We start from the raw sequence: 548817 nt of genomic DNA, 5'->3' as shown, positions 1-548817 counted from the left end.
CCTGCCCACCGCTGAGCCTGGCCCAGCGGGCACCGGGCACCCAGGACAGGCCCCACCACTTGCAGCATCGCCTTCCCACCTGCTTGCACCGGCAGTTGAAGGCCTCCTCCACCTTTCTCCTGGTCTCGGGCACGTGGCACTTCTTCAGGAGAGGAAAATAATGTGGGTACTTGAGGGTGACTTTCAACTTGTCATCCCCAGCCTTCTCCAGCGAGTTCAAAAAGTCCTCCGGGAGCCCTCCTGTAGGAACAAAACCAGGGCTGCCACAGGCCCGTGCAGCTGGGGCGGGAGGCAGGCTTCCCTTCCACGTGGGAGGCTAGGACGGGGAGCCTGCAGGGAACAGGGCACCAGGCCCGGCGTCCCCACCCTGCCCTGAGCCCTCCGGGAAGACGGAGCCCCGCTGCCCTTCCCAGCAGGGCTCCTAGGGAGGAAAAGCCCCACTCGGCTCCACCCTTGGCACAGGGGGCGTCCAGGGGCTGCGGTCTCTTCCTCGTCCCTTCTCCACCGCGGACAGATGCTGCCCGGCCGCCCTCACCATCGCCGCGGCCCACACTTCTGCAACAGCCTCTCACCCGGCTCCCCACCTGCGAACCATCCTCCTAAGACCTGGGTGCTGCACCTCAGAACGAACACGTCCAGGGCCACCGCCTCACACCCCGGCTCTGACTCGGCCCACAGCTCCTTCCAAGGCCAACTCGCCCGGGGCCCTCACCTCGGGACAGGTGAGAAGGGACGCGCCGCAGCAGGGTGGGCAGGGCCAGGCAGGGCACCGTTTGCGAGGCCCCCGCTTTGGCACAGAAGTGCGTGTGCACGTGTGCAGACAGACACCCACTTCCTAACTGGCGACGACCTGGGAACGACAGGCCCGCAGCAGCAGCGCGCACATCTTGGTTTCCAAGTGCCAGGCCAGGCCAGGGCGAGGACAAATGAGCCCGGGACCCCAGACCCAGAGAAAGTGCCCAAAGAACAGGGACACTTCACGCTGTAGAGGGCCTTGAGGTAGAATTAGGACAACCTGGGCATGACAACAGTGACCACGGTAGACCGCCACCCATGAGGAACGGGGCCTCCGTCCACACCGACCTCTGCACACAGATCAACCACTAAGTGGGGCGAGGGAGGTCCTGACTCAAGAGACCAGCACACGAACACACAGAAGGGGGGTCAGAGCGTCACCGGCAGCGCAAGGCGAGCGGCAGCCCCTGAGCCCCTCCAGAGAAGCCGCTGCCGGGAGAGCGCCAACCCCTCCAGGCAGGCACGGGCACCGAAGCAGGGCCACGGGGGGGCGCCAGGGACAGACACGCTGACCGACACCTCGCGAGTCAACAGCCCTGACCCTCCGGCGAGCAGAAGGTAAACAAGCGCCACACCCATGCTCAGCAGGACCTGCAGGCAGGCTGGCCACACCGTCCTCGCCGTCCGTCCTTGCCGTGGCCCCCCTGACCCCTCCGCCCCCGACCCCCCTGCCCCCCGAGGCCGCGGGCTCTGCTTCACTCCACGGCGCTGGGGCGACCTGCTGCCCACACAGGAGGCCACGCTGAGGCGGCAAGGCCCCTTGGGCTGGACAAATGGGCAGAGAAGCCAGCCTGCGAGGGGGTTGGCGAGCAGATCTGTCTCCCCGATTCGAGACCCAGGGTCCTGTGGCCAGAAAACACAGCGGGCACCTGTCCTTAAACAGGGGGCCACGTGGGGGACCTGCCACCTGAGGCCCAGGCACGGAGAGGACTGAACCAGAACGGGGACAGCCCGCAAGGCCCTGTTCAGGAAGGCCGTGACCATGGGCACCTCTGCAAGCTAGCGGCCCTCTGGGGGCTCGGGCAGCAGGATGGGGACCCCCGGCAGCAGGGCCCAACACGCCCTCCCGTGAGGCCGCCACCGCAGGGTCACTGCCATAGCCCTTGGGCGCCTCACACGGGACGGGCAGGGCTCTCGCAGGCAGCAGTGAGACCGCCGGCCTGGGCCTTTCCAAAGCGTCCGTGGCGGGAGAGATGAAAATGCTTTTGTGAGAGGCTGAGGGGCAGTTCAACAGGAAGGAGCCAATGGGACGCCTGGGGCTCAGTGGTTGAGCGCCTGCCCTTGGTTCAGGGTGTGACCCCCGGGTCCTGGGATCGAGTCCCGCATCGGGCTCCCCGCGTGGAGCCTGCTTCTCCCTCTACCTGTGTCTCTGCCTCTCTGTCTCTCCTGAATAAATCTTTAAGAAAAAAAAAAAAAAAAACAGGAAAGGAGCCAAAAGAGATAGGAAAATGCAGCGTGCTCCCTGACCAGACCCTGACGGCGGAGGAACACACAGAGGGTCAGCGGGTCGGCAGAGCAGGGCACGCGGGCTGCATTCTCAACGTCACGGCTGTTCCGTGCTGTCTCCCGGTGGGAGGGGTGTGTGGAAAGGACACGGGACGGCCACACTCCTGGGCAAGGCTCCCAAGGCCTACGACACCTCTCCAACAGCGGGAAGGACGTACGTGTGGCAGAGACCACAGAAAGGGCAGGAAGTCAATGTCAACGCGGGGCCAGGAGAGCCGAGCGCACGGGGCTGCCCGCCGTACGGCTCTCACAACTTTCCCACAGCCGCCAAGTTTACTGAAAATGAAACCTCTGGGGCAAGAGCAGCAGCACAAACAGTAAAAACTAAAAAAGACACCTCGGCCCCAGCCCTTCAAAATCCCCTACAGCCAGTCTGGGAAGAAGAACCAGCCAGGATTCAGTCTATCTCCTCTCACAAGATTCAAACAAGAGGGCAGCCCGGGTGGCTCAGCGGTTTGGTGCGGCCTTCAGCCCAGGGTGTGATCCTGGAGCCCCGGGATCGAGTCCCACATCGGGCTCCCTGCGTGGAACCTGCTTCTCTCTCTCTCATGAATAAATACAGAAAATCTTAAAAAAAAAAAAAAAAAAGATTCAAACAAGAGCAGCTGGCGGGGGCCTGGGGCCCAAAGGGAAATCCTGGCCAACTCAGCCACTAACCCGGTGTTCCCGGCATCACTCGAGGATCTGGAAATGTGAATTCCTGAGCGCTAAGTGTTCCAAGTGGAGACACCCCCTCGCCCCAGGGCAGTGGGACACAGATGTCCCTGCACTTTGGAAGCTGGCGGGAGGTGGCCACGGCCTGGCAGGGTCCTGGGACGGCGCGCCAGCCCCCCCATCCCGCGCCCCCCACCACACGCCCCCCATCAGTACCCAGCTCCTCTCGCGTGAGTGGCAGGAAGGTCGTGTCCTCGTTCAAGTTCTTGTTGAAGTCGATGCACAGAAGACTCAGCTTCTTCTTAATGCTCTTGATTTTCTGGAGGGAGGAGCACAGCTGTGAGCGGAGTGTGGCCACCAGGGCCGGGGGCTCCCTGCCTGCGGGGAGGAGGCACAGACCAGGCGGGAAGGGGGGTCGGAAAAGACAGACATCAAGTCCTGGCACTGGTCTGCACGGCGCCAACAGAACACAGACACCGGGTTCCGCGGAGCAGCCTTGGTGACCCTGGGGACCTCGGGCTCATGTCCCCATCTGTTATGGGTCCCCGGCCAAGAGCGCTCTGGACCCTGTCACCTTCTGGGTCCACAGCCTCGGCTTTTGGACATTTTGACAGAGCAGCAGCACAAAGCCTCTTCGGAAACTTCGGGTGGGGGTGAGGCGCGGCCCCATCAGCCCCCACCCCCTCTCCCAGGGGCCTGGAGCCAGCCCAGCCCTCAGAGGGACACCAGCTGCTGGCCAGCAGCGGCCGGAGGGCCTGGGCCGGGCAGGTGAGCCCCTGGCTCAGAAGCGGCCCCAGGCCATGGCCTCGCAGGCCACCACCTGGCCAGGCGTCCTCTCGGCGGACAGCAGCACACCCCAGGGAGCGGGGCCCAGTGCAGAGCCCCAGCTGGACGCCTCTGTGAGACTTCCTGCTGTACCCCAAGCTCCCCTGCCGAGGCGGCTCCCAAGTAACAGTAGGTACAGCCCCCAGCGCCACATGCCGGACCTTCAACAACATGGTGGGGCTCTAAGGCCCATGGGGACACCCGGCCGGCTTGCTCAGGGGAGCACGGGACTCTGGGCCTCGGGTCGGGGGCTCAAGCCCCATGGGGGGCATGGAGCCTGCTCTAAAAAAATGCAAACAGCCTTCCGTTGCTCTGGCCGAGCACTCAGCGAAGCTGAGGTGCCACAGTGGGTCTGGGCCCCACAGTCCTGGGAGTGAATCTGACTCAGGTCCCACTTACACTGGTTTGTTTTCTGGGTTTTGTTTTCAAGATTCTTGTTTTTACAAGGGCGTCCGGTGGCTCAGTTGGTTGAGTGACTCACTCTCAGTTTCTGCTCAGATCGTGATCTCAGGGTCCTGGGACTGAGTCCCACATCAGGCTCCCTGCTCGGGGGGGAGCCTGCCTCTCCCTCTCCCACTCCCCATAATTGTGCTCTGTGTTAAACAAGTAAAAATTTTTTTTTTTTTAATTCATGAGAGAGAGAAAGGCAGAGACACAGGCAGAGGGAGAAGCAGGCTCCCTGCGGAGAGCCCAACACGGGACGCGATCTCGGGACCCCAGGATCAGGCCCTGGGCTGAAGACAGCGCTAAACCGCTGAGTCACCCAGGTTGCCCAAGTAAATAAAATCTTAAAGGAAAAAAAGAAAGAGAGAGATTCTTATTTTTATGTAATCTCCTCACCCAACATGAGGATCAAACTCAAGACCTCGAGATCAAGTCAGCCAAGCGCCCCTCACTGGCTTTGGTTTTAACGGCAAATATGCCTCATCTCTCGGAGCCCTGGTTTCTCCAGCCGTGAGGCAGAGGCGCTGGCCTAAGCAGGACAGCGTCAGTTCCAAGTGACGAGAGAGACAGTCGCTGAGCTCTGGGTGTGGACCCAACGTCGCATTAACCGTGTCTTTCGTTTCCTGTGCCCTGGTGCTTTCCCAGCTGGGCGGTCTCGCGGACCCTGGAGGGCTGGCCTCTCCTAGGGGTGGCCAATTCCCAGCGACGGTAAACAGCTCACCCATAAGGGCAGCTCTTGTGTGCAAACCAGCCAGTCCAGAGCCCACAGCTCAGCCATCCCCTTTCTGTGGCTGCCTGGCACTCAGAGAAAATGGGGAGGGAATGGGGCGAACAAAGATCCTCAGTGATTAGCCACAGGACAGGGGCAGGCACGGCCCTGATCGCCTCTGATACAGGCCAGACTGAAGGAGACGCCATCTGTGAGGCTGGGACGTACGTTAATCAACGTGTATTTGCTCTTCGTCCCTGTTCCTGGCACATGGCTCCTAAAACCTTTGGAATTTCTTCAGCGACAAGAAGACACTGCAACAGCCCAAGAGACAAGTGTGTGGGGCCCGTCGTGTTACTCATCACCAGCCCCTATCCACTACACATGAGAGCATGTTCCTGAGATGACTTCTGGGAAGCTGCTGAGGATGGGGGCCGGGGACCACCCACGGAGCAGCACGGCCCCTCCTGCCTACCCCGGGAGGGGAGAGGAGAGGAGCTGGAGGTGGCAGGCTGAATCAATCACCAATGGTTTAACCAGTCATGTCTACACAATGGGGCCTCCGCAGGACTGCTGAAGGACAGCTTCAGGGAGCTTCCGGGGTGCCGCACACACTGGGAGGGCCGAGCCCCGTGCCTCTCCCCCACACCTCTCCCTGCGTCTCTCCTCCACGTGGCTGTTCCAGGTTATGCCCCTTACGAGAACTCAGTCATAGTAAGCAAACTTTCCCTGAGTCCCGTGAGCTGCTCTAGCAAACGACGTGAACCTGAGGAAAGGGTGGGAACCTTGGAACCACAGAGCTGGTCACTCAGAAGTAGAGATGACAACCTGGATGTGGTCGTTGACTGTGTCTCAAGGTGGGGCAGTCTCGAGGGGCCAAGCCCTGAAGCTGGAGGACCCGACATGTGTCAGACGGTGTCAGAATTGCGTCTGACTGTAGGACACCCGGCTGGTGTCACAGAGAAGAAAAACACACACCTCTGGTATCAGAAGGAAGCTGTGGTGTTGATGTCAGAACAGGAGGCCCACAGTGAGACAGATTTCCTTAGTGCCATGGCATCAAAGTCCCGGCGAGGACCGACCAAGGTGTTCCCCCCAACTGTGCACTCGCTCTGTGGCTGAGGGAGCGCCAGGCTCTCAGGAAGGCCATGCTGCTGCATCAGGGAGGGTAGATGTGGGTGGAGGGAGAGCTGTTCCAGACAGATCTCCCATTCCAGAATGGAGGCAGCAGAGAGGTGGGCACCCAGCTAGAGGCTGGGGCCTCAGATGGCGCAGACAGGGGAGCCCCTCTGACCCCCGCCGGCACTCACCTGTTGAGTGTCCTCAGGTAGGTGTAGGCCGTTCCTTCTGCCCAGCTTGACCAGTCGCTCCAGGTACCGCAGAGCCTCCGGCCTCAACGAGTCCTTCTGAACTTTCTCCTAGGATAAGACAATCCCAGCGCTGTCGATGACGAAACACAGGGGCACCGCCAGGTGCCAGTGAGGCAGCGGGAGGCCGGGGCACCCGCACAAACATCACTGCATGGAACAGGGACGCTGTAGCCATGGTGGGGGGCGCAGCAGACGCCCTATCCGACCACACCTAACTCAGTGAGCAGGCTCCCAGGCAGCCGTCCCAGAGACACCAACGTTGACATGTGCCCCAAACCCGCCCATGGCACCCGCTTCCTGGGAACAGCCCAAACTAAAACCAGCCTGCAGGGCCTCACACAGGGGAATGGCTGAATGGGAATGAGAATGGTGGGTGGCCTCAAGGTCATTATCCCTGTTGGGACAGTGACTGGTTTCACCAAACATCGTGCTGGGGGAAACTGGGCTAACCACAGGCCACACTGTCTGAATCATTTCTTAGAATGGCAAGTACATCTACAGAGATCTCGAAGCTACAATTATTTTTTTTTAATTTTTTTTATTTATTTATGATAAGCACACAGTGAGAGAGAGAGAGGCAGAGACATAGGCAGAGGGAGAAGCAGGCTCCATGCACTGGGAGCCGGACGTGGGATTCGATCCCGGGTCTCCAGGATCGCGCCCTGGGCCAAAGGCAGGCGCCAATCCGCTGCGCCACCCAGGGATCCCTCGAAGCTACAATTAAACACAAAACACTGCTCGTGCTCCCGCAGGCCGCCTACCTGCACTGGCCCCAGCGCACGCCCGTGTGTGCTCCTGACCAAGGCGGTGCGGCAACAGGCGCTATGGGACAGCGCGGACGAGCATCACTGTCTGCCTCCACAGCTCCCTCCGACACCAGCAGCCAAGGCCCGAGAGGCAGGACACTAGCCCTCCCTGCGGACCCCCCAGCAAGGTCGGGAAAGGGAAACCATGTGCTGGACGCAGGAATGGCTTAAAGAGTCTAGGGCTTTTAGACTCTATGTTTGTGTTTCTCTGCATTTGTCTGTCCTTCTTTCACGTTCCTTCACTGTGCTAAAACAGAACACAAAACTTACCACCTCAGCTGTTCTTAAACGCACGGTTCAGGGTTTAAGTGCACTTGCACTGTCACACAGCAATCCCCACCAACCACCCACAGGGCCCCTCAGCTCTCTACCTCCTAGGGTCCGAGAACACAACCATCAAGTCTAAGGAGGTTCTGACCCAGCAGTGCCCATCTGGATGCCCCTGAGTCTGTCCCTCCCAGAGTCTACCACCAGCATGCCTGGTGCTGTGCCCCATCAGCCGTGCCCCCAGGCCAAGTGGACGTGGGCACCTCGCTGCATCCTCACCTGCAGCCAGACAATCCTCTGGTACACATCCTGCCTCATGCTCATCTCCACGTCAAACTCAGACAGCTTTTTGTCCGCCTCTGTGCTGGCCGTCCGAATGTCCTTGGATGGAGAAACGTGCTGGGGGAAGTCCAGGATATTCCTCTGCACTGAAACGGGGAGAGAATAGGACAGGTGTGAACCTAGGCCCCGGGTATAAACTGGCAAGTACCGGCCTCACCCCCACCAGGCACACAGCTCGTCTACATCTCATCTGTTCCGTGAACGCTTTCCACACTGGGCCCTGGGCCGGGAGCCGGAGGGAGGGGCATGGTCATCCACGTAGGATGGAAACAGACTCAACTGCCAACACTCCAAGGCAAGGACTGTGACAGAGAAACATGACAAGACCTAGAAAGACTAAAATAACTCAAATCCAGAAAGAACCACAGCTGCTGATGGCAGCATCTTAAACTGATCTCTAATTTACAGAGCCCACCCGCATTTGGTTAGACAGAGGAAGCATGGAAGGCTGTGAGAGCGTAAGCTTTAACAGTCACCGCCTGACCGGCAACCCACCAGTAGGTGCCCACCCTCGTGAAGTGAGAACAGGGAATCACACATGTTCACAGCAGCTGGACCAGGAATAACCCAACAGTGGACATGACCCAAATGTCCACTGACAGTTGGACGGACAAACACGACGCACCTACCACCCATGGACACATCACTTGGCCGTGAACAGGAGGGAGGTGCCCACACGTGCTACCTGGGGGACGGACTCCGAGCCGACACTCAAGGAAGGAACCAGACACTGGAGGCCCCACGGGATGTGAGTCCACATGTGTGACACGTCCAGGGCAGGCTCATCCACAGATGGGAAGGGGGCTCATGGGGGCCAGAGAGGATTAGGGGTGACTGCAATGCGGGATGATTTCTCTTCGGGGTGATGGAATGTTCTGGATTAGACCATGATGATGGTTGGACACCTCTTAATATAAAAACCACTGGAAGGTATGCCGTAAGTGAACAAATTCTATGCTACGTAAATCAGACCTCTACAGAGCATTTAAGTTTTAAAACGCATATACTCTGTCTTGGGAAGACCTACATTCCAATCGCTGCTTGGTCGCTTGCGTGGCCCCAGGGCAGACCTGCCGTGGGCTGCCCGAGAGAGAACAGCGAAAAAGACAGAAACAGCATCTGTCCGTCTGCGATTTACAGGCTCACAAGCGCCTGTGACTGCACCAAGTGTGACAACAAAATGGTGCGGAGTGTGGGATCAATGCAAGCAGCTGGTGTGAGCAGAGGGGCCGTGGGAAGGGGCTCCCGAAGGGAGTAAATCTGTGATCACAGAAAAGCCCAAAATCCAGTAGGCAGGGCGTGTGAAGCCCCAAGACGGGAGAGTGCGCAAGTGCAAGCGGCCACTAGGCCGGCACACACAGACTCAGAGGAGGGGCAGAGAGGGGCAAACTGCACAAAAACCAACATCGTGGACTCTGGCCTTCGTCCGGGTGGCAGTGGGACAACACTGAGGGGCTGGTGAGGGGAATGCCACAATTCAATTTTAGTTTCCTCTAATATTGCTGGGGTGGGTTGGGGGGCCTGGGGGCCTCAGTCGGTTAAGCATCTGCTTTCGGCTCAGGTCATGACCCCTGGCTCCTGGGATGGAGCCCCACATCGAGCTCCCTGCTCAGCGGGGAGTCTACTTCTTTCTCGTCATGCATGCACGGACATGCGTATGCTTTCTCTCAAATAAATAAAATCTTTAAAAATAAAATTTCTTGGGCTATTGAGGAGAGACAGAAAAAAAGGCTGTAGGAGTGAAGCTGGTATCTGGCAGGGCTGCGCCCAACAGGCAGGAATCAGCCTCATGCAATTGCCAAGAGTCTATCTGGAAAGAGACTGGGGGGTGGGGGTTGAATGGGGCGCCCAGAAACCCACCGCATCCAGGGATGCTCCAGGAGAACCCCCCAGGTGAGATTCTCCAAGGTTCCCAGAAAAGGACTTTTGCTGGAGATCCAGGGGCAAGGGTTTCCTCAGTTCGGAGCTTTCTGCTGCGAGACTCGTCTCAGTCTTTTGCCCCCACGCTGGCAACCTCTACAGATGGGCCTTGAGGTAGCAGCTCTGGATCTATCTGAGCACCTCGCCCCTCAAAGGGAGCAAACAGATCCTAAGGAGAAGGACCCAGGTGGGTGGTGGTGATGAGGACACCTGATGGCATCAGGTTACCTAAGGTGCCGGGGCGGGGTGGGGTCGGGGGAGCGAAGGGGGCCAAGTTCAGTGGCTCAGAGAGAAAACACCTATCTCCTGGGACAGAGGAAGGAGCGGGAAGCGGCGGCTCCAGTTTCAAGGCTGGCACCTGAGCTGGCTCCTAGAGAGGAGTGCTGCTGTCCTGCTCGGATGCCGTAGCCCATGAGGACCAAGTACGCCAAGTAGTGCAGTACGGTACACATGGGAACCAGTGGCACCAGTGCTCTTGCTGAGCAGGTGCCTCTACCCGCCATCAGCCCCTTTATCCGTCACCACCACCCCAGAGGGTAGATGGCCTCACCCACGGCCAGGGTCCAGGAGCTCCAAGGCCTGGGTTGCATCTGCCTCCCCGCCTGGATCCTGACCTGGATTTACCTGTGTAGGACACCTCCACATCGGCCAGCGCCTTGAGGGTACTCTCATAGGACACGTCTTCAAACTTCTGGGAGCCCACCTGGTCATACACACGCTTAGTCTGCTCGATGAGCTCCACAGTGAGCTCCTCTATTTGCTGGGCGCTCAGGTCCCATCTCAGGTAGTTCACCACGGAGCACGGGGCCGCTGTGTCCAGGGCATCTCCTACACAGGCTGAACAGAGAAGACACAGCCCCACACTGAATGGGTCTGCTTCCAGGACAGAAGGGTTAGACTAACTAGGGGATGAAGGGAATGGACAGCACTGTTTCCCCATGAAGGTTGGCAAGGCCCAAAGGCTTTGTGGGGGAGCACAAGTCGATCAATCCTCTAAAGCAGCAGAAGATGCTGCACCCCCGGGGAGACACTGGGCGATCTCTGACATGCTTGTGCTCGTCGCAACTGGAGAGCGATGCTATTGCATCGAGTGGGTGGTGGCAGGGCCCAGGACACCCCCCCTAAGGGACCCAAGCCCCAACGCTGGCAGTGCTGGGGTGGATATTTGGTATACACCTCCATCACACTGAATTAACTTGTTTGATGACAGGGTGCTACCCCCCGATGTCCCTTGACATAATGCGACGTTTGTATTACTTTCCTAAAATAGAGAAAATCCTTTATTCCTAAACCATCCCTACCCCCAAGAGGTTTTGCATAAGAGACTGTGGTCTATGATAACAGCTGTCACTTAAACTGCTGTGCGGTGTTCAGGGTGAAGATGTTTTACTTTCGTTCCCTCACGGTCCTATGTGGCCCCCATCATACAGATGGAGGTCCTGAGATGCGCACGATTTGTCATGATCGTGCACATTTGACATGATCCCACGCCAGCAAGTGGCAGAGGTGGGATTCGAACCCATGCAGTCTGACTTCAGCTCCAACCTTGAACCAACGTATCACCTGTTCCCCCCTCCCCTGCTTTGTAAATATCTGATTGTCCAACCTTCCTGCCCCTTTCTGAGGCTCCGCCCCGCACTCAGGTTTACAGTTCAACCCTTACTGGACTCTATACCAGGGATTAGCAAACAGTGACCTGTTTTTGTACACCCCTGGTGCCCAGTTGTGACAACCACAGGTGTCCCAGACACTGCCCAGTGTCCCCTGGCGTGGTGCCATCACCCTGGCTGAGGATCACTGACAAACAGTTAAGTGGGGAAAAAGAAAGGTTCTGGAGCCGGGCCAGGTGGGATGTTCTGGCCAAGTGACTGCTGCGAGCTTAAGGAAACGCTTTCTGCTTGCAGGGCACCGTGGACTTCAGAACCACAGAGAAAAGACGCGGGTCTGTGCCACGCTGGGTGGTAAACGAGCGCTCCAGAAGCTGGGACAAGGTAGGAGATACGTGTCAACAGCTACAATCGTCAGCAAAATCTCCTGGAGGATGCAGGACCTGAGAAAAAAAAAAAAAACCGGAGCAGACGCATTCCTTCTGTAGTATTTCAGCTTGCCACCTACGTGCTGGGTCTCCGGGCTAACGACGATCCTGCTGCAAACAAGGCAGACAACATTTCTGCCTTCCTGAGACCTCGAATAACCCAAATCACGATCATCAGTAACGCAATTATCGCAGCCGGTTGGGGAGTGGGGCGGGAAGAGAAACCAGCAAGAGAAAAAAAACAAACAACTCAGGAGGCAACCACACAGCAGCCTGGGCAATTTTCTAAATAGGCGACGCACATCCCATCACTTCCATAAGGAAAACGCTTTCGGGACACACCCTTCTGCCCTTAAAAATAAAAGCAACTCCCAGCCCCGTTCGGGCGGAGATGACTTGTTGCTACTCAACCGCGCTCCGCGTGCACGGGCCTGGCCGCCGTTGCCCTCGCCGTTCCCGCCACCCACGACGGTCCTCCTGCACGTCTTGGCAGCACAGCTGCTTGCCGCCCCGTTCCGGGGGGGGAAAGGCCACCTCCTCCAAGGAGCCCTCCGGGATTGCGCGCGCACACTCTTCCCGCCCCCCCCCCGGGCAGCGCCGTCAGCCCCACCACCGACCACTCTGTAGAGCGGCTGGCCTGCTTCTCTGTTGAGCGAACGCCTGTCTCCCGCCCTGGAACTCCGCCGAGGGCTCTCGGTCGCCCCCGGGGCCCGCCCCGCGCTCAGCCCAAGCCGCGCGGAGCTGACTGAATGAGTGAAGCGCCGGTAAAGCTGGTTTCCATTCATTCGGCCGCCGACGAGGCGGGTCCCGGGGGGCCGATCCATCCCCCGCCCCGACCCGGGTCCAGGCCCCCGAGGGTCACTGGGCTCGGCTCCTAGGCCCAAGCGGCGACCCCGGCGGGCGCGAGGCAGGCAGGGGCGCCCGCGTGCGGCGAGCGGGGCCGGGCCGCGGCGCAGCGGTACCTGCTGGGGGCTTCATGGTGGGCAGCTGCGCGCCGGCCGCCCCTCCGTCCTCCCGCTCCGCGTCGCGCCGCCTGAGCCGCCGCAGCCGGCCGCCTCCGTGCGCTCCGGGTCCGCCGCAGCCGGGACCGAGGCGCCCGCCGCCCGCGCGCCCGCGGAATGCTGGGAGGGCACGTGTGCCGAAGGCCCAGGCGCACGCGCGCCCCGGCTCCGCCCACACCCCGGAGGCGGAGCTTTGGCGGGCTGGCGCACTCTGCGCACGCGCCGGAACCCTCCCTGCCCGTGATTGGCTCTCGCGGAGAGAGGGCGGGACCTTCGGGAAGGAGCCCCCCCCCCCCCGGGACGTTTCCGTGGAAACCACACACAGCTGGCGCCCCGAGCCTCGGGTTCTTTCCTCCGGCGCTTCTCTGCCCGAGCTCCCGTACTAATTTGTGCCTGCCTCCTTTTCTACCTAATTGACTGTGTACCTGGCGAGTTTTGCAGGTTTTCCTCCCGCACCTGAGCTAGTGACCGCTTATCATACAGATCTGAGGCGCGTTTTGTACATCATCCCAACCAGCATCCTGCCCCTCCCAGCATCTAAGGAGTGGAGGCTCGACACATACATCAGCAGAACCCGGTAAATTAACCCAATTAAATTAAACGCAGTTTTTTTTTTTTAATCGAGAAAGCTTCAGTAAACGAATCCAGGGCTTCAAACAACAGGTGTTTTGGAACAGGACAGTGTTTTATTTTTTTAAGATTTTATTTATTTATTCATGAGAAACACAGAGCGGGGGGGTGTACAGACACAGAGGGAGAAGCAGGCTCCATGCAGGGAGCCTGACACAGGACTTGATCCCAGGTCTCCAGGATCACATCCTGGGCTGAAGGCGTTGCTAAACCGCTGTGCCACCCGGGCTGCCCCCAGGACAGTGTTTTAACCTATAACTACTGTAGTTCGTTAAAACAAACCACACACACACGCACACACATACACAAAAAACCCACAAAATCCTCAACTAAGGCGTCCAGGAAAGAAAATCTACTAGGACTAAATTGCCAAAGAACCCACTCCCCTTATGTCTGCAAAGGAAATTTTTAAAATCCCCCAGCTTTAACCATGCATGCATTTTAAATCGGATACAAGTGAATTAGGACACTTTTTTAAAAAAAATTTTATTAATTTATTTGGGGGAAAGGGGAGGAGAGCATGAGCAGGAGGAGAAAGGCGAGAGAGGGAGACGCAGACTCCACCGTGAGCAGGGAGCCCGATATGAGACTGGATCCCAGGACCTATGACCTGAGCCAAAGGCAGATGCTTCACCAACGGAGCCACCCAGGCTTCCAGAACACTTCTTGCAACTTTCACACTAACGGTGATCGGTTGTGAGTCATGCTAGGAACTTACTCATTACCTACCTTCTATTAAGCACACCCAGCTTTATCCTACTTAATCTTCATTTTCGCTGTTTTCCGTTCTTGGAGTTTTTTTTTTTTTCTCTTTCCCCAAACCCGCATCTACAAGGTCGATCTTCCCTAACCATCCCTGCCCACTTGCCTCCCCAATCCTAATCACGGCAGCCCTTCTTCATTTAAAACACTTGCCATCCAGTGAAAAGTGTCCTAGTTCGCTAGTTCGTCAACCTCAGTACAAGGTAACGGGAGCCCTTTCCTGGTTTTTACAGTTGGTTTGCAATAAATAGTTGTTGGCAACTCAGGGACAGGCACTAAGGAGGGCACTTGATGGGATGAGCAATGGGTGTTTTGCTATGTGTTGGCAAGTTGAATTTAAGTAAAATATTAAAATAATACGCACCTGCTATACATAAATATGTCTGCCCCCCTTTACCCTTATGGGCTGAAAGACTGGATTTGCGGATGGGCGGGCGCCCACGTGTAAAGCACCCGGGTAACAGTCGCGCCCATCCACCGCGCGCATGTCCCGCTCCGCCGCCAGGTACCGAAACACAGCAACACCACGTGGCCCGCTCCGTACCACGTGACCCGTGCTGCCAAAGGCGCCGGAGTCCGCCACCGTCCCACCATGCACCGCTCCATTCCCGCTCGAGCCGTGAAATCAGTCCTGATTTCCGGCCTCCATTCGGTCGCAGAGGTCAGTTGCCCTAACGACCGGCTCGCCCCCGCCTCCAAATGACGTCACTTCTCCCCACGCCCGCCTCGCTCGGGCACGCGCCTGCGCAGAATAAAGGCCAACGGGAGCCGGCTCCTTCTGCGCAGGCGCCGCGGCGGGGGGCGGGGCCGGGCAGCGCCGCGGTGCGCAGGCGCAGCCGTCGGAGGGTCGGCGTTCGGCCGCCTGAGAGGTGAGTGGGGGCGGGGGGCTGGGGGTCCCCCCCCCAGCGCTGAGCGGGGCGGGCTTGGGGTTGGGGTCCGCGACTGGGAGCTCCCCGGGCTCCAGGGCCCGGAAGGAGAGGTTGGTCCGGGTCTGGAGTCGGCGCGATCCGCTGGCCGCCTGAGTGGGCGGCGCGGAGGGGAAACTGAGGCAGGGTGGCGTCCGACAGGCCCCGATCAACCTCCCCCGGGACCCCAGGCCGGGGAGATGCAGGTTCGCAGGCCGGTGAGTGGCCAGCGGGAGGTGAAGGTGCCCCGCCTGCAGTGGGGTGTCTCCTGCCGCCCGGAAACACGGTCCTTTGGAATCGGGGACCCCGTTGTCGGGGCGCAGATCGGGGTCCTGCCCCAGCGCCCGCTCTCCCCCCCGGCCAGCCGCTGGGCTTCCCGGAGCCTCAGTTTCCCCCGCTGTGAAACGGGCGTCGTCACCTGATGGGGGTGGGGGGTCCGGGGGGGTGAAAGCCGCAGCCCCCCCCCCGCCCCCGCAGGGCGAGCGCTTCCGCGGGGTCGGCGGCTGTTAGGTCTTCCCCACCCGGGGCCTTGTGTCGGCGCCGCGAGGGCGGGAAGGATCCGGGGCTGAGGACCGGCTCCCGAGCAGCGCGCTGCGTGGAAGGACGGGCTCCCCCGGCTCCCCGTGAGGTCAAGGAAGCAGGACGTTGCTCGGCTCCCCTACTTGCCGGGAGTCTGTGTTTTTAAGTAGGTGCATTTAAGAACGTGTTGGGGTGTTCCTGTTTTCCATCCCTGAGTAGTCTGTCTCCTTGTCCTCTCCCCAGACCAGCGGTTTTGTCGCCCTGGGGGGGCACAGGGCGGTGTCTGGGACGTCCCCACTAGATCTGTCCACGCTGTGGAAGTTCAGGGAGCTTCTGCACCTGCCTGAGCTGTGCACACGGGGGTGGGCTACGAACCCACCCAAACCCTGCTCCTGCAGGTTTCGTGGGGAGAGGAAAGGGCACCTCAGAGTTTAGGGGCTGGAGCTCCAGCTGCTGGGTTCAGAATTCCTGGTGTGCATCTTCTAAGCTGGGTGACTCTGCTAGCTCCCCCAGCTTTCTGAGCGTCAGCTTTTCCTCCTGGAGTGAACCACCCAGGGACTCAGCCGACGGGGTTGGGGTGGTGGGGTGGCAAATCCAGCTGCGCCTGGTTTTGTAAATGTGTTGTGGAAATCTTCTTTTTTTTTTTTTTTAAGATTTTTATTTATTTATTCATGAGAGACACAGAGAGAGGGAGAAGCAGGCTCCCTGTGGGGAGCCCAACGTGGGACTCGATCCCGGGACACCCCCCCACCCCATCACGCCCTGGGCGGAAGGCGAACGCTCAACCGCTGAACCACCAGGGCGTCCCTGTGGAAATATTCTTATCACAAAACCGGTGACTGCTTTTGCATGAGAACAAGGTCGAGTGGTTGCCACGGAAGCCCTGTGGCCCGCGAAGCTTTCTCTGGCCCTTTTCAGAAATGATCGCTGACCCCGTCCACAAGCCGTGGCGTGGACTGGACTGCGCTCGGCCCGGAGAGTGCTCGGCATGCCCAAGGGTTTCACCTGAGGTTTATAATTCAGTCTTTTCAGGAAGGGTGAGCAACTCTAAACGGGGTTCGGCTCCGCCCCAGATAGAGAGCTGCAGTCTTAGTCTGATCCTACGTTTTTTCTGCCAAGACCCCACGCTGGCCCATGTAGGAAATGAAAGAATAAAGGGATTGTTGGTTGGTAGGGAGACCCGAGGTTTGTTGTCTCTTCAGCTCTTCCCAGAGAACTTGGTCAGGTGGCTGTGAGTTTGATGGGGATCTGATGATCCCCTAAGGCCACGTGGATCAGACACTGCTGAGTGCTGGGGTTCAAAGGGAAAATATCTGTCCAGTGGCTCACAGTCTGGGGGAGGGCAGGGGACGGATGGCAGAGTTTTAAAGCCTTGTGGGCCGGTGATAAGACTGGTACTTGGACTTTGCCAGAAAAAGAGGGCATCTAGCTCTGTCTGATGTAACTTTGCAGCTGGGTGTTGGAGGGAACTGAGAGTTTCCAGATAGGTTGGAGGAAAGTTGAGCAGTTGTGTGTGAGTGGAGCTGCGGAGGGTCTAGTGGAGGGCATCACATGCACACTCGTGAGGCTTTGGGGAGCTTTTGATGGTTTTTGAGCATGCAGAGCATTTTGGTGGCATTTTAGAAGTAAACAGGCTTTGGTGAGGATCGTGGGCTCCAGCCTTGGGACCGTCCTTGCTCAGACACCAGCAGTGTGCTAGGGTGAGAGGAGAGCGCTGGCTTTGCCCACCGCTGTTTGTGAGCAGGGCTCTGGGTTCGGGATGCAGGTGGCAGCCCTCAGCGGTGGAGCTCCGCCTTCCGAGGGGGCCGTGAGGGGTCGCTCATTTTTATGTGGGGCATGCCATTTTTTTCCCTATGACCAGCTCTGGGCAAGGAAAGAAAAGGAGTAGAGGCTGATGTTTTTCTTTTTCTTCTTTTTTTTCTAATGATGAAATGAAAAGATGGACTGAGCACTGGGAGGGATTGTGAAGACCACCGGAGGAGCTGGCCCCAGGACCCCCACGCCATCCTCACCAGGCTCGCCGGGCACCCTGTGCGGCCGGCACCTCCGTGGTGCTTTCTGAGAGCTCATAAAGCACTCACTGTTCAGAGAGTAGGCCTTCTCTGAGAATTTTGTCCAGCAGCCAAAGCCCTACAAGTTGTGATTGTTCCGAAAGGTCCGGGTGCCTGGTAGGAGTCAAGGAAAACTGCCGTCCTCGTATTTTGTTGGGCCCAACTTTGTGGAGAGCAGAGGTGGTTCATCTCGGAAGCCGGGCGTGGAAGTGAGATTCGCAAACTGTCTCGCAAAGAAGCCACAGTTTTTATGGACCACCTGTGTCAAATGCTGTCCTGGGTCCCTCTTGTGCCTTGGGTTAGTGGTCCCCGGCAGTGGAGCCAGGCTCCCTCTGCTGCAGGGCTGAAACCCCAAATGTTGTGCAAACAAGGTTTTCAGAAAGTTCTTTGGCCAGAAAAATTTGACTTGTACTGATTTAGAACCTTTACTTTTCCACCTAGAGTTTCAGTGATTTTTAGCTGGGTAGTTTGGCCATGTCTGGGGACACCTGTGGTTGTTACCCCTGATGGGGGGACCCTTCTGGCATGGAAGGGGTGTGGCCAGGGGTGCTGCTGACCCTCCACAGAGAGTGACCTGCTCCTAATGTCAGCAGGGCCCAGGGGGACAGAGCCTACATTGATTATTTGGAAAAACATTGAGTCTGACCCCTGCTCATGCTGGACAACAGAGTTTAAACCCCCAGGGGTCAGAGGGTACAAACCAGGTGACCGCAGCATCTGTGAGTCGCCCCCACTCGGAGTGTGTAGTTAAGTGTGTGTGGCATCCGGGGACCTCAGGGGTCAGATGGTCACAGAGAGCAGTCTCCTGGGGGTCGGGAACCCCCTGACCGAGGTGGTCCCGCCTGGGGGACATTCTGCTCCCTGCCTCAGGGCACACTGGACAGAGACCAGGGTTGCTGTTAGCACTCTGCACTGCACAGGACAGTTCCACCCCCACCCCCCCACACACAGAGCAAGGAATGATCCAGGCCCTGATGGCGATGGAGCCGAGGCAGAGAAAAATCTAAAGTAGGTCACGAATCCTTGTAACAGCTGGTAAGGACACCCCTGTTACCCCATTTTAGAGAAGAGGAAAGTGAGAGTATTGGCTGGGACTCTTAGAAGGGACGGAGAGCTCAGGCCTGGGGGAAGGGGCGTGGAACAGGCCTCAGGCAGAAATGACTGGACCTGAGATGTCTCTCCAGGCCCTCGTCCTCCAGCCTGTCATCCTTGTGCCTGCCCCGGGCAGGCCCTGGGGGGCTCTGACTCCTTGGCCGTGAGTCACAGGGAGGGGCCGGGCCGGCAGTTAAGAGGAGCCACCAGGGTGGCAGGCAGTGCGGGGAAGCTCAGGAAGCGGGCAGTGAGGGAGTGATCAGGCCAGAGTGCTTCAGACCTCGTGGGGCGGGGACCCTCGTGGGGGCGGGGGACCCTGGGTGCAGAGGCCTTGAGGCTCCAAGGGCTGGGGGCATGGAAGGGCGGAAAGGAGTGTGCCTTGGTCTTCTAGTTTTTTAAACCCTTGCCTCAGCAGTCTCCGTCACGCTCCCCGCTCCCCCCTTCACCACCTTCACCACCCGGACCAGGAGGGCAGGAAACTTCTGCCAAAGATGAGGCTCCTTTCTCCGTCCGCTCTTCTGCGAGCGCCCCTCACCACCAGGCCCTGCAGTAGCTCCCCTCGTCCCACGCACCTGTACGTACGTGTGTGCATGGCCCAGCGTGGGGGACCCACGGGAGGGGAAGGCCTGGAGCACACAGGCGGGGCTCCGGCTGTGCCACCTGTCGGGCCCTGTGACCCCCGCCAAGACCCTGAACACCTCGGTCTGGTTTGTACCGCGGTGCTTTCGGGCTGGGGAGTTGGCGGACGTGAGGGCTACGTGGTAAACACATGGGCTTTGTGGGGCCCCAGGCGAGATCGGGGGTATCTGTCGGCGTGTGGGCACTTACGTGACTTAAGAATGCGAGATTCAGCGGGTGCCCTGGGGGGCTCAGCGGTTAAGCAGCTACCTTTGGCTCAGGGTGTGATCCCAGAGTAGGGGATCGAGTCCCCGCATAGGGCTCCCTGCGGGGGGCCTGTTTCTCCCTCTGCTGTGTCTCTGCTTCTCTCCCTTTGCGTCTCTCATGAATAAGTAAAATATTTTTTTAAAAATGCGAGATTCAGTCTCCTCAGGCAGCTGCCCAGACGTGACCCTCAAGGCCTGACTTAGAGCACAACATACAGGGTCCCGGGATTGTACATCTGACAGGAAGCACTCAGGCTCTGGGAAAAAGAAATAACTTTCTAATTATAATAAAATACACGTAATGGAATGTACCATCTTAACCACCTCTAAGTGCACAGCTCAGGGCACGGAGCACACTCAACCCCGCTGTGCGCCACCCCCACCACCGTCTCCAGAACCTTCCATCTCCCCACATGGAGACCCCGTCCCCAGGAAGCACGGATCCCCGCCCCCCTGCCCCGCCCCTGGCTCCCCCCACCTCCTCTGTCTCTGTGGACGGGCCTCCTCTGGGGCCCTCCTGGGAGTGGGGTCCTGCGGGAGGTGTCCTTCTGGGTCTGGGTCCCCTCCCTGAGCCCGGTGTCCTCGGGGTCCCTTCCTTCCTGGGGCTGGGTCGTGTCCCAGGAGTGGACGGGCCACCCTCTGCTAACCCATGCGTGTGCTGACAGACACTGAGTTGTGTCTACTTTTCAGCTCTTGGAGATGATGTCGCTGCCAAAACAAACATCTAAAATGAAAACAGCTTGACGTTTCAGCGCGTGTCTGGTCTCCTTAGGTTTGGAGGTCAGCAGGCCGACTGCTGTGCTCTTGTACCCTCTCAGCTGGGGAGCAGGACTCACTTTTGGTGCTGTGCTTCCCCCAAAATGAGTGGGTTGTGATGGTTGATCTCTGTGGGCCCCCCGGTAGCCCCCAGGGACCTCCGGTCTGGGGCCGCCTGTTGTCATCTAGGCTCCGGCTCGTCCTAATCACAGACCTTCCAGCTGTAGGCAGGTTTCTGGCCAAAGACGCGTGTGTCCAGAAATGGGGAGCTCGTTACCATCTTCAAGGAGCTTTAATTCCTCCGCCTGCTTACGGAACATGGGTTTTTTTTTTTTTTTTAAGTTTTTCCTTTATAATTGAGGTATAAATCGTTTACCTTGAAGTATGGTAGGTTTTGGTATATTTACGCTTCTCTGAGTCCAGAACGTTCCATCACCCCAAAAAGAAACTGTCTCCATAGCCTTCACCCCCATCCCCCCCGGCCCCCACGAGCCCCTTCCCTGTCCTGGACGTGTCACACACGTGGGCTCACACCCCGTGGGGCCTCCTGTGTCCGGTTCCTCCACTTGAAGAAGCATCTGTCGAGGGACACAGATTCCCACGAAGCAGAGACCGAACAGACACGCCTGGTGGAGGCACCGTCTCGGTGTGGCACCGGCCTGCGTGGGGAGCCTGGGGCCGCGTGACGGGCTCTCCCCGGCTTTGTTGAACCATCGTGGCTGGTAACAGGCTAACGAGAGTGCCGGCAGGAGCCCCCGCTCCTTGTTTTTTGCGGGGCACGGGCTGCTCACCCCACCCCCCGCAGGCATTTTGGGGAGACCGAGGTGCTGACTGCTGGGGGTTCCTTGGACTGGCCGCTCCTCACAGGCCACGGTCCCCAACCTGTTGCTTTTGTCGGTGGGAGCGACCAGGGAGGTCGTGGTGTGGAGGGGATGACATAGTGTCGCGTGACGTGCCTGACCCATCATAGACCCTTAGGTAGCAGAACCCTCTTGCCCAGAATGTTCCAGACCAGGGCTCTCCCCTGGGCATGGCTGACACTGGAACTGATAGTTTTCCATTATGTGGGCGTCCTGGGAACCGGGAGCTGAGCAGCATCCCAGGTCCTCGTGGCCCAATGCCAGGAGCACCCCCATCGTGGTGACCACGGATGTCCCCAGACATGGCCCAGAGTCCCTGAGGCAGGGTCACTCCCGGCTTGGGAATCCAGCACTTGCAGAGGGACCAAGAGCTGGCCCTCAGGCAGCCTGGAAGGGGCTCTGTGCTCCTGCACCTTTCGGGCTACTCTGGGCCCCTCCTCTCCCAGCCGTTTACCCCTCACTTACTCGTCAGATAGAGCTGGCCAGGCGAGGCGCCTGGGGGCTCAGGAGGTGAAGTGTCTGCCTTCGGATCGGGTCACCTAGGTCACGACCCCAGAGTCCGGCGGGGAAGGACGTCGGCTGCAGCCCCCTGCTTGTGCTCTTATGCCCTCGTGTGTTCATGCTCTTTCTCTGTCAAATAAATAAATAAAGTCTTTAGAAAAGACCCGACCAGGGCGCTTAAAGTGGCTTCCTTGGGCCTGGGGCAGCAGGTGCCACCCGTGCCCTCAGTCTGTGCTCCTCACGGCCCTGGCTTGGCTCCACAGATCTTGAAAACCCCAGGGCATTGTCTCTTCTGTCTGAAGATGGATAACAAGAAGCGCCTGGCCTACGCCATCATCCGGTTCCTGCACGACCAGCTCCGGCATGGGGGGCTCTCGTCCGACGCCCAGGAGAGCTTGGAAGGTACGTGTGGGCCCGCTGTCCTCCCCGCTTCCCGCCACACACAGCCAGCCCCGTCACCTCAGGCCCAGCTTCCTGCAGGAGTTCTGGTGAGCTCCGCATATTTCATCAAGGTGTGGTTCCAGAACATTCTCCTCCACCTTTGTCACACTGATCAGAGAAGAAAGGCTCATTTTAAAGAAAGGGTGGGATGGCCACGGCGCCTGGGAGCCGCACAGGGCTGGGGGACAGGATCCCAGGCTGGACCGGCACTTGAGCAGCCTCTGCCCAGACCCCGCCACCAGCCCCTTGGCGTCCACCTGGCTCGGCCCGCAGTGACACAGTGGGAGTTGGCGGTTCGGCACCTGCCATGTGCCAGGCCTTTGACCTGGGTCTCATAGAAGGGGTACTCCCCTGAGCCCCAGAGCCCCAGAGTCTGGGCTGCGTTCAGAAGAACATGCTTCTGTCCACCTCACAGTTGCAATCCAGTGCCTGGAGACTGCTTTTGGGGTGACAGTGGAAGACCATGACCTCGCCCTCCCTCAGACTCTGCCGGAAATATTTGAAGCAGCTGCTGCAGGCAAGGTGAGTTTCTGGACTTCATGGGACTGGCGTAACAGCAGGAGTCGCCTGGGTCCCCGAGCACCCGTGCAAGACCTGGGTTCTCCCCCAGGCTGCTTCCCGGCTGTGGACCAGGGAAGTGGGGGCCCGGCCCTGGCCCGAGGTGCTCTCCACAGTGCCTAGCTGCCCTCGGGCGGCCCCTGAGCAGGAGGGAGGCCGTGGGTGTGGGCTTTTTGGAGGAGGAGACGGTAGGGTTGCCCGCTGCCTGCAAACGGCTTGTCTTTGCCTTGGGATAGGAGGTGCCACAGGACCTGAGGAGCCCCGAGCGGACCCCGCCTTCAGAGGAGGACTCAGCCGAGGCAGAACGCCTCAAAACCGAAGGTGAGCTGAGACTGCATCCCCACCAGGCACCTGACCCACCTGGCCTGCGGGGGGCCCCGGGGTGCGGCTGCGGGAGGGGAGCTGGGCCCCTAAGCATACAGTGCCAGCATGTGGGAGGATAAGCCCCGCGCTCAGCCCGCGGGGATGTATGCGGGGCAGCGGCCAGGGAAGGCATTCCCCGCAGCTCCCCGGTGGCCACACGGCGGGCACGTGGCCCAGCCGGTCCCCTCCCACACCCAGGACAAATGCGGGCGTGTGTCCACAGCAGCCAAAAGGTAGAACGGCCCAAATGTCCATAAACTGGTAAAGGGTGAACAAAATGTGATGTATCTGTGTTCTGGAATGTCCCTCAGCCACAAATGGGTAAGGTGCCCACATGCACCACCCGAGGGACGGACCCCGAGCCCACGACGCTCAGGGAGGGAACCAGATACAGGAGGCCCCACAGGGTGTGAGTCCATGTGTGTGACACGGCCAGGACGGGCTTGCCCACGCACAGGGGAGGGGGCTCGGGGGCCAGGGGAGGGTGAGGAGTGACTGCTCATGGGGAGGGACTTTTTTGCGGGGGAATGGAATGTTCTGGAATTAGGTTGTGGCGTTGGACACTTGTGAATTTCTAAAAGCCGCTGAGTCATTCACTTTGAAAACATGAGTTTTACATTCAGATTACATTTCGTGAAAATTGGTTTCTTGTGAAAGAAGGAGCAGAGAGACTTATGTCTCCAAATGTCACGACCAAGGCAGTGACGGTCATCACTGAGTGCCGGCTCAGGCCAGAACCCAGATCCTCCTCCACACCCCAGCACCCCTGAGTGTTGCATCCTGGCCCCCCGGCCCCTCCCCCCCAACGTCTTGCACCTTCAGGGAGAAGCCCGGGAGAGCTGGGCCGGACATCTTGGCCCCCGGGATGTGACGTGAACAGCTGGGCATACGTTGTTTTTTCTTTCCCTTTAGGAAACGAGCAGATGAAGGTAGAAAACTTTGAAGCTGCCGTGCACTTCTATGGGAAAGCCATCGAGCTGAACCCGGCCAACGCCGTCTACTTCTGTAACAGGTAGCAGCCGGGTGCGCTCGGGGAGGTGTTCACACTGTGATCGTTCATCCAGCGCCCAGATAAGCAGCCAGCAGCCCGTGGCCAGCAAGGCGTCAACAGGAGCTGATCATGGCATTAAAATCAAAGTTAGGGACACCATCCTGCACAGGTGTTGGGTGAGGACGCAAGCCAAACCACGGGTGACCATATCGCGCCTGCGCTCACGGTGGCATTACTGCTGGCCGTGGGGAGCCCCGTGTGGCTGGTGCTTTAAGGGAAAGCTGCCTCAGCCTCCCAGAACGGATCGCCGTGCTGACGACAGGGCCTGGGAGGGGCGTGGGACAGGCCAGGGCCCCGGCATTGGATAGCCCAGATCGGGGCGCAGAGCTGCTCCTGTCTTAGTTTCTTTCCTCTGACTCTGGGGCGATAACGCAAACACACTGACAGAGAAGTTGCACGCGTAGCACAGAGAACGCCGTCCACCCTCCACCCTCCACCCTCCACCCTCCACCCGCCCAGCGCTGAGTACTGCTCAGCCCTGCTGCCTTTCTGGGGGAAATGTAAAGTGGGATGTTAAAAACCGAAAGAGAAACCATCTGGCGTGGTAAGCTGAGAGCTGGGACGGGTCTCCCGGTGGATCCGAGTCCCTGTCTGATGGCATGTGTTCCCTGGGGGCGCCTGGGCCGCTCGGGCCGTGTGGTGTCTGCCTTCGGCTCAGGGCGTGATCCCGGGGCCCTGGGATCGAGTCCAACGTTGGGCTCCTGGCTTAGTGGGGAGTCTGCTTCTTCCTCTTCCTCCCCTCCCCCTGCTCCTTCTCTTTGTCTCTCAAATCTTAAAAAAAAATAAATAATAGATGTTTCCTAACATAAAGCAAGCACCGGCTCCCAACGGCGGGGAGACCCTGGGTGCCGAGCCCGTTGACTTGGGTTCAGACTGGTCTCGTCACACCTGGGTGCTCTGCAGCATCATCAGGACGAGCTGCCTCCGTCTCCCCAGGAGGCTATCCCAGCCCCCACCACGGGTACTTGGCGGACAGAAGCCCTGGGCAGCCCAGGGTCCCGCCGCCCACCTGCCAGATGGGGAAACTGAGGCTCCTCCATGGCAGCGAGTGAGGGCCACAGCTTTGCCCGCCCTGCTTTGTGTCCCCAGAGCTGCGGCCTACAGCAAGCTCGGGAACTACACGGGTGCCGTTCAGGACTGTGAGCGAGCCATCTGCATAGACCCGTCCTATAGCAAAGCCTACGGCAGGATGGGGTGAGTGCCGCGAGGGGCCACACGGTCCCTGCCTTCCTGGTCCCCCCTCCCCTGCAGGCAGTCCATGCCCCTTTCCTATTCGGGCTGCTTTCCACACGCCCAGCTCCGTCACCAGCTGATCTCCAGCAGTTCCCTTCCATCTGGATGGACGGTCAGGACTTGGCCCCACGCGGATGCCAGTCATAAAGCTGGGCCTCCCCCGCAGCCCCCAACTGCTCTGAATCAGGGTTCCCACTTCCCTGTGTCCTGTGCTTCCGTGATGTGCTGGAGCAGCTCACGGCCTCAGGACAGCACTTGGGCCCACTGGTCCATTGTAGAGGACACAGATGAAGAGGCCCCCAGGGCAGGGTCCAGGAAGGTCCTCGGCGCAGATCCCTATCCCCCTAGAGAGGGGTGTGATGCCGTCACCAAAGGGGACGTCCACATGTCATCGTTCAGGAGTCTTACAGCCCGCTCTCCAGCCTTCTCCCCTCCCAGAGGTTTGGGGTTGCCAGGTCCCCACTCAAATCCCAGCCTTGGTCTTCCTGGCCACCAGCCCCATCCTGAGTCACCTCACGGACAGGAACTCGGGTGTAATCAAAGGGGCTCGTTATAAAAACCACAGGAGACCTCTGTGACTTAGGAAGTTTTGCATCCTAGGAGCTCTGTGTCGAGAACAGGGCCGGCGTTTCTGACCCCCTGCCCTCTGCCTCTGAGCCCTTCCTCTGGGCCTTCCAGCCCATCCTCTCAGCCCCCGCCACCCTGGCGTGCCGTCCCCAGCAGACGCTAGGCCCGGTGGCGCTGGAGCAGTTGGGGCGTGGCGGGTGGGCAGCCCCCAGGCCCTCTCCCATGTCCTGGTGTCTCCCCCCAGCCTCGCTCTCTCCAGTTTGAACAAGCACACCGAGGCCGTGGCGTACTACAAGAAGGCCTTGGAGCTGGATCCTGAGAACGAGACTTACAAGTCGAACCTCAAGATAGCCGAGCTGAAGCTGAGAGAGACGCCGAGTCCCGTGAGCGGCCCAGGAGGGAGCAGGGGAGCGTGGGCCGGCGCCTTTGTTGTAGTATCTGTGGGGAGGGGCGGGTGAGGCCGGGGATGTGGGGTTAGGACAGGCAGGCGAGCAGTCTCTGCAGAGTTTGGGGCACGGGGTCCGACTGGCTGTCGAGTACCTGGCTCTGGGCGGTGAGACGCTGATGGAGGAAGGCTGGGTGTGTGGGCTGTGGACTCACTGGCCTGCGTGCTAAAGGTGGACTGGTGGTGTCCAGCGTTGGTCACCCCTGAGGGCCCTCCAGGGGCCCAAGGCAGCAGAGCGTTACAAAATACTTCTAAGGGATCAACGGGGTGGCTTGGACCTTTGGCAAACACTAGCCGCAAGGCCTGGTCACTCGGGAGGGCGTCTGGGTCGTATGCGTCTTGGGACTCCAGCCGGCCCCCTGTGGGATCTTCTGTCTCCGTTCTGGGGGCCAGTGTCATGGTCCTGTGGCCACTCACCAGGGCTCTTCTCTTCCCCACAGACGGGAGGCGTCGGCAGCTTTGACATCGCCGGCCTGCTCAACAACCCCAGCTTCATGAGCATGGTAACCTGCGCTCCCATCTCCGTGGGCTCTGGGCCCACCACCCGGGGCTGTGTCTGCCTGTGAGGGCCAGGGCTGCCGGCCTGGGTGGGGTTGGACACTGGGCCCGGCCGTTCCTTAGGGTTGTGACCGGGGCATCTGGGGGGCTAAGCAGCATCCCCAACCCCACCCTCTCGACGCCAGGAGCTCCCCCCGTGTGACCACCTCCTAGGTCCCCAGACACCGCCATGCCCCAGGGGCAGCACTGAGCACGAAGGACAGCTGGATCCTGCCTCTCCCCTCCCAATAACCCGGGAAACAGCATCCCTCTCTCCAGCTCGGTCTCCTCCTCATGCTGTGGAGACCCTGACGGCAGCACACCCCACCTGCTTCCCAGGGTTCGGGTGGACGCCACCACCTTCTGACGCCAGAGACTTAAGGCCAGAAGCACTTGTTCTGTGCGGGGCGCCCAGCTGTGAGCCTCGGGCTGGTCGCTGCACACCCATGTCCGTTAATGGGGGTCTTGCTCACCGCAGGCCACACTGCTGGCTCACGGGGCCTCGGTCCAGGGTCTCCAAGCATCAGGACGAGAGAAATCCCCAGCCTTCTGGCCGCAGAAATACCCTCAGGGCAGCAGGGAGCGTCTTGTCTAAGTCGGCAGAGGCCGCACTTGGTCCGCAGGCAGGACGGCTGACCGGGCACGGCGAGGGGCCGGGCAGGGGACAGCGCGGTGCGGCAGGGCTCACACCTCACCCGCGTCTGGGGTTGGCAGACCGGCGGGGTTTGTAGTTGCGTTGGCACCCGGGTGTGCGTCCATGGTGACGCCAGCTGGGCGGGCGGGGCAGAGGCTGGCCCAGCAAGCAGAGAACCTCGACGCTGGTGCCTAAAAGTTAGCCGGTCCGCGTGAGCCACGCCAGGCAGGCCCCTCTTCACCCCGCTTGGCCGCTTACCGAAACGTCAAGGGGGGGCATGAAGTTCAAGCACAAGCGTCTGTCTCAGCGGTGTTTACCGAGGGAGCAAAATGAGGCTCACCATGCAGATGTGTTCAGTGGCTGGGAAAACAGGTCAGAATACGTCTACACGGCAGAGCCTAAGCAGCCAGTAGATGCTGAGGTGCCCAAGGGTCTCTTAAAAGACCCAAGCAGGATTAAGCGGTAAAACGTGGCAGATCAGAGGTCGAGGAAGGGCGTCAGGAAGGCCCAGGGCCCGGCGCCGAGCAGGAGGGGCGTGCGGTCAGGAGACGGTGCGGCCACTTCCCTGTGTGATTTGTGTTCTTTTCTTTAGGCGTCAAACCTAATGAACAATCCGCAGGTTCAGCAGCTGTAAGTGACAACCACGCTCCTTCGGGTCTGGGGTTAGATTTCTTATCGTGACCAGACGCACCTGCCGTAAAGCCTGCCTGTTTTAACCATTTCAGGGTTTACAGTGCAGTGGCGTTAAGTACATTCACGGTGTTGTGCAGCCATCACCGCCATCTAATTCCAGAACATTCCACCACCCCAAAAGAGTCCTTTTCCCCATCAGCCATCACCCCCTCAGCCCCCGGCCCCCATGAAACCCCTCTCTGTCCTAGACGTGTCACACACACGGACTCACACACCGTGGGGCGTCCTGTGTCTGGTCCCTCCCGAGCATCGTGGGCTCGGTTCTGGGTCCATGTCCAGCAGCGGAATCTCTGGGTTGTGTGGTGATTGTGTTTAACTTAGTGAACACCTGCCCGACTCCGGTCAAGTCCTAAAACACAGCTTCCCATCCACTCACTGCTGACGTTGGGGCGGATCACTCTGGGGGGCGTCTGGGGCGCTGTGGGGGCAGGCCAGCACCCCAGATGTGACCCGTGTCCCCTGGCTGAAGACCTCTGTCTTTAGGCCAGAAACCAAGGCTGTTCTGAGTGAGCTGGTGGCGTCACAGCAGCCGCTGTCGGGGCGGGGCCCCAGGGGGCTGCCGTGAAAGGGCGGGAACGGGAGGGCTGGGCTGTCCGCCACATCACGGCCTCTCCTTGCAGCATGTCCGGGATGATTTCAGGCGGCCACAACCCCCTGGGGACTCCCGGCACCAGCCCCTCACAGAACGACCTGGCCAGTCTCATCCAGGCGTGAGTAGACCCCTTACTGGCCCTCGGGGGTGGCAGCGAGGGCCTGCCCAGGACCGTGAGAACGCGGGTGCCGTGTGCCCGGGCTCTCCGCTGGACCCCGTGGCCTCCGGTGGGGGGCGGGTGCCAGGGGGAGTGGCCAGGAGGGTGCCCGGGCCTTCCGGTTGAGCCGGGCACGCCTCTCCCGCAGCGGCCAGCAGTTCGCCCAGCAGATGCAGCAGCAGAACCCAGAGTTGATAGAACAGCTCCGAAGTCAGATCCGAAGTCGGACCCCCAGTGCCAGCAACGACGACCAGCAGGAATGACCGCCCTCGTGAGTGCCCTGTGCGTCCTGAGCGCCGATTTGACGGCCCTGCGACCTCAAGGCCGGGCGGGTCTCCGTGGTGGGGGGCGCCCGGGATCATCGCGCCCCTTCCCGGCTGTTTCCGTGGCACCCTGTTCCTTCCCGGTTGCGTGTGGGTGGGCTTGTCACTGCGCTGGGTTTTGCATAGCCGACGGCTGACATCCCACTGCTTCCCGGAAGGGCCGCGGCCTGAGCGCCAACAGCCAGTGTTTCTGCAGAAAGCCCACGACGGCCACAGCAATGGCCAGCAGGCCCACCCGGGTTCCCCTGGGCGGGGGGGGTTGCTGTTAGCCTCTGCTACTGCAGGATTGCAGGGAAACAGGCTGGGGGTCCCGGGGGTCCCGGTGCCTGTGCTGGCTTGGGCCCCCTGGGGGTCCCGGGAGACGTGCCTCCTGGCACAGTGGCTTTCCCGCCCAGGAGACTTGGGCATCGTTGTCCTCCCGTTTCTCCTTTGACTGTGATTTTCTACTAAAAATTTAGAGGGCAGGGCGCCTGCCTGGCTCAGTCCACAGAGGCTGTGACTCCTGATCTCATGAGTCATGAGTTCGAGTTCCATGTGGGGTGTACAGATTACTAAAAAAATAAACTTAAAAAAAAATAGTTTAAGTTTTAAAAGCCAAAAACACGGAGCAGCAGGAAAAACAACTTCGAGCTCTGCCTGCAGCAGCGCACATTAATCATTTGGGCACATTTTTTCCAGGCTTTTTTTTTTTTCTCCCAAGTACTCTTAAAAAAAACAATAACAAAACCTCATTGAGATCAGTTTTGCGTTTGTTACGTGCTCGCCAACCTTCCCCGTCCTCGGCCCCACAACCTGCAGCGACGTTCTGCGTCCGCAGTGACGCCGGGGCCACGGCCTGACCCGCCGCCTCGTGTCTTCTCCCCGCAGCCCTCCCAGTGCCGCCAGCTCCTTCCCACCGACTGGAAGCCGTCTCGCATTTTGCCGTCTTCTTCCCTTGGACCGCCTGAGAGAGAAACAGAAACAGAAATTGGACCTGCATGTTAAGATGGATTTTTATTGCTCCCTCCGCCCCCCTCCTCCCCGTTTGTAGTCTCCCACGGCCCCCAGACCCTTCTCGAAAAAGAGCCAGCAAGCTGTGAACGCAGACCAGCACTGATCTCTCCTGGCCCCCGAAAACCCAGTCAGCAAAAGTATTTTCTAGACTGTTCCGGGGCAGGGGTCGTCCTCAAGCCACTCTCCAGGAAGCAGCCAGTTTTGTGTCGAGCCACGTCGGGGACACCCGTGGCTCCCAGAGCCCCTTTCTGCAGCCCCACGGTCCGTCTTCAAAGGGCCTCCGCAGCCCGGTGAGAAGCCACTGCTGCGTGGACCTTGGCCTGCCCAGCCGTGCCCTGCTCGGATGAGCTCACTGCCAGCCGCGGTCTGGGCACCAGGGTCCACCCTGCCCCTCGGACCGCGGGTTTTCGCGTGAGGAGCTCTTCAGAGGCATTTTCCTACGAGACGATTTCCGTGGCCTGGCTCCCCAGTTGGGAGCAGGGGCGGGACCGTCCTGGGGTGCACGGGACCAGGTACTGGGACTTCTTCCACTCGAGCATTTTGATGGACACGCGTCTCATCTCTGATCCTCTTATCCCAGTACTCCTGACTGACCGACCCCAAGGGGCGGATCACGACCTTGGGGCCCGTCCCCAGCTGGGTGTCCAGCGCACCCCCTTCGGCCCACGGGCGATCCTGCCGGCCGTCCTGTCTGGGTCCTTGGCAGGCTCTCTTGGCCTGTTCGGGGCTGGGGGGACCGGCAGGGGCTCCTGGTGCCACCCGCCTTGGCCTGACATTGCCACGCGGCCACCAGAGCTGCTTCCAGGGCGGGCAGGCCTGCCAGCCGTCACCGCGCGGCCTGCCCAGGACACGAGGCCACCGCGGAGGTCCCCACGGCCTCTGCTGGGGCGGGATGGGGGGAGGGCAGGTCTGCTGGCACCGGTGTTGGCAGCTGGCTCGTGGGAGGTCCCCTGGTGGTCCCGGCCGTCTGCGAGGTAGATCCAGTACTGTGTGTTGTAGGTAACTAGTAGGGAGACGGCCGCTGCCCGCCACCCGCAGTCCGTCACGCGTCTGGCGAGATGTGTCCTAACTTGAGTGCTAGCCATGGTGACAAGCAAAACGTGTGGGGAATAAATAGACATCACGACCTCTGCTCTGCATTGACGTCTCGCCCTCGCCCCCCACCGTCCTGCCCCAAGTTTCCAGAAACCCTCAGCCTGGAGCTCCCACCTCAGGCACGTGCTGGGGGTCAGTCCTGCCGATGACGGACACGACACAACTGGAAACGGTTTCCGGGTCAGAGGTCACGGACGGTTCCGGGCTTGTCCTGTATCTCTCCTCTCGTCACCGTCCCACTCGCTCCAAGGGCCAGCCTGGACTCCGGGCCGTGGGCAGGGCCGAGAGGCTGCCCCGTGTTCTATTCTAGCATGTTCTGAGGGAACACCCGGTCTCCGTCGGGTAACCCACGCACCCCCCTTACACCTGCTGCAGGTGAGGGAAGCCGTCCCGGGAGCCCAGAGCTTCCCGGCTGGTCCTGGCCCCTCGCCCCCTCGCAGGGCGCTGTGCTGGGAGGAGCCCTGTGCCCGAGGGCGCGAGATGGCAGGGAGCACCCCGCCTCGTGAGGGTGAGATTGGGGGGGCAGGCTGGCGGGTCCCGGGGTGCACGGGGTTCCTCCGCCGGCTCGCCGTGTGGTCCTGCCCCAGGGAACGCTGGTCTGATTCCAGGGACGTCTGTGCCGTCAGGACTGGGTGCTCCAGGCGTCTGGGTGGGGGTCGGGGACGCAGTGCGGCCCCCGCCAGCCCAGCCTGTGACCCTGACTTCGCTCAGCCACCCCCTCCCCGGGTGATGCGGGTGCACCTGCTTGGAGGTCCCCACCCAGGAGCACGGGCGGGCGCTCGGACGTGAGCCACGTGTTCCAGAAACCTCCGTGCATTTTAGGTCTTTCCAGATAATCTCCTTGCTCCTGCCCATGCGTCGGTCACCGAGCGGCCCAGCACTGCGTCCTCCGTCCCCCGCCGTCACCCCACACCCGGCCTAAGCGTGCGGGAAGGATCCAGAAACTTTCTGTTGGAACTGCCGGCAGAGTGGGAAGAGGGGAAGGGAGGGAGTAGCTGTCAACGTCTCATTCCAGAAGCTGGCAGCTCCCTGTGCGACTTGACGAGACGTGTGTCACGGGTAATAACCGCCCGATCCCACACGAGGTAGAAATAGGCTCTTCCAGAACGTTCCTGTCAGGTGCGTAGAGAGGGAAGGAAAACTCGGCCCTTAAACGCGGCGTTCGCAGGAGACGTGACCCGAGCAGGCCTCCAGGAGTAGGTGGAGCCCCGGATGCGAGGTGCTGCCGCAGCCAGGTGGACACCTGGGGTCCCCAGGGCGCCAGGGGACCGGCCGGGTCCCGGGGTCGTCACAGCCCGGGGCTCCTGGCGAGAGGATGCAGCTCAGCCCCCCGCAGCCCCAGGCCGAGCCCCCCCCGGGGGCAAGAGCAGCCCGTTGACCAGCTCTGGAGGCCGGGCAGCCTGGAAACCCCAAACCCGACGGCCTTCCCAGCACCCCGCACCCCTGCCCCATCAGAAAACCAGTTATTTCCAAGTGGCCCTCGGAGATGAGATGCTGGGGCCACCAGGTGGCGCGCCGGTGCCGTGGCCTCCCGTCGCCTCTGTCCCTGGCGGCTGGTGTGTGGCCTCCGGACCAGAGGAACGAGCCTCCAGCGAGTCCTGAAACCGCCCGGGCTAGAGCCTAGGAGCGGCCACGGTCCGAGGGATCGCGCCACCATCCCGCGTGCCTGGGAGCGCGAAGCCCTTCCAGGCGGGGGCTGGAGGGTGAGCCCCACAGGCTGCTCGGCTCGTGGCCGCGGAAGCTCTCTGGAAGCTCGTGGAGACCCGGCCCGTGGGATGGGGGGGCGGGATCCGTTCTTCCCTCTCTCGTTCCCACGCTGCTCGCGCCCTTCATCAAAGCCTAAATGCGTGGAAGTGCACAGCTCGATGGGTTCCACAGAGCGAGGGCGCCCCTGTCGTTGACACCCGGACCAAGAACAGAGCCCAACCAGCACCCTCGTCCTGCCCCCACGCTCACTGCCACTTAAAGGGTAATACTCCCCCAGCGTTTACTGCCATGGGTTAGCTGTGCCTGGTTTTGGTATGCATACAATGAAATCTTAAAAAAAAAGGTAAAATTATAAAAATCATAGAAAATTTACAATATGATTTGGAGTAGGCAAATTGAAGAGAACAAACCACTGGGATAGTTAATTTTACGTGTCCACGTGGCCGGGCCACAATACCCAGATACCCAGATATTTGGTCAAACACCAGTCTAGATGTTGCTGGGAAGATATTTTTTAGATGAGAGTAACATTTAAATTAGCTTTCAGTAGAACGGGTGACCCTCCACAATGCAGGTGGGTGGGCTTCACCTAACCAGTTGAAGGCATTCAGAGGAAAAAAACACAGTCCCCTCAAGATGGCCTTGGGACTGGAGCGAGTGTCAACTCTTCCTTGGGTCTCCAGCCTGCCTGAGTGGGTGAGGCCATTTGCAATCCGTATTTGACAAAAAAAATATAAAGAGCTCCTACAAATCCAAGAGAAAAATACAACCCGATTTTTTAAATGGGCAAAACACAGGCCTTTCAAAGAAAAATAGGATGTGCAGTTAGGCCGTAAGCATATGAAAAGAGGCTCAATTCCGTTAGCTACCTGAGGAACATTATTAAACCCATAATGTAAGACGAATACACCAGAAGGGCTAGAATGACCAGACGAAGCAAGTGCTGCTGTTACAGAGCTGCATCCGGGCCCCCAGGACCGGCCCCAGGTGCGGGACGTGCGGGGGACCCAGGGCTCAGCACACACTCAGCCCCGTGGCCCTGCCTTACACGGAGAGGACGTGAAGCACATGAGCTCAGGGCGGAGGCTGGGGGGCAAGGCGGGAACACCAGGCTCCAGCTCCCAGGGTCCTCCCCCGGGTGGCCCACAGGACACGCTCAGTTCCCCCAACACGAGCCGTGACCGTGCGCGTGAGGCATGGTCTCGGGGGGCCTGGGAGAGACCTGGCGCCCAGGTTCTCTATGGGGGTCAGTCTCGTGGGGCCTTCTGCCCGCCTTGGCCGGGACCCCAGGCTCAGGAGGGCAGCAGGTGCTCAGCACAAACCCTACGTTTATAGAGACAACTTAGGGACCCAGAGCCCCCTGTCGGTGACGAGGGCACAAACCCCTGTGTCTAGGTCCCAGATGCCACTGTGAGCTGTTGCAAGCTGCCTTCCGGGAAGAGCAGGCTCAGGTCACTGTGCTCTCTTCTGCACCAAAGGGGAAGACTGGGCTGTATGAAGTCTGAGAACCAAGTGTTTGCACCCCTGGGACCCCGATGTACACCACCAGCCGTGGACACGTGCCCAACAGCCACGTGAATGCGTGGCCGCCCGAAGACACCCGGAGGCGTGGCCACAGTGGCCAGAGCAGGGCCGTCGGCCAACAGCCAACACCAGAAACTACCCAGATGAGCTTCGAGCAGGAGGGAGTGGAGGGGGAAGGGGCAGGAGGGAATCTGCAGGGGTGCAGGTCACGCCCACTCTTGACCGCGACGGTGGTTTCATACGTCTACCCCACACACGTCAAAGCTCACCGAGTTGAACACTTTAAATATGTGTCATTCCTTGTATGTAGATCGTTCTTCAATAAAGCTGTTAAAATGGCTTTATTTCATATTTCCATGATATTTATTCCCCTCTTGCGTTTTTTCTCCTGCGGGCTGCCTATTCACTCCCTTCCCATTTCTATTCTAGGATGTTTGTTCTCTGTCAAGCGCTCCGCCTTCTCTCGTCAGCATTACCTTCTGGTCCGTCACTCGTTTAAGCCCACTCGTGGTGTCTTCCACTACGGGAGATCTTTGAAGTAGTCAGTGCACTCACATGTGGTGGGGTTTTTTTTTAAAGATCTTTTTTTTAAGATTTATTCATGAGACAGAGAGAAAGAAAGAGGCAGAGAGAGAGAGAGAGAGAGAGAGAGAGAGAGGCAGAGACCTGGGCAGAGGAAGAAGCAGGCTCCCTGTGGGGAGCCCTAGCAGGACTCGATCCCAGGACCCCAGGATCACGCCCTGAGCCGAAGGCAGATGCTCAAGCGCTGAGCCACTCAGACATCCCATGTTTTTTTTCCCTCTGGTACCCTGAAGATATGTGCTCATACACAGGTCCTGGAGCCTCAGATGCTTTCAAAAATACATCCCTCTCTGAGCAACCTCATTCTCTAAATAACTATGGACAAATATTGGGCATCATGAATTCTTTTATAGGAAGGTGTCACCCTGTGGGCAGCTACCTGGTGTGCACTCATTACAAACAATCTTCTTTGTTGCTGTGAATTATAAAACTAGGGAAAGACTCAGCATAATAATAAATTGTGTAATAATAACAAGGAGCCACCACATATTGTGTGCCTGTAATGAGGAAGGCAGAAATTGGCATTAAATGTTGAGAACTTGGGCAGCCCGGGTGGCTCAGCGGTTTAGCACCGCCTGCAGCACAGGGCGTGATCCTGGAGACCCAGGATCGAGTCCCGCGTCGGGCTCCCTGCATGGAGCCTGCTTCTCTCTCTGCCTGTGTCTCTGCCTCTCACTCTGTATCTCTCATAAGTAAATAAAATAAAATCTTTAAAAGAAATAAATGTTGAGAACTTACAAATATCTCCTACTTAGCCCCTGCAAAGTCCAACTCAGCCCTCCAGCACCTCCAGGATCTGTACCTCCTCCAGCCTTCCCTATTTTAGTGAACAACACCAACATCCATCTAATTGCTCAAACCATACAACTAGGAGACGTCACCCTGACACCTCCTACTCCTGCAACCCACCCAGACAAACCAGTGCCGGGTCCCGCCAATCCACCCTCCATCCTGGCTCCTGCATCTCCTCTTTCTCTTCGTGGTATTGCCTACAGTCTGGGCACTCAGCCTCAGGGTCTCCCAAAGTCTACAATCAAGGTGCCCACTAAGAGGCAGTCACCTGACGCCATGCCTGGGACAGGACTCCCTTCCAAGACCCCTCATGCTGTCTTGGTTGGCAGGATTCAGTTCCTTACTGGCTCTTGCCCTGAGGGTCTTACCCTCTTGCTGACTACTGGCTAGGGGTCATCCTCAGTTCCTTGCTGGGTGGACCTCAACATCGCAGCTTCCTTCATCAAGGCAGCCAAGAGTTGTGCTAGGAAGACAGAAGTCCGCATTTTTGTAACCTAATCCTGGAACTGACACCCCAATGCCTTGCCATATTCTATTTGTGAAAATCAAGTCACCCGGGGCAGCCCACACTCAAGGAGAGGGAATTACACATAGGCATGAATACTAGGATGTGGGATCGTGTAGGACCATCTTAGAAATCTGCCTACTGCAGCATGCTACTATTTCATTAACACTTGGCTCCCACACTAGATGAACTGTGAGGACATGGAGTTCGCTTTTTGCTCCATTAATTGTTTTAAATTTTTAAATTGTGGTGAGATATATATAAAATTAAAATTGCCACTTAACCATTTCTAGGTGTACAGCTCAGGGCACGAAACACCCTCACCCCGCCGTGCACCCACCCTTACCACAGTCTCTGAAACCTTCATCTCCCCACACAGAGACCCCATCCCCAGGAAGCACTGACCCTCCGCCCCCTGCCCCACTCTGGCTCCCACCACCTCCTCTCTGTCTCTGTGGACGGGCCTGCTCTGGGGACCTCCTGGGAGTGGGGTCCTGCAGGAGGCGTCCTTCTGGGTCTGGGTCCCTCGGGGTCTGTCCACATTCTAGCATCCCCCCCTTTATTCTTAGCAGCTCTCTCCATGCTTGGCCCCTAGTAGGCTGACCACAAGATTTTATTTTTTGTTAATTATTTTATTTATTTAATCATGAGAGGCAGAGACACAGGCAGAGAAAGAAGCAGGCTCCCTGTGAGGAGTCTGATATGGGTCTTGATCCGGGGACTCTGGGATCACGTCCCGAGCCAAAGGCAGACCAGACACTCAACCACTGAGCCATCCAGGCGTCCCTAACCATAAGATTTTAACTAACAAATGAATAAAGTCTTCATTACACTGGTTGCTTTTATAGGGCATGACTTTTTTTAATGTTACCTTGTCTCCATCTTAAAAAAAAAAATCAATGATTTTCGGTGTTCATCTTACTTGACCTATTGGGATCATTGATCCAATAACCAAATGACTGCATTAAAATACATCAGATCTGTCACATCTCTGATCAAAACTCTGCAATTGCTCCCTGTTTCCCTCCAAAACCTTTTGTGACCTACCTCCTCTTACCTCCAAATCCACTTCCCCACATCACTGTGCTTTGGGCACATACACGATCTCGCACACGCCTGCCTCAGGTCTCCCTACTCTCAGCCCCTTATGCGTGTCACAATTTGCCTCCACGTTGGCAAGAAGTGGGTTGCCACTGGGCCAACATCTCCACGTTCATCTTTGCTCAAACATCTCTCTAGGAGGCCTATTTGAGCATCTTACTTAAAATAGCAACCTGTGCCCAGCACTTTGGTAGCCTCTCCAGGGATGTTATCCCAGAGCACTTGATACCTCCTGACATAATCCCATCACTTATGTCGTGTATCGATCATTTTCTGTGTCTTATGTCTTGTCCTAGAAGGTAAGCTCCAAAGGAGCGGTGCGTGGAAGGAGCAATCTTTGGCTCACAGGTGTTCTGGAAAAGGCCCCAGCACATAATAGGCAGGAATGTTGAGCAGCTGAATCTGCGTCTTAAGCTGACGGCGGGGCCTCAGCATCGTGGATGCTCGGGGAGGGACAGCCTCTCCCGTCGCGGTTGGCCAAGCCTCCATTCGAGAGGCATTCAGCACCAGGAGTCCCTGGACAGCTCTGGGAGCCAAGTCCCGGCGGAACCATTCTTCTAAGGCCCGGGTTTCCCGCCGGAGCCGCCTGCTGGCTGTACCTGCCGCTCAGCAAGAGGAAACTACTTTCCCGTGCCGGTAGGCGAGGTGGGCGGGGTCGCAAGGTGAGTGGCAGCCAGCTCAGCCAATGGCACGGCGCCTTCAGCCCGTGGCGCCCGGGATGGCCAATGGGCAGGGGCGTGGGCGGGGCGTGGGCAGCCGCGCGCGGAGCCGGGGCTGGAGCGGTGCGCGGCTGTGGGGTCGAGACCGCGCGGCGGTTGAGCGGCGGGAGGCGCCGGCGGGCGGGCGAGGGCCCCGCGGAGGTGCGTGCGGGCCGGGGCCGGGGCCGGGGCCGGGGCGGGGGCCGGGGGCCGGGGGCGGGCGGGGCGGGTCGGGGCCTGGCCGGCTGGGCCGCCCGTTAGCCGAGGCCGGGTTGCGGCGCCCGCTGCTGGTTCCCCGTTTCCCCGCGAGCTCCGCGCTGATTTGCTGCCGACTCCGCAAGCGGAGCGCGAGGGCTCCCTCTCGGCCTCGCCCCCCCGCGGGGCGCCCGGTGCAGCGTGGTGCACACAGCAGGCGCCCAATAGGTGCTGGGGGACGAACGAATGAACGAGCCGGTGACTCCTGGTCGCAGCCCCGGTGCTGAGAGCGCACAGCCTCCCCCCCCCGCCGCGACCCCCAGTGCACGGACAGGGGCATCGGGACCCCCCGGCAGGTGTCCGCTGGGCACTTCCCGCTACCTGGTTCTGTGTACCTGGCTGTGTCGTGGATGCTGGGGTCGGGGTCCGGGTCCGGGGGTGGGGGGGTCCCACTCGAGCCCCTAGGAAGCGAGTGCATTCAGGGGCTCTGAGTGATGTTGTTTCCTGCAGCACAAATGATGCCAGCACGTAATGCCCGGGAAGGGGGCAGCCAGCCAGTGGCATCGGGGCTGACACCTGGAGACCTCAGTGAGGGCGGACGTCGGCAGTGAGGAATGGGAGGGAAGGGGGTACCGTCAGGACAGAGGAGCAGCCGGGGGCCCTCCTACTGGGGGTGAGGTTTTCCAGTCCCGGGCGACATCTGCTCCTCTTGGGCTCACTGAGGTCCACATGCTCCGGCTCACCTGTTCATTTCCCAGTGGTTACGGAGCATCTCTTCTGCACCAGGCCTCGTGGTGGGTACAAGGCATACAGTTAGGGCAGAGGTCAGCCAGGGATGGGAGGCCCTTCCAGGGCATCCTGGGGGCAGCGACCTAAAAGACAACACCTCCTCGAGAGGGCGGTCGGTGGGGGGGAAGATGTATTCCAGGCCCTGAGAACAACCTGTGCAAAGGCCCTGAGGTGGGAACGGGCTGGGCCTACTTAAGGACCACGAAGGCCCGTGTCGGGTGAGGGGAAGCGGAGGCTGACGGTGCAGAGCCTTCGCTACCGGGGGTGCTGCTTGGTTTTACAGAAGGGCGGTGGGAAGCCAGTGGAGCAGCACCGCCCGATAGAACATTCAGCAACAATGGAAATGTTCTCTGTCCGTGGCGTCCCGAACGGTCGCTACTGTGGTTGTGTGGGTGCTGAGCACTTGAAATATGGTTGGTGTGACCAAGGAGCTGAAGTTTGCCTTTTGTTTGATCTTAATTAGTTCAAACAGACAGGCATGGCCAGTGACTGTCATATTGGACAGCACAGGCGTGGAGAACTTTCTGCAGGGGGCAGTGATATGTGCCAGCCCCGCATGGAGTGAAGCACTGGGGGTGGTGGGCTTGGTCGCCAGGGCTGGTCAGATAACCCAACAAGCTGACGTGGTCGCCCCTCGTGTTCACAGTGGCTGCACGCAGGCATGAGCCCCCGGCTGCGTGGTTGGGCCCGGTAGCACACCGTGGGACGGGAGTGTGTGCCCCACACATGGTTTGGCCCTGCAGCGACCAGAGCAGTCCGGGCTGCCACCATGATGAAGCTGTTGGTGGCCAAAATCCTTTGCATGGTGGGCGTGTTCTTCTTCATGCTGCTTGGCTCCTTGCTCCCCGTGAAGATCATCGAGACGGATTTTGAGAAGGCCCATCGCTCAAAAAAGATCCTCTCACTCTGCAACACCTTTGGAGGCGGGGTCTTTCTGGCCACATGCTTCAATGCTCTCCTGCCAGCCGTGAGGGAGAAGGTAAGGGCTCCCCGCTGGTAGCCTTGACCCTGCACGGGGGACAGGAAAGGAATTTGCTGTGTGACCCTGGGTTAGTCGCTTCTCTTCTCTGGGCCTTAACCTGGTAAACAGGGGATTTGAACCAGATGTGGGGTTCCCAGCTGGTGAACCCACCTGTTTTACCTGAGTAGGCCGCCCACGCTGGGGAGCGTGCACTTTGTCCCTGAGGCCGGCGGTTTGGGCCTCCCCTCGACACCTGTATCAGTTAGCTACTGCTGCATAACAAGTGTAACAGTGTCAGCATCTTAGCACAGTGCCTGTTTATTATCTCATGGTTTATGCGGGTCGGGAGTGTGGACACCACTTAGCTGGGTCCTCTGCTCCAGGCTGTCATCAGGCAGCATTCCCTGGGCCGTGGTCTCATGTCAGGGCTTGACAGGTCATCGGAGTGGTAAGTCCATGTGGTGGGGAGGCAAGTTCAGTTCCCTCCCCGTTGTTAGACTGACAACCTCGTTTCTCCCTGGCCGAGGGCCACCCTCGGTCCCTGGGTGCCCGGGCCCCCACCGTGGCACTGTCTTCAACAGCAAGCTGTGGGGTGCGTGGGGTGCCTGGGTGCAGAGCTGCAAGCTGACAGGTTTCTATTGTTTTCCGCTGCCCGCCCTGTGTTCCTTCATTACAGAGCGTGGGAAGCTCACACAGATGGCATCCCTGGGGGTAGGATCTCCGAGTCCTCCCCGAGGCCGTCTGTGCTCCCAGGGCCACTTCCAGTGCTGCCTCCCCCCCGCCCATTCTGCGCATTCTCACGCCTCACCCCTCATCACACTCTCGCTTCAGGCCCGCTGCTGTGATGGCCCTGCTCCTCCCGACCCCTTCAGTGCACGTGGCACTCTCGTCCCTCTCGTGGTCCTCCCCAAACCACTCCACTCTGCGCCCCTGCCTACACTGAAGCCTTGGTGGGTCAGGTCCCCACCGCCCCCCGCAGATAGTGGCTCGGGAGCTGTGACCTCTGTGTGTCTGCCTCGTCTCTCCTGATCAGAGGATCGGATTCGCGTGTGTCCGTCGGGGGACAGTGGGTGTTTTCCGGGCTGGAGCACACGCGGGCCTTCTGGAGATGCCTAGCAAATGAATGAAATGGCTTTTCTACAGAACACAGCCTTCTGCGGCAGAGGTTCCCATGCCGGGGCGATCCTGTGCCCTGGGGACACCGAGGGAGAGTAGGTTACTGGGTCAGGGGGTCTCACCTGGGCCAGTCCTGGCCCCCCGGGACACTGGACGATGTTTGGGAACATCTGTGGTCCCCACAACTGGGGGTGCTCCTGGCGGAGGATGCTGTTGAACACCCCCACCTCCCTGCGGTGCCCAGGACGGGCCCCAACGGAGGATGACCCAGCCCTGGTGTCAGTGTTGCCCCCCACAAATCTTCAGACATTACCAGTGTGCCCTGGGTGGCAGACAGGAAAGCCACGGGATGTGTGTGTGTGTGTGTGCACACGCGTTCCCAGGCTGTCGCAAAGGCTGTGATGGGAGAGAAAGGGGTGCAATGAGCATAGCGTTGGGGCGCCGGCCAGGTAGAGCGCTCGGGAATAACATGCGCACCAAGGCCCAAATCACCACCATCGAGCAGCCGTAAGACCGGGGTGAGGGGTGCAGACAGCTGACGGCGGGTGCTGCCCACCCCGGCCTGGAGAGGCTTGCGGCGTGCACACATCCCGGCGAGTCCAGGGAACAGGGACCCCGCTCCGAGGAGCGCACCCCCAGCTCGCTGGGCCGCGTCCAGTGCTGTGCTGTGCGGAGCGGCGGCCGCTCGCCGTGCCTGTCCAGTCCAGTTTCAGCGAATTAAAATGAAAACACGACTCAATAGGCGAGTCCTTGGCCCCGCAGCGGTGTTTAAGGTCTCGTAGGGCACGTGTGGCTAGTGGCCTCCGTGTCAGCATGGACAGCACCTCCCTCACCGGAAAGCCTGGTTCGACGGCGCCGGGATCCGTGAGATGGGGCGCTGGTGCGGAGTCCCGCTCATTCCCAGCATTTTCTCCCGGGAGGTCGGGGTGATGGGAAGACCTTGGGAAACAGCCGCGCCCTGTGTGCCGTGGGAGCCGACCCCGCACGGGCTCGACCCCGCAGAGGCTGGCCAGTGGCACAGTGATGGCACAGTGATGGGGAGTCGGCCCCAAGCCGTTTCCCTGCTTCACGGGGTTGTTGGCCATCCGTGACCTGTGGGTACATCACCCCGTCTCTGCCTCCGTGGTCATGTGCCCATCTCCCAGTGTGTCCCTGTGCATCCCCTCCTCTTGTGTCCTGGGTCAGGGTGGTGTGTCGTCTCAAGATCCTTACCGCCTATGTGTTTCCCCGGGCCACAGAGCAAAGTGCCTCAGGTGGAGCAGCCTGTCCGTGGGGAGGCCAGGGCTCCAAGAGGAAGGTGCTGGTGGGCCTGGGTCCCTCTGAGGCCACCGGCCTTGCCGTCCTCATGGGGTGGTTCCTGTAGGGACTCCGGTCCTAGTGGGGCAGGGCCCAGCCTAGCAGCCTCACTCTGCCCGAATCTTTACAGAACCTTTCTCTAAGGAGGGTTAGTTTTGAAATTCTGGGGGTTTGGAGGCTTGAATATATGAATTTTTGGTGGGGGACACAATTCAGCCCATAATACCCTAATTATATCTGCAAAGACCCTCCTCCCAAATAAGGTCACATCCTGCGGTTCCAAGTGGACGTATCTTTAGGGACCAGAATCCAGCCCTGCTTGCGCTTGATTGTTATTTGGCTGATGTAGTGGATACAGCGTGAAGCTCATGGGCCCTTTGTAGCAGGGTTGTGTGTTTGTTTGTTTTCAAATCCAGCGAGGGTGAGCCCACCTTCCCCTTCTGGCTTCTCATGTGAAGTAGGTGTTTCTGTGCTTTGATAATCGAGTGGTGATACCTCCCAACCCCTGTTGCGTTGGTGGCTGGAGCCCAGGCTGCCCGCTCTGAAGCCCTCTCTTCCTCCCTCTCCTCTCTTGCACATGTTCTGCTCCAGCTCCAGAAAGTTCTGAGTCTCGGGCACATCAGCACTGACTACCCACTGGCCGAGACCATCGTGATGCTGGGCTTCTTCATGACCGTCTTCCTGGAGCAGCTCATCCTGACCTTCCGCAAGGAGAAGCCATCCTTCATCGACCTGGAGACCTTCAATGCTGGCTCTGACGCCGGCAGTGACTCGGAGTACGAGAGCCCCTTCATGGGGGGCACGCGGGGCCACGCGCTCTATGCAGAGCCCCATGCCCACACCCACGGGCTGAGTGTCCAGGAGCTGTCGCGCTCCAGCCCGCTGCGCCTTCTCAGCCTGGTGTTTGCCCTGTCGGCGCACTCCATCTTCGAGGGCCTGGCCCTGGGCCTGCAGGAGGATGGAGAGAAGGTAGTGAGCCTGTTCGTGGGGGTGGCCATCCACGAGACACTGGTGGCTGTGGCCCTGGGCATCAGCATGGCCAGGAGCACCATGGCCCTGAGGGACGCGGCCAAGCTGGCTGTCACCGTCAGCGCCATGATCCCCCTGGGCATCAGCATCGGCCTGGGCATCGAGAGCGCCCAGGGTGTGCCCAGCAGCGTGGCCTCCGTGCTGCTGCAGGGCCTGGCGGGCGGCACGTTCCTCTTCGTCACCTTCTTCGAGATCCTCGCGAAGGAGCTGGAGGAGAAGAGCGACCGTCTGCTCAAAGTCCTCTTTCTGGTGCTGGGTTATGCCGTCCTGGCCGGCATGGTCTTCCTCAAGTGGTGAGGTGCCCATCGCCCGCCCACCGGACCCAGGCGACCCCCCACTCCCCTCCCCCGAAGCGGGGGAGCTCAGGCCCTGGTCCCGCCTGTGCACAGAGGGGCCGCACCCCAGATCCGACACCCTGAGCCTGGGGCACAGCAAATGCTTTTAAAAATACTTCTCTTAAAATTATTTACTAAAGCTGTGTGGCCATGTCATCCTCTGGCATCGGGATCCGGTGACTCAGGAGGCAGGGCCGGGCGTCCAGATGGGGTCGGGCTGGGACCCTCCCCCACATGCTCCCACCTGTGGACAGGACGGGAGTGGGGCCTGTCCGAGCCGCCGAGCCCATCCGGAGGCTTGAGACTTCTGTCCTCTGCTCCCTGGTGGCTCTGTTGCTGGCAGAGGAGCCCGGCAGCGTGGAGTGGCCACTGGGGATTGCACAGGGAACCCTGGGCTCCTGCCACCTGGGGCAGGGTCTCCAGGGGTACTGGCGGGGTCCCCGGCACCTCCCAACTTCCCTGACTTCCTCGGCTTCCCTGCCTTCTGGCGCGCCTCCTCCCCCACTTGGTGGGCCAGGTGAGCCTGCGGGCTCTTTGAGGGAACAGAGGCCCACGGAGATGTGCAGGTGGGGCCAGGGGCCAGCTTGGCCAGTGGTTCCCAGCCCACTGTCCCCAGGGTGAGGCAGACTTCAGCAGGCTGTGGGACAGGGGCTGCACCCCACGGTGCCCCCCCTCACCCCACCCTGCCCCAGACACACACAAACAAAGCCAGAACCTGCCTCTGGGGGTACGGAGCGCAGGGTGATTGGGCCTGGCACAAACCCTGGGCACCGGCTCTGTGGCAACCTTGTGTTTAACTCGCCCGTTGTCACAGCAACCCCGAGGCCCGCCTCCAGGGACGGGCGTCTGGGCGAAAACCTTTCCTGGGGGATTTTTCTGCGTCTGGCTGGAAGCCCGTAGGGGCGCCCCAGGAGGGAGTGCGGCCCGTGACCTGGGCTGGGCTCTCGCTGCCTCGGCCTCCCGGCCTCCATCGTGGGCTCCCTGCCCGCTCACCCGGCCACACGGCTGGAGGCACACGCCACACGCCTTCCCAGGACCCTGCATTCCCGCCTCTGCCTCACTCCTTGCCTGCAGGACCTCCTGGCAAGCTCAGGCCCCTTCTGCCCCGGGGCCCTGGGCCTGGTGGGGCCTCTGGTCCCCCACTCCAGCCCCATGGATGCCCCGGGGGCTGGCCTGCCACCACCACTCAGCCCCTCCTAGCATGAGGCCACACAAGCTTTGCGATTGCCTTCAGTTTTGTTTTAAGAGGCCGGGGGAGCAGGGAAGTGTATCCAAGAGCCTCAACTTCTGCTCAGCCTGCCTCCACCCTGTCGCAAAATTGTCAGCCCTGTGGCTAGAAACTGTCTGACTTTTCCTGGGGACCCACTTCCAAACCCCATGTGGCCTGACCCTGTCCCCCTGCCGGGAAAGTGACCCCCATGGGTTTGGGGACATCATCCTTCCTGTTGTGTCCCAAAGCCAGTGTCGTCAGCCTGTGCCCGCCACCACTCCACTCCATCTGGGAACTGGAAGGTTCTACCCATTTGGCCCTTTCCCCGAGTGGGTGGGTCACTGGAGCCACCAGGTTCTGCAGCCTGCCTTCATGTGGGCTGGGGCAGCCTCCGTACCAGGGGCCCCCGCTCCGCGCTCCCCCGTCGCTGCCAAAAGCACACACAGCAGGGTCCCTACCCTCCTACCAGCCATCAGCTCCCAGGGATGGCCCTGGGGACCCTGCAGCCCAACCACCCCCCTTGCCCCCACTGATGGCTCCAAGACCACGTCCCCCTCACCCCAGGCCCGGGAAGAGCACCACCACACCAGCAGGGAGACTTGTGGGCCCCCCGGGCAGTCCTCACCACCCTAGTCTCCAGCGTCCTCACATCCTCTGCATCTGCGGGGCCGTGGCCACTCGCGGCCGACCTGCTCTCCCTAGGCTCCCACCAGCCCCAGCAAGCTGCTTCCAGGCCCCCGAGGACCCTGGGGCCCTGAGAGGTGTGAGGGGACTGTGTGGCCCCAGCAGCCCCCCACGGTCACTGCCGGCTACCCCTCCTGTCTTCAGGTCAACCCTGGGTCCTGCTTGCCGAAGCTGCCACGGTTGGCCAGCCATGGGGGTGACATTGTCTTGGTTTTGGTCAGCTTTCCCCATCGGGTGAGGGTCAGACCACCTCACAGAGATGAGGCGTGGCCGTTCTGCCCTCGGGGGGACGCTTGGAGAAGCGGCTCTCACTCCTGGGGTTTCCTGGCCTCTGGTGGCCACGTCCGGCCTGGACCAGGGTCCCGAGGCCTGCCCAGCGGCTCCTTCCCCCACCCCCGCAGCTCAGACACAGGAGCCCTGCCACGTGGTGACAGAAGCTTTCCCTTGGATAAGACTGTGGATTGATCACCACCTGGCCCCGGATCAGCCCCTGTGCAAAACTGGACATCAGCCACGAAAGGCCATCTGTACGCAACTTTGTAACACTGAGGACACGTCGTGTGGCCCGCCCCAGTGGACATCCCTGCCTCTTGCGGGTCTTTCGCTAACTCTGTGGTTCTCAGGGAGGTGACCCCCGGGGTGCACCGGGCAGTGTCTGAAGATGTTCGCGGTGTCACACGGGGTGTCCTGGCGTCAAGTGGGTGGGACCAGGGACACGGCTCAGCCCCCATGGTGCCTGGGACGACTGGGCAGGGCAGGCCGCCTGTCGGTGCAGAGAGCGAGGGCCCGCTCACTGCTCCAATTCACAGGAAGTGATGGCGAGTCACTTAGCTTTGAGATCCTGTGCATGTGGGACAGAGGTGGTGGGGGTGGGGACACCTGGCAAGGGCTGGAGGCGCAGCTGCCGTAGTCCGGATGGGAGTGTGCCCCGACAGCACACGCTGCCGTCTGTTCAAAGACACAGAACTTCAAGCGCCAACTCTGTCCGCGTGGACCTGGCTGAGCCAAGGCCCACCCACCCCCACCACTTGCTCGGCCCCAAGCAGGAAGGCCCCGGGTCACCACGGGAGCTCTGCCTGGAGGAGGATCACCTTGGGACCAGGCTCCGGGCTCCAGTCGTGAGCCCGCCAGCCCTCGGAGGGCTGCCCCGTGTGGAGGCTCCGGGGCAGGCGACAGCGGGGTGGAGTCAACCAGATTCCCCTCCTTGATCTGGAAACAAAGGGGGAATTATGAGGCGGCATCGGGCCTCGGGGATTGAATCAACCTTAATAACAGTGTGTCGGGGCTTCTGTTGTCTGCTGTTTGCATCTCTGGTGGAGAAGTCATTAGCGTGGGGCGGGGAGGCGGCGCACCGGTTCCAGCCCCCAGAGGCAGGCGGTGGATGGGGTGGCGTCTCCCAGCCCGCGCTGCCCGCGCACCTGCCTGGCCACCAGCTCTGGACCGTGGCCCTGCCAGGAAGAGGCATGCATCCCTCCTGTCCCAGCCTGAACTGCCTCCTAGCTTCTGGACGAAGCCAGTGGCCCGCCCGTCTGACCTTCCAGAACCCCCTGCAGGCGAGGAGGGGGCCGCTGCGAGGCTATAGTCCGTCAAGATGCAGGAACCCTTCTCTGGGCTGTTGGGTGCTAGAGCCAGGGGCTGGGGCAAGAGGGACCCCTCTGTGCCCCCTGCCACCCCAAAGGCCTGTGGCTCCCAGGGCAGGAACAGCCCAGCTGGCTGATGCGGAGCTCCAACAGAGCGCTGAAGCGATGGGCGGGGGCCCGGCCTGGCCGGGGGCAGGGGGGACCGGCTGGACAGGTGGGCGGTTCAGAGCCCCCACTTTGTGGGTGCACGGGAGGCATGGCCGGGTGCTGCGTTTAGACCAAAGAAAGCAGGCAGCGCTGTCCGTGGGCCTCCCCCTCCGGAACCAGCTGGGCCTCCCCGCGAGCGCGTTCAGGCGCAGCCGCTCCAGCTGACCAGCTAGGGCCGGGTCTGCGCCTCGCACCAGACCTGCGGGCTGTGTCGCCGGTGGCGTGGGTGCGGGCTGTGAGCCCATCCTGGCTGGCTGCAGGGTCCGCATCACCACCGAGCCCCCGGGGGTGCTGATGCGCGATGCCGGGTCTCTCTCCCCCAGAACTGCTGTCACCGGACTGTCCTGGACAGTGGGGGGGGGGGGGCAGCATCCCTGGGCCCCGCCCACGTGATGCCAGGAGCATGTCAGTGGTGGCCACTGCCAGTGTCCCCAGACAAATATCCCAGAGTCCCCCCGGGGGTCCGGGGACCTAGGACGCACGGCAGCTGGCCTGGTGCGGGAGACCGGGACACACCAAGGCCTGGTGGGGCGTCAGCCAGCAATAGATGCGTTGGAGACCGAGAAAGCAGAGTGAAGGGAGGGAGACAAGGAAAATGCAAATGATTTTAATGACGGGCTCAGGGAGGAAATCCCTGGGGCCACGGGAGTCCTGAGGAGTTGGGGAAAGAGCTTTGCCAGCGAGTGGGGGGACAGCCTGTGCGGGGCAAGGGCCGAGAGTCTTCCCCGAGCTGTGGCCGTTTTTCTCCTGACTGACTACAGCCGCCCTGGCGGTCTGTAAAAACACCCAAGCATCCTGGGGCTTGATTGTGCCCGCAGTGAAGACTTTGGGGACCCCCGCCCCTGAGAGTTAGCGGTGACCGCAGCGCCCTGTATTTTGGGAGGAACCCGAGCTGCCTCCTAAGGCCTGGCAGGCGGCCTCAGCGGGGAACCAGCATCGCCCCCGGGGCTGGGGTGCAGCGCCTGCAGAAGCCCCGACCAGCAGAATTCAGGCTCGGGAGCGCCCGCCTAGTCCTTCTCCAAGGCGAACTGGGTTTTGACAAGTGATTTTCTTATTTTCGAGCTTTGACGCCAAACTTAAGAACAAAAAAACCTTTGTGGACCAACCGGCATCTGCTGGAGACCATGACCCTCGGCCTGTGCTTTGCCCACATAATTGCTTTAATCCTATGAACGCAGAGAGAGCAGAGAAGGCAACCCTGCCACCTTCCTGGCCCCGCAGCACTGCCAGGAGTGGGGGGCTGGGGATAAGGAGGGCAGGTGTGCCCCCCACCCCAACCCCTGGCTTTGGGGCAAGGAGAAGTCCACGGGCCGCCAGGCCGGGGTGAGGAGTTGGGACTTGGCAGGTGAACGGTTGTCCCTTGCCGTGGAGAGGACTTGTGCCGGACAGGGACGGCCAGCCAGAGACAGGAAGAAGGCTGGGCTGTGGCTTCAGGGCCCAATGGACCCGAGTTCTAGCCCCAGCCTCCTCTTCCCCACACACAGCCCTGCTCTCAAAGGCCAGGCCTCTCCCAGCTGGCTGTAGGCAAGATGTCACTGCCATCGTGGTTTGGGGTGTTCCAGTGGGGTTTGGGCCCCCGTGCCCTGGGGACAGCACAGAGGGGACTCGGGCCTGGCTTCCCCCGCTCACAAGGCCGAGAGCCTGGCCTGGGAGCTATAAATAGCAGCCGCAGAGTGGAGCTGCTGCTTGTGCCCACGCTCCTACGCATGAGTCAGCCTGCCCTGGCCTGGGCAGGCGCCCGGAGGAGCCAGAGAGCTGGCCAGAGGCTGGAGGCCTGGCCCAAGTGCAGACCCGTCACTCTGGAGACCGAGGCAGGCAGGCCATTGGAATGGGAGGGAGTGGGGCTGTTGCCTCGGGGCACCTGTGTGCCTGGCAGCCCCATGAAGATGGACGACGTCATCCTGCTTGCTCCCTGCAACCCCGAGAGGTGAGACAACAGTGAGCCTCACTCCCAGATGGGGAAACTGAGGCTCACAGGGGCACTTGGCTGGGACGTGGCAACCCAGAGCAGCAGTTATTATCTGTCTGTCGATCCAACCGTCTCCATCTCTGGTTGAGGGCACCCCAAGATGAGGGGCTGGGGCCAGACCATCCTCAGAGGTGCCCCCACAGGGCTAAGGACAGGGCAGGAGGGAGGTGTCTCCGGGGAGGAGTTGCAAGCAGCCCCCAGGACTAGGAGGAGAGTTCAGGTCAGGTCTCAGATGGGCCAGAACAGCAGGCTGAGAAGCTGGCTTTGCCCTGCAGGCAAAGGGTTGGGAGGCACTGAATGCCTGGCGGGTGCGGGGGGGGGGGGGGGGGTGCTCTGGAGGGTGATCCTGGGAGACCAGGAAGGAGGCAGGCGCGGCAGTCTGGGTGGGTGAAGTGGAGGGCTGGATCAGGGGGAGATGAGGACCTCCAAGCTCCAGAAGCAGGACTGACCTCAGGGGCCCAGGCTCTGTGGGAGCCAGGTGGTCTTGGGGGGCAGTGCCTGTGTCCAACGGAGCAGAAAACATCCACCTCAGTCAGAGCCTTAGAGGTGGTGGGTCGACTGGAACCGAGAAGCTCAGAGGGGCCCAGAGGCTCCGGCCGACCATCTGCTCATACACTCAGGATGGGAAGCTCACCACCTACCAGACTGATCACCCTCCCCTTGCTCTGACCTCAGGAAGTGCCTGCTTGTGGGGCCTTAGTACCTGCCTCCCCAGCAAGGGGCATCTTACTGCAGCAGGCTTCTGGGAGTCCGGGGCTGTCTTACGCCCACCCCAGGTCCGATTGGTGCACCCGAAAGTCCTGTCTCCTCTGAGATGAGCCTCTGCCCTCCCTCCAGTCCTTCAGGAGGGAGGGAGTGATGGAATCCTGTTGCCTTAACGGTGGGCAGCACAGACGCTTCAAAGGTCCGGGCACTTCTGGAAGGCAAACATTTATTCTTAGAGGCAACTCTTATTTGAGGAAGATGGACATTTTCCTACCAAACCCACAAGCCCAGCCCCCTCCCCCTTTGTTACCCCCACCTTCAAGTGGTCCCCCCAGACTTACACCTGTCCTCTCCCCCTTGGGGGGCTGCCCTCAGGGGCACCTGACCGGACCTGGTGCTGCCTTCACTCCCCTCCTGGCACAGAGCCCCTAGGATGGGGGGTCTCCAGCTGCAGTCCCCCTGGGCCTGGGCCCTCTCTCCCACATCGCTATCCGTTGACCACACGGTCATCCCGGCAAGGCCCCGCTCCCCTGCGGGAGGGACCCTGGCTGGCCGACGACCCCAGCACCGACCCCAGCACCGACCCCAGCACCGCGGGGCCTAGGCTGCAGCTCCGCCAATACCCCCTTCCCTCTGCTCCGGGGTGACCTCCCGCTGCGCCCTCGTGCCCCGCGCCTGGCTCCAGGGTGACCCGGGGAGCGGGGCTCCCGAAGCGGCAGGCCCACCCCGCCGACCCCGCCGACCCGCCCCGTCGCCCCCCCCCCCGCCGGCCCGGCGACTCCCCAGGGCGCGGGCGCGGGCGCGGGCGCGGGCGGGGGCGCGGGGCGGGGGTCGGGCGGCCGTGACCTTGGCCGGGCGCGGGTCCCCGGGGAGGGGCGGAGCGCGGCGCCCGGCGGGCGGGGACGGGCGGGGACGGGCGCGGGCGCGGCGGCGGCGGCTCGGGCGGCGGGCGGCGGGCGGCGGGCGGCGGGGGGCGGCGGCGCCCGAGCGGACACGAGCCGGCCAGCAGCAGCCGCGGCGGCGCCGCAGGACGAGCGCCCAGGTAGGCGGCCGGGGCGGGGGCCGGGGCCGGGGGGGACCCGCACCCCACCGCGAGGCCCGCGGCGCCTCTCCCCGCGCGCCCCTCCTTTGTCCGAGCCCCCCCGCGGCCGCGGGCCCGGGCCCTCCTGCGCCCCCGCGGCCCCCGCCCGGAGCCCCCAGCGCGCGGGCCCCGCCGCCCCGGCCGCGGCGCGCCCACCTTGGACAGCTCCCCCCGCGCCCCGCGCCCCGCGGCCCTCGCCCGCGCCCCCGCCCCTCCCCCGCTCCGGGCGGGGGTCGGGCGCGCTCAGAGCCCCCGCGAGGGGCCCGTCCCCCCGCGGAGCGTCCGCCCGGCCTCCTGCCCCCGCGGCCCCGCCGAGCCCCGCACCCCGGAGCCCCTCCCTTGGTCGGGCCCTTCCCCCACCAGAGCCGCCGCCGGAGCCGCGGGCTGGCCCCGGGTGTGCGTCCCCTCCCCAGGCCCCCGTCACTCCCCGTGCCCAGGTCGGACCCCTCCCCATTTGCCGGAGCAGAGAGTGTGTGTGTCCTCTGCCCTCCCCTGGGTCGAGGCCTGCTCCCCGGGCTTAGAGGAGGACCCTGGGCTGGGCAGCCAGCGGGGCCCAATTCAAATCCTAGTCGGCCCTGCCACCTCCCTGCTCTGTGACCTTGAGCCAGTGCCTCCCCCTCTGAGCCTCGGTGGCCACGACCCCCTACCCCCACCCCACAGCAGACGAGGGTGGGATTCCGCAGCGCCAGGTGGGTGTCTGGCCTGGACGTGGGGGTGAGTGGACCGGGGCTCCGACTGCAGGGACTCAGACACCAGCAGGGCCCCTCCTGGAGGACATCCTGCTGATGGGCCCGGAGCCTGCCAGGGGGTCTGCACCCAGAGCAGGGCAAGGGCGGCCTGGGTCTCCAGCCAGTGATGGCGGTGCCGGGTGGCACGCTCATGTGCCCACCTCTCAGGGTGCCCACCTAGGGAAGGGCAGCGCCTGCAGAACGGGCTGGCACCCCTTGCCAACAACCCCCCCCCCCACCCGCAGCTTCCTCCCAGTGCTGAGAATTGCTGTGCATGTCACCAACATGCCAAATGGTCTACTAGGAGTGAGTACTGGTGAGCGTGTAGAAGTGTGCCTGGCACGTAAGTGGGGTATGTGTCTGCTGTTACTTTTATCGTTATATCCGCTCCTGGCAAACCCGGTACTTTTGATCCTTCAGGGCCTGCCTTCACAACCCACCACCAGCCAAGTGCTTTACACCCTGAGCCCTCGTGGTTGATGGTTACGATGGTCTATCTTTACCGAGGGCCCCGCGTGCCAGGAGCCTGGCTGTGGGCTTCATCCCGCTTCTACGCTGCTTGTCCCAGCAACTTGTGGAGCAGGCTCCGTGCATGCTCCCATTCACAGAAAACCAGGACTCAGGGACCCCAGCTGACCTGCCAGGTTCTCACCAGGAGGTTCACACCTGGTCTTACACCCCCACGCACCTGAGGGAGGGACCTTGGTCCATTGTAATCTCCTGTCTCCTCTCTCCCACGGTGGACAGCCCTCCATACTGAGGGACCTTCAGAGACTGCTGGGAAGGAGGAAGGGAAGCGGTGTCCTGCTGGAGACAGGCCTTCTGCTGTCCCACCCCAGCCCAGGGCTCCTCCCCCCTCTGCAACAGCCCAGGAATTGCTGTGCTGTGTGACCTCGAGAGGCCACTGGATCTCTCTGAGCACAGGGGCAGTGGGAGAGGCTTGGAGGACACCCTTGCAGGAAGATCTGTTCCTGCAGATACAGCAGACCTGAGCCATCGGCTATGGCAGACCAGACTGCCCTCTGGGTGCAGAGTGCAGGAAGTGGGGACCTTTCTTGTTGGGTCCAGTTTCAGTTGTCCCACCTCTGATCAAGGCTGCTATCAGAAATCAGTGCCATGATTTGCAAATTGTGGCTCTTAGACCTCCAGCATCAGGACCACACTCTCGGGATGAGAGAGGAGGGCAGCTTTATGGTGCAAGTTCCTGGGGCAGTGGCCCTGGGCCACCGGGTTTGTCATTTCTGGGCCCAAGGCGACAGGCATGTTAAAGACACCCCACCATGTGACTCCCATGAGGTTCAGGGATCCGCAGACGTTGGCACAGCCTGTCACCAGCGAGCCTCAGACAGGGGCATGTGGGGGTGCTGGGGAGGGGGCATCCAGGGCCCCATCCAGGAGCAGGTGACTGGATCTGAAGGGAATCCAGGCGGAGCTCTGCCCAGGCCACCACCTCGGACCCCAGCAGGGAGCCTATGGTTGTCAGAGAGAGGCATCATTTCATAGAAGCAGAAACAGAGGCTCAGGGTGGCAACGCAGCTTGCCCAGGTCACAGAGCCAGGTCTGCTGGCTTCCAAGAGCTCATGGCCACCCCGGGAAGAGAAGGAGCAGCCAGTGCAGCCTGGGAGGGGGGCAGCAGGTGGGGAAGCAGTGAGTGCACTGCACACTGGCATCTGCGCACCCCTCCCAGCAGAGTCCCCTGGGAACGAGTTTGGGCCCCAGGTTCTGGGGCAGGGAAGCAGGCTAAGGGGGCTGGCTCCAAGCCGACACGCAGGGCACAATTGCGAGGTCAGCCAGCTCAATCAGAGGGCCTCCCCAGGACACAGGAGAAATGTCACCTCCTCTGAGAAGCTGCCCCTTGTACCGTCGCCTCACCCCCAGGGGCCCAGAGCTGTCCCCTCCTGACTGCGGCCCTTTATGCCTGACACTCCTCTCTGTACAGGGTCGGTCTGGGGTTCTAGCAGCTGGCACAAGCCCTCCCGGCCCTGACCGCCCCCCACCGCGTGGAAGATGCCTGAGCAGAGCAACGACTACCGAGTGGTGGTGTTCGGGGCGGGCGGCGTGGGCAAGAGCTCGCTGGTGCTGCGCTTCGTGAAGGGCACGTTCCGGGACACCTACATCCCCACCATCGAGGACACCTACCGGCAGGTGATCAGCTGTGACAAGAGCGTGTGCACGCTGCAGATCACCGACACCACGGGCAGCCACCAGTTCCCGGCCATGCAGCGGCTGTCCATCTCCAAGGGCCACGCCTTCATCCTGGTCTACTCCATCACCAGCAAGCAGTCGCTGGAGGAGCTCGGGCCCATCTACAAGCTCATCGTGCAGATCAAGGGCAGCGTAGAGGACATCCCCGTCATGCTGGTGGGCAACAAGTGCGACGAGACGCAGCGGGAGGTGGACACCCGCGAGGCCCAGGCCGTGGCCCAGGAGTGGAAGTGCGCCTTCATGGAGACGTCGGCCAAGATGAACTACAATGTCAAGGAGCTCTTCCAGGAGCTGCTCACGCTGGAGACACGCCGGAACATGAGCCTCAACATCGATGGCAAGCGCGCCAGCAAACAGAAGAGGACAGACCGCGTCAAGGGCAAATGCGTCCTCATGTGAGCCTGGAGCGCCCGCCACCAGCTGGCCCACGCCTCTCCCCACGCCCCTGCTCCTCCTCCCCCCCCAGTCCTCCGCTCCCAGCCGCGGGCCTCCCTGCCCTCCTCCCCACCTCCTTCTCTCTCCCTCTCATCTCTTCCACTTCTCTTCCTTCACCCAACACCTCTGTGGGGGGAGACCGAGGCCCCAGGGAGCCCGCGGCAGGTCTGGGGCTCCAGCCCGGCTCTGCTGCGCGGCTCTGCCTCCCGCCCCCGCCCCCCAGGCCTGTCTGCACCCCCCAGAGCCACGTGCTGGAGGTGGCCCCCTGGATCCGCACCTGAGAAACAGGTGAAGCTGCCTGTTCCCGCTGGGACCGAGGACACTGGGTCCTCCCTGTCCCTGCCCATCTGTCTCTTTCCTTCGGGTGCCCCAGGCAGACCTGTGTCTCCCCCATCGGATCACTGTGACCGAGCTGGGGAGGGGGAGTTGAAATGCACATGGACCTCAGAGTTTGTTTTCCCCCCTTTGGTATTTAACAGACGCTGCCCCTGCTCCATCCTTCATAACCTCCGGCCTGTGCCCCCCACCCCGGGTCCCAGATCAGTCCTCACCTCTGTCCCCAAGCCTCAGTGAGGGGCGGGGGGCCTTGCGGGATGGGTCTCAGGCCACCAGGCAATAACCACAGAGCCTGCAGCAGCACCCCGCCAGCCTGGAATCCCACTCCTCGCCCAGTGTAGGGTGAGGCCGGGTACAGGCAGGGGAGGCCTGGGACTGGCCCGTGGCCACAGCACAACTCAAGGGGACCGTCCAGCATGAATATGGAGGGCCTTCCCAGACCCGGCCTGCAGACACTGGCACAGCCTGCTACCACTGAGCCTCAGGCAGGGGCACGTGGGGTGCTGGGGGGGGCACCCGGAGCCCCATCCAGGGGCAGGCGACTGGACCCAGCACCAGCAGGATCTGAGGGGAATCCACGCAGAGCTCTGCCCAGCCCACTGCCTCCCGCCAACTGTGCCCCAGAGTTGGGGGGCTCTGCCCAGCAAGACGTGTGTCCTGGAGTCAGGGGATATAGGCCACCATGAGATTCCAAGAGTGGCCACATAACTCTACACTCATGGAGGGGGAAGGGGCTGTGTGACAAGCATGAAGGTGAGCCGTAGGCCTGGGGTGGGCGTGGCCAGGGGGTGGTGGGTTTGTACAACCTGGAGCACACAGGCAGATCGCTTGTGTCTCAGCATGTGTCTATGCGTGCACTTGTGTGTGTGTGGCTGTCATTTGGATGGTAAGTCTGTGTCACGGTCTCTCTGTAATAATGGTGTAGGCTATGTGTAGGGGTGGGCAGTGTGGTTGTCCTCAGGAATGGTTATTTGTGTCTCTGGGAACCTTTGTACCAGCATAAGTGTGATTGTAAATGGTTGTATTTGGTTGTATTTTGGGGAGTGAGGGACATGATTTATAGGACCACATCTGTAAACCTGTTCGTTCTGCTGCCTGAGGAAGCCCATTTGGCTTTGTAGTGAGGTGGCTCTTGGCTCAAACTCTGTATCGATCATCTGTGGGTGCCTAACAAATGACCACAAAGTCAGCCAATGGAAACTGGACAATTTTGTCATCTCTGTTCCTGTGGGTTCAGGAGTCCGGGCATGGCTTCCCCAAGACTTCCACTCAGGATCTCACGGGGCTGCGATCAGAGCAGCTGGCTGCATTCTCATCAGAAGACCTGACTGGGGACGGATCTGCTCCCGAGCTCACACAGCTATCAGCGGCATCCAGTTTCTGCAGTTTCAGGCCCAAGTGGCTCCATTGCCCACTGGATGTCAGCGGGAGCCACCCTCGGCTCCTTGCCGCGTGCGTGTCTCCCTGGGGTTGCTCGCAGCATTGGGCGTCCTGGGGCATGACAAAGCTGTGTGTGCATGCTTGCACGTCCTTGGGCGCATCGGGACTGACCTCTGTGTGTGTGTGTATGCGTGTGTGCATGTGAGAAAGGCCATGTCGCGGTACAGTCATGTGACCACATGGGGACTGTTTATAGGTGAGAGGGGCTGCTTGTGTCCATCTCGGTAGCAGTGTGTTTGGTCTTCTCTGTGTTCATGGGACTCCACAAATGTTTACTGGGCACACTATGTAGAGAGGGAGGGAATGTGTGTGTGCAAGTGTGTGCGTCACCGCCTCGCACATGGACGGGCATGGAAGAGCTGGTGGCATCCTGCCTGAGCACAACTGAGCCCCTGTATCCTGTGGTGGGTCCAGGGCCCACCAGCATCTGGTGTTGCTCCTTCCCCACCCCGGGAGCGTTTCCTGGGCCCTGCTGGGCAGGGGTCTGCAGCCCTTTCTCAGGGACACACCCTGATAGCACAATCTCCCTGGGGCCCCGCCCACCTCCAGGCCTTTCCTGGCCCCAGGCCCTGGTCCCCTGGGGAGAAAGGGCTTCTGCAGCAGGAGGGGCCTGAGCCTGCCCCAGTCTCTGGCCCATCCTGCCTGGGCATCCCTGGTTCTGGGGACCATGCCAGGCCATGCTTGCTGTGATTCCACCCCTGCCCCTCCTCCCCCTGCATGTGGGTGCCCCCTGCCCCCCATTGTGGGGTCTGTGTAGCATTTGCTCTAGAAATAGTCTTCCTGCAATAAAAAAGTGGATCCTGCATTCCCCATCAGTGTCCTTTCTTTGGGGTCAGGGAGGGCAGCCCACCATCTGCAAAAGATAAGAAACATGAAGGATGAGAAGGTGAGGGATGAGGGTGAGGGATGAGGAGGAGGTGAAGGGATGGGGTGAGGGTGGAGAAGGTGAGGGATGAGGATGGGGATGGAGGAGGTGGGGGATGGGGGTGAGGGAAGAGGTCAAGGGAAGGAGCTGTGGGAACAGGTTGCACATTTGTGATGTAGCCAGTTCAGCATTCCTCCAGGTGGTCCCCCCACAAGAGACCCCCTCACCCCCGCCAGAGCCCACACTTACTGCAGCCGGATGCGGGGAATGAATGAGCAGGTGCGGTGAGCCTCCTTTTACATGGGGAGGACCCCACAGGGCCTCAGCGTCCCTATCTGTTAAATGGTTTGGGGCAGAGTTTGCAAACTTCCCAGCAGAGGCACAGAGAGGGTGAGGAGAGGGAGGCATTCACCAGCCGCAGGAGACTTAAGTGGGGGACGCCAAGAACTCAGCCAGCAAGACACACATTGTGAAGAAATATTTAATGCAAAGGAAACCATGGCGAAAAACATATCAATATTTTAAATAGAGATAGGATCTGACACAGCCTGGGAGAAGCAACGAGGTGGTTGGCACAAGTGCAGCATCGGATCTTGTCTTTCCTTAAGATTTTGGTATTTTGTTCATCCTGGATTATTTCTGCATTTATTTTGAATTTTTTAAATATTGCATTAACATAGTATTTATCTTGATGGCAAGGTTTCCTGTTTCTTTCTTTTTTTTTTTTTTTTTTTTTCCTTTTCTCAGTGCCTCTTTAAGTTTTGGATTTGAGAAAAGCACCTTTCTTGCCTCCTCTGTCTTTGGGGCCACATGATGATGTCCTTGGGGGGAAGCATGCTCAGCCACCTTGCCCAGCCCACGCAGCAACGGCCAGACCTTCTGATTTCTCAAGAGGGCCTGGAAATCTAGACTTCTTTTTGTGAAATGCCCTGATTTTTAAATGTTACCAACGTACTTACATTTTTCAACAATTCTGGGGCCGCATTCCTCCCCCCCCCCGGGTGGGGGGCTGCCAGTTTGTGACCCTTGTGTAGAGACATGGGCTGGGGCCTCCAGGCGCCTGCAGTGGGGAGGTTCTTGCAGGGATGACAGGAGCCCCGGGGAGGGGAGGGGGGCCCCTCAGCTGGAGGGCTGAGGCTCAGATCACAGAATAGCAGCATATTGCACAAAGTTCTAGAAGTCCCGGAATCTGGTGGCTCCATCTTCCTGTGTTAAGAAATTCTCCCCTCCCTGACTGTCGGTGCTTTTGCAGACGTACCATCCATTTCCCAACATCTTCAGGGGGAGCCTATTAAAAATACACATTCCAGGGGTCCAGGGCCCACAGGATGCTTCAATCTGGGTGGGGGCCAGGGAACCTGCTTTTTCAGATCCGGGCACAGGAATTAGGAAGTTGAGAAGCCCTGGAAGTTATGAGACAGGTTTTGGGGAATGACCTTGGGTGTAACCTCCCTGAGACTCAGTTACCGCCTCTGTAAAATGGGGACAATGTGATTTCGCCTCTTGGCGTTATGTAGAGGGCTCAGAATGAGGGCGCAGTTTCTGTCGTCCGGCAGGTCAAGCGCTCTGTGAGGAAGGGACGTACTTCTCCCGCCAGGGAGGCCCAGGTGCTAGGCTTTTGGGTTCGAATTCGCGGAGGGCCTCGCCCCCCACTGACGTCACCGAGTCACCTCTGGAAATCTGCTTGTCGCGGGTGGTGGAGTCCACACCACAGCGGGCCAATGTGCATATTAGCATAGCCCCGCCCCCACCACGCGGTCCCCGCTCGCGGGTGGCCAGCTGCGATGCCACTCAGCGTCCCACCTCCTGGCCCCGCCCACGGCGCGAGCCCCGCCCCCTCGCCTGGGCGCAGCCTACCCCGCTGCCTGCCCCGCGCCCCGCCCCGCCCGGGGCCTCCCGCCGTCCGGGCTCCTGATTGGCCGCGCCGCCTGCCAGTGCCCGTCCCCCGGGCTCCGGCCCCGCCCCCGGAGGGAGCGGGCGCTTGCCGGCTAGGCGGCGGGTTCGGCTGCGCGGCGAGGCTGAGGCGGCCGCGGCGGCCAGAGCTCAGGTAAGGGCGCGTGCAGCCGCCGGCCGGGCCGGGGTCCGGCGGCCCTGCCTCGGGCTCGGGGGGCAGGGGCGCGGCCGGGGCGGAGGGCGGCCCCGGGCGGCCCGGGGAAGGCGCCCTGGAAGGGCTCTGGTTTGGCTGTGGACCGAGTTGGGGGTCGCGGTCCGTGAGGAAGAGGCTGCGTCCCGGGTCCCGGCCGGAGTCGGGGGTCGGTCCGTGAGGAGGGGGCCGGAGTCGAGGGTCCCGGCCGGAGTCGGGGGTCGCGGTCCGTGAGGAAGAGGCTGCGTCCCGGGTCCCGGCCGGAGTCGGGGGTCGGTCCGTGAGGAGGGGGCCGGAGTCGAGGGTCCCGGCCGGAGTCGGGGGTCGCGGTCCGTGAGGAAGAGGCTGCGTCCCGGGTCCCGGCCGGAGTCGGGGGTCGGTCCGTGAGGAGGGGGCCGGAGTCGAGGGTCCCGGCCGGAGTCGGGGGTCGGTCCGTGAGGAAGAGGCTGCGTCCCGGGTCCCGGCCGGAGTCGGGGGTCGGCCCGTGAGGAGGGGGCCGGAGTCGAGGGTCCCGGCGGGAGTCGCGGGTCGCGGTCCGTGAGGAGGGGGCCGGAGTCGAGGGTCCCGGCCGGAGTCGGGGGTCGGTCCGTGAGGAGGGGGCCGGAGTCGAGGGTCCCGGCCGGAGTCGGGGGTCGGTCCGTGAGGAGGGGGCCGGAGTCGAGGGTCCCGGCGGGAGTCGCGGGTCGCGGTCCGTGAGGAGGGGGCCGGAGTCGAGGGTCCCGGCCGGAGTCGCGGGTCGCGGTCCGTGAGGAGGGGGCCGGAGTCGAGGGTCCCGGCCGGAAGTCGCGGGTCGGCCGTGAGGAGGGGGGGCTGGAGTCGAGGGTCCCGGCCGGAGTCGGGGGTCGGTCCGTGAGGAGGGGGCCGGAGTCGAGGGTCCCGGCCGGAGTCGGGGGTCGGCCCGTGAGGAGGGGGCTGGAGTCGAGGGTCCCGGCCGGAGTCGGGGGTCGGTCCGTGAGGAGGGGGCCGGAGTCGAGGGTCCCGGCCGGAGTCGCAGGTCGGCCCGTGAGGAGGGGGCTGCGTCCCGGTCCCGGCCGGAGTCGGGGCTCAGAGTCCGTAGGAAGGGGCTGAGGCTGTAGTTGGGGGTCTGGGCTGGGACTGGGGTAGGGGGGGCAGGGGAGGGGCAGAGCTGGGCATCAGAGCTGGCAGGGGAGAGGGAATAGTGCTAGAGCTGCAGGTGGCGGTTATCTGAGGAGGGGCCGAGCGGCCGGGCAGATGAGAACTTGAAAGTGGAGGGTGGCTGGGGAGGGGGCTGCAGGGGCGGGGGGAGGGGCGCAGCCAGCCGGGAGCTGGGGACCCAGGGGGGCGTGGGGGTGAGCTGGGAAAGGCGCACAGTGAGGCTGCGCTGGGCGGCAGGTGCGCCAGGCTACTTGGAGCAGGGGTGTGGGGGTGGATCCTAAGGGCCCTGGGGGCCCAGCGGTGGACGCTGTGACACCTGGTGCTGCTGTTTTGGGGGAGGGCAACTAGTCAGGAGGAAATGGGGGGGTCTTGGCTAGAAGTCAGTTGTAAGGATTGTGGAGGCCACTCGCCCCCCTGTTTTGGAGGGCTGATCATTTGGTGTGGGAGAGGGGCCTGCAGAAGCCCCTTGGCCACAGTGAGCTGGAGGAGGTGGGAGTCCAACACACTTTGGGAGGTCCGCTCCTAGGATGTAGGGTATAAGGAGACCGTCCTGGAAGCAGAAAGGTTTGTGTCCGTGACTGAATTTTTCAGGAGTTTTGGGGCTCAGGAACGAGGAACCCAGGTGGGAGTTCTGGGGGCCATAGTATTGAGACGTGTGGGTGGCACTTTGTTTTTCCTGGGGAGTGGGGGTTGCTGGGGGCTGGAAGGTGGGCGGGAGAAGACAGGTGTGATGAACAGCAGCTCAGGGGCTTTGATTGTTGCTGGGTGTCCCGGATGCAGAAACGCCAAGTTCCCACACTTGTTCAGTTGGACGCCGAGGTCTTGCGGACATTAAGAGTGTAGTGGGCTCTGGACGGCGGGCCTGTGTGCTGCTGCATGGCTGTGGCCTCGGTGCCTCTGACTTTGCTCCTCGGTGAGAAGGGACTAAGACGGCCATAGCAGGCACCTCATAGGGCTGCTGGGGGGGTCAGATGAGGGAGTGCACGCACCTAGCACACTCCTGGCACATGGCAGGGGGACGTGAGACGTTGATAATAATGTTCTAAATTAAGGGGTTTTTCTTTGGGAGGGGGAAGGTGGGTGGGTAGAATTACTGGGTTGTCACAGAGGGTAGGGGAGGGGAGGAATCAGCTGGAGCTTGACTCCGGTCCTTCAGCCTTGGGGTGCACATGAGATCACCCCTGGAGCTTTATTTATTTTTTTTTAATTTTTATTTATTTATGATAGTCACACACACAGAGAGAGAGAGAGGCAGAGACATAGGCAGAGGTAGAAGCAGGCTCCATGCACCAGGAGCCCGACGTGGGATTCAATCCCGGGTCTCCAGGATCGCGCCCTGGGCTAAAGGCAGGCGCTAAACCGCTGCGCCACCCAGGGATCCCACCCCTGGAGCTTTAACAAAGAATCTCTTCAGGGGGTGGGGTGAAGTCCATATTATTAAAAGTAAGGGGAAAAAAAAACCAAAGGGTCTGAGACCAGGAGATTCTGAAGGCCTGTCCAGAAATAGGCACATTCACTTAGAGAATGTTGCATGGGTCATTCTGATTTAGGTGTACCCCCAGGCGCCATTCCAATGTGTACCCTAAGGGGACCCGTGTGCCGCAATTATATGCTCTTTAATTATATGAACTCTATAGCTGGAGCTCATATGATGGACTTGGGTCTCTCCGCTCAGCACTGCCAACATCGGGGTGTCTTGGGCACTGTGGGGTCTGAGAAGCATCCGTGGCCCCATGCACTCCATGCCAGCAGCACCCTGAGTTGTGATGGCCCGGACGTCCCCAGACCTTGCCCGGCGCTGGCTGGGTGCAGAATCACCCTGGTGGAAACCTGCTGTTTCAGGCAAAATGAGGTTCTTTTCCCCTTTGCAGACCACATCTCACCTTTGATCCTTAGGAAGGTCGGCCCTTCAGATTTGGGGTTGCCTTTAAAAAAATTTTTCTTTTAAAGATTTTATTTATTCATGAGAGACACACAGAGAGAGAAAGAGAGAGGCAGAGACACAGGCAGAGGGAGAAGCAGGCTCCATGCAAGGAGCCTGATGTGGGACTCGATCCCGGGTCTCCAGGATCACACCCCAGGCTGCAGGCAGTGCCAAACCGCTGCGCCACCGGGGCTGCCCTGGGGTTGCCTTTTAAATCTAGAGCGCTCAGTTTGAGAGGAAGAATGTTTTTAGAAGATTTTAGAACCCGGCTTCCTTCTTGGTGGGTTTTCTGTGACTCTTGAACACACATTACAGTGATCTTATGCGTAGGATGAATCAATAAGTTCATAAGCATTGAAAGGTGCCAAACTTCTAGATTCATTTTCCTGTTTTTAACCTATAGTGTGTGAGGGTTGCAGAGAGGTCAGAGTTGTTTGGAGAATCTGTCTTACTTAGGAAATATCCTGTGCTTGATGCCATTGTTTTCTGCTCTCGTTTCATGCTTCGTAAAGCCCGTGGCCCTGTGGTTTGAAGGGAAGGACGATGGAATATGAATGACCTAACACACAGGCTCAGCTTCGAATTTACTGAATGGACGCATTATTTTTGTACACCGTGTAGTAGAGTAAAAAGTTGCTTCTTCCGTTCAAGGTGTTGTTACAAATTTTCTCATTTGCATCTGGAGACCAAGAATAGTCTTTAAAATGGCACTTACTAGGTCATTACTATTCTTGAAGCCCTTTGTAGTTTCTTACAAAAGAGGCATTGTGCACGGCCTCCGTGACTTTGGAACTTTCTGGAGCTTTCTAGAGAGGATGGTTACCAGGACAGTTGCACCATTGCTGGGTGTCCATGCAGAATTACTCCCTGCCTTCCTCTGTGCCCTGCAGTAGCAGCCAGCAGGTGACTGCCCTACTGGATCTTTGTCCTGGGGGAGGTTTGTCTTACGTCCGCTGGGTGCCCAGGGCCTCTAACGGCTGGCCTCTGCCATCCGAGGAGCCTCCCTCCACTTCCTGCTGTTCTTTTCGACAATTGTGGGCCTGGCTTCCTGTTGCTCCTCTCTCGTGCCACCCTTCGGCCTGGCCTCTCTGGCTGCAGGGTCTGGAGAAAGTCATGGCCTAGTCTTCTAGCACACCTTGGAGACCAGGTCGAAGAGCTGAAGAGGTGAAATGGCTTGTCCCCAGGGGTGGTGGGGTGGTGGTAGGTGGCCTCCATTCTCCTCCTCGTCCACCCTGACAACTGGCATGCAGGGAAGCTTCGGGCAGCTCTGAGACTCTTCCAGAAATGGCTACTAGTTTTCCTTGAGAACTTTGTAAAGGGGAAGTTCTTACTGCTTTTCAATTTTTACGTTGAGGTATAATTTCCACGTCATAAAACTCAGCCATTTTCAGCATAGGGTTCAGTTTTGGGAGGAAGTTTATGGAGCTGTGCAAGCATCCCCATAAAACTTTAGGGCTGGGATGCCTGGGTGGCTCAGCGGTTGAGCATCTGCCTTTGGCTCAGGACGTGGTCCCAGAGTTCTGAGATCGAGTTCCGCTTCAGGCTCCCTGCGTGGAGCCTGCTTCTCCCTCTGCCTGTGTCTCTGCCTCTCTCTCTCTCTCTCATGAATAAATACATAAAATATTTAATAAAAAAAACTTTAGAGCCTTCCATCACTCATATAAGATCCCTATAACCATTAACCATCAGTCCCTGTCCCCCCCTCCTAGCCCCCAGCGCCCCCCACCCCCGAACTCCCACCCCATCTGTGGACAAGCCCGTCCTTGATGTGTCACACACGTGGACTCACACACCATGGAGCCTCCTGTGTCTGGTTCCCTCCCTGAGTGTTGTGGGCTTGGGGTCTGTCCCCAGGGTGGCACATGTCAGGGCCTCGCTCCTGTTCGTGGGTGAGTAATATTCCACCTTGTGGATGGACATGCTTTGTTTCTCCATTCACCTGGCTGTGGATATCTGGATATCTGGATTGCCCCCACATCTTGGCAGTAAACAATCAAGCTGCTATTTCAGTGACTTTTTCCTGGCACTTTGTGGCCTGTTAAACTGAAGCTTGGGGGTGGCCCAGGTGTCAGCCCTCCAGGTTCTGCCTCTCTTTTTCACTTGAGTTAAGTGGTTCGTGGTCTCTGGCGCCACCCATCCTAGCTGGTTGGCCTCGTGGCCTGCTCAGGTGGGCAGCTCCAACACGGCCAGAATCTACTCTGTAAGGCACAGATGTATTGTCATTTCCCTGCCACCTCTACCAACTCATCACCCACTTGACAGAGTCAAAATGCCTCCTGCAGCCTTGGGGGCACTGTGGGGGTGGGCCCCACCTCACCTTTCCACAGTGACCTTCACTTTGCAGAACGTGCCCCTCCTGCCCCTCCCTGCCACCCGCTCAGTACAGGCCCCCTTTCCTGGATGGTGCGGTTTGCTTTCTCCTTTGTCTGAAGCCTGCCTGCCTGCCTTCCTTCCTTCCTTCCTCTCCCCAACAAAGGCTGCTTGTGTGCCTATTTTAAGCATCAGAGCGGGTGCCAGGCGCCGGGAGTGCCACGTGAATGAGATGCTTGTGTGCATGCGTGGGGAGGCGTGGAGATGGGGGACCCAGGCCCATTCTGTCCCTGGCCTGGCTCTCTGAGTGGGGTCCCTGAGGGTGGTGGAGATAGGCCATGAGTTCCACAGGTGCTGCAAGAAAAGAAGCCTTCCGGGGGCGGAGAGATGGGGATCCTGTGTGTAGGATGGGCCAGAGATGAGCTTCGCACTGACAAGTTTGCCAGGGGACAGGTGGGGGTGAGCAGCACCTCTTGTGCGAGTCCCGAGGCAGGGCTGAATCTACCCCGTCATTTCACTCAGGGTCTCCCTCTCGGCACTGCTGACATTTGGGTCAGGTTCCTCCCCATGGGGCTGTCCTGGGCTCTCTTGGGGGCTGAGCAGCATCCCTGACCTCACCCACTCACTGCTGGGAGCACCCTCAGTCGTGACAAACACAGGTGTCCCCAGACACTGCCCAGTGTCCCTGGTGGGGGGCAAAATCACCCCTGGCTGGGAAATATTGGGCTGAACTATTTCTTTTTTTTTAAGGTTTTATTTATTTATTCATGACACACACACACACACACACACACACACACACACACACACACAGAGGGAGAAGCAGGTTGCATGCAAGGAGCCTGATGTGGGACTCGATCCCAGGACTGTAGGATCACGCCCTGAGCTAAAGGCAGGCACTAAACCACTGAGCCACCCAGGGATCTCCATGGGCTGAACTATTTCTAATCAGATCGTATGAATCTGTGATTGCATTAAAGTAAAAAGGCCTGTTTGGGTTTTTTTTTTTTTTTTAAATCAACTATTTTTTAGAGCGTTTTAAGGTCCGTAACAAAATTGAGCAAAAGGGATTTCCCATATACCCCTCCCGCCCCCCTGCCCAGGCTCCTGCATTATCAACATCCCCATGAGAGTGGGACATTTGTTATAGTCAGTGAACCTCCGCGGACACGTTTTGATCACCCAGTGTCCATAGATGACATTCAGACTCACTGTGGGTGTTATATCATGGGTTGGGGCAAATGTATGAGGTCACGCATCGCCATTATGGTATCACACAGAGTAGTTTCACTGCCGTAAAAAATCCTCCACCAATTCATCTGCCCCCGCCTCCCTGCCACTATTTTGTTTCTACGGACAAAGTGATAAGAATAGCTTAGTAACCTTGAATTCCTTTTCGAAAAGATGTAACTCTGTAGGCTACGGAGGTTTTTTTAAAAAAATATTTTATTTATATATGAGAGACACGGGCAGGGGGAGAAGCAGGCTTCACACAGGGAGCCCGATGTGGGACTCAATCCCAGGACTCCAGGATCAGGCCCTGGGCCGAAGGCAGGCATTAAACTGCCAAGCCATCCAGGGATCCCTGGTTGTGGAGTTTTCTATTAATTATTCTCCCATGTTCTCTACTCTAAGAAACTGTACTGATGAATAGAAATAGGATTCGAACCTCATATGTATTTATATACGTTTGACCAGCCACATTCAAAAAAGCAATTAGGTGAAACTAATTTTAATGCTACATTTTACATAACTCACTATATCCAAAATACATTTCAGCATGTCATCAATGTGAAGAAACTACAAATGAACTATTTTACTTTCTTTTGTATGAGGTCTTCAAAATCCAGTATGTATTTTACACTTACAGATTTTTACACCTTGGGATGAGCCACATTTCCTGTGCTCAGTGCCACATACTGGACATCGCAGGTATAGGAAGTGAATAGGGTAAATTTTAGGAGAAAATCAGACCTCTAAAGGCATATGAGTGTAGATGAGTATTTGGACAAGTTGTGAGTTGTTTTTAGAGCTACTAAAGTATCTGGTGGTTGAGAATGTGGATTGAGGGTCTTAGGAAGTCAGTTTTGGAAGATTTCCCTAGACTGTCCAGTCCAGGGGATGACAAACCATAGCCCTCAGGCCAAATCCAGCTCATTTTGTTTTTGTGTGGCCCTTGGGTTGAGAATGGTTTTTACATTTGAAGTGGTTTAAAAAAAAAATGAAAGGAAGCATAATATATCATGACATATGAAAATTATATAGAATTCAAGTTTCAGTATCCACCAATAAAGTTTTATTGTCACAGAGCCACACACATTTGTTGACATGTTGCCTACAGTGGCTTTCAGGCTACAACGTAATGAGACTGTAGCTTGCAAAGCCAAAAATACCAATTCCCTGGCTCCTATAGAAAAGTTTGTCAACCCTGCTAGTGTAACTTGTGGGATTTACAGATGAGGAAACAGGCCAGGTTTTGTGGTTTCGTGGCAGTGCTGGGACTTGAACTTGGGATTCATAGTTCAGCTTTATCCGTTCGGTTTAGCACCAGTCTTGGGAGAGCAAGTGACACTTCCCTTAAGAGAATTGCCTCTGATGCTCTCTTGCCGGGAGCTCATACCCCATAGCCTCCTGGTTGAGCAGAGGTTAATGATTTGGGGACAGATGCATAGGATGATTTTTCCCCCTAACGTCATGCCATACTTAGTGAGACTGATTATTTATTTTCTTTAGTGTCACGAGACGTAACAGCCAATCTTAGAAATAATGGGATCTTAGATTTGATGAACTACAGCATCCGATAGCTCCAAATAGATCCCATTTTTAAATGCCAATTATGTTTATTATCATGTTACTTAAAGATGCACGAACGTAAAACTGCATATAAATGTCTCATGCTCATGGCTTTTAGCTATAAACCAAAAAAGCATATCAAGTAAATAAAAATAAAACAGCAACACGACGGAACAGTGGTCTTCCAAACACATATTCAGACAGACAATTTTGACGTCAGGCGATGAGTGGTTTTTTAGAATGATGTCCAGGAGTGACAGTTTGCCCGGAGCCAGGTTTGAACACCCATTCGGGTCACAGTGAATTTTGTTGTCTGGAGCCAAGGACGTTTCTCTGTTCAACACAGGCTCAGCTTAGAAACGCCTCTCTCTTTAGGCTGAGCACTGACAAGCCGTCGTTCTTCAGGTAGGCTTAGCTTTAAAGATTTGAGGCCAGGATGAGAAACAGAAGGTTTGTTTTGTTTTTTTGTTTTGTCTTTTGGCAAACGGCTGCTCTGGGAACGTAGGGTTGTTTCAGTTGGCAACCAGAGGTGATGGGAGGAAATGGGGCTGGGGGGCTGTGTTTGTCGTTTAAGAAACAGATCGGCACCCATCTCTGGGTCTGGGTCTCACCGTTTCTGGGTCTCACTGAAGGGCTCCAAGGGCCCCTCAGCTCTGTATGAAGGAAGCAAAGTCACGCCCACAGCGTTTGCAAGCCTCAGACCCCTGGATGTGGGTTTGGGGCTCAAGAGGCCTGCTTCTGCCTCTGGTTCTCAATCTGACCAGATCCCCTCCTCTGTAGCTGAGAAGTGGGGCACAGGGTACGGTAAGTCTCCAAGGGGGCCTCTGAGAAAGATGGTGCACTTAGTTATGAGGCTTGGTTTTTTTCTTTAATAAAATCTTCACTTTGGGCTAATTTTAGGTGTAAGGAAAGTCGTGAAAGCAGTGCAGAGAGTTCACATGTACCCCCTCACAACTGCCATGCGAGCTAACATCCTGCATTCCCCTGGCGCCTTCGCTGTTCTCAGAAATTAACCTGCACGCATGGCTGTTAACCAGAGGCCATGCATTATTCAGAATCACTAGGTTTCCCCTAACGTCCTTTTCTGCCCCAGGACCCCATGTTACCCTAGGCCCTCAGGGCTGAGACAGCCTCTCTGATGTTCCTTGTCTTTTTTGTCTAGTCTTGAGGACGCCTGGTTAGAAATTTTGCACAACGACTTCCAGTCTGGGTTTGTCTGATGTTTCCTTGTGATCGGACCAGGGTTATGGGTTTTGGGGAAGAACATACAGTGTGAGGACACATCACACCCGCATGACATCACCTGTTACCCTTGGTCACCTGTCACAGGTAGTGTTTGCCTCCCAACTCGGCGGTCAGAGGCCTGATCTGTGTCCTTCCACCCTTCCTTCCTTCTGCCAAGGGGACCCTGGGGCGGAGGACAGCTCACTTTCCCATGCTGGATTCCTCACCCCGTCCTCCCAGCTTTGAGGTCCATTCTTACAGCTTGATGTAAACTTTCTCCTGGCTCCACTACCCCCAGCAGAGGCTGTGCTGGAGATAATTTGAGGGAGCCAGAAAATTATTGTCTTACATGTTGTGGCCATGGACACTGCAGGGGGGTGGAGAACCGTTCCCTTCTGATTTGAAACACATGGGTGCCCCCCCCTCCCGACCCAAAACCATGCATTACAAACCACTACTAGTGGCTTTGTGTAGGTACCACATTTTAATAAAAGGAGGGGGAGCTTTAGATCTGGGGGCAGAGTTGGGACACTTGTGGCCCAGGGCCAGATGCTGCCTGATGGTAGTGGTGTTCCTTGCTTCTACACCCAACGGCCTGCTTCCCACAGGGTTATTGTGGGTCTCTGCTTACATGTTAATACTGTGTCTGGGGAAACAAAAGGTTGCTGGAATGCAGGCTGTTTTGTGGGGAGGTGTTTGGGTGTCCTTTGAAAGCAGAACTGGGCCTCAGAGGGAGGCCGCCCTGGAGGAAGGATGAGTTCCCTCCAGCATCCTGTCCAGCCACCTGGGGCAGTGAGCAGCCTGGCCACACAAGGCCTTTTCCTCAGTGGCCTCATCACGCTCAGCTACCAACCACGGGCTGTTGCCAGGTGCCGGGTACGTGGCCATCCCCTGTCAAGCCCCCTGCCTCCAGGGGGAGGGACCTGTCAGCTGTGGCCTGCACCATGGATCAAGCATCTGTCACACCAGACATCGTCCCCATTTACTTCTCCCTCTGTCCTACTCAGCCCAGTTTTAGTGTCCCACCCGCTCCCCACGCCCATTTCCTCCCTAATTACCCATAACATCAAAGTCACCACCTTAACCATTTCTTTCTTTTTTAATGTTTAGTTTTTTTTTTTAAAGATTTTATTTATTTATTCATAGAGACAGAGAGAGAGAGAGAGGCAGAGACACAGGCAGAGGGAGAAGCAGGCATCATACAGAGAGCCTGACGCGGGACTCAATCCAGGGTCCCCAGGATCACGCCCCGGGCTGCAGGCGGCGTTAAATCACTGTGCCACCGGGGCTGCCCTAATTTTTAGTTTTTTAAAAGATTTTATTTATTTATTTGACAGAGAGAGTGAGAGCATGCACACAAGCAGGGAGAGCAGCAGAGGAAGAGGAAGAAGTAAGCTCCCCATATAGGGCTCAATCCCAGGACCCTGAGATCATGACCTGAGCTGAAGATAGTCACTTACCCAAGTGAGCCACCCAGGTGACCCCTTTTTATTTTTTTTTTAAGATTTTATTTTTTATGTATTTATTCATGAGAGATACAGAGAGGTAGAGACACAGGCAGAGGAAGAAGCAGGTTCCCTGCGGAGAGCCTGATGCAGGACTTGATCCCAGGACCCCGGGATCATGACCTGAGCTGAAGGCAGATGCTCAACCACTGAGCCACCCAGATACCCCCGTTTTAAATTTTTTAAAAAAGATTTAGTTATTTATTTTAGACAGAAAGCATTAGAGCTGGAGGGGAGAGGGGCAGAGGGAGAGAAACCCAAGCAGACTTCCCCGGGAGCCTGACGTAGGGCTCAGTCCTACAACCCTGAGATGGTGACCTGAGCCAAAACCAAGAGTCAGACAATTAACTGACTGAGCCACCCAGTGCCCCTCAACTGTCTCTAAGTGCACAGCTTAGCGACATGAAGCACACTCACACTGTCAGGCAACCACCCCCACTACCTGTCCCCAGAACCTTCCATCTCCCCACACAGAGACATATCCCCATGAAGGACTGTACCCATCTGCATCCCTCTCAGTCCCCTTTCCCACTCAACCCCCCCGGCCCCATGAGCCCCTTTCCCGACCATGGAGGAACCTGTCCTGGACGTGTCACACATGTGGGCTCACACACACTATGTGGCTTTCTGTGTCTGGTTCCCTCCCTGCACGTCATGTGCTGAAGGTCTGTCCACGTTCATATTTTATGGCTGAATAATATTCCATTGTGTGAATACATCACAGTCTTTATCCCTGCATCCATTGCTGGACACATGGGTTGCTTCCACTTTCTGGCTGTTGTGAATTGTGATGCTGAGAATGTGTGTGTACCAGCTTCTGTATGGACAGATGTTTTCAGTTCTGGTGGATACCCAGGAGTGGCATCGTGGGGCCCATCACCTATTAAACTTACTGATTGTGCTTCTGTGCCCAGTGGGACTTTAGTCCATTTGCTGCTGCTTTCACAGTTCAGCCCTGGGGGCTTTGAAAGGATTTATGCTCTTCTGGCTGATTCCATTCATCGGCTCCCTACCCCCATCCTCATTTCTGCCTCGGAGCCTCAGTTGGCAGGTCCCTGCACCAGCCCGCCCGGGGCAGCTTTCTCTGCACGATTGATTTTTCTCCCTTGCCCCCCTGGGGTCCCGCCCCTGTTTCCCTGCCCTGGAATGCCCTCCACACCGGCACACCCCGCCCCTCCTGAGGCCACCTCTTGGCCTCCCCCTGCTTTTACCTACCCCCACGTCCAGTGTTCTCCAGCTCCTGATGCTCTGAACCTGTGGGACCCCCAGCCACCTCTGTCTGCAGTCACCAGGGGGCCTGGCTCAGTTTTCTTTACACTGAGCTTTGTTTTTTGTTGGTTTGTGTCTTGCCCTCTCCCTCCTCCTTCTTAGGGTGACTAGCTGGCCACTCTTGTCTCACTTCACATTGCGTATGGTGATTTCCACCCAGGGCTACATTGACCCTGAACTGCCCCTCTGAGATCCTGTCTTCAGATGAGTACACTGAGGCTCCAGAATGGGGGAGCCGAGCTGGGGAAGGCCCCAGCCCCTGGGCTCCCCCACTTCATAACTCTTCCTTGAGACAGTTCCTGCATTTTGCATAGGATTTTTGGGTCTCGGGGATGGACCACCACACTTCTTCTAGCAGTGGAATTGGCTCCCGGATACCTGGATCCTAAAAATAAAATAAAATAATATAAAATAAAAATAAAATATAAAATAAAATAAAATAATAAAAATAAAAATAATTGCTCTCAGGGTGTCTGGCTGTCTCAGTCAGTGGAGCATGCGACTATTTTTTTTTTTAAGATTTTATTTATTCATGAGAGACAGAGAGAGAGGCAGAGACACCTCAAGCCCCTCAGGGAGCCTGATGCAGGACTCCATCCCTGAACTCCAGGATCACTCCCTGAGCTGAAAGTAGAGCTCAACCACTGAGCCATCCAGGCATCCCTTGATCTCAGGTTCTTTTTTTTTTTTTTTTTTTTTTTTAATTTATGATAGTCACACAGAGAGAGAGAGAGAGGCAGAGACACAGGCAGAGGGAGAAGCAGGCCCCATGCACCGGGAGCCCAACATGGGATTCGATCCCGGGTCTCCAGGATCGCGCCCTGGGCCAAACGCAGGCACCGAACCGCTGCGCCACCCAGGGATCCCTTGATCTCAGGTTCTTAAGTTCAAGCACCATGTTGGGCATGGAGCATACTTAACACAAAAGTCAAAAAACTTTTAAAAAATTATTGGTCTCACATGAAAAGATGCTCAGTGTCATTTAGTTCTCAGGGAAATGTAAATCAAAACTGGAGTGAGACAGCACTTCACCCCACCAGGACGGCTGGCATCAAACTGACGGCAGTGGCAAGTGTTGTCACAGATGGGGAGAAATGGGAGCCCTCACAGGATTGGGGGAATGTAAGGGGGGCAGCCACGGTGGAAGATGGTCTGGAGATTCCTCCAAAAATTAAACATGGAGCATCCTTCTGACCCAGCAATTCCACTCGTGAATGTCCACACCATGGTGTGAGTCCGCGTGTGTGACATGTCCAGGACAGGCTCGTCCCCGGACGGGAACAGGGCTCGCAGGGACCGGGGGCTGGGGAGCCGGGAAGAGGGGGCAACAGATGATGGGGACAGAGTTACTTTTTGGGGTGATAGAATGTTCTGGAACTAGATAGAGGTGATGGTTGCACAATTCTGCGAATATACTAGATGCTTTTGAAATGTACACCTTGGTTAAAATTGTAAATTTTCTATTATATATATTTTATCAACACCTGCCCCCCACTCCGAAAACACCTCTTGGTCTAAGTGGTCATATTCCAGAGCATGCAACCATTGATGATTAAGGGCCGAGGGGGAATGACCCTGTTTTCTTCCCGAGAGCCCCTCCCCTCCCTCTGCCTTAGGTCAACCCCAGTGAAGCCGTGATCACAGACACGTTCTCATTTTAAGTCACGTCCTTGTGAGTCTGGCACAAGGGCATGAATTCCTCTGCGTCTGGGGCTGCTGAACAGTCACACTCTTGACTTTGGTCTTGTCAGCTCTGGGCCTTAACTGGCTGTGTGTGCAGCTTAGGTGGGGAGGGCAGGCAGGTGCTCCCAGGCCTCTGGGAGAAAGCGGTGAGTAAGGTTAAGATGTGGCACTGCTGAGGAGGAGGGACCCGGGGAGTAAGGTATGTAAGAGGTGAAAGGTTGGGAATTACAGAGCTTTCTGGAACCTTCTGGAACATGGAGCACATGGTGGCACAGTGAGGCTTTGGGGTTGGAATTCCTGCTCAGCCCTGGATGACTTTCTCCCTGTGTGGTTTGAGCCTCTCTGTTGATTTCCTTATGGGTAAAAACGAATAGGAATCACCACCCAGGACTGTCTTAAGGGTTGGGATGGTGTGTGAGGTGGTGACCCTGCTGTACTTGTGATGACTATTCTGTTGGTGCCGCGTGTGAACATTCACCTCATGGTGTGAGTTAATATTAACAACTGCCACCGCAGGTGTGGACCAAAGCAAGGGTGGGATCAGACCCAGTCCTGGTGACATGGCTGCTTTGGCCTAGGAGCTGGACTCATTTGGGAACCAGAGGGACTGTCTTGGGAAGCTGTTGGTCTCTGGGTGGCCCTGGGCCGCATGTGGGGTGGGATTCCGTCGTGGTGGGTTGGACCTGACACCAGAGGCCACTCTAGGAGCGGAGGCTCTTAGCAATGAGCTGCCATGAAGCTGGATGGGATCGGAGGTAAAGTTCAGAGGGCACTACCTGCTGCCCTCGCCCCACCATGCTGGACCCCTATCTGTGTTGCAGAAGGGGAAACTGAGGCACATGCATTTTATCTCCTCTGTCTCAGGTCAGGGCCTTGGTGGGAGTAGAGTAAGGAGTTGGTCTCAGTTCTGTTTGAGGCACTGTCCCCATGACAGGTGACGTGGGATACCCCAAGAGTGGCCAGGTTGCTGGAGGACCCAGACGGACAACCCACCCACGTGTGATCACCGTGCTGTCCCTGGGCAGTTACCTTCTGTTGTTTCTCCATTATCTCTGTTCTGACTCAAGGCCCAAGCCCAGCAATGGATGGTGTGTGCCCTGAGACACAAGCGGCCAAAGTGGCTCCCACCTCAGGCCCAGTGGCCTCTGGTGCCACACATCTACCCCACATGTACGTTTTTCCAGCCACCCACCCCCTTTCCACTCAGAGCCACACGAAAGAGACTGGACCCCAGCCACGCCATTTTCCAAAGGCTGTTGGCCCTGATGGTTGGATGCAGGTGGCCAAAGGTTAGAAATTTCTGGATGGGACAAGAGGGCTCCTGGTATCACGGTGACAGTTTGTGGGAGTGTGACAGCACACAGACCACCCTAGTTTCCATGGAGAGCAGTGTCCGGTCTTGCACTTGCTCTGGGAGCAGGCCTCAGGGCTGGGGGAAGCATTTGCATGCTGGCAGCGGTGTCCCTCTGCCTGGCAGTGAGGGTGATCCTGGGACCTCCCTGTAGAGGCTGTGGAGGGCTCCGGGCTGACCCCTGTCAGGAGCGCACCATGCCAGGCCTGGCCTGCCCCCACCCCCAGCCCCCAAAAGATGGAAAAAAAGCAGAACCATTCATTGAGTAACCCCCCTAGGTGCCCAATACCCTCATGGTCACCAAAGTTGTTGATCTAGCCCTTAAACCAGGACGACCCCAAGTGTCCACAGTGGGGGGGGGGGGAGGGAGGGAGAGACCCTGCCTCGAACATTGTTCCCAGTGCTCCAGGTCATGGGATGAGGACATAGGAACTGCCGTGTCGAGGAGAAAACCAGCCAACTCCGAAGCCTCCTCCAGCATCGAGGGGGCTCTGCTTCCAGGTTTCCTCACCTGTAAATGGGGAAGTGAGAATGTTTAGCTCAGAGTCATGGCAGCGATGAGATGCGATCGTTGCAGATGCTGTGAGCGCCGCCACGCGCTCTGCTGGGCTTTCGGCGGCTTTGTCGTCGTGCAGGTGCAATCCCCACTGTGCACTCTGAGCCTTCGTGCCGGTCTTTCTCCTCCAGATGTGCTGCCTGGGAGCCAGGGCCTCTCCCCTCAGCACTGCTGACATTGGGGGCACTTCAGGCACTGTGTGCAGCATCCCTAGCCCCCACTCATTCAATGCCAGTAGCCCCGTGTCCCCAGTCGTGACCACCCCAGATGTCCTCGGACACCACACAGGGTCTCCTGGGGGCAGGATTGCCCCTAGGTGGTTGTAAAGGGATCAAAGCCAAAGAAGATATGTTTGGGATTTGGGGCTGCTCTGAGATACCCAGTTGGCAGAGGAACACTTGGGGCTCACAGCTGGGCTTAGACTGCTCAGGAGACGCGCAGTGGAGTCCTGTCTCCAGGTGATATTCCTGGCCATCTTCCCTTGGGAAACTCTCCGTCGCACATACGGAAATGTAATTAAGTGGCCATTTTCCCCTCGGTGGTGATGACACAGATTTGGCTCTGTAATAAAGAAGAAGGAATCCCTCTAGACCTGAGGGCCAGACTGAGCAGAGTCACACCCCCCCCTCACCGCATCCCTGCACTGCTGACATGGGGGGGGCAGCTCTTTCTCTGTGGGGCGTCCTGGGCCTGCGGGGCTGAGCAGCATCCCTGGCCCCACCCCCTGGATGCCAGGAGTTCCCCATCGTGACAACCACAGATGACACAGCTTAATGTTCCCTGGGGGCAGAATTGTCCCGCTTCTCCCACTGAGAACCGTGTGCAAGGAACACATGGTTTGTCCTTGTACCCTATAGGACCCCCGGGGAAGTGCTTTCCCAGCAGTTCTTTACACGTTGAGACCTGCACAGGAACCAGTTCAGGTCATGATGGTCCTTCAGAGCTGTTCTCAGGAGAGGGACCAGGCATGCTGACATCTCTGGTCTCTAACCAGGCTTGTCTGGTCAAAAATGTTTTCCCTGCAACTCTACCTCTGAGCAACCTCCCCTTCTCCTTGCTGGCCAGCATTTCCTGGTCTTTGCAGGGTAACACTAAATGTGGCCGCAGCACTTGCCCTTCCTTGTGTTCCCAGAGCCCTGGTGTCTCCTGAAAGCCACATTCTCATTCCTGAGATGGTTCAGAGGTTTAATTAGGCTTCTTCTGTGGCAGAGAGACCCTCTAGTCACCACTCTGTATCTGTCCCCGAGAATGTGATCTGTTTTGGTTCATTTACGAACACATCCAACTGTTAGGGTGGTTGGCACAGTTGGAAATATGTTTGAAGAATATAAAGCAGTTTGCAACCCCATAGCATTTCCCATGTGTTAAAACATTACCAATCCCAAGTGTGTAAAAATCTGGATTTTATCTATTCTAGTCTCAGCCAGAGGGGGAGGCGTTATTTGCAGTTCTGTTTTAAGAAAAGTAGTACGATATATATATATAATGTATAGTGTTATTTCCTGAATCAGTTTTTCTTTTCGGTGGTATACAACGGAACAGCTTTCAAACTCCATAATGTAGAGAAACTGCCTGATGGAGTATGTGCTACTGAGTGAAAGAATCTGAGTTATGAACATCAGCTAAGGAAATCTGTGTTTTCTTCACCACCCCCAGATTCCACATCGAGGCAGGTGTCCTCCGCGTTGTCAGTCACCTTGGGAGAATTTGTAGCTCTAGCAGAGCTGCAGCTGTGAGTGCATTCAGGAGTGGGCTGCGCTGCTTTCATATTTTCAGATATACAAATTTGAAGGTTTCAAATAAATTTCAGATTTTTAAAAAATATTTATTTGACAGAGTGAGAGAGAGAAAGAGCACAAACGGGAAAAGGCAGAGGGAGAGGGAGAAACAGACTCCTCTGCTGAGCAGGGAGCCCGACGTGGGGCTTGATCTGGACCCCATGATCATGACCGACTGAGCCCCCCAGGTGCCCCATAAATTTCAGGTTTTTGTCTTTTTTTTCCCCAAAGACTTTATTTTAGAGACACACAGAGAGAGAGAGAGAGAGAGAGACAGAGAGACAGAGAGAGAGACAGAGAAAGAGTGAGCACGAGCAGGGAGGAGGAGCAGTATAAAATGGGATAAACTTTCTCAACAATGACTTAGTAGTATGTTTTCAAGAACTTTAAAAATATTTATTGCTGGGGGATCCCTGGGTGTCTCAGGGGTTAAGTGCCTGCCTTCGGCCCTGGGCATGATCCTGGAGTCCCGGGATCGAGTCCCACATCAGGCTCCCTGCATGGAGCCTACTTCTCTCTCTGCCTGCGTCTCTGCCTCTCTCTCTATCTCCATGTCTCTCATGAATAAATAAAATCTTTTAAAAAAATATTTATTGCTCTCTGATCCCATAATGCCATCTTTAAAAATGTAGACTAAGAAAGTAATTAGAGATGGGCATAAAGATGTTCGCTTAGCATTACTTGTAAAGTAGAAATTGGGAACAGTCTAAATACCCAATCAAAATGCCGATAATTGGGACATGTAGGTGTCTCAGTCAGTTAGGTGTCTGACTTTGGCTCAGGTAGTGATCTCAGCCCTAAGACAGGCTCCCTGGTCAGTGGGGAGGCTGCTGCTCCCTCTCCCTCTTCTCTTCCTCCCTGCTCATGCTCTCTCTCTCTCTTTCTCTCCCTCTCTCCCTCTCTCTCGCTTCCTCTCTCTCTCTCAAAAGATAAGCAAAATCTTTTTTAAAAAGGAAAAAACAAGAAAACACCAAACATTAATGATAGAAACATTAAATAAAAATGTCGGGGAAAAATATCTAATTTTTCCCTTATAACTAAGAAGCTACTTACTGAGGTCAAAAGCTCAGAGTTAAAAATTTCAAGTTTGCTTTTTTAGGAAGAGTGTGGCCAACATCCAGTAAGTTATGTGTGGAGGTGTTCTGTATGGTGCCTGCTTTTTGTGGGGGCACTAGGCTCCTTCTTTGTGTGGTAGTAGGTGGGATTGCTTGCACATTGACTGCATGTGATTATACCACTCCCTTCTGGGAATCAGATTCCTGGAGCTGAGCTCCACATGGACTCGATCTCTCCATGGACTCAATTTTCATGGAATAGACTTTTTAAAAAAAAATATTTTATTTTTAAGTAATCTCTGCACCCAACATGGGGCTTGAATTCATGACCCAGATATCAAGAGTCACATGTTTTGTTTTTTTTTTAAAGATTTTATTTATTTATTCACGAGAAACACACACACACACACACAGAGACACAGGCAGAGGGAGAACCAGGCTTCATGCAGGGAGCCTGACGTGGGACTTGATCCTGGGTCTCCAGGATCAGGCCCTGGGCTGAAGGCAGCGCTAAACCTCTGAGCCACCCAGGCTGCCCCAAGAGTCACATGTTTTGTTTTGTTTTTTGTTTTTAAGATTTTATTTATTTATTTGAGAGAGAGAGAGAGAGAGAGAGCAAGTGGTGGAGAGGGGCAGAGGGAGAAAGAGAGGGAAGCAGACTCCCCGCTGAGCAGGAAGCCTGATGTGGAGCTTGGTCCCAAGACCCCTGGATCATGACCTGAGCCAAAGGCAGATTCTTAACTGACTGAGCCACCCAGAGAACCCATGGAACAAACTCTATTTTATTTTTTTAAGATTTTATTTATTTAAAAGAGAGACAGAGAGCATGCATGAGAGTGAGCAAGAGCAGAGGGAGGGGAAGGGAGAAGCAGACTCCCCACTGAGCAGGGAACCCAATATGGGGCTTGATCCCAGGACCTTGGGATCATGACCTGAGCCTGAGGCAGATGCTTAAACAACTGAGCCCCCTAGGTGCCCCTGGAACAGACTTTAAAGCACAGGTTGGGCTGTGCACTTGAACTGAAATAATGACCTCATGTTTCCTGTGGGGGAGTCCATAGCTGCTTTCCTATGGGGAAGTCCATTTGTTTGGTTTTATAGCTTGCATGCCATCTTCTATCCCCAACTGTGGCTAGTTCTTTCTGTCTACACTGGTCTGTCATATTGGTCTACATTGATGGTTGCCTTTGTTTTTCCCTCCTAATCATGAGGCTTTCTCAGATTTCCCATTCCCCTGCCTCCTTTCTTTGGGGAAGTAATCTTTAACATATCACTTATTCAGTGGTCATTTAGATTACATTTTCCAGGGATCCCTGGGTGGCGCAGCGGTTTGCCGCCTGCCTTTGGCCCACGGCGCGATCCTGGAGACCCGGGATCGAATCCCACGTCAGGCTCCCGGTGCATGGAGCCTGCTTCTCCCTCTGCCTGTGTCTCTGCCTCTCTCTCTCTCTCTCTGTGACTATCATAAAAAAAAAAAAAAAAAAAAAAAAAAAAAAAAGATTACATTTTCCATGCATCTGGGTTTCTCAACCTAAACACTATTGACATTTTGGGCTAGATAATTAATATAATCAAATCCCCAGTTGGTAGAAGAAAATTTTGAATGATCAATTATGCTCATGGTACATAAAATTTCAAATTGTGTGTAAGGGCATAAAATAAAGAATAAATCTCCCACCCCTCAGTCCTACTGATTGTAATTGTTAACAGTCCTGGTGTTTTCTTCTAGAATATTTTTCCCTTGGCATATAAAAGTACATGCACAAATGTATCTTTTCAAGAAAGTGTAACTCAGGTGGCTTGTGCTGGTTGATATACTGGCCTGTAGTTCTTGGTACTTACCAATGTCTTGGGTCTCTTACAGTGTTAGCACGAGTAGGTCTGGGTATATGATAAGCTATTACTCCTTCCCTGTCCATCAAAGGCTCACTCCTTTGGCACTGTGGACATTGGGGCTGAGTCATTGTTTGTGGGCTGTTCCTGGGCACTGTGGAGGTTGAGGAGCATCCCTGGGCCCACCCCTTCTATGCCAGGAGCACTCCCAGTGTCTCCAGACAGAGCGTCTCCAGGCGGGGATCCACTGGGTTACACTGGATCTCTCCTGTCATGAACTTTAGAGTTAAACCTGAGTTTGAATTCTTCCTTTTCCTCATAGTGGCTTTGGGCAGTATCTTTCTTTCTCTTTCTTTCTTTCTTTCTTTCTTTCTTTCTTTCTTTCTTTCTTTCTTCTTTCTTTTCTTTTCTTTTCTTTTCTTTTCTTTTCTTTTCTTTTCTTTTTTCTTTTCTTTCTTTCTTCCCTCCTTCCTTCCTTTCTTCCTTTCTTTCTTTTTATGATTTTATTTATTAATGAGAAACACAGAGAGAGGCAGAGATATAGGCAGAGTGAGAAGCAGGCTTCCTGCAGGGAGCCCGATATGGGACTCTATCCCAGGACCTCAGGATCACATCTTGAGCCAAAGACAGATGCTCAACCAGTGAATTACCCAAGAGTCCCTATTTTATGTTTTCTTTAGCTGAAAAGAAAATCCCCAAACAAATGGAGTGGTTCCTGACCTTGCAGCCATATTGGTATGAGGGTGAAGTGGCGTTAGGCTCCTCATGGCCCAGCTTAGACAGCAGCTGCAGTCACTGTTACCACTTGGGAGCAGTGCCCCCTGATGTGATTTGAGGCCCTTGCTGGCTGGGAGGCTGCTGGGGGCCAGGGACCTCGGTGCCCCCTCTGTGCCATGAAGGGCTGCACACAAATCCCCCAAAGGGCTCCCCACCTTCTAACCATTTTTGTCATTGTTCTCCTACTGGGTCTGCTGGTTCATAGACTGAACTCTGTTCACCCACCTGGGAGCTTGACCATCCCAGCAGTTTTTTCGATTTCTAAAAAAATTATCATGGCTATATATTTATATTTATTGAGGACAAATTGAGTTTGGAACACAAATGGAGACTTTAAGAGCAAGTTATAAGGCAATCATGAACATCCTGCAGTGTGTTATAGCAATACACCTAGTTTGTACTTTGCAAACCTTTAAAATAAACATGTGATGTAGTTTTGAATTTGCAGAAAAGTTGCAAAGACAGTATGGAGAGTTTCCACATAGCCCACACCCAATGTTCCCTGGTATTAGCATCTTACCTTAGTGTGGTACATTTGTCACAATTGTTGAACCAATATCAACACATCATGATTAACTAAAGTCCATACTTTATTTAGGTTTCCTTATTCTTTCATCTCCTGGAAAATGTCTCTTTTCTGCCCGAAGACCCTACTCAGGATCCCACATGACATTCAGTTGTCGTGTCTCCTTAGGTCCCACTGGGCTGAGACGGTTTCTCTGACTTTCCTTGCCTTTCATGCCTGGTCAGTCATGCAGAGGACAGGTCAGGAGCTTTGCAGAACATCCCAGATCTGGGTTTGTCTGGTACTTTCTCGCAATCAGACTAGGGTTGTGGTTTGGAGTAAGAACACACAGAGGGGCACATGCTGTCCATAGCTAGTATTGACCTTGATCCCCTGGCTGAGCCAGAACCCAGTGGTTTTAAACTTTGAATCACTGCCAACATTTAAAAATCAGGAGATTTTATGATGAAAGACCTCCCAGCCCCTCAGGATACTTGGAATTGCTGACTACATTGGGCACTTCCCATGTGGTGACAGAGCTAGGCTGGGAACTGTGCCCCCTTCCAGCGAGCCAAGTGTCATTTTTCCAGGATCCCACATTGTCACCGCCTGCCTGCCCTGGAGCCCATCTCACACTTGTGACCCCGGGATGGCCACTGGAGCATGGCACACATCCCCGTACCCCCACTGTGGTCCTCCACCCTTGCAGGGGGCGGAATATCCTCATGCACAGCTCATTCCCATACAGAGCCCCCGAGGAAGTAGCTGTAAGTCAGGAAAGTGTGTTGGAATTCAGGGGAGCACTTTGTGGTTAGTGTGAAGGACATGGCCAGCCACTCCTGGCCGTGGGAAGCTCAGAGCCACCGGCATCCAGGGCAGACAGAGGGGGGTGGTCTGGGGCCTCCTTCTTCCCGACTGTCATCACTGTCGACCATGCCTGGGTCTCAGGCTTCTGGCTCCAGAGGTGGGATACAAGGTGGTTTTAAGCTGCCTGGTCTGTGGTCATTTGTTACGGCCACCCAGGGAAATGCATACAGTTGGCGAGGCTCAGATCAGAAGTACACAAGCTGGGATCCCTGGGTGGCGCAGCGGTTTAGCGCCTGCCTTTGGCCCAGGGCGCGATCCTGGAGACCCGGGATCGAATCCCACGTCGGGCTCCCAGGGCATGGAGCCTGCTTCTCCCTCTGCCTGTGTCTCTGCCTCTCTCTCTCTCTCTGTGATGACTATCATAAATAAATAAAAATTAATTTAAAAAAAAAAAAAAAAGAAGTACACAAGCTTTGGAAAACAGACAGAGCCCCCAGCTGACCGCACGTTTGGGACTTGATGGGCATGGAATGTCTCAAGCTGTCAGGGTTGCTGCACCGGAGTTTTGGTTTTGTGGCACCACGGAGATCCCCTGGTTTAGCCTCTGAGTGTTGGGTGGAGTCAAGCCCAGCGTGTACATCCAGGAGTTACTGTTAGAGAGCAAGCAGATTCCATACTATATTTGCCACTGGCCAAAATCCGGGGACATTTTTCATGATCACAGCTGAAATGGTCCTGGCATCGAGTGGGTGGAGCCAGGGATGCCTTCTCAGTCCTCCAGAGTGCCCAGGACACCCCCCTGGAGAGTGACTGGCCCCCAGTGCCCAAGGTGGGTGGGGAGGGGAGGAGAAAGTGTGGAGCAAGGTGACCTTCAGATTCCGGAACCTTCAGTGGGTCTCAGCACCAGGACCCAGAGCTGTGCCGAGGCAGCTGGAACTCTGGGAGCGTGAGCGGGGCAGCAGTGCTTATCCTCACACAGCACGGTCTGGTCTACCCTTTGGAGGCTGCAGGGCTGACCTGCACAGTCAGGCGAACACCAGAGCTCGGAGCAGAAGCCTCTGCTGTGTCCCACGTGAGCGCAGGGTCGAGGGGACAGCAAAGCCCACACACCAGGGCCGTGCCTCTGAGGCAGATGGACTGGCGTGCTGCCAGCTGCCACTCACCCGGCAGTCCTGGCACGCCTACGATGACATGCACTCCTTGGAAGACAGACAGGGAGGGGCAGACCCTCTTGTGGCCTAGGAGGGGAGCCAGGGGACAGACCCTCAGGGCTGAACCGAGCAGAACCAGGCCAGATTTGCTTAACTTCCAGGGAGGCTTCCTGTGTGGTGTGTGCCATTCCTCCAACAAAATATTCACCATGCACCTCCGCTGAGAGTCTGAGAAGGAAACCCTGCAGGGCCTTGAAGTGGTGATGTGGGATCTCTCTGTGGGGAGTCAACAGACTTTCTGTAAAGGGCCAGAGGGTAAGTATTTTCAGCTTTGCAGGCCAGAGGTCTTTGTTGCAGTTCCTGGGTTCTGCCTTTGTAGGTACAGATGTGCCATAGAATGATGTATATGTGAATGGGCATGGCTGTGTTTGAATAAAACTTTATTTATGAAGTGAGTGGTGGGCCAGATTTGGCCTCAGTCTCGGATAGAACAGCATTGCCTCCTTCCCAATTCAGAGGCCTCTCCCTATTAAAAGTGGGATTTGACACATGACGATCTCTTTCTTCTTCTCAGGCTGGTTTCATCTCTCTGAGCCTCAGTTTCTCCATCTGTAGAGCAGAGATAATTATACTTCTTACGGGTTGTGTGTAGATTGTTAGATATTGTAGGTTGGTAGTTCTCATCTGGGGCGATTCTGCCCACAGGGACACTGGGTGATGTCTGGGGACGCCTGTTGGTCATCACACTGGGCGTGCTCCTGGCATGGAGGGGGTGGGTGGGGTAGGGATGCTGCTCAGCTCTCCTAGTGCGCGGCACCCCGCACCCCCACCCCCGCCTACAGAGAGTGAACCAGCCCTGAATGTCTGTGGGCCCTACGGGGAGAGACCCTGGTGTAGATGACAGTGTCTAATCAGGTAACTTGCAAAGACCAGGATGCCACATTCTATTAGTTGTCTTTCTTTCTTTGGCCCACAGCTTCCCTTTTACTTTCCAGAATTCTCCATCCATAAAACTTTTGCCCTCTTCTGGGCCCAGGTACTGGCTCACCCTCGCAGGCCTCTGAATGAACGTGCCGCGTGGCCTGGCTCTGCCTGAGATGTCTCAGAGGCTTGCTTGGCAGGACCCTGCGGTGGGGTGGATCCGCTGTGGCTGCCCGGGTGGGGGTGGGGGAGACCGCTCAGCCACCTGTCTTCCCCCGCCCCCTGTTCCTGTCAGAAGAGCAAATTTCCCCTGTTGATTAGCATATCCTGTTTTTAGCGGCTTTCTCTTCTAGGTTTTATATAACCGTGTCATTATTAGGCGCTGTCACAGGGACTTAATGGTCCCTCACACTTTGAAGCGTTCCCTGGCATCAGCAGCTAATTGCCCGTCGTCACTCTTCTTTTCTCTCTTTCAGGAAACTTTCATTTTAGAATAGTTTGAGATCCCCAGGGAAATTGGGAAGGCAGTACAGAGTTCCCACATAGCCCACACCCAGGTCCCCTGCAGTTGACATCTTACCTCAGGGTGGTACCTTTGTCACAGATAATACACCCATATCCGTATGTCACTATTTTTTAAAAATTTTTTAAAGATTTTTATTTATTTATTCATGAGAGACACAGAGAGAGAAAGAGGGAGGCAGAGACATAGGCAGAGGGAGAAGCAGGCTCCATGCAGGGGGCCCAATGTGGGACTCGATCCCAGGACTCCAGGATCACGCCCTGGGGTAAAGGCAGACGCTCAACCACTGAGCCACCCAGGTGTCCCTCTGTATGTTATTAACCCAACTCCATACTTCAGATTTCTCTGCTTTCCCCCTAATACTCTTTTTCTGCCCCAGAACTTCATCCAGGACCCCACACCACATTCACTGGTCATGTCTCAGGCCCCACGGGGACTGTAGCAGTCTCTCAGACCTTTGTGTACATACACTGTGCCCTGCTCTGGGGGTGGGTCATGAAGGGTGTTGCTGGTGGCGATTGCGCTCACCAGGTCTAGACATTTTAGGTGCCCTTTGCAGCCAAGGCTCGCTAGCCAGTTGATAAAGGTGAGGTATTTACTACCAAGTCGGGTGATGGATTTTTTTTCAAGGTGACAGGAAAGCAACAGCCCTCTTATTAATTTAAAAGTGGCACCTCTTCAGTTGTGAGTGTTCTGTGTCACCGAATGGTCTGAGATAATTTTGCTGAGTGAGGGGCTGGGGCAGTGTGGAGTTTTTCCATGTGACCCAGGCAGGGTCTAGTTTTGGGATGAGATTGGAACACTCCCTGCAGTGGTACCTGGATATGAGCGTTTGTGGCTAAAATAGTGCCATGTTTTAATAGACTGTCTTCTGTTCCAGGGGTCACAAGCTACAGCCTGTGGGCCGAATGCGGGCCTCCTGCCTTTATAAATAAAGTTTTATTGGCAGATGGCCGCACCTGTTTGTCTACTACCGTCAGGTCTGTAGTAGTAGTGACGACAGAGACCACCTGACTCACAAAGCCAAAAGTATTTACCATGTGGCCCTTTGCTGGAACATGTTGCTGGGCCCTGGTCTTGTCAACAAAGCCGGAAGCACAGGCTCTGAGTAATGAAGTTGTGGTGTATGACTTACTGTATGACACGTAGTATATGACACAGAAGCTCTGATGATAAAGCAGTCGTGCCCCATTAACAATGTCAGGCACCAATGGAAACATCTTATAGATGCTCAGTTATTTATTTTCTTTAAGGATTTTATTTATTTGTTTGAGAGAGAGAGGGAGTGAGCACAAGCACAGGGGAGGGGAAGAGGGGGACAGAGAAGCAGACTGCCTGCTGAGCAGAGCTTGCCGCTCCATCCCCAGACCCCAGGATCATGACCTGAGCGGAAGGCAGATGCTTCACCAACTGAGCCACCCAGGCATCCCCAGATGTTCAGCTATTTAGTCTGGAGAGCACTCGTGGGATGGATGCTCCCATCGTCTCTGTGTTACAGATTTGGAAACTGAGGCACAGGGGAGTCCGTGAGCTGGGAAGTTAGGACAGTGCACCACAGTGTTGCCCCTGGGATGTAAGAATTTGTGTCCCCACCCACCCCCTTCCATGGGACTCTTTGTCACCATTTTAATTCTGAGTGGAGAAAGAAATGTTTCTACATTTTCTTCTTTTCTTTTCTTCTTTCTTTCTTTCTTTCTTTCTTTCTTTCTTTCTTTCTTTCTTTCTTCCTTCCTTCCTTCCTTCCTTCCTTCCTTTCTTTCTTTCTTTCTTTCTTTCTTTCTTTCTTTCTTTCTTTCTTTCTTTCTTTCTTTCTTTCTTCTCTCTCTCTCTCTCTCTCATCAGAGATTGGTTCTCTCCCAAATCAGTTGCCTGTCCATCCATATATTACAATTCCAGGAGGTGGGGATTTGATGACCTCTCACAGGGGAGCAGTCCTGCCCCCTGGGACATGGCCCCTGGGGGCATCTATGGCCCTCACAATGGGGGCGGGGGCTCCTGGCATCGAGGGGGTAGGGGCCAGGGATGCCGCCGACCCATCTGCACCCCGGACGCCTCCACGGAGAATGACCCAGTGTGTCAGCAGTGCCAGATTTTGGGGGGGCAGGCGAAAACCCTGTGTTAATTATTTGGAAAAAGATTGAACCAGATCCCTTGCCCACATGCGAAATCAGAGTAAACCCCAATGGTCCGGGTGTGACCCAGGCGGCCTTCCAACCTGGGTTATATGGGGGGGGGGGGGGATGTTGGGAGGGCCTCTGAGTCACCCTGGACTCAAGGTCATAGGGCAGCAGCACCCCTGCTGCCTTCTTGTGCTCAGCTCCCAGAGACCTTTAACCCTGGGGTCAAGCAAACCGTGCCCTCGAGTCCTGTCCAATCAGGGGTGTGATGGCACCTGCCCTGGGTCAGTCCAGGCAGAGCCACGTCACCCCTGCTCCGGGCGCCTCCCCACCAGCCCCGGCCCCCAGGCTTCTCCTCCCCCTTCATTTGCAATCAGAGCCTCGTCAGGGTGACATATTTAGATGGTTGCTGTGGTGACGGGGGAAGGCTGGGGTGATCGCTGCAGTGCATGAAGGACAGCGCTGCATTGCTATATCGAGCCTCCCTCCAAGCAGGCAAGCGTTCCTGCCACACACCAGGGGGCGTCAGCGTGGGAAGTTGAGGGGGCTCAGACGCCCACTCCCCCATCCCACCCTCAGTTCCCAGGGACACGAACTGCAGCCCGGGAGGGGGAGACATGCTGGGTCAGGGCAGCCCATCTCAGCTGGGGGCAGTCTTGCCCCTTGGGTGGTGAGGGATGCCTGAGGATATTGGGCTCCTTACGACTGGGGTGCTCTTGGCATAGAGTAAGCAGGGTTGTGGGCTGCTACTTGACACCCCACGGTGCCCCCAGATGTCCCACAGAGAGTCAGTGGTGCCGGGGAAGGAGAGACCCTGCTTTAGAGGACAGGAGATAAAGGCAGTGGCTTTTTTCAGTTTCAGAAACTAGATGCTGGCATTTATGTAGCGATAATTTGTGAAATCCCAAAGATTTCATGTTCTCACCTCTGTTGTTGGGCTGCTTTCCCCTTATTGAGTTTCTTGTATCCCACTGGGCTCTTGTGTCTCCCCAGATTATCAGGTCGATAGATGTTGGGAAAACAAGAAAATGAAAAATCCAGTGCTGTTCAGTGCTTACCATTAGAAACCTGTGATGATTGAGTAAATACCTAGGTGAAGACGTCAGGTGAGTCAGTGCTGATGGCAGGTGTATCAGCTCCCCGCTGATCCAGGTCCCCCAGGGTTAGGGCCCCGTCGGTGTCAGGGCCCAGTCAGGATTATTGCCTCTGGTATCTGAGTCCCTGCTATCAGACCCTATTGGTCTCAGGGCCCCACGGGGTCACGGGCAGTGAAGGGGCAGGCTGCTGCTCAGTGCCATCTTGCAGAAATCAGCTCATGACCGGCCACAATATGCTTTCCATTGACCAAATGGGATTTGGGAGTAATCCGAGGGAGGAGGTTTGGGACTGATTGTATTAAGGGCTCTGATCTGCTCATGGGGCTGCCGTGGTCTGTGGGCTGGGGGATGGCTTTCGTATAGGTTAATCCAGGCCTGAGCGTTCAGGAGAGTCTGATCCTCACCCAACTATATGGTTACAAGCCTCGAAGGAGCTTTGGGGGAAGAAGTAGGAAATGCATTTGCCAGGACTGACCCAGCTTCTCTCGGGTCTGGTTCACAGGAGCTTGTTGAAGGAGTCACTGGTGAAATGTGAGCACTTAGCCATCATCTGGTCCAAGATGGGCTCCCATTCCCCTCCCCACTCCCCCTTCCCTTCCTCCCTCCCCTGCCCACCCTCGCTACGCCCTTCCTCCTTTCTAAAATCAGAATTCTAATTTGTCTCTTCAAGACCCTCTCTTATTAGACAGCTTTTTAAAGTAGCATTAGGTTTATGGGAAAACTGAGCAGGAAATAGAGTTCCCACATCTCCCGTCGCCACCCTGTTTCCCCAGTGTCACCATCTGGCTCTAGTGGGGCACCGTTGTGATCAATGAGCCAGTATTGATATATGACCATTAACCAAAGTCCTAGTTGACTTTCAGGTCAGTCTTTGCCCCACCCCTCTCCTAGCCCGGTGGTTGATAAAAGAGTTCTACTCGAAAAGGGATTTACCCCCCAAAAGGGGACAGGGCACTCAGAGGCAGCAGCGGCTCATGAGCTAGTGTGTCCAGGTGGGCACAGAACTTCAGATAGAAGCATAGAAGCTTCAGGAAGCTTGTCCTCCTACCCTGCCAGGGACTCTGGGCCAGGTCTGGGGACGTCTGTGGTTGTCACCACTGGGGCTGTCCTGGCATCCAATGGGTGGGCGATGCTGCTCAATGCCCCCTGCCCCAGATGCCCGCCCACACAGAGAATGACCAGCTCCTATATCAGCAATGATGGGAGAGTGGGGGACCCTGAATTCTAGAGGGAGGGACAGTAGCGTTTGCACACAGCAGGGTTGTGTCATCCCTCTGGAAAAGTTCTGGAGGCTCTGATGGAGTGAAGTGGGTTGTGACTTGCCTTCCTCTCGGACGAGACACCCTGTGTCAGTGGGGGCTGGCCCCTCGGTTCCTTGAGGGAGAGTTACTGACGACAGGCTCCAACGGCTGCCCTTGGTTGCTGATCTGTGTGTTTCGTCCTCCCTTCTCACACTGACAAACGATGTAGCTGAGAGCAGAGGCCTGTGTGCCAGGGCTTGCTCCCGGCCATACCTGCACTCCCCAAGCCCCTGTGCCCATCCTGCAGGCACGTGGTGGGGTTCCGGCCCTTCCCATCTCACAAGCCAGTGTCACCCAGCTCTGGGGAGCGTCCTGGTGTCCCTGGCCCTGCAGACCTTCCCTGAAGGTCTGACTGGGTCAGAGCATGGGGTGTGGTGAAGTGCAGTGGCCTGCAGAACCGACACGGCTCTGGCGCTGGGGGGTCTCGCCTCTTCCTGGAGGCTCGACTGAATCACCACCCGATGCTGGTGGTGCTGGGGGCACAGGGTCTCTCCAGGAGCTGAGGACCATGTCCTGGCATTAGTGTGGTGGCTCTACAGCCTTGCGGATATCCTGACAGCCACTGCATCAGACACTTGAATGGATGAATGTTATGGTAGGAGAATTCTATCTCAACTTAAAGGAAAGGGAAAGAGAAAGGAAGCACGTAGACAGGATGAGGGTCCCAGGTCATCAGAAGTCCTGCCCAGGACAGATGTTGGCAGTAATCCTTCCAACGAGGGCACCCCAATGGCCACTGTCATCGCTGGCTTCAAGTTTGTCCTAATTATTGAACAAGGGATTCTGGTTTCACTTGGCTACTGGCTCACAAATCCTGGAGCAGGTCCTGCTGCCGGGTCCCACCTCCTCATCCCACTGCTGGCCCTTCAGGAGGGCTTGTGGTTTCCCTCTGACGGGGAAAGTGAAAGCCCAGCATCTTTGCATGGGTGAAGGTCACAGGGACAGCCAGGCGCCAGCTGGTGCAGCTCACAGCCTGTGGACTCACGGGTCCCGGGACAGAGCTGCAGGGCATGTTGCTCAAGCTGGTCTGTGCTAAGCACAGCCACAATGGGAGTGTCTGTGGTGGTCACCTCGAGACCAAGTTCAAGTGCCAGGGCTGCTGTTACAGAGCTGGGGAGGGGGGGTGATTTACACACGTGAAGGTGGGGAGTGAGAAACTGTCTTGAAAAGGATCCATGACACCATGTTCATAGCGGCACGGTTCACAGCAGCCAGGAGGTGGGGACACCCAAGTATCCCATCAGTAGTGAAGGGATTCACACAGTGTGCCTATCCACACACCCAGGCACGTCCCTCGGCTGTGAACACGCTACCCCAGGGACAGCCCCTGAGCCCACGACGCTCAGGGAGGGAACCAGACACAGGAGGACCCGTGGTGTGTGAGTCCATGTGTATGACACGTTCAAGACGGGCTCCTCCATGGACAGGGAGGGGACTCATGGGGGCCAGGGCCTGGGAGGGGATGAGTGATGGCTGATGGGGACGGGGTTTCCTTTAGGGATGATGAGTAAGTCCTAAAGTTGGTAGTGGTGATAGTTGCACGACTCTGAGAATACTAGAAGCACATTATTATGCACTCTGTGGCACAAGAACCCGATCTCAGTGGGACAGCCATAGAAGACGATACCTGGTTATCAGTCACTGTACAGGTTTTGACAGCGTCTCCTAGTTGTGTAAGGAGCTACCAGGGTTGCAGCTGGGTACAGAGGGCCCGGGACTCCTCTGACTGGTTAGTTTTGCAACTTCTTGTGAGTCTTTAATTGATTCAGAAATAAAAACTTGAAGGATTGTGTGCATAGGTGACCCCTGCAGGTCTCGGCCTCCAGGGTCAGGGGCATATTGCTCTGGCCATTCCTCTATCATCCCTGCTGGTTGGCCTGGCCTTTCAGGGCACCCTCTGGCCTCTATCTAGCAGCAGCCATCCTCCCACTAGGTAGGTCCCAGCAGCTCCCTGGGCCTGTCTGGGGGCATTTCTGGGGCTGTGGCGCCACCTGCAGGTGACAATGGGGGAATTTCAGTTCTCCATCCCCGCCCCTGGGTGACAATGAAATGGCCCGAACTCCCAGAAAGGGAACCAGTATTGAAATCTTTGAGGGTTTGTTTGGTTTTTTTAAAAAAGATTTATTTATTTGAGAGAGAGCGGGAGCGAGAGCGAGAGCATGGGGAGGAGCAGAGGGAGAGAGAATCCCAAGCAGACTCCTCACCAAGCATGGAGCCTGACATGGGGCTCGATCCCATGACCCCAGAGATCATGACCTGATCTGAAACCAAGAACTGGATGCCTAGCCACCCAGGTGCCCTAGAATTGAGTTATTTTTAAATAACTTTTTAATTTTAAAATAATTGTAAGTTTTCAGGAGTTTCAAAGAATTCCTATTTGCCCATCACCCAGTCTCCCTCATTTGGCTGCTCCTTCCGGACCCACAGTGCGGTGCCTTTGTGGCAATCATGCGCTTCATGAACCCAGCCCTGGTCTGTTCAGATTTCACCAGTTTGCCCCTAATGTCCTTGTCCTGCCCCGGGACTGCATCCAGGATGCCACATTGCATTTGGTCCTCACATCTCCTTAGGCAGACCCTGGTGAGTTGGTGGGTGCCCTGGGGCAGGGGCTTGACTCAGTTTCCACCTCATCCTCACGGGAGACCGCAAGGGTCAAGTGATGCAGGCGAACATCATGACAAAGCACAAAAGATCACATAACCATCCAATCCTTTCATCCATTTAGTTTGGGAGCCTTTGGAAAATTTACCAGGGATGACCTTGCAAACTTCTAAGAGATCTTTCTGGCAAATTGCTTTCCTAAGTTCCACCTCTGTGCTGGGAGGCCTGTGTGTGCGCCGTCCCCGAGTCTGGCTGGATAGCCAAAGGCAGGACCCCGCGGGGTGGTCTTTATAGCAGTCTGACTGTGAGCTCCAGACTCTTCTTCACAGCCGCCACTGATGGACACACATTCCTGACCAAATGATGCTCCACTGAATGGTTCTGTTTTTCTTCCAGGGAGCGGACGTGTGGTTCCTGACCCTTGGCACCAAAGACAGCTAGGCCTCGTGCACAGGTCAGTGTCATGATGTTTTCTCACTGTTGACGTAAACGTGGGCCGGCCTGGCGTGGAGGGGCAGGGCCCTCTGGCATGTGCAGGGTGGCCCATCCGGAGCCACTGCCAGGAGCAGAGCCGAGTCACTGGACATGACAGATCTCAAACCTGGCGCCTGTCCTGGCGACTGGGAGGCACTGTGCAGCCAGGAGGACTCTGAGGCTCACATCCTGCCCTCTTAACTCCATCTGTCTGTCCATCGGTATCATTCCCAAAGGGTGTCGAGTGGCCTTTAGCATGTGGGGCAGGGGCGGTATGAAGGTGAGTGGGGGTGGGGTGGGGGTGCAGTGGCCTGTGGTGGCCCCCAGTCTCCCCTTCCACCCTCCTGGGAAGGGCTCTGATGCTCTTGTGTGTTTTTCTAATGAAAATTCTGATGGAACTTTGATTAGGGTTGTGTTTCATTTGTCAGTAAATTTTAGGGATATTGGATGTCTTTATAATATTGGATATTCCTAAACTGGGTGTGCATGTGTGTTTAAGCAAAAAAATGATAGAAAAGGAGGTAGACCCCTAAGATGCACATCCTGTGGGTCCGTCTCCATGAAGTTTCTAGAAAGGCCAGTCTGCAGGGATGGGAAGGTACTTTGGTGGCCACCAGGACTGGGGTGGGAATGGAGACTCGCCGTGGGTGTGCATGGGGGGCAGTTGGGCGAGCTGGTGGCCTCACCAGACTCCTCGCCTTGTGTGCTCCTAACTTGCGAGTTCTATGGCCTGTGACGTGCACCTCAGTAAGACTGCAGGGGACATGGTTTGGAGAGGACAGAGGCCAGGAGTTGGAGCCCTCAGCCAAGCAGGACATGTGGGTGCCCAGCGGGTCCACAGGGATGATCTGTGTGGTGTCTGTGTCGCAGACTTGCCAGCCAGGTGGGGTATTTGGGGACTGCCAGCAGCCGGCCAGGTGGAGGTGGACTGACGTCCTGTAGAAAGGGCAGTGCAGGCAAAGGAGTAGCAAAGCCCTAAAGCCCTCGCCCAGCGACGGCGTGCCCACCGGGGGATGGCGTGCTGGTGTCTTGGTGAGCGTTTTCCTGTCTCCCTGTGAGTTCCGTCCACACACACGATTCTGGATAAATAGGATTTAATCTTTAACATGCTCTCTGTCAGTAAACCTGCGTTTCCCTCATCTCTCTTGACGTCGCCTTAGCATTTCATATTGTAGGCAAATGGTTATTCAGTGCTTTTAAAATAATTTTACAGCTGATTTAATTGATCCATGGGTTGGCTTCTGGGGGTGTTTCTTTTTCTGTTTCTTTTCTCTCCCCCCCGCCCTTTTATATTCTGGGACGAATATCTTTGTGCAGACCTTGTGCGACCCTGTTTGGTTGTCGTCTGGGGTGGATTCCCATATGTAGGTGTGCTGTGTGTGTGAGGGAGAGAGAGAATCCGGGTGTCCCGGCTTCCCCTTCTGACAGCCGCTGCCCGCTACCCGCCCCCGCCCCCCCCCCCCCCCCCGCCCCGGCCCCTGCCGAGTGCCTGTCTCTAAAGCCATCTGCCCACCCGTCTGAGCAGCCGGGCCAGTTGCAGTGCTGCGGGGTCGGATGGTTGGGGTTTCCACATGTCCCCCCCGCCCCCGGCCCTGGTGTACCTTCTGTAAGCAGCGGGCTATGTTTCTAACCTTCCTCGTGAGGCTCTCTCTCCATCTACGTGCTTGAGCTCTTTATACACTGTGTTTGAACTTTGTCTTTCTCTGAGTGGCTGCTGTCTGGCGTCCGTCCCGTGCGCTGTGAATATTGCTCTGAGAGGGCCCTTACACTGTACTCACCACGGGTTTTCTCACGGATTGAGGACACTGGCGCTCGCCTGCGTGTTTTGTTTGGCACTATCCCAAATTTCAAGATGCTAGAAAGCAATTCACCTACATTGTGTTTCAATTGCATCTTTTATGCTTATGTCTTCGATGCAGGCTCACTGACGGTTCTGACCCCCACAGCGGGCCAGGGCATGCGGGGCTGTGTGGTGTGGGGAAGGCACTGCTGGAGGGGCTTGGAGTGACTCGGTGAGCTGGCACGCCGTGGGCAGAACTGGCAGGTGCTGTCCTGTAGGAGCTCCTCAGAGGGGGAATGCCAGGCTTTCCCTGGTTATGTTTTAACTAAATAGTCCCTCACCGAGCACATCCTGTTTGTCGGGGGCTGTGTGAGGTGTCTGTAGGTGACTCGACATCCCAGAGCCCAGCCAGGGTTTACCATCTCCGAGCAGCCCCACGGCACTGAGCAAAGGCTACCACCACCTGCCCTCGTGGCAGAACCAGCACTCCAGCAGGAGATGAGCCAGAGTTTGGGGTGCTTGCCCCTGGGGTGTGGGGCTGAGGGTCCGAGCCAGAGTGCTGCAGTTCCCTCTGGTGGCCACGAGGGGGCAGAGAAGGCCCATGAGGGTCTCCTCAGGACCTGCCCCTGAGCTGGGCGTGGGTGGAGGGGCAGGTGGGCGCCCCCGGTATTAACACGGTCTCTCTTGGAGCGCCTGACCACTCTGTTCCCTTCCCCTGGGCATTTCAGCACCGAGAGTCCTGTGGTCACCCTGTCCCAGGCCCCCACCTGCCTTGCAGATTTGGAGCTTCCCCTGGTTGGGACAGGCATCTGCCAGATGGCCCCTTCCACTCGGTGTTGGAGGGATCTAGGAAGCACTGGCTCTGCGACCTTGGGGGCTCAGGGCACCTGTACCCCAAAACCCACCCTGGACCCGGGCACAGCCCAGTGGCCAGAGCAGAGACGATGACACAGGACAGGGTGGGCATCCTGGCTGCTGTACCCTCCAGCGTGAAGACTGAATCTTGCTTCTGGAGGAGCAGCCAGTGGCTCCAGCCCCACACGGGTCTTCCTTTGGGACTCACCTACATGACAGCAGCCCACAGAAACCCCCTGGGGCTGCGTGGGCGTGGAATCTGGCGGGTGTTGCCCTGAGCACCTGTGGTCTTGGGCGCTTACTGCCTGGGCACAGGGTGGCCCTCCCAGATTTCGTCCCTTCCCTCAGCAGGGGTTTCTGAGTGTAAACCTGGGCCGGGCTCTGGGGAAATGGCAGTGACCAGAACAGGTAAAAACCCTTGGCTCTCTAGGAGCTGACATCCCTGAAAGAACTGGAGGCCCACTGGGGGTTCCCCGCCTCAGCACTGCTGACACCAAGTGGGTCACTCCCACTTGGGGCACTCCCAAGTGGGGCACATCCTGGGCACAGGGAGCATTATGGGGGGCAGCATCCCTGGCCCCACCCACTCGATGCCAGGAGCTCCTCCCTCCACAGTGGAAATGACCACACATGTCCCCAGACATGGCCTGGGGTCCCCTGGTAGTAGGACGAGGGCCCTGTCTTAATGGTTTCTCTCTCACTGTGTCTTTATGGGGTTCCTGGCTACTGGGTGGGTCTTCTCACTGCCCTGGAGTCTGAGGGTGGGGACCACAGCCAGCTGGTGCATGCCTCCTGGAGTGGCAAGTCAGCGTTCCTTCAGCATGGCAGCTGCCAGGGACAGCTCAGACCCCCTGTCCCCTGAGGGCACTAGACTTTCACCTTGGGAGTCGTCTGGGCCGTGGTGGCACTAGCTTTCCTTTGGATGAGACGTCATCTTTGAGCTGAATCTGGTGTCTAGAGCTGCAATTTCCAGCATGGGAGAAACTACTGGCAGCTACCGAGCACCCGAAGTGGGCCCTCAGTGGAAATGATATTTTGCATATATTAGGTTAAATCTGTGATTCTTATGAGGGCAATCTTGCCCCCAGGGGGCACTGGGTGGTATCCAGAGACCCCTGTGGTTGTCATACTGGGGATGCAGCATCTAGTGGGTGCAGCTCAGCCCCTGGGGCACCCCTGCACAGTGGCCCGCCCAACGTCCACAGTGCTCGGGGGAGGGGGAGGACACCGCAGACAAGGACAGGCATTTATTTCCAGCTTCTTGCTCACAGCAGAGAGTACAAAAGAACTCCGTGACCTTCAAACAGCAGAGTGTATTTTTCTGATTGCTCCTTGTTCCCCTGGGAGCTTTTGAACGTTCCTGCCGAGAGCACCGCCAGAGCCTTTTATCTCCAGAGTGGCCCTTGCGTGGAGCAAACTCCAGCCTGCAAGTCGGAGCGCGCTGCCTTCCCCCTGGTTGGCTACCCGCTTCGGGTCTGTCCCAGGCGTGTCGAAATGCACGTTACTATCAGTTTTTTCTGTGGACAAGCTGTTCTCCTGCAAGAACTGCCAAGATACATAATCAAAACCTTAAAATGTTCTCCTCACGAAAGGTCAGGGGCTGCTGCCTCCTTCCCAACAGAAAACATATACAAAACATACATAATTAAGGGGTGCCATGCTGAAGGGGGTCAAGGGGGCCCCTGCTGCAGCCCACGGTGCCCGAAACCCTCTCCCTGCAGCCCGCAGGCACTGATCCGGCCGATGAGGACACACGTGGTGCTTCCCGAGGCAGCAGGGGTGGCTCATGCATGAGTCTGGCCCTCCCTCCACTGCAGGCTCTCACCTGGGGCTCTTCTCCCCCAGGGGCCACAGGGCTGCCTCTTGGGAGGTCTGTGGCCATCATGACCGGGGAGCCCCTGGCATTGAGTGAGTGGGTGGGGCCAGGGATGCTGTGCAGCCCTCCAGAGCACCCAGGACGCCCCCGGAGAGTGACCTGCCCAGGTGTCTACCGTGGTGAGGGGAGAAATCTCTGCTGCACAGCACTCTCACCTCCTGAGGGAGTCAAGATCACACTTTCTTGCCCATGTGTACCACTGCCTGGTTTCCACCCAAGCTATCTCCCCAACCCTTCTATGCTACCCGACCCTGAGTTTACCAATTTGACAGTCAAGACCTACATGGGAGACTGCTGGAGCAGGGCCCCCATCAGTGGGCCTGCCAGAACTGGAGCAGCCCTGTGGCCACACAGGGGCGGAGACCACGCCTCCTAGGGCACAGGCACGTTGCTGGGCAACAGCTGGCACAGTCAGCCTCCCTCGGGGCAGGGCAGGGCTCACATGCTGCCAGCAGAGGGTCATCAAACTGCAGCCTCTTTTGACTCAAAACACCCACGGGTGACAGTCACATGTGACAGGAAGGTGGGGGCGGGGGAAACGGGAGCCCTGTGGTGGGCAGCGGGGTCCTGGCATCTTCCTGGGGCTTGTTCTCAGCCTGGTTCCCTTGGAGCTGGTGGGTTAGTGGCCCCTGATTTCTTTCTCTCCTACTTCACACTTTAAGTCCACAAACGTGTGTGTGCCTGGGCCCCGCGGGCTAAACTGTTTGTGCCTGCCTGCAGAAGCCCCGGGTGCAGCGTGGGGGTGCAAGCCGAGGGCTCAGGTGTGGCCAGGAGGGGGCCTGGTGCCCAGCGAGGGAGGCAGGGAGAGGGACCTGGGGCCCAAGGGCTGCTACGCCAACCTCAGCCTGGCAGAGGTCTGAGCGGGTGCCCCAAGGGCAGGCCCATGGGTCGTCGGGGGCTCACCTCTGATGCCCACAGACTGAATCACTGGTGGTCTCCCATTGTCACTGCCGACCCCTGTGTGACAGACACTGGCAACGAGGTCTTTGGAGGGGCGATACTGTATCTTGGTCTTTGTGCACGACTCCTGGCTCACCACTCTCCAGCTTTTGGACTTTCTGAGCGAGAGGAGCACCCTCTGTGTGTGACTGACCGTGAGAGTGGTTGGGAAACCCCAGGGTGCCCAGCACTGCGTCACACAGAGCGTAGTAGACACAGCCAGCGTCACCGTGTATCAGCTCCTGGTTCCACAGGTCCACAGTGTGGACGGTATGGCTGTTGCTGTGCTTGGGACCTCATGGGGCTCTGCCAGAGCTGACTTCTCACCGCAGCTCCGCAGAGACAACCGCCTCCAGCCTCACTCCCGCTGTTGGCAGGATTCAGTTTCTTTGTCTTGCTAGCAGCTGGCAAGAGACCACCCAAGCCTTAGAGGCCACTCTCAAGTCCTGTCCGAGCCACGTGACTCCTCCGCTGGCCTCCACACACTTCCAGCTTCTCCTGTCAGCAAGGTCCCTGACCCTTTGTAGGGCTTGTGTGATTAGGCCAGGCCCACCCAGGTGAATTCCCCTTTTAATGAATTCAAAGTCAACTGACTTGGAAGCTTAATTACATCATTCAAACCCCCTTCTTCCATACAAAATTGTCTAAGCAGGGGATGGTATCATATCACGTTCCCAGGTCCAGTCCACACTCAGGGTTAGTCTACACAGTGTGTTCAGCACAGGGCAGGGATTCGGGGGCCCTTAGAATCTTACTGGCCACAGAGGGAAAGACAGGAACACAGTCACTCAAGACACAGCCAGCCTGAAGCCCCAGCTGGGGCTGCACCACAGGTGTCTTTGTCTTCTGGTCTGACTTCCGTGTTTGCTGGGAGTGCTGCCAGGACACTGGGGGTCAGGACTGGGAGAGAGAGGAGGTGTTTGGAGAATGCATGGCGTGTCTTGTCCCAGTTACACCTCAGTCTACTCATGGCTTCATCTAATTTTTTTTTAAAAGAATTTATTTATTTTTCATGAGAGACACAGAGAGAGGGAGAGACACAGGCAGAGGGAGAAGCAGGCTCCCTGCGGGGAACCTGATGTGGGACCCTGGGATCACGCCCTGAGCCGAAGACAGATGCTCAACCGCTGAGCCACCCAGGCATCCTTTCACCTAATTTTTTTAACTTCTTTTTATTTTATTTATTTATTTATTTATTTTTTTGTTTGTTTGTTTTGAAGATTTTATTTATTTATTCATGACACACACACACACACACACACACACAGAGGCAGAGACACAGGCAGAGGGAGAAGTAGGCTCCCTGTGGGGAACCTGATGTGGGTCTCGATCCTGGGAATCCAGGATCATGCCCTGGGCTGAAGGCATCCCTACCTAATTTAAAACAAAACAAAATAAAACAAAACTTTATTTTGAAATACAGATTCAGAGGGAGTTACGAGCTCTCCCACAGCACGGCCCTGTGTCCCCCCCCCCATCCAGCTGCCACCAGCCATGGCATGTCTTGTAACTATGGTACAGAACCAGGCAGTCGGACAAGGACTGTGTGTGCGTGGTTCCCTGCTGTTTGCCACACGCTTCGCCTCATTTAGGAGTGTGCAGGACTATCCCATGTCCATAAAGTGGACAGAGCTCTTCTCACTCGTGTGCACAGCACCAGTGGGGCAGGCAGCGGGGAAACAGATGCAGGTGTGTCTGCCTTGATGGCACCATGTGCCACGCCTGTACTCGGCAGTGCCCTCCTCTTCCCCACAACTCTAGGTGCAGCCAGCCCTCTGGTAGTTCTTGCAGAAGGGAAGAGGTGTGAGTTGTGGGAGCCACCAGCGCCAGAAGGCTCAGGTTCAAGTCCAGGTGTATGTCCCATACACACCCGTACCCAGGCCACTCACCTGACCTTCCTGAGCATGGAGGCTGGGTCCACTGTCCCCTCTGCTGTCCTGGCATCCGTGGAAGGGCCGAAAGTCATGGTGAGAGACTCCGGCTCCTACAGGGGAGAGACCCCGTCCTTATCGCCCTTGTCTGTCTTGCCCAACCCCTGCAGGCCCACTACAATATCCCCTTGTTTGAATGAAGCCTTCCTCCCCTTCCCCCTGAAGTTCTCAACTGTCTTCTCCATGCCTCGCAGAATCTGACACCTGAGAGGGGTTCCGGGGGTGGGTATTCCTCACCGCAGCATTTACAGGGGCCGTGGCATTTACAGTGGCCATGTGGGCCGCAGCTTCCAAGATGCTGCTCCAGGTGGGCACCCTCTGCTGTCCACACCCTGTCTTATCTTATCCCTGCTCTTCGTGTGCGTGGAACCCCTGAATAGACCGGATGCCACTCTTACGCTTAGGCTAATGGGAAATGGCAAAAGGGATTTTGCAGGTATAGGAAGACCCCTATTTGGTTGACTTTGGCTTAAGAGAGACAGTGTCTAGGTGGGTCTGACCTAATCAGGCCAGCTCTTGAAGGAGACCAGGAGCATATCCAGAGGACTCAGGTCCATAGATAGATGGTGGACAGTCAGTGCCAGGGTCTGGAGGACAGAGAAGGGAGTTAGTGTCCAACAGTGCTTCGGGTTTGAAAGATGAAAAGGTTGTGAACATCCATTGCACACAGACATGGATATTCTTAATGCTAATGAACGATACGTGTAAAAATGGGTGAGATAGGTGTTTGTTCTTTGCCAAAATAAAGAGACAGAGACAGAGAGAGCAGCAGCAGACATTCTATGGCCTTGAGGAAACCAAGTGGCCACATCGTGAATCCAGGAGTCAGTGAGGAAGTGGGGGCCTCCTAGCAGCTGTGCAAAAGCGGGTCCCCAGCCCCACCAGCTACTTGATTTCAGGCCGAGAGCCTCAGTTGAGGCCCCTTTGCGTCCCTGTCACTGATGAGGAAATGGTGGCAGAGGGGCTAACGACTTGCCCACGGCCACATGGTAAGTGTTTTGGAACATTCACATCAGCTGCGTCCATGCCCTGGGCCAGGGATGCTTAGCCAGTGCTTAGCAAGTGAGTGAAAGAGAGAAGGTTCCGGCACAATCCTCACCTGACCTGCACTGAGAGGTGAGTCTGTGACCGGGCAGTGACACATCAGGGACAGAGCACAGAACCCAGGAGGAGTCACGATCACATGCAGCTTCCTTGGCCCCGTCATCGCTGGAGCTCATTAGCCTCCTGGAATGTGACATGCCGTTCCCTGGCTGCCTGACTCACGTTCCCGCTCATCCAGACCCCTGCTCCTGTGGGAAGGGGGCGCCCACAGCCGGGCACCCTCGGCCCACGTGGGGCTCGCCAGGCCAGAGGCAGCTGGAGGGGCAGAAAGCAAGGTCTTGCAGCTCCAGGCGGATGTTCCTGGCACCAGGCTGCCAGCTGTGGGTGTCCTTTATGGGAGCGGGGGTCGCGGGGGTGAGGGACAGGCACATGGAGTACATGGCCAACATCCGGGATCCGGGCTGGGGTCACACCAGCTGGTCCCCCTGGCAAACCATTAACCGGCCTTCTATGTCCTGGCGCTGTGGGGTAGATCCAGCTGGCCCCCTGGGTGCCGCAGACACTGGGCTGCATCTTGGGCACTGCAGGGTGGGGGTCAAGCAGCATCCCTTGCCCCACCCACTCAATACCAGCCCCTCCTCCCAGTCGTGATCACCCAGTGTCCCCTGGGGCAGGACTGTGCTGGATGAGACCCCAGTCGAACAAACCGATGGTGAGAGTGAGTGCTGGTGTTCAGGGAGGCCTTCCTGGAGGAAGTGATGTCTGAGTTGAGGTTAACAATGCCCTGGAGCTGCCTGGGTACAGGTGCACAGGAGTTGATGCCGGTGCCAGGAAGGGGTGTACACGCTGAGGATGAAGAAGCAAGGAGGCCGAGGGCAGAAGCCGTGCTTCATACCGTGGGTTCCAGGCCCATCCCTGGCCACAATGAACTGACATTGTTTCCAGAGAAGGTGAGGATGCCCAGTCACCCCCAGTGGTGGTGGGCAGAGGGCCCCTGGGCTTCAGGACTGGTTCCACAGTGCTGCAGGCCAGGCCGGCTGGGGGATGGGGATGGCTGTGGGCGCTGGAGCCAGGCCCCGGAAGCACAGCCCCTCCCAGCTCTGAGACCCTCAGCCAAGCCGGCCCCCACCCTCAGTTTCCCTCTGGTGAACTCCTGGGGTCGTTGCAAGAGGTCGATGAGGTAAGCAGTCCCCCGGCCTGGGCACAGCCAGGGCTCTGGATGAACAGGCAGCATGTCCCTTCGCCTGTGGCCATTGGGGGTCAGCCTCCCCAGGGCCCTTCCTCTTGGGCTCTGCCTCCTTCCTCCCCAAAGACCCCTGAGTTCACCTGGCTTGTCTGGTACCCATGGGAATGCTGGGGCTGAGGGAGGAGCCCCAGGCGCTCTGGCAGGTTGTGGCAAGCCCCAGACCCCTGCTTCTGTCCCTGTGATGGAGGAGGAGAAAGAAGGGGCTGACCATGTGCACAGAATGTGCCCCTGGCCCAGAGCCTGCACCCCTGGGAAAGTGGCAAACGGAGTCCATCCTCTGCAGGCCCAGCCTGCAGGCCTCAGGAAGGGCCACAGCTGTGCGGTAACTCAGTGTCCCCGCTCACCTTGTTTTTCTGTTCTCGGGGCAGAAACAGCCCGGCCCCCGCAGCGGATCTCTCCATGCCCAGTGAACACCTGGGACATGGTGGGGCGGGACAGAGGGGCCGGCTTTCCTTGCCCACTGCCTGCACTCCCCTTCCTGGCTCCTACCAGGGATGGTTGGCAGAGCTGGTCTCTGCACACTTCCCAGAAGACCAGCATGCTCCACTGCGTCCTGGAGGGAGCCCAGCCGAGATGGCGGCTCCATGCCACGAGGGCCCCGTGGCCACCATGCTTATGCACAGGCCGTATTGCGCCACACACGGCAAAACCAGGGCAGAGGCGACCTCCGGAGCATCTGGAACACCTTCTCATTTTCTTTTTTTGGTGGGTAAAATACACCTAAAATTCACCGCCTTAACCGTCTCTAAGCGCACGGCTCAGGGCACGAAGCACACGCACCCCACCCTGCACCCACCCCTACCACCATCTCCAGAACCTTCCATCTACCCACATGGATATCCTGTCCCCAGGAAGCACTGACCCCCACCCCCCGCCCCACCCTTGGCTCCCACCACCTCCTCTCTGTCTCTGTGGATGGGCCTCCTCTAGGGACCTCCTGGGAGTGGGGTCCTGCAGGAGGTGTCCTTCTGGGTCTGGGTTTCCTCCCTGAGCCCGGTGTCCTCAGGGTCCGTCCACGTGGGGGCAGCTGTCTGGGTCCCTTCCTTCCTGAGGCTGGATCGTATTCCAGGTGTGGACGGACCACATTATGTTCATTCATCCGTCAGTGGATGCTTGAGTTGTTTCTTCCTTTTTTTGGGGTTGTTGTGAATAAGTCATGCTGCTGTGAACACGAGGGTGGGAATACCTGTTTGAGTCCCTGCTTTCACTTCTTTTGGGGATAAGGTACCTTTTTGTTCTGGTTTGACACCTCACCCCAGCCTGTGGGCCACCTGTCTGCCCCCCAAGGCACAGGGGAGCCCAGTATGAGCTGTAGAATCCAAGATATGCCTTCTCCCTCACCCACCCTTGCTTGGACCCGCACACCTCTAGGAAAAAAATAGACTTTTTGCACAAATAGAGATGCCATGAGATCAAAGGTCCTAAGGTACAATTGGTAAAGTTGAGAATGACATCTCCCTCCCCCTGTGCTCTTAGCCTTCCTGCCTGGAACCAGCCTTTACAGGTATCTGGGTCTTTCCCTGGACATGCTCCACCTCCCAGGCGTCATCTCTGACTGTAAATTCTTTTAGGGGGAAGTTGTGCACCCCTCAGAAGCACAAAGATGAAGCCATTAAGAGGCGTGGCTCAACGGGAGGGATGGGGGTGCTGTTAGGTAGCCAGGCCTGTGATGGCCAGGCTCCAGGTAAGCTCACCTGCCAGGCACTATGGAGCCTCAGAGGGCCTGGCCTGTACGTAATGGGTGTTTAAGAATGATGACGTACACCCAGGTTGGGGACCGGATGTTTGTGTCCCCCAAATTCATGTGATAGCCCCGACCAATGGCTTGGTTTGGGAGGGGACCGGTGTGAAGTGAGGTCACGAGGGAGGGGGCCCCCATGGTAGGATTAGCGCCCTGGTAAGGTGAAGAAGAGAGATCAGAGCGCTCTCTCCAGGACACAGTGAGGAGGTGGCCGTCTGTGAAGATACGCACCCACACCAGGGACCGACCGACCCTGGGGGCCCCTGGATCTCAAACTTCCAGCTTCCTGAACCGTGAGGAGTAAGGTCTGTGGTTTAAGGCACCCTGTCGGTGAGTTCTGTGGCAGCAGCCAGAATGAACTAATATGACCCATCAATATAGTAAAAAAAAAAAAGAAAAAGAAAAAGAAAAGAAAAGAAAAGAAAAGAAAGAAAGAAAGAAAAGGAAAGAAAAGAAAAGAAAAAGAAAAAGAAAGGCAATCTGCAAAAGGTACCACGTGGCAGTCACCTGAGGGCAGCAGGAGTGCTTTGAGGATGAGGATGGGTGGAGGTCCCCTTCATCAGACCAGTTTCTTGAACTGTAGGGTGGGTTGAGGGGAGACCAGAGAGACATGTGTCAGTGTCCTGTGGTCACTGTAACAAAAGACTGTGCACCAAGGGGTTGAGAACCACAGGATTTCTTTCTCCCACATTCTGGGGCCAGGAGCCTGAGGTGGAGGTGTAGTGGGGCCATGCTCCCTCCGCAGGCTCCGGGGGTCGGTCCTTCCTGCCTCCTCCAGCGCCTGAGGGTCCCAGCACCCTGCAGCCTTGGCCTCTCCCTGTGTGTCTCCTCCTCTGATGAGGACACCAGTGCCTGGGTCAGGGCCACACTAATCCTGTCTGGGTTCATTTTAACATAAGCAGTTACACCTGCAGAGACCCTCCCTCTCTTCATATACGGTCACTTGCAGAGCCTGCTGCAGCTGCTTCAGCAACACCCCCAGACCCCATAGTCAGGGCAGCGTCAATGACAAATCTGCTCTCAGGGACCTGGAGGCAGGAGGTCTGTGATCAGGATGTGTGCTGAGGTGGCTTCCTGGGTGTGCAGACCCTGTTGACCCCCATCCTCAGGGGGTCTGCCCTCTGTGTGTATCTGGGTGCCACCTTCCTCTTCCTACAAGGACATGGTCATGTGTGACTAGGGCCACCCTTGTGACCTCATTTACATTAATCACCTACTTTAAGGCCCCAAGTCCAAGGACAGTCATGCTGGGGGTTAGAGCTTCAACAGAGGAATCTGGGGGACACAATTCAGTTCCTCTCAGTCACCTTCTGAGGTTCTCATGTCCATGTGGGGACATGGGAGGTGGGGGGTGAACTCGGTCCTCCTTTAGGGAGGCTGTGCAGGAGGGAAGGGGGGGGACCTCCCCAGGAGGAGGCCCCGAGCACATCAGAGCAGCACAGATGGGCCTCTGTCTGCAAGTGTCTTAGCTGAGCTGTGGTCTGACCTTTGGGGCCCTCTGCCAGGAGAGGAGCTTCACTCCCATCCTTCACCCCTCTTAAAAACAAGGGTGGAAACGGCCGGGAGAGGTTGCCCCAGGTCACAGGACAGCCTGAGCGCCACCCGTAGTTCCACCCCGCAGGTGGGTTCTGTGCCCAGCACCAGCTTCCTAGCCTGGGGTGCCGATGGCGCAAAGGAAGCCCCTGGTCCCCTGAGGTGGCTGGCACCACGGGCCTGGGAGCCCGACTGCTGGGATGTCCCCTTGAAATCTCGTCTTTGGCTTTTATTTCTTTTAAAGATTTCTATTTTTTTTTTAAAGATTTTATTCGTTTATGAGAGACACACAGAGAGAGAGAGAGAGCGAGGCAGAGACACAGGTAGAAGGAGAAGCAGGCTCCATGCAGGGAGCCCGACGCGGGACTCGATCCCGGGTCTCCAGGATCAGGCCCTGGGCTGAAGGCAGTGCTCAACCGCTGAGCCACCTGGGCTGCCCAAGATTTCTATTTTTAAGCAATCTATACACCCAGCATGGGGTTCGAACTTACAACCCCGAGATCAAGCATTGCACACTCTACCCACCCAGCCAGCCAGGCGCCCCTTTTCTTTTGCTTTTAATGGCTTGAAAGTGTTGCATTCTTGCCTGAGATTCTTCTCATTTGCCTCAATGGGAAATGACTTGAACTTTTTCCCTTCTGTGTGTCATGTTGATCTTGCATCTGAGCAGCCCCTTGGGGTGGGCCCTGCTCCGGGGGGTTGGGGTAGGGGTGGGGGGGGCCGTAACTATGTCTCTGGGACGGATCACAGGGCGGGGCACTGAGGGCGAGACCTGGCGTGTGCAGATGAAACAGGGCGGCGTCTGGGAGCCTAAGTACAGGCCTGTTAGCTCTGTTTTCTTAATTCTACCGGTTAAAAAAAATGTTTTTATAACAGCTTTGTTGAGATATAATCCACTTGCCATACAGTTCACCCTTTTAAAGTGTACGATTCAGTGGGTTTTCCTACTTTTGCACGGTTGTGCAACCATTGCATTATCTAATTCCAGAACATCCCATCACCCCAGAAAGCAACTCCATCCCCATCAGCTGTCACCCCTCCACCTCCCAACCCCTCTGAACCCCCTCCCTGTCCATGGACGAGCCCGTCCTGGACGTGTCACACACGTGGACTCACACCCCGGGGAGCCTCCTGTGTCTGGTTCCCTCCCTGAGCATCGTGGGCTCAGGGTCCATCCCCGGGGTAGCCTGTGGGCGCCTCACCCCTGTTCGCGGGTGAATGATGTTCCACAGCGGTGTTTCCTTGAACTTGTCACATGATGGGCTCTTGGATGGTATCCCAGGGCCCTACGCACTAGTAAGGTTTCAATCTGATTATGTACAAGCACCGGTGCACACTTGCTACAGTCTAGACCACGGGGCGCAAACTTTCTCTGGAAAGGCCTATACCTGGAGCACTTTAATGTTTGCGGGCCAGGCGGTCTGTGTCGTAACTACTCAGCGTTGCCCTTATAACACCCCACCGGAGACAACACATGGGCACAGTGATGTGGTCGCACGCCAGTGAGACTTTGTGCTCAGAACCCCACGAGGGCCGTGGTCTCTGATGGGCTTCAGGACAGAGCTTCTCAACTCTCTGGTCCTCAGGATTCCAAAGAGCATGTTCTATTTATCGAAAGTCACCAGACTCAAAATTAAAGCTAAGAAGAGATTTAAATATTTATTAATTCACTCAGAAATAACAATAATAAATGCCAAGTGACTTTAAATGAAAAGTAACCATGTTTTCAGAAGCAAGCAGCTTTGATGGGAAGGTGGCAAGGGGAACCCCAGAGACTGGGGCAGACAGGGACACCAGGGAGCAGGACAGCCACCCCCAGGATGGGGTCCTGGGGCAGGAAAGGGCATTCACAGGAAATCTGGGGGCATCCACGTCAGGCATGGCCATGTTGCCTTTCCAGCTGTGACAAGCACGCCCTGGAAGAGAAGATGCTCCTGTGAGGGGCACCGGGTGGAGGGTGAACAGAACTCTCTCTGCTGTCTTTGCAATTTTACTGTAAATCCCGGATTATTCCAAGTGAAAACCTCATTTAAAAACGTGGGACAGGCAGCCCCGGTGGCCCAGCGGTTTAGTGCCGCCTTCAGCCTGGGGTGTGATCTAGAGACCTGGGATCGAGTCCCACGTCCGGCTCCCGGCATAGAGCCTGCTTCTCCCTCTGCCTGGGTCTCTGCCTCTCTGTGTCTCTCATGAATAAGTAAGTAAAATCTTTAAAAAAAAAAAAAAAAAAGGTGGGACAAAAACAAACAAACATGAGACAGAAGGAAGGCAAGTGTGGCTAAGAGCTGTGGCCACCATCAGTGGAGGGTGGGGGGGGCATCCGCACTAGGGCCACGCAAATCAGCAAGTCCTGACCCAGCGGCAGTCCCCCATCAGTCATGGTTGCTAGACCTGGACGGGTCCAGGAGGTTCTCTGAGGAAGGGACAGGGAGGAGTGTTCGGGGCAGAAGGGGGAATGAGCCGGGTCTTGCAGGGTGGGGATGGGCTTGAGCCTCATGGCCAGGTGCCCCAAGGATGGCCCACCATCCAGGCTGGCCCCTGGCTTTTGATCAGGGTGACAGGGGCCGAAGGGGCAAGTGCAGGCTTGGGCCCCGCACAGTCGGTCAACTCAGCCTCCCTGGAGGAGCTCAGTTCCTGGTTCAGACCAGCAGTTGTCAGGAAAAGGCAGGTCTGCCCTAGGGGACCCTGGGTGGTATCCGGGACATCTGTGGTTGTCACGCTGGGGCGCTCCTGGCATCGGGGTGGGGGCCAAGGTGTGCTCTGCCTTCACAGTGCCCGGATGCCCCCACTGGGAACAGCCAGCTCCAATGTCAGCAGTGCTGGGCAGAGGCCCTGCATTAATTATTTAGAAAAAAATTGAGTCCAGTCCCTGCTCACACTGGACATGAGTTTAGAGCTGGGCTTGCACTCAGATGGGACTCCAGGTCTCTCTTTGCTGGGAAATTCAGGTGTCCCCAACACCAGCCCCCATCTGCCCAAACTGGCATCCTGAGCATCCTGGGAGCACTGTCAGTGGCCCATGTGGGGCTCAGAGCAGAGGGGCCCCAGAAACTTCCTCATGTATCAGCCGTGTGACCAGGTACAGGCCCTGTGGGCCCCTGGTTCCAAAACCGTGGGGAGACCAGAGACAGAGTAGACTGTGGGACAGGGTGGGCCCCCTCAGTGCAGGGCCCCGGCCAGCTGGGTCAGCCACACTGGCTGTCTGTGAGCGCCCGCCTTGGGTCCTCCTCCCATGGCAAGGCCAAGCAGCTGGCCTGGTGCCTGTGCACGTTTGCTTCCGGGGCTTCTGTGTGTGTGCTGCACAGGGCAGACCAGAAGGAGGTTGCGAATCCTGGCCCATCGCAGGCCGGGGCTCTGGAGCTCTGCTTCACCCCACTGCCTGTGACAGAGACCCGGGGTCGGTGTCAGCTAGGCCCTGTCCCCCGGGAGCCTGTGCCGTAGGCTTGCACCTTCCCTCCTCTTCCCAGCCAGTTTGTTCTTTTGTACAGATGGAATACGTGACCTGAGCTGGGAGGAGAGACGCCAGGCTCACCCTGGTTTGTACCCTCTGACCCCTGGGGGTTTGCTCTGGTATCCAGGCGTGAGCAGGGATCAGACTCAAGTTTCGCCAAATACCTAATGCAGCACGTCTCCCCCTCAGCACTGTGGACATTCAGGGCCACCCTGGAGACTGTGGGGGTTGAGTGGCATCCCCAACCCCAACCCTCACCCACTGGATGCCTGGAGCACCACAGGTGTCCCCAGACATTGCCCAGTGTCCCCCAGGAATAGTCAGGCCCACGTGAGAGCCACCCCTGGTCCAGGTTCTTTGCCGAGGGGAGGCAGGGTGCTGGAGCTGCAGAGCCCTGCCCTCGGGGTACAGCTGGGCCCCTCTGCCAGCACCTGCTGGGAAGAGCCTGGGGATATGCAGAGCCTCCAGCTGCAATGCCAGGAAGGCTGCTGGACCCAGGATCCTCTGCTGGTTCTTGGCTGGGAAGCAGAAGGGCTGGGAACTGTGCTTTCCAGGGATCAGGCCACCAGAAATAGTGTCTGTGTCGAGAACTTTGCAGGCTCCACCCCAGGGACCAGGACCTCCGCAGGCTCCTCACTGTGCTCCTCAAACACGTCTGGTGCCGACGCAGGGCACTGAATGTAGGGTCTACCCAGCTGCTTCCAAAGTTGTTTCCATCATTGGACTGAGACAGGGGGTCTCATTGGGGGTGGTTTTGCCTCCAGGACACTGGGTGACGTAGGAACGTCTGTGGCCATCACAACTGGGAGTGCTCCTGGCACCGAGGGTTGGGGACACAGGTGCTGCTCAGCCCCCACAGTCCCAGCACACCCCCCAGAGAGTGCCCCAGCCCAGTGCTGTGTCTGGACTCCCGCCAGCCATGAGATTCTGTGATTCTGGTCTCAGATGTTGGCTGGGTTCCCCTCCACTCTGGTGGGTGGGGAGTCACGGGGACACGGGTTCACTCCCTGTCTGCAGGAATGCCTCCTGTTCGGTGCAGGACAGAGCTCCTGCACACGGCACAGCCCATGTGAACGGGGAGCGACTGTCCTCTGCAGGAACAGGGAGGGGAACATGGTGCTGACACCTATGACGCTTCCTCAGGGCCCTTCCACAGCAGCCAAGGGTCTTATTGGCAGCAGCCTGGCAGGATGTCAGCAGGCTGCGCTGTGGCCGTGTGCCTGGGGCTTCCAGGAAGCTCGCCTACACCCGGGAGGGAGCCTGGCGGGGAGGGCGCCCTTTCCAGCAAGCTCCGGGTGGGGCTGGAGGCAGGCCGAGAGGTCAAGAGCCAGCTTGGGCCAGCTCCCGCAAAACTGTCCCAATATCCAGAAGTAGTGGTAGGACCTACTTCCCGGCCACCATCTAGCCCGGCTGAGTCAGGGCTGTGTCACATGGAGGAAAGAAAGGCCGCCCAGCCCCAGAAGCTTCGTCAGGTCACGTGACTTCCCTGGCAGCGTGGCCCCCGTCCTGATCTCCTGAGGCCTAGAGCCCCACGCCTCACAGTGGCTGCTTGGCCTCGCCGCCCCCCTTCCCTCCCAGACAGTTGTAAGAACCGACCCCTGGGCCACCTTCCATCCACATACCCACACCGAGGTCCCCTTTCAGCCAGAAATGAAAGCTCTTTCCTCCAGCTCATCCTGGAATCCCACCTCCCTCCCCCCACTGTACCCGGTCCTTCTGAACTACCCTACTGTCCCCCAGCGCCGCCAAGTGAAATTATCTCTATTTGATGGAATTGTTTGTGTGTGTGCCTATCTGTCCTGTCTAGGACGTTAGGTCCCCTCAGCTTTGCCTAGATCAGGGGTTGTGAACCTTCTGTGTTCAGATAGTAAATAGTTTTGGCTTTGTGGGCCAGACTGTCTCTGTCTATTCAGTTGCGCCCCTTATAAATGAATGGGCCATGAGCCAATAAAACTTTATTTATAAGGACAGGTGGCCCAGAGCCATGGTTTGCCTACCTCTGAGTCAGAGGGTTTCCTACGGTGACCCATCGTGATCCCAGCACACGGGGACTTTGAGTTGTGTTCGAGGCAAACTTTCAAGCTTTAGAGTTTGTGTCAGGATTATGAAATATAAAGTCCTTTGGGGGTGAACAGAATCTGTTCACGCAGAGGGGCTCACCCGGGGCCATGTTTGGTGACGTGTGTGGTTGTCATGACTAGAGTCGTTGAAGGAGTGGGGGCCAGGGATGCTGCTGAGGCCCCACAGGACCCAGGATGCCCACAGACAATAACTGGGAGCAGTGCAGGGGAGGGAGCCCTGCCTTCACACATATTGGGTTGTAATACAGTAGTTTCCGTGGTGCTCGAATGTTGGGTAGCCCACCTGTGCAAGGATCTCACTTACTGGAACCTTCTGAGCTACATGTTCTCTTCCAGTCTCCCACAGGGCCAGCAGGTGGGAAACAGGCTCAGAGCGAGGCTGGCAGCCCCCAGCCCTGTGCTCTCTCCAGCTCCCTTTCCTCAGCGTGGAGGTCTGCTCACTGGCCTTCACCCCAAGAATAGTCCTGTTATGTTGTGTCAACTCAGCCCCTGAGCTGGTGCCAGCCACCTGCAGTTGAAGATGTCCTGCCGGCACTGGGAACAAGGACCCCCGGGGAATGGACGGGATTGCCCTGCAGCATCTGCCTTGCCGCTATCTGGCCTGGCATAACTACATCCTGGGGTTCCACACCCCTGTAAGGATGTGGGGGGGACAGGAGGCCCATTTCTTGAGAGTCTCCACTAGGCCAGGCACCAGCAGGTACGGATCCTCGTGCCACTAAAACAAGGCGGTGCAGCATGGCAGTGCGCTAATGCACCACGGAAGGGGGGTGGCCGCTGTGGGGGAGGACAGTCTGGCGGGTAAACACGGGGTTACCAGATGACCCAGCAGCTCCACTCCCAAGGGAGTGCACACACAGAAGCCTGCACACATGTGTGCATAGCAGCACACTTCACAACAGCCATGAGGTGGGAATGACCCCAGTGTCCCCCCCCACAGACATGTCCCTTGACCATGAACAGGAGTGAGGTGCCCACACCGGGGGTGGACCCGGTGGTGGACCTCGAGCCCCCAGTGCTCAGGGAGGGAACCAGACACAGGAGGTTACACGGGATGTGAGTCCACGTGTATGACACGTGCAGGACAGGCTTGTCCATGGACAGGGAGGGGGCTCTGGGGGCCAGGGGCTGGGGGAGGGATAAGGGGGGGTGACAGCTAATGGGATGAGTTTCCTTTTGGGGTGATGGAATGTTCTGGAACCAGAGAGGTGTGGGTTGCACAGGCACCACTGAATTGAACAGTGTAAAATGGTAGCTTGTATGTCACGTGCCTTTTCAGACACACAGAACCTAGGGCAGCCCCCACCCATGACCCTCCCCCTGGTGGGCAGCGAGTGATGGGTGACCTGCGGCCTGGCTTGTGCACAGTGCTGCCCTGGATCTCGGGAGCTCTGGGCGGCCCCCAGGTGGTTCCCTCACCCCCGTGGAGCCCTGGGATGGCCCTGGGGACGGGGATCCGCACCTGGTGTTTGTGCCACTCCCTCAGAAGTCATTGTGCACGCAGCCCTCTGCCAGCCCCTCACTCACCTTGATGCTCAGCCTCTCACTTCAGGCGGCAGAACTTGCCGGGCTCTGCAGTCGAGTCTGTTGCATAGCCCAGGGTCTCAGCGCCACGGGGCAGCTCATTTACTCTCTAGGGGGCTTCCTGGGCACTGGGGGGGTTCAGAAGCATCCCTGGGCCCACCCACTCAGGCCAGGGACAGCCACTGATGTCCGCAGGCGTCGCCCTGCATCCCTGGCCCAGGCTTTGAAGCAGGCACAGGAGCTGGGCACGTCCAGCCCCAGCCTGGGCAGGAGGGAAGGCCCTGCACCACACGCCCACAGACGCAGTCCACGGCCCACTGAAATGTGTTGGTTTTAACTTCTTTTAAAATCAGTGAACAAGAGGCTCCTGGGTGGTTCAGCGGGTTAAGAGTCTGTCTTCAGCTCAGTGCATGATCTCAAGAGTCCTGGGGTCCAGCCCCATGTTGGGCTCCCTGCTCAGCGGGGAGCCTGCTTCTCCCTCTGTGCCTACCCCCCTCCATTCATTCTCTCTTCTCTTGCCATGTCTCAAATAAATAAATAAAATCTTTAAAAAAATAAAAAGATAATAAAACCAGTGAACAAAAGGTGAATAACATATTAGTATTTATTTAATAACAAACCCAGGCTTGTGTATATTCATTTTTACACAGATGTGGTTCTTTTTTTTTTTTTTTTCTAAGATTTTACTCATTTATTTATGAGAGACAGAGAGAGGCAGAGACACAGGCAGAGGGAGAAGCAAGCTCCATGCAGGGAGCCCGATGCGGGACTCGATCCCAGGACTCCAGGATCACGCCCTGGCCCGAATGCAGGCGCTAAACTACTGAGCCACCCAGGGATCCCCAGATGTGGTTCTAAAATATAATCTTCTGTGTCGCCGAGTGAAGGGAAGGGTCACAAAGGCAAACATGCCACTGGCCAGCCAGAGTCCTCATGTACTCCTGCGTCCAGGAAAAGTCAGGAGGAGAAAGGATCCTGCTTAAGAATCGTCAAAACAAAATCCAGAAGTAGAATTTTGGGGCAAAAGGTTAGCCCTCCTGGTGGGATGTCCCTCCTGGGACAGACCCGCCTCCACGCCTGTGGCCGAGCATGTGGGGTTTCCCTGAGCCCTCGTTCCCGTGTTCCCCCAACACCAACCAGCCCTGATGGAGGGCCCCTCACAGGTGAGAGGACAGAAGCCACCTCCGTGGGTACCATTGGAGGCAGCAGCCTGTACAGTTTCTGCTTCTAAGAAGGGACATTTGGTTCCAATAGAAAAAACCAATAATCACCTATGCCAGAGTTTCTGACCCAGGATGACTGCACCCAGGGGCCACAGGGCCATGTGTGCAGAGGCATCTGTGGTTGTCACGACTGGGGTGCTCCTGGCATCCAGGAGTTTCGAGCCAGGGATGCTTAGCCCCTCACAGTGCCCAGGATACCCCCCAAAAGAGACTAACCCAACCCAATGTCAGCAGTGCCAGGATGGGGAGACCCTGCATTCCTTATTTGGGGAAAAGAAGTCAATAAACTTGTCCCTACTCACACTAGACACAGAATAAACCCCAAGGAGTCACACCATATAAACCAGCCTCTGTGAGTCACCCCACTCAATGTGTAGTTAAGTGTGTGCAGCATCCCAGGACCTCAGGGGTCAGATGGTCACAGAGAGCAGTCTCCTGGGGGGAGTCAGTGGAGCCCCGAACCCAGGGGTCTCATCCTGCCGCAAATAAATGCAGGCTTGGTATGGCCTCCCCCTTCATGCAGGCCCCATGAAGGACTGGACCCCCCCACCTGTGGAGCTGTGCAGCCGTGGCCGCCAGGTGGCAGCACAGCCCTCCCCGTGGGCCAACACTCCTGGCTCCGGGTTCCTGCATCCCAGAAACACCGCAGTCTAGACACCCGCCGGCGGAATTCCTGTCCCCTTGAGTCAGTCTGTGCAGAGACGTGCGCGGTCCCGATTCCCAGTCATCATCTCCCACTGCATTGTTGAGGCTCTCGCCAGGGGCCGAATCACTGGACAGAGTGGCTTCGTAAGGGTCTGGGCGGGAGTGGCTGGGGCTCAGCAGCAGGGGGGCAGCGGTGAAAGGGAACCCGCCCTGTGTTGCTTTCACACCAGCACGAAATGCCACCAGAGCCAGGGAGGTCTTAGGCCAGCCGCCCGCCTGGCTCTGGCTTTGAGTGTCTGCCTCTGCTGGCTTTTGGGACAGAGAGTCTCTTGGAACGCTCAGGAGACAGGTGTGCACACCCTGAGCCCCCCTAAAACCCAGCCGGCCTGGGAGAAATGTGCCGGCCATGCACCTCCGTCCAAGCCCCTCCTTAACTTGTGAAAGTTAAGGCTGGTTTTTGTCGCGTTTCTTAGGCTGCCTAAGCCACTCCTGAGGCTGAGACCTTTGCCAGGTGCTTTTCCTGAGGTGTCTGCCGTCTTCTTGATCCAACCATGGGGAGTGTCTGAGGGTTGTGGGGGGAGATCGAAGCACAGCAGGCTCTCACCAGACCTCCCAGGGTATTAGCCCCGTGACTTGGTCCCCTAGGGTGGCTGTATCAAACTCTCATGATCTTGTTGCTGGAACAGTAGAAATGTATCCTCTCCCGATCTGGAGCCTGAAGTCCAAGACCAAAGTGTCATGGAGCTGGTTCCTGCAGAGGGAGAAGTCCTCCCAGGCCCCCCATCTTCACAGCCGGGTGGCCGGTTGTCACCAGCAATCTTGGCGTTCTGGAGCCTGTAGAAGCATCATCCCTATCTCTGTCCCATCTTCACGGGGCTTCCTCCAGCCTGTCTGGGTCCATATGTCCCCTTTTTATAAGGACACCCGTCATTGCTTTGGGGCCCCCCCTGCTCCAGTGTGACCTCACCTCAACTAAGTACCCCTGCAGTGACCCTGTTCCCAACTACATGCTGGGCGTTAGGACGTCAATACATGAATTTGGGCTGAGGACACAGTTTAACCCATAACACCAGCCATTGGACTATTGCCCTGTGGGGCCCGGGGCTGGAATGATGGCACCTCTGCTTGCTTTCTGGGAGCCGGAATCCCACTCGGGCCGAGGAGGGGAAGAGGGCAAGGCACCAGAGTGTACCTAGAGCTGGCCTGGCTGCACTGACTGTCAGGCACAGCACCAGGCCAGGCGGGGCTGAGGAAAGTGCCCACTGATACCATCTGCAGAACAGGTCATTTTCTTTTTATTATTATTATTATTATTATTATTATTTATTTATTTATTTATTTATTTATTCATGATAGAGAGAGAGAAAGGCAGAGACACAGGCAGAGGGAGAAGCAGGCTCCATGCCAGGAGCCCGACGTGGGACTTGATCCCGGGACCCCAGGATCGCGCCCTGGGCCAAAGGCAGGCGCCAAACCGCTGAGCCACCCAGGGATCCCCCAGATCATTTCTAAGAAAGTGTTGACCTGCTTCCCTTGAAGCCTCACAGGTGGCAGCGTGGCGGAAAAGCTCCCCGAGGGGCCTCTGCTGAGTTATGGACCAGTTGGTAGCCTCTTTCCCTCCCCTCCACACACCCCAGGACTGTTTGTACATGTGTCCAGGGGACACTAACCCTCACCAGCAGGGTGCATCCTGCTGCAGGCATTTGGGGGACCACCTGCCCTGAGCCCACTTCTCTGAGAGGTTATTCCTAAGGGCCCTAAGGCTGAGACAGAGACTGGTCTGACATTCATCTAAAACCTGCCCCACCAGCAGTGGGGGCTGTGTCACGACCCCTGTGTTGTCAACAGGGAAATAGGGACTGAGAAAAACAATGCACCAGCTGCTACCCACTCCCCACTTTGCTCTACCTTGGGACCGACAGATGAAGCCTCGTTTCCTATAGGGCTTTCTGGGTTACGCTGGCCCCTTCCTGGTCCTGGCAACCTGGCTCCCGTGTACAGGCAAGACCCTGCCGGCTGCCTGGCCCCAGAATCCGACCCCCCAGCTGCTCTGCACCCCTGGGGTTCTAGCAATGGCCAAACTGAAGGGAGCCTGGGGAACCCCTGCCAGGAGGTGGCAGGGCTGGGCTCTCAGCCAGATCCATCGGGACCCCCAGTGGTCCCAGGGCCAGGTGCAGCCAGTGGGCACTCACCCCGGGGTACACAAAATCGGGTGGCATCAAGAACCACAGGGATCAAGATAAACAGCAATGTAATGTATAATTTAAAATTCGTGTTAACATTAACTTGTTTATTCCAATTTGTTCTAATTTGATCTTACATGAAAGTAGAACATTTTAACTGAACACTATTTACTATTTCTATGAATAACTCAAAGTTAATGTGAAAATCCACAATAAACTGAATTTCAAAATGTTAATTAAGTACAGATAGGATCGGGCACCTTGGTTTTTCCCTGTGGCTCAGGCTCCAGTGTAGCTCTCATAACATAGTTACCAATCCTGTCTTGATTTTGAATTCAGGATTTAATTCTTCACAGATCTTGTACATCATTTTGATTTTTTACAACAGAACATTAAAATACGATTTCCCTCAGTAGCTTGGTTTGGGGTGTCCCTCTGGTTTAGTGCCCAAGTCTCCTTGCTGTCCTACAGGATCCCCGCTGCCCGTCACCTCAGGGCACATGTCCATCAGACGAGTGCGCACCTGCACACCAAGGGGTCGCACTGCAGGGGCTCCAGGAGTATGTAGTGCAGAATGCAAGGCCTGCACTGGGCACTGGAGGGATGGCCATGGTGCAAAGGGAGCCCAGCGGCCCCTCAGTTCTAGTCCTAAGAATGTATGCAGAAGAGCTGCAGAGATGCTCATATAAGGACATATACACACATGTTCCCAGCAGCATGATTCACAAGAGGCAGGAGGTGGAGACAGTCAAGGTGCCACCACTCATGGGCACGGCCCTCAGCCACAGACAGGAGTGAGGCGCCCACATGCGCTGCCCCGGGGAAGGTCCCCGAGCCCACGATGCTCAGGGCAGGAACGAGACACAGAAGGCCCCATGGGGTGTGAGTCCACATGTATGACACGTCCAGGATGAGCTCGTCCATGGATGGGGGAGGGGGCTCTCAAGGGCTGGGGAGGGGGATGCTGGTGGGGAAAGGGCTTCTTTTGGAGTGATGGAATGTTCTGGAACTGGTAGAGGTGGTGGTTGCACAACTTTGTGAATGTACTCAATGCCACTGAAATATTTACTTTAAAATGTTAATTTCATTTTATGCAACTCTCATCTGAGTTTTTAAAAAAAGTAGGCAGGGGGCCTGGGTGGCTCAGTCTGTTGACCTTGGCTAAGGTCCTGATGTCAGGGTTGTGAGTTTGGGCCCCGCATTAGGCTCCATGCTGTGTGTGAGGCCTGCTAAATAAATAAATAAATAAATAAATAAATAAATAAATAAATAAATAAATAAATAAATAGAAATTTAAAAAAAATTTAAGTAGGCAGAAGGAAGTGTGGCTTTGTAATTAGCAGATTTCAGCTGTGTTCACAGGCCTGCAGGGATCTGACGGCAGCCTTGGTGCCAGCCGAGAGGGTGCCCCAAACGGCAGACCTGGGTGGCCCCGGGCCACTGTGCTGCACTGTTGGTCACCCCAGGAGGAACTCCAGCACAGTCTCACAGCTCTCTGTAGGAGAAGGAGATGCTGGAGGAAGCAACTTGGCGAGGGAAGTTGCAGGGTCCCCGGCTCGGGACTCCGGGGTGTGTGTAAGGCAGCACAGGTGTGCGCGCATCTGGGGACAGCTGAGCCCCCTGCCTATCTCTGATTACCAACCTGCGTCACTGGGGGAGCTTCGTGTGCTGTACCCTGAGCTCCTGTGATGCTGGCTGGTCCACGCGCCTCCAGCGGGATATCCCTGCCCCCGTGTGCGTATGCGTGCGTGTGTGCGTGCGCGTGCAGGAATCCTGCCCGGCCCCGTCTGCCATCCCAGGCCCCGGCCTTGCCTCGCATGGCGTCTGGGCCTCTGTTTCTCGCAGGGCAGATCGTGTGTGGGCAGGGCCTCTGCTGAATCATACTACTCTCTTGTTTCGGTTTTCCTCCTCCTCAGCTCCACCTACCAGCCACCTGCAGATCGTTCTGACTCCATGCGGTTTGCTCTGTGTCATGGGCTGGCAGCCGGCAGGCTCAGCCTGACCTTTTTTCTCAAATGCCATCTGAGCTGTGAGCTCCCTCCAGGAGGCGTTGCAGACCCCCCACGAGCTTTCTGGGTGCTCTCTGGCCTCGGGCCAGGAAGGAGCTAATTGTGCTGCTGTCGGCTGCAGCTTAGTGTTTTGCTGTCCCGGGGCTGCTCCCCAGAAAGCCTGTCATGTGTGTTTGGTGGTTACACACCTCGCCAGGTTGGCGCGCCTGCAGCTGGCGGCAGCACCGCCTCTTCAGTGCAACAGGAAGGGGGTGCTGCCTGCGGGGGGGGGGGGGGTCTGCCCCCGGGGCCAGGCCGAGCCCCTGTGGGCGCCTGAGTCCAGGTGAATTTTATTTCCCAACTTCATTTTTTTTTTTAAATTGCTACCGTTTGAATGTTTTTTTAACGTGGACAACACACGTGCCTTCACTTTGACTGTCGGGCAGCCATCACTGTCACATTGCTGTCTAGTGCTGGGGCTTTCTCACCGGCCGGATAGGGCCTTCCCCTCCTTGCCCTGCACATCCTGCAGGAGAGCGCTCGGCCACACACAGCTGGCCCCTGTCCTCGCACAGGTGTGCCTGGCTGCTGAGCAAAGGAGCTCTTCCTGTGCGCACACATGTGCCCTGGAAACTCTGTGCTTGGGGAGAAAGGCCCCCAGAGGTAGTAGGTCCTAAATCCCTGGGATCTGTGAATGCGGCATCTGAAAGGGCCACCATTTTGCAGGTGTGACTAAATTCAGGATTTTGAGATGGAGGGATTTTCCCGACGTGGCCTGAATGCAATCATAAAGCGTCCTTATAAGAAGGAGGCAGAAGGGGATTTGACACAGGGGAGGCCATGTGATCACAGGCAGAGACCAGGGACATGGCCACCAGCCACGGGGTGCCTAGGCCCTAGGAACTGGAGTGGGCAGGAAGGAGGGAGCATGGCCCCACCACACCTTGACCTCAGCCCAGTGATATTGGTTGGACTCTGGCCTTCAGAACTGCAGAAATAAGTTTCTGCTGTTCTAAGCATCAAATCAGTGTGATTTGTTACAGTAGCTGCAGGAACTAATCTGGGCTGCACAAGGGATTTGCACTTCCATAGCTGTACCTCATTCACCCCCAGAATGCAGCTGCTCTCCGAGGACCCTGTGGCTTGCTGTTTCTGGGGGGCAGGTCATCCTGTGTCTCTCTGGGAAAAGCATCCTGACAGGCCACACTCCTGTGAACGTGGAGTGGTGGGAGACACAGCCCCTATGGTGCAACACGGGAGGCGTGGGGAAAGGCGTCCACACTGCAGCTCAGAGGCACAAGGCAGAAAACTTGTAGCTGCTCCAAACAGAGGGGCCCCTGACTATTGTGTTCAGTACCCCCCACCTGTGAAATGGATCAGGCGAGACAAACCGAAGTCCCGCCCAGCCTCGGCGACCTTCGAAGAACTGAAAACTCCGTGCACAGTGAATACAAGCAGACTTGCATCATCCTCCCAAACACTGAGGCTGCTCCTGACCGCGTCACCCGCTTGCGTTTTCCATATGGCTGGTCTCTAGATTCAGCCGTTGCCCACAAGCCTGAACCCTGTCCGGTTTTGTTCTGTCTCTGTTCTGGCCTCCGGAAACACGGCCCTGAGTTTGCGTTTCCAAGCCCAGGACTGTCTGGCATATGCAGCCCAGGGAGCCATCACCATCACCCCGGGTCCCCTGCTGCCTCCCAGCCCAGTGGGTTGGGAACACAGGTGTGCCTTCAGACCTCAGCTCTGCCACTTGGTGCATGGTACCTCCCCCTTCAGAAGCGAGGAAGGTGGGCAGGGCACCCACCCTCCCAGGGCACTCTGGCACACGTGGCAGCACTCCCCAGGCCCTGCCCCCTCACCCTTGCAGGCGCCCTACCCTTGACCTCTTGGCTCTGCTGTGCCAAGTGCCCGCCCCAGAGCCCAGGGTCTGAGTTCCAGCCTTGATTTGGTCACTCACTGCATGTCCTGCACTTCTAGTTCTTGCTTCTCTTGCCCTTGACCCCTCCCAGTTGTTCAACATCGAGCTGGCTATAAAAGGCAGTTCTGATCTAGGAAAAAGGAGGACACGGGTGGCCTGCTGCCCGGGCTGAGATTGGCTTCTGCTTCTGCCTCGCAGCCCGGTGTCTGGGATTAATTTAGATTCCCAGAATACCATCGGAGGCAGCACATGCTGTTATGATTGCGTAGTGGCTCCTGCTCAGCTGCTCCAGGCCCCAGCCCAGGGTGTCCCCATGCCCGCCTGCTCCCTCGCTCTGCTGGCTCAGGGGGGCTGGTGGAGACTGGATCCCTTGTGGATTGTTCTTTTCTGCTGGCAGCTTCTCCCCAGGCAGAAGGGAGACAGAGTCTGCTTGAGGGAGTATAGGGCACAGGTGGAACAAGGCTAGGACGTGGGATGTTTCAGCCGCGGTCAGAGCGTGTCTCGTCTCAGGGCCCAGCAGGCTTCCTTCGCAGGCAGGTCTGCAGAGTAGTCCCTGCAGTTCCTGGAGGGGGCACCGGGGCCACCGGGCTTTCCACCACCCTTTCTCTTCCTGGACAGAATCTTGCACCTCGGGGTGGTGCCATCAGCTGCCTGGCTGCAGGTGGCTCTGCTGCTGCCAAACAGTGGGGACATGGCAAGGGAAAAGCCCCCAGACCCTGCCTCCGGAAAGCTGGCAGCGGAGCAGGGCGGCAGATGGGCCAACCGCACGAGTGCGTGTGTCTGCGCCTGGCCTGGTGTTATCACACATGTAGCCTTGATCGTTTTTAAGAGTAGAAACGGGTCCTGGAACCAGAATGTTTACAAATCGCTGGAATAAGGGATCCAGTAGCTCATCTGTCTCATCTGTTTGAGGCCAGCGCTGCTACTCACCTCGTTGTGCAGGCGAGGAGCCAGGAAATCAGTTCAGATTTGGTTTCCCAGATCCCACAGCCGAGGAGCAGCTGGGACTCAGTGACCCGACCCGCCTGCCCCCAGAGCGCTCCTCTAATAAGGCTTTTAAAAGATTAGAGTTGAGATAAAGCAGAGCGCTCAGGTGGGGTGGGCTACCATCGGGCCTGCCTTCATGCTGGGAGTCCATCGCCTCTGGTTTTCCCTCCAGGGGTGGGACAGTTGGCTCTGCCTTCACCTGCATAGGGAGCAGATGGCTGGCATAGAGGACCATGTTGTTACAGGTAGTCACACCCTGCAAGCTTTTCACCTGCAAGCTTTTCACCTCGAGGGCCTCTAGAACAGGGCTGGATGGCCGAGCTGCAGTCGCCGCCTGTCTGGCTCTGGGCACGGACCCTGCCCCTGCAGCCAGAGAGTCGTGGGTGGGAGTCAGAGCCCGCTCTGTACGAAACTTGTCTCACATTTTATTTTTTATTATTTATTATTATTTTTTTATTATTATTTTTTAAGGATTTTATTTATTTATTCATGAGAGACACAGAGAGAGAGAGAGGCAGAGACACAGGCAGAGGGAGAACAGGCTCAATATAGGGAGCCTGATGTCGGACTTGATCCCCGGGACTCCAGGATCGTGCCCTGGGCCAAAGGCAGGCACTAAACCACTGAGCCACCCAGGGATCCCCCTTTTTTTTTAATTTTTAAAAAGATTTTAGGGATCCCTGGGTGGAGCAGCGGTTTGGCGCCTGTCTTTGGCCCAGGGCACGATCCTGGAGACCCGGGATCGAATCCCACATCAGGCTCCTGGCGCATGGAGCCTGCTTCTCCCTCTGCCTGTGTCTCTGCCTCTCTCTCTCTCTCTCTCTCTCTCTCTCTCTCTCTCACTATCATAAATAAATAATAATAAAAAAAATTAAAAAAAATAGTAGGAGTTCTTCATGTATTCTGCATATCAGTTCCTTATCGGGTGTATGATTTGCAAACAATTTCTCCCATTCTTTGGGTTATCTTTTGCTGTATTCAAAATATCCTCTGATGCACAAAACTTTTTAATTATGGGATGCCTGGGTGGTGTAGTTGGTTGAGCATCTAATTCTTGATTTTGGCTCATGACCTTAGGGTTATGAGATTGAGCCCTGCATTGAGCTCTGCACTGGGCATGGAGTCCACTTAGCACTCTCCCTCTCCTTTCTGCCCCTCCCTGCTGCTTTTCTCTCAAAAAAAAAAAAAAACAGTTTTTCATTTTAATGAAGTTCTATTTATTTTTTCTTTTGTTTTCTGTGCTTTTGGTGTCATACCCATGAAGTGCATATTCTTCATACACTGGGATGGAAAGAGCACTTTGTGCTTTTCCTTTCCAGGGTCCATCACTCAAGTCTAACTATGTGAGAAAAGCATCAGACAAATCCTAAATGAGGGACTTCCTACAAAATTCCTGGCCAGGCCTCCTCAAAACTGTCCAGGTCATGAAAAATAAGGAAAATCTGAGAAACTGTCTCAGGCCCAAGGGACCTAAGGAAGCTCAACAGCTGTATGATCTGGGTTCTCCGGAGAAACAGAACCAACAGCATATATAAATGAAGAGAGTTTTCATAAGGAATTGGCCCGTGCAGCCAAGGAGGCTGAGAAGGCTTAAGAACTGCAGTGGGCCAGCAGGAGACCCCACAGGGCTGATGGAGCAAGTCCCTGTCTGAGTCCAAGATGGAAATGCAGGATAAGGCCGATGTCCCAGCTGGGCAGTACATTCTCATGGACTCCATCTCATGTTGTGTTCAGGCCCCCAGTGGATTGGAAAGGTGCACCCTCACGGGGAAGGGTGGCCTGCATTCCTCAGGCTGAAGATTCAGAGGTCCCTTGCCACCACACCACACCCCAGGGCACTCCCTGGCCTACTCAGGTGGACACTAACCATTGCCACAAGTGTGTGCAAAGTAGAGTCCTGTGTGGGGTCCTATGAGAGGAAAGGACATTGGGGAAATAGTAAGGAAATCGGAATAAAGTATGGATTTTAGTTAATAACAAAGTATCAGTGTTGGCTCAGGAATCGGGACAAATGTACCACAGTAATACCCGAAGTCAATAATAGGAGCCACGAAGTGTGGGGATGTGGAAACTGTACTATCCTCACAATGCTTCTGTAAGTCTATTTTTTCTTCTTTTTTTTCTTTTTCTTTTTTCTTTTTTGCTTCTGTAAGTCTAAAAGATTTCTGAAAACTAAAACTTTTTTTTTTTTAACTAATAATTGACAGAGAAGGGAACTGAAAAGATAACCCAAGCAAACACAACATACAGGCCTCACTGGCTCCCAGTTTGAACAAAAGAGCCATAAAGCAGACATTTATGACAATCAGGGCCTGTTCCTAATGGACTGGGGAGTAGATGATGACACTGTGGTGAATTTTGGGTGTAATAGTGGTGTTGTAGTTACGTGCGGGGATAAAAAGATTTCAACTACTAGAGAAACACTATGAAGCATGCATGAGTGAAGTCATGTGGTGTTTGGATTTGCTTTAAATACTCAGTCACAAATGGAGGAGACCTGAAGTAAGGATGGCAGGGTTGCCAGGGTGGCTCAGTCAGCAGAGGGAGGCGAGTGACTCTCCATCTCAGGGTGGTGAGTTCTAGAAAAAACCCTAAAGTCATAAAGCAGCAGCAGAAATCACATTTTTCTCCTAAATGCCAGTTCTGCCCTTCAGCCTGGGCTTCAGTAGAGCAAGGTTTGCTTTGAAGCCGTCCAGGCCAGGTGGTGTTGGAGTGCCAGGCGGCAACCTGGCTCCTGGACACACCCCGCAGTGTGCAGAGCGCCCCGCCAGACCCCATGCATCGCTGGCGGCTCCCAGGAAAGAAAGCTGGGCAGAGTGGAGGTAGGGAGGCATGCTAGCAAATAGTGTAGGCACGTAGGAGTATTCCTTACAAAATCCAATAAGAAGTGGATTGATTATTTCTAACTTGTGCATCATCAGTTCCCAAAAGCTCTCTGAGTGTGGAGCACTTGTGTATGAGGCAGACATGCTGTGCGGGATGCTCCCATGTCCTCGGAGAGACGACGGTTGCTTGGTTACCAGGAACATCAGGAACCTGAGGAGCAACGTACTTATCGTACTTATCGTTGCATTCAACTTTGAAAACATAAAATAGGTATTGACATTTAAAAAGGATAAGAAGAGAAAAAAAAAGAAGAAAAAAACTGAAAAGGAAAAGAATAGTATTGGACCATGGTTTGCAAGCCCTGGATTCCACTTGCAGTTCTACTGATTGTATTGCACGTATGTCTATGGAGGGCTGGGTGGGTGCAAGGTGGATGGACATATCCAGACAGACAGGATGAGTAGATGGATGGATGGATCCAGACAGATGGGATGGGCGGATGGATGGATGCAGACAGACAGGATGGCTCTACCAGCATGTAATTCACATAACCACCATTGCTAAGCCTGCTTTCTTATCTATAAAATACATGAAAATGATTATGTACTCGATAGAGTGAAACTGAACGCTGACCTCTGTTTCTCCTTCACCTGGTCTATTTGTTCCATACTGCTTCTAATCTTTCTGTTTTACTGATGCATTTAAAAACCGACACACTCGAAAAATCCATTTATTATATTTTTTAAAGATTTTATTTATTCATGAAAGACACAGAGAGAGAGAGAGAGAGAGAGAGAGAGAGAGAGAGAGAGGCAGAGGGAGAAGCAGGCTCCATGCAGGGAGCCCAATGTGGGACTCGATCCCGGGATCCCAGGATCACGCCCTGGGCCAAAGGCAGGCACTAAACCGCTGAGCCACCCAGGAATCTCCTGAAAAATCCATTTAGATAAAGGGCCTGACCTCTTGGTAATGTTGCCTATAATTTATTTTCTAAAACCTTATTGAGGCACAATTTGCACATTATAAACTTCATCATTTTAAGTGTAGAATTTAACAACTTTTAGTATATCTGCCAGGATTCACGACCATCACCCCCATTTAGTTCCAGAACATTCCATCACCCCAAAGGAAGCCCCGCCCTCATTAGCTGTCACTCCCCCCACGATCTCCCCAGCCCCTGGTCCCCAAAAGCCCCCTTCTTGTCCATGGACGAGCCCGTCCTGGGTGTGTCACACATATGGACTCACACCCCGTGGGGCCTCCTGTGTCTGGTTCCCTCCCTGAGCGTCGTGGGCTTGGTGTCCGTCCCCAGGGTGGCACGTGTGCAGTGACTTTTTCTTATTTACTTACGTACGTATGTAAGCAGGTATGTACCTACGTACTTATTTATTTATTTATTTAGAGTGAGTGAGTGAGTGAGTGAGTGAGTGAGAGAGAGCATAAGCCAGGGGAGAGGCAGAGGCAGAAGCAGACCTATAGCTGAGCAGGGAGCCTGATGCAGGGCTCCATCCCAGGACCCGACGATCATGACCTGAGCCGAAGACAGATGCTTAACCAACTGAGCCACCCAGGTGCCCCTGCAGTGACATTTTAACTGACATAAGCATTGTACAGCCACGTGCAGAGGGCCCAGGGGCACCAGATCCATGTGGTATTGTCCTCACTGCTCCCATTGCCTGGCCCCGGGGAGGAGGGAGCCATTCGAGAAGTAGAGGTGGGAATGGTGCGGGAAGGTCTGGAGCAGATCCAAGACTGTGAGGAGCCACAAGGAAGGGGGACCTGGGAGTCAGCCAGCACCCGGGGCAGCAGGGGGACCCCCCACCCCATGTCTCAGCGCAGCAACAGGCAGAAGAATGGTACCATGAAGCCATGGGGGCCCCGGAGGGGAAGGTACCAGCTGCAACAGTAAGTGGGTCTGGTCTGCTGGCGCTGCCGGCTTCCCAGAGCGCTGCACCCTGAGTTTGGGGTTCCCACGACATAGCCAAGGACGGATGCGTCAGCAGGCAGTTTGGAACGAAGGTCAGAGGAGGATGGAGAAGAAATACAGCCCCTGACGGGACAACGTTCCTGCAGGGCTGGCGTCGGCTCCAGCTGCCTCTGGCCCCACCCTGTTCCCAGCGGAGGAACAGGCCCTTTGACCCCCCTGCTGAGCCCTGGGCAGCTGTTGACTTTAAAACAAAACAAAACAAAACAAAACAAAAGGCAAAAAACAACTCCTGACGTGCTTTATGAGATCTGCTACCTGTCCCTGTGCAGAGAGCCCACATGGCATCATCTCCGTGTGACTGTCAATCTGATGCCCTTCTGGCTGATCAGGACGCAACAGCCAGTCCTGGCTCAGCAGGACTCCTGTCACCTGGCAGCCCCTTCTGCGCCCCTGCCGTGCTTAGGGAAAGGCTGGCAGCCTACACGCGTGCTAGGCAGCCTATAGCATGCCATGCCGCTGCCGTGCATTTGTGCCCAGGCTCCTGCTGCACCAGACGGTGTCATGTGCAAGTGCAGACATGGTTCTCCAACTTCCTCTCCCATCTGGACGCCTTTTTTTTCACCTTCTTGCCCAGCCACCCTGGCCAGGACGTCCAGTATGACACTGAGCAGCGGGCTTCCCCACCCTCCCCTGGTCTGCAGGCTTTCGTCATGAGTACAAGTATGGCTGTGGCTCGTGCGGAGGCCCTGTGAGGTTGAGGAAGTTCCCTTCTGTTCTCAATTTGAGGAGTGTCTTTATGATGAAGGGGTGTGGAGATTTGTCAGGTCTTTGTCTGCATCTGTTGAGGTGACCGTGTGGTTTTATCCATTGTTCTACTGGTGCCGTGTGTCATGTTGACCCACTGCGGGTGTTAAACCAACCGTATGCTCCTGGGACACACCCCAGGTGGCCATGGAAACCCCTGCAGGTACTGCTGGACTCGGCTTGCTCTGTCTTGTTGAGGAGCGTGGACATGTGGTCAGTACAGTGGGGAAGGGCTAGGGTTGAGGAGGAGGGGCGCTACAGGGACAGCAGGAGGGGGTTTGACGGGGGTGGTGGGGCATGAATCTACACATGTGTTCGCATGGCTTAGAAAGATACATTCGAGTGCACACCAATATGCATGTAGAAAATCAGGGTCATCAAGTAATCTCTGTGGATCGTACCAAACATCATTTTTCTGAATGTTTGTTCATTGATGATACTAACTATACGCAAGTTGTCACCATTGGGAGAGGCTGGGCGAGGGTTCCAATATACCTTTTTTTGCAACTTCTTTGGAATCTATAATGATTTCAAATTTAAAAAATTTTTATTTTTATTTATTTTTTTAAAAGATTTTATTTATTTATTCATGAGAGATACAGACAGAGAAATGCAGAGACACAGGCAGAGACAACACAGGCAGAGGGAGAAGCAGGCTCTATGCAGGGAGTCAGACATGGGACTCGATCCCCAGTCTCTTGGATCACACCCTGGGCTGAAGGCGGCACTAAGCCACTGAGCCACCCAGGCTGCCCCCCAAAATTTTTAAAATAGAAATGAAAAGCAAAAAGGATGTCAGAGACCTGAGTGGAAGAGTTTGGCCAACCCCCTGCAGTCTGAGCAGACCCCGTGAGTGGCCCTGGCGAGATGGAAGGCAGACCTCCCCATGCCGAACCCTGGGCCTGGTGTGGGACACTATGGACAGCGCTGCACAGAAACAGTGTAGAGCAGAGCCCCAGCACCGCCTTTTTCTGTGCCCCTGCAGCACTGGAGAGCTGATGATTGCACCGATGGTCCTGCATCATGTCTGGTCACTCACCAGTGTCCCCTTTGCCAGGTGTCTGGCAGTCCCTGTCCTCAGTGGTCTCTTGTATCAGAGTGTAGGAAAGCAGAGCCTGGTGAAGAGCTAAATCCTGGTTCCCCGGACCAGGGTGTGGCTGGGCCTCCCCTAGCCGGGTGGACGCCTTAGCCTCTCTGCTCAGATATCCTGGCTGTTGCTACTTGAGGCTTAAGACAGAGTGGCTCCCCAACACCCCAGCCCTGCACTGCTGACACCAGGCCCGGTCATTCTCTGGTCGCATCCTGGGTGCTGGAGGGCAGAGCTGAGCAGCATCCCACACTTGGGATCCCAGCATCCCATCCTTGATGCCAGGAGCAACCCAGTCCTGGCAACCACAGATGTCCCCAGACATTGCCCGGTGTCCCCTGTGGGAGGAAGGAATTGCCCCCAGTTGAGAATCACTGACCCGTGGCAAGGAACTCCTCCCTGGGGACGATCTCTCGTTTAAAGGAAAATTGGCTGGGATGAGGTAGGCTGAGGGGGCCTCCCAGGTCAGCGGGGTGAAGGTGCTGCTTTATAAGAAGAGGGAGACACAGAGCACATGGCCCCTCAAAGGCCAGAGGCAGCAGGGAGTATGGTGGCCCCCACCGAAAGCGTGCCTGAGAAGTGCCAGAAGTCTTCTACAAAGAAGACCGGCAATGCCTCACGTTACGGAGAGCCGCCAGCCCACCCTGAGGTCCACCTCACCCAGAAGCGGGCCAACTTCCTGTGAAGGGCCAGGCAGACAGCAAGTGTTTGCAGCTTTGGGGATGCAGTCTCTGTTCCAATGATTCAGCTCAGCCGCGTGGCCTCTGTGGTCATCTGGAAGCGCATGTGTGTGGCTGTATTCCAATAAATAAAACTTTATTTATAAAAGCAAGCAGTGAGCTGGATGGGGCTGTGCACTTTGCCAACCTCAGTTGAGTCTGTAGTAGCTGGCCTCGTCTGGTCCCGGGAACCAGCGCTGTGATGAGAATCGTCTGAGTCTCTCCTTTTGCCGAGTGTTGGTGAGCAAGTAGCAAGACTGGCCGCTTCCATAAGCTCAAGACGACAGGCACGTGTTTGGGGACCATTAGACAGGTGTTAGGGAATCACAGGTGTCTTGTCCACCAGCTGCAGACATGGGGCCTGTGGTGTGAAATGAAATAAATCTCGCGGTGACCCTCGATTCCCTTGTCTGGGCTCATCACTCTGGGGGTGTCACGGCTTCCAGGTGCCCTCTATGGGCAGAGCTAGGGAGTCCCCATGCGGCCTGGTGCATGTGCACCACAGTCTGTGTGCATGTGCCTGTGACTGCTTCTAGCTAGTTCTGTATCTTCTGAGTACGTGTATACATGTGACCCGTGCACCTGTCCATCTGCCTCCGCCGAGGAAGCTGTCCAGTGTTCGCACTGAGTTCACCCGTCCAGCCCCGCCCATCCCAGCTCGTGCCTGCCTTTCCTCCTTGTGTTTGCAGGCACCTTCTCCAACCACAGAAAGGCTCTGAGTATCCCCAACACATCTACTTATTTTATCTGCCCCCTGACACCCACCCCTAGACCACTCCGGCTGCCTGCCCACTGCCCCGCCACCTCCGCCCCCTTCGCGGCTGGGTCAGGGGACCCCGCTCTAGCCCCGTGCCAGGATTAAAAAATGGGGGGCTGTAGCTTGGACCCGTCTGCCCTCCTAAACGTACACTCAGTGAATAGAGTTGCAGAAGAAGTTGGGGGGGGGGCATTGGTAAGTGCGTGCTGGCCTGGGGGCAGCTGCACGGTTTGACACTGGAAGGTGGGGGTCAGGGTCACTGGGACGAGGGATGAGGGGTCACCAGCTTCCCTTCCACGTGACTCTGTAGTGAGGATCCCCATCCTTATCTGGGGAGGGGGATCTGCACTTCTGAGCTCTCTGGGAGGGAAAACGCAGTAAACAGCTCCCCAGAGACCAGCCAGCCGGAGCCTGTCAGCAGCCTGCCCCTCCCTGACTCCAAGTCTCCGTGACCTTGGTTCCCTCTGAGCCCAGAGCCTGGGCAAAGAGCCCAGCATCAGCTCCCCCACCTCACCCCCAACGTGTTCCATCCTGATAGTGACCCTCATGGCAGGGGCAAGGACTGCCCGTCACTAGCCCCAGGGGACACTGGGTGACACCTGGGGATGCCTATGGTTGTCAGGACTAGGGGGCACCTGGTATGGAGTGGGTGGGGGCCAGGGATGCTGCTCAGCCCCCCACAGGACCCGAGACACCCCCAGAGAAAGACCCGGCCCCATGTCCGCAGTGCTGGGGGAGCGAAGACTACAGCAGGGACAGTCCCTAGTGAGCAGGGAGACAGGAAGCAGGAAGTGGGGCCAGCAGGATGGGCGAGGGGGACATGGGAAGGAGGCTTGGGGGGAATGTGTCAGAGAACTTGGATTCGGGAATGTTCTAGGCGATACCCGGAGGGGACGTGTGTTTGTGTGTGCACAGGTGTGCCTGGCTACAGCTGCTCTATCTGGCGCCCACCCATCTATCGTTGGTCTGTCACCTGTCCTCTGTGTCTGTGTCTCTGTCCACCTGTGGACACGTTCTCTCCCTGTCACCCTGCCTGCCATCTTCCCACAGTCCCACTCACCTCTCAGCACGTGCATCTTGGTTTGCAAGTGATTTCCAGGTGTCATACCCCGGCCCCTAACTGTCTCCTGGGCAAGAACAGGGACCCTGTCCCGTGTCCGCACAACACCAAGGCCCTCGTGTCATCCTATGCCCACCCAGTGCGAACCCAGAACCGCCACACCGTCCCTTAGCTGTGCTTTCGGAGCTGCCGCGGTGGTTTGCTCCTCACCCAGAGCCCAGCCGGAGGCTGTGCTGCCTGCACGCATCTACTTGGCTGCCGTTCTCACCTTGTGGGACGTGCCACTCCCTGAACTTGTTATTCTCCCCATGGCACAGAGAGGGAGGGGATGCTCCTGTGTAGAGGACAGCTGATAACCACAGAAAGGGCCACGTGAGGCATAGCTCACCACCGCCTGCCGTGTCAGCATCCTGGGACCGTTGTGGTGGAGTCACCACACACAGGGCGGCCGAAAACCACAGAAATCCGTTGTCCCTCGGCTCCAGAGGCCAGCCATCCGACATCCAGGTGGGGCAAGGCCATGCTCCCTCCCGAGGCTCCAGCAGTGTCCGCTGGTGCCTTGGCTTGTGAGAGCATCACTCCAGCCTGTCTCCAGGCTCCCGCGGCCTCTCCTCTGTGGGTCTCTGTGTCCAAATTCCCCTCTTCTTGTAAGAACACTGTCGTATTGGATTAGGGATCCCCGACTCCAGAACAGCCTCCTGTTAACTTGATTACATCTGCAACAATCCTCCTTCCAAGTAAGGTCACTCATGGGTTCAGGGGCACGATTCAACCCACAGCAGATGCTGACACTGTCAGGGGAACATTTTGGGAACACAGGACCATTATCTTAAAGATGCTGACCTATCAGTGCCAAGAGGGGATGGCTCTGTACAAAGATGCAGCGTCCTCCACCGCAGGGGTGTCCCACTGAGGGGCATGAGGCACGAGCGTAACATGCCTCCACAGAATGGCCCGCTGGCCGCGCTCCAGCTTTCAGACCTCCTACCCCATGGGACGCGGGTGGAGCCGGGGCCATGCTGAATGGAGCCCTCAGGAAGCACTTTGCCAACTCTGGTTATCTTCAGGGTGAACCTTTTCCTTTTGGATGGTTTGAGGCTTGCAGAGCAGTCGCAAAGCCAGCTCAGAGAGTGCCCGCCCACCGCCGGGTAGTGTCCCCTCGCATTGGCCTGGATGTGACTGCAGTGCAGTGACACAGCCAAGAATCCACGCTGGTGTGTCAGCCTCCATGATTTACCCTAGTGTCACTGGCTCTGCCATTACATCCGCTTCCTATGCCAGGGTCTCACCTGGCATTTGGCCATTGCTTCTTGGCCACGTATCCATAGGCCGCTCTTGCTTGTGTCAGGTTTTCAGGCTTTCCTAGCTTTTGTGACCAGACAGTTTGCAGGGAGGACTGGCCAAAAATTTTGTAGGAAGTCTCCCTGCTAGGGTTTGTCTGGTGTTTTTCTGCAGTCAGACTGGGGTGATGGGTCTTGAGGAAGAAGACCCCAGGGTGAAGTGCCCTTCTGACAGCATATGAGGGGTTGTGCCATCACCGTGGCCCATTGCTGTGGTTGACCTTGGTGTCCAGGCCAAGATGACTTTGAGGTCATGTTCTGTTGGAGCCAAATATAGTATTTATTCAGAGTTCCCGCCGACGGGTGTGGGCATCACTTTTGTGTCTTTTCCCATTTAAAGAATTGAGTATCAGAGACCAAGGCCCTTGGCCAGCGGATGTCCAGACGGGGATGTGTGCCTGGGCCAGCCCATCTCCCTCCCACTGTACCCTGTCCCTCAGTCTCAGCTGGGTTCCCGGGCCCCGGGCCACTGGCAGCGTGGTGTGCACCCTGGCTCACAGCTTCCCAGGCCAGACATGCCGCCCTGGGCGGCTCCCTCATGCAGCCCTCGCTTTGAATTTATGGGCCTGCAGAGCAGATGGGAAACTCATCAGAGGCCAGGGAAGGCACTCCAGAGGGTGGGAAATGCCAGCCACCCCGGCACCTGTACCAACACGGGGCCTGGCTGTCACACCCTGGGCTGAGCTCCTCTCAGGCTCATGCCATCCCCGAGCCCCTGGGACCCTGGCCAGCACTCTCCCCACCCACCCTCCAGCCACAGTCTGTAAAGGGGGCAAAAGGTCAGGGCTTTTCAAAAATAGCTCTTGTTTCCTATTTATAAAAGTGACACCTACTCGTCTTAAAGGTTTTTCTCAGGAAGCACGTAAGGTTTACAGAAGACAGGATACACTGAATTGTACACTTTAGGACGATGGATTTTATGGTATGTGAATGCTGTTCCCACATTTTAAAAATTAGGAAAGTTCACCTGTAATAGCCACTGAAAGACCTTCCGGGCTGACTTTGGTGTCTGCTGTAGTTCCAAGCTTACTGGAAACTTGCAAGAACAGTGGGAGGAATTCCCCATGCCCATTTTTCCACAGCACTGCCGGTGTGTCCACCAGCCCTGTTTGTTCATTCTGTGTGTGTACACGTGTGTGCATATGTACATGTATGTACCTGCGTCTGTGCACACATATACGCTTGTGCCCTGGTATTGTGTGTGCTGCATGTGTGTGCACGGTGTGTGTATACTGTGTGTACATGTGTGTATTTATGGTGTGTGTCCACAGGATGTGTACACGTGCATAGAGTGATGACTGTAGCGTACACAGTAACAACTCGCCTGTACATGTGTGGTTATGTCTATCTGTGTAGCTGAATGTGTGTGAGTATTAATTTTTTCTGAGCCTTGGAGATTAACTTGGAGATAGCAGCCCCATAGCCACTAACCCTTCCACTGAGAATCTGCTGAGAACAAGGATGTTCTCTTACGTAACCACAGTACAGTTAGCAAAATCGGGAGACGCCACACCAACCCTGTCTCCAAGCTCCATGTCCAAATTCTGTCACTTGCCCTACCACTTTCCCAGACATACCCCATTCAGGGCCCCTCATTGCATCTGGGTGCCATGGCTTATTGGTCTCCTTGGGTCGGAGGCCAAAAGGACGTTTGGATTACTGCAGCGTGGTGCATTTTTCATTCATGGTCGTTCACAATGCTATTTGTGAATTGCTTACGTCCATTGTCAACAGTTCACTTTTAAAATCTTGAGATGCTTTGCTACTTACAGAAAATAGCTCTTGTTTCCTATTTATAAAAGTGACACATACTGGTGCAGAAACAGGGCAGAGAATTCTCATACACCCTTCACCCACCTTCCTCTTGGTCAACATCTTCCATAACCACCAAACATCTATCAAAACTCAGAAATCAACCTTTTTGCAATGCCATTGACCAAAGCCTAGAACTGATGTGAACTTCACCAGTGGGCTTTCTCTGTTGTTCACGCTATTCAGGATCTCACATTCATTAAGCTGGTTTGTTGGCCTCTTATTTGTTGGAGATCTTTATATATTAAGGACCTCAACATTTTGTCGCTTGTTCCTGTGACAAAGCATTTCTCATTTTGCCTTTTTGCTTAGTTATACTAAATTAGGAATCCCATAGACCAATGTCCTCACAGGAGACAGTGGACGGGTCTCCTAGGATGATGCTACTGTCCTGAGTTAAGTGGAGAGTCACAGAACCAGCACTGGGTACCTCCAGGGCCCTCCCCAAACTGCTCCCACTCACTCTCAAACATCCATGGTTCCCCAGCACAGCTGTGTAAGCAGCCACACAGTGCCTTGTGAAAACCTTGGGATTTTACCCCACCAAGTTGTGCCAGTCATGAGCAAACTTGCATCCTGTACCAAACCGTGCTTCACTCTGACCCAGCATCTGTTGAGTGACAAGGAGTGAGCGGGACTCTGCAGGCACTTGCGGCGTGTCTCATGGTCTCCATCCTCAAAGGCAGGTGGCCCTGTAGATGGAGCAGGGAGCGTCGTCCGCACAGGGTGGGGTGCAAAGCCACGCGTGCAGCCGGGGCGTCTGGCCACCGGTGAGCCTTTGCTGCTGTGTTTGGGGAACCCGGGGGCAAGTGAAGGGCCCCCCACCCCCACCCCACAGCAGCAGGCACCCTCACCTGCTGTGCTTAGAGAACTCAGAGACCACCCCCCAGCCGTCCTGGGTGATTTGCAAGTGAGGACACTGACACCTGCACCCAGGCCACTCTGCCACCGAGCCTGTCCTTTTGTTGTTTTTCCTCTCATCTCTTTACTGGGAACCTTATGTCCTTAAGAAAACTTCTGTCGGGGGCAGGTTGGGGCCAAACCACAGATTAACGACTTGTTAGGCAGGGATTGCCCAAGACAGCACCGGCTGTGGGGGCTGCGGAGACTGTCCTACATGGCCCATATCAGGTCTTCCTGGTGGTCAGAGAAGGGCCAAAAGGGCGAGAAAACAGGTGAGCCCCAAGAGGCTCGGAGATGTGTCCTGCTTTGTCCCTCCATCCGACGAGGGGCCTGAGGGCTCCTGGGCACAGGACCCGAGGCTGGGGGGCGGGGAGGGGACATACCCTCCACCATAATCCCTTCATAGCTCCTCATTTATTGAGTGTCTGTCCCGGGTTGGCCCTGGGCTGCAAAGATTGCTTTGCCCTGATATAGCTTAGTGGAGTGGCTGAGGAGGAAATGGCACTGAGGCAGCCTGTCCAGGGAAAAGGAAAGCCAAGAAGGCTTCCTGGAGGAGGCAGTGGCTTAACTGAATTGGAAAGAAAGGCAGCCTAGAGGCTAACAGAAGGCTGGTGGATGGGCTTGGGGTAGGGTAAGGGATCCAAGAAAATAAGGAGTTACAAAACCTGGGACGTGGATCACACGAGTTGCTATAACATCTTGATTTTAAACACAGGCAGTCATTATAAAAGATCCTTCTTAGAATAGTGTGTGTGTCCACTGTGGTCCCCAAAGACCCCCCTGTCCTGGTCCCGGAATCTGGTTGCCTCCCGTGGCAGAAGGGACCCCAAGGCGGGGGTGACCCTGGCTTCCCCGAGGGGCCCTGACATCCTCACCAGGTCCTCCTGAGAGGGAGGCAGAGTGGGGGAGCCCTAGAGACAGACTACGCGCTGCTGGCAGTGAGGATGGAGGAGAGGTTGTGGACCAGGGAGGCAGTACCTCTGGAAACAGGACAAGGCAAGAGCAGGTCTCCCTGGGCTCCAGGGTGACTGGGGGTGGGGGAAGATACCTGCCCTGTCCATGCCTGGATTTTGCCCTGGGAGGCCCATGTTGGATCCTGACCGGTAAAGAGCAGCTTGGTGTGGGGTTAAGCCATGGTTCTGGTGGTTTTGTTACCTCCGCCCCAGAGAACTTGTACGGTTACTGAGGGTAGGGATTTGCACCCCTGTTGTTTGCCGATTTGATGCCTAGAAAAGAATCCTTTGCCCTCTTGCCTGGTCCTGCAAAGCCTCAGATGGGTGGCCTGTCCTCTGGTGTCCAGAGGAGGTGAGCAGACACAGAACTGCCTGTCTCCCTACCTTGTCACCTTGAACACTTCCAGACTTGAGGCAGACGCTCCCAACGCTTCCCAGATGAAGCCAGGTGTGTGCTCAGGCCTTGGAGTCCCCGAGTCCTGCTGTCTGGACCCCTGCCTGCCTTCTCCATATCTACTCCTTGACTTTCCCACATTCCCTTGTCTCCCTGCCCACCCGGCTCCCATAACCAGCCGGATGGTCAGTGTGGCTGGGTCCCTGTGGGCTGTGTCCTGGGTGAGTCACCGGCCAGCCGGTGCAGGACAGGATGACCCGCAGCCCGGGACGGTGGCCAGAGCTGCTGGGAGGAGCCGCCTTTGCTCTCATTAACACCCTGAAGTTTCAAAACCACCTGGAGTCACACGACACATGTCAGGTGTGTCTGGGCAGCCACCACCCAGGCCTTTGCACCCAGACCTGTGCAGGCAGGAGCAGGAACCCAGGGTAGGGGGTCCCTCCAGAGTTGGCTGTGGTGGGTGGGTGAGGGCCAGGGCTGGGGAGGGGCAGTTTGCATTCTCAGGATGTTTTCCCTTTTAGCCTCTCTCCGGCCCGTTTCCTGGCCCCTTACAGACCAGCGGCGCTGGCACCTGGCCAGGGCTGGTTGTTTTCCATGCAGGGGGGTCAGTCTGGGATCCATACCCCACGGCCTGGGAAGCAGGAGACATGGGTTCCAGCCCCCGCTCCACCCCTTCCCAGCCGTGTGACTTGGAAATCCTTTCCAGTGGTGTGTCTGCACCTGACACTGTTGACATTGGGGCCGGATGATTCTGGGGCCTGGGATGAGGCTCCACCCCACAGTGCCCAGGATGCCCTAGAAAATGAGCTGGCCTGACGTTAGCTGTGCTGAGGTGGTCTGTAGGGCCAGCGGGTAGGTGCTGCTTTGCCAGATCCTCTGGGTTCCGCAGTAATGGGGCCAGGGGCCACCACGCAGTGAGCCAACCCCTGGGGCAGCTGGCCAGCCCTCACAGCCCTGCAAGACGACGGGCTTATTGCATGTGCCGCAACACAGCTGTGCGTCCATTACTTATATTCCGCCTCGTATTGGGGAGTTGAAGTAAGAGTCAGACATTCAGTCAAATACGAAAAACACAAATAGCTTTATAAAGTCAAGTCTGGGGCAAGGTTTGTGGGGCTACCTGCTGTGCTCAGACTCCCCAGTGCTTCTCCTAGGGTCCAGCTCAGCCTCCAGGGCATCCTGGCAAATCTCACGTCTAAAACCCACCTCTGGCTGTGGCACCACGGTGCTGCATGTGGACACCATGACACGTCCTGTAGGAAAGTTCTGCTTTTCTTTCCAGATTTGTTCATAACTGCAAGTGCACGGCATACATAATATCTGCGTGAGTGAGTTCTATGCACCCATGACACGTGTAGCAGCCCAGACTGCTGCCAGAAGGGCCTCCCTGCTTTAGGGAGCAGCGGGCAGGTGTCTCCCCGCTTAGAGCCCCAGCACCTCAGGCAAACCGTCCGTCTTCAGAGCCCAGGCAGATGGTCTCAGGCACTTTGCAGACTTGATCCTGTGGCCTGCATCCTCCCCTCAGGCACCGTGCCCCTCGTGCCTCTTGCTGCAGTGGGCAAGATTGCTTCCACCCCAGGGAGTGTAGTAAAAGTCACGGATGTCGAGCTACCACGTTGGGGGTGGGGGGGTCCTGGAAGGGGCCATGTGGCTAGGACCCCGGGGTGGCCTCTGGGCACTGCGCCAGCAAGAAAGTGGGGACCCCACTCCTGCACCCACAGGGAGGCAGATTGTACCAGCAACCTGAGGGAGCAGTCAAGCTGTCCTCCGTCAGGTTTCTGGTGAGACAGTAGCCCAGCTGGTTCTTGGGGGCCTTGAGGCAGGGACCCCCAGAACCACTAAATGGGTGGTGTCTGAAGCCACCACATTGGTGGTGATTAGTTACACAGCATGGAAAGCCCACCACTGACCAGGAGCCCAGTCTGCGAGCCCACCAGCCAGAGCCTCCAGGCCTCCAGAGCTTTCTATGCTCCGGGGCCCTGGTCACTGGAGTCCATGAGCTCAGAACAAATGCGATGCCAGGCTCCCCTTTTCCGGGCATGTGAGTATAGAGCAGCGGCTTTGAGCCTGTCTCCGTCCCGTGCTGGTGGCCCCGTCCTCTGGGGGCTCTGCACGTGTCTGGGAGCCATGGTGGCCCTGCACCAGAGCAGACCCCACCCCGTGCAGCTCCCCAGCACCCCACATGCAGGCTGGACAGAGTGCGCTGCTGGAACTGACCCGGCATGTTTGTTTTTGCTGTCGGCCCGCCCAGGCTGCATGCCTGCACGTCACCCGGCACGGCCCGGCCTCGGGGTGGGAGACTCAGTCTCGGGGGCCACCAGCCCTGCGACCCCTGCTCTGGGAACATGTATGCATGCAGCATGCATACGTGTGCCTGCGTGTGCGTGCGTGCGTGCGCCAGGGTAGCGTCCCTCCCCCTGGTTTGTTTTGTTTATCTCCTAGCGGCTTTCCAGAGCAGTCTCAGGAATGGCCCAAATACACACACACACACACACACACACACACAGGACAAAACCCAATTAGGATCTTATCCCTGGCTCCCAAGAGCCCAGGGACAACCTGTGCCCTGTGAGCAAAACAAAGCCTGACATAGACATTCTGGGATGGGTTCCCTGGCAGGCCAGTGGGGAAACCGTGAGCCCATTCTGTGATCCAGATTAAAATGGGACTTAGAGCAGGTATCAATATGGAGAAGTCGAAACCCTTGTGCAGGGCTCGTGGGAATGTAAAATGGGGCAGCTGCTGTAGAAAACTGTCTAGTGGGTGTATGGATTTTCTTCAGACAATTAAAAATAGAATTACTGTATGATCCAGCAACTCACTTCTGGGTTTCTACCCAGAAAAACTGAAAGCAGGGACTCGAAGAGATGTTTGCACACCCCTGTTCACAGCAGCATGACTCAGAGTAGCTGAAAAGTAAGTTCGTTGACAGGGGAACAGATACACACAGTGCAGTTTGTCCACACCCGGAATACAATCCAGCCTTAGGAAAGAAGAGACCGGGGATCCCTGGGTGGCGCAGCGGTTCGGCGCCTGCCTTTGGCCCAGGGCGCGATCCTGGAGACCCGGGATCGAGTCCCACGTCGGGCTCCCGGTGCATGGAGCCTGCTTCTCCCTCTGCCTGTGTCTCTGCCTCTCTCTCTCTCTCTGTGACTATCATAAATAAAGAATAAAAAAAAAATTTAAAAAAAAAAAAAAAGGAAAGAAGAGACCCTGCCACCTGCCACCATGTGGACGGATGGTGAGTACACTAGAGGACGCCCATCATCCGTCTGCAGAACCTTCCATCTCCCCACACAGAGGCTCCGTCCCCAGGAAGCACAGACCCCCCCCCCCCGTCCCCGCCCCACCCCTGGCTCCCACCACCTCCTCTCTGTCTCTGTGAATGGGCCTCCCCTCCTGGGAGTGGGGTCCTGCAGGAGGCGTCCTTCTGGGTCTGGGTCCCCTCCCTGATCCCGGTGTCCTCCGGGTCCGTCCACGTGGGGCAGGTGTCGGGATGTTCTCTAGTCAACAGGCAAGACCATGGTGTTGTCTGGCGTCAGGTAGGACAGCAGAATGTGTAGAACCAGGACCCTCAGAGAGGCAATGGCAGAAGCCAGGTGGGTTTTACCTGGACTCTGCCCAGCACAGGTGACGGCTCCTGGCTGGCCTCCAGGCCCATGGGTACAAAGAAAGCCTCCCCCATCTTGGGGTGCTCCTGGCTTCCCGGGGCTGCAGAGCTCGAGCCGTGGCCCCTACCACAGCGGGCCTCCACCATTGCAGCCTGTCACATTCACGCCCAGCTCTCCAGCTTCTCCAGACACAAAACCACAGGGGGTGGCTATCAATTTCACGTTGAGATGGTTCTCTGCCGAGAGCAGGGAAGCTGCCCGGCCGAGGACACACAGATATGAGCGACTGGGCTGTGTTTTCTGGTTGCTTCCCTCTGATCAGCCTGGCCTCCTCCATCAGTGTAGACCCCTGGTGGGAGCCAGGCACTGAGAGCCATGATCCGGGAGGTGTCCGTGAAATTCAGGGAGCCCGTCCCTTGTGACCCACCTGCGCCCTTCCTGAACCTTCACTCCCGTCCCACTCTTTCTGCACAGCTGCCTGATACCCCAGTGCTCAGAAGAGCAGAGAGCCAGCGTCGTAGTCTTTGCGGGATTGTGTCAGAGAGCGAGTCACAGAAGCATGGAGCTTCTGTGTTTGATTGCTTTTGTCGGGCTAATGGACAGGAGTCATGCCGGCCTAGAGCCTGCCAGCAGAAATCACCAGAAAGGGGGTTAGTGATCGCCAGGGGCTTGGGGAGGAAAGGAGTTGGGGGTGACAGCTAACGGTAAGGGGTTTCTTTGTGGGGTGACAAAAGGTTCTGAGATTTACAGCAGGGATGGTTGGGAGGACACCAAATGCCATTGAGTTGTGTACTTCACATAGGTCAAGTGTGAGGTGTGTGAATTCTGTCTCAGTGAAGCTGTTTCAAAACCTTGGCCCATAGCATAAGTCCTGGTCTCCATCCTCGCCAGTGCATTGTGAAGGCTCAAGTGGTTGTTGAGAAGGGGAGTGAGCTCCCCAGCACCAGAGATATGCAAGAGGTTGTTGTGAGCTGCTGCTGCACTTGCCTAAGGCAAGTGGACAGGAAGGAAACAAGGGTCACATGACGGGGGTGACAAGCTGGCTTCCCACCCACTGGGTGAGCTGTAAGCACCCCCTGCCCAGGGTCCCCTCTCATCAGAAGCTTGCAAGGAACAGACAGTAACTCTGCTACGTGTCGGCCTGTCGGGAATACCTCATATCTGCCTTCTGACCCCGGAGCTTAGGGAGGGGACCCCAGGGTCATCTGAGGGCATTACTCACCTCCCCACGAACAACAGGCGTGGAGTGGCTGGATACTATCCTCACAAAATCCCCGTCCATCGGGAGCCTCCAAATGTGACCCTGATTGAAAATAGGGTCTTTGCAGATGTGATCAAGGGAAGAGCAGGATGGAGATGAGGCTCCGGGGAGCAGGGTGGCCCTAAATGCAGTGTCAGTAGAAGTCAGCTTGAAGGGATGGACATGTAGGGAGAGAAGAGGGGGGTGGGGAGCACAGTGAGGGCGCACCTGGAGGCCGCAGGAAGGACCCTCCGTGTGTATAACTGCACGTGTGTGATCGTGTGTACATGTGTAAGTATAGGCGGACATACGCACCTGTGTGCACATGGTGTGTGTACGTGTGTTATTGAGTGTGTCTGTGTGTGTAAATCCATCTTGGAATGCCTGGGTTGCATCGTGAAGGACCTTGTCCAGACGGACTTTGTACGTGTGCACTCCCCAAGTCTGTGTAAGCTGAGAATGCCCTTCCTTGACTTCTGCGCATCTGAACAGCGTCCCGCGGACACATTTGGGGAACTTGCGCATCACGCGGCACAGACTGTTCCACTCCATCGCACCCAGTACTGCCGAGGGTGCTCATCTTTCCTCCTCTCGGGCCGTCTGCTCCTTCTGCTGGAGCTCAAAGGACGCCATCCTTGCCGGGGCAGGCAGACCTTTCCTGGAAAGGGCCGGACAGCGAGTATGCCGACCGTGTGCACCAGACATTCTGTCTCAATGACCCCGCTGGCCACTACGGTGCAGAAGCTGCCACAGACAACATGTCAGTGAGATAAAGGAGAAGAAACCGAAGGAAAGATAAATCTGCAGATAGAAAAGGCGAATTGTGTTTTAGGGGAAAACGCCCAGAAGCGATCACAGCACATAACCGGGTCAGGGAACCTCCAGACCAGGGTTGCCAACAGGCCCACACAGTGTGTTTTATAAATAAAGTTTTATTGGCACACGGCCACACCCATTCATTTTCACAGTGCCCACGGCCGCTTTCCTGCCGCAGGGACCAAGTGAATGGCGATGACGTGACTCGAGTCCCAACTACTTTACAGGGTAGATGGTGCTGACCCTGCTTTGTAGCTTCTGTTCAGGCCTCAGCCATGGGGGGTGGGGGGCATTGGGGCAGGGGTCACCGTGGCCCAAATTCTGGCCCCCTTGTCACTGACTCTTCTGCACAAAGTCAGACCAAGCCAACACCCAAGGATGTCTGTGAGTGTCCTCGGGTGGCCGTAACAGAGTACCACACACTGGGTTCCCTGCACTCGAGGCCGGAAGTCCAAGACCAGGTGTCGGCAGGGTTGGTTCCTGCTGAGGCCCCAGCGTGGTCTCGGAAGCTGGACTCCGAGCACCAAAGGCCTCAAGGGGAGAAGCAGCTCTGTGTTTGCAGGTCAGGCTTTGCTCCTCTGGCTGCAGTGACTTCTTAGAGAGAAGGATGTGTCTGGCTTTGCCCTTGCCGCTGCTTGAGAGAGCAGACACCCTGCCATTTACTGGATCTCGGGTCCTGCTCGTCCCTTTCCCCACAGCCCTGCTCTTTGGTTTGGGTGCAGAGGGGCTCCCCGAACCTCAATCATCCTCGATCCCTCCCCCATGCTCCCAGCCACTCAGATTCCTCTCCCTCCCATCACAGCCAAGGTCTACACCCCTTGAGGGGTTCTCCTCGGGGTATCGAACCCCCTATCCCACCTAGTCTGCAGCTCTGCCTACCCATGAAGCCCACAGGGTACTTTAATATCCTGTTAAATCACAAAGAAGTGTGAACGTAATACTCCAAACTGGATCATATTTATCTTTACACCAGTGGGGTCATAAAATATGTTTAGTATTTTCTCATGGGGAGGGACTTCCAAAGTCAGAATGAGGCCCCACTCTTGTCCCTTCCACCTCGGACACATCACTCCCGGTGTGGAAACTTCCTTCCGCCCCAGTAAGAGGCCCAGACTCTCCTCACAGCAGACATGCCTGTTTGTCACCACACTTGTCTGGCTTCGGCCACTGGCCCCCCATCTACTCCACTCTGACCACCCACATCGCGGCCCCAACTCCACGCGCTGTCCCCACGTGGGCCTCCAATGGGTCTCCAACTCCACCCTTACGCTCTGCACATGGACACTGCTCTCAGAGGCCTCCTGCCTTAACTCCTTTTGTGAAAAAATTGAGATATTCACATGCCAGAAATTCACCCATTTAAAGTATCCAGTTCAATATTTTTGGTCCATTCACAAGATAATGCAATTATATCACCATTATTTGATTCCAGAATACTTTCTCATCCCCCAAATTACCCTATACCCCATTCCTCTCTCCCCTAGCTCCCAGCCCCCATGAGCCCCCTCCCCGTCCATGGAGGAGTCTGTCCTGGATGCATCACACATGTAGACTCACACACCCTGGGGCCTCCTGTGTTTGGTTCCCTCCCTGAGCATCGTGGGCTTGGTGTCCGTCCCCAGGGTGGCACATGTGGGCACCTGGCTCCTGTTCATGGACAAGTGATGTTTCATTGTATATATATATATATATATATATATATATATATATATACACACATATGCATGTGTGTGTGTGTGTGTGTGTGTTTTATTCATCCATTAACTGATTGATGGACATTTAGGTTGTTTCTATGTTTTGCCTATTATGGATAATGCTCCTGTGAACATCAGTGTATGTGTTTTTTTTTGTTTTGTTTTTTTTTTTTTAGTGTATGTGTTTTTGTGTGGACGCATATTTTAATTTCTTTTGGGTAGACACCTAGGAATGGAATTTCTGGGTGAGATAGAAACTCCACCTTAACCTTATGAGGAGCTGCCATCCCTTATCTTCAGAGTCTGTTCATCCCTCTAGGCCAGGGTTCTGGAAACTGCAATCATATCTGACCCCCTTGCCAGTCGTTGCAAATAAAGTTTTATTGGCACACGGCATGTGTATTACCTATTGTTTAAGGCAGCAACTGGGTTGAGTTGTTGCAACAGAGACCATGTGTCATATAAAACCAGAAATATTTACTATCTGGCCTTTTACAGAAAAAGTGTGTTTATAACTTAGCACTTTATTCACATATAGTAATCAGCTATTTGTGTATCTTTAAAATCCTATACACATGGACACACACACACACACACACACACACACACACAGAAAGTTCCCTTAGGACTGGGGATCCCTGGGTGGCTCAGCAGTTTAGCGCCTGCCTTCGGCCCAGGGCTTGATCCTGGAGTCCCTGGGATTGAGTCCTGCATCTGGCTCCCTGCATGGAGCCTGCTTCTCCCTCTGCCTGTGTCTCTGCCTCTCTCTGTGTGTCTCTCATGAATAAATAACTAAAATCTTAAAAAAAAAAAAAAAGTTCCCTTAGGACAAGAATTTGATTTTTTGTTTCTTGATCACTGTTTCTTACTATCATTAAACATTTGCAAATATCCCCCACCCTCACCATCTGGGAGCACAGAACACATTGGACTTCTGGGCGTCACTTTCCTGCAGGACGCAGTACTGGCCTGCCTTGGGGGTCCCACCCTCGGCTGCCCTTGGGGCCACCTGGGCCCCCTCCAGCAGGATACATCCAGACCAACTCCATCCTGTTCTCTGGGAGCAGGATGCAGCCTCTGTGTATTGAGGCCCCGGGGTGATTCCAAGGTTTGGGAGCCTTGCGTTCCTGGTTCCTTAATCCTAGATGTCTGCACTTTCATGGATTTCGCCCTGATGGAAGGAACCAACAGACCCTTCCTCCCATGCAGACCGCCCAGAGGTGGGGGCATTGTGCTGGGGCCGGGGGTGAGGGTATCCATTTTCTGCATTTCCCCAACTGCCCTGAGGCTGTCAGTCCAAGGGACCCTTCTCACTTGGGGTCCTGGCATGTCACAGCTGCAGAGAGACACACCTACAGCCTTTTTTTTTTTTTTTTTTTTTAATGACCAAGGTATTCTTTTCCTGGAGCGGCTGTAACAAATGACCCAAACTTGGTGACTTAGAACAGAAATGTATGCTCTCACATTCTGAAGGCTAGAAGTCCCCAATCAAGGTTTCAGGGTCCCTTGCTCCCTTTAAAGAGTCCTTCCTGCCTCCTCCAGCTCCTCGGGGCTCCAGGATCCCCCCCATTATGTGCCTCTGTGGCCCCAGGGCTTCTCCCTGTGTGTCTGAGCATCAGCCCCCGCCCCTGCAAGAAAGACGCCAATTGTTGGATTTGAGGCCTGCCCTCAGTCCAGGATGACCTCTCACATGTGCAGACTCTTTCTTCAAATACAGTCACATGATGAGCTTCCAGGAGAACATGAATTCGGGGGACAATCTCCACCCCATTACAACCAGCGGACATTATTTCCATCTTGCTGAAAACTACCCGTACTTAAGATGAACACAAAACAGTCCCTACACAGAACCACACTCCCTGCTTTGTGACTGGTTCTTCGGTATCGTCCTGCCATCCCCCCAGCCCAGCCCCGCCTGCATTCCCCCATGACTGGTGCATGTGTGTGTATGTGTGTGTTGCGCACACCTGCATAACTACCTCTAATCCTTAGACCAGGGAGGGGTGGGAGGGTAGGTAGAAATGTTCACATCAACTGATGGTTACCTTGGTGATGATGTTGCAGAGCGCACGGTGCTGTATGTCCATTATCTCAATGCAAGTACATATTTCAGAAGTAAGTTGACAGCTATGTTAAAAATTCATACTTCAGGGATCCCTGGGTGGCGCAGCGGTTTGGCGCCTGCCTTTGGCCCAGGGCGCGATCCTGGAGACTCGGGATCGAATCCCACGTCGGGCTCCCGGTGCATGGAGCCTGCTTCTCCCTCTGCCTATGTCTCTGCTTCTCTCTCTCTCTCTCTCTGTGTGTGACTATCATAAATAAATAAAAATTAAAAAAAAAAATTCATGAAGATGGTGAAGTGATTTGGAGATATTAATTCAATAATCCTAGAGTGGTGGGTTCTTGATGGAAAGGGGGTGACCCTGCCCCCAGGGGACACGGAGCCACATCTGGGGACACCTGGGGTTGTCATGACTCAGTGCTCCTGGCATGGAGGGGGTAGGGCCAGGATGCTGCTCAAACCCTGCCATGCTGGGGACTCCCCCACACCCACCAGAGTGACTCTGCTGATGTCAGCAGCGCATGAGTAGAGAGGACCCCATCCTAGATACTGAAAGGAAGGACAGCTTTCAACGGAACATGAATACTGTTTATGTATTGGTCACATTTAAAAAGGAAAAAAAAGCAAGAACTATAAGTGTGTCTCCCTGCAACTGGGACAGGTTGGGACCCTGCTTTCAGGTGAAGGACAGACCAAAAGCTCAGGGGACAGAAGCAGCTGTTCTGGGGTTTTATGGTGCCTGACGGTCAGGCTTTGATTTGAACCTTCCCAATCTGCTGGATCTTCTTGCCAGGCACCAAGCAAGTGAAGGCTGTGAATGGTAGCTGCGAGCCCAGTTTCGTTCCCAGAAGTAAAAGAGAGAGACACTTCTGAGTGGTGCCCAGGCCGGGGATTGCCCGCCAGCTGCCCAGAAGAGCCGGTCACAATCAGAAAGCAGCACTTCTCGTTTGTTTCCCTGCCCGGAGCAGCTTCCTGTGCAGGGCGGTTTGCTCGGCGTTTCTGAGATGTACCGAGGAAAAGGGTAGACAGATGAACTGTTCTAGTGCTTCTAGGAGACGCCCCGGTGGCGGGAGCTGGGAGGACGAGGGCCAAGGCAGGGGCACCCAGACGTGAAGCCGCAGACCAGGGCCCCGGAGCAGTGTGGGCACAGAGGCAGCAGCACCTGCTCGCGGTGATGACTGCAAAGTGACCTAGACCAGTGTCCCCGGTACTGCAGACGCCAGGCCAGGTCGTTCTCTGAAGGGCGTCCTCAGGCTCCACGTGCTCGGTACCAGGACTTCCCAGTCGTGACAGACACAGACATGCTCAGACACGGTCCCCCAGGTGAGACCCCTGACCCAGCGATCCCCCCCACATACGCCCATGCACACACATGCACACGTGCTCCTTCTGCTCCTGCGTATAAAGAAGGGCCGTGCTCATGCATTTGCACAGAATCAACTAGCCAGGCATTCTGGAACGTTCCTCCCTCCCATCTAACACCTGAGCCACGGGTAGCATGTGTCTCCAGAAGCATCGGGAGCCCTGCTCCACGTGCTGTGCAATGGCAGTCCTAACACGTTTCTCAGGGGTGTAGGAGAAAGGAGGGAAAATAATCTTTTGACCCTTTGTAAGCACTGGGGGGACATGACATGTGCACCCCAGCCCCACGTGGCCCCGTCCCACTGCACCCCAAGGGAGGTTCTATCGTGTGTGACACGAGGATGAATTGAGGAGGCGCAGCCCTTCTGCAGCAGCCCTGCAACCAAGGGCCTCTGTACTTGACCCAGGCCAGTGGGGCCCTGACCCTGGGAGCCCATGCTCCCACTTCTAGCAATTTGGATTTACTTCCACGCAGCTCTCTGTAATGCGTGTGTTATATGATTCTTTTCACCGTTGCTGTGGGAAGTGCCCCAGGCACTTCGCTCACCTGGTTTTGTCCTTGCAGTGACCTGGGAGCGATGCCATGGGGCCCCCATGTCTCAGACAGGGCATCAAGGCTCACAGAGCAAGCAGACAGGTGTCCAGACAAACGCCTGGAGCCAGACCAGGAACGTGCCCAAACAGCCCTCACTGCCCCTCGGGCCAGACACCCTGACCTCTCAAAGCCTCTGAGCAGATGCTGCTGGCTGGCTATCTTCTAGAACCTTCCGGAATCCTCTAGGAAGCTCATCCCGTGATCAGATACTACCCTCTTTTGTGTCTTCAGAAACGAGGGTCAGGTTAATAATAATGAAAATTGTAATTGAATGATGGAAAATTGGATAGTGGTGCCCTCTGGGAAGAGATGCTGGGATGCCTCCCAGGGTGCGGGAAATGCTATGTGTCTGGATGCAGGTGTTGGTGACACAGGTGTCCCACTTTACATGCACGGAGCTGTGAAGAGTGCTCCATACGCTCTTCTGTAGCAGTGTCAGTGTGTTATGCTTGAAACAAGACAGCGTAGGAAAACCCACAGTGGCCAGGTCCGAGACCCGGAGCTCCCTGGCGTGTTGGCGGGATGGTGGCCAATGGCAAGAGTGCCTGTGGCTCCGATGGGACCTTTTCACAGCCTTCTTGAGGGAGAGGTTGGGTTAAGCCCCTGTCCCTTTGAACTTAGGATTTACATTAGGAATTTGTCTTCGGGGGGGAAAAGGAGAGGCGTGCACAGGCTTCGTGTGCGTGGTTATCCGTTTTATGTGCATAGATTTTCATGGTAAATTTATTTAAGATGAGAAAAAGATCAGAAACAACCTAAGATCCGGTAATGGGCAGTCATATAAAATATATTTATGTTTCTGTATTCAGATGCATGTCTACAGTGGGTTCTTGCTATCAGTGACAGTTCTGTCCTGTGACGTCACTGTGGATGCTGAGTTAGTGAGTATGAAGTGTGGCTCCTGGGGAAACGCCAGGTTAGGTTCCCACAAGCCTCTGGTCACATCTTTGTCAGCTGATGTGTACGTGACCTTGCGCCACACAAGCTTCTGTGCAAAGATGCCTCAGTTAACATACAGTCGGCTCGTTAATGCCGCGCTCACAGCCAATAGCGCAGTCAGTGTTGCTGCACACAGCATGTCTGACACGTGTCCTTTCTCCGCGAGGTCATGGTAGCCCTCTGTGCTCCAGAACCCCAGCCAGCACTGCCACTCTGCACTTGGACAACTCAGCCACCAGAAGCACAAAATGCAAACCCTGTGACGTTTGCTATTGAGATGGACCCTCGGTGTCTCGTCCCACCTCAGCCAAGAGCTGGGTGGGTGACAGATTTGTCACTGCTCTGCATGTGTCTGAGGATGACTGAGAAACAACCCCCCCCCCCACAAGAATCGACTGGGGTTACACATAAATGTTAACAATGAGGTAAATTCGAGAAAGAGGAATCTGTGGATGGTGCACTCCAGCTGTGGCAAGAGCTGGTGGCACTCAGCACAGGAGCTTGGCCCATAGGTAGGGGTCCACCTGGTGCCGCGTGTCACCCCCACCCCCACCCTGCTCCGGCCAGGCTGGCAGAGGCCCTGTGCTTCCACAGTGGCTCTCACCCGACCCTCCCTTAAGGCAGGGGTCTCACCAGGGCTGGTTCTGCCCTTGAGGGATATGAGGCCGTATCTGGGGACATCTGTGGTTGTCACAAAGGGAGGTGTTCTTGGCATTGAGTGGGGGGGCCGGGGATGCTGCTCAGCCCCCCAGCACCCAGGATGCCCCCAGGGAACGACCCGGCTCCAAATGTCTATGCCATGGAGGAGACCCTGCATTATTTGAGAAAACAGTGGAGTCTGACCCCTGCTCCCGCTGGACACCAGAGTAAACCCCCAGGGGTCGGAGGGTTCAAACCCGAGCAACCCCAGCGTCTGTGAGTCACCTCCACTCAGGGTGTGTTGTTAAGTGTGTGCAGCATCCCAGGACCTCAGGGGTCAGATGGTCACAGAGCTCAGTCTCCTGGGGGTCAGGGGAACCTCCTGACACAGGTGGTCCCACCTGGGGGACATTCTGCTCCCCAGGGGACATTGGTGATGTCTGGGGACATGTTTGTTTTTTTCAACCCCAGTGGGTGCTCCTGGCGTGGAGTGGGTGGGGGCCAGAGATGCTGCCCAATACCCCACAGCGCTCAGGACACCTGACAGAGAATGATCCACCCGTGTCCCCAGTGTCCCCAGTGCCCCAGGAGAGACCTGCTTTAGAGAAAACCACTCAGCTGCCTCCTTCCTGTGTCTGAGACCCTAAAGCCTCCTAGAGCCTTGACTGGACCTCCCCCACCAGGCCGTGGGGTAGGAGGTTTCCACCCGATGTCAGGCCCCCCACCCCCTGGCCTGTGATGCTAGCCCCTAGGGCCCAGGGGGGCTGAGAAAAGCTCATGTGGCCCAGGAGTGGCAGCAGTGGCGCAACCCTTTGTGCAAGTGGAAAAAAACCTGTTGGTTTGTGGAAAGAGCTAATAATGTTTGCAAGGGAAAGGGGGCTGGCTCTCAAGAGCGTAGGAAATCTTGGGAGCCAGAAACACAAACACAAGCCCAGGGGCAAGGGCTTCTGTTGGCCCCCCCAGGGCAAGCCCACAGCAGAATCAGCCCCCAAGGACCAGCGCCACTCCCCCCACCCCAAATTTGAGGGGTTGCTGGCTTTGCAGGACCTCAGCAGCTGCAGGGGGCCCCTGGGGGGGCAGAGACCAAGGCATCTGCCTGGCCTTCGCAGCCTGGAGCTTCCCAGACTCACGGGTGCTGGCCACGGTGATGTAGCTGGACTAGACAGAGGTCCCACTCGCCTCTCTCCATGGCCGTGGTTGGGAAGTAGGAAAGAGGAGCCCCCCAGACAGTGCATTCTCAGGGCAGCCAGTGCAGCATGGGGTATAGGTGGCATTGAGTCTTGGCATTGAGTCAGCTGCACACAGTGGCCCCCACGGACTGTCATGCTGTGTGACTGTCCAGGATCAGGAGAGATTCGGCTCTGTCCAGGGTTCCACCTGGACCAGGGGTCCCATTCCCTCGAAAACAACAGCTCCAAAGTGCCCGGGCCCACCCCTAGTGTGATCTCGGGACTTCCTGGCCTTCCTGTTGACCCCCTGGCCCTCGGCAGCAAGCCTCAGTTCCCGCGCCTTCCTGTGCCCATATACCTGTCACCTCCTCCACCCGAGGTTAATTGGTTTGCCCGGAGTCTGCATTTTCCACCTCTCCCTCTTTGGCCCCGGCACGTGGCTTCCAGCAAAGTAGAAAACCAGACATGGAAAAACACCGAGCATTACGTTTCAAGGCTCGGTCCCTGAGTGTTTTGTTTTTCTGATGCTGGTGTGTCAGATGGCCCGGCCCGCCGTGCTCTGGAATGGGAGAGTGGAAGTCCCAGGCGAACACTTGACACCCCCCGCCCCCCAGGAAACACAGGGTCTCTCCTGACCAGGTCGTTGTAAAGAGTAAAGCAGACTCTCCAGGACCCCCCCCCGCCCCAGCCAGTTTCTCTGGAGGACATGGCCGGTTCCGGTTCACGTGCCCCATCTTTGGCGACAGCAAATTATTTCTCTGAGAAAAGCGGGAAGTGGTTAAGTCAAAACTATTGAACCACATTCCTCTCTCTGTCTCTCTCTTTTCATTTGGAAAAACTGGAAAAGGTATGTAGCTTTTTATCTTACTTCACAAGTTTGGAATCTGTTGTTTTTTAGAAAAAGGAACAAGCAAACCACAGTACTTGGTGCGCACATGACATACTGGGCATCGTGTCGCTGTGGAGAGAGCTCCGGGCGCGCGGCCAGGAAACCCGAGTGCAGACCCCAGGTCCGCCTCTCCCCAGCTCTGTCCCATTCGGCAGATTCCTTTCATCTCTGCCACGGAAACAACATCCCCCAACTTCCGAAGAATGTTGCAGAGATTAAACGAGGCCATAGATCTAAAAACGTGCAACCCGGGCCCTGGAGCAGGTCTCTGGCAGATGTGAGTGGACACTGGGGCTGGGGCGGGGCGGGCCATGTGCGTGCAGGAAGCACGGCCCGCCGGCTCCGCTGCTGCCCGTGCTGGTGCTGGGCGTTCTGGGTGTCCCCGCCAGCCACGTCCAGCTCTAGATGGCAGCTGGTCGCTCCTGTTCCCCATCCTGTGACGCCTGCCTTCCCCCTGCTGTTCTAGATCAGTCCAGAGGATGGGTGGCCAGCGCTGTCCATCTCTTCAAAGAGCCAGCTTTTGGTTTCATTGACTCTTCCGCGGTTTCTCTCGTCTCTGTTTCATTTATCTCCGCTCTGGTTTTGTCACTTCCTTCCTCCTGCCGGCTTCGGGTTTCTCTTGGGCTTCCCGTTCTCCTTCCTTGAAACGTAGTCAGGTCGTGGATCTGAGATCTTTCTCCTGTCTTAACAAAGCCCACTGGTGTAAATGTTGATCTTATCCAGGAACAGCCGCACAGAAACATCCAGAATAATGCTTGACCACACACCTGGGCATCCCGTGGCCCAGCCAAGCAGACAGGGAAAACTCACTGCCCCCTGGTCTCCCAGGTCACCGGATTGCCTCTTGGAGTCCCGGGGCCACTGCCACGTCCCATGAGAGGGGCAGGATGCCAGCGAAGGGATAGCCTGACACTCCAGCAGATACTTGTGCACATGTGTTCACAGTAGCCAGAAGGTGCCATCAACAGATAAATAGATGAACAAAACATGGCATGTCCCTTGTCCACGAGCAGGAGCGAGGCACCCACACACACGTTCTGCCCCGGGGACGGGCCCCGAGGCCACGATGCTCAGGGAGGGAACCAGACACAGGAGGCCACACAGTATGCACGTCCACATGTGTGACATGTCCAGGATGGGCTCATCCACAGACAGAAAGAGGGCTCATGGGCTGGGGGAGGGATGGGAGTTAAAGCTGATGAGGATAGAGTTGCTTTTGGGATGAATGTTCTGGAACTGGATAGAGTGTGGTGATTGCACCACAATGTGAATATACTTAATGCCACTGAACTGAGCACTTAAAAATGGTTAAAACAAGGAGCACATGGCCTCTCGGTGAGTAGAGCCTGCAACTCATGATCTCGGGGTCATGAATTCAAGCCCCATGTTGGGTGTGGAGCCTACTTAACTTTTAAAAAATGTTTAAAACAAGTGTTCTGTTATATACATTTCACCGTATGTATGCACTTTATTTTTTTTTTAATTTTTTTTTTAAATTCCTTATTTATTTATGATAGCCACAGAGAGAGAGAGAGAGGCAGAGACACAGGCGGAAGGAGAAGCAGGCTCCATGCACCGGGAGCCGATGTGGGATTCGATCCCGGGTCTCCAGGATCGCGCCCTGGGCCAAAGGCAGGCGCCAAACCGCTGCGCCACCCAGGGATCCCTATGTATTCACTTTAAAACCTGACAACGTAATATACCAAAAAATGTTGAATTGTATATTTTAAATGGTGAATGGCATTGGTTCTGAACTGACATTTCTGTAAAGCTGCTAAAAAGAAGTGGTGTAGAGAAGGGGAGGAGGAAGACCCCAGCAAGCTGTGGAGGGTGTTGGCATGGTGCCAGAGTCGCAGTCGGGGCTCTCTGGTGCTCCAGCATCTTGTGCATATGCCAAGGGCACGGGGACAGGCCTTCCCAAAGGCCCGAAACAGCAGATGTGAGCGCTCAGACACTCCTGCCTGGTCTCTGTCTGGGCATGGTGGGCATGCAGGTGTGGGATCAGGCTGGGCACACACGAGAGCACGGGGGCACGTGTGCGGCTGGGGAGGAGGCAGGATTGTGCTCGGTGAGCTGTCTGATGAGGCGGGGAGTCCTGGACCTTTGGGTTCCTCTGATGGTCACAGAAAGGTCCACCGGTCTTTGGGCGGTTTGTTCTAAAATGCAACAAAGGGGGCCACGTGGGTGGCTCAGTGGTTGATCCTGGGGTGCTGGGATCGAGTCCCACATCGTATTCCCCGCAGGGAGCCTGCTTCTCCTTCTGCCTGTGTCTCTGCCTCTCTCTCTCCTTCTCATGAATAAATAAATAAAATATTAAAAAAAATAAAATGCAGCAAAGGGCATGGCCCAGTGATGAATGTTTCATTTTAGATGGCTCTTTGGCCTGGAACTGATTGATAAGCAAATATCCATATTTGCTGGCATGGTTCCTTTTCGGACGCACCAGGACTCCCTCCTGGCTCTGTGCCTCACCAGCTGTGTGCCCATGGGCTTGTTCCCCCAAACAGGACACACAGCTGTTTCTTCCTAGAGAGCTCATTTTAGTCAGGGATTTGGGAGTCATGAGAGAGACATTATCATTTTGCCTTATTTTTGTATTCTCTAAGATGATTTTTACAGTCAAATCCATTTAGAAGCAGAAGGCTCTGTTGGCATGATATTGTAGGATAAAATGGGGGGACGTCCCGGGGGCCACATCAGGCTGCCCCCCACCATCTCCTCCCAGCCTGGTTTCTAGCTCTAGTATCTCTAGTCACACTCCTGTGCTGTATTAGTTAGTGATGCTACATAACAAGTTACCCCCAGCGCCACCCACACCTTCTCCCATAGTTTCTGTGGGTCAGGAATCTGGGCACAGCCTAATTGGGTCTTCTGCTTAGACTCCCACAGGGCCGCCATCCAGGTGTCAGCCAGGCTGCACCCTTACCTGGAGCCTGGGAAAGACCCCACCCCTGAGCTCCCTCCGGGTGCAGCTGTAGGACTGTGCACCCGGGTGCGTGCTGCCTGTCAGCTGGGGCTGCCGTCAGCTCCTGGGGCTCACCCACAGCTCCTTGCCACATGGGCTTCTAAACACAGCCGCACTTTGCCACAGCAGCAAGGAAGATCTCACAGGTGGGGATCCAAGTGCAGGAGGCTCCACCAGACAATGCACTGGCTGCCCTACGGAAGCCCCATTGTGGATCCCACAAGATCACACTCGTGGGTTCTGTGCCAAACTCCACTTCCTGTGTGCTGGTCTCCTCTGTCCTGCAGAGACTCTGAGGGCTGGGGCACCGAGCCCCCCAGGCAGCCGCAGTTCCCCTTCCAGCCAGAGTCACGGGAGATTCAGCACTCCCTGGGCAGCCCCGGGCTTGGCTGCCTTCCTGCAGTAACAAGAAAAGGCGTAATGGAATTTGGACGGTTGAGAAAGGGGATGTCAGCGTGAGCAGAACCAGACACTCGATCTCATTGTTAGAAATTCCGCGCGGGTCATCGAAACCTCATCTTGGGGCAGAGGCCACTGGGAGTGGAGATTAACTCACTCCCAGAAGAGGCTTCCCACAAACCCGGAGTTGGTGCCCAGCACCCCACGGCCACCAGTCGGCACCCAGACACTGAGATCCCTCCCTTCCAGTCGCTGGGGCCCATGGCTACTGTGGTTGTCCTCTCTGGAAGGTTTTGTAAGAGAGCAAAACCCCACTCTTAGCACCACGTGGCTGATGTGGCTCCTTTATCCCCCCGTCCATGCCCTCGGATGAGTGTACCCAGCAGCCCCTCAGCTGGGGCCTTGAAGCCCTCCCCTCTGCCCGTGCTGGCTGGAACTTGCATTCTGGGCTGCACCTGTGTTTGGGGGTCATGCTTCCATCTGGACCCACGTGGGTTGGCGCTTGAATGGTGGTTCCATGCAGACATCCTGACGCTTTGCTATAGTGCGGAGAGGCACCCCAACATTTGACCCCAGGCCTTCCTATCTGCACCATGTGGGCTTCTGGGGTCCCTCAGGAGTTCTAACCTGGACACCAAGGACTCAGGGTATGCACCAGGAGCAGGTGCTGTGAGCTGGGCTGCTCCTTTGAACAGCACACAGATTTCATGGGAAAGCAGCCTTGTGGGGCCGAATATCCCCAGACCAGAGTTCCTTCGCTGGCACCATGGACACTGGGCTGGGGCCCTCTCTTCAGGGCATCCCGGGCACTGTGGGGGCATCCCTGGCCTCACGCTTCAATGTGACGACCATAGCACAAAGTGACCCTGGTGCTGTGGAGGGCAGTCACTCCCAGCAAGACCCCACTTTAGATTCTGCATCCCCCACACCAGGAAAGTCTCGGAAACTGTTCAGTCCGTCCCAGTATTGGCTCTTAGCTTCTGCGGTTCTTTATTTTTAACATGAAGAATGCCCCTAAGTATGGCCAGCCCTTAGGAAGAGCCCCTCTGGGTCTGCTTCATCCCAGGACTTTCCAGCAACATTAAAGGTGGAGTGGGACGTCCCTGGGGACTTCACAGATGCCCGGGAACCACTGACAGCCCTGTGGTGCAGTGCGGAGCCTTCAGGAGCTGGGTGTTGGCCAGCAACCCAGAGCCCAAGAGCCAGGAGCTGCCACTGCTGGCCTGGGTCCGAGGCTCAGCCTCTGCGCATGTGCCTGGACAGGCTGTCCCCCTTCTGTAGAGCGGAGAGGGGTTGAGGTGCCCAGGAATCCCTGTCTTGGTCCCTGGAACCTGTGAATATATTGCCTTCCACAGCAGAGGGGACCTGGCAATGGGGAGTAATGAGGGCCGCCAAGGTGGGGGTGACCCTGGGTTCCCAGGGGGCCCAGCATCCTCACCAGGTCCTCCTGAAAGGGAGGCAGAGAGTAGGCATCCCAGAGATGTGCAGAACTCGCGCTGCTGGTGGTGAGGACAGAGGAGGGGCTGCAGGCCCGGGAGGGGGCACTTCTGGAAGGTGCGGGGGCAGGGTCTCCTTGGGGCTCCGGGGGGACAAGGGGTGACCAATCCTGCCCGCGCCTGGGTTTTACCCTGGGAGGCTCATGTCAGATTTCTGACCTCTAAAGCTGTCAGAGAATATGTATGTGTAGCCACCAAGTTGGTAGTAATTTGGGACAGGACCACAGGGAGTGCATCACGGGCCCAAGGAAGGCGCACAGAGCTTGGATTCCCGGAGGAGGGCTTTCTGGCTGTGCTCCGATGGCCAACCACGGGCGTCTCGGGATGACCTTCCCAGGGCTTTGTAGGGGACAGAGGAGTTTGTCCGGGCCCAGGGGGAGAAGGACCTGCCTGAACCAAGGTGGGAAGGCTGGGTCTGCCCTCCACTCCACTCTGCCCCCCGCCTCCCTGCCCCTCGTGGGGCCGGGGTGACGGCATCTCCTCGGTGCTCGGAAGCCAAGAGCAGGAGTGCCATGAGCCACGGGAGCTCAGCGTCCTGGCCCCGTCGTCCCCAGCTTGCAAACCCTCACATGACTGCAGTCATCCTCCGGGTGACAGAGGGAGCCTTCTCCTCTGCTCCCGCATCAGCCACATCGTCACCCTTGGTCACTGCCCGCGCCCACAGGCCGGCTCATTCTTGGGCTCTGCGCTCCCGGCCCCAGGCAGCGCCCACGTGCCCTGCAGGGCTGTTTTCCCTCGCTTGTGGACGCCTCATTCATCCCCAAGTCCCCAGCCCTTTCTAAATATAGCTGCCTGGGGGACCGATTTAGCCCGGGGAACAAAAGGACCAGGCTGACAGGGAGAGTCACGAGACACTGTTTTCCAGAGGGTCCGTGGCTTCTCTTGGGAAATGTCTACCTGGCAAAATCCCAGCTAGAGCTTCCCTGCCCCCCACCCCCATCCCACCAAGAGGTTACGGGTGCACAGAGGCTCAGAGGAGGCCCTCATGTGGCCGCCCACCCCACAGCAGGCCAGGGGGACCGTGACCCTGGAGAAGCCACAGGCCAGGGGGTGGGGGGACCCAGTGCTTGGAGCCCCAGAGGGACTTCGGAGGTGGGTGGCAGAGACCAGGCTTGGGGGGTCAGAGAGGTTTTGTGTCTGCCTAGATGGATGTGCAAATGCCGACACGCCTGAGGGCCTTTCGCAGATCCTCACTGTGGCATGCCCCTGGGGACTGGGGTGTGACCCCAGCCCAGCTGCTGTGGACACCCTGAGGCACTTGCCCTTACACCCCCCCCCCCCCCCCCGCTTTCTCACAACGATATCCAGAGCCTGCTGTGCACACTGCCTGCGTACTTCTGTAGAGTCTGCGGTGGGATCTCTCCCAGCTGCCCTGGCACTGCTGACGTTCTGAGCAGGTTGCCCTCACAGGGGGCGTCCTGGGTGCTGTGGGGGGCTGAGCAGCATCCCTGGCCCCACCCCTGAAGTGCCAAGAGCACCCCCCTATTGTGAGGGCCACAGATGTCCCAGGACACCGCCCTGTGTCCTCTGGGGACACAGTCACCCCTGGGTGGGGGTCCCGGTTCTAAGAGGTCTCATGACATGTGCTACAGTGCAGGCTCTCCCTGGAGGCGTGCAGAGCCAGGGCCTCACGCATGCAGAGAACGTGCAGGAAATGTACGTTGATCAAGGTAAATGCGCTGCAGCCGTCTGCACACCTTGCGAGGGGGCGGCGTGTTCTGTCGGCACCTCAGAGCCTCCTCTCCCCCTCCTCTGTCTCCCTTTGTTTTGGTTTGGGATTTTTTTTCCTCCGTTGACATCAACACCCTGTCTCTCCTGCATGCGGTGTACCCAGCAACAGTCCTCCCCCCGGCAAGTGGAGGGTGGGGGCTGCGTTCCCCCTCCCAGCATTGTTCTCAGCCCCCCAAACAGAATCTGGCTGCAGGGTAGTGTTTTGGAGGGTTTGGGGTTTTTCCTTTCCATTTAATGGTCAGCAGCGGCGAGGGTCTCACTGTGGGCCCAGGAGGGACAAATTCAGAAGCTCTGTGGGCTATCAAGTCATCTGTTCCAGAAGTTTTAAAGCAAACTGAAGGCTGTGTCTGTTCTCCCTGAAGATGAAGGGTCACTGTGCTGCCTGCCCTTGCCCTCCCAGCTCACTGCCCCTACCTCCCCCTTTGAGGCCACCTGCCCAGGGCTCTGACCCCCCCAGCACCAGCCCCAGAAGCCCGGCGGCCCCATGAGAGGACCACCGGGGAGCCGCTGAGCTCTCTGGGCCAGGCGTGGCAAGGCTTTGCCATTGGGAGATGAAATGCACTCACACTCATGCCCGTTTACCGGGGCCACAGGGATGGCTTCGGCCGCTAGTGGGGCGCTGCTGGGAACCCCCCTAGTTTAATGCTCGGCCTACATCTCCAGGAGGTTCAGAGGAAATGTCAGAAGTCATGAACGCAGCACACTGAGCGTGGTGTCCACATTCAGCTGTGAGCAGTGAATGCCAACTGGGACGATCCTGGGCTGCGGGACCCATGTCCTGCACAGAGAGTGCTAGAAGGAAGCCCTGTTCCAACCTCGCCTGGGCCTTGGGACCAGCCCTGTGCCGTGTAACAAACTCACAAACCCAGGGACTCCATAGGTTGGCCCCCAGGTCTGGAGGTCAGAGGTCGGATGTGGCGTGCCTGGTTTCTCTGCTCAGGATCTCACCAGGCCGAAGTCAAAATGTCTCATCTGGAGCTTGAGGTCTTCTGTGCTCATTCAGATTGTTCCAGAATGCAGGATGGGGGGCCCCATGCCCTTGCTGGCTCTCAGCTCCTAGCAGCTGCCCCCATTCCTTGCTCCACCCAGCACCCCCCATCTTTAGAGTCGGCAACAGAGGATCTTCCTGCACCAAATCCTTTCAAGCTTCAGATCTTTTCTCCTCCCTTTTAAGGGCTCACCTGATTAAATCAGGCCCACCACAGGCAATCTCCCTTCCTTAAAGCCAGTGCAGGACCTTTGCCTGGAGCAACATTACCGTGGTAGGTCTGGATCCCACCCACACTCACAGCCAAGAGATTACACTCAGTCCCTGGGGGTCATCGTAAAGGGATGCCCCCCACCTGTTTCATCTCTCCAACAGGCACCACAGCCCCTGGCTCTGAGGAGGGCTGCCCTAGGGCTTCCGGGACCGTAGTGGCCCTGCTGGAACACTCACCATCTGAGATCCAGGGCTCGTTGACCCACCTTCCCCCAGGCCTGCTTCCGGAAGACGTGTCTGTGTGGGAGACACGGCATGGTTGAGTGGTGGATTACCGGGAGGGCTGACGTCTGAACCCCGCTCACTTTGTCTTCCGGTGCCATCAGCACCCGGTCTTGTTTTCCTGGCGTGGGAGTTAGCCTAGGGGCTGCATCTGGAATCCCGCGCCTGGAGAATTTGCACCTTGCAGAAGAGACGCAGACAGGCCTCCCCGCGGGGTCCCAGGGCTATCAGTGAACATTCAGCGGCCAGAATTGGTCACACGAGACCCCCCACCCCACCCCCAGCAGCCTCCCACCAGCCGGCCAGCTCTGTGTGCCCAGTGTCGGTGTCGGGCTGCAGGCAGCTCTCGGAAGCCCGAGCCCACTGGGTGCAGAAACAACGTTCCCCAGCAGCCCAGACCTCCTCCCTGACCTTCCTCTTTTTAAACCCGGCGGGTGCTGGGCCTCAGGCACCAGAAGGGGTTGTGAGCCGCTCTGGGCTGCACCGCCCTCAGGCCACCAGAACCCGAGCCTCGCTCCTCGAAGGACCTTGCCTCCTGGCCGCTGCCCCACCAGGCACATTTTTCACATTCTTTTCCTGCTACGCATCCCAGCCCGCCAACTTTCAGAAGCCTCCACTGGCACAGCATTCTTCCTCTTCTGGTAAGAAGACGGCCCAGGCCACTGGGGTGCGGGCTCCCGGAGCAGGCTGGGAGTGGCGCTCTCCCCAGCTATGAGAGCTATGTGTGGAATTCAGAGGGATCGCCGGCATTTTTGTCTGGCTGTCATTGCTTCCTGTGCAGCTGGAAAACACCTCCGAGGGTGGAGGCGTCGCCCAGGCTGACCAGAGGGGCTGCCTCAGCTCCCCCAAGGGGACAGGCAGCCCAGGCATGTGTGCAGACCCACTTGCCCAGCGGCTTAGAGCCCCCAGATCCCCGCAGGGGCCAGGGCCACCCCAGCGGGTCCTGGGTACCTGCTGGCCATGCATCCCCCTGTGGGCAGTGCAGACACCATCACGCTAAGCACTGGCCAGACGCAGGGTCTGAATGACCTCTCAGTGCCTGCTATGACGTCTGGGCCTAAGCTGCAGCCTCTGGTGCCCGTTACTCCGTCTGACTCAGAGACGAAAGCTGCAGCACAGCCAGCCTGTGTCAGGAGGGCCGAAGAGGAGAAATACGATCCTGGGAAGCCTTCTCCGGGGTCCCCCACGGGGTGCCAGAGCGACACGCCTTCCGAGGAACGCACAGGTTTCTCAGGCTCACACAGGCAGCCCTGTCGGAAGCTGGCAGGGAAGTGTGCTCTCGTCCTTGGGAAAATATTCCCAGGACTCAGAGTCCCAGATTCGCCTACACACCACCACTCCGCAGGAAGCACAAAGCTAAGACATTTGATCATTAAATCTCACTCAGGGTTCTCTCGGAACCTGGCAGCCGGCAGGGCTGCCCGGGGCCCAGCACCCCAGGTCCCCCAACATCTGCAGTGCTCTGCAGCACGGACAGTGGCCAGTCCTTGCCCAAGGAAGAAGCGGTCCTGAGGCTCCTGGGACTGCTGTGGGTGTTAGAACCCTGGGACCACCGACCCTCAGACCAGGAGTGCTGTAGGTCCTACCCTCTAAGCCCTCTGTACAGGGGGCCGTGGAGGATACAAAGCCCAGGCCAGCCCTTACCTTGAAGCTTGCCTCTGGGTGCCGGGGGGACAGAGCAGTGTGGTGGGACGGGGCCAGGCTGCCCCTGGGTCTCTTCTCCCGATGAGTCCTGGTTTGGGAATTACATTCAAACCCTTCCAATCTCTACCAGCCACGTGATGTCAGGAAGGTTATTAACGTACAAATATCTGTGAGCCTTAGCTTCCAAATGTGTAAAAAGTGGGGACACTAATTCTGGTGCCCGGTATCAGGGCCCTCACGGATGATAGAGACTGTTAGTACTCTTTATTGCGGTTCCTGCAAGTTGCTGGTGGGTGACTTTGAACATACCTCTGCCTGTCTCCAGGCCCCTGACGCCCCACCCACAAGGTGAGGTCAGAACAAATAGAAAGCGCCTGGCCTCTGAGCAGCAAGAGAAGCTGGGAAATGCAGCGCCTCCAGAGGTGAGAGATGTGTCCATGATCCTAGGAAGGCAATGGTTTCACAGGTGTACGTGATGGTATCCGACTGAGCTTCCCGTGTGCATGGCTTACATAGGACGGAGCTGCTGCACCATCTATTTTGTTTTTTTTTTTTTTTTTTTTTTAAGATTTATTTATTTAGGAGCACTTGGGTGGCTCAGTGGTGGGGCATCTGCCTTTGGCTCAGGTCATGACCCCGGGGTCCTGGGATCAAATCCCACATCGGGCTCCCTGCAGGGAGCCTGCTTCTCCCTCTGCCTGTGTCTCTCATGAATAAATAAATGAAATTTTTAAAAAGATTGATTTATTTATATTAGGGGGAGGCAGAGGGAGAGAGAGAGAATCCCAAGCAGACTCCTCACCGAGCACAGAGCGCATGGGGCAATCTCATGGCCCTGAAATCATGACCTGAGCTGAAACTGAGAGTCACTCAACAGACTGCAACCCCAGGTGCACCCATCTTTACGTAATCTATATAATAAATCAAACTCTTCTCCACCTCCACATTTTACAGATGAGAAAGCCGGGGCTCAGAGAGCAAGGCATGCCCAGGACTGGGTCTGCATGCCATCACAGCACCCCACACCGACTAGCACTCTGTGTTTCTGTTCACCCGCCAAAAACATGAATCTTACATTTTGCACTTGAGGTCTGGCAAGCTGTTGATTGGTTTTAGCTCTGATTAGGAAAACAGCATTGGCTTTGGCTTCAACAGCAGCAAGATGAGGTCTTTCCTTTTTCTTCCTTTTGTTGTAAAAACTGTTTGCTTAAAAATGTTATTCTGCACACATGATGGAATATCACTTGGCCCTGAACAGGAGCAAGGCACCCCCACGTGCCACCCGGGGGACACACCCTGAGCCCATGATACTCAGGGAGGGAACCAGACATAGGAGGCCCCGTGGCACATGAGTCCACGTGGGTGACATGTCCTGTTTCTCTAAAATTTCGCTTGGGGATGGTTTTAAGCAGAGAAGTCATGTGGTGAGATTTCTCCTAGAAGGGTGATTCAGGGGGCCAGGACAAAAGATATTTTGGAGAAAGACATCGACCCCATCCCCAAGGACCTGACAGCCCTCAGGAGAGGCAGGCAGACAGGAGTACTGATCCCCTGGGCAAGTGCAGGTCCCCACACATCGTGGGAATTTGTACAGGGAGACCCGGAATGGCCCATTGCATTACCTGGGGAGCACTCACACTCAGAGAGTGGGGTCAGATGGTAGAAAAAGAGAACTCAGGTCTCTTTAGCCCCCTCTAAAGGCATTGCTCCCATTCAGGAGGGCCCCACCTCTGATACCATCACCTTGGGGTTAGGATTTCTACATGAATCTGGGGAGACACATTCGGGCCACAGTTGCAGGAGACATGCTGGCGGAAGAACTCCTGGCAGAGGACAGTGAGTGCCAAGCTTGGACCGTGCACTTGATTCTATGAGGGAGCAGGGGCCCCTTGTGGTTTCTGCTAGGGGAGGGTCAGGCTCTAGCTGTCGGAAGGAGGGATGGCTGGGGGCAGACTGGAGCTGGTGCCCTGCTGGGGTGGCACAGGGGTCTGCCTTAGGCTGCGGGCAGCATGGGGAGGGCCTGGGGGGCCAAGAAGCCCCTGGGCTCAGCCAGCCTTGGGTCTCTCCCTCTGGCCTGGGCCAGATGCAGGTGCACATGGAGTTTTCAGATGCTGACTTCGTTTCTCCTGTGTGTGAAGTCACACAATCCAGAGAAAAAGTCACTAGCAGCTGCCTGAAGCAGCACCCAGGGCTGCAGTCCTGGAACACAATGACCAAAATAGCATAATGTAAAAGAACATTCTAAAATGTTTAAGGCCGGCACACAGATCAGCTGTTGAAAAACTAGTTGGAGGTGAATATGGAGCTGGCGGCTCGTGATTCCTGTGGTGCGCCAAGGCTTTTCGAGAGGCTTCCGCTCCCTGTTGAGTTTTCCATGAGAGCCCTCAAGTTATATTGTCAGGTTCTGTCCCGGTTCCTTCACTCCTTCATGCATTTCCTCCCTCCCATCTGGGCTCATGTTTCCCTAATATCCTTTTATTCTACCTCAACAAGGCGAGTCTGCTGCAGAGGCAGTCTGTTCCTATTAGTCTCGAAACGTCTGTATTTCACCTTAAATCTTGAAGTTTCTTTTCACCAGATCTGGTTTTCACCGAGTCTGCCTAATTGTTGGTCCCTTTCCCTCCAGCAGCTTATGTTTGCTTGCTTGCTTTGTAATTAACTGATTTTATTAAGGTGTGATTCAGAGTCAGTAAAATGAACAGATTTAAATATACAGCTTGGCAAATTTTGACAAACATACACCTGTGAACACCAACAAGTTGATGTCTCCATCAGGACATAGATTGTTTCTGGTGTCTGGCTTCTTTTGCTTGACAAAATATTTTTGAGATTCATACGTGTGACTCCTCTCCTCTGCAGGCTCTTTTTTTTTTTTTTTTTTTTTTGTCATTGTGCTGTCATATTCATGGCATGAATTAGCACAGTTTGTTTATTCATTCTCCTGTTGGCGGGCATTTGGGTCATTTCCAGTTTTTGCTGTTATAAATAAAGACGTATGAACATCTCGTACAAGTCCTTTTGTGGAAGTATGTTTTTGTTTATCTTGAGTAGGTCCCTAGGAGCACAATTGCTGGGTCATAGGTTAGGTATGTGTTTAGCCTCTTAAGAAACTGCCAACCCATTTTCCAGAGCAGTTGTACTGTTTTACACTCCCATCAGAAACGTGTGACATGGGGCACCTGAGTGGCTCAGTGGTTGAGCATTTGCTTTCAGCTCCAGGTCATGATCCCAGGGTCCTGGGATCGAGTCCTGCATCAGGCTCCCTACGGGCAGCCTGCTTCTCCTTCCGCCTGTGTTTCTGCCTCTCCCTCTGTGTGTCTCATGAAAGACTTTATTTATTTATTTATTTATTTATTTATTTATTTAGCATTTCCATGCCATCCCCAATATATACAGTTGCCAGTCTTTTTCACTTTTGCCCCCATTGAGCTGATGAAGCAGCCTCCCATATGGTTTTCATTCGTATCTCCCTGACAACTAATCAGGGAGCACCTTTTCATGAGTTTACTGGCTATTTCTCTGTCGTTGTTGAAGATGTTTATCCTGCCTGAGGTTTTAGGGCCTCTTGAACCTGTGGCTGAAAGTAGTGTTTTGTTTAATCCTGAGTTTGGGGAAATCATCTGTTGTTATCACTGTTCCATCCTCCTCCCTCTTCTCCTTCCAGAGCCCTGGTCACATGTGTGCGAGGCCTTACTGCTCTCTCTCTATGTCTTTTACCTTCTCTTCCATCTTTCCTTCCCCTCTGCATCTCTGCTTAATTCTTGATGTTTTCCCCTGACCTGTCCACCAGCTCAACAGTGTTCCCCTTAGTTGTCTTAATAATACTGTTCCATCCATTGAGTCCTTAAGTTTCAGATATTGGCATCATGCACATGTCCACTGTTTATTTCTTCCGTAGTGTTCAGTGCTGCTAAAATGCCAATCTCACCTGTTTATCTCCTTGAATGTAATCAACACAATTATTTTAAAGTGTCGGTTAACTCCAGTGTCGGGAACGTTATTCCTGCTAGTTTTCGTTTGTGACATCTTATCTCCTTGTATGCCTGGTTATTGCTAGCTGTGTGCTAGACATTGTGCTTGCAGCCTTGTTTGTGGAAATCATTTGAATCCTAAGCTAATGTTGTTTTCCACCAGAGATGGTGTCTGTTTACTCGTGCCCGGCATTTGGGGCTGCCAGCAACCTAGGGTCACTTCTGTCCAGTACTGAGGACTGAGTTTATTCGGCACTCAGCTGCAGTTGCTTTAAGGGCCCTCCTGCTTCCTGTTTACCCATATCCTGTTGTGTGTGTAATAAATGCTAGGACCACATGATTTTGCATGATTATTTGGGAAGCGTTTTCTCAGGTAATGTCACCTAAAGTAGAAGTGACAGTAAAATTAAATTCCATCTAAAATACAGTCGAGTCCAAAAATGCCATTCATTCAGATGCCCAAGAAAAACACACACGGTATCTGCCTGTGTTGTTCCCACACCTGAGTTTTTCCTATGCTCAGACTGTAGTGCTTTGTTCAGTTTCTACCAAGGAGGAGTTTGCCCAGCTCCCTCCCTTTGGAGGGCCCTGGATCTCAGTCTCTGTACTGCCAGCATTGCAAGGCTGATGGAAGCGTCACTTGGCCTCTTAGCAAACCTTCCGTCCTGGAAAAAAGTTACCCCAAATGCCAGACTCCTGGGCTTCCGTCTTCCCCCAGATCCTAGCTACAAATTATTCACTAATAACCCTCCAGCGCCCTCAAGCAGATGTGCCAGATTTTCTGGTTGCCCTCAGCAGGAGAGCCTGTCCACATTGGCCTGGCCCACTGTGGTGTAAGCCAGACCCTGCAGATGGAGGTTTGTATTCAAAACCCAAGTGCCAGGATCCCTGGGTGGCTCAGTGGTTTAGCACCCACCTTCGGCCCAGGGTGTGGTCCTGGAGTCCCAGGATGGAGTCCCACGTTGGGCTCCCGGCATGGAGCCTGCTTCTCCCTTTGCCTGTGTCTCTACCTCTCTCTCTCTCTCTCTCTCTGTGTGTGTCTCTCATAAATGAATACATAAATCTTTAAAAACAAAAACAAAAACCCAAGTGCCTTAGGCGGAGGCAATTAACATGGATCATCTGGATCTTAGAACCACCAGGTGACAAACTAGGATCCCTTCTCAGCTTTTAGAACAGCCCTCTGATTTTCCAGTGGAGGAAGCTAAGACCCAGGGCAGGGAAGAACCGGGATGTGAACCCACTTCCAGACATGTACTGCCTGTTGCACCTTCAGGACCTGGTGGCCACCTTTGTCCCTTGGAACGAGGTGACTGGGAATCACCCTACTTCTGAGACCTGAAAGCTCTGGGGTCTTGGCAAGTGGGCTCTGTGGCTGAGGGTCCCCAGAGGCCAGAGCACCTCTGAGCACACTCAGAACGGCTCAGACGTAGCCAGGGCATGGCCTGCATCATGGACTGGGGGCTCATAGCAGAGCTTGAAAGGATCCAGCCTCACCTCTGCTGCATGGCCCAGAAGGAACGCAGACGTGCAAGCATTAAGTCAGACAACAGAAAATGGATTGTTTTGGGGTTCTCAATTTCTGGCTCTCTCACTGTCGTCATCCAGTCCTATTTTTAATCTGATCAACTTCACACTGCCCAGCTTTCCCTGGAGCCAGATGGGCTTTGGGACACCTGTCCCACCCGGCCCCTGGGCAGCTGAGGGGAGTGGCCACTTCCAGCAGCAGCTCCACGCGGAGCAGGATTTCTCAATAGCTTCCAGGAAACCTGCTCGTCCACCTTTGCTGGGCACAGGATGTGCAGGGCACCCTGTCTTGGTTCCATTTCTCCGGCAGCTGTGTTTATAGTTAGCACTTGTCACAGGTGCCTCAATGAGGGCCTCGTCCGTGGCTGCCAGCCTCTGGGCACCTCGTTCCTTGGCACTGGAACTTGAGGACCTAGAGGTTTGCCAGGCCCGACCCATGGAGGGAGTGTCGCTCTGAGGATGGCAGAGTTCACTGGAGCTCAGAGAGGGGAGGCAATTTTCCCAAAGTCACACAGCTTTGGGATCCATGCAGAATTTAGGTCTGCCACCTTCCACTCAGCACCCACTTCTCTCCTCTCCAACACCTGAAGCCTCACCCACTTCAAAAGTATGGTTGGTTAAGTTCAAAGGGGCAGCTCCCCCGTGTGACTTCTAGTCACAGGGAGTCGGTGGATGCTAAGAAAATTAAACCCCTTTTGAAACAAGCTTCTGTTTTCATTCAGTACCATTTCAGTTCCAAAAGAACTTTACATTTTGTCCAAATGAGCCTCTCTTGACTGCAGTTTCTTCTGATAAAGGACTTCGATGCAGGACTTAAATTCTGCTCCGGGGACCTGGGGCAGTGTCTGAAGACATCTGTGGTTGTCACGACAGGGATGCTCCAGGCACGGAGCGGGTGCTATGGGAGAATGATCACAGAGAATAATCTGGCCCCACTGTCCATGGCGCAGAGTGGGAAGAGACCCTGGACTCCCCACTATTGACCAAGCACATTTAGGATGTGATCAACACAAGCATTCAGCCAACCTTGTAGCTTTGCAGGCTGAGCCCAGACTTCTCTGCCAATGCTGCCACCGATCTGGTGACACTTTTTCACCTTCGTCTGCCCATCCATCCACTCAACAAACATTTATGCCAAACCTCGTTGGCCCTGTGGGGCTTAACGGCCACGTGGGGCAGGCCTGCAGGCAGGCAGCCCAGTTCCATGAAGAGTTTGGGAGGAAGGGGCATGGCATTGGGTCAGGGATGGTGGCCAGGCCTTCCTGGAGGGACAGGTAGGGAAAAAATTCCATCCAGCTCACGAATGAGTTATGAGAGACCTTGTGACCCCTGAGCACGGCGTTGGCCAGCCTCAGTGTCTCGGCTTGTTGTTACCCTACAGTTGTACAGGATGTCACCCAAGAAGGGCACACAGGACTCCCTGTACTATTTTTGCAACTCCCTGTCTGTGATTATTTCAAAGTACAAACCAGTGCAGTGACTTTGGAAACTGTTTGGAAAATATTTAACTTATAAAGTTAAACACGCACCTGCCAAGCAAGTAGGGATCCCACACCCGGGGTTCACCCAGGAGGAGTGGAAATGTGGGCTCCCACAAACCCTGGGTGTGGACATTCCCCGCAGCTTTCTTCACAATGACCAGCAGCACTGGGATCGCCGAGTTGGTGAGTGGGCCACCAAACCCCACCACAGCCCCCAGTGGAATACTACACAGCACGGAAAAGGAGCCAAATGCTGGTGGGCCCCGCAACACTGCAAACCACAAAGGCATCGTTGGGAGGCGACAGAGCCAGACTCCGCACACTGTGACTCCGTTTGCAGACTTCCCGGAAGAGGCAAAACTAGACGAGGAGAGGGCAGATCAGGGGCTGCAGGGCCTGGCTACGGAGGCAACAACACGGGGAGTTTCCTAGGGTGACAGAGCCTGCATCTAGACGGCGGTATCAGCGGCATGACGGGATGTGTTTGTAAAACCCCGACTGTGTGCCCAAAAGGACAGAGTTTACTGTATGCAAATTATACCTTAACAGGAAGCATTTCACTGAAGGAAGTCATGAAAACAATCACTAACAAAATTGTCTCTTTGCGGGGCGCCGGGCTGGCTCAGTGAGTGGAGCGTATGACTCTTGATCGCAGGGTCATGAGTTCGAGCCCCACGTTGGGTGTAGAGCGGACTTAAAATCGTCACTTTGAGGTTCCCTGTCTGCCTTTATCCACGTATATTTTGCCACGATGGTAGATAACTGAACGTTTGCGCCTCCTCGGTGCTCCGCCTTTTTCTGTACTGTTTATAATGGCCACGTAACGTTCCGCCTGGGAAACATCCCATGAATTTGCCGTTCCCCCGTCGCAGAGCGGGACGTTGTGGTTTCGTTCTGAGCTTTCACTATTATAAATAACACAGTTGTAAACACCTCTCTGTATACAGTTTTTGTATTTCTTCTGACATTCTCCCCCTCCTTGTGATGAATGCTCGAGTGGGAGATTTGAGGGGACCTCCTTGGAGTCCTTGATGTCCGGTTTATGAGGCTGAGACGGGGTGACCAGACCAGGGAGTCTGGAATGAGTGTGTCAGGTGGTGCTCTTCCTCCGGCCTTCCTGGCGTCGCGAGGAAATAAAGGGGCAGCTCGCGGTGCTTTCCGCCTGCTGCCCTCCGTGGCTCACGAGGCCGTTTTGTTATTTTTTTACCAGTGAAGTTACTTCTTAGAAGAATTGCATCAGTGAGTCCCTGTGTCACATCCCGGCCGAAGTGTTATTAGCATGTTAACGGGATCGCCTGTCAGCTTATGTGTTGCCCTGGCCTTTCCTGGGTCGGTGGTCTTGGTTTCCACGTTAGTTGGCGTTTGTCGTGAAATTCTATATATTTACTAAGATCAGAGCTGCTAATCTTCTCCATTCATTCTGTTGCTTCAGTTGCTAGAACGTAACTTCTCCATGATTGAAAGTATCCTGTGCCGTTTTACCAACTTGTGTATATTTTCTTCCTTATTCTATGGCTCTTTAGATGGAATCTCTTTGGGTGTGAAGTAAAGGTCTGATCTAATCCAGCGGTTCTCAAGCAGGGGCAGCTGTGCCTCCTGGGGACACTGGGCGATGTCTGGGGATATTTGTGGGCTGCTCCTGGCATGGGGGGGGGGTGCTGCTCAGCCCCCATGGCATCCAGGACGCCCCCCAGAGAACGACCCAGCTCCAATGTCAGCAGTGCTCAGGCTGGAAAAACCCTGCATTAATTATTTGGGGAAAAAAATTGAGTCTGACCCCTGCTCACGCTGGACACCAGAGTAAACCCCCAGGGGTCAGAGAGTACAAATCAGGCAACCCCAGCATCTGTGAGTCACCCCCACTCATGGTATGTCACTAAGTGTGTGCAGCATCCTGGAACCTCAGGGGTCAGATGGTCACAGAGCACAGTGTCCTGGGGGTTCTTACCTGAGGATGATCCTGCCCCTCCAGAGACACTGCGTGGTGTCGGGGGGTCATCTGTGGTTGTCACACTGGGGTGCTCCTGGCATGGGGGGCGGGGGCCAGGGGTGCTGCTCAGCCACACACACACCCAGGACACCCCATGGAGAATGACCCGGCCCCAGGTCGCAGGGCCAGGTGGGAGAGACCCCATTCTAACTGTTTCCCCACGTTGCTGTGTTCGCGGCCCACCATGGAAGAAATCTGCCCCTCCCCGTGGTTGGTTTGACCCTGTGTGCCCTGGAGCCACGTGTGTCATGTCAGACCTGTTCCATCTGGGGGTGACTGCCCTCCCTTTATGATCACCAGAGCTTCACAGTGTACCCCAGGGCTGGGGAGCTCAGTGGTCCTTGCCTTTCACACATTCCCACGTGAGTCTTGTGCAGGAGCCCCTTTATGTGTGGCATGGTGGCTTCCTGGCCCTTGACACAGAGGCCAGGTAGCGCCTGGTGAACCTCACCCCAAGCCATGCCCCACAGGCCCCTCGGCAGGGGCAGACCCGGGAGTCAGGACTGTGACCCACCTCCCCGCCCCCTCCCTCCTGCCCCCCAGCTTGCCAAGGCTGTCCTGGGCTCCCGGAGCTGGTGAGGCTCTGCTGGGCCCAGGCAGGTCTGGCCAGGTCGAGCGCCCGGCGCCATCACGTGCTTCTTGCGGAGCAGAAACTGGTGAGGAATGTTCCCTGGGCTGACTCAGCGCCACTGCCTCTTCTGCTGGAGTTGGCCTAATCCTGGGGGCCACGGCTGGGCCATGAGTCAGTGACTGGCTATGACACCAGCCAGGATGAGGCTTGAGTCTGCTGCATGCACTGCGGTGATGCAACCAGTGTCTGGTCCCAGCGTCTCAGCACGCACATGTACATGCTCACACATACACGCACACGCATACGCACATGTATGCACGTGCAATGCACATGCACACACATACACTTATATGCATGTGCACCCCCCAGTGCAGCCATCCCTGGCCGTCCTCTGGGGCCACGGTTATAACCCAGTGCAGAGGGTGCCTCTCAGGACACTGTGCCTAGAACAAGAAGCCACCCACACTTAGGGGCTTCATGCTTCAGAGGGAGGCCACAGTTTGAGGTGGCCACACGGGTGTGGGGGTCCTAGGGTCTGGGTTGGCACTTCTGAGTGTGGATGCTGAACAGGACTCCCCGGCCTTCCAAGGAAAACACACCATGGGGCCAGCCCGTTTGTTCTCTGTACACATCTATATTTAGCGCTGAGTAATTTAGGTATTTGTAAGCCCAACCAAGGGCAGTTTTCCCTGAGTTGGATATTTTGTGGCTGCTTTGAAGCTCTCTGCTGAATCAGAGCCCTCTGGAAACCCACACGTGGGCTCTGTGCTCCCAGAACAGACACACTCAGGCCTTTTCTGACCCAAAAAGGGGCTGGATGTCTGCCGGAAGGGACAGGGAGCCAGGCAGTGTGGAAGGGTTTTTTTTTTTTTTTCCTAATTGAGACTTATGGAGGTCACTTTTGATTCATATGCAGTTACAACAAATCAGAGAAAGTTCGTGTATCACTCGCTGTTTCCCCAGGGGTAGCATTTGTGGAAATATGGCCAATATCACAACCAGAACATCGACACTGATACCATCCACCTACCTTATCCCATTGCCACAGTTCTACTTGTGTGTTTGTATGAAATTCTGTGCAAGGTTATCACATGTGCAGGGGCAAGAACCCACGGCCACCTTCAGGGCAGTCCACGTGTCCAGCGCCACGAGGAGCCCCCTCCTGCCAACACCTACACTCCCACCCCCCACAATCACAAATCTATGCTCCATCCCAACAGTTCCATCATCTCAAAGGTGTTCTATAAATGGAAGCACACATGACGTAACCTCTGGGGATTGGCTTTTTTCACTCAACATAACTGGCTGGAGATCCACTCGAGGTGCTGTGGGTATCAGCAGCATGTGTTTGGTTTTGTTTTTTTATTGCTAAATAGAATATGTTTTTGAAAATCTGAAACCTGGGGCGCCCGACTGGGTCAGTCAGAAGAGCATGCAACTCTTGATCTCAGGGTTGTGAGTTCGAGCCCCACACTGGGTGTAGAGATTATTTAAATAAATAATTGAAACTGAAAGGAAGGGAGGGAGGCAGAGAGAAAACCTGAAACCTGCCTTTACTCTGCAGCTCCCTGGCTCTGGTGGCCACGAGGCAGACTGTGCACGCTGCACCATGACAGAGCACAGAGTGCTGCTTGTTACCAACTGTCTTCCCAGACTCCTGACCTCAGGCCCTGACGCCCGTGCAGGTCCTCCTGGGAGTTTCCTCAGCCTGGACGCTGTAGACATCAGGGTGGGTCATCCTCTGGGGGGGCCCTGAGCATGGTGGGGACTGAGCAGCATCCCTGGCCCCCACCCCTCGGTGCTGGGAGCACCCCTGGTCATGGAGCTCAGCATCCTCAGAGGGGCAGGATCGCCCATGTTAGAACCCTTATGCTAGACCTCACTAAATGAAGACCTCAGGGAAAGTAGAATTTTCATCACCTTAAGGAACAGGGGGAAAATGTGCACAGCTGATTTATGAAAATAAATTAAGACCCCTCATACACTGCTGGTGTGCATTGTAAAATGGTGCAGCCGTTCTGGAAAACAGCTTCGCATTTTCTCTAAAACTTGAACATGCAGTTACATCCCTCAGCGTTTATCTCAAAGAAATAAAGCCTTGTGTTTGCACACAAATCTGCGCACGATTTATGGCAGCTGAATCCGTGAGAGCCAAAAGGTAGAACTACTGCACTGCGGCCGGTCCAGGTGGGGAACACTGCTCGGCAGAGAGCTAGCGATGAATGTAGCAGCCTGGATGTGTTGCCAGAGGATCGGGCCCCGCGGGGAGAATGCCAACCCATAAAGGTTATGGCCATTCGGTTCCACTTATACACCATTCCCCAAATGACCGAAGTTTGGAAAAGGAAAACATATCAGTGGTCGCCGGGGCCTGGGGGTGGGTTGGGGCAGGAGGGATCCTGTGGATGGAGGCGCCACGGTCCTCCCAGCCGTGATGCTGACTGCAGTTTTGTAAGACGTTTTCATGGGGAAAACCGGGCAAAGGGCACACGGGCTCTGTTATTTCCTATAACTGCATGTGCATCTCCAGGCATCTCAGCAGTTTAAATTTAATTTAATTTAATTAATTAGTTTATTTATTTTATTTATGATAGTCATACAGAGAGAGAGAGAGAGAGAGCCAGAGACATAGGCAGAGGGAGAAGCAGGCTCCGTGCACCGGGAGCCTGACGTGGGATTCGATCCCAGGTCTCCAGGATCGTGCCCTGGGCCAAAGGCAGGTGCCAAACCACTGCGCCACCCAGGGATCCCCTAAATTTAATTTTAAAATAAATTAATAAAAATATTTGGGAAAGAAAATAGGTCAACCCAAACCATGGCAAAGCCAGAATCATTGGAGCAATAAAGGATCGGTCTTCTCGGTGAGCAAGCAGGTGGGGAGGCACTCGGACCTGCCCTGCGTGAACTGCTAGGCGTGACACCCATTTCCTGAAGGTGCAGGGGAGCGAACAGGCCACCGGGTGTTCTCTGGTCGATAAAAGCAGCAAGCACTCCCCTCCACAGAGCGAGGGTCCTGGGAGAATTGGCGGAGGGCTCCTTGGGGTTCAGGAAGAAGGCTTATCCAGAATCGTTTGCCTGTGCTGTGTGGTTGCTCTGAGCACACCATCTACACTCAAGGAGCGTCCAAATTCATGTCCACAGAACCTCGGAACAGGGACCTTAACTGGAAATAGGGTCTTTGTAAATGCAATTAATCAAGAAGAGATGATACTGGATGAACGTGTCCTTATGAGAAGGCCATGTGAGGACAGGTAGAGACTGAGTGTTGTGGCCACAGCCAAGGGACGCCAAGGACCGTGGCCAAAGCAGCCACTGGAAGAGGCAGGAAGGACCCTCCCTGGACCCTCTAAGGGGGAGCCCAGCCCTGCCCCCACCTGGATCTCAGCTAAGCTCCAGAATGTGGGAAAACAAATTTCTGCTGCTTTCAGCCCCTTAGTCTGTGGTCATTTGTCCCAGCCACGTCAGCAAGTCAGAAAGCTCTGGAAAACCTGCAAAACCAAGTGGGCTCCCTTTGCTCACTGGTGACCCCCTTCCCACCCCCAGAAGCCTCTCCCATGCCAGAGGCAGGAGCCAGCGCTTCGTGCTCCTGCCCTGCCCCAGGCAGCCTCCTGTGGGAGCCCGGGTCATGCTGCTTGGCTGCGTCCCAGGGACGGCTGGGCCTGGGGTGGGAAGTCAGAACCAGCCACCCACACAGGCAGGAGCCACGGGCTTCCCCCTCAGCTTGGTTCTCAGAGAAGTGCCTGGCACGTGGGGGGCTATTCTCCGGGACAGTTTGCTGGGCACATGAGCTCACTGATGAAGGAAGGGATGCCAGATGCAGGACGCACAGCACACAGGTGCTTCCCAGGTGACCTGCCTTTGTCCACAGCCAGAGTCTCACCCGGACGACTCTGCCCCAGGGAACTTAGCCGTATCTGGGCACATCTGTGGCCATCACAACTGGGACATCCTGGCATCGAAGGGTGACACCCCCAGAGAGTGACCCTGCTCAGTGTCAGTGGCACTGGGGGGCCATGGAACAGGGCAGGGGTCAGCAACTGTGTCCCCATGAGTCCGTTCTGAGTCATCCACGTGTCGATTACTGTCCTGAAATGCTTGGTGGTCACATCCAGGGAGCACTTACCCCCAACCAGCACAGGACAGGGACTGTGGGAGACAGCTCGACTGAGCCTCCCACCACCCCCACCTCAACCAGGGACATGGCCACTGCTGCTCAGGTCCAGGCCTAGGGCTTCACGAGCCAGCTCATGTCCTCTGCTTCCCCCCGCAGCTCTCTGAACAACAGGGGCCCAGAGCTGATGGCAGACAATGTCAGCCACTAACAACATAGCCCAGGCCCGGAAGCTGGTGGAGCAGCTCCGCATCGAAGCTGGCATCGAGCGCATCAAGGTGAGCTGGTCGGACGTGGGTGGAGGAGGGAAGAGACCCCATGCACCGAGGTCCGGCTCAAGAGCAGGGGCTGCGTGCCAGCCGTGCCCCTTGCTGTGCGACCCTGGGCTACTCCCTAACCTCTCTGGGCCTCCCTTTTCTCAATGGAAAGACCCAGCTGATACAAAAAACTGTGTCCTGAGCTGTTGCAACCACCCGACATGCCACAGTGCCTTGTCACTGCAGTGGGACCAGAGGCAGGGCCAAGCCCACCCCCAGCTCTTGGAGTCCTTCCCTCAAGGGCCCCAGAGAAGGCTTTCTTGTCTCCCGCCCGCTGGTCTGCCAGGCTCAGCCTGGCGCCCTGTTGCAGCAGATGCAGACAGAAGCTAGAGACGTGGTCCAGAGAAGGGAGGACCCAGGGCTCTTTGCCGGCTGCTTTCTTCACTTCTGCGTTGTTTGGATTTTTTGAAATAAGTGTGTTTGCTTTTTATGCTAAAAAAAGAAAAAGGACAAGCAGTTCCCGCTCACAGACACTTAACCCATCAGGGACCAGAGACCCAAAAACAAAGTACATTAGTACTCGGTTGGGCCGTTGGTTCTGCAGGGGCCAGCGGTCTAGTCGTGGCCTCGTCACATGAGGAAGGCCTCATCACCCCCGTGTCCACTCAATAAAGGATGTTGAGGCACCTCCAACAGGTGGTTCCCCCAGTTCTCATGCGGCCGGGAGACTCCCTGGAGAGACCCAGGTGGTTTCTGCATCTGCCCTGGCCCCTCTCTGGCTACCCCTGGGGCCAGTCAAGGCTCCCCGGAGAAGCAGGGCACTAGGACGTGCAGAGAGAGAGCAAGGGGTATTTTTAAGGAACTGGCTCACACGACCATGGGGGCTGGCAAGTCAGAAACCCGCAGGGCAGGCTGGAGACCCAGGGCAGGGTTGACACTGCAGATTGAATCCCCAAGGCCACTTGGAGGCAGACTCCCTTTCCCGGTAAGGCCTTCAACTGATTGTATGTGGCCCACCCGCATTTAGAGGCTCATCTCTCTACTCAAAGTCAACCAATTTAAATGTTAATCTCATATAAGAATGACCTTCCCAGTGATATCTAGACTGGTGTTTGGCCAAATACTTTGGTACTGTGTCCCGGCCAAGTGGACAAATAAAATCAAACATCAACCCCACAGAGTTGTTCAGATGTTGATTTTCTGAGCACCTGCCACTCCCTGGTCCCTGCTGGGGGCAGCCCAGCTCCCAGACAGACTCACACCTGACCGATAGCCCGGTGCATGGGAGTGGGAAGCAGTGCGCCTCCAGCCCAGCGGGCGGGTAGGAGGGCTCCTGCAGCCCCCCGAGTCGGTGGGGGTGGCTCCCATGAGGTGTCTCAATGTTCCAGAACTCTGAGCATTCAAAGCATTCCTTCGGGCTGAAGAAAGAGAAAGCCTTGAAAACCTCGGTTGAAGTGGTTTTACTGTAGCGAGCCGGTTTGGCCCCAGCCCTGGCGGAGAGCGTGATTCATCCCACCCCGTTTGATGTTCTGGAGGAGTCCCCGCCGCCCCTTTGAACGTCGTCGGGAGGAGGGGAGCAGGACGGGGCCCACCCTCCCCACCCCAGTCCCGCCTGAGGCGACCCGAACCACAAACATCGGCACATCTGAAAGGCCAGCGGGCCATGGCCTGGCGAGGGGCAGGGAGGCGGGCACGGCTGTGGCCCGGCCCTCTGGGCAGGGCCTTCCTGTTGATGCCGGGGGTGCGAGCAGGGGGCCACATGCCCAAGCCACAGCATCAGTTATTTCCAGGGTCCAGGGGCTATTTTTGTCGTTTTGGAGGCTTGCTTTCCAAATACAACTCTAGAAACCAAGCTCCACAGGCTCATCCAAGGCGGCGGCCCTGGGAGCGGCCAACAGGCACAGGACAGTAGCAATTGTCACTGTCTGTGGGCAGGAGTGTCCCCAGGATGAACCCAGAGGCCAGCCTGCAGACTGGGCAGCCCTGGGGACGAAGTTGGGTGGCCTTGGCATTCAGGGGAACAGGGAGGGCCCCAGACCACAGACCCAAGGAAGGTTCTCACCCCTGCCTGTCTTACCCTCTCACGCCCACGCAGCTCCTCCTCTTGTCACCTTGCAGGTGGGAGAGCAGGGGCCCGAGCTCCTCTGACAGTTCCCGCCATGGGAGAGGAGACCCAGGGTCCCCTTCAACCAGGCCCAGGACCCCTGCACCCCAGCACCCAGCCCCCACCCCAGCCTGGCAGGGAGCGGAGTGGGCCGGTGCCTACCACACACCTGGATGCATACCCTGGAGGGGGGTGTGCAGGCCTGGGCCGTGCTCTCTGCTGTGATGTCCCTGTGTTGACCTTCCCAGGGGCTGAGTGGCCCCTCCCTGCATCTCCCCCTTCTCTTCTGGGGACCCCCATGCAGGTGGCCCTAGGTGTCAACTCCCTCACCCAGGTCACTGGGCCCCAGCCAGCTCTGGCTGCACCTCTGAGGTTCAGACATGCTCTTCCTGGGCCCTCCTGTCTCGGGTGGGAATGGAGTCTTGGTCTGAATCCTAAAGAGGCCTCCGTCTCTCCCTGACCTTTTTGTCCAAAATCTGGGCTATTCCTGCTAAAGGAGACTCGGTCTCTTCTTTGATCTTTTTAAAATTGTGGTAAAACACACCTAACATAAAACTAATCACCAGCAGCGATGGCACATTCGTGTTTTGCAACCACCACCTCTATCTTGTTCCAGAACATTCTATTACCCCAAAAAGAAGCCCCATCCCTTCCCCACCCCACCCCCGCCAGCCCAGACCCACCCGAGCCCCCTTCCCATCTGTGGAGGAGCCCGTCCTGGATGTGTCACACATGTGGACGCCCACCCGGTGGGGCCTCCTGTGTCTGGTTCCCTCCCTGAGCGTCATGGGCTTGGGTCCATCCCTGGGGCAGCGTGTGGGCGCCTTGGGTGTCTGCATTCACCTGTGGGTGGACGTTGGTTCCTGCCTTGGCTGTGGCGGATGTGCGTGTGGCAGCCGCCCTTACCTGTCCTCTCTCGTCCTTCTGCCCACACGCAGGTGTCCAAAGCCTCGTCGGAACTCATGAGCTACTGCGAGCAGCACGCCCGGAATGACCCCCTCCTGGTCGGAGTCCCCGCCTCCGAGAATCCCTTTAAGGACAAGAAGCCCTGTATTATTCTGTAGCCTTGTTTTCTGGTGTGTCCCTCCCTCTGTCTCTCTCAGCTAGGGCCTCATTCACTACACAGTCAAGCAAAACATTTCAAGTCCCAAAACTTCCAGTTCCCAAAGAAATGCGAACAGCCCCCACGGCGGATGGGGTAAAATGTGTCCCCCGGCCTTAGGTGGATTCTCGAGCCCAGCAGCGCCGCCCTCCCAGGCCCGGCCGGAAGACGCTGGGGGTGCCGCTGCTGCTTCCCATCAGGAACAGCAGAAATGCCCAAGTGATGTGCTAACAATTTTCTGAAACTTGGTTGCCGTTTGGGTTGCGGTCCAGAGCGGCGCCGGGCCGGGAGAAGGGAAGGAGGTGGGTGACCTGGCCACTGCCCCGTGCGCCCTGGCGGGTGGGGATTCTCGCACAATTGGCTATTTGTGCAAAGACTGGTGCCAGGCCGACGCTGCAGTGCGTTTACTGTTTCTTCTGTGCTCAGCAGACTAGAAGTGGGTAGTGGGGGAAGGGCACAGCGGCGTGTTTTGGAAACAGGTCCCCTCTCCGTTTAAACAATTGTTGTTCCACACCCCGGAGCCCCGAGCTCAGCGGCTGAGCCCGCAGCCACACATTGTGTAGAATGCGCCCGCGGATTTTAGAGGCCAGGAGGGAGGCTTTGTCTGTGGAGCGTGCCCTGCGTGGCCAAGTGTCGCCCTGCTGTGTGGCACTTGTGTGGCGTTTCTGTGGCACGCATCACCCGACAGCCCCGCTGCGGCCCCCCGCCCTTTCCTGGGACCCCACCCCACAGGGAAGCGGATTTCCAGCAACCTGCCCTGGTCACTGGAACGGTCAGCTGTGTTCTGTTTTGTTTTGAGCACGAAACGGCCATTTGGGCAGTTAGAAGCTGTGGTCGTATTTGGCTTTGCCGGGTTGTCGTGTTGTGTTTTGTTTTTTTCCACTTTTTGCGCGTCGCCATGGCCATTTTGCACACAGGAGTGCAGCCCGGGGAGGCCCTGCTTGACAGGTCAAAAGGCGTGAAGCTCCAGAAAGCAGCTGCAGGGCCTCGGGGTGAGATGCGTAACCCAGACAGCTCCTGGCTCTTCCCTCCCGTGGATTTTTCTTGATCACTCAGCTCCTGTGACAGTTGACCTGGACAGTTAAGGGAGCAGGAGGCAGAGGGAGGACCCCGTGCCCACCTGTCCCCCACCTGCCCCTGCGCCCTTGCACCCGTGTGCCCTGCACCAAGAGGGCCCACACCTTACAGGCCAGGAGCTGGGTCCTCGTGCCAACCTCAAGGCTCCTGCTCCCCCCACCGAGCCCCTGCAAGTGCCAAGGCCCAGATCCCACCAGCATTAAGGTTTGGGGATGAGAGGGATGTGTCCCTGTGCCAGCGGGTGACATCCCCATGCGGGCTGGCTCCCCCAGGGTGCAGGCTGCGGGGCCCAGCCTTGCTCCTCGGCTCCCAGCTCTCTCCGGCTGGTCCGGGAGCACCGGGGGCTTTGGGGAGCCCAGTTTCCCCAAACCTGCCGTTGGATGGGGAAGCTGCGAGGGCCCGATGCCCTGGCCACTCTCACTGGGTGGGGAGTCAGCCTCTCGCTGTCCCCAGTAGAGCAGCAAGACGGAACAAAACCCGTTCGCTCAGCGGGGGGCCGGGGCTCCGGCGGGATCCACCCCGAGACTCAACACTCGAGGGGCAGTTGGCAGAGCAAGCCCTGTCCGGCCACTTCTGTGAAAGAAGCCTTAATCCCCGGAGCCCGCCTTCCCTCGCGTCCCCACCATCCCGGGCTGGTCCTGGGTCGCGGGTCCCCAGCAAGGCCCTGGTTTCAATCCGCCCCCTGCCCGCCAGCTGTGCCGCGTCCAGCCCCACCCAGTGTCCCTACCGGGTGGCCCCAAAACCTAGCTCAGGGCTCAGCCGGCAGCGCCCCAGCCCTGAATGAACTCGAACTCGAGTCAGAGCCCCGGGGCCAAGCAGTGTGGGTAAACCAGGCCCAGAGAGGGTGAGGAGGCACGTGGCCACCCCTGCCCAGCTGCCTCCCCAGGGGCCCCAGCCTCGACCCCCGGGGGTGGCCGTCAGCAGAGGTCCACCTTGGGTGTCTTTCTAGCTGAGGAAAAGACCCCTCCTTTCTTCCTTCTAGAGTAAATCCCAGTGTCCGTAGTGTAGACCCCCGAGCGCCATGCACACGCGACAGCGTTTCCTGCCTGTGCTTCCCCGCGAGTGTCCCGCATGAAACATGGTGTGCGCGGTGCCTTCGGGAGCTAGCAGAGGTGGCAAGGGGCCTGGGGGGACCAGTGTCTCTAGGCCACATCACGGGGGGGAAACTAAGGGCACACCCCCCAAAAATACAGGGCTCCTACAGCCTGCCTGGGTGTCCCTCCCCCACTCCAGGAAGGAGCTAGAATGTGCACCCCTCCCCACAGGTGACTCCCAGGCCAAGGATTGAGTGACTAGGGGGTGACCTCTGGCCCCGGGGATGTGAACCGCTGGCGGCAGAAGGTGCTGCCCTTCTTCCTATGACTCTGGCCCACGTGTCCCCACTGCATCCCCACCGTGTCCCTGCGTCCCCACCGCGTCCCCAGCCGCGTCCGTCCGGGCGCCGGGCCTCCAGGCAGCTCGTCCATCTCTGCGCCGCCCGGCCCCTCTCAGCTCTGGGGGCAGGAAAGGCCATCAGCCCGCCCCGAGGGCGAGTGACCAGGGCCAGTTTCCGGGCCAAGATGAGGCCACCAACGGTCACTCGTCCGTCAAGAACACTTACAAAAAGCCAGCCTGCCACGGAGTCTCCGGGAAAGAAGCCATATGTCGGACACTCCACCCTCCTCCTTCTCTGTCCGTGGAAACCATTGCCAAACATTGCAAAGACCGGTTCCGGTTCGCAGAAGCCATCTGTGGTTCTAGCAGGTTCTATCCCACCTCCATTTGGATGTTCCGTGGCTTTTATTTCTGATTTAAAAAAAAAAAATGACAACAGAAACAATTCCAGGTGTGCCACACCCACTTTCTTGCAGTGTTTTAATATTGTGTGGAATTGTTAATACAGAGTGAACTAATCCCCAGTACAAAGACTCCCTGGTCCTTGTCTCTGTGCCCACCGCCCGGGGCGGGGGGGGGGGGGGGGGGCGGCGCCAGTGGTGAGGGGCGGCCCCACAGAGCGGCCCTCAGCTTCGGTGGGCGGTGGGCGTTCCAGTTTCCAGTTGGAAAACGGGGAGGGGCACCTGGGGGCCTCAGTCGGTGAAGCATCTGCCTTCGGCTCAGGTCATGATCCCAGGGTCCTGGGGTCGCGTCTTGCGTGGGGCTCCCTGCTCAGTGGGGAATCTGCTTCTCCCTCTGCTCTGTGCCCCCACTCATGCTCTCTCTCTCTCAATAAAATTTTAAAAAAGGAAACTTTGGGGAGCCCCGTGTGAGGATCGGCAGGCCTGAGCCCCTGTGCCCCTCGGCTCGAGATTGCCTGTGTCTGGCCCGACCTGCGGGAAAGTGCTTCGTGCTCCTGAGGACTTGGAGAGCTCCAGGCCCGGTGCCACCTGCCTCCAGTCACCCAGGGGCTACCGTTGGCCACCAGAGACCCCAGGGGAGAAGCCGAATGAGCCGTGGTCTGACTCCGACCAGACCGTGGAAAGAGTTCAGTTTACTAACAAATCTGTCAATGAGAGGTTCTGACCTCCCAGCAGAGAATGTTCTCTGTGTAAAACACTTACAGATTCGGCTACATAAAAATTACCCACTTTGTGTCAAAAAGTATAAGATCAGAAGTCAGTTCAAAAACCCAAACATATGGGATCCCTGGGTGGCACAGTGGTTTAGCACCTGCCTTTGGCCCAGGGCGCGATCCTGGAGACCCGGGATTGAATCCCACGTCAGGCTCCTGGTGCATGGAGCCTGCTTCTCCCTCTGCCTATGTCTCTGCCTCTCTCTCTCTTTCTCTCTCTCTCTCTGTGTGACTATCATAAATAAATAAAAAATTAAAAAAAAAAAACCCAAACATAGAATTACCACCTAATGCAACAACCCCACCAATGGCTGTGCACACAGAAGGACCTGGAGCAGGTGCTTGCACACTCGTGGGTGTTCACAGCAGCATGATTCACAACACCCAGGAGGGTCCATTAGCAGGTGAAGGATACACACAGTCCTGTCCATCCACACCCGGGATACGATCCACCCTCAGGAAGGAAGGAACCCCGACACCTGCCCCCATGTGGACGGACCCCGAGGACACCAGGCTCAGGGAAGGGACCCAGACCCAGAAGGACGCCTCCTGCAGGACCCCACTCCTAGGAGGTCCCCAGAGGAGGCCCGTCCACAGAGACAGAGAGGAGGTGGTGGGAGCCAGGGGTGGGGGGCAGGAGTCAGTTCTTCCTGGGGACGGGGTCTCTGTGTGGGGAGATGGAAGGTTCTGGAGATGGGGGGATGGGGGGGGTGCATGGCAGGGTGAGTGTGCTTTGTGCCCTGAGCTGTGCACCTAGAGACGGTTATGAAGGGGAATCTCCTGTTATGTGTATTTTACCACAAAAAATAAAACACACACAGCCTTGCCCAACATCCACCTGACTGGCTGAAAGGTAAGGCAGGTATTGCCGAGAGTGTGGAGTGGCCTGGTCCCTTGGCACTGGCCTCTGGCGGGGACATGCTGGGGCCACCCCAGGAAGAGCCCTGGTGGCTTTGCTCCTGGACCTTCACCTGACAGGGATCACACCTTTGTCACCAAAGGTCTCGGGAGGAATGTTCAGAGAAGCTTTTCTCATAATACTCAAAACCTGGAAACATCCCAGGTATTCAGCAGCAGGTGAATGGATCCACAGGCTGGGGTCCCGTTGTGCCCCGAATCCCGCTGAGCAGGTGAGGGATCCTCTGCCCCCTGCCCCCGTGCAGCGGCCTGGCGGGCTCAGCCCCAGCACCCGGGAGGATGGCCGCGTGCTTCCGGGGACCCGACAACCAGTGGGCAGGCCTCCCCCAAGGAGTCACAGCCCCTTCTCCAGAGCCTGAGACTGCCCCACCTCCCATGGATAAGGAACCCCGCGGGTGACAGGTAGTTAAATACCTGCAGCTGGGGGGGCTCCCTGGGCGCAGCGTCCTCACAAGAAGCCGAGAAGGGCAGGAGTTAGGCCTAGAGGCTGTGCACCATGATTCCAGCCTGGGAAAGTTCTGGGCCAGGTACAGCCTCGGAGACCTGAACAATTGAGGCTGGGAAAGGGCGGGAGGGATGAGCAGGGAGCGCAGGGGTCCCTTCGGGCAGTGACGCCCGCCGCAGGGTGCCGTCACGGCACATTTGAAAAAACCGAACAACCTATGCTCCTGGAGCGAATGCTGGGCGCAGTGCACGGTGCCGGCACCCAGGCCCCCGACGCAGGGCTGGCGTCGCTGGCAGGCAGGGTGCATCCAGACGGGCACACCTTGTCCCCCCAAACCCAAAGCCCAGTAGGCACTGCGCCTCCCGAAAGGTGGAAGGAGGGCCAGACAGCACCCCTGAGCCCGCTGGGAGGAAAGGCCCCGCGCCGCCGTCGGGCACCTGGTCTTCCCCAAGGCGCGAGCCCCCCCTCCACTCTGCGGGCTTCTTTCCTGGCCACAGACACGCAAGCACCTTGCAGTTTGGGAGCCTCACCTCCCGGTCTGACCCACACACACTGGGGAGACAGGCAGCTCCCGCGCTCGCCCGCTCGGGGGGGGGGGGGGGGGGGTCTCCTGCACCGAACAGCACCAGCGCGGGCACCTGGGGGCACCTGGGGGCCCTCCCCACGCCTCAGGTTTGCACACTCCCACCCAGGGGCCCCTCCTTCCCAGACAGCGTGGGTGCCAGAGCTTCCGGGGCTACTGTGGCCAAGGACGGGGTGGGGGGTGCCTCGAAACAGCAGGCATTTATGCTCTCGCGCCCTGCAGGCTCCAGGGGAGGAGCCTTCCCGCCTCCTGCAGCTCTGGTGGCTCCTGGCGGCCTCTGTGTCCCTTGGCGGGGGGACACCTCATCCCGTCTCTGCCTCGTCACCAGGCCCCTTCCGTGTCTCCCTGTGTCCCTCATCCTCTGCACGGACCCCAAACCCTGGATGCAGGGCCCACCCCACTCCAGCATGACCCCGTCCTGACTTACTATATCTACAAAGACCCCATTTCCAAAGACGGTCACATTTGGAGGTTCCAGGTGGATGGGAATTTGGAGGGGACCCTAGTCAACCCAGGGCAATGGATGCTTCCAGATTCTTGCATTAGGCTGCGAAAATATCTCCGTAGGTTCCCACCAAACGCACTTCACTGATCCATTTAGTATGGACCCCTGACTGTCCCGCGACACAGTGTGGGGTCAATGGAGTCAACAGTCATCACCACGCAAAGGAGGGGACGGCGTTCCAGCTAGGCTAGCGCAGTGGTTGAGTTGTGTCCCCTCAAAATCCACATTCAAGTCCTGCCCCCTACCCCCCACCTGTGAACAAGCCTTATTTGGAAACAGGGACTTTGCAGGTGAGCTGCCTGTGGGCTGGAGGGGGTCCTAGGTCCGAGGACGGGCGTCTGCCCGAGAGAAAGGAGGGAGGTTTGGGTCCCGAGCCGCAGGGAGACTGGGGAGAGGCGGGAGCAGCGGGACCCCAAGCCGGGGCTTTGGGCAGCCCCAGGAGCCGGGACAGAGGCCTGGGGCAGTTTATCCCTCGGAGCATCCAGAAGGAATCAACCCTGCTGACACCTTGATCTCAGATTTTCGGCCTCCAGAACGGAATAGGAAGACATCTCTGTGTTGCAAGCCACCGAGTTTGTGGGGCTTTGTCCCGGGGGGACCCAGGAAACGCACGCGGCCGGGTGACGGCCAGGCGCCCACCCGAGCCAGGAGGCCAGCCGTGGAAGGAGCTGTCAGAGCCAAGGCCAAGGGGCAGGGCGCAGGGACCGCAAGGAGCAGGGTGCGCGGGCGGGCCGAGGGCCGAGGGTGGTGGTGGCAGGGGCAGCCCCCGGGGCTGGAGAAGCGACGGAGGCCCTCAGGGGTGGCACTAGGCGTCTGGAGTGTTCCAGTCAGCTCTGGGGACTCCAAGGACGGCAGCCAGCAGAAGAGGCAGCCGCCGGGGCCCGGCCGACCACTGAGTCAGAGCGAGAATCGAGCACGTCCACAGAGACAGCACACAAATCCAGAACGATGGTCAGCACGGCCACTACACGAGACACGAGCACCATTTCCCACCCATGAGGGGAGAAGTGGCCAATTCTGAGTCGCGAGGCCTCTCCATGGGCCAGCTACAGAGTTTTCAGGGCCCCTTGTTCAAAATGAAGAATTTCAAGACGGTAACAGTCGAGCGCCGAACCAAGCACCAGCCCTCCCGAGCTCGGGCCCCAGGGACTCCTCCCAGCACCGGAGCTCCGAAGAGGGTTTGTTCAGAACGAGGGAGCCTGGACCACCCCCTTCGCATCCACAACCAACATCCCAAGAAACGCAGCACAATGTGCAGCGGCCTTGAGTTCTACTTCACAAAACCTCTGTTCAAGAGGGAAAAAAAAAATCCTATGTCCCTTTCGAATCCCACCGGTGCGTTGTCTTTATGAAATTAAGAGGCTGACCTTGAACTCGGGGTTGCGTCTCAAGGCTGTTCAGAGCTCCAGCTCCCGCATCACAGCGCGCGTGCGCAGCCAGGTCAGCAGCACAGCGGCCCTCTTGTTCTTGAATTCGTGAGCACAGGACACCGGGCGGTGCGGGGTGGGCACGTGGCGGTGGCGGCGAGGGCACAGCATTAGGACGCCGCGTCTCTGCGCATCTCTGACACCGACCTCGGGGCCTCTTCTGGGCTTTGACGCTCCCTCCGACAGCAGGTGTAACGGGGAGGCAAAGGCAGACAGGGCTGGAAGACCGCGGTGGCTTTGCAAACAGCAACTGTGTTCTCGTCCACGATTCCTTTATCCTGTTTCAGTATTTCCTCCTCTTCCTTTTTTAAATTTTGGGATCCCTGGGTGGCGCAACGGTTTGGCGCCTGCCTTTGGCCCAGGGCGCGATCCTGGAGACCCGGGATCGAATCCCACATTAGGCTCCCGGTGCATGGAGCCTGCTTCTCCCTCTGCCTGTGTCTCTGCCTCTCTCTCTCTCTCTCTGTGACTATCATAAATAAAAAAATAAAAAAATAAAATAAAATAAAATAAAAAATTTAAATTTCACTTATTTAGGGATCCCTGGGTGGCGCAGCGGTTTGGCGCCTGCCTTTGGCCCAGGGCACGATCCTGAAGACCCAGGATCGAATCCCACATCGGGCTCCCGGTGCATGGAGCCTGCTTCTCCCTCTGCCTATGTCTCTGCCTCTCTCTCTCTCTGTGACTATCATAAATAAATAAATAAAAATTAAAAAAAAAATTTCACTTATTTATTTTATGTCATCTCCACGCCTGGCATGGGGCTCAGACTCATGACCCTGCGATCAAGAGTCACACGATCTCCCCCGACTGAGCCGGCCGGGTGTGCCGCTCCCCCTGCCCCCCGTTCTTATTATTTAAATATATATATATATATTTTAAAACCTCGACGGGTAGAAATGGCCCAGCTTCCCCGTGACCTTGAGCAAGTCCCTCTAACAACCAGGCGCTTCATTTCAGAGTTGGAAGCAAGGCCAAAAGCATCAGAGGGAGACCTTCGGGGAGGTTATTTGTCATCACAAAGACAGTGACACTGCATCAACACGTGGTGACGAGAGGACCATAGGAGCCGGGAGAGCCCTGCCGCGCACCTGGACACTCTCATTTCCGTAACTTCCAGTTCCTGCTCTGCAAAAGGCGGCGCAGTACACAGATGCCCACGCGCGGCTGCCGCTGCCGGACACCGGGCCGGGGTCTCAGAAGCAGACTGCACGGTGTTCTGGAGCTTTACCAGCGAGGCCCCCTGGGATCTGGGCCAAGAAGGGGCCTTGTGAGGCCCGGGCCAGCTGGTCAGAACTGCCTCCTATGGGGCCATCGCCAGCGGGACCTGCCACTGCCCAAGGCCATCCACAGGCTGTGTGACCTTGGACAAGACAGCTGTGCCGCCCGAGCGACCCCCGAAGGGCCTGGGGGCTCCTCGGGGGCGGGGGGGCAGCTCGGCCATCCCGGCGGGAATGTCCATCTGTACGTCATCCTGAAGGTTCTTCCCTGCGTACACCTTTGCCACCAACAGAGAAACCTCGGGAAACTCCTTGATGCAAATGAGAGAAGAGCCTGCGCTGCACCGGCCTGTTCCCAACAATCAGAAAGCGCGTTTCCGCCCGGAGACTCTCACGGGCTGTGGCGCAGAAGGCCCAGCCCGTCCCAGGGACAGGACCCTAACCCCGGCCCTCAGGACCTGGGCCCCGGAGCCTGCGGCCCCGCCAGTTCCCACCCCCCACCCCCACCAGGTTCCAATCAGGGGGCTCAGGACGCAGTCTCCCTCCCCGCCCAGACCCAAAAAAGATGGGGGAACCCCCACCCGAGGGGCCTGGGAGGCAGCAGCTCCAGGCTGGGGCTCCCCGTGGGTGGCCACGTCAGGCCGGGCGCTCCGGCTGTGCACGCACGTGTGGCTGGTGCGCAGAAGCCAGCCCGGGGCTCGCAGTGGAAAGAGTGACGCGCCAGCCTCACTGGCGGGCCGGCCCGGAGAATGTGGCTCTCTTCTCTGGCCAAGTGTATCGCCCGGGGAAGAACTCCAAGCCCGAGCCCGAGAGGACACTCCTCCGGTCGGAGCGCAGCCTGTCGGCCCACCGGGAGCAGGGCAGGCGGGGTGCAGCAGGGCCAGCGGCAGGTGTCGGGGCCTCAGGCCCAGCTCCGACCACGTCCCTCCTGTTCCTGCTCCGTCGGTTCCCGTGGAGGGTCTCGGGGGTGTCTCCTTGCCCCACCACTCCGTGAGCGGGAAAGTTCGTAGTCACAGATGGAGTAGTCTGGGGGTTCCAGGGCAAGCACTGGCGACACCACCCCCTCTGCTGCCTCAAGCCCCAGGTAAGAGACCCGACTCTAGAGAACATTCAGGAAAAGCCCTGCTTCTCCAGCCGGCTGGGCTCGCCTCCAACCTGCCCCCTAAGAACCTGGAGAATCCAGAGCCATTCCGAGGCCCGTAGACTCGCACGTCCGCCTCCTCAGAGCCAGGGGGGCTGCCTCTGGAAAGGAGGGGTTCTCAGCCCAGGACCCCCTGGGCTCCAGTGTGGGGTCAGAGCTTCCACTCACCCATCTGCTGCAACGGCGGCGGCGGGGTGGGGGGGCAGAATGCTGGCTGAGGGTAAAATAAAGCCAAATTTGGCTCTGAGGTCCTGGAGCTGCTGGGCCGGGAGGAAGTACCCCCACGCACCCGCTGCCTGTCGCCGGCCCGGCCACCTTTGGAGCAGAGCGAGGGAGGAAATGCCCTTCGCGTCTGGCCTCCTTCCTGGCCAGCACGCGTGGAAACACGCTCTCCGCGGGGCCCTGAGGCTCTGTGTTCAGAACACACCTCTGCGGGTCGGGAGGCCTGCGGTGGACTCGGGCCCAGGGTTGGGGGACCCACTGTCCCCCCTTGACGGTCTCGGGAGGGCATCTGCACGGCCTCCTCCGAACGCATCCCAACAAGCAGCAGCAAGGTGGGACACAGGAGGAGCAGGCAGGGCAAGTTCTGCCACCAAGGGGGGCCCGGCTCCAGCAGCGCAGCTCTGCAGCCAGTTTCCTCCTCTGTCAGGTGAGCGTAATCAGTAGCACCGAGGTCGGTGTGGAGACACTTAACAGGCGTGAAGTACGTAACAGGCTTTCACCAAGTATAACTGGCTGACGGGCTTGAGAGGCTGTGATGCTCTCAACTTCCAGCTGCCATATGGTACAAAGAAGTGACAACCGTCTCCTCTGAGTCCTCCGAGCGCTTCCTGCTGAATGCTGACGCCGGGTTGACTATCTGTCCCGGAGCCTTATCTCCGCAGTCAGCCCATCCTGTCTGGAGAGACGCAGTCGGCTCACAGACAGAAACCTGCGCGGCAGAAAAAATAAATAAATAAATGTAAAGACAGCATCGTCCACTGTCATGCCTGCTAGGATTCAAGGTGATGCAACAGGAATATGGGCTCCCTGAAGGCGGGTCCTTGCACGGCGGGGTTGGGGACGGAGGATGCACCTCCAGCAAGGACCCCAGAGAGAGCAGGTGGGGATAGGGGGTCCAGTGTGCCTGTGCGCTGGTGTCCTGGGGGATGGTGTGGGGGAGTGGCATCCAGGGGGACCCACGTGGGGGGGATGGTTCCAGGGGGTGGTGTCCTGGGGTGGGGGACAGTGTCCCGGGGTAGGGAGGGATGGTGTCCCCGGGGAGGAGGAGTAGTGTGGGGGGGCAGTGTCCTGGGGGACCCCATAGTGGGGAATAGGTGTCCTGAGATGGGGGGACAGTGTCCTGGTGTGGGGGATGGTGTCTGGAGGGACCTTGTGTCTCAGGGCAGGGGGATGCTGTCCCGGGGCTCTGGCCAGGCCTTGGGAGCCAGCCAGAGAGCAGAGCCGCCTTCCCTGGGCCGGTGGGGGGGTGTCCAGTGCTGCCTCAGGTCTGCAAACCCGCGAGGCCCCAGGAGGACGATGGGCCCCCTTCTCTGCGGCAGGGCCAACCCTGGAGCGGGTCCTGCGAGGGGCAGAGGGGCAGAGGGGCCGGGGCCACGGCTGTCGGGGTCTCTCACGGGAGGGCAGGAAGCACATGCAGCCCCAAGGGCCAGAGCCTCCCACATAGGCCCGCCCTCCCCCGAGGCTATAAAACACAGGAAGTGGCCCCTTCACTGAGCAGAGGCAGTAGGTGCACCCCTGGGTGCGGGGCTTACGACGGTACCTGGGCCCGGTTCTCCGCACCCAGGCCTGAGTGACCTTAACGCACATTGTAGCTTGTCACCTCCAATAAAATCCTTCCGTGACAAATTATAACCTGTGGCCTACTCACATACACAAATCCTATACTTTTTAAAAATTCTTAAGTTTTTTTCAGTGTCAGTATGACAACCATTAAATGAGACATATTATTACAGGGGACATATTTATACTAAAAAGTTATTTGTTGCTTACCTAAAATTTAGTTTTAATTGGGTATCTTGTATTTTATCTAGCAACTCTATAATAATTTGTTGATCATTGTATCTATCTGATGGAGGTGGCCGTGCACCCCGGACTGTGAGCTCCAGGAGGGCAGGCACGGGTCAGTTTTTATGCCGGGCTGTCGGTGCCAAGCAGGGTCTGGCCAAAGGAGCTGCCTGCATGGTTCCCCCAAAGAGAGCCACATCCTAATGCCCAGAACCTGTACATATTTTCCAGTCCTTGCAGATGAGATCAAATTAAAGATCTCTAGATGGGGAGAACTGGGGGGGCGGGGTGCTGGCAATGTCATCACAAGGTTCCTTATAAGAGAGATGAGAGTCAGAGAGAGAAGGTAATGGGAAGCTGGGAGCCCCAGGAAGTCTGTACCTGGACCCCAGGAAGGCTGGTTTCTGACTTCTGACCTCCAGAACTGAGAGACGAAATCTGTGTTGCTTTAAGCCACTACTTTTGTGGTGACTTATTACAGCGGCCATAGGAAATTCATTCGATGCCCAACAAATATTTGCTGAATGAGCAAAAGAACGTCTGAAAGTATGCAAGAGGCAGCTGTGGAATACGCCGTGGGTCAGAGCCAGGAGAGTCAGGAGACGGCACTGGCCTCCCGTGTGTCACCAGGCATGAGACCCTTGGCCATGAAATCATTCCAGAGCCCTGGTTTCCTCAGCTGCAGCATGGGGTCCCTCCCGCCAGCCTCAAGGACCATGAGGAGTCAGGGGATGGCCGGGGAGAGTGGTGTCAAGGTGCCGAGCCAGCTAGAGCCCACAACTTCCGTCTCCTCTCAGCCAGAGTCATCTCGGTGTCCCTTCTGGAGCCACCTGCTCCATCTCCTGCCAGGACCTTGTTCTAAGAGCTTCCACGTGTTCCCTTGCACGCTCAGGGTAACTCCGTTTCCATCATTACCCCATTTTCCCGAAGGTGGGCCTCCCAAGCACAGAGAGGTCAAGCCACTATCCGAAGGTTACCCAGGTGTTAAGCTGTCAAGTGTGGATGGAGATGAACACGTCGGTAGCCTAAGATGTGGCCCAGTCCTGCATCCTTTCTTTGCCTCAGTTTACCCTCACCAAGCAGATCTTCCTTTTGGGGCCATGGGACACCCCACCTCCCAACTAAGAGGTGTGGGGGTCAAGACATGCTCTCAGCAGGGCAGACCTGTCACACACTGAAAGGAGGTGAAAGGTCAGAGACTGGGGAGACCTACTCTGCCCTGGAGATGGAATCCAGCTGTGGGGTGTCACGGATTCCTGGAGGCCCGAACGTCTGGCTCACCTGGAACGTGGGAACGCCCTTGACAGCTCCCGCTGCCTCCCCAGCCAGGAAATATGGGGTCTCCGTGCTCCAGGGAGATGCCCGCCCGGGGAGTGGGGGGACACCAGGCTGTGTGTCCTTGTGTGCCCTTCACGGCTGAGGCCAGCCCTGGGTCAGCAGGGAGGCGGAGGACCAGCGGAGGAGGAGAGGCGGGTGGCCAGCCTGGGCGGAGGAATCCCCGAACCGGCTAAAAATAGCCGGGGAAATTATTCCAACACCTTCCCAAAATAGAAGGCGGCCTCCCCGCCCAACCCGAGGCCTGTCGGCGCAGGGTGGGGGCCTGCGGAGGGCAGGGGGCCTGGGGCGCCTCCCCCACCCCCAGGGCTCGCACCTCCCCCCCCCCCCGCCGGCTGCGCGCTGACCCCGGGGTCGGGGGGGCGGGGGACCCCGGAGGTGGCGCCTCCTCCGCGGACCCCAGCCCCAGCCCCGCTGACCCGGGGCGCTGGGAGGGCCCGCCGCTGCGCCTATTTTTAGCCGCCCGCCCCGCCCGAGCTACTTTTAGGCTTTGGCGCGGCCGGAGCGCGGAGGCCGCGGGTGCACGCCCCGCCCGGCTGCCCGGGCGCCCAGGCTCGGACGGGCCCCGCCTCTGCCACCGCGGCGGCCGGGCCTCCCGCTGCGGCAGGGGGGGGGGCTCCCTCCCGATCGGGGCTCCCGGGTCCCCGGGGGCGGCCCCACCAGCCGGCGGCGCCGAGCGCTCTCCGGAGGCTCTGCGGCGGCCTCAGTGTCCGCGTCGGTGAAAGGGGGCGAGCGCAGGGGGGGGCGCCCGGAGTCCCTTCCCCCAGCCCCTCTCCCGCCTGCGCGGCTCCGGAGACGCAGGGGCTGATGTCATCCCCAGCCCGTCACGGGCGTTCCTGCGCCAGGGAATCCCGGCCCCCGCGCGGGGCCCCCGTGGAAACCCGTGACGCCAGCGCCGTCGCCGCCGCAGGTCTTCCGGACGGCGCCGGGGCGGGGCGGGCGGGGCGGGGCGGGGCGGGGCGGGCGGGCGGGGCGGGGCGGGGCGTGCTCCGGGCGGGGCCCACCCCCACGCGGCCCGGGGCGCGCGCACTCGCTCCACCGGCGCGCGCGGCGACTCCCCGCGGGCACAGCAAGCGCGTGCGCGCTCCGACACCCCCGGGACGCGGTCCCGCGTGGAAGGCCCGGTGGGCGCGCGTGCACAGCCCTGCTGGCTCTGGGGAGGGGCCAGCGCCCAGGCCCGACTGCCCAGGGCCTGCCTGTAGGGTGTGGGGTGGAGGAGAGGAGGAGGAGTGGGGACGCAGCCTGGACGCACACGCGTGCACACACACACACACACACACACACACACACACACTGGTCTGTGGGCGTGGGGCCGCGGCGATGACTCGGAGCCTGTTCACTGTCTCCCCGCCAGTCTGGGAGCTAATTACTGTCAGGACGAGACGGGTTGGCTGGAAAGATGAACAAATCGCAGTGTGTCTGCAGCTCGTCTGGGTCTGCAGGCCCCACCAGCGTCTGTTCCCGGGGTGTGGGGCATGACGGGCACGCGGCTGTGCGCGCAGCCGGGAGCCGGGGGCACTTGCTTGGGCCCCGCAGGGCCGCGGCCTGGTGTGTGTGAGGCCCAGAGAGGGATGGTGGGAGCGACTCCCCTCCTTATGCATAAGATGGATCTAGTCATAGTAGGTACCTCCTAGGTTAGGAGGAATAAACGATCTAAGCTGTGAACTCACCCCACCCTCGGTGGTATCCAAGGGAAGTGGAAACAGGTCCCCACCAGGACCCCGGGGTGAATGTTCATGGCAATTTTGTTCCTAATTATCAAAAACTGCAAACCGCCCAGCTGTCCGTCCCTGGAGAACCAGTCAACTGACCGCGGCCCCTACCAGGGAGCAGGACTCAGCAGGGCCCCGGGAGGAACCCACCTCGCCGGGCCTATAGGGAGGGAGGGGACCAGACACAGAAGGCCGCCCGCCGTGTGAGTCCACGTGCGTGCCTCGTCCCTGGCCGGCTGGTCCCTGGACAGGAAAGGGGGCTGGTGGGGGCCGGGGGCTGGGGAAGGAGGGGGTGACAGGTGACAAAGACAAAGTTACTTTTCAAGGTGATGAAAATATTTTGTAATCAGAGGTGATGGCTGCACAATTCTATGAAACACTAAAAACCGGGGAATTAATTATACCCTTCAAACCAGTGAATTTTGTGGTATGTGAATTGCATCTTTTTTTTTTCTTTAAGGAACAGAGTACTCATCTGTGCGGCAACGTGGACGCCCGTCAAATGCAGTGTGCTGAGTTTAAGGAACAGACTCAGAGGCTGCAGGTTGGGTAATCCCGCTTTTATGACTTCCTTGAAAAGGCCAAACTAGAGGGGAACAGAGCAGGTGCCCAGTTGCAGAAGCTGACCTGGGGCAGCAAGGGGCTTCCGGGATGGTGGACCAACTTTAAATCTCGATTGTGTAAGGCCTCACAGTGGCGTCTGTTTGTCAGGACTTAAGGGATTGTACATCTAAAAAGTATGAATCTACTATTTGTGGTTATACCTCAAAGGACCCAGCTTTAAAAAAATAAACCTGGGGACCTGGGGGCCCCTGGGTGGCTCAGTGGTTGAGCATCTGCCTTCGGCTCAGGGCGTGATCCCGGGGTCCTGGGATCGAGTCCCTCATCCCTCCTTATAATATATAAGGAGGGGAGACGCTCCCCCGCAGGGAGCCTGCTTCTCCCTCTGTCCCGGCCTGCCATGCCCCTGCTTGTGCTCTCTCTCTCTGCCAAGTAAATAAATGAAATCTTTTAAATAAATAAATACGAGGTGTTTAGAAAAAAACAGCCTACTGTGAAGTAGAGAGATGATAGACCACAGGCTGTTATTACCACAATTGTCGCTGTGTGTGTACGAGTGGCCCCAGATGCCATGAACCTGAAGATCCCTGGATTCGGAGCTCGGATGCTGGGACATCTAGAGCACCCAACAGCACCTGTCCCACACACATATGTGCAGACGCTCAAAAAACAGGCACACGCATCCCCACAAACGTGTGTGAGCACACGCGAAGACAAACACACAAGGCACCCAAGCACATGTGTGTGCATACATACAAAATACACAGGCAGAGAAACACACACGTGTGCCCGTGCACATAAAACATGCACACAAACTTATCAGTACACACACGCATGCATCTGCGCACATGGGCACTCACAAAAATACGCACACAGACACACAGCGACACAAATACCCACACACAGCTGTGCACACGGAACACACAAATATACACCTCTATCCACACAGAAATAGATGCAGGGCACACATGCGTGTCACCTACGCATACGTGCATACACTCCAAATGTACGTGGGCACACACCTACACACAGTCACTCACACTCGCCCAGGCAGGGCAGGGGCCCCCAGGAGCCCCATCTGAAGGCTGGGAAGAGGGCATCCGCGTGCGTCGGGAGAGAGCCAACTTGTGTCTGCGCGTCCCAGATTGGGTCTCTGTCAGCTGTGTGTGGGTGTTTCTGGGCCTCCCGCCTCTCTGTCTGTCTCCAGGACACAGACAGACACCCCCCCCCCCGCAGGCCTCCTCCTCCCAGTGCAATCCCCCACCTTCCTGTCCCCACCCCAGCAGGCAGCCGTGGGAATCTACTGGTTTGAGTTGCAAGGGGATGAGAAGGAAAGGCCTCCCCTCCCTCCCCGCTGAGCATCTGCTTCTCGTAGTCTGCCCCTCCCCTCTCCAAGTCCACAGGAACACCCTCCACTCTCTGGGCCTCAGTTTCCCTGGCTGTAAAATGGAAAGATGATTTCTGGGAATATCCAGGAGCCACTCTGCAAGTCCCACAACCTGCACAGCTCTGACCCTGCCAATTCTGGCTGCACGTTTACTGGAGCCTTCTGCAGACAACAGCCTAAGCCCTAGGAGCAGCTCGGATGGTGGAAACTCCAGGCCTTGGGGCCACGTGATAAGAGAGATGTTTGGGGAGCAGGGTGTCAGGCTCCCCGTGCCCTGGGGAACCCTTCCGAACCAAGGTGTGGACACCCAGTAGCCTCGGGAGAGGTGGCTGGGACGGATAGCACAGATTTTAGGGAAATAGAAGGATAATCATATGCTCAAAAATGCACACACCTCCACGAGAGCTGTGCGTGTCCACCTGGCTCTGGTTTCCGCAGTGAACGAATTAAAGTGACTCATGTGTTTCCTGATCAGTGTGCACAGTGTCCACAGGTATGTGCAAGTATGAGCGTATTCTCATCCCTGACGATGAGTCTACAGTGTCTAAGGATCTTCTTGTTCCTGGATGTACAAGAGCCCAGTGCACTAGACACTCAGCACATAGTTGCAAAATGATGTGTCCCTTTATTCATTTGCTCACTGCACAAATATTTACAGAGCGCCAACCAACCGTCAGGTGCTAGAGCGAAGCAGTGAGCAAATCAGATACCTCTGTCCCACAGAGCCTCAGGGTGAACGTGGATCCCCATGGCTGTGCTCTGTGGCTCCCGTGTGGCACACGAGGGCAAGCCTGGGTGTATGCACAAGCACATGTTTGTGATACGGGCTGCAGAATTAACAGCGGCCTGGCCCACGCACATGCATGCACACAGGTGTGTGTGTGCAGGTCCACTGGCGGCTCCTGGGCGGGCATGTGCAGTCTGGGGCCTGCCTGCCCCGCCCATGCGCCGAGAGTGCCCGGGGCCAGGTGGGGCCGGGCGGGCCGGAAACCTCTCCCAGCTGCTGTGCCCAGTTTCAGGGAAGCCACCCGCTGGCATCCTGCCCTTGCACCTGCCCCCTGGGCTTCCAGGAAGGTCCTGGGAGGCCCTGCCTCCAACCCTGCATGACTGAGTCCTCTGCCCCTACCCACACACAACGCAGGGGGGTGTCCAACCCACTTCCTCCCACACAGTCAGAGCCCCCCCCCACCCCCACAGAGCCAGAAGAGACCGAAAGAGCAAAGTCTCTCCACGTGGGGTAAGCTCAAGCATGCCCGGAGGACCCTAGGGGAGGGTCTCAGCTCTCCGCTGGGCGCCCTAAACGCCGCCCGCCCCCCAGCTGCTGTAGGGGGTCTGCAGAGTGAGCATCTGAAGTTGGACAGTGTTGCCCTATCCTGACCACCACCACGCAGGGTGCAGCAGAATGCCAGGCGTGCGTGCATTGGGATTCTTACTCACATGTGGGTGCTCGCCCGGATGAGAGGATCTGAAAATAGGGGACTTCTTCACCAATGGATATTGTGAGCACGGCTGTGCCTGTGCACCGTGGGTTCATGCCCACACTCCCGGGCAGTATTTGCACACGCGAGGACATCTCTCTGTAGGTGTTTGTACACAGGCGGGGTGGGGGCTGCACACATGCGCATTTTCGGAGAGGGACGGTGCACAGCGGCCTTGCGCACAGTAGGGCTCGCCGGCGGCGGAGGTCCGCATGCAGGTGCGGTGTGCACCCCGCAGCGTGCGCGTTCAGCCCGCGGGGCGCGCACAGGCGGGGGCGGGGGCGGGGGCGGGGGCGGCGGGGCCGTGCGGCTGGGCACGCACCCGTCCCGCGCCCGGCCCGGCAGGTCCGGCGGCTCCGGCGGGGCGTGGGGCGGCCAGCGGGGCAGGGAGGCTATTCCGGGCGCTGGCGCGGTGCCCGGGCCCTGCGCGCCAGGCCGCCCGGGGAAGGCGCCGCTCACAAAAGGAGGGTCTGTGCAGACGCCCCGCCCTCGGCCCGGCCGCCCGCCGCCAGGGGCTGGGGGAGGGCGACGCCGCGGGGACCGCCGCCGGCGCAGACCCCCCCACCGGGCGGCCGCAGACACCGCGCCTGGCGGGCACCAGCGGGAGGCTGGCACCGCCGGGCGCGGGAGGGGGGCGGCGGCCCGCGCGGGGGCTCGGGGCGCACCGGCGGCGCGCCCAGGGCGCACTGGAGGGGGCCCGGAGAGGGTCGCGGCCGCCGCCGTGGGGAAGCGGGGCGCACAGGCCCGGCCCTTCGCCCACTCGGGGATTCCTCTGGCTCCCGCACCCCCGCCTCTGTGTCCAATTACCCAATTTTAAGTACCGAGGAAGCCGGGACTCCTGCCTGCCGGGTCGGGAGGGGCGTCTGGGGCCGGGGTCAGCGCCCCCCTCCGCCCCCAGTGTCTGGCGGGAGGGTGGGGTGGGGGGAGGGCGTGGCCGCGGTTCTCCAGGCCCAGCGTTGTGCAGAGCGCTTCCGTGCAGTTCAGGGCTTCACCTCGCCACGTGGGAGGGCGACTAGACTTTCCCTTTTAGGGCTGGGGAAACTGAGTCACGCGCGCCGCGCGCCCCGCCGGTAGACAGAGAGCCGCCGAGAGCCCCGACCCGACCCGAATCCCGAGCTGGGCGGCTGCCCCCTCCCCCCCTCCCCCTGCAGCCACCCGAGAGGGATCCACGGCGCGCGGGCTGTGGACTGCGGCACCGTCGTCGCCCCACGCGTGCACGCGCGAGATCGCAGGCTCACGCTCCGACACGTGGGTGCCCGCGCGGGGGCCGGGGCAGCCCCGCGTGCACGAGGGTCCTGCGCTGGGCCTCCGCCTCCCCGAGACGCCCCCCCCATCCCACCCCAGCCCTAGAGCCTGGGAACCTCCGGCGCCCGGGAGGAGGGGGCAGGGTGGGAACGGGGAGCCGCGAACAATGCAGGGAAGGGGCAGGGAGGGGCTCTCCAGATGGAGCTTCTGCGCGTCCGACAGTGTCTGCCGTGCGTCCTTGGGGGCGGGGGTGGCTTCGGGGCTGGGCGTCAGGCTGGGCATCCGCGGGGCGGTGGGGGCGGTGGCGGCCACCGCGGTCCCTGGCAAAGGACCTTCCCCACCCGTGCTGGCGGCGTGCGGGTCTCTCCCTCGCGGCACAGCTCCGGGCTGTCCTCCCAGCCTCTCCCTTCCCACAGATGAAGCGGGCTCTCCCATCCCTCCCCATCCCTCCCCATCCCTCCCCATCCCTCCCCATCCCCGCGCAGCCCGGGCCAGGAGTTTGGCGCCACTGGGACCTTGAAAATCTAGCAGAGAGGCCACGTCTCCTGCCTGGGGATTGGGGTCGCCAGAGAGGGGACAGCAGGGTGAGGCACCAGGCAGGGCGCCCCAGGCCGAGCCGGACGGTGGCGGATGCTGGCGGTGGTTCCAGAGGGAAGGTAAAAGCTGAAGGCAGGGCTGGGACCCGCCGGAGTCCTGCCCTGACCCCTGCGAGGAAGGAGGGAGAAGCATTTCAGAAACCAGGAAGGCCCTGGCTTCCTCCTGCTGCTTTCCTAGAAGAGGGGATGTCATCTCCTGGAAAACACGCCCCCCACCCCCGCCCTGTGCCATCTTACCCCCTGGTGGAAGGAGCCAGAGGTGAACAGGGCCCGTGAGCTGCCCTGTACCTTGTGGCGGGAGAATCTCACTGCACAGATGCTACCCAGATGCCCTTGACCTCCCCAGGGGTCACCTGGGGCCATCCTCAGCACCCCACAGCCTGGCAGTAGGGCAGGACCGGCAGGGCGCCCGCAGGGCAGGCAGGAAGGTCCCTGGAACACCTTTGGTGGATAAATAGGACCTGTCCCACCCCCTCCCCCGCTCCTGCGTGAAGACCTGTGGGCCTGGGTGGGTGTCCTTATTCATTTCCTGGTCCTCGGGCGCCTGCCGGGAAAACCCAGAGCAAGCGAAAGAGGGGTGTGTGCTGGCGGGCATGCATGTGTGCGCGTGTGCACTCTGCTGAGTGTGAGACTGGGCTCCCGAGTGTCTGCACGTGTGACGGGAGGACACGTTTGGGTATTTCTGTCGGGGGGGTGGTTATGGGGTGAATCGTGTCGGCTCAGAGCATGCTCAAGTCCTGATCCTGGGCACCTGGGAAGGGGGTCTCATTGGAGGTAGGTTTTCTGCAGACGATAGAGTCGAGACGGGTTCTCGAGGGCGGCCTCCGACCCGATCCAGCTGGCACCCTCACAAGAAGGTGTAACTGGGACCCAGAGACGCACACACGTGGAAGCCCACGTGAAGACTCAGGAGAACAGTCCGTCCAATCCCAGGAACACCCAAGGCCGCCAGAAGCGAGAGAGGCCCGGAGAGATCCTCCGTCAGAGCCACAGAAGGTCACCTCCGGCTCACACATCGGCCTCCGGAGCCAGAAGCCATTACCCAAGTCACTTTGTTACAGCGGCCCCAGGACACTCATACCGTGGGCGTAGCGTGAGGGTGAGAACCATGCGAGCGTGTGTGTGCGTGTGCATGTTTCCGCGCCTACTGGCGAGCCAGAGTATCCGAGCACACGCTGTTCGTGCGTGCAAGTGTACACACGCGGGGCCTCCACGGCCACAGCTTAGAATGCACAGTCCTCTGGCCACCGGCCACACCGCTGCCCCCCCGGGGGCCCGCCCCGAGCCACTTCTCAGGGAGACACAGGGCCGCCCGCCGCCTCAGCAGCCCCCAGCGGGGAGGGGCCCTGGGTACAGTCGTGAGGCCCCGGTCGGTTAGGAGTTCTGGGCGCCCGCTACCCACGGGTGGACGGACAGACAGCCGGTTCGGGAGAAAGAAGCTTGCAGACGGCGCATCCCGGTGCAGTGGGGCTGCGACCTCCCCCACCAGGCTCCCCGCTGCGTGTTGCAGCCAAGTGACGCTCACAGCAGCCCGAGAGGTGGGGCCCCCCACCCGTAGCCCCGCTGCACAGCTGAGGAAACTGAGCCCGGAGAGCTGAAGCAGCCTCCTGGGGCACCCAGCCCGCCGCCTCCGCAGGGCCACGTTCCAGCTTCCCTGCGATGGTGTCACTCTGTCTGCTCGGGACCCGGCACCTGGCAAGGCCAGCGCGTGTCCGTCAGGGACAAAACAGTCTGTCCTGGAGAAGGAGGTCATCCATCTCGGTGGGTTCATCTCCGTACACAGCCCAGAACAGACCCGAGCCTTTGTGTCCGGGCATTTACGAAGGGCAGGGGTCGCGGGCTGGGAGCTCGGCCGTGAAGAACCAGGCGTCCCAGTCCTCTCGCGGCCTGAGCCTCACCGGGGACCCAGACAAGAAGCCAACGGTGGCAGGATTGAATTTGTCCTTACAACCCGGCAGGTGCTGGGAACCTGGGAAGGTGAGCCGGTGTTAGCTTGGGGAAAGGTCGTCCTGAGGGTTCGGGGCGGAGGGGTCAGCGTGTGCATGAGCCAGAGCTTACACGGCAGGTGCGCAAGCAGTGTCTGGGCGGGAGGCCTGGTGCAAAGCCCCCGCCTGGGGTGCCCGCTGATGTCAGCTCTGCGGGACACTCTGGGTGCCCTCCCGCGTGTCCTGGTCCATACGGGGGGGTGCTAGCGTGCACACATGGGACCACAGACCCAGGGCAGGCCATCCAAGTTTGATCGTGACACCCGCTACATGGGTGAACCTCCAAACATCATGTAAGGATGAGAAGCCATCTGGTGTGTGATCCCATTTCTGTGAAATGTGCCGAACACAGCGAAGCCACAGAGACAGGAAACGGACTCATGGGTGCCAGGAGCTGGGGAAGGGGATGGGGAGTGATGGCCAACAGGGACGGGCCTTCTTCTGGGGTGATGGAATGTTCTGGAACTAGACCTCAGTGATAATTGCACGAATCTGTGAAGCATGCTCAAAACCACTAAGTAACCCTTTAAAGGGGGTACTTTTTTTTTTTTAAGATTTTATTTATTTATTCATGAGAGACACACAGAGAGGCGAGACACAGGCAGAGGGAGCAGCAGGCTCCATGGAGGGAGCCTGATGTGGGACTTGGTCCCGAGGGTTTCATGCCCTGGGCCGAAGGCAGACACTAAACCATTGAGCCACCCAGGGATCCCCCTAAAGGGGGTACATTTTATGGTATGTACGTTATATCTCAATTACATAAAAATGGACATATAAATAGATATAAAATCTTAACTGCGAATCACACCGGCCTTGGCCTGCTCCCCCGGTTGTGCCACTGTCCAACTGTGTGACCTTGGGCAAGTTGCTGCACTTCTCTGAGCCCGTGCGCTCCCTTTCTGTGAAAGCAGATAAGGATAGTCACTACCTTGTGCAGTTGTTTGGAGGCCAAACAGAGATAGCCGAGCAGAAGCCGCCCCGGGCAGCGCCGGCGCTTCTATCACTGCTCCCAACCTGGCTGCCGTGTTTGGCCCTCATCCTCCCAGGCCCCTGCTTGTGCTCAAGTCCAGGCACACGGTATGTGTTTCATGACACGCTCACGAGGCCAGCCCCCTTCTCCGGGCATCGGGGGTTCGGGAAATGGGTGAATCCTACAGGCTGTGAGGGCCTGGGGCAGAGACCACATCTGCATTTACACACCTGTCAACATGCATGTAATTCTCTGCCCACGTCCATTTTGGCGGGTGTGTGTCCACACACAGACAGATGCTCAGGGGAGGCTGTGTCTAAGGGACAAACACGGAGGGGGAGCTCTGAGAAGCTAAGTGACCGGCCCCAGGAGAAGGAGAAGGGGAAGCCGGAGCTCCGGCCTCTGCCCAGGAGTGTCTGGGTGACAGGGTGTGTGAAGTCTGGGGACCTGGGTGTGCACCTGTGTGCGTGTGTGTGTCTCAGGTCCGCGGTGTAGGTGTCGGCAGAGGCGAGCTCGGGTACCCTGAAACGAACCTGCATCCCACCACGCATGTCCACCTGCACCCTCCTGCTGCGGACGGGGCCCTGTCTCCTGGCGACGGGAGCCTAGGGGAGCCACCTGCAGAGGTGGGGGGGGGGTGGCAGCTTCTCTCTGGCCCCCTCTGGAGAGAACTGCGGGGGAGTGTCCTGGGGCCGGTGCCGTCTATCCCCTTTCTCCTGAGCCTGCCTTGTCCCCAGGGGCTGACCAGCCCATCGGTGACAATTCAAGATCTTGGCCAGTCTGTGGCTCCTCCACGCTGGGCCTCATCTCCGCTTCTGGAAAACGGACAGCAGCACGGCCCCCCAGGACTGCAGTCAAGGCATCAGGGTGTTTCTGTCCAGGGAAGATGGAATAAGCCTCGTGAGCCGGCGGCACCACAACCCAATGCTTATGTATCCTCCGTGAGTCAGGGAAACTTCAAGCTTCTGTTAATGCGCCACCACCGCCACCGCCACAGCAACGGAGACAGTAGCAGGAGAACCACTGCTGGAACCTAAGGCCGAGCCCCTGCGTTTGCACAGGCTCATGCCCAGAGAGCTGCGGGTTGGAATTCCAGGCCGTGGGTCTGTCTCCGTGCTGGGAGGCCTCACCCCTCCCTGGCCTGTGTTCTTCACCTGCCACGTGAAGGAACCAAATATCCCAAGTTTGGGTCAAACTGGGGCGAGGGAAAGAGACGCGCTGGGGCCTGAGACAGAAGGAAAAATGAGCCACGCCAACCCTACCGTGATCTACGCTTCTGTCCGCCAGCAAAAGTGTCCTATCCTTTCCTTCCATTCGAGTTTTTAAAACATTGCTTGAAAATAGTCTTCAACTTGCTGACTTTGGGGCACCCGCTTTCTTAAATTTTGCATGGGAGGCTCGCCGTGATATCACAGGGTGGAGTAAGGAGATGATTCTGGAAATGCACGGGGCATCGTAATAGTGCTGGGCCAGCAATGATAATGGCCAGTCGTTGTTAAACCTTCTATGTGGGAAGCCCCCGTCTAAACAATACGTATTTCATTTAACCTTCTTGACATTCTGTGAGGAAGACAGCATTATTATTTTGATTTTTGGGCTGTGGGACTGAGGCACCGAGGGGCTAGGGTACCAGCTGAGAGTCACACAACTGGGAGCCTACCCAGGCCTTTGTACGTCCTTGGGGCCCAGGAGCCTGGGGTCTTGCCCTACTGGACAGGGGACCTAGGCCTGAGAGGGTCACAGGTCACAGGTCCTTCTGGATGGCCAGAATCAAGATGGAGATGGGTGGGGCAGGAGGCGGGTGAGCCTCCCCCAGAGGAGCCAACCACAGAGGGTGGACCCTCTTCCTGCTAGTCCTTCCCCATTAAGCCCCCTCCCACTGAGGTGGGGGCTCCCTCCCCACTGGCTTTTTCTCGGGGATCCCCCTCCCCCTCCCCCTCCCCCCACACCCTCACCCTCCTAGTCCCCTTCTTCCCTCCTCACCTCTCAACCCCAGCAGGGATCCCCCCTCCCCCCTGGGGCTCCCCATCTGTGCCTCCCCCACCCAACCAGGGTCCTTTCTGAGCCGCCAGCCCCCCTAGGTTCCTCCCAGGCTCCCCCCAGCCCAAACCATCTCCCCTCCAATCTCCCCCCCTCCCACCCCCCAGGGCTCTGGCCGCTCCACTTAGCATCTCCCCTCCCCCTAACCTCTGCACACATCTGTTCTGCTGCTCCCCCTACCCCACCCCGGGGTCCCCACGGAGGGCTCCACCTCGGGGTTTCCTCCCTGCCCCAGGGACCCCGGCTCCCCAGCTCCCCAGCTCCCCAGCTCCCCAGCTCGGGTCTCCCCTTCCCTCCACCCCAGGATGAATTCCCACCCCTCCCTCCCTCTCCCTGGGGCTTCCCCCTCCACCTGTCCCTCCCTCCCAACCTCCCCGGCGGGGCTCCCCCCAGCCCCGTGACTCCCGGGGCACCGCCGGGGTTTTCCTCCCGCGCCCACGTAGGGCTCCGTGGAAAGGTCGCGGCCTGCGGCGGGGCTCGCCCCGTCCCCCTCCCCGCGGGGCTTGGGGACACGCGGCCGGCCCACCCCGCAGCCGGGGCGGGAAGAGCGGGGCCGGCGGGAGCTGGGGCGGGGAGCCCGCGGCGGGGGCGGCACCGCCTGCGCCGGGAGAACCGGGAGGTGGCCGCCGGCCTCGCAGTTTCGGTTTAGAGGCAAGAGGCAGCCCCGTGCCAAGTCCGGCTGGGCTGGGAGCACGACTTCCTTGGGTGTTTTTTGCTTGTTGATCTTAGTTTGGGGAAAGAAAAAAAATTTTTTTTTTTCTTCAGTGCAGTGAAGGAGCCTATCTGGGGAGGGGGAAGGCTCGGGTGGGTGGAGGGCCGCTCCCGGGGGGGTTGCCTGGAGGAGCCCTTCCTGCAAGGCCAGCCCTGCCCGGCAGCCCTGAGCCCACCGGGGTCCATGCCCCCTTGACCTCTCTGGCCTTGGGTGGGGGGAGGGGCAGGCAGGGGCTGCAGCCAGCCCCCCAGGGGTGCGTCTCTATATGCCCAGAGCTTGGGGTTGACTCCAGCACAGCCAGTAACAGCTGTGGCACAGCGGCCAGGTTTCGTAATAAACCGGTCTTTTAATTGCTATGGGGCAGGAGGGAGGATAAAAAAAAAAAAAAAAAAGAGGCAAAGGTTTGTTGGGCTTGGTTGGCGCCGGCTGCAGAGAGAAGAGGCACTGTTTTTGCAAAGGAGCCTGGAGCTGCTAACAGGGACTTAAGTAACACTTCCTGGTGAGCCTGCAGGAGGGGGCTCGGTGGGCAGTGTAGGCTGGGGCGCAGGGAGGGGCGCAGAGGTCCTGGCCCCTCTCAGAGGTGGCAAATACACAAGAACCCAGAAGCTTTAGAAATTTATTACAAGGTCATCATAGAAGTAAAAATATATGTATCTATATAAGCTTCCCAGCTCTCTCAGTGGTTCAAGTAACAAGTGCAAGTAACAAAATAGATTGTCTATTACATTTGCAAACTGGGAGTTCATGGGTACAGAGCAACCTCGGCCCCAGCTCCCAAGTCCCAAAGTATAGTCCTGGCAAGGGTGCAGACCCTCGGTCAAGCGAGTCCCATGCAGATGTCAGCGCCGGTCTCAAGAAGGGTGGGGGACGCAGTAGGTCTCACTCCACCCCAGTGTGGAGTCCAGGCCCTCCACGGTGGGGGAGGCCGCTGCTCCCCCACTCCAGCTGCTCTGTCGCAAAGCCTGAGCTCCAGGTTCCCGTCTCCTGCTGGCCCGGGTCCCCCTCTTCTCCTCTCTCGGGGGCCGCCACGGGCGCTGCTCCGGGCTCACCGCCCTGGGGGCGGCTGCACGCTCCCCTCTTCTCCAATGATTCTGCCCCCATGGTCTCACAGGTTGGGTTGTTTTGGGGGGTTGTTCTGGGGGGGAGGGGTCAAATATTTATTTTATTTTTTTTTTGGTAGCAACTCAACAGGCTCTGATGCTGGGAAGGGTCTCAGCGCTCCTGGAGGGAGATGTAGGGAACCCACTGGTTGTTCCCTCGGCTCTCTTCGCAGTAACTGGCTACCTCCACCAGGCCGTGGCTTTTCCAGGCGTCTGTGTGAGGGTTCTGTGACAGGGTGAAAAGAGGGGGTTCAGTGGGAGCCCCAGGAGTGGGCAGGAAACCTCCGTCTCCCAGGGCCCCTCTGGGGAAAACAGGCCAGCTCAAAATAGCTCCCCGGGGAAGGAGGCCCGGCAGGCGGCCCACGGGACATGCCGATCGTGGCTGAGTGCTGAGCTGGTGAGAGGCCGGCCAGCTCCACTTTGTTGACAAACACGGGCCCAGGTGCCTGGGCAGGGTGGGGCCAGCCGCGGCGACTCACCGTGACCAGGAGGCAGTGCAGGTCTCGGGCCTCGGCGGTGCCCTGGGTCTCCGCCGGCTCTCCCAGCAGCTGGGCCAGGCGCTGCATGCCTGACACCCGGACGATGTCGATGTCGTTGTCACAGCAGAAGGACTGGATGAGCGTGAAGTGGATCTGCAGGGCGATGTCGTCCTCCTCCTCCTCATCAATGGCCAGCAGGCACAGGACCACGCTGTCAGGGTCCCTAAAGGGGGCCAGAGGAAGGAGACGGGATCAGCTGGGGACTCAGAAAAGGCCACGGTGCACGGGGGAGTTTCGAAAAGCAAAGAGAAACCGAAGCCGAGTGAGGGATGGCATGTGCATGCAGCTGGAGGGGGGTGGGGAGAAGATGCACGCTTCAGGACCTGGGGGGGGGCAGGCAGGAGCAAACAGGGTGGTGGGTGCTTGCAAAGGGTGCCGTCAGGATACTGCAACCTCTCCCCCCCCCCCCCATGGAAGGCACAGAGGCGCTGAGCCTACGGTGGGGACGCTGGGGGAAACCCGAGCCCTGTGCGAGAGAGGGGTGCAGCAGGGAGCGTGCAGAGCGGAGGGGGTCCCCACCCGCGCCCAGTCCGGGGACGTGGTGTGACTCACACATTCATCAACTTGGCTGACTCGTACACCCCCACGGTGAGGCGGTCCTGGCGCTGCGCGGCCACCAGCAGCTCCTCCACCGCGGCGCTCACGGTCTGCATCCTGGGGGCAGGAGAGAGGGAGGGTCAGCGCCCTGCCGGCCGCCGGTCGCTCGGGTCCCCGCGTGGCCCGGCTACTTACTTCTGCGCCGCGTTGTCGCACGCCACGAGCTCTTCCAGCGTCATGTTGCAGTTATAATCCACAGTGGAAAGCAGCCCCACGGCAGCCCCAGGCGAGAAAATGCAAAATCCGGGGCCGGAAAGCCCAAACCCTTCCCTCGGAGCCCGAGCGCTCGGTCAAGACCTTCGGGAGGCAGCGAAATCCTTCCCCAGAGGAGGCGGAGAAAAATGCCCAAGTGCTCAGCAGGAATAATCCGCGCGGCCGCAGAGGAGGGATCGCGTCCACCGCTCCGGCGCTCTGAGCCCGCGGCGGCCGGCGCGGCCTTTTATATAGCCTCGGGGGCTGGAGGCGTGGCCTCGGCGGCGCGTCCGCCCCTCCTATTGGCCAGCCCACAAAGGCGAGAGAGAGGCGCGCCGCGGTTGGCCGACGCCGCGGCCCACGTGGGGGGAGCGGGGAGGAGGGCGCGGGGTCGGGGGAGCGCGAGCGCCAGAAAAGAGAAAAAAAAAAAGCAGAAGTTTTCCTCCTGATTTCCCGGCAGCTGAGCCGCGTTTCGGGGCGCGCGCGGGATTTCCAGCGCGCAAGGCCGGCGCGGACTTTCGGAGTTGGAGGGGGGGGGGGGGGCGCCTGGAATCCCCTCCTGGTCCCGGGAGAGTCCCCGGCCCGCGCCTTTCCCAAGTTGTGCTCGGGGCCTGCACGGGGCGGGGGCGGGCAGGGGGGTGGCCGCGGAGACCCCAGACCCGGGGTGACTTGTCTGGAGCTCTGGGTCCCAGCGTGTCTGATGGCCTTGCAGCCCGGGCCTCCCTGGCTTGGAGGGAGCGTCAAATAAAATAAAGGGCACACAGAGTGTCCCATGGATGGTGGTGGTCGCAGGAGGCCCCCCAGGTTGGGAGCTGCGAAGGTGGCCCCTGTGTGGCCACCTGCCCCCCGAGAACGCGTCCCAGCCTCACGGAGTTGCAGGAAGCATTGAATGAAATAAGGGGCACGCAGGAAGTGTCACCCGGTGGCACCGGCCGGCCGCCTCGAGGTCCCCAGCAGCAAGGGCTGCACAGCTCTAGGCACTCGAGGGACGAGAGTGGTCGCCCCCTCGTCACCCCCCCTCGCGAGTTTCAGGGTGGAGCGCGCGTGGGAGGCGCAGGTGGCCCTGCGGCAGCCGGGCCCGCGCCCCCTGCCGGCGCCTGGCGCTGCACCCCTGAGCGCCCCTCTGCACCTGACGGTGCGGGGACTTGGCCGCGGGGCAGGCCGGGGCGCCCCTTCAGGTCGGCTTGCAGGGGCCGTGGCCACTCTGATCCCTCCTTCCGGAGGGGACGCTGATGAGGACGGAGCGCGCGTCCTGTGCACCAGGCTCCCGGCATCATGGGTCTTTTAATTTTCCAGGACCCAGGAAGCAGGGTCCATGCTTATGTGCATTAGACAAAAGGGGAAACTGAGGCACGGGCAGCCCCCCCTCTCCCTCGCACACGCACTCCCGCAAGCCACCGGGCAGGGCGTGTTGGAGCCACACGTGTGCGACAGGGGGACGGCCGCCGGCCTCGCCGTCTCCCCCAGGAAGGCGGTTCACGAGCCTGGCGGGCAGGCCAGCGTGGGACTGCCTCCCACGGCCGATCGGGGGCTCCCGCGTGACTCACAGCAGCGCCCCCTCCCCCGCCAGCCTGGGGTCTGGCCTTCAGCCCCGCGGCTTGCTTCCCGGGGCTCCCGGGCCCCGCGGTCCGGCTGACGCATCGCACCGCCTCCGCGCCGCCCACCGGGCTGGCGCCGAACCTCCCGGGCGCCGAGAGGCGGGGCGGCGCCACCTGGTGGCCGCACGAGGTCCCTGCGCCCCAAGCGCCGGAAGGGACGCACGGGGGTCGTGCGGGGAGGGGTGAGGCGGAGGGTGAGGAGGCTGGGCCTGGGGTGACGGTCGCTGTATTTCATAGACACAACATTTTGTGCAACGTGTGACTTTATCGATGTCCTGTCTTTTGAGAAGCAAAGAGGCAAAGTGCTGCCCGGGGGTGTCTGCCTTTTATTTTATTTTTTTTAATGATGGTGAAAGACCCTTAGACCATCTGTAAATGCACCATCCAGCGGCATGAAGCGCATCCAGGCTGCAGTGAAGCCAGCACCGCCGGCCGCAGCCATCAGCCCCCGCCCTTAAACAGGACCCCCGACCCTGGAACCCACCATTCTTTCTGTCTCTGGATTTCTCTATCCCAGACACCGCCTATAAATGGAATCAGACAGTGTTTGTCCTTCTGTGTCTGGCTTATGTCACTGAGCACAATGTCCTCAAGGCTCCTCCACGTGTAGCAGGTGTCAGGATGTCCTTTGTCCTTCCTTTTTTTTTTTTTTTTCTTTTTTAAATGCAAGCTCTAGCCCAAGGTGGGGCTTGATCTCACGACCCCAAGATGGGGAGTCACAGGCCATATAGACTGAGCCAGCCAAGTGCCCCAGGATTTCCTTCCTTTTTTTTTTTTAAGATTTTATTTATTTACTTATTTATTGGAGAAAGAGAGCACAAGCAGGGGGAGGAGCAGAGGGAGAGGGACAAGCAGACTCTACGCTAAGGGTGAGCCCCATTCGGGGCTTGATCCAACGACCCTGAGATCATGACCTGAGCCGAAATCACTGGTGGGCTCCACCAGCTGAGCCACCCTGGCGCCCCTTAAGGCTGAATAATATTCCAGCGTCTGGACGGACCACATTTTGCTTATCTATTCGTCCATCGGTGGACATGGGGTTGCTTATGCCTTTTGGCTGTTTTGGTTGCCTGTTTTCGTCAGTGAAGCTAACTGGAAGCAGGGTAGGGGGGTGGGGTAGAGAGTGTGTGACACTTGCCTCAGGCACAACTTTCGAGGGAATGCCACAAAACTCCGTCATCAAGATCAACAACATTCTAAAGCAGGATTCCGTAAAAACGAAAATGCATGCAAAATGAAACACCCCACCTATGATGAACAAAATATCAAGATTTAAAATGTCCAACAGGGCCAGGGCCGGGCAGGGCGGGGGCGGGGTGGGGGCGAGGGAGCAGGGGAGCTGTGCAGGTACAGGGTCGGATCCTCTCTTTATTTATGATTTTCACCTTTCCTTCACCATGGATCCTTTTGCATTGATTTTGAATTTTTAAAATATGTATCTTGATGATTGAGTTTTTGGCGCCCTCCCCTGGATTTCATTCCTGAGGCGAATGCCCCGTGCACCTTACCCTAGACCCAGGCCTGGAGAATGTCCCTATATGCCCCAGGGACAGGTGACCCCATCTACTGGGGGGAGACCCACAGTCCCCCCATGTAAGACCATTGACCACATTGACGGGGGAGGGTAGACCCACAGCACCCCGCCCCCTACTGACATCCCCAGCAAGAAAATGGGCACATCCACCTGCACCTCAAGAATGAGACCCTTTGTCTCTACAATTGATCAACGGAGCCACATTTTTAGTAACGTTGCAGGGAAGGTGCTAATGAGACCAAACTTTTATTGGCTGCTGAGCATTTTGGAGGCGGGCCCTCTCTGGGGGCTCCCCGCCCCCCCCCACAAGGTGGCACTTCGGGGTCCTGGCAGGTTTACAGGGAAGGAATTGAGGCCTCCGCAGATGGTGTTATGAGTTCAAGGGCAAAGAGCTCCGAGTCCTCTGAGGATATTCCCAGATGCACCAGGTAGCCCAAGACCCCAGGGGTGACACCGGGATGTTTGGAGCCCAGAGAGGACGGGGTGTGGGGGGGCACCCGGGGGTCAAGGGAGCCACCTGGGGAGCGGACAGAGCAAGGGGAGTGCGGGAGGCTGAGCAGGTGCTGGCCTGGTGGAGGCAGGTCGGGTCCGGGGCAGAGGCCCGGCCTTTCGGGAAGAGGCTGGTTCCCGGGAAGGGTCCGGACACGGGTTCTTTGAGGCTCTGCTTTGCTCTGGCTGGAGGACGGCACTGGGGTGCAGGCAGCATGGACATTCGGGTCGTGGGAGGCAAGGTTTAAGGGAGCAGCGAAGAACTCAGTCACCAAAATAGTCTTTTTTTTTCCTCTCATGTTTTAAATTGAGATACGATTCACAAGCCATCAAGCACGCTTTTAGCTGAGCTGGTGTCCAGCTCAGAGGGCTTTGAAGAGTGACCACCCTGTGCAACCATCACCACTGGCCCAGAGTGAGAGAAATATTTTGATGTGACAGTTTGACTCAAACAGATGCCCCCCCAAATCCAGGATGGACGGAATCGTAGGGTGTCCCATCGAGGCAGGATCAGGGTGCCGCAGCAAGCCCTGTGCGAGCCCCGGCCCAAGGGAAAAATCAGGATGACTGATCTGCCCTGATTAAACATTTTGAAAATGTATCTGTGGGTTGTTGTTGTTGTTGTTGTTGTTGTTGTTGTTGTGTTTTTCCACTGGCTTGACTTGGTTAAAAACATGACATCAAAATAAGATTTCTCAGGGCGCCTGGGGGGCTCCGATGGTAAAGCGTCTGCCTTGGGCTCAGGTCGTGATCCGAGGTCCTGGGATCGAGTCCCCAGGTGGGGCTCCCGGCTCAAGCGCGGGGGAGTCGGCCTCGCCCTCTCGCTCTGCCTGCTGCTCCCCCTGCTGGTGCGCTCGCTCTCGGGCTCTCATCTCTCTCTCTCTCTCTCTCTCTCTCTCCCTGTAAAATAAATAAATAAAATCCTTAAAACAAACAAAACAAAACAAAAATAGGGTTTCTCATCCTGACTGAGTTTCTGCTTCACCCGCGTCCAGGCCCTGCTTCTTGGGACCCGGCCTGCAAACCCCAGCACCCCACCTCCACCCACCCCTGCACAAACCTGGGTTGTTCCCCATGGATGAAGGAAGAAACCAAGGAGGTTGAGGGGTGGACCTGCCCAGGAGGGGGGGTTCGCGCTCCCAGCCAGCATTGAGGCTGCAATGTCCTGGGAGGAGCCCCTGGCCTGGGAGGAGGGTGGGGGTGCCGCCTGGAGCCCCCCACGGTGATAGGAGGTGTTAGGGACCACAAGTTCAGGTTCTGTAAGCCGAGGCCCTGACCTCCGTGGGGTGGCACTTGGAGGTGGGGCGTCTCGGAGGGACTCGGGCTGGGTGAGGTCATGAGGGTGGAGCCCCAGGGTGGATTAGCGCCCTTATAAGGAGAAGAAGGGACACCAGCACTTTCTTCTCCACCACGTGAGGACCTGGTGAGGAGTGAGAGGCCTCCCCGGAGCCCACCCTGCTGCCACCCAGCCTCCTGACTTCCAACTTCCAGGACGGTGACAAGTCAGGGACCAGGGCTGAAGCACCCCAGGCCACCACGTCTGGTTGTGGCATCGGAGCTGGAGCCGAGCAGGAGAGGGCGAGAGGGGTGGGGCGGAGCGTGGGTGCGGACAGGGCCCCCCAAACAGCACATGGACGACTAAGGGCACCTCTGACTACTGGGATCTGGATCCTGGCTCTGTCCCTGTCCTGCTGCGTGAGCTTGGGCACCCCGTTCCGCTCTCTGCTCACGGAAACCACAGCGTGAGCCACGAGTGTTCTGAGCACCCACCCACCGAGTTCATTCCGGTCCACTTAGAAGAGGGCCCCGTGGGGAGCAACCGCCTCGGACTCGGACTCGGGGTGCTTTCTATCTTTGTGGCACTGATTGGAGGCCCGAGGGGAGCCGATACGGCGCTGGGGGTGGGCAGTAACACGACTGCTTCTGGTGGGGTGGGCAGGGGAGGTGACACCGAGGCTGAGACCTGAGTGACACAAAGAAGCCAAGCTTGGGAAGCACCAAGCGAGAGTGCTTCCAGCGCAGCATGTGCAAAGGCCCTGCAGTGAGGCCACACCCGGCCCAGGGAGCCCCAGGGGGCTGCAGCAGAGTTAGTGACGGGGCGGAACGGGGGAGATGAGACCAGACACGGGGGCCTCGGGGACAGTGACCGGGGTGTCTGGGTATGACTCTGGATGTGCCAGAAAACCATTGGCAGGTTTGAAGCAGGAAAAGTGCTGATGTCATGACTGACATCATGTGGGTTGTTGTTGTTGTTTTTTTTTTCCCAGAGATGAGCAAGACCTGATTCCTGTCCCTAAGGAGAGGCTTCCGGGTGGACTGGACGTGAGTCATCACCTGAAGTTTGAGATGTTGGTAAGACCAGACGGGCTGGGAGGAGGTGACAAGAGCAAAGGCCAGGAGGCAAGAAGGCCAGGCAGGCTGGGAACTGCTGGGGAGGGGCGGGGGCAGGGAGCAGCAGGTTGAGGGGCTTCTGCTCCGAAGTCACACTCACCCGGCGCGCACCCCTCCTGCAGCCCTCCTAAGCTGAGGGTCCCGGAGCTGGGGACTTAATCTCTCAAACTCCTTCTTTTCATGGAAAAATCACAGTAGTGAAAAGGCTGCAAGAAAGGGTGACCTAGAAGCACGGGAAGCGCTCCTCTGCACCCCTCCCCTGCCGGGGTGACCTGGCAATCTGCTAGGAGACACTCCCCGGACACCCCTGCCCTCCAGGGTCCCTCGTCTGCTCACCCTCCCCAAATGAAATACTCCCCCCTCCTCCAAGCCCTTCCTGCTGCCCAGGCCTTTGCTGTCCCTCTCCCTGGAACACCCCTCCTGCCCTGGGTCACCCGGCCTCTGTCCCCCTCTCCACAGGGCTTCCCTGGCCACCAACCGAGATGCTTCACACACACCCCACCGGCACATTTCATACCCCCCCTTTTTTTCTCCTTAGCATTTAACACCTGCGCACATGCTATATACCTCCCTTACCTGTCGTAATTATTACCGTGCCCTTTGCTACAACGTGGGCTCCGCCAGGGCAGGGGCTCGTGTGTTTTGCTCACCGAGGTAGTTCCAGCACACAGTAGGTGCTCAATAAAGAGGCTTTGGTCATGGGGCCCCTGGGGGACTCAGTGGTTGAGCGGCTGCCTTGGGCCCAGGAAAAAAAGAGGCGCCGGTCGCACGCCTGAAGGAGTCCCCTAATCAAAGAAGGGGCCGGTGGGGTGGCCGCCAGTGAGCTGACTGGCATCAAGCTTCATCATTCGCGGGGGAGTTCCTACCCCTCGGGGGCTGAGCCAACCGCTGGCTGGAGGATACAGTTCCGGGGAGACCGCAGACCACCCTCACCCCAGACCCCGGGAGAGGCCCCGGGGCCCAGAGCCACGGGACGCGTGGGGAGTGTTGGACTGACCCCCATAGGCGGTGTAGCCGAGTCCAAATAGCCCACGCCAGGCAGCTTAGCACGGCAGGGATCTATCTCTCCGGGTTCTGGAGGGCAGAGGTCCAAGGTCAAGGTCGTGGCAGGGCTGGTTCCCTGGGGACATGTCTGGGCCCTGGAGGGGCTGGCGCTCCTTGGCTCACGGGCGCCCGGCTCCCATCTCTGCGTCTCCCTGGGGGTCTGTGTCTTCACAAGGACGTAGGCCGCCTCAATCTCAGTGGCCTCATCAGAACTTAACTACTTATATCTGCAAAGACCCCACAGGGTCCCCCTCACAGGTTCCAAGGGGCGGGGCTTTTGGGAAGGGGGACCGTGGTCAGGCCAACAGACGGTGAAGATTCGGGGCTCCCAGGCCGGAGGAGGGCCACACGTGCAGACAGGCCGGCCAGCAGGAGCGGAGGTCGGAGGTGCCCGAGGGGTGCTCCAGGGGCCGGGGTGGGGCTCCTCGGCTCTGGCTCCCAAACAGGCTCTCAGACCCACCCCTTCTCTCCAGCCTCGGGGTCACCACCAGCCAGGCTGCCTCTCACACTAGTGGGACCCAGGGCAAGAATTCGGGGCACAGGGGTCGCAGAACCCACGTTCGGAAACCATCCGGCGAGAACCAGCTGCTGCCGCCAAGTGCTCTCTGGGGTCCCATCCAGCCCCCCACTCGGGCCGCAGACACAGGGAGCATCGGGCCCGGGCGGCCTCACAGCCCAGAACGGATCCTAACCCACGCAGGGAGGACGTGCGCGGCGGGGAGCCCTCGGAGGCTGGCGGCTGCTCCCCAGGTGCCCCCAGTGCCTCTCACCTGGGAGCTCCACCCGAGGGAGCCTGACGCCCTGTCCCCACAAAACGCGCACCCCAATACTAACAGCAGCAGTGTTTCTAATTTCCAAAATGTGGAATCAACCCAAATGTCCATGGACTGATGGCGGCTGAGACGGCCGAAGCTCTCCACCCGCTGGAATTCCGTCACCTGCAGCAGGGGCGAGGCCCCCACGCCGCCCGGGCGGACCCCGAGCCACGGGGCGCTCGGGGAGGGAGCCACACACAGGAGGCCCCACGGGTGGGAGTCCCGGTGTGTGACACGTGCAGGACGGCTCGTCCACGGAGGGGGGCTGGGCGCTGGGCACGGGAAGGGATGGGGCTTCTTTTTGGGGAGATGGAATGTTCTAACGTGGATGGTGGTGGATGCCGAGTGCTGTGAATATTTTTTTAAAAATCACTGTACTGTGCACTTTAGGGCGAGAATTGTATGCTATGTGACTTTGTGACTTTTGTCTCAATAAAGTTGTTGGGGAATCCCAGCTGCAGTCCTGGGACATCCCTCCCCTTGGTGGATCTGGTCGCGGCTGCGTCTGGGACTTGCCACTCGCAGGGACCCCCTGCCCACTGCAGGAGCAGATCCCACGAAAGACGTCCCACTGCGCTGCAGCCATGGGGACGTGGGACCCCACGGACCGGGAGAGGGGGTGGCTCAGGCCCCAGCCTGGCCCTCCAGCAAGCTGGACCCCACCCAGGGACCCCATCCACCCGCCTGGGACAGAGGACCTCCCCTCTGAGCCCCGCTCCGGGAACTGTGAGATGTAAGCCAGTCTGTAGCTGTTACCCCGAGACAGACCCGACCCACACCCACGCCTCCGAAGCTCCCGGGAAGCCTGCGGCTGACATTTTCCTCCCGGCGGGGGCGTGGGGAGGGTGGCCCGAGCCCACGCCGCCTGCCTCTGGTTCTCTCTCCCTGGGCTTTGCTCTATAGAAGGGTCCTCGCCTGCACGCAGGTGGCTTCCCAGCTCGCGGATCCACGCCACCCCCACCCCCACCCCCAAAAAACCCCAGCTGCCCCTTGCTACCTGAGTCCGGGGCTGTGCACAAGGGGTCACAGCGCGCCTTAGGAGGAGGCTCCAGAGGGTGGGAGACAGGGGGTTGTGAGTCCGGGTATTGCAGTGAGGCCTGGACAAGGATGTGGGAGAGGTCCAGGCGGGGGACAGGGTGTCTGAGCGCAGCACCCACCGCAGCCCTGGGCTCGGCAGTCCCTCCCCGGGTGACTGTCCCAGCACCCTCTTCACCTGTGCTGGTCGGTGGCTAGCAGCTATGTGCGGCCACTGAGCCCTTAAAATGCGGCTGGCGTGCCTAAGAAACCACTTTTTTTTTTTGTTAAGTTTTAGTTTTGGAGGGGGAGGGCGCCTGGGTGGCTCAGTCAGTTAAGCGTCTGCCCTTGGCTGAGGTCATGATCCCAGGGTCTTGGGATCGAGGCCCACATTGGGCTCCCGTCAGTGGGGAGCCTGCTTCTCCCTCTCCCTCTGCTCCTTCTCATCCTGCTCGATCTCTCTCACACTCTCTCTCATAAATAATTAATGAATGATTTAAAGGTTTTTTTTTAAAGATTTATTTATTTATTTATTTATTCATGATATTTATTCAAGAGAGAGAGAGAGAGGCAGAGACACAGGAGGAGGGAGAAGCAGGCTCCATGCAGGGAGCCCGATGCGGGACTCGATCCCAGGACTCGAGGATCGCGCCCTGGGCCTAAGGCAGGCTCTAAACCGCTGAGCCACCCAGGGATCCCTAAAGTTGTTTTTTAAGTCATCTCTGCACCCAAATGGGACTCAAACTCATGACCCTGAGATCATGAGTCACATGTTCTTCCAACTGAGCCAGCCAGCCATCTTGAAACCAAAGTTTTTTTTAAAGATTTTACTTATTTATTCATGAAAGACATGGAGAGAGGCTGAGACCCAGGCAGAGGGAGAAGCAGGTTCTATGCAGGGAGCCCGATGCGGGACTCGATCTCAGGACCCCGGGATCATGCCCTGAGCCGAAGGCAGATGCTCCCACTGAGCCCCCCAGGCGTCCCCTGAAACCACATTTTTTTTTTTTTTTAAAGATTTGAACACTTTCTTTTTTTTTTTTTTAAGATATTTTTCAGTTTTTTTTTTTTAATTTTTATTTATTTTTGATAGTCACAGAGAGAGAGAGAGGCAGAGACACAGGCAGAGGGAGAAGCAGGCTCCATGCACCGGGAGCCTGATGTGGGATTCGATCCCGGGTCTCCAGGATCGCGCCCTGGGCCAAAGGCAGGCGCCAAACCACTGCGCCACCCAGGGATCCCTTGAAACCACATTTTGAATAAGATTTAATTTAAAAAATTGTTTTTAATTTAAAAAAATTTTAAAGATTTTATTTGTTTGAGACAGTAAAAGAGAGAGAGAGAGCGAGAGAGAGCATGAGCAGGGAGGGAGGGAGACAAAGAAGCAGACTCCCCACTGAGCAGGGGGCCCAACACAGGGCTCCATCCCAGGACCCTGAAATCATGACCTGAGCTGAAGGCAGATGCTTCAGAGTGAGCCACCCAGGGGCACCCCTAGGATACTCTTTTTTTTTTTAAATTGAGACATAGTTGACATATAACCTTGTGCAACTGTAAGGTGTACAATGTATATGGATTTCACACATTTACATATTGCAACATGATTACCAGGGAGCATAGTTAACAGGTCTATGAGGTCACAGGATTACCATTTCTCTTTGACGGTAGGGTATTCTATTTATATTGGGCCCACGTTGGTTTTTTTTTTAAATATATTTTATTTATTTATTAGAGGGGGTTGGGGTGGGGCAGAGACCCAGGCAGAGGGAGAAGCAGGCTCCACGCAGGGAGCCCGATGTGGGACTCGATCCCCGGTCTCCAGGATCGTGACCCGGGCTGCAGGCGTTGCTAAATTGCTGAGCCACCGGGGCTGCCCGTTTTTGTTTTTTTTTTTTTAAGATTTTATTTATTTATTTCAGAGACAGAGCGCCAGCGTGAGCAGGGGAAGGGGCAGAGGGAGAAGCAAACACTCTGCTGAGCCCGATGTAGGGCTCGATCCCAGGACTCCAAGATCACGACCTGAGCGGAGGGCAGACGCTTCACCAACGGAGCCACCCAGGCGCCTCGGTACCACGTTGTTCTACAAAGCAGCCCGAGGAAAGTTGGTGGGTTTTTTTTTTTCATTTTTGATATATGAAATTTATCAAACACAGAAAAAGCATCTGTCACTTACATGTCCAGCTTAAGAGTAGAGACTTCACAACGACCAGCCTTCAGAACAGGATGTGGGGGATCCCTGGGTGGCGCAGCCGTTTAGCACCTGCCTTTGGCCCCGGGGCGTGATCCTGGAGTCCTGGGATCGAGTCCCACGTCGGGCTCCTGGTGCATGGAGCCTGCTTCTCCCTCTGCCTGTGTCTCTGCCTCTCTCTCTCTCTCTCTCTCTGTGTGTGACTATCATAAAAAAAAAAAAAAAAAGAACAGGATGTGACCCTGTGTTGAAGCCCCCACCACGTACCCATCCCCACCTGTCACCCCCTTCCTCACCAGCAACACCACCGTGTTGACTTCTGAGTAATCGTGTTTCCACTTTTCCTTTCAACTGCATCACATCAGCTAGGTTAGCCAGGTTTTGAATTTTATAAAAATGGTAGGATATTGCTGGTAGTCTCGTGGGCTTTGCTTTCTTTGCACAATCTTACACCTGGGAGGTCATTCTGGGGATGCGTGTCCCCGGGGCATTCATCTTCACCGCAGCATCATTTTCCACCGTGTAAATGTCCATGGAGGTTTGGGTCCACTGTTGGATAGATATTTGGGTTGTTTTTGTTTTTTGTTTTTCCTATTACAACAAATACAGAGGGTTTCAAAGCCCGAACGAGAACCTGCTTTGTGATAAGAAACTGAGACAGCCCCTGGACAACGGCCCGCCTGACACTCTAAGGCCTATAGCCTGCAGGGGCTGGATCCTTCTGTGCAAGTGAGCTTGAAGTGAGTTTTCATGAAGCCTTGGCCAGATGACCCAGCTACTCCGCACCCAGATTCCTGAGCCACGGAGATAAGAAAGGTGAGTTGCTTTAAGCCACTGTGTTTGGGTCTCTGTTACACAGTGACAGATGACTAGCACACTAACATTAGATCACGTACTTGTTTCACATCTGTCCCCGAAACTGCTTGAAAGCATAAAGCTGGATAAAAATCAAAATGGTTGCACTAGTGCTTCCACGAAGCTCGGTTTTATTTATTTTGTTTTGTTTTATTTTTAAAAATATTTTATTTACTTACTCCTGAGAGAGACAGAGAGAGGCAGAGACACAGGCAGAGGGAGAAGCAGGTTCTCTGCAAGGGAGTTCGATGTGGGACTCGATCCCGGGATCCCGGGATCAACCGCTGAGCCCCTGCAGGGGCCCCCAAAGCTCAGTTTTATTTTATTTAAATATTTAGTTTATTTATTTATTTATGAGAGACACACAGAGAGAGGCAGGGACATAGAGGGAGAAGCAGGCTGCATGCAGGGAGCCTGATGTGGGACTCGATCTCGGAACCCTGGGATCACGCTCTGAGCCGAAGGCAGATGTTCAACCCCTGAGCCACCAAGTGCCCCCAAAGCTCAGTTTTATTTTTTTTAATTTTTTGGGATCCCTGGGTGGCACAGTGGTTTGGTGCCTGCCTTTGGCCCAGGGCACGATCCTGGAGACCCGGGATCGAGTCCCACGTCAGGCTCCCGGAGCATGGAGCCTGCTTCTCCCTCTGCCTGTGTCTCTGCCTGTGTCTCTCTCTGTGTGTGACTATCATAAAAAAAATTGTTATTTTTAATTTTTATTTATTTTTTCAAAGCTCATTTTTATTTTATTTTATTTTAAAGATTTTTTATTTATTTATTCATGAGAGAGACAGAGGCAGAGACACAGGCAGAGGGAGAAGCAGGCTCCATGCACCGGGAGCCCGACGTGGGACTCCATCCTGGGTCTCCAGGATCACACCCTGGGCTGCAGGCGGCGCTAAACCGCTGCGCCAGTGGGGCTGCCCCTCAAAGCTCATTTTTTTTTTTTTTTTTTAAATTTTTATTTATTTATGATAGTCACAGAGAGAGAGAGAGAGGCAGAGACACAGGCAGAGGGAGAAGCAGGCTCCATGCACCGGGAGCCCGATGTGGGATTCGATCCCGGGTCTCCAGGATCGCGCCCTGGGCCAAAGGCAGGCGCCAAACCGCTGCGCCACCCAGGGATCCCTCAAAGCTCATTTTTAAAGTAAACTTTTCAGGGGCATCTGGGTGGCTCAGTGGGTGGGCGTCTGCCTTCCGCCCAGGGTGTGACCCCGGGGTCCTGGGGTCGAATCTCACATCAGGCTCCCCACAGGCAGCCTGCTTCTCCCTCTGCCTGTGTCTCTGCCTCTCTGTGTCTCTCAGGAATGAATAAAATCTTAAAAAAAAAAGAAAAAGTGCATCCCCTTAAGCAGGGGCTCCCGAGCCCCTTGACCTTGTTTGCCCACATTCCCTCTTCCACTAGCCACGTGGTTGGCTTGTGAAGTGTATCTGTGTCCTGCCCACCCCCCACCCCCCCAGCAGGGATCTCTGTTTGGGTCACACTGATGCGGCTCCAAGGCCTGGCACAGGGGACTCCATCAATACTGGTCTACGCCTCTAGAGCCTTCCACCCCGTAGGCCACAGCCGCCCGCCAGCCTCAGCATCCCCCCCACCAACCCAGATTCCATCTGGGATTATAGGCTCCAGCCCTCGGGCGGGCGGCCGAGTTCTGCTCCTCGATGCCGGGTTAGCCCCCGGCCTGGCCCTGCTCCGGAGTGAGCCCTCCCCGCGCGCCGGGCTCCGGAATCCAGGCCGCACAGATCCAGGCTCCGGAATCCGGGTCCTCGGGCCGGGCCCCGAGCCAGGGGCAGCCGTTGCAGTGAGAGTTTGAAAGATCTGGCGCCAAAGCCCGCGCGGGGCAGGGGCGTGGAGGGCCGGGGTGGGGTGGTGGGGGGTGGGGGTGGGGGGCGGTGGGGGGTGGGGTGGGGGGGTGGTGGTGGTGGGGGTGGGGGGTGGGGTGGGGGGGTGGGGGGTGGGTGGGGGGCGGTGGGGGGTAGGGTGGTGGTGGGGGCGGTGGGGGGTGGGGTGGTGGTGGGGGCGGTGGGGGGGTGGGCAGCGCCTGGAGGAGGGCTGCTCGCCCGGGCGCCGCCCCCCGCCCCGACACAGCCTGTAACCCTCTTGCGCCCCGGGCCGGCGCGTCCTGGGTTCGAATCCCGCCTGCGCTCCGGGCGGGGGCAGCCTGCGCAGGCGGAGCCCCACCTCGCGGGGGAGGGGAGGGCTGGGAGCCGCGGTCACCGCCCCGCCCGCCCGCCTAGCGCCAAAATTTGAAAGTGGCGGACGCCTCCCAAACCGCCCGGGGAGGGGGAGCCCCGGACCCCACCCACGGGAAGCGCAGGGCTCTCTGGGACTTGCAGTCCAGCCCCCCCGGGGGTCCCGCGTGGGGTGGGGGGAGCCCCCGGCGCCCGGAGATGGGGCGGGGCATTGGGGCCACAATAGGGTCACCGACGGGAAGGCGGAGGAGGGAGGAGGGCTGGAGTCCGGGCGGGGACAGGATGGGCGCGCAAGCGCAGGTTCGCGCGGGTGGGACCCCCCCGCAGGGCCCCGAGTGGGGACCAGGTCCTGGGGGGCTCTGGGCGCCGGTCAGCGGGAGCTCTGACCAGGAGGGCGCTGCAGCTCGCTCTGGGGCGGGAGACCCCCTGGCGCCCGCCGATGTCAGTCCCTCCCTCCCTCGCCCCCCCCCCCCCCCCCCCCCCCCCCCCCCCCCCGGCCCTGGCCCAGGGGCGCCAGGGACCCCTGCTCCGCTTTGAGCCCCCGCGCATCCTCCCGACTGTCTGCGGCGCCGGCTATTCCCAGTGATGAGGGGCAGCCAACAGCTCAGGCCATGACCCCCGGGTCCGGGATCGAGTCCCGCGTCGGGCTCCCCGCAGGGGGCCTGCTTCTCCTCTGCCTGGGTCTCTGCCTCTCTGTGTGTCTCTCATGAATAAATAAATAAAATATTTTTAAAAATCAAAGCACAAGGGAGCTTTGGAGAAGACGGCATAGTGACAGTGAGCTGGGAACTCGTTCCTGCCCTGGTTCTCAGGTGGTGCCCCTCCGCCCCCCCCCCCCCCCCCAGAGAGGGGAGTTGAGTGAGCATCAGGTGTTCCTGACAGGTGAGGATGCGTGGCGGGGACACCTTCTGGCCTCCCCAGAAGGCTGGAAGGGCAATCAGTTCTCCGGGTGCCTTTTGCTGGAGTCCCTGAGCAGGCTGTTTAAGGCAAATCCCCCACGTGGGATGTATGGGAAGGACTGTTCTGGCAAGTCCCAGGTGAGAGGAAGGGAGTGGTTCTCAACTGGGGGCGACTTTGCCTCCGGGCAACAGGTGGAAATGTCTAGATATTTTGGTTGATCAGACTGGAGGGGGGCATGGTGCTGCTGGCATGCACCTGGAGATGCTCCCCTGCACCCTGGCCCAGCACAGGAAACTCCAGCCTGGATGGCCGTGGGCCAGCACCCTGCTCTGTGGATGTGCCTCTTCTGGACATTTCATGAGTGGAATCATATAGAGGATATGTGGCCTTTGGTGCCTGGCTTCTTTCCCTGAGGTGTTTTTGTTCTTTTAAATTGAAGTATTTATTTATTTATTTATTTAATTTATTTTTAAGATTTTTATTTATTTATTTGGGGGTGGGGAGAGGCAGAGACACAGGCAGAGGGAAAAACAGGCTCCATGCAGGGAGCCCGATGCGGGACTCGATCCTGGGACCCCGGGGTCATGACCTGGGCTGAAAGCAGACACTCAGCCACTGAGCCACCCTGAGGTCCCTAAACTGAGGTATAATAGATATATCATAACATTGTAGTAGTTTGGTGTACAACCTAATGATCTGATATTTGTGTACATTGTTGAAATGATCACAGTCGGTGCAGTTAGCATCCATCAGCACACATAGTTATAATTTTTTTTTCTTGTGAATAGAATGTCTAAGGTCTACTCTCTCTGCAAGTTTCAAAAATGCGGATACAGTGTTATTAATTACCTCCCCTTGACTTATTTATTGTATGACTGGAAGTTGGTACCTTTTGACCCCTCACCTATTTTGCCTGCCTCCCACCCCTCCACCGGCAACCGCCAACCACCTGTTCTCTGTATCAGTGAGCTCGGTTATTTTTTTTAAAGTTTAATGTTTTATTTTATTTTATTTTATTTTATTTTAGTAATCTCTACAATCAATGGGGGGCTCAAACTGATAATCTAGAGTCATATGCTCTTCTGACTGAGCCAGCCAGGCGCTGCTGTGAGCTCAGTTTTTTATTTTACATTTTACATTTCATCTTTTTTTTTTTTTTTAATTTAGTTTAAGGGGATCCCTGGGTGGCTCAGCGGTTTAGCACCTGCCTTTGGCCCAGGGTGTGATCCTGGAGTCCCGGGATCGAGTCCCACATTGGGCTCCCTGCATGGAGCCTGCTTCTCCCTCTGCCTCTCTGTCATAAATAAATAAAACCTTTAAAATTGGGATCCCTGGGTGGCGCAGTGGTTTGGCGCCTGCCTTTGGCCCAGGGCGCGATCCTGGAGACCCGGGATCGAATCCCACGTCGGGCTCCCGGTGCATGGAGCCTGCTTCTCCCTCTGCCTGTGTCTCTGCCTCTCTCTCTCTCTGTGACTATCATAGATAGATTAAAATTAAAAAAAAAAAAAAAAACCTTTAAAATTTTTATTTTATTTTATTATTATTTTATTTGACATGTACACGACATCACTGAGCTTGTTTTTGAGTTTCCTTCACCTCTAATTTTAATAGGACTCCAGAGAGGGGGGTAGGAGATCCACCGGAAAGAAACCCGGTGTCATTTGCTGTCGAGCTCGGGGTTTCAGGCCAGAGACTCGGCCCTGGACGCCAGCAGTCGGAGGAACAAACAGCAAAGCACAGCGCGGGAGGGGCGGGGGGCTCGCCCGCGCAGGAAACTACAGCTCCCGGGCCGCCCCGCGCAGCCGCGACAGACTACAAGTCCCAGGCTGCTCCGCGGCGGCGGGCGGCGAGCGCCATCTTGGTCGGCGGCGCGGATTGAATGAGCCCGCTGCGCCGCGGCCGCCGTCCCGAGCCGCGCGGGCCCCGAGCCGCCGCCGCCGCCGCCCCCTCCGCCGCCGCCGCCATGGCCACGCCGCTGTCCGGCCGCGCGGGCGGGCCCGCCACCCCGCTGTCGCCCACGCGCCTGTCGAGGCTGCAGGAGAAGGAGGAGCTGCGCGAGCTCAATGACCGCCTGGCGCACTACATCGACCGCGTCCGCGCGCTCGAGCTCGAGAACGACCGGCTGCTGCTCAAGATCTCCGAGAGGGAGGAGGTGACCACGCGCGAGGTGGGCGCGCAGCCGGGCTCCGGCCTGGGAGAGGGCGCTCGGCAGGCCCCGCCCACCGGGGTCCGCGGGGCTGGGGGGGCTCCGGCCTGGGAGGGGGCGCTCGGCAGGCCCCGCCCACCGGGGTCCGCGGGGCTGGGGGGGCTCCGGCCTGGGAGGGGGCGCTCGGCAGGCCCCGCCCACCTGGGTTCCCGGGGCTTGGGGGGGCTCCGGCCTCGGAGGGGGCGCTCGGCAGGCCCCGCCCACCGGGGTCCGCGGGGCTGGGGGGGCTCCGGCCTGGGAGGGGGCGATCGGCAGGCCCCGCCCACCGGGGTCCCCGGGGCTTGGGGGGCTCCGGCCTGGGAGGGGGCGATCGGCAGGCCCCGCCCACCGGGGTCCGCGGGGCTTGGGGGGCTCCGGCCTGGGAGGGGGCGATCGGCAGGCCCCGCCCACCGGGGTCCGCGGGGCTTGGGGGGCTCGGGCCTGGGAGGGGGCGATCGGCAGGCCCCGCCCACCGGGGTCCCCGGGGCTTGGGGGGGCTCCGGCCTCGGAGGGGGCGCTCGGCAGGCCCCGCCCACCGGGGTCCGCGGGGCTTGGGGGGCTCCGGCCTGGGAGGGGGCGATCGGCAGGCCCCGCCCACCGGGGTCCCCGGGGCTTGGGGGGGCTCCGGCCTCGGAGGGGGCGCTCGGCAGGCCCCGCCCACCGGGGTCCGCGGGGCTTGGGGGGGCTCCGGCCTGGGAGGGGGCGATCGGCAGGCCCCGCCCACCGGGGTCCCCGGGGCTTGGGGGGGCTCCGGCCTCGGAGGGGGCGCTCGGCAGGCCCCGCCCACCGGGGGCTTGGGGGGGCTCCGGCCTCGGAGGATGCCCCGCGGGTTTCGGGGACCCCCCCCCGTGAGGTCTGGAGGCCAGACGGGCCCTGCCCACCTAGGAGACCCTCAGGGGGTCTCGGGGAGAGGGGCCCAGGCGGGGGGTGCGCCCTGGGGCAGGCCCCGCCCACGGAGAAGGCCGCGGGATCTTGGGGGGGGGACCTGTGAGCGAGGGATGCGGGATGCTCTCTGGACCGGGCCCCGCCCACCCAAGGTTTCCCCGGCTTTCTCGGGCTCCTGTAAGCGAGGGGTGCACCCTGGGGCAGGCCCCGCCCGCCGAGGGCCCCGCAGGGGGTTTCATGTCCCCCCCCCTCCCCGAGTGAGGCATACGATTCTCAGAGGGATCCCCTAAGGGATCTCTGGGCGACTGGAGGAGCTGGGGCAGGCCCGAGCCTTGAGTGCTGGGAGATCCGGGGATCCCCTGGCCGGGATCTCTTAGCTCCCCTAAGAGTGGCGGGGAGCCCCGGGATGCATCCGGATGCTCCAGCGTCCTGGGAGATGTGGTGGGGTTCTCTGGTCTCCGAGGAGCCTGGGAGTTCAGGCTGTGGGAAGGGGCCCTGCGGAGGGTGGAGGGTCTCGTGGGGGTCCCTGGGGGCGTCCCATGCGCTGCTCTCCGTCCGGCTCTGCAGGGTCCTGTGCTGAATTCCGGGGAGGTGGTTAGGCTGTGGGCTCCATCTCCTACCCGCACCTGGGCTGGGTGGGCACCGGAGGGGGGGGGCGCGTCTGATGCCCCAGGGAAAATTAGAGAGATCCTCATTTGGGCCCTGGGGCACCCGGTTGGCTGATGGGCTGGAGCCTGGTAGGCCCTACAACCTGGAGGGGATGAGGGGATGGGGTGATGTCTGGTTTTGGGGATCCAGCAGGAAGTTTTGGGTTCCAGATGGGTCCCAGGGCTTCACTATAGACGGAGGAGGAAGGGGCTGGGCAAGCCCCGCCCCTGGGGGGGCATTCGAGGGGTAGGGTGTCTGGGGTCCAGGCTGAGTTCTTTCCTTGCTTGGGAACTGTGGCTCCAGCTCAACTACACCAGCCCTCACTGGGCCCAGGCCCCCCCCCCTCAGCTGGACCCCTCCTGTCCCCTTAAAACCCAAATGGGGTTCCTCTGAATCAGGGGGGCGGTGCTCAACGTTGTAGTTCCCCCTGAGGGCCCAGTAGGAGAGCCAGGCCCTGAAGCCAGAATGTGCTTGAGCTTCGGCTGCCCTGTCCTGACTGTGGACTGTGGGACAGACTCGTGGGAGAGCAGCTGGGGGGTCATTTCTGGGAGCCACTTACCCTTTGTGTGACTTTGGGCAAGTCACTTACGCTCTGGGTCTTGGTGCCTCTTCTGTAAAATGGAAACAGTGCCCCCTCCCGTGCTACCTGCCGGGCCTTGCCTGTTAGTGTTTGTTTTGTAGGAGGAGGACAGGCGCCCAGAGGAGGTATCCCGTGGGTTCTGTTGCCTCTGATAGTTGCCAGGATAGGGAATGGCTCAGAAAGCGGCTTGGGTGATGGGGACCAAGAAGGTTGGTAGGAGGTGCCGCCTATACTGCTCGCGCTTGGATTCAAATTCAGATTTGAATTTGTGTCTGTGTGACCTTGGGCGGGTTTTGTTGTTTATAACACGGAGCTAGGAGCTAGACTCGCCCGCCCTGGCCCTCCAGCGAGCGTGGCCGCCTGCCTCGGCCATGCGTGTGTCCTCAGGATGCGGCCCGGTGCCTGCCTGCAGGGAACTGGGGTTGGTTGCTGCGCCGTCCGCTTTTCTCGTCTTTCCCTTGGCCTGGTTGTGCCACCTGCAGATGGGGTGACGGGCCTGCTGGGCCCAGTGCAAGTGGGTGCCAGCCTGCACCGCGTGGGTGCTGTACACAGAGTGCGTGCAAGAGGGCCTGGGGAACCCGATCGGGCCGGTCTGTCTGGGCAGCAGCGTTACTCCTCGGCTGGTCCGGGCTTTCTGGAATCCAGACGAACTCACGGGAACAAAGGCAGTCTTGCTGTGGGTGATAAACCTGCCCCACTGTGACCTCAGGGGCCATGCAGGGGCTCTAGGTGTCACCTGGGGGTGAGGGGTGTGCCCTTAGCTGGAGCTGGGACTTGCAACCAGCTTGTTCCCCTGGAGCTTCCAGCTGCCTGTGGGCCAGGTGATGAGTGTCCCTCTCACCTGGGCAGTGGGGGGAGCTGGTGACTGTGGGGGGGGGTGCTGGAGTGGCGAGCCTAGGGTGCCCTCATGGGCTGTTCAGAGGGCTGGACCTGGAAACGTCCTTGGGCTACAGTGGGGCCCAGGCTTGATGGGCTGCGGTGAGGTGGGTAGGCAGAGGCGCAGAGGGCGCTGGGAAGGTGGCTCCAGGAGGAGGGACGTGGGCTGAGCGGTGTGCGCTTTACCTGTACAGCAGCTTCTCACCTGGATGGATGCTGCCCCAGGGGACGTGCGTGATGCTGGAGACATTAACGTTCATCGTGTTCCGGGTGCTCCTGGCATCGAGTGGGTGGGGAAGGGGTGCCGCACACCCCCGCCCCCCGCCAGTGCTCAGGGTGGCCCCACCCCAGAGGATGTTCCAGCCCCAAATGCCATCAGGAGAAGCCACCTCAGGAACCCTTTGAGGATGTCTGTAAAACGTTACAAGCGTACCACACGCTCGCAGTAAAGTCCTGTTGAGGTGCGTGAGGGAAACCTCAAGCTTCCAAGCCCTTGCCCTTCTGCCCACACGCACGCTCGCTCTCATGTGCCCACGTACGAGTCCCCCCGGGTATCCGACGATACTTCTCTTGTTCGGGTGGGCAGTGCTGTGCTGAATACTCGTGGGCTTGTATCGCTGGAGGGTTTCTGGAAGGACTGGGGCCGGGCTGGGCGCGATTGCTGTTTGAGAGAGCTCTTGGGTGCTGGCAGGGAGGGATGGGACCCAGGAGGGGGGGCAGTTCTCCAGGGAGCCTCCCCAGTCCGGTGTTAAGTTCTTCTAGCCTTAGGTTTCTTTTCCCTTACCTGCCCAGGTGTCCTGTTGCTGCGGGGGGGGGGGGGGGGGGCGGGTAGGGGGTTCCCTTGGGTGGACCCAGGGAGTTGGGTGGGAGGAAGTAGCAGCACTGGGGGTGGCCTGTGTTTGGGGGTTGCCTGCAGAACTGTGGTTCCTAGCCGGGAAGACTTTGTGCCCCAGAGACACAGGAACAGGAACGGGTCACCTCGGGTTATCTGGACTTCCCCCCATGCTACCCCTCCCCGGCCAACACATGCTGACACATTTGTTCACTCTTGGCGCCTGCAGATGCCATAAAAGACCAGACAAAAGGCCCAAGCCGTGGGTCTCCCATTGCTGCGCCCGGGCTCCGCAGTGACGGTGACAGGTGCCGGGAGGCGGGGGCCTGCCCCGAGCACACCTGTTAGTGGCCTGAAAGAGGCTGGGAGCTTGTGCTCTGCAAGAATGTTCTGAATTGTCCCGGGGCTGCAGCGGGGTTGGCAAATGTTTTCTGAAGAGGCCAGAGTCAGCATTTTCGGCTCCGCCGCCCGGAGGTGTGGTCACGGCCCCTCAGCCCGGGGGTTACCGTGGGAGGCCGCCCGCACCCCGTGCAGGGGGACGTGCAGGGGGACGGGCCTGGTTGCGCGCCAAGAAAACCTTATTTAAAATAAAAAAAAAAAAGAAAACCTTATTTATACGCTCTGAGATCTGAATTCCTGCAGTTCACCTGTGTCGCAGGATTTCTCCCCCGCCCCCAGCCCCCAGCCACTTAAAGATGTACGGAAGGTTCTGGGTTTGCAGGCAGACGACACAGCGGGTGGGGTGGAATGTGGCCCGAGGGCCTGGCTCCACCGGCCTAGATAAGCGAGTGAGCCACCGCGAGAACTTAGTGCTTTAAGTGATCCGGACAACTGCGGGTCTTGAACTCCCACCTTGAGATCAAGGGTTGCGCGCTCCCCCGATGGAGCCCGCCGGGCACCCCAGAACCGGGCACCCCAGAACACGGTACTTCAAACAAGACGCTGGAGGTGGCGGCGAGAGTGTGGCCTTGGTGCAGGGTCGGGACGAGGGAATCGGGGGGTGCCAAACGTCTCGGTCGTGGAGGCAGGCGATACGGTGTATTTTTATGTCCTCAACCTTATTTTGAGGCTAGTTTTAGATTTACAGAAAAATGGCGAAAGTACGGGTTTCTGCGTACCCCAACCCGGTTCCCCCAGTAATGCCCCCCCCGCCCCGTCCCTCCCATCAGCGTTTATCACAGTGATTTTACCAGTACTGACGTCATATCGACGTCATTGGCTAACACCCGTACTTCATTTGGGAGTCCTCAGTTTCCCCCCACTTCTCTGTCCCAGGAGCCCTGGGGACCCCACGGGGCGATCAGGTGTCACGTCTCCTTGGGCCTGTTGGGCTGGAGACCACTTCTGAGGCTCCCCTGGTGTGGACGCCCTGGGCAGTCGTGAGGAGCACTGGTCAGGAATTTGTAGGATGTCCTTCTGCGGGGGTCCACCTGGTGTTTCCTTGGCGTCGGGCTGCGGCAGTGGGACAACTAACGTTTTACTGGAATGTTTAAAAAATTAAAAATATTGGCATGCCCCCTGGTTCAGTCAGTGGAGCATGTGACTCCTGATGTTGGAGTTGTGAGTTCAAGCCCCACATTGGGGGTAGAGTTTACTTAAAAAAAAATTAAAATTAGTGTAAAGCTTCCACTGACTGAAGTATGGAGAACTTATTTTTTTTAAGGTTTTATTTATTTATTCATGAGAGAAACAGAGGCAGAGATACAGGCAGAGGGAGAAGCAGGCTCCCTGCTGGGAGCCCGATGCGGGACTCGATCCCAGGACCCCGGGGTCACACCCTGAGTCGAAGGCAGATGCTCAACCACTGAGCCCCCAGGTGCCCCGTATCGAGAACTTAAATACAGTGTCATGATCGCTTCTCCTGCCCCTCCCCCAAGCCGGCTCAGTCCTCGGTCGCCTTTATGACTGCTGTGTTGGTTCCTGGTCATCCCGGGACCCCCACCTGATGTGGGGGTGTGTGAGAAAGGACCCCAGTCTGGGGTGGGGGAGGGGATCTTGCCCACCCCCCCGGCTTAGGAGAGTTCTGGAAGGTAGGATGGCAGGACACAGCTGGGCGCGTAAACATGGGTGCCCAGCTGCCTCTGGAGACAGGAGTGGCCACTTTGTGACCTAAGGTTGATTCCGGAGTCCAGTTCCCAGCGTTGGAAACATCGGGCGTGGCCACAGGCGACCGGCTCTGCGGGAGGGAGGCCCCTGCCGTCGCGGTGGGCGGTGGTGACCAGGGTGCAGGAGGGAGAACCTTCGTCTCTGCTCCACCAGCTTGTGTCATCCTCTTGGAATTGCCCCCAGTGGGCCTGCTCTGCCCTGCAGCGACGGGTCGGGAGAGGCCAGTTTACTGTTCTGTGCCTCCGTTTCCCCATCTGTGAGATCGGGCCCAGGAGCCCGTGTCCCGCCTTACCTATGGGATGAAGTGACTGGGAGCTGCTGGACCGAGGCCCAGGATGCGCAGGCGGGGGCCGGGGGGTCGCGTGTGGAAGGCGGGTCTCAGACGGGCTGTTAGAGCCCCAGCTCTTCTGAAGTCCCAGGTCCGGGAAGCTCCTCGGTCCCTGCAGGCGCGATGGTGGTCACCCCACGTGGCAGGTCCTCGGCAGCTCCCCGGCCCCCTCTGCTCAGGGGCCTTTCCCGTGGAAGGAGGGGTCCCAGCCGCCGTGCACCCCCAGCGCGACACCCGCCGGTATCCTGTAGCTTCGTGGGAGACGCTGCAGCGCTCGGAGCGGCTGGGCCTCCGCCCGCAGCTTTATTGAACTGAATTCCCGCCCCCTGCGGCTCTCGCATCCCGCTGTGCGTGTCGGTGGCTTTAGCGTGTTCAGAGGTGTGCAGCCATCGCCTCTGTCCAGCTCCAGAACATTCCCGTATCCCCCATAGGAGCCTGGCCCCCATCAGCAGTCACCCCCCACCCAGCCCCCACGAGTCCCCTTCCCGTCCGTGGAGGAGCCCGTCCTGCACGTGTCACACACATGAACTCACACCCTGCGGGGCCTCCTGTGTCTGCTTCCCTCCCTGAGCGCCAGGGACTCGGGGCCCATCCCTGGGGCGGCGCGCGGGCGCCTCACTCCTCACGGCCCAGGGATGTGCTCGTGCGTGGGGAACACAGTGTGTATCTGCTCGTCCGCCGACGGACATTGGGGTCGCTTATACCTTCTGGCTGCGTGTGAACTGTGCTGTGAACACGCACACGGGTTCATGCGGATGCGCGTGTCGCTTCTCCCGGGCGGTCGGTTCTGGCAGTGGACTCGCTGGGGTGGAGGGGACCTGCCCCGCTGGCTTCCACGGGCCGTGGGATTTCTTTGTGTGGCCGATATTTGTTCCCCTTTGTCTCTTTGACTCTAGCCGCCCTAGTGGGGTTGAGGGCCTCTCCCTGTCCAGGTTTGGTTGCAGGTACCTGTGAACACCTGTGCCCGGCCCTATGCACGGTGGGTGGAGGCTGGGGGCGAGAAGGCACGAGAAGCATGAGCCGTGTGCCCGCTGGTGGGTGGCTGAGGCAGGGGATGAGGGGACATGGCAGGTGGGGCTGGCTGGGCAGGTCCCCGCATCACTGGGAGCTGTGTCCAGCCCGGGGGCCCCTGCTGCTGGTGGGGAAGGGGGTTCTCCCTGACCTGGGCCTGCTGCTTCCCTCAGGTGAGCGGCATCAAGACGCTGTACGAGTCGGAGCTGGCTGATGCCCGCAGGGTGCTGGATGAGACGGCGCGGGAGCGGGCCCGGCTGCAGATCGAACTGGGGAAACTGAGGGCCGAGCTGGAGGAGGCGAACAAGAGGTAGGTGTGCAGCGGCACTGGCCGCCTGGACGCTGAGGCGTGGTGTGTCCAGGGCAGGCCTCCCCACACCTGGGCACCCTTGCTGCAGGGTCCTGTGGCTGGCCCCGGGGGGTGCGCACCCCTGGCGGGTGCTCTGTGGCCTGGCCTTCTACGTGCCCCTTCCCACCACCTTTGTCCCCTTCCCCCCCAACGTAATTCAGCCCCAGGCAGATTTGAAACCTGAGCAGCTGTCCTGAAACAGAGTCTTGGGGAGCTGCTCCTGCTGGACCGCCGCTCCCAGAGAGGAGGCCCCAGGCCACAAGGCCCAGCCTCCCCTTAGCCCTGGATTCGGGAGCCACTGGTGTGCACCCCACCCCCGCCGGGTCGGGGCCCCAGGGACCTGGACGCACTCCCTCAGCCTCCAGGGCTCCTGTCGGGAGACCCGCCCGGGGAATGGGGTCTGCTTCCCTCCCGCCCAGGAATCCCAGAGCGTGGATCCGGGCCGGGTGGGTGGGTGGCCTTTGGGCCCGGCCTCTTCTCTTATAAGGCACGTTCCCTTGGGTCTGCTTATGAGTAAAAGGCCCGCGGATGGCGTGGAAACCCGGTGCCACTGGTGGGGATGGTACCTGAACAAAGTGCTTCACAGAGGACACTGCGGGACGGCACGTGGTCAGATGTGATCAGGGCCGGACTGTCCTTGTCCCTACTCAGGTAAACTGAGGCAGGGGCCAGGCTTGTCCAGGGTCCCTCAGCTTGGCAGTGACCAGGACTGAGTCCTGGTTCGGAGCCCCCACTCACAGTCCTAACTATCAACAGGGTCGCCTTCACATTTGTGGGTTTTTTTCCCTTCTTACTCTTCTTTTTTTTTTAAGATTTTATTTATTTATTCATGAGAGACAGGCAGAGACACAGGCAGAGGGAGAAGCAGGCTCCCTGCAGGGACCCCGACATGGGACTTGGTCCCAGGACCCTGGGGTCACATCCTGAGCCGTTGGCAGACGCTCAACCACTGAGCTGCCCGGGTGTCTCCATTTTATTTTAAATAGAGTTTCGGGGGTGGTAGTTAGGCAGTTTATAGGAAGATGAGTAGAAACAAAGTTTCTAAAATCTCTTCTCTAGTTTCCTACTGGTAAACACCTTACACACCACGCATTAGCAAGTGTGCAATGTCAGAGACAAGGCAGCGCCAGAGCTCCCGTTACGGTTCCCTCCCGTGGGCGGTACCTTCCGCGGCTTTGGGCAGGTATATACGGAAGCTGTGTCTGCCAGTATAGCGTCACTACCCTGAAAACCCTTGCTCCACCTGTTCCTGTCTCCCTCCAAACTCCCGGCCACCACAGGTCCTTTCACCGCCTCCGCAGCTCTGCCTTTTCCAGAACATCCTAGACTTGGAACCACATGGTGTGTAGCCGCCTCAGATGGGCTTCTCTCAGGGATGTGCCCCTGGGTTCTTCCGTGGAGAACACAGCAGAAAGTCCAGAGGTAGCCCCACACAGTCAAGGCACCCGGTCTTTGGCCAAGGAGCAAAGGCCATCTGCACTGTTAAACAGCCACGTAGACTGTGTATCTCATCAATTATTAGTTTTTTTCTTTTTTCTTTTTTTTAAAGATTTTGTTTATTCATGAGAGGCACAGAGCGAGACAGAGACACAGGCAGAGGGAGAAGCAGCCTCCCTGTGGGAACCCGATGTGGGACTTGGTCCCGGGACCCCGGGATTATGACCTGAGCCGAAGGTAGACACTTAACCGGTGAGCTACCCAGGTGCCTCAATTTATTAGGTTTCTTTCTTTCTTTCTTTCTTTCTTTCTTTCTTTCTTTCTTTCTTTCTTTCTTTCTTTCTTTCTTTCTTTCTTTTAGGTTTCTTAGTTAAAAAATGATCTGTGCTTTTTGGGGAAAATTTAGTGAATTCCAGAGCTTGGGACTCCAGCCACTCTCTCTAGGATCAGTACAGATTCCAGAACCCTCCAGATGCCTGTGATCCTGTGTTTGGCTCCTTGTTTGGGCTAAGAAGCCCTGTTTTTTTTTTTTTTTTTTTTTCTGCTTATCAGTCACAGATGCTCACTGTCAAGAAAGCAGAAAATGCAAAATAGTTTAAAGAAAAAAGTAAAAGTGGGGATCCTTGAGTGGCTCAGCAGTTTAGTGCCTGCCTTTAGCTCAGGGCGTGATCCTGGAGTCCCCAGATCAAGGCCCGCGTTGGGCTTTCTGCATGGAGCCTGCTTCTCCCTCTGCCTGTGTCTCTCATGAATAAATAAATAAAATCTTTAAAAAAAAAAGAAAAAAGAAAAAAAAGTCTGCGGCAGCAGCAGCTTTCACCCAGACGGAGCCGTCGTGGCTGGTCTCGTACTTTCTCCCCTGCATGCCCCCACTGCAGGGGGCTTTTGCCACAAGGAGCCTCTTGCAGATGTCCCTCCCTGAGCCACAAGTGTCCTCTGTGCCAAGATTCTGTCCTGACTGCCAGGATGTTCCATGCCCGGGGCTGCTGGGGCCGTGTTAAGCTGCTCCCATTGTTCTGCGACAGCGTCTGTGGCTGGCAGCTGTGCCCACTGTCGCAAGAGTCACTTTCCTCAGCCTGCAAGCAGATTGGCCTGATGCTGGGCTTGGCGGTGGCAGGCGGGACAAGAGGAATGGCCAATCCAGGGATTTGTGGCCCCTGCCCCACAAGGCAGGCTTCCTGTCCTCGCTGGGCCTATGGACGCCTCTTCCGCCCTCCGGCGCTCAGGTGCCTCACTTGCTGTTCTGGGTGCAGGAGCCCTTCCAGAGCCGGGAGATGGGGCCGTTGAGATCTGGTGTTCTTTCCCTAGCCAATTTATCCCATCCTTGTGATGGTAGGAACGTGGGTAGCTGCGTGGAGGGCCTGACAAATCCTCCAGGACTTACTGTTAGACAAATGAGGAATTTGTGTTAAGGCCCTGAAGCTCGTAAGACGTGGCCAGTGAGACATAAGCCAGTGGGACGCCCCAGTGCCCCTGCTTTCTGGACCATTCTGTGTAGCTCTGCAGAATCTGAATATTGGATAAAATTGAGAAATTTTCACATTGAGGCACTAGACTGGCTCAGTTGGAAGAGCACGTGATACTTGATCCTGGGGTGGTGAGTTCGAGCCCCACATTGGGTGTAGAGATTATTTAAATAAACTTAAGAAAAGTAAAGAAGTTTTCCCCATCACCTGATGCCTTTGTTCCTGGCACCCGGGCTTCGTTGCTGATCTCAGACTGCCCGGGCACACCTCGCCCGAGGGCCTCTGCACTTGTGCTTCCTCTGCCCGGATAGTTTTCTCCCGGAAATAACAGATGTGGCTCATTCTTATGCTCCCCTCATTCAGATCTATTTCGGGGGCCACCCCTGGCAGGGCTTGCGCAGCAGTGCAGTTCCCACCCGGCTCATGCTCCTCCCTCCCCTCCTGTCCTGCTTCCCCTGCCTTTCTGTTGCAGACTCGTGTCTGACAGGTGGCATGTTTCACTGTCACTGCCACCCACTAAGACGTTTTACATCGGGAGAGCAAGGGTGTTCCCAGATGTATCTCTGGCATGAGGGTGGCTTTCTCCACACAGTGGGCTCTTGGTAATGGTTGACAGACAAAGATTTGTTTCCCCAAACTCCTGCAAAACCTGCTCTAGGGGCTTAGGGTTCGAAGCCCCCCCATGAGCAGGGGAGCCAGGACTGTGTGGCTTAACTCAGGAATGGGATGGCAGGACCCCGAGACCCTCGTGGAGGCTGATGATAAAATGTTCGAGTGGAGCTCTGTGTTCCCAGGGCTGCTGTTGAGGACGCGGGCAGCTCGGGAGCTGAAGGCACTGGTCTACACCACCCTACCTCATGTGAGCCGATGCCATGGCCCCCGTGGTTCTCGCTCACTGGGTGGATGCTGCTCAGCCCCCATAGTGCCCCCGTGAGAGGTGTGCTGGGAGGAGCTCCTGGGGGCCCCCACTCTTGCTGGGGATGGCTCTGTCACCTTCTTGGACTTGCATTCAACTCCAGGAAGACTGAGAATTCCATTGAGAAGTGTTGGAGAGCCTCAGGCCCATGCTGGTAATGGCTGGGTGTGAAAAAAATCTATTTGCCGTCTCTGATATTGGGGGACATCGTCTACTAGAATATCAGAGGAACCTGCTTAAAATACGTCAAGGTTGCAAATAAGATTGACTTTTTAAAAGCTGACATTTTAATATGCAGCTTTAATAAATTATACATCTCTTTTTTTTTTTTTTTTTTTTTAAGATTTTATTTATTCATGAGAGACACAGAGAGAGGCAGAGACACAGGCAGAGGGAGAAGCAGGCTTCATGCAGGGAGGCCGATGGGGACTCGATCCCGGGACCCCGGGGTCATGCCCTAAACCTGAGGCAGACACTGAACCACTGAAGCCACCCAGGGGTCGCAATACATTAATTTCTTAAAAAGTCATTTTCCCATAAATGAAATGATTCATTCCCATAAATGATGGGAAAAGTCATTTTCCGATAAATGGGTGTCCCCAAATCACCAAAACCTGACATTCAAGCTCTTTCTTGGAGGTTTTTCGGAGCGCTTGTATTTGTTAGCTGATACAGAGCAGGTTTGAAGAAGGGGCACCTTCTGGGCCGATGGGCCGGGCTCCGTTACCCCAGAGCTCCTGCAGCAGCTGCCCCCCACCAGAGGCCGGAGGAGCTTGTCCCTGGGCCCCCAACACTGCCTGGGGGGCTCCTGTAGGCCCAGACTTGCCGCCCTTGCTGACCCCGCTCCTCACTTGCAGCTCCAAGAAGAGGGAGGGCGAGCTCACCGTGGCCCAGGGCCGCGTGAAGGATCTGGAGTCCCTCTTTCACCGGAGTGAGGCGGAGCTGGCTGCCGCCCTCAGTGACAAGCGCGTCCTGGAGAGCGACCTGGCGGAGCTGCGGGCCCAGCTGGCCAAGGCAGGTTTAAGGCGGCAGGCGGCCTGGGGGGGGAGCGGCCTGGGCCAGGTCTCCAGCCCCCCGACACCCCATGCTGAAGCGCGCGCGTGTCCGAGGGGATCCCTGGGCCCCCAGAAGCCACACGGTGCGGCGGACGAGGGTCGTCACCTCGCTTGCTGGCCTGTGTCTCCCAGGCGGAGGACGGTCATGCCGTGGCCAAAAAGCAGCTGGAGAAGGAGACGCTGATGCGCGTGGATCTGGAGAACCGCTGCCAGAGCCTGCAGGAGGAGCTCGACTTCCGGAAGAACGTCTTTGAGGAGGTGAGTCTGGGCCAGGGGGCCTTCCCTGTGCGGGCACATCGGTGTCCTCCCACTTTCTGGCAGGCGGGTGCACTTCCTCCCGAGGTCCCGCGCCTCTCCCAGCCTCCGAGGACACCGGCTTGTCGCCGCATCCCTCCATCCGGGCTGCCTTCACGTAGCCTCTCCTTGGTCTCTGCTCTTCGTGTCTTAAGAGGATGCGAAGAGGGCCCTGTCATTGGGTTAGGGCCCACCCAGGTCATCCAGGACCATCTGATTGTGAGACTCTTATTTTTTTTTTTTTTTAAATTTATTTATTTATGATAGTCACAGAGAGAGAGAGAGAGAGAGAGGCAGAGACACAGGCAGAGGGAGAAGCAGGCTCCATGCACCGGGAGCCTGACGTGGGATTCGGTCCCGGGTCTCCAGGATCGCGCCCTGGGCCGGGCGCCAAAGGCAGGCGCTAAACCGCTGCGCCACCCAGGGATCCCTGTGAGACTCTTATTAATCCCATCTGCAAAATCCCCTTTTCCAAATAAGGTCACACCCCCACGTTCTGGGGATTAGGACATGGACACGTTTGGGGGCACCCCCCCTGAACCCAGGGCAGACCCTCTCTGTGAAAGGCCAGGGGAGGGCACACCTGCTGCCTTTGCTTCCTGGGTCCACCCCCCGCCCCCCCGCCCCCCGCCTCTTAATCCCTGGGCCTGGGCCCTTGGGTATGGCATTCCTGAGTGACGTTCCTGGCAGAGCGAGAGGTTCTGTGTCTTCTGGAAGGGGACGTGGCTTGGCGGCCCCCTAGCTCATCATCACAGAGCCCATTGTCCTGTCATGGCCCCGAATGGAACCTCAGGCCAGCTGGTGCATGCACTCAGTGCCCCCAGGGAGCTGCTGCCAGGAAGGATGCCCATACAACTGAGGAGTGGCTTCCAGCTGCAGCCAGGCCCAGTGAGAGCCAGGCCAGGGCTGCCAGGGGAGGTGGGGAGAGCCCGGGAGGGAAGCCCTGAAGGCATCCACCAGAGAACTGGGGCCTCGGAGGGGATCTGGAAGGGGCGGAGGAAGAGAGCTATGCGGGGACCTGTGAGGGGAGCCCGAAGGGTACCCTGCAGGGGCTCCTGGAGGGGCTCCCCGAGGCTGGCAGCTGGGAGCTCTTGGCGGGGAGCCACGCAGGGGGCGCTGCGCGGGTGGGTGTGCTGCTCTGGGTTCCGTGAGTTTCATGACCTCTCTGTAAACAGGATTGGCTTCCTTGAGAAACAGTCCTATTGTTCTTGCAAACTGATAGCACAGTGTGATAAGTGCCTGCTTTCTGTGCTGGAGTGAGTTTCTTGGGGGAGGGAGCCCCCTTCCCTTGGAGCCCGGGGCTGGTGAACAGTGCCCTCTGGGTGCACCTGACCCTACCAAGCCTAGGGCCCCAGCCGTTGGTTTATTTAGTGCGGCTATGGCGACCTGCAGGCTTGGTCCTGAGAGCCGGGTCTCTGTCTTGGATCCCAGGTACCTGAGATGGGCTTGGTAGGAATTCCTTTTTCTTCTTTTTCTTTCTTTTTTCTTTTTTTTTTTTTTATTAAAGATTTTATTTATTTATTCATGGAAGACGCAGAATGAGAGAGGGAGGCAGAGACACAGGCAGAGGGAGAAGCGGGCTCCATGCAGGGAACCCGACATGGGCTTTGATCCCGCTCTCCAGGATCACATCCTGGGCTGAAGGCGGTGCTAAACTGCTGAGCCACCGGGGCTGCCCTCTTTTTCTTTTCTTTTTTTTTTTTTTAATTTTAAATTTTTATTTATTTATGAGAGAGAGAGAGAGAGAGAGGCAGAGACACAGGCAGAGGGAGAAGCAGGCTCCATGCACCGGGAGCCCGACGTGGGACTCAATCCCGGGTCTCCAGGATCGTGCCCTGGGCCAAAGGCAGGCGCCAAACCGCTGCGCCACCCAGGGATCCCCTCTTTTTCTTTTTTTAAGATTTTATTTATTTGAGAGAAGGTGCATGTGGGCGGGGCAGGTTGAAGATCTCAAGCAGACTCCCCACTGAGCACAAAGCCCAGCTCAGGGCTTGATCCTACGACACTGAGATCGTGACCTGAGCCGAAACCAAGAGCCACCCATTGGATGCCCAACCGAATGAGCCACCCGGGTACCCCTCATCAGGAATTCTTTTAACAACAGCTTTATTAAAATATGCCTACACATAAAACTTTTGAAGTGTACAATGTGGTTGATCTTAGTACATTCAGAGTTGTGCAGTCTTCATCTTTAACTCTAGAATATTCCATCAGCCTAAAAGGACACCATGCCCATCAGCTGTAACTTCCCACCCACACCCAAGTCCCCTTCCCGTCCGTGGACGAGCCCGTCCTGCATGTGTCACACACGTGGACTCACACACTGCGTGGCCTCCTGTGTCTGGGTCCCTCCCTGAGCGTCTTGGGCTCAGGGTCTGTTCCCCGGGTGGCACGTGTGGGCGCCTCCTTCCTTTTCGCGGCTGAGTAGCGTTCCTGTGCATGGGGGACATCTGGGCCGCGTCTACTCTGGTGACTCTGACTCCTGCGGCCGTGAACTGTGTGAACAAGAACCGGGAAGGTTCCCCAGCGGTTCATTGCATAGTTTTGAGCCCTGGCCTGGGCGTGGCACTTGGGTTGATGACACTGGTGACCAGGAGGCAGGTGAGTGGCAGGGCCGGGGCCCCACTGCAGTGCAGTGATGACCATGCTGCGCCCCAGGAGGTGCGGGAGACCCGGCGGCGGCACGAGCGGCGCCTGGTGGAGGTGGACAGCAGCCGGCAGCAGGAGTACGACTTCAGGATGGCTCAGGCGCTGGAGGAGCTGCGCAGCCAGCACGACGAGCAAGTGCGGCTGTACAAGCTGGAGCTGGAGCAGACCTACCAGGCCAAGGTGCTGGCCGGGGCTGGAGGGTGCGTGGCGGAGCTCCCTGGCCGCTGCCAGCCCCTCACTGGCCTGCCCGTGTCCCTCTAGCTGGACAGTGCCAAGCTGAGCTCTGACCAGAACGACAAGGCCGCCAGCGCTGCCCGGGAGGAGCTGAAGGAAGCCCGCATGCGGCTGGAGTCCCTCAGCTACCAGCTCTCCGGCCTCCAGAAGCAGGTGACTCCTGAGGGCCGTGGTCCTGGGCCCGCCCCCGCAGTGGGACCCTCCTTCAGGCGACTTGGCTGTAGACGAGCCCCGAACCTTGTGCTCGGGGGTCCTTCCGTCCCCCGCCCACCCCAAGGCCCCTTTCCTGCTGTGGGCGCCCGCCGGCTCAGGCAGGAGGGGGAAGAGGCCGCAGTCGGGTGGGCGTCTCTGCATGAGCCGCAGAGGCCGCCTGACCTGGCCCCGGGCCCCCCGCCACCTGCCAGGCCAGCGCAGCAGAGGACCGGATTCGCGAGCTGGAGGAGACCATGGCCGGGGAGCGGGACAAGTTCCGCAAGATGCTGGACGCCAAGGAGCAGGAGATGACAGAGATGCGGGACGTGATGCAGCAGCAGCTGGCCGAGTACCAGGAGCTGCTTGACGTCAAGCTGGCCCTAGACATGGAGATCAGCGCCTACCGCAAGCTGCTGGAGGGCGAGGAGGAGAGGTGGGGCTGGAGGCGTGGGGGGCAGGGGTGGGGAAGGGGGGCCCCGGGGTTCGCCGCTCAGGAGCTCCGGTCTCCCCTCCCACTCTGTCCCGCAGGCTGAAGCTGACCCCCAGCCCGTCATCGCGGATCACCGTCTCGCGGGCCACGTCGAGCAGCAGCAGCAGCGTGTCCACTGCCGGCCGCTCGGGCCGCAGCAAGCGGAAGCGGCTGGAGGCGGAGGAGTCGCCGGGCCCCGGCTCGAGCGGCATCGGCTCCGGCAGCAGCAGCAGCACCACCAGCTTCCACCTGGCGCAGCAGGCCTCGGCCTCGGGCGGCGTCAGCATCGAGGAGATCGACCTGGAGGGCAGGTTCGTGCAGCTGAAGAACAGCTCGGACAAGGTGAGCGGCCTCCGTCCCTGCGGGCTCGGGCGGGGGCTCCTCCCCGAGCTGTGTGTGAGGCGGGGTGTCCTCTGTGCCAGGACCAGTCTCTGGGCAACTGGAGGATCAAGAGGCAGGTCCTGGAAGGGGAGGAGATCGCCTACAAGTTCACGCCCAAGTACGTGCTGCGCGCCGGCCAGACTGTCACGGTAGGTAGCCATGGAAGGGCGGGCTGCTGGGACGGTGGGGACAGTGGGGGCCACTCGTGGAGGGGGAGGCGGCAGTCTTCACTGCCCAGGGGACTACTGGGAAGGGTAGCTGGCATGGGGCTGGGCCGGGGGCAAGCATGGAGTGATTTGGCTCTGGGAACATCTGCCTCTTGTCACGGGTCACGTGTGTCAGCGTCGTGCCACTGGAGCCCTTTGCAGCGCCCTGGGACGTGTCAGCATTCATGGTGCGGGGGCCAGGCTGTGTGGGCTGGCGGGCCCTGCACAGGGATAGAAGACTCACAGGAGTGGAGCCCTGGGGCCGCGGGGCACAGCTCAGCCTGCGTCTGCTGATGGGAGAGCCCGTGGCCACCGTGGGGCTGGGGGTTGTTGGTGCCCTGACATGTCCCTCGGCCGGACCCGGGGGTGGCGATAGGGAGCTGGCTGCTGGAACGTGGTACTGGGGACCGAGCCAGCATTGACGGGGAGGCCCCCCTGTGTCCCCAGGTGTGGGCAGCTGGCGCGGGAGTGGCCCACAGCCCCCCCTCGACGCTCGTGTGGAAGACCCAGAACAGCTGGGGCACTGGCGAGAGCTTCCGGACCGTCCTGGTCAATGCTGATGGGGAGGTGGGTGCCGAGGCCTGCCAGGGTCCCTCCTAGAGCTCCCCTCCCCCCCCACGTCCAACCCTTACTGCACCACTGGGTGCACAGGCGCCTGAGGGCGGAGCTTTGGCCCGTGAGGCCCATGAATGCAGCCCTGGGGCTGGTACGTGGCTCTGCAGCGTCCGGAGCTTGGCCGGAGCATCCTGACCTGAGCGCCGGCACGACGGGCTGGTGCCTGTCCCCCAGGGGTCAAGCATTTGTGGCTCAAATCTTGCACAGGAAGTGGCCATGAGAACCGTGAAGCAGTCCTCGGTGGTGCGAGAGACAGAGAACGGGGAGGAGGGAGAAGAGGAGACAGCGGAGTTTGGCGAGGAGGATCTTTTCCATCAGCAGGTAGCAGCCGTGGATGTGCGCTGGAACACGCATGCTCACGCGGGCAGGTGCACACGCACACCTGGCTGGGTCCGGGTCTGGATGCCCTGCAGCTTGCCACCGGGGTGGGCTGTGGGGGCAGTGCCTTGCATCCGGGCTCTTGCCTGCTGTGTGGACCTTGGGTTCTGGCCCGGGGCCCCCAGGAGCACCTCCAGGCGGCAGTGTAGCCCTGAACGGGCCCTGATGCCGCTGCTCCCCCAGCCCGAGAGACCGGGGCTTAAGAAACCTTTTTTTTGGGGAAGGGCTCCTGAGGTCCTGGGGCCGAGCTGCAGCAGCTCCACGAGGTAAGGCTGGTGTCTGACCTTTAAGTTGTGACGTGCTGTGTGGCTCCCAGCAGAAGCAAGGGGATGTGGAAGGTTCTGGAACAGGGATAGGTGAGGCTGAAGCTGCTGGCCGTCAGCTTGCCGGGAGCTGCTGTCCTGGGGTGGGCAGGCCATGGTCCGGCCTCTCCCCGGCAGGGGTGGTGGTGGGCCGCCAGGTACCTGCCTGGCCAGGTGGGCACGCATCGGCCTCTCAGGCTGCCGGCCTTTCTTTCCAGGGGGACCCCAGGACCACCTCGCGAGGCTGCCGCGTGATGTGAACGGAACTCGCCTCATTGCCCGTCTTTCTTCGCTCAGAGCCACTGAAAACTATTTTTATATCATTGGCTGTCTTTAGTCCTTGATACGTTTCTAGAGAATTTGTAGGCACACTGCCGGAACTCGGGGCGGCTGGGGATCTTTCCTCGGCCTTCCTCGGACCCTCCTTTCCTCGCCACTGGCCAGACGTTGTTTTTGGTGCCCCATTTCACTATTTGGTTGAATTCAAGGCCAAGGAACCTGACGGCTCGTGGGGGTTGGGCATGCAGGCTGGAGGGCCCGGCCGGGCTCGGGGCTCCTCCGGGTCCCCACTGCCTCCACCACAGACGCGCGGGGCCCCCTCTCTGGGAGCTGCCCTGGGGCCCTGGAGTGGACGGAGGGCAGGACTTGGTAGCAGTTGAATTGTTGGTCAAGCGCGTTCAAAACCAAATCCAGAGTCCAGGTTCTGAGCTGGTGGAGGCAGGCCCATCCGCTGTGGAACTCTGGTGCCCGGCCGCAGGCGCGGGGCTTGGGGTGCAGGTCATGGCTGCCCGGCCTGGGCTCCGGGGTGACTCCTGGTTTGGTGGTGCGCGGCCACTGGCCGGGGCGCGGCACCCGTACTGGGGCGCCCTGCAGTGCGCCCCTTTCCCTTCCTGGCTGGCTGGCCCTTGGGTTTCTGGAGCTTTCTGTAGTCGAGTTCTTCAGCTTGCAGGACCAGCGGGGTGGGAGCGATGGGAACGGGGACAGCTCTGTTTTGAGGCTTGTCGCCAGGTAAAGGGCAAGGGCACAGGTGGCAGGGGAAGTGGGATCACCTTGGGAGCAGGTGCCCTGGGTTTCAGCGCCACTGCCGGCGGCTGGGAGCCGGTCCGCCCCGGTGAGGGGAGCGACAGCGCCGGCAGGGGAGGCGCCCGTGGCCGGCGCCCCGTGGGGTCCTCTGCCCTGTGCTGGGGCTGAGCCCCGACCCCCGCCCCGCTCCTGTCCGCAGCCTCCCCCTGAGGGGACGTCGCTGTGGCGGTGCCCCCGGGGGCCCCGGGCCTGTCCGCCCCGCCGCCGCGTCCGCTCACCGTTTACACCCTCCACATAGATGCACAGAAGTTATTTTTTTAATGGATATTTATTTTTCTACATTGGTCAGTACCCAGACTGCGGCCCGGCCCCGCTGCGGGGCTGCTGCGGGCGGCGCTGGGACCGCCCCGGGGGAGGGGCGCTGCCCGGGTGGGTCCTCCCGAAAGGGCAGCTCGAGTCTTGCAGACGAAGCACTGAGCCACGCCCGCCTCCCTGGGACACGGCTCGGGCCGGGCCGGGGCTCGCTTCCCGCGGAGCTGACCGGCCCCGGGGCGCCCGCAGCGGACCTGGGCGCGGAGGCCGGGCCTCCCCAGGAGGGGAGCGAGCCCCGCTAGGCCGCGGCAGGCCCCGGGGGCGCGGTGCACCGGGCAGGTGGCCGCCGCGCTGCAGGCGTCCCGGGGGGGGGCAGCTCGGAGTCCGACGTCCTTAGCTTTAAGGGCTCCAGGGCGCGGAGTGGGCCCCCGCCCCCCGCCGAGCACCGGCTACCGGCTCAGCCTGCCGGGCCGCCCGGGGCCTCGCATGCCAACCGTGTGGTCTTTCTTTCTCCGATTTGTAATATGCATTTTATGACTGGAAACTTTTTGTACGACGCTCCAATAAACGTTTTGGTTTTAAGTGCTGCCCCCGAGTCCGCTGTGACGCGGCGGCCCCGCCCGGCGGGAGGGGAGGGTCGGAGCCCCGGGGGCGGCCCGCGCCGTCGGTCACGTGACGCGCCGTGCGCATGCGCGGCGGCACCCGCAGTGCGACCCGAGATCGTCCTGGGCGGCCCTCGAGCCTCCCCTCCCCCCCCTCCGCCGCCGCCGGCTCGCTCGGGGAGGCCGCACGGCCTTGTGGGAGTTGCAGTCCAACTCGGCTCCGCTCCCAGCACGCCCAGACTCCATTTCCCGTGATGCCCCGGGCGGCCGACTTCCGGCGTGGGTACGGATCGGCGCACGCGGCGTCGGTTCGGTTGACTGCGGAGCCATGGAGGGTGGCTTCGGGTCGGACTTCGGGAGCTCCGGCGGCGGCAAGCTGGACCCGGGGCTCATCATGGAGCAAGTGAAGGTGCAGATCGCCGTGGCTAACGCACAGGAGCTGCTGCAGGTGCGGGGCCAGGCCGGGGCGGGCGCCGTGGGCGGTGGGGTCCACGGGGGTGGGTGTCGCGGCTGAGCTCGCGTGTCCCCACAGAGGATGACGGACAAGTGCTTCCGGAAATGCATCGGGAAGCCGGGGGGCTCCCTGGACAACTCGGAGCAGGTGAGACCGGCGGGGAGCAGCTGCGCGTGCGCGGGCTGGGGGTGGTCGCGGCGGGACCAGTGCGCGTGCGCAGCCCGCTGCCCGGGGAAGGGGCGCGGGGCGCGGGCGGGGCGGGGCGGGGCGGGGCGGGAGCTGCGGGGCGGGAGCTGAGGCGCGCCCTCCCCGCCTGCAGAAGTGCATCGCCATGTGCATGGACCGCTACATGGACGCCTGGAACACCGTGTCGCGCGCCTACAACTCGCGGCTGCAGCGGGAACGAGCCAACATGTGACCCCGGGGCGCCGCGCCCGGCCCCCTCCCCTCATTCCGTTTCCATAAAAGCCCTTTGCGAGGCGGGGTCCGCTCGTGCATCCTGCCTGCGCGTGCTTGTGAGGAGACCTGCCGGCGAGCGCGGCGGGGGGCCCGGGGCCCGGGACTTGGAGCGGCGGCACGGCCCCTGCTGTGGCCAGGCCCACCTCGGCCTCGGGCGGAGAATGCGCATTTGGACCTGGGGGTGCGGTCGCCCCCTTCCCCCGAGCTGTGACCTCTGACGGTGGACGGACGAATAAAAGGGGCGGAGAGAAGCCGGGCGCTGTTCCCTGCGGGGCTCTCTGCGGCCGGTGGTCGCGCGCGTCCCCGGGGGCACCCCCGGCAGCCCCTCGGGGCGGGGGAGGGGGACGGGGCAGGGGCCCCTGCTGCGGCGCGGAGGTGCGGAGCCAGAGGCAGGGGCACGGGCACGGGCACGGCCGTTTATTGCAACAAGGTTGGCGGGGACGCCGCCCGCAGCCCCCTCCCCCGCGCGGCCGGTCCCGCCGCCTCCTCCTGGCCCCGGGCGGCGGCCGCGGCGGTCACTCCTGGACGTGCTGCCCGATCCAGCCCCGCACGGCGGCCACCCGCGTGTAGACGCCCGGGAAGTGCGGCCGTCCGCAGCCGTAGCCCCAGCTGGTGACCCCCGTCAGCACCCAGCGGCCCGACGGCTCCCTGCAGGCCAGCGGTCCCCCGGCGTCACCCTGGGCGAGAGGCGAGGCCTGAGCGCAGGCCGCCGCCGGCCCGGCCCCGCCCCGGGAGGCGGCTCCGGGAGGGCGGTGGGGCGCGGGCGCGCGGGCGCAGTGCGCTCACCGAGCAGCTGTCCACGCCGCCCTGCGGGAAGCCGGCGCACAGCATGCGGCTGCTGATCTGCACCGGGTAGAAGCGGCGGCACGTCTGCTCGCTGAGGACGCGCACGGCCGCCTGCTGCAGCTGCCGCGCCATGGAGCCTGCGGGCGGGACGGGGTCACGGGGGGCCGCGGGCGGGGGGCCGGGGTCGCGGGGGGGCGGGCGCGCCTACCTCCCTCGCGCACCGAGCCCCAGCCGGTGATGACGCAGCGCGCGCCGTCGGGCGGCCGCGGCGCGGGCTCGGGCAGGCAGATGGGCCGCACCAGGCGGCTGCGGCGCACGGGCCCCGCCAGCTCGAGCAGCGCCACGTCGTAGTCGAGCGTGTAGAGGTTGTAGAAGGGGTGTTTGTAGATGCGCGCCACGCGCTCCAGCTGCCCGTCGGCGCCGCCCAGGAACGGGGTGCCCAGGAGGGCCGCCCACTGCTTGGGGTCCCCGTAGCTGCGGGCGCGGCACAGGCGTCGGCGAGACCCCGGCCCTGCTGGCGCCGCCCGGGCTGCTCCTCGGGGCGCGGGGTCCCGCCGCTACCGCCCCCCCCCCACTCGGGAGGCCCACGGTGCGCCCCCCGCTGGGCGTCCCCCTGGAGGACAGGCCGGGGGCCTCTGGGTCTGCTGCCGAGTCCCAGCGGGGTGAGCCAGGGCCGAAGTCCCCTGGAGGACCCCGCCCCGCCCCCAACCGCACCCACTCCCCACTCCCCACCCAGTCCCTGGTGTCGGGTTCAGGTGGGGGCTGCGGGGCCACGCGGTCAGGCGGGTTGGGTGAGCGGACAAGGGCCGTGGAGGGGACGGCCTGGGGCGGTGGGCACGGAGTTTCCCCCCCACAAAGTGGGTCCAGTGAAGCACACGGGCCACACTCACACGTCGAAGCAGTGCGCCGCCGACAGCAGCCACTTCTCGGCCACCAGGACGGCCCCGCAGCGGTGCTCCCGGCGCCGCAGCCACAGGCTCACCTGCCACGGCCACTCCCCTCGGCCGGCGGCGCTGCCACCCACGATCCTGGTCATCGCTGCCACCGGTGCCAGGCCGCAGTCTGCCGGGGAGCCGGGGTCAGCTCAGCAGGTGAGGCCAGCCCCGCCTTGCACCCCGAGTGCACGCAGTAGAAGCCAGCAGAGGGTGGGGGGCCCTCCGGTGAACTCCCCTGGGACGGGCACTGGATCTGGTGCCTGGGAACGCGCTTCCCACGGTGCTTCTCAAACAGTTCTTGGAATGCAGTTAGGATTCCAGCCGCCCCCCAGCTGAAGCTCAGGCCAGCACCCCCTCTCGCCTTCTGTCCACCCCGAGGCACGTCTCAATGCCCTATAGGCCAGTCCCCCGCTGCCCCAGGGCCTTTGCCCACGCTGGGCTGCTGCCCCGTCCCAGCAGCTCCTGGAGGCCCTCCTGGCTCTCGGCCCGCGTGACCAGCAGCCTTCCCGGTTCCCGGGGCGAAGGCAGCGCGGTGCCCCCTCTGCAGCCTGCCCTCTGCCGCCCATCGCGGGGAGGGAGGGGAGCCAAGCGCCCCCCACTGTCCCTTGCAGCCGGACCCAGCGCAAGGCTCCGCAAGGCTCCGCAAGGCTCCTGACACCACGTGGAGCAGGCCTGGGCCGTGTGACGGGAAGCGCTCCTGTGGCAACGCTGCCCCACACTGAGCAACGCAAACTGTGGGCCCACTCGGGGGCTTCCGCACCACCCCGGCCCCCAGGCTGAGAACCTGCAGGTTGTAGCCAGGGGAACAGCAGAAATCATGGGGGGCCAGACCCAGCTGCAGTCAGCGCACCGCGTCCCCGCCCCCTCGCGGCATGGCTGCCGGAAGCATCTGGAAAGGCGGCGGGGGCAGCTGCCGTGGGGCCTGGGTCAGGCCTGGGTCGTGGGCTGCCTGCCTCGCTCTCCATCCCCGAGCTTGCGGAGCTTCAGGGGCTCCTGGACCCACGCTCCCCAGGTCTCCGCTCCATGTTCCAGGCAAACAAGACCCGAGGCCAGACCCAGCCCGACCCGCGCTGCCTGGGGGCGATGGCCCGGCCGACCGGTCCGTCTGCAACGGGGCGCCCCGGCTCCCGGGGCCAGGACACCGCAGGCACACGTGCGGGAGAGGCTGGGGGCGGAGGACCGGGCAGTGGCCCCCAGCTGCTGCGCCAGGGCCGGGTCACCCCCCAACACCCAGGGAGGCCCGAAGCCCTGGATCGGTCTGGGGGAGTCAGGATGCTGGAGACGGACCCGGACGCCGGGAATCCTGGGGCCACGGGGCGGGAGCTGGCCTCGCCCCTGCCACCTGCCTCCCCCCTGCCGGAAGCCGGGCCAGACACTGACCTGACCCTCGGCCTCTGGGTGGGGGCGCCCCAGGCCGACGTCTGCTGCAGGGGTGCTGCCCCCCTACCCCTCACCTTTCCCTAGAGAGCCCCGCCTCAGTGACAAAAACACTTCCTGCCCTCAGAGTTGGCGCGGGTGACCGTCCCATCCCTGCACACTGAGGCCGGGTGGGAGGGGCAGGTGGTGGCTCGGGGGGCCCAGCCAGCGCACCCCACATCCTGCAGAAGCCAGGCCTGGCCCTCCCCATGGTTCCCCTGTAGCTGGCGCCTGCTGGGGTTCTGTTCTGGAGGCGCAGACCCTGTTTCCTGTACTTCGGGGTAAGACAACACAAAGCAACAACCCTTCAGAGGCCAAGGAGCCCACAGCAGTGTCCCCCACGGCAGCGCGGGACCTGTGGGGCCGGCTTGCTCCCCTCGCCGCTGCTGGCCTCTTTATTGTGTCTAGCTCCCCAGTTCCCCCTGCACCCCAGGCCGACCTCGGCTGCAGAGGACGCCTCTGTGAACGTCCCCATGGAGACGGTCCTGCCAGGTGGGCCCCACCCGCCCAGGTGCCCCCGAACGGCCCCTGGTAAACAGCTGCAGACAGGGTCTGGGACAAGGCATTGGCCGCTAGACAGTGTGCCCGTGTCCCTGGCTCCCGGACCTACTAGGGGTCAGCTCGTGTCCTCCCCAGAATTCATACAGGGAAGTCCCAGCCCCCAGGAGCTCAGGATGTGACACTTGGACACGAGTCTTTAAAGGGGTGATTAAGGGGCACCTGGGGGCCTCTGGTTAAGCGTCTGCCTTCGCCTCAGGGATGACCCCGGGGTCTCCGGATCGAGTCCCGCATCGGACTCCGTGCATGGAGCCTGCTTCTCCCTTTGCCTGTGTCTCTGCCTCTCTCAACCTCATGAATAAATAAAATCTTTAAAAAAAAAAAAAAAAAAGAGATGACTAAGTTTCAGGTCACAGGGGGCCTTGATGCAGTGACTGGTGTCCTTCCAGGAAGAGGCCATGAGGACAGACACCAGGATGGCCCAGTGAGGTCACAGGGAGGGCACAGTGGCCACACAGACTTGTGACCTCCAGCCCCGGGAGAGAACAAACGTCTGCCGTGGTGGCTGTGACAACAGCGTGAGCCGAGGGTGCAGGGCCCCTGCCACCCACACGTCCCCCCCCACCTGCTGGCTGGGAGCCCGTGGTGGTCCCTGGGCCGCTGGGAAGTGCTGTCTGCCCCCCGGCAGGCGTGCTCGCGGTGGTCCCGTTGGCAGGTCGGCTGGTGGCCCGGAGGGTGGCTCTGCTGGCCAGGTCGCCCGGGACTGTGAGGTCGGCCACCGTCCCGGAGGAAAGCCTGGTGGTGGGGGGGGTCCCCGCAGTGGGTGGGGGAGGGCTGGGCAGGGGGCCGGAGGACATGGTGTCCAGGATCCAGCCCTTCAGCCTGGTGATCCGGGTATAGACGCCGGGCCTCCTGGCCTGAGCACAGCCGACCCCCCAGCTCACGATCCCCGCCAGGTAGAACACGCCGGGGGCCTCCTCGCAGGCCAGGGGTCCCCCGGAGTCGCCCTGAAAGTGAAGGAAGGAGAAGGTGGATGTGAGCTGAACCTGCTGTGAGTCACGCCTCCCCCACGCAGTCGCCTTACGTTCGCGGGGACGAGGTCACTTCTTTCTCAATTAAACAGGGACGGGGCGCAGACGGCCCTGCCAGGCCCCGTGTGCCCGGCAGCGGGGGACCTGGCTTCAGACCCGTGTGTGACCTTGCCTGACCTCGATCGAGTCACTCCTCTGAGCTTCGGTTGTTCTGGTATTTGTTTTGGAAACTAGAAACGCGAACCGCAGAGAACGCGCAACACCAAAACCGCGGCCAGGGGCGTTCCCGCCTGTTGCTCCGGAGGGATGACCCCGTGGCGGGGGCTTTGCTGGGACCCTGGGACGTTGCAGCCTCTCCGGGCCCACGTGCCCTCTGAACCCCGAGGCCCCGGCTCGCCTCCCGCGGACCCGGGCGGACCCCGTGGCTGCCTTCACCTCCAGACTCGGGAGGTGCCAGGTGCCTTCCAGAGCAAGGTCCTAAAACCGCCACGAGCTTCCAGGGCGCTCCCAGAGCCACCTGCTGGGGGGGACCCCGGGAGGCCCGGCCGCAGCCCACGAGGGCGAGGGCAAACCCCTCCACGTGCTTCTGGCCCATCGGCCTCTGAGCCTTCCTGGCGGAGCCCCCGGTCCCCCCGCCCAGGAACTTCCAACCCACGGGCAGGCGGCAACGTGGACTGACCCACCCCGCCGCTGCCCCGGGGAGGGGGGACGACTTGGGAGTTTTGGGGGGGTGTCTGCTACGCCTTTATGTAGGTTTGTAGTCTCACAAAGCACGCGGGGTTACCTCTAACCACCTCGGGGCGTCACAGCGGCGGCCCCTGGGCCCTGGCGCCGTGTCCCGACCCCCCCGGAAACCGCGGGCATCGTGTCCGTCCGTGTCCAGAGCTTCCCGAGACGTGTCCCTCTCGGCTGGTGTCGCTGGGTCCCCTCCGCTCCCCCCCCCGCCCCCCGTAGGCTGAGGGTCCACCTCCCTCCGCCGCAGGCACGCTCTCGGCCTCCACGCCCGTTGGTTCCACTTTCCGGGGACCTGGGCAGCCCCCTGCACCCCTGTGCCGCTCGCGGGGCGCTCACTGCAGACCTGGGGGACGCGGCCTTTGCTTCACGGGTTGTCTCCCGGGCTGCTTTTCTGTCGCCCGTCTCGGCTCCGGTCCTGCTGCGGGCTTTACCACTTTGCAGGACAGACTGCATCTTCCAAAGATGGGGTGACCGCCCTCCCGCCCCACGGACTTCGGTGGCCCCCCCCCCCGGCGTGGGGGCCAGTTGGCGGGCTCGGAGGCGTCACTGGATGCGACGTGCGAGCCTAGGTCACGGAACAGGACGCGGCTCCTGCCGGGTCTCTTGGGACGCCGGGCCGCGGGGGTCGGAATGGCTGGGAGGTGGGTCCCGCAGGCCCCACTTGAGTCCCCAGGTCCCCGGAGCTGCTGCTCGGGCAGCAGAGATAACCCGGCCCCGCTGGGCCCTCAGCAAAGTGCAGACTCCGGAGCCCCATAAACGACTGTTGTTTCAGGTCCCCGAGCTTTGGGGCTTTCGCTTACCCCGAAATAGCAGTTCTCAACACTTTCCGTTTTATTTTGGGTTCTTTCCTGTCTGATCCTGGCAGCACCCCCGCCCCCCCGGATTCTTTAGCAGATTTCCTGCCCGGCGGACGGCGGGACGTTCCTTTGCTCTTCTGCGTGAACTTCAACACCAGCCTACGAGTCCCGGCAGATGCTGCTGGAGTCGCGCCCGGAGCCGCACGGGCTTCTAGAAGGAACCGGGAGACGCGGTGCTCGTGACATCGAGCTTCCCTTCCATAAACACAGCGCGCTGTCCCGTCCATCCAGACCTTTTTATTTTCTTCAGACTTCAAGGATTTTCTCCATGGAAACCTTGAACACCTTTTCGAGTTTATTTCTGGGCACCAGACGGGGGTTTTCCTGTCAGCGGGACCCCTTTTTCCACGACACTGACTTTTGCTGGGAAAAGCAGCGTCCTTGACCTCGTACGCTGCCCTCAAGCCATGCCGCGGCTCCAAGGCGTCTTCCGGATTTCTCCTTTGGTTCTGCGCTTCCGGTTTATTTTCTTTTCTGGGAGACACCCATGTTACTGCAGAGGACATTCCTGTCAACTTTACAAACCTCCATTTGTCCTTTCTTTTTTCTTGACTTTCTGCATTAATCTAGACATGTTTGGCAACAGCAGGCAGCCTTGTGTTGGACAGAAGCTTCTGTTTCGCCACCACACATGACGTTTGCTGTTGGTGTCTGTCATCTACATAGGACTTGCCTTTTTAAAAATCGTAATTATAAGTGGTTGTTAAAAATGACCAAATGCTGGGGGCTCCTGGGGGGGCTCAGTTAGGCGTCCGACTTGGTTTCATCTCAGGCCCCACTCGACCTGGGATCGTGGGATCGACCCCCTTTTTGGGCTCCATGCCCAGCGGGGGAGTCAGCCTGAGATTCTCCCCCTGCCCTCCCCGCGCCCCCCTCCAAAATAAATAAATAAATAAATGTTTAAAAATGTATCAACTTGGGATCTCTGGGTGGCGCAGCGGTTTGGTGCCTGCCGTCAGCCCAGGGCGTGACCCTGGAGACCCGGGATCGAGTCCCACGTCGGCCTCCCTGCATGGAGCCTGCTTCTCCCTCTGCCTGTGTCTCTGCCTCGCTCTCTCTCTGTGCGACTATCATAGATAAATAAAAATTTAAAAAAAATGTATCAACTGTGGGCAGCCTGGGTGGCTCAGCAGTTTAGCGCCTGCCTTCAGTCCAGGGTGTGATCCTGGAGTCCCGGGATCGAGTCCCCAGTCCCCACGTCAGGCTCCCTGCATGGAGCCCTCTCCCTGTGTCTCTGCCTCTCTGTGTCTCTCATGAATAAATAAATCCTTAAAAAAAATTATCAAACGCCTTTTTCTGTGTTTTGAAGATGAACCTTTTCCTCCTTGACTCCACTAACATGAGGACTGGTGGTACCTGGTTCTCCTGTGTCAGACCAGCCTTTAGGAGGCGAACCCCCAGTGGTTGTGACTTACTGTCTTTTTAATACATTCCTAGTTATTCCACCAACGTGTCACTAAGGGTTTGCACTGATGTTTCCAAGTAAGACCGGATTTCCTTAGCTCTCACGGCGAGGCTCTGGAGCCAGGCCTCCCCTAGGACGGGTCCCCCAGCTCAGGTGCTTAGCAGCTGCCCTGCTGGACAGAGCGTCATGGATGTGCAGACTTGGGGTCAGCCTCCCCTCCAGCGTCTTTCTCAAGGAGCGTGTCTACACTTCATGTGCATCCACCACACACCTCATCTTCTGCTTGGAAGTAACATCTCTCTAAACCTACATTTGAAAACGCGTGCGGGGGATCCCTGGGTGGCTCAGTGGTTTGGCGCCTGCCGTCAGCCCAGGGCGTGACCCTGGAGACCCGGGGTCGAGTCCCACGTTGGGCTCCCTGCATGGGGCCTGCTTCTCCCTCTGCCTGTGTCTCTGCCTCGCTCTCTCTGTCTCTCATGAATAAATAAAATAAATAAATAAAGACACGTGCGTTCTCTCGGGTTTCCCAGGCTTGCCGTGTGGCACTGGCAAGTCTCTCCCCTCTGCCTCTGCGCACACGAGGAGAGCTCCCGGAACCCAGACCCGAGCAAGGGGAACTGCCCGTGGGAGGGTGTGGGCGCCGCGTGCAGACGCGGCGCCTCCTGTCTGAATGCTCACCTGGCAGGAGTCCACCTGGCCCTCTAGGAAGCCGGCACAGAGCATCCTGTCCGTGAGGGAGAAGTTGTAGAGGGCACTGCAGGCCTTCTGGTCTATGATGCCCACCGACGCTCTCTGTAGAATGTCAGGCTTGGTAGCTGCCAAGGACAGGAGACCCCCCAACCTCGGTTCAGCTGTGGCAGCAACCCCGACAGCGAGCTGCCGTCCCCATCCTGCAGATGCAGAGCCCGAGTCCCACAGGGTTGCAGGGACGCCCATCCAGTCACATAGTGGGAAGGAGGCAGACCCCGAGCCCCCGCTCGCGGCCCAGAATCACCACCGTCCCCAAGCAGCCTCCCTAGCACCGTGCAGGCCGCAGGGAGGCCGCTGAGGCTCCGAAGCTAGCATTAGCTCCTGGGGGCTCTGGAGGGCACAGCACAAGCGTCTGCGAGCTTTTCCACGGGGACCCACAGAGTACGTAAACTTGGCTTCACGGACGACCCGCTGTGCTTCTGCGGCAGGGAAGCCCGGGACCCTCTGCAAGCGACCGGCCGGGCTGCGGCCATTCCGGGGCCCGTGGGCCGAGTCCGTGCCCTGGCGCAGAGGGTCCCGGGCCGGTGCGGAGCTCACCGTTTCCCTCCTGCGTGTTCCCCCAGCCGGAGATCATGCACTTGCGGCCCACGGGGAACTTCTGGATGGCCAGCGGCAGGCACACGGGCTGGACGAACTTGTTGAAGTCCAGGGGCCTGGCCAGCTCCAGGATGGCCGCGTCGAAGTCCAGAATGCCGGGGTTGTACTGGGGGTGCAGCACGGCCCTCCTGAGCGCCATCTTCACTGGGCTTCCGCCGACGCCCGTGAGGGACGCGGTGCCCAGGTGCGCCCGCACCAACTCCACCTTCGTGCTGCTGACAAGGGGCGGCTCAGACCCTGCTGGCACCCCTGCTGGCACCCCTGCCGCCCCAGGCCCGGCTGTGTGGAGGGTGCCTGGGGGACGGAGGGGCCACACGGCTGGTACCCAAGCGCTCCCAGCTGGGGGCAGGGCAAGGCAGGGAGCACCTTGGGTTCATCTGCTCCAGAGGGAACAAGATGGAGCCAACCCCACAATGCAACACGAGGGGCCCCTGGTGCTTTGGGGTGTTGACACGGACACTGTTGCTCTGGGAGCCCCCGTCCCCTCCTCCACCCCCTACCCCATCCCCGGCTCCACCCCATCCCGTCCCCTCCTCCATCCATCCTCCCCATCCCCTCCTCCACCCCATCCTCCCCCCTCCCCTCCCCATCCTCCCCTTCCCACCTTCACCCCATCCTGTCCCCTCTTCCATCCCATCCTCCCACCCCCTCCTCTACCCCGTCCTCCCCCTCTCCTCCTCCCTCCCCTCCTTCACCCGTCCTGTCCCCTCTTCCATTCCATCCTCCCCCTCCGCTCCTCCACCCCGTCCTCCCCCCTCTCCTCCCCATCCTCCCCTCCTTCACCCCATCCTGTCCCCTTCCACCCCATCCTCCCCATCCCCTCCTCTACCCCGTCCTCCCCCTCCCCTCCCCATCCTCACCTCCTTCACCCCATCCTGTCCCCTCTTCCATCCCATCCTCCCCATCCCCTCCTCCGTCCATCCCCCCACCCCCATCCCCTCCTCTACCCCATCCCCTGTCCCCTACCCTAGTCAGCTCCTATCTGTCCTCCAAAGGCCAGTTCAGAGACAGGAGCTGCCTCCCAGGACAGGATCCCAGAGATGCCCCCCCAACCCCTCCTGCTCCTTCCTGTTCCTCTCTGCTGTGCGGATGGACGTGCAAACACCCTCCAGGAGCCCAAGGGGGCATCTGCTGGGGGCACCTGGTGATGGAGGGGAGGCTGAGCCGCCCTCGGGGCTGTGGTGGGTCTTACTGGTTGAAGCAGTGGGCAGCCGACAGCAGCCAGCGGTCACCCACCACGGTGGCGCCACAGAAGTGCCGGGAACCTTCCTTCAGGCTGGCCTGCCAGGGCACTTCCCCGGAGGCGGCTCCCAGCCCGCCCACGATCCGCGTGGGCTTCTCCATGGCAGGCCTGGCCCCGCACTCTGTGAGGAACAGGAGAGGAGGGTCCTGGCATCCCAGCCGCGCCAAGAGGGAGCACCATGGCTTCAGGGGACCTCGCCCACCCGAGTGCAGCCTCCCTATTATACGGATGACGAAACTCCTAAGGTCTCCTGGCAAAGACGTGGCACGGCGGGGGCAGGTGAGTTCAAAAGGACAAGAGAAAATCACAGAGTGCCCTGGCCCCACTGGCCTGAGCCCGCCAGACAACGGCCTGTGGCCCTCGAGGTCAGGCTCCCGGGCTCATGGCGAGGACGGAGCCGCACACGGGAGGACTGTGGCAATCAGGGCACTACGAGATTTGGGGACAGGCTGGTGTGTGGGTGACACTTAAACAAGGCAGGGTTCCAATGGGCTCAGAGCATGGCAGGTCGGGCTGACCACGAGGGAGGATGGCATCCGATCTGGGCTGTGACTGCACCCGGGCCCTCGGAGACCACAGAGGACGAGACGTCGCCCGCTGTGCACGGAAAGCCCTTCTCCGGGGCTTGGCACCAAGGCTGTAACTGAGGCAGCTTCTTGGAGCCGAAGACACTGAGGTGCCCCCGGCAAGAGTGCGTGACGACTATCACTGAACGTTGCCATCAGATTCCACAGAAGAGCTCGCGTGAGGAAGAAGGCGGCGGGTGCACCCTGGTGCCTGTGCAGCGTCCTCAGGAGAGGGCGCGTCCTGCTAACCTCGCCGCTGGCCTCCAGGGTCTGTCCTATGGAACAGCTCAGGGAGGCAACCCCGCGAGCCGTCTGGCTGCAAACCAGCTGAGAACAGAACAGGAGCATCCCGTGCACCGTAACCGCGCCGGTTAACAAGGGCCGGGCCAGCTCTGCGAGCAAACACCCCATGAAGAGATGTGGAAGGCGGACAGACGCGCCCTGTCCCCGAGCGAGGAGACCGCATCACGGAGACGCGAGGATTCCGAGTCCCCCTAAGCCCAGCTTTAACTCTACCTGCGTAAACCCGGGAAGCCAATCACGGAAGGATGTCACTGGGCCCCTGGGAGGGCGCCGTCGGCCACAGACACGGAGGCCGAGGGCTGGGGGTGGGGGGACGTGAACTGCTGTGTAGTGGGCATAGGGCCTCAGGTTTGAGAGATGGAAAGTTCTGGAGACCCGTCACACAAGGTGAATATACTTAACACTAACGAATGGGACGCCCAAGGAAGTTCGGGATGAACCATTTTATGTTTGACGTGGCAGTTAAAAAAAAATAGAAATTAAAAAACTAGACAAGCTAATCTGCTCTTCTCACGGGAAAGGAGGCACACAAGCACGTACAGGAAGATTTGAAAACAAAACAAAAGAAATGCGTGTTCTCGGGCATTAAAACCTCCGTGTGTGTACGTTTCTGTGGGTGAGATGGGTGCAAGGACCCAAGTGTGACAGCTCCAAGTCACCAGCCCCCGGTGGAGCCCTGAGGACATTCCACGTCCACCCTCGTGCACTGCCTGACGTGGCCGTGCCGTCTGAAGGGTGGCCAGCGTGCCTTCGCCTGTGCTCAGGGCAGATGTCACCGGCCCACTGCCCATCTGCTTCCCAGTACCAATCCACCCAGCCCTGCGGGGGCAGCAGGGGGACGCCTGCTTGTGCCCCCAGGAAGTACCTTGGGGCTTAGAGGCGGTCACTGTGTCAGGAGGCGCCATGCTGGGGCCCCGCGTGGGTCTGGTGGGGCTGTGGACCACCGGGCTCTCAGGACGGACGGGCCAGGCCGTGCTGGGGGTGGTGGAAGTGGGAGCCACGGTGGGAGCCGGGGGCTTGCTCGCGGTGCTGATGGCCTCCAGGATCCAGTCACGCAGCCTGGTCACTCGGGCGTAGACCCCGGGACGCCGGGCTTCGGCACAGCCAATCCCCCAGCTCACGATGCCGGCCAGGAAGAACCTGCCCGAGGGCTCCTCGCAGACCAGGGGGCCTCCTGAGTCGCCCTGGGAGACAAAAGCACACCTCCAGGGGGGGCCGGGGCTCCTGGCCGCTGCAGCCCCAATCCCAGAGCTGCAGAGTCACAGAAGGGGTCCCGACGGGCTCCTGAGACGCGTCTGCCCGCCAGCTCACGGGGCAGAGGGGGGCCGACAGCCCGCGGCTCAGAGCCCGTTTTCTCTTCTGTGAAAATACAAGAGGGTGTCTGAGATCCTCAGTTCCACGGCTGGCAGGTCAGAGCCCACCCCAGATAAACAGCCCCTCCTCTCCCCATCCCACGAGACCCTTGGGGATGTCACGCTCGCCGCGGCGCAGGCTGGCCGCAGCCTCCCCCCAGCGGCTGCCCTGTCTTGCTGCCCTTCCCCTTCTCCTCACGCCGGCTCGCACCCTCAGACACAGGCTCTCCCCAGCTTTCCCCAACACTTTCTCCAGGCCCGTTCTGATCTGGCGCCCTGAGCACACGCAGCGCCCTCTCCCACCGCCCCACCCAGCAGCTCGGACAACCGCAGCCGCGCTCCAAGTCCAGCAGGGGAAGTCTTGGTGCTGGACCAGAAAGCGTGAGGACGCCGTCTCGGGGAGGGGAGCCATGAGCCCCATCGGCAGCTGGGCAGGGCCCGGGGGCTGCGGGGCTCACCTGGCAGGAGTCCACCTTCCCGTCCAGGTAGCCGGCACACATCATCCTGTCGGTGAGCGAGTGGCCATACAGGCCGGCGCACAGGCCCTGGTCCAGCAGCTCCACGGTGGCTTTCTGCAGCGCTTCCGGCTTCACCACTGCCCGGGACAGGGAGGGGCCAGCAGGATGAGCCTGGAGGCTGTAGACGTCCGCTCTGACCCTGCGTCCCCACCGCCCCCAGGGGACTTGCTGCAGCTCAGAAAGTGGCCCAGGAAACGCTCTACCAATGCCCACCATTAACCTTCTGGCCCAGGCCGCAGAGAGGCATCCAAGTAACAGCCAGGACCGGGCTCCTTCCTCCTTTCCCCTCCTGAGCCTCCCCGCATCTGCCTTGGCTGTTCTGTCCTACTGCGCTGAAATCTTTTAGCCCAACAGCCAGCGCCATCTTTGCTCAACGTTAAATCAGATTATGTTGTCTGTCTCCTCGAATCTTCTGGGGTGACCCCCTCTTCCCTCAGCTCGACTAAAAGCCCAAGTCTGGACTGCTGACCCCAGGCCTTGGGCACTGTTCCAGCTGCCTAGAATGCTGACCCTACAGAACCTGCCTGCATTCCTCCCTCATCTCCTTTGTCAAGAAGCCCCTCCTGACCACCCATTTAAAGCTGCAGCCCCACCCTCCATCCCTACCTCACTCCCTCCACTGTGCGCATCACCACCTTCCCTCTAGAGCTGTGCTGTCCAGTACGGCAGCCGTCAGGCCACATGAGGCTACTTAATTGCACACATAAGTGCGTTAAAATGAAATAAAATGTACAGCTCAGATTCTCAGCCGCACAGGCCATGCTGCAGGGGGCTGGTGGCTCCTACCGCAGGCGACACAAATGGAAAGCACGACCGTCCCAAGGAAAGCGCTCTTGGATGGCGCTGGTCTGGGCTGAACCCCTCGTGGGGAGGCTGCCCTGCTTCCTGCCCGGTCCTTGGACCGGTGCTCAGTGAACTGAGGAGGCTCGGATGTGTCGGGATCGTCTTCCCTCCTAATCAGGTCCATGGGGCCAATCCTTTCCTTTTCAGAAGGTGTAAAAATCACCCAGCGTTTTTTTTTCCTTCATGTCAGGCAGAAACACCTGAGAAAACCCCAAAACACAGGCGGTGGGCCCTGCGAGGGAGGTCGGCCGCGTCGGATCTCCAGACCCTTTACAGGGCAAAGCTGTCCCCAAACCTGGGGGCCCCTAGGGCAATCCCCCAACGCACTATCCCTGAAAATCCACACAGCCACTGAGCCGGCCTGTGGCTAGTGGCTCGTGTTGTACAGTTTGCTCTAGAATGTTCCAGACGGCATCACCCAACAGCACTTTCCGCCACGATGGGAATCCTTGCTGCAGGACGCCCCCTGCTCCCTGGCGCTCTGCCCCCTTGGCCAGGTGGAGCTGAGGCGCCCGTCGCGGGGCCCTCCCCACGGCTGCCCGCAGCCCACTCCACTTCCCTGGGACATCCCACCGCTTTCCTCGCAGCACGTGCTCCCGCCACGTTACTTCGGTTCCCACCCGGGCAGTTCTGTGCTATGGAGTCCCCGTGAATCCCAAGTTAGCGAGTAGGAAGCGTGGCTCCTGGGGGCACATGGGGAAGGTTCCCACAAGCTGCTGGTCCCCACATTTCGTGAACCAACACGTACCCTCGTGGTACACGCGCTTCTGTCTAAACGCACCTTGGTTAACGTACACGGTTGATTCCTTGACCTGCCGTCACTCCCACCGAAGGCGGCTTACCCAACGCGTTTCCTCAGCGGGCACAGCCCTGCCTCCCTGCACTGGGCACGGCGGCCAGCGCCCCCCCGCCCCGCTACGGCGCCCCTTCAGAAATCACCGTCAGAAAGCACAAAAATGCACACCACGTGGCAGCGAACACACCAGGAAGAGACACCGGGTCCCGGTCTGAGCTGGTACAGTAACGGGGCGCACTGCCCGGTTCGGCCCCGGCTGCAAGCGCGACCCCGCGTGTCCGGGGCTGCACACCCCTCGAGGCGGCGGCGCTCGCAAACACTGACCCCGGGCCGGCGGGGACTTACGGAAGTCCTCCCTGAGGTAGCCCCAGCCCGAGATCAGGCACTTCCTCCGCGCCGGGAAGACGTGCGTGGCGGCGGGGAGGCACACGGGCTGGACGTGCCTGCCGAAGGGGAGGGGGCCGTCCAGCTGCAGCACCGCCACGTCGAAGTCGGCCGTGTCCGGGTTGTACGACGGGTGCGGGATGATGCGGGCCACGCGCGCCCGCACCGTGCTGGCTTCCGTGCCGCTGAGGTAGGTCGTGCCCGCGTAGGCCACCCACTCTCTCGGGTCCTGGAACCTGCAGGACAGACCACAGCTCAGAGGCCCACCCACGGGACGGGCAGCAGCAAGAGGCAAGGGAGGCACCCGCCTGGAGGGGCAAAGGTCAAGGGGGCGCCCCGAAACCCAGTCATTGCAACTGGTATCTCCATGCAACACTCTCAATAACGAACATACGCGCAGAAGAAATCCATCCTGCACCAACGACCAACACTTTAAGCTACAGACCTGGGTACGAAATGGTAAGGGGGCACCCCAAACCCCAGCCCTCATGATACACGGGATCTTCACGCCTTGCGGCGAACACCTGAACAAACGCAGAAGGCCCATGATGAACAGAGCACTGACCTCTGCCCCAAGCGGGGATCCGGCCTGCCCGGGCCCCGCTCGCCCCCCTCGCCCGGCCTGGCTAACCTGGTCTCCGTTTCAGAACTGGATATTCTGTTCATTGTGGATCTTTTTATTTCTTTGCACTCATTTTGATTTTTTTTTTTTTTTGCAACATGACATGACAGTATTACTTGTCATGATGACTGTTTTTTGGAGGCTGCCCCTACACGTCCCCCTCCCAGGTGAGTACCTCGCTCTCTTCACCCTAACGCTGGCCCTGCAGCTGATGTGTCTCACGGCCCCACACCCAGTCCACGGAACAGCACGCTTCCCAGCAGGAACACGGGACAAGGCTCGGTTCTGTTCCACAAAGCTCGCCCTCTCTCAGATTCAACAATGAAAAGAAAAGACGGGCGCCTAGGTGGCTCAGTTACGTGTCCGACTCTTGGCTCGTCATGATCTCCCAGTTGTGGGACTGAGCCCCACGCTGGGCTCTGTGTTCAGGGCAGAGTCTGCTTCAGATTCTCTCTCCCTCTCCTTCTCCCTCTTTCTCTCAAATAAAATCTTAAATAAATATATTTAAAAAAGGAAAAGAGAAAAGAGCTCCAAGGGGCTCTGAGGATGCTGGAAGGTGGCCCTCCAACAGTGGGAAGGCAGGCGGGACCAAGGGGCACGGGGCTCACTCGTTGAAGCAGTGGGCCGCAGACACCAGCCACCTGGCCCTGACGACAGCAGCCCCACAGAAGTGTTCGTTGTTTTCTCGAAGGCTGACTTGCCACGGGAACTCCCCAGGAGATGCTTCCATGCCCCCCACGATCCGGCCTGCCGTCTTCCAGCCAGGCTGTAGACCGCAGTCTGCAAGACAGAGGTCACCAACCAGGAGCCCCAGAAGGCAGGGCCCTAAATCCAATGACTGGTGTTCTCATATAAAGGGGAAGTCTGGGCACAGACCTGCACACAGGGAGAATGCCTTGTGAACATGACAGCAGACATCTGGGTGACACTTGTACAAGCCAAGAAATGCCAGGCATCCAACAAACCCCAGAAGCTGGGAGAGAAGCAGGAAACAGGTTCTCCACCAGCTCTGAAGGGATCAGACCTTCGGACACCTTGATCTTGGGCTTCCGGCCCCTACATTGTGACCGAGAACGTGTCTGCTGTTTAGGCCACTCCGTTTACGGCAGCCCCGGGTGTCTCCTACATAAAGTGAGCTGTGCCGAGGCTACACAGCCACGTGACTAACCCCCAGGACAAACACTGGACAGTGAGGCTCGGCGAGCTGCCCTGGTTGGGAACACTTGGGAGTGTGCAGTCCATGCTGCTGCTGGGACAGTGAGTTCAGGGCTGTCCACGTGACTCCACTGTGAGAGGGCAGAGGGACACTTGCTCACTCCTGGTCTCGCCCGCTCTGCCCTCTGCGCCTTTTCCTTTGAAAAAGCCATAACCATACATAGAACGAGTCCTTCGAGGGAATCACTGACCCTGAGGGGGCCTTGCGGACCCCAACCACAGCCCCCAGTCTCAACCAGCCTCCACACATCACTCCTCACATCCAAGTGCCACATGTGACAAATGTCTCCTTCACCATGTATGTTGCAAGTTTCAAAATTCTTATACATACATCTTTTCCTGGAATGCTGGGTCTTGGCTTAGTTCAATTTATAGCCTTCAATGAAGCTTTATAATTCTACATTACACGCTCGACACACTCATCTTTTGTCGCTATTGATCACGAGTGGGGTTCTTTGCCTTCTATAATCTGTTGTTGCTTGTATAAAGCAAAGCAATAGTTTTTATGTGTTGTTCGTCTTATTCTCCCCTCAGCATTGAACTGTCTTATTTTCTAATAGCTGGCTAGCCAATTTATTCATTTATATAAACAATGAGATCCAGTACAAATTGTGATGGTTTTCTTTCTTCTTTTCCACACATAAACTATTGCTCTTACCTTATTGCATGGGCTAGCACTGCTAGAGAAGGTTGGCTACTCTTACAGCATTTTAATTGTAAGACTCCCTTGCTCAAATCTCACTGCATATAGGACAGAGCTCCAGTTCCTGGCATTTGAGGCTTCTCATAGTTTGGCGAGGATCTGTCTTTTCAGCCATATCATGAGTGCCCTCTCCTTTTCTCAGCCCACCTCCAGTAAATACTGGGGCCAGGTGCCCATGTGTAATGTGCACAGTGGGCGAGAGAACAGAACCAGAAGCTGACCCTGGAAAGGGGACATGGCCCAGAGACCAGCCAGATAGGAGACTGACCACAGTGGGCCTCATCAGATCCATCAGAGCAGTCCACTCTGTCATCACACTCTGGGTTCACTTTGGTCACACATTGGCTGTTCCGGCAGGAAAAGGTGTTCCCTGGACAGTGACCTGAGGGCAGAAAAGAACCAAGTTCTTGATCCCCGCTCCCTCTCTCCTGGCTGCACCAAGAGTCTCTAGAGCATGGAAAACCTCTCCTTTTTTACTTTTTTAGCCCTGAACGTTTCTGAAATAATTTCCTCAGAATTAGTACAGAGATGGAACACAAGAATGTCGATCTGCACAAAGGCCAGAGCTATGCAATAGAAATAGAGTTGTGCCATGTGAACTTCCACATTTTCTAGTACCCACAGTTTTTTTTAAAAAATATTTTATTTATTTATTTATGAGACACACACAGAGAGAGAGGAGAGAGAGAGGCAGAGACACAGGCAGAGGGAGAAGCAGGCTCCATGCAGGGAGCCCGATGCAGGACTCAATCCCAGGACTCCAGGACCATGCCCTGGGCCGAAGGCAGGCGCTAAACCACTGAGCAACCCAGGGATCCCAATACCCATAGTTTTTAAAAGATATGGGTGAAACTGAACTTTTCAAGTTGTGGTAAAACATATACGATATAAAATTTACCATGTTAACCATTTAAATATACACTTCACTTCTGGGGCCAGACTGCTCTCTGTGGGGTCCTAATCCTACCCACTTGAGGCCAGGAACCCCAACTCCTTATAATCACAGATGTCCCCAGACACTGCCCAGCGTCCCCTGGGGCCTGGATCACTCCTAGTTGAGGACTCCGTGGTACTCACTCTTATTTTCTAAACTCTCTTTTAACAGCAGATTCCCACGACTTTCCAAAAAAGATCAGTAATGTTTTCTCTCATTCATGTTTGGCCACGTGTAATTCAAAGTGTCTCATCTTTAAATCCTTTGCCCACAAAGGACTTTGAATCTATTCCCTCCCAGCCCTCTGGAGGAGGCTGGTGTGCAAAAGTAGCATTTACTGCATTTGAGGGATTTCTTTGTGTACTGGAAAGAAGTCTTGGGAACCTCTCCACAGGACTACAATCAGAGAAACTCTGCGGAGGGCAGGGAGCTCCAGGGGAGAGGGTGAGACATACCTGACTTTAAGTCTCTTTCCGTCAATGGGCCTTTCTGGCTTCCTGCAGTGAAACAGACAAGAGATATAAGCTTATTCAGCGAGTTCTGTAGTTGTTTGAAAACACTGGGTTGCAAAGCCGAGAGCTGCACTAGTTCTTTGAAAACATTGGATCGCAAAGCCAAGAGCTGCTCGGTCTACCACGGGAGCCACTTAAGTTCTAACTTAAATCAATTTAAGATGAAATCAAATGAAACCACCTCTTGTTCAGCCTCACTGGCTGCATGACATGTGCTCAAGAGCCACATGGGGCTAGTGGTCACCTCAGTGGATTATGCAGGCATGAAACTGAGGAGAATTCAATGAGATGGCATTGACAGAGAGGTTACTAACCCCCACCCGGCATGTCAGAGTGGGGGGAGGGCAAGGACCATAAATGTCTTGCGGAGCAATGTCAAGGCGATCGATCGTTGACCCGATGACACAACTGAACTCCTGTCTGGCTCTCAGATCACAATGCACTGCATCATCAGATTTTGTGTGAAGTTTCTGGTACATGATATAGAACCTGCATCATCAGATTTTGCGGTTTAGCTTTTACTCTTATTCCTGTACCAGGGCTGGCAACAATGGCTGTGGGCCAAATACAAACCAGCATCTGATTTTGTAAATAAAGTTTTATCAATACATAAACGTCCCCATTTGTTTATGAGCTGTCCTTAACCTTCCCGTTACAATAGCGTAGTGGAGTGATCTCAACAGAGATCCATCCAATGGGCTGCAAAGACAAAAGCATTTACACTCCGGCCACCTGCAGTTTGCTGTCACCTGCTCTGTACCACTGAGGGTAAAGCACTGTGTATGGGTTTACTTTTCATGGGAGGGAGCAACTACTGAAAACCTAAACTTTGGGGATCCCTGGGTGGCGCAGCAGTTTGGCACCTGCTTTTGGCCCAGGGCGCGATCCTGGAGACCCGGGATCAAATCCATTGGGCTCCTGGTGCATGGAGCCTGCTTCTCCCTCTGCCTGTGTCTCTGCCTCTCTCTCCCTCTGTGACTATTATAAATTAAAAAAAAAAAAAAAAGAAAGAAAACCTAAACTTTAATGCAACCTTCCACAGCCTCCTCTCCTACAGCTACCTCCTCCTAATTCTTTCAGTGTCTGTTGCCTACTTGCCTCTGAGCTCAGCAGACACAATGGTGCCGTGGGCAGCCAGGGGGATACCATGCCCCTGCAGCCTTGCTCGGAGTCCCTGCTGCAACAGCTCCTCCTCCAGGCCCAGACTCAGTGACTGCAGGGCTTGCAGCAGGAAGTGTAGCCGGAAATGAACGAAGACACTGGAATTCCCATCCCTGCAGGCAGGAGAGAAGTCTTTGGAGAGGGAGGGCTCCTGCTGGAATCTTGTGGAATCTCTTGGGTGTCCACTAGGATTCCTTCACCTGAAGGAGACTCCGACTCACCTGTAACCCAGCACAGTGCAGCCCACACAGCTGGCCTCCAACTCTGTCTCCTGAAAGCTGCTTACAAACTGCAACGTAAACAAGACCAGCACACAGATTTGGCACCCGCCCTGCTGGGACCTGCTGCGTACATCCAGAGCTGGGGGGCAAAGAAAAGCACCCCTCTCACTCTCAGTACTCCCAGCAGTCACAGAGCCATGGAAATGACAAGGGTACTTTGAGGTTATTTGGATGAAAAACTGCCATATCAGCAGATGGATGAATAAAATGTCCATCCACATGATGGTGAGGTGCCTACACACGCTGCCCCAGGGACAGACCCTAAGCCCATGATGCTCAGGGAGGGAACCAGACACAGGAGGCCACACTCTGATTCCATTTGTGTGACACGTCCAGGACAGGCTTGTCCACTGATGGGGACAGGGCTCGTGGGTGCTAGGGACTTATGGCTGATGGGGATGGATTTGCTTTAGGGGTGATGGAATGTTCTGAAACTAGACAGAGATAATGGTTGCAAGAATTGTTGAATATACTAAATGCCACTGGATTATTTTTATTTTTTTAAGATTTTTTTTTTAAATTTTTTTATTTATTTATGATAGTCACAGAGAGAGAGAGAGAGGCAGAGACACAGGCAGAGGGAGAAGCAGGCTCCATGCACCGGGAGCCCGACGTGGGACTTGATCCCGGGTCCCCAGGATCGCGCCCTGGGCCAAAGGCAGGTGCTAAACCGCTGTGCCACCCAGGGATCCCCCTATTTTTTTAAGATTTTATTTGACAGAGCAAGAGCACAAGCAGGGGAAGCGGCAGAGGTAGAGGGAGAAGTAGACTTCTCAGTGAGCAGGGATCCCAACGTGGGCCTTGATCCCATGACCCGGAGATCATGACCCGAGTCAAAGGTAGACTCAACCAACTGAGCCACCCAGGTGCCCCAAGCATGTGCTTCTTGATTTCAGGGTCATGAGTTTGTGCCCCACATTGGGTGCAAAGATCACTTAAATAAAACTTTAAAAAATAGTTAATTTTATTTTACACGGATTTTACATTAAGAAAATCCTGCTTTGTGTAAACCGATGCTATTAGGAACTTGCTTATCCTTTGTGGGCTGTTTGAGTGACCGTCCACTGTCCACTTCTCCTGGGGCTGTTTCAGGCTTAGCATTGAAAGGCTCCTGTCCTGGGAACTGGGATGAGTATTGTTCTGGATGCTGTCCCCAGCAGCACCAAGGCTGGGGGTTCCCAAGAGCCACCTGGCACCTCATGTGACCTGTACCTAGGGTGACAAGATGTCCCAATTTACCTGCTCTCCCAGAGCAGTTACTACATGGTGTCCCTGTTCATGGTCAGTGTTCTAGCTTGGCTGCTAAACCTAATGGTCACCACACCCGCTCCTGAAGCACAGGATACAGAGTTCTCCCTCCCAGGACTCCCTCTGTTTCTCTTACTTCCACTTTCTGAGTCCATGTCCCTACTGCCCACATTCGGGCTTGCACTGGCCCACAGAACAGTCCACAAATTTTGGCCAGTGTTCTACACCTGCCCTGCCCCACCTGCCAGCCACTGGTCACACATGGCTGGGATCAGAGGAACTGGTCTGCACATTTCACTTAATTCATACTTAAACTTTAAAAGATACTCCAGTTACCAGAAGACTCTTAAGCATAGTTAGAGCAACTCAGGTATGTAAATGTTATGGAATCTACGTATTGATTATATTCCTGACGAAAATTTAGCATCCGTATTGAGATGCGAGGGCAAAACGCACTGGGTTTTGAAGACTCAATACAAAAAAAAAAAAAAAAAGGAATGTGAACTGTCTCATTAATACCTACTTTATGTCGAGGGCATGAAATATTTTCAATGTTCTTGGTTAAATTCACTATGTTATTAAAATTAAACTTACCTGTTTTCTCTTCCTTAACGTAGCTGCTAAAAACATTTTAAATTATGCACAGGGCTAGTGTTGTATTTCTTTCGGTCAGTGCCTTAGGGTATGGTACCGAGGTCAGTAAGCTAACACCCACAGGCTGAATTCAAGTCCTGGCCTGTTTTTATACATTTCACAGACTACGAATGGTTTTTATGTCTTTAAGTGGCTGAAGAAAGTCAAAAGAAAAATAATATTTTATGTTACACGCTCATTACTTGAAATGTGTATTTCAGTGTCCACAAATAAAGTTTTATTGGCACAGAGCCACAAGCACTCACTCACGGTCCTCTGTGGCACCTGCTGAGCAGCTGAGCCGGAGAAGCCTGTCTGGCCTCAGAGGAAAAGCGTGCTGACCCCTGGTCTGGGTGGTGGGGACTCCTAAGCGCTGCCCTGCTTTTCTCACGTCTTACCTTACAGCCTCCAGGCCACAGGCAGAGTGCTCTTTTCAAAATATGAATTCTCACCTAGTGATTCCTTCTCCTTCTCTTGAACGAAATTTAAAATATTTTCTCAACTTAAGACAAAACTCACCCACCTTTAAACATAGCTTTTAAAAACATACAACTGGATGGGTTTTAGTGCCGTCACAGGGTTGTGCAGGCGTCACCACAACCAATTTTTGAACATTCCGTCAGCCCAAAAGCAACTCTGTGTCCCCATGAGCAGTCACACACAGTCCCCTCCCTCCAGCAGCCCCTGACAACCACGAGCCCCCTCCTCGTCAGTGCAGGAGCCCATCCTGCACGTGTCACACACATGGACTCCCCCACCGTGGGGCCTCCTGTGTCTGGTTCCCTCCCCGAGTGTCCTGGGCTCCGGGTCCATCCCCGGGGCAGCAGGTATGGGGACCACACTCCTGTTCGTGGCCGAGGGACGTGCCCGAGTGTGGATGGACTTCCTGTGTTTGTTCATTCACCCATCAACGGGCATTTGAGTGTTTCCACCTTTTGGCTCTCATGAACCCTGCGGCTGTGGACACGGGTGTGTGGGCTGCACGGACATGAACTTTCTTTTCTCTTGGGTGGAATCGCTGGATCGTATGGAAGTCACGCCTGACCTGCCCGGCTGCCTGCCGGCTTCCACAGCAGCTGCTCTCCGTCAGGTCCCCCCCAGCGGTGTGAGGGTTCTGATCCCACCACAACTTATAACCTGTCAAAGTGCCCCAAGCCCAGCAGAGGTCAGACGCCACCGCTGCCACTCCCCCGTGTTCAGGGCCCACCAGCGCCGGCCCCAGCGGCCTCGTGCTCCGTGCCCCATGTGCCCTCTTCTCTGCCTCAGCGCCTGCCCGGGCCTCCCCCGGCTCTGCTCGCCTGGTCACAGCCCCTGGCCGTCCTCACCAGCCTTTCCAGAGCCGGCGTCAGCACGCGGTAGTACTCGGAGGTCTCTCGCTGTAGGCTGCAGGCATACCGGACCCCCTGCAGCTCAGCCGTGTGCTCCACGTCGACCCCCTGTGTAGAGAGGGAAGCTGCGGACAAGACCAGGGCCCCGTGAGAGAGCCCAACTTCGGGGTCATGGTGCACTTAAGTCAGCCTCAATGTCCCCAGCCACCCCGGAGCCATCACCCCAACAAACAGGTGGTGGGCTGACTTCCGGCGGGGAGCCTGAATGGTCATCTACAGGGCCCCCTTTCACTTCTCACACATGTTCTTGGCTCGATGACAGACCCTATGGTCACCCCCTGAAGGCACCCAGATGTCCCCAGGCTTTCTGAGGACAGGACCAGCTCCTGCTCACCAGGTGTGCCTGGCGCAGGGCCTGAAGCTGGCTTCAGCCACAAACGGCTAAATGGCCTCAGGAGGAGACCCTCCCTCCAATTTGGAGCAATTCGCACAAAATGCCACAGGGGCCTGATCCCAGCCAGGAGGCATCAGGACTCTGGGACCACAGTCCCATGATGCCACCCTCGAAAGAACACAGATTTCCAACCGTTGGAGGTACTGTGTCAGAAAAACACAACAGCAAAGACTCCGAGTTGTAAACAGAACAAACTGACGGCTGCCAGAGGGGCGGGTGCGGAGGCAGCGGGGCACAGCCCGCAGTGTGCGTGGTGCGGGCCGGCAGCCACACGCGCGGCGAGCCCAGCACAACGCGGAGACTTGTCCACCCACAGTGCTGTACCCCTGCCGCAGACGTAGCACTGCGGGCCTGCTCTGCCTCAGTTAAAAAAAAATAGATGATAGGGGCGCCTGGGTGGCTCAGTAGGTGAGGCATCTGCCTTTGGCTCGGGCCATGACCTCAGGGTCCCAGGATCGAGTCCCACATCCCGACTCCCTGCTCAGGGGGAGTCTGCTTCTCCCTTTTCCTCTCCTTCTGTGATCTCTAATAGAAAAAATAAAATCTTAAAAAACAAAAACCTACACACACAATACCCAAGACTAGTCACAGAAAGTTTTAAAATCAAGACTACGATAGCAACCACCCAAGACGTGAAAACATGGGTTTCGAACTGTTCAAATGTGTTAGAACTAAAAAAATGACACAGTAGCAAAAAAAAAAGTATATAATAATCGTAATTAAAATATACAAAAATGAAAGCAGTAGTCACGTAAACCATAAAAGCTAGGTCCCAATTCTACGTATCGTGAATGGATGTTCATCTAGGTAGATACTTAGATATTTGTTTACCCAATACTGTAGAATATGCTTTCTAAATCAATTCTAAACATAGCTTGTATTTAAAAATGAGCACCCTGGGGTGTCTCGGTGGTTTAGTTGGTAAAGCATCTACCTTCGGTTCAGGTCATGATCTCAGGTCCCGAGATCAAGCCTCACATTAGACTCCCTGCTCACGGGGGAGCCTGTTTCTTCCTCTCCCTCTGCTTGCTACTCCCCCTGCTTCTGCGCTCGCTCTCTCTCAAACAAATAAATAAAATCTTTTAAAAAGTTAAAAAGTTGGGGCACCTAAGTGGCTCAGTGGTTGAGTGTCTGCCTTCAGCTCAGGGTGTGATCCTGGGGTCCTGGGATCAAGTCCTGCATCTGGCTCCCTGCATGGAGCCTGCGTCTCCCTCTGCCTGTGTCTCTGCCTCTCTCTCTCTCTCTCTCTCTCACGAATAAATAAATAAAATATATTTTTTTAAAAAGTTAAAGTTAACAAAAAAACAAAAACGAGCACCCTGTTGTGTGAATCAAGGTATTTATGTTTATGCTCTGCACCCTAACTAAGCCTTATCTTTCTTTTTCTTTTCCAAAGTAATCACTACCCCCAACACGGGGCTTGAATTCACGATCCTGGGATCGAAGGTTGGGTCGCTTGCTCCACGGGCTGAGTCAGCTGGGTACCCCCAACTAAGCCTGTTTTCCCTCTGCAATAATGACAGATCCACAGAAAGCTCAGGAATGGCAGGGAGGTCCCGTGTGTCTGACCCCCAGCTTCCCTCAAGGCTACCACCACCAATTAAAATTTTGAGCTGTATGGGAAGGGGACACGTTTTAACTTTAAATTATTTACAAGTTTAGGGCAGCCCGGGTGGCTCAGCGGTTTAGTGCGGCCTTTGGCCCAGGGCGTGAGCCTGGAGACTAGGGATCCAGTCGCACGTTGGGCTCCCCGCAGGGAGCCTGCTTCTCCCTGTGCCTGTCTCTCTGCCTCTCTCTGTCTCTCATGAATAAATACGTAACATCTTAAAGAAAATAATAAAAACAAATTATTTACAAGTTTAAAAAATTTGTAAATGTTTTTTAAAGACTTCCTTAAGTTTCATGGGTCCTGAGGAGGATTTTATTTACATTAATCTCAATACGTGTGGGCTTCCAGGATGCCCCTTCTAGGATGCCTCCCCATCAGATAAGGACACACACACTCACACAGCACCGACGTTCCTGCATTTGACTCCCACTGCTGTTAGGGGGCCTGTCGGTCACCCCCGGCTGTGAGGGACTCCAGATGTTCCACAAATACGTAAATAAAATAGGTAAGAAATATACATGTGTACTACACATAAAAACCAAAGAAACCCACGCAGGATTGCCAACTTATTGTCTATCAGAGGAGAATGTTTTCTCTCTGTCACTTATTATCATTACTTCATGACAGAAAGGGGACCTTCTCACACACACACACACACACACACACACACACCCAGAAACTGTAGAAAGCTTAGCACCTGAGAGCCAGCCCGTTACAGAGCAGCGCTGCCCAGAACGTCCTGTGACGACAGAATGTTCTAGATGTGCGCTGTCCAGTGCGGTATCCACCAGCTGCCCAGGAAGGTGGCTGGTGGGGATGAGAAACTGGCTTTTTTTAAAGTAGGCCCCACACCCAGCATGAAGCCCAGCGTGGGGTTCGAGCTCATAGCCCTAAGATCAAGACTTGAGCTGAGATCAAGAGTCTGACCCTCGGATCCCTGGGTGGCTCAGCGGTTTGGCGCCTGCCTTTGGGCCAGGGTGTGATCCTGGAGTCCTGGGATCGAGTCCCATGTCGGGCTCCCTACATGGGGCCTGCTTCTCCCTCTGCCTGTGTCTCTGCCTTCCTCTCTCTCTCTCTCTCTGTGTCTCTCATGAATAAATAAATCTTTAAAAAAAATAGTGAGACACTCAACTGACTGAGCTGCCCAGGTGTCCCAAGGAATTGACTTTTCAATAGTATTTGTTAACTGCTTTAACTGTAACCAGCCCCCAGGGCTCAGGGCTGCCATCCCCAGTAGCAACGAGGCAGGCAACGGGAAGAGCCGCTGTGTGTGGTGGCTAAGGATGCCCACGGTCTCACAGGGAACGTCCATCTACGCTCTCCACAAACATTACGGCAAATCCAGGACATGCAGTGGAAGGAAATGGACAAGCCCCAAGAGGTACACAGACCCTGCTGTCACCTAATGAATTCTCACGAGACAGCCCTAGGTATCATCTACGGAAACATGTCTCTGCGTGGAGACCTGTCAGGCTGCAAACCACTCACAGTCGCTGGTGCCACAGAGATGTCACATGGAAAACCAAGGTAGGCCGTGGCCAGCTGCGGCGATGGGTTTTATAACTTACAAACAGACAACATGGTCAATAGGTGTAATGGCTCCACGTGGTTCGAAATCAGAAGCCAGCAAAAGGCGAATCTGGTGACAAATCTCCCTCCTGTGCTTGACCGCATGCTGTCCTCCCCAGAGGTAACCAGTTAGTTAGGCTCCAAAACTCCCTCCAGAAACAATTTATGCACACAGGCAAACACGTTTCTCTTTCTTGCTATTCAGCATCTCTCCCTACTCTTTCCTTTTTTTTTTTTTTTATATATTTTATCTATTTATTCATGAGAGGCTCTACGGAGAGAGAGGCAGAGACACAAGCAGAGGGAGAGGCTCCATGCAGGGAGCCCGACATGGGACTCGATCCCAGGACTCCAGGATCATGCCCTGAGCCGAAGGCAGACGCCCAATCACTGAGCGACCCAGGCATCCCCTCTCCCTACTTTTTCAACTAGGCATCTTGGGATCCTCTTCTTAAACCATAAATAGAGCTTCCTGTTTATTTTTACATCTGCAGCCCCACATTCTACAGAGAGACCATAGTTTTGTACGGTTCACCATAAATAATGTGACTTTCTACTGGGAGCAAATAGGAAACGGAGGCCACTGTGAATCACAGGAACACAGACCACTGTTCACCTGGGCGGGGGTAGGGGGGGCAGCAAAGGGAGAGACAATCTGAACAAGACTCCACACCTAGTGTGGATCCTGACCTGGGGCTCAATCGCAGGATCCTGAGATCCAGGCCTGAGCTGAAATCAACAGTCGGGTGCCTAACAACCGAGCCAAGCAGGCGCCCCGTTGTTCACTTCTTACAATTTGAAAAGTGTGAGTACTTTTCAAATTCCTCAATATCCAGGGATCCCTGGGTGGCGCAATGGTTTGGCGCCTGCCTTTGGCCCAGGGCACGATCCCGGAGACCCGGGATCAAATCCCACATAGGGCTCCCGGTGCATGGAGCCTGCTTCTCCCTCTGCCTGTGTCTCTGCCCCCCCGCCGCTTGACTATCGTAAATAAATTTTAAAAAAATCAAAAAAACAAATTTCTCAATATCCAAAGGAGTCACTTCACTGTTCCTACTTGCCTCCTTTCTCACTCCAGGGTGAGAACTTCCTGGGAGAACACGGTTTGTGGAAAACGTGAATACCTGGCCCACCCTCGCACCCATTCGAGGCAGACTGCCACCCAGGCTCCTGGCCTGCCTCCCTTCTCTCCTGGTGGCCGGAGGCCCGGCCTTCAATTCCATGCTTGCTTGCTCAGCCCTTTGGTTCTGGATCCTAACGCGGATACCACCAAGCCACTTCTAAGCATTTTCGTGTAGACCACCTAGTGCGTGAACCCGTGCAAGCCCACGGCCGCTTACCCACGAGGACTCCCAGGGTGACCATGACAACGCTGGCGGCCGCCAGGGCAGAGAGGGCCACGCGGCAGCCCGCAGCCGGGACTTCCTTTGGTGCCCCAGGCACGAGCTGCAGGTCCCCAGCGATGGGCTCCATGGCTCCCAGACACGGAGCAGACGACCTGGACGCTGCAGGAAAGGGTGGAAAGACACGGTCAGCTGGAGGCCGCCTCCCGCCCCTAAGCAGGGGTGTCGCAGGTGCAGGGTGGCCGGGCGCGTCACCACACGCGGGTTCAGCGTGGCTGCAGGCGGCGCGGGCACGCGGGCTCCGTGACCCGCCAGGAGCGACGCTCCACCTCCCTGCGGCCCTGGTCACCGTCACGGCTCACCTCGTGCGGGAGGACCCACATCGGCTCGGAAGCCCTCAAGCCCACGCGCGGGTAGGGCTGGTGGCACGGTGCCCCCGCCCCCACCTCCCAGAGGCGCCCCCTCCGTCCTCACCGCCCGCAGCGCGGGGTCTGCCCGTCTCTGGGAGGCCGCGGGGACCCAGGGTCACCCCCGCCCCGCGGCCTCCGCCAGGTGCCCTCTGCCCGGGACGGGGACGTCTCGGGCCCCCGTGGAGCCGGGCCGCGCCAGCTCTGGTGCCCACGGCGTCCGTCGTGGCCTGGACTCCATGTGACCGCCCGCGGCCGCCAGCATCCGCCCCCTCCGCCGCCAGGACGCCCGGTCCGAGGGCCTCAGCTCTTTGAGGACCGGGAGGAGCCACGTGCTCCTCCGTTCACGCGTCCAGCGCGCCCGTCGAGTGCAGTCTCGCGAGAGACCCGAGTGGGGTCCTCCTAGGCCGCCCCTCGATCTCAGTCTCGCGAGAGACCCGAGTGGGGTCCTCCTAGGCCGCCCCTCGATCTCAGTCTCGCGAGAGACCCGAGTGGGGTCCTCCTAGGCCGCCCCTCGATCTCAGTCTCGCGAGAGACCCGAGTGGGGCCTTCCTAGGCCGCCCCTCAAGCGCAGTCTCGCGAGAGACCCGAGTGGGGTTCCCCCTAGGCCGCCCCTCGATCTCAGTCTCGCGAGAGACCCGAGCTGGGGTCCCCCTAGGCCGCCCCTCGAGCGCAGTCTCGCGAGAGACCCGAGTGGGGGCCCTCCTAGGCCGCCCCTCAAGCGCAGTCTCGCGAGAGACCCGACTGGGGTTCCCCCTAGGCCGCCCCTCGATCTCAGTCTCGCGAGAGACCCGAGTGGGGTCCCCCTAGGCCGCCCCTCGATCTCAGTCTCGCGAGAGACCCGAGCTGGGGGTCCCCCTAGGCCGCCCCTCGATCTCAGTCTCGCGAGAGACCCCGCCGAGGCCCCTGGAGGCCTTCTCGCACGTCTGCCGCAGCCGAGGCCGAGGCCTGCGGGCCCCTGGGGAGGCCGTGGGGCGGGAAGAGCAGCTGCGGCCTCGCCGCGGGCCTCCAGCTCCCGCCTGCCGGGTGGCAGAGTGCGGCCACCGGCCCGCCTTTCCTCCAGGGACGCCGACGCCGGGTTCTGGGACAGCAGGCCGGCCGCGAGCCGAGCCCGGGGTGCAGCCTGCAGGGCCCCTGCGCCCGCTGCCTCCGCGCCTTCCCCGCGGGGCTCCGGTCTCGGGCACCAGGATCCTGCAGAGACGAGGTTGGCGCAGGAGGCAGCCGATGGCTCCGAGAGGCCGCAGAGCTCCCTCGGGGCCCGTGCTGGGCACCCAGGTACGCCGAGTTTCAGGTGAGCAAAACATGCTTTTGGGGCATGACTATGTCCCCGGCGTGGCTTGGCTATGGTAACGGGTTTTCTGGTCAAACACTATGCTAGATGTTGCCCTGAAGCTGATTTTTAGATGCAGTTGACTCTCAGGTTAATAGACCTTTAAGTAGAGAAGCTGACCCTCCCTGTTGTGGGTGGGCCGCATGCAATCAGTTGAAGGCCTTGGGAGGAAAGGACATGTGGCTCCGGATGGCCGTGGGGACTTGAGCTGCAGGACCAGCCCTGCCCTGGGTCTCAGTCTGACTGCTGGTTGCTGACTTGCCAGCCCCCGTGGCCGTGTGAGCCAGTTCCTTAACATGCCCCGCTCCTTCCTGTTGGCTCTGTTTCTCTAAAGAGCCTCGCTAATGCGGTCTCTCGTGTTTTGTGCAACATTGGGGCGTGTTTATACTAAAGAGAAAGAGTATTTGCTGTTTATTTGAAATTCAAATGTATGTGACTGTGCTATATGTTCATTGTTAAAGTCTGAAACCCTGTGCTGGGGCCCAGCCAAAATATTCCATCTGCAAGAGAGTGCGTCCCCGATGGGAACGGCCACTCCATGCCTCACCGCCACCATCTGGAGCTGATGAGAAAGGGGAGATGCGCGGGGGTGGCGGGGAGTGAGGCTGTATAACACTTACCCCTTTATTCTTACACTTGAGCTGAATTGCCTTCTGAGGAGCCAGGGAATCTCTAAGAATCACTTGATGAAATGTTTTAGGGACAAAGACACCAAGATTCACCTCTGTGATTAGGGCTGGAAACTCAAGTTTAGTGTATGAGCTCATTGACACTCCCCCGACCAAGCACACACACTATATTCATTCAGCCCCAGCTGCCCTGGCTACCTCCCCCACCCCCCCGCACCAAGCGGTGGGTTTTCTAAGGATTCCTGTGTTCTCCGAATTGTCTTGTCATCACTGTCATTAGGGCACAGAAGGGGCCCAATGCTATTTAGCATCGAATATAGAAGCACTATTCATTCAGCTTTCTGCCCATCTGATATTTATGACGGGCCAGGCCTGGATGCTCTGTGCTGAGTACCCAGCCCTGAATGAGATAGATGAGATTCTCTGAGCTCAGAGAGTTTAAATCTTGGTGGCAGAGACCCAAATAAATTAAAATTAGAGCTACAATTAAGGCTTGAAAATAAAGATGTGTCCCTGGGGTTTTGTGTCTGTGTAGAAAGGAGCTTTGATCTAGACAGGGGGTGAGGAAGGGTTTCCTGGGGGAGGGATGTGTTATCTGAGTTCTGAAGGGTAAGCGGGAATTCAGTAAGTGCCCATGGAAGGAACAGATTTCCACACAGCGAGGACAAAACGCAGAAAGCCCTGTAGCAGGAGGGGTAAAATAAGGGCCAACGCAGAGAAAGCGCGTATCAGCTCCAGCTGTTCAGCGCGTTACCACAGGCGCAGCAGCTTAGAACAACACACAGTCATTGTCTTGCAGCTTCTGTGGTCTTCGCGGGGTCCTCTGCTTGGGCCTCAGGAGGCTGCGAGCCGGGTGTTAGCCGGGCTGCGTTCTCATCCAGAGGCTCAGCCGGGGGAGCATCCGCTTCTGAGCTCCCTACTGTCAGCAGAATTTGTTTCCTCGCAGCTGTGGCACTGAGGCCCTAACTTCCTCGCTGGCTGTTGACCAAGGGCTGGTCTTCGCTCCCAGGCCCCTGACAACACTGTGGCCGCTTTATCAGGGCCGGTGGGGGAAACTCACTGCAGTGTGCTGGGATGGAGTTGCACAGAACATAAGGCAACAGTGGGAGCCTTGCTCATCTAATGTGACCTAATCACAGGAGTGATTGACACTCAGCCGTCCTTCTCACCCAGGGGGAGGGGGTGATGCAGGGCGTGTGCTAGAGAGCAGAAATCCTCGGAACCTCTGAGAATGCTGCCTACTTGGGGCGCCTGGGTGGCTCAGCGGTTGAGTGTCTGCCTTCGACTCAGGGTGTGATCCCGGAGTCCCCGGATCGAGTCCCCCATTGGGCTCCCTCCGTGGAGCCTGCTTCTCCCTCTGCCTATGTCTCTGCCCCTCTCTCTCTCTCTCTCTCTCTGCTATCATAAATCAATAAAAAAAATTTTAAAAAAAAAGAACTGAAATGCTTAGCTTCCAAAAAGTAGAGTGAGAAAGATACAAAATGCAGGAAAGGGCAGCCCTGGTGGCCCAGCACCACCTTCGGCCCAGGGTGTGATCTTGGAGACCCAGGATTGAGTCCCACGTCAGGCTCTGCAGGGAGCCTGCTTCCTCCTCTGCCTGTGTCTCTGCCCCTCTCTCACTCTCTCTCTCTTGGTGGGTCTCTCATGAATAAATAAATAATCTTAAAAAAATAAAATAAAATTCAGGAGAAAAGAGAGAAAAGCAGAGAAAGAAAAAGTACAAATATACTATACTTTAGAAGAATTTGTGAGCTTAAGTTTTGTTTTTTGTTTTTTTTTTAAGCCAGCTAGGGTGTTTTAAGTAGTCTCTTATAAACAATAAAAGGGGGGAGCCCTGGGTGGCTCGGCAGTTTGGTGCCTGCCTTTGGCCCAGGGTGCGATCCTGGAGTCCCGGGATCGAGTCCCGCGTCAGGCTCCTGCATGGAGCCTGCTTCTCCCTCTGCCTATGTCTCTTCCCCTCTCTCTCTCTCTCTCTCTCTCTATGTCCATCATAAATAAATAAATAAATAAATAAATAAATAATAAATAAATCTTTAAAAAATAAATAAAAGGCACAATATGGAAGAAAGAAAAATCCTAAACTCTTACATATCCAGTACCAAAACTCAACACTGAACAGGTTTACTTAAAGGATCTATATTCCCTGTTTTAAGGGATAAAGTTACTTCTTTAGGTACACATGAAATATTTACAAAAATTAACCTCCCACTTAAACACAAAGCAAATGTCAACAAAACCCCAAAAAACTACACTCAACCCACGTGTCTCACAACAGTACAGCTAAATTAGATAACTGGAAATAATGAAACCTTGATTAAAAATCTAAAATTACTTCTAGAGCAGCCCCGGTGGCGCAGCGGTTTAGCGCCGCCTGCAGCCTGGGGCGTGATCCTGGAGACCCGGGATCGAGTCCCACGTCAGGCTCCCTGCATGGAGCCTGCTTCTCCCTCTGCCTGTGTCTCTGCCTCTCTCTCTCTCTCTCTGTGTGTGTCTCTATGAATAAATAAATAAAATCTTTAAAAAAATAAAATAAAATTACTTCTAGAAAATTAATAATTCCAGGAGGAACTTACAGGTAATTAAATAAAATATTTAGGAGAAATCAAGGGTTGGACACTTAACTGGCTGAGCTACCCAGGTGCCCCTAAATAAAACATTTAGAACTGAACGATAGTGAATATGCTTTATGTTGAAATACCGGGTGCAGCCAAAGCTGTCCTTAGCGGTCACCTTCAGTGTTACATCAAGCCACGTGGCTGGGCAGACGCCACCTAAGATGCTGTGGTCCCCAGGGTCCAACTGATCCCACCTGGAAAACACGGATTGCTGTTCCCTGCCCACACACAGCATCCACTCCACCAAGGTCGGGGTCCTGGTGTCCTTGGAAGAGAAGGCCACATTTTGGGTTTTATTGTCTCAAGCAAAACCCCTTCTATGTACCCGTGGCCTGTGGAGTGCTTGTGGGGCCATCGTGCCTTGTTTTCTCTTCTCTTAATTTTTCCTAAAGAAGCATCTGAGAAGGCAAATCTGGCCAGAAGAGAACAGAGTGGGAATTCAAAGGGATAAAGGGAGCTCGTTAAGAGGATGTATAGGTAAAATTTAAGATTGCTCAAAAGGAATCCCAGACTTTGCCCTCAGTTTCTGGGAGGTGATCCCTTGGAGGCTGAGATCAACCGTATGGGCCATCAGTGAATGGGTCATGCAGCGAAGCCCTATTAAAAACTCTGGACCCCGAAACTGGAAGTGAGGGGGGTCACCAGATTGGCAAAACACCATGCGTGTTGCCACACGTGCCCTGAGAGGGAGAGGACGACGAGGAGGACAGTGGAGACCTCATGCTGGGTGTTGCTCCCGGGGGCTCATGCCTGTGCGCACCCAGATCCATACGCTGAAACCCTGCTCCAGAGGTGATGGTGCCAGGAGGGGGGCTCCGGGACGGGATTAGGTCATAGGGTGCAGCCCCCACGAGCGGGATGGTGCCTTCATGAGAGCCCCAGAGAGCTCCCAGGCCCCCGCTCCGGGTGAGGACTCTAGACGTGGAAGCTGCTGGCGCCTCGGACTCGGACTCCAGCCTCCGCAACCGTGAAAAATCAACGTGGGCTGCTCATCAGCAGTGGGGGCTGTGGCGCCCCGCTGGAGCCGCGTGGGCTGGCCTCGCCCCGGCCGATCTGAATCTGGAACCCTAATCCCTCTGAGTGATAACGGTGACCTCAGCAGCTTTTAGTGAATTGAGTCATTCTAGGGAATTGTCACTCCCAAGAGTGGTGTGGGGGACCTGCCTGCCGGAGCCTCCCGGCGGTGCCTGCCGGAGCCTCCCGGCCATCACAGCAGAGCTCGCGGTCTGAGTGGCTCCAAAGCAGAGATTTATTCCCTCCCAGCTCTGGAGGCCAGGCTCGTCCCTTCTGGGGCCACCAGGAGGAAACCGGCCCCAGGATCTCTCCCAGACTCTGCTGGTCACAGCAATGATGGTGGCCCTTGGCCTGTAGACGCGTCACCTTGTCTCTGCCTCCATCTGTGCAGGACATTCTCCCTGTGGCCTTGTCTGTCCAAGTGTCTTTTTTTTTTTCCAAGTGTCCTTTTTTTAAGGACACAAGTCGTACAGGACTAGGGCCCCCTGTCATGACCTCATCTTAATTTGATCATTTCTGTAAAAACCCTATTTCCAAATGATTATTGCGAGGTATTGGGGGTTTGGGCTTCAACATATGAAATCTGAGGGTTGGCGGTTCACTGCAGAACACCCCTGAACTTGCAGGCTGCGATCAGGTGCGTGTGTGGTCTTAGCCTCGCCTTAGAGTTGGCCGAACGCTCGTCACAAGGGAAGAACTAGAGAGACGTTTCACACCCACTAGGATGGCTACTCCCAAAAGCCACACAAGGGCTGGTGAGGGTGTGAAATCCGAAGTCTTGTGGGAATGGAAAGCAGGGCGCTCACCGGGGAAAATCAGTTTGGTGGCTCCTCAAACAAATACAATTGCCGTAGGAATCACGTGGGATTATCACACAGAGCGACCAGGGGAACCGGCAGGTCCATTCCTAGGTGCACACCCAGGGGGGCTGAGGGCAGCGTCGTGAGGCTTTTGCACACCTGTGTTCACAGCAGCAGCAGCCACAACGGCCAAGACATGTGTCCAGGTGTCCAACGGCCCAAGGGTCTATCGGTGGATGAAGGATACACACTGTGGCCCGTCCACACCCGGGATGCCACCCAGCCCCGGGAAGGAAGGGGCCCAACACCTGCCCCCACGTGGACGGACCCCGAGGACACCGGGCTCAGGGAGGGGACCCAGACCCAGAAGGACGCCTCCTGCAGGACCCCACTCCCAGGAGGTCCCCGGAGGTGGTGGTGGGAGCCGGGGGTGGGGCGGGGGTCAGTGCTTCCTGGGGACGAGGTCTCCGTATGGGAGATGGAAGGTTCTGGAGACACGGGGGGGGGGGTGTGGGGGGGTGAGTGTGCTCCATGCCCCGAGCTGTGCACTTGAGACGGTCAAGACGGTGAATTTTATGTCGTGTGCGTCCTACCCAAGGAAGGGAGGGAAGGAGGGAGGGGAGGACGCACGCTCGAACCGGAGGAGGGAGGAGGAAGCCAAGCACCGTGGGGAAGAGTGGGACACGCTGGACCTGTGTTCCACGCGGAGACACCCGGGACGTGGCGAGCCGGGAGCCGGCCTCCGGCAGACCAGGACACGCACTCCGGCCCCTGCAGCCCGGCTGGAGCCGCCCGGACCCGCGCGGCCCCCCCGCGGGGAACCCTCGCCGGCTTGGCAGGGCGCCGCGGCGCAGATAGCAATCAGGCTACGGAATCGGCCTTTGGACCGAGCGAGGCTCAGAAAAGGCGGTGACTGTTGGCTCCAAACAATCTGACAGTGTCTCCGGGCGCTTCCACAGAAACGGCATTTTGCGCCAACCCTGCGGCAGGTGGAATAATGGCCCCGACCGTGTGCACGTCCTAGTCCCCTGGACCCGGGATATGTCACCTCGCACATTAAAGGGATCTCGCAGGTGGGAGCAAGGCATGGCCCCCGGGGGGCCCGGTGTCCTCACCAGGTCCTCCAGAGAGGGGGAGCCCCAGAGCCGGGCGACCCCGCACTGCTCACGGTGAGGACGGAGGAGGGGCCTCCGGCAGGGCAGGGGGCGCCTCTGGATGGGACTAGGCACGAGCGGGTCCCCATAGGCCCCGGGGAGGAGTGGGGGGGACCAGCCCTGCCACCCCGAGGTTCAACACTGGGAGACCCGCACCGTGCCGGCGGCAGCAGGAAGCCAATGAAGGGCTTTTGTGGACGATGCTGACCCAGGAGAGACGGTTGACTGTTGGTTCAGGACGTTGGACGTCCTCGTAGGGAAACACCCTGAGAGCCAGCCTGCCCTTGCCCCAGGTGCTCTCTAGTCGGGGGGGGCTGGCCGTCCCGAGGGGCCCCAGCAAGGTAGTTAACCTCTTCGGGTCTGCTTATAGCCAGTGATCGCCTTTGTCCCTTAGTTCTCGTTTCCGACGACGCGCGGGGCATCTTCCCGGATCGCTTTCTTCGGGGGAGGTTCACCCCAAGCGTGTCGCCCCAACCACCTGGCCGCCGGGCCGCCCGCCAGTCATGGCTCTCGTGCGCACCCCCATCGGTGCAGGGCCGCACCGAACCCCGGGCCGCCGGCCACAGCGCCCACCCGTCGCTCCTGGCCGCGGTTGGCCCGAGGGGCTGTACGTGACTGACGCAAGCCAGCCAACCGAGCGTCTTCCCTGAGTCTCGATTGTACGAAATCGCCCTTTTTCTAGACCAGAAACAACAGGACACGACCAGCTGAACTAATAACGACCGGGAGGAAGCGGGGTTCCTCAATGCCGGCGGCAGGCTCGGGGCCCCGGCCGCCCGCAGGAGGAGCAGGAGGGCAGTGCCCTGGAGGAGGAGAGCAGTGGACGTGAGGGGCACCCAGGGAAGAATTTCAAGGGACAAGACGGGGTGACCCAGCTCTGCCCCGGGCCACGTCCTCTGGGGTCCCCGGGCAACCGAGCCGGTCTTTGCGCCAACTGGCGCGGGATGCAGTTGCTGCCCTCAGGAGATCGGGAGTCAGGCCTCATGGACGCACCACAGCAGGAGCAGCCACGTCTGCAAGGACACTGAAGAAAATGCTGTTCACCCACCTCTTCCGCTGTGGGTGGTAAAAACCCAAACAGCGACAACACTGGAGCCAACACGACGTCAGGGCCTTTGGAGTTCCCGACGTTGCCACCTCCCCACACTTGGGGGTGCCCGTTCCCCCAGGGCCTTTGCAGACTCACAGACATGCGGCCTCCACCAGCTGGTGGTCAGGAGAGGAAACTCCCTCCCCAGCGCCCCCCCAACTGACCAGGGGCCTCCCCGGAGGTCTTTGTGTCCCCACTAACTGGCTCCTCTGCCGGCCACATCTCGACGGCACCATGTAAGTGGCCACAGAGCAAAGTGTGTCAAACCATTTGTTACACTCATGCCAGAGCCATGCAAAAGCCCCTTCTCATCGCTACCTGCAGGCCCTCGCCCTCTCCCACCCGTTCTCCATGGCTCCTTTCCCTGGGGCCGCCCCTAGGACAGTCCACAGTGCCCATGATCATTTACTCAGCAGCAACCCGTACGTAGAAGTTTCCAGTTCCGGGGCTCCGGGTGGGAATGGACACCTGGAGACATCTCTACTGACACCTCAGCATGTCCCAAGCTGGGTGCGTCTTACCCCGGCAAAGCTGCTCACTCCTCCCTTCCCTGCATTCTGGGAACCACTTCCCCCGTCTGCTGCTCTGGACCAGCACCCACCCCCACCCCAGCCTTCCATGACTCTGCACCCCCTCCTTGTTGGTCACCTCCAAAGCAGCCCACTCCACCCCCTTCCTCCTCTCCAGGGATCGCACCCACCCGTTCCTGCTCCTGTACCTTCGCCCCTTCCCTGGGCTGGCGGTTCCTGCTGCTCCAGGCCTGCCCCGGGCTGCCCATCTTTCGTGCAACTAGAGATACCTCCCTAGACCAGGGGCTCCCTCGGGGTGATTCTGCTTCCAGGGGACACTGAGCACATGCTCAGGGATGTTTGTGGCTGTCACAACTGACGGTACTCTTGGCACTGGGGGTGGGAGTGAGAGATGCTGCTCTACATCCCCCTCACGCAGCGCCCAGGATGCCCTGCAGAGAGTGACCCGCCCCAAATGTCCGCAGAGCCGAGGGGAAGAGACTCTGGTCTGTACAATAGGACAGTGCTACTCCCCGGCCTTCAGGAGCTCCGTGCCACCCTCAGCACCAAGTCCACAGTCGTGGGCCTGACTCTCCTCCCCAGCGCTTCACTCACTAACCCTCGCTCCAACCTCCAGCCGTTTATTCTGCTCCCAAGAGAATCTTGACACCTGCCACCACAAGGACGGACCCTGAGGACACCGGGCTCAGTGAGAGGAGCCAGACCCAGTGTGTCCAAGGTACACACTCAGAAAATCGAAAACAGATGCTCACACACCCATGTTCACAGCAGCATTATTCACGGTAGCCAAAGGGCAGAAACAACCCAAGTATCCACTGGTGGATGAAGAGATGAGCAAATGTGGCCCACCCATACGATAGGGTAGTAGTCAACCCTAAAAGGGAGGGAAATTCTAACACCTGCTACAACATGGATGGACTGAGGACTCTGCTTGGAAATAAGCCGGTCACAGTAAGACAAATCCTCCAGGACCCCACTCCCAGGAGGTCCACAGAGACAGAGAGGAGATGGTGGGAGCCAGGGCAGGGGGTGGGGGGTCCGTGTGGGGAGATGGAAGGTTCTGGAGACAGTGGTGGGAGTGGGTGCCCTGAGCTATGCACTTAGAGATGGTTACCGTGGTGAATTTTATGTTGCGTGTACCTTACTGCAATTAAAGAAAAACTGTTGAGGGAAGTCAGCAAGGAACGGATAGAGCAGGAGTTTGTGCCTGTCCTTGTGAGTGTGAATTCCAGAAAGAGGGGTGTTCGGCGCTGGCTCAGTGCTCCACGGAGTAGAGAGCAGTAAGGCCGTGGAAACAACAGCCTGGCTTGGAAGTGATTATGAAGTACTATATGGACACAGTCTAGAGAACTTTCTAGACCCCCGTCAACTCCTTGAGGACACACATGCACCTTCTGTAAAGCCTCTGCAAACAGTTGGCACAGACAAGGCATTTGTTGCTTGAGGGAAAAGCTGACAATTTGCCAAGGAATAAATTGTCAGTGTGCCTATATTAGCTTTGCAAAAAGTCGGCTAAAGACCCCCAAGTAGCAACCTCTCTGGATTGCTTTATGTTCCATTTAATGTTGAGAAACAAATGCAGAAGGCCAGACTGATGATAGGCTAATCATCGTCAGTCTCCAGTCATAAAGTTGAGTCACTTTAAAACCCAACTTTCAGGCAGCCCCGGTGGCTTGGCAGTTTAGCGCTGCCTTCGGCCCAGGGTGGGATCCTGGAGACCCGGGATCGAGTCCCGTGTCGGGCTCCCTGCATGGAGCCTGCTTCTCCCTCTGCCTGTCTCTCTCTCTCTCTCTCTCTCTCTCTCATAAATAATCAATCTTTTAAAAAATAAAATAAAACCCAACTTACCCCAAACACTCATATTTCAAAATTGAAGTAGGCTTCTGGCCAAGATGTGAAGTTCATTAGGACTTTATTTATTTTCATTTAGGACTTAAAAAACAAATCTGCCAAAAACCAAATCTGTCTGTTTAGATAGATCTCTCGGTCTCCACTGAGATGTAATGGAGACAAGCTGTCTTACACAAGTGGGCAGCTTACTTAAGAGAGAAGGTTCCAGAAGAACCTTCACACCCTTAATCTCAGACTATAAGATATCTTCTAGAATGTATTTTATTTTTTTATTTTTTGCGAAGATTGGGGGTGGAAGAGAATGGATGACAAAAGCTGAGTGCAGCGAGGGAAGATAGCTGATTAAGAGAAAATAGGAGAACACAAGACGGCATTTGCTGGCTCACACAGTGATCTTGGGCTGAGAGAAACCCCTTGACAGGATGAGGCAGAGCTTATTATTTTTTTTTTTAAGAAACGGAGGATAAGTTACCACCTGCGCTCGAGAGATACATGAGAACACCCCAGACAGATCTAAAGAGTGAGTGTGCAGTTGTAAAATAAGAGGAATGAGCAGGCAAGAGACTTGCTGTTCCCAGTTACGGGAATGATCGGTAGAAGCTTCAAGAAAGACCTGCACCGGCTCTAAGGTCTGCAGCGTGCACCATGATAGAGGGAAGGAAGAGCAAAGGGTCTCTGGGATGCACGACAACAGCCCAGAGCACGCAGAACGAAGTTGGGAGCCGCGAACTCTGGCATCTCCAACTGGATCCTGTGGCTTGACCAGCATCCAGCTCAGAGCATTCTTTGGCCCAGGCCAGAGGCGGCGAAAGGCCTGACACTCTTCCCAGCTCAGCAGTGATGGGGTGACACTGGGCAAGTCACTCCCGTTTGGGGTGACCAGTCATCTCAGGTCACCTGGGACTGTTGTAGTCATAAGCTGAAATCAGGACACCTGGTCACCCTACTCTCTGTCTGCACCCGCCAGGAGGGTCTGGAGCCTTTCGGGGCTTCCCAAGGGAGTGCTGAGCAAGAAGACGTTGCAAGCTGAGCCATGCTGGGAACAAGGCAGGGACAACCGCCTCCAGCCTCCCGATGATGCCACGGAGAGTCTCGGCTTAGGGCCAGCGTGTCCTTAATGCTACTCTAACCCTTGCCAATGACTGTTTTCAAAAAGAGGGCGTGAGCTGTGGGCGCACAGCCTTCAGGGAGGATACCCAGCCCAGGGCCTTGGGTGAAACGATCGGGGCACTGGCCTCCAAGGCAAAGTTTAAGGGGGACACCTAAAACCTCAGTCAAGATCAATATTTTCACACAATCTTTTAAAAATATAAACATCAACACCAAAACAAAAGAATCCATGAACAGCCAGACATTGACATAGGACCCAGACTTACACCTGCAGGACCATCTCCCCGACCCGACTCCCAGGCCTGTCGAGGCCCATCTTTGTTAAAACGTTGATATGGGGGCACCTGGGGGGCTCAGCGGTGGAGCATCTGCCTTTGGCTCAGGGCGTGACCCCAGGGTCCTGGGATCGAGTCCCGCATTGGGTTCCCTGCAGGGAGCCTGCTTCTCCCTCTGCCTGTGTCTCTGCCTCTCTGTGTGTGTCTCTCATGAATAAATAAATAAATAATCTCAAAAAAACAAAATAAAACATTGATAAGTTGCTTGTCGGGAATTCCCCTGTGTTCACTTGATACTTGGGGGACATTGCACTACAACGTTATTTCCTGCAGTCACTGAGAGTCCTCCTGCCCGTCTGTCTGGGGTGGGTTTCCTTCCCTGTACATATTTATTCATTGTCACTCACCTCCTTTTGTTTTCTACTGTGTGTTGCAGTTGACTATGTTTTCTTTAAACTTTTAAAAAATTTTCTAAATAGACCATTTAAAGAAGATTTAATGAGTGTCCTCGTGGCCTCCCTGCAGGTACGTGCCCTCCCCTCCGCGATGCCATCCAGTCTTGCGGTTTTAATAACATCCCTGACGTCTCCCAGCCACACTCATCTACTGAATTGCAGACTTGGGTCCAGCTGGCTCCCGGGACCTCCTTCTGGGTGACCCAGGGTGACCCGGCAGGCCCTTAGCGCCTGGTGTTCAGAGCCCTGGGCAGCCTTGTCCCCCCTTAACCCAGGGTGACTTGCTTCTGCCCTGTCGAAGGCTGCAGGGCTGTCCCTGTAAGGCTCCGTCTTAGCAGCCTGGAGCTAACGACCCCCTCGCGGCCTGATGAAATACATGGCCATTGAGGAGAAGCCCAGGTGTCCCCTAGGAGCCGAGCATGGCCACCAGCTGGCCAGCCACCAAAGCCAGGCCCTCCCTCATCTGCCAGCGACCCCAGTGAGCCTGGAAGCAGGGCCTTCTGCCGTCTGGCCTTCAGTTGAGAACGCGGCCCAGCCAGCACTCGGATGGTGGCTTCACATGACCCTGAGCTCGGGGCCCCACTAAGCTGTGCCCAGACCCCAGACCCGCAGAAATGGGAAGGTGCTAAGTACGAGCTCTTCCAAGCCCCACATTTGTGGCAATTCGACGGCAGGGGAGCTGCTCAGATCTGACGCACGTCACGGAACCCTATAGCTCTCTCAGCCCCTGCACACCGGCTCCCCCACAGCCTCCCCGCCTCGGGCAGCACCTCCCAGTTTGTGTCACTCGGACCCTAACCCCTGGGGTCCATGTGACCCTTCGCCACCATCTGAGTGCCCAGAAGTGATGTCCCCCCACCCCTCGCCCCAGAATGTATCCAGAACTGGCCCACGCCTGCCGGGCACCACCCAGGCCTGGTCACAGAGCTTGCTGCCTCCATGCGCAGCAGCTCAAAGCTGAGTCGGGCCATGTCCCCTCTGCTCAATCCTGCCCACGGCTTTCACTTTAGGGCAAGATGCCCACGAGACCTGATCCCACCACTCCCCGCTGTCTGTCCTCAGCTCCTCCTCCCTCCCTTGCTCCAGCCCCAGGGCTTCCACCTCGCTCCTCAGTCACGCAAGGCACGATCCTGCCCCAGGGCCTTTGCATCTGCTGTGCCTGCTGCCTGCCATGCTGATCTATACCCTCACAGGCAGATGCCTCCACTCGCCCTTCCACGTCCCCACTTTATCTGTTTCCTCCTGGATTGTGCAAGCTGCACCCCCGGCAAGGCAGTGCAGGCCGGCTTCTGCCAAGGTGCCGAGCCTGGACTTCCCTGGGTCCCTCTGGGAGACGTGGAAGCCAGGGAAAGAACACCTGGCGCGTTCTCTTCAATCTTTAACCCAATCCTGGCCGAGCGAACAGTCCTCTCGCTCCACAAGCCAGGCCCACGGCAACGGCTGGGAGGTCGCTCCTCAGAGGACTGCAGATCGGCTGGGAAGACGCCACCAGCGAGGAAACTGCATTTCGCACGGGGCGGGCGCCGCGCTAACGACAGGCGCACTGTCCCGTTTCTTCAACGCACGGCCCAGTCCGCGCCCGTCGACTCCCTGGTGGGGCCCGTCCTCCTCCCTCTGGGCACCAGCCGGCCTCGACGCCTCGCTCCTCGCAGGCGGACCGAAGCCTCGGCCCTTGGTGGGGGGAGCAGCCGCGGAGGGTGTGGGGTATGTGGCTGCCGCAGGCTGAGTCACAGGCCGCCTGCGTGAGGATGCTCCGGCTGTGCCTCCGGCCGGCGGGTGGCAGAAGGCGTTTTACACGCGGCCACGCGGGCTGACTTCCCCGCTGCTATTGTCACCGGAGACCCCGAGCAGGACTCCCCGAATGAATTACCCACAGAAACGATGGGATAATAGTGTGTACGTTGTTGGTTTGTGTTTGCTTGTTTGTTTAAGTACACCCTGCCCCCAACGTGCGGCTCGAACTCGCGGCTCCAGGATCAAGAGTCACACGCTCCACCTGAGCCCGCCAGGCGCCCCGACACGTTTTGATTTGCTCACTTCTAGGACAGTTTGCCATGCAGCATCCATTTGCTCCCGTGCAGGCCCCCACCTGTGGGGTGTTGCCCCCCCCGCCCCCTGGCGCCAAGGTTTGCTGTCGGTGGCCCGTCCGGCCTGCCCCTCATGCCCCTTGGCCCCTCATCCTTTCTGCAGGGCCACCTGCCCACTGCGAATGCTCCCTCCGTCCGCGGCCGCTTGCACCGAAGTGCAGGTCCAGCCTCTGGGGGGAAGGGAGCGCCGGGTCCACCGCGGTCAACCGTCCACGGAGGTGAAGTCCCAAGGGCTCCCCACCTAGGAGCCTCCTCTCTGGCCCTACCCACCCCCCCCCCGGCCCTCAGAGATGCCACCCGGCACCCGGACCCTCGCATCCCAGCTCCGGCCTGTGGACCGCAGCATCCCTCGTCCCCCCGCAGCCGCTCCTGGGGCCCCACCCCTCCCCGCCTGCCGCCCCCACTTCGTGAAATAAATCGCTCAGCGAACCTGTGGGAAATTTAATAAGCTCTGGCTCTTCTTTCCCCCCTTTTTATCTGTGGACTTTTTGTTAGGTTTTCATGGGAAGAGGTGTTTGTGAGAAAACTATCTGCAGTGATGATATCATGTCCTCTCTTCATTAGTAAGACCACAGGGGAACTGGGGGGGGGGGACCCCGCAGGGCGCCGGGGCGGGGGAGCTGATACACGCGGTGATACCCGGGAAAGCAGATAAAGACTCGCTGATTAAAAAAAGAAACCTCGGGGATCCCTGGGTGGCGCAGCGGTTTGGCGCCTGCCTTTGGCCCAGGGTGCGATCCTGGAGACCCGGGATCGAATCCGACATCAGGCTCCGGTGCATGGAGCCTGCTTCTCCCTCTGCCTGTGTCTCTGCCTCTCTCTCTCTGTGACTATCATAAATAAATAAAAATTAAAAAAAAAAAAAGAAACCTCCCATGACTTAGCAGCTTGTGTGATGTAAGTAAAGTTGATACAGGTCCTAAAATGCTGGGTTGGGGGGTCCCAGGCCGGAGCCCCGAGTGCTGGGGGGCCCTGAACAAGGCCGCTGCAGAGAGGGCCATGGCCACGCCACCTGTGCTCTGCGCCCTGGCGCTGCGCTCCCGAGGGCCTTCCCACGGGGGAAGCTGGGTGCGGGGCGCCTGCGGAACCTCCGCGCCGTCTTTGCAACTGAAATTATTCCAAGATCGTGGTTTTTAACTAGGAGAGGTAAAGCAGGGGAAGCAACAGAGCCGAAGGCAGGCATGAGCCAGCGCCCCAGACTGTGTCATCCTCCGCGTTTAGAGGCACGGATGTTAAACCTCAAGGCTGGGAACAGCCGTGTCCCCGTCTCCGCTTCTGGGAACGGGGTGAGCTTAGGAAGAGAGGAGCAGCCAGGCCTGACACTGGCCAGGGCCTCCCAGGGACCCCCGGCAGGGGAGCGGCGGCATGAGGACGCCCATCTTCTAGATGAAGAAACTGAGGCTCGGACAAACTCGCTGTCTCCTCTCCGCGTCTCTGCCTCCCTCTCTCTGCCTCCCCCCCCTTTCTTCCATACACACACGGTCCTTAACATTCCAGGGATTTCCTCCACTTTGCTGGTGGCTCCTTGTCATGAAGTGGGCCACTGCTCCCCCCCCCGCCAGGACCCTGCTGTCCAGGTGGGGCAGGTGAGCCACGGAGACGGCACCAGGAGCTCGACGCCCAAGCCAGGGTGCAGGCTCAGCTCCCGGGGCCCCAGCCACCCCAACCTGGCCCCGTGAGAGCCCACGTCACAGAACCCCACAGCCGCGTCCACACGCACCCTGCCTGTTTCTCCTTCCTGGGCCCACGCACATGAAAAGGAAGCCCAGAAATGGGCACCCACCTCCCCTGCCTCTGTGCTCCTCCAGGACGGGCAATGCACCCGCCTCTCCCTCTGGGTGCCTCCCAGGGCCTCGGCTCGGCCACCACCGCTTCAGGCTCTCCACGGTCGGCCGTGGTCACAGGAGTGGTTTCCTGTCTTCCAGCCACTCGAGGCAGGCGGTTCCCACGAGGAGGCACCAGCCTGAGCAGAGGGCCGCCCAGCACCCTGTCTGAAGACCCTCCAGCTCGGTGCTGCACACCCTGGGTGTTCACAATTCTGCAGACTGTGTGGACTTTGCACAACACACACACACACACACACACACACACACACACACACACGCCAGCCTGGGGCTCGGCGCCAGAACGGGCTGCGGGGTTCACTGGCTTCAAGTAGGCGCTGCCGTCAGACCAGCGCCAGGGGCATGACTTCTCATTTGGTGGGACAAGGGGCCCACAGCGTCCTCGCGGGGCCTCCCGTTGTGCCCCAACCAGATCTGCGTGCGTGGCGGTGGCGGTGCCCCATCCTCCAGACGGGGGAACCGGTCAGGAGGAGTTCCCACCCCCTACGCCGTGCACAAGCTCGGACAACGGCCAGCAGGAGCTCACACAGGCTCCCAGTGCAACTGCAAATGCAGACACACACGACCTCACACGTGACACACACCCGGTGGCACGACCACGCACAGTCACGCGCTATTGCCATGCACCCTCACACCTACGGTCGCACGGTGACACAGATGCACCATCCCGCACACCCGCACCTGCCCGGGGCTGTGGGGTGTGCGTGGCCACGTCCTGCCACCGGGATGCACAAAACACGAATCCACTTACCTGCGGGTTCCCGGAGGCTTTCCCTCCACAGCCCAGCACGTACTCGGGCTCGAGGGCTTGTGCTTGATGCGAACACAGTCCCCAAAGCTTCCCGCACCACCAGACACCGCACCCCCCCTCCCCCGGGGCCCAGGGCGGTCAGGGTGGCCGTGACATGGGGGTGGCGGAGGGCCCGCCCAGCCGTGGTCCCCACCCGCCGCACAGCCCTGACGACAGCCTGCGTTGGTGGCATCGTGGAGTCAGAGGGCCCCCTCGGCAGGCACCCTTCCCTGTCGGGGACCCCCGGCACCCCGCCATCTGTGCTCCCGGGCACTCGGATGCTGGCCGAGGGCGGGGGAAGCAGAGCGGCTCCGGGCCGGCCCCGCAGCCCTCAGGGGCTCTGCTCCCCGTGCTCCCGCGCTGCGCCGCCCCAGGCTCCCCCGCATCGGGGATGGAGCATCGGGGCCGGCACGCGCGCACCTGGGCTCCGCTCCACAGCGGCTGCGGCCGCCCCCGCCCCTTCCGGAGACCCCGACTCACCTCCGCGACCCGCCGAGGCCGCCAGCGGAGCCACCTGCGGAGCGGGAGCCGGAGCCGGAGCCGCGGGCACCAGGGAGCCGGGGCGGGGCCGGGGGCGGCACCTGGCGGGCGGGGCGGGCGGGGGCGGGGCCCTCGGAGCCGCACAGGTGCCCCCGCGCAGGTGCCTCCGCACAGGTGTCAGGGGAGGCCAAGGCCGCGGGGCAGGGGCAGGGGCCGTCGCTGGGCAGACAGCTCCCGGGAGGGTGTGTGTGAATAACCGGATAGTTTACAAAATAAACTTGCTGTGGAACAGCTGTAGAGGTACAGGGAAGGCTGAGGATGGTCCCTGGGCCCCCTGAGCTCCGCCCGCTCCCACCCTAACGTTAGTGCCACAGGGTCACAACCAATGAACCGACAGGACCCGTTATTATTAACCAACATCCACACTTTATTCAGATTCCTGGTGGGGCCCTCGGGGCGGCGGGTTTGGGGGGCCTCCAACCTGATGCCGGGCGCAGTCGGGGGTCGGCGTGCTTCTCATGGTCGGGCTGGGGCAGTGGCCCGGCCTCTGCTGGGACGCAGCCTCCACAGCCTGCGGCACCCCAGCCTCCCCCTGCTTGCTTCCCCGCCCTGGCCCAGGAGAACACGCCCTTCGTCAGAACCATCATCTTTGCTCACTTTGGGGAGTTTTTGAACTGTCTTCAGGGACCAGCTGTTTTACCACCATTGGTGGCAACGTCCTCAGGCCCTAAGTGCGACCTTACTCCTGTGGGAAGCACTGTGAGCCTTGGGGAGCCGAGCACAGTGCTGGAGAGGGAGCGATCCCTCCGGTCCCAGCTGCCCACAGCGTGGTCCCATTTCCTGAGTGCGTGTAGGGAGGCCCTGCAGAAGCAGCTGTCACACCTCCTGGCTGAAGATGCAGTTACAGCCCCAGAGGGATGCCAGTGACACGACCAAGGTCACTGGGCACCAGCATGTAGGCCAGGACTCCAGAGCTGTGGGCTCTTCCCGCTGCCAGCGCCCCTGCTTGAGCCAGGACAGTGGGGAGCAGCCGGCCTCCTCTCCCCAGGGCAGCCAGTGCTGGGCCCTTTCTAGGACTCTTGCCCCCTCACCTCTGGGTGACACCGGCCATACCTTCCCCACGTGGCCAGCGACCCCTGGCCCTCCCACCATCCGCCTCCTCCAGGTGGCCTCCCCAGATGCATACTGTCCCCGAAGACAGAGGCAGGCATGGACCTGTGGCCTGTCCTCCCTCCCCAGGCTCAGCCACCTGGCGCAGGTGGGGCCGGGGGCCTCGCACACAGTAGGCACTGGACGAAGATGGACGGGATGAACGCTTAAGGAGAAACAAGTAAGCTCTGGAGCTCGTAAAAGAACACCGCCGCCCTCACAGCACCCTTCCGAGCCCGGAGCGCACACGCCAGCGCGGAGCTGTGCCCGCTGCAGAGCAGCAACACGGCCCCCCAGCACCGACTCCTGCTCCCACCCCCGCTGTGAAAACCAGTGCGCGGGGCCCTCCCCTGGGCACCCGCTGAGCTCGCTGCCCTCACAGAGCCATAGCCCACTGCCAGTCCAGGGGGAGGGGGGCCGCCGGGCCAAGGCGTGTGCCCACCAGAGCCCGGCACCACCCGAGCACCTGGGCCCAGGGCTGCCTGGGAGGAGTCGCTACGTCTCTGAGTGTCGGCCGGCCCCACGCAGCCAGGTGGAGTGGCCTTGGAGCCTGGCCTTCTCTCCCGTGGACGAGAGGTTGGTGGCCGCCACCCGACACCGTGGGTGGCAGGGCCAGGGGCCGGGGGGCTGCCGACCTCTGCAGCCCCTCGCTAAGAAAAGGCTTCACCTTTTTGACCCCTTGAAGAATAAGAGGAAGCTATTTCACAACCTGTGAAAACCACACGGAACCCAACATCCCCGCGGCCAGCAGTGTTGGCCGTGGCCACGCCCATTTGCCATTCGCTGTGACATCTGGGCTACAGCAGTAGGGCCGGCGAGTTGTGGCAGTGACCGGGTGGCCTGGAAGACCCTGGACACCGGCCAGCCGGCTTTTCACACGACATCCGCGGGCCCGCAACAGGCGACTCCCCACGGCGCATCTCAGATAATCACGGAGGAGCTAGCGGTACCGGGGGCAGACGGAGCTCCCGCCAGGCTTCCTTCAACTCTCAAACGCCGTGTGATGCAGACCCCGGCCCTGCACGGCCGCTGGCCTCATCACAGCCAAGCTGAGCGCTCTGCGGCAGGCGGCGTAGACCGGCTCCCACACCTTGGGGCACCTGCCCCGCCGCAGAAAAGACGAGGGCTGAGCGGCAACTATCAAAAGCTGTTTAATTGTAAGATTCAAACAGAAGCGAGGCAAAGACTGCAAATGGAAACTTCAGGAGCGAACATCCGCCTTCGAATCCCTTGATGTTTGTCAAACACGGAAAACGGAGAGATCCTGGCTCTACGCTGTCGTACAAAATGGCTTAGAGTAACGCGCGGGTCGATGTGGGAACGGGTCCGCTGAGACCCTGTGTCCCGGCCTGGCCTCCGAGTTGGGGGCTCTCAGGGGGGCCGGCAGGTCCAGCTGGTCTTCCAGAACCCAGGTCACCTGTTTTTTTAAGGGACACACATAAAACAGGTGGAAGACTCTTTTTTTTTTGAATCAACATCATTTCTCCGTAGAGCAGCATGGCTAACACAGGCTGTGTGAGTCTGTCTGGCGCTGGTATTTTTTGGAATGGATCATGGCTGCCCCCGAGCCTGCTGTCTATAACTGAGAGCAGACAGATGGGGACAGAGCTGGGACCGCATGGCAGGGGGAGGGGTGGTGGTGGTGGTGTCTGTGCCTTCATTTCACGTCAGTGGAAACATCTTTCCGAGCTCGAGTCTGGAGGCTGCGTGGACAGGCGTGTGCCACGGCACGGGGGCCACTGACCTGAGGCCAGTCCTACTGCAGCATTTCCATCGTGACGTTCGGAGAACCCTGTCAGTGAGGTAGAAGACAAAATGCCAGTTCCAGAATATTCTCCACATTCCAGAAGCTCCCAGGGTTTAAATAGTAAGTGCGCTCGCCTGGCCGGTGTTGTTCCCAGAGGCCGGGCTGGGGTGGGGTGGAGACGTGCAGATGCCATGAGAAGGATGGGCTCCCCCCCGAGTCCCTCTAAGCTGAAAGATAAAATGGAGCCCACAGGAAAGCCACAGCCGCTGTGCAGGGTGCGGCCTGGCGCCCAGCTGCCCCAACCAGGGTGGTCCCAGAGACTCACACCCAAGAGGCAATACTACCCCGAGTTCAACAAGTCGTGGCCGTTAATTAGCAGGCGGAGAAGCTGGAGCGCAGGTCCGGGCTGATGGAAGAGGCGGGGGGCTCACTGTGCGTTCCCGCTAGGGCGGGCGCTGCCTGCGGCCCCTGCTGAGCCAAACGCAGGTCTGACCCTGGCCAGCCGGCCTGCAGCCTGAGCGTGGCCTGAGTGCAGACGTGGGGGTGCAGACCACCCGGACTGCAGAGGCTCTGCTGGCCAGTGTCCGTGGGAAGGCCGCAACCTCAGGGAGGCAGACCCTGCCCTCCGGCCCAGGCACAGTGCCAGCGAGAACCTGAGGGAAGCGGCAGCGTGAGAAGCACCAAATGTGGGCGGATCTGCAGCCATGGGCGGTCGTAGGTGGAGCTTCTTGCCCTTTCCGAGGAAACTGAGTCGATGGCAAGACCATGGAGCTGGGCACTCGTGTGACGGTGACCTCGTCGGCTGGGGTGGGGGCACGAGGGGACTCGCGGCAGCCACGCGAGCTGGGAGCAGGGCTGGAGAGGGTCCGGGGTGCAGCTGGGCTCGGCTCAAGGAGGAAGAGCGGGGGCGTCGGCCAGACCGGAGCACCAAGTTGGGGGGCCGGGCAGGTCCTGTGTCAGGGTCTCTCGATGCAGAGGGGCAGCAGCGAGGCCCTCGAGTCTGCGCCATCTCCTAGGCCGAGGTGCCTACCACACTCACGGGCTCAGGGGCGTGGCCCTCTGGGCTCACAGGCTCCTGGGGGGATGCTCCGGCCCCGGTCTCCTCGGGCACAGACAACTCCGGGGGCTGCCCATGGGGCAGGGGGCATTTCGCCAGTTCTTCACCTGGAGGCGGCTGGGAGAGGCCGGTGTCTGAGTCCTTCCGAGGCTGCGGGCTGTCGGCTGAAGACGGAGCCCAAGGAGACTGAGGTAGATCCTTCTGTAAGAGAAGAAGCCCCAGTCAGGTGTGGGACGGGGCCAGGGAGCCTCGGGGGGCAGCCTGGGGCAGGGGAGGGGTCACCGTCCCTGGGGTCCCAGCAGCAGATGGGCCACGGGACAGCTACCCGGGCACAAACCCCGACGCCAACATCTCCGGCTGGGCCTGAACCAGAACCAAGCCACCTGCTCCGCGGCGAGGCCAACGTTCCTCGGGACTGAGACCCTGTGAGGGCGGTGGGCGGTGAAGCTTCCCCGAGGGCCCAGGGGGAGGGCGCAAGGCCCCGTGATCGGGTCACATCATCTGGTTAATTATTCGGGGTGACCTGGAGCCCCACGCTGTTGAGCATCACCGGGACGCAGAGGACACGCGTCTCAACTTCCATCAAACTTGACACAGTCCCGCCATGCTCAACAGGCACTGCCCTGGGGGCCGCGGGTCACGCTCGGAGATGCCGAGGGCCCTTCGAGCTCCCGGGTTCACTGGGGCAGAGAGAGGGAGCCGCACCCCTGCACCGCAGGCCAGTGCTGTCCCTGGGGCACGGTCACACGTGACCGCGTCCCTTCACTTCGAGTGCTCTATGCCACGTTAAGGGGGGCCTCCTCGCCCTCCTCTCTTGTCGCAACACCAGTAGCAGCCACAGAGCCGGGAGCCGCCCGTGCGGGCAGCGTGCTGAGCCGAGCGCTCTGCAGGGACACGCCCGCTCTCAGGCCTCCCTGCCCTCCTCCACCCGGGCCCGAGGACGGCTGCACCCCGCGCCGCAAGCAGAGCTCCGGCGGCCCCCCAGGCTCGGCAAGGCATTCCTGATGGCGGAAACGGCCAGAAGCCAACGTCCAATCAGACGGTGCTACTGCCCCTTGGGGCTGGCTCCCTTAGAAAGGGCTGCTAGCACCGTCCTCGAGCCTCGCCCGAGGGACGGCCACAAGCACGTCCCCTCCGCTGGACGGCTCTGAGCCGTCCAGGCCACGTGGACACGACACCAAAGCAAGACCTTCTGGGAACGGGGAACGCTGACCACGGGACACAGGCTGTGGGGCTTAGTGGTGAGGCTAGGAGGTTTTACTCAACTTTAATTCTAGTTAGGGCTTATTAGGTTATTACTGCTCGCAGACAGTCATAGCAAACTGGTATTCACCGCAAAGCCGCTGCCCGTCCAGAACATGCCCAGCTCCCTGCGCCAGAGTGCCAGGGCGCAGCTTGTGATCAGTGTGCAGGGCACCAGGTAGAGGAGGGCGGGCTGGCCGCGCTGCATCAGGGCCAACGCCATGAACGTCACCAGGAGGCCGATGCCGTAAGCTGGAGAGAGACAGGCATGGTGTTACCTTGGCGGCGGCCCCGCAGCCCCACACCGGCAGCCCCACACCTGACTGTCACAGGAATGCCGGTGGACAGCAACGCAAGGGCACAAAGTCGGGGAGGCAGTGTCACCGAGGAGCGCTTGGGGCGGGCAGGGGAGTCGGTGCCTCCGCACACACACAGACCCGCTGGCTTCTTCCAGGACGCACGCTCCGCCCGCCCCACTGGGGTGGTCAGGCAGGAGGGAGGGCAAGAGCGCCCACCAGGCATCGGGCAGGAGCAACAGGGCAGCCAAGGGGAGGGGCCAGGTGGCAGATGCACCCGGGGTCTGGGCCCACAGAGACAGCTCGTTAGAAAGGTGATTCTAAGTAAGAGCAACACGTGAACAAAATCAGAAAAATCTGATCTTTGATTAGTGAACTGTGATCGTTCAGAAAGATGTTCCCGCTCTCGTGAAACAGCTGGAGAGGCTCTGCGGGCTGAGAGGTCCGCGGCCTGCTCCCTGGGCGGCACGAGTGCCGACGCACACACAGCCCAGTGTCGGCAGGTGCTACCCCGTGGGCAGGATGCAGCCACTCCTCGTCCTGGTCCTGGTCCTGCAACCGCAACCTGCAAACACCTCGGGAAGCAGCTACGAGCCGGTCTCCAGAGCCTGCTTCTGCCCGTGGCTCCTGTCCGACCCTCACCTCAGGTGCCCCAGCAGAAGGACCGTGCGGAGAAATCTCTAGTCATCACTTACCCCGCGTCCGAAAGAAGCGGCTCGACAGAAGCAAACTACGGAGGGATAAAGACTGGCTGCCTACAAAAGGTCGGCAGTTTCAAGGTCGAGGACCACAGAAACCATCTCAACGGCTGGTTCTCGCACACAAAACCCCCACAACTGCACCAGGAGGAGGTTCAGGGATGGCGAGTGGGGGACAGACAGTGACGGCCTGATGGTCAGCTGGGTGGCCCTGGGGCCTCCTGTCCGCTGGGCTGGTTGTGGGGCCTGTGCACATCCCCCCTCCCGGGGGCAGATGAGGAGTCACAGCGCCTCTGGCCTGAGAAGGGGAGGGGGGCCCGCGTGTGCACTGACAAGTGCCATCGGGCCAGCTTGCGGCCCCTCCCGAGGCGCTGACCAGAGGCAGGCAAGCCAAGTGGTTTGGGAAACGTTAGGAGCAACCGGGGTTCCAGGGGAAGGGTCACTTCTGCGTAAATGGCTTTGGCCATCAAGGTAATAAGCACGAGACAAGGACAAAAATGAAAAGATGTGGAAGGAGAGTCGTGGGGAGGCGCAAGGAAGGGCGCGACGTGAGCCCACACCTGGGGCCAGCCTCGAGGGCGCTTACCCACAGTGCAGGCCACGAAGTAGACCCTGGACGACTGCACCTGGATGTCGAACCTGTGGCAGTACGCCACGAGCAGCCCTGCAGGAGAAAGGCCGTGGGCCGGATGCCAGGCCCGAGCCGTGACACCACTGGCAACAGCGGCTGCTCCTTCAGGAGGGCCCCGCGGAGGCGGCTCAGGGCTCGGAGGAGGGGTCCACCGCAGGTGCAACCACAGCAACACGGGAGCCCGAGGGGCTGCCCAGCTCCCCTGCTCCCAAGGACCCCCCCCACCCCAGGGTGGCCCCCCCCAGTACCTGGCACCAGGATGTCCCCAAAGCCCAGCAGGGAGAAGGGCCGGTCACACAGGGCCAGTGGCGAGGCGTTGAGTCTGGGCACCTTCAGGACCATGGGGAGCTGGGGGGGCAGGGAGGCAGCTGTCTCGGGGACCCGGCCAAGCCCACCACTCACCTCGGGGCAGCGCCTCGGCCATGGGCCCACTCCCTACCTTCTCATGGGTGGCTGAGTCCGAGGGCCCAGTCGCCACCTCCACCATGATACTGTTCCCGCTCTAACAAAGGGGAGGTCGAGTCAGGGAGGGGGGCACAGGAGCAGGGGGTGCAGCAGCGGGGCACGGGCAGGGGCGCCCACCTTGGTCAGGAAGGGCGTGATGAACACAAAGAAGACGTCGTAGACAAAGAGCACCAGCAGCAGCAGCGTGCAGGCCTGGGGGGGGGGGACGACATCCTGATGGGCCAGGCGGCGGGCCAGAGTCCCGGGCACACTGACCCCCAGGACGTGTCCCACCCCGCACGCCCCCCCAGGGCTCAGGTGGGCCCACTGGGACAGAGCCGGGCGGGGAAACTGAGCAAATCCAGTCGTGTCCCTGGGACCACAGGAGACGAGCCCTGGAAGCTGCTCCAGGCCAGGCTGCTAGGTTCCTGGGACGGGGACGCTGGGAGGGACAGGGCTCAGCGACACACACCGTGCGCCCCGTCGCTGTGGGTGTGGGGTGATGAGCCTGTCACGTCTTCCCGTGTACTTCTCAGTCCCGTCCAGTGGCCTCGGCCGGCTGCCCACACCCTCTCGTCCATGTGTGCGCTCACCCCGCAGCAAGTTCACCGCGGCACAGCGGCCAGCCCCGGGAGGAGCCCTGGCCTGCGGCGCCCCCAGGGCCAGGGTGCCAGGCATCTCACAGCCTGGTGGTCACTGGCAGGGCCGCCACGTGAGAGGCAACAGGAGGGACGGAGGCACACAGACCACGCTGCCCAGGGACGGCCAGGGATGCCGCCCGCCCACGGCACGGTCCATCTGCGCAACCCCCCACCCCAGCCAGTGGGCCCACGTCCTCGGGACCCTCACCTTGAAAGTGGGGAGACGGATGGTTTTCAACATGTAGAGACAGAAGGCAACGCCCAGCGCGTCCTGAAGGACCCAGGCCCACCTGGAAGGCAGAGCAGCGGTCACCCGCTGAGCACGGACTCCGCCAAGAGCCACGACCTGCCGGCCGCTCCTTCCTCGGCCACCTCAGCTGCTGAGTTGCCCGAGCTGTCCGGGCCGGACCCCTCGCGGCGCTGGGCACAGGGGGGGAAGCAAGTGGCAGGAGCAGGGCTGCAGCGACCCCCCACCCTGATCCGACACCGGAGCAGCTCTTGCACCCACATCACAGGGCGATACGGGGGCATCGTGCAGCTGCTGGACTCAAATTTCTCTTCAAAAATATTTTTTAGACAATTTACAAAAGCAAAACTCTCGCCCAGCCAGATTCCACATCCAACCTCTGGGCCCCTGGAAGGCGGAGGGGACACAGAGGCAAGTGTGTGACCCGAGCACCACCAGGGAGCCACCACCGCAGGGCCACATGCATCGCGCAGGCTTGCCCTGGCCGCCCCCGCCTGCCCCGGGTCACTCATCAAACCGGGACGAAAACCCCTCCCAGCTGGGGCAGCCGTGAAGAACAAAGAGAAGATTCGCAGCCGCCAGTGGGCGCCCGGACGCGGTGGGAACGCGGCCCGCTCTGAGTTTATAGACCGGAGCAAGTCTCCTGGCTGGAGTCTAGCTGTGAGAGCTCGAGTTCTCTTTGTGTACAAAGGACTCAAAATATTTTCACGTTTTCCTTCTGCCAATTAAATCTGTCGCGGCTCCAAACGGCAGCGCAGCCAAGAACGGTTAACTGCCTCTGAAAAGGCTCAGAGGGAGCGCCAGATGGCGTGAGGGCGGGCGGGCGGCGGCGCGGCGGCCTCCCGACACCACCCGGCGCCCTGGGCGCCACGGCGGGGGCAGCGGGGCAGCAGGCCCCACCCAGGCGCCCCGGAGGGCCCCGCTCGGGGTACCCGGGGCCGGGAGAGTCTGCGGCATCCCGGACCCAGACACCCATCACCGCCGCTCACGTGGCAGCGGGACAAACCCAGTGACACGGGATGCGGGCGGCCCCACACGGCCCTCGCTGGCAGCCTGGGCGGGGACAGGGAGCATCTGAGGACAGCCCGCGGAGGGGGTGGCACTCACTGGTCCTCGTTCCGGAAGATTCCCCACACCACGCTGACGGCCAGGCAGAGCAGTGCGAGCAGCAGCATGCTGACCCGAGGGCGCTTGTGGAAGTAGGGCAGGCTGTTGTCGGGGACCCTGGGGGGGCCGTCAGGGGCGTCATCGCAGCCCCTGCCCCGACACCCGGGCTCTGCTGAGGAAGGGCTACCCCGCCCTGCCCCTCCCTCTTAACACTCCTCCCTCCTCCCCCTTGAGGTGTTTCCAGAAGGGACTCCCAAGGGCAGGGCAGAGCAGAACGGAGCGGGGGTGGGCGCTGCTGGGTGGCAGCCCCTGCCGCGGACCCCGGGGCAGCAGCTCACCCCACGGGCACCCATCTGACTTTCAGCATTGGCCACCGGCCCATGAGAACCAGACCGGGCGTCTGGCAGGTGAGCCACCCCCAGCCCCGGCCTGGACCACCAGTGCGTGCGGCCACGTGACCCCGCCCTGCACCCCCGCCCAGGACCGACAGGCATCCACGCCGTCCCCACAGGGCCTGGGCCGAACGGGACGTGGGGAGACGGAGGCCGGGGAACCACAGCCACTTCCCCGCTCGCCCTGCCCCCCAGGCCAGGAGCCCAGCCTGACTAGCCATAGGACGGGGGTGCGTGGCCCCGTGGATGCAGCACTTAGAGCTTTAGGGGCCGGAGGCCGGAAACCAGCGGGGGCAGGCCAAGGAAAGGCAGCGGGGTGGGGTGTGAGTGAGCAGAGCCGTGGGTGTGGGGCCGGGCAGGGGCCGGGCAGGGGGGCTTACCTGCACCTGCCGAAAGGCAGCCTCTGGACCAACGGTGCCAGGCAGCTATAGAGGCCCGTGGACGACGACAGACAGAAGATCCCGATGATCACATAGACTGTGGGGAGGGCAGGCACTGAGGAGGGGGCCGCCTGGGGTCCCCTGTCCCACCCTGAGGAAGGGCTTCCCGCCCACAGTCCGCTAAGCTCCCCTACTACGGTGGACTGGGGACCTGGGCCTCAGTTTCCCCAGGGTGAGCCAGGGGACGCACCGAGTTGGTCGTAGAAGTAGTAGAGCAGCACCAGCATGGAGCAGCACATGACCACGAAGACACAGATCATGACGGGGGTCACGTCCACCGCCTCATCCTCCTGCTTCTCGGGCCCATCGTCCCGCTTGTGTTTCATGTACCTCCTGGGGAGGCACAGACGAGTCCAGGGAACACCCTCCTGGCCGGCGCAGCACCCAGGCGCCCAGGGCCCGGGACCGGGGACGGAGAGGCAGGGCCGAGGGGCACCCCCTCCACACCCACTGCATGTCCCAGCTGTGCCCTCAACCAGAGCCTACCCCGGCCCCAGGGACCTCACGAGAGCGGGTGCTGAGGGGCCGGGAAGTGCGCCCCCAGCCCCGAGAGCCAAGCTGGGACAGCCGCTCTGATGCACAGTGACCGGAGCCCCTCATCCAGCACTGGGGCCACCCGTGGACCCCCCCCTTTGCTGGGCACTCACTTCTTCACATCCCGGCTCCCGGCCCAGTAGCCCCCGAGCGCAACGGTGCCAACAGCCATGACGAAGATGATGACCATGTTGTAGTCCAGCATGGGCTCGTTGGGGGCGTACAGCGCTGCCCTCACTGCTCGGCCAAAATTCTGCGTCAGAGAATGCACCAGAGCTCAGGGTTGGGGCCACCGTCCCCTGCCCCCTGTCACCCCAGAGAGCCGAGGCCGGCCCACACAGAGAGCCTGTCCGGGGGCCTCTGAGCCCCATGCCTTCACCTGCCACTCCCACCCCAAAGAAACCAACTCTGGTGGATCTAGCTTCCCACGAGGTCAGGCGGAGGGGCCCCTGCGTGTGGGGGACCCAGCCCTAAACCTGGACGCCCGTGTGTGCCTGTGGGAGCGTGCAGGTGGCCTGGGAAGCATCTAGTGGGCCCACAGTGGTTCTCTGGGGAGAGCTGTGAAGGCTGCAGTCAGGATGGAAATGTGTAGACGCTTCCACAAACACTGAATATTCCCCTTCTGCTCGTGTCTGGAAGCTGCCTGCCCCTGAACTGGCTCCCCAAACCGTGGGTGAACACAGGCCTCTGGTCAGACAGGGCCGGGCGCAAGCAGGGCCGGCCAGCCTGGCCCGGGAGCCTGGGCGCTCTGACCTCTGGGGCCGGTTCTCCGTCCCCGCCGCTCGGTGGCACCGCCTGCCCAGGTGGTGACAAGAACCAAACACCCGCCAGCCCCCGGTGGGCGGCCTCGCTCCTGGGTCCCCTGCCCACCACGGACTCACGGCCCCGGACCAGCTGCAGGCTGGAGGAGGCAGCAGACCCCACCTTGAAAATGTCCAGCATGTCTCTGTAGCTGAGCAGGGCCACGGGAATGCCAATCTCCTCATACTGTGTCTTGTTGCCTCCTGGGGGGACCTGGGGGCCGAGGAATGCAGGAGGGACGTCGTGGCTTACCAAGGCCCACCCCGACCGCACGGCCTGCAGAGCCAGCCCTCTTGGAGGGCGCCAAGGGGCTGTGTGTGTGTCTGTCTGTCCCTCTGCTGAGGGAGGAAAAGCTCTCTTCACTTGCAGGCCTGGGGACAAGTCGCTTAGGAACCAGCCCACCCTGGGCAGCCACCTGCTCCTCAGGAGTCACCCCCAGAGCTCTGCCCCAAGACCCCCAGAGGAGGACGAGGACAGGATCCAGCATCCCCAGAGCCCCCAGGACCACTCTGGGATACGCCCCCCGCTAAGAGGCCTGAGTGCACGGCCACGAGGCCATACCAGTGTCTCCTTGCTGACGATGAGCAGCCCGCGCGCCCCGCCGCCCTGTGCCAGCCGCACTTTCTCATAGAAGGTGCAGTTTCCCCGCGCCACCAGCGGGATCTGGTTGCTGAAGCCTTTGGTGGGGAGGTCGGGCGGTGAGCAGAGCACAGAGGCCGTCCAGTCCCGCAGCTGTAGGAGAGACTGGAGAAGGTGGCGCTTACACCAGCTGATCTAGAGGAGTCTGTGGGGGGGTCGCCTACACACACATCCGCACGAGCCCGTGCACACACCCAAGTGCAAGGCTAACGGGGGGCAGGGAGGGGGAGTCCGTTGGCAACCCTCCCAGCCTCCATGGCAGGTGAGAGTGGTGGCCGCAGGGGGACAATCACCTGCCGGCCCAGCCCCACCCCTCATCCCTGTAGGACCCCTCAGCCAGTCAGCCCCAGCCCAGCACGGGGGCTTGGCCAGTGACCCCTGGCGGGAGCCGCTCAACAACACCTGGACATCTTTTGATTCTGACCAAGGAAGCCAAGGCCCAGAGAGGTTAGGAGGCCCAGAAGCCCCACCCCCACCCCAATGACTTCCCAGCTGAGGCCCTTGCTCTGTCCTCCAGGGGGGTCCCTGCAGGATGAGACTTCTAGAGCCCCTCCAGAGACCAGGCTGGGGAGCAGAGGGGGCAGTCAGTCAGCAGGACACAGCCGACCCCAAGTGTGGAGGGCGCACCCAAGAGCCCCTCCAGGCCCGCCGACCCCCACAGGGAAGGGCCCCAGCGGCACTCACCGCTTTGCCGAGGTCGTGTGGCAGGTGGGCCCACTGCGGGTTGTAGAGGATGCAGTAGTCTTTGCCTCTGGGGCCCCCTGTCTCGGAGACCACGTGCACCATGCCGTACTCACAGGCTACCTGGAGCGACAAGGCAGCAGTTGGAGAGCTGGGCACGGGGCTGGACGCCCCAGGAGCAGCAGGGTCCGAGGCTAACAAGGACACCCCACCCCGCCCAGGGGTTGGGCTGGTTTCCCTCCTCCTACAGGACAGAAGGGACACCACCATACACATCTCCTGGTGGAGAAAACACGGCAGGGCAGCAAGCGCAGGGCCGAGCTTCCCAGGGAGAAGGGTGCTGACTGTGGTCCTGCCAGGTCCCCTCCCTGCAGCTCCCATGGCAGGACAGCACCTCCCCACTGGGCCCTCCCGGGATCGACGGGACGGGCAGAATGAAAACCCTGCGGCTCTGTCCCGATGGGGACACAGTAAGCCAGCAGATGGGGACAGGGTGAGCCAGCAGATCCATCCCCAGGCCCTGGGTGGTGGCCAGAGGCCAGGGCCACAGGACGAGGCATGAGCTTCCTGCACCCCAGCAGGTTCGGGGATCGCCCTTGACCCACAGGCTCCTGGAATAACCACCCACTGGCCACTGGCTGGTGAGGCCAGCCGGCTCCAGGTCCCTCGTGCCACACCTCACTTTCCAGGGGGGCCTCGGAGCCCAGGGCACAGGCCACTGGGATCTGGGTTCAGGCTAACCCCCTGCTTGGGGCGTGGCAGGAAGTCTGAAGGGGGAGCTGCCCTGGGGCTGGGCACTCCGAGACTCGGCGACAGAGAAGAGTCCTGGGGACGCCACCAGGGTGCGGCCAGCTCTCCCCGCACGACCCAGACCCAGCAGAGCCCGTCTCCGCGCCCCCCCACCCCCGCCCGGCTTCCGGGCCCAGGTTCCCAGGAGGAAGGAGGAGCTGGCAGCCAGGGTCGTGGTCGCCCTTCCACGCCCCGCCAGGCAGCAGGCTGGGGAAGGGCCATGCCCGGAGCATCACACAGACCCAGCAAGCTCTGTGTGGACACAAAGCAAGGCACAGGAGCAGGAGCCAGAGTCCCCGAAACCCCAACACCCCTCAAGGTCAGTGCGGGGCCGGCGCCTGGGACGGAAGGGGCGGACTCGCCTTCTTCCTGCCGAACATCAGCTTAATCTACATCAGCTTAATCTACGTGAAAAACCATCATTTCCCACAAAGCCGCCCCACTCCCTGCTCACCTACGTCTCCCGTGGGGGCCACTGCGCCCTCCCCTGGAGCGGCTGCCTGGCTGCGGGCGGGCCGGCGTGCAGGTGGCCCTCTCCCGCCCCCTCCCCTACGCTGGGCTCCGGCCGGGCCGCACACTCCCAGTCTCAGGAGGACTTCGTCCATGGCAGGTCACACAGCATCTGGGGCCCAGGTCTTGGCTGCTCTGCCCCCGGCCGGGCTCGCCCAAGTGTGAGCAGCTCCTGGGGCCTGCTGAGGGCGGACGGGTCTCGGGAGAGAAGCCGGGTGCTAGGAGCCGAGGGCGTTCGTCCGGCCAGCGCACCCCAGGGGGCCCCACACACCTCGGGCTCCCCTTAGGCTGCAAACGCCTCCAGACCGAGACAGAAAATTCTACTCCTTGGAACCCCTAGAATCTGCCAAGGAGAAACGCCTATAGCCGCTTGTCTGACATCAGACGCGTGATGGGGTCCAGCCGGCACCGCAAGGCACACCCCTGGCCGTCGGGGCCCAGGGTCCTGACGCCTCACGGCTCCCAGCACCAGGCGGGGGCACTGGCGGGCTTCCGTTTGGCTAGACCCTCGGTGGAAGCACAGCAAGGCCCCAGCTGCTCCAGGAGCTTCTCGCCCCGGCCCTGGGCACTTGTGGTGGCGGCAGCAAGGAGGCCCCAGGGCACCCGAACACACAGCCCGGAGGCTAACAGCGGGCACCGAGTGCACGTCTTGCCCTTCTCTGGGGTCCCTGAGTACCACGTTGCCAGCTGGCACCGCTGATCTGACGCTGCGGCCTGGCGCCTCGAGTGAGGCACTGAATGCCACGCGGACGGCTGGGGGTGCGCGGAGAAGCCGTGCTTACGGGGTGCCGAGCTCCCAGGAACCAGGTTTCTGAAGGCAGGGCTGGGGGCTGCCCGAGGCTGACCCGAGGTCTCAGAGCCCCTCGCTAAGGCCGTGCTCTACCCCCACCTGCCCTGGACAACCTCCATGTGCCTCATGTGTCATTTCCTCCACCAGGGGCAGAATTAGGAGCCCTCTCTTCCTGGGGATCCCCGAGTGGCTCAGCAGTTTAGCGCCTGCCTTCCGCTCTGGGTGTGGTCCTGGAGTCCTGGGATGGAGTCCTGGGATGGAGTCCCGCATCGGGCTCCCTGCATGGAGCCTGCTTCTCCCTCTGCCTGTGCCTGTGACTGACTCTCTCTCTCTCTCTCTCTCTCTCTGTCTCTCTCACGAATAAATGAATAAAATCTTAAAAAAAAAAAAAAAAAAAGGAGCCCTCTCTTCCTTTCTCCCTGCCAAACTGTCTCCCAAGGGCACCCCTCAACCTGGCCCTAAGTGCTGTGCCTTCTAATGAGTCACCCCATGCTCAGAACCCCCTGGCACCTCCTTACCATAGATGAATGTGGGGAATGTAAGATCCCTCAACCCACGGGCCTCATGTGGCCCACCTGTGCATCTAAATAAAGACTTATTGGAACACAGCTGCCCCATTCTGCATGCAGGGCTTCTGGCTGGTCTCAGCTACCACTGCAGAGCTGCGAGGTTTCAAGGGAGACCGTGTGCCCCACAAAGACAGGAATATTCGCTGTCTGGCCTTTTACAGACATGCTTGCTGACCCCTATTCTGTGCACTTCAGGTTGTGGATGAAAAAGTGTCATTTGTGTAAAACGGGAATGGGTAGAAGCTGCTTCTCTTTTAAAAGGTCATTTGAAGGCACAGGAGCCCACCTCATGGACCTCTCCCCACAATCTGCACAACCTGCTTCCCACCAGGAAATCAGCCCGTGCACATGTCAAATGCCAGAATACAGTTTCCTCCCCACGGAGTTAAAGGAACCAGAAGTTCTTCAAAAGGACCCAAGGCTGCACATGCCCGTCAGTCTAGCATGGCCCATCCCCATCTGGAGAGCCAGAAATCACTGGGATTACCAGACAGGCCATTTTCTGACACATCACAATCACATCACATCAGGTTCAGGAACTTCTAGAGAAACCCCACTCTGGGGTGACCATGAAGGCATTCCACATCTGGGGGTTTGAGAAAAGCTCATGGGTCCCGTCTGGAAGCAGTCATCCTTCGAAGACTTGCTAAGTTCCCTAAGAAGATGGAGAAATGAAAACCCAGGAAGTTTGGAAAGAGATGTTGAGCCAGAGGAGGGACAGGTGGAGGAGGGGAAGGCAGGTAGTAGAGGGAGCAGATGGAGGAGAAGTGGGGGGGGAGGCAGAGGGGAGAAGTGGAGGAGGAGTGGGGGGAACAGGTGCAGGAGGGGGAGAAGAGAGGAAGGAGGATGTGAGGGCGCTGACATTACTTCAGATCTGCTGAGTAACAGCCCCCCCTCCAGCCTTTATGTACCAGGGAAATGTGTACATTTAGGGGATTTCTCATCCAGGGTCACAAAATGGTATCAAATGAATTTAGGGCTGCCCGCGAGCAGTGTCCCACGCAGTGGAAAGCTGGTCCTATTCCCAGGCACCAAGACCCAAACTTCCACAAACAAGCACACCCACCCACCACAAAGCCATCTGTCCTATCTTGGGGCAAACAGACACACAGACCCAGGCCCTGGTCCATGAAGGGTCAGCACGAGCGCTCTCACTGCACACCTGGACACTGTCCTCTGCTCATGCACAGGGCAAAGTTCAAAACCCTCAGCCTGCCAGGGAGAAAGTCCAGACGCCTGAGCACCGTGAGCCCTTCCACACCTGCCCCTGACCGCCCCGCCCGGCCCCAAGCCCTTCCACAGCTTGGCCTGCCCCTCACCCTTGGCCTTGGAGCCTCGCCTACTGCTGCACAACCCCCTTCAGCCGAAGAGGAAATCCCAGCCTCCCTCAAGTGCACCTGAAGGGCCTCCTTTGGGGTGTCATCTTTCTCAGGTCGTAACCATCAAACCACCCTACACGCCAGCCAGAGCGGACTCCTCACCTGCTCAAAATAAGTCATCAGCTCTTCACACCTTCACCCCCGCTCACGCTGCTCGTCACCAGCAACACCCTCCCTCTGCCATCCGGACCTGGCAACTCCTCTTCACCCTTCAGAACACCCCTTAGGTGCCACTGCTTCTGAAACGCCTTCCCAAGCAAACTGGGTCCGTCCCTCCACGGTGCTCCTGTTACCCTGCGTCCGCTTCTCACTTTGCTCTCATTCAAAACGTCCCCGTCCTCAACTTGCCGAGAGAGTGCCGAGGAAATGATGGAGCAGGGTCCGGGGAAGCACAGGGCGGTGGCAAACAGCTGGGGACGGGGCCTCCCAGGGAGCCCCTCCGGAGGGGGGTGGGGGCAGGGAAGAACTAAGCTGAGACCACAGGATGACCAGGGGCATTCCGGGGAAACGGGAAGACCAGACGGAGGCGGAGCGCCTTCAGCAAACTAGGAACAGGAGGGGAAGCGTCCCAAGCCGCCGGACCACAGAGGCCTCCCACACGCGCTGGAAGCCGAGGGGCGGCTCTCATGTGGATGCAACCAGACCTGACACACTTTCAGAGACATCCCTCCTGCTGTGCCGCCCATGGACTGGGGGGTGTGCGAGACGCAAGTGGCCACCGGAGGCTACAGAGGAGAGATGGGGGCCTGCGGCGGGCAGCTCAAGGTTAATGGGACACCGCTCCTGAGCTGCATCACCCAGGGAACCCGGGAGGGAGGACCTGCAAATACAAAGTGCGCTTAGCCGGCTGGCAGCAGGCCCCCCGCTGGCCCGGAGACCTCTGACCCTAGGTGCCCAGGGAGGAGCACGCTGCACCTGTCACCCCATGAGCATCGCCGCCGAGTCCTCACTGAAGTCTTCCTTTCGCAGATGAGCACCTGACGCCCGAAGCGGGGGCCTCCCTTGCCCAAGGTCACGCGACAGAACACGGGGCGGCGGATGGACCCCACTCGGGACGCGGGCTCTCGGCCGCTCCCTGTGGGGAACCGGGGGCCACGCCGGACGGCTCACCGCAACCACGCGGGTGGGCGCTAACACCGCGCGGAAGGGGAAACTGAGGCTGGGGGCCAGGCGGGGGGCGTCCCCGGCGGCGGCCGGGGACCTCGGGACGGAGCAGGGCCTGGGGAGCCGGGGGGCCTCCCGGACTTCAGACCCAGGCGCAACTGGGCGACGCTGCGGCTGGGGAGGGCTCCGGGGGGGCCGGCCCGCAAGGTCACGGCCCGGCTCCCGGCCCGCGGGCCACCGCGCGGGGGGCGAGCAGACCCGAGGCTGGCCCCCAGGCCAGGCCGGGCGGGGCTCCCGCGGGGCGCGGGGCCCGGGGCGGAGGGACCGGGCGCCGCAGCCGGCGGGGCCGGCGGGGCCGACGCAGCCTCACCTGGGCCGCGAGGAGCAGGAAGGCCGCCGCGAGCCGCGCCAGCGCCGCCGCCGCCGCCATGTCGGCCGGGTCGAGCCGCAGGCGTCGGCAGATGTTTCCCAGCAACGCCCCGGCGCGCCCCGACGCGCCTGCGCCGTGTGCGCTCCGCGCCTGCGCACGGGGGCGGGGTCAAAGGGCGCGCGGCGGCGCCTGCGCAGAGCGGCGCGCGGCGGCAAGATGGCGGTGAGCGCGCGGCGGGGCCGGCTGGGCGGGCGGCGTGGGACTCGGCCGCGCTCTGCGCCTCACGCGCTCTGCTTCCCCCGCAGGACAAAGAGAAGAAGAAAAAAGAGAGCATCTTGGACTTGTCGAAGTACATCGACAAGACGATTCGGGTGAAGTTTCAGGGAGGCCGCGAAGGTGAGACCCCCCCGCCCCCCGCCCCGCCGCCCGCTCCCCGTCGACGGCTCCGGGAGGCGAGCAGGGAGGCGGATGCCCGGGCGCCGGCCGGAGCGCTTTGCTGGGAGGACTCGCGACGGCCTCCGTCCGACGCCGTGCACGCGGGGAAACTGAGGCACGGGAGGAGCTGCGAACACCCCGAAGCGGCCGAGGCGCAGGCGGGGTCCTCGCTCCGAGCGCCCCCTCCTCCGAGGCAGCCGTCCCCGCTGGTCCCCGCTGGTCACTGACCCCCGCCCCGGCTCCTTGGGCTCCGCACTCGTGACCCTGACGCCAGATTGTGCGGGGCTGTCGGGGCGCTCGGGGGAGGGGAGCAGCCAACCCCCGGATGCCGCCAGATGCCGGGCCAGGCCCTAGCTTGGGCACCCCAACCAGGCATCTCCCTTGCCGAGCCGCGGCCCCCACGGTCTCAAGGATGGCCCAGAGGGGCCTGTTAAACACAGGTGGGCCCTGCTCTGGGCCGCCCGGTCCCTCCCGGGGAAGGGGCAGCCTCTTGGAGCTCTCAGCTGCCACCAGGCTGTGACGTGCACCCGCCTGCCGGGCTCTTACCAGGCTTAAAACACAAGGCTTCGCTGCGTGAATTTCAAAGATCTCGTGGGCTTTCTCGCACTATTCACGAGTCAGGGAGCACCCCACCTGGGAGACGGCGCGGAGCCCCAGAAGGTTTCATAGGCGGAGGGTGCAGGAGCAGACACTGGATCGCTTCCGGCAGGGTCCCCCTCCTCTGGGGGATGCTGGGGGTCAGCTCGGGAGGGCTGGCCTGGAAGTTCCAGGCTGACTGGTGGAGATTGCATTCCTGGGAGAGCTGCAGGTGCGGCCAGGTTAGGTATGAGGCCTCGGTGGGGTGGCCGGGGCTTGGCACAAGTGACGCCCTTTGGAGTCTCTCTAACTCCAGGTTAACTCCACAGTCATTTTTCTGCTCTCAGCTCAGGATTCTTGCTCCGGGAAGGCTTCCCTGACCCTCCACCCTGGGCCCCACGCCTTTGGTGTCAGCTCCTGGTACCATCTGTCACCATTCCCCGTTTTACGCAGTAAACACAACACCGATCTCTGCATCTTCCCCCTGGAATAGTGAGGAGGGCAGGAGCCGGGCCCAGTGTTGCTGGTGCGTGTAGGCAGTGTGGCCTCTGGGGTCCTAGCGCCAGGCAGCTGGAGTCAGAGCCGCAGCTCTTTGGCGCACTGGCTGTGGCACTGGCTGTGGGACTTGGGGCAGCTCACCCCGCCCCCCAGGGCTCCATTTCTTCACTCCCCCCACCTCACCGGGCGGTGGTGAGGATCACAGGGTTGGAGGCGCCTTCGATGTGGTTTCTGACACAAGCAAGCACTTGAGCAACATTTCATTTCTTCAGCTGCCTCTTCGCTTTCATTGCGTTTCATGAGACAGTGACCCAGATCCCTTCTCCCTGAGATGTGGACGATTGGGTAGCATCGGCGTGGTTAACAGCGCGGTGCCTGCAAGGCTAGGTAGCCAGCAATGGTGAGAACTTGAACCCGAACAGATGTTTGCTCTGTCTGCGCCGTGCTGGCTCTGGGACCCGTGAATGAGACACAGCTCTCGTTTCTCAGGGTGCTCGTATGGTTTTTTTTTTTTTTTTTTTTTTTTTTTTTTTATTTATTTATGATAATCACAGAGAGAGAGAGAGAGAGAGAGAGGCAGAGACACAGGCAGAGGGAGAAGCAGGCTCCATGCACCGCGAGCCTGATGTGGGATTCGATCCCGGGTCTCCAGGATCGCGCCCTGGGCCAAAGGCAGGCGCCAAACCGCTGCGCCACCCAGGGATCCCTCGTATGGGTTTTCTACGCTGTTTAGCAAGTTGCCACCACGTTAGCAGCTTACGCAACACGAATTTATCATCTTGTGGCGTTTGTCAGAAGGAGTCTGGGTGTCTTGGGCTCAGGGGCTCAGGTTGCACTAAAGGAGTGTCTCAGAGGCCCTGTTGGTTGTGGGCCTGCGAGGGCCCTACCCCTGTAGGACCAGGGTCCCCGAGCTCTGCTACAGGTGTCCTAGAGGCTGCCCGCCGGCCCTGGCCACAGCACTGTCCACAGCAAGGCAGTTTGCTCCCTCAAGGCCAGTGGGAAGATCCCTCTCATGCTTTGAATTTTCTGACACAGTTCCCGTTCCCCTGAGCTCATCTGATTAGGTCAGGCCGTCCGAGCAGAATCTCTTTAGGTGAGCTGAGAGGGCACTGATTCTGGGACCGTAATCACACGTGCCCATTCCTTCGTCTTTATCGTCCTGTGACCTAATGGCAGGAGTGGCATCCCGTCCTATTCACAGGTTCCCTCCCACACTTGAGGGGAGGGGATCCACTGGGTGGTCACCGGGGTGGGGCACGTCAGCCCCATTTTAGAACTCTGCTCGTGCCCCATGGAGGAGGGCAGACCCGCAGCTGCGGCCACAGTGCCCGCCGCCGATAAGCTCGTCGGGGAAGTGTCCTCGGGACCTTTGTCTTGCGGGCGGAGGGGAGGTCAGTCGGGGAGAGAGGAAGGCACAGAGCCAGGGGTCCAGCCCGGCAAGTCAGAGGCTGCAGACACTTCCTGTAAAGGGCCAGGCGATCTCGGTCACGGGTACTTGCTCCTACCACTGCCGGTCCCCAACAGGATGGAGGCGTGAAGGCGCCGTGAGCCGGTGAAGCTGCTCACAGGAGCGCAGCAGGCCGGGTTGGGCCCGCACGCACCACGGTCCCATCCGGCCCCGTACTCCCCACAGACACTGCAGCGGGGCGGTGGAGCGTGGTGGGGGCACCCCTGCTTCGCCAGCTCTGCCTGGGCGGGGAGGCCTGAAGGCCGGAGGGGCAGGGCTTTGGGGCGCGTCCCTCTGGCCGTGTAGGCGCCGCTTCTCTGCGCATGCGTGCCACTGCTGGTTTCCGTGTGGCTCGTGAGCTGAGAACGGTTTTTACGATTTCAAATATCTGAGAAACTGAAGCCATAATGCACATTTGTATATCCAAGTGTCTGCAAGTCGCCTGGCTGCCCCCCACCCCCGGCCGAGCGCGTGGTTGCCACGGAGAGCGTGTGGCCTACACAGTGGAGAGGTGGCCAGCCGCTGGCCCTTTGCCGGAGACGTTTGCGACCACGTTCTGGTGGGGGTGGTCTGGGGTCCTTGTGGCTCCCCTTCCCTGGAGAGGCCACTTCCCATGTCTGCACCGTGCTGGGGCTGAGCCCCCTGCCAGGGGGCGGGGTGCCCCCGCCTCTGTGCGCCTGTCCCCAGAACCACTGCTCATTACTCCTTTCCGTTTCTCTTCTGGGTGTTCCTCCAAGCCAGCGGCATCTTGAAGGGGTTCGACCCACTCCTCAATCTCGTGCTTGACGGCACCGTGGAGTACATGAGAGGTGAGCACGGCCCCGGGGTGCAGCAGCTCCCTGCGGGGCCTTTCTCCTGCCCCACACCCCCCAAGCCACCCCTACGTGACCGACGCGGTGCTCACGAACCAGAGAGCCGGTCTCCCTTGTCCCCTGGTGTCCCTGCGTGTCCCTGTCACCCCAAGTCCCCGGACCCTCCGCCGCGCCTGCCCATCTGCCGGCACATTCTCTCGGGAGGCATTCAGGAGACGCCCAGACCTAGGAGGGAGGCAGGGGACTGTCTCTGTTACTCTGGCGACGTCAGCAGGGCTGCTGGAGAGGCCTCTTTGTGGGGGAAGCGTGGCCACAGCTCAACAGCCAGCGCCATCAGGCCTCCTGTGCGCCCTCTTTCTCCCCTCCCCATCTGGGTCCACGAGAGGTCAGATCGGCTCACCATGCTGCCCCCCCCCCCCTCCTGGGCCAGATGTCTTCCTTTGTGAGAGGACAGCCCCACCATGTGGGTCCGTTGGGAAAACCCCGCAAGAGGAAGCAAGCCAGTCACTTTGGTGTGCGCTGGCCCGTGTGGCCCCGGGAGCCCACGCCCTCTTGTCTCAGCCCCAGGACAGCCCCCCTAGTGGGTTCCAGGAGGGATCAGGCCCAGAATGCTGGTTACTGCTGCACCATCTGTTGGGGAAGAGCTGTACCCCAGACCTGGCCTCTGGCGCACTGGACCACCTGGCCCTCCCCCAACATCGTGCAAAAGCAATCGCTGTTTTCAGCTACTGTCACTGCCGTGGGGACCTCCTATCCCACCCCTAACTGCTTGTGGACCTGGGACAAACGGCGCCAGAGTGATTTTTATTCCAGCTGCATGTCATAACGTGGTCCCAGGACCTCTGCTGGCTCAGGTGCTGGGGTCCCCAATTAGCATCATGACCCAGCATCTCCCCACCAAGTTCTCCTTTGGGAGTAGGGTGAGGCACTTAGCCTGCTGCCTGAGCCGGCAAGGTCCTTAGAGCCACACGCCCCACCCCGTCTAGCACGTCGCCATCCCTCAGGTCCTGGAAGCCACCTGGGGGCCGTCTTACTCCTGTCCCTCCCTCTTGCTCTGCAGACCCCGACGACCAGTACAAGCTGACAGAGGACACCCGCCAGCTGGGCCTGGTGGTGTGCAGGGGCACATCCGTGGTGCTCATCTGCCCTCAGGACGGCATGGAGGCCATCCCCAACCCCTTCATCCAGCAGCAGGACGCCTAGCGGGCGCAGAGACTCGGGCTGGGCTGTTGGAGGACTCGGAGCCCCCCCTACGCCCACACTGCGTGCCACCATAGGAACAGAACTCTCCTTTTTGTATGGGTTATGTTTTTGTTTTCTTAATAAAACTGCAAACCTCAAATGTCCCGGAGCCCCAGAATCTTGCTTTTAGCCTTGGTTTTTTTGGCAGGACCTGCTCCCAGAGATTGGGATTCGGCCCAGCAGAGTTGTTGAGCACTGAACACAGTGTGCTCTGGGCCTTGGGGGCTCAGAGATGCCTGGAGCCCCCTGGAGCACCATAGCAGGTGTGGGCCCCCCAGGCCAGCCTGTGGGTCCAGGAGGGTGGACGGGCCACACACCTCAGCGGGAACACCCCAGAGGCCCATCCCTGCCTCTGCTCTGTCCTTACAGTGCCTCCTGACCCGAGCTGGCATGGGCCCCTAGAGCCAGGGCCTTCTGGGTCATGCGCTGCTTATGGCCACAGCCACACAAGAACAGAACAGCCAGATGGTCGTGTTGGCCGGGCCCCCGCGGCTTCTCTCCTCCCCTCAGTCCCGCCCCAGCGGCTCCCCAAGGGCCCTTCCAGACCCCCACCCTCACTGGCCAGCTCCAGGTCATCCTCAGGAGTGCCCATCCATGTCTCATCCTCAGGAAGTCTTCCGTGACCCTTGCTTCCTAAACTTGGGGTGCTTGTTAGGACTCCCCACGGGGGTGTCCCTCCCTGATTTGACACCCAGGAGGGCAGAGAGGGGCTGTGGCCCTGTAATCCCTTCACTGCCCGTGGGGGACGTGCAGGAGGCCAGTAGCAGTTGGGGCTGGATGGGCGCATGTGCCACCCGCCCGGCATTGCCACCAGAGAAACCGAAGCCGGCTGGCCTCCAGCTTATCGTGGGGATCTGGGCTCTGAGGCTGCTGCTGGGAACTCGGTATCAGCCACGTGGCCTCTCCTGTGCACCCCTCTCCTCCCTCCCGTCCCATCTCCCCGCCGCCTCCGGCAGCTCCCTAATCAGAGGCCTCATCCCGGAGCCAAATCCTCAGCAGCTGGACAGTGGAGGGGGGAGGCGCTGGGCGAGCTGCGGGCAGCAGCCCCCGGGGAAGGCTGTGACCCAGAATTCGCACACCCAGTGTGCCAGCATCCTGCCGGCCGGGCCTCTGCCCATGTGACAGTCGGGGGTCTGCACTGTAGAGGGTCCAAGACCTGGAACATCAGCTCTGGTCACTATGGAGTTGGCCCAGAAGCCTGGACCCCAGGGGCGGGGCGGGGTGGGGCCTGGTGGGGCAGCCAGAGGCCAGAACAGGGCTGCCTGGCCTCCAGTCCCTAGCCTCTGCACACCCAGGGCGGCTCGGCCTGCTCGCCCCTTGCCCCGCCATCACACACCCCTGCGCTGCACCCCCCCCCGCCCTCCCCCGCCCCTCAGCAAGCGGTGAGGGCAACACCTGCTGTCCACAGCCACAAAGTCCAGGGCTCAAGTCTCCTCCCCCGGTGGCCGCGTGGCTTAGCAGAAGTGTCCCCACCTCTCTGAGGCCCCATCGCGTAAGTTCAAGGAGAGGCATCACGTACGGACTCCGGCCGGACGCGGGGCCGCAGCTCCGTGGGGCCTCGGTTAGCACAGAGCTTTGCGTTCAAGTCTGAAAATGAGAACAGGATGCTCTGGGGCCCTGGAAGGAGGGAGCCGCGCCCCTGGGGGCTCAGACAGCTCCCCAGGAAGGGGGACAAAACGGGCCTGTCCCACTTAACCACACCGTCCTGGACAGTCCGTTCGACCTGGTTTGTGAAAGACGAGACAGCCTCGCTGCCCGTTACCGGGGGCCCGCTGCGAACTCGGCTTCCTCTGCCCAAGTGTAAAGCGACTTTCTACAAAGAGGAAGCTCTCTCCACTCGACGCAGTAGGGCCACCCGTTCTCTGCAGCTGTCCCCGGCCACAGGGGGAGTCTGCACCCCTCAGAACCCGGGGACTCGCTCTGATGAGTAGGGCTGTGGTGGCGGCGACTAGGAATTTGGAGCCGCCTCCCTCCCCCCGTGACGTGGACGGCACCCAGCCCGAGGGGCCCTCGCGGGAGCACCGAGGCCAGCGCCGACCGCCCGTGGCCGGGTGAGGGTCGCACACGCCCGGCCCAGGCGCCCCCACGGGGCTGAGAGGCCCCCTGAGTCAGCCGAGGTGACAGCAGCAGAGGAACGTGCAGCCAGGCCCCAGAATCACGAGGGAAAGTAGTCGGATGCCGCTGAGCTCGGGTGTTTGTGACGCACGACGGGCCTCAGACTCGCCGACAGTGAAACATTTGGGCGCGGATACGTGTGCTCTGACCCCATTTGTTCGAGACGATGGCGGTGAGATAGACCCCGTGCTTCTGTGCTTTTGTTTTTTTTTTAAGATTTTATTTATTTGAGAGCAAGAGAGAGAGAGCACGAGCAGAGGGAGGGGCAGAGGCAGAGGGAGAAGCAGGCTCCCCCTGAGCAGGGCGCCCGACGCAGGGCTCGACCCCAGGACCCGGGATCATGACCCGAGCCGAGGGCAGACGCTTCACCGACGGAGCCCCCCAGGCGCCCCCTGTTTCTGTGCCTTTAAATGTATAGAGAAAGATCCAGAGGGATGGTGCTGGAAGGGGGGTGTCAGCCCCTTATTAATGTTTCAGCGTCTCACAAGGAGAGATTTAATATTTAATATTATACTGAAATGTTAATACTTTGCGAGGAGCCAGAGAAAGAGAAGGCCAGAAACCGGGAGGTGCAGGGGGAGACGGGAGAAACAGAGCAGGGAGGGGGCGAAACGAGGGCAAGGCCACGCGGCAGGCGGGCAGGCGACACTGGTCCCACCCCCACCCTCCCCACCTCAGCCGGCCGTCCGGGCCACGCACCGGCCTCGGCGCACGGTGGGCGCTGCGGCCGCCGGACAGGGCCTGGCCCTGCTCCACGTGCACACGGTCACCCCGGCCCACGCCTTCCCGTGCGGGCCGAGAGGCCTTGGCTGTTGTCGGCAGAGGCCCTGCTCTGGGAGGCGGTGCCGGCGCCCCCAGCAGACGCGGAGGGAGGGGCAGGCCCCAGCGTGAGCCCAGGGCCCCCGAGATCCGAGATCCCGGGGACACCGGCCCACCGCAGAGCCTGGAAACTTCCGGAGCCAGGGAGGATGGCGATGCTGCTCGCGGTGAGCACTGCCCGTCCCCACCTGGTCCCCAGCTGCCTGGCGCGGTGGCTCTGGTAGCGGGTAGGCCGGTGCACACCTCCTGGTTCGCGAAGGCCTCCCCCAGACCCTGTCACAGCCCGCTGCTGGGCTGCCCCCCGCGGCTCTCCCCCCGCCTTCCCCTCCTGTGCTCCGAAGCTGCCCGGCCGCTGCCCGTCACTGGGGCACAAGGCTGGGAGGGGGGCACGCAAGGGGGCGCACAGGGAAAGGAAGTAACCCCCTGCCCTCCCCACCCGGGCCCAGGAGCTCGGAGGGAGCAATCCCCTCGTGCTCACGCCGGTCCCTTCCACAGCCAAGGAAGGACCACACGCCGACCGCCGAGCACCAGCAAGAGGACCCGGATGGGCCGAGTAGCCTGGGACCCTCCGCCGTGGACCGGAGCCCCCACGGCCGCCGATGCCTGTTCCCAGGCCTCCTGGCCTGTGAAACGGGCGAGCGCTCAGTCGAGGACCCGGACGTCCGTAAGGGGCTTTGCACACGGGCGAGCTTGCAGGCGGAGGGGCCCACATTTGGCGGCTGTTTGTGGGGCTCTGCCGGGCTGGGCTCCTGCCGCCCCCTGCTGCCCCAGGCGTCCTCTGACACCCCCGCGGGGACCGGGTGACCGCCCATCTTCCGTGACCGCCACATGCCGCATGGGACGTCCACCTGCCGGGGGCTCCGGAAGCCCCCCCACCCCGCTCCCCAAGACTTAGGAGCCCGGGAAGGGCAGCGGGTGGGAGGCGCGGGCAGCGGAAGTTGCCGTGATTCGGGGCTCCCTGCGGGGTTGTCGCGGCCGCCGTCGGAGACTTACCCGCCTGAGGCCGAGGAAACGGAATGGGGAGAGCGGTGGGTGCAGGGAGCCGGCGAGGTCCCCCTTTCAGGAAGCTGCGCCGGGTAAGCCACCCACAGGTGGGCCTTGGGGTCAGCGGGCTGCTCCCGGGCTCCAGCGCCGGTCACCCTGGGGGGGGGCAGCGGGGACCGAGACGTGGGCCCAGCACCGAGGCCTGACGGTCAGGGAGGGATCCTCTGCTTCCCCTCGGTGTCCCGGGGTCGTGGGACTCCCCGTGCCTGCTGGGGACCCTCTGGGGGGACCTGTCGCCAACTCCACGGCTTCCCGCACCAGAGCGCGGCGGCCACTGCTGCTGCCCTGGACGCCCGCGCCCTCTTGCCGCCACCGTGTCTCATCGCTTAGAACATCAGCGACAGGCTGCAGGCCAGTCCTCGCCCTGAGTGAGGGCCCCGCGCCACCCCTTGCCCCTCGGCCACGGAGATGAGGGTTCTTCAAGGTTAGGCGAGCGGCGCGGGGCAGCTCCACAGCCCGGTCCCCGTGGGGAGTCGCTCGGTCCTGGGAGGGGCGGCGGCGGAGCCTGTCACCCGCACTGTCTGGGGGCCCTGAGCTCAATGCAGGAGCGGCGCCCGAGGGGGGTGCTCTGTCCGTGACACCCTGCGGCGGGACGGGGCGTCTGGAGATGCAGGGACCGGGAGCCCCGCGGGGCCTCCAGGCGCCTGGGCTAAGCCAGTGTAGGGACGGGCCCCCCGGGGCCTCCCCACCAGCTTGCGAGGGGCAGGATGGGGTCCTGGGGGACGCTGGCCTGGGGCCGGGAGGAACGTGCGTGTGAAGGCCTGGAGGCCTCGCTGGGCTCTGGGTTTACTGGGGCGCTGCCGTTGGCAGGGGTGATTATTCTTGCCCTTCAAAGGGGTTTCTACCAGCGTTACAAACCGAGCCGTCCGGCGGTCCCCTCGTCCCGCACGTGGGGATTAACCAGATCCTGTCCCTGCGGGAGATGGCGCAAGGCGGGACCTGCTCGGGCCATAGGCTGGCCAGGGAGAGGCCGGAGCTTCCGCGTGGCTGAGAGTAGCTCCTGGGGGAGATGGAGCCCCCCAGCCCCTCCACGGGGGCCCACGGGGTGGCCGTGGTCTTCTTGGGAGCGTCCGGAAGCCTCGGCCCTGTCAGCCAGCCGTGGCCATGACCGGGGAGAGATGGGAGCGCGGCTCCTTTGGGCCTGGGGCTGTCCCTCTTCCAGGCCCCCATCCCGTGGCCCATCACTGGCTGAGCCCCGCAGCCCTCTGTCTGGGCCGCCCGGGCTCAGGCGCCCGTCCCGAGGCTCTGGGTGCACATTTGTGGGGGATCGGAAGAGGACGGGATTCCCCTCCTGTCACACAGCTCGCTGGCCTGGTGACACAGCCCTCCGTGCTCTCCCGGAGACACAGCCATCTGAGGTCCCCGGCAGGTGCGGGGGTGGCAGGCAGCCCGGCGGAGCAGGTGCAGAAGCCCCAGGTCACAGCGGAGGGCGCGAGGCCCCCGGGCAGCCTTCCAGGCGAGATCGAACGTCTGCGTCAGGCCCGGGGAGTGTTGGGTGGCGGGTTGGGGGGGCCGGGGCTAGCGGCACCGGCTGGGGCTTGGGTTGTGCCGTCCCTCCTCTGGGGCCCTGCGTCCGTGGGGGGTCGCTCCTGGGGGCCACGCAGGCAGGACAGAGGGGCTGGCGTACGCGGCCCCGCGTGACGGCGAACACCACCCCTTTATGGCCAGACCTCCCCGCCCTCTGGCTTATCCTGGGGCCAAGCCGGGTTGCAAAATGGGAGCATCCTCCTGCTCAAGTGGCCCGGCCGGAGCTGGTGGCAGCGTTTCCTGATGCATCCCGGCGGGGGGGGGGGGGGGGGCATTGGGGATGGACCTGGGGGTCTCCCACGGTCTCCAGGGACAGCACCCAGAGCCACCGCCCGCCTGCAGAAATGCTCTCTGACCCTTCCAGAACCTGTGTGAGGCTTTGGTGGGAAGGAGCGAGTGTCCCTGTCTTGCTCGGGGCTGGAAATCGGTCCCTCACAAGTGCTCCCGGGCTCGCGGGTTCCTGGGTAGGCGGGAGAGAGAGCGCAAGGGAGGAACGCAGCCCCCCCCCGCCCCCCCGCACAAGGGAGGTGTGGGGGGGGGCTTGCCCACGCAGGGGGTGGCTCACCACGTGACCTCCTGCCCACACTCCGGACATGAGTTGCTGGAGCGGGTGCAGGGGGCTTGGGGGCGATCCGTGCCCGACCCGGATGTCACCAGAGGCTCGGAACCTGGTTTCAAGGAAGGATTCAGGGGCAGTGGATGAAGGGTACACGGGCGGGCCCGGGCTCGGTCTCTGTCCATCTGTTAACGGGGGACACAGCAGCCCCTCTCCGGGCAGGGATTTCTAGGGAGCACAGTGTCGCGTCTTTTCTCCCGTTCGTGGTCGTGGCCAGGGCCTCCGGCCCTCCTTGCCCGCTCTGCCTCCTCCGCTGGGATCCACCCCCCTGGTTTCGGAGCGCTGCCCGGTGAGGCCTCGTGGGGTGGCTCTGGCTCTCGGTGAGGGGACGCTGTGCACAGGGCCTCTGCTGCCTGCCCCTTCCACACCCCGCCCTGCTCCCACCATCCCCCGCCACCTGCTCAGGCCCCAAACCTTGGGGTCCCCCTGGATGCCTCCCTCCCCGCACATCCCATCCGTCAGCAGGTGCTGACAAGCCTCCCTTCGGAATCTATCCTGAAGCATTTAAGGAACAAATACCAGGGATCCCTGGGTGGCTCAGCGGTTGAGCTTCTGCCTTTGGCCCAGGGTGTGATCCTGGAGTCCTGGGATCGAGTCCCACATCAGGCTCCCTGTGTCTGTCTCTCTCTGTGTATGTCTCTCATGAATAAATAAATAAAATCTTAAAAAAAAAAAAAGGGGTGGGGGGTTCCCTGGGTGGCTCAGCGGTTTGGCGCCTGCCTTTGGCCCAGGGCGCGATCCTGGGGTTCCGGGATCGAGTCCCACGTCCGGCTCTCATGTCAGGCTCCCGGCATGGAGCCTGCTTCTCCCTCCGCCTGGGTCTCTGCCTCTCTCTCTCTCTCTCTCTCTCTCTCTATGTTATCATAAGTAAATAAATCTTTAAATTTAAAAAAAATGAACAAATAACATCCATCCCAACCCTCAGAAGTCAGAGGAGAAGGAACACTCCCCTTGCCCTTTGTCCACCACACCACAGCCGCCGCGGCCTCCCTGCTGCCTCCCGTCCCTGCCTCAGGGCCTTTACACGTGCTGTTCGAGCTCCTGAGCGTGTTTCCTCCCTATGTTCCCAGACCTCATTCCCCCACTTCCTTCAGGCTCTTGCTCCACGGAAGACCCTCTGACCATCCTCCCCAAACAGCCCCCTTGAGCCTCGACCACCGTCGGCGCCTGCGTAGTTGGTCCCACTCCCCTGGAGGCTCTGCGAGGCGGCGGCGACTGCATCCATCGCAGTGAAGTCTGTGATCCGGGTAAGGTGCCGAGGACTCCGGGGTGTACGCGGCGAGAGTTGGGTGAGCGGTCGCAGAATCACCAGATGCGCTGCCGGGAGGGAGACAGAACCAGGGAGAGACAGACGCGGAGACACCCTGTTCCCTAAAAGAGACGCGTCGACCGGCGGCAGGGAACAGACTGAATGTGGCCCCAGCTTGAACACACCAAGAGCATTTTACGGGACAACCAGGGAAATCTGACACTGGCCGGACACTGGAGAATATTCAAGAATTACTGGGCAGCCCCTGTGGCGCAACGGTTTAGCGCCGCCTTCGGCCTGGGGCCTGATCCTGGGGACCCGGGATCGAGTCCCACGTCGGGCTCCCTGCATGGGGCCTGCTTCTCCCTCTGCCTGTGTCTCTGCCTCTCTCTCTCTCTGCATCTCTATGAATAAATATTTAAAAATAATAATAATAAAAAAGTAAAAAAATAAAGACCTTTTCCATATCCATATCATTCTTTAAAAAAAAAAAGAATTACTGCTAACTTTTTAAAGGGTGGGGGCATCTGTGTGGCTCAGTGGTTGAGCATCTGCTTTCTGCTCAGGGTGTGACCCCGGGGTCCTGAGATCGAGTCCCGCATCGGACTCCCCGCATGGAGCCTGCTTCTCCCTCTGCCTGTGTCTCTGCCTCTCTCTCTGTGTCTCTTGTGAATAAATAAATAAATCTTTAAAAAAAATTTTGTAAAGGATGAAAATGGAATTGTTGATTTGGGCTTTTTTTTTTTTTTAAAGTCCTGATATGTTAGATGTGGACAGAATCACACACGTCAGGGGTGTACTGCGGCGGAGCCTGAGGCGCACTCACGAAGCCCCAGGGCCCCCGGGCGATGGGTTCGTGGGGGGTTCACTGTACGACGCCCTCGGCTTTCGCTTGTGTTTGAGAATCTCCAGGGGCACCCGGTGGGCTCAGCCCATGGAACATGGGAGTCTTGATCTCGGGGTCATTGAGTTCGACCCCCACATTGGGCAGGGGGGCCTATTTAAAAAAAGAAAAATAATAATAAAATTTCTTTTTTATAAAATTTCCATAACAAAGAGTGATCGTACACAGGCAGTTCTACTGGGATCTGCAGGGGAGGCTGTTAATTTCCGCATGTAGCAGAGCAGAGTGTGTGTGTGTGTGTGTGTGTTTTAATTGTATTTATTTATTAATGAGAAGCACAGAGAAGGAGAGGGAGGCAGAGACACAGGCAGGGAGAAGCAGGCCCCATGCAGGGAGCCCGACGCGGGACTCGATCCCGGGACCCCAGGGTCACGCCCTGGGCTGAAGGTGGCGCTAAGCCGCTGAGCCCCCCGGGCTGCCCAGAGTGTGTGTTTTTAAGGGTGGAGGCTGAATTCCATTCTGAAAGGAGAACATGCTCCGCGTGGGATGTCCTGCGGCAGGGGGACGCTTCTTGAAGTTTCCGTGCTTAGATCCCTCCCACGTGGCCACACGAGGCCAATCCTCATGTCCCCCACCCCGCCCCTGCCTAGAATCCTCTGGGCCTCCCTACTTCCTTTCAGAAAAAGCCTGAGTACGTCTTTTTATCTTTTTTAAGATTTTATATATTAAAGTCATCTCTATACCCGACGTGGGGCTCAAACTCACAACCCTGAGATGAAGAGTCACACGCTCCATGGACTGAGCCCACCGGGCGCCCCCGAGCACCTCTTCATACTCCCCTTTTCTTGCTCCCTCGCTCTTAGATTTCCAGTCGCACTGTCCCCTTGTTGTGACTTTGTTAAATCAATAATTCTTTTTTTTTTTAAGATTTTTATTTATTTATTCATGAGAGACATGGGCAGAGGGAGAAGCAGGCTCCCTGCAGGGAGCCCAATGCAGGACTCGATCCCGGGACCCCAGGGTCACACCCTGAGCCCAAGGCAGACGCTCACCGGCTGGGCCACCCAGGTGCCCCTAAATCGACAATTCTTCAGCAGAGCCCCGGGGCACTGGATGGCGAGCCTGTTTCCACGGAAGGACCGGAGAAGTTCAGGACTCCCGGGCCCGGGGGAGCCGGACAGGGTGCCGGCAGTGAGAGCAGCAGGACCGGGCACGTGCCTTTTAGGGTCCATGGGTTTTGGGGTCCCTGGGCTTCAGCTGAGGGACAGCAGGGGTTTTGGTGGGCTCATCGGGGTCCTAGTTAGGGGGCCCCCTGGGGAAACCCCCCCGCGGTGGGGAGACTGTTGATCCCAGGGCAGCCGTGGGAGTCATGGCAGGGGCAGGTGCTTGGTGTGCCCCAGATGTGCCCCCGGGGCATGCGCCTGTCTGAGGGGCCGGTGCCAGGCTAACCCCCCCCCGGGGGGCCACCAGGCCAATCAGAGTAGACACCGAGGCACCCACACGGAGCCGCGTGACTCAACTCCAGACCACCCTCCCGTGACACTCGCCTTGCAGCCCGGACCGGGGGCCCCTTTGTCTCCCCAGCCCGACCACGGAGCTGCGCCTGGGGACCCGGCATCCCAGGTGCACGGCGCGCAGCGTGCGGAAATGCTGACCCCGTAAATCATACCCGATAATCGCTCCTGGCCCTTGAGCGTGGAGCAGTCGGTCTCGCAGGTACGACCTCCCCGTTCGTCCTCTGACAACCTGGAGGGACTCGCTGTCATCCCCACGTTGCAGGTGAGGCCCCACTGTGGCCCAGAGAGGTTAGGTCCCCAGCTCGAGGTCACACCGCAGGGACAGGTACCTGGGGCACAAGGCCTCCGTCCCTGCGCGCTGGCCTCTCGGCAACCGATGACTCCACTCCACTGCAGAGCGGAAGCCGTTCGTCCGGTGCACACCTGCAGCTGCCAGGCCGCCCGCCCCACTCCACAGCCTCCCTCCCCGGCCACGAGCACCAATCCTGCGCATCATGCTGGAGGGAGAAGGCACAGGGAGAAGGGATTTTAATTTTATTTAATTTTTTTAAAGGTTTTATTTATTCATGAGAGACACAGAGAGAGGGGCAGAGACACAGGCCGAGGGAGAAGCAGGCCCCCTGCGGGGAGCCCGACGCGGGACTCGATCCCGGGACCCGGGGGTCACACCCTGAGCCAGCGGCAGATGCTCCACCGCTGAGCCCCCCAGGCGCCCCAGGGATTTTAATTTTGGAAACAATTAGTGCTACCTAAGGGCTCCTGCTGGCTTTCCCAGGCAGCAGGGCACGAGATGGGCGAGCCTGTGACCCAGGCACACTCCACCCAGAGGGACACAGCAGGGCTCCAGGAGCCCCCAGGGCAGGCCGCCACCTCCATGTCCCCCCCAAAGGCTTTCCCATCTGCAGCTGTGCTCTCCTCCAGGGTGGTCCATCTCCACGGCAACATCCCCAGCACAGGTGGTCGTCACCCTGGCAACCAGGTGCTACCGCCCACCACGTGGGAGGCCTGACCCACCCCGTCTCCACACGGTGCCCTTCCCCCGCTGGCACCCTCCTGCTGCGGATGCTGGGCGCACCTGCCCCACCCTGCTAGACGCAAGGGAGCAGCAGAGGCCAGCGTGCACGCTGTTTGCTGAGCACCCACTGTGTGCTCTGGGGACACGGCAGCGCGTGAGACAGGCACAGTCCCTGCACTCTGCGGGTGCTGCCCTGGGACACACCATGAACAGAAAGGAGAAGACGAGCCGTGGTTTCAGGAAGTGGTAGGTGCCGAGAGGAAAACTGGGGTGCCACTTCCCCACTCAGAAACCCCACCTCGGGCAGCTGGGTGGCTCAGCGGTGGAGCATCCGCCTTTGGCTCAGGGCGTGTCCCTGGGGTCCCGGGATCGAGTCCCACGTCGGGCCCCCCGCATGGAGCCTGCTGCTCCTTCTGCCTGTGTCTCTGCCTCTCTCTGTCTCTCATGAATAAATAAATAAAATATTTAAGAAAAAAAAAAAAGAAGCAGCAGCCCCACCTCTGGGAGCCAGTCCACGGCCGTGAACAACACTTGGGTCGCTCAGCCCTTCAACCAGTATCTACTGGACGCCTGCCGTTCCCAGAGCCACGGCAGCAAAGGAGGAAGCGTCCACGATAAAGAGGATAAATCAGTAAATTACAGAGTATCTAAGTGGGGAGAGCACCCGGAGCAGGCAAGGGGCGGAGACGGGAGCCTGGGCGGCGGGGAGGACGGGTCTAAGGGCGCTGCGGCCCAGGGAACAGCCGCCGCCGAGGCCTCCCTGCCCGCCCCGCAGCCTGGCGGGGGCGGGATCCCCATTCGAACCCCAAACCCCGGGCCGTGGTTCCCGTCCACCTGTCTGCCTGCAGGGCTGGCCCCCAGCGCCCCTCCTCGCAGAAGCGTCCCTGCCCCCCACCCGCCCGGGTTGGGCACTGGGTGTCTCTGCTGAGATTTCCACCCCCTTCATGATTATTTCATGAACCTGCTTCCCCCGCCAGCCGCGGTGAGCCCCCTCATTTCCCGGAGCGTCTCCCCCCTCCAGCACGCGGCCTGGCACACCATAGGTGCTCAGTAACGCTCTCCTCCGGGGGTCCTGGGAAGTGGGTGACGGGAGGGGCAGGTGTCACAAGGGACACCCAGAAGCCCGGGGAAGGGAAGTGACCACCCGAGGCCGCATGGCAGGCCCGTCACGATGACTCGTCTGTGCGGCCCAGGCTGCTCCTGGGGGTGGGGAGCCGCGCGGGAGGGCTGCCCACATCCTCCTTCTGGACCTCTCTGTGGCCAGGAAGGGAGCCACCCCACCCCCGTCCTGCGGGGGGCCCTGGCCTGCGGCCTCCCGAGATGCAGTTTCTGGGCCTCCAGCCAACGCGACAGTCTGGGAACAGAGCCTGCTTGAGTCACAGGTGGCTGAGCGGACGCCAAGCTGCCATCCAAGCAGCTGGGAGGATGCGGCGGGCCGGGAGGACTGGGGGTGGGAGAGTACAAGGTTACACACCCGGGGCCCTCCGCTCACGGCCCTCCCTGGGGACAATGTCATCTCCCAGCCTCGCTTTGCTCATCTGTGAAATGGGACCGTGAGCGCGGTGAGCAGCAAAGGGCCTGCGTTTAAGACGAGCTGAGCACTGGTGTTCCTAGCGCGATGGGAGTGAGGGTGCCCCCACCCCCCGGGGCCCGCCGGACTCCACAGCGCGCTCACCCTGGCTGGTGCGGGACAGGCCTGTCCTGGAGGCTAGGACACGCCACTCCTAGTCCCATTCCTGCCCTGTCTCGCTTCCACGCGGGACCTGCCTGTATCCCACCTGGTGGATGGAAATAGGGACCCCGCGCTCCGTGACTCTAGCGAGTGTTCTGACAAGACGCCTCGCAGCAGGTGAGGCGCCTCCCGAGCTCAGGGGCACCCACGGGTCCCCACGCTATTCACAGGAGGTCCAGGTAGAAAGGCTCATTCTTCCTGCAAACATCCGCTGAGCACTCTGCAGACCGCCACGCGGGGTGAGGGCACAACGGTGGGAAAGCCCGGTCACTCACACACACGAGTGACTGCAAACTGGCCAAGGAGGGATGAAGGCAGAGGGCAGAGCAAGTGCAGAGGCCCTGAGGCTGCTGGCAGCAGGCAGGCTTGAGGAAGAGCCCGCCCTGGGGTGGGGGGATGGGAGGAAGGGGCAGGCGGTGGGGCCCCGAACACACTCAAACACACTCGGACTTCACACGATCCCGAGGGCAAGGAGCCCTGGTGGGTTCAGGAGCACCGTGGTGCGGTTTCCCAGGGAAGGGGCTGAGGCAGGTGTGCAAGGGCCTGGTGGTGGTGAGCAGGACTGAGGGCCTGGCAGGGCAGGGAGGAGGGGGCAGGGCCGGGAGCAGCCCAGCGGGCCCCCCCTCTTCCCTGCACCGAGGCACCCACGCACCCACCAAGGCTTCCGCCCCAGTGGTCCTCGGGAGCCCCCCCCCCCCCCCCCCCGTCCCTGCCCCCCCCTGCGGCCCCGCCCCCTTCCAGCCCCCATCCCTGCTCCCGCCCCCAGAGCCTACCCCTGTCCGGGAGCCTACCCAGGTCCGGGAGGACCTGTCCGTATCCGGGGCCTGCCACCCCCCACCCCCTCCCAGCCCCCCACCCAGCCCCTGCCCCCTCCCTGTCCCCCCAGCCCCTGTCCCCTCCCTGCCCCCTCCCAGCCTCTTCCCAGCCCCTGCCCCCCCAGCCCCCTCCCAGCCCCTGCCCCCCCAGCCCCCTCCCAGCCCCTGCCCCTCCAGCCCCCCTCCCAGCCCCCTCCCAGCCCCCTCCCAGCCCCTGCCCCCTCCCTGTCCCCCCAGCCCCTCTCCCAGCCCCTGCCCCCTCCCTGCCCCCCAGCCCCAGGTCCTCCCCCCCCCTCCCTCCCCCGCGCACGTCCCGGCACCTGCGCGCACGTGGCCCCGCGCGCCCCGCACACCTGCGGCCCCGGCGCCGCGCACCCTCCCCGAGCAGGCGGCGCGCACGGCCAGCGCAGCCCCGCGCGTCCCCGCGCCGAGAGCCGGAGCCGGAGCCGGAGCCCGGAGCCGGGAGGGCGGCGGGGGCGCGCGGCGGGGGCGCGCACGGCGGCCCGGGAGGCGGCGGCGGCGGCTCGTGTCGGCTCCGGGCGGCCCCCGCGCCGCAGCCCGCCCGTGTCCGCGGCGGAGCCGCCCAGGTGAGTGGCCGCGCCGGCCGGCGACCCCGCTCCGCCCGCGCCCCGCAGTCCCCACCCGCGCCCCATCCCCGCCCCGGGGACCCCCGCCCCGCGCGCCCCTCCTGGGCGCGTGGCTCCCCGCCAGGCCCCCGGCGCTGCCCCTGGAAACTTTGGGGGCCACTCCCCCGGCGGGGGTCCCCCCGCGCTTCCCCGGGGCGCAGAGGAGCGGGGAGCGGGGTGGGCGTCTGTGTGGGGCAGTGGGGCCGCTGGGAGGATGCGGCCCCTTCCACGGGGAAGAAGGGAGCGCGGGCTGGGTCTGGGGGGTGGGGGACGATGAGGGCGAAGGCTTCACCCAGCCCCAGCCGGGAGGTGGAGATGCCGGGAGAAGGGGGCGCCTGGGGTCCACACCAGGACGTGCTCCATCCCCGGGGCTGGGGACAGCTCAGCCTGCTGGGGAGGTATTTGGGGGCGCAGGGCTGAGCCCTCTGCACCGTGGGCCTGCGTCCAAGCAACACCAGAGATGGGGTGGGAAGCGACTCTCCGTCCCCTGGGGTGGGCCTGGGTGACCCCTGGGCCTCTGGGGCCTGGCCAGTGAGGCCACGGAGCCCCATTCAACAAGTTGGGGTGGGGGGGACAGCACCTTGTCCCTGGGTCTGGGCCCAAGGAAAGACCCGCTCCTTACTTTGGAGAGCGCCTTAATAACTGGTTTCCTCAGCATGTTCTCTGGGCACAAAAGACGGGTACCCTGGCCCCCCACTTCTGGGGTTTGGACACCAGACACTGCATTATGAACAAGCAGACCCTGGTGATTCCAGATGTGAACAGAGAGGGTCGAGGACTTCTTGCTTCTGGCAGGGGGTGGGGGTGAGAGGGGGGCATCTGGTGTGCCACAGCTGCAGGCAGGGGGACCTCTGGGCCTGCAGGTCTGTGAGACCTGGAGCAATCCAGCAGGGCTCCCTGGAGGAAGTGTGGAGGCTGGGAAGGTGTGTGGTGGGTGCGTGGCAGGAGGTGGAGGACACAGGGTCTCAGCGCGGGTGAGGTGGTAAGCCAGGGCCGGGGGCGGGGGGGCCTGGGCCCCTCTGGGCCAAAGCAGCAGCCGGCCGAGGCAGGGTCCCAGCTGCAAGAGCCCCCCCGGGCCAACCCCGTGGGCTCCTCCCTTGGACGCAGCTCCACCTGGATGACACGGGGTGACAGCCAGGGACCGCCCAGATGCGGGGGCTTGGAAGGGCTAACCCTGCGTCGTCCTGGCCTCCTCCCCACCCCGCAGCAGCCCGAGGCGAGCGCCCCTCTCTGACCCCCAGCGCTGAGGCTGATGAGACCCCACGCGGGTGCAGGCTGGCGGCCGCCCCGCGCTCTCCCTCCCCGCCTCAGTTGCTCCTCCGTAGAATGGGGGTGGCTGCTCCTCGCCGCCCCCAGATGGAGCCCGGGATCGGAAGGTGCGTCGCTGAGTGGGCACGGAGAGCAGACGAGTGGCAGCAGCTCCGCTGCGCTTCCCACAGGGCTGTCATTCCTGGGCACCCCTGAGTCACCACTAGTCACCAGGTAGACACCTCCCGGGGAGCTCTCCAGGCAGAGCCTGTCCCAGGTGGGCCCCGAGCGAGCCACCCACCACCCCCACCTGTCAATCCCCGGCCGCAGACGGGCGCCCTCTGCCCTCCAGTAGCGCTCTGGAAGTTTCACGGAAAGGGGTTGGCGTCAGACCCACGTTCAAACGTTGACTCTTGAGCTTAGGGACGGTAGGGAGGCGAGCTGGACCACTCTGACCCTCCGTCTCCTTTTCTCCAAATGGGCTTTATTCCCACCGCCGGGGCTGGGCTCGAGGGCAGCCGCCCCGCGCTTCGCGGTGGACACGGACAAAGTGGTTCTGGATCCAGAGGCCTCACCGGTAGAGGCCAGCTGACAGCGCCCGTGCGTTCGCTGGCGGGGAAAGTGGGTCGGGAGGCCCCTGGCCCCCCGAAGGGTGAAGGGACTAACAGCAGACGGAGCAGCTAATTAGGGCTTAATGAATTGTCACGGATGGAAGCCCAGGAGGGCCTGGATCTAGGACGGAGGATGCTCCGAGTGGGGGAGGGGGCAGGGTCCGCAGCGCGTCCCTGAAAGCTGGCCTGTGGCTGGGCCCCCACCTTCCGGGTCTGTCTAGAAGGTTCACCGGGGGTTGTTTCTAGGCCCCTCCAAACCAAGCTCCCCGGGCGCCCTCCTGCCCCAGTCGTGGTGGGGGCGACGGGGGTCCGGGTGCCGAGCTCCCACCATGTCTCACCTCCGCTGCCCCCCCCACTGCGGGTTCAGCTGCTGCCTCGGGGGTGGGGCCTGGCTGGGCGTCACCCAAGGGCGTCTTCAGCATCCCCCGGCCTGGCAGGGGCAGGAGGATGTGTCCCCTGTGGCCAGGCCTGGGAGAAAGGACGCTCAGAATAGGGCAGGTGGGTGGAAAGCGCTGGGGGCCTGGCCAGGTCACCTGTGTCCAAGGCGGAGGGGCTCGGGTACCCCCGCCACACTCCGCCTCCTCCCCGGCTTGAGAGCTTTGTGGGGAATCAGCCCTGGACAATTTGGGGGGGAGGGGAGGAGAGGTCCCCGTTCCCCAGGTCCCGCCATGGTGGACGGATTTCGGGACCCCTGCCCAGGGGGGTCTGCATGCTTAAGCTGGTACTGAGGGCAGGGTCCATGGGGAGCTCGGCCGTATGGCCCTCCCAGGCCTGGAAGCAGGCACAGCTCCACGGGGACCTCGGCCTGTCCCTTCGAGACTGCCTGGGGCTCCCGGGGCCGCTGTCACCAAGTGCCACCAAGTTAGGGCTTAAACTGCTCACACTGATGCTCTGATGGTTCTGGGCTCAGAAGTCCTGAAACCCAGGTGTGGGCAGGGCTGGTCACCCACCCCCCCCGGGGGCCCCAGGGAGACCCTCTCCGCCTTGTCCCACGTCCAGAGGTGCCCCCTCCCCGGCCCGCAGCCCCTCCTCTGTCCTCACGCCAGCAGCCTGGGGCTTGCCCGTCTCTGGGGTTTCCCTATCTGCCTCCCTCTCGGGGGGACCTGGTGAGGACGCGGGGACCCCCCCAGACATCCAAGACAGTCTCCCCATCTTGAGATCAGCTCATCGTTACTCTCAATTCCGTCGGCAAACAGAATCCTTGCGGCCACACGGGGACAGACACAGGTCCCAGGGTGCGGACACGGGTCCCCGGGGCGCCCGCCGCGATCTCCCGTAGCGCGGCCTGCACGTGGCCTGTCCCTACGCCTTCCCCGTTTATCTCCCGTCCACAGAAAGGCGGGCGTGTGTCTCTTTTGTTCAAAGCCATTTGCCTCAAGAACTAGAACAGCACCTGGCACGCGGCAGGTGCCCACGAAGCCCTTGTCGGACGGACGGACAGACAGACGGACAAGTGAGTGAAGGAGGCAAAGCCCTGGCCAGGCGCAGAGCAGGGCGGAGGACTCGAGGCTCCCGGCCCCGCCAGCGCCCAGGGTCGACTCTTCCAGAATGATCCTTCTCCACAAAGCACTTCTGGGCTGGCCCCCCCGCCCCCCGTCAGCCTGGGGGTGGCTGCCATCAGGGCCGCGGGGGAGCCCCTTTGACAGAAGAGGAACCCGAGGGTCATCAAGTCTCTGCCCGAGGCAGGGGGGCGCGCGGCCAGGCCCCGGGAGCTCCGGGATCCGCGGGTCCTCCGCCGGGTTTGCCGGGCACCAGCCCAGTGCGCGCGGTGCTGCTCTCGGGACATTGGCCCCCGGGGTGACGGGGTCAGGCCACGCGGAGCAGACGCGCCTCAGGCTCTCGCTCGGAAGCCCTCCTGGCTGCCGCTGCTCCCGCGCCTCGGCGGGGCCGAAGCCCCCACCCCCCGACCCAGGGCCCCGGTCCCCAGCCCCCGCCCCCCGCCCCCAGACATGCACATGGCCCCCAGCCTCTCCCACCTGCTCCTCGGGCACCCGGCTGGTTCCCACGTTGGGGACATCGCGCCTGTGGGTCCCTCCACCCGGAACGCCGTTTCCCCGGCCTCCCGGCTGACCCCCCCCCGCCTACCGTTCAGGCCTCGGCTCCAAGAGGCCTCCCCGGGCCACACCAGACAAAGGTCAGGCCGTCACACACCCGCACTTGTCCCCAACCCTCTACTTGGTGTATTCATTTCCGTGATTCTTGTCCCCTCGCTCACCCGACACGACACTCAGGGAGGGAACCAGACACAGGGGACCCCACGGTGTGCGAGTCCACGTGTGTGACACGTGCAGGACGGGCTTCTCCACGGACGGGGAGGGGACTTCGGGGGGGCCTCGAAGGGGATGGGGAGGGACTGCTGATAGGGACGGAGCTATTTTTTGGGCTCATGGAATGTTCTGGAATCAGATAGAGGTGATGGTTGCATAACACTGTGAATGAGCCAAAAGGCACTGAAGTAAGAAACTTGAATCGGGAAACGTGCACGCGTGAAGGCCCGGCGCCAGTCAGGTCTCCGGAGAAGGGCGCTCCGGGTGTGAGGGGGTGGGGGGTGCGGGGGGAGGGGTGCAGCGGGGGCAGCTCCCCGTGGCCGGGGCCCCCCAGGAGAGGCTGGGAATGCGGCGGGGTCCCCGGGACTGGAGCTCAGGGGGGTCATGCTGCCCGAGACACGAAACTAGGCTCATCATGGTATTTGCCGGGACTTAGTCGGGGAGCCGGAGGAGAGCGCCCCCGGCCGAGCAGGGAGGGAGGGTTTGGAGCATAGGGTGGGCGTCACAGCCCCCCAAGGCCACGGCCCCGGAGCAGGGAAGGGGCAGAGACAGGGTAGGAATCCGTCGCCGCACCCCCGGCCCCTGCGGAGAGGATGACAGGGCGGCGCTGGGGAGGGTTCCAGAGGAGACACACCGGGTCACTGCGGGAGTGGCCGCGGGGTGCGGGGGGGCCAGCCGTGCTGCCATCCCCGGGTGACTGTGACTCGGGCATCCGGGGACAGGCGAGGGCCGGAGGCTGCGGCCCAGTGTTCTGCCAGCCCCGCTGTGGCGTCACCGCGTCACGGTACGGGGCCCCCGCGGGCCGGCCTCTTGTCGCCCTGTCCTTCCTCCCCGGGCTCGTCCTCCCCTGTGTTCTGTGCCTTCTGTTTGGTCAGATTTCTTTCCAAAGTAAACACAGCTTAAAAAATTTAAAAAGTCCACGTTCCCGTCTGGGCCCGCAGCGCCGCGCCTGAACCGGCCTTGGCAGACGCTGTGCCCCCCCCCGGGTGCCCCTGAGCCCCCTCAACCCCCCGCCCCTTTCCTGGAGTGCCCGGCGGCGGTGGGACGGGGTGTCGGGTGGAGGGCGGCAGCGGCCAGCGAGGGGACGCAGCACCACAGGCTCTCTGAGGTGGCGGAAGCAGGTCCTGGGGACTCCGTAAAACCGCGTCAGCATAGCCCCGAGGCGCCTGGGGGGCTCAGTCAGTGGAGCCCGTGTCGCCTGATCCTGGGGGTGTGAGCTCGAGCCCCACGAGCCCCACGTTGAGGGGCAGAGGTGACTTACAAATAAAAGAAAGTTGGAGAGAAATAGACCAGGACGGGGACTGTAGTACAGAGAGTCACCAGGGAAGTGACACAAGGACGAGACTCGGAGTCAGGGAGGGAGTCATGCGGGGAAGGTGTTCTGGGCAGAAGGAACATCACATGCAAAGGCCCTGGGGCAAGACCCGGAGGAGCACGTGGGAGGAACAGCCAGGAGGCCTGGTGTCTGGAACAGAGTGGGCGAGGGGAGAGAGGGCGGGGGAGGGCAGGGAGGGGACGGAGCAGGTCGTGCTGGGCCTTGGGGACCTAATTATATAGTAGGGGGGGAATTCTCTGCTGCAGAAAGAACCGACCAGGCAGCTCTGTCCCCACAAGGAGCCTGGGTTTGGGGGCTGGCCCATGCCACCCGCCCCCTACTCGGAGCAAAGCCAGAGAGGCCCCAGCTCCCTCTGAATCTGGCTGTCGAGGCCCTGACCCCAGTTCCTGGGGTGGGGAGAGGACGGTTACCCCTCGACCACAGGGAACACGCAGGCTGGCCAGGGACCTGGGACGAACCTCAGGGCCAGGGACACGTTGAAGGCAGGAGGTTTCCAGACACGTGAGATGGGCGCTGAGCAGGGGGCCGCCCGCCTCGGCCCTCCTGTCCCCTCCTGGGACGCAGCCTGTCCGTGTGCTGGGCAAGGGCAGCAGCGCGGGGAGCGTGACCTAGAAACACAGCCTCGGAAGGAGGTTTGCCTCTGGGGAAGGACTGGTGTCCCCGCGATGCCCGGGTCAGAATTAGGGACAGCTCCGCCCCTGTCCTGTGCCCCAGCTGACCACCGCTCGCTCACGGGGCTGTTCCGTGTGCTACGTGAATTCCCAGGCATGTGTGGGGCGGGGGGGGGGGCACCTGCACCCGTACTTATGTGCCCGCCCCAATGTAGAGTCCAGTCTGGTGTTCCGTTTCATTTTATTTTGACATAAATAGGATTCTGGCTGTCTGGCAATCCGGATTTATCTTATTTTGTTTTATTATTATTTTTTAACCCCCACCTAACTGCATCTCCGCGGTCTTTCCTTGGGGGTGCATTCCAATCTCCTAGAGTTCCACAGCGACCAGGGATTACGTTTTTTTTTTTTAATCCCCTCTTGATGAGCACTTAGGTTAGTCCCGTTTTCCCTCCTTATAACCGGACCTCCGCCGTCTTCCTATACCGACACCCGTGCATCTCCTTGACTCCGCAGCAGGACGCGACCCGGAATTCAGCCGACCCCCTGCTGATGGACACGTAGGCGGGTTAGCGCCAGTTTTTCCCGGTTTCAGATGACCCCGCAGCCAGGCTGCCCGTCCCTGCCCGTGTGCCCCCTGCACGCGCTCGTGCCGAGGACACACGGCTGCTCACTGAAGCCGTCACAGGGCCGTGCAGAGGCAGCGGCTTGAATACACGGGGACGTATTCCGTCGTGTTCTGGCGGCCAGAAGTCCAAGTTCAAGGGTCCGCAGGGCTCTGCTCCCCCTCACGGCTCTGGGGACGGGTCCTTCCTCACGTCCTCCGGCTCCCCGTGGCTGCTGCTGCTCCTCGCTGCCCTGCGGCCCCCAGCAGCACCCTCCAACCCGCTGTCGCATGGCCCCTGCCCTGTGCTTCTGCGTCCACATCTCCCCTTTGTGTCAAAACAACCGGCGAGTGGCTGAGGGCCACCTGACGCCTGCGACCTTGTCTGAACTGGATGGGTCCTGCAAAGTGCATTCACCCCCAGCCCCCAGCCCCCGGTTACATAATTCATCTCCGGCATTAAGCAAGCGGGCCCTCGGGGCCCCGTGGGTGCTCCTTCCCCACGGCGTCCCGGACGGCGGAAGCAGGCCGCACAGATGTTCAGCGGATGAGGGCCTGAGTCCCCGCGGGAACAGGGCTCGTGGGCCCCGGCGGGTGCTGGGGGGGCTGCAGCTGCTAAGGTGCTGGAAATAGCCGGCCGGCTAGTGGGCGGCCCCCTCCAGCTGCTGTCTGGCTGCACCGTCTGCACCGCACCCCCACCTGCACCCCCAGGACCAGGGCTGCAACCCAGCAGTGGAGGGAGGAGTAAGGAGGCGGGGGAGGAGGGTGCCAGCAGGCCCAAGGACCGTCCATGCCACACGCCATCTGGCCACCCACCCCCGAGGCCGGCTCTCACTCCTGCCTCAGAGCCTTTGCACTGGCTGTTCCCCAGCCCGGAGCTCCCTTCCCCCAGACGCCACGGACGCTCCCCGGCCATCCTCCGGGTCTGCATTGGCCTCCTGTGAGCATCACAACAAAACACCACAAACCGAGTGGCTTAAGGCGACAGAAATCGATTCTCTCCCCGCTGTGGACGTCAGAAGTCTGAAACCAGGCCCTGCAGGGCCACGTCCCCTCCGAAGGCTCCAGGGAGGATCCTCTCTACCTCTCCCAGCTTTAGGTGGCTCCGCACAACCCCCGGCGTTCCCCGGCTTATAGACACGTCAGCTCGGTCCCGGCCTCTGTGTTCACGTGGCCTTACCTTCTGCTCAAACGTCACCGTCCCGGTCTGCGGCTGCGCCTCCTTCCACCCTGACTTCCAGGCTCTGTGGAGGTCAGGCCATGGAGACCACGGGCTTGGCTTGGAGAGGCTACGGCCCCTGGGAGGAGACCGTGACCAGGGCTCTGAACTAGGTCATAGTCTCATGTGGTGGTTGGCCCAGTGCAGACACACAAACAGGGAACGGAGGGAGGGCAAGATGGGTGTGGGACCCGGGGAGGCCTCGGGGCGGGGCGGGATGGGGTGCAGGGTGGCCAGGGGGAATATTTGGACCAGCCCTGTCCCCACCGGGAGGATGTAGCCAGCCGCAGGAGGGCAGGGTCTACGGCTGCCTTGCGCTCCTGTGTATTGAGAGCCGGGCCGAGAGGCACTTCATCCATGTCCGGGAGGGCTTGGACCCCCCATTGTACACTGTGTTTGTAAAGTTCTCCTCCAGTTCAATAAACACTCTCTGGCGGTTTTTTTTAAGTGAGATCCAATTCGCGTAACATAGAATTTGCCCTTTTAAAGTGTACATCTCAGGGGCTGTTAGTGTATTCGCAGGGTTGTGTAACTATCAGCCCTGCGTGGTTCCAGAACATTCTCAGACCCAAAAAAGCCCTGTCCCCATCAGCGACGCCCACTAGCCTGCCCAGCCCTGTGCCCCCACGGGCCCCTTCCTGTCCATGGACGAGCTCATCCTGGACGTGTCACACACGGGCCTCCTGTGTCTGGTTCCCTCCCTGCCCGTGGTGGCCTCAGGGTCCTACGCGTGTGGGCGCTTCGCTGCTCTTGGTGCCGGAGGGATGTGCCCGTGGGTGGTGGACATGCGTGTCCCCGTTGGATGCACGTTTGAGCAGTTTCCACTTTCCAGCCATTAGGCATGGCTCCGCGGTGAACCTGGGTATCCAGGCCTTTGCGCGGGCGAGCGTCCAGGTCTCTAGGGTGCACGGGCCCCGGAGCGGGACTGGGGGCCTCGGGGGATAGATGCGTCCTGCGCGCACCGCCAAGCGGTCCGGGCGGGCCGGGCGGCGGCCCCGGTGCTAACGCTGCCCCCCCCACCGCAGGTGCCCACGAGGATGGTGGCACGGCCCTAGGCCCAGGCTCCGCACCATGACCTGCTGGCTGTGCGTCCTGAGCCTGCAGCTCCTGCTCCTGCCCGCGGCCCCGCCCCCCGCCGGCGGCTGCCCGGCCCGCTGCGAGTGCACGGCGCAGACGCGCGCGGTGGCCTGTCCCCGGCGCCGGCTGACCGCCGTGCCCGACGGCATCCCGGCCGAGACGCGCCTGCTGGAGCTCAGCCGCAACCGCATCCGCTGCCTGAACCCCGGCGACCTGGCCGCCCTGCCGCTGCTGGAGGAGCTGGACCTGAGCGAGAACGTGATCGCGCACGTGGAGCCGGGCGCCTTCGCCAACCTGCCGCGCCTGCGCGTCCTGCGGCTGCGCGGGAACCTGCTCAAGCTCATCCCGCCCGGGGTCTTCACGCGCCTGGACAACCTCACGCTGCTGGACCTGAGCGAGAACAAGCTGGTCATCCTCCTGGACTACACCTTCCAGGACCTGCGCAGCCTCCGCCGGCTGGAGGTGGGCGACAACCACCTGGTGTTCATCTCGCGCCGGGCCTTCGCGGGGCTGCTGGCGCTCGAGGAGCTGACCCTGGAGCGCTGCAACCTGACGGCGCTGTCGGGCGAGTCCCTGGGCCACCTGCGCGGCCTGGGCGCGCTGCGGCTGCGCCACCTGGCCATCGCCGCCCTGGAGGACCAGAACTTCCGCAGGCTCCCGGGCCTGCTGCACCTCGAGATCGACAACTGGCCGCTGCTGGAGGAGGTGGCCGCGGGCAGCCTGCAGGGCCTCAACCTGACCTCGCTGTCCGTCACACACACCAACATCACGGCCGTGCCCGCGGCCGCGCTCCGCCACCAGGCCCACCTCACCTGCCTCAACCTGTCGCACAACCCCATCAGCACGGTGCCGCGCGGCTCCTTCCGAGACCTGGTGCGCCTGCGCGAGCTGCACCTGGCGGGCGCCCTGCTGGCGGTGGTGGAGCCGCAGGCCTTCCTGGGGCTGCGGCAGATCCGTCTGCTCAACCTCTCCAACAACCTGCTGTCCACGCTGGAGGAGAACACCTTCCACTCGGTCAACACGCTGGAGACGCTGCGCGTGGACGGGAACCCGCTGGCCTGCGACTGCCGCCTGCTGTGGATCGTGCAGCGCCGCAAGACCCTCAACTTCGACGGGCGGCTGCCGGCCTGCGCCTCCCCGGCCGAGGTCCGCGGCGACGCGCTGCGCAACCTGCCCGACTCGGTGCTCTTCGAGTACTTCGTGTGCCGCAAGCCCAAGATCCGCGAGAGGCGGCTGCAGCGCGTCACGGCGGCCGCGGGCGACGACGTGCGCTTCCAGTGCCGCGCCGAGGGCGAGCCGGCGCCCACCGTGGCCTGGGTGACGCCGCGGCACCGCGCGGTGACCGCCTCCAGCGCGGGGCGCGCGCGGGTGCTGCCCGGGGGCACGCTGGAGATCCAGGGCGCGCGCCCGCAGGACAGCGGCACCTACACGTGCGTGGCCAGCAACGCGGGCGGCAACGACACCTACTTCGCCACGCTGACCGTGCGGCCCGAGCCGGCCGCCAACCGGACCCCGAGCGAGGGCCGCAACGAGACGCAGGCGGCCGTGCGCTTCCCGCTGGACCTCACCACCATCCTGGTGTCCACCGCCATGGGCTGCATCACCTTCCTGGGCGTCGTCCTCTTCTGCTTCCTGCTGCTCTTCGTGTGGAGCCGCGGCCGCGGGCAGCACAAGAACAACTTCTCGGTGGAGTACTCCTTCCGCAAGGTGGACGGGCCCGCCGCCGCCGCCGGCCAGGGGGGCGCCCGCAAGTTCACCATGAAGATGATCTGACCCCGCGCCCACCCCCGCCGGCCGACGGGCACCTGTGCGTCTCCCGGAGGCCGCGCCGCTCCCGGCCGAACGTCCCCTTTTTTGTAGAGACCCGAGCACGGGGCTGTTTTTTCATCAGGACGCATCTTTTGCATAGTTTCTCGAGCATTTTCTAAAGGTTTCACCGTGTCTTCCTGCCCCTGCTGTGGTCGCTGAGCTGAGTGCGGTGGGAGTGTGGTGCGAGTTCAGAGACCCCAGAGCCCTCACTGTGGGGGGTTCGCACCCCGTGGCTGGGGGGGGCGCACACACACACACAGCGTGCACCCGGGGACGGAGGTCTGCATCCAGGACGTGGGGGGCCGCCCAGCCCCCAGGGGAGGCACGCGAAAGCCTGCACTGGTCACACCTCACATCGAGCACACGGGGTCACACCCAGGACACACCCTTGGACACACAGCTCCAAAACAGAACACACACACCTCCACCCGGCTGACCCTAAACAGGTGCCCCAGGCTGCAGACCTCACCTGGAGCATGCAGGGCTCTCGTGAGAGCACAACTCACACCTGGGACATACCCACTCACACTCAGGACACACCCAGCTCACACCTGGGACACACAGACCACAGCTGAAACACACAGCTCATACCCGGGACATACCCAGCTCCCACTCGGGACATTCAGTTCACACTCGAGACACACACAGCTTAGACCCAGCTGATGCTAAACACATGCCCCAGGCTGCAGGGCTCACCATGGGGACCCAGGGCTCTCGTGAGAGCACAGCTCACACCGGGGACAAACAGCTCATACCTGGGACATGCACAGATCACACCTGAGACACACGGAGCTCAAGCCCAGCTCCTGCTCCACTGGCCATCTCTGGGGGAGTCTCAGGGGCTGGACTGAGGTCTTCCCAAGGAGGTGATGCCCCCTGGGGGCCCAGCACACGGCGTGCCAGCCCATGCCCCGCCCCCAGGCTCCCCCCAGGACCCACTGGCCCAGCAGGACGGGCTGCCCACTAGGAGAAGCCATCTCCCCCGCTTCCCCACTACTACCAACAGCTGCCACTCACTTCCTCTGTCCACGCCACACCGGAGGGGCAGCCGCCCTGGCCCCGGCTCAGAAGCATGGTTACTGGGGTGTCCCCTCTCCAGCAAGGCAGGTGGAGTGACCTTCAGTCACACCCCCGAGCCAGCCTCAGATGCGCCCCGGTACAGCCCTGCCGTGCCCAGCCCTGTGACCCACTGTGCATGTGGAGACGGAGGCCAGGGAGTGTGGGGGTTTCCCGGGGGTCCTGTTCAGTGCACTAACAGGGCAGCAAGGGAGAACAAGACCGGGGCGGGGTGCGGGCTGCAGGGGGTCTGGACCTGGGCTCTGGGGAGAAGGTGGCAAGAACTAGGGCCGGGCACACAGAAGCTCGAGTTAAGAAAGAACTTCCCTGAGGTCACTGCCCTGTTACCCTTCAGGTAGTGAGTTCCCCCATCACTAGGGGTAAGCAACCAGAGCTGACATTTTACAGAAATCCTCAGACACCAGACAGGGTCCATCCATGACCCTGCCTCTCCCAGGCTGATGACTGCCCCCCACCCTCCACTTGGGCCAGATGACCGGCCATCGCTGGAGGAAGGGGCACAGGAAATAGTGTGGGTGGGAGCCCTTGACTAGTAGGGGGTGGGCCATCCACCAGGAGGTTAGGACTTTTTTTTTTTTTAAGATTTTATTTATTTATATATGAGAGACCAGAGAGAGAGAGGGGGGCAGAGACCCAGGCAGAGGGAGAAGCAGGCTCCGTGCAGGGAGCCCGACGTGGGACTCGATCCCGGGTCTCCAGGATCACACCCTGGGCTGAAGGCGGCGCTAAACCGCTGCGCCACCCGGGCTGCCCCTAGGACTGTATTCTTAAGGACCTGTAGGAAGGCAGGAAACCAGGTCTGTTCCCCGCCCAGGTGTGCACTTAGCCGGGGCCGGAGACCCCCCGGACCCCCCTGGCGTCCTCCTCTGTAAAACAGGCCCCAGGTCAAAGCCACTGCTGCACATACGGAGCCCAGGCCCATGGACGGGCTTGGTGGTGGACTTGATCCTGGATCCTTCAAGGTCTTTGCAAGACGAGCCAGAGAGGAAGCCGGGTCAGCCCCGGGGGCTCGGAGCACAGGCTTCAGGCGGAAGTTCTCGGGGCCGCGCGGCTGGTCCTGCTCCCACAGCGTGCAGCCGCCGCCCTTGCCTCGGCCCCACTCCTGGCGGGACGTGGCGACGGCCGAACAGGGTGTCCGGGGACCCCAGACTCCACCCGAGTTGGGCAGAACCGACTGGTTTTCTCCCTTCACATCCTCCTGACCTTGGTTGCCATGACAACCCCAAGGGCCCCTCAAAATGACATCCAAGTGCCTTTAGCATCATCAGCGACGGGAGGAGCGTGTTCTCAGCGGCGTTGGGACCTGCAGAACGGCAGCGTATTGGGATCTCCCACCCCCCCTGCCCACCCCCATCCTGACATGAACCAGGACCCCCCCAGGCCCCTCCTGCTGTATTTGGTTGGAATCCAATAAAAATGAAGCTGATTTAATAACAGACTTCAAGTGGTTGTTGTTAATTCTCACGGGAGGAGTGGGGCTGGGGGGGCAGGGGGCCGTCTGGCTCCAGCCCGAACACTGGCCCTGAGTCACCGGGGGGAGGGGCAGGTGGGGACAGAAGGACTTGCGGTGATGGCCTGACAGGTGGCGCGTCGGGAGCGCCCGTGCTGTTCCGAGTGCCGTTCCCGGCTCCTGCGTTAACTCCTTCCCCACAGGTGACAGCCTGAGCGCTGGGGCCTCTTAGGATCTCACTTTACAGATGGGCAAAGCGGGGGTCAGGGGATGGAGGGCATGTGCCCAGAGTCCCCAGCCGAGGGGAGGTGGGGTCTCCCCGCTGTCCTTCCCCACCCCACTCCAGGTGGTGGGTGGGGGGGTTGCAGCAGTCTCCCTGCTTCTGGGGGCTCAAAGGCAGCTTTTTTTTTTTTTTTTTTTAAGATTTATTTACTTATTTGCATAATCTCTACGCCATCCTGCCATCCCGGGAGCCTCCCCAGCCCTGGTCCTCCCACAACAAAGGCAGGAGGAGCCTTCCCTGGTTCAAACCAGGTACAAGGCCCAGGATTTCCTGAATCCCGTCTCGTGCTTGGCGTGGGGCTGAGGGGTCCTCCATCCAAACCAAGGACCCAAACCAAGGAGGTGCTGCTCAGAGGGTGTCCATGGGGTCCCCCCTGAAACACAGGACATGGGTCCAGTCGGCACACCCGGGCCCGGAGGTGGGGGTGGGGGTGCTCGCTGAAGATCCCTGCCTCGATGTCCCCTGCGGGATGGAGCGGGAGTGGTGTGCAGCGTCCTCCAGCTGTGGCCGCACACCACGTTCCTCCGCGGCACAGACCGGGTTTCCGCACCTCCGGGGAGACCCCGGGCCGCGCACCGTGACTCCGGTAACGAAACTTAATGGTTTAAAACAAAACTTAATGGTTTAAAACAACTGAGATTTACTAGTTGACAGTTCTGGAGCTCGAAAGTCTACAGTGGGTCAGCGGGACTGGTGCCCACCCCCCGGGGCCCCAGGGCGACTCCCACGTCGATGCACGGTCCCCGCGGAGAGGGAGGCGGTCCCCTTCCTGAGCCTCGGCGGGGTGCCCAGCGGGTGTGAGCTGTGAACTCTGCTCCCACCTCCCGCAGAGACCCCTGGGAGCATCTGGGGCCAGGCCACCCCGAGGCAGGTGGGGGCTCCCCACGTGCCACCCGCCCACCACCCTGCCCCATCCCGGATGCAGAAGTCCCTGGAGGTGTCACCCCAGTCCCAGCCTGGACCCCACCCCACCCCCCGCTTGGCCAGGTGGCCACCACAGCCGGGCTGGGACCAGGCTGGGGGGGCGGGGGGCAGTGAGGCCCTCACCGCAGGCACAAAATCTGAGCCGATGCCCGGAGCTCAGCCATCCAGATCAACGTTCCATAAACAATTCACGTCCCAGATCCACAATGAACAAAACATCCATCTTTTATTTTATTTCTTTTTTTAAAGACTTCATTTATTTATTCATGATGGAGAGAGAGAGAGGCAGAGACACAGGCAGAGGGAGAGGCAGGCTCCATGCAGGGAGCCCGACGTGGGACTCGATCCCGGAACTCCAGGATCACGCCCTGGACTGAAGGCAGCACTAAACCGCTGAGCCACCCAGGCTGCCCAACATCCATCTTTTAAATAAAAAATAGGATCTTCCCTGCCATGACCCTGCCCGGCCCCGGTTCTAATAAAACTTCATTTACAAAAAGAGCCGGGCGGCCCACGGCCGCGGTTAGCCAACAAGGTCCCCTAAAGATCACGCGAAAAGGCCCTTTACCTTGATCCTGGAGTGGGGTGTTCTGGCCTCGCCTTCCATTCCGAGCCGGGGTGCCTGCCCTGCATGCGTCCCCCCCAACCGCGGGCAGAGCCAGGAGCTGGCTGGGCGGCCCCAAGGGCCTCACGACGGGAAGAGCCAGCAGGCGTGTGGGCGGCGAGGAGGCCGTGTCCCCGGCACCTGCCGCCCCGCCTGGGGCCCGGGGTTTGTGGAATCCGTCCCTCCTCTGGGAACCTGCACCCTGCCTCCCGTCACGTGGTTCCAAAGCCACCCAGTCACGGGGTGCCCCGCAGATTAAGGCCGGAGAGCGTCAATTCTGTCCTTTCGGGGAGCTGAGCACCCAAAAACAGAAGATACGGGATCAAGTTAGGGAACCGCACGCTGGAAATGCCACGGGGTCAGCAGGTCAGTTTTGCCCAAAATGTGGCCAGAGGGCAGGGGCAGGGGGTGTGGGAGACGTTCACAAAGTGGCTTAACCTGCTTCCCCCCGCCCAGGGCCTGGTGGGCACCGAGCGCCCCTCGACCAGCCCCAGGACCTGTCACCATGCCTGGGCCGGCTGTGTGACCCTGCATGGATTCCCTACCCTCTCTGGGCTCAGCGCCCCGAAGGGAAAGAGGGGGCGCAGGGAGGGAAATCCAGCCCCAAACACGCTCCAGCTGCGATGCAAACGTGCCGCTGCGACCGCGCACATGGGCGGCTCCTGCTTCTCCCTTCGGAGCTGGGGCGCCCCTCACGCCCTCGGCCCGGCCCGGCGAGCCTCCAGCCCAGACACAGCTGGATGTGCAGGGTCCTTGCTTTTCCACGTGTGGCAATCGTCGTCTACCAACCGTCCCAGGGCACAGGAGGCCCTGGTGGGTGGGGGGCGGCGAGGGCGGCGGGCAGCGGGCGGCGGGCTCCGGGGCTTCTCCGATCCCCGCCCCCCGCAGAGGGGGAAGGAAAGCCACGAAAGCCACGCAGGAAAGAGGCGCCCTGGTGGTGGTCTCGCTGCCCAGCGTGCCCGGGGCTCCCTGCCCTGGCCCCGGGGGGGAGCCCAGCATGCGGAGCCCCCGACCCCCCCGGGTGTGACCTCTGGGACCGTCCCCGTGTCACAGCCCCCCGCCCCCCAGCTCAAGGGCCGCGGCGGGCGGCGAGCCCTCTGCCTGGAATGCCCTTCCCATCTTCGAGGGAGGCGTCCCCTGCGGGCAGGCGGGGGGAAGTGATGCAGCGAGCACCCCCTCCCTGCGGTCTGACGGTTGCACGGTGCTTCCGGGCGGCCGCGGGCCACAGGTCAGCCTGACAGGCCCCAGGCAGCAGCTCCCTGGAGGACCCCCCACCCTGGTCACTCCAGTCCTGCAGGTAGGGCCCCCGGGGGTGCTGGGGCCGGGAGTGGGCAGAGGCAGCACCTGGAGGGCAGGCGGGGCGGGGCGGGGGCCCCAGCTGCTGAGCTCTGGGAAGGAGGTGCCCTGCGCGGGTCCCTGGGTGCCGTCCTGCCCCCCCACCCCCCATGGTCCACCCTCACCTCCGACATTCTGTTCTGTCCACGTCACAAAAGCACAGGGTCCTTCCTGAAAGGTTGAGGGGTGACTTCCCTGCCTCCCCCGCCAGGAAGGGAGCCCAGAGAGGGCGGCGGGCTGACCCAGGGCCTCCAGCAGGTCAAGGGTGGGAAGGAGACGGAGGCTGCCCCCCACTCGCGCCTAGGTCCCCGCCCCGCTCGCCACCCCCGCGTGCGTGCCCCAACGCTGGCCAGCATGAGCAGCCCCGAGCCACCGACTGGGACCCCCGGGCCTGACGCCCCCACCTGGCCGACTCAGCCCACCTACAGCAACCTCGGTGAGCCCCCGGGGCCCGGCTGGGGGACGCGGGCCGGCGGGGCGGGGGGACCCTCTGCCTGAGGGCAGCTGAGCTCCCTTCTAGCGGCCGGTTCCCCACCTTTCATAAAACGCTGCTAAAAAGGGGAAAAAAGCTGGGATGATGGCGTGTAAAAATGAGGAAGCCGGAGTTCACAGAGGTGCGGTCAGGTGGCCAGCGCCACGCAGGGACCCGGGGTTGCCGGGCCTGGGCCGGACACTTCTCGGCCTCTGATGCATCGCTCTTGTCCCCTCCCCTGTGAATTGGGGGCGGCCTCCGTAGCCCGCGGGGCGCGGGCCGCTAACATTCTCTTCACTCTGCAGACCGGGCAGTCCCGGCCGAGGGGTGGAGACGGGTGCCCGGGGCCTTGCTCGGGTCCTCACCCCCTTCCGTGCTCCTCCCCGCAGGTGAGGTCCGCGCCCAGCTGCTGCCCTCCAAGGCCTGCCGCCCCCGGGCACCTGGGCCCCCCCCGACCGACCCGCAGCCCCTGCCCCCGCCCCTGCCCAAGAAGACGCTGTGCAGGACCCGCTCCCTGCCCACGCACAGGGTCCCCAGCGCCAGCCCTGCCCCGGCTCCAGCTGGGCAGCCTCGGAGGCCTTTCCTGGGGTCCCACAGTGTGGATGAGAGCCAGGCAGCCAGTGACAAAGCTTGGCCAGCCTGTCCCACTGCAGAGACGCACTTTGGCTCCCTGGACACCTCGCTGGGCGCCCCCTGGTACGACCTGCACCGGCCCGAGGCCATGCGCACCATGCTGGAGGCGCGGCAGCTGGAGGGGGTCCGCGCGGTGCGGGCTCGGCTCCGGGCCCGGCTGCTGGGGGGCCACCCGGGCCCCTGCCAACCCGGCCACGGCTTCCGGCTCCTGGACCACTCGCCCTGCGTGGAGAGCGGGGACGCCCTCTACTACCGCATGGTGCGGGTGGGCGACGAGGCGTGGCACATGCTGGCCGCCAAGGTGAGCCCCACCACCGCCCGCCTCCTTGGGCGCCTCCCCAGTTTCCCAGCTTGGGGCTAACGGGGCGGTGCAGCTTGGCCTACCCGCTTACTCTGCAACTAACGCCAGCTAACACGCTCGGCCCCGGAACCACGTGTCTGAAGCGTGGGGCCGCGGACACGCGAAGCGCCTGCGTGTCCCAACCCCCCACACCTCCCAGGAGCCCAGGAATCCGCACTTGAACCCGTTCTGCAGTGAACCGTGGCGGCGCCAGGCGGCCCCCGTGCTCACCCGCCGCAGCCAGCTGACCGCCACCACTTAACTACGCTGCGACCGTCCACATGTCATCTGGGCGCCCTGAGCCCCGCTGACTTCAAGGCGCCTTTACCCACCCAATCGCCACACTGACTTTACGGTGCAACTGTCACCATATTTGTCATAACATACTTCCATTTAAAAAAATATATTTTATTTTTATTTATTCATGAAAGACAGAGACGGAGAGAGAAAGAGAGAGGCAGAGACACAGGCAGAGAGAAGCAGGCTCCATGCAGGGAGCCCGACGTGGGACTCGATCCCAGGACCCCGGGATCACCCCTGAGCCGAAGGCAGAGGTTCTGAGCCACCCAGGCGCCCCAGATCCTTCCATTTTTATGTGCTATTCAGGGGAGGAAAAGAAAAGATTCGTTCTAAACCTAGCACCCCGTGTCAGACGCATCAGCATTTTGGAGGGTCCTCACCCATTTGACAACACGTGCGAGTATGGGCCCGTTTTTACACCTGGAGCTCGGAGGGAGACCCTTGTTGCTGGCTGTGCGTTTCGGAGACACTTGGATCCTGGCTCCAGCTGGGAAGGCCCTGGGGTGTATTTTTAAAAACAGTGTCCCCCAGGTGGTTCTAATGTAATTCCCAGAGCTGATGCTCCCCTGACCTCCTAGAAGGAGCTTCACTGTCCAGAAGGGCAGTCGCTGGCCGTGGTCACTTCTGAGCACTCGATATGGGGCTGGTTCCAACTGAGATGTGCCCTGTCAACTATTCCTGGGTCTCGAAGACTAATCTATTAGTGTCAAAAAATAACCCTAAAGTAAAACATCTCAGGGATAGCTTTTATCTACGCCCACAACCTATTAGGTATATAGGGTCAAATAAAACAGAGCATGAAAATTATGTAAAAAAAAAAAAAAAAGGAAAGAAAAAAAAGAAGGGATCCCTGGGTGGCTCAGTGGCTTAGCGCCTGCCTTCAGCCCAGGGCGTGATCCTGGAGACCCAGGATTGAGTCCCGCATCGGGCTCCCTGCATGGAGCCTGCTTCTCCCTCTGCCTGTGTCTCTGCCTCTCTCTCTCTCTGTGTGTGTCTCTCATGAATAAATAAATAAAATCTTAAAAAAAAAAAAAAAGAAAATTATGTTCACACTTCTAATCAATTTCCACATGTGGCTACTGGAAATGTTTAATTACACGGTGGCCTGAGTCGTAATCCTACTGGACAGGCCGGCGTGGCACCTGAGCTGCCCTGTCCCTGGCGCCTCTGGCGGGCAGCATTGTGACCCCTGAACACCGTGCTCCTCCGCGCGGCTTTCCTTGAAATCGCGCCGGCGACACGGCGACAGGCATCCGAATGAACATCTAACTCCTGGAGGCCACGCGGCCACGGGACTCCCGAAGCGCCGCGGGGGCGGGTAGCGCTGGGCGGGCTCCCCGCGGTCAGGCCCTGATGGCCCCCCCTTTGCCCCTCAGGTGTCCAAGCCCGGAGCGGAGGAGCCCCACCCCTGGGGCCTGGAGCTGCAGGCCTCGCTCGCCCCGCACTTCAACCTGCAGGGCCTGTGCGGCCCGGTGCCCGAGGGCGCGCTGCCCGACGTGCCCTGGAGAGGCCCGGTGGTGCTGGCGGCCGAGGTGCCCGAGCTCACGGTGACGCAATGGCTGGCGGAGGCGGGCAGGCGGCAGCGGCCCGAGGAGTTCCCCTGGGTGGTGGCCGTGCTGCTGCTGCAGCTGACGTCAGCCCTGGAGCACCTGGAGGCGCGGGGCGCCGCCCTGGCCGAGCTGCGGCCCGAGAACCTGCTGCTGGCGGCGCCCCGGGGCTGTGCGGCCGCCGGGCCCCCGCGCCTGCTGCTGGCCGACTTTGGCCGCGTCCGCCCTCGGCCCCCGGGCCCCCCGGGCGCCCACGCGCTGCAGCTGGGCCGCCTGCTCCGCGCCCTACTCGGCCCCGCGGAGCCCTGCGCCTCCCCCTTGGCTGCGGGCCTGGAGGCTCTGGCGGCGCGGCTGGGCCGCTCCCGGCCCTCGGCCGCCCAGGCGCGGGGTGCGCTGCAGGCGCTGCTCTGGGGGCCCGGGCCCGAGCTGCACCGCCAGGGAGCCCCGCTGGGGCCGTGGCTGCAGGTGCGCCGCGCGCTGCTCGTGCTGCACCTGGCGGAGCGGGCCTCGGCCGGGGAGGCGCTGGGCCTGGAGGACTGGCTGTGCTGTGAGTACCTGGCTGAGGCCACCGAGGCCTCCGTGGGCCGCGCCCTGGCGCTGCTGTGGGACTGACACCCCGACGGACGGGGCCTCCCCGAGCCAGCGGACAGCCTCTTCCAGACGGGGCCGGAATGAGGGCACCCCCTCTCCAGCGCCCCCACTCCCGCTTCTACACCAGGGACTTAGGCCTCCCCAGGCTTTCCGATGCCAGGACCTTCCAGCAGGCATGAGGCTGCGCTGGCCGCGCTGGACTCCGGTGTGCACCGTCCTCCCGAGAAGGTGGACGCGGCCTCCGTGTCTGGCCCCGGAGCACCCCTTGTGCTGAGGGTGCCGGTCATTCTGAGCACGTCCTTGTCAGGACCTGCTTGGGGTCCCCGGGGGAGGGGACGCTCCTAGGACCTGAGACGCCCGAGTGTGGCCTCGCTTCCCCGCACTCCACCCTCCGTGGCCTCCTCGCTGCCCTTCTGTGAAACTTGGTTCTGTGCAGCCGCCAGGCCTTCGCGCGGTTCTTCCATCCAAGCAAATAAAGTTGCCGCTCCTGGGCCCTGTGGCTCCGCCTCCTCCCAGCACCTGTCGGCACCTGGGGGGCGGCCACCTGACCACCTGGAGGGGACTCCAGGCTGTGGGTTCCCGAGGGTGGAAGCCAGGCTGAACCCACGGCAGGTGTCGACGCGCACACGGGCCAGTGGCATAAACCGGCAAGGACGACGCACGGGGGAACCAGAGGGACAGAACAGGGCCTCGTTTACACCGCTGAGGAACACACGAGGCCTGAGGGGTCCCACTGCGCCTGCCTGGGGCCTCCAGTCACAGCCCTCACTTCCCCGCCCCCGACACGGTTAGCCCGCAGGTATGACAGGTTCCTGGGCTGCTCAAACATCCCCCCTGGCTCCTTAGTACCCAGGATACAGTGGGCTCCTCCCCAGGCTCCCCAAGCCCCAGCCAACCCCGCCGGCCACACTGCCCACCCTCGGAGCTTCCTGACCTGCAGAGGAGCACCCTCTCCTCTCCTCGTGGGCTTCACACTCCTAGTCATCCTTCAATACCCCAACTCCAAAGCCCTTTGTCCAGCCTTGACTCCCCCAGGCTGGAGGGTCGTGCAGCTCTGCGTCTTCGGACTTTGAAGGCCGGCCCCGTCCTCAGGCAACATCCTGCCCCAGCCCAATACTCCCCAATCCCTATGGGTTCTTTTCCTGCCCCATAGAAGATGCCCTTTCCCACCCCTGCCCAGCCCAGGCCTGGGTGTGAGCCTCTGGCCATGCACCCAGATGTGGCCAGCAGGTGGCGCTGCAGCCCTGCCCAATGTAGCCCTTGGGGGCCCCTGACCCCAGCCCACCCAGGGCCCCTCCCGCACCCACCCTCCAGCTGTGGCCCCTGGTGGATCGCCTGACCCAGCCCGGCCCCCACAAAGCCCTCCCCAGGGGCTGCCGTGCACACCGGGTCTACACAGGTACTAAATCCGGGGCACAGGACCAGACACCCCACACAAGTCCCAGGCAGCAGGCCTGGGGCACAGGTCGCAGCCCAGGGCAAGCAGAGGGAACTCTGCCAGCAGCCATGGCTGGCCGTCCCAGATAAGGGCACCAGAGACGCCAGAGCAGGGGAGCAGGAGGCCCAGGTTCGGGTGGGGCAGCCTGACACCCAGGGCCATGCTCCACCCCTACCCCTGGAAAGGACCAAGGACCGCTGGGAAAAGGAGGCAGGGTCAGGAGAAGTGAGAAGCGAGGGGGTCAGGAAGCTCAGGACATCCCCCTCACCCAAGCTCTGCAGCCCCCCGGGGTGGGGTGGGGGGGCCGGGGCAACACCACTGAGCCAACACAGTCTTGGAGGTGTCATCACTTTTATTCAGTTTTCAGAGCACTAGAAGGGTAGATTAACACCTATCTTTCCAAGGTAAGAGACCTAAGATTTCCAAGAGCCTTCAAATAAGAAACTCCTCCTCCAAATACAGGGACAATCGGAATCATCTTAAACCAGCAATAAAAAAGTAAAATATAAACTTTTATTTAGAATTAAAGCAAATACTTCAGTATCACAAACACAATATTAAACTTCAAGAAATATACCGCTAATTTGGAGTGAGCGTTTATTTGCACAATTACAACATGCGGACAAACCCAGCAGAGATGAGCAGGCCTGCCGTCGGCGCCCCCAGCGCAGCCGTCGGTCCGCCACCCGCACAAAGCACGACAGGCAAAGGGACCGCCGTCCAGGGCTCCGGCGGCGGCAGAGCACAAGGGCCGCAGGCGGCACTGCCACTACTCCTCCTCTCCCGAAGACTCTCTCTCAAACGTGTAGGCCATGAAGCAAGCGTCGGGTCTCTTGGGGACAAGGGGATGCCCCGGTCTCACAATCTCAAAGCCCAAAAAGCTGAAGGTCCGGAGCAAGGCGGCTGTGGAGAAAAGGCAGTCAGAGCAGCCGCGGGGCCCCCGGGACCCTGGGCTCTGTGCCTGCCTGGCACCTGTGGCCGAGCCCTGTGGGCCCCGTGCCCCACCCCCCCGCACCCCAAGGCTCCACCACCCAGGGTCCAGCCCTCCCCTCTGCAGCCCCTACCTCTGTCATCGCGGTTCTTATGGAAGCAAATGAAGACGTGGGCGGCGTGCAGCTGCTCCTCCGCGAACTCGAGAAGAACTGCGAAGCTGAAGGGCCACCGTCAGCCCCACCTGCCTGCCAGGGACCCCCGGCCTCATTCCCAGGGAGCACACAGCGCCCCCGCCCCCAGGGTCAGAGTCCCCCAGGAACCGCTGCTCAGTGTGCAGAAAGAACCCCACACACACCCCGCAATCAGGGGGGCAGCCCGGCTCCACCTGAGCCCCGCCCTCACCTGTCCTTGCTGCCCTCGGGCAGGGCGCCGCCTGGGATCTCGATGTAGAGGCAGCCGCCGCTCAGCACCGCTCTCCAGTTAATGTGTTTGGAGCCCGTGAGCCTGGTCTGGACGTTCAGAATCCTCGTCTTGCTGTTAGACGTTAGTTCCTCTGTTACATTCAGCCGATTATCCTGCAGGAGGAGAGCGCTCTATCCGCACCCCAGACACCTGCCAAGTCTCCCCACAGCCGAGGAACGAGAGAACCCCCATCCCCACACCCAGCGCACTGCCGTCCGGACGCGGGAAGGGGGCTCGGGCAGGGGCTCCGGCCACGTCCAGACCTCGGTGGGAACCCCCGACCCTGCAGTGGAGTTAAAGCCCTGGGGCTGAAAGGCAGGTGCACACAGGTGCGTGCCCCGACCCCCCCACCCCCACCCCAGCCAGAAACGGGGGTTACTTACAGAGTAAAATAAATTAGCTGAAAGATTGTGATCCCTCTGACTATTCCCTCGCCCACCTGGGATCTTCAGGGGTGGGTGAGGGACATCAGGAGCACCACCGAGGCCCTGGACCCAGGTTACTACAGCAGTGAGGAGACACCCTGGAACTGCGAGAAACGGGGCGCTCAGCCCGGGGAGGCGCCCCCGGAGCCCCCCGCCCCCCCCCCACCGCGGGCGGCTGTTTACACCGGGGCCCTGTTTACACCGCCGCTTCCGCCTGTCAGCGCCCCGGCCAGCGCCGCCCCGCCCCCGCCCTCACCCCCGCGCCGACCCCTCCGGTGCTCGCAGCCACTTCCCGTTTCCCACTCGGCCCGCGCGGACTTCCCCTTCTCCCCCCGCAGCCCGGCGCCCGCTCGGGGGGCAGCGGCCCCGAACTCCCGGCCTCGCGGCCTCGCGGGCCTCCCTCGCCTGCGGCGCCCCTCCCGCGCCCTGCCCGCGGCCTCGGGTTGCGTCATCGCGGCAGCCGCGGCCCCGAGGGAGGTTTTCACAATCGGCGCGCTCGGCAGCGCCAGCAGCCATTTGCTGCGCAGTGTAAACAGGCCCCGAAGCCGCCTCCATCTTGCACGGCTCGCGCCGGGGCCCCCCCAGGCCGGGCCGTCGTCCCCGGGCCCAGCGCGGCGTCCGCGGGGCGTCCCCGCCCGCCGGGGACCCGGGCACCTGCCGCAGGCGCGCGTCGTCGGGGAGCGCGGGGCCCGGGGCCCGCAGCCCGCGGGGGGGGGGCGGCCCCCCCAGGAAGGCCCCGCCGCCGCCTACGTGGCGCCCCGGGCTCCGCGCGTCCTCGGGGGTCTCGGGGCGCCGCTCCCTCCGGCCCGCGGCCGACCCCCGACCCGACTGGGCCTCGGCCCCCCCGCCGGGCCCCCGAGGCGCCGCCCGCCCCGCCCCGGCACCTCCGCGGCCGGCTCCCCGCGGGCCTGCGCGGCGGCCCTTCTGGAAGCTTCGGGCGGGGGCGGGGCGCTCACCTCTCGCTGCTGCGGCCTCCGCGGCTGTGCAGGCTGAGGAGCGGCATGGCGCGGGCGGCGTGGACGGTGGCGCTGGGTTTATCCCCTTCCTTCTCTCTGGCGAAGCAGTGGCTGTTGAGGATCCGCTGCAGGGAGGATTTCACCATCCGGCCGCTGGGGTCCGAAACCAGAAAACCTCCGCTGCGCTTCTCCGCGCCGCCGCCGCTGCTCGCCGTTCGCAAAATGGCGCCGCCGCCGCCGCCCGCCTTTATAGGCGCCGCGCCCGGGCCACGCCCCCACGCCGCCTGGAACGAGGCCGCGCGAGGGGGCGGGGCCTCGGGCCCCCCGGGAAATGCAGGCGTGCCCGCCCCCCTCGGCGTCCGATTGGTGGATTGGGCCTGGTGGGCGTGGCCTCGGGGGTCCCGCCCCATTCGCCCCCTCCCGCCTGGCGTCGCTCAGCGGGCGCGCGGGGGGCGGGGCGCCGTGGCGTCGGGAACCGGACGCGCGCCCCGCCCCCATCAGCCGGGCCCGGGGGCTCCGCCGGCTTTCGAGGCCTGGCGGGGGCCGCGTCTGCGCCGTCGTCCTGTCACTGTCGCCAGGCTCCCTGTCCGCAGCGGGACCCCCCCCCCCGGGCGGCGGGGGGCGACAGAGGCCCCGTATTCGCGGGGAGGGGTCCCAGAGCCCCCCTCTGCGGGGAGAAGGTTCTGTACGGAGGATGCGCGGAGTTAGTGAAATCGTGCGTGTCGCGTCCTGGCTTAGCCAACCACCCTCCTGCTCGCAGAGGAACGCGGACCCTCCGGGTGGACGCGGACCCTCCCGGGTGGACGCGGACCCTCCCCCATGGACGCGGACCATCCCGGGTGGACGCGGACCCTCCGGGTGGACGCGGACCCTCCCCCGTGGACGCGGACCCTCCCCCGTGGACGCCGACCCTCCCCCGTGGACGCGGACCCTCCCCCGTGGACGCGGACCCTCCCCCGTGGACGCGGACCCTCCCCTGTGGACGCGGACCCTCCCCCGTGGACGCGGACCCTCCCCGGGTGGACGCGGACCCTCCCGGGTGGACGCGGACCCTCCCCCATGGACGCGGACCCTCCCCGGGTGGACGCGGACCCTCCCCCGTGGACGCGGACCATCCCGGGTGGACGCGGACCCTCCCGGGTGGACGCGGACCCTCCCCCATGGACGCGGACCATCCCGGGTGGACGCGGACCCTCCCCGGGTGGTCGCGGACCCTCCCCCGTGGACGCGGACCCTCCCCCGTGGACGCGGACCCTCCCCGGGTGGACGCGGACCCTCCCCCATGGACGCGGACCATCCCGGGTGGACGCGGACCTTCCCCCGTGGATGCGGACCCTCCCCCGTGGACGCGGACCCTCCCCCGTAGACGCGGACCCTCCCCGGGTGGACGCGGACCCTCCCCGGGTGGACGCGGACCCTCCCCCATGGACGCGGACCATCCCGGGTGGACGCGGCCCCTCCCCCGTGGATGCGGACCCTCCCCCGTGGACGCGGACCCTCCCCCGTAGACGCGGACCCTCCCCGGGTGGACGCGGACCCTCCCGGGTGGACGCGGACCCTCCCCCATGGACGCGGACCCTCCCCCGTGGACGCGGACCCTCCCCGGGTGGACGCGGACCCTCCCCGGGTGGTCGCGGACCCTCCCCCGTGGACGCGGACCCTCCCCGGGTGGACGCGGACCCTCCCCCGTGGACGCGGACCCTCCCCGGGTGGACGCGGACCCTCCCCGGGTGGACGCGGACCCTCCCCCATGGACGCGGACCCTCCCGGGTGGACGCGGACCCTCCCCCATGGACGCGGACCATCCCGGGTGGACGCGGACCCTCCCCCGTGGATGCGGACCCTCCCCCGTGGACGCGGACCCTCCCCCGTAGACGCGGACCCTCCCCGGGTGGACGCGGACCCTCCCCCGTGGACGCGGACCCTCCCCGGGTGGACGCGGACCATCCCCCGTGGACGCGGACCCTCCCCGGGTGGACGCGGACCATCCCCCGTGGACGCGGACCCTCCCCGGGTGGACGCGGACCATCCCCCGTGGACGCGGACCCTCCTCCATGGACGCGGACCATCCCGGGTGGACGCGGACCCTCCCCCGTGGACGCGGACCCTCCGGGTGGACGCGGACCCTCCCGGGTGGACGCGGACCCTCCCCCATGGACGCGGACCCTCCCCGGGTGGACGCGGACCCTCCCGGGTGGACGCGGACCCTCCCCCATGGACGCGGACCATCCCGGGTGGACGCGGACCCTCCGGGTGGACGCGGACCCTCCCCTGTGGACGCGGACCCTCCCCCGTGGACGCGGACCCTCCCCTGTGGACGCGGACCCTCCCGGTGGAGGCGGCCCCCTCGGGCAGGAGTCCCAGCCCTTGAAGGCCGAGCGAAGCCCGCCGACCCCGCACCCACCGACCAGGACCTGCTTCCTCTCTGGGTTTACATTCCAGGCACCGAGGCCGAGAGCGGGTAGATCTGAGGCAACTGCTGTATGGTTTTTTGGTGTCACAACTCCCGCCTTGTTTTTATCTCATGTTTATCTCAATCTGCTGTGTCCACTTGGGTTAGAGACACACACTTTCCCCAAAAGGACCTTGAATGATTGCAAAACCCTCAGAAGCTAACTCTGCAAACACGGCCGAGTCCCTGTGTGTCTCGGAATCCCCAATCCCCTCCCGGGGGGCGCGCTCCTCCTCACCGCTCTGCTCCTACTTCCAAGTACAGGGTCCTACCGACGGTTCCGTGTGTACACTGGGAAAACTCCGCAAAAGCGCAAGAGCCCAAGGCGGGGGGCAACCGGGGAATGTTGCTGGGAAAGAATGTTGAATCCCTGACTTTGTTTACAACTGCAGCTCGTGGTGCCAAGTAAAAGCAAGTGAATTCTTTTTTTTTTTTTTTTTATGATAGTCACAGAGAGAGAGAGGCAGAGACACAGGCAGAGGGAGAAGCAGGCTCCATGCACCGGGAGCCTGACGTGGGACCGGGATCGCGCCCTGGGTCAAAGGCAGGCGCCAAACCGCTGCGCCACCCAGGGATCCCAGCAAGTGAATTCTTAACTTCCCGATGGTTTTGAATCGTGGCGCAGAGGCGCCCGGTCTCACGGGGAAGGCTCCCTGCGGCCCCCACCCCAGGGTGCTGCTTCCTTGTCCTCACTACGTGTAGGATTGCTGTCTTCCTTATAACGTAGGCCCCGGCTTCTCCGGGTTGCGAAATGCGTTGTTTTGCGGGGGTTTTGCGTCTTGATGGCTCCCCGGCATTTGGCACAGACCGGTGATTCTGGGCCAAGAATCCAGAATCCAGAGCTGCCGCTGGTCACGTGGTTATGTGGTGTTTACCCCCCATGAGGTCAGAAAGCGACAGAGGTCACAGCTGCCCCCCAGCGCTGGTGGGGTGGAGAGCGTGTGGGGCCCGCCCCCCGGAGGAACCTGGTGGGGTGAGATGTCCCGCCAGAAACCCAAGACGGTCCCTTCTTCGATGACAGGCATTGCAGGTTGCTGGCCCGAGTGCTCTTTAGTTTGGAATCCTTGTGGGTGGAAAGGGGGGAAAAGCATAGCCTCTTGGTAAAAAACGAGTTTCAGCAGCTTGCAGAAAAGCAGAGGTCAGAGAGAAAAGGGGGCGCGTGGGGGGTCAGGTAGGGCAGGGCATCCGAGGGCGCCCAGCACAGGGCAGGGATGTGAGCAGCAGCCCTAGTGTCCTTCGTCCTCTTCGGAAGGGTGGGCCCCGGGCCTGGGGGCGCTCCCTCTGCCCGCAGGCAGGGAGGCAGGGGCGGGAGGCAGGAGGGACATTTGTGGCTACCGGCTACCGGCTGCAGGTGCCGGGAGGGGACCGAGGCGCCCGCCCCCACCGGGACCGTAGGCGCCAAGGCCGGGTCCGAATGTGTTTCCAGATCTCATCCGGCTGCGGGATCCCGGGCACTGCACAGCGGCCAGGTCCTCGGGCAGGAACGCGTCCCCACTCTGCCCTGGAGGCCGGGCGGGTCTGGGGCCCGGTCACCTCTGGTCCCTAGCGCTCGATGCCACAGCTGCCCCCGTCATGCCACCCACAGCACCGCTGCGGGTACACCTGCAGATGCTGCATCTGTGAGGAAGGACACGTCCCCTCTCTGAGGACCACGGCAGGGAGGGGGGAGAGGCTGAGGGTCAGCACCGGGGCTCAGGGCCACCTGCCCAGGCTGGGCTTGCTGGGGACCAAGAGTCCCATCAGGCTGGCCTTGCTGGAACAGGCGTCCGTGAGAGGTGACAGACCCCCCCCAGACCAGAGTAGGAAAGAGGGGTGTCAGGGAGGGCTTTTAGGATGTATCACCTCACATGGTCTTGCAGAGGGGAGCAAGTGAAGGCCCCAGGGTCGGGGTGACCCTGGGTTCCCGGGGGCCTGGCGTCTCACCAGGTCCTCCCGAGAGGGTGGGAACCCCAGAGACGGGCAGACCCCGCGCTACTGGCGGTGAGGACAGAGGAGGGGCCACAGGCCACGGAGCTGATGCCTCTGGAAGGTGGGGGGTTAGGAGCGGGTCCTCCTGGGGCCCTGGGGGGATGAAGGGGTGACCAGTCCTGCTCGCGCCTGGGTTTTAGGACTTCCGAGCCCAGAACCATCAGATAACCAATCCCTGTGGTTTGAAGCCACTAAAGTGGTAGTGACCTGTCACAGGGCCCCAGGGGGGCTCCCACGTGGAGTGAAGCGAGCCCCGGCTCCGACTCAGCCGCAGGTGACGTGTGACCGTGTGGACTTCAGCCAAGCGCGTGGATCCCTAGTTCATGCCGAAGTGTTGCAATCTCTACATCCACCTTTATTTTATTTTTTAAAAGATTTTATGTATTTATTCATGAGAGAGAAGCGGAGACACAGGCAGAGGGAGAAGCAGGCTCCCTGCGGGGACCCCGACACGGGACTCGATCCCGGGACCCCAGGATCACGCCCTGGGCCGAAGGCAGGTGCTCAAGTGCTGAGCCCCCCAGGGATCCCCGACATCAGCCTTTAAAACAAAATTTAGGGATCCCTGGGTGGCGCAGTGGTTTGGCGCCTGCCTTTGGCCCAGGGCGCGATCCTGGAGACCCGGGATCGAGTCCCACGTCGGGCTCCCTGCGTGGAGCCTGCTTCTCCCTCTGCCTGTGTCTCTGCCTCTCTCTCTCTCTCTATCATAAATAAATTTTAAAAAAATTAAAACAAAATTTAGAAAGTGAGACAGAGCCGCAGACACAGGGCTGGGCGGGCGGGGGTGTGTGTGGGGGGGTCCGCGGCAGAATTTCCTCGACTGTTCTGTGCATCTGGCAATTCCCATAATAAAATGCTGAAAAGTAAGAAAAGAAGGAGCTCAGCCTCGTCCTGTCAGGTCCGGCCTGGCCCTTCCCGGGAGCGAGCAGCGGACGAGGGCAGAGGACCCCCCGCCCCAGCCCCCCGGGTCCCACCGCGGCCCAGGAGGCCCGGCCCGGGCCGTGGCCCAGTAGAGCGCAGGCCGCCGGTGGCATCGGGCAGCTACGCGGGGGTCGCGGGACACAGCCCCGCAGGGCTCATCTCCAGCCTCCAGCGGCGCACACCTCCGGGCTTCGAGCTCCTGGACGCCGCCCGCCCGCAGCAGCTTCGTCGCAGGCGACAAAGGTCTCCTCCAGGGTTTCAGGGTGGGGAGAAGCGGAGCCGCAGCGGAGGCCTGACCGCGAGGGTGCGGATGCGGTTTCCCGCCCGCATGGCCCCTGCTCCCTGGCGAGGTTGTCTGCGGCTCTACGGAATTTCAGTGGCTAAATACGGGACCCGTGGGGCGCCCGGGGGCTCGGCCGTGGGGCAGGTGACTCTTCGTCTCGGGCTTGTGAGTTTGAGCCCCACGGTCGGCATAGAAATGATAAAAAAATAAATAAATAAAGGGGCACCCCGGGGGCCCAGCAGTTTGGCGCCTGCCTTCCGCCCAGGGCGTGATCCTGGAGACCCGGGATCGAGTCCCACGTCGGGCTTCCTGCATGGAGCCTGCTCCTCCCTCTGCCTGTGTCTCTGCCTCTCTCTCTCTCTCTTTGTGTCTCATGAATAAATACATAAAATTAAAAAAATAATAATAAACCCAAGAGCAACGGATGTTCACTGAGGAAACTTACTGTATATAGGCCTATTTCTTACTGGATCTTTTCTTTCTTGTATATTTTTATTTTTTTTATTTTTTTTTTAAATTACATTTTTTATTTAGTCATGAGAGACAGAGAGGCAGAGGCAGAGACACAGGCAGAGGGAGAAGCAGGCTCCATGCAGGGAGCCCGATGCGGGACTCGATCCCGGGACCCCGGGATCACACCCTGGGCAGAGGGCAGGCACCAAACCTCTGAGCCACCCAGGGATCCCCTCTTGTATATTTTTAATATCTGTATTTATACTATGTGTTAATGAAACATTCTGTGTTATATACATTTTATATACTTAGATATTTATAAACATATTTTGCTGTACCTAATTTCATGTGTTTCTCTATGCACCTTATGCTATGTATCATATTTATAGCAAATGTATATTCTAAAGAATACATTTATTCTCTATCTGTGTCTTTGAATTTTTTTTTTTTAATTTTTTATTTATTTATGATAGTCACAGAGAGAGAGAGAGAGGCAGAGATATAGGCGGAGGGAGAAGCAGGCTCCATGCACCGGGAGCCTGACGTGGGATCCGATCCCGGGTCTCCAGGATCGCGCCCTAGGCCAAAGGCAGGCGCCAAACCGCCGCGCCACCCAGGGATCCCTATCTGTGTCTTTGAACTAATATTTTGTAACAGGTTTGTTCAGAGTTTGTATACTATGCAATATTCTCATTTATTTTATTTTTATTTTTTTTCATTTATTTTATTTTTAAAATTTTGTTTATTTTGGGCGGGGGGCCAGAGGAAGAGAGAATCTATTCTTTTTTAAAGATTTTATTTATTTAACAGAGAGAAAGAGAGAGTGTGCAAGCAGGGGGAGCAGGAGAGGGATAAGCAGACCCTCCAATGAGCAGGGAGCTCGATACGGGGCTTGATTTCAGGGCCCTGAGATCATGACCTGAGCCGAAATCAAGAGTTGGACACTTTACCAACTGAATTACCCAGGACCCCCTGCAATACTTTCGTTTAAAGAGTACAATTCGGGGATCCCTGGTTGGCGCAGCGGTTTAGCGCCTGCCTTTGGCCTGGGGCGCGATCCTGGAGTCCCGGGATCGAGTCCCATGTCGGGCTCCCCGCATGGAGCCTGCTTCTCCCTCCTCCTGTGTCTCTGCCTCTCTCTCTCTCTCTGTGTGTATCATAAATAAATAAATAAATCTTTAAAAAAAATAAAGAGTACAATTCAATCATTTTTAGTATATTCATGGATACGGGCAAGCAACACCACAGTCAATTTTTGGACGTTCACGTGTAGGGTTGGCAGCGGTGGGCACGGAGTCCTTCTATGTTTAGCTTTTCAGGAACCACCAAACTGTAACATCCACTTAAGGGAAAAGAAAGTGTGGCTTACGAAACGCGATGTTCAGGTGTTCGTGGACGATGCCAGTATTTTTTTAACAGTTATTTATTTATATGAGAGAGAGAGAGCGAGCAAGCAGGGGGAGGAGAGGTGGGGGGGCGGAGGACAATCTCAAGCTTATTCCACACCGGGCACAGAGGCCGACACAGGGCTCCAGGTCACGACCCTGAGATCACGACCCTGAGATCACGACCTGAGATCATGACCCTGAGATCATGACCCTGAGATCACGACCTGAGATCATGACCTGAGATCATGACCCTGAGATCATGACCCTGAGATCACGACCTGAGATCAAAACCTGAGCCAACACCAACAGCCGGGCGGTTTACTGATAGCCACCCAGGTGCCCATGATGGTAGTTTTGTTTTATTCTTTTTTAGGATTTTATTTATTTGACAAAGAAAGAGAGAGCACCAGTGGGGGGGGGGGGTGTGTGCAGAGGGAGAAGCAGACTCTCCGCTGAGCAGGGAGCCCCTTGTGGGACTCGATTCCAGGACCCTGGGATCACGACCTGAGCCTAAGACAGAGGCGTCACCAGCGGAGCCCCTAGGTGCCAGTTTTTAAAAGTGAGTACGTAGGGGTGGCTGGCTGGCTCAATGGGTAGGGCGTGCGGCCCTTGATCTCGGGGTCGTGAGTTCGAGCCCCGTGTGGGGTGTGGCGTCTATTTAAAACACAGAAATAAGAATCTGTAAATAATATTAAAACAAAAGCTACACACGCGCCGGGAACGAACACTCCGGTGTGAGGGTGTCTGGGTTTGGACCGGCGCGTGCTGCACGTGCTAGAAACGGTCTCTCTGAGCTCGTCTGCATCGTCGAAATGTTCGAGTTTCTTTTTCTTTTCCTTTTTTTTTTAAGATTGTATTTATTCATAGAGACACACAGAGAGAGAGAGAGAGAGCGGCAGAGACACAGGCAGAGGGAGAAGCAGGCTCCACACAGGGAGCCCTACATGGGACTCGATCTCGGGTCTCCAGGATCACACCCCGGGACTGCAGGTGGCGCCAAACCGCTGCGCCACCGGGGCTGCCCAATGTTCCGGTTTCTCTGTGTCACAAGGGAGCCCTGCTTTGGGGTGCGGGAGGCTGCCGGCCTCAGCTACGTGGTGGGCAGCTTGGCCGGGTTTCATGGTGGCTCCTGGGGACCCCTCGGCGGCTCAGAGTTTGAGCAGCCTGGACCCACTGCCCCTTGGAGACCCCGGAGCAGCCCAGGCTGTCCAGCTGCAAACGCCTGGGTGCAGACCGAGGATGTGCCTTTGCATCTCGAGAGGGGAGCCCAGAGCTGCCCAGAGCAGAGGACCCGTGTCCCTGCACAATCACTCGGGGAGCACGAGGGGTCCAGGTGTAGGAGTGTCTCGGAGCCGCTGTGACCATCAACCACAACGGGGCCGCCAAAAGCAGCTTCTGGGCGGGGGGAAGCCAGTGGGGTGCAGCTTCCTGGGGGCGTCCTCCCTGTCCCTGCAGCCCCTGGGGGCCGTGTCCTTCCCCGCCCGCTCCATGTCATCTTCTCTTTCGGGGACGCCATCCTGGGGATCGGGGCCACCTTGCCCCGCGTGGCCTCCACTAAAGGCAGCACCCCGTGTCAGTCTGCTCGGCCGCAGGACGGCGTCACGGGCCCACGGGCTGGGGCACGGGCTGGGCTTTGGAGGCCGGAAATCCGAGATCTAGGCCCGGGCCTGTCGGCGTCCGGCGGGGGCCCCTTGCTGGCTGGTGGGCGGCTGTCGCCTCCCCGTGTCCGCGCGTGCTGGGGGGCGGGGGGCTCTCTCTGGGGCCCCTCTCACGAGGCGCTGATCCCTTCCACGGGGGCTCCATGCCCCTGGCCCGCTCACCCCAAAGGCCCCACGTCCACGTACCATTGCACCAGAGGCTGAGTTTCAACATAGAAGCTTTGGGGGGCAAACGTTCAGTCTACAGCTGACGCCCCAAGGTCACAGTCTGAGCTTCTGGGTGGCAGGACAGGAGCAGATTCCTTTGGGGGTACGATTAACCCACAACGCGCAAGAGGGGTGTCGGGAAGGCCGAGCTCTGGCACAGGGCCTCGTGCGAGCCCCAGGGGGACCAGGGAAGTGCAGGGGGCAGGTCCTGGGGGGCAACGGCGTTCCTGCCCCAGCGGAGGCCCGTTCCCCACGCAGGTGCCTCAGGCTTCTCCCCGTCACGAAGGACGGACGCCCGGACGCCAGGACACCCAGACTTGGCCGGGCTGCCATCCGGGGTCTGTGAGTCCGCAGCCGCTCTCCAGCTCTGACAGCCCCCCCACCCCCACCCCACGTGTACCGGGGTCTAACCTGCCGCCGGCTCTGCTGCGGGCGGTTCAGCTTCCAGACGGGAGGCCCATCGCCCTCTGGGGGGGGGGGGGCGGCGTGGGGGCCTGAGCAGCATCCGCTACGCTCTTGATGCTGGGGGCACCCACGGGTGACCACCCCCGCCCCGAGGGGTGCAGAGTCGCCCCCAGCGGAGAACCACAGACCTACAGCGACAGATGTCCTATCCCGTCACAAATTTTAGAACATCCAGCTCAAGTGGAGGATTTAAACGCTTCTTGATGCTTTCGGGATAAGTTTGTGACAGTTGATGTTAGGGTTTGGTTTGTTCGCACAGCTCCTGCGGGAGGGGGTTATGTTTGGGGGAGGGGGTCCCTCTGGGGGGCCCTGGGGGCTCAGTCGGTCGAGTGTTCGTGATTTCAGCTCAGGTCGTGCGGTCGAGCGGGTTGGGTTTCGGTCATTCCCGGGTGAAGTGGTATTTCAAGATTCTACATAAGCTCACAGAGCGTATTAATTCAACTATACTACCTGGAATTCATTGTTTTGGGGTGTTTGTTTTAAGGCTTATTTACTTATTTAGAGAGAGCACGCATGTGAGCAGGGGAGGGGCCGAGGGAGAGAGAATCCTCCAGCAGATTCCACGCCGAGCGCAGAAACGACGTGGGACTCGATCTCAAGACCCTGAGATCATGACCTGAGCAGAAATCGGGAGTCTGACGCTCAAATACTCAAGCGCCCCTGGAACTCACTGTTATGCAACCTCGATTTGTCTTCACGCATTTTTTTAAAAAAGATTTTATTTATTCATCAAACCCACACACACACAGAAGCAGGGACCCAGGCAGAGGGAGAAGCAGGCTCCATGTGGGGAGCCTGAGGAGTGACTTGATCCCGGGACCCCGGGTTCACGCCCTGGGCCAGAGGCAGACGCTCCACCGCTGAGCCCCCAGGGGGTCCCTATCTTCACACATTTTAATGTTACCAACTGTACTTCCATTTACGGGAGACCCGTGTGGTCCCTAAGTCTACCTCGTAGAGCAGGTGTTAAGAAAGAAGAATTGAAAGCAGGGATTCAAACAGGTATTTGCACGCCCTGTTCACGGCAGCTGAAAGGGGGAAGCAAATCCAGTCCTTCCACGGGAGAGCGGGGACACACGGTGAGGCCCGTCCACACCCGGGATACGACCCAGCCTCGGGGGGGGAAGGGGCCCCACACCTGCCCCACGTGGTTGGACCCCGAGGACACCGGGCTCAGGGAGGGGACCAGACACAGGAGGCCCCGCAGGGTGGGAGTCCACGTGTGTGACGTGCAGGACGGGCTCGTCCACGGACGGGGAGGGGGCTGGGGGGGCCGGGGGAGGGGGGAGATTGGTTAACAGGGAGGAGGGTGCTTTTGGGGTGAAGAATCTTCCGGAGCTATGACGGTAGTGGCATGCCGGTGCCCGCGGTCATCGAGCAGTTACGGAATACGGATTCTAGGCCCGACAGCTGGTGCCTCGCCCCGACGGCCCTCGTGCCCCAGGTGCCCCCCTCCGGAACAGGGACAAGCTGCTGAGCCGGGCACACACTCGGGCCTTCGGGGGCCTGCCGACCACACAGGAGACACGGCAAGGTGACCCGGCGACCTCCTTTCCTGGGGCTCAGGCGCACCAGCAGGGCCCTGCGCTGCTGGGGGGGGGTGTCACCCTCCAGCCCCGAGGGTGCCCCCCCGCATCGGCCTCCCACCCGCCCTCCTCCCCTTTGCTCTCCGCCCAAGGAGCCGATTGGGCCCCGCCGCTGCCCCCGGCCACCTGTCGCTGCCCGTCCCGGCCGTTCCCCGAGCTCCGACTGCCAGGTCCCGGCGGCGGCCGTGCGGTAGGTGGGCCGGGGAGGCCTGGGCAGCGCGGGGGTCCGTGGGGGTGCGTGGGGGTCCCCGCTCCTATGGCTGCCCCCTGCAGGCCTGGGGGGCACATACCCGCTGCCCCAGGGCCCGGCTCCAGCCCTGGGGGGGTGGTCAGTGCTCTGAGCGGAGCCGTGGGGACACGGCAGCACCGCAGCCAGGCGCCCCGGAGGCCCAGAAGCGCGGCCCCGGGAAGCGGCAGAGCCGCCGTGGCCCCCTGGCTGCGTGGACCCCTGGCTGGTGGCTCCGTGTGGCGGGTGGTGGCGGGTGGCCCGGCCCGCACAGCCCCGAAGCTCCCGGGCCGGCCCCCGCCCACCATCGAGGCCAGAGGGGGGCAGGGCGCGGCTGCGGGGGCTCCTTGATGCGGGGCTGGGGGGGGGGCGGCGGGAAGGGCGTGAGGCTGCGAGACCCCCAGGGGCAAGGGCGGGGGGGCTGGGGGGGTGCTGGTCCAGCCGCTGGCTGCCAGCGCCAGATAAAAATAGTGGCTGGTCTCAGAGAACATGAGCTGGCCCTGGGGCCGCGGGCTCCCGCTCCGCTCAGCTGCGGGTGACCTTGGGTGGGTCCCAGCCCTCTCTGGGCCCCAGCAGCCCCTGCGAGCTCAGGGAGGGGCACTCTGCGGGGGTGGGGGGCGCTGGGCCACACCCACAGGCGCCTGAATTCGCCAGGTGAGGGAGGCTCCATGTGTGGGGGGCGCCCCCAGGTCAGCCGCCGGCAGGGGCCCAGCGAGTGCAGGATGCCGCTGACCCACGATGCCCCTTCCCCAGCCCCCCCAGCTCGGATCCGGGCCCACCGTCTCCATGACCACCAGGGCGCTGCAGGAGCTGGATGGAGGCCTGGGCAGCCGCCAGGCAGGCGAGGACCTGTCCACACCGGCGGCCCCCTGCCCTGCCCAGCCCCAGGACGACAGGGCTCAAGGTACCCCCGGGGGGCGGGCGGGAGGGCGCCCCGGGCCTGTCCTGCTGCTCACGTCATAGGCCAGGACTCAGATGCCCACGTTGCACTGACTCAGACTTGTCCCCCGCTGCCGAGCCCTGTGTCCACGGGGGGTGCCTTGGGGCCTCTACACGGAGCCCCACACACATGGGTCCTGGGCCACACGGGTCAGGATTCCAATCCCAGCTTGCGGGCAATGCGCTAGGTGCCTTTGGGCAGGGCTACCGCGCCTGGCCCAGTGGGGGGGGGAGGGGCCTGCTTGCGGCTGGGGGGTGCGTCTCACGACCTTGCCTCTCCCCCTTTTCCTACAACAGCGATGCCCAGGCTGGCGGACTCCAGCAGCTGGCCCCACGTGAGTAGCCAGGGTCCTGGGGTTTGGCCAAGGGGTGGTTTTCCTACACCCCCACGGGAAGGGTTGGGGCTCTGTTGGTGGGGAGAGGGGAAGGAACCCCCCCGCCCGGGGCCACTGATGACTCCTCCTAGGATTCTCAAGAGCCGGCAGCTGAGGGCAGCTCCGCAAGTGGTGCAGACGCGCGGCCCAAGAAAACAGAAAAGGAGCCTGTGGCCAAAGTGGCCCCAGGACCCGGGAAAGAGAGGCTGAAGGCAGGAGCAAGTAGGTTTGCAGAAGGCAAGGGGTGGGGTGGGAGAGGGGCCGCGGCCGGCTAGGGGGGCAGGCCCTAGGCTGGGTCTGGGCGTCTAGGGGGAGGGGAACAGGGTGCGGTGGGGCTGCGGGCTGTGTGCTGTCCCCATGTCACCAGCCATAACTACCATGGCTGACCCCTCAGCTGACGCTGAGTGCCGGTGAGTGCTGAGCGGCCTGTGTGCTGCGAGGCTTCAGTGAATTACCTTCTAGACTATTCTCTCCGTCCCAGTGAAGCTTTGAGGCACGCAGGGCCCCTTGTGCAGGGTGCCCCGGGGCAGGGTGCAGCAGACTTTGGGGTGCAGGGCTGCCCTGGGGGGCCGTTCCCAGCTCAGTGCTTGCTCCCCGCAGCCCCCCGGAGCCCCGCGCGCAGGAAGGCGCAGGCCTCTCCGCCCCCCCAGCGGCCACCGCCACCCCCGGCCCCCAGCGACGAGCTGCCCTGGGGAGACCTGTCGCTCAACAAGTGCCTGGTGCTGGCCTCCTTGGTGGCGCTGCTGGGTTCTGCCTTCCAGCTGTGCCGGGGTGAGCCTGCGCCCGGGCCCGGCTGCTCCCCTCCTCCCTAGCAGGGACTCGGTGAGGGGGCCTCGCTCCCCCTGCCCCACTGGGTGCACCCGCTCCGACTGACCTGGGGTGCCCCCCCCCCCGTCCCCCACAGTGCACCCCTTCCCGAGGGGGCCCCTCCTCCCCCACTGGATCTTGGTGCACCTCTCTCCTCCGGGGAACAGGTGCTCACCCCTCAGGGCCCTTGCCCCCCACGACTGGCCCTGGGAGCCCCCCATTGGCAATGCGCCCCCGGGAGCTCCTGCAGCCCTTTTGCACGTGGAAGGAGGGAGACGAGGAGGGCAGGGGGCGCCTTGGCGGAGGCGGGGGACTTTCCCCAGGAAGGACTCCCCTCCCCTCCTAGATGCTGTGGCCGGGGACGCAGACGCACCGGCACCTGTCCCTGAGCCTTGGGTGCCGCCCAGCTCGGCCCCGGCCCCGGAGCGCGCATCGCCCCCGGTAAGCGCTTCCTGCAAGTGACCGCGGCGGCGGGGCGGCGGGACCCGGGCGGGCGCGGGGTGGGGGGAGCTGACCGCACCACCGCACCGCTGCAGCCCAAGCCCAAGCCCAAGCCCGAGGCCTGGGCGCCCCCGGCGGAGGCAGAGGACAAGGCCGAGGCCGCGGGGAGCCCGGAGGCTGCAGAGAAGGCCGCTGGGGACGAGCGCGCGCCCAGGGAGCCGGCGCGGAGGGAGAGGCCGCGGAGGGAGAGGCCGCGGAGGGAGAGGCCGCGGGCCGCGGGGGAGCCGCGAGGAGGCCCACCCCGGCGCTGGGAGGCCCGAGAGCAGGGCCGGCGGCCGTGGGCGCGGGACCCCCGCGGCCCAGGACCCACGAAGAGGCCGGCCTGGGACTCCCCGCGGCGCGCGGACGAGGACCGGCCTCCGGGCCGCAGGAAGCACCGGGCGCGCAAGGGCCGGGCCTGAGCCAGGCCTGGGACCCGCACCCCACCCCCCCACCCCACCCCCACCCCACCCCCCCACCCCACCCCACCCCTCCCCCCCCCGCGCCGGGCGGCGGCCCCGCGGCTCAGCCCAATAAAGCGAGCGCTGCAGCCCGGCGCCTGCTCCCGAGCCCCGACGGCGCGGACGCAGGTGCGGGCGGGGGCGCGGGGTGACGCGTACACACGGCCGCTGCTTGCTGCTCTTTATTGGGGCGGGGCGGGGCGGGGGCGGGGGGCCGCGCGGGTCACCGGCAGCCGCACTCGGTGGCCACCATGTTGGGCACGTGGTGCGCGCTGATGCGCTCCTCCGACAGGCTGATGAGCAGCTTCCCGCCGTAGGCCGTGGGCACGCAGCAGGGCGGGCGAGCCAGCGCGGCGCCGCGGGCCTGCATCTTGAGCAGCAGCACCACGTGGTTGCCGTAGCGCGGGTTGCGGTCGGACTGCGGCCACCCGCACGCGCCCTGGCAGTTGTTGGCCTGGTAGGTCTCGGGGATGAGCACGGAGCGCTCGGCGCGCAGGTCCACGCTCAGCTCGCGCAGCGCGCACGGGCCCTCGGCCGCCGCCGCCCCCGCCCCGCCGCCGCCCCCGCCCCCGCGCTGCGCTGTGCCCGGGGGGGCCCGCCCCGCTCGCGCCCGCGCCACTCGGCGCGCAGGCCCTGCAGCGCCTTGAGCAGCAGCAGCGCGCGCAGCGGGCCCCCCGGGCCCCCCGAGCCCCCCGCGCCCCCGGGGCAGAGGGCGAGCAGGCGCTCCAGCAGCGGCGCGGCGGCGGGGGGCAGCCCCGGGAGCCCGCGGAGCTCGGCGGCCGCGGCCCGCAGCTCGGCGGCCACGCGCAGGGCGAGGCCCGCGGCCCAGGGCGCGGACGCGGGGCCGGGCGGCGGCGCGGGGGGCCCGGCCGCGGCCGTGGCGGGGGGCAGCAGCAGCAGCAGCAGCGGCTCCTCGCCGCCCAGCAGGCGCTCCTGTGTCGCGGGGTCCGACAGGTCGAGCAGGCCCTGCGGGAAGCCCGCCAGCGCGTCGGGGTCCAGGGCCAGGCGCCGCGGCGAGGCGTGGGTCGGCGGCCCGCGCAGGGCGCGCACCAGGCGCGTGAGCGTCTCCAGGAAGGGGTCCGCGCTGGGAGGGGGCTCCGCGGGCTCCCGGGAGGGCCTGGGAGGCGGAGGTGGGAGTATGGGCGGGTGCGCGGGTCCCCCCCCCCCGCACCCGCACCCGCACCCGCACCCCCACCCCCACCCCGGGCCTGCGCACACCTGGGCGGCGGGAAGGGCACTCGGTCCAGCAGGCCGCGCGCCGGCACCGGCGTGGGCCCGGGCAGCCGCAGCACCAGCAGCGCGGGCGTCATCCGCGTGAAGCAGCGGGCGTCGGGCCCGAACAGCAGCTCCTGCAGCTGGGGGGTGCTCAGCGGGGCACCTGCGCGTCCCGGGGCACAGCTTAGTGCTCAGGGGCAGAGCCCACCCGGGCCCACCCGGACCGGCTCCCCTCTTTGAGCGCCTACCGTCTCCTCGGGCGTGCACGGTCAGGGCGACCCTAGGGCTGTGCCAGGCCCCCACCGGGTGGTCCAGGGCCAGCACCAGGTAGCGCGTGTTCCGGGACCGGCAAAGGTTCTGTGGAGATGGGGTCTCAGCAGAGCTGGGGTGCGGATGCCGGTCCTGCTCTGCCCACTGCCCTTGACCGTCCTTCAGGGTTCCAACCGGGACACCCCTATTCCCCGGGCGCCTGGCAGGCTCAGCCGGGTGTCTGCTTTCAACTTGGGTCATGATCTCAGGGTCCCGGGATCAAGCCCCGAGTCAGGCTCCCGGCTCAGTGGGGAGGCTGCCGCCCCTCTCCCTCTGCCTCCCTCTCACTTGCACACGTTCTCTCTCAAACCCAAACACTGCATCCTGGGCCCGTCCTCGGCTGGGCAAGGGCTGCCCCATCCAAGCCCTGGTACCTGGGTGCCTGGCAGTCCAGCCCCCGTGACAGCGACGTCAGGGCCTGGCCCGGGGTAGAGCACCAGCAGCGCCAGCTCTAGGGGACTGGCTCCTCCAGGTGGGGGCTCCTGGAACTTCAGCGACAGCGCTGGCTCCCATGTCACTGTGGCCAGGACAAACAGGGAGGGAACACCTGAGCCACTGAAGCCCAAACCCCTCCCCGAAGCCTGCCTTGCATTCCTGCAGGGAGAGCCCCCACCCCAACTGGGAGCCTCAGGGACCCGGGGGGAGAGGTTTGGCACCCCAATACAGGTAGCCCGCAGGGTGGGGGGTAAGGCTGCCACCTGTCACACTGGACTCCCTGGGGACCTCCCTGGGGGAAGCCACTCCCTACAGGAGGACTGTCTGCGGCCAGGGGCTCCTGAGGCCAGGCCACCTGTCGCAGGGTTGCCTGGTACGCGGGAGAGGCACTCCCTCTGGCTTCCTCGTGGCGTGGCCAGGGGAGAAACGCGTTCCCCGAGAAGTGTGCAAGTGGGTGGCTTTGGGGACTTGGGAGGCCCTAGCCACAAACATAAGGGCGCCTGGCTCCTGGGCCATCGGTGTCTGTCCCCAGGAGGCTGGGGACAGCTCTGGAGCAGGGGTGCGCTCAGCACCCCATCTGGAGCGTGGTAGCGACCCCCTCCTCGCCAGCGCCCGCCAGCTCCAGGCTGCGCACCTACCTTCCTCCAGGTGCAGCACCACCAGCCGCCGCCCCCCGGGCTCCCCCAGCCAGGCTTGCAGCTGCCGCAGGGAGAGCTGGGTGGTCCGGCCGTCGCTGGCGGCGCAGGCCCCGAAGGTGGCCAGGTCGTGGGGACCCCAGCGGGCTCGCCGCACGGCCTCGAGGAAGGTGTGCTCGTAGCCTCGGAGGGCCCCTGCCACCTGAAGCGGGGGGCTGCTCCCGTTGCCTCCCTTGTCCAGGGTCACCAGGCACAGGGGGTCTTGTGGGGCGCCGGGCAGCCAGTCCCAGTCTGGCTGGAAGAGGAGACCCCCAGTGCCTGTGACCGGCTCTCCGGGCGAGGACGGGGTGCCCGAGACCGCACCTCCGGGGGCCTCGGCTCCCAGCAGGTGCCCCATCCCCGACAGCGCCAGGGCCAGCGGCCAGAGCGCCAGAGCCCCCATTCCGGCTGCCGCGAGGGCTGGGCTGCTCCAGCTTATATGGGCGAGCCCGGGAGGTTTGTGCCCCGGGGGGGCCTGCCTCCTCCTGGGACGTGACCTTGGGGGCCAGTGCCTGGCGCCCCACCACGGGCCACGGTAGGCCGGGAAGCCTGCTCTCAAAGCCTCTTCTGTTCCAGTCTGGCTGCCTATCTTACCCGCGATACCAGGGACAGTCTGTGACCAGCTTGTCCCACTGTCCTTGAGCTTTTCCCCTCCGGAGGTGGGAGCGGGAACAGGAGCGACGCTGCAGACTATCAACAGCTCAGGCATCAGAGGTGGGGGGGCCTGGCCCTGGGCAGAGGACAGGTGCCCCAGAGGACTCTATACTGGCTCTGATGGGGACCCCATGGGTGGGTGGGCCTGGGTCACGGGTGGTCCCCCCGGCTCAGCTGGGGCTCCCCGAGCACATGCTCACTGTCCCCGAGAGTGAGACCCACTGCTGGCTGGGCCTGTCCTCAGCCACCAGCATCCTGTAGGGCACAAGGACACAGACACTGCATCACGTACGGTGGGGGAGCACTGTGGTGTTCACAGGCGGCGAGCGCCCCCCCTCCCCCGTTGCCCCCCACCCACCGACACAGCAGTTCACTCGGGTCACGAGGGAAGGTGTTTAATGAGCGCTGGGGACACAGTACAGCCCAGTACGAGAGCACCAGGCTTAGCTCAGAAGGAAAACACCAGAACACACAACACCAATCTTGCCTGGAGAAGGGGCTGCTTTTCAGTTGGCTGGGGGAGGGGGTGGAATGTTCCCAGGGCCTTCGGAGGGCAGTGGGGGCCTCAGCATTGGGGGCATGGGAGTTGGGGGGTGCACCCCAGGATTTGAGGGGTGAACTCCAGGAGGCTGGGGGTGGACCCCAGGAGCTGGAGGGTGGACCCCAGGAGCTGAAGGGTGGACCCCAGGAGGTGGGGGGTGGACCCCGGGAGGCTGGGGGTGGATCCCTGGGGCTGGTGGGTGGACCCCAGGAGCTGGAGGGTGGACCCCAGGGGCCTGGGGGTGGACCGCAGGAGCTGGTGGGTGCACCCCCGGGGCTTGGGGATGAACAGCAGGAGCCGGTGGGTGCACCCCTGGGGCCTGGGGATGAACCCCAGCAGATGGAGGAGGATGGACTCCTGGAGCTGTTGGGTGCACCCCTGGGGCTGGAGGGTGGACGCCAGGAGCAGGTGGGTGGACCCCAGATGTTGGTGGGTGGACCACCGGTGCTGGGGGGTGAACCCCAGGAGCTGGGGGGTGGACTCCTGGTGCTGGAGGGTGGACCCCGGATGTTGGGGGATGGACCCCTGGTGCTGCGGGGTGGACCCCAGGAGCTGGTGGGGGCAGCTGGGGAGGGCCCGGAGGCCCTGAGGGAGCAGGCCCACTGGGTGGCATGGGTGGCAGAGGCAGGCCGCCTGGCGGTGGTGGGGGCAAAGACTCTGGCAGTGGTGGCCGAGGGGGCAAACCATTCATCAGGGGCGGTGGGGGTCTCTTCACCCCAGGAGGCCCAGCAGGGAGGCTCGGCGGGGCTGGTGGCTTCTCCATCTTGAAGTGGAACTGAAGGAAGAACTGGACAGAAACACAAAGGGCTGAGTGGGGCCCTGGAGCCCAGGGTGAAGGACAGGCCAGCAGGGCAGCCACCGAAAGCCCCAGAACTGCCCGGACCCAGACTGACTTACCTGCTTGGTTTCCCGATTCCAGTGAGTCCAGAACTTGCCTTCGGCCTTATCGATCTCCCTGCTTGGCACCTGTGCGGGGAGTGGAGGCAGAGGGGCCTCAGGATTCGGCTCTGGGTACCTGACCTGGCCCACGTCGCCAGCCGGCTACCCCGGGGGAGGTCGTGGTCTGTCTGGGCCCAGGACGAGGTCATGGGAACGAGGGCTTCTTACGGCTAGGGGCACCTGGGGCCTCAGGACGTCCCTCCCCAGCCTGCCAGAGCCAAGGACCCAGATGGGGCACCCGTGAGTGGCTGGAGGGACACTCCAGCCTCGTTGCCTGCCCACGAGGATCGGGGGACCCCGCCTGCACTACCTTGAAGGCGATGGTCTCGTAGGGCTCAGCAGCCATCAGCAGGTACTGCCAGCGCCGGTCCGGAGGCTCGATCCTCTGCTCGTAGGCGGACATGAAGCGGTGGCGGGGCATGATGCCCTCGGCGATCTCAGGGTAGTCGATCTGCGGGGACATAGCAGGTGGCAACGCCGCCTTTCAAGGGACCCTCCCTCACTCAGGATGGGGCTCCAGGTTTAACCTTACCTGGAAAAGGAGGCTCTGCTGGCCCATCTCCGTGTCCCTCTGCTTGGTCACTGCAACACACAAGGGTCTCAAGTCCCGACTAGCATGTCCCCCCGAAGATAAAGGACCATGGGTGTGGCCTACTGCTGCCCACGAACGGGAGGGCAGGACACTGGAGGACACCCGCTGGCTGATACACCAGAGCTACCTGCAGTCCACGCCCAAGGCCAGGAGGGTCCCCGCGTGAGATCACACAGGGAAGGGCGTGGGCAGGAGAGTGGGCTCTGCGGCCCTCACCTGCAGGGCCGGGACAGCACGATGTGGGTGCAGTAAGGCTGGCGATGCCCGTACCCGGCTTCTGGGAGGCGGCCCTCTTCATCAGAGGCCAGTGGCCGTGCCCACACTTCCAGGCTGCTCTCCGTCCAGCTCCCAGGCACACCACACCCTCCTTCAGCCCTCAAGCGTCCCCCTACTTTACTCAGGACAGACACCAGTGCCCTATTACGGCCAAAAGGCCTCTGGTGGCCTCCCAAGGATCCTGGCATCCAAGCCCTAGCTTATGAAGCGCAGCTGCACGGCTCCGTCCTGCCTGGAACGCCCGTCACCCTCGCGGCGTCCCTACCCTTGGTTAGGTTACCTGCCTGGTAGTTTTTCCTTTCTTTTTAGCTCCCAGAAACACAGTCCCCTACATGCTGTTTCTTACACGGACCCCCTGTCCCCCCGAGGTCAAAGGAAAGGGAATCGCTGACCCTTCCCCCATGGCCACACACCCTCACTAGGACTGTAAAGAATCCCCAGCTCCCGAGACACTGGAATACGGCGCAGGGGAGCCACGGCACCGTGATCGGTTGTTTGGGAACGTTCACAGGAGAGGCGGGGCTGGGGCACTAGCGGGGTGCCCGTAGCGGTGCAGGCGAGGGAGGACCCCTGCTGCGACGGCCAACGGACAGCAGTCCCGGTGGCTCACGGACAGGGTTGGGGTCTGCGCCAAAGTCCGTTCGCGCGCAGCACCAGCAGCAGGCCAGACCACACTCCCAGACAGAGTTACCTTTGTAGCCCGGGCGGCCAATCTTCACAAACTTCTTCACCTCCACCTTGACCTTTTCTGGTGCCGGCTGGGCGGGGGCCTCCTTGGCCTCCTTGGCAGCTCGCCGGGCCCTGCAGGCGGGACGGACACAAGCGCTGTGGCCCCTCCACACAGGCTGCCAAGGCCACAGGCCCAGGTGCTGGGAGCTAACCAGCCTCCACACTGACCTTGGGCTTTGTCTGGGAGGCGAGCGGTGTGGGGGGTGCTGGCTGGGGGTCCCAAGGTTTGCCTGAAGTGGGGATGGGACAAGGTCGGGGCACCTGTCCTTTCTCATCACGTTTCCCACTGTCCTTTACTAGGGAGTCTCCGTGAGCCCTCCTCTCTTTCCCCCTGTGTCACGGAAGCCTCATGCCCCAGCAGGACCGGTTAGCTTAACCACTCAGCCCCGAGGCACGGCTGGGCTGGGCTGCTTCTCGCGTGGCTCGCAAGGACAGACCCAAGTGCACCTTGTGTACCTCGGAGACCAGACACAGCCCTGGAAGGAGGCGGGGGTACTCACAAGTTGGTCTGATGCTTCTTCCCTTGGGTATGCGCAAGGTAACTGCCCTGGAGCGGGAAAAGCACACACACAGCCCAAGTGAATGGGTGGGCAGAGAGGAGGCGGCCTGTGTCCACGGGGCCCGGCGCGAAGCGGACACCGGGTCACTGCGGAATCAACAAACTCTAGCGGGTCCACATGAAGTGCAATGAGGCACACGCAGAGTGGGACAGAGTAGGTCTGCGAAGGTCCGCAATCACGGGGTGTGGGACACGACAGGTCTCGCCGCCTGTCGTGGGGGGGCGCCTACTGGACCTGGCTGGACGGTGCAGACTACTTGGCAACCGCTGGCAAACCCAGCGGTGCACACACCCTGTGACCCTGCGCGTCCATGCTGACTGCAGCCTAGGGGACCTCTCAGAGAGCAAGGTGAACCCCATGTGTTTTGGGACCCCAAGGGGACGCTGGGCCACGTTTGGGGATGTCTGTGGTCATCAAGATGAGGGATGCTGCTCAGCACCCCCCAGAGAATGACCCGGCTCTGACGTCACCAGTGCTGAGGGGGACAGACCCTGACACGCAAGACTGGCCGAGTCAGCACCACTTGTACACACGCTGAAAAACCACCAGAACATTCCACAGTGTGCAGAAGACCAAACGGAATCTATTTGTCACTGAGTGGGTCAGGGCAGCCTGAGCGCTCGTTAGACCATCGTGGGATGATGTATACGATCGTTCAAAGAAATGAGCTAGAGCCACACTAATGAGATCTCAAAAACTGAATCCAGAATGTCTGGGACTGGCCTGCCCCACACCTGCAAGTCTAGTTCGTGCGGGAACGGCAGTGACAGCGCTCAGGGGAAGCACGCCAGAGGGGCCCCTGGCGCACCACAGCGGCGGCGGGCTCTGGGGGCACAGGCTGAGATAGGGGCAGGGGGCACTCAGGTGAGCGAGCAGATCCGAGCCTGATGCCCTCATTGTTGCCCTGAACAACGTCCCAGAATTAGCAGGGAGAGCATGACCAGGACGCGGACGGGCACAGAGTCCTGCCTGAGCGGGACAGGTGGCACCGGGACCTGGCGGCGGGAGAGCCCAGCCCGGAACTAGGGACGCACCTCGTTGTTGTGCAGGGTCAGGCACAGCTTGCACTCGTACGAACCCAGGTGGTTCTTCATGAAGTAAGGGTCCTGGGGAGGGAAGCACACTCCGTTAGCACCCATCGCGCCCCGTGGTCCCCGCCTGCTCCGGGAGGGGCGAAAGCCTTGTCTTTGCCCTTGTCTTTGTCCAAGAGGCACAGACCACCACTTGCTGCCAGAGAGGGGCGGCTGCCCCGCTTTGGGGCAGGTGTTCCGAGGACAAACAACTAGGAGCAGTCTGTGGCCTGGGCCCCCGCAGGGCCTTCTGAGGCAGCACTGTGGGCCACCAATGCTGGCCCCCGGCCCCACCGCTGTGGCAGTACTGGGTCCAGAGGGAAGCAGAGTCACGAGGGCACTGTGGGGCGTCCACCTCCCGGGTCAGGACAGGGACGGGTGGCTAACCCCACTGGGATTCCAAGCACCACCGCACAGGCCAGACACGGGAAGAACAAAAGCAAATGGGTTAAAACAAAGGCCCATAGAGACCCTTGTCTCGGCGTGCAGGGCCTCCCCGGCCAGACGGCTGACTTTCCACAAGCACTCTGACCCGAGGCACAGAGCACACCAGTTGGGGCTCAAACCCTACCTCCCCGGGGGCCCTGTCATCTTTGGCAGTGGTGGTCCTCCCTTCTTTCCTCATGAGGATGGTAACACAACTGACCTCAGAGGTGATGCTGGGAGCTTTGGGGGTGCCTGGCACATGGTGAGGGCTCAACACATCTCACAGAGGTTCAAAGTCTAAGGGGAACCATACTCTGACCCTTAGGGTCACACCCAGTGTGACACTGCCCCTAAGGGACACTGGGTGGTGTCTGGGCCTATCTGTGGTTGTCACAACTGGGGTGCTCCTGGGCACTGAGTGGGTGGGAGCCAGGGACGCTGCCCAGCTGCCAGAAGTGCCCAAAACAATCTGGCAAACAACCTGTCCCTAAATGTCCGCAGCGCTGGTGGGGAGACCCTGGTCCACCAAGAGCTCTGTACACCTAAATAAAACATCGCCCTCTGACGTTTACAGCTAGATCATCAAGTCACGGGACGCTATCGTGACCCTCACCACTGACAGTTCTCCACATCTCTGGTAAATCAAACAAAACCAAAAACTTCAAGCAATAAAAAGACCCTTTGAACAGCAGGTGGTCTCTGGGGTGGACAGGAGGAGCTGCTCTAGGTCAAGGGCTCTCAATTACGGACCAGGACCCCAAGGCCGAGAGCAGGGCCAAGGGCACCAGGTGCAGGGAGAGGGAGTAACGTGGGTGGGGAGGCTGCCTGCCTGCCCCTGGTTTCACCAACCTTGTTGATGTCGATGGTCTCCAGGGCCAGCTGCCGGAGGCGCTCCCTGCGGTCTCGATTGCTCTCGGAGGAGGAGGCCACGCCTCCACTCCCGGTCTTGCCCCCAGGGCGATGCTGGAAGTCCATGGTGAGGGCCTTGGGGCTTTACCAGACTGGCAGAGAGACCTGCAGGGCCAAAGGGGAGGCTGTGAGAGCGCAGGACTCGGCAGCTGCTGCTGGGGCAAGTGAAGACCCCCCTTCCCAGCCTCCTCTTCCCTGCAGTAGTCTGAGGGCCCCGGTGAGCCGAGCACACACTAACTGGAGTAAGAGCGAACAAGGACAGGTGGGGTGTCTATGAGTGACGGTGCGCCGGGGGACTGAAGAGGAAGCCACTGCAGCCCGAGGAGTATAAAAGCTTGAGACCCAAAATGGCAACAGGGAAGAGGTGGCCAAGTTCTCTAGCAAGTCTCACCGCCTTCAGGAAGCCCTCGTGGACTGCCCAAGTGTACGGTGTGCTCGCCTCTGAATTATTTCCACTTGTCTATGTTCACTTTCCCCGAACTAAATCCTACTTCTGTGGCTCGGCTGTAAATCTGCTGAAGGCAAGGAAGATGCTACCTACCTACTTGTGCCCAATGCACAAGAAATCCAAGACCTACTTGTGCCCAAGCAGGGCTCTCCCGAGTCCTAAATAGCCTGGTTCCACTCCCTGCCACCACGCTCCCCAAGTTCTTTCAGGCTCGGCTCAGATCCAACCTCCAGGCACCTCCCGATGCCCTCCAAACACGCTCCCTCTTGACTTGGGTAAGATCAGCCCCAGGCCCCTGGCGTAAACCCATGGTGTCTTGTCCCTGCAGAGCTGAGTTCATAGGAATGGGGCTCAGGAGTGAATATGCCCCCACAAAGATGTCTCCATTCTAATCTCTGAAACCTGAGGATATGGAACCATAAATAGCAAAAAGGACCTTGCAGGGGCGGGCAAGTCCAGGTCCCTGAGGTGGGGGTGACCCCGGGATCCTCCTGAGAGGGAGGTAGAGGATGGAAGCCCTACAGACGGGCAGACCCCACGCTGCTGGTGGTGAGGACAGAGGAAAGGCCGTGGGCCAGGGAGGTGGCACCTCTGGAAGTGGGAACAGGCAGGAGCAGGTCTCCCCGCCTTTACACTTTAAGAAAAACGACTTCAGGATTTATTTACCTATTTTAAATGAAGAGAAGAGAATAGAGGAGCAAAGGGGCGGTAGGGGAGAAAGAACCTCAAGCAGACTCCGCACTCAGCGCAGGGCCTGAGGCAGGGCTCAATCACGCAACTCTGAGGTCACGACCTGAGCCGAAGTCAAGAATTCAACCCTAAATGACTGAGTCACCCAGGCAACACCCCCCCCCCCCCCCCCCCCGCCTTTTACACTTCAGACCTCCAGAACTGCTCAGCAATAGACCTGTCATTTAAACCACTAACTCAGGGCAGCCCGGGATCGAGTCCCACGTCGGGCTCCCTGCATGGAGCCTGCTTCTCCCTCTGCCTGTGCCTCTGCCTCTTTCTCTGTGTCTTTCGTGAATAAATAAATAAATAAAAACCTTAAAAAAAAAAAAAACCCCACTAACTCTGGGGACTTGCTACAGCGGCCATAGGAAAGTAGCACATCGGGTACGGCCTGCAGCGTGACTCAGGTCGGCCCCTAACGCTATCGGATCCAGACCTCTCCCTCACCTGGTTCTTCTTCCCTTAATGAGCATATGAAGACCTCACACCTGGGAACCAGCAACACGACCATCCTGACGGCTGGCAAATCAGATCATACACATCACAGGGTCAGACTTTTCATTATACGAGTCCACCCAGAGCTGCCCACTTTTAAGTTTTGTCAGGCAAAGCATGAAAAATAAGCACCATCAACCATGGCAATCACGCTGTGAAACAAACGTTTCACTGTGAAAAAAAGGAGACTATGACACCAGGAGAGCCCTCTGTGCCACGCTCAATGAGACCAGGGAACACTGTACCCCAACAGCCGCGGGGGCCTGTGGCCACGGTCTGCCCAGAGCTCCGTGGTCCCTGCAGACAGACCTTGCAGGAGGCCAGCACTGCCCCACCTGCTGGCGAAGCACTGGACTTCCCCTGAGGGAGACTCGAGGTTTCTGGGTGAAGCGATGAGAGGGATGTGAGTGCTGAGGGACCGGCCCTCTCGCCTCCACTGGCAGTGGGGATCGGGGGCCTGGGAGGTCTCTTTCCCACAGGTCCACAGGGACTTCCAGGGCTCCGTGGAGAACACCCAACTTCTCAAGGCCGTTACAGGAGGGCGTTCACCTGAACAATGAAAACTGGGTGCTTTTAGGGGTGGGAGTGTGCTCTGATCAAGTCAGCAGCCGGCCAACAGGTGGATGAAGCTGCGCCTGGCGTCACTAGTCAGCTGCAAAGCAACAGCACAGTGGGACGGAACCTCACTCCGATCAGGGCTGCTGTTCCCTCAAAGAAAAAAAGGGCAGTGTGTGCTCCCCAGTTTGGCTGGGACCCAGGGGCCAGGACAGAGACATGCCCTCACTTCCTGTCACCTGTTCTAGCAGTGACATCTCCAGAACACCCCACTGACCCAGCGGTGGGGAGCCAGTAAGAGCCATAAGACTGACTTGGAAAGCAATGTGTTAACAAAGCCAGGAGATCCCCCCCCCAACCCATCTGGTGAGGATTCCAGTTCCTTGTTAAGCCATCAGATAAGCCCCTCAAATGCTAGTGGCTGGCTGGGGCAAAGGCATCATGGGTGTTGCAAAAAGGGTCCATGTTTAGAGTGCTGGGCTCAGGAAGATGGAACGCAAACACTGAGCTGGTCACCAAGTTAAAGGGAAGCAGTAGCCACTGGAGACTCAAGGTGCCAGTTGCTTGTAGCCCATTGCAGAGTGTTCCTGGCACCCCCCCCACCAGGGAGGTCACCTCCTACAGGAGCCCAGGGGCCCTCACCCGACTGCCCGGGTAGGTTTTACAGTCTCATAAGAACTGAACAAAGGGCCGCTCCACTTAGAGGGGCAGGCACAGAGGGAGAGAGTTGGAGAGCCAGGGAGTGGAGTGAGGGCCAGGCTGAAAAGAGGGAATTCCATGAACACCTGCCCTGCCCCTGCAGCTTGCCCAGAAGGTCCACCTGGAAGTCCCCAATCCAGGGGCACAGTGAGAGCGCGCTAGAGACGGTATTCCCAGACACTGACAGTGGGAGTCCCCTGCACCCCCAAAGAAACCTAGGCCTGCTGGGCAGTGAGACTCGCTAGGTTAGAGGCTGGGAACTCAAACACAGACACATCCGCCAGCGCCCCCCCCCCCCCAGGCAATGTCAGCATCCTCCTTAATTACAGGGTGAGAGGGGGGATCCCTGGGTGGCTCAGCGGTTTTGCGCCTGCCTTTGGCCCAGGGCGCGATCCTGGAGACCCGGGAACGAGTCCCGCGTCGGGGTCCCGGTGCATGGAGCCTGCTTCTCCCTCTGCCTGTGTCTCTGCCTGTCTCTCTCTCTATGTCTATCATAAATAAATAAAAATAAATAAAAAAAAAAAAACAACAGGGTGAGAGTTACTACACCTCAAATGCAGAGCACGGCACCAAAGGTTAGCAAGGGCAGTTAAAACCCAAACCCAAAACCTTTGGAAACAGCTGAACTTAAGAGCTTGCAGACACGTCAAACCAACCTTTTACAGAGAAACGCAAAAGAGGAGAAAAGTAAGAGAACAAGACTTAGATGAAATTTCAGAGCGAGAGCAGCAAGAAGCATGGAAGGCATCCTCAAAAAAATCTGAAAGCATTCCCAAAGAAACGGGAAACAGCCTGGGCCCGGGGCCTGAGAAAATCTCATTGTCCGGACGGAAAAAAGGAAAAAGCCCGTGGACAGAGACAATCAGGAGGCGCGGGTGGCTCAGGTCGTGACCCCAGGGTCCCGGGCTCCCGGCTCAGCAGTCAGCCTGCTTCTCCCTCTCCTCCCCCTGCTTGTACTCTCCCTCTCCCTCTCTAATAAACAAATAAAAATCTTTTTTTATTTTTTATTTTTAAAGATTGCATTTATTCATGAGAAACACAGAGAGAGAGGCAGAGACACAGGCAGAGGGAGCAGCAGGCCCCCTGCGCGGAGCCCGATGGGGGGATTCGATCCCGGGACCCCGGGGTCACGCCCTGGGCCGCCTGGGGGCCCCAAGAGGGATTTTCAGTCTGAGAGTTTGTTACCCTAAATTCTCCGCACGCACGTTCGCGGGCAACCAAAGTCAACGTCAGCCCCGGGACGCCAGGCCGCGGGCCCGTCGCGGGCGCCCCCTCGGCCTCACGGCCCCTCCCCCCGCGACCCGCCGCCAGGGACCCCAGGGCGCCGCCGGGCCCCGACCCGACCCGCACACTTCCGAGGAGGCGGGACTCGTCGGGCCCGACCCCGCGCGCGGCCAGGGAGCTGGGGCCCGGCGGCGCCGCGTACCCGAGAGCCCCCCGCCCCCCGCCGCTCCCGTCCGGGGAAGCCAGGGCCCCGGGACCGCCGCGCTCGGCCCGCCCGGATCCTCACCCCGCGCCACTCCTCACCCCGCGCCCGCCGCTGCCACGAACACGTTATGCGCAGGCGCGTCGCGGGCTACAGAAGCGCTTCCGGGGGCAAACGGTGGGGTCGGGAGAGGGGCGAGGGCTTCCCGTGTGCGCATGCGTGCTTCACCGGGCGAGGCGGACCTGAAGCTCGAGAGGGCGAGGAAAGGGGGCGGGGCTGGGAATAAGGGCCGGAACTCGGAAGTGCGCGTGCGCACCAGGCTCTCCACGCCTAGCGGGCGCGGGGCCGCTTTCCGCGGGAGGGCGGGCGTGGGCTCGTCGGTAGAGGGCGCCACGGTCGTGAGGCTGCCGTACCGGGTTCCCACCTCGGATCCGGCTCACTGCGTGGTTATTTGTAACGGCCGTCCGTGTCGGCCGGTATCGCGTGCGCCCCCACGCGGGCCTGCCTTAGCGCCGCGCGCCGGCCAACAACACGATGCGTGTCTCGGGGCCGCGCAAGCGCAGTGGCCGCGACGGCGCTTCCGGGACGGCACTGTAGGACTTTTTTGGCGTGAGAGGGGACGGCGGCCGGGAGGGCGCGGCCCGCGCTCCGCGTTTTGGGTCCTGGCAGCGCCATGCGGTACAACGAGAAGGAGCTGCAGGCGCTGTCCCGGCAGCCGGCCGAACTGGCGGCCGAGCTGGGCATGCGAGGCCCCAAGAAAGGCAGCGGTGAGCGGGCCGGAGCGCCGGGCGGGCGGGCGGGCTGGCCGGGCGGGGGTGGGCGGCCGCCGAGCCCGCGTGAGCCCGCCCTGTGCCCGCAGTGCTGAAGCGGCGGCTGGTGAAGCTGGTGGTCAACTTCCTCTTCTACTTCCGGACGGACGAGGCCGAGGTAGGCCGACGGGCGGGGGTCGGGGCCGGGAAGGGAGCGGGGGCCCGGGGCGGGGGAGGGGAGGGGAGGGCGGGGCCGGGGGAGGGCCGGGGGCGGGGCCGGGACAGGTGTCGGGGCGGGGGTCGGGGCCGGGAAGGGAGCGGGGGCCTGGGGGGGAGGGGCCGGGGGGCGGGGCCCGGACAGGTGTCGGGGCGGGGGGAGGGGCCGGGAAGGGAGCCGGGGCCTGGGGGGGGGGGGCCGGGGTCGGGGCCCGGACAGGTGTCGGGGCGGGGGGAGGGGCCGGGAGCGGGGCCCGGACAGGTGTCGGGGCGGGGGGAGGGGCCGGGGGCGGGGCCCGGACAGGTGTCGGGGCGGGGGGAGGGGCCGGGAGCGGGGCCCGGACAGGTGTCGGGGCGGGGGGAGGGGCCGGGGGCGGGGCCCGGACAGGTGTCAGGGCGGGGGCGGGGGCCCGGGTCCCCAAGAGGCCGGTCCCCACTCGCCCCCTCCCGCCCCGCCCGCAGCCCGTCGGAGCCCTGCTGCTGGAGCGCTGCAGAATCAGCCAGGAAGAGCCCAGCGGCTTCTCCATCTGTGAGTGCCGCGCCCGCCCTGCCCCTCCGGCCCGGCCGCCGGTCTGTCTGCGCCGAGACAAAGTCCACCCTTCCCTCGGGGTGCAGGGGTGCAGCTCCTCTAGGACCTTGTCTCCTGTTGGGCAGTACTGCACTGGGCTGCCGGGCCCTGCTGTGGGCGCCCTGGGGCTGGAGAAGTGACGTCAGCGGGCCTGCGGGGGATCCTTGTCGGGGAGGTTGTCCCAGGCGAGTCTGGCTTCGGGGGGTGGCCAGCAGCTGGCGGCGCCTTTGCCTCTGCAGGACTCCTAGGGTGTTCGTGTTCCCCCTTCACGTTCCCGAGGACGTCCTGTGCCGCCTATTCTCCCCTAACTTACTAAGTAGACACACTCTGAACGGTTCTGTATCTGGGCCACAGGCTCTAGGGTTAGGACTGGAACATACCGTGTGGGGGGCACCATTCAGTCCACTCACAGCCGCTGGGAGTCTTGGCCTGGAGGAGGCTCCAGGAGGCGGAGGCCTGTGGGGGGCTTCAGAGGGGGCCGCGGGCAGTGAGTCGGGACAGACAGACCGCTCCCTCTGCAGGCTTCATGGAGGACCCAGAGAGGAAGTACCACTTTGAGTGCTGCAGTGAGGAGCAGTGTCAGGAGTGGATGGGGGCTCTGCGTCGAGCCAGGTGAGGTGTGGGCCTGCCCAGGGGCTGGGGAGGGGCGGGCCTGAGTGAGCACATTCCACTTTCTCCCCCAGCTACGAGTTCATGCGGAGAAGCCTCATATTCTACAGGAACGAGATCCAGAAGATGACTGGCAAGGTGCGCAGAGGGCAGGGGGCAGGGGGCCGGGCGGCGGCCTCTGGGGCCCGGGCTCATGCTGCCGGTTCATCCACACAGGACCCCCTGGAGCAGTTCGGCATATCTGAGGAGGCCAGGTTCCAGCTGGGTGGCTTGAAGGCCTGAGTTGAGTGGGGCTCGTCACCTTTTCTACTGGGACTGGAACAAGCACTCACTCCCTGTTCTCTCCAGGCCCTGGGTGTCCTGGTCAGGCCTGGATTTGCTGCAGCAGGTGCTTGGCTTAAAGACTTCAAAAGCCCACGATGGTGGCGGGGGGCAGGGGCAGGTTGGACAAACAACCCAGTAAGCTCCCCTATGCTTGTGCCTCGGGGACCCCCCTAGACTGGTCTGGTACCTGTTGGTGCCACATGCTGCTACCGGGGGACAAGTGTCCACTCCTAGAAGCTGCGCCCAGCCCGTTGGGCACGTCCATCTGGGGCCTGGCGGCACCTGAGGCTGGCACAGGTCTCCTGCTCTGTGCAGGCTGAATGTACAAGGCCAGACGATGCTGTGAAGGGCGTGGGGGCCACGCCTCCTGGAGCCACTGTGAATCCTCCTCCTGCTGATGGGGCAGCCCCTGGCCAGCCGCCTCTAGGCGGACCTAGAAGCATTTGCTCTCAGGCCAGCGAGCTTGTTCTGTTCAAATAAAGGTACCTCTTTTTCACGTGGGACGGTGCTGCAGTGAATGCAGGGAGGGGCTGCTGGACCCAGGTGGTTGGAGCTGGCTCCCGAGGGCAGTGAGGCCTCAGCGGGACAGCAGCCTGCCCCAGGTTGGAGGTTTCCATGCCTAGGAGGAAGGGCTGGGCTGCCCCAGTGGAGGGCGAGACCTCGAACCAGCCCAGGGAGAGGCAGGGAGGCAGGGACGTAGAGAACAGAACGGTGATAGGATTAAACCCAAAGATGACCTGTGATCCCAGGTCTTAGACCTCCCCTCGAGTATAAGCAGGACATCAAGAAGGGTTTTAACGACGTTAAAGTTCTAAGTCGGTTGTTAATAAGTGTCCTGGGTAGGCCTGACCTAATCAGGTGTAAGCACTGGGGGCCTGGGTCTCCCTGAGGTGGGTGCTTGCTGTCGGCCCCGAGGAGCTTACCACTCCTGCTGGGAGTCGCTGCCCTCCCCACTTGGGGGCCCCCGGCCCTCATGCCTCCCACTTGCTGCGTCATAACCACATAACCAGAAGAAACGCTGCCACCAGACCAGGTTCAAGTGAAAACAAGTATTTTATTACAGCGCCTAGAGGTGGAAATGCAGAGTGCATCGGATTCTCTTAGGAAAAGAGGGTCAAGCCAGCAGCCCAGGGAGGGACAGGCCGCGCCAGCACCCCCAACTGAAACACAATCTACCAGAAACACAAAGCAAAGCCCCGACTGAGTTACAAATCAAGGTTGAGAAGCGTGGGAAACAAACCAGTGTGGCTGGACCATGGGAATGGGGGGGGGGGGGTAGGAGGGGCACATGAGCCTTAGAGGAATCACAGTCCGTAGCTGCAAGAGACGGCGAGCTGCCGGGAGGGCCGTTTTCACTTAGGTTTTCCTGAGCAGAGCCACCCTGCGGCCTAGCTGACTTCCCTGAAGTTGCCCGCTGTCAGAGGCGGCACCGGGCTCCGTGCACCAGCACGCTGCCTCCCCTCCCGCAGGAGGCCGAGGGGCTAGCCTCGGCGCCAGGGACAGCTCGGCCACCATGGGGTGATCCCAAACACGCAGTCGCCTGTATGTGAGCGCTCGTGTGTGCATGTGAGCGTCTGTCGGGAGACCCCGTATGGCACGTCAGCAGGAAGTCCCACGTGAGTGACCGTGCGGGCACTCCCTGAAGTGATGGTGTGGTGGACACCAGGAACTCGTGCTGTGACCTCTCCTCTGTCCACCCTGTAGCTTTCTGGGGAGCCCTGTGTGCCTGACCCAGGTGTGTGTGTGTGTGGGGGGGGAGGGACCCTCTCAGAGATGCCAAGCAAGCACTGCTCTGTCCTGGGGCCAGGGTTCGGGGTTCACAGGTGAGGCTCAGCACCTTCACACGCCAGGAGCACCAACCCAGAGGGAGGGAGCCAGGGCAGCCAGTTACAGAAGGATGGGCCAATTTCAAGAACCCATCACAAGCACCATCTTCTGCCTCAACTATTGCTCTGGGCCGGGAACGTGACCCCCAGGGCAAGCAGGAGAGCAGGGCTCAGGCAGGCCCCTGCTCGTAGAAAGCAGGGGTCCAGATGACTTCCAGAATGCAATCAAGGGCCAGACCCACCCCGCACGCATTGGTCTGCCTTTAGGAGGCGGCTGCAGGCAGAAGAGTGTTTTGTGGTGGCCCTCTGTGGCCTGCGCGCCCCAAGCCTGCTGCCTGCCCACCAGAAGGGCCAGCCCCGGACTTGCCCTTGGGGGTCAGGAGGAAGCAGGCCCGGACCGGACCTCAAGGCCTCAACTTGAGCATCGGGCTAAGCCCACCTCTGGAAAGAGGCAAGTTCCCTGCATTCCTTGGTGGGTGCAAGCACCTGAGGACAGGGCTCTGACCTCACCTACTCAGCCCTTCCTAGAGCACCCATCTCGGGACCCAGGTCCCCCTGCCAGGACCGTGGCTGACGCTGGCCCTTGCAGGGGACTAGGGGCTTCAGGACGCACCCTTTTGAAGACCGCGTACATACACAACACTGGTCAGCGTGGGGACACAGGACTGGTCACAGACTGCTACACCAGCGGGCTGGAGAGCCCTGCTGGCAACCTCTGGAAGGATCCAGAACAGCTCTCCTGGCTTCACCCTGGTCTCCTGCCCCCAGTGCATTCACTCCCAAGCACCATCAGAGCTGCTCCAGGGTGGGGGCGGCAGGGACGGGGAGCAGCAGCATGGACTGGCCAGAGGGACTTGGGCGGGGCGCGGGGCCTGTCCTCTCTGCCCCCAGGAACTGCGGTGGCGCAGTCTGGGGCCGAGGGCCGGCCCTGGGCCCATGCCACTGTGTGCACTTGAATAAATAGAAAGGTTTTCCCCTCACTTTTCTTTCTTCTTTAGTTTACTGTGCATTATACAATCTAAAAATAAATGAAGTCAAGTCTATGAAATTTATAAATTTTCATCACATCTCTATAAAATACTGTCACTCATCAGCGTGACTCTCTTCTGTACAGACACACCAGGCACCCACAACTAACCTGCCCCACGTCACCGGCCCACGTGCCGTGAGCTTGCTACGCGCTTTGGTGGGCTGCGGCGGGAGCCCGAGACGAGCAGAGACGGACAAAAAGTAAATGCACTTGTCGCACCAGCCAGCCCCGCCGCCATCGGGAGTCGGGTACCAGACCTTCCTCAAGCACCACTCAGAACGCGTCCGCGCAGGACTGGGGAGGGTCTGACCGTCCCGCGCCCGCCAGCCGTTCCTATGCCAAAGGCGCTGATCCCAGGACTGAGGGGCCAACAGTCTGATGGGAGCCGTTCACAGTGATGGGGCGGGGGCGGGTGCCCCCCTGGGGAGCGGGCCTCTTCTGAGGAATGTCACAACAGAGCGAGCCACCCTCCGCCTGGAGACAGCCATGCCTTTGGTATAGGAAGAGTGGCGGGAATAAATAGGGCAGGCGCCTCACGGCCTGCTTTTGGCGTTGGTCAACCTCCAGTCAGCACCAAGGGGACGAGGCGGCGGCGAGGCCTGCGTCGAGATAGCACCGGACCGGCAGTCAGCGCGTCCGCGGGCGGGCCAGTCCTTCGGGTGGACGTCTTTTATATAGATCCTCTCATATATAGTATTTACACTTCTCAATAGGTTGCCTTTACGACTTCGGTGGAGTAAAATAAGTCAGAATTGTTTATACTTTTTAAAAAACGATAAATACTTTATCTAAAACTATGGACAGTACGAGCTGGAGCCAGGCCCCAGCGCCTCCTGCAGGTCTGTGCAGCGCGGATTCACAGTAGAGCCTCGTCCCCGTCCTCGCCGTCCTCGCCGTCCCGGGGCCGGCCGCCGGCCCCGCCGGCCCAGCCCGTCCTTGCATAGGTCTCACGGTTGAGGTAGAAATCCTAGTTACCTGCAGAGACCAGCGCGGGAGGAAAGGCAGCAGAGCATTAGCGTCTCGCTCTCCGGGGGAGCCCAAACATTCCCCCAGGCCAGGGAACCAAAGCCTCCTACGGACAGATGGACGGCGGACAGACAGAACATGGTCGCTGCAGACCGCGCCTCTCCTGCCAGGGGCCCCCGGTGCCACGGCCCTGGTCCACTGAGAGGCAGCAGGTCCCTGTCCTCCCGTCCTCCCCAGGACCTGGCACCGAGGCCCTACCCTGGCCCCCACGTGCCAGGCCCTGCTCGTGGTCCAGCCCAGGGAGAGCGCCCGTGACAGCCGCGGGGCTGGGGGACAGAAGGCAGTGGTCCCCTGCGGGCGAGGACCCGGAGCCTGCCGCCCAGGTGCTTGCCCACACACACCTCTGACCTCTTCAGCCGCTCCGGCCGCACAACGCCTTCTCTGATGGCGTGAGGCCACCGCGCACGAAAGCTGCCCTACCTCCTGGGCTTTTCCAACAGGATGTGGCCCAGCCCATCCCCGGACCTCAGGTAAGGCCGTCTGCTGCCCAGCACCCTGACTGAGAGGCCATCGGACCCCAGTGGCCCCACGCCTGTTTCCACTTAACCACGCGGCAGATGGTCACGGACGGCCCGCCCCAGCGCCGTTAGCACCTGGCCTCTTTGCTCGAGTCCCAGGCCCAGCGGGCCCCTCGCCCCCGGGCCACCAAGCAGCACCAGCAGAGGCCGGCCGGCTGTCCCAGGGCCCAGCCCCTAACACGGACACGCCGCCAGCAGAGGAGTGGACGGAAACCCTTCCTGAAGGCCTCGCGGCAACGTTCCTCACCCGCTTCCAAAGGCGGGCGGGCCCTTCCTACACTGCCTTGCACCGCCTCCACGCTGACCGCCCGAGGCATGGGCCCCATTCCTTGGAGCAGCGGGAGCTGTGCCGTGGCCACCATGACAAAGCACTGCCCACAGCCCAGGCCTTTGGCTCAGGAGCCTGAGGCACGAGCACCGAGTCTGGACGGCCCTCTACGCCTTGCCTTCTCTTAAAGCCCTCCAGGAAGCGTTCAGAGACACGGGCCGCGGGAGGCCGAGGAGCAGGCAGGCGGCAAGGCCGAGCTCTGGGCTCCCCTGGTGGCCCCCGTCCCTGGCCACTGCACACGTGAAGCCCGAGGGTGCTGATGGGAGGCTCGGCCTAGAGGGGATGGGCCAGGCTGCCAGCCCTCTCCCTGTCGTCCTGCCACCTCCACTGGGCAGGGGCCCACAGGAGGCCCATAAAGGGCTGGGCCGGGCAGCGAGAGCTGGCCACTCCCTGGAGCTCCACGGTGGCTGCTCTGCTGCCCCAGAGACCGGAACACACTGCCAGCCCTGCCTGGCCACCCGGTTTCCCTCGCCTCCCTGTGCTGTCTTCCCTTGCACCTCTCAGAACTGTCTCCACCCGAGGCAGAACAGCCTGGGTCCCCTGGGGCCCTCCTCAGAGCCCTGCGGGCCCGTCCACTGTCTGCGGAAGGAAGGACAGATAGTTCAGGGTCTCGTACGGGCCCCCTGGTTGGGCTCTAGCCTTACCTTACAGAATACGAACTGCTAGCTAAGCAAGGTCTTTATCTCGGCTTAACCCCCGCAAGGCGCGCGGCATACGGAGGCGGCATGCCAAGGGAAACCCACACGGCAGACGGCCCCGTGGAGCTGGCCTGCGGGATCACGGGCGCGGCCTGGGCCAGGGCCAGCCCGGGCAGGGGCTGGTGGTGCACCGTGAAGGAGGGGCGGGGGGCCTTGTGCGGGAGGGAAGCGAGCTTGATGGACAGAGAGGCGTTAGCAGGCTGCAGAGAGGCGGCAGAGGAGGCAGGTAAGAAAGCCTGGTTAGCTGGGAGGGACGCAAGGTTCTGCAGAAGCACGGGCTCAGAGTTAGCCGGGAGCAGCGCGGGGGCAGGAGGCAAGGCGGCGTTAGGGGGAGGGGGTGCGGGGAGGGCGGGCTGCCCCGGAGGGGGCGGGGGCGGGGCCTGAAAGGAAGACGCGGGGGCGCTGGCCACCGCCTGCAGCGGGGTTAAGCTCAGCGTGGCGCTGCGACACGCAGCCCCGCTGCCGAAACTGGCTCCAAACGGATGAGCGGAGGCGGAAGGCACCGCGTGGTTAAAGACACCTGCAAACAGGAGAGAAAAACTCAGCTTCAACAGGTGGGCACTCTCCAGTCAAGCGCAGAGAGACACAACAACAGGGAAGCAGACAGTGGCCGCAGCTCCGCGTGCGTCGCAAGGGCAGGGGCAAAGCAGCAAGCAGCGGGGGCACGGGCGGCCAGGTGCAACTTACCTGCAGGGCAGCGCCGGGCCGCACCCCCTGTGGGCACGCCCACCCGGGCTCCCAGCCGCGGGACAGGGCCTTGGCCGCCTGTGCCCAGCAAGGAGCCAGCTGCGGAGGTCTGGGACCCCAAGGCGGCCTGGCCCGGCCCGGCCACGTGGCTCCTCTCCACCCCTACACGGTGCCACCATGCAGCAGGCGCTGTGGCCGCTCACTCTTGCCCAGCGCCAGCCCCCAAGGCTGCCCAGAACCCGTGGGCTGTGTCAGGTCAGACAGATGACCTCCACGGGGAGGAAACAAAGCCCTAGTCGTGGCGCCAGCTCTCCTGAAGGTACAAGGGACGCCGTCACAACCAGAGGGCCTGACGCAGGCCGACTCACGCGTGAGTGCTCTGCCCACACCACAGGCACATCTGCATCTCATGAAAAGGAACGAGGTGGCAGGTGCAAAGTGGACCCAAGGGGACAGGTGGGCACAGCCTCTCGCCCCTTAGGGGGCCCTGCAAGGGAACCTGGAAAGCAGTTGTCATTAGCCCAGTGGTCCAGGAGGGCGACGGTGTGCGGCCCACAGGACCTGAGAGTCAAATGGGAGAGACGTGCGTCTGCCTACCTCCAACTGCGCCGCCTGCCACCCCCGAGGAAAAGCTGCCCATGGCGTGCGAGTTGGTCAGTCTGGTTGCAGCGGACGAGACGTGCACCAGGCCAGCAGCAGCCGGCACGGAGCTGAACAAGGACTGCAGCACGGACGAACCCAGGTTGGCCTGCAGGGACATGGGACCCAGGGCGAACTGCGGCCCGGGGGTGAAGGTGCCCAGGAAGGGGCGGTGAGTCTGGGCAGACGGGGCCGCGCTGACTGCCGAGGATGCCACCGTGGCGAGGCCGGGGCCACTGAGGAGGCCAGCGGGAGGCACGGTGGCAGCAGAAATGAAGAGGTTGTGGCCATTCTTCAGGTCGGGCTCGCGGTCCCGGCCCTTGGTGGGCTTGCTGTGCGTCAGCGAGGCCTTGTCCGGGGGCCCGCACACTGGCAGGCCCAACTCGCCCGCCTCCCTGCCCTTCGGGCCGCCCAGTCCGTCCAGCTGCCTCTTGTTCACAAAGGCGCCGGGCTCTGTGGCACCGCCCTCCTTGCCCCGAGGGGCAGGAAAGCTCAGGGGTGCGCCCAGGCTGGCCGCCTCGGGGACCTTGTGGGAGAGAGAAGCACCATCGCTGAAGCTGTGTAAACTGAGGTCGGCGGCCAGGCCCCCACCGAAGGCGAAGCCGTTGGGAGGGTTGCTGCTTGGGCTCAGCCCACCGGCCCCCGACAGAGCGCCGGGAAAGCTTTTCCTGGGGTGGGCAGCCAGCTTGGTGTCGGCCGAGCCGGGATCATCGAGGGGAGGCCGGAAAGTGAACAGGGAGTTCTGGCTCAGGGTGGAGCCGGCCTGCAGCGGGCTGTCAGCGCACTTGGCCAGGCCGAGGTCGGAGATGGGCGAGAAGGTGGACTTCCACTTGCTGCTGTTGGTGGGCTCGCTGGCAGGGGTCGGCTTCCTCCCGGCCAGGCCACCACCTGCCGAGGAGAGGCAGAGCCTGTGAGGTCCAGGGTCCGAGAGCCACTCCCTCCCGCACCAGAGCAAAGTGTGCTATGGAGCCCAAGTGCCTCTGTTGGGCGGTCAGGTGGTTGAGCAGGACGAGGGTGGGAAGGGACAGGGAGCTGCAGACAGGAGCATCTGTGCAGGGACAGCATGCAAGAACAGAGTGTCAGACTCTGGCCCGGTTGAACCAGGAGGGGATGGGACTGCCTTCCAGGGACTACGGTCCATTGGAGCGGCATTTAGCATCGTGCAGAGACAATTCTGGAAGCCCAGCCCAGAGTAGTTGCTCCTGAGGGTCAAGGCCACACCCTGGGTCACTTTGAGCCTGGGAGTCACAGGCCAGGGAGCACAGCTACTCACCGCTTTCCAAGGTTTTTGGAGGGGATTTGCTTTCTAAGGAAATTGTTGCAATTTTTCTCTCGATTCTATCAAGAAAAAAATAGATAACAGATGTTTGAAATCCATTTGCACGCTGACTGCCCAGGGAGGGACAGAAGCAGGCCGACGCACAGCCTGCCGGGCCGCAGACTGCTCTACAGGGGACTGTGACCACCAGGTAGAGCAGGATACTGCCCACAGGGGACAGTGCTGAGAGCTCGGGAACGGGGGTGTCACTTCCCTTCACAAGTCCCAGGTGGGGCCGCCTGTTTTAACTTGCCTCCCAAGCTCTTTGTCAAACCTCAAAGGCTTGCTATAGCCACAGGCACTACATCGTCTACGGCATGTCACCCATGTGACACGTAGCACACAGCACCCTAGAGCAAGTGGGTACTTGCAGTGGTGCCAGGCCATAAAACTGTGTATACTCTACGTGTCGGTACTGTCCACGCACATCCCAAAGAACACCATGACCTCCGGAAACACGAGAAAGCGGCGGGAAAAAATCTGGAAACTCCAAAGTCGGACATTCCCAACACAAAAGAAAAGCACTGAAGTGCAAAATTTTTAAAAACATAATTTCTGTATGAAGAAGTGGAACAGAACAGAGTCACCTAAACAAGACACCAAAGCACAAGGAATGAAAGAAGACAGAAATGGAACTGGATCAAAATTTAACACTTTTGTTCCTCAAAGGACACCTGAGAGAACGTGAAAAGAAAATCCAGAGAAAGGAAGAAAAGATTCACGGATCAGGTATCATATAAAGGATCAAGTGTCAGGGCGCCCAGGGGCTCGGTGGTTGAGCGTCTGCCTTCTGGCCAGGATGTGACCCCGGGGTCCCGAAATCAAGTCCCGCATCAGGCGTCCGGCACCAGGCTCCCCACAGGGAGCCTGCGTCTCCCTCTGCCTGTGTCTCTCATGAATAAAAAAATAAAATCTTAAAAAAAAAAAAGGATCACGTTTCTAGAACATATAAAAAAACTCTTATAACAACAAAAAAGGACCCGAACAGACATCTCTCTGCAGACATACAAACAGCCATGAGCACACGGGAAGACGGGCAACACCACTGATCAGAAGAGCTCCCCTCACACCTGCAAGAATGTCTACTAAGTTAAACTCTTGTGTAAATTAAAAACATTTTCTTTTAAGGTTTTATTTATTTATTTAACAGAGTGCACAAACGGCAGAGAGGGAGAAGCAGGCACCCCGCTGAGCAGGGAGCCCCACACAGGATTTGATCCCAAGACCCCAGGATCATGACCTGAGCTGAAGGCAGATGCTTCACTGACTGAGCCCCTCAGGCACTCCTATTTTTTTTTTTTTTTAAGATTTATTCATTTGAGAAAGAGAAAGAGGGCGTGCATGTACACAGGCACATGAGCAGGGGAGAGGGGAGAGGCACAGGGGGGAGAGGGAGTCTCCAGCAGAGTCCATGCTGAGAGCGGAGCCCAATGCAGGACTCCATCTCACAACCCTGAGGTCATAAGCCAAAATCGAGTCGAACATTCAACAGACTGAGCCACCCAGGGGCCCTAACTGTAAACATTTTCAAACATAAACAGGTGTATGAAAGTTCACAGCAGGGATGCCTGGGTGGCTCAGCAGTTGAGTGCCTGCCTTCAGCCCAGGGTGTGATCCTGGAGTCCGGGGATCAAGTCCCACATCAGACTCCCTGCATGGAGCCTGCTTCTCCCTCTGCCTGTGTCTCCGCCTCTCTCTCTCTGTGTGTGTGTCTCTCATGAATAAAAAAAAAAAAAAAAAAGAAAAAAAGAAAGAAAGTTCACAGCACCGTTATCCACAGGAGCTAACACTGGACACTCCCCAAGTATCCACTGGCATGTAATGAATGAACACAATTATATGTGGTTTGTCTACACCCAGGATACGACCCAGCCCTGGGGAGGAAGAGGCCCCGACACCTGCCCCCACATGGACGGACCCCAAGGACACTGGGCTCAGGGAGGGGACCCAGACCCAGAAGGACACCTCCTGCAGGACCCCACTCCCAGGAGGTCCCCAGAGGAGGTGGTGGGAGCCGGGGGTGGGGTGGGGGGCAGGGGGTCAGAGTTAAGGTGCACGAGCTTCTTTGTGACATGGTAAGAATGTTCTAAAAATGATACCGGTGACATTTGCACAATTCTGCAAATATACCAAAAACCACTGGATTGCACTCCCCACACAGGCAATGTGCTACGTGAACCAGATCTAATCAAGCTGTTACATATTAGAAATCATTCACGATCCAACATTCCAGACGTGCAACATCGATGTGAACTGGGGAACTCTGCTTTCTCGAGCCCTTTCCTGCTGCAGCCGCCCGCGCTCCCTTCATCTGTTCTAACCAAGTGACACTGGGGTCAGGAACGAGAAGGGACACGGTAGCTCCACGCCCCGGAGGCTCTGGGCCCAGGGGGCGGGCTCTGGCCTGGATGCTAAGTCTCAGGCGGGAAGACGGCTGGGGCCCTTCACGAGCAGCTTCTTACAAGTAAAGGTGAAGAGTCTCAGGCCACTGTCCACGTGGGAACGGCTGCTCTGTGGAGCTGTGGATGCAGCTGAGGGCCCACGGCGGGGAAGCCGCCGAGGTCAGGACCCCTACGCCCCCCAACTGACAGTAGTGCGATGCTGACTGGCCTCTGCCCAGGCGCTGCCCTGGGAGGTCCCACCTCATCACGAGGGCCTCTCCCCCCGGAAGCCCCGCCCGGCTCCACTCACCTGGCACTGCCTGGCTCGTCCTCAGAGCCCTGCTCCTCATCTGAGGTCAGTGGGGAGTAGTGGGCCCCATTGGTCTGGCTCAGGGGCTTCTCCTTCTTGAGAACGGGAGGCTGGTCGTTGTCCTGGTAAGGGACAGGGGAGCTCTTCAGGCTCTCGGGGGACGAGATGGCCGTGATTTCCAAAGGCTGGTTAATGTTGCTGACCTGAGGGACCAGCACAGACACAGCACAACCCTGTCAACAGGCTCCCCCGAGCACCGGCACCCAAGGGCTCTGCTTGGGTCCCCCCCCCAGCTCAGACCACTGGGAACGGCTACGCCTGCCCTCTGCCCTCAGAGGAAGGTGGCCTGTGGCTGGCCTCCTGGCTGTGCTCCCGGGGCCTGTCTCCTTGGCCAGGCTGGGAACACGAGACACCACGGGCAGGCACCTGCCTGGGCCGGGTGGGCCGCCATGCCCTCCCCACTGCGTCCCTGCCCCCGAGCCGCCCCTGGCCTTACCATAGAGTTGAGGTTCAGCGGGGACCCTGAAGACTGCGTGAAGAGGCCGGCAACGGACGGCAAGGCTCGACGCTTAGGTGATACGCCTGAGCTCAGGCTCGGGGTCCCCGCCGAGGCCCGCTTTCTCCTGCCCCGCTTGCGGCTGTCCGACCCATGGCCCTGGCTGCTGTCCCCGCGGGCACCCGTGGGCAGAGGGCTGGGTTTGCTGGGAGGCGACTGTTTGGCACTGCTGCCACCAGCTGAGATGGTAAAGACAATCCTCCTCTTGGCTTCGCCCTCAGGGTCTGAGAAGCCTGCCTCGGACGGAAGGTCCCCTTTGTTGGCATCGGGGAGCGGGCCCTGGGCGACACTGCTGAGCCGCGGACTGGCACAGAGCGGATGGGCGGGTGAGGCTGCGCCGGAGCCACGGGACTGTGGCAGCAGGGGCGGGTGCTGCGGGGTGGAGCTGCAGGACCCCATGCTGGCGAACAGGCTTCCTGAGCCAGAGACCTCGTCGAAGGCGCTGGGCTCTGCTCCAGGAGCCAGGGGCGCTGGGCTGCCTGCCAGGGCCCCACTGACGGCCACCGAGCCCGTGTAGAAGCCTGCCGGGAGGGACAGGGTTTCTCAGGGGAGCCTGGGCCAGGGTGGCCGAGGCGCTGTGAGCCACCCGGCCCCGTGTAGCCTGTGGGGGCCTCTGCCAGCAGCAGTCAGAGGTCTCAGCTAGAGACCCGGCAGCCCAGACGCCACAGCAGCTGGACAAGGATATCACCAAGCGGGTAGGGCTGAAATGCTGCCAGAGGAAGCGCGTGCTCGTCAGGACGCCCCAGGCCAAAGCCTCATGAGATGTACTGAGGCCCAGACGAGAGCCCCCAACCTCCAGGGCTCTTTGTGCTGCTGCCCACAGCCCTGACACAGTGCAGACCCCATGGCCGGGAGGATGGGGCCGGCTCAGAGCCTGGTCTGGCCCACCTAGGGTGCTCACACCCCTAGCCTGTCCTGGCTCCTCCCGCATCCAGCAGCAGCAAGAGAGGCTGGGGAGGGCTGGGCCTCGGGGAAGGGCCAAGGGCAGGGACCCAGGAGCCAGAGGAGCACTGACCTGCAGGAGTTGAGGCAAGGCTTTTGCTTCCAGCGCTGTGGGTGTTTGTGCCCATTTGCTTTTCAAGTGTGGACGAGGACTCTCGGGTCTGCGGCACAGGGCTGGGGGTGCTTCTCTGCGGAGAAAAAGTACACACTGTCAGCAGAGCCAGGGCTGGGGGGTGAAAGTCAGGGAGGAAGACCCAGACATAGCCACAGGATGTGCAAAGGGCCTGAGGCAGGGAGAACAGCAGGTATGTAAGAGCTGATGTACAGAAGGGGAAATGACCTGCTCAAGGTCTGAGCACTGTGGGTAGCCACCAGAAGGTTCTGACAAGGTAAGGGGCAGATATCTGACTCGGGTTCCAAAGGACTGTTCTGGCTAACAGCAGACATCAGGCTGGGGACGAAGGGAGCAGGGATGTTAATGACGGGCTGCAGCTACGATCCAAACTCCTACGTGGGACAGGATGAAGATACGCCCCCACACAAAGCCTGTGTACGCACATTCACAGCAGCGTGACTCGTAACGGCCAAAGGCCGAAACAAGTGTCCACCCTCAGATGAACAGATGCACACAATGTGGACAAGAAGGTCACTGGGCTGCCAACAGGAGCGAGGTGCCCACAGCCACCTTGGGGACTGACCCCAAGTCTACAACACTTAGGGAGGGAACCAGACACAGGAGGCCCCACGGGGTGGGAGTCCACGTGTGTGAATGAATCTGTGAACAGGTAGCAGCCGCGGGACTACGAACAGACTAAATGCCACTAAGACGTACACCTTAATGGGTGGGTGGAACGTGAATTAGAGCTCGGTCACAATAGAGGAAGGACCTCATCACACAAGATCCTGCTGCTCACGGGTGCACACACGTGAGGCAGGACGAAGGGAGGCGGCCTTCAAGCTTCTACCCAACCTGGGGTTTTATTCCCTCTCCACCTGCACACACCACCTTCCACAGAAACAGATCCGAGATAAAAGTGGGAACATATTGTAATGAATTCTGGATCCTGGGCTCTGTCTGGGGGTGTTGCATTACGCTCCAAACGTACGGCACGCAACCTAACAAGCAGGCCTCACCAGGAAAAAACATGACGAGACCCCTCTGCTACACATGGCGCTCTGGAACGCACACTCCTGGAGCCCGAGGCCCCGGGCCAGTCCGACCAGGTGGCCGGCACCTTCCCTGCCCAGCGTCCACTCACCACTTTCTCAGCGCGGCTGGGCAGCACCACACTGGCCAGAGGGATGCTGACGGGCAGCTTACTGGGCTGCACAGTGCTGAGCGGGATGCTAACAGGCAGGCTGGTGATGGCCTCTCCGCTGCTGGCATAGGCACGCTCCTTCAAGCCCTGCAGACACACCACCAGACCAGCCTTGCCCCTGCTGACCAGTAATGCCCGGCAACCAGCAGCCCCCGGAGAGCAGGGAGGAGAGTCCTCATCCCCTTATACCCACGCACCACCCAATGGCTCCTCCTCCTGAACTCCAGGGCCCTCACACCAGTTACTTTCCCACAGTCTCCCTCCTTCCTGTCCTTTCGGGTGACGGCCCCCCCACAGGAGCTCTGCTGCAGCACCACTTCCCAGGCTCATCCTGACCCCCTACCTGGAGGTGCCTCTGCCCTGAGTCCTCCGCAAACTGGCCTGGCCCTCACCTGGAAGGCTCCTGCTAATGCCCCTACTCAGGACACCTGCTGCGCACCCCCCACAGCCTGGGCCCTGCCCTCACCTTCTCACTGCCCCTCTCTCCTGTCATCTGTAAGGCCACGGGGGACGAGGGTCGAGGGTCCTGAGGGCTCAGCTTGATGCCGTTTGCGATGCCAGGGCTCTGGTATGGAAGGCCGTTCTCCTTGGTATGCTCAGCTCTGGAACAAGACACATCTATGGTTTGCTCTCTGGGGAATCGCCACCACCATGGCTTTGCATCTAGAGTTGGTGGCCGGGCCTAGCAAATATCCCAAATCTCTTCCAAACAGCTGAGCTCTCACTCAAAAGACCCCAAGGTGGCCTGAGGGCACCAGAGCAGGGCTAGTGAGCTCTGAGTGCAGACTCACCGTGGGTGCAGCTCACCGGCGGCTGGCTTGCCGCTGGTCGCGTGGTCCTGGCTCAGGTGACGCCGCAGCACCAGCTTGGCCGGGGAGAGCCTGGTGTAGTCGGGCAAAGCCAGGCCAGACATCTTCTCGAGCCTCGACCGGCTGCTGTGGCTGGGGGTGCAGGGTACGACTTCCTGGTCCAGCGGGGAGGCCAGGTACTGAGGCGTGTTCTGCTTGGATGAGGGCCGGCTCAGCGCGCTGCAGAGCTCGTAGTTGGCTGCGTGGCCGTTCATGGAGAGCTCTGGGCTTGCGCTGCTGAAGTGGGGCAGAGAGAACTTGGAGCAGTCCAGGTCGAGGTGCAGTCGGCTGGGGTCGGCCTCCAGCTCCCGGCCCAGGGCGCCCTTCCCACGCAGGTGCGCTGACAGGGCCTCATCTGGAGGCACACAGGACTTGAGCTGCAGGAGCTCCTGCTGCCGCTGGCTCTTTTCCAGCTCCACAATGCTGATCTGCAGGGCGAGGAGGGGGTCAAGGCTGCTGCTCGGCTTGGGGGCCCGCTCACACCTGCCCCAGGCCTGATGACAAGCTGGCCCAGCCACACACCCAGGGGAAGAGCCACGTGCCCAGCCCAGGTCAGGAAGCTCTGGGGTGAACGCACGCAGAGACCCCGTCTATGCCTAAGCAGGCTACAGACAACCCATCCATGAGAAACCCCGGCACTGCGCTTCCTTCCCGGCACTCGGGACACCAAGCATTTTCACTTTGATTTCTCAGCTTTCTTTGTGATTTCCCCCATCACCAACATGCCTCCTGCCTTCATTCCACAGGGGCTCAGCACCCAAGAGGCTTCTCTTATGGACACGTCTCCTGCTGGCGTGTCCGCAGAAACAAGGCCTGGCTCTCTGCTCACGAGGCTGGCGAGCCTCTCTTTCATGACCCCCAGGCAAGGACACCTGGGCCACAACCCTTCTGAAAGCAGCTCAGCCCCGTACCCCGGGATCTTAAACCACTTGCAGGCCCGCTCTGCGGAGTAGGTCTTTAAGACACACATACTTAAAACGAGTCTTCAGTGCAGAACAATTCATTGTGACATGGTTTTGTAACAACAGAACATTTTACAGACCCTGAGGGCCCAGTGACTAGGAAGGCTTCACATAAGTGGTGAAGCCAGGCTGCGGAGATGCCAACCTGACAGGAGGCCACAGCCTTGCAAATGGAGCATCCCAGGACCAATGATGCCCGTGCCACACACCCTGCTGTGGTCCTGCTGCCCCCGAAGGCTACCCAGCCAGTCAGCCAGCTCTGGGAAACCTCAAGACAAGACAGACCTGTCCGTTTCCCCTGCCCTCCCGGCCTGTTTCCCTGCAGACCTTGGCGAACACATTACCCTTCTCGCAAAAAGCCCAAGCCGTTAAACGTTGGTGCTCAAGCACGGATCCCCTCAGGGGCAGCTTTAAATGACTCAGCAGGGAGCACTGAGGCAATCCTAGGTTTTTTTGTTTTTTTTTAAAAGATTTACTTATTTATTTATGATAGAGAGAGAGAGAGGCGCAGAGATACAGGAGGAGGGAGAAGCAGGCTCCATGCCGGGCGCCCGATGCAGGGCTCGATCCCGGGTCTCCATGATTGCGCCCTGGGCCAAAGGCAGGCGCCAAACCGCTGAGCCACCCAGGGATCCCCCAATCCTAGGTTTTGAACAGGGCCCCAGACACTCTGGGTGCAAGGGAGCCCCTCCAATGGTCAGCCCATCGCTCCCCTCGAGGCCAGACAGGGATGCCCAGGCTGCCATTACTGCAAGACCAAAACCAATACCCCGTCCTCCAGAGCAGGACGGCTCCTGTGGGTCAGCTGATGGCATCAGCCATGTTCCAGCCACTGCCATGGAAGCCCTGAGAGGAGCCCCTGCTATGGCCGCAGCGCCCACCTGCAGCTCCAGGCAGTGCCTCTGCTTCTCGGAGATCTGGCTTCTCAGGGCCTGCTTCTCCTTCAGCAGGTTCTCCAGGGACAGCGTGGACCAGTCCAGCTTTAGCTCCTCACACCGAGCCTTGAGCTGTGCGGACAGGAGGTTGTGGTGGTGAGCCCTGGCAGGGCAGAGGGCAGACCTCTGCCCTGGGAACATGTGCTACTGTGGGGAGGGTGCGGTGGGGACCCTGCAACCTGGCAGAGAGCAGACACTAGGGGCCCTGGGGGGAGACACAGCAGGGGTGTGGGCCGGTGTCCCCGAGGGCCTATGTGCCTGAAGAAGGGAACCTGCCAAGGGAAGGCCAGGCTGAGGAGGCAGCCCGAGGATGAGGCCGGGGGTCCCCATAAGAACACTCAGGGGGAGCAATGTGAGGGAGCCCTCAGGATGGACCAGGGAGGGAGGCCTCGTTAGAAGGGACCTTCCTGCACACTCAGTGACATGTGCCTGGTCCCCAGAGGAAGAAGGGCCCAAGAGATCTGTACCCTGCCCGTGGGTACATCGAGGAGACCAGCACGGGGCACAGGATACCCAGGTGCAGGCCACCCAGGAAGCCCTGTCGAGGGAAAACATCAGAGCTTCTGGAAGGGCTGTGGGCCCCACTGGTGCCAGTGTGCTCCAAGGGCCCAGGAAAAGGTCTTGGGGTCCTGGAAAACTGGCAAGCACCCTCTCATGCTCCCTGTCCAGGGCCTGGTGCCCGCCCTCTCCCGGCACCCACCAGCTGTAGGCTCTGGCTCCTCAGCTCCCTGTTGTCCTTCTGCAGCTGCTCCGTCTGTTCCCTCAGCTGCTGATTATGAGCCGAGATCTCCTTCTGTGCCTGAATCAGGTCGTTGTAGGTCAGCGCCTTCACTCCCAGCTGGGGACACACAACAGCAGAGGTGGGCTTTCACGCAGGAGCGCGGTACGGCAGGCAAAGGGCAGGCGGAGGCTCAGTGGGCTCGAGCCACCAGGGACTGGGGCTAGGGGGGTGGCTGAGGAAAGTCACCAACAGGACGTACAGTGGCCCAGGAAAGGAACAAGGGGATGGCCCAGAGGCACAAACCCACGCCAGCAACCCTCCAACTACACTCTCACGTTCTAGATCCTTCTATCAGAAAACGTAAAAAGGCAAAGCACCAAGCAAGAAAAAGTCCTTCCAGACCTCAGAGCCCTGGCCTGCGCCCTGCCCCTGCCCACCTGAATCCTGCGCCTGGGGCCATCTGCTGGGCTAGCAAGCCCAGGGCGGCAGCTGTGGTCTCCGGCTCCCCTACCTCATCCAGTTTCTGCTGGAAGAGCCTCTTGATCTCCTCTTTCTGGGCCTGGCAGTGGCCAAACAGCTGCTGCGCAGCACCTAGCAACCGGGCGTTCTTCTCCTGCAAGGACAGAGCATGGTGACAAGGACCTGTCCCCACCACGTCCCGTCCCACAGAGGGCCTGCAGGAGAGAGGCTCAGTAGGACAAACCCCAGTTCAGGAGGCCGATGACCCTCAGCGATTCTCACTGGTCAAGAGCGTTCCCACCCAGTGAGGAACGAGACTCCAAGGCCTTTCTGAATGCAACAGGGACTGCGCACAGGCCAGTGAGGAGACTGCCACCTCTCTCAGGGCCAGGGCCCCTCCTGGGAGGGCAGGGCCGTCCATGCCAGCAGGTGGGGCGCGGGAGCAGCCAGCACAGGGCAGAGCTCACCTTCTCCTGGTCCAGCAGCTGCTGCAGGCTGGCCTTGTACTGGGCGGTCTTGGTGTACGCCAAGAACTGCAAGTACTGAATCTTGAAGGATTCTAGAATGGGTCAAGCACACATGTTAGCGCGGACATGATCCCACTGAGGCCAGCAGGAAGGAGGTGGGCAGCCCTTCAGAAACAAGTGTCGGAGGGGCTGCCACCACCCGAGGCTGCGAAGAGCATCTGTGTCACTGCCTGCCGTCATGCCAGGGCCTTCCGTCCCCATCCTGGGCACCCCTCATGGCTCCCGCCACCACCACCCCAGGTCTTCTTCCAAGACCATGCGGGTTTCGGTTAGTAAATCTGCCGCTTTTCTTAGCAAACACGTGCTGCTGATGCTGCCCCGAGAAAACCACCAGCTCCCAAAATGTGAAAAGGGGTTTCTTCTACCCAATTTTTAGAAACAAGCCACAGCTTCATCTAGTCCAGCAGCATGGGCACATACACACTCCACTCAGCCACATGGGACACCAAGCTCAACCCCCACACAGCCTTCCCAACCCAACGCCGCAGACGTGGGCTGGGTGGATCCCTGGGGGCGTTCCCGGTGCTGGGGAGTATGGAGCAGCATCCCGGGCCCCAACCCAGTCACCACAACCATCCATGTCCCCAGACATGACCCCGTGTGCCCTGGGGCAGACATCTGCCCTCCGGCAAGCTCATGGGCCCGGCTGACTGTGGCAGCACAGACCCTGGGCCCCCATGACCTAGCAGCACAGAGGCTTGCTGGGGAAGGTGTGTGGGTGCAGCTCACCTAGCAGCTTCTGCAGTGCGGGTGGGGTGGGTGCCAGCAGCAGCTGGTCAGGGGGGTGCCGCTGCACACTGGGAGGTAGCTGATAAAATGGGCTATGAGGTGACTTGTACGCATCTGCAGGGAGACAGAGCAGCCACGTGTCAACAGCAGGCCAGAGTGCCCGGACACTTCCATAGACCACTTCAGGGAACTGGCCAACTCGTTAAGACATGAGACAACACACAGTTCCTAGAGTCCAGAGACGTGACCAGACACTGCATCTTGGCACTTGGAGAAGCGGAGTCAAACACCCACATGACCTCAGAAAGGCCCATGAAGCTGTGTCCCTTCTGTGCAGCCCTCCTCAGAACCCAGGGTGGCAGGATGATGGGAAGGCCCCCATCGCAGCTGGCTCTCGGGCAGACCAGCTGGGTGTAAACAGGCACGAAGATGCCCCACTGTGCCCCCAGAGGGTCTGAAACGTGGGCACCCCACCACTCGGCACTGCCGCAGGGGATGGGACAGGGACCCCACTCATCGTACCAAGGCAGGGAGGCAAGGGGAATGCCGGGACCAGCAGACTGCATGCCCGAGGGGCCCAACAGAGGCTGGCTCACCCTGCGGCGAGGGCGCTGCCGTCTGAGACGCGGCCTGGGCATGCAGGAGGTCCAGTGCAGTTTGGCTCTTCTTGGGCTTACGCTCGGGGTTCGCAGTGCTCATCTTCTTGGGACGCCCACGCTTCCGGCCGGCCATCTTCCGCCCCTTCTTGTTCAGCTTCTTCTTCCGGGCTTTGGAGGGAGACGGCTTTTTGATGGTGGTTGCCCCAGCCTTTTCTTCCTCGGCACCAGAATCCTACCAGATGGGAGGTGGGGGACGTCAAGAGAGCCTCAGGCCCTGGTAAATACTGTGTATGCCCGGACACGGGAGCCCTCCCTCTGTGGGGTGCCGGGGGCATGGGGCAACAGGGCGCGCACTCACCATAGGGGTGTCGGCAGGCACAGCAGCCTTGCTCTCGGGCACCTTGGTGGGAGTGGTCGTGTTGCTCTTGTTCTCTCGCTGCTGCCGGCGCCGAGCTGCCTCTTGTTCCTCCTGGAAAGCAAGTGTCAGTCGTGTCTGCAGAAGGGCCAGCTCCACAGGGGCCCCTCCTGCAGCTCCAGGCGCACGGCCAGTCCAAGCTCGGCTCGTTTCAGCACCGGTGAGGAAATGGAGGTGCAGAGGAGCCGGAGAACGTGTGCAGGCACGCACACCCCTGGTTCTGTCAGAAACCAGGCAGCCCTCCAACCATGGACGGTACAGGACCCTGGTGCTAGGGTGGGAGGATCCACCCGGCCATTTCTTCCCTCCTGTTGGCAGCATGCTTCCCCACGCCAAGGAGGGCTCGTGAGGCAAAGAGCATTCTCCTCTAGGAGGAGACACCACGGTAAGGGGAAGCACGGTGCCAGCCAGCACGTTAAGACTCAAGTGCCCCTAAATACAGTAGGAAGGACACGGGAGCCTAGGCGGTCAGAGCTGGCCATCTCTGAGGGGGCCTCCCCTGCTTGGACACTTGTCACCGAAAAGCAAAGCTCCTGCCCAGACAGCCACTGAATCCAGACACAAATGAACAGCGGCCATGAAGCCGCAGGAGGGAGTGCCAGAGCAGGAGCTGGAAGGGACACGGGAACCACAGCGGGAACCAGCAGCCACAGCCATGATTCAGGCCGGCTCGCCTCGGACAGCATCGCAGAACATTCCGGCCCCTCTGGGTTTCAGGTCAGGACAGCGCGAAGGCTGTTCGCTGTCCTGGACTTGGCACAGCTCACCGCGTCAGCCAAATCCCATTTAGAGACTCATTCAACTCATTCCCCAAAAACGTGATACTGAAGCTTCTGAAGACGAGGCCGGTGTGCCCCCAGGCCCCTGTCACTCACACCAGCTCCCGTCCACAGGGCCATTCACAGCTGGCTCCCCCCACAAGCAGGGAACACACGTCTTTAAGGCAAGGAAGAAACACACACTTACCCTGAGTTTTGGATTTTTCAGACTAGAAAAATAGTTTTCAAGCTAAAAAAGAAAAGAAAAAAAAAGAAAAAAAAAAAAAACAGAGAAAGGAAAAATTCGTATTAGAAATCAGTCCCAAACCCTGTCAGGATGAAACCAACCGCCCGGGCCTGCTGACAGCAGACAATCTCATGGGGCAGGGCGCAGTTTAGCAGACGGACACCCAGCAGGGGACGCACGGCTGCCCTGACGCCTGCCTGCTCGGGGCCCCCACGGGGTGAGCCCCTGCAGACCCCGCAGCGCCATCCCCCCATACCAAGGCGGGGCCGCCGCTTCACAGGCCATCTGGAACAAGGCTGCCGTGCCCAAGGGCTGAGGGCAAGCCCGGGACCCCAAGCTCCTGACCCACTCCCTTCCTGCTGAGGGCCGGCTGTGGGACCCCCCGACGTGGGGCACTCACTATGGTGCGGTCGATAGTGTGCAGGTAGTAGGAGACCGGCTTCCCCGTCCAGGACACCGAGCCTTTCAGGGGCGAGAGCTCCACAACGCGCATGATGGTGCCGATGTCTGCGCACAACGGGCTGTGGTTAGGGCCCGTCCTGCGCCCGAGGTGAGCAGCGGGCCCTGTGTAGCTTCTGGGTGGCCCCCTCCCACACGAGACGCCGCCGGACACCCGGGCGAGGTGGTCCCAGTGAGGTAGGAAGGGACAGAGCTGTACAGCCCGGCCACCGGAGGCACCTGGCCGCCAGCATGCTCTGGGTCGGGGAGGCGTCCACAGCGACCCCAAGGTGCTTGTCCGAGGGAAACAGTGACAAGCACGGTTTGGAAAGTACTTTGGAAAGCACTTGAGGGACGACTTAACAACAATGTGGCTACAGGAACTCCCAGCAGCCCTGAGGCCCCCGGGCTCCCTGCCGCAAGCCCCTCCTATGCAGGGACAGGGCCGCTGCTGGGCTCAGGCCAGTCACAACAGGAACACAGGATGCTTGGTAAAGCTATCCGAGTCCTCATGACCTCTGAGCTCCGCCCCGGGCCACTCTGCCCCCAGGGGACACAGGACCATGTCTGGGGACGTCTGTGCTTGTCACATGGGGGTGCTCCTGGCACCGAGGGGGTGGGGCCAGGGCTGCCGCCCGGAGGACGACCTGCCCCGATGTCTGTAGCACCAGGGGCACAGACCCACACTGACGCCCGTCAGGTACTTAAAATCATGTGTCTTAATAATTCAGCAACACAGGCCTCGCTTACCACTCAAGTTTCTGCTGTTTATCCGGAAGTTGAGAGGTGCGAAGGGCTTCGAGGACACAATTCTGCCGCCTGAAACACAAAACTAGTTACTGCCATTCGTCGGGAAACACCTGAACGTGCACCAGCAGCAGGACAGTGGAGCTTGGAGGAGGAAGCAGCAGCCCCAGGAGCAGCGGGGCAGCAGTGGCACCGAGTCCCCGCAGAACCAGGAGCTGCCTTCCCACGCAAGTGTGCCCCATGGATGGCTCTCCTGTCCACACGTGCCCCGGGCCCCAGGCTGGCCCTGCAGCGTTGGCCTCAGACCCAGAGCTGCCTGCAGGGTCGCGCCGGCACGGGGCAGACACCCCTTGGTGAGGACACACTGGGAAGGCTGGCGCCCCCTCCGCAGTCTCTGTCCTCGTGTGGACGAGTCCCACAGTCAAAACTGAGTCTGAGGAGCAAAAGCAAACCCTACAGTCCAGATGACACAGACACCACCTGACCACGTCATCGGGGCAGCCACACAGACAGCAGTGGTTCTGCGGGCTGAGTTCTAAGGAGAGAAAGACGCACAGAGGAACCTGAAGGCTCACCAGGGAGCTCACAGTGCATCTGCCCCAAGAACACTGTAAATAAATACAGGCACGCTCACAGAGGCCAAAGTTCTCAGCAGGAAGGGGAAAAGAGCCACAAAGTCAAAGAAAATAATGTTACGTTTAAGTTGGCAAAGTTCATTTGAATCCATTTCCACATGCACATGCACAAACACTCTTGCCGGTGACACCCAGCCACCATCCTAAGAACTATCCCCAGCAGGAGCAGAGGATGATGGGCGCAGCACTAGACCAGGCCAGGTGCAAGGTCAGGTGGCAGCCTTGTGCCAGGGAATGAGTCAGAGTCAGGGACTGCCGGGTCACATCAAAAGTCTCAGCGGCCAGAGGCTGAACAGAGTCCCATGGGACACTTAGAACCCTCAGGGCCTCTGAAGAGTGTGGTGCCAAGTGGGATGAACCCTGAGGTCCCCTGGGTGCTCCCATTAGGAAGACACCACCCTGTGCTGCCCACATGGCAAGGGCCAACGGAGCTGGGAGGGGCCCCTGAGGGCACGTCGCTACAGGACCACAGGTCAGGTGGCTGAGGACTGCAGGGCTCGCAGGCAGTCCCACCCCATCAGGTCCCCCAAGCCTGCCCACAGAAAACCACAAGGGAGAGACCAGAGCAGCAACACCTCACAAGACAATGGCCCAGATGCCCAGCAGGTGCCGTCAACAAACATGGAGGAGCCCTGCTCTAGCAAAAGCCCACCTGGCCCCTGGCCCGGCCCAGGATGAGACAGCCAGAAGGAGGGCCCTCGGGTGGGCGGCAGGAGAGTGACAGGTAGAGGGGCCCTCCGTTCTGCCCTGATGGGGGTGCACAGCTCAGTGCCCAGGGACAGCCACTGACCACTCGCTCTTACAAATGATCGGGACTAACCTGGGCGGCATGTGTACGATCACCTGCATGCAGAGCCACGTGCACACGACACACAGCTGTCGATGCCGAAGGCAGCTGGAAACCACCTGTGGCTGTGTGACCCTTTCACTTCCTTGAAAAGTTTATAATTTTTAAAAATATTTTATTTATTCATCAGAAACACAGGGAGAAGCAAGAGACACAGGCCGAGAGAGAAGCAGGCTCCCTGTAGGGAGCCCGATGCAGGACTCGATCCCAAGACTCCAGGATCACACCCCAAGCCGAAGGCAGACGCTCAACCCCTGAACCACCCAGGTGTCCCCCCTTGAAATGTTTTGTAATGAGACGTGGGGGGACACATCCTGTTCCTCTCTCCTAGGAACACAGATGTGGAGAGCACGCAGGGCCTTCCTAGGACTAGTGACAAGAGGCAGCTGGGACGGGGCAGGGAAGGTGCTATGTACACAGGCTTCTCCCAAGTTGGAAGTGCCAAGGTCATGTTGAAGCCATCTCAGAATCTAGAAAACCTGCAGCAGCTTTAGCAGTTGCATTAGGAACTGCAGTGACTGGCCAAGGATGAGGACACTTCCTGGGGCTTCTGGCCCAGGCCCTGGGAAGGACACTGCTGACCACAGGGCCCAAGCGCGCACAGCATGAGAGCCGCATATACAACCTCACACTAAGGCCACAGCCCGCGGCCCACTCCTCCAACAGGGCGTGCCACACTCGTTCACACCAGGAGGACCCTGAGAAGGACAGGCACCCGAGGTCAGAGCCCTGATGAGGACAGCAGCAGCCCCTGCCACTCCACAGAGCCTGGCTGCTGCTAATCCTCAGAGTTCGTGAGGGAGTCCATGACTGGGGTCGGAGCACTAGGCTGGAAGCCTGTGCCTGCAAGCAGTGGATTCCTCTCTCTCCTCAAACAGTGGGCGATGACCAAGGACTTTGGATTCAGAGTGTCTCCAAGCTAGGCCAGAAAGTCTCCCAAGACTTTCTTCAGATGGAGAAACAAAAAATGCAGCAGCCAGGAATCCTGGACACTTGGCTCAGTGAAGACACACAGCAATAGGCATGAGGGTGCGGACAACCAGGCCCTCATCCATGGGAGACAGACGGGAGGACCCACAGAGGCCCATGCGCTCCAGATGGTGCCCAGAGTGACCTGCACCCGGAAGAAGGTACAGGTGTTTCTATCTTCCCTCCAGGAGCTTGCTGAGTTTTCCGTCCTGTGCTTGGAGTCGGAGCACACACACTGCAATCCAGTGGCAGTTACAAAGGCCTGAACTGGTGTTCAAATGAAACTAGTTCACTCTCACCTACTTAGAAAGTTCTAGACTAGACGATCTCATCTGGCTGACATCCCAAATGCACGAGGGTTTCTGGCACAGCAAAGGGACAGGAGACACCTAACCTGCACTGCCTGGTACCTGGCCGTGGCCCTGATCCCTCACTCCTGGCAGCTAAGATGGAGCACGAGGGAGCCCCCTCCCCCCGTCCAGGCTCTGCGGGGAGACTGTGGGAGCAGGGCAAGTGGCCCCACAGTACACGCCCCTCAGGTGCAGAGGGAGTGGCCATTCTCAGGTATACCACGGGCCGTGGGAGCAGCCAGGGACAGCGGAGTGCTCCCCAGGGAGGACTGCCCTGCTGGCCAGACTGTACCCCAGCACACTGGCCTCTAGACTCAGCTTGCTAAAATTCAGAAAACAAACTTCTACCTAGAAGGTTCAGGCCAGACTCAGAAGAGGACCTCACTCCACAACACCACCCACACAATTCCAAATCCAGAAACCTCCACAAGCACAAGAAAAACTCAATCCTACCTAAATGCCAACTGACTCTCAGGGAAGCAGCCTGGCTGGAGAACCAGAGCATGGGCTTTCGAGCTCCTTCGGCGACCTGCCCCTCTGCTGTGCCCAGCAGCTCCACGGCAAGTCCGGGACTCACACACGGCAGGGATGGGAAGGCAGAGGATGGCAGCAGTGGCGGCTCTGGCCAGGGGATATGGACCCACATGTGGGAAAAACCCAGAAAAAGCCTAAGAGGCCCCTAGGTTAGGGTCACCAGACAAAACGGGTGCCAGTCAGAGTTTGCATCTCAGGTCACAGTTGAGTCACCCTCTAGCATAAGCTTGTACCGAGAACACCCTTATCCTGACAAGCTCCTTGCTGCCTGCAGGAAACCTGAGTGTGACTGCAGAGCCTGAAGCCCGCTTGTCAGTTTGGCCACCCACCCCGTGACCCCTGGGCCCGGGGGCAGCTCCCGTCACTGAGACAGGGCACGGTTAAGGGGAAGTACGTTACCTTCCTTCATGTTCGCAAACCGCTCCTTCAGCTGGTGATCCACCTCAGGACCAAAGGCAAAATTATTCACAAATATAACACTGCAAAATAATATTCCAGTTGAGTAAAACGAAGGTTCCATTTGCACACATGCACAGAGTCCCAGTGCACGCCACGCCTACCGCCTCCACCGCCAGCTCCCCCAGCCCGGGGACGGGACCCGGGCCCACAGGGCATGACGGCTGCCCCTGGGACGTCCCTGGGGTGGAAACACGGACAGCTCAAACATCACCCGGGGACACAGGGATGAGGATACCTAGGCAGGAAAGCAGCAGGGACAGAGGCCGCACTTGAAAGTGAGCCGCCTGAGGACAGGCAGGACCAGAGGCAGAGCCCTGCCAGGGGAGGCGTGGCTCGCCCCTTCCTTCCTCCCTCCCGCTCTCTCTCTTGGCTCTCTCTGGCACCAGGGTTTGAACACGCCAACCCGGGTGGCCAGGGAGGCACTGCCCCACCCTGGGCGTGCGGAGGCGCTCTCGGGGTGGCTACGCTCTACTAGCAGCTGTGCCACCGTCCTCTCGAGTCCCACGGGTAAGCAGCTCCCCACGGGTAAGCAGCTCCCCACTCGGGCAGAGGCTGTGCCCTCTCTCATGAAGTGCCTGACTCCAGATAAAAACTGCGCAGCAGCGAAAACTGTGTCACAGAGGGCAGAACTGCACCCAGGACCTTTACTTTGTCTTTTGCAAGTGACAGAAGACAGAGTAGGTTGATGGCCGTCCCCTCACTGCTTGTTTTGAGTCTCTACAGTTTAAAATCGAGACGCCTGGAAACCATCACAGCAATAGGGTGAAGAACAGTCACAGAAGACCTGACCAGAGCTGGAGCAGACACCGGATGGCAGCGGGCAGAGCGGCGGGGAATAAATGCTGAAGACGTGGATCAAGCCCAGTGCGCTCTACCTGCGCCACCGCGCAGCAAAGACAAGGACAGGGGACTCTAGGCTGGGACACGCTCCGACAGGGAGTGAGGCTGGCCTGTCCCAGCACCTACTCAGGGACGGAGCCTGGGAAGGCTGGACACCAAAGGCTGAAGACGGCAGAGGCCATGACAGGGCGTGTGCCAGCCAAGGCCCCAAGGAAGGCTCTGATGGAAGAAGGGTGCTCCAGAGGCAGCTGCCCCCGCACATCTCATTCACGAGAAACCAGCAACAGAGACAAATGTCCCCAGCAAGAAGGGCTGGTAGGGGAAGAGAAAGGACACCCCTGCTAGGAAGCAGAGCACCCAGGGGGACGTCAGGAGGACGCTCTCCAGTTACCAAGACCTGTTTCCACTCTGCCTGCACGAAAAGGGGCCTGGGGGACAGTGCATGTTCCTTGAGCTCTCATGTTGCCAGGGTGACCACAGATGTGACACCTCGGCCTGGATGCTGCTGGCCAATGAGGGTGGGGGTTCCTCCCCACTGACAGGGAATGCCCACGGGGTTAGCAGGAGACTCTCGGGAAAAAGAGGAAGACATGGTGAGCAAGGGAGAGCAAACTGGACCCAATTCAGATGAAGACTTCTCATGGGAGAGCCACAAAGGAAGATGCTCTGGAAAGAATAGCGCACAGCTCTCCCTGTCAGTAGACAGGTGGGAACTACGGGGCAGCAGGAGGTAAGTAAGCACACCTGAAGGACAGACAGGGAGAGGCCAGATGGCAAGATGCCCCCAAAACAGTGGGCCACCGTTGGCAAAGCAGACTTCTGCCCAGGAAAATGGCTCTGGGGCGTGCAACACCTCTCGGGTCCCCGGGCTTCCAGCATCTCAGCTGATGTGCCAGCCCATGGCCTCATTGCGGCACCCCCAGCCCAAGGCCAGGGGAAGGGCTGCAGACCAGCTTCAGGCCCACAGCAGGTCCGTAGGAAGGCGTGGGCAGCGCCGCAGCACCCCAGATGCACGGGACAGGACACCACTCTACCGCCGGGTGCAGAGAAAGAGCCCTGCCCCTGCACCCCGCCGGGAGAGGCACAGACACAGCAAGAACCCTCACGCTGAGCACAAGGCCCAGATAGCAGGGAAGCGCCCTCCCAGACGGGCAGCCGGGGGACTGGCACGTGTGAGCCTCGAGCCACACCTGGCCCTGCCCTGGGGCCCTGGGACCAACCCCCGGACCACCTGCTCTGCTGCAGGCGAGGGACAGGGAGACAAGGACCCCGCCAGCCTCCACCAGCCTCCTCTCCTGTGTGAACCGCAGTGCACCCCGCGGCCTCGCACCCTCCCTGGGGGCGCCTGCCCGGCCAAGCCCTACCTTGTGTTGGCAATCCGCTCTCTCCACTCTTCTGAGAGGAAGTCGCCTCTTTCCAGCTGAAAGGAAGAGAACAGGAGGGAGGCTGACTCAGGAGGCCTCGCCTGGCCTCGCACCCTGCCCACCCACCTGCCCGCGGAGAGAAGATGAAATGAGCGCAGTCACTGAGGTGGGGAGGACATACGACCAAGGTGGCGGCGGCTCCGGGGTGAGGGCCCCACTCATGGCAGTCACTGCGCAGCGACCCCGAGCGGGAAGGGAGGTTCCAGCCACGCCAGAGGATGCGCTGCAGAGTCATACAGAGCCAGGTGGGGGCGAGCTCGGGGCACAGCCACGCATGGTTCTCAGCCAGCTGTAGGCCGGACAGAGGCGGGCTGGCAGGCCAGGGCAGCACACAGAGGAGCTGTCTTGATTCGGGAGGTGCCCAGGCCACAGAGCACCGTCCCGGGCGCCCCGGCACTGCACACGGTGAGGCCAAGGCTTGTTCTCTGACCCCCCGCAGCACCAGCCTCCTGGGGGCTCGCTCGCTCTTCAACGCCTGCTCTCCACGCCGTGCATCCCAGCACACCAGCACCGTGACGCCCGGAGCACCCAGTTCTTACTGACCAAGGTGTCCAGAGCTGTGGCACTCAGTGAACCAAAAAGTTGAAGTCTAATTTTATTATTCTTTAAAAATGCTCAGCATACGCCAGAGAAAAGCAAGAGTACACATCCCCACAAACCTGTGCACGCCCGGTCCTGGCAGCACAATTCAGAAGAGCCAAACAATGGAAACAACCCAAAACTTCCATCAGCGTGTCCACTATGCACAGGCACGCCCCCCAGCGTCAAGCAGGAGTGAGGCCCCCACACACCACCCCGGGGACAGACCCCCAGCCCACGAAGCTCAGGGAGGGAAGCACAGGAGGCCCCATGGGGTGTGACACGTCCAGGACGGGCTCATCCACAGACAGAGAGAGGGTTAGGGAGGGCTGGGGGGAGGGGGCCGGGTGACCAGGAAGACCCACTCTCCTCACGAAGACAGCAGGCACCCACTGGGGCAGAGGACCTGCTGTCACTCAGAAAGGGGCCGAAGAAAGACCGAGCAGAGATGGGCCTATGAGCACTGCGCCCCAGTGCAGAGGCTGTGCGCCAGGGCAGAAGCAGCTGCCAATCCTACGCCCTCCAGCCCATGCACAGATCCCACCTAGGCTGCAGGGGCATCGGGGGAGGGCGCAGCCCACCTGAACGCGCTCAGGCACCGGGGGTGCTGCCCACACCCTAGCTGTCGTTATCCCTAAACACTCTCCCCACTTGTGGAGCTTTCTGAACCTGCCACTCTCCCCAAGACAGCCCTGCTAGGCCTCAGGAGGGACTCAAATCCAATTTTAATTTTACTGATGCTGTGCAAGAGAGTGCTGGCACGGCGGGCCCGAGACTCTCGCAGGCTGAGCCGTCTGTGCAGACACGGGGTTCGTGCTGAGCACCTGCTGCCCTCCTGAGCCTGGGGTCCCGGCCGAGCCGGGCAGAGGGCCCCACGAGACTGACTCCCACGGAGAAGCTGGGCGCCAGGTCTCTGCCAGCCCCGAGACCATACCTCGCGCACATACTCATGGCTCGTGTTGGGGAAACTGAGCGTGTCCTGTGGGTCACCTGGGGGAGGACCCTGGGAGCTCGAGCCTGGTGTCCCCGCCCCGCCCCCCAGGCCTCCGCCCTGAGCTCATGTGCTTCACATCCTCTCTGTGTAAGGCAGGGCCACGGGGCTGAGTGTGTGTTGAGCCCTGGGCCCCCGGCACATCCCGCACCTGTGGCCAGTCCTGGGGCCTGACTCGGGGCCTTCAGGCACTTGTCCACATGGCTCCCCTTTCCTGGGGGCCCCCCTCTAGGCCGTACTGTCAGGCCACGGCAGCACTGCTGGGCCAAGGCAAGAGAACAGCCCTGTCCTAGGCGCTGCCCGCCATGTCCCGCTGCAGTTCTGCTCCGGGCATCGGCTGCCCGTGATCCTCCAGGAGGGACTGGCTGGCTGGGGCACCCGAGTTAACAGTGGCCAGAGAGAAGTGTGTGGCCTTCCTGTGCCCCTGCCCAGGGACCCCGTGGCCTGGCCCCAGCACCACTGGGCCCTCCAAGTAGGAGAGGGCTCTGGCACACACAGGTGCAGAGGGCTTCAGTCCCCCACCTCCTGTTCCACAGGCACCACTGGTCCACTCGAGGCCCTGGGCCAACAGGCAGGGCTAGGGCGGGACATAGGTGGAGTGTGGGAGTGTGTGCAGCCACACACCCCAGCCACCGCAGTCCCACAACAGGGTCCTGGAAGCTGTGTCCATGCCTGCATGGAACACACACACTCTCTGGTCGGGAAAAGAGCACAGCTTCCAAGAATAAAGAGACTGAGGTCAGCCCCACCCAAAATCAGGGAGGCAAGAGCCACCCATGGGCAGCCCTGCTACTCAGCTAACGTGCCAGGAGCTGCTGCAAGTCCACAGATGCAGGGAAGCTCAGTCGAACCACCAGACCCTGTCTCTTGGCAGCACCCGCCTCCCAGAGATCCAACTCCAACTGAGACCAGAGGGGAGGTGGGCCAGCGCTTCTGAGATGCATGGGGCCCCAGATGACATGGCCTAGGCACCCCGAGGGCCACACAGATGCTATCTTGACGTGGCCAAACCTGGAGGGGTGGCAAGTGCCTAGAGGGAGGCCCCCCCACAGCCCAGGATAGAGAGTCACCAGACCATGAGTACAGGAAGTGCCTCAGCACAGAGCAGTCCACAGACACCCTAGCACCATCCCCATGTGGCACCTCCTTGAGGCCACAGCTGCCCAAGGTAACAGACTCTCAATGCACGAAACCTGCTGTATACCAGGCCCACTGCCAGGCGCCGCAGCATATGGGGCTCATTGTCAACAGCATGGTTACCATGTTACGGGGCTCCGGGGGACTGGATGCCAGCCTGGGCAGGGAGCTGGACAGAGTCTCTCAGGTAGAGGCAGCACCCTGAGGTGACACAGGCCTGCAGGCAGAAGCCATGTAGAAGGAGGGAATGGGGGCTGTGACAGGAGGCGGCCTGTGCGCGGGCAAGAAGGGCCTGGCGCCCAGGCGCCGCTGCGCTGCAGGACGGGGAGGTGGAGGCCGAGGCTGGCAGGGGACCCTGGCTGGGCGGCGCCTCTGCAAAGGCAGGGGGAGCGGGGGGCGGGGGGGGGACAGAGGAGGCGGCGGCCACACGGGAACCCTTGGCCTGCAGCAGCAGGCTCTAGGCCTGGAAGCACACACAGGGCTATTTTTAGACTCCTCTTGGCTCTGTTTCCTCTTAGATTCTTAAGTAACAGGAGCAGGACTCTGTCCGCCAACGGGGACGCCTGGTCAAAGCCACAGAAAGCTGGGGGAAGGCCTCACAAGACCTAAGACATAAGTTCCCGCCAAATTTGGGTATTCAGCAGTCAGCACATGCTCCCCACGCCCCCCGGAGCCAGGCTGCTCGAGACAGGACGCCCTCTGGAAACAGGCAACGGAGCAGCAAAGGCACGGCGGTTGCCTGCCCTGTGGCCAGCTTTTTCCACACACCCACTGCCAAGGTCGTGCCCAAGTGTCCTTCGAGCCAAATTCTATTCCCAGCCACCTCACACGGGCCACGGCAGGGCTAGCGAACAATCTACACCACACGAGACCTAAGGGATGAGATGGTTTCCACATGGGGAGGCCCATGTGCTGACCACCACACCACGAGGCCCTGATGTGCCACTCACCCCAGACGGAGACAAGAGAAGGAAGGAGGACGGCGAAAGGAGAGGTGGCCCTCCCAGGCCTTACCCCGGCCCCTTGCCCCAGCTGTGAGGAGCATGCCTGAAGCTAAAACCAGCTACGAACAAAGTCCTGGAAGCCCTGCCTGGAGTACCAACGGCCGTTTCTGAGAAACGTGGCACAACTTTTACACTGAGGGCTGGTGGCTGTTTGGCCTTCTCATCAGAAACAAGAAGTAGTTTAAGATGGGGAAACCTCCATTTCAGGAAGTCATGGACTCAGGAAAATGTGGGAAGCAACTCCCTGGAAATGGAGGCCAACTGGGCTTCCTGCACACGCAGCCCGAACAGCAGACACCAGGGAGCCTCAGACGTGGGGGCACGGGAGAGCACAAAGGCCGGACCGCTCGCCTTTCACGCAAGGCAGAGAATTCCAGAGGAAACTGCTCCAGGAGACAAAGAGGAGAAGCCGGGCCCCAGTCTGGATATGCAAGTCCTGGCCCCAGAAGAGCAGAACAGAAGCAAAGAGACACCCAAGGACGTTACAGGACGGACTACGGGCCAGGATCTCTCGTGGACGCGGACGCAGTCTCAACAACACAGGTGAAAACCACCATGCACCACGACTGGGTGGGACTGACCCAGCACGCAAGGCCGGCTGGACACCCAATGCTCGCCCCATCAACAGGCTGAAGAAAGATCACAGACAGGATTGTGTCAACACACTCAGAAAAAGCATTTAACAAAGTCCAATGCCCATTCGTAATGAAGATTCTCACAAATTAAGAAGGGGTTGTGTCAACCTGATAAAAAACACCCACAAAATACCTACAAATTCACATCACCTCCGTGGTGAGAAAGTGGAAGCTTTCCTGGTAAGATCAGGAACAAGGCCATGGCGCCCCCCTCACCACTGCTTTTTGGCAGCACCCTGTACATACCTGCTGTTACGCTGGCTATGCAGTGAAACAAGAAAAATAAAACATACGCAGATTGGGAAGGAAGACGTAAAACTGCCTCTGTGCACAGATGACACGATCAATATAGAAACTTTGAAAGAATCCAGAAAAACAAACCAACCTTCATCTAATAAGCCATTACAGCAACGTTACGGGGTAAAGGTGTTAACCGTCTGTTACCATGCAATGTACAGAAGCCAACTGCTTTCCTGTACATCAGCAACGGACAAGCACAATTTGAAATAAAAAAGACAGTATCATTTATACAAGCACCAAGACAGACAGACACACTGACAGACTTAGGTATAAATCCAGCAAAACACGTACAAGACCTACAGGAGACAAAACACCAAACTTAGATGAACGAAACCAGTGACAGACTACAAAGTGAGGCAGGCCACGTCCAACGGCAGGAAGATGAGATACTGTCCAGGGGTCAGTTCTTCCCAAGCGGACGTGCAGATTCAATGCCATCCCGACCCCAATCCCTGTGTGCTCTGAGATGGATACCCACAAACTGACTCTACAGTTCATCTGGGGAGGTGAAGGCCCCAGAGCAGCCAGCACCACGTGGAAGGAGAAGACCCAGGCCAGAGGACGGGCGGACGCTGCCCTAGTGAAGACTCGCTCCAGAGCCATGGTAGGCAGTTTGGGCTGCTGAGGGAGTGAACAGAGAGCAAAGGCTGGGCAGCAGGGCAAGGGCAGGGCTGCACTCACGGGGCACAAACAGCTAGGCCTCCACATGCAGAGAGAAGGATCCAGGGGCCAACCCTACAGCCTCCCAGCCCCACACACGAAACAGAGCTGTATGACTCCCAGAAGACACCAGGGAGCAAGTGCAGGTGACGTCGGCCTTGGCGATGACTTTCAAACACTACATTTGTGCAAGCAGTAGCCATCAGGGCTGTCCTGAAGAAGGGGAAACCTGCCCTCTCCCTTTTTCCCCACACCCCAACCGACCCCCAGCCTGTGATCACAGGCTTTATTCTAGTCCCCTAACGCAACAAGGAACATCGATCGGTTCCAGCTCAACAGTCAATGCCCCACGCGATGGCTTGCTCTGGGCTGGTGACAACGGAGAGTACAAGAGGTGAACGCTTGTAAGACATCTCCAGGAAGGAGGAGCAACAGGGCTGGCCGTGGAACCAAGTGGAACCTCAGTGGTTTGGGCCTCGAGCTCTGGGTATGTGCAGGTAATGACCTGAGATGGGGAGAGAAGGATGAGTTAAAGATCCGGTCTGGACACACTCTGTCCGGGTGTCCCCGCAGTGGCCAAGTGGGTGCAGGCTGTACGGCCGCAGTGTATCCACAGCAACAGAGAGGAAGGGATGAGGCTTGGGCCTAGACACGTTTCAGGCCGTGACCCAGATGCCCTGGACAGGAAGCCAGGGGTCTGGAACACTGTTCGGCCAAGGAACATGGGCATCGCAAGGCTGGGCCGAGCAATGGAGGCTGAGGCGCAGCAGCAGCCAGGAGAGCTGGGGGTGTGTGCTGCCCCAAACCTGAGCCTGGCCAGGAGGGACTGACGCTCAAGGTCGCATGCTGCCAGGAAGGCAAGAAGAAGATGCTACTGAGCTGGCCAGCGGACAAGGAAGAGGCCGCCTTGTCCATATCCCACTGCCCAGCCCTGCTGCCACAACACACGCATGCACGACATGGAAAGAGGGCTCCCTGAGACCCACCAGGTGCCTGGAGACACGCTGCACACGATTGCCTTGGTGCGGCTGAGGGCTGGGAGAGAGGGGCGCTGCCATGTGCCACCTCTGTTGTCAGAGAGCGTGGGGTAGGAGCAGCTGTAGCCCCCCGCAGGAGGCCCAGAAAGGGTGGAAGAGGCAGGAAGAGAAGAGGGTATCGCTGATGCCGAGCGGGCCTTCCCCCAACAGCACTGCACGCCCAGCTCGGCTGTGCACACCGCGAAGGGAGGGACGCAGGGAGGGCGTCCCCAGGAGCAAAGAAGAACGGCGGGTCAGGGGAGGAGGAGGCACGGAAATGGAGCTGGATCGTTAGCCGCAGGGGCATGGAGCGATGGCACTCACTGTGTATTCTGCATGCTTTTTTCCATACCATTTCATCCACTTCCTGAACTCTCGGTCCATGGTCTGCAAGGGAATGATCCGACAGCCCGTCAGCGCCTCCCCTCGGCCCCTTCCTGCCCCCACCCTGGGACAAGCTGGGGCTGCCCACCTACCAGCCCTCAACACAAGCCCTTTGAGAAGCCCCAGATAAGTCTAGGGGTCGCAGGGGGGGACACACCGTGGCACCTGCAGAGTCCACCAGAAGTGTGGGTCACATGCTCTGGAGGTCTTTCTGGAGACGCATCTACCCCCTACAGACCTCACAGACCCCACCCCAGGCAGACAGGCCGAGCGGTGATGCCTGCTGACCACGGTGCGTCTGGAGGAGACAGGCCCAGCCTGGGGGAGACGAGGCTGTAGTCCTTGTTGGCAGCAAACGCAGTGGGGCCCAGATGTGCATGCGGAGACCCAGCAGCCCCCGGAGCGCCCACCTCATTCTGTCTTCCCTCCCAACGCCCCATGGGTCATGGCAAACAAGGTTCAAAATAACAGACACACACACATGCACACACGTGTCCCACTCCAGAGTCACTCACCTCCGCGTACTTGGCTGGGATGTCAGCTTTCTCCACACCATAGTGATGTTTGCAGTTGGTGGCCGCGGCGACCTGCAGCACAACCTGGCCCACTCCTTCAGAGAGAGAGAGGTACTGTCAGACGTACCCCCTAACACAGAGGCACCATCCACGCGGAGTCGAGGCCCCAGCCAGGCGGGTGCTGGCCATGGGGGCCAACGGACAGAGGCTCCTGGCTCTCCAAGAAGGTGCCAAGCACTCCCTAAGGTCAGTGAGGACAGGCTGGTGAGCTGAGCCCCCTCCAGGGGATGGGGCCATCTGGCTTACACTGCCTCGTGCAGACAACACTCCAGGGCTCCTACAGTGGGAACCTGCTCTCTGTCTACGAGACCTACGTGGCATCAACTGTGCAGACACAGCTCCACGAGACTCAGTAACACCTCTGGAAGGCTCCCGCGTTAACCACCGCGGTGCGGCACGGCTGGCCAAATCTGAAATCACCCTGAGAATACCTGTCAATGCTCAGCATACCAGTCAATACTGGGGTTTGATGCGGGATTGGAGGTTGCGGGAGAAGCCCCCTGCACACAGAAACAGGGTCTCCAAACCACTGTCATCTGGTGGCATCACTAGGCAGCCCAACGAGCAGGCCCAACACACCAATACACCCAGCTGTCAGCGTCACGAGGGGCAGTCTGCAGGTGCTCCAGCACTGCTGCGACACCATGTGCACCAAGAAGCTCCTTCCACAGTTGTGCCTCTCAGATACGTTCCGGGAACCTTTGAGTTCACACTTTGAATAGAATATACTCAAACAATAAAAGTAAGCACACCAGGGTGTTCGGCTGGCTTGCTTGGAGTACAAAACTCTCAATTTCAGGATTGTGAGTTCAAGCCCCCCATTGGGGGTAGAAATTACTTAAATGAATAAAAAAATATCTTAAGAAATAAAGTGAGAAGGGGGGGAGGGAGGGAGGGAGGGAGGAAGGAAAGAGAAGAAAGAGAAGAGAAGAAAGAGAAGAAAGAGAAGAGAAAAGGAAAAGAAAGAAAAGAAAAGAAAAGAAAAGAAAAAAGAAAAGAAAAGAAAGAAAAGAAAAGAAAAGAAAAGAAAAGAAAGAAAAGAAAAGAAAAGAAAAGAAAAGAAAAGAAGCTCTTGCGCTTGCTCTTTCTCGGGGGTGGGGGCTGGAGGTGCGCTCTCTTCTCTTCTGCACCAGGGATGCTTTAAAGCATTTATTCTTGGGAAGAAGGGGGAGGGTGGGAAAAAAAAAAAAAAAGAAAAGAAAAGAAAAGAGAAAAGTCCCACTATTTAGAAACACAGAGTAAATGCCCAGGCCCATAGTGAGAGGATGTAAGGGTCACAGGCAGCGATGTGGAGGGTGTTAAGAGCTGGGTACGAGAAGCTGGGTGGGTACTTTTCAAGATTCCTTAAATTTTTTTTTTTTTTAAGATTTACTTATTTATTCATGAGACACACACAGAGAGAGAGAGAGGCAGAGACAGAGGCAGAGGGAGAACAGGTTCCCATGCAGGGAGCCCGATGTGGGACTCGATCCCGGGTCTCCAAGATCAGGCCCTGGACTGAAGGCAGCGCTAAACCGCTGAGCCACCTGGGCTGCCCCTAAATCTTTTAGTACAGGTAAGTTACATGGTCTTTTAGATAACTGATTTTGGAAGCACATGAATTTTTTTTTTTTTTTTTCAGAGAGAGAGAAAGAATCCCAAGCAGATTCTCTGCTAAGTGCAGAGCCTGACACATGGCTCAATCTCACGACCCTGAGCCAAAACCAAGAGTCCAACGCTCCACCAACTGAACCACCGAGGCACCCCCGAAATATACACATTTATTAAAATGTGAATTTAAATTAAATTAGAAAGGCTCAAACTAATGATGACATCAAAAAAGTCCTCATCCAAAAAAAAAAGTCCTCATCCGGTGTGCTGGCCCTTTTCCAACCACCGAGGCCGGGCCGGTTTCAGACGGGACTTTGAATCTGCAGCACAAGGCTCTGTGTCAACCAAGGTCACATCCAGGTGGCAGAGCTGCCCCAGGGGAGGGCTGTGCACAGGGTTCCCATGTCAGCCCTGTCAGCTCGGCACGTCCCACTGGGAATCAACCAAGCCGAGGTGTTTGTTCAGTAAAGCTTATAGTTGATCGTGCGGACACCTGTGAGGCTAGGCTGAGGCCAGGCCCCTGCCCTCAGGAGACGGGAGATGCTGGTGCCGGAGGACCACCCATACACAAAGGAGGGGGCGGCTGGTGAGAGCCGGGGAGTGTGCAGGAGGGGCGAAGGCTCCCAGCAACATGGGGGGCTGGTCTGAGGTGGTCACTGGCATCCCCTCTGAGCCTAGAACAAGTCCCACAATATGAGTAGGGGTGAGAGACGGGGGGGGGGGGGGGGCCTTGGGAGCAGGAGGAACTGGCCTCTCCTCTGCACAGAGCACTGGCTTGCTGCACAGAGGGGCGACTCCCCGTGAGGAGCTGTGGGCGACACAGGGTGGTGACTGAGCTGTCCCTTCCATCTCCGGGGGCCCGGTAGCCTGGCGGTGCTTACAGAACGTCTGCTCACACTCACCACTGCCCAGGTCCACAAACAGGTCATCCTCGGTCATCTTGATCTCGTCAATCATCTGTGCGACCAAGTCAAAGGAGGTCTCCCCGTACACCTCCGGGGAGAAGGGCTCATAGTTGTTGAGCTTCTCGGGGTCCGTCACCGAGTGGTTGTACACCTGCTGCAGGATGTGCCTCAGGAGCCCGTTGGACGGCCGAGTGTTCAGTTTCATGGGCTGAGTGGTCCCCTTCCACTAGGACATTAGACAAAACACCAGCACATGTCACATAAGTGACGGCCCAGGCCCGCACCCTGTTCAGCTCACACAGGCCCGAGGAGGGAGTCGGCCCTGGGGCGCCTCTGAGGCCTGGTGCCCTAACCTTTCAATCTGCCCCCTTTAGACTCCCGGCAGCCGTCCTTCGGCCACCTACAGCCTGTGACGGCAGCACCGATGGCTCCCAAGGGCCCTCCCAGCCTAGGGCCAGTCCTCCGCTGTGCAGGTTAGTAGCGGCTGCCCACTTTGAGCGGCCCAGGTCAGCCCCAGGCCCCAGGCCCCACCTTCTGCCCAGGACAAAACCAAGGGGAGGGCTCTGGACCAAGACAGTGGGTGGGGGCCCACACAGCTGACACCCAGAACTTCTGTGAACCCCGGTCTCTGGCACAGGAGGCCCAGACATGCTCGTCTGACTCAGCATCCCTCTCCCCTCTCATCAGTAACAGTGATGGGGATGACTGCCAGGTCCTCGGTGCTGCACGGCCCAACACCCTGCCATAGCTCCCCTGACAGCAAGGCTCCTGCCAGAGAACCGCCCCCTCACCAGGAGCCCATGCTGCCTAGACAGTGAAACGTCCTTGGGAACAGGAGTGACACACTCACTAGAACCACTTTTGGGGTGGGGCCTAACCTGGCTGTCTGTTCTTTGCCAAGCGAAGGCTCCCCAGACCCCAGCACGGCAGAGAGAGAGGTGAGGACAGAGCGCCAGGCCTCTCCATAATCAGAATGTCCGAAAGGGAAGGCAAGAAAACACTAACACAACTGGCTGAGGGACAGGAGAAGCCCCGGGCAGGCCCCTGACCGCACCCACCTGTCTCAGCCTGTGGGGACGGGGCACCGATGTGAAGGTACATATGCACTCGAGACCCTGGGGATGCCCACCCAGCATGCTGGGGACAGGGGCTGAGAATGCACCCCACCCCCAGCCTGCTCCCAACAGCAGCACCCCAGGTGCCTCCCACTGGTGGTCAGCAGTACCCGGCCCCACACCACAGTGTGAACCCCCACACTCCGGGGTTGTTGGCAGGGGTCTGTGAGGCGTGTCGTTAAAACCACCCAGGAAACGTGATGGGCAGCTGGGCTGAGCACTCCAGCACATGCCCCCAACAAGCAGAGGGGCATGAGGGGAGGACAGAGGCCACCTACCAGCTGGTGGATGCTGTCGATGGCACGGTTGTATTTGTCACAGAGCCTCTGCATGCTTTCGAAGCTGAAAAGGCAAAGGAAAGGTGCCGGTCACTATGGAGCTCAGAACAAGCCACAGGGGCCTGGCGGGGCTCTTGGGGGGGGACGGCTCATGGACAGGCAGAGCCAGCTCTCCCCTGGTGAGAAGGAAGAGGTCACACGTGCACAGCAAGGCTGAGCCAAGAGTCTGGGGCTGAAGCAGTCTGGCTACGTGGCCAGATCATGTATCTCAGGGCAGCCTGCAGAGACCATGGATCACAGGTCAAACTCAGGGTCAACGGTGTACCCAGCAGGTGTTAGGTGAGAAAAGGGGCTCTGCACAGCCTTCATGAAGCCCTGCAGTCAGGACCCAGGCCGGCCCTGACTCCCCACCCAGTGGGCTGGGCCTACTGCCCTAGGGCAGTGTGCATGGGCCTTACGGGGGTCTTCCTTCCCTGGCTGGAGGGGGCCCCCATCTCGGGACGGTCATGGGGGCCACCCAGCAGAGGAAAGGGCCCCCTGCTCTCAGGCTGGCAGAAGAGGACACTGCCCAGCACCTGCCCTACAGTTCCCAACACTTTCAAAGATGTAAGTAGCATGTTATTAGATGCCTAATGAGAACCTGCTTGGCAGTTTTTCAGTGAGACCGGACTCTCCCAAACCTATCATTTTTACTCTAGATATGACTTTCAATGAAATCCCTTAACCCAGGACACTGTACAAAGCCTGGGGACATCTGCAGACATTCTGGGTGCTCCTGGCATGGAAGGGGTGGGGCCAAGGATGCTGGTCTGCCTGTGACAGTGCCCGGGATGCCCCGCTGAGAGGGACCTGCCTGATGTGGGAGAGTGCAGGGGCGGGGGGTGGTGGGGACACATGCTTCAAGTGTCTGTGCTGTACTGGAGAGGGAGTCACTCAGGGGGCTCTTTCTGTAACACCTACATGCGTACACAGCAGCAAGGAGGCTCCCTCCCTGAGCTGGACGCCAGGAGCCTGGAAGAGGCCCCTATGCACATGGGACACAGGAAGCAATGACCACACAATGGCTTGGGGACACACCGCCCCACTGTCTCCTGCATCTTTGCTGGCGGCTTCCCCTTCATCCTTCAACCTGTGACCCCTGGTTTCTCATGCAGCCTTCAGGGGAAAACCATGGCACTACTTTTTAATTCTATCTCCTTGTGGTTCCCCTCACCCTGGACAGCTGTGAGCACCCAGGCCTCGCCCCCGCCCTCCCCCACCCCCAGAGGAGGCCTGCACCTAGAAGGATGCACAGACGCTGTAGCAAAACCACCCTCATGAGATCCACCCCAGGAGCTCACGAGCACCTTCCCTTTACAACAGAAGTAGAAGGATTCAACTAAGCTGGCTCTGCTACAGCAAGTCCCCCATACGACAGCCGTGATGGAAAAGCGAGAGAAGTGGAGAGCAAGCAGGAATAGCAGCCGCTACCAAAGCCTGATGGGTCCTCACAAAGGACAGTGACAAAGCAACCCCCAGGGTAACGTGGTGAAATCAGGACACAGGACAGGACAGACACAGGTGCTGCAGGCGGTTTAGCCCCCTCCCCAGCTCAGCGCCAAGCCAGGTGGAACCAGGACGCAGGAGTCCACAGCCCCCGCAATGCTCTCAACCCCCGAGTCCAGTGTCTGGGTGACACTCCTTCACCCTCCTAATTTGTAAAATGAAAGATCCAAGACCTGTGACCCCTGGTTTCTCATGCAGCCTTCAGGGGAAAACCACGGCACTACTTTTAAATTCTATTTCCTCGTGGTTCCCCTCGCCCTGGACAGCTGTGAGCACCCAGACCTCAGCCCACCCCAGAGGAGGCCTGCCCCTGGAAGATGCACAGACGCTGTGGGCGGGCCCTGCCGCCACGTTGCCTGAGAGAAATGGGGATGCCCCACCACAAACCTGACCCCGCAGCCACACTAGGCTCTCAGATGGATGCCTCCAGACTGGCTGCCCACTGCCCACTTCCAGTCTTTCCTAAGCCATCTGAGTACAGAACGGAAGAACCTCAAACACCCCCCTTCAAATAACTTGTAGCAAAACTACCCTTAATAGCCCTGGCTGCTCCTGGCCAGGCACAGACCAGTCAACCCATTACTGAAGGTGTGTTTCCCTGGCCAAATGACTAATGTCCAAGGGTCAGCGCCTGGGTACACCCTCACCCTGGAAGCGGGAGAGGTTCACTCCAGTCCTCAGTGCGGGCCCGCACACCACGTGACACTCTGGATGAGGAGTGAGCATAGTTTTCTTTCTCAAATGCTGGGCTCATGATTAAATGGGGAACAAGGCAGGAGGCCAGGGGACTGGATCGGGGCTGACAAACAGACCAAGAAGCCCTTCAAACACAAAAGCGAGACCAGGTGAACACCCCACCTGGGAGCCGGGTCCTATAGGGGCTTTGGGCCTCTTCTGGGCTGCACCCCTTATCAAGAGCGAGCTATCAAAGCCCACAGATGACTCCAGTCCTTCAGGGAAGACTGCAGTGCCGATTCTAACCCTGCCAAGAGCTAAAACGGCAGGAGCACGGAATGTCAGCCTTCCTTCTCAAAGAGAAACAAAAACTCCAGGCAGGCATTCCAGACATGGCCTCGCCCTTCTCCACCCACAGAACTCTCCTCTGAGATCCAGGACGTGCCTGCAGGAAACTGCGAGAGGTAGCCAAGGGGCTGGACACACAGTGACAGACCAAACCCAACTGAGCCCCAGACGGGCTGGCCAGAGCCCGAGCCGTGGGAGGCCAGCGCAGAGGCTCCCGGGTGGGAACGCTGGCTGCTGGTGGCCGCCCGCAGGGAGGACGGCCACTCGGCGGCTAGCTCAGCCTGACTTCACACATACCAGGCGCCGCTTCCGCAGTGTGGCATTTCCAATTACGTCCTTGCTCTGACAGCCTCTGCCAATATTTGATAAACATTTCCTACCAAAATAACTTTGTGGAGGCGACAGCCAACTCTAAAAGGAAATTTCAGACCAGCTTGCACCGTCGAAGAAGAGCTGATCAGAGGTTGTGTCCCCAGCAAGCATGGAGAGGCAACTCGGGCAGAGCTCTGCTCACCTTTTGGTGTCGTAGTCGATTAAAACGTAATTCTCCATAGCAAGCTTGAGGTCTGGGATCTCTTCACAGACCCATCTGAAACACAAAAAAGCAGAAACAACAGTGAAGAGTATTCTTCACGCTCTATTTTTTACTCTCAACTGTGTCACTGTTTACTCCCAAACACTTAAAAAAAAATCCTCATCATTCAACTCAAAATGCACAAGAGAAACTAGTGTAAGAGAAAATGCGCATTACTTCAGGGTAAACCATGTGATGCCGTGGATGAAGCTGCGCTTCACGCGGTCTGGGGAGCTCCCATCCCTGTGTCACTGTCAGCTGCTGGGGACTCCTGGGGGCTCCTGGCCCACGAGGGACAGAGCCAAGGAAAGCAGCCTACTTCGGGCAGAGAACCTGGATGGCAACACGTGCACCGGGAGCCAGCAGCTGTCAGGACATGCGTTACCCAACCCCAGGACACGGGGGCTTCTTCAGCTAACACGCTGCAGTAAACAGACGCGGAGGGAGCCTACACAGTAAAGGACAGAAACACACACCTGCCAACCCCCAAGGCGTCACCCTTGCTGGATCCCAATGCAACCCTGACAAAAAGCCTCGGGAGAGGAGTCGATGCTACAGATCTTCCAGAGAAAACAGGGGACATGATGGAAAACGTCCCGCCAAGGGATGTGAGGACTTAGATGAAATGAACTAATTCCTGGAAAGACACATGAGCAAAACTGACACGAGAAGAAAGGGAATCTCGGAATAGCCCTAAGCCTACTACACACCTAGATTCCCTCGCTGCTCAAGCACCTTCCCACAGACACGTCAGGTCTCGCTGGCCTCGCTGCACAGTTCTACCAGACATTTAAGCAGGAGTGACACTAATCGTTCTCAGTTTTATGAGGCCAATGTTACCCTGATACCAAAACCAGAGGGAGGCAAAACTGGAGTAGAACAGGCTATCTACCCACCAATATCCCTCATGAACATAGACACAAAAGTCCTCTAAAGACACTAGTAAACTGAAGTCAGCAATACATACTAATCAGGTGGGGTTTATGGCAGGAAAGAATCACTACTCCTCACCTTACCTAACAGGATAAAGAGTAAAAAGTGATCATCTCAACAGATACATAAAACGTCCAAGACAAAACCCAAGCCCCAGGCAGGATAAAAACTCTGAGGAAGCAAGAGGTGGAGTGAGGTGGGGCTGTGACCACATGCCCACTGTCCTGCTCTGCCTGTGGCCTCCCTGCCAACTCCACTTTGTGGGGACGGGAAGTCTCCAGTAGGATGGAGGGATGCCCTGTGCTGTCCTATGGGCATCCCATATCCCTGTGTCCCTGTGTCCTTGAGCCAGACTCCCTCACCAGAGCAGGAAGCAGCAGCTGCTGAGTCCAATTAGCAGTTTCCTTCATCATCATGTCCCACCAGTTCCCCCCAAAACACACACACACACACACACACACTCTCACATCATACTCTGGAGCCCCTCCCCACAAGACCCCTTCACACTCACAGTCACCAGAGCCAGCTGGGCAATGCCCACCTCCAAGCATCAACCTGCCCAAGGGTCCCTCTAATACATCCAAATTTTCCCTCCCTTCCCTCCTCATGAGCATGTCCTTGCGGTAAACTCTCTGCTCAGCAGCACACATGGTGCACGTCAGGAGACCTGACAGTACAGGAAGGTACAGGTCCTACAGATGCCACCACACCAACTGGTGCAGGACTGAGCACTCCCAGAAGGGTGGGGACGGGCAAGGACACAGGCCACCACCATTTCCCTTCAACACCCTATGACAGGTCCCGGCCAGCAGCAAGTGGCAAGAAAAATAACTAAACAGTATAAAGACTAAAAAAGAAGAAGCGAAACGTCTCCATTCACAGACACACAATACGATACACAGGCCATCCCCTAAGAATTTATATAAAAGCTTCTAGAATTTACATGAATTGAGCAAGATCACAAGACATGAGGCCAATGGGCAAAACTGAACTATGTATGCATATACCAGCTCCAAAGAATTGTTAAAATTTTCAAATGCCATTTAAAATAACAGTAAAACATAAATATCTAAGGATAATTTTTTAAAAGATTTACTTATTTATTTTAGAGATAGTGCATTCAGGGGCAGGGCAGAGGCAGAGGGAGAGAGAGAATCTCAAGCAAGCTCTAGCCCAGCACAGGGCCCAACCCAGGGCTCAATCTCACAACCCTGAGATCACAACCTGAGCTGAAACCAAGAGTCAGATATTAAGTGACTAAGCCACCCAGGCACCCCGTTAGTGACAAATTTAATAAAAATTTTCCAAGACTTCTATATTGAAAACTGTAAAACATTGCTGAGACAAATCAAAAATGAAGGAAAGCAAGGGAAACTATGTTCATGGGACAGAACACTCGACGTTGTTAAGATGACCCTTCTTCCTGGACTGAACTGCCAACTCCAAGGAATTCCTAGAACAAGCCCAGTAGGCCTGCTGAGAAACAGACAAGCTGATTCTACAACTAACATACAAAGAGAATCTATGAGAGCCTACATAATCTTTAAAAAGAACACTGTTAAAAGATTTAACTGCCTTATTTTGAGACCCACTGTAAATCTCCAGTAACCAAGAGAATGTGTTGCTGGCGTACAGAAGAGAGAGATCAATGAGCCAGAGCACAGAACAGAGGCAGACTTACATCTCAACGGGCTGACTTCTTTTTTTTTTTTTTAAGATTTTATTTATTTATTCATAAGAGACACACACAGAGAGAGGCAGAGACACAGGCAGAGGGAGAAGCAGGCTCCACGCAAAGAGCCTGATGTGGGACTCGATCCTGGGTCTCCAGGATCACACCCTGGGCTGCAGGCGGTGCTAAACCACTGCACCACTGGGGCTGCGCCACCGGGCCTGCCCCTCAACAGGCTGACTTCTGATAAAGGCACCAAGACAGTCTGATGGGGAAAAGGAAGTCTTAATAAATGAAGCTGGAACAACTGAATAGAAAAAAAAAATGAATCTTAATCCCCACAAATATAAACCCCCATTTGACATACACAAAAATCCATTCACAATTGATCTTAAACCTGAACACAAAAGCTGAAACTACAAAGCTTCTTGAAGAAAACAAAAGAGAATACCTTCGTAACTTGGGCAGGAAAAGTCTCCTGGACGTGACCCAGAAGAGTAACCACCAAAAAATGAACTGACACACTGAAGACGTCCACTAGTCAAGTGGAAGCAGCACTATGCGTAATACAGTATTCTCATGGGGCACTCACTGCCAGAATATGTCAAGAATTCTCACAACTCAGCAAGAAGAAGACAAACAACTCCATCTCAAAAAATAGCACAAACTACTCTCCAGTAAAAAGAAACCAGAGCTCCTCAGAGATGTGGCTGATTCAAAGGTTTGGAACATGGGAAATTCAAGATGATTCTGAAGCATCTGTGGCTCTAGAAAGTGAGGATGTACTCAGGAAGGCGGGGCAAGGACAGGGCACACACCGAGAGAGCCCCAAATGGCCAGCAGAGGAACAATGTGAGTGACAAAATAGCAGTAGTGGGTTATAGCGCACAGAATGAAATAAATACATATGGAAGAACAGCTCTTCCTTATAGAAGACTCGCAGTCTATAATATGAAGAGAATGAGGAAAGAGAAACCCACCTTTAGAACAAAGCAGTAACCAGCCACGGCAGGTGAGACCCACCTCTGGACACCAAAATCTGCGGCAAAAGTCCAAGGAGAGATGAGGTATTTACATGGTCTCCAAGGATCTCCTCCAAGGTATTTATTAATTAAAAAGGGAAAAACACTGGGCAGAGGGATGGGTAACTGGGTGATGGGCACTGAGGAGGGCACTTGATGAGATGAGCACTGGGTGTTACACTATATATATGTTGGCAAATCAAAATTCAGTCAAAAAAAAAAAAAGGAAAAACACTGACTACACATCAGAGAAACATGGTAGACCGGGTGAGCAAGGTTAAGGTCACCACAGTAAGACAAGGTCTGCACTGAGGGCTCTTATCATGAACAGAGACTTTTTGTCAAATGCTTTTTCTGCACCTGTTCCCTATCATTCAGAAACACACCACAGATACCGTTATTTCGTTCATAAACACCTCAGCATTCATCTGTAAAACTTATAGACTACTTCTTTTAACACAACTACAGCACCATGCTCACACCTAGGAAAAACACCACCAAGGACAGCAGGAAATTTCCTCAAACTCAAACAGACCATCTATGAAAACCTACAGCTTTTACCACTTCTACACAAAATTGTGTTGATCCTAGCCAATTCAATAAGGCAAGGAAAAGAAATAAAATCATAAAGACTGAAAGAAGTGAAACTATCCCTATTCACAGATGATATAGTTATTTCTACAGCAAGTCCTAAGAAATCTACAAATCAAGTACCAGAATCAATAAATTTAGCAAAAGTCATGGTTAATATATGAAAATCAACTGCATTCTTATTAGCAGCAGGCAAATGAAAAATAAAATTTAACACAGAATCTCATTTACAATGGTGTCAAAAACTTAACTACCTATCTGGGACTAAATCTAACAAAAGGTGTTCAAAATCCCACACTAAGATAAAAGAGCACTGCTGGGAGAAATGTGGAAAGATCTAAGTAAGCAGAAAGATATACCATGTTCATGGGTTGAAAGATCCAGTATTGGAAGGCTCAATGGCCAATCTCCAAATCACTACTGATTCAATGCAATTCCTAACAAAATTATGCAAAAATCAACAAGCTGATTCTAAAATTCATATGGAAATGCAAAGGAGATGGAATAACCAAAGCAGTTGGAATAACCAAAGCAGTACTTTTTATTATTATTATCATTTTTTCAAGTAAGCTCCACACCCACTGTGGAGCCCAACATGGGACCCGAACTCCAACTCTGAGATCAAGACCTGAGCTGAGATCAAAAGTTGGATGTCTGGGATTTTTTAAAAGATTTTATTTATTTATTTGACAGAAAGAGAGAGAGCACAAACAGGAGGAGCACCAGGCAGAGGGAGAGGAAGAAGCAGGCTCCACACTGAGCAGGAAGCCCCACGTGGGGCTCTATCTCAGAACCCCAGGATCATGACCCAAGCTGAAGACAGATGCTTAATCAGCTGAGCTACCCAGGTGCCCCAAGAGTTGCTTGTTTAACTGGCCCACCCAGGCACCCCACCAAACTAATATTTTAAAAGAAGATCAAAGGTAGAGAACTTACTCTGCCCAATTTCAACATTTATTATACAGCTAAATTATTTTTTTAATTTTTTAAAATTTATTTATGATAGTCACAGAGAGAGAGAGAGAGAGAGAGAGAGAGAGGCAGAAACATAGGCAGAGGGAGAAGCAGGCTCCATGCACCGGGAGCCCGATGAGGGATTCGATCCCGGGTCTCCAGGATCGCGCCCTGGGCCAAAGGCAGGCGCCAAACCACTGTGCCACCCAGGGATCCCTATACAGCGAAATTAAGCAAGTTTTTCTTTGGTGAAAGAACACAGACGTGGGTCAGCAGAACAAAACCAAGCCTAGAAATAAACCAACTCCTACACTGTCAACCGACTATTGACAAAAGTGATAAGGAAATTCCATACAGAAAGGGCAGTCTCATTAACAAATGGTGCTAGAAATATTGGACATCCACATGCAAAACAATCAACTTCAACTCATACCCTGTACCACATGTCAAAATTTACTCAGAATGAACAAAAAAAGTTAAATAGAAAACCTAAACCATAAACCTTCTAGAAAGCATAGAAAAAAAATGATTGTGACCTCAGATTTGGCAAATATTTCTTAGGAGGCAGAAAACACAAATTATAAAAGAAAAATGATGTGTACAAACTGGACTTTTATTAAAATTTAAACTATCTATGCTTCAAAAGACACTGTTAAGAATATGAAGAGGTAAGCCAGAGACTGGAAGGAAACATTTGCAAAATACACATTGATACAGGACTAGTAACGAGAATAAGTAAAGAATACTTAAAATTCAATAGCAAAATCAATTCTTAAAAAAAAGCAAAAGATAGAGAACATCATTAATTATTAGGAAAATGCTTATTATTATTATTTTTTAAAGATTTTTTTATTTATTCATGAGAAACACTGATAGAGAGGCAGAGACACAGAGGGAGAAGCAGGCGTCTTGCAGGGAGCCCGATGTGGGACTCGATTCCGGTACCCTAGGATCATGCCCTGAGCCAAAGGCAGATGCTCACAAGCGTCCCAGGGAAATGCAAATTAAAACCACAGCGAGATACCACTACTCAGCTCAAATTAGACCAGCACAACCAAACCATGTCAATAGCACATGCTGGCGCGTTGGGGAGCTACTGGGACCTTCCTGCATGATCCCTTTGGAAAACATCCTGGAAGTTCATCTTAAAGTACGTTGCTAGAAAACCCAGCAATTCCACTCCTGGGTATTTGCCCAAAACAAACAAAAAACATATCTACTAACAAAACCCACGTGAACATTCCTAACAGCTTTATTTATAATCACCAAAGTCGAAAACAGCCCAAACATGGACATCAATCTGGTGGGATGAACAAACTATAGTTCCCTACAGTGGAACACTCCTCAGTAACAAAGAGGTAAAATGACTCAAAAAATTACACACAACAGGGAGAATCTCAAAATCATGTGCTGATTGAAAGCAATCGGGGGAGAAAAAAGTATGCACGGAACGAGTCCATGTTGGTAAAGTTCTAGAGCATGCATAAAGCTGGTAGAGTTCTAGTAACCTGCAGTAGCAGAAAGTGGGTCGGGGCTGCCTGGAGACAGTGGGAGAGGGAAGGTAGATCACAGGGGACGCAAGGAGGCCCATGTGGCTGACGGAGACGCCCGCTACTGAGGCTGCCTCACACATGTGCGCACACACCCACGTCGGTCAGAGCGTGCACCGTGCCTGCCTATGCTTCCTTGTACTCCCACTGTATCTCAACTGCATTTTTTAAAAGTATGAACACAGAAAAGACTACAGTGGATGGAGGTACAGATGACACTTGAGTGGCAATGAGTGGGTCACAGTGAGGCTGCGTGGTGAGTACATGGGTTCGTGACAGCCTCTGTCTACCACTGTATCTGCTGGGAATTCTCCATTATAGAAATTAAATTAAGAGACCATCTCACCACTGAACAGAATTTGCAGAGACAAAAAGGAACAAGGTGACGTTGTTTTGAGACTCAGGACATGAGGCTCAGGCCACGGCCAGCTCCAGGAGAGGACAAGCCACAGCAAACAAAGGGCTGGCTGGGCAGCTGCAGCACTGGTGCTGACCCCCTGCAGCGCAGGGACAGGCACCCTGCTCAGCGGATGAGAAACCGGCATAGAGGCCACTGGGGCACACGCCAGGCCACCTGACTCAGAGCTCTCCTGGTAACCACAACACTCCCACTTCCTAACCAACAACCTTCTTTAAAAATAACATAAATCAAACTAAGGCAACTAATTAACACTATTGATTGCTTTCAGGCCCACCCTGCAACATTTACACGGATTATTTCATTTAAATTGAAAACAATCTTGCAAGCAGGCATTGCGTGGCCCCAAGAGCAGAGCACATAGGTTCACTGCCCAGCTACCACGCGGCAGGGAAAGGACTCCCATCGCAGCTGGACCTCACACCCCACCTTTCTCACAGGGCACCAGAGCCTAGCCCTGCCACCGGCCACTGCAGGTTCATGCAGACATCATGACCAGGACCCAGGTGGTTGCTACATGGTTAAGGATTAGGGGGACCAACACAGCAACCGAGGCCAAAGCCACACATACACATGAACGGCTTTACTGCAGACGCTCAGAGAAGGATGGGGTCTCTGACCACAGACGTGTAGAGCAAGCAGCAGTTACAGAATTGCGCCCAGCAGCCACGGCCGGCACTCCGGGGGTCCTTCCAGACCCCAGGCCAGCACGGGAGAAAGCCCACCAGAAACAGAAGGGCAGGCAGCCTTCCTGCAGGTTCCGTCAAGGCCGCCTGCCTGAGGGGGTGGGGGGCAGACCTTTTCTCCGCACTCAGAGAACAAGCCAGCGGAAGGCTGTCCAGGCTACCGAGGGCAGGAGCAGCCGCAGGAGAGCTGAGTCAGCACCAAATCCAAGAGCGGGGAGAGGGAAACAAGGTGGAGAGGGGAGGTGGGGGAGCCCCCAAACCCTGCCAGCTGGGCAATTCCCTCCCCTTCCACAAGAAGAAGCCAAGGCTCAGAGAAGCACCGAGACCTGTTCGGGGCCACATGCAGACGACCTGGACTCCTCTGACCAAGCTGTCACTGCTTCTCAAGTCTTCTCAAGGTGCTCGCCGTGGAGCCACGCAGGGCAAGGCGGGGTCAAAGGCAGGTAAGCCCAGAGAGCACAGGTGGGGTGGCCTGCGTGGGGGCCCACCCTGTGAGGCCCCGCCCACCCCGGCAGGTGCCGCACTCACCGGATGGTCTCGATGATTTCATGAGCAGCATCGTGGTGTTTGTCCTGAAAGACAAAGGGACAGGGTTTACACCCTCCAGTGGTGCAGGGTGCGGGGACCCGGCAAGGCCAACGGACAGCCCCGGCCCGGGGCATGAGAGGCTGCTCTGGGACCCCTGCCCATGCTGGACACACTGCCCCTGAGGAAGACCTGTTCCAGCGGCACTCCCTCCCGCAGCGGGCAATGGGGAAGGAGCCTGGGATAGTCTATGCCCTGACCCTCCTGTCCCCACCCCGCACCCACCACTCTGCTGACCCCCACCCGCACCCCCAGGTGCTCCTGCAGCCTGGAAGCCACAGTCCTGGCTCTGACTTACTGAACCTCTCCAAGCCTCTGTTTTCCCATCTGTAAAATGGGGAAACACCAGTAACACAATCGTAGCGTGGCTGTCCTCCCGCAGGAACACAGACTAACCCCACCACTGATCAGGACAGGTCCCCACCCTGCCCGCTGCACAGGGCTCACTACTGCTCCTTCCTCAGAGGAGGCAACTGACTGGTCTGGGGAGCCAACTGACTCCAGACCTTGCAGAAACCAGGACCAGATGTCCCGAGAGGCCTTTCCTGGCCCTGTCGCTCCCTGATACGAGCTCTGGAGCACTCCGCCACTGCTCCACAGAGGGTGTATACACACCGTGCCATTTGCACCACCTTACGACAAACGCCTGGGGGCAAGAGCCTGGGCTGGGGGGGCCTAGAGCAGTGCCTCCCCCAGGTCCTTCGGTAAGTGTCAAAACAACTCTGAGTACCCGTGTGCCCTAACCTTGCTTCCATAGGGACAGCTCTATCAGGATAGAATTCTCACAGAACAGAGCTCGCCCACTTCACGCACAAAACTCCGTGGCATTGCAGAACTTCCAGGATTGTACAAGCAATGCACCAATTCCAGAACCACCCTCATCACCACAAAAAGATATCCTGCCCCCAACAGCCATCACTCCCCAGCCCCTGGCAATCACTAATCCACTTTCTACCTCTGTGAAAGTGCCTGCTTCTGGACACTTCACATGAGTGGAATCACACATTGCATGGCATTTTGTACTAAGCCTTATTTTTATTAAGGCCAATGAAGAACCATCCCTTCAGTGTTCTTAATAATGTCCTCCAACTAAGGATCAAATGACAAACGTTACTTGCAGTCCAGTTACTTGGATGTGGCACAGCGGGGGGGTCGGGGGGGCAAGACAGCAAACAGGCAGCCGGCTTGGGTGGCACCGTGCAGCCCAGTGGACCCAATCGAGGGGCACCTGACTGGCAGCATCAGCACGATCTGTCAAGTCAGAAACTTGGGCTGGGGACTGCCAGTGGGAACCAGCGGCCCCAATATCTCATGTCAGAAGACACATGGGGGCAGCTCTGCTGGGCACGTGAAGACCTTTGGCCCAACTTCAAAAGATCTGAAAAGAATGACGGGAATTGGCAGGAAGGAGAGCCGCCTCGCAGGCCCAGCCTTCTGGGGTGGGAACATGGAGGGACAGAGACCCCAGACCCCTGACACAGGAGCCCCAGCTCTATCGGTGGGCCATGCCAACCTGCGCAATACCCTCTGGGTCCCAAGGAAGCGGGAACACACCCACTGCTCCGATTCACTGGGAGGGTGGACAGGAGTGAAGAGCTGGGTGACCCCACAAGGGAACATAGCTTCTCTGCTCATCTTAGTCTCTTCTTCACACCTCCTGCCTCACCAAATGCTAAGCCCCTCTCACCTGAGCACCAGCGGAACCTTCAGAGTCCCTACAAACCCCTCGTGGGCATTTCCCTACTATATCGTGAGACGTTTGGCACTATATTGTGCTCGGACGGCTCGCCACTGAACACCAGAGTGCCCCGTGCAGTGCCATCCTTCCACATAGCTTGACCGGCGGGCGTCCAGGCCCATCACTGCACTCACCTATCAGCTCAGCCCATGGCCCTCAAGGTCTACACCTGCCATCCAGGCAGCAGCAAGGTGGGAGATCTGAAAGCCACAGCAGCGGGAGTGCCCAACACACACATGGAAGTGTGTAACATATCCACTGAGCTCAAGTGTGCCAAGCCCTATCCATGTGCATGGCCAGCAGTCCATTTTGCAGATGGAGACACTGAGCACCAACTTGCGCAGAGCGCCACAGCTCTCACGAGGCAGCGGTGGGACCTGAAGCAAGGCCAGGAGACAAGCGGCACCCAATGCTTTGGTGAGGAGGGTGCAGGGCAGAGGGGAGGCTACCACAGTCCGTGCCTGGCAGCGACACACCCACTCCCAGAATGATCATGTTAACCTCCGCTTTATGGAGGTGGGGACAGGTAAGTTGCACTTCATCCAAATGAAACAAAGATGCTTCCAAGGACAGCATCAAGAAAGCGGAAAGACAAACCACAGAATGAGGGAAGAATTCTGCAAGTCCTCTCTCTGGAAAAGCATCTGTGTGGGTCACAGGCATGCCTCACTGGGCGGCACTGTGGAGACGGGGTGCTTTTACATGCTGAGGGCTAACAGCCCCAGGACGAGCACATCTATTAGCACCGTCTGTCCAACAGCAGTTCCTCCCTTTGTGTCTGCATGTCCCATTTTGGTAATTCTCACAGTATTTCAAACTTCTTCTTGTTATATTTGCTATGGTGATCCGTGATCAATGATTCTATCTCATTGGAAACTCAGATGATTAGCACTTTTTAGCAAAGTGTTTTTTCTTTAAGAAATATACATGGTCTCTTTTTTAGATGTCCATCATGCTATTGCACACTTACTAGATACCATACAGCATAAACATGACTTTTATATAACTGGGAAACCAAGTGATCCCCATGAGTCATTTTACTGAGACATTTGCTTCACTGCGGTGGTCTGGAACCAAACCCACAAGACCCCCTATGTGTGTACACGGGACTCGAACAACTCAAAATAAAGACAAATAAGGCCATTAAAACATGAACTGACACGGTCACTGCTACAGAGAAAATACTCCAATGGCCAGCCCGCAAGGACACAAAAAGACACTCCACCTCCTAAGCCAGAAAGGGACACAAATCTAAACCACAAGAATGGCTAGAGTCAAAATGATGGACACTAAGTGTTGGGGTGGGGAAAAAAGAGCCTTCACACCTGGCTGGTGGGAACGTAAAATGGTGCAGCCACTGTGGAAAGCGGCCTGGCGGTTCCTCAAATATTTAAACAGAATTTCCATATGGTCCAGCAATTCCACTCCTAAGTACACACCCAAAAGAAACAACATACATCCACACAAAAATCTGTATGCGCACTCAGAGCAGCAGCATTCCTAACAGCCAAAAAGTGGAAATGCCCCAAGAGTATCCATCGACAGATGAACAGAAAAACACAACCTGTCCACCAAACACACACATCACTCGGCTGCGAACAAGAGTGAGACTCCCACACACACCATCCTGGGAACAGACCCTGAGCCCACAACGCTCAGGGATAGAACCAGACACAGAAGGCCCCACGGGGTGTGAGTCCACATGTGTGACACATCCAGGACGGGCTCGTCCCGGGGAGGGGGCTTGTTGGTGCCAGGGAGGAAAGGAGGATGGGGTTTCATTGGGGGTGACAGAAGGTTCTGGAATTGATAGTAGTAACGGTTGCACAACTCTGTGAATATTGCACACTCTAAATGGGTGAGTTGTCTGGTATGTGAATTATACCTCAAAAAAGCTGTTAGCAACAAAAAAACACCCAAAAAGTGATGCTGCCTATCATTAAAAGCACCCCCTCACCCCAGGAGGAAAATATTGCGTTTCTAAGACACTCAAATGATGCCCCTACTGTGCTGCTGTCCTGCAACGTTTAACGAAATTTGATGAAACCTAGATTCACAGTCTTGGCAGGAGCTTACCTGACTCCCGGACTACCTGTCCTGAGAAGCTGACAGGATACCACACTGTGTCACGGGGTCTACAGAGGAGACCATCAACTCACACAGCACACTCTCCTTCAGGAGAGAGAGACCAGAAGCAGCTGCAGAGGTGATGAGCTGCAGACATTAGTCTGGAACTTTCCACCAATTCTCTCTCTCTCTCTCTCTCTCTCAGATCACTCTCTCTAGGGAAGCTGGCTGCCAGGTCATGAGCAGCCCCACAGAGAGGCCGACGCAGAAAGGAGCTGAGGCCTCCCTCCCGCCAGCAGCCCTACAAGGGCAGCAGCATGACTGGTTCCTCTCGCCCCTGTCCAGCCTTCCTATGTGCTGGCCTCTGTGCTGACGGGAGAGACCCCTGCACCAGGACCACCCAGCTAAGTCAGCTCCGGGATTCCTGACTGCAGGAACCATCAGAAAATAAATGCGTGTTGCTTTAAGCTGCTCAACTTTGCTTAATTTGTTAGGCAGCCACAGCTAACCAATACAGATTTTGCGTTAAGGCTGAGAAGCCAGTCTGGGAGCACTGCCTAGGAGAAAAAGTTCTACAGTAACGGGACTTGATGGTGATTCTAGAAATGCCTGTAACGGCAAGGGTCTGTCTGACTCAAGTCAGCACCGCAAAGCTACAAAACAAGCTGCACAACCCTGTGAAGCTCCTCCCGAGCACAAGGCAGGGGCAAGCACGCTGACAGCAGCCCTGAGCAGCCGCTATGCAGCAGACCCTTGCCGGTGCGGGGCTCACACCACTCCCCCCGTCCTCACAAGAACCTGCCGCAGCCTGCCAGGCTGACTCGGCTCACACCACATCCCGGGGACCTGGAAAGGCAGAGGTGCCTGGAATTTGATCTCATCTTGTGAGAAGATGAAATCCAGCTTTCCCAAAGCTTTAAAAGCAGAAAAAGGGAAGAAAAAAGTTTGTAACTGTGACTCCAAAGGTTTCAGAATGATCCTTTTAGGGACTGGCCAGCTGCCACTGGCAGCCCTGAGATGTGTAATTTAAGATGCACTGATCACCATAAATGATTCAGAAAGTCCAAGTCCAACCTCTTGGACACGGGCTCTTCTTAGTACTCCACAGGCCTTCAGGAGAGAGAGACCAGAAGCTGACCTGGAAAGGTTAGAACAGCCCCTAGGAAGCCTGGATTTATGAACAGCCCTTGTGTTGTGACCCAGGGATACCCACCCCTCCTCCATCTCAGGAGCTCTGGAACCCTGGGTCTGCGCCCCAGCCCCAGGGTCCCTACAGCCCCCCCCCCCCATATGCACACACAGCCCATATCCCCAGCCTGGCGCAGGCCACAGCAGGACGGTGTGTTTGCTGAATTGGGGACAGACCCTCTCTTGTACCGCGAGTTGCCTCAGAGCATCCGCAGGGAGCAGCGGGAAGACGTTCTTCCACATGAGCCCTGCTGAGCGAACGCAGCTAACTGGGAAAGTGGGCGGCGAGAGGCCCTCTACTTTGGGGAGTCCGCGAAAACAGCTACGACAAGGACAGCATGTTCCTTCCTCCAACCACACGGCGCGCAGGGGGACAGTCATCACATCCGGAGCAGACACAAAACTCCTCCCCAGCTCCGGTGGCCCTCATGTCCTCAGCGCTGCCCGGCAAAGATGGTATGAAGGGAACACGTGCAGAGGGACAGAGCGTGGGGGAGACCCCAGCTGTCGCACTAGCCCAGCCCAGCCCCCTCTTGTACCCCAAGGACAAACCCGAGAGTAAGCACCCAGGACAGCAACCCCAGGTCTGGCTCTGCCACCAGCCTGTCTCCAGCAGGTGTGCAGTCCCCCCTCTCAACACAAGGAGTGTGGACAGGAGCGTCTTTCAGATGCCCTGTGCAAGGCAATGAGCCCAGGCTCCCGAGCACTCGGACCTCCTTCACTCTAAACGTCCGCACAGCTGGAGGGCCGTCTGTGCCGAGGGCCCACGGTGAGAGGCGGGGTGCAGAGGCAAGAGGTGAACAGAGGAGCATGTGCACGGGGAACCCGCCCACCAGCTCCATTCTCCTGACTTCCGTTTGCAACAAGAACGACACCCAAAGAGCACCCTCTACCCCTAGCAGGAATCACAGAGGGAGGGCAGAAGCCAAGAGGTCCCCTGAGGCAAGGGTCCTACACTGCGCCAACTGTCAGAACCCCCGGGGAGGCTTGTGAAGCACAGATGGGGCCCACCCACAAAGTCTCAGATTTGGCAGGTCGGGGGTCTGGGAATCCATTTCTAACAAGTTCCCAGGTGATGCAAACGCTGCCAGCTCCAGGACCCACTCTGAGAGCCACCACCCTGAGGAACTGTGGACTATATTCACGTGCACCGTGACACAGGAATTGCCGTGGACAGGAAGCTGATGTTGTGTAAACAGCCCTGAGGAGTAGAGGACAAAGAATGAAGGTGGGTGATGGCACACAGCAGAAGGTCTGTGTCTGTCTGCCTCGGTGGCAGGGCTTTGACCGTAGAGATTTAGTTGGAGGAGTGAAGAAAGACACAGTGCAAAATCAACAGGCGACCGGGACACTCGATCCAGGAAGAAGACCAGAAGGCCGTGGCTACAAAGCCCAGTCAGGTGGAGAGCACAGGGCCCAGGGGCCTGGCTGGGGTGTGTGCACGCACACCTGGTACCAGGGGCAGGAAGCAGCATGATGTGGCACCTGCAGGGCCTGAGCATCAGGAAGGGAGAGGCCTTCACGTGAAAATGAGCAGATGCATGAGCGGCTGCAGACAGCCCCAAGTGTCTGCACACCCCCAGCAAGGGGAGAGCAGGGTAGCAACAGTAGGGTGCCTGCCCCGTGGGCTCTGGGAAGGCGGTGGAAGCAAGCCCCGCCAACCATACCTGAGGATGAGACAGGCCACCGCCAAGGTCGCACAACAGCTGCAGGCCTCGTATAGGAACGCAAACACAGAGCGCCACGCCACGCCAGGGCCATCACAGGCGGGGGAGCAGGCACGGCCAAGTGAGCTGGGTCTCCAGCCAACACACTTCACAGAGTAAGAAGCTCCACAAAGACACCAACACGGAAGCACTCTTGGGGTGCTGGAGGAGCCAGGTGCTAAGACACAGGGAGCCGGCAAAGAACGCAATGTTTGTGCTCCCTAGACACGTGCTAGAGCCCTGGCTCCCAGTGGAATGGTGTGAGGACACAGGGCCTTTGGGAGGTGACTAGGGTTAAGTGAGATCACGAGGGTGGCACCCCTGCTGGGATTAGTGCCCTTACAAGGGGATGAAGGGACCAGAGCTCTCCCTCTCTGTCCCGTGGGGACACAGGGAGAAGGTGGGGCCAGGACAGGGGCCCTCCCCAGGTACCAACCCTGCCGCACTATCATCTGGGACTGCCGGCCCCCAGGACCATGAGGCATCAGTGTCTGTGGTACCCTATCGCTGCAGTCCGAGCAGCTGCGACAATGGCCCGGGGCACAGACTGTGAAGAGCCAGCTTTCACAGGGTGACCCAAGAGGAGAGGGGGCAATGAGGAGCTGGCCTCGGAGCAGCGGGCCCCGGCCGAAGGCAGGGAGGAGGACACAGGTGGAAAAGCAGCAGCCCCAGCAGAAGCGGCAGCCGGGAACGTGGGATTCCAGCCAGCTCAGCACCCAGGCCCTGAACCTCGTTGCCCATCACCCAGGGAGACGCGGGCGGGGGGCCTCCGCGCCAACCACCACGCGGGGACACCAGCCCTCCGAGCCGCGGCGAGGCCCAGGCAGCCCACAGCTCCCCGCCCGGCTTCCAGTGCAGCTCCACGCGACCACATGGCAGCCGCGGTCCTCTCCTCGATGGGGCTCTGCGAAGGAGCCAGCTCCTCGGACGCATGGCGGGGTCCAGGGCTGGGGCGAAGAAACACAGGGGGAGCCCGGACATCCCGCACACCAGGCAGCAAAGACGGGGCTGCGGAGGGGCGCAGGCAGGCCCCGGGCCCAGGAGGAAGCCTGGAGGCGCTCCCAGGGGCCAGCTCAGAAGGTGAGCGACCGTGTCCTCACAGACTGGACCACCACCCAGGAGTGAAGGCCACGCGGAGGCTCTCACCGTAAGTGAGTAAGCAAAAAGCAGAGCAGGTCTTCCCAGGGAGGAACTCCCAGGAGTGGGATGCAGGGAAGAAGAAAGGCAAGGTCCCCAGGGTCCTGGACAGCCTCAACGCACCCCTCCCTGGGGCTGGACAGGGGAGAGACCCAGCACCGTCACCCCGACCAGGGCTCAGGGTCAGCACCGTCTGCAGTGAGCCGAATGGACGCCAGTAGCCTCAGGGGATCCCCGAGGAGACACAGTGTCCAGCCTGGGGGACTCCTGCCATGGCACAATGGCCTCCAGCCCCACACAAGGGCCCCCTGCAGGGTGGGCAGGTCATGACAGGCACCAGCTTGCCCTTAATTGTGAGGGACTGGCACAGGTTGTAGCTGAGGACACAGGACAACTGAACAGTAAGGAGACCCTGGGCTGGACCTAAGCAGACACGGACATGGGGAGAGAGAGTCAGGAGCATCCTCAATGCTGAGCCACGGCGGGGATCCTGCTGCCACGGGCAGCAGAGTGAGGGGTACAGGAACTCTCTTCTATTTGTACACCACTCTTCAGTCTAAAATCCTTTCCAGGAGACCCCTGGGTGGCTCAGCGGTTAAGCGCCTGCCTTCAGCCCAGAGCGTGATCCTAGAGTCCCGTGATCTAGTCCCACATCCGGCTCCTTGTGGGGAGCCTGCTTCTCCATCTGCCTGTGTCTCTGCCTCTCTCTGTATGTCTCTCGTGAAAACAAATTAAAATATCTTAAATTAATAAATATAAATAAATATAAATAAATAAGTAAGTAAATAAAAAGAATCCTTTCCAAGTGCAAAAAGTTGCACAGGAAGGTCAGACAGAAAGTTCTCCAAACGCAGACAAACCAGAAAAGTGCTTTCAGGTTTGCATGTGCTCTGCACACATGCATGGCGCTCGGCCCACTATTGGCCTGCGCTCAGCTCGCCCTTGCCCTCGCCCTTGCCCTCACCCTTGACCCCGCCCCCACCCCAGAAGGCCTTCCTATCCACCTGATAGAAACACTGCCTGCTGCCTCCTTACTTGGCAGGAACAGTAGAAAGATAAACATAATACACTTAGGGGCACCCAGCCGGCTCAGTCGGAAGAGCATGCAACCCTTGATCTCAGGGTCGTGAGTTCAAGCCCCACGTTGGGCCTAAAGGTTACTTTAAAAAAATTTTTAGAAAGCGTATTTGAAGTCTTTTGAATATATTAATGATTCCACTCTTCCCCCTCTAAAACTTTATATTCCTCAACTCAGAAATAAGGAAAACACATAACATCCACATTAAAGAATATAATAGATCACAGTCTGACTCTGTTTAAACATCTCAAAACTCAACATGGCCAATTTGCTCTTAATAATCACTTTAAATTTCACCCAAAACCTGTCCTTTCACAGATATTACAACACGGCCCTGTGACAAAACAAGCGCTCATTCCTAATCACTGTAGAACAGAGTGCCACTCTGGTCTCAGTTCACGATTAAGCTACACAGTTAATTTATGGTTTGGTCTTCACATGGACAATTCAAGCATTTACAGTGATAGCACCTTTTCCAGTTCAAATAAGCAAGAACCCAAAAATAGACACCATATGTACAAGCAAGTGAAGAGCAAAAAACAGTAAGAAGGCTGGGGTAGGAGGGTATTAATCCCCCCTGGAGGTCAGCCTGGAGGAGAGGAAGGTCAATGTGTGGTGCCCAGAGCAGGCAGGAAGACTCTGCAAACTCCCCTGAGGCAGAGAGCAGCTACTGATGGTGGTCCAGGAGGTGAACAAGGGGTCAGGTCTGCGGTTCACACCTATCCTTCAGGATGGAGTGCAGAGCGGGGCAGGGCGAGAAGCGGGGGATGAGGGGCTGGGCAAAGATGGTGGCTCAGGTGCACCAAGGCCGCTCCTGTTCAAACACGGTTACCCATCTCCACAGCATTAAACCAAGCAGGGAGCCCTTCTGCAGGAAGGCTTGCAGTCTGGAAGGAACAGGACCGCAGATGGGTCTTGTAATCTCTGTGCGCGGCTCCCTCCTTTGTAAACCGGAGCCCATAGGGACACACCTATGCTGAGGAGCCCTCCTACCTGAGCCAGTCCTTCTCCCAGACCCGCCCTCAACTGTCTGGGTCTTCAGACACCACATAACCACACAGCGAGACATCTGTGCGGGGGAGAAATCTCCCAGCTCACAGCCCTGGTGTCTACGCAGCAGTGGTACCCCAGGGTGCTCTGGGCCTGCTGTCCGTAGCAGGAGGCGGCACAGGGAGAGAAGGTGACAGCGCGGCAAAACATCCCAATTACGCAGAGACCCACACGGTGACTATGGTTACACTGGGGCACCTGCCTGGGGTGTGCTGGTTCCTGAGCTGAGTGACGAGGAACAAGCCACTATCCCACGATGAAGCATGGGATCCGTGAGAGCAGCAAATGCGCTCCCAGGAGCTGCAGAAAGTCAGGTTCACCCAGTCACTGGTTTTGAGCGTCACTAGTCTTAAGGACTAAACTTACGTGGCCCCTGAAATAATGTCACACTGCAAAGGGTCCAGAACAAGGGCAGCTGATGCTGCTCAGATAACTTCTCTCGGGGGAGGAGGGTGCCAAGCCAACCACTCACCTGTGACGCATCCTGGCTCTCATGGAATGTTTCTGCTCTGTGACGACAGCCAGCAATGACTCACCAGGAAGGAGGCCTGGGCTCCCGCCACCACCTCCGCCGCACCCCTCTTCATGGGGCCATGCTACCCAGCACCAACTGTGACCTGTGCAGGCCTTGCAACAAACAAGGCTGCTCAGAGGACAGGGCCACATCTAAAAGCACCTGGCCCACCATACCTGCAGCCCCCAGTGCTACAGGGCAGGAGAATCCCGCCCAACACCATCCCAGCAGCACGCCAGGCCTGCGGTACGGCCATTAGCACAGGATCATGAAGAGGCACTCCACTGAAAGAATCAATACACGAGACCCTCCAGTCACAGCAGAAAGGGCCACAGGGATCCCACAAGGCCAGCCCTAAATACAGCTTGGGGTGGAAAGAGGGAAAACCGGGGAGGGCATGCTGAGGAAAGCCTGAGAGCAGTCTGAGGGGCCAAGCACAGGCTGGTATGGAGGCATGCACGCCCACCCCGCCGCTCAGCCCAGCCAGAAGGCCAGAGCAGCCGGGCCCATCAGACCTCACTGAGGCACAAACTCAGTGGTTCACAGCCCCGGGTGCTGTGCTAGGAGGTCTCCAACAAGCAGGGGGTCTGGAGGACGGAGCCCCCACAAGGAAGGAGTGTGGAGCTGCGCCATCCTAGCAGCACCCACTGACCACCTAGTCCATCCAGTTAGGGGAACATCACTTGGCCATAAGCAGGAGCCAGGTGCCCACACATGCCACCCTGGGGACGGACCCTGAGCCCACACGCTCAGGGAGGGAACCAGACACAGGAGGCCCCACGGTGTGTGAATCCACATGTGTGACATGTGGCTCGTCCACGCATGGGGAGGGCGCTCGTTGAGGCTGGGGGCAGTGAGTGGGGTATGAAAGCTGATGAGGATAAGTTTCCTTTTGGGTGATGGAATGTTCTGGGACTAAAGATGGCAGTGGTATGACCCTGTGAATGGACTAAAGTCCAAGGAATTGTACTTTAGATGGACAGATGGAGTGGCGTGTGAATTATAATGCAGTAAAGCTGTTACTTATAAACAAAACCCACAAGACCCACTGCTGCCCCTGCATCCTGCTGACTGTCCTCCTGGTCCCTCCCTGTGTCTCCTTCCCAACCAGCCCTTGCACCTGGCCTCTGTATTGGCACATCTTGGTCTGGCAGACAGCCCCGACCCCGAACCAGGTCCTACAGCCCAGCATTCGCCCTCAGAGCAAGAGTAGACCAACCTGCAATGAGCCACATGCAGATCAGGGGAAACACAGAACCCCATTAACCCCTTAAGCAGATCACAGCAAAACAACCGTCCAGAGCAGAAACCAAGCCTCCTGCGGGCTCCTGGTGCCCTGCAGGCCATGCTTCACCCCCACTAGCTGTGCCCCCTCTATCCCTAGCCCTACCACAAAGCCCAGAAAGCCCTGTCCCTCAGCGCCCAAAAAAAAGTATCGGGCTTTTAAGTGACAAAGTGTTGTCTGAGCGAACATCCATCACTCACCCCTGTCCGCACCTGGAGTGAACCTAATGCTTTCTAGGCATTAGCCCACACACCCCCACGACTAGCTGAGAGGAATTCAAGCTGCACGAACCCTCTCTAGAGAAGAGGAAACTGAGGCTTAGGGTGGTTGCACAATAAAGCACATAGCCCTTGACCTCCCAACCTCCACTGGCAGCACCCCAGATGCTGAGCAACGGACAGGAAGAGGGACCGGTGCAATGCAGAAGAGAGGGCCTGAGAGGCAGAGGCCAAGGAACAAGGCCCAAGGGCTTGGAACTAGAAGGGTGGATCCAGGCAGGTAGGGGAGAAGACTGGATGTGGTCAGGAAGAGGGGTTAGGAGAGCAGAGGAATGGCGAGGCACTGAGGGACATAACAGAGCCACACGTGGGCCGTGGAGTGGCAGAAAGACGCACACACACCCCCGAGATGCGGCAGGTCCTCGGCAAATACACAGAATCAATGCCATGGGCTTGGGCTACCGGGAGCCCCTGCCAGTGGGAACGGCAGGGACAGCTCAAGGGGACAGGGAAAGCAAGAGACAGTCTTCTGCAAGTACAACCCTGGCCCAGAGAAAGGAAATAGGAACATTATTCCCACAGGCAGGGAGCCCCAGGCACACTCTGCAGGGGAAGTCAGGCAGAGTAAGAAGTTCCCCAGGAGAGAAATATGGGGCCAGGGCCCAGCACTCCCAGAAGCAGACTGTCAGCAGTGGGCAGGTCCCTGTATTCAAAAGAGAACCCCAAAATGCTTTGTTTCTTGATTGTTCCAATACCAACGACACGCTCATCTTGCTCTCTGGTTGTAAGATGTCACAACTGAGGGAAGCTGGATAAAGAGAACACTGGATGTCTCTGTTATTTCTTTTTTCTTCTTAAGAGTTATTTGAGAGAGAGAGAGAGAGAACGCGCACGCATGACTGCACTCAATGGGAGGGGGAGGGAGGGAAGCAGACCCCTCGCTGAGCACGGAGCCCAACAAGGGGGCTCAATCTCATCACCCATGACTACATGACCTGAGCTTGAACCAAGAATCAGACATTTAACTGACTGAGCCATCCAGGTGCCCCTGTTATTTCTTATGGGTTCAAGTGAATCTATAATTATCTTGAAATTAATAGTTTAAGAAAAAAGGGGGAGAGCTCCCAGGGGGAGACTGGGCAGGCCGGTCCCCTGCAGCCCTGCCACCGCCTCCCCTCATGAATATCCGAAGTTCCCACTCCCTGGGTCTCCTACCCATCTGGAACAGGGGACCTGCAGGCATTTGGATCCTAGGAACCAGACTATGAAAACTAACAACCACATATGACATAAAGGCTTTCCCAATTGTCCCGCCCGGTTTAAAGCAGCTACTCCGCCCACACAAGGTTGGGTAAGGGTTAATCTGCCTTCCACCTGAGTGCGGATTAGGGAGAGGGCTCACACAAGAGGAGGTCAGCGTCAGAAAATATTTTCTGAGTCACAGGGAGGCTCACTCTGGCCGCCCACTTCAGCTACTACTCATCGCCCTGCATAAAGGGCATGACTGCTCAGAGGGCATTCATCAGAGAATCGTGGGCTCCCCAGAGGAAGCTGTAGGCGGGGACAGTCACGCTGGGGCTGCTCCCCCGCCCACAGACTTAATAAGTCACGGAGGGGATGGACCACTCCACACGCCCTCGCAGGTTCTTGCCCTGCTGCCAGAGAGCCAAAAATACCACCACCTCCCTTCCAGTTGAGACCCGGTTTTCCCACCAAAAGCAGGGCCATGGTGAGCTGCAGGCAGGTATCCTAGAACTTGAAGTCATGGAAGGAGCAGAACTCAGCCTGCCCCCCTCCTCCTATTTGTCAATTTCCCAAAAACTCTATTTCTGCCTATTTGTCAATTTCCCCAAAAGCCTGTTTCTGACTGTAGGCATTTCCCAGTGTGGGTGGTTGTGGCTGTCCCTACTTCCTCCTACAGACGCCCCCACCTCCAAGAAACCACCCATACCTCCCCCAGGGCAAAACCAGGAGCCCCTCCCTCCAAGGACCACCTCAGCTGACAGCCATCTCTACGGTGGCAGCGTAACTGTCGAACTTTTGTGTTTATAGATCACCGACTTCCCTACATTTATAAGTTTCCTGGGGATGGGAATACCATCTACTGCCCTCTGCATCCGCAGGGACACTAAGTATCCGGTAGGTGCGGCAGAATGAATGGATCCACGAACAAACAGGCCCCGTCATTTCACACAGGCAGTCAAATGATAATCCGATCTTCTGAAAAGTTAACTTATGAAGCTGTCCGTTTCCTTAACGTGTTCATCACTGAATCGTCACAAAACGAAGCCTCCTAAAAGGACTGCCCCTCCCTCTTCATGAGAAAGCAAACTTCCTCCTCAGCAGGGATACAGAAAATTAACAGACTTCGCTACAAGGCTGTAGCAAGAGCGTTGCTTGCCACTGCAGGGAGCTGAAGCCTTTGCGGGGCCCACCTGCCCACTGGCCTGGCAGTGGACAGCCACACCAGGAAAAGGCCTGTGACACCGGGCAGAGTGCCCGGCCAGCCAGGCAGCACGATGCCCTCCCCTGCCAACCGGGGGGCCTGGCCGGTGAGGGAAAGACACTTTGTAGTTCAGAACCACCGACCCCTAGAAAGCCAGGTCCCGCCAGGTCCAACACAGAAGACCTTATTTACAACAGGCACGAACCGCCGCAGCCTTGCTCTGCTCCAAGTTGAAAGCGGTGATGATGGATGGGGATGATGTGGCTGCCTGGATGAACTTTCACCTGGGCATCCAGGGCCTGGACAGTGGGTCCCAGGGCGTTTCTTCACCCTCCCAGGACTCCGCACCGCCGACCAGGGGGGACGCACAAATGTCGCACGCGGCGGCACAGGCCTCACCGCCCTGTCCTCCTCCTGAACGCTTCCCAACACGGAAAGTCAAGTTCATGCAGAAACCTGCCTCCACATGCTCGGAGCAGCTTTATCCCTAAACCACCACCCCCCTGCCTGGAAGCATCCCGCACGCGCTGCGGCCCAACCCCACTGGCCAGCACAACATGGAAATGAGAAAAAGATGGGACCGGACTCGGCCTTCCGATACCCACGGCAACACGGCTCTGCGCAGCCGAAGCAGCCAGAATCAAAGGCTGCCAGCTGCTGATTCCGTTTATCTGACTTTCTGGAAAAGGCACAGGGACAGAGGGAGCGGCGGCACCCAGCAGGAGAGAGGTGAGCTAGCTGCTGGCAAGGGGCGGCGGCCTCTGCTGTCTGCTGGGGACGCATCTGTCAAAACTCCCAGAGCCGCGCCGGGCTAAAGAGCGACCGCGCTGCGTGCGAGCTGAGGATGAAAATAATAATAATAATAATAATGATAATAACAACAACAACAATTCGATTTTAAAGAATGCGCCGGCCAGGCCAGCCAACGGGCGCGTGCGGAGCGCTGTCCCTGGGCGGAGGGAGCGGCGGCGGCCGGTGGGACGGTTGGACTTTTGAAGGTTCTCCCCAGTTTCGTCACCTCGGACGTCGGTCTTCCCGCCTCGCGCAGTGCTCGGGCGGCCGGACGGACGGACACGCGCGCGCACACGCACAGACAGACGGACGCACGGGCGCTGCCCGCCGGAAAAGCCGGGGCCCGGGCTCGACCTCGCCTCCCGCCTCCCGCCTCCCGCCTCCCGCCTCCCGCCGCGGGAGGAGCAAAAATAGAAAAACTCCGGCGCGCGCGGCGGGCTGGAAGCCGCGAAACCCCGCGGCGGCGGAGGGCGGGGGCCGCGACCCCGCCCCCGGCCGCCGCCGCTTCCCAAAACCCGACACCCCCCGAGCGCGCGAGGGGCGCGGCGCGCGGGCTCCCCCGCCGGGACCCCCGGAGGCCCCGTCCCCCCCCCCCGTCCCCGGCTCCGCAGCCCGGCGCCCCCCGCCCCCGCCCCCGCCCCGCAAACGGCCCTCGGGCGGGGGCTCCGCGGGACCCGGCGGGGGCGGCACTCACGTAGACCGGCAGCGGCCACGGGTAGACGGCGGGCTCGGCCCCCACGGGCGACTTGAGCCTCAGCTCCAGCTTCTCCCCCATGTCGGCGCGCGCGGCCGCCGCACCATGCTAGTCGGGCGGCTGGGGGAGGGGCGCGGCGCCGCCGGCGGGGGGCGGGGCGGCGGGCGGAGGAGGGCGGGCGGAGCGCGGGAGGGCGGGAGGCTGAGGGGAGGGGGCTGGCCTGGGCCTCGGCCGCGCCGCCGCCGCCGCCGCCGCCGCCGCCGCGCTCCCGTCCGGCCCCCGGCTCCTCTTTGTGGTCACAGGCCCGGGGCCTCCAGCGCCGCCGCCATCTTGGGCCGGCGTGAGGCGAGCACAATGAGCCGGGGGCCGGGCCGAACCATTCGCCGCGCGCGCGCGGGGGGGGCCGGCGCGAGGAGGCGGCGCGCGCCCGCTGCCCCGCCCGCCGCGCCGCGCGCGCCCCCCCCGCCGCCCGCCCCGTGGGCTCGCCCGCACGCACGCACGCACGCACGTCCTCGGCTGCCCTCGGCCGCCCCCGCCGGCCCGACGCGGGGACCCGGGGAGACCCCGCGGGCCGGGGATGACAGGTTCGAGCCCCGCCCCGGAGGAGCGGGGGCCCCTCCCTCCCTCCCTCCGCACGCCCAGGGCCGCCGCGACTCCCGCAGGGCCGGACGCCCGCCGCGCGCGCTGGACGGAGGAGCGTGTGCGGGGGGCGCCGGGGAGCCGGGCACGCTGCGGCGGCCTCCAGGCCCTGGCTGCGGCGTCGGCTCTTCCCTGCGGATTTCCTGGCTCGACGTCAACACGACTCAAGTCCCTAAAATAGCAGCATGTGCGGGTGTATAATACGGAGCTGTGCGTGTGTGCGTGTGCGCCCATGTGCGGTGCAGGTGTCTGCTCACAGGCGCGTGCATGTCGTGCCCATGTGGACCTGAGTTATCCGTGCAAGCCTGTACACACAGGGCGTGCCGTGCGGGCACACCTGCAGATGCACCTGCGTGCCGTGCATGCCTGTGCCTGTTGTGTACGTGTGCATATGTCTGCACATGTGCACTGCATGTTTTATGCGTGTAGGTGTATTGCACGTGTATACAGGCCGTATGCACACCTATACGTCTTTGTGTGTGTGTGTAGACGTGCACACACAGACTTTCTTTTTTTTTTTTTTTTATGATAGTCACAGAGAGAGAGAGGCAGAGACACAGAGGGAGAAGCAGGCTCCATGCACCGGGAGCCCGACGTGGGACTCGATCCCGGGTCTCCAGGATCGCGCCCTGGGCCAAAGGCAGGCGCCAAACCGCTGCGCCACCCCGGGGATCCCACACACAGACTTTCTACGGATTCTCGCGTGTCTGGAGAACCCGGATACACCTGTTATAATGGAGCCCCCGCTATGTGTCAGCAAGGGAGCCACACACACCTGCCCTTTCGGTACCTCCCCGAGGTCTCACAGCTTCCCAGGAGCGCAGGTGATGGTGTCCGTTCTTGCCAGGTGAGGAGCCTGAGGCGCAGTGACCTGCCCAAGGTCAGGCAGGTGGAAGGTAGAGCTCTGACAGCGCCGCAGTCCCGCAGTGGCCGCCCGATGCAGAGGGAAAGAGGCGAGGTCCGGAAGACCAGCTGCAGTAGCTTCCATTTATTGGAAGCTCTAGACCAAGGCCAGGTAACCGAGGGCATTAGAAGTCAGGATAGTGGTTACCCCAGGGGTCAGAGGGGTTACAAAGGGACATTCACCTGTGAGAAGGTATCTGTCATGCACTTTCTGTAGGTCTGTCAATAAAAACCTTTCTAAAAACAGCCCTGGTTGCTCTGCAGAGAATGGGTCCGGAGGTTTGGGTGGGGCGGTAAAGGAAGAAGCAGGAAGAGGAGTGAGGGAGCCAGACTGTTACCCAGGTGACAGGGAGGGAGGGCTCTGGAGAGGGACAAACCGCCCATGGATCACACAGCCAACCTGAACTTTGTGAGCTCAGGACAGCCTGCCAGGCCCTAGAGACGAGGGTTAGGGTCCCCAGCCTGAGGAACCCAAAGCCCAGAGCCACCCCTTGTCCTCCCAGGGTGGGAAGCCAGTCAGTCATCTCGGGGTCCCCGGCTCTCAGGCTATTTTTAGCTTCCATCCGTCCCATAGGACACAGAGGCAGCCAAAGCATGTGTCTCAGGAAACACCCTCTCTTCCTCCTCCCTCCTCCCGCCTCCTCCATCTCGTAACCTCCCCCCTTCCCCTCCCTTCCTCTCCATCTATTATCTACCCTCTCCTTGCTGCGCAGAGACCCCCCACCAGGGACCTTTCAGACGCTGACTCTGGCAGCCAACCAGAGTGGCCACAGACAGCTGCTTCCCATCCCACCCCTCCCCTGCCCGCCCCCCACCATCTGAGGGATGTCAGGCCACGCCCTGGAGGAGTGTGACCTTGGCCTGGGGCCATCAGCACGTGCCTTTCCCCTGCTTGGAACATTCTTCCTAAGACTCCTCCCTCTGCCATTAGTCTGGTTCTCTGTTCACATCCTCCAGAATCTTCCTGGACCCCACAGACAAGGTGGGGCCGCAGTATGCTTTACACCTGCTCTGTACCCACAGAATTCCAATCCTGGCCCACCCTTCCCTGCCAGCTGACTTTGGGTGAGTCTCTGAACCTCTGCTGATTTCCTCATTGGAGCAGCTGGTGCCAGCAGTCCCTGCCTCAGGATGTTTGAGAGGGTTGAGTCAGTTACCACAGAAAGTGCTAGAACAGGGCCTGGTACAAAGAAGTTATTTGCCATCAACATTGCTGTGGTACCATTACAGTGGTTCGTAGGGTGACCCGCCATCCAGTTTGCCCAGGACTGTCCCAGTCTTGGCGCTTGGAAACACGGGGAACCCCTCTGTTCTGGGCAAACAGAGACGGCTCGTCAGTCTACTGAGCATTTAACTTCCACCCCCACGCAGCTGGAAAGGAAATCTCCCCCACCTGCCTTCCTTCCTGGGAACCTTCACCCATCCACTCATCTCTTTGCTCACATCCTTTATTCGACAAGCATTTCTTAAGCATCTGCTACAAGGCAGGTCCTCTTCCAGGTGCTGGGAACATAGCAGCCCGGACAGTGGATGGAAACCCATGCCCTCATAGAGCTCGCGTCCCAGAAAGGGCAGCAAACAATAAGCTGGTAAGACTTAATTTAGCATGTGGGGATGGTGCCGAGGAGACCACCGAAGAGAGGGAGAGGAGGGAGGGGCAGCTTTAAATGCAGGTCCTGAAACGAAAGGGGCCCACGCGGGCTGCCCCAACACGGCTGCTCTCACCTCAAGCAATCCTGCCCCCCAGGGGACACTGGGCCATGTCTGGGGACATCTCTGCTTGTCACAACTAGGGGTGAGGCTGACATTGAGTGCGTGGGGCCAGGGATGCTGCTCAAACCCCACAGCGCCCAGGACACCCCCCCCCCCCCCAGAGAACAGCCTGGCCCCAATGTCAGCAGTGCCAATGGGGAGAGACTCTGCTCCAACATTATTCTGACCAATTAGTTCCCCTAGAATCCTGCCAGGGCAGGGACTCCATCCGGCCACCTGCACCCTTGGAGGTGATGTAGCGAGAGGCAGCCAGGCTGGGCTGAGACAGGCCCTGGGGATGAAACGACAGGCATGTGTGCCCATCCACATGGCACGCAGAGCTGGAGAGGTAGTGCCGGCCCCCCACACACTACAGCCTCTGTCACCCGCCTGGGGCTGCTAACTCTTTGCAGAGTCACCTCTTCTGGCCACAGAAGTTCCCCGGAGTCGACACTGAGATCAAGGACTCGAGTGCAGGTTGATGATTTGAGAGGCGCAGAGAAGAGCCTGGCATGGGGGAAGGTGGGAGAGGGAGAGACAGGCGCGCTCTGCCACCAGCGGCCTCAGTGGGACCCCCACCCTTGCACAGGCGCTGGGTCTATGCAACCGCAGAGTCCAGCTTGAGCCCACCAGGGGTGAGAAGGGCTGGGTGCCCGGAGAGGTGAGTGTGCTTCGTGCCCTGAGCTATGCACTTAGACACGGCTAAGACGGTAACTACACTTACGTTGGTAAGCATTTCATAATGTATATAATTTTCAAATCACCTGTACACCTGAAACTAACACTATAGCATGTCAACTATGCTTCAATAAAAAAAAACATTTACCATCTGAGTCATTTAAAAAATTTTTAAACATATTTTATCACAATTATATTTAAAAATTGGAAGCGAGGGATCCCTGGGTGGCGCAGCGGTTTGGCTCCTGCCTTTGGCCCGGGGCGCGATCCTGGAGACCCGGGATCGAATCCCACATCGGGCTCCCGGTGCATGGAGCCTGCTTCTCCCTCTGCCTGTGTCTCTGCCTCTCTCTCTCTCTCTCTGTGACTATCATAATTAAATAAAAAAAAATAAAAAATAAAAAATAAAAATTAGAAGCGAATATAATCATGATAACCAGCTTTGCAGACAAGGATAGGCTTCTGTCCCAGAAATATAGAACCCCCTGAGAACCCTCTCTCGGTATTCCTGTTGTGTCATTTGCTTTGTCCTAGGGTCAGTGAGATCACTCCTGGCACAAGTGGGTGCACGGATGCATCTGTGTGACAGGGAAGGAGGATCACAAATCTGTATGCCAAGTTAAAGGTCGTCCAGCAGATGAAACTTTAAAAAGTGTCCTCATGGAGAAAGATGGACACGGTAGGTTGTATTTAAAAGAGCAGGGTGCAGATTAGCATGATGAGCAAGTTCATATTTGTATTTAAATATATGTATATACGTATATAGGTACGTAAACATGCTTGCAAATACGTTGCTCTGTAGGTTAGCAGTTTGGACTGAGCCTAGATATTTCTCCTGCTGGTCTTGCCTGGGATTTATTCACATACGTGTGGACATTCAATGGGCCAGTGATAGGCTGGTTGGTCTAAAGGGCTTCAGCTGGGCTGGCTCACCTCTACTTTCTGGTCTCATCTTCCAGTAGACGAGCCTTAAGGCGTTCTAATGTCAGTAAGAGGATAAGGATGGAGGCTTCCGGGGCACCAGCTTGGCTCAGTCTGTTGGGCATCTGAATCTTGGTTTCAGCTCAGGTCATGATCTCAGGGTTCTGAGATCGAGCCCCGAGTCAGGCTCTGAGCTCAGCGTGGAGTCTGCTTAAGACTCTTTCTCTTGGGATCCCTGGGTGGCTCAGCAGTTTAGCGCCTGCCTTTGGCCCAGGGTGCGATCCTGGAGTCCCGGGATCGAGTCCCCACATCGTGCTCCCGGCATGGAGCCTGCTTCTCCCTCTGCCTATGTCTCTGCTCTCTCTCTCTCTCTCTCTCTATGTCTATCATAAATAAATAAATCTTTAAAAAAAGAGAGACTCACTCTGCCTCTGCACCTCCCCCTCTAAAGTAAATAAATGAATTAAAAAAAAAAAAAAAGAATGGAAGCTTCCAGACCTCTTGAAGTTATTTTGAGAGACTTTAAGGGCACATACTTTCTCTTTTAAAGAGGGTTGGCTTAGGGTAGGGTCTAAGCCAGCCCACTTTCTTATTTTTGTAAATAAAGTTTTATTGGAACACAACCATATGCATTCATTTGCACATCAACTACCACTGCTTTTCCACCACCACTGCACAGTTGAGCCAATATATTGACTCCCTGGTCCTTTACAGAAAGTGTGTCAGCCCCTGATATGAGGCACAAGCACACTTGCCTCTTGGAGTCAGCTGCCTTGCCATGCATGCCTACCACGCATGCTTGCAGGGGGCTGGGGAAGAGCACCCCCGTGTCCCCAAATGTAACACCCCCCAATTTTCCTGCACCATTTGGCTCCAGGGGCTGTGGTTTGCTGACCCCCTGGTTTAGGTTATGGGAGCTCAAAACACAGCAAACAGTGGATTACCTCCCCATCCTTCACCCCATGCAGGATCCCAGCCCTCCATCTCTGTAACGCAAGTATTTTCTTCTAGTGGAAATTTAGCTCATGACCATTTCCACTACACTGATGGCTTTTATGACACACCCCACAAGGCCCACAAATAGTTTTTTTTTTTTTTCCTCATGGTAAAGACCAACAAGCACAGGATAACATCTGATTCCCAGATGCTCTGGGAAATCTCGGTGAATTCACCAAATTTTCCCCAGCAGGGAAATGGTGAAGCTGCCAGCTGGTGGGGGCCCACTTTAAAGTCAGAAGTAGCAGCAGTAATAGGAGAGAACGGATTCCTTCTGCTCCAGGATCCGGGTCCCTGTACCTCGGAATCCCAGGGTTTTCTGAGTTCCCTGCAATAAGACTGTTTCACAACTCAACCATTTCCAATTATTGAGCACTGACTGTATGCCCGGGCTAAGCCAAGCTCTCTATACACAATCTCACTTGATCCTGCAAGGACCCCGGGGGGGGGGGGGATATTCTTTTTGTATCAGTTTCCTATGGATGCTGTAGCCAAGAACCACAAACTAAAACACAAATTTACTGTTTCACATACATCGTATCTCTGGAGTACTCTGAGTAAAGCACCAGGCTAAAACCAAGGTGTGGGCAGAGCTTTGCTCCATTGTGGAGGTTTAGGGGGAGGATTCATCTCCTTGCCTTTTGCAGCTTCTAGAAGCCGCCTGCATTCCTTGGCTCATGGCCCTTCCTCATCTCCAGGGCCAGCAGCAGCTCCAGCTGCTACTTCCCTGACCATCTTCCACTTTTAAGGAGCCTTATGATTACCTTGAGTCCACCCAGACAACCCAGGATAAACTCTCATTTTAAGGCTAGCTTGTTCACAACTTCAATTCCATCTACAACCTTAGTTCCTTTTGCCACGTGACCTAACATTTCTGTAAGTCCTGGAGATTAGGAGGTGGACATCTCTGAGGGACATCTATCTACCTACTATTCTTTATAAACATCCCACTTTGCCGGTGGGGAAAAAAAAAACAACACTCAGGCTTGGATGGGTTTAGTGATTACCCGAGTCACAAGCGGCTAGTTACGGTTGAGCTGGGTTGGTCTAACTCCAGAGCCCAGCCTGTTAACCAGGGCTGCGACATGCAGGATGCCAAGTGCCTGCGGGCAGGAGGAAGGCAATGCAGAGCTGAATATAGGATTCAGAAAAGCAGGAACCCAGTTTCTCACTAAGGCAGATCTACTGGAGAGTTCTCCACCCCCCAATAAAGTTCCTGGGCTCTGAGGTTACATCTCTCTCACCCACTTTAGTCCAGGCTCCTGCATCCCTGGATGCCCCCCCCCCGCCCCCGCCAGCCCCGGGCCCCTCCACACACACTCTGGCAGGATTTGGCCATTTAGCCTTTTCTGGGCAGTTTAGAGCTCTCCATGGTACTGAAACACTCCCCCCATGCCCTCCCCCCGCCCCCCACCGCTTCCCTTTCACAGCCAGGGGGGTGGGTCTCTGCTGCTCTAACTCCTACTTCGTCTTACTAACTACACCCCAGGACTCCGTTTTTTCCCAGGTCCTTACTGGGCCTCGAGTTGGGGGGTGGGGTAGGGGAGGTAGTTCTAGGGCAGCCCAAGAGCTTAGAGAGCTTTCCTGGAACCTCTAAATATTTTCACACTTGGAGAGTCCCAACGGATGAGCAGTAAGCAGATCTGTGATTGAGGAGAGCCCTCCCTTTACTGACATATCTCTTAGGAATTATGCAAAGTCACTCCTGGACAACCTCAAGTGTCCAAGTTTTGGCCTCTAAATATACCAGTTGTTTTGAGCATGCTGATTCAAAACAAAGGACAAACAAACAAACAAAAAAAGAAACTCTATTCTGTTATTTTGACCACGTGGCAGCCTCCAGAAGCCATCTATCTGGTCAAGCACATAGGATTCTTGGAGTCTGCTGGTGCTGCTGTTGCTGCTGGTTTTAATTGTGGCAAAATACACATAACATAAAATTTGCCATTTTTAAGTTTACATTTTGGTGGTATTAAGAACATTTGCAGTGTTGTGTAACACCACCATCTATCTCCAAAACTTTTCATCATCTCAAGCTGAAATTCTGTCCCCATTAAACACTTACCTCCCCCAACCTTTGGCTCCCACCACCTACTTCCTGACTCCAGGACTTTCCCAATTCTGTCATTTTTGGTTCCAGGATCCCATCCAGGAGACTGCATGATATTTAGTGGTCATGTCTTCTTGAGCTCTTCTTGGCTGAGGCAGTTGCTCAGATTTTCCTGGGTTTTTTTTTAAGATTTAATTTATTTATTCATGAGAGACACAGACAGAGAGAGGCAGAGTCACAGGCAGAGGGAGAAGCAGGCTTCCTGTGGGGAGCCCAATGTGGGACTTGATCCCAGGACCCCGGGATTACAACCTGAGCCAAAGGCAGACGCTCAACCACTGAGCCACCCAGGTGCCCAATATTCTTGGTATTTTTTTTGTTTTTGTTTCTGGTTTTTAATGACCTTGACAGTTTTGAGGAGTGCTGATCAGGCATCTTGTACAATGTTTCTGAACTGGGGCCTGTCTGGTGTTCTTCTTATGATTGGACTGCAGTTATAGGTTAGCGAAGAAGATGACAGAGGTGAAGGGTCATCCCATATTAAGGGTCCATTCTAGGGGATCCCTGGGTGACTCAGCGGTTTCGCGCCTGCCTTTGGCTCAGGGCGTGATCCTGGAGTCCCGGGATCGAGTTCTGCGTCGGGCTCCCTGCATGGAGCCTGCCTCTCCCTCTGCCTGTGTCTCTGCCTCTCTCTCTCTCTATGTCTATCATAAATAAATAAAAATAAATCTTAAAAAAAATAAGGGTCCATTCTATCAATATGACTTATCACTGGTGATCTTCATCACCGGGTTGAGGTGTGTTTGTCAAATGTCTCCACTATAAGTTATTCTCCCCTCACCTCTTTCCATTTGTTTCCAAGCTGTTATGCATGCCTCACATTTATAAATTGGAAATTATGCTCCCTCTCCTTGAGGGTTGAGTATTTATGGGAATTGTTTTTGAATTTTTCTTCCTGGGAGGTCTATTTTGCCACTAATTTCTTTAATCACTTATTTACATCAATATGGATTCATAGATATTTATGTTATAATTGAGTTTAATCCAACCTGGCTGTATTTCACTACAAAAATTGTTTCAGCTTTGGGCACTGGGCTTTCAGTTGGTTCCTGCGTCCTGTTGACATAACCCCATCTCTGTAGTGGATTTGTTTAAACACTGACTTCCTGGTACTACAAGATGCTCCATGCTCATGTTGTGTATTTCCTCAGTCTAGAAGCAGCCATCTCTCCACGGAGTCCTGGTTCCTTTTGTTGGAGAATGGTATTAGAAAATCAAGGTCTAGGTGCTGGGTGCCACGGACTTTAAGTCTTCCAAGTAATGGGACAGAGATATATGATGTGAGTCTGTATGAATGGCTTCTGTTAATCACATTAAAGATATGGTGCAGGGGGATGCCTGGGTGGCTCAGTGGTTGAGCATCGACCTTTGGCTCAGGGCCTGATCTGGGGGTCCTGGGATCAAGTCCCACATCGGGCTCCCTGCAGAGAGCCTCCTTCTCCCTCTGCCTCTCTCTCTCTCTGTGTCTCATGAATAAATAAATAAAATCTTAAAAATGAAATTAAATAAATAAATAAAATCTTTAAAAAAATATATAGTGCAGGGAGCATGTGGATGGCATCTGCCTTTGGCTCAGGTCATGATCTCAGGATCCTGGGATTGAGCCCCACATCGGGCTCCGTGCTCAGTGTGGAGTCTGCTTCTCTCTCTCTCTTTGTTGCTCCTCATGCTTGTGCTCTCTCTCTCTGTCAAATAAATAGATTAATTAATTAATTAATTAATTTAAAGTTTAAAGATATAGGAGGGACAATGTTGTTCTCTAAAATCAGTTTCATTGGTGGGAATACAACATCTTGCTCTTGTCTGGAGGGTCTGAACCCGCTAGGTCAAGTTGACCCAGAGAAGTAGTCTGCATTTCCCATCCAGGTGGGGAGCTTCTAGGCTGTCTAGACACAACATCTCACATGACAGTTTCCAAGGAAACAAAACTCCATCTCTGCATCTTAGCCCAATCTTAACACCAACCTCTTCACTCATAGCTCTGGCTAGCTTTGAGCCCGTCAAACTCTGCTTCATGTAAATATTACCCAAACTCTACTTTTCCCTCAAATCCGTCATCCGTTTCCTTTTTTCCCCCCTTTTTTCACGAGACACTCCATACATCCTCTATTATGTGGTCTCATATGCTGTGGCAAGTTAATAAATCTAACTTCCTGGGACCACAGTGGAGTCCCTGGAAGTCCGTATCAGATGGGCTTTCAGCACTGAAGCAGACAGTGGTGGAGAAAGGGTTATCCTGAAACTCAGAGGAAGAAGCTGGGATTAGCTGTTGCTAATGTGAGATGAGCCATCCAGTAGCTCCAAGCCACAGTTCCAGCAGGAACATAAAGAGGTCGGTACGGTGGTTCATTGTTCAGACTTCCAGGGGATGTTGGGATCATTCAAGAGAAGAGAGGAGCGAGACATATTTCTCTCTTCTTCATGGGAGGAGAGAAGGGAAAGAAACAGGGGGAGCGGGGCTACAGTACAGGCGGGAGCAGGTAGGACCAGGATCCACAAGCCAGAAGGGCTTTAGCGCCCAGGCGGGGATGGAGTCTTCACAAGCTTCTTCCCTCTGTCACTCCCCTGTCCTCCCTGTGAACCATCTGCGGTAGGGAGTCTCTGGAACCAGCATCGCCAGATCTAGCAATTGAATATACAGGATTCCAAGTTAGAGTTGAGTTTCAGATAAACAGCGAATAATTTTTGTAATGTAAGTACGTCCCAAATATTTAACAGGACATGCTTACAGTTAAACAAAAGTCAGTGTTCACTGGAAACTCAAATTTAATGGGCAGTCCTGTATCTCAGGTGGATCTCTCTCTTCCCCAGAAATGCAAACACCTGCCACAGGCACAGGGGGGCCTTTGGGGGAAGTGGCCCCCCTCACTTTTGGGGGCCGGAGCAGCTGTATTTACTGTCATGTGATGCTGTCATGTGATCAGAGTTCCTTCACAGGGTTTGGCTCCCTCGCCAAAGCATCCAGCCCTGTAGGTTGGGGGAGCAGCCTATCGGGTGGGCGGGAGTTCCAGCCAACAGAGGCCTTGGTCGGTGACGAAGTGGCCCAATCAGAGCTTCCCTCTGTGGGATTTTTGAAGGTGGGACACCGAAGTTGAAATATGAGTTCAAATCCTGTCTCTGCTGCTTAGCAGTTGCATGTGTTGTGGAGGAGGGGGCTCAACCTTTGATTTTTTTTTTTAAAGATTTTATTTACTTATTCATGAGAGGCAGAGACACAGGCAGAGGGAGAGGCAGGCTCCCCTCCCAAACCCCATGCAGATGTACCAATGGTCCCAGGACCCTGGTATCTTACCCTGAGCAGAAAGCAGATGCTCAACCACTGAGCCACCCAGCCTCTGATTTTTTTCTTTAATTTTTATTTATTTATGATAGTCACACAAACACAGAGAGAGAGAGAGGCAGAGACATAGGCAGAGGGAGAAGCAGGTTCCATGCACCAGGAGCCTGACGTGGGATTCGATCCAGGGTCTCCAGGATTGTGCCCTGGGCCAAAGGCAGGCGCTCAGCCTCTGATTTTTATATGAACCACATATGGGCATCAAATGACGTACCATGGACAAAACTTAGAGCAAATTGCTCAATGTTTATGCTCATTATCGTGATTAGCAATGTCAATATAATGAACACCTTTGCCCTCCTTTCTTCCTATGAGATTAGGCCACCGGGGAATAGCATGACCGCGCTTCACAGCCAAGAAGACAAGGACGCGCTGTCGGGTTGTGTTCCTGGTGGAGCGTTGACCGGGACCAGGCCCCTCCAGGCTTCCTAGCCACCTCCCAGGAAGCCTGACTTGCACTTCTGTTGCCACCTCACTTCTGCATCCCCCCAACAAACCCGCTGCCTGTGGTTACCAGGACCACAAGTGATGCAAGATGATGGCTTCATTGCTGGGACCTCCTCCCCAGCTAGCAGGGCATTGAAACAGCCTAATTGGTGTCTCTGGGGGAAGTTGGGGGGAGGTACCAAATTGTTCACCCAGGAACAGGGCCTAGCCCTCGGGGACTCCTCCCCACACAGGCACACTGGGAAGGTGCTTTCTCAGTCCCAATCGCAGGACTAGGATGCAGGGTAATGGGGGAAGGCCGCTAGTATCCAGGTTCCTGGTCTGCCAGACAGGCACGTAACAATCACGTATATGCATGTGTTCATTGAATAAACATTGTTGACAAAACCGAGTGTTGGCGGGAGCAAATAGTGCTGGAAACCTCAGCCACTGATGCGGGGATCATAAATTCAGATAACTGTTTGGCATCATCTACTGAAACTAAGCATAGACATAACCCATGGCCCAGAGATTCTACTCCTGGATATGTGGCCGGGAGAAATGAGAGCACATATCCATTAAAAAATGTGCACACGCATGTATATAATTTAGATAAATTACACATCATCAGAATGAAACCCTTTTGTGCTTAACAGAACTCCATCAAGAAAATGAAAAAGACAACCCACAAAATACAAGAAAATATTATCTGCATATCAGGTATCTGATAAGGAACTTGGATCTAGGATATATATATAAAAAAAAAAAAACTCTTACAACTAACTCAACAATTTAAAAACAATCCAACTGAAGGGCACCTGGGTGGTCCAGCAGGTTAAGGATCATGACCCCAGGGTCTTGGGATCCAGCCCTGTGTTGGGCTCTCTGCTTCTCCTCCCTCTGCCTACTGCTCTGCCTACCTGTGTGCTCTCTGTCAAATAAATAAAACCTTTTTTAAAAAGTAAAATAGAAATAATCCAATTGAAAAATAGGCAAAGGATCTGATAGACATTTCTCCAAAGAAGATATACAAATGGTCAATGAATGCATGAAAAGATGCTCAATATCATTAGCCTTCAGGGAAATGCAAATCCAAAGCGCAATGAGTAATTGCTTCATACCTACCAGGATGTCAAGAATAAAAAAAAACCCCATAATATCAAGTGTTGGAGAAGATGTGCAGAAACCGAGACACTTATACCCTGCTGGTGGGAACGTAAAACAGAGCAACTGATTCAGAAAATAGTCTGGCAGTTCCTCAGAAGACTAAGCATAGAGATATCATATGACCCAGTAATTCCGCTCCTATGGAAATGCCAAAGAGAAATGAAAATATGTGTCCACACAGAAACTTGTATATGGATGTTCACATCAGCATTTTTCATAATTGTCAGAAGTAGAAACAATAAAAATATCCAAAAAAAAAAAGAAAGAAATATCCATGAGTGGATGACTAGGTATGTGCACACAGGTGCATCACTTGGCCTCAAACAGGTGCAAGGCACCCACACACGCCGCCCCCGGGAAGGCCCCCGAGCCCACATGCTCAGGGAGGGAACCAGACACAGGAGGCCCCACGGAGTGTGAGTCCATGTGTGTGACATGTCCAGGACGGGCTCGTCCATGCACAGGGAGGGGGCTCGGGGGGTGCTGGGCAGGGGGTGGGGAGTGATTGCTGATGGGGACAGGAGTTTGTTTTGTGCAGAAACTGTCCTAAAATTGGAGTAGCGATGTTTGAATAATTTTGTGAATATACTAAAAACCACTGAGTTGTACATTTAAAGGGGTCCATTTTATGGTATGTAAATCATATCCTGTGAAATAATAGCAAATATATATGTAGGTCTCTGTCCCCCAGTTCCTGTCTAGAGCTCCTAAAACTCTTGAATTTCCTGAATGACAAGAGCGCCTGGGAACATCTTTTGTTCTGCTATTGAGCCTCTGTCCCCAGTTCCTTTTTTTTTTTTTTTTTTAAATTTTTATTTATTAATGATAGTCACACACAGAGAGAGAGAGGCAGAGACACAGGCAGAGGGAAAAGCAGGCTCCATGCACCGGGAGCCCCACGTGGGATTCAATCCCGGGTCTCCAGGATCGCGCCCTGGGCCAAAGGCAGGCGCCAAACCGCTGCGCCACCCAGGGATCCCTGTCCCCAGTTCCTGACCCTGAGTACCTAGATCCCTTGGCACATCCTGGGTGATAGAAGCATCTTTTATTCTAATGAGATGACCTGGTGGGCTCCTGGATGGGAGCAGGTCACCAGAGAGACCATGAGAAGCTTGGAACTTTCAGGGCCACCCCGCCGGCTCAGTTGGTGAGGCGTCTGGCTCCTCAGTCTTGGGGTTCTGAGTTTGAGCCCTACGCTGGGTGTAGAGATTGCTTTAAAGATAAGACCTTTAGGGATCCCTGGGTGGCGCAGTGGTTTAGTGCCTGCCTTTGGCCCAGGGCGCAATCCTGGAGACCGGGTATCGAATCCCACGTCGGGCTCCCGGTGCATGGAGCCTGCTTCTCCCTCTGCCTGTGTCTCTGCCTCTCTCTCTCTCTCTCTCTCTCTCTGACTATCATGAATAAATAAAATCTTTAAAAAAAAAAAAAAAGAAAAAAAAAAGATAAGACCTTTAAAAAGAAGCTTGGAACTTTCAGCCCCACTCTCACCCTCCAGGGAGGGAAAAAGGGCTGAAGATTGAGCTGATGATCAATCATGGCTATGTGAGGGATCCCTGGGTGGCGCAGCGGTTTAGCGCCTGCCTTTGGCCCAGGGCGCGATCCTGGAGACCCGGGATCGAATCCCACGTCGGGCTCCCGGTGCATGGAGCCTGCTTCTCCCTCTGCCTATGTCTCTGCCTCTCTCTCTCTCTCTGTGACTATCAAAAATAAATAAAAATTAAAAAAAAAAAAAAAACCAGTTGTCTCTAAAAAAAAAAAAAATCATGGCTATGTGATGAAACCTCCATAAAAATCCCCTAATTACCAAGTTTGGGGAACTTCCAGGTCAACGAACATGTGGAGGTACCAGGAGGGTGGTGTTCCCTGGGGAGTCAGATTGTAGGGCTCCCGGCTGATGTTACACCTGGTGTCAGTGTTGTCAATCTGATGGTGTGAGAGCTAAAGAGATACACACGGGGGGGCGGGGGTGAGTTTTCCTAGGCATGTCTTTTTTTTTTTTTTTTGAAAGATTTCATTTATTCATAAGAGACACACAAAGAAAGGGGCAGGGACACAGGCAGGGGGAGAAGCAGGCTCCCTGTGGGGAGCCTAATGCAGGACTCAATCCTGGGACCCAGGGATCACACCATGAGAGGAAGGCAGACGTTCAACCGCTCAAGCTCAACAGCTGAACCACCCAGGCATCCAAAACATCTCAATAGCTGTTATTTTAAAAGAGGGAGGGAGACACGATGGCAGATGTGGCTCCTTGTTTCATTCTTCCATGTTCCTAACCCCTCCCTGTGTCAACACACTGTTCAGGTGAGGCTGAAATTTTTCTAACTGTAGGAAGTATGTCCCTGCCCCATGGGGTGAGACACCCCTGACTTGCTCTGGCCAATAGGATGATAGCGGGTGCTCAGAAGTCGCCTGGGGAGGGACACGGCCCCTGGGTGTGTAGCCTGGCCCCGGGAGGGAGAACAGTGACATGTGGAGCTGGCAACGTGCTGACGTCAGCTCACACTGGCTCATAAGGGCTGATTGTTAAATATTTAGTTATTTTGCAGCCTGGGTTTTAGACACAGCCAGTGTTAGAAGTCAGGGTATGTAAATGTCTGTATGTAAAACAAAGGTGACCAATACTCAAAACTCACTATCCCCGTTGGTTTTGCCATTGTTTGGTGTTATCATGTGTTGTACATGCTTCAGATTATACAGATATAGGCAGGTTATAGCTTCAGGTTATTTACATCAGTTGCATCAGAACTGTCCCCTACAGATTTGTATCTTGAGGCCTAACCTCCAGTGTATTGAAATTTGGAGGTGGGGCCATTGGGGGACTGATTAGGACATGAAGGTGGAGTCCTCATGAGTGGGATTGGGGTGCTTATAAAAAGATGGCCCCAGAGAGCTTCCAGCATCTTGATCTTGGACTTCCTCACCTCCAGAACCATGAGAAATAAACATCTATTGTCTATAAGCTCCCACCCCGCATTTATGGTATTTTTGTTACAGCAGCCCACCTGGCCTAGGCCGTGTGTAACGGCCTGCCACTGCTCACCTCTTGTCACATTCGGTGACGTCACAATGGTCAATTGAGACAAGCCACAGTGGGAGTATTTACACCACAGAAATTGACAAAGGTGGGATCCCTGGGTGGCGCAGCGGTTTGGCGCCTGTCTTTGGCCCAGGGCGCGATCCTGGAGACTCGGGATCGAATCCCACGTCGGGCTCCCGGTGCATGGAGCCTGCTTCTCCCTCTGCCTGTGTCTCTGCCTCTCTCTCTCTCTGTAACTATTATAAATAAATAAAAAAAAAGAAATTGACAAAGGTGACAAACACCTCCATCCCCACCCTGGCCCCCACCCCAAGGACGGCTATTAAACATTTACCAGCACACCCTGTGTGGAAGGCACATGGGGCAACATGAAGCTTGGAACCAGGAGCAGCTAAGTTAGCTCTACTGATGCCCAGCACACCTGAAGATGGGAATAGACAGATTCCTGTCAAATAGATGATTATTGCCTGAGTTTGGTATAGTTTGTTACACAGCATTATCGCGACTCTTGGTGACGGATACAACAGGTGTTCACCTTATTGGCCTGAGAGAGCTTCAAAGCAGTGAAGCCGAGTGCAGAAGAGAGTCTGTTAATGGTGACACAGTTGAGTCCAAAGGTTCCTGGGAGCAGGAGACAAACATGACACCTGGGTCCATATATGGCAACTTAATTAGCTATGGAGTTTTGGCTCATTGACCGCCCTTCTCTGAGCCTCTGCTATCAGGAGCAAAAATTGCAATGACCCCCACCCATTGTCTTGAGGATCAAAGTAGAAGAACACGTGCGGGGTATGGCACAGGCGCTCTATGAACACTCCTGTAAGGTGACGCCTAGCCACCTTGCCCAGCTCACCTTCTACTCCCCTCCTCACTTACACTCCAATGACACCAGCTTTCTCTCCGTCTTTCCACCATGCTGTTTGTTCTGATCTTTCACTTTATCCTAACATCTGCGTGGTCGTTTCCCCCAAAACTTCTCTTGGCTGTGACTTGGCCCTCCATGTCTGTTCACTGCCAAAGTCGGTACACGGTAGACACTCAGTATGTTGTTGTTGAATGAATGGATGAATAGACGGAAGCACGGACAGATGGGAGGTTGGATGGATGGATAGATGATGGATGGATGGATGGGTGGATGGATAATGGATGGTATGGATGGTGGATAGGTGGATGATGGATGAATGGATGATGCATGGATGGATGGGTCATTTATAGGTGAGAGCACTGATTTAAGGCTGGAGCTGGAATTGATGACAGTTGCCCAAACCTCTGGTCAGGATGCCGTGCTCCCAGCTCCCAAGCCAAGATCATTTCAGGGAAGGGCGGCGCCATGTCTGACCCTGGCTAGCACTGCTCTCTGCTGGCTGTCCCGGATATTGCAGGCAGCCCACCAGAACCAGGAAGGTAAAAATTGGCCTTTGTCAAAACCATTCTTCAGTACACTCTGGAGGTCACAAGTCCGACCACGGTTTCACTTGACTAAATCCAGGTGTGGGCAGGGCTGGTTCCTCCCAGGGGCCCCAGGAAAACCCATCTCATGCCTTTTCCAGCTTCCAGAGATGCTGCATCCTTGGTCCGCAGATCCTCCTCCATCCTCGCAGAGAGCAGTATAGGGTCTTCCCATCTCTTGGACTCCCATCCTCTGCCTCCCTCTTGTGTGGACCATGTAAGGACTCTGCGTTCCCTCCCTACAGGTAGTCCAGGGTCATCCCCATCTCAGGGTCCTAATCCATAAATCCCTTTTACCATATGAGGTGGCATATCCACAGGTCCCAGAGATCAGGATGTGGGCATCTTTAGGGGCCATTATTCTGCTCACAACAGCATCCGAGACATGTTGGTAAGTGAAGGCAAGCAATAGATTAGCATGCTCTTATTGTATGAAAATGCATCCACCCCCAAATGGAACAAGTAAAGATCAGCATGCATAAATGGAGAGAGAGGGTCTGGAAGGAGACATCCTCAACTGCTAACAGTGGCTTTCCTCTGGGGAGAGGGTATTGGAGCATGAGGAGAAGGGGCTTTGACGAAGGCTGTGAGATAGAAAAGCCAAAAGGTATGCAGTGTCCCAGCAAGTCTAAAACAATACATGCCATAAATACTAAAATATCAGATGAAAAATAGGATGGGAAGGAAGATATTACACAACCTCAAAATATCTCCTCTAAGATATTAATTGATTTTAGAGGGATATTTTAGGGTTTTCCAGATATCACTAATTTCCAATTCAATTACGTTGTAGTCATGAAACATTTTGTACATATTGAGACCTATTTTATGACTCAGCTCATTATCTAATCATCTTGATGAATATTCCGTGTGTTTTTGTTTTTAAAGATTTTGTTTATTTATTCATGAGAGACACACACACAGAGAGAGAGAGAGAGAGAGGCAGAGACACAGGCAGAGGGAGAAGCAGGGAGCCCGATGTGGGACTCGATCCTGGGTCTCCAGGATCACACCCCGGGCTGAAGGCGGCGCTGAATTGCTGGGCCACCGGGGCTGCCCTTCCTGTGTATTTGAAGAGTGTACATACTGCTCTTTTTGGCTAATATGATAGTATTATTCAAGTCTTCTATATTTTAACTGATTTACTACTTACTCTACTAATTACCAAGAGAAGAATGCTGAAATCTCTTGCCAGGGCACCTGGGAGGCTCAGTGGTTGAGCATCTGCCTTTGGCTCAGGTTGTGATCCCAGGATCCCGGGATCAAGTCCCACATTGGGCTACCCACAAGGAGCCTGCTTCTCCCTCTGCCTATGTCCCCGCCTCTCTCTGTGTCTCTCATGAATAAATAAGTAAAATCTTAAAAAAATAAAAAAATAAAAAAATAAAAAAGAGGGCAGCCCCGGGTGGCTCAGTGGTTTAGCGCCACCTTCAGCCCAGGGCCTCATCCTGGAGACCTGGGATCCAGTCAGACATCGGGCTCCCAGCATGGAGCCTGCTTCTCCCTCTGCTTGTGTCTGCCTCTCTCTCTCTCTCTCTCTCTCTCTTTCTCTCTCTGTGTCTCTCATGAAGAAATAAATTACAATTTTAAAAAATAATAATAATAATAAATTAAAAAAAGAATTCTCTTGCCGTAATTGTGGATTTGACTATTTTTTCTTTTCATTCTAGTCAAGTTTTGCTTCATGTATTTTGAACATAGTTATTAGGGGCATACATGTTTAGGATTATTATATTCTCTTGGTGAATTGACCCCTCCAACATTTTGTAATCCCCTTCCTTATCCCTGGTAATATTCTTTGTTTCAATTTTTTTTTTCTGATAAAAATTCAACTACTCCAGATTTCTTGAGTACTATTGGGATGGTGTATCTTTTCCCACCTTTTACATTTTTTTCCTGACAATGTAAAATCCCCCCTCAACTTGTAGCATTTCCTCCACAGCTTTATTGAAGCATACTTTACATACAATTAAATTCACTTGGGATCCCTGGGTGGCGCAGCGGTTTAGCGCCTGCCTTTGGCCCAGGGCGCGATCCTGGAGACCCGGGATCGAATCCCACATCGGGCTCCCAGTGCATGGAGCCTGCTTCTCCCTCTGCCTATGTCTCTGCCTTTCTCTCTCTCTCTCTGTGACTATCATAAATAAATAAAAGTTAACAAAAAAAAAACAACAATTAAATTCACTTACTGTAAACTTACATTTTGATAAGTTTTGGACTTTTTTTTTAGATTTTATTTATTGATTGAAGAGAAGCACAGAGAGGCAGAGATACAGGCAGAGGGACAAGCAGGCCCCCTGCAGGAAGCCTAATGTGAGACTCAATCCCGGTACTCCAGGATCACGCCCTGAGCCAAAGGCAGATGCTCAACCGCTGAGCCACCGAGGCGCCCCATTTTTGGACTTTTTAAAAAAGATTTTATTTATTTTTTTAGAGAGGGAGAGAGTGAGGGAAGGGACAGAGGGGGAGGAGAGAGAGAATCCCAAGCAGTCTTGTGCTGAGTGTGGAGCCTGATGCAGGGCTTGATGTCACTACCTGGGATCATGACATGAGCTGAAATCAAGAGTCAGATGCTTAACTGTCTGAGCCACCCAGGCACCCCTAGTTTTGTCAGTTGTTTATGGTTGTATAACTATATCACAATCACCAAATAGCACATTTCCATCACCCCAAAATTCTTTCTCCTTTACAGTGAACCCTCCACACATCCCTGGCCTCAGGACATCAGATATATTTTCCGCCAATATGGTTTTCCAGTGTTTTTTGAATTACATAGAATGGAAGCATACAGTATGTAATGTTTTGAATCTGGCTTCTCTCATTTAGTATAATGTTTTTGAAATTCATCCAAGTTGTTGTGTGCATCAGTAGTTCATCTATTATTGTTGCTGAGAAGTATTCCATTTGGATGGACATGCTATTTTTTTAATCCATCCATCTGTTGATGGATACTTAAATTGTTTCCACTTTTGGGCTATTATAAATAAAGATGTCATGATCATTTGCATATAGGTCTGTGTTTGGAAATATGTTTTAATTTCTACCCAAGAGAAATTCTCTTGGGTAGATACCCAGGAGTGGAATTGTTGGCACATATAGTAAATGTATCTTCAATTTTGTAACAAACTGCTAAACCATTTTCCAAAGTGGTTGTGCCATTTTTGTTTACTCCAGCCGCGTATGAAAGTCACAATTGTTGTGCATCTTTGCCAATACTTGGTGTTAACAGGCTTTTAAATGTAATCTTTCTTTCTTTTTAAGATTTTATTTATTTATTCATGAGAGACACGGCGAGAGAGACAGAGACACAGGCAGAGGGAGAAGCAGGCTCCCTGCAGGGAGTGTGATGCGGGACTTGATCCCAGTACTCTGGGATCACAACCTGAGCCAAAGTCAGTCGCTCAACCACTGAGCCACCCAGGTGCCCCAAAATTTAATCTTTCTAATAGATGTATTGTGATATCCCATTGAGCATTTTCTTAATGACTAATTATGGCAACTATCTTTTCATGTGCTTATTCAATATTCATAATATTGTTTGGTAAAATAGAGCTGTTCAAATCTACTCACCTACTTAAGAAATTGGTCGTCTTATTTTCTTATTTTTTTATTAGCATTTAATTTTGTCACATATATGTATTGTTAGTACTTTCTCCTGTTGGTACTTACCTTATCATTTTTTAAAAAGATTTTATTTATTTATTCACGAGAGACACCCAGAGAGAGGCAGACACAGGCAGAGGGAGAAGCAGACTCCTTGTGGGGAGCCCGATGCAGGTCGTGATCCCTGAACCCCAGGATCACACCCTGAGCCAAAGGGAGGTGCTCAGCCACTGAGCCACCCAGATGCCCCCACATTTCTGTTCAGCCATTTTCCTTCTATCCAAAGAACATCCTTTGACATTTCTTTCAATGTCAATCCACTGATCACAAATTTCCTTGGTTTTTATTTGTCTGAAAATATGTGCTGTCTTTGCTTTGAAAGATATCATTGCTAGGTAAAGAATTTTAAGGTTTTGTTTTGATTGTTTTGTTTCCTTTGGTACATGAAAGTTATTACTCCATTGTCTTCTGGGGTGAATTGTTTTTATTAAAAATTTCTGTCATTTAGGGCACCTGGGTGGCTCAGTGGTTGACTGTTGGCCTTTGGGTCAAGTTGTGATCCCGGGGTTCAGGGATCGTATCCCACATCAGACTCCCTTGCTCAATGGGGAGTCTGCTTCTCCCTCTGTCTACCCCTACTCATTCTCTCTCTCTCTCTCTCCTCTCTCCCTCTCAAATAAATAAAATCTTTAAAAAACAAAAATAGGGGATCCCTGGGTGGCGCAGAGGTTTAGCACCTGCCTTTCGCCCAGGGCGCAATCCTGGAGACCCGGGATCGAGTCCCACGTCGGGCTCCTGGTGCATGGAGCCTGCTTCTCCCTCTGCCTGTGTCTCTGCCTCTCTCTCTCTCTCTCTCTCTCTCTGTGTGTGACTATCATAAGTAAAAAAAATTTTTTTAAATAAAAAATAAAAATAAGGGCAGCCCTGGTGGCTTAGCGGTTTGGCGCCACCTTCAGCCTAGGGCGTGATCCTGGAGACCTGGGATCAAGTTCCACGTTGGGCTCCCTGCATGGAGCCTGCTTCTCCCTCTGCCTGTGACTCTGCCTCTCTCTCTCTGTCTCTAATAAATAATAAATAAAATATTTTTTAAAATAAAAAATAAAAGATTTTTTTCTTTATCTCTGGTTTCTAGTACTTTGTTTTACTTTTTAAGGTAATCTCCATGCTCCATATGGGCCTTGAACTCATTACCCTAAGATCAAGAGTTACTCAGTCCCTTGCCTAAGCCAGCCAGGTGCTCCTCTGATACTTTAATTATAGTGTGTGTGAGTGTGGTTTTTCTATGCTTATCTTTCATGGCATTCTTTGAGCTTTTTAGACCTCTGGGCTAATGGTTTTCATATTTGTAAATTTTTTTGCCATTCATGGTTTTTCTGTTTGTTTGGTTGGGTTTGTTTTTTTGTCCTTCCTTTTTCCCCTTCTTATCTGGGACTCCAATTATATGTATGTTGGATTACCTGATGTTATCCTGTAGGTCACTGAGGTTCTGTTCATCCTCTAAGCATTTTTGTTCTCTGTATATTTCATTTTAGCGCTTTTTAAAAAAGATTTTATTTATTTATTCATGAGAGACACATAGAGGCAGAGACATAGGCAGAGAGAGAAGCAGGCTCCATGCAGGGAGCTTGGCGTGGGACTTGATCCCGGGTCTCCAGGATCATGCCCAGGGCTGAAGGTGGCGCTAAACTGCTGAGCCACCAGGGCTGCCCATAGATAGCTTTTATTGTAAGTATGTTTTTATGTTATATTCATATCATATTATCAGTATGCATTTATATTACATATTATATAAACACATTTACATAAACATGTAAATATATATTTGTACTATTTTTTGTACTATATTTTACCATAAGTACATACACTTTTATTATAAAATCCTTAATTTCACCAATCCGTCCTCAATATCTACTCTTTTGCTAATTCCATGCAGTGAGCATTTTTCATATTGTACTATTTGGGGGCTAGAAGTTTATTTTTATTCTCCCTGTTTCTCAGCCATTGTTTTTTGCCTGGCCTAGTGAAGCTTCACCACATGCACATGCAGTGACCTTCAGCCAAAGACTTTTGGGGGCCCCTTTGAAAATATCTTTCTCAAGATAGTTCCCTGCTCTCTGGTACATTGCCCTAAAAGTTCTAGCCACCTTGACCTCCCTCATCTCCCATCTTCGTCCCCTCACTTCACAAAACCACTGTTTTGTTGGGTTTTCCCTTCTGACCACAGCCTAGCTACCACCTACAGGCAGAATCCAGGAGTAACAGTGGGGCTTATCTTGTTTTTTCCCTTCTCTCGGGTGTCATAGTCCCGTACTGCCTATCATATGCTGTCTGAAACACATCATCTCATATATTCTGTCCAATTGTCCGGCTGTGTAGGGTGGGAAGACAATTCCCATAGCAGTTACCTGCTACATTCTTTTTAACAGCTGGTCAGGAATCTCTTCGCACGGATATGCCAGAACTTAAGCATCTAGTCTCCAGTTCTCCTATGGACAGCTGTGTAACCTATGAGTTACTTAATATTTTAAATTATTTTTTTTTGAGAGAGAGAGAGAGAGAGAGAATGAAAAAGAGAGAGAGCATGTGCATGCACAAGTTGGGGGAGGGGCAGAGAAAGAGGGAGACGCAGACTCCCCTCTGAGCAGAGAGAGCCCGATGTAAGACTCCACCCCAGAACCCGGGACCATGACCTGAGCCAAAGAAGGCAGACGCTCAACCAATTGAGCCACCCAGGAGCCTCGAGTTACTTAATTCTTTTTATCATAGATTAGGTTTTCCCGTAATTGAACTTCACATTAATAGAATCATGTCATGCACACTCCTTTGTGTTTGGCTTATTTTATTCCACACTGTGTCTGTGCAATCTATCCATTTTGTTCTGTGTATTAATTATCTATTATTTTCACTGCTGCAGAATATTCTGTCATATGACTACCACAAGTTGTGCATCCATTTTCTGTTGGGGGACATTTGGAGTGTTTTGGATTTTTGACAAATATAAGTGCAGCTATTGTGAACGTTCTTATCCAAGTCTTTGGTGGATGTATTTTTGCATTCTTATCTGGAACAGTAATGAATTTTCTGAGTCATAAAGTATATACGTTCCCCTTAAAACATACAGCCAGGGGTACCTGGCTGGCTCAGTCAGTGAAGTGTGCTATTCTTGGTCTCAAGGAGGTGAGTGCAAGCCCCATATTAGGCATAGAGCCTACTTTAGAAATAAATAAATAGGGGCGCCTGTGTGCTCAGTTGGTTGGGCATCTGCGTTTGGCTCAGGTGGTATGCTGGAGTCCTGGGATCAAGTCCTGCATCAGGCTCCCTGCAAGGAGCCCACTTCTCTCTCTGCCTCTCTTGCTCTGTGTCTCTCGTAAATAAAAATCTTAAAACACACACACACACACACACACACACACACACACACACCCCAACACAACATACAGCCAGACAGATTTCCAATGCAGCTGTGTCATTGTATATTACTCTCAGGAGAGTAAAAGGAAAATTCCAGTTGTTCCACACCATGTCAATGACACTTGGTACCGTCATATTTTCCGATGTTAGCCACTCTCCTAGTAGTACAAGGGCATCTAATTTAAATTAGTATTTCCCTACTGACCGATGACCTTTTCCTTTATATCTTTTGGCCACGGTATGTTTTCTTTTTTTTTTTTTTTTCTTTTGCATGTTTTCTTTTGTGAAGTGCACGTTGGTCTTTTGCCGTATGTTTTTACCCGGATTGCTGTTGTCTTAGAGATTTGCAGACACCTCTGAGCTGTTCTGCTGTTTCTGTGTATCCACACTGCAGCCAGCAGTCCTCAGTTAATGCACACACTGCCGCTCTCTCACGCAGTCTGGGGCTTCTTCGCTCTGCAATGGTGCATCTGGAGGGCGGGCGCCACGTGTCTGGTCCATCAGCCCCCACCCCTCGCCGCCCCCGGGGGAGCCCGTCGCGCCCTCATAAAGGTGGGTCCAACCGATGACCACGTGGGAGTGCCCGCCCCGGGCCTCCGCGTCTGCCTGTGGGCACGCGCATTCCTGTGCTGTCCGTGCCACTGGGTTTTGTGAGACACGCAGGATCCATGGCGTCCGCTCGCTGCAGCGCTGGCGGTGGAGACTCGCAAGCAGGGTCAGCCCCGCGGGGCGAGAGGGCGGAGCTGGTTTCCTTCCCGGGAACTTGCCCGAGAAGCTCCACGTGGGAGCCCCGCCCACCGCCGGCCCCACCCACAGCTGTCACTTAGCGGAGGGGCGGGGCAGGGAGGGCGGGGGGGGCGTGGTTAGACCCCGAAATGAGGAAGTAGGCGGGGCTCCGGAGGCTCTGACCAATTAGAGGCAAGAGCCCTGAGCCGGAGGGGCGCGGCTGTGCGGACGGCGAGGGCGTTGTCTGCGTTTCCATTGGGCGGCCGGCGTCGCCAGGGAAACGTGGTGGCCCGGAGGTGGTGGGGCGGGGCTTCCTCGGGGGGCGGGGCTTCCGGGGGCGGGCCGCCGAGCCGGGGAGCCCGTCGTCAGCTGACCCGCCGCCATCTTGTCCGCCATTTGCCAGCGGCGCGGCGCGGAGCCGGAGGGGAGCGGGAGTGCGAGCGCGGCCTGCTGAGCGGGTCGCCGCCGCCGCCGCCCCGCGGACAGCCGCCGACCTGGCCTGGGAGCCCGCCCCGCCGCGGCAGCAGGCAGCGCAGCGCTCCGCGGGCGGCAGGCGCGGCCCCGGGGCCCCCGCACGGTGCCCCGCCGCGGGCCCCCCGGGGCTCGAGCCCGGCGGCGGCCGCCGCGATGGCCCTCAAGATGGTCAAGGGCAGCATCGACCGCATGTTCGACAAGAACCTGCAGGACCTGGTGCGCGGCATCCGCAACCACAAAGAGGACGAGGTGAGCCCGGCGCGCCGCGCGGGGCCGCCTGGCTCTGGCCGCCCCCGGCCCCCGGCCCCCGCCCCCGGCCCGACCCGGACCCGGACCCCGACTCCGGCCTCCAGCCCGCCCCCGAGGCCCCGCTCCGTCTCGCGCCGCGCCTGCTGGAGACGCGGGCCGCCCCTCGCCCGCCTCCTCCGCCAGCCTCAGTTTACCCCCGAGGGCCGAAGACGGCCCCGGACGGCACCCGAGCCGCGGTTCGCAGGACCTCTCGTACCTCCCGGTGCGTCGGACCAGCCGCCGGGAGCCTCCCCCCGCCCCGTGGCCTCGGTTTGCCCGCTGGGCACGGACGCCCGCCTCCCCTCCTGCAGGTGGCCGCGCCGGAGACTTCCAAGGGCCCTCGGGCCTCCTCCGCAGGGCTCCGCACTCCTGGGTGGGGGCCCCGTGCCGGATGCGTGCGCGTCCAGGGCGCTCCCCGGGGCCCGGTCCGGAACCCGGCCTTGCCTCCCTCCTGCGCCGTGTCCCCGGGAAGGTGGGGCCGCCCCTCCCGGGCCGGAGGCGGACAGCGGGAGCCTGATTCGAAATACGGAAGCCGCGGAGGGGTCCTGGAATGGGGAAGCCGGCTTCAGCGGGAGACCCGAAAGCGCGGGGCGGGGAAGCTTTTCCAGAAGTGGAATCGCCACCGCGGGCACCATTTCCTTCCCTCCGCCCCTCCCCCCAGCCTGTGACCTAGATTGGAGAGGAGTGGGGGGCACTTCGTGGCTCCCCGGAGCCCACTCCCACGCGAGGGCCGTGAGCGGCATCGCGCCTTTCTGGACGGGGCGGGGGGCGGGGGGCGGCCGCCCCGAAGGGAGAGCAGCCCCTCGGCGCCGAGCGGGCCCGCGACCAGCCGCTCCCGCCGGCCGCGCCATGGCGCCGGGAAGCCGGGCAGAACCAGAACCGGCCGGGAGGTGCGGAGCGGCGGGGAATTCGCCGGGGGGCACCCTCAGCCCGGGCCCTTCTGCGGGACCTGAGTTCCTGCTGCGCGGTTGCACGTTTTCCGAATGGGCGTGACCTCCCCCGGAAAGTAATGGGGTTGATTTAGGCCGTTTCCATCCTCCTTCACGACCGCGGCTGCCCTGGGGTTTGCGTGGAGTTAGAGGCTCTGGGCAGCAGTGGTGGTGACGGCAGCTCAGGCCTGGTCCTCAGTCAGTGTCTGTGACTTGGAGAAGCAGCCGGCTGGCGAGAGCGGCCCGGCCCACTCGGAACACGCTCACACCCTCAGGTTTCCTCTGGCGCTGGTTGACCTCCTGATTGTTCTCTCTGGGGAGCGGGTGTTACTGGGCAGCCTGTTCTGGGATCCTGGGGAGGGCCCGTGACCCGCTCCAGGCAAGGCGCTCACTTAAGGGCTGTCCCCGGCTGTTCCCCGAGCCATACTCATTCATGGAGAATGGCTGGCACCATCTCCACCCTTGGGGCCCTTTTAACGGGGATGTTGGGGGGTGGGGAGGCTGCTGTCAGAAGTCTTCAAGGCCAGCCTCCTGCCCCCGACCCGTGGGCGATTCCCAGAGGACACAGCGTCTTGGTGCCCTGGTCTCCGCTCCAGAAGACGGTGGTGATGGGGCGGCTGGTTACGGGGGCTACCTTCTGACCCCGGGTGTTGTCTACGCCCCCATGCACGCAGCAGATGACCCCTACTCTTCTAGTTCCCCACTCTGGTTCCAGTAGGCTCTTCCCTTCTACCTACCGCACCCCAGCAAGGACGTGTGTTTTTGCAGGTCTGTAGTTCCTGCAAAGTGTATTGCTTATAATAGATTTTTAGCTTAAAGCTTCTGTGCGACATCCTACGAATGAGGCTCTATGGGGACTTGAAAACCCCATGAGAATGCAGTGTGATTCCCAGTAATTTAATCGTGTGACTTGGAGAAGTAGATGGCTGTGATGTTGGGAGACCTGTGTCCGGGTTCTTGGGTCTATTTGACTGGGTGAGGTGGGGAGAGTCTCCCTTATAAAGTGCAGTGAGAGCCACCTCCCCACCTTGCATGCTTCGGAGGGTACAGCAGACGGTGTAATGGGGGCTTCTGTGAGCGCCAGAGCACCCCATGAAGCTGTCTCCTTGGCTGTTTCCAAACCTCAGCCTGCATCCCCTTAGTCGGTTGTGAATTCAATTTAGTGGGTTACGTTAAAAAAGAAACTAGGAAATCCCAATCCGTACGCGACAGAGTAGCTGCTGTTTGTTGAAACTTATTTCAGCTTTTAACTGTGTGTATGCGTACGTACTGGGTTACTATGGAAATATGTTTCCTAAAATGAGTCCAGAAAGCTTGCAGAACTGGTCTAGTTCGTATGTTTCTAGGGTACTTGAATTTATTTTGAATCTTACGGTGTCCTGAAGATAGAGTACAAGTGATGTCGGCAGGTAGGGTGAAATCCACTTACAGATATCCTTGCTTCTAAATTTTGGATATGATCGGGGGAGAAAGACCCAAATGATTTCTAAGTTTATTCTAGGTAGTCTTCATATTTGGAGGAAAGCTGTGTTTTTAGTCTTTATAAGCTGCAAAGTCATACCCATACTTTAAATATATGCTCGGTGTGTATTAAAGAGAACTTCCTTCCTGTATATGAGTTTGGACTATATGCTTTGAGTGTTTTTTCTGTGCATAGAAATCGTGGTCAATTCTGAGTGCCTGTTAAGAATCTCTTTTGCATCTGGGACACCTGGGTGGCTCCATGATTGTCTGCCTTCTGCTCAGGGCGCGATTCCGGGGGGTCCCACATCGGGCTCCCCACAGGGAGCCTCCCTCTCCCTCTACTTATGTCTTTGTCTCTCTGTGTCTCTCATGAATAAATAAATGAAATCTTAAAAAAGAAAGAAAGAAAGAAAGAAAGAAAGAAAGAAAGAAAGAAAGAAAGAAAAGAAAAGAAAAGAAAAGAAAAGAAAAGAAAAGAAAAAGAAAGAAAGTCTTCTGCACCGGCCCGCTCAGCCTGTGGAGCCTGCAACTCTTGATCTCAGGGTCATAGAGTCTGTGCATGTTGAGCATAGAGAGGGGATCCCTGGGTGGCGCAGCGGTTTGGCGCCTGCCTTTGGCCCAGGGCGCAATCCTGGAGACCTGGGATCGAATCCCACGTAGGGCTCCCGGTGCGTGGAGCCTGCTTCTCCCTCTGCCTGTGTCTCTGCCTCTCTCTCTCTGTGTGTGACTATCATAAATAAATTTTAAAAAATTAAAAATTAAAAATAAATGTTGGGCATAGAGTTTTACTTAAAGATTCTTTTTTTTTTTTTTTTTTTTTTTAAATTTAGATTTTAGTTATTGAGAGAGAATGGCTTGGACACAGGCAGAGGGAGAAGCAGGCTCCATGCAGGGAACCTGACTTGGGACTCGATCCGGGATCTCCAGGATCACACCCCATGCTGCAGGCGGTGCTAAACCGCTGCGCCACCGCCACCGGGGGTTACTTAAAGATTCTGTTCTGCATCTTGCTGGTTAGGTAGTGGTCCTTACTGACTGCCGGATACAGTGGATCCGCTTGTATCTGAGTAGTGTCAAATTGTTTTTGCTTGGGTGTAAACATTTCCATTCTACTTAACTGGGGTTTCAGAACTTTAAAAATTCAGTTTGCATAATGTTTTGGAATAAGATGTAATCAGAGATTAAGATGGAGCTGTGTGGAATTGCTGTGGAATTACTGCATTGTTTCTGACTTCGGCCTCCACCCAGGAGGTTGGTAATGGGGCCATGCAGGCCGTGGGGGCCTGTGCAGGACTGGGGTCCACTCCAGGGATGGTTACTGCAGTGTAGGCTACTCAGGGCTTTGTGAGCTGGGTCAGCTACTCAGGGCTTTGTGGCTGTTTGTAAGAGGTTCTTTTTATTTTAACAACTTCTAAGGATAATTAGATCCTGTTTGCTGAGTTTTCTTCCTTTAATAAAATGGGTCATTACTTGAAATCAGGGTCTCTCCCCTCGGCATTACTGACATTCAGGACTGGATCATTTTCGGGGGGATTCCAGGCACTGTAGGGGCTAAGCAGCATCCCTGGCCCAGGCAGACCCCTGGTGTGTAGGGGTCACTTTCTGCCTCTGTTTGGAATCCACAGGACAGACATTCTTTCAGCGGAAGGACTTAGACCTTTGATGCCAGGAACACCCCACTTGGTGACAACCACAGATGTCCCCAGACATTGCCCAGGAGAACTCCTGACCCATATTGATAAGAAAAATCTCCTCGAATTCTCTAATGCTCTTCCCTTCATCCATGCTCCCTGTGTACCCCATATTGTCGCCATGTGGACCTTATGAGATTGTGATATAGAAATACATATTTTGGTCTTTGTCCCTGGCTCTAGGAACAGAGCTTCTAAAATCTTTGTCATTTCCTAAGCAATAAAGTCTTAGGAACATTCTTGTTTACGTGTTTGGTCTCCACCCCCAATTTCTGACCTTAGTGCCTAGATCCTTTGGCACGTCCTGGGTGATAGAAGCATCTTTGGTTTTAGCGAGATGACGTGGTGGGCTCCTAGATGGGAGCAGATCACCAGAGAGACCATGAGAAGCTTGGAACTTTCAGCCCCAGCCCCATCTTCTGGGGAGGGGAGAGGCCTGGGGGTTGAATTAATGATCTGTCCCGCTTGTGTGAGATGCTCTGTGAACATCTCTAAACTGTGGGCTTGGGGGAGAGTCTTGGCTGGCAAAAGCATCTGTGTGCCGGGAGGGTGGCGCGGCACAAAGCGACTCTGCAAGGACAGGGGCTCCTACACTTGGGTCCTTTCTGGACGCCTCCCTGTGCACTTCACGGGGCCGATCTCTTCTGTATGTTTGTCCTAGCCTTTGTTATGTACTCAGCTGCCAAAGGCGAACAGGCACTTTCCTGAGTTCTGTGAGCTGCTCTGGCAAATTAATCGACCCTGAGAGGAGGGGGTCGTGTAAACTCGTTTATAGCCGGCAGTCAGAGCACAGGCGACAGACCACCTGGACAGGGGGCTGGCGTCAGAGGTGAGGACAGTCGTGTAGGACGAGCCCTGAGCTGGCAGGTGTCCCTCCCAGGCAGGGGACCCAGGAAAACCCTCCCCAGACAGGCACGCAGAGCGTTTTCTAGATTTGCTTTTTTTTTTTTTCCTGACCTTACAGATTGTGAGGTTGTCATGCATAGGATGTTAGATGGTTTAATACTTAGAGTTCCTTGAGTGTAATTTTCTTGCTTTGGTTATAATTTTGTCACTTACGCTTGCGTCCCTAAGCAGTCTGCGAACTTCTACCCAGAGCACAGCTGTCTGGCACCCGGCCCCTTGCTGGCCCTCTGCTGTAGGGGCCCCTCCCCGCAGCCCCCTCCCAGGGGGCTCACAGCATCCATTCTGGACATCCGGGGCTGGGACTGCTGGTGTGCAGGGCAGGAGCTGCCTCCACCTCGCCGGTTGCTGTCACTGCCCTGTCGCCCGCCTGCTGGAGTGAGTGCTCATTCCCGCAGCAGGCCGGGCACTCAGGCCGGGAGTGCCCAGGAGCGCATTTGGATGGTCAGAACCTGCAGCGCGGTCCCTTCCTGAGTCCCTGACCACATACAGCTGGGCGTGCTTTCCTCGGTGTGTGGCCATTTGCATTCCCTGTGACATTGCCTCGTGGGGGCTTTGATCGCTTTTTATGTTTGTCTGGCTGCCGGTTTGAAGGGGCTGCCTAGAAGGGCCCACTGAGGCTGCAGGCACCTGTGTAGCCAGGCCGGGGCAGCTGCAGGGACCAAGGCTTGGGCTGGGGTGGAGTCTGCTTTGGACCCAGCCCTGTGTGACCTGCGCTTGCACTGCAGCTGGGAGCAATGGGAGCGGCGGGCGAGGGAAGGAAGGGCGACCTAGGTACGCTTGAGGCCAGGTTCTTCTCCTCTACTATGGGGCCATTGTGGGCACTCACTCGCTGCCAGGAGCTCCCCCAGTCAGGACAAGCACAGATGTCGCCTGGGAGGGCACGGTCACCCCCCCGCCCCCCCCCACACACACCCTCTGTTCTGGGAGATCTGCTGGTTCGGGACTGGTGGGGGGGGTCCAAGGTTGGGCTTCCCCCACCCCCAGCCGATCCTGCTGTGCCCAGGGCCTGTGGGGGCACAGAGACGGCAGGCACTCCCACCTCCCTATCCCTATCCCTCCTGGCCTCTGCTTCCCCAGGGCTGCTTCCATAGGCCAGAAGTGCAGCCACATACTATGGTTCTGTCCCTGCTAGGCAGGCAGCCAGGCGCATAGTGGGGGGGACCCCTGGTGTGTAGGGGTCACTTTCTGCCTCTGTTTGGAATCCATAGGACAGACATTCTTTCAGCGGAAGGACTTAGACCTTTAACCTATCTGGGCAGCTCTGTTCGCTCAGCTGGGTGTCTGGTGGCTCCTAGGGGGACTGGGTCTCTAGGGTCGGTGCTTGCTGCAGGGGGAAGGGTGCTGAAGGGCACGGAAGAGCACACCCGGCACAAGTGCCCTGAGCCCCTGTGTAAAACCGGAAGCAGCAGGTCCACCCAGCTCACGTGTGGGATAACATGTTGGGATTCTGATGATCTAAGGTAGTTTTTCCTTTACGCAGTTTTATTGGGATGTGATTTACATACCATAACACTTATTTGCTTTAAGCTTGAAGTTCAGAGATATATTTTTAAATTTCCATTTATGGGGCAGCAGGGTGGCTAAATTAAGCGTCCGACTCTTGGTTTTGGCTCAGGTTGTGATCTCAGGGTTGTGAGATGGAGCCCTCCCTCTGTTGGGCTCTGTGCTCAGTGGGGAGTCTGCTGGAGACCCTCCCCGCCCCCCCCCGTGCCCCTCCCCCTGCTCACAGGCACTCACTTGCTCTCTCATAAATTAATTAATTAATTAATTAAAAGATTTTATTTATTCATTCCTGAGAGACAGAGAGGGGCAGAGACACAGGCAGAGGGAGAATCTCAAGGAGACTCCCCACCAAGTGCAGAGCCCGCCACAGGGCTCCATCCCAGGACCCTGAGATCACGGATTGAGCAGAAACCTTGAGTCTGACTTTTTTTTTTTTTTTTTTTTTTTTTAAGATTTTACTTATTCACGAGAAACACACAGAGAGAGGTAGAGGCATAGGCAGAGGGAGGAGAAGCAGGCTCCGTGCAGGGAGCCCGAGGAGGCACTCAATCCCAGGACTCTGGGATCACGCCCTGAGCCACCCAGTACTCCTGCACCTACTGCTTTTGAATGGTGCTCCTGCCCCTTAGGTGGGCCTTGCTACCCCTACTGAGAGTGATGTGGGCCATGAGGGTGGTGGGAAAGACCATGACTGTGCACAGGGTCTGAGAGCTGACTGCAGGGAGGAGGTGCCCCTGAGGTGGGAAGAGGGGCAGGACGGGGGTGGGGTGCTCACTCTCTTCGGTTGCTGGAACTGTAGTGGATCTGGGCATCTGCGTGGGGCCTTTGGGTTTGTGCTTCTCCAAGGTCGCCACAGCCAAATGGGGACGAGGACAGCAGCCTCTGTTGTTGCTTACACTTGAATATAGCCAGTAGGACTTCTTTTCATTTCCTCACTGATTTACTGCATTTTTGGGTTAAAATGATTGAAATGATGGTGATGATGGTGATGGTAGACAGCAGCCAGGTGGTCCTATGCAAAGTGGGTAAAATTGTCACCACCCTGTTCCAATTGTGTTGATTTGAAATTTTGTGGTCTGAGAAATTCAAATAGCTTGGAACACTGATTTAATTAGACTCCTCAGTAGGACATCCCTTGTATGCTAGGCTCTCGTGGGCTCAACCACGTAAGCGGCCCAGAGGTCAGCAGTCCTGTGACCTCTGGGCCCCACGTTCATGTACAGGGTGGTGTGGGCTCCAAGTCCCTGAGCCGGGGAATCAGTGGGGCCCACAAACAACTGTGGGGAGTGACAGAACCGGCACATTTGGAACAGTCCAGAGAACCTCTCAAATATGATGAAGCAAGTGAGGTGCCCTTCGACAGGTGAGCTGGTCTGTCCAGCACTAAAAATGAGCCGTGCAGCCAGACAGAGACACAAGGAAGCCACACACCGCGTGGCTTCAGGTCTAGGACCTTCTGGAAAAGGCAGAGCCGTGGAGGTGGTGACAGGGCCCACAGTGGCCAGGGTGGGGACGGTGGTTCAGTAGAGCAGGGGGTCTATAGGGCCAGGGCCTCCTCTGGGCCATGCGGTGACGGTGGCTCGGTGTCCGAGACATTCATGCAAACCCACAGGGCTTGCAGCAGCGATGGTGAGCCCTGGTCACTTGCAGGCTGTGGTTGGTAATGTCCCGATATTGGTCATCACCTGTCACACATATCAGGCTCTGGCAGGGATGCTGGTAATGGGGGAGGCTGTGCGTTTACAGGGAGACGGGGCCTTGGGGAACTTCACCTTCCACCCCATTTTGCTGTGAACTTAAAGTTGGTCTTAAAACAAGGCCAGGGCCCAGCCCATGGTCTTTGAGCTGCCTGCACCTCAGAACCAACTACAGGGCTTGCAAAACCCACTCTGGACCTCACCCTGGATGGAGACCCTGACTCTGCTAATCCAGGGACAGCCTAGGAATCTGTTGTGGTGTTTTGTTTGATTTTTGTGGGTTTTTTTGTTAGATTTAAATAAAGTGCTCCTGGAAACTCTGCTAAGTGGCCAGGGCCGAAATGGCTATGCTGTTTTATTTTATTTTATTTATTTTTAAAGATTTTATTCATGAAAAGCACAGAGAGAGAGAGAGAGAGAGAGGCAGAGACACAGGGAGAGGGAGAAGCAGGCTCCATGCAGGGAGCCAAATATGGAACTTGATCCCGGGACCCCAGGATCATGCCTTGGGCTGAAGGCAGATGTTAAACTGCTGAGCCACCCAGGTATCCCCATGAAATGGCTATTTTAGAATAGACCTGAGGAGTTCCTGAGTGAGGGAAGTTTGTATCCTTTGATCTAGGTTAAATTCTCTAACAGAGAAGACGATGTGGAAAGGGCATGCGTTTCAGCCCTTGATTTGCTCTGTGCTGAAGTGTGAGTTTGCACAGAATAGGCTAGGTGTTTGAGAAATTGAATCATGCTTGCACCTCTAATTTTTTTTCTTTTCCTTCCTTCTTTCTTTCCTTTTGTCTCTCTGGGTGTGTGTGTGTGTGTGTGTGTGTGTGTGTGTGTGTGTGTGTGTGTGTCGGGGCTCCTGGGTGACTCAGTTGGTTAAGTGTCCAACTCTTGATCTCAGTCCAGGTCTTGATCTTGTCAGGGTTGAGTTCAAGCCCTGAGTTGGGCTCCACACTGGGCCTGGAGCCTTAAAATAAGTAAATGTCAATGGCATTTAGCCATCTGTACCTTAGACTTTTTTTTTTTTTTTTTAGTTTCTTTTCTTTCTTCCTTTTTTTCTTTTTTCTTTTTTTATTTTTTTTTTCATTTATTTTTATTTTTTTTATTTTTATTTTTATTTTTTAAAGATTTTATTTATTTATTCATAAGAGAGAGAGAGAGAGAGGCAGAGACACAGGCAGAGGGAGAAGCAGGCTCCATGTGGGGGAGCCTGATGTGGGACTCAATCCCGGGTCTCCAGGATCACGCCCTGGACTGAAGGCGGCGCTAAACCGCTGTGCCACCAGGGCTGCCCTTTTTTTTTTAATTTATGATAGTCACACACAGAGAGAAGCAGAGACACAGGCAGAGGGAGAAGCAGGCTCCATGCACCAGAAGCCCGATGTGAGACTCGATCCCGGGTCCCCAGGATCGCACCCTGAGCCAAAGGCAGGTGCCAAACCACTGCGCCACCCAGGGATCCCTCTTTTTTTTTTTTTTTTTTAAAGAATTTATTCATGAGAGGGGATCCCTGGGTGGCTCAGCGGTTCAGCGCCTGCCTTTGGCCCGGGGCGTGATCCTGGAGTCCCGGGATCGAGTCCCCACTTGGGCTCCCGGCATGGAGCCTGCTTCTCCCTCTCCCTCTACCTGTGTCTCTGCCTCTCTCTCCCTCTCTGTGTCTATCATAAATAAATAAATCTTAAAAAAAAAAAAAATTTATTCATGAGAGAGAGAGAGAGAAGCAGAGACACAGGCAGAAACACAGGCAGAGGGAGAAGCAGGCTCCATGCAGGGAGCCTGATGTGGGACTCGATCCCGTGACTCCAGGACCATGCCCTGGGCCGTAAGCAGGCACTAAACCGCTGAGCCATCCAGGGATCCCCTATACCTTAGACTTTAAAGTCTTTCTAATTTACATTTTTAATAGAATTTTCTAGATCTAGATTATGTCCACATGCCCTTACCATTTTTGTAAAAGGGGAATGAATACTCTGCTGCTTTGTTAGCCGTGTTGTATGTGAGTAGAAGGGGACTATGATCTCTGTGTCTGCTTTCTTTACCTTCCCGTGAGGTAACACTAAAGTCCTCCTGTGTGAGCAGGAGACAGATTCTTCTCTGTCCTTGTCACTCTCCCCCCTTTTCCTGTCTGCAGGAGTCACAAGCTACGAGCTGTTTTCCCACCTAAAAACTAACATTCAGGGCAGCCCGGATGGCTCAGCGGTTTAGCGCCTTCAGCCCAGGGCGTGATCCCGGGGACCCGGGATTGAGTCCCACGTCGGGCTCCCTGCATGGAGCCTGCTTCTCCCTCTGTCTGTGTCTCTGCCTCTCTGTCTCTATCTATCTTCTGTGTCCCTCATGAATAAATAAATAAAATCTTAAAAAAGAAAAAAACACGTTGAGGCAGGGCCTTCCTGAAAGCCACTTCTGTGAGTCCTCCCGGCTGAGTGCTCTGAGCTTCGGGGACAGTTGTCGGCGGGCTCCACACAGCTGCCTCTATTCCCTGGGGATGCTGTCGTTGGGTAGAGGATTCAGACCAGCAGTTTTTCTGCCGTTGCGGTGCCTCCATTGTTTCTGCGACAGCGTGGAATCCTTTCTCCCTTGTAGGTAGCCCGTCCTTTCCCTCTGGCTGCTTTCGAGATTTTCTCCCAGGGTGCCTGGTGGGCTCAGTTGGAAGAGCAGGTGACTCTTGCTCTCAGGGCTGTGAGATTGAGCCCTACGTGGAGTGTAGAGATTGTGTAAATAAATTTTAAATTATTTTCTCCTAATTTTTAGGTTTTGGCAGTTTGACTTTGACTTGTTTGGGTGTGATTTTCTTTTCATTTTCTATCCATGGGTGCTGAGCTTGAATCTGTAAATTTATGTCTTTCATCAAATTTGGGAAAATTTTAGCCATTAGTTTTTCAGTTATATTCTGTGTCCCACCCTTTCCTTTCCTGGAACACAGTTATGCGTACGTTGCACTGTGTCCCACAGGCCCTGAGGCTTCTGTCCTGCTTGGATGGCTTTGTTATCCCAACTTCAAGTTCACTGGCTCTCTGTCAGTCTCCACTTTGTTCTTCACCCATTCGGTGACTCTTGTTTCAGAAATTGGTTTTCAGTTCTAGAATTTCCATTTGCTTGTTTCGTATAACCTGACTTTCTCTACTGAGATTTTCTCTTTTATTCTTGATGAGCAAATTTTCTGGTCCATGAGAGCATGGTTACAGTTGCAAAGTTGAAATCTTTGGGTGTTAATTCCATCATTGGGGCTAGCTTGAGGCCAGTGTGCATTGATTGTCTTTTTTTCTGGAGCATAGTAGTATTCTCCTGTTTGTTATTTGGAATAGCTGGCTCATATCCTGATATGGTGCCCTGGTATATTGTAGAGGCTCGAGATTCTGTCATGCTTTCTGAGAAGTACTGACTGGGGACACATTACTTTAGGGGACAGATTGCCCAGCTGAAGCTCCAGCTCTGCCTTTGTTGCCATGGACAAGAAGCAGGTGAAATGTCCATTTTTCCTAGCTTTCACTGGACTGTGCAGAATGTGCCGTGCATGCCTTGTTCTGGGGTCACCTGGGATTCTGGCTGAGTTTATATGCCGAGTGTGGGCACCACCCTCACCCCCTCTCCTCTGGGATCTCCATCTTCGCTTGGCAGCTACTATGTTTGCCCTAGTCCCTACTTTCTTGTTCTTGAAACCAGGAGACATAGGTCTCAGCTACTCTGTAGGGTGCTAGAGATAAAAGCCACGAGAAACATGATGCCCAGTGCTTTTGTGGGAGGCTTGGCCTGATGGGAGCTGCTTGGCCATCAGCAGGAGTGGACTGTGCCCGGTGCTTCTGAAAGTTGGCAAGGCCCCTAGACTGTTGGGAGGTCATTGTGTGCAGGTAGACCACCTTTTATTGATCGAGCAGCAGCAGAACATTTGTGCTTCACCTTCAGATCTATCAGGATTTGTGCTGCTCTGTCCATTCAGGTGCCGTGGTTTTTTTGTTTTTTTGTTTTGTTTTTTTTTTTTTTTTTAAGAATTTATTTATTCATGAGAGACACGGGAAGAGAGGCAGAGACACAGGCAGAGGGAGGAGGAGCAGGCTCCATGCAGGGAGCCTGATGGTGGGACTCGATCCCAGGAATCCAGGATCATGCCCTGAGTCGAAGGCAGAAGCTCAACCACTGAGCCACCCAGGCGTCTCTCAGGTGCCGGTTTTTGTTTGAACACCTGTTTTAGGTGTTCTTGGGTGTTCACCTAGGAGCAGGACTCTGTTTACCCATCTGAGGACCTGCTGGACTGTCTTCCTTCCCTGTCATCTGTGTGTGAGGCCTGGTTTCTCCAACGCCTGTGGCTTTTTGTTCTTGCCCTTCTAAATCATTAACAGTCGTGACCCAGGATGCAGGAGGGGCCATCCGTGCACTGTGATGGGAACTGAAGATCCCTGAGTGGGATTTAGTAATTTGAAGCCTGTTGGGGAGATATAGTGACACTTGTTCCATGGCCCTGACTCTCAATCATAAAATATTCATAATATGTTCTGTGGCTGAGAGAATGTTCGGGGAGCTCCTTTCCCCGTGAGCCTGTGTTTCAGGCAGCTCAGGATCTCGGGCTGGAGCAGGCTGTGGTCTGGGGGAACGTGAGCGGAGGGTGCGGGGTCAGTGTACAGGCCCCTTGGAGCAGGAACTGCTCTTGTGGTCTCCACCTAGGTCTCTTGGGATGGTGCCGCAGGGACTGACCCTGGAGTCCTGGCCCTAGTGGACGGCTGGGCACTTTCTAGCGGTTGTTGCTGTAGGTTAGGTGATGGAAGGCTCCGTGTGCTTCATGAGTGCCGGGCTCGCTGAAGCGTGCGGCGTTGGTGGACAACCTCACTGAGCAGGCGGTGGCCACTCATGTCCTGGGTTCTCTCTGGCATTGCCGTGACCGCACCTCTGCGTGTCTTCAGGGCAGGGCTGATCGGAACCTTGTGCCCCGCTGCTCCCAGGAGGGCTCATCAGGGGCTCCAGACCTCGTGTCAGAACCGTTCCTGATCAAACTTGTTTAAGTGGTAGACACACTGAATTTGTGAGGAAACCCAAGGGAATCCTAAAACATATGTTCCCACAAACACCGCAGCTTGGCTCACAGGAGTTGAGAGGTAGGAGAGATGCCGGTGGCCTGTCCCATGTGGCAGGGACATGCACACAGCGAGTGTGTGTCCCTCGTTGCAGGAGAGGCAGCTGGGGGTGACAAGCTTGGAAAGGGGGCAAGGGGAGGGCTAGGTGTTGAGCAGTCAGTGGGGCGTCGGCCTTGAGGGGGCCCATGAGGTGGGCAGGGGCCAAGGATGCCAGGTGGTGGGACCTGAGGGTTAGGTCCCCACTTGTGTAAGTCTGTGCAAGTTGTTAAAAGGCTAAACTAGAGATCAGGAAAGATTTCTGTGTCTTAACTTCCTGTGTTGAAGCTGTGCTTTTTAACTTTTAAAACCTTTCAATGTAGAAAGTGTCAGCTGGGGCGCCAAGCTGGCTCAGCTGGAGAAACATGCAACTCTTGATCGTGGAGACCTTGCTGTCAGGTCATGATCTCTCAGGGTCATGAGTTCAAGCCCCACGTTGGGTGTAGAGATGGCTTAAAAATAGAGTCTTTCAAAAGAAAAACGTGAACTATACACACAAGTTGGGAAAATGGAATAAATAGATCTTGAGGCACTTGCTCCCAGAACCCTCCTTTCCCCCTTCAGGAGGATTGTGAGGGAATCCCGGGCATCTTACCACACTGAAATGGCTTTTTATAAAGATTTATTTATTTATTTTAGAGAAAGAGGGTGAGAGCACGCATGTGTGAATGGGGAGCATCTCAGGCAGACTCCCTACTGAGTCCTGAGCCCAACTCACAGCGGGGCTCGATCTCATAACCCTGAGATCATGACCTGAGCTGAAATCAAGAATCCAGCACTCAACTGCGCCGCCCAGTCGCTTTTTAAAATAATGGTTTTTAAAAATAAAATAACAGTTTTATTAGATATTCACACACTATACAACTCACCTATTTTTTTTTAAACATTTTATTTATTTATTCATAGAGATACAGAGAGAGAGGGGCAGAGACACAGGCAGAGGGAGAAGCAGGCTCCATGCAGGGAGCCCGACGTGGGACTCGGTCCCGGGTCTCCGAGATCATGCCCTGGGCTGGAGGCGGTGCTAAACCCGCTGAGCCACCAGGGCTGCTGCCCTACAACTCACCTATTTAAAGAGTACAGTTCGGTGGTTTTTAGTTAGTGCGTTCACAGCAGCACAGTCAGTTTTAGAAGATTCTATCACCCCGTCCACCATAGCACCCCATGCTCCTTCCCCAGCACCCACAGACTCTCTTCCTGTCACTCTGGATGGGCCTGCTCTGGGTGTTTGACAAAAATGGAATCACACACTATGTGGCCTTTTGTGTTTGGCTTCCTTCTGCAGAAGTTATTCTTAACTGTTCTTGTCAGGCACTAGCAGTTTTTCAATTATTTTTCCTTTTAGGCAAAATACATCTCTCAGTGCATTGATGAAATCAAGCAAGAGCTGAAACAAGACAACATCGCAGTAAAAGCAAATGCAGTCTGCAAGTTGACCTACGTAAGTACCGAGGACTGTTTGCTCAGGGGACAGCACTTCAGGGGACTGCCCCCTCCCACACCCATGCAGCGGTCAGGCTGGTTATCCATCCTTTCTTCCCTTCCCTCCTGCTGTCCACCCATTTATCATCCACTCACCGCCCATTTCTTCTCACCTGCCAAACGTGGATCAACAGTAGCTCCAGGCACTGGCTTTGGCACACAGGGCAAATTCTCAGAGTTGAGAGCGGGCATGCTGTGATGACCCTGTGGCACAGGGCATGACAGGCCGCACCTGGACTGGGCCAAGCCCCCCCTCATCTGGCCTCTTTTCTGGTCACATGGGAGGGGGAAGGCTTGCCAGGGGGATCCCATCACCTTGTACCTTTTAGGAGGAGCAGGTCCACTCATTGATAGGAGTTTTAACCAATGCTCGTGGATGCTGGCATTTCAGTTGCACTGCTTATCCGCCGCCTCTGTGATTAACCTGTCCCTGTGTGAGGACTAGCGTCAGAAGAAATGAAATCCTCCAGGGTGTGTGTTTGGCAAGGCCCACCCACTGGGAGTGTGCATGGTGTTTGCTTCTCCGCCAACTGAGACAGAATGTTGAATGTTGGGGTTTAGGTCTTGGCGTGTGAATGGAAATCACTGTGCCTGTCTTTCCAACAGTTACAGATGTTGGGATATGACATCAGCTGGGCTGCCTTCAACATCATAGAAGTGATGAGCGCCTCCAAGTTCACATTCAAGGTGAGGCAGATGAGCTTGCTGTGGGACCTGAACCCCATGATGACGGTCAGAAGGACACAAGAGTGTCCCCTGGCGGGAGGCCACACCAGAAAATGTGGGATACAAGCCTCAGTGTTTGTTGTGTTCTTAATTAATTCTATCTACATGATGTTTTTCTTTCAACTTTAAGGGAGGTCTGTGAAATGATGGGTTCATAGGGTTCGTTGTATATTTTGTAATACTAGTTTAAGTAAAGTTATAACTCTATCCCAAAACAAGCAAACACCGTCTCACACAGAGGCCACCATGTGCCCCCCGCCCCAGGGCCTTGTAGTGGTTTCTGAGCATTTCCCTTCACCTCAAGGGGGGCCTGCTCGCGAGTGATCTGGGGAGCTGCCTCCTTCTCACTTGATATTGTAACGTGAGTGTGTCTCCCATTTTAGTAGATATTTTGCAAAATGATTGTCAACACCCACAGCCCATTGGAGAGCATTGTGTAGTTTCCCTGGATTGCAGCGCCCACCTGTGGTCACTGCCTGGGTCAGTCTCGGGCTCCTTCTGGCGGATGCAGTCGTCCTGCCTGCGGGCTACTCTTGGTGAAGAGGGAAAATGCTATAGTCGCCAAAATTGGGGAGGTGCTGTGTGCACACATTAAAGCATCATGTACACGTAAACATGTGACATAGATGTCCGTGTCAGCCTGGCAGGGAGATCTGAGTGCTAAGAAAAGCCAGCACTTATGATGACTTCCATATTTGATCCCAAGGGCAGTTCCTGGCTGCCAAGGAGGTAGTCAGAAGACACGCTAGGAAGAGGACTGGATGGTGTAGATGACCTTACAAGACCTTTTGTGATTCAAAGACTGCATCCTCTGAGCTCTGGGGGGGCTCCTCCTCCTCCTCCTCCTTAAAGGACTTCCTGCCATCCACCCACCTGTGGCCCCGCAGCCTGCTGCAGGCTGGGGCTGCCTGGCCCAAGGGTTGCTTGGCACAAAGCTTGAAGCTCAGGGGATGGGCTAGGGCTTCTTCCTCTGAGTGTGCAGCCCTTGTCTCATGTCTGACGCCCTCGTGTCTGACTCACAGCGGATCGGCTACCTTGCTGCTTCCCAGTGCTTTCATGAGGGGACCGATGTCATCATGCTGACAACGAACCAGATCCGCAAGGTAGGCAGTTCTCCTGCACCCACGGCTGTCAGTGGCCCTCACTGAGTGCCCTCGTGTCACCCTCTCCCCGCAGTGTTCTCCACGCTGGCCTTTCTGGTGCTCCAAGTGAGCAGTAAGTAGAAAGCACTGAGGTCAGCAAGCTCTGGCTATTGTGACCCCTTCGTAAGCCTGTGGCTTCTGAACACGGTGCTGCTATTGTCAGAGGACGCCCCGAAGTGGTGTAGCTGGTGTGTGTGTCTGCTGTCAGGCACTGGGCAAGACCAGACAGTTGTTAGATGTCCCTCTTCCCTCACTGGTGCCTCTGGGTGCTGGCAGGCCGGCTCCTGGCCGCTCTCCTCTGGCGGGCATGCTCACTGAGGTTGCACACCCTTCCTAGTGTGGACCTTTCTGCCCCCTGTGTCTTTTTTTTTTTTTTTTTTTTTAAGAAAGAAAGTGTATGCTTTGGGGTTGGGCGGTAGGAGAGGAGCAGAGGGAGAGGGTCAGCAGACTCTGTGCTGAGCGCAGAGCCCGACTGGGGCTCCATCTCACGATCCCGAGATCATGACCTAAGCCAAAAGCAGGAGTCAGACGCGTAACTAACTGCACCACTGAGGCGCCCCTACCCACTGGGTCTTTTGAGTCCCCATACGTATGTCTCAGTCATGTGTGGAGTTATTTTGTGTCTGGAGATGGTCTCGAAGATCATGAGTAATAAATTTCTTCGTTGGCTGTAGAGCTTTGAGCATCTCCTGTGGTGTAATGAGGGGGAGAATCCAGCTCGGCTGTGGTTGGGTGTACAGGCCAGACCACTTGAGTTGTGGTTGCCCCATAGGGGGACCTGGTGACCTAGGCTGGGCTTCTGGACAGGTTCCGTAGCACTTGGGCAGCACAGCACTGGCCAGGGTGTATCTTGGCACTTGGCACAGGACAAGCCGCTGGGCTGAGCACGTGAGCCTGTGGTTCCCAGGCCGCCAGCCATGGGTCAGGTGATGCGGCAGCACAGGGCATCGTGGGCGCCATGGGGCTGAGGGACACGCTCAGCTGGGAGCAGCAATGGGGTGTGTCACGGGAGGGCAGCAGGAAGGAGGAACATGGGGGTCTCTGGCCCAGCTTGGGTTTTCTGCAGCCATCTGGGCACAGCTGTGCCCCCTACCCATCCTTTTGTAGCCACCTCTGTGTAGACATAGATGGCTCCCGCCTCGGGCAGAGGTGTGCTCCAAGCAAGTCACCTAGATCTGCTCTGCTGGGGGACGGCCTGAGCCTGAGACGTCCCCGTAATTGAGCAGAGGACACACCTGCCCTGTTAAAAAATATTGTTCTCCATTTTTGTCCCTGATGTTTGTGGTCGGCATGTGCGTCATTATCAGCAAACCTGTGACTTCTGGAACAGCTTCTGTAGACCGTCCCTGTCCCCCACCCCTCATCCCCTTTGGTTGGAGCTCTCCCCGCTTAATGGGGACCTGAGTGTTTTCTCCACAAAACTCCATTTCTGAAAAGCCCTATGGTGGCTCTTCCCTGGCCCTTTGTAAATCCTGCTGTATCAGGGATCTGGCTGTCTGGGGCCTGACACAGTCATGTCACGTCAACCTGGGCTGGAATGGATTCCAGAAGTCAGTGTTTTCAGGTTATTATCACAGTCTAGGAGGTGACCTCTTAAAGTGCCTCTCAGTGTGTTTTTACCACGTCTATGTGAAGTTTGGGAGTTCCTTAGGTAGGAAAGTCTCCCTGGAGTGAGTTTGTGATGCGGATGTCATTTTGCTGGTTTTGAGGCAAGGCTGTTCTCTGGTCAGTGCAGTGAGAACAGCACCGAGTGACCAGAGGTCTGGGGCGGGGGTGCCGTTCTCATGATGGATTTTCCTGCTCACCTGAAAGGTGAAATTCGGGCCAGAGCTGCCCTGCCTTTGGGAGGAATGGTCCTGGCTCTCATGGAGGAGAAACCCCAGTAGAGGCAGAGGTCCCGGGTTCTCCTCTGCCCTCATCAGCCTCCTGGGGTTCGCAAGCTGGCAGTCACCTCGAGAGCTGGGCGCTGGTGCCAGTTCAGCCCCAGTGGTGGCGCTGGGATACCGGGCTGTGCCTAGTTGAGGGCAGCGCTCACTGTGTGCCTCACCCCACGGGGCCAAGACAGCCCTCCCTTTGCCATCCTGGTTCTTTGGTGACAGAGCCTGGAACTGGCTGCTGCTGGTTCCTCCTCATGCAGCCCCAGCCCCAGGTCCCGAGCTGGGAGCCAATGACGCACAGTTGGCACCTGCCTGCTGACCCCTCTCCCTCCCTTTCCAGGACCTGAGCAGCCCCAGCCAGTACGACACTGGCGTTGCGCTGACTGGCCTGTCCTGTTTTGTTACCCCAGATCTTGCCAGAGACTTGGCCAACGACATCATGACACTGGTAAGTGAGTGTCCCCAGCGCCCCTTGGTCTTTGCTCCGTGACATGATTTGGTCCATTCAGGGCCTGGAAAACCAAGAACATCATACCAAGAACAGAAACGGGCCGGATTCCCCCAGATGAACTGGGGATCTAGTTGCAGTGTGTGTCCCTCCCCTATGGGGTCTGGTCTCAGGCCATTGTTGCCCTCACATTCTTTCCTCGCCTCCTTTCAAATAGTCCTGCTTTTGATGGAGGTGGGATGGAGGATGGGTGGCCCTGGGGCGAGCGCCCATGCCGCGCAGTGCATGCCCCGTCGCCTGCCGCCTCCCTGCAGCAGGGGTGCCAGTGGTGGTTCGCAGGCTGTGCGCACACAGTTGGCGCGGTCCTTCCTTCCTGCTTGGTCCCTGACGCCATGTGTTCCTCTCTGGCCACAATTTGACTTCCTGTGCTTCAGTCCATCTGGAGGGCGGAAACCCCAGCCAGTGCTGATCTCCCGGGTGTCCAGAGCGTCTTTCTAAAAAACATGTGTCCTCTCAGGAGTTGTGGTCCTTAAGAGGCCTGTGGTACACCCGAACCTCCACCTGACTGGCAGGCCTCTTCCCATTGGTTTTATCCAGGCAGATCAGAAAGGTGGCTCCTTTCCTCCCTGGAGAGTTCTGTCCACACGGGGTCAGCCTGTTTGCCGGGCAGATGGATAGGTCCTGGCTTGTGGTTTCAGACCATACATGCTAGCAGCTTCTAGTCAGGGGCCCGCACACCACAGCCCTGCCATGTGCTGGTGGCCACCCATTGTAAGTTGCTTTGCCCACCCGCTCACTTGCTCACGTGGTGTCCCTGGTGGCTTCTGCGGTGCAACAGCAGCACCACAGATGCTGCCCTTCGGGCCCAGACAGCGTGCCGATGCCGTGCTGGCGGAAACAGCCACGCTAAGTTGTGGGACTTGGGAGCTTTCTAGGGGTGTGGCTCCCCGGGGCCCTGACAGGTGATAAGTGCACCCCCCTGAGGGCAAGAGGCCTTCCTGGCCAGAGAAAAGTTCCAAAAGGACAAGGGCTCCAGGACAGTCCCATGTAGAGGTGGGGGAGGCCTGGGCAGCTCTTGGCATCCTACTTGGGGGACAGGCCTTTGCAGCCGGAGGAGTCAGGCCAGCGTTGACTAGCGGAGCCTCTTTTTTCCAGTTAGGGTCCCCTCCCTCCCTCTCTGTCCTTCATTGGGTTTACGTGAGTCTGAGAAAGGGCCTTGGCCTCTGCAGGGCAGGTCTGAGGTCACGGACATAGGGAAGCTGGTGTCAGTTCCGTCCAAGACCCTGTTTTATGATCCCTGTGCTTGCGGCAGTGAAGCAGGTGCGCAGGCCTGACACCAGATGAGCTGGAGAGAGGGTTTCCCTCCAGGTGACGGAGGGGAGACCGGGGTGGGTATGGGGGGGTGAGGCGTGGCTAGGGGAGACGGAAAGACCTGGGTGTTGGGGGAGGGGAGGGAACAGCAGGAGTGTGGAGGGGAGGCTGACCGGCCCTCTGCTCCTGCAGATGTCACACACCAAGCCATACATCCGGAAGAAGGCTGTGCTGATCATGTACAAGGTGTTCCTGAAATACCCCGAGTCGCTGCGCCCTGCTTTCCCCCGCCTGAAAGAGAAGCTGGAGGACCCTGACCCTGGTTGGTTGATTTATGATGGGACAGCGGGGCTGCAGGGATCCACCAGCATCTGCAAAGGCCTGGTGGAGGGGGTTGCAAGGAAGGAGTTGAGGGGCACTAGGTCCTGGGCCTTCCGTCCTGGCATCCCACCAGACGGCATCTCCTTACTTCCTGGCTCCATGAGATGCCAGGTTTGCCTTCTGCTTTCCCTGCTCTGGCCCCAGACTCTGCCGCCATTTCTCCAAGGAACCTGGTCCCATTTGTTGGTGTGGGATGTAGACATCAGGCCCCTCGCTGCCAGGCAGTAGACACCCAGCATCCATGCAACTGTGCCAGGCTGCCTGGCTGGCTGTCCACACGTTAGCATTCACGGCTTTATTCTGACACCTTGATTTAAGTCCCACACCACAGGGCTCATGCCAGCTTTCTACCTGTTTTCTGTAAATCCTTCTCTCGTCAAGGACTCCCTGGAGTGAGCACACATCAGACAGCTTCTCTAAACAGGAGGCAAGGTTCGGCTTGTTCCGGTGGAACCTGCCTTGTATCAGGGAGAATGACAGGGTGTGGAAAGTTCTGATAGGGGAAGTAGGAGCCAAGGTGGCAGGTGGGGGGTGCCCTGCACCAGAGTGACTTTGATCCTGCAGGGGGCCAGCCCCAGACTCAGGCAACTGGTGGTTGGTGCTTGAGCCACCCCAGGTGATGGGCATGGTGCAGGCACAAAGCAGAGGTGCCTGCACTTGGGGTGACTAGCCAACTGAGGAGGACCCTCCCGGATAAGGGTGCAGCCTTCATATCGATGATGCTCTTACTGATGACATGGTCTCCCCTTAACTTCAAAGGGGTGCAATCAGCAGCGGTCAATGTCATCTGTGAGCTGGCCAGGCGTAACCCCAAAAACTACCTTTCCCTCGCCCCACTGTTCTTCAAGCTGATGACCTCCTCAACCAACAACTGGGTCCTCATTAAAATTATCAAACTGGCAAGTAGCCCTCCCATCCTTCCCTTTTCTCACCGCGTGGGAACGCCGAGTGTACGTGGGTGGGGGGTTGGAGTCAGTGTTGTTCCTGCCCCCAGTGACCCACTGGCCTCTCTTGTCCCTAGTTTGGTGCTCTGACCCCTTTGGAGCCAAGGTTGGGCAAGAAGCTGATTGAACCTCTCACCAACCTGATCCACAGGTGAGCACCTGGCCCCCGCGTGACCGCACCGTCGGGCGTGCGCAGGCCTGCACTCCCTCTGGGCATGAGGACCCTGGGGAGAGTCTCAGGGTCAGGAAGCAAACACCCGCCATGTGATTTTGCTCCAGGGAAGGAGCTGTGCTGCTGGGGCACCCGCTGGCCCTTGTAGGACACTGGGGGCTGGTCTGTCCTTTCCCTGGGAATCAGCTTTGGAAACAGCAACAGTAAGAGCGAAGAGAGAGCCCGCGGTTATCTCATGAGTAGACGTAGGCTGTCTGCTGCAAGAGCTTGGGCCTGAGATGCCGTTGGTTTTAAACGTCCCCCAGCACTGCGGGTATGGTGTGGCCCTGAGGTTTTCAGAGGAACTAGCAGGAGGCCCTCAGTCTTGTGACCATGGATGTGGATGGGCTAATGGTCCCTCTTCTCTGGGACATGTGGCAGCACTGCACTCGGGTTTGAGTGACTTGGGATCCAGAGTGTCACCAGTGAGGAGGAGGTAGGAATGGAGTAGATGCACCTGGTGCCCGCCCTCAGTTGTTGCCCTGGCCATGCTCGCCACATCCCGAGAGTGGCACTGCAGCCATGGACTTCTCTTGCCTGTGTGTGGCCACGTCTTACTGCCCCCTGCCCCCACCCAGCCCCCAAGGTGGAGCTAGGTGGTGAGGTCCTGGGTTGGGACAGACGTTTAGTGAAGTTTTTCTTCATGGGCATCACAAGATGGAAAGGTTCCAGGAATGGGCTCCACTGGTGGGAGCATCATAAGCCACCGTTGGCATTTAGAAAGGGAGACTTGTGTCCCTTGGGGAGTGCTGTGGACCTGACAGCGGCGTGCAGGGGGGGCCAGCAGGCACGTGCTTTCCCTGCATTCCTCAGGCGTTCTGGTTCTCACGCCTCTGCTCTTGTTCTCCTCCAGCACGTCTGCCATGTCCCTACTCTACGAGTGTGTGAACACCGTCATTGCAGGTGAGGGGCTGGCCACCGGGTCTAGAGTGGGCGGCTGTGGCACGTGGAAGACCCTCCCCACTCCCACCTGGGCGTCGAGGTGGGGCCCCGTGGTGCAGGGAGGATCCCAACTTTCTTTGCCCCTGTCCCTGCCACCCTCGTCTGGAGCCCCTGGGAGGTGTGGACGGCTCGTGGCACATCTGCCCCCAGAGCCCCCTGGTCCCAGTGCTGAGTCCTGCTGCTCTTGGCCACTCGTTCCCCTGCCAGCAAGACCGTTTTCCCTGAGGATTTTAGAGCAAATCTCAGGCACCGTGCCCTCCCCCCGTGGATTCTTAAGCACAGGAACCTACTACGAAAAGGTTTCACGAGCTGGGACCAGGAGGAGCTCCTCAAAGTCTCCCTGGAATCCCGCTAAGTTTGAGTCAGTCTCCCACCAAGGGCCACACACAGCATCGGCTGATGTGTTTCACACACTTGACGAGCCTGACTGCCCATGTGATTGGTTTGAACCAGAGTCGTGGCCCACGGGGTTTACCTCCTCGGTCCCTGCCTATCTGCCCAAAGTTGGGAAGCCAGCCTTACAGTCCTTCCTCAAGGCCCTGTGGGGACTTGAAATTCCACAGTTCACAGGAAACCAGCCAGGGTCCACACTCCACGATGACAGCTGTGTGAGCACGGAGGCTCAGTGGCACAGTGGAGAGGAAGGGTGGTGGGCATTTGGGGCAGGCGAGTGCCCAGAGGCAGCAAATGCAGAACCTGGAGAATGAGTCTCTGTGTCTGCAGTGCTCGGTGGGGAAACGGGTGCAGCAGGATCAGTGCTGTGCTTGGTGATGGTAAGGGGGCTTGGGGGCATAGGGCGAGGCAGCAGGCCTGGCAATGCCTATTTGGTGGGTCTCGGGAGGTTGTAAGAGCCAGGCAGGTAGGGTTGGCGCGGGTTCTGTGGGACTGCCCTGGACAGGGGTGCCTGCTTTGGGGCTTTGGTCTGTGCTCAGCAGCCAGATGCTGTGTGGTCAGCCAGCCTCTCAGGAGAGCAGTCAGCCCGACAGCTCCCGGTGTGCGGTGTTTCTGGCTGCTGGCCCCGAGTGAGTGAGCCTCTGCATGCCTGGTGAGGTGTGGGGACTTCCTGAGGCCAGGTTTTCTGTTTCAGTGCTCATCTCCCTGTCCTCTGGCATGCCTAACCACAGCGCTAGCATCCAGGTATGTCCTTGCGTGCATGTGGTGGTCCACCCCGCAGCCATCACTCACGTGGCACCCTGCTCTGGGCCCTGGCCGGCTTGTGACTGTGGAGTTGACAAGCTGCGGGGGGGGGGGGGGGGGGGGGACACACAAATGTTAGTACCCCAGAAGTTACTGACATGTCAGTGTGTGCTTTGGTGGACATTACACAAGCGTGTGTCCCTGTTGGTGGTTGCAGGCAGCCATCGTGCTGGGTGCTCTGCAGAGTGAGGCCCGGTATCCTCTGTCCCTGCCTGGTCCCAGGGACCCTGGGCTGGATCAGAGTGTGAGGCGGGCCTGGGGTCACTGACTTCACTATTGTTTCAGAAGGCATGACCAGTGTCACCTTCCCCTTTGCAGCTCTGTGTTCAGAAATTGAGGATATTGATAGAAGACTCTGATCAAAACCGTGAGTCCCTCCTCCCTCTGCACACCCGTAGGTCCTGCGCCTCTGTAGCCCCTGGGGTCCTTGAGCTCTAGGAGAGCAGGTGCTTGTGGTGGTGAGCTGTGCGGGCCTGGCCTGTGCAGGCTGATACTCGAGCTTCAGGAGTGTTTTAAAGACACCAGGCTTTGATGGCCTAGCTGTGGCCCCTGCACCCGCTCTCCTCGTGCGTGCGGGGCATCTCTGCTGCCATCTTGGAGTGGGACTCAGCGGGTAGGGCCGGCTGGAAAGGTGAGCCCTGGGCAAGGTCCTTGAGCAAGACGTGGCTCCTCCAAGCTCCAGTTCCAGCGCGGGGCTCAGGGAGGTCAGTAACAAGCCTCCAGGTGTGGCCTGGAGCTGCCGGTGCCGCTCCTCCAGGGTCTCCTGTGAGCACTTGGTCCCATGGGAGTGCCCGCGGTTTCCTGGGATTGACAGGGTAGGGTGCTTTAGCTCTAGCTCCTGGCAATCCTGGCACTTCTCCCAAAGAGTTTAAAGTAATCCTGGTGCACCTTGCTGGCTCGCCTGCAGGGGTCTAGCCAGTCACGCGCCCCCAGGCAGGAGTGGCAGGGGCTGCTGAGGACTCTGCATTTTTGTTCGGTGCAGGGGCTTCCACGCCTGTGCTGTGTGAGGCGAGATAGTAACTTCTCAGCCTTGCCGGCCCTGCATCGCCTGCCACTGTGCCAGCGGTGGGCACGGCCGTGTGCCTGTGCCTGTGGCGTTCACAGAAACGGGCTTCGAGTCAGACCTGGCCCGTGGTCTGCAGTTCATCACTGTAGCTTCAGAGGGTTGTGTGTTTGGGTTGCTTGGGGGCAGTCGCACCTGGTATGTGTGAGGTCCCTGGGCCTGTAGGGCCTGGAACTTCTCTCCCGGCACCCATCGTGCCGCTTAGGACCCCTGGGGGCCTGCATGCAGCTGGTTCTGACCAAGTCTAGGTTGTCGGGCCCGGGCTGCAGACCCGGCCTCGCTCTTTCTGTGCAGGCCCTGAAGCACGTGAGGGCGCATCCAGGTTAACTGCATCTCGCCATCTCTGCAGTGAAGTACCTGGGCCTGCTGGCCATGTCCAAGATCCTGAGAACACACCCCAAGTCTGTGCAGGCCCATAAGGACCTCGTCCTACAGTGTCTGGATGACAAGGACGAGTCCATCCGCCTACGGGCTCTCGACCTCCTGTACGGAATGGTGTGTGCCCCGCCCCAGGCCTGCGTGCCCTGCCCCAGCTTGGTCTGGTCCCTCCCTCAGCAGCCCCCTTCTCCTCACCCCCCACCCCCCAGGTATCCAAGAAGAACTTGGTGGAGATTGTCAAGAAGCTGATGAGCCATGTGGACAAGGCCGAGGGCACGACCTACCGCGACGAGCTGCTCACGAAGATCATCGACATCTGTAGCCAGTGCAACTACCAGCACATCACCAACTTCCAGTGGTCCGTGCCCCACAGCCCGGGGGGGCGGGGGCTGGCGCCAGGGGCACTCCTCAAGGGCTCCCTTCTGCAGGTACATCAGCGTCCTGGTGGAGCTGACCCGGCTGGAGGGCACCCGCCACGGCCACCTCATCGCTGCGCAAATGCTGGACGTGGCCATCCGTGTCAAGGCCATCCGCAAGTTTGCAGTGTCGCAGATGTCTGCGCTGCTCGACAGCGCCCATCTGGTGGCCAGCAGCACCCAGCGCAATGGCATCTGCGAGGTGCTCTATGCAGCCGCCTGGATCTGCGGGGAGTTCTCCGAGTGAGTCGTGCAAGTGGTGCTAGGGGCCACCTGTGCTCCCTGGAGCGAGAGGGGTGCCAGCAGACCTGTGTCCCAGGTTCCCTGGCGGTCGCCCCAGTCTCTCCTTCCTGGGGCTTTCTCTCTGCTGAAAGAGCTGCTTTAAAAGCACACGTTTTCCACCGAGAGAACAAGCAAGAAGGTGGTCACAGTGTGGCCCAGGATGGCTGTGTCGTAACCCAAGTCTTCTCTTTTCCTTGCCTATTGCAGCCAGGGAAGCTCCATCACTCTAATTGTGCTGTCAGTTTGGTTTTGCTTGCTCTTCATCATTTGTTTCCTACGGGTACTTTGTGATTGTTCCTTTGTCTAACTTCCTTAGAGTTCTCTTCCTTCTCTTCTGGATGGGGGGAGTGTGTGCACGTGACCCCTGTAGCGGGGCGCCCGCAGGGCTGGCAGCCACAGGGGTGGCATGCTCATCAGGCCCTCCCTGTCTGCAGGCACCTGCAGGAACCCCATCAGACCCTCGAGGCCATGCTGCGGCCCAAAGTCACTACCCTGCCCGGCCACATCCAGGCCGTGTATGTGCAGAATGTAGTCAAGCTGTACGCGTCCATCCTGCAGCAGAAGGAGCAGGCCGCGGAGCCAGAGGCGGCCCAGGAAGTCACGCAGCTCATGGTGGACCGGCTGCCCCAGTTTGTACAGAGTGCGGACCTGGAGGTCCAGGAGCGGGTCAGTGTTTCTCCGGGGGCTCCCATCTCTGGAAGAGCCCACACATTGTGCTTGTGTCTTCCCAACGGCGGCCAGCTTTGCCTTTTCCCAAGGGCAAGGTGCAGAACTCTTTTCCAGGGCTCCGCCTCAGCCTGGGGATGTGAGCAGGCCTGGGCCCCCGTGGTCGGGGAGGCTGTGGGTAGTGGTCCGCAGGTAGAGGCCAGGGAGGGGGTGGGTGGCGAGAGGATGAACAAGTGGGAGACGCTCTGACAGTGCGTCATTGGTCTTTGGGGGAAGCATCTAGTTGGCAGCAGGTTTCTGGGTGGGAGTTCAGGGTGGCAGTGTAGGCATCCACGGCCAGGCCGCTTCTGATGGCCTGTGGGCTACATGGGGCTTGTGGTTACCCAAACTGCACGTCAGCATTGAATGCCACTCAGGTCCAGGTGCGCTGTGGTTGAGGGCAGCGGCAGGACATGAGCCCAGCTGGTGGCCATGGTCCCCATGCATCCATCTGGGAGCCACACTCCAGCAGAATCCCAAGTCAGAGCCTACAGAGGACCAGCCGCTGTGAGGCGCCCAGGTGTCTCCTGGAAGGAGGCGCTGCAGGTCACTTGGGGCCTCACAGGCCTGTTCAAGGGCTTTTCTTGGACAGCCGTGCTCTATGCTCGTGACGCTGTTTCATCTGTGGGCCTGTTTCACTCTTCAGCCTCTTGCAGACTGACACGGAGGCTGGGGCTGGTTTCTTCCTCGGCGCATGCTTCCACGAAGCCCATGGCTTCTCCGAGCTTTCCAGACATTCTCAGTACAGCTCAGGCAAGGGGCAGCCATGCTCACTTTCCCTGGGCTGGGCATCCACAAGGTCTGAGCGTTAGCTGTGGCTCTCAGTGGCCTTCAGGGCCAGTTCTCTCTGACCCTTTGTGACTCCTCTGTGGTCCCCTCAGGCGTCCTGCATATTGCAGCTAGTCAAACACATCCAGAAGCTTCAGGCTAAGGACGTGCCAGTGGCTGAAGAAGTGAGTGCCCTTTTCGCTGGGGAGCTTAACCCAGTGGCTCCCAAGGCACAGAAGAAAGTTCCAGTTCCTGAAGGGTGAGCTGCACAGCCCATCAGAGGGTGTGGGCCAGGGTGGCAGGAGGGAACTACAGCAGGGCGTTCACTGGTGTCTCTGTCCCAGTGGCCGGGAAGTGGATGGAGGCAGCCCTTGCCTGTAAACTTCGGGGCCCTGTGAGCCTGCACAGGATCCTCAGGACACAGGGATCATGAGGGCCAGCCCTGCGCCGGGCGCCCCTAGACGAACTAGGATGGCTGTGATTTCAAGTAGTGGCCTAGTCTTCATGTCATTGTTTTCAAGAGGACGGGGTGTTCCTGATGCACATGCTGCTTTGAGTGTCCAGGGCCGGGCGCACAGCCTGGAGCTGCCTTGTGACCTCACTGTCTTGTAGCCTAGACCTGGATGCTTGGATCAATGAGCCACCCTCAGACAGTGAGTCTGAGGACGAGAAGCCCAAGGCCATCTTCCACGATGAGGAGCAGCGCCAGGCCAAGCAGCGGCAGCCTGAGGCGGATGAGGAGGAGCTGGCCCGGGTGAGCACTGACCCATGGAGGCAGGGGTTCATTCGCAGGGGCAGATGGCCTCACTCAGAGCACAAGTGACTACACAGTCGTATTGTTCTCTGGGCAGCACTGAGCTACCTTCTGAAGACTGGTTGGGGTTTGTTGAAATGGGTAGTAGCGTCTCTTGAGGCCAGAGCTCCTCAGAGAGGCATGGGGGCTTTGCTCCTTTTCTCTTGAGTGCAGGATTTACAACATGCGATGTGGAGATGGCCTGGAAAAGAACAAAGATACTGCGGCCCCCCCAGCTCCCCACCGCACCATGTCTGGCTCCTTTCTTTCTGAAATAAGGGGTCCCTCCAGGAGCCCCTCCTCTCCTCATGACCTGTCCTGCCCTTGGCCCACCCCTCTGCAAGCTGAACCTTTAGGCAATGTGATCTGATTCCTAGCTCAGCTCTTCTTTGGAGCTGAGTGGCCTCAAATAGCTCACCCAGCCTCTCTGAACTCCTATCCTTGAAACAGAGCTGGTCATCTCCACCTCCTGAGCTCCTTCCTGACCTCAATCCTCCTGCTGTGGTCTTCCTATTGGCTAAGGGCCAACAGTAAAGTTCTGTGGCTTCCCAGGCCTGCCTGGGGCCGGGAACAAGGAGGTAGCCCATGCCCAGAAGGGAGGGGATGTGTTCCACCTGTATGTAGTTACTGACATGTGTCTTGACTCCTGTCCCTGCAGCGTCGAGAAGCCCGGAAGCAGGAACAGGCCAACAACCCATTCTACATCAAAAGTTCCCCGTCCCCCCAGAAGGTAAGGCTGGTTCCAAGTCGTCCTGGTAAACATTTCCTCCTCCACAGCCTCATAAGAGCCCCGTCCCCACTCAGAAAGACAGCAGGGGTATCCTCTGCAGGGTGGCATTTTACTGTCACAGTAGATCCATGTGACCCAACTGCCAGGTGGGTCCTGCCTATGACACCGAGTGAAGGCAGCGTTTAGATCTTAACGCAGGGGATCCCTGGGTGGCGCAGTGGTTTGGTGCCTGCCTTTGGCCCAGGGCGCGATCCTGGAGATCCGGGATCGAATCCCAGGTCGGGCTCCCGGTGCATGGAGCCTGCTTTTCCCTCTGCTTGTGTCTCTGCCTCTCTCTCTCTCTCTGTGACTATCATAGATAAATAAAAATTAAAAAAAAAATAGATCATAACGCAGGTGGTACCCACTGCCTTCGTCCACATCCTTCCCCCGCTGGGTGCCCCCCAGGTAGACCTGGCTGCACATGAGTCTCTTGGTTCCTCCTTTGGGATTGCCAGGTAACCTCGTGACTCTGCTCAGCCTTCTCAGGGGCCACAGATGGCCCCCACCACTCCTGCAACATCTGGCTTTCTGACTCTGGCCATCCTGGTGGGCGCTAAGTACTTGTTAGGTACAGGCCTTATATCTGGCTTGGGCTCATTTACATATACAGGCCAGTCTCCCAGTCTAGCCAGCCATTCTCCCCACCATGCCCTATTGGAGCCACAAGGCCCCAGGCTGTCTGCCTCTTTTGTGCTAGGCTGCAGCCCCTGCTCAGGCATCCCTGTCTGTCCCACCTGTTCTGTCCAGTAATGCCCTGATGCTTACTTCTCCAGCGGTACCAGGACGTGCCTGGGGTGGAGCATATACCTGTGGTGCAGATAGACCTCTCGGTGCCCCTGAAGGTGCCAGGCAAGTGTTTGCATGGGCAGCATAAGCCCGCCCCAGGAGTTCCCATCAGTGAGGGCAGTGGGAGCTGAGTTCAGGTCCCAGATGCTGTCATGGGCCAACCTTGAAAGTCTCCAGCTTGGCATGCTAGCTCTCTGCTGCACCCCATGCTGCCTCCTTGGCTGGGGCAGGTCCCAGCTTGGGGGCTGGACAGGAGGCACAAGTCAAGGACCCAAGTGTCTTTGCACTGTTGCCACCTCATTTTTTTCCCCAAGCCCTAGCTCCCCACGTGTCCCTGCTGCCCTGGGCCGGCACGTCAGCATTCTGAAAGCCTCTGCCTCCAGGCAGCCAGAGGGGTGGTGCCTACACGATTCCTCACCTCTCTCCAGCACAGACCACAGAGGGCTGTGGGGCCCCCTTCCTGCTGAGTCTGTGGGGGCCACCTGCCCCCACCTGGCTATCAGGGCAGCGGCCAAGCACCGGGTCATGTGCACACCCGCAGGGATGCCCATGTCGGACCAGTACGTGAAGCTAGAGGAGGAGCGGAGGCACCGCCAGAGGCTGGAGAGGGACAAGAAGAGAAAGAAGAAGAAGGACAAGGACAAGAAGGGCAAGCCTCGGCGCCACGGCTCCCTGCACACAGAGAGCGATGATGACCTAGCCCCAGCGCAGCAGGTGGACATCGTCACCGAGGAGATGCCTGAGGTCAGCCCGTTGGGCCTTCCCGTCCTCCCACTTCTGCTTCTTCTATGGCCCAGGGAGGCTTGCAGCCAGCACTCGCTGTGCACCAGGCTGTAGAGCAGGGTCTTGAGCTGTGAGCCGGAGACCCTGGTGCATCCTGACCTCACTGTCTGCTCCAGATGAGCTCCCCTCGTGGGTGTGGGCCTCGCTGTCCATTTCTGAGAAGGGCGTGAGGGGCTCCACGGACCCACCAGGCTCAGGACTGGGCAGACTGGATGGTTTTCCTTTCTTCCCTCAGAACGCTCTCCCTAGTGACGAGGACGACAAAGACCCCAACGACCCCTACAGGGCCCTGGACATCGACCTGGACAAGTAAGTGGGGGCAGCCCGGGGCTGCCCGTGTTCGCCAAGTCCCCGTGTTCTCCAAGTCCCCGTCTCCACACTCTGTGACCCACCCACCCTGCCCCCAGGCCCCTAGCTGACAGCGAGAAGCTGCCTGTCCAGAAACACAGGAACGCGGAGACCTCCAAGTCTCCTGAGAAGGAGGACGTCCCCGTCGTGGAAAAGAAGGTCAAGAAGCCCAAGAAGAAAGATAAGAAGCACAGAGAGAAGGAGCGAGAGAAGAAGGAGAAGGGGAAGGAGGCGAGGGTGGAGAAGGAGGTAGGTGGGCCCCACGACTCCCCATGCTGAGCTGCACGTCCCTCCATGTCTGCACATGTGGTCCACCCGTGTGGTCACACCAGGGGAAGGGTTGCGGGTTTAGAGAAGTATCTGTGGGTCATGCTGCTTTCTCACGGCCTGGCGTTGGGACACCTTGGGCTGCTTGTTCTCCTGGCGGTGATAGAAGCACCTCCGCGGCCTCCAGACCTGGCATTTTGGTCAGCTCCCTGTGTGTTGGGATCCCATGGAGCTGAGGCCGCCCTGTCTGGTCGGGGTTGACCCCTGCCATGCTCTGCAGCCTGTTCTGCTGTATAAGCCAAAGGCCTGTCTTCCTGTGGTTTCAGGGTGAGGACTTGGATTTCTGGCTGTCCACCACGCCGCTGCCTGCTGCAGCCCCGGCCCCGGTAAGAGCCCAGGGGGCAGCTGTGATGCATGTGCCTCTCCGAGGCATCCAGGGACACCTCCTCTGGCTCTGCCCTCCGTAGGGCTGTGTGGGCGTGGGGCACCCCTGCACAGATTTGGGCCAACCTGGTCCCTTGCCTGAAGTCTGGCGCAGTCAGTGGCTGCAGGAGCAGCCTCCAGAGCTCCAGCCTGGCTCAGGCCTCTGCCAGCTGCCTGCGCTTTCTGGCGGCCATGCACACATGCTGACCAAATGCCTGGTGTGCTGACGCAGATGGGGTCAAGATGCGGTGGGGGGTGGAGGACACCCCAGCCTGGGCCCTGGCTTCCCCCTCGAGCCCCAGCACCCGGCTCCCTGCAGGAAGAGCCTGGAGTGAATGCCGTCATCGCTGCCCCCAAGGAAGAGGATGAGGAACCCCAGAGAGAGGAGCAGGGTGACGAGGAAGATGATGAGGACAATGAGCGGGACCCTGGGAAGGTGAGGATGCCTACCCTGGGTGTCCTGAGTGGACTGTGGGGAGAGTTGCTGCCTGACTACGATGCGTGGAGGTCCTTCAGGGAGGCATCCTGTTGCTGTGCTTCTGGGCTTTTAGTTTTCATGATAGCGCTGGTATCACTCACATGCTGTGAAATTTATCTTTTTAAGGTATGTGATTCAGTGCCGTAGAGTATATTCACAGGGTTGTGCAGCCGTTCTTTCTAGAACATTCTATTAGCCCAAAGGAAACCCCATCTCCATAAGTTGTCGCCCCCACGAGCCCTGTCCCCGTCTATGGAGAAGCCTGTTCTGGACATCTCACATATGTGGACTCACACACCTTGGGGCCTTCTGTGTCTAGTTCCCTCCTGGGGCGGCATGTGGGGGCCCTCGCTCGTCTATGTGCGTACCCACTGAGGTTTCCGCCTTTCATTTGTTGGGAATTGTGCCGCTGTGAATATGTGTTCTCATCTGTCTTGGGAGCACAGTGAGGACCTGGTGTCGGGTGTCCTGCTGGCCTCCCCGGGGGTGTAACCTGTAGGCAGGGACTGTCTCACTGAGCAGTGGGTCCCAGGTCCTCGCCCCTTCCCCAGGAACCTGGGGCCTGCCGCTCTGTCCGCTCCGTCACATGTGCTCCTTAGCGCAACCCACTGATCCACGCCTCAGCCCCCGTGACACATGGGAGCGTGGCCTGAGAGCCGCAGCGTGTGCCGTTCCTCAGGGGCCCCACCGGTGGGAGGAGATTGAGAGCTGACCGTGACCTATGTGTTTTGTTCCAGAAATCTTCCAAGCATAAGAAGAAGAAGCACAAGAAGGAGAAGGAGGAGAAATCTAAAGACAAGAAGAAATCCAAGAAGAAAAAGCCTCCCGGCGACGAGGCAGCAGAGCCTGTCGAGAACGGCGCGCTTGATGAGGAGCCCCTCCCGGTGAGGGGTACTTCACTCGCCTCCCGAGGGGCCCCCGCAGCCCGCCAAGGCCTCGACACAGGGAGACACCCGAGTCTAGGAGCCGCGGCAGTGGGGCCTCTGGGCGCGGGGTTGTGGGGGAGCCCCGGGGGCTCTGGGCGTCAGGGAGGTGGCGCTGCCATGTGGCTGGAGTCCCTGAGGTACAGGCTCGTGTGGTCTAGGACGCAGGGGTGCACTTGCCCCCTGGTTTTTTCAGTCCCAGTGTTTCCCACCTGGAGCGCTCCGCAGGTCGCGACAGGCCCTGTCCTGTGGGCAGCCGCTGCCCTCAGGTTCTCGCTGGCCAAAGCTCAGTGTTTCTCTTTGTTTCCAGCCCATGTCCAGCTACTGTCTCCTGGCCGAGAATTCCTACGTTAAAATGGTGAGTAGTATGGGTATTTGAGGGTGCCAGGGCCCGGGGTAGGCTCTGCGGTCCTTTCTCTGCGAGGAGAGGGCAGTGGGGTGTTGGGGACAGTGGACCCTCCCAGGGCTCCTGCTTCTAGAGCTTCCCTCAGTGGAGCCTTTCTGGGGGGAGAGGCGCATGTGGGTATTTCCTGCTGCATGGGACCGCGATGTGGGTGGGCCGGGATTGGCGTGATGGCTGGCCTCCGCCAGGGACAGGACAGGGGCAGCTTGAACCATGGGCGGCACAGGAATAGAGTTCTTGCGTAGGGATTCGGGTACTTTCCCTTCTCAGAGGCGGTCCGCCTTTGCACGAGTGTCACTGGTACTCCCGAGCCCCTTGTGTGGGGCCAGGCTAACCCCGACCTCGCCCTGCAGACGTACGACATCCAGGGCAACCTGCAGAAGGACAGCCAGGTCACCGTGTCCGTCGTTTTGGAGAATCAGAGCAGCAGCTTTTTGAAGAACATGGAGCTCAATGTGCTGGATTCACTCAACACCAAGCTGGCCCGGCCAGAGGGCTCCTCCGTCCATGACGGTGTCCCGGTGCCTTTCCAGTTGCCCCCAGGTGTGCAGGCCACGGGCAGGACGTCAAGGGCTGGGGGGAGGTCGGAGGCTCCTGCTGCACCCTCTCTGCTCGGTCCTGGGACACCCCCCGTCCTGTCACCTGGTGTCCCTTGGGCTGAGCCCAGCTTTCTGACCAGCGTGGGCTCACGTCACTGCCACCTGCCAGGGTGCCAGGCAACAGCCAGGCACCGCCCCATGCCACACTCAGGCCCCCACTCTTCCTCCCCTCCCCAGGCATCTCCAACGAGGCCCAGTTTGTGTTCACCATCCAGAGCATCGTCATGGCCCAGAAGCTCAAGGGGACCCTGTCCTTCATCGCCAAGGTACCAGGGCTTGAGGTGATGGTGGAAGCCCACAGGATGGCCCCTGCCTCCTGCTCACTCTCTGCTCCTGCTCCCGCAGAATGACGAAGGCTCCACCCACGAGAAGCTGGACTTCAAGCTGCACTTCAGCTGTACCTCGTACTTGGTCACAACGCCGTGCTACAGGTGTGCGGCCACACACACCCCTTACGTTCACACTCTGTGCCGTGAGCCGGCAAACGTCCTCAGACCTCAGGCATGAGAATGTAGGGCGTGTGATTGCCCCAGGTCAGCTTGGACCTGGTGGCACGGACAGCAGATGCTGGCTCTCGCAGTGCCGGAGGCTGGCCGGCCGTGATTGGGTGTCGGCAGGGCTGGGTCCTCTCCGTGGCATGTAGATCCTGCCTTACCACACGGTCTTAACCTGTGCGTGGGTTTGTGCCTCGACCTGCTCTTTTTAGGGCACTGGTTGTATTCCATTAGGGCCCTGTCTCAAAATACAGTCAAATTCTGAGGTCCAAGGGTCAGGATTCAGCACAGGCATTGTGTTGGGGGCATGGGATAGCCCATGGCATCTCAGGGACCCTCAGAGACCTCAAGCTGCAGGTGCCACCCAGGGGCGGGGCTGGGAAGCCTGCCTGTTGTCAGCCTCTCTGCCCCATGTCCTTCCCGCAGTGACGCCTTTGCCAAGTTGCTGGAGTCTGGGGACCTGAGCATGAGCTCAATCAAAGTCGATGGCATTAGTATGTCCTTCCAGAACCTTCTGGCAAAGATCTGTTTTCATCACCATTTTTCTGGTAAGAGGTGGGACGTGGCTTGTACGCCTGTGGGGTTGCCCCTCTGCCCCCTGCGGCCCAGCTCCAGCCTCACCGCGCGCCCTCCGTTGCAGTGGTGGAGAGAGTGGACTCGTGCGCCTCCATGTACAGCCGCTCCATCCAGGGCCACCACGTCTGCCTCCTGGTGAAGAAGGTGAGCCCCGGCCCACACAGGCACCCCTCGGCCCCACCACCACGCTGCCAGAGCCAGCCCTTGCCCTCCGGGCCCTGACGGTTGTTGGGTTCCAGCGTGTGGCTGAGGGCCAGTGAGCCTGTGTTTGGGGCACTCGCAGCCTCCTCGGCAGAGTTGGGCGTGTGCCCCCTCCTGTGGCTCCTGGGAGACACTGTGCGTAGGGCCGGTGCTTGCTTGCTCCTTTCCTCGGGCGGCTGGGGGCGGTGCCGGTCCTCTCACCAGGTTTACCTGCGTCCTCTCAGGTGAACCCGGGGTCATGTGCTCTCCACCTGAGCTGGCAGATCCACGTGGGTAGAGTCCTTGGTTCTCTTCTTCACCATCAGCGGGTCTGTGGTGGTGTCTTCCCTCGGTCCTGCGTTGGCAACGTGTGTTCCAGTTTTTCTTGGTCTTCCTGGCTGCGGGTTTATCAGCTGCGTGTTTTTCTTAGCTGTGTTTCTGGGGGCGCCTGGATGGACCTCCGACGGTCGAGCTCAGCTCAGGTGTCTATCTCAGGGTCACGAGATCAAGCCCCACGCTGGGCTCCACACTAGGTATGGAGCCTACTTCAAAACAAATGAAACTACCTTTGTAGAAGTTTTGCTGTTTTTGAGCAATACAGATTGTTTTCTTTTTTTCCTTTTTGTTTACTCTTTTATATGGTGGTTTAGGTGGAAGCTGAGACTCTGCTCTTCTCATGTAGAGATTAGTGCTGTCCGTTTCCCTCAAAGTAGCACTTTAGCTGAACCCCACAAATTTTTATAGGTTCTGTTTTCGTATTTCTATACATTTCATGACATTTTCTGATGTCTGCTTCCAGTTGTGTGACCCACAGGTTCCTTAGACCTGTGGTGTTTAGTTTTCCAGCATTTCGATGTTTTTCTACTCCTGATTTCTAGCTTGACGCCACCCTGGTTGGAGGATGTGCTGCTTCTGATTTTGGGTCTTTGAAAGTATGGAGATTTGTGTTCTGGCCGCAGACGTGGTCACCTGTGGCGGGTGGTGCTCCGTGGGTGCGTGGAGGGTCAGGGTTAGGGTTAGGATCAGTCCGTCGCTGTCACTGGGCCCTGCATGGCGATGGTCTCCATTCCTCTGGGCCCTTGCAGGCAGTCTCGCTGGCTCTGTGGGTCTGTTGGCGGATGCGTTGACTGAGCGTCACGGCATCTTGACCCACAAATGTCTCTCTTCCCATTGGGGTTTTGTCTGCTGTCAAGTCCTTTATCCAAAAAGCCAGTCTTGCTGTCTGGTGATTGGTGTCGACGTGGCGTTCCTTACCTTCGAGCCTGACTTTACCATGCTGGCGGGAGTGCTCTCGGGTGCAGTCCATGGGGCCATGTGTCCTCATGGCTGGGTGTGGTTAGACCACGCTAGGGGTTCCTCCTCCTTTCTTCTCCATCTGTGCTTACCGTTCACCTCTGCCCTCCCTCTCCTGTGTCTTGGGCTCAGCATTTGCCCCCCACCAGCCCCTCAGCCTCCTTTCGTGGGACCTGCTATCAGGGATCACAGGACAGCTGCTGGAGACCCTCAGCCCCAGTGATCACCACAACCATCTGCACCTGCCTCCTGGTGGCTCTTCTAGAACAGGCCTGTGGCTCAAGATCCTGTCCCCAGGACTAGTTTTGGTGGGTGCGTTAGCCTGGACAGACCTTTCTCTAGGTGCTTTAAAATCACACCGATTTCAGTTGATCTCAGGGTCATGAGTTTGAGCCCTGCGTTAGGGGTAGAGATGACTTAAAATTTTTTTTAAAAAAAAAGTCTAGGGCAGCCTGGGTGGCTCAGTGTTTTAGCGCCACCTTAGGACCAGGGCGTGATCCTGGAGACCTGGGATCGAGTCCCAGGTCTGGCTCCCTGCATGAAGCCTGCTTCTCCCTCTGCCTGTGTCTCTGCCCACCATCCCCTTCCCTCTTTCTCTCTCTCATGAATAAAATAAAATCTTAAAAAAAAAAAGTCCTTTCTTGGCACTGGGTTATTCACGTCCCTGTGGTACCCCAACAACAGGGACGTGTGTTCGCATTCTTAGAGTGTCTGCGGCCCGCCTCCCCGCCCCTACCCTCTGTCTGTCCAGGTGAGGCTGTCCTTTGGCCCGGGTTCCCAGATTGTCTTCTCTGTTGTGGCCGTCTGCCATCAGTCTCACCCAGCGCATGTTCCGTGTTGAGGATGACGTGTTCACATCTAGAACTTCCATGGAGGAGGTGGTTCTTGAGATCTTACATTTCTTTGCTGAGGTGTGCTGTTTCCCTGTTTCAGTGACATTCGGGTATCCTCAGAGTAGGCTTGTGGGCCTGTGCCAGATGGCCCCACAGCTGCCTCATGCTGGCCTGGCCGTGGTCGTCTTTCCTGCTGAGCTGAGCTGGGCTTTCCCGGGTCTTTGGATGCTGAGTCACTCGGGGCTGTGTTCATGCTGTGGAGGGCGTGCGCACAGGCTTCATAGCCTCTCTCCTGCATGTCGGGGCTGCTGCGTGTGGGCTCAGCCCCAGGCTGGCCCGGCCATGATCCCGTGGTGCATGTGCTCGTTAGGGCAACATCTACACATCCCAGTGCTGGGGAACCAACCCGGTGGCTCACAGACTGCTTTCCCCACGGTCCTCCCCGGGACCTTCGAGGCTCTGGATGCTCCTCCCGAGGTCCCCCAGCGAGGATGCGGGTTTTTGGCATAATTCCCACGGTCTGCTGAGGCCCCGCGCAGTGCTGGATAGGGGTTCTCCAGTTCGAGGGTCGGGCCGCCTCACGTGCCTCGCTGTTTCCAGGCAGACACGCATCTGACCCGGGACCCCTCCCTCATTTAATTCTCTGAGCACAGAAGGCGGCCTCATGAAAAACTAAAAGGATGAACATACTGTCACGAGGCAATATCTTTGTGTTGTATTTCAAAATTCCATGGTGGTTTTCCCTCTTCCAGGGGGAGAAGTCCGTATCAGTCGACGGGAAATGCAGCGACTCAACGCTGCTGAGCAACTTGCTGGAGGAGATGAAAGCCACGCTGGCCAAGTGCTGAGCCCAGCCTGCGGCCTCGCCGGGACAGGGCACCCAGTGTTGACGTGGCGAGGTGACATGTTGCGTTGATGTATCCTGTCGTTGTTTTTACTTTGACTCTTTGCACTCTCTTTGGCAAGAAACCCGGATGCAGTCCCCACCGGCGGGGGCTCCAGTAGCTAGGCCGGCTGCCTGAGGAGCAGGCCTCACCGCCATCCAGGCCACGGGCGCTCGGTGGCTGGTGCAGGGCGGCGTGTCCTGCTTCTGTGAGGCCATCCGAGTCCCACGAGGCCCCCGGATACCCTGCCTGGGGGCTCCTGCTCACCACAGAGACACTCCCTCCGCCCTCTCCGCTGTGGCCAGAGGGTCGTGCAGGCTGCTGTCTGTTGTGTTCTCTGCGTCCTACTCGCGTGTTCGTGTGTCAGACGGGGGCTGCCACCTGCCATGGAAGTCCAGTCACCATCCCTGACGGAGCACAACCTGCACCCTTTGGTTTACAGTTTTTTCCTGTTCAGTGAGATGTGTCTCCGTCAGCATTGTTTGGTGAGTGGTGGGACTGTTGGGGATTCCAAGTCCTTCCTGTTGCTCAACGCTCCACAGGGTTGGTTCCACGTCGTGCCCGCAGCTGCTGGGAAGGCTCACTCCTGGGGTGGCCCCGGCCCCTGGAATGCACCCCACGGAGGGGGCATGGGGACCCCAGGCCACGCCCATGAGATGCACTTCCTCAGAGGTGATGGTCTTCAACGACGTCATGACTTCCTTCTGACGAACACTGTCACTTTAGCATGTAGAGTAATCTATTACAGAATCCTGTGCGGTGATTCTAGAACCTCAAAATTGTATGATGTGTTATATAAGAATTGATTTGCTATCGACATTCCCAGATAAAGGAGAGAGACATATCACGCTGCTGTAATGATTTTGTGTCAAGATGATCCAATAAACTTGTAAAACAGATGTTTATCTGTTGGATGTCCTGCCCATGCCAGTGTGTGGGGACTGCCTCACAGTCCTTGAGCAGCCCTGTTCCCTCCTTCCCCGGGTGGTGGTGGTGAGGTCATCCCCACAGCGTCCAGGCACCTGAGCTTGGCCAGTGTGGCAAGGAGTCGCCTGAGCCCACCCGTGGGGCTCTGGAAGGCCCACCAGCAATGCACAGTGGGCATGCCCTACCTTCCCTTCCCAGGGGACCCCACTAGGAGGGGCTTTGCGGGCGATGGTGGGAGGCAGGCCCTACTTGTTCTAATTTGCCACATTTCCGCTGGCTTTACTGACACGTGGACAAGAGACAATTCGAGACAAGTAACGCTGGGTGGGGAGATGGAAAGCTGGATGGCTCGTCGAGCTTGAATCCCACGCTGGAGAGTGCGGAGCCCAGACCCAGACAATCCCCGGCTTGGGGTCCCTCATGAGACCGGCCTTCGGCAGACCACCTTCCACCAGTGTCCCTGTTTGAGAATCACCCGCCCCAAACACCAGCCACAAGGCTTTCTCACTCTTCTCAGTGGAAAAAAGCCACGTGTCACATATTCAGGCCAGATCCCTTGCTGGCCTTCTCCTTCCTCCCCAGGGCCAGGAAAGGTAAGCCTGGAGGGGCACACCCCACAGTGACGCGGCAAGGGCTCTGCTGGCCCCACTAACCAGCCCTCACTCCCAACACCCATCCCCTCGGACGAGCACTTGGCCCAGGAGACTGTTCTGCACAGCTGCCAGGACGTCATTCTCAGGTGCCCTGTGCAACTTTCCTGACCTGCATGAACCCGCTGTGGCAGCCCTTCCAGGCACTAGGCTCCGTCCTGGTAGGACCCTAGTTCCCAAGTCCCTGCTCGTCTGTCTACATCATGCCATTTGCGGCCCATCTCTCTTAACCCACGTGGAGGGTTTGCAGAACACAGGTGGACTCCTGTGCTCCCATGGCTCAAGTTTAGTGCAATGGGGCCTGAACCCCAAGAGGCACGAAAGTTGGCCCTGGTTTGTACCAAACTGCGGCTCGCTGGGAGTCCTCAGGAGCACCCACCCGCTCCACAAGCTTGGTTCCGTGCAGAAAGTCTGCCCAGCTGTGTTCAGACGGATTGCGGTAAACAGGCACGGACATCTCTGGGGCCCCAGCCCCCGTTCCCTGGACAAGGATGCGCCGTGATGAGAAATGTGAGGGACATTTAATCATTGCATCTAATAGCTCTGTGACCCCGCCCGACAAAGCCACACACTGCTCCCGGCCCAGCCCCAGGCTCTGATGGGAGTGCAGGGGCTCGAGGCAGCGGCAGCCTGCTCCATGGGGTCAGGCTGGGACAGTCCAGCTGAGTCTGGCTCCACCTCAAGGCTAGGGCCGCTCTGGCAAACCCGGTGGTCATCAGTGCTGGGTCAGGCACTCGGAAGCATTTTCTAGAGTCAGGTTGGCCAAGTGTGGGGGCTCAAGACATGTGAAGCTTGGTGATATCAGACTGTTGGGGAGACATGGGTGCCCTCAGCCCTTCTGCACCCGCCTTGCCCCCCCGGCCCCCCAGCCCAGGGTCTTCGCTGGAGGCCTGGGGCACCGCAGACAAAACCCTCCAAGCTCAGTATGGAGGCCCTGTCCTGTTATCCCCTGGCCAGTACTGGGGTCACACCCAAGACTCCCACCACAAGCTGCAAAAGTGGGGGGCAGCCCTTGGGGAAATTGGCTATTGGGTTTTGATCTCTGGCTTAGGCTCAACCCTTCGGTATGGAGCCCCCCCCCCCCCCCCCCAGAGCCCACCCGGGGCCTCAGCCTGCTTCCCTCTGGGCCACTCACAAGGCTGGAGTGGTTCTGTGCATCGTCAGGAAGAGAAGCAGCTGATGTTTATTCATGAACTGATCACTTGGGTGTGGTTGCAGAGGTGACATCGGGGTTGTCCCAGGTGCACAGAGATCCCTGCCGGCTGTGGCTGCCCTGTCCCCAACTGTCCCTGTCTGTCCCCAACTGGGAGGCCCCCATTCCACCCCTTTCCTGACTGTCCCACATCCCTTTCAGAAGACCCAGCCAGGGTTTTGGGGAGGCAAAGGTAAGTGGGGTGCTTACCTTGTTTTGGTGTCCTGTCTGAAATACAGCACAGAGTCCCAGTTAGCCTCAAGCTTTAGGGCCTGTGGCCCCCTGGTCCCTCCACTGGGCCAGATCCATCATGGAGGGGCCCTCCCCAGCTCTGGCCACTGTCCTGCCCCCTGTGCAGCTGGGGTCCTGAGCACGGGGCCAGCCAGGGACTGCCTCCTGTGGCTGCCTTGGCACATACTCACCCACCAGGACTCACAAGCACACTGCCTCTGATAAAACTCACGTGGTTGGGGACAGGGGACTTACTTGTGCCACTTATTTCTACAACGACAGCAGGGTTGGAATCAGGTAACGCCAGGGTTGGAGGTCACGGTGCCCTCCCGGAGCCCAGCTGCCCCAACTCACATGTAAAGGAGGAGGCCCTGTACGGCTGTTTCCCACTGTGCTGACGACCTGCGGGCACACGGGCGTGGAGATGGGGAGGCCCCGGATCCAGAACCCAGGGCTCACGGACAGGCCCCCACTGCGCCCCCCCCCGGGGGGCTGGAAGGCCACAGAGGGTCAGAGGTGGGTCCCTGGCAAGCCCACCCCCACCCCAGCCTGAGCCCTACTCGCAGTTGTAGCCAAAGCAGACGACGTGTGAGTCAGTGCAGTTGATGCAGGAGATGGTTTCGTACTGGAAGATGCCTGCAACACAGGAGACGCAGCCCCGGGCTCCCCCGCCTCGGCCTCCAGGGCCGCCACCACCACTGGGTCCTCCGGGCTGCACAGGGGCTCACTCACCACAGTGACGCTGACAGTCAATGCGGCCTGTGGGGACAAGAGGACTGACCTGTCCCTAGCTCCTGCCCTCCCCAAGGCTCACCCCGGGTGGCCCAGCCAACTGCTGGGGCAGGGCGGCAGCACTACTCACGCAGGCCTCCAGGCCTGGGCAGGGGGAGGTGGCGGGGAGGTGGCAGGGAGGCGCGGGGTTTATCCAAGGGACCTTACCGCTGCCTACGGGATCGAAGGGGGACCCTGCCTCGGGGAGCTGCCCCTCCCCCCTCCGGTGCCCATGGGCTCATCCATGTCCCTCCAGCCCCAGCCTCCCAGGGACTCCTGAAATAATACGTGGCCCTCCCCCACCACGTACCCCCTCGGCCCTCCGTGCTCACTTTCGATGATGGCGTTCTGGATGAGATGCACCTGCTCCCGGAAGATGGCTCGCAGCTCGTTGGGAAAATATCCTGGTGGGGGTGGGCAGGTGGGCAGGAGGGAGGTCAGGCCGCGGCGGGCGGAGGGGGGCCGACCGATTCCCGCGCGTGGCGGCCGCCCCCTTACCGGGGAAATACATCTTCCCCTGGTACAGCTGGTCCATCTTCCCGTACACGGCGTCCGCCACTTGGTCCAGCTTCTCCCGGGCTGGGGGCGGGAGGGGGCGCAGGTGAGCGGCCGGGGGTCGGGGGCGGGGGCGGGGTGGGGGCGGGGCGGGGGCGCAGGTGAGCGGCCGGGGTCGGGGGCGGGGTGGGGGCGGGGCGGGGGCGCAGGTGAGCGGCCGGGGCCGGGGCGGGGTGGGGGCGGGGCGGGGGCGCAGGTGAGCGGCCGGGGTCGGGGGCGGGGTGGGGGCGGGGCGGGGGCGGGGCGGGGGCGCAGGTGAGCGGCCGGGGCCGGGGCGGGGTGGGGGCGGGGCGGGGGCGCAGGTGAGCGGCCGGGGCGGGGGCGGGGCCGGGGGCGGGGCGGGGAGGGGGCGCGCCCGGGCGGCCCTCACTGATCTCCGCGGGGATGGCCAGGTGCAGCTCCTTCAAGGTGTCCCGGCTCCAGTCGGCGAGCAGCGAGCCCGACACGGGGATGTCGCCCACCCACCAGGACTTGAGGTTCACGTGATGGCGGTAGAAGGAGAACTTCTCCGAGAAGTTGCCGTGGCAGTGCAGGCAGCCGCGGGCCAGCGCCGCGGTCAGGCCGAGCCACAGCAGCAGGGCCATGGCCCGCCCGCGCCCGCCGCCCGCCAACCGACGGCGCCCCCGCGCCCCGCCCCCGGCGCAGGCCCCGCCCCGCAACGGACAACCGCCGGCCCCGCCCACGCAGGCCCCGCCCCGCCCCGCAAGCTCCGCCCCCAGGCCGCGCCCCACGCATGCGCCCACGGCATACGCAAGCTCCGCCCCCCGGGCTGGCGCAGGCCCGAAGACCCGCTCCGCCTTCCCGGCTCCGCGCAAGCTCCGCCCCTAGGCCGCGGGCACCAGCCAATGGCGTCCCGGCCCGTTTCCGGTTGCCCGGCAACAGGAGAGCGCGGCGGCGGGGGCGCCCCTTCTCCGGACCTCGCCCCCCTTGGGCTCCGCTTCCGGGGAGGCCCCGGCCGGTAGCGGAAGTTCCTCTGCCTGGGCGGGGCGGCGGCGGCCGGCGGTGCGCGCTGTGCTCGGCTGCGGAGGGGACGGGGCGGAGGACGCCGGACACCGGACAGCCGCGAGCGCCGCCCGGCTGGTGGGGCGTGACCGCAGGTGAGTCCTCGGGGGCGACCGCGGGCGGCGGGAGGCCGGGTCCTCGGGGGGCGACCGCGGGCGGCGGGAGGCCGGGTCCTCGGGGGGCGACCGCGGGCGGCGGGAGGCCGGGTGCTGGGGGGGGCGACCGCGGGCGGCGGGAGGCCGGGTGCTCGGGGGGCGACCGCGGGCGGGGGGAGGCCGGTCCTCGGGGGGCGACCGCGGGCGGGGGGAGGCTGGGTGCTCGGGGGGGCGACCGCGGGCGGCGGGAGGCCGGGTGCTCGGGAGGGGCGACCGCGGGCGGGGGGAGGCAGTGTCCTCGGGAGGGGCGACCTTGGGCGGCGGGAGGCCGGATCCTCCAGAGGGGCGGGGAGGCCGGGTCCTCGGGAGGGTGACTGCGAGCCGTGGGAGGCCGGGTCCTTGGGAGGCGACCTTGGGCGGCAGGAGGCCGGGTCCTGGGGGGGTGGCGACCGCGGGTGGGGGCAGTGCCTGCCTGCACTCGGCCCCAGCTGGGCCTCCTTGCTCCCCGCTCACCACACTCGGGAGCTCAGGGCCCTTACTCGCCTGTTTTAGGGGCTGAGCCGAGCCTGCGGCCATACCTGGCGGTCCTCAGGGCAGGGCCTGCAGCCTCCCCGACTGCCTAGTTGACCTGCCGAGGATTGGTTGTGTCCCCGGGTGTTTGGGGTCACCTGTCGGGCTCTGTTCTCAGAACACCCTGGACCCATCGACTGACCATGGGTGAGCTAGTGGGCGCCCGGCTGCCCCCACCCTGCAGACACCCGGCTCCTGCTGTGTGCCTTCCCCCTCACTCACCCCTCCAGAGCGGAGCTGTCGGCCTCAGCCGCTGGCCACGTGTGGCTACAGCCCTTCAAGCCCGCCTCAGCTAATCGGGGCGCCCGGCAGGTGCCACAGACACCCAAGTCCCAGACACAGAGCACATTTTTTTTTTTTTGAAGTCAAAACATCCGTGATAACTTCAATTTCCAGGAGGTGTTGAAATGACATTTTGTTGTTTTTCGGTCAAATGCGATACAGTATTAGCGTTAACTTCACCTGTTTCTTTGTACTTTTTTCACTTTATAGCAAGGCTACTGGAAAATTTTAAGTTATGCTTTTGGTGCAGGTAATATTTCTAGTGTTTTCTGTGACATTCCTTCCACAAATGAATGTCCTGCTTTCGCGGGATTCATTGTTTTCTGTGGCTTTAGTCTTAAACAGGGCGAGCTACTCAAGGATTTAACCCAGTGCTGGGTGTATTGTAGTTGAATTGGTGTTGGCTATGATTTTTTTTGCTGTTATAATTTTTTTTTAATTGCGCTTATTTTTTGGAGCAACTTTAGGTTCACAGCAAAATGGGGTGGAAGTTCCCCCAGGCCCCATCTCCCCGTAAATGCACAGCCTCCCCCATTACCAGCATCCCCGCCAGAGCCTGATATGTGTGACAGGTGATGACCAATATCGGGACGTTACCAGCCACAGCCCGCAGGTGACCGGGGTTCACCATCACTGCTGCAAGCCCCGTGGGTTTGCATGAATGTCACAGACACCGAGCCACTGTCGCCACGTGGCCCAGAGGAGGCCCCGGCCCTACAGATCCCCTGCTCCGCCGAAGCACCCCCCCCACCCCAGCCACCGTGGGCCCTGTTACCACCTCCACGGCTCTGCCTTTTCCAGAAGGTCCTAGACCTGGAGCCACGGGGTATGTGGCGTCCCCTCCATGTCTGTGTCTGGCTCAGGGGTTTTATTTGAGTCTCTCTGAAGGGAGAGCACGGCCGTATCACCCTGACGTCGCTCAGAAAGCTGAGAGCGGTGTTTGCGAACGCGGCGCCCAGGTAACCGGGAGTTGAGTTCTAGGTGCACCTCCGTGTCTCCCTCTCTCTCTCTCTCTCTCTCTCTCTCTCTTTCTCTCTTTCTCTCTCAGCAGAAGCAAAAGTGGTTATTTTAGTTCCTCAGGGAGGCCTCAGAAATGCTAGTTCAGTTCCTGGACTTTTTTTTCCCCGAACGATTTTCAGTCTGTTTGTTCCGTGTGCACCAGCGCCGCGCAGCCAGGACAGGCGGCAGCCATCGATCGGGTTTCCGGGAGCTGCTCTCCCTGCCCAGCGCCTCATCAAACGGCGCTTTAGCAGAAATTCCCCGAGCAGCCGGCTCAGAGCCTGGGCTTTTTCTCGGGGAAGTTCGAGCCATGCCCCAGCTGGAGAGCCCTGTTCCTCATTTCCTAGAATTTCGAGGTTCAGATTGCTTAAGCCGAAAAGAGCAACAGCAGCTTCAGAATCCGGGTTCTGGGAAGGAGGTGGGCGTTGCTGCGTCCCCTGAGACCAGAACAAGGCGTGCGTGGCGGGGTCTCTCTCTGCGGGGAGGGGGTCATTAGGGCTGTGGGAGCTGAGCGCTTGATGCCGGGAGTACCCTGGGGGTCCCCACACGTGGCCCAGCGTCCCCGGGGGCAGAGTGGCGGGCGCAGCACCCTGGACAGAGGATGGCCGGGAGTGGACACGCTGTGTCCCCTCAGACCAGGGTCTTCTCAGCGGTGAATGCGTGTCCTGGGTGTCCTGACGTTAGTCACCGGCAGGGGCTCTGCTGCTCCTGCCCTGCCCCTTGAGACATGCGAGACCCCGGGCCGGGCCCCGAAGAGCTGGGGCGGCTCCTCAGCCGACGGGGGCGGCCCTGGTGGCTTGCCGCCTTTCATCTGCCTTCTGTCCCCCACCCCCACCCGCGAGACAGGATTCAACCCATGAGAGAAGGATGGGGAGTCACTGCTGATGGGCACAGGGTTTCTTTGGAGGTAGGAGAATGTTCTAGAATTATGGTGATGGTTGCACTGCCCTGTGACTTTACTAAAACCATCAAAATTGTACACTTTAAAAGTTATTTGTGGTACGTGAATTGTATCACAGCGGGTCATAAAATAGGATCCGCAGGAGGGCGGGAGCGCGTAGGACCCCTTGAGAGCACCTGGCCTGCAGTGGTCTCAGCAAACCGCTTCCTGCCTTCCTGCATCACAGATTGGGGAACTTGAGCCCAGAAGCAAAGACACAAGGGCCTGATGCCAGTAGAGCACCACCCCCGTGGCGAGGCGGCAGGCAGCACCCTCTGTGGTCCTGCAGGATGGCGGGGGGCCTTCCCCCCGGGGAGCAGGGCTGACATTTAAACTGCAGCTGTGGGGGGCGGCCTTCTGGGACGGGACAGATCGGGGCCCCAGAGCATCCTCCAACCCACCGCGCCCAGGGGCCGGCCTCTGAGCTTGAGGCCTGTCCCCTCCCGTCCCCCCCGGCCCCAGGGCAGGGTCCCCGTAGTGGGGGGTGCGGGGTGCGTCAGTGGCCAAGACAGGATGCAGAGGCACCGGAAGGAAGTGGCAGCGCCTCCCCGGGAGGTCATGCAAGGCCGCTGCCTGGAGGAACTGTGCTTTGTTTGGTTTTCAGAAGAAAAAGGGAGGGGGGGGGCAGAGGGCGTGTGTTGGGGCCGGGGAATTTGTCATCTTCATCAGTCTAGAAGTTTCTAAGTACCGCCGAGCACATGTCCGAGGGAAGAACCTGGCCATCAGCAGAGCCCTGACCCCAACAGGCCTGTCCCACCGAGGACGGCGCCCGGGAAGAGCCGGTAACCAGGGTGGGGCTGGCAATGGGGGGGGTCACCTCCAGGCCGCGGGGTGTCTGCGTCGCATAGAAACCTGCTCCTGAGGGGGATTCTGGACATCGGGGAAGTTTCCTAGAAAATGGTTGCTTTGCTTAAAAAAACCCGCACTTTCTGAGAAGAGACCGAGGGCAGGAGCCCTGTGAGCCCCCTCCCCCCCTTGCCTGGGCCCAGTTTCCAGAACTGCCCTGGGGTGCGTCTGGTCCCCACATGGAGACACCGCCCACCCCCAGCCTGCTTCTGCCCTCCAGTCTCGGGTCCCCAGGTGCCGTGGTTGCGGCTGAGGCCCCGGAGCCATGCCCGACGGGCCCCAGGACGAGAGGCCCCAGCGGGCACTGGCGGGTGGCACTTTCCCCCGTCCGCAGTGGCTGTCAGGGTGCGGCTCAGCTTGGGGTTACATAAGGGGCCCGGAAGCGAGTCCATGCGCAGGAGCGGCCGGACAGGGACGCAACCCCCACCTCGTCTCTCAGGCGGAGGGTGTGTGCAGGTTGAAGTAAGCCCTGGGATGGGGAAGTGCCCAAGCCCTGCTGTCAGGCGGCTGGAGCAGAGGTGACGTGCCCTCCCGGTGGAGGACGCTGGCCCTTTACCTGCGCCAGAGTGGCCTAAGCGTGGCCAGGTTTGCAGGTTAACCTCCGGGACAGGTATGCAGGCCCCTTGGGCCTTACTGGTCTCAGGGGGCCCCGGGGATCGCCGCCGGCCTGCCCAGCACAGCCGCCGTGGTGTGAGGGGTCCTGGGCCGCTGCCCTGCGCTCTCAGACGCCACCTTCCCGCTGTGGGGCTCTGGGTGCCCCGGGCTGTGCCCATCCACCGACACCAGGGCGGGTAGGCGGCCCGGGGCCCTGGAGCAGAGGCACCCGTGCAGTTCTGTAGAGGCCGTGCAGGGCGGGGGGTGGGGTGGGGGTGGGGGGACAGCGCCTGACACTGGCCTGGGGGCGGCGACGGACGCCTGCGTGATGGGCAGGTGGTTCGCTGCGCCGGGTGCGGCCTGGCAGAGGAGGCTGGCTTCACCCACGCGCCCGTTCCCGCTCTGGCTCGTCCCTGTCCCCGCCACCTAACTCCTCCTCAGCGGGGTAGCGCTGAGTCACTATCTTCCATACGGGGTCTCAGCTGGGGCGCCCCTGCCCCCGGGGGACCCTGGGCAGCGTCTGGGGACCGACGCCTGTGGTCCCAGGACGGGGCGAGCTGCTCCGCCTCCCGCGGTGCCCGGGCCCCCCCCCATATCCGCAGGGCCCAGGGGGCCGAGCCAGTCGGGGCCCGTCCTCCCTCCCGTGAAGTGTGTCTGCCGCGTTCCTCCAGGGGTCCCGGGAAGTGCCCGGCAGGGGTCAGCCGAGGTGGCAGGACATGGTGGCGGCGGCCAGAGCCAGGCGTGGGGAGGGAGGCCCCCGTGCTCTGCTGACAGGCCCGCGTCCTCCTGCTCCGGAGCTGGGGCTGCCGGGAGCCGCCCCGCCGGTCCTCACGGGGTGCTTCCTCCGCCACCCGCGCCCGCGCCTTCCCCGTCGTGGGCCCAGTGAGCAGGGGTGGCGGCGGCTTGGGCCCAGAGGGAGGCTCTTCTCCCGCCCCTTTGCCCACCGCGTAGTCCCAGCCCCGTTAGACAAGACCCACGTAGCCCGCAGCCCACTCACTGACACACACAGCTCCCAGGACGTCCCCAGCCTTGCACAACCACCGCCGCCGTCTGCTTCCACCCATCCTGTCACCCCAGGGGAGCCCATCCCCGTCAGCCGTCACTCCACTCCCGCCAACCCTCCCTGCCCGTGGACAAGCCCGTCCTGGACGTGTCACACACGTGGACTCACACCCGTGGGGCCTCCTGATCCCTCCCTGAGCGTCAGGGGCTCAGGTCCGTCCCCGGGGCGGCGTAGGGGGGCCTCACCCCTGCTCTCGTGGCCGACAAGGCCTGTTCGTGTGTTCACCCGTTGCGGGACGTGGGGGTCGTCTCCAGCCTTTGGTGAGAACGTGAGTCGTGCAGCTGCCACCATGTGTGCACGAGTCTCCGTGTGGATGTTTGCTGTCGCCTTCGGGGTGGCCCTGGGGTAGATCCGCCTGACCCTGGGCTGTTCCCCGCAGCAGCCATGCCCCCCGGTTCCGATTTCTGCACGTCCTCACCAGCGCCGGCGATTGTCCTTCGTGCTTACAGCCGTTCCCCGGGGGCGGTGGTTCCCTCGCCTTCCCCGGGGCTCCTGTTGTCCTCGGCCGCGCCTCCGTCCCTGGGCTCACCTTCAGGGTCCCTGTGGTTCAGGCTGCTCAGGCGGGCTTGGCCGCTCGGCGCAGAGAAGGGGACACCCTGGCCCACGAGTAACCGGGCCTGGCTGACGTCGTTGCTCGTCAGGCGGTCGTGCGTAGCCGGTGACAACTGGCTCCTCAGTTTCCTGGGGCTGCTGAAACCAGTGACCACAAGTTTCATGGCCCTAAAGGAACACGGATCTGTCATCCCGCGGTTCTGGAGGTCACAAGTTCAAAATGCCGTGGACGGGGCTGGTCCCCCCAGGGCCCCAGGGAGACCTGCCCCGGCCTTGTCCCGCGTCCACAGGCACTGCCTCGCCGGCCCGCGGCCCCCCTCCGTCCTCCCCGCCAGCAGCGCGGGCTCTCAGGGTGTCTTCTAGGGGCGGCGCCTGCGGGTGTCCCGGCGAAGCTCCTACTGCCCATTTGCTGGGAGCAGGGCACCTGTCGTCAGCCCGTCGTCTTTGCCCCAGGGCCACTGTGGGCACTCGCCGGGCCCCGCAGGAGTCCGGGCCTGGGGTCCCTGGACCTGGCCCGGCAGCGCCCGGGCTCTCATGCTCTTCCCTCAGCAGGGCCGACGTCGAGCCGGCGCTCTCTGCGGGGCCGCCCTGGTTCTGGGGGGTGAGGGGCGTCCCCACAGAAGCAGGTGTGATGAGGGAAGCAGAGGTTGGAGGGTATGGGGCCTCCTCTGGACTCGGAGAGGCAGGAGCCCCCGGGAGTCCCATTTCAGATGTGGAGCCTCCAGAACTTTCTGATACTACAGCTGGGCTGGTAGGAGCTCTGGGTCTGCGGTAATTTGCTGCGGCACGAGCACCGTGCTGGGTCTGGAGGGGCACTGCCCGCCGGGCCCGAGTTAGAGGAATGAACCCCACCGTTTAAGCAGAGAAGCGGGGGGGCACTGACTAACGTACATGGTTGCACATGTGCAGGTGCACGATGTGGCGTGGGGCCACGGGCAGGCCCTTCCTCTTTCCTACTCTCCACACACTTCCCCTTCTGCACCTTCCCCCCGTGAACTCCCAAGACCCCCACCCCGCCAGCCCCTGGGGCGTCCAGCCCCCACTGTCCCAGCGCACCGCACACTCCTGGGAGCAGGGCGGGGGGCGGCACCACCGTGGCAGGGTGGGGAGCACACCCGGCCCGGCAGGGTGGCTGCATCCCCAGCATGAGCCCGGCCACCGCTTCATGCGCCCCACCTCATCCTTCACGCTCTCTGATGTGAGCCGGGTACTGTCCCCACGGAACAGAGGAGGACCCAGCGCAGAGAGACGGCGGAGGGAGGGGCGGGGGGTGGGCTCTCATGGCAGGACCTCGTCCCAGGGAAACCAGTAGGGTGGGCATCCGTCGTGGTCCTGTGTTGGTCAGACAGGACGAGCAGATGGGCTTGTCCAGGCTTCTGGAATGGGCCCTGCAGGGGAGAGTGTCCCCCTAGAATTCCAGTCCACCCGTCGGGAATGGGGGCTCTGCACACATCCTCGGGTGGCAAGATGAGGGTGGGCCCTGGTGCAGCGGGGAGATTAGGGTGCAATGCAGAAACACAGAAATTATCCTTTCCCAACTCTGGAGGCCAGACCCCCGGCCAGGCTGTGGGCAGGGCTGGGCCCTTCGGAGGCCGTGGGGACAGTGCTCCAGCCTTGCGCCTGGCTCTGGCGGTGCCGGCACCCCTGGCGCCTCCACCCTCGTGCAGCTGTCTGCCATGCGCCTGTGTCTCCTTTTGCAAGGACGGTTGTCATCGCACCAGGGACACCTGTGTAATCTAAGAGGTGCCCAGCCCGAGATCCCTGATTGTGTCCGCGCAGAACCTTCTTCCAAATGAGGTTCCGTCTGCAGGCCGCAGGGACATAGACGACTGTCCACGGAGGGCGCCGCTGACACGCCGCGCTCTCCCTTGGTGTCTGCGGATCTCCAGCCCCTGCTGCTGTGCGAGAACGCCCCCGGGCGCGGGGAGGATCCACCGGCTCCGGCCTGTTGGGAGCTGTCTCTGCATCTTCTGGTCTGAGGCAGTGGGGACCTGCCACGGACCATTTTGTCCGTGGAGCAACTGGGGCCCCCTTGGTGGACTGAACGTCACAAGTCCTGGGATCCCCCCGATCTGCCTCCTAGTCCTTCCAGAGCAGGGTTGCCAGAAGCAGGTGACGGTTCCTCCCCTTTCCGTGTTCCAGGTCTCCGGGAAGCCGTGGGGTCCAGCAAGTCTCCCATCGCCGCGGCGCCTGCCTGACACGGTTGTCCTGCCTGGGCCCCTCCACAGAGGCATCGCCAGGGAAGGGGGCCGAGATGTCCAACCCCTTCCTGAAGCAAGTTTTCAACAAGGACAAGACCTTCCGCCCCAAGCGCAAGTTTGAGCCGGGCACCCAGCGCTTCGAGCTACACAAGAAGGCACAGGCGTCGCTGAATGCCGGGCTGGACCTGAAGCTGGCCGTGCAGCTGCCCCCGGGCGAGGACCTCAATGACTGGGTGGCCGTGCACGTGGTGGACTTCTTCAACCGTGTCAACCTCATCTACGGCACCATCGGCGACGGGTGCACGGAGCAGTCCTGCCCGATCATGTCGGGCGGCCCCAAGTACGAGTACCGCTGGCAGGACGAGCACCAGTTCCGCAAGCCCACGGCGCTGTCGGCCCCCCGCTACATGGACCTGCTCATGGACTGGATCGAGGTGCAGATCAACAACGAGGAGCTCTTCCCCACCCACGTCGGTGAGTCGGAGTGGCTGGGGCGGGCCACGTGGGCACCGGGAAGGGCAGGCCCCACTCGCTCTCACGTCGAGCCAGGATTCACATGCCCGCCGTCTACCCGTTTAAAGTGTACAGTTCAGTGGCATTTATAGTATGTTCGCAGAGTTGTGCAGACCATCACTGGTAGTTCCAGAACATTCCACCACCCCAGTAGCATCCCCATCAGCCATCATCCCCGCCCCCCACCCCACCCTTGGCTCCCACCACCTCCTCTCTGTCTCTGTGGATGGGCCTCTTCTGGGGACCTCCTGGGAGTGGGGTCCTGCAGGACGCGTCCGTCTGGGTCTGGCACCCTCCCTGAACATCGTGGGCTCGGGGGCCATCCCTGGGCCAGCGCGTGTGGGCACCTTGCTCCTATTCAAAGGCGAGGGATGTGCTCCCGTGTGGTGAACACATTCTTCTTTAAGCTAAGGTCCCTGAGATAGGAGGTGACCCTGGATGTCATCACAAGGGTCCTTGTAAGAGGAAGATAGAGGGAGGTTGGACACGCGAGGGGAGAAGGTGGTAGGACAGCGGGGAAGGAGGGACGGGCCATGAGCTTAGGAATGCCGGCAGCTTCCCAGGGCAGCAGGGGCACGGGTTCTCCCTGGCGCCTCCGGTGGGAACCATCCTGCGGTGCCTCAGCCTCAGCCCAGTGACACTGACTGGAAACTGTGAGAGATGCACGTGAGTTCTTTAAGCCGCTCAGCCGGTGGTGGTTTGTGACAGCGGCACCAGGAGCCACCCACAGCCGTGGATTTCTGTCACCATCAGCACTGACACGGCGTCCCAGAACCCCGGCCGGGCAGACAGGTCTCAGGCCCAGCTCTGCACCCGCTTGTTCCTCCCCTGGGCCCTTACTCAGCATCTGCACCGCGGAAGGGCTGACGCTGGCATAGGCTTTCCAGGGACTATCCAGGGAGAGGCCACCCCCGGCCCGGGATTCCCAACAGTCCCTGCTTCAGGTCGCCGGGTCTGTGGGGAGCCCCGGAGGCTGTGTCATTTGATTCCCAGCCTTGCTAGGCCCCGTGCGAGTCCCACCAGGTCCTCAGGGGTCGGCACCCTAGAACTCGAGATGCCCAGCCTGCCCCGCACCCAGGGAAGGTGAATTCCAAGTTTACCAAAGAGGATGCTGGGAAGAGGCAGAGAAGAGGAACTGGCAGGTGGCACACGGCTGTGCAGCGGGACTCTGAGTCCAGGCTGCCGGCCTTGCGCAGCCCTTGTTCCCCAGGCGCCCGTGTCGGGGGCCTGCCTGGCCTGGGCCACCCCTGCCAGCCCTGTTTCAGGACCCCACCCAGGCATTCAGAACGACGTGCTTCCGACAGACAGCCGTGTCTCTCCGCTTCTTGTCTGTGCCACTGCCAAGAACCGTGTGGCCGGGCAGAGAGAACGGGTCCACGTTCAGTGCGGCTCCCGTGTTGCTTCTGCTCCCGCCCGTACACCCCTTAGACCTTGTCGTGTCAGGCCAGCGGCTGGCACACTTCTCACTCTTCTCATGGGGACCAGCTAGCAAATCTTTCCAGCCTCGCAGGCCAGACAGTCTGTCTTGACCACTCAGATCTGCAGTGTAGACCGAAAGCCACCAGAAGCAATTTACAAACAGGGGGCTCTGTGTTCCCGGTAAACTTTATTTATAAGAGCAGGTGGGGGGCCAGGTTGGTACCCCTGCACGAGAGACCATTGCGAGTGTGTGCAGTGGCGTCCTGGAACAGTCTACTCTGAGCCCATCCAAGCCAGGCTACCCGGGATCGCTGCTGGGGAGTCCTGTGCTAGGAGAGAGGCGCAGGGCAGTGGTCTTGGACCAGGGCCCCTGGAGGTGGCTGGCCCACCCCACGGCCTTCAGCAGCTGCTCCTCGGGTGCCCACAAATGCGGGTCGAGGACGACCATCAGGGTTCATCCTTGCAGAATCGAGTGGCGGGGAAAACGGGTCTCAGTGATGCCGGACAAACCGTCCAGGCGGTTCGTGGCCTGGGAACTGGGCCTGGTCGCCGTTCACAGATGCTTGTCAGCACAAGCTGCACACAGGCGCCCCTGCTAGGGCGGAGCGGCCATCTGTGCCCAGCTACGGAGGAAGGGGCTGGCGGGGGGCACCGAGAGGGCACAGGGTCAGGCTGGGCCTGTCTCACAGCTCACGGAGCACCGTCGCTTTCCCGCTCACCTTCTGTTCCACGCACGTCAGGTCAGACCTCTCCCGGCGGAGAGCAGCCACCTGGGCCCCGCTGTGGGGGGTGGACGTCCCCCTGCGCCCCGATTAGCGCACTGTTGTCCGGATCGCGTGTGCTGCCCCTGGGCTGTTAGCACGTGAGCCCCCCAGCCCCCAGGTCACGATGGGGCCAGTGTGTTCTTTCCGGTCCCGGGCACCCACCCGGTGGTGCCGACTGCACCCTGTCTGTATGGGACGAAGTCGCATGATTGAGGGATTGAGGGGGTGCAGAAAGGAGCACTGGGGCACCTGATACACAGGCTGCCAGAGGGGCTGGCACGGGGGCTCCCCTGGTTGGGGCGTTTGACCACAAGGAAGGGAAGTGAGGAAGACACTCCTTAAGCTCCATGGCAGGAGTGAGCACACGTACACGTGCACAGCGAAGCTGCGTCGATGCTCGAACGTAGATGACGCTGTGAAGACGCACTCGAGGCGGGCAGACCCCCCGTGAGGAGTGTCAGACGTCAGGAAACATGTTTTTGTGGGTCGTCCCGTTCAATTAAGAAGAGCAGCAGAGGGATCCCTGGGTGGCGCAGCGGTTTGGCGCCTGCCTTTGGCCCAGGGCGCGATCCTGGAGATCCGGGATCGAATCCCACGTCGGGCTCCCGGTGCATGGAGCCTGCTTCTCCCTCTGCCTGTGTCTCTGCCTCTCTCTCTCTCTCTCTCTGTGACTATCATAAATAAATAAAAATTAAAAAAAAAAAAAAAAAAAGAAGAGCAGCAGAGCTAGGAATAGAAGCGCACAGCCCAGAACCCGGGGGGGCAGCGGGGCCCGGGGGGGCCGCGGCCTCCCTGACCCCCGCCCTGTGTGCAGGCACGCCGTTCCCCAAGAACTTCCTGCAGGTGGTGAAGAAGATCCTGTCCCGGCTGTTCCGCGTCTTCGTGCACGTCTACATCCACCACTTTGACCGCATCGCGCAGATGGGCTCCGAGGCGCACGTCAACACCTGCTACAAGCACTTCTACTACTTCGTCAAGGAGTTTGGCCTCATCGACACCAAAGAGCTGGAGCCGCTGGTGAGCAGGGCGGGCATCCGGCGGGGGCGGCGGGGGACATGGGGGCCCGGACGCCCGGCTTGGTGGGTAGCCTGACATGGAGAGAGGGAAGCAGAGGCAGGTTCTTTGGGTCTGGGCCCAAGTTTGACACGGCGACAGTGGTGTGGCCACTTGGATTCCCGCACACGGGATCCACCCACCGGGCTTGTGTCTGGTGCTTTTGCTCCCTACTCCGCGTGTGAACCACCCGTCCCCCCCCACCCTCGACAGGCAGAGGCCCTGAATCCTGGGGCTGCGGTGCCCTCGGGGCCCCCTGGGAAGGTCACCCCGCCCCATAGCCCAGAGCCATCCCAGGACGGCCCTGGAGTCGGCCGCTCCTTCCTGCGGCTGCACCCCCTTTCCCTGCGGGAGACCCTGGGGGCCTGGGTGCTGACCCTGGGCGGCCCCGTCTCCCCTGCCCACATCCCCGCCTCCTGCATGGAGAGCAGGCAATGATGTGTTTCTAACTGAGGTGAAAGTCACATAAGTAAAAAAAAAAAAAAAAAAAGGCACCTAAGTTAAAATGGTCAACTGAACTGTTCAGTGGCATTTAATACATTCACAAGGGGCTACGGCCGTCACCTCTGGTTCCAGAACATTCCGTCGCCCCAGAAGAAGCCCCATCTCCATTGGCAGGCACTTTCCCAGCCTGTGGCAACCCGCTCTGTGGCTGTGGATCTGCCAGCTAGACCCGTGTCCACCGCAGCCTGGTGACGGGATGGCTCAGGCAGCAAGGGTGGCTCGCTGGGCCCTCCCCTAAGGCTCCCGCACCTTGCTTTGGGCTTTTAGCCAGACCTGTGAGGTCAGAGGGCTGCAGGCAGCTGCCCTCCAAGTTCCCACTAGCTGCTGCCACTGTTCCCTAAGGTCAAGAACATCCCCCCAGGTGAGGTCCCAGGGTCGTTCCAGGGGATAGGGCATCTCCCCAAGCATGGAAATGCTAGAATGTTCTGAGGGCCTGCTGGGTCTCTCTCAGCTTGTTTGTTTTTTTTTCTAAGATTTTATTTATTCATTAGAATACACAGAGGGGAGAGAGAGAGAGAGAGGCAGAGACACTGGCCAAGGGAGAAACAGGCTCCATGCTGGGAGCCCGATGCGGGACTCGATCTCGGGTCTCCAGGATCACGCCCTGGGCTGAAGGCGGCGCCAAACCACTGAGCCACCTGGCCTCCCTGGTTTTCTTTTCTTAGTAAGCATCCTGATCCCTTGTTATTTCTCCCACATCAATGCTCAGAGTTCTCTTTTTTTTTCTTTTTAAGAGTTTATTTAAGAAAGAGAGAGTGAGCATGTGCAGGAGCCGAGGGGAGGGCCAGACGGGGAAGCAGACTCCCCCGTGACAGGGGTCCCGGCATAGGCCTCGATCCCAGGGCCCCAGAACGGTGACCTGAACTGAAGGCAGGTGCTCAGCCCACGGAGCCAGCAGGCGCCCGATGCTGAGTTCCTTCCGGGCCAGGCGGAGGCCGAGGTAATGCGCTGGAGCCACGACCCCCGCAGGCCGTGTGCAAATGAAGCGGGAGGTGATCTGCCCGCTGCCCCTGAGCCCCGCGGCTTCGGGGTCTGTCTTGTATAACGTGGCGAGACGGGCGCCTGGGCGGCTCAGTGGTTGAGCGCCTGCCTTCAGCCCAGGGCGTGATCCTGGGGTCCCGGGATCGAGTCCCACATCGGGCTCCCCGCACGGAGCCTGCTTCTCCCTCTGCCTGTGTCTCTGCCTGTCTCTGGGTCTCTCAGGAATAAATAAGTAAAATCTTTAAGAGAAAACAAAAGAACGTGGCAGGAAGCCTTCACACCTAGATTTTTTTGCATTTGTCGTTCATCTGTTGGGACAGACTCCCACGGCTGCCGTCCCCGGCTGTAAAGGTTGTATCAGGGTGACCTGATGTCCTGCTTGTTGTTAACAGAAAGAGATGACCGCGCGGATGTGCCACTGAGAGCCCTTCGGCCCCGTGGTCACTGAGGCAGTGCCCAGGAGACACGCTTGAGGGCCGTGTCTCTGGAACATGGACCCATACTTTCTAGAAAGCCGCGACAGTGAGTGAGCTCGGCGCCGTGGGTCTGCACGCAGCCACCCTGAGCCTGACTCCTTGGCAGGCGTCGAACTTGAACTCCATGGTTCTATGTGTGGAGCTCCTGGGAGAACCCACTTTGTGAACCACTTGCACTTGCCCCGTGGACCCACTGGACCGGCCGCCACGTGCAGCCAGTGACCCTGCGTCTGCTTCGCGATGCCCACGACGACCTCGCACCTGCTCCCCAGCTTCCCTGAGCCCCGTCATGGATCATGAGCGATTGGGGTTTTCTCCCTGTGAGCCCCCGTCCCCCTCCTGAATACACGGGGTGACTCTCCCGTCGGACCCTCTCCCAGGCTGCAGTCTTTACAATTTTGCCAAATATTTAGCTGGAGTCAGCCTTCCTGCAGATGCCTGACAACGTGATGTGGAAGCCGTGTGTTTGCGTGGCCCTGTGTCGGGACGGGACCCCAACCCCAGCACTGTCTCCTGTGGACACTGGGGCAGTGGCCAGGGCTCTGCCTGGGGCCGCACGGAAGTGACCACAGGAGCCCCGTCCTGCCCGTGCCTCCTCCCCGCCCGCACGCAGCGTCCTCAGTGGCCTTTTGCCGAGGCAGCCCTTCCAGTCTGGACTGCACCGGCTCTGAGTACCTCTGGGTGTGTGGGACGCTCGCAGGGGCGAGGGGTGCCATCACCCAACACCAAGCAAGTGCAATTAACGTGACCTTGGCCTCGGTCCTTCTAGAAAGCCCCGGGTCCAGCTGGAGGAGGCCCGGCGAGGCAGCCCCCCCCAGGACCCGAGATGACCATCTGATTGAATGTAGTCAATGCAGAACCTCGGCCGAGCACCGCAACCACTGTGTCCTGGGGCTGCGGGCTGTCCCCGCAGGCCAGCGGGTCGGGGAAGGTGGCGGGGACTCTCCCCACCCTCCCTGCCCACGGGTGTTCCCGCGCGTACATCAGAATAAATTGCCGCCTTTGTACCTGGGGCTGCTGGTCGTCATGTCTGTCTCCCTGCCCAAGGCCTGGTGTTGGCCACGTCACTGTCGTCGTCACCTGGGAGCCCTTGTCCCCATGCTGAGGTCTGGGGGCCCATCCGAGTGCCCCCCGTGGCTGAGCCGATGCACAGAGTATCGTGCGATGAGGATTCCGGGGGGTCAGGCTGGGCTGTGGGACGTAGGTTCCTGGAAAACAGGCTGAGAACGTCAGGACGGCACCTGCTCCCCGGCCCGCCGGTTGCGTCTGGGGCTTTCCGGGCCCTTCGACAGGATTCTCACTGCGTCTTGCTGTGCGCCCCACGCAGGAGCCAGAAAACCGTGGTTCCTGTGCAGGACAGATCTGGAGGGCAAACCGGCTGGGCCGCCGCCAGCCAGCCCTGGCCCAGAGCCCTTTCTCCGCGTGCCGATGGCGCCCCCGGGGGGGGGGGGGGGGGGGAGCAGGTGGGGCAGGAGCGGGCCGCGCTGGCTGTCACCCCTAGAGGGCGCGCCGTCCCACGGGAAGGAGCCGCTTCCCCGCCACCAGGCTATTTGGCAAGACCTCCAGGGCCATTGTTGCCTTCCCCGCCGATTTTGCAAATGCACCACAATTTCCAGAACCCACTAAGAATTCGGGAGCTGTTGTTAATTGTAACGTCCCCCCAAACACGTCCCCCCAAACACGTCCCCATCCTGGTCCCCCGGGACCTGGGACTTGTGGCCTCACGTGGCAGAGGAGACCTGGTCCGAGACCCCGTCGTGGGGGTGACCCTGGGTCCCAGGAGGGGCCCGACATCCTCACCAGGTCCCCCCAAGAGGGAGGCTGTGGGGGAGCCCCAGAGGCAGGCAGACCCTGCGCTGCTGGCAGTGAGGACGGAGGAGGGGCCGCGGGCCAGGGAGAGGCCGCCTCTGGAAGGTGGGGGGCAGGAGGGGGTCTCCCTGGGGCCCGGGGTGGGGGGTGACCAATCCTGCCCACACCTGGGTTCTAGGACTGAGCCCAGAACCATGAGAGCATCAGTGTGAGCGGTTTAAGCCCCAAGTTGGTGGTGACCTGCCTGTGGCCCCGGGAGGCTCCGACCCCCATTCTGCGCACGGGACGCCTGGCACCCCTTGCCTTGGGCCCCTGGGAATCAGGTCGGGGAGGCCAGCTCCCAAGGGCTCCTCCGTCCGCGCCCGGAGTCACTCGCCCTCACAGAGCGGGTCACCCCAGAACCTGCCCAGCCCGGACGGTGATGGAGGACAGGTGTCAGCGGCCTTGCTTGGACGAGCCGGTGGTGAGGGGCTGTCGTCCCCGCGGCACCAATCCATACCCTTCCACGGACGTGACACAGCAGGTGGCCCTGCCACAGGGGACGGAGCCGCGAGCCGAGGCCGTCCCCCCTCAGGAGCCCCTGTTGCTGGAAGCTTCCCCCCGGGGGCCGCATCATCCCTAGACCCACGCTGGCCTGCACCCCGAGCCACCAGGGGTGGGGGATGCCCCCAGCCCCTCGGGCACCCAGGCCCCGGGCGGCGTCCCCAGCCCCTGTTGCTGTTCTCAGCAGCTGCTGCCAGAAGCAGAGTCAAGGCGCCGACGGGCCGAATCGTAAGAACCATCGGCTAAGTCCGACTGTGGTGCTGGTTCCCGCCGGACCCCCGAGTGGAGGGGCCGCATGGGGCCACCGAGGCGGGGCAGTGGGGCCTGCAGGAGCCGGGCGGTGTGCACAAGCCCATGCACACCTCCCTCCACGCAGAGTCCTGCACCGTTTGGGTCCCCAGGACTCATCAGTGACAATACATTCTCCTCTAGTCGAATCTTCACAAGAATCCCCGATTAAGGTTATAGGTAAAATGCCAGGGTTGGCGTCCGTGTCAGAGGCAGCACGTCATGGGGCGTTTTGATGAGTTGTGACATAGCCTGCAGTAAGCGGCACCAACGTACACTTCCATCAGCACATTTCATGGATCCCGTTTCCTTATGTCCCCCTCCCAACGCTGGATGTTAGGCCATGTGACATTTACCTATTTGATAGGAAAACATCCTCACTGCGTGTTGACCATTGATATTCCCAATTTATATCTTTTGTCCATTTTTCCATTGGGAAGTCATCTTTTCTTATTGATTTATAAAAACTCTTTACATATTGAGCTTTACGATTTTTTTTGGTAAATTTTTATTTATTTATTCATGGGAGACACAGAGTCAGAGACACAGGCAGAGGGAGAAGGAGGCTCCCTCTGGGGAGCCCGATGTGGGATTCGATCCCAGGACCCCAGGGTCACTCTCTGAGCCAAAGGCAGATGCTCAACCACTGAGTCACCCAGGTGTCCCCTAGACTTTTTAATATGCTTGTTTATAAAAGCTTTTTTATATATAATCTGTCATGTGTTACACAAATTTCTCCTGGTTTCTTGTTTATCTTTAACATAGTTTATGATTATTTCAGCATACTTTTTCTCCTTTTTTGGAGCTTTCAGTTTTGGTAATTATTTTCCTTGATGTTTTTTTACCCTTGGTGACAAGATTACAGACTTGGGCTGGGAAAACCTTTATGTAAATATTCATCTCTGTTTTCCTCTGGTTCTCTATACTTTTTTCTTCTTTTTTTAAGATTAAACACTAGTAAGTTTCACAGTTTAGTTTAGTTTTATTTATTTCTTAGAGACGGGGGAGCACCTCCAGGAGGGGCAGAGAGAGAGAGAGAGAGAGGAGACTCCCCACTGCACACGGAGCCGACACGGGGCTCAGTCTCACGACTCTAAGATCATGACCTGGGATCCCTGGGTGGCGCAGCGGTTTGGTGCCTGCCTTTGGCCCAGGGCGCGATCCTGGAGACCCGGGATCAAATCCCACATCAGGCTCCCGGTGCATGGAGCCTGCTTCTTCCTTCGCCTGTGTCTCTGCCTCTCTCTCTCTCTCTCTGTGACTGACTATCATAAATAAATAAAAAATAAATAAATAAAATAAATAAAAAAAAAAAAAGATCATGACCTGAGCTGAAACCAAGAGTTGGACGTTCAACCCACTGAGCCACCCGGGTCCCCCACAAATTTTTTTTAAATAACAAGAAACAACCCCCTGTTCCCGCACAGTGTGACCCTTCTGCACAGATCAGAGACAGAGACGTTACTTACTCCCACAGTGCTCCGTGTCTGCATTTCCTAGCAGTTCGCTCCTCCCACTGCACTTTTTTTTCCTTTTTCTTTTCTTTTTTTTTTTTTTTTTGCACTTTTAATGGACCTTATAAAGTTAGAGTACTTACAACGTCCGGCAATATCAATTCTTCACTATTACTGTTTTTTAATATTTTCTGGTCTATTTTCTAAGTCATAGTCCAGATGAACTTCAGGATTACTTTAAAAATAAATACATACATAAATAAATAAATAGATAGATAGATAAATTTTGCTTTGATGATTTTGATGGAAAAGTGTAAATTTGCAAAACACCATGGGCCCAGGTTCATTCTGGAACATGCCCCCTGTGGCCTCACGCACCTCTCCTCTCCTGTCCATTTACTGCAACCACGCCCATCCCTTTGTCATTTCCAGCACGTCGCAGCTCTGCACACTGCATTTCCTTTTCTTTTTTCTTCATAGGATTTTTGAAATGGATATATGTGACATTCTGTAAAAATTGCCATTTTAAAGTACACAATTCAGTGGTCGTTGGTACAATGCCCAGCTGTGCAACCATCACCATCAAATTTCAGAACATTCCATCACCCTAAAAATAAAAAAAAAAAAAACCAAAAACCTGTCCCTATTAGCTGTGATTCCCTCCCCACACCTCCCAGCGCCTGGCAGCCACGAATCCACTTTTTATCTCCATGGATGTGCCTATTCTGGATATTTCATATCCACACATTTCTTTTAAAGTTAATTCTTAGTTATTTTGGGTTGTTGTTACTATGAGTGAGATGTTTTTCTGTGGCGTCTTTTGTTTTCATTGTACTTTCTAAATGATTATGTTCTGAGATATGTAAGAAGTCTCCTGATTTTGTACGTTCATTTAGTAACTGGCTTCTTTTCTGAATCTTAAGTTGATTCTCCCGGATTTTCTAGACAGAGATCCACATTTGCAGGTCATGTTAATTGAATGTATTCACTGGTTTTTTGTTGTTGTTTTTGTTTTTTAAAGATTTTATTTATTTATCCATGAGAGACAGAGAGAGAGAGAGAGAGAGAGAGGCAGAGACCCAGGCAGAGGGAGAAGCAGGCTCCATGCAGGGAGCACCATGCGGGACTCGATCCCAGGACCCCGGGGTCACGCCTTGAGCCGAAGGCAGATGTTTAACTGACAGAGCCCCCCAGGCGACCCCCGTAATCCTTTTTTAGGAGCAGAATCAATAGATACCATTGCACAGATGACTGTACTGGCAAAATTAAGTCCAGTATGCTCATCTAATGCACATATATATGCATGTATGTTTATATATTTGTACACACACATAGTTAATCACCAAAGAAGTGTAAAACATATATCCTTTTTGATTAACTAGAGAGACAAAGACAGGAAAAATAGCCTCCACAAAAGATCAAAATTTCAGAAAACCGCTAGGATGAATATTTTTTTTTATTAAGATTTTATTTACTTAAAATATTTATTTATTTGGAGAGTGTGAGAGAGTGTGTGCAGGGGTTTGGGGTGAAGGACAGGGAGAGGGGGAGTCTCAAGCAGCCTCCCTGCTGAGCGTGGAGCCGACCCGGGGCTCGATCCCATGACCCTGAGATCACGGCCTGTGATCAGGTGGGTGCCCCACCAACTGAGCCACCCAGGCGCCCCAAGGGTGAATATTTGAAAGCATGACACAAGATTAGGTCACGGAATCAAACTCATCACTTGTGGATCAGGATGGACTGAAGAGCCCGCGGCCTGTTCCCGTAAATACAGCTTTATGGGCACACAGCTCTGCTCCGTGGCCGATGGCGCGGCCGCTCTCGCGCTACAGTGCAGAGCGCCGCAGCTTCAAAAAGACCCCTTGGCCCCACAGAGCTGAAAATAGTCACACAGGCTTTTCCAGAAAAAGTTCGCCACCGCCTGATACAGCGATCCAGGCTGATCCTCCCGTTAAGGTAGGAGAACCTCAGGGACGCCCGGGTGGCTCAGCGGGCGAGCGCCTGCCTTCAGCTCAGGGCGTGACCCTGGAGTCCCGGGATCGAGTCTCCCGTCGGGCTCCCTGCGTGGAGCCTGCTTCTCCCTCTGCCCGTGTCTCTGCCTCTCTCTCTGCCATCTTTCATGGACAAATAAATAAAATCTTAAATATATATACATATATATATACACATGAGAACCTCACATGGGAGTCAAACCCAAATCTTCACACTTTCTTCTTTTCAAACAAACCCAGTAGTCACGGTCGCACAACTCTGAATATAGTACAGGCCCCGCGCTGCGTGCTTCCAGTGGGAGAAATCTTACGGTATGTGATTTCAATCCAAATAAAGATGTGATTTAAAAAAAAAAAAAAGACATAGAATAATTCAAAGCAGTTCAGGCAAAGATTTATCAAAGCAAAGCCAACCATGAGAAAGCAGGAGTTGCAAAAAAAAAAGAGAGAGAGAGAGAAAGCAGGAGTTGCGATATTAATATATACAAGACACAGTACAGTTGACCCTTGAACAGCGCGGGGTGGTCTGGGGCACTGACCCCCCACAGCTGAATATCCACATACAGCTTCTGACGTCCCCCAGACCCAAGTGCTGGTAGCCTCCTGTTGCCCAGAAGCCTCAGCGGCCCCACCACAGTCCACTAACACATACCTGTGTTACAGGTATCACACACCGTGCTTTTTACAACAAACTATGGAAAGACAATGTTATTAAGAAAAATCAGAAAAAGGGGATCCCTGGGTGGCTCAGCAGTTGAGCATCTGCCTTTGGCTCAGGGTGTGACCCCGGGGTCCCAGGACCGCCGGCCGCCCCGCGACCCGCCTCCAAGCTCCTTCACAGACGAGCAGCGCGCTGGCTGCTGCTGCGCCCAACGTGATTCGATGTCGTGGGCAGGCTCACAGGTCACCCACTCGCGGTGAGCAGTTCGATGGTATCTGGCACACTTGCAGAACTCTGCGATCATCACCTGCGTCTAGTTCCCAGAGATTCTCACCACCCGAAAAGCGACCCCGACCCCATCAGCCATCACCCCGCACCCCCTCGCCAGCGTCGGGGGCTCGGTCCGTCCCTGGGGCGGCGTGTGGGCGCCTGGCTCCTGCTCGCGGCCGGGGGACGTGGCCGTGGGTGGCAGGTGTGTTGCGTGCGATCGTGAGACTTCCCGGCCGTTGCCACCTTGGCTGCCCCGAGCCACGGCAGGGCTCGGTCTGCTGTTTACACTACACGCTGCTGACCTTCTGATGCCACTGCCGGTCACCGCCCGGGGGAGGGGGGGTGCGTTCCTAGATATTTCTGGAGCCATCTGCCCTTCTTTCCAAACCAAAGACAGCAGATGAAAAACAAAACCGGCTGCTCCACTTTGCCGGTCCCTGCTGCGGGCCTCCCGCCCCCGTATGGGAGCCCTGCTCTCGGGGGCCCCGGGACAACAGCTCGTCTGTCCCGAGCAGACCCGGCCGACGCTGGCCCCCCACGCTGCTGCGCCGCCCGGGGTCCGCTGAGCTCACACTGGCGCAGCGTCCGCCCTGGGCTGGAACGCGGGGCGGAGTCAGGCGGCCACCTGGGGCCCCGCCACCCAGGGGGACCCCGCCACCCCCGGGGGACCCCAGCACTGACCCTCCCCGTGGCTGCTCCGCCTGCCCCCTGCGCCCGGGGCCCTCCTTCTGGCCTCAGGAGGAACGGGCACCGCTGGCCAGGACCCCACAGGGGCAGCCCGAGCCCAGGTGCCGGTACAGGCCCCGCACCTGTTGGCCTTGAGTCCTGTCCCCACCCCGCGGAGCAGAGCTTCCTGCCCGGGACCCCCGACGTGGGCCGCCCGCCAGGCCAAGGCACAGGGGAGTCATCCCCCGTGGGACGGGCGGGCCTCGGGGAGTCGTCCTGGAAGAGTGGCCGCAGCAGTGGCCCGGGCACAGCCGGACCTGCTGCTCTGTCCTCGTGGCCACAGGAACCACAGCGGGCCCCTCCCCGGGCGGCCCCCGCGGTCAGGACGGTCAGGACAGTCAGGACGGTCAGGACGCGCTGACTTCCCGGGGCTGCGCGGAACAGACCACCAAACCCCGTGGCTTGAAACCACTCGCATTCCAGGGTCACAAGGCCCTCTCAGGGCCGGCTCCTTCCAGATGCTCCAGCTCCAGGAGAGAAGCCTTTCCAGAGGCGCCCCCTCCGGGGCGCAGGGCCCCACCCTCTGGGGTCACAGCCATCTAGCACCCAAGCTGGTCCCTGGGGGACGGACAGCCCACCCTAGCGGTGCCACCATCAACCCTGAAGAGTCCTGGGCACGTGGACAAGCTTCCCACTGGCCGGGGACCCTGCGCGAGCGTAGGGACCACAGACCGCTGACCGGGAGGGACGTGATGGGCCAAACAATTGAGGCGCGTGGGTGGCACAATCGGACGGGCACCCAACTCTTGGTTTTGGCTCAGGTCATCATCTCGGGGTCGTGACATCGAGCCCCACGTCGGGCTCTGCGCTCAGTGTGGAGTCGGCTTGAGATTCTCTCCCTCCCTCTTAGCACCCCCTGCACTCTATCAAATATGTAGACATATTTGATATATATACATATTTTCTGTGTATCTTTTTAGTCTTTTAAAAATATGTATACATATATTTTTAAAAGAAATTACTTAACGATAGTGGTGTGCTTTCTTTTTTCATTTCGGTTCATTTTGAACTAGCTGTAGATGAGAGAAAAGTTGCAGAACCGGAGCTGGGAGTTTCCAGATACCCCACTCAGGGTCCCCCAAAGCCGGCACCCTCATGGACCTTCCGTGGCCAGGGGACAAGGGTCAGAGCAGGACACCCGCGGGTGGTGTCGGACGGAGGAGGCTGGGCTGGGGGGGATGGAGGGACAGGAAGGCAGGCCACCGGGGAGCTGTGTCCACATCCCAAAGCCTGACAAGGACCGAGGACCCTGCCCCCAGATCTCTGGGTCCTGCCACCCCTCCAGATAGCCGGATTCTTGGGGGGCCACCTCTGGGGACACTCTGGGCCTGGAACACCAGGCAGTGAGCGGTTTGGCCCTAGGGTGGGTGTCTCTTGGGCTGCAGCCAGGTCACTTCTTACCCCCGATCGGGGTTCCCGTGGACCTGGACCAGCTGAGCCCAGGGTGGCGGGACACTGGCCGTGCACACTGGCCCTCACAGCCCACGGGGACCACATCTTCACCGCCACCCTCCGCTCGCGGCCGTGGGGCAGAGAGGGGGCCCTGCCTGAGCGAGGAGACCTGAGGTCCTGGGGAACCGACCCCGTGGCCCCCCAGGTGGGGAAGGGGCCTTGGAAAGGCCATCCTGGCCCCGGCGCACACAGTGGCGCCGCATAAATGCAGGAGTCCCCTTCCGGGAAGCAGCGGGCTGCGGATGCGCCACTCCCGTGCCCCTGATATGGGCACTTGAGGAAACTGAGGCTCAGGGAGACCCGGGGTCCCGGCCCGCGCACCCCCACTTCCGGGCAGCGCCCTCGGTCCTGAAGTCAGGCGCGGAGAGACGGTCCCTTTAATAGGGGCGCGGCCTTCCCTGCGCGGCCCGGAGGGCAGCAGCCCCATTGGCTGGAACCGGCCTCGGCCACGCCCCCCGCGCTCAGTCCCTGGAATCCTATTGGCCCAGCTCCAGGGCCCGTCTCCCCCACCCCGGGAGCCCGGGCACCGCGCCAGGTTCGGTGACGCAAACGCGTTGCCCGGCAACCGCTCCCGCCTCGGGGCAGAGGGGCCCAGCCCGGAGCCAGGGCGCAGGCGCGGCCGCCGCGAGTGCCCTGGGCGCGCGGCCGGGACCCCGAGCCCTCCCTGCCCCCCAGGGCGAGGCCGGGCCGGGTGGACGGGGAGGAGGGGTCTCGGCGTGGGACCAAGCTGGGCGCCGCGGGGAGGGCGTCCTGGAGGCTGGACCCGGGCCCTGCCCAGCCGCCCCGGCCCGGGTCCCCGCGCCCTCCCAGCGGCCAGGCTTGCGCCCTCCGTGCCTCCCTCCGCGCTGCACCGGCCTCGCCCTGCTCATCTGCAGAATGGGAGCTCGAGGCGCCCAGGCCTGCGCGAGCCCCCGGGGCTGTAGATGACCAGATCCAGGCCTCCGATGACCGACCTCTCTTCTGTGACACTTGTGGAGGTCGGGAACGCCACACAGGACCACGGGCTAAAACCCCCTTCGTCCCCGGACCCCAGGGACACGCGCCCCCGCCCCCCCACCTTCCAGAGCCGCCCCTCCTGCGTCCTCGCCAACAGCAGCGCGGGGTCTGCCCGCGGGGTTTGCCCGTCTCTGGGGCTCCCCCGCTCTGCCTCCCTCTGGGGGGGACCTGGTGAGGACGCCGGGCCCCCCGGGAATCCCGACTTCAGGGTCCTATGTCTCATTTGCAGAGTCCCTTCTGCCGCTAGATTTCATGCCCATGGTCCCGGGCATTAGGACAGGATGTCGGTGGGACTGAGCTGTCCGCAGCCGGAGCCAGCCCTGCCCTCTGCCTGCCCCTAGGGGGAGTGGGCATCCGGGTCACGAGGACACACAGGGCTCGGTGCCACCCCGCCCAGAGCGGCCTGGCCAGGAGCTGCCCCAGGGAAGCAGCCTCCGCCGAGTTCGCCGTCAGCCAGCAGGGACAGAGGCCGGGAGGCAAGAGGGCCTGGGGCAGGTGATCTGAGTGGTGGCCCTGGCTCAGCATGGGGCATCCCCTACCTCTGCCTCCCGTGCCCTCCCCGCCCCACCACCCATCCGTGCCCCTCCCAGGACCTGCGCACATGCCTGAAAGCCCTCTCGAAACCGGGGACCCGGCTGGGAGTGGGAGATCTCACTTTCCCCAGAGCCACCTGCGTGTCCACTGTCTTGGCCCACGGGGCAGAGAGGAAAAGGATGACAGGCCAAGGGCCCGTCCGCGGTCACTGGGGCACAGTGGTGGCCCCGGCCACCTGCTGGCCCGGCCCTGCCAGCCCCCAGCCTCACCCGGCCCCCGCCTCGGGCACTCTCGGTGGCTGACCCCGGAGACAGGACGGGCGCGGGCCCACGGTGCCCAGGCACCCTCAGCCAAGCAGGCCGCCCGGCCACACCCACGCCTGCTTTCTCCTCTCCCTGCCCTCCCCGCCCCCACGGAGGACGGCCGCCCTGGCTCCATCCCCAGGACTGCTGAGCCACCGGAATGGAGCGGGTTGTGAGTCAGTCAGCAGGAAGGGACACTTACAGCCACTTGCATCAGATGTTCCTGCCGCGTGGCCCCACGGCCAGAAGCCCCAGCTCGTGACCCCAGCTTCTCTGGGGAGCTCCTGGGGCTTGGGGTTCCTGTCCATGGATGGCCAGACATGGAGGGACACGTGGAGAAGGCACAGGCTGGGTCGGGCGCCAGCCTCGGACTCCCAACTCCACGTGTCCCCTCTACCCATAGCCACCAAGTGCCAATCCTGGTCCCCACACCCTAATACCCCTTAGAAGCTACACAGGGACCCAGGTCCTCCTGCACCTGTGCAGGGCTTTAAGGCAGCCCTGTGCCCCCTCTGAGTCTCAGGGGCCTGGCTCTGGGTAAAGATCGGGAGCCCCAGCCCTTCCCTCAAACGCACTCGCTTGTGACGATACTGCAGACACCCCGGCACCGGCCCCACGGCCCTGCCCCACGCACGGGCCCGCTGCTCTCTCCCGGTGTGCACGCACCTGCTGGTGCCAGGTACGTAAGAGCTAGCTTTGGGGCCCACCGCCCCCCACCCTGCTCCCACGCGTGCACAGACCCAGGCTCGGTGCTTCTCTAAGCGCACGGACACACATACACACCTGCATCTGCTCGTGCTCACGCACACCCACACCAAACCTGTGCCTCATTTATAGCGTTGGGGGAGAAAGGTCTTTACCATCACCTCCTGGCCGGGTTGTCAGGTAAAATACAGGAACCAAGTTACATTTGATTTTCAGGTGAACAATAACTACCTGGGATATGCTTCTGCACGGGCTTTCACTGAGAAGTGTTCATTGTTTATCTGCGGCTCGCGTGTAACCAGGTGTTCTGTATTTTATTGGGCTAAATCTGGGCGCTCTGTCTGCTGGGTCGTGGAGGCCCTGAGCACCCCAGGGCACTCCCCCCCCCAGGAGGTGAACGCTGCACACCCAAGCCCCTGGATCCCAGGGCTCTGGCCACTCAGCCAGGCCAAGGAGGAGGTGGTCAGAGAGGGCAGCACCCATCACAGCCGGCTTGCCTCCTGGCTCAAAGGAAGCAGGGCGAAGCAGAGGCCCTAGGGTGGAAGTCAGGGCCTGCCTGGTGCCTCCTCTGGGGTTTTGGGGGAGACCCCACCTACAACATAGGTGAGCATCACCCTGCAGAAGCCAGGGGCTTCTCAGGGCCCGATGGGCAGAGACTCATAAAGAGCCGGGTCCCTCCACCTTTGCCCCCTCCAAGACTGAGGCAGGAGAGGGGATCAGCACCCCTCTCCTCCTGAGCCCCTACAGTAGCTGGGGGAGGGGAGCGGGGAGGCATGGGAGGGGAAGCCCAGGAGCCAGGGAAGTGCTGCAACCCCTGCAGCAGGCTGGCCTCAGCCCCTGCTTCCTGCTTGTCCGCCTTTTTCAGGCAGCCTCTCCATCCTAACTGGCCCCTGGTCCCCCAGGGCCACCCTGAGCCCCCTCCCAGGCTGGCTGCCCTCCCTGGCACCCTTTGGGTTGAAAAGTATCCTCGTCCAGGGCCCAACCTGTCCTGGCCCCCAGCTCTCTGGCCTTTGCCTAGGCAGGAACCAGGGATGGCACCTCCCGACCCCCTGAGGACGGGCACCAGGAGCTGGGCAGGCGAGGAGCAGGGGCCAGGGCCTAGTCTTCCTGCCTCACCTGCCACCCCCAGGCAGGTCAGAGGCGGGCGAGGGGTGGGCAGGCAGCTGGCTCACACCTCTCAGCCCTCCCTCCCTGGCCCCTGGGCACCCAGCTCCTAGGAACGGGGTCTTCCTCCAGGAGGCAGGTCAGCCGCCTGGATCAGCGGCAGGCCCACAGCAGGACGGGGCTGAGCGCCCCCGCTTCCCCGTGCCCACTGGCGGCCCCACTGCCTCGCCCCTGGCCAGCATGACTCAGGCACCAGGCACCTGCTCCGAGGCCAGCCCCAGTGCTCAGGCCTGGGGGCTCCAGCACCCCTGGGGGGCTCTGACCAGTCCTGCTCAGGGGGTGCGTGTGGACCAGTTAAGCACAGCTGTGCGGAGCCCTGGACACACCCGAGTGCAAGTGCCTCAGTGCATCCCGCTGGTGCCATCCATGGCTCGAGGTGGGCACAGAAGCCTGGGCCGTGTGCCCATCCCAGGTGCCCCCACCCATGTAGAAGCGCCTGTGTGCAGCACAGCCGGCCCCGGCACTCACACGAGGGCGAGCTCCCCTCGCGGCCCCCACCGTCCCACGCACAGGGCCCGCGATCGCAGGACGCGGCTCTCGGGGTGGGCAGAAGCTGTGGCTCTCCTCCGGGGGTGAGCCTGCCCCCCAGGGGACACTGGGCGGTGTCTGGGGACCCTTGTGGTTGTCGTGACTGGGGTGCTCCTGCGTCAAGGGGGCGGAGGCCTGGGATGCTGCTCCACAGCCCGCAGTGTGCAGGGCAGCCCCCAGGTCACTCGTGCTGAGCGGGAGGCCTGCCGGAAGGCCCCCGAGGGAGCGGCCACCTCCCTGTCTCCCAGCTAGGCGGTGCCCGCAAGGGGACCACGTGGTCAGGCTGCGTGAGCGCGAGGCAGCCAGTCTTGGGCCTGGCTTCCGTCTTGGGGAACACAGCTGCCCCCACTGGCTGCGCTCCAGGGTCAGGCTCTGGGACCGAGCTTGGCTGCACCTGCATAGACGGGCGGGAGCCAAGGCCCTCGTTCATTTCTGTTCCCTGTGGTGGGTGTGGACGGCAACCCCACGCAGGTCCACACGTGACGGAGACGCCCACGGGGGGACAGAACTACTCTAGGTGCTGGGACACCTTCCCCAGAAAGGTGTGTCCACGATCCACGCCTCGGAACCGTGAACGTGGCATCTGGAAATTGGGCCTGGGTAGGTGTAATTCGTTCAGATAAGGTCGCCCTGAGGCAGTGACGCCAGAAGAGGGGCGGAGAGGACAGCCACCTGAAGGTGAGGCCGGCCTGGGGGAGGGACGGGGACGCCAGCCATCACTGGAAGCTGGGAGAAGCAGGAGGGATCCTCCCCTGGAGGCTCAGAGAGGGGGTGGCCCTGCCGAGACCTTGATCCCCAGACTCCGGGTCTCCAGAATCGAGCATCAACGTCTGTTGTACGAAGGCTCCAGGTGTGCGGGCTCCGCTGCAGAAGCTAGCACAGTCACACAACTCCTGTACGGGCGCACGGGCGCGCGCACACACACACACACACACACACCTCATCACATCCATTGTTTTCAGCCTGTTCCACGAGCACTTCCTGTGTGCAGGCCCGCGCTGGGCTCTGGCCGCAGTGAGCGCATCTGTGATCTCGTGGAGCCCGCCCTCTGAGGGCGAGCAGTGGCCCAACTGTACCCACCCGAGCCACGAGCCACGCAAAAGTGCCGGGATATCTGCAGGTGACCACGGATGCACAGAGGGCTCTGGCCTGGAGGCAGAGGTGGGAGGGGACAGCCAGGACAAGGGAGGATGAGGAGACTTCTGGGCAGGCAGGTCTAGCAGCCCCATCCCAGGCACCTGGAGCCAACGTCAGAGGAGGTCGGGGAGGGGGTGTGCTGGCTGCAGTCAGGTGTGGCCTGGGCAGGAGGCACAGAGGCTCCCCCACTGGAAGGGGACAAGTCATCTTCAGGTCAGCAGGGCCTGGTCGGGGGACGCTGGCTTTGGGTAGCGGGAAGCCTCTAGCCGGACGAGTGGAGCCCGCGAGGAGAGGCAGGTCGGTCCACCCCACAAGCTTGCACCTCCATGGGCCAGGGTACGGGGTGAGGGCTCTGCAGCACGGGCTT

General features: G+C 58.8%; 23 protein-coding genes and 5 long non-coding RNA genes across 53 annotated transcripts in view; 16 read left to right on the top strand and 12 right to left on the bottom strand.

Annotated features, from left to right (window-relative positions):
* The window catches only part of THOP1 (thimet oligopeptidase 1), a 19613-nt gene extending 6837 nt beyond the window's left edge, over positions 1-12776 (bottom strand). For both annotated transcript variants that reach the window (XM_041761702.1, XM_041761703.1), the window contains exons 1-6: positions 12636-12776; positions 10263-10475; positions 7656-7804; positions 6244-6351; positions 3172-3274; positions 80-240 (exon numbers count right to left, since the gene is read on the bottom strand). In XM_041761702.1, the coding sequence (XP_041617636.1) occupies positions 80-240; positions 3172-3274; positions 6244-6351; positions 7656-7804; positions 10263-10475; positions 12636-12651 (750 nt within the window). In that variant the 5' untranslated portion in view covers positions 12652-12776. The remainder of the gene's footprint in view (positions 1-79; positions 241-3171; positions 3275-6243; positions 6352-7655; positions 7805-10262; positions 10476-12635) is intronic.
* A 2065-nt stretch (positions 12777-14841) lies between these two features.
* Positions 14842-31347, top strand: SGTA (small glutamine rich tetratricopeptide repeat co-chaperone alpha). 2 transcript variants are annotated; one of them, XM_041763922.1, is made up of 12 exons: positions 14842-14935; positions 21898-22036; positions 22491-22597; positions 22870-22954; positions 23909-24008; positions 25137-25241; positions 26092-26230; positions 26733-26795; positions 28056-28093; positions 28777-28866; positions 29054-29187; positions 30096-31347. In XM_041763922.1, exons 2-11 carry the CDS (start codon positions 21937-21939, stop codon positions 29166-29168), a joined length of 942 nt encoding a protein of 313 aa, XP_041619856.1. In that variant the 5' UTR covers positions 14842-14935; positions 21898-21936; the 3' UTR covers positions 29169-29187; positions 30096-31347. The 2 variants fall into 2 exon arrangements, with proteins under 2 accessions (XP_041619856.1, XP_041619855.1); XM_041763921.1 differs by lacking the exon at positions 14842-14935 and having other exon boundaries at positions 29054-29176.
* Positions 31348-38266: 6919 nt separating this feature from the next.
* Positions 38267-47125, top strand: SLC39A3 (solute carrier family 39 member 3). The gene is made up of 3 exons (XM_041764546.1): positions 38267-38387; positions 39856-40188; positions 43174-47125. The coding sequence occupies exons 2-3, from the start codon at positions 39979-39981 to the stop codon at positions 43906-43908; spliced, it is 945 nt and encodes a 314-aa protein (XP_041620480.1). The 5' UTR covers positions 38267-38387; positions 39856-39978; the 3' UTR covers positions 43909-47125.
* Positions 47126-49145: 2020 nt separating this feature from the next.
* DIRAS1 (DIRAS family GTPase 1) lies at positions 49146-57324 on the top strand. Of its 3 annotated transcripts, XM_041764621.1 has the most exons (3): positions 51274-51343; positions 52356-52462; positions 54050-57324. In XM_041764621.1, exon 3 carries the CDS (start codon positions 54118-54120, stop codon positions 54712-54714), a length of 597 nt encoding a protein of 198 aa, XP_041620555.1. In that variant the 5' UTR covers positions 51274-51343; positions 52356-52462; positions 54050-54117; the 3' UTR covers positions 54715-57324. The 3 variants fall into 3 exon arrangements, with proteins under 3 accessions (XP_041620554.1, XP_041620553.1, XP_041620555.1); XM_041764620.1 differs by lacking the exons at positions 51274-51343; positions 52356-52462 and adding an exon at positions 49146-49554; XM_041764619.1 differs by lacking the exon at positions 52356-52462 and having other exon boundaries at positions 51235-51343.
* LOC121496244 lies at positions 49553-51037 on the bottom strand. 2 transcript variants are annotated; one of them, XR_005989135.1, is made up of 3 exons: positions 50643-51037; positions 50046-50509; positions 49553-49865 (listed from the first exon to the last, which is right to left on the bottom strand). It is a non-coding gene; the product is annotated as an uncharacterized LOC121496244 (long non-coding RNA). The 2 variants fall into 2 exon arrangements; XR_005989134.1 differs by having other exon boundaries at positions 50300-50509.
* A 2054-nt stretch (positions 57325-59378) lies between the features above and the next one.
* On the top strand, positions 59379-180495 carry GNG7 (G protein subunit gamma 7). Its single transcript, XM_041762564.1, has 4 exons — positions 59379-59438; positions 92068-92125; positions 174214-174332; positions 177354-180495. Exons 3-4 carry the CDS (start codon positions 174252-174254, stop codon positions 177477-177479), a joined length of 207 nt encoding a protein of 68 aa, XP_041618498.1. The 5' UTR covers positions 59379-59438; positions 92068-92125; positions 174214-174251; the 3' UTR covers positions 177480-180495.
* On the bottom strand, positions 152411-160696 carry LOC121495301. The gene is made up of 3 exons (XR_005988958.1): positions 160404-160696; positions 158715-158774; positions 152411-154047 (listed from the first exon to the last, which is right to left on the bottom strand). It is a non-coding gene; the product is annotated as an uncharacterized LOC121495301 (long non-coding RNA).
* A 23516-nt stretch (positions 180496-204011) lies between the features above and the next one.
* GADD45B (growth arrest and DNA damage inducible beta) lies at positions 204012-206050 on the bottom strand. Its single transcript, XM_041762605.1, has 4 exons — positions 205781-206050; positions 205601-205702; positions 204989-205211; positions 204012-204735 (listed from the first exon to the last, which is right to left on the bottom strand). The coding sequence occupies exons 1-4, from the start codon at positions 205822-205824 to the stop codon at positions 204622-204624; spliced, it is 483 nt and encodes a 160-aa protein (XP_041618539.1). The 5' UTR covers positions 205825-206050; the 3' UTR covers positions 204012-204621.
* A 4837-nt stretch (positions 206051-210887) lies between these two features.
* LOC121494382 lies at positions 210888-214191 on the top strand. The gene is made up of 2 exons (XR_005988800.1): positions 210888-211359; positions 211726-214191. It is a non-coding gene; the product is annotated as an uncharacterized LOC121494382 (long non-coding RNA).
* An 8528-nt stretch (positions 214192-222719) lies between these two features.
* On the top strand, positions 222720-241569 carry LMNB2 (lamin B2). 5 transcript variants are annotated; one of them, XM_041762181.1, is made up of 12 exons: positions 222720-223022; positions 230480-230616; positions 235329-235485; positions 235659-235784; positions 238479-238649; positions 238731-238856; positions 239108-239328; positions 239424-239706; positions 239787-239894; positions 240399-240518; positions 240774-240887; positions 241465-241569. In XM_041762181.1, exons 1-12 carry the CDS (start codon positions 222735-222737, stop codon positions 241504-241506), a joined length of 1893 nt encoding a protein of 630 aa, XP_041618115.1. In that variant the 5' UTR covers positions 222720-222734; the 3' UTR covers positions 241507-241569. The 5 variants fall into 5 exon arrangements, with proteins under 5 accessions (XP_041618115.1, XP_041618119.1, XP_041618117.1 ...); XM_041762185.1 differs by lacking the exons at positions 222720-223022; positions 230480-230616 and adding an exon at positions 231609-231996; XM_041762183.1 differs by lacking the exons at positions 222720-223022; positions 230480-230616 and adding an exon at positions 232280-232329.
* On the bottom strand, positions 228638-230576 carry LOC121494991. The gene is made up of 3 exons (XR_005988946.1): positions 230458-230576; positions 229260-230285; positions 228638-229165 (listed from the first exon to the last, which is right to left on the bottom strand). It is a non-coding gene; the product is annotated as an uncharacterized LOC121494991 (long non-coding RNA).
* Positions 241570-243469: 1900 nt separating the features above from the next.
* On the top strand, positions 243470-244347 carry TIMM13 (translocase of inner mitochondrial membrane 13). The gene is made up of 3 exons (XM_041762186.1): positions 243470-243631; positions 243716-243784; positions 243957-244347. The coding sequence occupies exons 1-3, from the start codon at positions 243512-243514 to the stop codon at positions 244053-244055; spliced, it is 288 nt and encodes a 95-aa protein (XP_041618120.1). The 5' UTR covers positions 243470-243511; the 3' UTR covers positions 244056-244347.
* Positions 244348-244492: 145 nt separating this feature from the next.
* On the bottom strand, positions 244493-289930 carry TMPRSS9 (transmembrane serine protease 9). Its single transcript, XM_041762187.1, has 18 exons — positions 289854-289930; positions 272721-272885; positions 267747-267873; positions 264192-264338; positions 263041-263078; positions 261920-262033; positions 260342-260513; positions 259073-259347; positions 257029-257165; positions 256084-256402; positions 254299-254470; positions 253047-253318; positions 252438-252574; positions 248357-248738; positions 245773-245944; positions 245091-245356; positions 244883-245019; positions 244493-244773 (listed from the first exon to the last, which is right to left on the bottom strand). Exons 2-18 carry the CDS (start codon positions 272851-272853, stop codon positions 244612-244614), a joined length of 3162 nt encoding a protein of 1053 aa, XP_041618121.1. The 5' UTR covers positions 272854-272885; positions 289854-289930; the 3' UTR covers positions 244493-244611.
* Positions 289931-293468: 3538 nt separating this feature from the next.
* SPPL2B (signal peptide peptidase like 2B) lies at positions 293469-309550 on the bottom strand. Of its 3 annotated transcripts, none has more exons than XM_041763491.1 (15): positions 309442-309550; positions 303934-304053; positions 303172-303354; positions 302734-302823; positions 301923-302062; positions 301466-301608; positions 301216-301312; positions 300444-300560; positions 299298-299379; positions 298587-298661; positions 298444-298506; positions 298253-298352; positions 297960-298037; positions 296471-296631; positions 293469-295338 (listed from the first exon to the last, which is right to left on the bottom strand). In XM_041763491.1, the coding sequence occupies exons 1-15, from the start codon at positions 309499-309501 to the stop codon at positions 295093-295095; spliced, it is 1755 nt and encodes a 584-aa protein (XP_041619425.1). In that variant the 5' UTR covers positions 309502-309550; the 3' UTR covers positions 293469-295092. The 3 variants fall into 3 exon arrangements, with proteins under 3 accessions (XP_041619425.1, XP_041619426.1, XP_041619427.1); XM_041763492.1 differs by lacking the exon at positions 309442-309550 and adding an exon at positions 305174-306168; XM_041763493.1 differs by having other exon boundaries at positions 295211-295338; positions 296404-296631.
* A 59-nt stretch (positions 309551-309609) lies between these two features.
* On the top strand, positions 309610-314551 carry LSM7 (LSM7 homolog, U6 small nuclear RNA and mRNA degradation associated). Of its 2 annotated transcripts, XM_041760325.1 has the most exons (5): positions 309610-309663; positions 309747-309837; positions 310800-310904; positions 313135-313206; positions 314270-314551. In XM_041760325.1, exons 1-5 carry the CDS (start codon positions 309658-309660, stop codon positions 314410-314412), a joined length of 417 nt encoding a protein of 138 aa, XP_041616259.1. In that variant the 5' UTR covers positions 309610-309657; the 3' UTR covers positions 314413-314551. The 2 variants fall into 2 exon arrangements, with proteins under 2 accessions (XP_041616259.1, XP_041616260.1); XM_041760326.1 differs by lacking the exon at positions 310800-310904 and having other exon boundaries at positions 309611-309663.
* A 13720-nt stretch (positions 314552-328271) lies between these two features.
* Positions 328272-340859, top strand: LINGO3 (leucine rich repeat and Ig domain containing 3). 2 transcript variants are annotated; one of them, XM_041763369.1, is made up of 2 exons: positions 328272-328331; positions 337292-340859. In XM_041763369.1, exon 2 carries the CDS (start codon positions 337338-337340, stop codon positions 339114-339116), a length of 1779 nt encoding a protein of 592 aa, XP_041619303.1. In that variant the 5' UTR covers positions 328272-328331; positions 337292-337337; the 3' UTR covers positions 339117-340859. The 2 variants fall into 2 exon arrangements, with proteins under 2 accessions (XP_041619303.1, XP_041619304.1); XM_041763370.1 differs by lacking the exon at positions 328272-328331 and adding an exon at positions 332717-332737.
* Positions 340860-344392: 3533 nt separating this feature from the next.
* PEAK3 (PEAK family member 3) lies at positions 344393-349185 on the top strand. 2 transcript variants are annotated; one of them, XM_041763378.1, is made up of 4 exons: positions 344393-344787; positions 345130-345261; positions 345687-346231; positions 347947-349185. In XM_041763378.1, the coding sequence occupies exons 2-4, from the start codon at positions 345180-345182 to the stop codon at positions 348727-348729; spliced, it is 1410 nt and encodes a 469-aa protein (XP_041619312.1). In that variant the 5' UTR covers positions 344393-344787; positions 345130-345179; the 3' UTR covers positions 348730-349185. The 2 variants fall into 2 exon arrangements, with proteins under 2 accessions (XP_041619312.1, XP_041619311.1); XM_041763377.1 differs by having other exon boundaries at positions 345037-345261.
* A 1295-nt stretch (positions 349186-350480) lies between these two features.
* On the bottom strand, positions 350481-353160 carry OAZ1 (ornithine decarboxylase antizyme 1). Its single transcript, XM_041763388.1, is given in 6 exon segments — positions 350481-351049; positions 351211-351296; positions 351482-351654; positions 351925-352011; positions 352013-352070; positions 352923-353160. Coding segments are annotated over 6 exon segments (684 nt in total). The 5' UTR covers positions 353069-353160; the 3' UTR covers positions 350481-350915.
* LOC121494604 (basic proline-rich protein-like) lies at positions 353145-355293 on the top strand. The gene is made up of 4 exons (XM_041761197.1): positions 353145-353302; positions 353361-353602; positions 353683-354366; positions 354431-355293. Exons 1-4 carry the CDS (start codon positions 353145-353147, stop codon positions 355291-355293), a joined length of 1947 nt encoding a protein of 648 aa, XP_041617131.1.
* An 8764-nt stretch (positions 355294-364057) lies between these two features.
* Positions 364058-367756, top strand: JSRP1 (junctional sarcoplasmic reticulum protein 1). The gene is made up of 8 exons (XM_041761196.1): positions 364058-364063; positions 364119-364493; positions 365283-365433; positions 365766-365803; positions 365935-366064; positions 366443-366613; positions 366996-367090; positions 367186-367756. The coding sequence occupies exons 1-8, from the start codon at positions 364058-364060 to the stop codon at positions 367549-367551; spliced, it is 1332 nt and encodes a 443-aa protein (XP_041617130.1). The 3' UTR covers positions 367552-367756.
* A 16-nt stretch (positions 367757-367772) lies between these two features.
* AMH (anti-Mullerian hormone) lies at positions 367773-371103 on the bottom strand. Its single transcript, XM_041763413.1, is given in 6 exon segments — positions 367773-368149; positions 368152-368707; positions 368809-368968; positions 369054-369162; positions 369489-369631; positions 370188-371103. Coding segments are annotated over 6 exon segments (2049 nt in total). The 5' UTR covers positions 370933-371103; the 3' UTR covers positions 367773-367813.
* Positions 371104-371256: 153 nt separating this feature from the next.
* On the bottom strand, positions 371257-381509 carry SF3A2 (splicing factor 3a subunit 2). Of its 2 annotated transcripts, none has more exons than XM_041763376.1 (9): positions 381376-381509; positions 376860-377024; positions 375549-375620; positions 374455-374501; positions 373917-374026; positions 372890-372939; positions 372668-372808; positions 372316-372384; positions 371257-372205 (listed from the first exon to the last, which is right to left on the bottom strand). In XM_041763376.1, the coding sequence occupies exons 2-9, from the start codon at positions 376983-376985 to the stop codon at positions 371384-371386; spliced, it is 1437 nt and encodes a 478-aa protein (XP_041619310.1). In that variant the 5' UTR covers positions 376986-377024; positions 381376-381509; the 3' UTR covers positions 371257-371383. The 2 variants fall into 2 exon arrangements, with proteins under 2 accessions (XP_041619310.1, XP_041619308.1); XM_041763374.1 differs by having other exon boundaries at positions 381359-381444.
* Positions 381510-381609: 100 nt separating this feature from the next.
* Positions 381610-384240, top strand: PLEKHJ1 (pleckstrin homology domain containing J1). The gene is made up of 6 exons (XM_041763407.1): positions 381610-382041; positions 382134-382201; positions 382702-382768; positions 383329-383419; positions 383491-383554; positions 383633-384240. Exons 1-6 carry the CDS (start codon positions 381948-381950, stop codon positions 383696-383698), a joined length of 450 nt encoding a protein of 149 aa, XP_041619341.1. The 5' UTR covers positions 381610-381947; the 3' UTR covers positions 383699-384240.
* A 341-nt stretch (positions 384241-384581) lies between these two features.
* DOT1L (DOT1 like histone lysine methyltransferase) lies at positions 384582-451894 on the bottom strand. Of its 9 annotated transcripts, none has more exons than XM_041763312.1 (29): positions 451811-451894; positions 434427-434470; positions 426013-426087; positions 422931-422994; positions 421535-421763; positions 418983-419077; positions 418408-418470; positions 411702-411757; positions 409438-409517; positions 405707-405775; positions 404919-405025; positions 404480-404521; positions 403457-403567; positions 403096-403330; positions 402500-402613; positions 401711-401802; positions 401296-401397; positions 400764-400901; positions 400010-400135; positions 398110-398594; positions 397785-397920; positions 397259-397405; positions 396073-396187; positions 394998-395578; positions 394502-394704; positions 391766-391830; positions 390451-391380; positions 389113-389686; positions 384582-387571 (listed from the first exon to the last, which is right to left on the bottom strand). In XM_041763312.1, the coding sequence occupies exons 3-28, from the start codon at positions 426048-426050 to the stop codon at positions 389148-389150; spliced, it is 4962 nt and encodes a 1653-aa protein (XP_041619246.1). In that variant the 5' UTR covers positions 426051-426087; positions 434427-434470; positions 451811-451894; the 3' UTR covers positions 384582-387571; positions 389113-389147. The 9 variants fall into 9 exon arrangements, with proteins under 9 accessions (XP_041619246.1, XP_041619244.1, XP_041619247.1 ...); XM_041763310.1 differs by lacking the exon at positions 451811-451894 and adding an exon at positions 450397-450786; XM_041763313.1 differs by lacking the exons at positions 434427-434470; positions 451811-451894 and adding an exon at positions 450397-450485.
* A 29-nt stretch (positions 451895-451923) lies between these two features.
* Positions 451924-454524, top strand: LOC121495626. Its single transcript, XR_005989028.1, has 3 exons — positions 451924-452050; positions 453439-453527; positions 454104-454524. It is a non-coding gene; the product is annotated as an uncharacterized LOC121495626 (long non-coding RNA).
* A 21416-nt stretch (positions 454525-475940) lies between these two features.
* AP3D1 (adaptor related protein complex 3 subunit delta 1) lies at positions 475941-515609 on the top strand. Of its 2 annotated transcripts, XM_041763320.1 has the most exons (32): positions 475941-476274; positions 490948-491043; positions 491691-491771; positions 492833-492913; positions 495170-495277; positions 496781-496910; positions 497729-497868; positions 497991-498064; positions 498978-499027; positions 500154-500203; positions 500582-500630; positions 501676-501821; positions 501914-502062; positions 502133-502363; positions 502837-503068; positions 503989-504134; positions 504488-504629; positions 505327-505398; positions 506214-506289; positions 506768-506970; positions 507245-507318; positions 507417-507606; positions 507951-508010; positions 508367-508483; positions 509263-509409; positions 509759-509806; positions 510205-510394; positions 510628-510716; positions 510796-510881; positions 511371-511492; positions 511585-511664; positions 514579-515609. In XM_041763320.1, the coding sequence occupies exons 1-32, from the start codon at positions 476179-476181 to the stop codon at positions 514672-514674; spliced, it is 3651 nt and encodes a 1216-aa protein (XP_041619254.1). In that variant the 5' UTR covers positions 475941-476178; the 3' UTR covers positions 514675-515609. The 2 variants fall into 2 exon arrangements, with proteins under 2 accessions (XP_041619254.1, XP_041619255.1); XM_041763321.1 differs by lacking the exons at positions 510628-510716; positions 510796-510881; positions 511371-511492; positions 511585-511664; positions 514579-515609 and having other exon boundaries at positions 476042-476274; positions 509263-509416; positions 510205-510342.
* A 1029-nt stretch (positions 515610-516638) lies between these two features.
* IZUMO4 (IZUMO family member 4) lies at positions 516639-519700 on the bottom strand. Its single transcript, XM_041763410.1, has 10 exons — positions 519407-519700; positions 518980-519060; positions 518814-518885; positions 518443-518469; positions 518271-518346; positions 518065-518112; positions 517966-517980; positions 517690-517707; positions 517423-517437; positions 516639-517093 (listed from the first exon to the last, which is right to left on the bottom strand). Exons 1-10 carry the CDS (start codon positions 519618-519620, stop codon positions 517003-517005), a joined length of 657 nt encoding a protein of 218 aa, XP_041619344.1. The 5' UTR covers positions 519621-519700; the 3' UTR covers positions 516639-517002.
* Positions 519701-519931: 231 nt separating this feature from the next.
* MOB3A (MOB kinase activator 3A) lies at positions 519932-534897 on the top strand. 2 transcript variants are annotated; one of them, XM_041763402.1, is made up of 4 exons: positions 519932-520133; positions 528122-528654; positions 531691-531893; positions 533807-534897. In XM_041763402.1, the coding sequence occupies exons 2-4, from the start codon at positions 528234-528236 to the stop codon at positions 533834-533836; spliced, it is 654 nt and encodes a 217-aa protein (XP_041619336.1). In that variant the 5' UTR covers positions 519932-520133; positions 528122-528233; the 3' UTR covers positions 533837-534897. The 2 variants fall into 2 exon arrangements, with proteins under 2 accessions (XP_041619336.1, XP_041619337.1); XM_041763403.1 differs by lacking the exon at positions 519932-520133 and adding an exon at positions 523556-523706.
* The last annotated feature ends 13920 nt before the right edge of the window (positions 534898-548817 follow it).

Source organism: Vulpes lagopus, chromosome 7, assembly GCF_018345385.1.
Source record: "Vulpes lagopus strain Blue_001 chromosome 7, ASM1834538v1, whole genome shotgun sequence".
NCBI lineage: Eukaryota > Metazoa > Chordata > Mammalia > Carnivora > Canidae > Vulpes > Vulpes lagopus.
This window is presented reverse-complemented; position numbering and strand designations above follow the sequence as displayed.

What these genes read in the sequence shown, in the direction of transcription:
- SGTA (XM_041763922.1), top strand. Translation starts at nt 21,937, where the DNA reads ATGGATAACAAGAAGCGCCTGGCCTACGCCATCATCCGGTTCCTGCAC. An exon ending in AAGCAGCTGCTGCAGGCAAG is followed by an intron (nt 22,598 to 22,869) that starts GTGAGTTTCTGG and finishes GCCTTGGGATAG; the next exon opens with GAGGTGCCACAGGACCTGAG. An exon ending in AAAGCCTACGGCAGGATGGG is followed by an intron (nt 25,242 to 26,091) that starts GTGAGTGCCGCG and finishes GTCTCCCCCCAG; the next exon opens with CCTCGCTCTCTCCAGTTTGA.
- GNG7 (XM_041762564.1), top strand. Translation starts at nt 174,252, where the DNA reads ATGTCAGCCACTAACAACATAGCCCAGGCCCGGAAGCTGGTGGAGCAG. An exon ending in CTGGCATCGAGCGCATCAAG is followed by an intron (nt 174,333 to 177,353) that starts GTGAGCTGGTCG and finishes GCCCACACGCAG; the next exon opens with GTGTCCAAAGCCTCGTCGGA.
- PLEKHJ1 (XM_041763407.1), top strand. Translation starts at nt 381,948, where the DNA reads ATGCGGTACAACGAGAAGGAGCTGCAGGCGCTGTCCCGGCAGCCGGCC. An exon ending in GGGGCTCTGCGTCGAGCCAG is followed by an intron (nt 383,420 to 383,490) that starts GTGAGGTGTGGG and finishes TTTCTCCCCCAG; the next exon opens with CTACGAGTTCATGCGGAGAA. An exon ending in TCCAGAAGATGACTGGCAAG is followed by an intron (nt 383,555 to 383,632) that starts GTGCGCAGAGGG and finishes TCATCCACACAG; the next exon opens with GACCCCCTGGAGCAGTTCGG.
- TIMM13 (XM_041762186.1), top strand. Translation starts at nt 243,512, where the DNA reads ATGGAGGGTGGCTTCGGGTCGGACTTCGGGAGCTCCGGCGGCGGCAAG. An exon ending in ACGCACAGGAGCTGCTGCAG is followed by an intron (nt 243,632 to 243,715) that starts GTGCGGGGCCAG and finishes GTGTCCCCACAG; the next exon opens with AGGATGACGGACAAGTGCTT. An exon ending in CCCTGGACAACTCGGAGCAG is followed by an intron (nt 243,785 to 243,956) that starts GTGAGACCGGCG and finishes CCCCGCCTGCAG; the next exon opens with AAGTGCATCGCCATGTGCAT.
- LOC121494604 (XM_041761197.1), top strand. Translation starts at nt 353,145, where the DNA reads ATGGCGCCGCCGCCGCCGCCCGCCTTTATAGGCGCCGCGCCCGGGCCA. An exon ending in CCCCCCTCTGCGGGGAGAAG is followed by an intron (nt 353,603 to 353,682) that starts GTTCTGTACGGA and finishes TCCTGCTCGCAG; the next exon opens with AGGAACGCGGACCCTCCGGG. An exon ending in ATGGACGCGGACCATCCCGG is followed by an intron (nt 354,367 to 354,430) that starts GTGGACGCGGCC and finishes CCTCCCCCGTAG; the next exon opens with ACGCGGACCCTCCCCGGGTG.
- MOB3A (XM_041763402.1), top strand. Translation starts at nt 528,234, where the DNA reads ATGTCCAACCCCTTCCTGAAGCAAGTTTTCAACAAGGACAAGACCTTC. An exon ending in GCTCTTCCCCACCCACGTCG is followed by an intron (nt 528,655 to 531,690) that starts GTGAGTCGGAGT and finishes CCCTGTGTGCAG; the next exon opens with GCACGCCGTTCCCCAAGAAC. An exon ending in CCAAAGAGCTGGAGCCGCTG is followed by an intron (nt 531,894 to 533,806) that starts GTGAGCAGGGCG and finishes TGTTGTTAACAG; the next exon opens with AAAGAGATGACCGCGCGGAT.
- GADD45B (XM_041762605.1), bottom strand. Translation starts at nt 205,824, where the DNA reads ATGACGCTGGAAGAGCTCGTGGCGTGCGACAACGCGGCGCAGAA. An exon ending in TGCGACAACGCGGCGCAGAA is followed by an intron (nt 205,703 to 205,780) that starts GTAAGTAGCCGG and finishes TCCTGCCCCCAG; the next exon opens with GATGCAGACCGTGAGCGCCG. An exon ending in TCAGCCAAGTTGATGAATGT is followed by an intron (nt 205,212 to 205,600) that starts GTGAGTCACACC and finishes GGCCCCCTTTAG; the next exon opens with GGACCCTGACAGCGTGGTCC.
- LINGO3 (XM_041763369.1), top strand. Translation starts at nt 337,338, where the DNA reads ATGACCTGCTGGCTGTGCGTCCTGAGCCTGCAGCTCCTGCTCCTGCCC.
- DOT1L (XM_041763309.1), bottom strand. Translation starts at nt 434,560, where the DNA reads ATGCCCCGGGCCGGGGCTGTCCGTTGGCCTTGCCGGGTCCCCGCACCC. An exon ending in TCGACAGCATCCACCAGCTG is followed by an intron (nt 421,764 to 422,930) that starts GTAGGTGGCCTC and finishes CTAATGTCCTAG; the next exon opens with TGGAAGGGGACCACTCAGCC. An exon ending in GGAGCCAGAGCCTACAGCTG is followed by an intron (nt 400,136 to 400,763) that starts GTGGGTGCCGGG and finishes CTGTCCGCACAG; the next exon opens with CTCAAGGCTCGGTGTGAGGA.
- DIRAS1 (XM_041764620.1), top strand. Translation starts at nt 54,118, where the DNA reads ATGCCTGAGCAGAGCAACGACTACCGAGTGGTGGTGTTCGGGGCGGGC.
- LSM7 (XM_041760325.1), top strand. An exon ending in ACCATTCCCCGTTTTACGCA is followed by an intron (nt 310,905 to 313,134) that starts GTAAACACAACA and finishes TGTTCCTCCAAG; the next exon opens with CCAGCGGCATCTTGAAGGGG. An exon ending in CACCGTGGAGTACATGAGAG is followed by an intron (nt 313,207 to 314,269) that starts GTGAGCACGGCC and finishes CTTGCTCTGCAG; the next exon opens with ACCCCGACGACCAGTACAAG.
- IZUMO4 (XM_041763410.1), bottom strand. Translation starts at nt 519,620, where the DNA reads ATGGCCCTGCTGCTGTGGCTCGGCCTGACCGCGGCGCTGGCCCGCGGC. An exon ending in GGCCATCCCCGCGGAGATCA is followed by an intron (nt 519,061 to 519,406) that starts GTGAGGGCCGCC and finishes TCCCGCCCCCAG; the next exon opens with CCCGGGAGAAGCTGGACCAA. An exon ending in TGCTTTGGCTACAACTGCGA is followed by an intron (nt 518,113 to 518,270) that starts GTAGGGCTCAGG and finishes GTGTGCCCGCAG; the next exon opens with GTCGTCAGCACAGTGGGAAA.
- PEAK3 (XM_041763378.1), top strand. Translation starts at nt 345,180, where the DNA reads ATGAGCAGCCCCGAGCCACCGACTGGGACCCCCGGGCCTGACGCCCCC. An exon ending in GCCCACCTACAGCAACCTCG is followed by an intron (nt 345,262 to 345,686) that starts GTGAGCCCCCGG and finishes TCCTCCCCGCAG; the next exon opens with GTGAGGTCCGCGCCCAGCTG. An exon ending in GGCACATGCTGGCCGCCAAG is followed by an intron (nt 346,232 to 347,946) that starts GTGAGCCCCACC and finishes TTTGCCCCTCAG; the next exon opens with GTGTCCAAGCCCGGAGCGGA.
- LMNB2 (XM_041762181.1), top strand. Translation starts at nt 222,735, where the DNA reads ATGAGCCCGCTGCGCCGCGGCCGCCGTCCCGAGCCGCGCGGGCCCCGA. An exon ending in GGAAGAACGTCTTTGAGGAG is followed by an intron (nt 235,785 to 238,478) that starts GTGAGTCTGGGC and finishes GCTGCGCCCCAG; the next exon opens with GAGGTGCGGGAGACCCGGCG. An exon ending in AGGATCTTTTCCATCAGCAG is followed by an intron (nt 240,888 to 241,464) that starts GTAGCAGCCGTG and finishes CTTTCTTTCCAG; the next exon opens with GGGGACCCCAGGACCACCTC.
- SLC39A3 (XM_041764546.1), top strand. Translation starts at nt 39,979, where the DNA reads ATGATGAAGCTGTTGGTGGCCAAAATCCTTTGCATGGTGGGCGTGTTC. An exon ending in TGCCAGCCGTGAGGGAGAAG is followed by an intron (nt 40,189 to 43,173) that starts GTAAGGGCTCCC and finishes GTTCTGCTCCAG; the next exon opens with CTCCAGAAAGTTCTGAGTCT.
- SPPL2B (XM_041763491.1), bottom strand. Translation starts at nt 309,501, where the DNA reads ATGGCGGCGGCGGCGGCGCTGGCGCGGCTCGCGGCGGCCTTCCTGCTC. An exon ending in TCGTCAGCAAGGAGACACTG is followed by an intron (nt 302,824 to 303,171) that starts GTATGGCCTCGT and finishes CTCGGCCCCCAG; the next exon opens with GTCCCCCCAGGAGGCAACAA. An exon ending in CTTCGTGGCCTGCACTGTGG is followed by an intron (nt 296,632 to 297,959) that starts GTAAGCGCCCTC and finishes GTCTCTCTCCAG; the next exon opens with CTTACGGCATCGGCCTCCTG.
- JSRP1 (XM_041761196.1), top strand. An exon ending in ACTCCAGCAGCTGGCCCCAC is followed by an intron (nt 365,804 to 365,934) that starts GTGAGTAGCCAG and finishes GACTCCTCCTAG; the next exon opens with GATTCTCAAGAGCCGGCAGC. An exon ending in GAGGCTGAAGGCAGGAGCAA is followed by an intron (nt 366,065 to 366,442) that starts GTAGGTTTGCAG and finishes TGCTCCCCGCAG; the next exon opens with CCCCCCGGAGCCCCGCGCGC.
- TMPRSS9 (XM_041762187.1), bottom strand. Translation starts at nt 272,853, where the DNA reads ATGGAGCCCATCGCTGGGGACCTGCAGCTCGTGCCTGGGGCACCAAAG. An exon ending in ACGCCGGCTCTGGAAAGGCT is followed by an intron (nt 264,339 to 267,746) that starts GGTGAGGACGGC and finishes CGTTCATTTCCG; the next exon opens with GCTACACTTCCTGCTGCAAG. An exon ending in GACCGCCTCTAAGCCCCAAG is followed by an intron (nt 254,471 to 256,083) that starts GTACTTCCTGGG and finishes TGTTCCTCACAG; the next exon opens with AGTGCGGGGCCAGGCCTGCC.
- AP3D1 (XM_041763320.1), top strand. Translation starts at nt 476,179, where the DNA reads ATGGCCCTCAAGATGGTCAAGGGCAGCATCGACCGCATGTTCGACAAG. An exon ending in CAGTCTGCAAGTTGACCTAC is followed by an intron (nt 491,044 to 491,690) that starts GTAAGTACCGAG and finishes TCTTTCCAACAG; the next exon opens with TTACAGATGTTGGGATATGA. An exon ending in AGAATTCCTACGTTAAAATG is followed by an intron (nt 509,807 to 510,204) that starts GTGAGTAGTATG and finishes CTCGCCCTGCAG; the next exon opens with ACGTACGACATCCAGGGCAA.
- SF3A2 (XM_041763376.1), bottom strand. Translation starts at nt 376,985, where the DNA reads ATGGACTTCCAGCATCGCCCTGGGGGCAAGACCGGGAGTGGAGGCGTG. An exon ending in ACGAGACCATCGCCTTCAAG is followed by an intron (nt 372,385 to 372,667) that starts GTAGTGCAGGCG and finishes CTCCCCGCACAG; the next exon opens with GTGCCAAGCAGGGAGATCGA. An exon ending in GGAATCGGGAAACCAAGCAG is followed by an intron (nt 372,206 to 372,315) that starts GTAAGTCAGTCT and finishes GTTTCTGTCCAG; the next exon opens with TTCTTCCTTCAGTTCCACTT.